The sequence below is a fragment of the Prionailurus viverrinus genome, chromosome E1, assembly GCF_022837055.1.
Source record: "Prionailurus viverrinus isolate Anna chromosome E1, UM_Priviv_1.0, whole genome shotgun sequence".
Taxonomy (NCBI): Eukaryota; Metazoa; Chordata; class Mammalia; order Carnivora; family Felidae; genus Prionailurus; species Prionailurus viverrinus.
Genome location: NC_062574.1, coordinates 4,851,557 through 5,428,272, shown reverse-complemented (window position 1 = coordinate 5,428,272; position 576,716 = coordinate 4,851,557). Strand labels below are relative to the sequence as shown.

Below are 576,716 nucleotides of genomic sequence, written 5' to 3'. Positions count from 1 at the left end.
TCGTGAGTTCAAGCCCCATGTAGGGCTCTGTGCTGATAGCAAGGATCTTTCTTGGGATTCTCTCTCTCTCTCTCTCTCTCTCTAAAGAAGTAAGTAAACAAGCTTGAAAAGAAATAGTAATAGAAGAGCTCAACAGCACAGTGGCTGAAACCCGCTTGTCTGGGAGCCCTCTCTCTACCAAGGACTGTGTCCGTGGCCTTAGGCAAGGTCTCCAGTCTCCCTGTCCTCAATGTTTCCACCTGTGAAATGGGGCAACTATGATACCACCTCACAGGGTCACGCTGAGTAAATGATATAAATGGCATTACGTGGTACCTGGTGCTTTGTATGAACTCCGTTCTAAGCACTAATGAATGCGACTCGTGTTATCAAGGATTAGTGATGTGCCTTTTCTCCACCGCCAGCCTCGACTCAGCAAACTCCGTGGGTCTCTCAGACCCTGCAAGGAGGGAACAGTGAGAGTGGCTGTGTCATGGGGCTGCTGTGGTCGGCCCATGGCCCAGCCTCCGTCAGTCATCCCCAGACACGGACCCACAGACAATGGCTGTAAGAGTGAGGGAGGGCAAGCTGTGGGGGGAAGGGAGGTAGCCCAACATCCGGACAAGGGCCATGAATCTCTGGTGGGGAAAGGCCATGCCAGTCTGCTAGGAGACTGTCAGAACCACAGGCGTGGGTTTGGAAAGAAATTACTGCCAAGAGAAAACTCAGGAGTGGCAGGGAACGGCCCAGAAGGTCCTCAAAACGAACAGGGCAGCTGAGAACCAGTCACCACTAAAGACCCAGTCGATACGATCAGGGAGACCGTGAAAAAGAGCGGAGGCAGAGGGATGCCTGGCAGTTGCCAGGAAGACAGAGAAGGAGAAAGGAAAAGGTAGAGGGGGGCGCCTGGGTGGCTCAGGCAGTTAAGCATCTGACTCCGGCTCAGGTCATGATCTCACAGTTCCTGAGTTTGAGCCCCGCATCGGGCTCTGCGCTGACAGTGTCGATCCCGCTTGGGATTCTCTCTCTCTCTCCCTCTCTGTGCTCCTCCCCCACCCGTGTGCCTCTTTCAAAAGAAAGAAAGAAAAGGTAGAGGAGAATGGCAGGTGTGGGTGACGATGACAGGACAGTCACAACAGTGAAGGTAGCCACTGAGACAAAGGTCAGTGCCCTTGAGATACACAGATTATTATTCCCTTCGGTCATCAATGGCTGTCGGAGGAGGGTGCCAGTTACCTCACTGCAGAGACGTGGGACGGAGGCAACACAGCCTGGGCCCTAGAGCCTGTGACCGGGCAGGGAGGAGTCACGCCCAGCTCTCTCTAGCTGCACACACCACACTTCCAGCTCCAGCGCTGAGGCCCCACCCTTCCACCTCTCCCCTAGGCAACCTCCGTGTGCCTCAGTTTCCCCACAGGCCAAGTCCAGGTTGGCTCAACTGATCTCCCCATCCCCTTAGCGTCCCAAAGTCTTACAAGGCTGTCCTCTCCATCCCCCATAGAACGAGACAGTCCTGTCACCTTGGGGTGGGGAGTAGAGGGGGGCGGGCGATCTGAGAAAAAAGAATCCCACTTCCCACCAGAGGCTGAGGTTGACCGGAACTTTCTCAGAGTTCAGGTACATGGCCCAGGTTGGCCGGCTTCGCCCGCAGCCCGAAACGGGCTCTGAGCTGCCTGAGCTCCCGAGACCTCTCTCCACACAAGAGTCTTTCTTGACAGAGTGGTCATAATGGAGGGGGCCCCTCTGTACCCAGCCGGGGAAGCGAACTCCCAGCCTCCGGCCACACTGAGCCTGGAGAGCTGGGTCGGCCCCAGACAGGAGGACAGAGCCAGACGGGTCTGGTGAAAACCCTGGGTGCTGGAACCACAGCCTTTGGTTCAGCTCGCCACCGGATGACCAGACTGCCAGGCTGAGTGACCGACTCCCTACTAATTTTATAGAGAAGCGCTTTATGGGGTCTCTGTGGCACGCAGCTCCGTGACGAGCCCCTGCGCGTTGGCTCCTACGTCCATCCGAGCAACCGCGTCTTCCTGGTCCGGGGACGCCACAGAGAAGAGAAAGACAGACCCCTTGCCTACGCGGAGCTTACGTCCTGACAGGGACAAAGACAGCGAACCATCGAAGCCACAAATACACGATGCTGGATGGCCTAAGTGCCTGGAAGAAAAGGCAGGGGATGGGCGCAGATGGGGAAGTCAGGGAGGGCCGTGCCGTCTGGGCCTCAGCCGTCACAGCCCAAAGATCTGGTGACGCAAAGCTTCCGGCCAGAGACACAAAACAGGGAAAGACCCCCAAGGCCAGCACCCACTCGACACGGGGAGGGACGGGGTCTGGGTTCCGGCGGGAGGCGCAGGGGGTCACAGGAGCAGCGAGGGGCCAGGCCGTGCAGGGCTGTGACAAAGCGCCCCTCGGCCAGCCGCCCAGGCTTCATTCCCGGTCTCCACGACGCTTACGCAGTCGCGTCCCCCGGCTCCCTTCGTCTGCCATCACAGCGCACGGCTTTGACAAGAGGCAGGATGACCGATTGCTCATTTCCCCCGGCTGATGCCACTCTTGGTCAGGGGAGGTGGGAAATCTAAACTTTGGAACCCCAACACGTGGTGTCACCGGCTACCGTGAGGGACAGGTTCCCCGCGCTCCCCCAGCTGCCCCCAGACGGGCTCAGGGGACCTTCAGCTACGGACGCAGTGCATTTCGCGAAGCCTGGCGCTCCCTGACCCCTCAATCAATTCTGGTACTTGTGCTCATCCCTGCCGCTGCCCAGGTGTCCCCGTCAGAGCTGCAGACCGGCCCCTCCCCCCTCAGTGCACCTGCTCCTCACTCCCTCCTGCCGTCGGGAGGACGTGTCCCTGCAGCCCGCTAACCTGGGCCAGCGGGGCTCGAACCTGTGGGTCTTGAGATGCACCCACGCTCCACAGCCCTCAAGACGTTCCCCTCGCCTGCCCATCTCCCCCCGCCCCACCCCCCAGACCAATTAATCCAGAATCTCTGCGGTGAGGGCCAAGCAGTGGTATTCTCAGAACGGTGCACGGGTTTCCACCGTGCGGCCAGGGCTGAGGCTCGCTGTTGCTGAAGGGATCTTCTTCAGCCTTAGTGTGCTTACACATCGTCTGAAGGGCTCAGTAAAGCACAGATTCTGCTTCAGTAGTTCTGGGAAAGGGCCCAAGCTTCTGCACTTCTAACATACTCCCATGGGAGGGGGGTGCGGCTGCTGCATGGACCACACAGTGCAGGGCAAAGGCCTGGGGGCACAGCCAGATCTGTGGGAGGAGGGTGGAAACGGGCTTCACCGATTTTCTACGTCCAGAGTCACCCTCCATTATGAATCTCCCTTTAAAGTCAGGGATGAATTCTTTTTTTTTTTTTTTAATGCTTCTTTATTTTTAAGAGAGAGACAGAACACAAGCTGGAGAGACGCAGAGAGAGGGGGGAGGCACAGAATCCGAAGCAGGTTCCAGGCTCCGAGACATCAGCACAGAGCCCGATGCGGGGCTCGAACCCACGAACCGTGAGATCGTGACCTGAGCCGAAGTCGGACGCTTCACCGACTGAGCCACCCAGGCGCCCCTCGTCGGGAAGAGACTTCTGAAAGACTTAGTTATTAAAAGGTTCTTACAGAAGGGAAGAGGAATTTTCTAGTGTGGGAATAGGGGTCCCTATACTTAAGAAACGTTACAGGCCCACTCTCTATTATCAAGTATCTACTGGAATTAAAAGAACTTAGAGGTGCCTGGCTGGCTTGTTCAGTAGGGCATGGGAGTCTTGATCTCGGAGTTTTGAGTTCGAGCCTCACGTTGGGTGCAGAGATCACTTAAAAATAAAATCTTTTAAAGAAAATAAATAAGGGTGGTTCAGTCGGTGAAGCGTCCGACTCTCTGTTTCAGCTCAGGTAATGATCTCACAGTTTCATGGGTTCGAGTCCCGCATCGGGCTCTGTGCTGGCAGTGTGGAGCCTGCTTGGGATTCTCTCTCTTCTTCCCTCCCTCGCTCATGCTGTTTCTGTCTCTCTCTCTCTCTCTCTCTCACAATAAATAAACTTTAAAAGATAAAAATAAGAACTTAAAAGTATCTAATAGAGGACCCAGCGCATAGTAGGTGCTCAGTAAATGGTACCTTGGCTACTCATGCTCTCATTGTATTATTATTAATGCAGGGCACTCCATTTCCTAACCCAACCAAGTACATTCTCTTGGCATCCGAAAACCTGACTGAGTCCTACAAAGCCCTACAAATCTCTTTTACCCTGAGAGGATGAGCCACAGGCAGGGGCCAAACACAGGAACCCTCATCTGGGTCCAGGGACCTTCATCTCAGACACAGTCCCATGGACCCCGCCTGGTCTAAGAACATCAATGTCTTTGTTACTCACATTTTGTTTTTCTAATTTGCCACGAGCTGTGGATATACTTTCGCAGCCCAGTCGCGGCTAATATGGAGTGCGTGCTACCCGTCGAGACCGGTTTAAAAAGTATTCTATTTGGTTGAACTCATTATATCCTTAAAACAACTCTGGGCAGCAGGGGCTGTTCACCTCAAGGGGCAGACAAGGAAACCTGGAAAGGCAAACAACCTGCCAAGGTCACGTACGTAGTAAGTCATAGGGCCAGACAGCAAACAGGGGGGTGTATTTCAGACCCCATGCCTTCCCAGGGCTTCTCAAACTTTACTTGCTAAGTGGTTTCATTAACATGCAGGCTCTCCTGGGGCACCTGGGTGGCTCAGTCGGTTGAGCATCCGACTTCGGCTCAGGTCATGATCTCACGGTTATGGGTTCAAGCCCTGCGTCGAGCTCTGTGTTGGCAGCTCGGAGCCTGGAGCCTGCTTCGGATTCTGTGTCTCCCTCTCTCTCTGCCCCTCCCCTGCTCGCGTGCACTCTCTCTCTCTCTCTCTCAAAAATAAATAAACAATAATAAAAAATGCAGGTTCTCCTTCAGCAGGCGATCGGGAGCCTGTGACACTGCATTTGCACCAAACCCCCTGGCCGTGCTGACACGGCTGGCCCACGGACCTCGCTCCGAGCAGCAAAACCGCTCACACGCTCTGATACGTCCACCACCGTTCTCTTCCGATTGGTGGTTTGTTGATTCGACAGTGGCAAAAATCACAGGAAATCTCCGCTTGGAACACTTCGGTAAAATTCTGTTTCAACTCCTACTCAAACTGCACTATTCTGCGGCAAAGGATATCATCAGGCATTTTGGAAAAGCAGTTGTGTCCATTATAAGCTACAGGCATTGAGGGTCATGAAATTGCTTTCGAATTTAAGTGTTACCGCTACCGAGAGCACTCTCCGGACCACGGAAACAATTCCCATCTCTCAAGGCCAAGTGAAGAGTTCCACTTTGAAAAATACAGGGTGGGATTTCTCCAAACACACAAGGGGATCCCCCAACTGTAAGCTTTCCTCCTGGGATTAGCGGGAGAGGATATACGCAGAAACCAGAAGAAAATGACAAATCTTCCCTGCCCGGCGAAACGCATTTAAGAGGAAAGCGGGACCGTCCACTGAATCAGTCTGGACTCAGTGGCTGGGAACAAGCAGGCTGCTGAATGAGACAGAGAAAATCAGAGTGGGGTGAGGTAAACTTCCAGGGGTGTTCTGGATACTGGCGTGACCCGAAGTTCCAGGATGGCGAACGAGGTCCTGGAGAAACCTGACCTCAAACCATGAGTCTTCGGGGAAACAAAAATACCCTCCTCAAAGCTAGACGTGATACCAAGGTTAGATTAAACAGCGATCAGTGAAGAGAAGGCTTGGTTAGAACTGTACCTTTAGGCAATTCCCACCACCCAGCGATTCTCGAACTTTGCTCCACGATCGAATCACCCGGCAAGACTTCAACACTCAGCGTCCGGCCTCTCACACTCAGGCCACACTCCCACGTCAATTAGATCACAATCTCCGGGGGGTGGGACCCAGGTATCCCTCCTCGTGAGAGCTCCCCAGGTAAAGCCAATGGGCAGCCAAGTTTGAGAACCAGTATCTTCACCTATAAAACAAGGAATCCATCCGGACCAATGGTCTCTTCACCCGATTTGCGTGTGAGAATCACCGCGGGAAGGATTTTGAAAGTAACGATGCCAGCAGCTTCCCTAAGGAATTCAGGTTAATTTGTGGGGCGTGGGCACTGGCATTTTTAAGAGCTTCTAGGTGATCCTAATATCCAGCTAGAACTACTGGTCCAGATGTTTTTGCCAAGATTCCTTCTACTGCCTATATTTTAAGCATCTACGATGGATATCAAGGCTAAAAATGCCATCTTAGACTTTTTGCAGAAGTAGAGTTCTCATCTTTACTTTTAAATCAGGGATTTCTAACTTTGCAAGGGTCCAAATCGTATTCAAAATGCTGGATGAATACATAGGTGTGTGTGCGTATATATATATATATATATATATATATATATATACACATAATGAATAGTTCTGAAGGAGAACGTCCTTAACTTTCATCAGATTCTCAAAAGACCGAACTCTCTTACCTTAAAGGCAAGGATGTGATTTCTGATTTAACAAACATAGCGAAGTTCAAGAATGAACGGAAAATAAACTGACTCTGGCAGCACATTTTGAATTTGCAACATACCTACTGCCCCCTAGCGCCTGTATATCTTTATTGCAGGTGAAGTTCAGACCAAACATCCCATCCTCTGGAAAGCCATAGGGGGAGAGACATCCAGATTTCTGATCCAAGTGTCAACGTGGAAGCTGTGTTGCAGACCGGGGTCAGCGCGAGGCTGTCCGGTCATGATCACGAAGAGAAATGACTTGCCCAGCTGCACTTGTAAAGAGACTATCCAACCAGATACTTCGGACTCATGAGCCCAGCTGGGTTCGTTAGGATTTCTGGGTTTTCTAGTCCTGACACTTCTAGCCTTGGTTTGGAGCCCGGCTTTCTTTCTCCCCATGTGTCCTTGGGAAAATTACTGAACCTTTCTGTTCTTCCCACAATAGAATGGGGACAATAGTGGGGACAATAGAAGTACTTTTCAGACTGCTGTGAAGAATAAGAAAATACACGTAAAATGCTCAGCCTATCAGTTGGCCCAGAACAAGGCCCTTGAATAAATGTGAGTTATAGGACTGTATCGGTGGTATTTTATTAGTAGTAACATCTTACTGACGCTGTGCACGTCACTAAATTTCATTGAGCTTCCTTCGTTGATCCATACGACAAGGAAAATACACCCCACTTAGTTTCCTTCATGGGGTTACAGCAATGACCGCCATGATACAGCAACTGTCACATATCCGGGGAATCTACCAGGCACAGGGAAAAGGTACCCCGTAATACAGACATAATCCCTACCGTCTGAGACTCCAGTAGTTGAAATCTCTACAAATGACCGTAGCAATTTCTCGTCACATACCTGGCATCCTGGACAAGGTAAACCTTCTTGCCACGTGGGCAAGTGGGTGACCACACTCTACCACGCCCACCACAAGCTGCCTTTCAGGCAAGAGAAGATGCCGGCCGCTCACGCAATCACGGATGCCCGGGATCGCTGCTCTCCTCCAGTCCTGACGCGTCAGTCCCTCCCCAGGAGACGGTCCCAGGACGCATCCGCAAGCCCGCCTGCCCAGTAGAATCTCCCACGGCACACGTACTGCCACCTGCCCCACCGGGACAACACATCACCGACACCTCTCACCAGCCCCCAGCAAAGACACAAGGCAATCAGCGCTCGCTTACCTGGAGTCTGCTTGGCCGTACGCACGGGGGTGTAGTGGTTTTTGGAGGACGATCTGACCGGTGTGTTCTCTTTGGGAGAGGTATTGATAGCTGAGATAGTTTCTCTTTCACAGTGTGCTATGGGGATTGGTCCCTGTTGTCTTAAGATGTCGGCCAGAGCCCTAAACAAAGAGGAGATCGCACAGTGAGATTCAAGAAGCAGGTATACACAACCACAGAGGGAACTGGCTTGCTTTCACGGGCCCTTTGATGCACGGAGTTATGGGAGGAGACAAAAACACAGTATCCGGTCCTCAGTAGTCCGAGCTGTGTCTGCTGCTGGTCCCGGGGGGACCCCTAACCCTAACCCTAACCGTAACCTTAACCCTAACCCAGGTAGAGGTCACCATGCCTGGGCGGTATCGGCACTAAAAGGCAGTGATTATGGTTTCTGTCTTTATTTCCCATGAGCCCTTTCAGACTACCAGCTCCTCAAACACCCCCTTATGCCAGGCAGATATCTGTACCCCCGGTCAGTACGATGCCACCGCAGGAAAGGGCTGGCATCAGTGGCCTCAACTGCAGGAGCAGGTTATGCATAACAGGGGTGCAATCGCCCCGCTGAAACAGACACACCGGCTAGCACGGACTTTATGCTGGTGACCCAGCACATAGGTCCCGCCATCTGAGAAAGGGGTGACTTAACTGTAAAGACGGGCCGTGTAGGTAACAGGGTAAGTATCAGACCACACGAGCCGTGCAGACCAGGATCACAACGGGGGCCCAGAGGAGGCAACGATTACACACACACACAGGAAAATACACAAACACAGAAGAGGAAGAAACGGGGATACACAACTCCCCTTCCGCAGGAGACCCCGCCACCCCGAGACAGCAGCTTTTATCCACTCAAAACATCCCTCGGGCGACCGAATGCACGTTCATGGAGGACCCAGCGTGCGTCAGTTGCTGCCGAGACACAGGTAAATAGGACACAGTCCCTGTCGCCTAACGGCTCACAATTTAGGGGAAATCGCTCCCCCACCTGGTTTCAAACAGGACTGGCTCTGTGGGTGTGCTGTGTGGCATGTGGCCGTGACCACTGCTGACGGAAAACAGAGACAGGCAGGGATGGATCGTCTGCGGACGCAAAGGTGAGTGTGGATACGTTTCAAGAGACCACCACGTAGAGAATGCCGTTTTAGGGCCACGTCCCCGGTTCTGAGTGCATCCCTGTTTCGTACAAGCCAGGCGAAGGCTTTTCCATCCACCCGGGGTGTCCCTGGGGCCTCCAGGCCTCCCCCCGGCCCACCCCAGTCCTCCCCAAGGCTTCATTCACGCTGGGCCTCCAGAGCCCGGCACTCCGATCCCTTGCAAAGTGACAACCACGTCAGTCTAAAACTGTGTCCCAGCGTGAACTGCTGTCTTCCATTATGCCGCCTCTGACATGCTGAACCTTCCGAGGAAAAGAGCATCAACCTGGCAATCTTATCATTTACTGGCGTTTATGTAGCAATTTCAGACGTTCCAAACGCTGGCCCCTGGCTGGCGTTCTCTTCTCTCAGGCTGTAAAGGGAGGAGCAGACCCGTGTCACTGCCCTCGTTCGCTCGGGGGGACCAAGCAGAGGGAGAACGCAGAGGCTCATTCGCCTGGTGAAGGAAGTTCAGGCCGACCCGGGGTCTGGGTCAGGGCCCTGAGATTCAGGGTGTGGGGAGAAGCAGCAAGCACCGCCCTAAAAGGTCAAGAGATTTGCGTTCTAATCCCAGATGAGCTCTTAAAACTTCCAGCAGATCTGCTGACCTCTAAAACCAACATTTAATCTTTTCTCCCCCATTTGCAAAACAAAAGGGTTTAAAGGAACATGGCCCTTCTAATTAGACCCCTTCTCATTCCAAAATGTTATATTTTCGATATGTTTATAACCGCACATCCACGCGGGTCCTCTCGATTCCTTCATTGCTCTGGTTATCAAAGACACTTTCCTACCACGTTTCCATGGTAAGGAAACCCTGGGCTAGGGGCGCTTGGGTGGCTCAGTCAGTTGAGCATCCAACTTCGGCTCAGGTCATGGTCTCAGGGTTCGTGGGTTCGAGCCCCGTGTCAGGCTCTGTGCTGACTGCTCGGAGCCTGGAGCCTGCTTTGGATTCTGTGTCTCCCTCTCTCTCTGCCCCTCCCCTGCTTGCACTCTCTCTCTAAAAATAAATAAATTAATTAATTAATTAATAAAACATTTGTTAAAAAATTTAAGGATGAATTTTAAGGTAGGTGAGTTACATTTCCATAAAGCTGCTATCCCTCCCTCCCCCCAACAGAAGTATGTTATTTTTCAGTCTCTTGCCTCTCGAGTGTTTACAAAGACTCCCAATTCTCTGGTGCCTGGGAAGGAGAATGGAGACTTGTGGTTAAGTCCACTGCTCTCGGGAGGCCAAAGACTGAGCCTACATCCGTGTTTCTCCGCGGTGATTTTGTCCCCTGGCAGGGGGTTGGAGGAGGGGGCATCTGGCAACGTCCCGAGATGTTTGTGGCAATCACGACTGGGGAGGCAAGTGTTACTGGCCTCTAGTGAGCAGAGGCCAAGGGCGCTGCTGAAATTCTGTGCTATACAGGACAGCCCCCCACGACAAAGGACTCTCTGGCCCAAGATGTCAACAGTGGTGAGACTGAGACATCCTGACCTACCTCTAGGCAACACTGGAAGGAAGGGAGTCTTGGATTAAGGGCCCAGTGCCATCCAGCTCCCCCGATGTCTACTGAACAGCCCGTACCAGGGGTCAGACACCGGGCTGGGCTCAGTGAAAGGAATGTCCCCGAGGAGTGGGCCCGTCCGTTGGGGTCATCGCTGTGCCCTTAGGCCTTGGCGCACTTCCCAGCCATGTGACATACACAGGGGAAGAACTAAAGCTCGGCCCGGTTTCTTTCTGCCTCTGCAGGGCATTCGGCTCCTATCACTCTGGTCCACACTGACAGCGTTAACGGCAGCTGATTCACTCTGGGGCTCGTCGGCAAAGAGACGAGAGCTGCAAACAGAGCACCCCTCTCGCAGGACGGGGAGTCTCTCGGTGCCCGTCTCCCGAGAAGCCCTTCGAGACGCAGCCTCCGAGGACGGAGCGGGGAGGCAAGACACCTTTGTGAAGACCACCGGGCTTGGTGGAGACCAGTGTGCTTGGGTCTGACTTGCGGCTGGAGAATGACTGTTAACTGGGGCACAGCCAGGCCGTCTCCTCCTGAGGGTGACGTCTTGTCCAGTATCCTTTCCAGATGCCCGGTGGGCTGGGCGGAGCTGGGCAGCACGGCCAAAGAGAGGGACGTGCCAGACGAGGTGTCCCTGAAGAGGCGGGCTCTCTGGGGGCAGGCTTCCGCCCTGCACGGTCCCAACAAAGGGCGTGGTGGCCAGGGCCACGCTCCTGGTCCCCCACTCTGTGGCTTCCCTGACCGCCGGACACCCTTCTCCAAGTCCCCATCCCTCCCCAGTGCCCTCTGGCAAGGGGAACAGGTGCCCTAATTCCCAGGAGGCGTCCTTAGGAGCAGTCCCCCTCTGGCAGCTCCCCTGCCCCCACTCACACCCCCCTCCCTCCGCCCCTCAGCTCCTGACCTCCCTCCTCGCTCCTGTTCTTCTGTTCCTCTCCCTCTTCCATCCCCTTCTCCCCAGGGTGCTTGATAAATATTATTCTAATTCTGAAATGTGCGATGCCAGGCTCACCTAATTAATCTGGATGCGCCCCAGGAAATGGGTTAGGGCCTGAGCTATTTTCCAACCGCGGGAAAGAAAATCGGTCACTGAGGAACAGGGAGGCGGGGTCTGTGAAAGAGTGGGCACCAGCTCCAGGCCTGAGAGAGGGGCGGAAGGGAGGAGAGGACAGAGCGGGACAGGCAGACGGTGAGTGGGCCCACAGAGAGGAGAGGCGGGGAGAGGCACAGGGGGAACGGGAGACAGGACGCAGGGACGGGACGGAACGGGCAGGGACAAAGGTCGAGGGACCAAAGGGGCAGTGAGGAACAAAGAGAAATTCAGAGAAAGCACAAGGCTCAGAAGGTGGTGAGGGAAGGGGGGTCAGAGGGCGCACTCAGAGTGGGGATGGGCAGTGAGAGCAGACAGCAGGACAGAGAGCCGGGCAAGCGAGGGCAGAGGGGGCTTTCCAGCCAACAGCCAACCCCACCGGCCCTCCCTGGTCCTCGGCTAGCATCTCATTTAAAGACCCGAAGAATCTTGGGGCGGCCGGCTGGCTCCATTCTTGGAACCTGCAATTCCTGATCTCAGAGTCGTGAGTTCAAGCCCCAGGTCGGGTGTAGAGTTTACTTCATTAAAATCATCATCACCAACATCATCATCATTTTCAAATAACTCGAAGAAGCTTGCTAACAGCCCTGTTCCTCTCAACCTCCCCTCCCCCACTTCTTCTGCCACACTATCAAAAGCACATTTTTTTGCCCCAGTTGCCTTGGTCCACCCCTCCCTTTGGCACATGGATTCCCTGGCTTTTGTGGATGCGTGTCGAGCAGGGGTGGGCAGGGGATTAATTGGGCAGCAAGTCTGAGCAGGAAGAGCAGTCATCCTGGGCATTCGACCCTTGTAGGTACCCTGCCGCCCAATTTCTAACAAGAAACCGAGGCTCCGAGTGATTCGAGGACTAGCACGTGACGGAGCAGAAATTTAAATCCAGGGCCCGTGACTCGTGTCTGGGTGTCCTTTCGCTCCCGGGACTGCTGCCCGCATACACCTCCCGTCCCTGTGCACGGGCACGGTCAACTTGCACGAGTCCTTCTGGTCTCCCCAGCCGGGTCCGCCAACTGAGCAAACGCCAGTGAACATTTGGGCTTGGAGAGATGAGGGATTCAGTCCGTCGATGAGGGATTCAGGTCAAGACCAATTACCTATGAAAACCTTGGTTCATGTTGTCAACGACCCCCAAGGAAGAGTGTCTGAACGTCCCTAAGTGCAGAGTGATCTGGACACAAGGGACCCAGCCCAACCAACACTTTTTGATATGCTGTCACCTGCTTTGAAGACATGAGATCCTTCTGAAATTGGCAAGTGACTCCTCTTAACCAGAGAAAGGTAGGGGCGCCTGGGGGGTGCTCAGTCGGTTGAGCGTCCGACTTCGGCTCAGGTCACGATCTCGCGGTCTGTGAGTTCGAGCCCCGCGTCGGGCTCCGTGCTGACGGCTCAGAGCCTGGAGCCTGCTCCGGATTCTGTGTCTGCCCCTCCCCCATTCTCTCTCTCTCCTTCAAAAATAAACATTTTTTTAAGATTTAAAAAGAGAGAGAGAAAGGTAAGACCTCCTTCATGACTTTCCTTCATCGTCTTGCCTGCTTAGGAAATTACACGGGAAATCGAAGACTTAGAAAACTGACCGCTCTCATTTACTGAACAATTACTACGTGCCACATATCAATGCTGAACTCTTCCATGCATTATATCCTATAATCCCCAAAATGACGTTATTTGGTAGATGCTCTCGGTAGCCACAGCCAGTATGATGAGAATACTAAGATTTTGCAAGGTCAGCTCTATTGCCCAAGGACACACAACCAATGAGGGGTAAATCCAGATTTCCAAGACAGGCAGGCAAAGCAACAGAGGTGTGCCACCACCAAATTATCCACTCGTCCATTCGTTCATCCGCCCGTCCAACCATCTGTCCCTCCATCCACTCAGTCACATTTATTTTTCTACCTACTATCTCTCTCCCACAGTCTCTGAACACAGGGTTTTAGACAGCTACCCAGTTCTTTCGACCTCTGTGGGTCCTCGACACCAGCAAGCTTCGAACGCTTTTTACACTGTTTTCAGCAGGCAACTGTTTTGGGCAACAAAATCTAAGCAGAACATCGACACAGACCCTTAGACCCTTAGACCCTTGCTCTGCATGAAGCCAGAGTCCTGCTCCATGAGACCCTTGGCTTCCGAAAGCAGGCAGTCCCTGGGCTTTGTGGAGTTTCTAAGTTTGAAAAGAAATGTAGGAAAAGAGTACTAAAAAAAAAAAAAGACAAAACTATGGAACTTCTTCTCACAATCTCCCCTCACTGAACAGGTAGTAAAACTGAGGGTTCCCCCCAAATTAAGTGGGAGGAACCTAGGGACCCTTAGTTCACCTGGGAAGTCTGTTTGATCTCCATTAATACTTTCCATACGAACCCCACGAACAGCACTGCTCACTGAGATAGAGCCGATGGAAACCAGCCTCTGTCCTCCGCCAGATCTCTGGATTTCTGAGCCACACAAAAGGGGAGAAGGTAAGTTCTCCTAGAGCCCAATAAGTTTTTCTGCGTCAAGGGCGAAGCAAGCTGGTTCGTTTAGACCCCTACACATGCCTTTCCTCTTGCTGGGAAGAACAGGGAGACATTTCTGCTGTTGGATAGGTATGATAAAAGGCCAAACACATCAACTGTTCCCTGAATAAGCCATTCTGGTTAATGTTATTCCTGAGGACTAATGAGAACACTCTTGATCTTGAAGGATTTTCGAAATCACTTACTTTAAGAATGCAAGTTTCGGGGCGCCTGGGTGGCGCAGTCGGTTAAGCGTCCGACTTTAGCCAGGTCACGATCTCGCGGTCCGTGAGTTCGAGCCCCGCGTCGGGCTCTGGGCTGATGGCTCAGAGCCTGGAGCCTGTTTCCGATTCTGTGTCTCCCTCTCTCTCTGCCCCTCCCCCATTCATGCTCTGTCTCTCTCTGTCCCAAAAATGAATAAACGTTGAAAAAAAAAATTTAAAAAAAAAAAAAGAATGCAAGTTTCTTCCTTGAGAGGGGCCACCAGTAATCTTTAGGTCTCTTCGGAGAAGAAACGAAGCAAAATAAAGACGATTCTGGGAAATGAAGCTATTCACGTCAAAACTACGGGGCAAACCAGGAAAGGTTGGGTTTGGGTTTTGTTTTGTTTTGTTTTTTCTCTTTAAGTAAATCACTGACAGTTACTTTCGTATTTCTCCTAGAAGTAGAATGCAGACATCCTACTCCAGTTAAAGTATTCTGGCTACTTGAGTCCCGGAGAAGGGAGGTTCATACTTGACCGTGACGGCCTGGGTACAGCCCGTGTCCTCTCTCACCTCATGCCCGAGCCTATTCACTGGGCAGACGGGGTGTCTCTATTCTCTGAAAATATGCACTCCGGACAATCGGAGTGACTATATTTTTTAATAAACACGGACCAAGGAGAACGGCTTAATTTAGTTCTTAGTCCTGGTTCTCTACAGTCCACTTGAAAAACACAGCTGCTGGCTTTGTGTGTGTACAAGACCGCTCTCCCCTCACAGAGAGGCTCCAAATGGGTGTGGAGATCTCCTTTGTTGTGGTAACAATGTTCGTGCACCTGCACTGAGCTGTTCGGCAGGTCTGAGCTGCCCGGGGCACAATCACAATCAGAATGCATCCTGGCCAATAAACAGTGCAGGACCTGGGCAGGGAAGGCTCAGCCTGCAGGCTCCGTGTTTTCCAGGCAAACGGGGTAAGGTCCTCTATCCAGATGGGCCTCTGTCCTGGGGCTGTGGCCTGGGGCCAGCCACGAGCTGGGCAGGGCCTAGAGGCGCATCCTATGGGGCCCCAGTTCACCCCTGAGAGCCTCACCTCCACACACTCCACAACTTGCCTCCTGAGTCCTGTGAAAATTCACCCAGGCCTGGGAAGACTGGGTAGCAGCAACCCCAAGCCTAGGCTCTTCAGAAATATCTGGATTGTCCCGGAATGATCCAAAGACCTAGATGTGGCCAGCACAGCCACCATTTCGGACGGGGAAGACAAAAATGCTACCGAGATTGGTTACCAGAGCCACACAGGCGGCCGGGGGTGGGGGGGAGAGGAGTGAATAAATATGCCCGCCACCTGCCTCTCTTTCTCTCTCTCAAATAAACATTAAAATGTTTTTGAAAAACAGGGGCACTGCGGCTCAGCTCACGATCTCGCGGTTCGTGGGTTCGGGCCCGGCGTCGGGCTCTGTGCTGACAGTTCAGAACCTGGAGCCTGTTTCGGATTCTGTCTCCCTCTCTCTCGGCCTCTCGGCCCCTCTGCCACTTGCGTTCTCTCTCTCTCTCTCTCTCTCTCTCTCTCTCTCTCTCTCTCTCTCAAATATAAACATTAAAAAAAATTTTTTTTAATAAAAATAAAAATAAATGTGGCCGCCACTGCTGTTCTCTTTTGTTATCTCGGTGTGGTTTGCTTGACTTGCTGTAGGCACAGATCTAAGTCCGGAGGGGGAAGCAAAACGCAGGTAGGATAGCCTAGTGGCTAAACGCGGGATTCTCGAGCCGGACTGTGGGGCTGCTGGCCACCGGGCGCACCAGTGATCTCCCGTAGCTACTTCATGGCCTGTGGTCCTGCCTCCTCGTTCAAAAGATAAGGCTACAATAATAAGGCCAAAAATAATGTCTACCCCTTAGAGTTATCATGGAGATTAAATGAGTTAATATTTGTAGAGCACTTAGAACGGAACCTGGCAACCAGTAAGCACTCTATAAATATTTGATTAATAAATAAATCCAAATACAACCTCCCAGTGTCTGCACAGGCTCGGCCTATAGGACCACGACAAAAAAGTGGTGGGAGAGGGGCGTCCCGGAGGACTGAATCCCTGATGCCAGATGGGCAAAACTCCTCCCGTGGAGAGTGAACCCCATGGCATGTGACAGCCACGGGTCATCCTGGAAGAGACCACCCACATCCCCTATTTTCCACTCGGGCCTGACCGAGGACAGGAATGCGTCTGGTCACACACAGCAGCTTTCACTGCACCCTGAACTTGGATTCTGAGAGCCAAGTGCAAAGAGAGTGTCCGTTTGCTCGTCTCTGCAAGGCCATCACAAACCGTGCTTCTGCTAGTGAGCCGGGAAGCTTCGAGATAAAGTACCGCCACCGAAAAGCCAAGAGACTCCCCTCACGAACAAAACAAATCAGGATTCCAGCGGGGCATGAAAGGGCAAACGTATCAAGCTCACCAGGGCAACATTTTCTGCAAAGTGATTCAGCTGGGTTTTTTCTTCATTCTTCCTACCTCCCTTTTTCTTCCTTTTCCTTCCTTCCTTTCTTCTTTAAAAAAAAAAAATTATAGGGGAGCACCCGGATGGCTCAGTCGGTTAAGCGTCTGAGTCTTGATTTCAGCTTAGGTCATAATCTCGCGGTTTGTGGGTTCAAGCCCCACGTCGGGCTCTGCGCTGACAGCATGAAGCCTGCTTGGGATTCTCTCTCTCTCCCTCTCTCTCTCTGCCCCCCTTCTGCTCACTCGCTCTCTCTCTCTCAATGTAAGTATGTGTATATATATATATATACACACACACACGCATATATATACATATACATACATACACGTATACGTATATACACACACACATATATATATATTACACACACACACACACACACACACACACACGTGTGTGTGTGTGTGTGTGTGTGTGTGTGTGTGTATAGGGTTAATGGGTGGCTTAGTTGGTTGAGCACCTGACTCCTGATTTCAGCTCAGGTCATGATCCCAAAGTGCTGAGATCGAGCCCCGTGTAGGTCTCCACACTAAGCATGGAGCCTTCTTGAGATTCATTTTCTCTCTCTCTCTCTCTCTCTCTCTCTCTCTCTCATTCAAAATAAATAAATTGTAAATCATAAACATCACTGTCATTTCCAAGCCCAAGTTTCTTCACATCAAGGCAAACATCAGAAGAGTGGGGCACACAGAAAGACCACCCACCATGCTCTCCATTTTAATTAATTAAGTCATTCAGTCTTTCAACCACATCAGCTGAGGGCCTACCTTGTGCCAGGCACTACTTGAGCCAAAAATACAGGTGGGAACAAAATAGGCAAACCCATGCGTCATCCTGACATCACGGCAGGGGAGTCCGGCCTAGCACTGGAGACCAACCAATTTCCCAAAAGGAATCTTCAGATTGAATGGGAGTTTGAACGACTTGTATGTTGCTGTTGGAAATGTCACATTCGGTTTGGTTATAGAATTACAACCCCATTTCTTTCGGGTTTTAAGTGTAATTATTTATTTTGAGAGAGACAGAGACAGTGCAAGTCAGGGAGGCAGAGAGAGAGAGAGAGAGAGAGAGAATCCCAAGCAGGTTCTGCACTGTCAGCTCAGAGCCCGACGCAGGGCTCGAACTGATGAAACTGTGAGATCATGACCTGAGCCAAAACCAAAAGTCGGAGGCTTAACTGACCGAGCCACCCAGGTGCCGCAAATTACAACCCCATTTCGATGTGAGCAACATTCGTACAGGCACAAAGACTCGAACCCGTGTCCTGTGAGGAACAGATTTGTAACTAGGGATGTTTATCCAAGAAGCAGGAAAACTGAAGCGGGCCTTGACCGCCATCTTCAAAGGGAAGTCTTGCCGTCTTACAGAAGGGGTACATTTCCAACGGCTTGTCCACTAGGTACGTCTCGTGCCAGAAAGCCACTGTTAGCTCCCCATCAGAATTACCAAGAATTGTGTCCTCTGAACCCATGGACTCCTCCAGGCACAGAGGGAGCCCAGCTCTCGATGCACTTGCAGAAGAGGAGGGGGACCTGGAGAGGCACTAAACACCTCTTAAGCCCCTCTCACCCAAGAGATTCTATGAGTTTAGGATGCTAAAACCAAGCAGTCACAGGAAGACATTTGCAGGTAGCATTCTCCTCTGAAGGGAGAGTACATTTTCCCCAGGGCTGTCTGCAACTCACAGGACAGATGTACTCTCTGCTTTCCGGAACTTTCGCAGGTATGCTGAGATCAGAATGAGCCAGGGAAGAACTCACCTGCACCACCTAACAGGTCCCATCCCACAGCCAGGCTAACAGACCGGAGTGGGGGCTGGCTGAGGGACTCATACCCAAGGTCATGGGCACGGAAAGCAACACTGGTTGGGATTAGCCTGCCTCTTAGCTCCCAGGAAATGCTTCAAGGCACAGAAAGATGGAAGATGGCCCCAAAAGTGAAAGAATGGGGGCTATGCAGGTGTCCGTGGAGCACCACACATGCAGAGAAAGGTCAAAGTCCTTTCCTTTCCTATAAGGGGCTGGGTACAGTCTAGGCGCATCCCATCACATCCTGCATTAGACTACAACGCTGTCTCCTCAATCCAAACTGTGGTGCTGGAGACAGTGATGTACGAGCAGGCTCCTTGGGCAGAAATGGGCAATTGAGAAAGCACAGAAGCAGCAGAGACAGAGCTCACGGTCTCTTGGAAGTGACAAAGCCACTTGTCCAAAGTCCACCTCCAGGTTCCTAATAAACCCCGGTGCCCAGCTGCTCACCCTGTGGGAAGAGGAAATGAGGTGAACCTTTTGGGTCGTGGCAGGACTCTCCACTCCCAAAGCTGAAAAAGAGAGAGTTTCCAGATGTTAAAAACTCCGGGAAAGACAGGGGAAAAGAAACAAGAAGGGGAAATCAGCAGGCATTCCCAGAGGGAATTAAGAAGGGACTTTGAAGCAGCCTGAGGTCAAGCATCACGGATTCCAGCAGGCTAATCCCAATCGAGGAAATAGACATGGAAATTACAAAAAAAAAAAAAAAAAAAAAAAAAAAACGCTCTAAAGGAAATGCATTTTTACTGCTTCCCGGGGCCATTGCAGGATTACAAACTAGGCTGGGAAACAGAAACCGATCTTCAGACAGCTACATCATTGACTAGGTGAGAAAGATTTGTAATTAGCATGCCAATGGTCTACGGAAGAGCCTGCTGGAAAAATCTGTCCTTCCGCGTGGTGTATGGGCCCTGCACAATCTTCACCATTAATCAGTCTGTCGCAGGTTTTTGTCAGACAGAGGAAAGAACAACTTCGCCCAGGTCCGATTTGGATAATTTCTGAATCAGCAGAGTCTGAATCGATGCAGTTTAATGAAGTTAGAGCGGGATAAATTCAAGGAGGACGAGAGGGAGAGAGCAAAGGAAGCAAAGGAACCTCTCCCCCCCCCCCACCATCTTAACAGAAGTGTAGAGAGATCAAAAGAAGGAAAGAAGGAAGAAACAAGCAAGAGTGGACAAAGACACCCGCGGGAAGGAGAAGACACATTTTAATGATCAGACTTGAAAGAGGGAGAGAGACAGAAGCGACAGACCCGACTCTCTTCATGAACGCTTGAGGCTGGGAGAGGAGGTAGGCAAGAAAAACTGGCTGCTGATGATCGCAGAACAGAAAGGCGCTGTGATTTCCCACAGCATCAAGAGCCCCACCCCCACCCCACCCCCCCTCCCCCAAGCCTCTGGGGGATCATCCCCTGGCAACGATGGGAGGGAGTGAACTCCTCGGGACACAGTAGAAAGTCACAGAGTGTCAGCTGCCAGTCCGACAGGGTGGCTGGAATCCTGATTCACCCACCTGCCTCCCAGCGCCCGAGAGGTGGGTTTACAGGAGGCCCAGACATCAGGGTGACTGAGGACTGAGTTCCTGCCTGATGGGATCCAAGGCTGGTCTAGGAAAGTTCTCCTGGATTCTGCGTCCATTCCTGCCCTACCGAGGGATGACAGCAAGGGTCTGCATTTCCGAGGCCTCCAAATGGGAGGAGCTGATGGGCTCTGAAACACGCTCTCAGATGCCACTCAGCATCAACAGCCGCCCCTCCTCCTCCGGGGGGGGGGGCCCTCTCGGGTTCAAATCCCTCCTCCCTGGGGCAGCCAGACCGAAGGAAGCTGGAAAAGGGGACAGAGTGGAAAGCATACTTCCCAGAAGAGGACATTTGGCTAAGGGGGCCGCGAATATGTCCAGAGGACAGATGTCCTAAGTAATGAGACTTTAATGCCGGAGCTAATGGGAACAGTACACGAGACCAAATGCCAAAAAAGCAAGGAATAATGAGTGTTTGGGAAGCCGGCAGAGAGCACACACTCCTCTCCCAAACGCCAGGGAGCAGGGCCAACCTTGTAGCCACCCAGAGCCTGGCTGGAACTCGGCCTCCACGGTCTCGAGGTGGGGACAGCGGCTCTGGGCCAGGGTGATCAAGGCGTCTCCTGTTCCTGTGACCAGAAGTGGGTGGGGGCTGGGGGGGGGGGGGGTTACTGGAAACAGGGCTCAGGAACCCCCCCTCCCTGGGAGGGGGGACCTCACGCGAATGCCAAACTGCACAGGTGGTGGCATCCATGTTCATTTTCTAGAGAAATGGTTCCCACACCCACCTCAAGCAGGTAAGTGCCCCGGTCAGAGACCCTGTTCCAGAGCTGCAGGCCAGCCCCACCACCATGGCCACGACCAGGTCAACAGAAGTTTGGGAGGAAAGCCCGGGGCGCTGAGGGTTCCCCAGGATGCCTTCCTCTGAGCGAGCCTTTCAGGACAGAGGACCTGAGGTCACAAGAAACAGAGAAACACCTGGAAAGAATGAGGAATTAGGAAGCACGGCTAGGAAAACAGAAACGGGGGAAGGACAGGACCGGAGCGGGAAGCAGCAGTGAGCTGGCTGAAACTCTGTCTTGTGTGCACGGTGCTCTGGTTATAAATGGGGCAGGGAGGTGGGGGTGGGGGGCGGTGATAAATGGAGCTGTTTCTGAGCCGTATGTCTCAGTAATTAAAACTGGGAATGGCCCGAGGTCCATCATCTTGCCCCCAAATCATTTCTTCTCCCTAGTGCCCCTATTATTCCAGAGCTGGGACTCGTGCAGCATTGCCCCGGGGTTCTGCCAATACTGGAAAGGTCTGTTGTTGTTTTTTTGTTTTGTTTTGTGTTTTGTGTTTTGCTGTTGGTTCTCCATTGGAATTGGGGTGTGTGGCTTTGGGTTTTTTGTTCTCTGATTTTTTACATTTTCTTTGCATCGCCTTCGCTATCCTCGACCAATATAACCCATTCTTGAAAACAAGCCTTTGCACCGCACCCTGGTGGCCTTGTGCCCTGCAGGCAATGCAAGCGAGGCCACCAGCCCGGGTCTGCAGTACCCTGATCTGGGTGACCCGTTTACATCTGGGAAGATGAGAGCCAGCTGGCCCCCAAAGGAGATGGAGACTGGCACAGCTCTAGCCGTGCGACCTTGGACAAGTTACTAAGCCTCTTTGAGTTGATTTCCTCGTCTGTTCAATGGGCACCTATCGCCGGAGGGTGAAGGAAAGACGCACGGAGGCAGCTTAGGTCCAGTGCACAACAGGGTTCCAGACACAGAGCAAGCCCTGGGGACTGAGCACTCTCCCAAGAGTCTCCCTACCACCCCCCCATCCCCCGCTTCATCCACGTGACCTTGAGCCCTCAGCTAACCGAGGCCTCTGGCCCTCCTCGACACCAGCTCTCTGCAGGTGCACAGGTGACGGGCTCGTGTAGGCTTCTGGGCAACAAACCTCCCCACCATCCTGACCTTTGAGCCGAGGAAGCTGGCTCCCCAGCCACAGAGCAGGGCTGGCTCCTCCCAGGGTCCAAGAGTGCCCAGAGGCTTTGCCTCAGCCCACACAGCAGGAGGGCCACCTCACCGTCCCGCTAACTCCTGATGGAAACATCAGCCCACCCGCCGTACCACCACCACGGCGCGCCCCCCCCCCCGCCACCAAAAAACGCAAGAATCAGCCACAAACTGCCCCTGTGGCCCCTTGTCACCTGCCCCACCCTCGCTCCGCTTCTGTGACCAATCTCGCACAGTGACTGTACTCTTGGGGGACCTGGGGGCCCAGTAAACGCATGTCAGGAACCTACAGGCAATTCTCACGGGAAGCCCCACGTTCCCGTGCTTGCAAACATTTCTACCTCCTCGACGGCGGTCCGGCCCGGCGGGGACCTCACGCGAATGCCAAACTGCACAGGTGGTGACATCCACGTGCAGGAAAGGGAGAGCACTGAGAAGCCCGGCTCTGACCCCAAGCCGGGCCGCATGCATTCCGAGGAAACTGGGTCCCTGTACCCTCAGAATCAAATGAGGAATCTAAATTGAGCTATCTGACTACTATCTCTTGAAGAAATGTGGGACATTCTTTTTTTCTCTTTTTCTTTTTTTCCCCTCCCTTTCTGGGCAGTCATTTGAACTATTTCCTGCATATTCAACTCCTTTCTTTTTCCAGCTCCCGCGAGGTCTGCCCCGACACACCGATAAAACGCAGAGCTGAATGTCCTACGGCCGGGGAGGTGCGGCCCCTGAGAAGTGGCCGCCACTGAGAGCCGGGCTCTGACCTGCGGGCCCCACCACTCATCACCCGAGCGCCTCTCCTGGGCTCGGCCTCTGGAGACAGCTGATGTGGATCCTAGGACAGCGGGCCTCATTACTGGAGGCACTCTTTACTTCCGTCAATAACCAGTCGATCGCCGATTCTGCTCGTCGGCCTCCGCCCCGTGACTTAGCGCCTCTTACAAGAATCAGATCTTAGCCCAAGAGGATAAAAATGTGCCCCGTTACAGAGAGTCAAGATGACGTGCCATGGGCTCTGAAAACACTATGACAACACTGTCCGGGGGAGAGTCAGCGTGTGGCCTCCCAAGGTGACTGCTTAGAAGGGGGACACGTTTAGGAGAGGTACACAGAATCAGGCAAAGGCTCCAAACTGCAGGCCGCGGAGGTGAATTGCATGTAATGGTCAGACCCAAATTTCCAGCCTCGTTAGCCACGTCCCTGAAGCCCCTTCAGCCCCCTCACCTTGTATCCACCTCGCCCCTGTGGGATGGTGGCCCAGAGCTGAGAAGGGGCAAGGCCCACACCAGTGAATGCGTTTCTGAGGCCCACAGAGCTGTCTTGTATGCAGGGGGCCATCCCGGGAGACAAACCTGAAATCACACGCACCTGGGCCCCAGGGGGGGTTGCCTGGAGGTCTCCCGGTCTCTGGCAAAACCAAAACTTGTTGACCTGGTTAGAAGGCCGCGTCCCCACCCATCTCTGGGAGAGAGAGAAAGCGTTCAGACCGCACCTTCTGAATCACAGACGTCGGCCTCCGGTTTTACCTGATGGTCCACTGCCCCGGCTCACAACCTTCTGGCCTGCGGGGCATCTTCCTTCTTCGATGGTCTGCATTCCTTAGATCTTATCCAAGGAGTGTGCTTAGGTCAGGTTATTGCCCTTTACAAAGGGACGTGGGGAAAACTACAAGGCGACCGTGGAAGTGCGACGGAAATCATTTTAGGGGACCGTAAAATTGAATGAGGAGGGACCAAAGAAAGTCAGGGAAGCAAGAGAAGGGAGAAGGCCGTCGCTCACATCCCTAAGTATCGGGAAGTTATCCGGTGTTGACTCAGAAACAGGTGCGAAGCGTAAGACCGTAACAGGGTTTCCGAAACAGGTGCATAGCGTTAAGACAATAATAGACGTTCACTGCGCAAGACAAGGCTGAGAGGCAACCAGGCAAGAGAGTGGGCCCGGGACGCAGAGTGGCCCTCGGCTTCCAGGTCAAGCTCACCACCCCCAGCTGTTCCCCCCACCCCGGGGCACTGTGATCTGACCTCCCTGCGTGTCAGCTGCCTCACTTATAAAATCAGGACGTTAGGCTGCTGACTTGGCCTGCAAAAAAATTCAACGGTTCTGTAACGGACGACAAAATAATGGAAAGAAGGTTGAGCCCTGAGCAAACCAGGCAGGGGTTAGGGGCAATGACTCGTGCAGCTGACAACCCAGGGACAGGGACACCTGGACGGCTCAGCCCGCTGAGCGTGCGACTCTTGATTTCGGCTCAGGTCATGATCCCAGGGTTGTGGGATCGAGCCCCGGGTCGGGCACCGCACTGAGCCTGGAGCCTGCTTGGGATTTTCTTTCTCTTTCTCTTCCTCTGTCCCTCTCCCCTACACTAGCCCTCTCTCTCTCTCTCTCTCTCTCAAAAATAAAATAAAAAAATAATAATTTGTTAAGAAAATCCAAGTATGCTTCGAAGGGACACATGCGCCCCAATGTGCAGCACTATCAACGATAGCCAAAGTATGGAAAGAGCCCAAATGTCCATCGTTGGATGAATGGATAAAGAAAATGTGGTATATGTATACAATGGAGTAGTACTCGGCAGTCAAAAAGAATGAAATCTTGCCATTTGCAACTACGTGGATGGAACTGGAGGGTATTATGCTAAGCAAAATTAGAGAAAAACAAGTATCACATGACTTCACTCATATGAGGACTTTAAGAGACAAAACAGATGAACATAAGGGAAACAAAAATAATATAAAAACAGGGAGGGGGACAAAGCATAAGAGACTCATAAATATGGAGAATAAACTGAGGGTTACTGGAGGGGCTGTGGGAGGGGGGATGGGCTAAATGGGTAAGGGGCACTAAGGAATCTACTCCTGAAATCATTGTTGAGCCACATGCTAACTAATTTGGATGTGAATTAAAAAAAATAATAAAATAGGGGTGCCTGGGTGGCTCCAGTTGGTTACACGTCTGACTTCGGCTCAGGTCATGATCTCACGGTTTGTGAGTTCGAGCCCTGCATCAGGCTCTGTGCTCAGAGCCTGGAGCCTGCTTCCGATTCTGTGTCTCCCTCTCTCTCTGCCCCTTCCCCATTCATGCTCTGTCTCTCTCTGTCTCAAAAATAAATAAACATTTAAAAAAAATTTTTTTTAAATAAAAACAAAACAAAAAAAGTGCAGAATAAAACTAAAAAATTAATTAATTAATTTTTAAAAATCCACGTATAAATGGACCTACACAGTTCAAACCAGAGTCATTCAAGGGTCAACTATATTACCAGGCCTTTTCAGAATGTTTTGGTTTCACTTCTTTCTTTTTTAAATTTCTTTACTGCTTATTTACATTTGAGGGAGAGAGAAACAAAGCGCCAGCCGGGGAGGGGTAGAGAGAGAGGGAGACAGAATCCGAAGCGGGCTCCAGGCTCTGAGGTGTCAGCACAGAGCCCGACGCGGGGCTCAAACTCACGAACCGCGAGATCATGACCTGAGTGGAAGTTGGACACTCAACCGACTGAGCCACCCAGGCGCCCATGGTTTTACTTGTAGAGATAAAAAAGAACAAGAATGGACAGGCGCAATCTATCCTGAACGTGTATGAAATAAGCCTGTTCAAGGCCAAGGGACCAAGACCCTCTGAGGGTCTGCAGATAAACCAATCCCTCCTCCCGGTCTGCAGTACCTACTAGAAACACGAGGTCAGAAATGTGACTCGGAAAAACAATGGGCTGGTGTTTCCCAACATAGAGAAAGGGGGTGGGGGGATCACCGCAGAAGAAGATACTTCAAAGAACGAACTTAGGGGCGCCTGGGTGGCTCAGTAGGTTGAGCATCCGACTTTGGCTCAGGTCATGATCTCACAGTTCATGAGTTCGAGCCCCACATCAGGCTCTGCACTGACATTGTGGTGCCTGCTTCGAATTCTGTCTCCCTCTCTCTGCCCCTCACCCGCTCGCACTGTTTGCCTCTCAAAAATAAAATAAACTTAAAAAAAAATTTTTTTTTAATGAATTCAACGTAGACCCTAATATAGTCCTCCAGAACCACCCCCCCACCCATCGCCACAGGATGGAACAAACCACACCTGAATTCACAATTTAAAAAGCAGATTATGCGGGGACTCAGTAGCCAGTGGCTGGCTGCTCTCTCAGCGTGTGGTGGGGATTCTAACTCACTAAGGAAGAGGAGCCAGAAAGTTAAGATCTAAAGGCAATCAATCCTGCCAGGCCCTGGAGACATCAGGCAGTGCAGGGGGAGGAAGGAGGAAGCTTCCTTTGGTGTGGTTCCCTTCTATTCCGTATCCTTCGTGGGCATGTCTGCCTGGGGCTGGTGAATTAACCTCTTTCCATCAGCACACTTTTTCAGCTGTCTGAACCACTGCTTCCTGCACAATGGATCTGAATCAACTGCACAGTCGATCTGATCTCTCATTAAAACAGGCTGAAAACAGTGAAACGGACTTTTTCCTCTACCTGTGTCTTGGCAGCCTAGCACTGTGGGTAGGCTCTTCCCAAGGAATGTGCTCAGAGCCTGGGGTGCGGCTGTGGGTGGGGAAGGGGGACCGATGTGCACGCCTCCTGGGCTGGGGCGGGGGGGCGGGGGGGGGTGGGCGCCGGAGAGGGCAAAAGACAGCCAGCAACATGCCAGGCGGAACCCTCAAAGTGCTGGGTTTTTGAAAAGTAGTTGCGTGGCAGACAGGTTAAAATCAAGAATGAACTGGGGCATCTGGGTGGCTCAGCCGGTTGAGCATCTGACTTCTGCTCGGGTCATGATCTCAAGAGTTCATGGGTTCGGGCCCCTCGACAGGCCCCGTGCTGACAGCTCGGAGCCTGGAGCCTGCTTCGGGTTCTGTGTCTGCCTCTCTCTCTGCCCCTCCCCTGCTCATGCTCTGTCTCTCTCTGTCTCTCAAAGGTAAATAAACATTGAAAGAAAAAAATTAAAATAAAGAAACATTAAAAAAAATTTTTTTTTAAGAATGAGTTCTGCTGGCCTCATGTGTCCAAGGTCACACACACCTTAGAGGCTTATACGTTCTGTGGTTATAAACAGAGCTGGCCCCCAGCAGGTGAGTGGGACTTGTCCGTGGAAGAAGGAATACACGTTGTGTCCACTTCTCACCCCATTACCTTCCCTAAACCCTCTTCCATGAGCCTTCCTGAACCCTTCCCCAATTTCACTGCTTTCCCCCCGCAGAAACAGAAAACATTAAAGGGGGGCCTTCCATCCAAGGCAAGATTTTCTTTCTCCTGTCCTTGCAACTGCTCTGTTTGAAGTAAAACATAATAAAATAAAAAAGTTGACTCTCTGTTTAGATCGACTCGTTAGAATGAGCTCACAGTGCTTCCAAAAATGGGGGTGTTTGGGGGGGTGCTCTGACAATTCATGGCCCGGGAACCTACGAAGAGAACCTCACGAAATCAGCCAGCAAAGGGGTCCTGCTATTACAGTTACCGGGTCTGTGCACACAGAACAGACCTCTTTGGGTTTGTAATTAATTTGTAATTAATTTCTAGAGAGAGAAAAGGGGGAACAAAGGGTTCCCTGGCTTCTTCTAGAAACAACCAGAGGAGTCCAAAGACACAGGACCCTCCCGACGGCTGTAGGGTCACCTCCTGTCGCTTTTCCTTTCTCCTGGTAACATCTGCTCAGGTTCTTTGGCCCGCAACCCTGAGCACAACCCCCCCCCCAACCCCAAACTCCTCCACCCCCGTACAGCGGGGGGACCCAGGGCAGGTCTGGGTCCACCACCTTGAACTAGGTCACCCAAATGGCTTCAGACCTCATCTGCTAAGTAGCCATTAAAGCTATGGTTCTTCCCTTGGAGATTCTCACGTCGAGGACGCTAATGAATCAACTCTGGGGGAGGAGGAAGAAACAGGTTTGCATGTGAGATGCTCAGACAGGGCCGGCTGCTGGGTCAAAGCCGTGCCTCGGGCGGGCAGCCCTCACTGAGCAAAGAGCCCCAGGAACCAGGAAGCGATGCAGAGACCGCTCAAGAAGCATTCAAATCGGTGCCTGAGGTTTTACCAGCTCGAGCCTCAGCCCGGGGAAGGTGAACAGGGGAAGGCGAGGTAGAGATCCGGGTGGGAAACAGGCTTCCGGCCGGGAAAGGTGGGCACCCGGCATCCGGTGGCTCCCCAGATCCAAAGCACAGCTCTGCCTTTGATCCCTCTGGCCGTCACTTTCTCCCTGGGGCCCAGCTGAGTGTGACTTTGCTCATCTATCAGAATCACCGGAGAGCTGAGAGTTTCCCCTACAGACGCTGACTTCCACAGAAACAGGATGGCCAGGTCTAATCACTTCTGGAAAAGACTAAATCTGCTTTTCCCCTTGGGGGCCGGAGCAGTGAAAGCAAGCCCTGTTCTGAGGAATGTGTACCCAGGGCAGGCGGAGGGCTGGCCAGCCCAGGGCCACCAGGAGGAGGCAGATGGCTGATCTCAGGGCTGCAGCCTCCCTTCTCTCCTCCCTCTCACCCCTTCCGACCCTGCCACCAACACCCCTTTCAAGGAGGCGGTTCTCCTCCTTGGGCCCCAGCCCCTGCCGGCCCAGCTAGCCATCTACCAGAGAGAGGATCAGGCCCTGGAATAAATTCTTTGCCTTTTTCAGAAACGGAAACGTCTCTGCTGAACTATTTCAAGGCACATGGAACCAGACACACGTCCCGCTTCCTCCGCTGACCTCTGAAGAGTGAGCCTCCTTCCTCCTCCCGGCTCTGCCCTGGGGGGAAAACTCACTATGGTGGGGATATTGGTCTCTTCCCTTTTCCCTACCCTGGTTCCCAACAAGACCAGCTGCGTGAAAAACTCCCCAGGATGGCAAGCGGTGACCTCTTAAAGTGTGAGCAAAGTGAAGCAACTCATGGGAACACACCCAGGAGTCGGGGAGGAGCAATCTTCAATGTGCACACTCACCCTGACACGCTTGGTGGGGGGGGGCGGGGGGAGGGGCAGGGGGCGGAGATGGGATGCTGTTGTGCCTGAGTCACCCAGGGCCAGACACGGAGTTTCCCCCCCGCTGCCCAAGGTCACTCATGGAATGTCCTCGATGAGTAGCTCATCCGTCCCCTTCCCCCAAACACAGAGACAGGCATCATCCCCTACTTAACAAGCATCAGTATGGTGGTTTCCAAAGCCTTGAGCAGGCAACATTGCAGCTGCTGGAAGAGGTGCTGTGAACTGAATAAAATCAGGAGGTGAATTTGAGGCAGAAACGTCCCCTATTTACATAATGGTCTGAGGCTGAATTCAGCTCCCTTACCCTGGTCACCTGCCTTCCCCGACCCCAGAGACAAACTGCTCTAATCGCATCACCAGTCACAGGGCCATCCACCCACACACAGACCAGCACCCTAGTTTGGGGTTGGGGAAGGGGGTCGGTGGGATGGGGAGGGGAAAAATCACCGAGAGGGACAGGGACATCTCCAGGGTCACAGGCCTGGAGAACACAGGCCAGCGCCAGCATCCAAAGGCCGTCAGCATCCTCCCAGGTCATGATGACTCAATTCAGGTCATCAAGGGCAGGGCAGGGGAAGGCTCCGTCTAAGAGAGCACAGAACAAAGGCTCAGAGAAGAAAGAAACCCAAAGAAAGGTCTGTGGGCACCAGCCAGCAGGAGGCCACAGCCATAGTGGGAAGGCAGCGTGAGAGGCCAGGAGCCCAGGAGAAAGGTGAAGAGGCCTGAAGGCACAGAGAGGGGGACGATTTGGACCAGGACCACCTGCTTCACAGGCAATTCCTTCTCTGCTTTCCAAGAGGAGCCAAGAGCGAGAATCCAAAGGGGACACCGGCTGACTACACATCATTGTCTCAATCCCTCCATCAGCCCCCAGGACCAGCCAGGCACAGACTCACTACCTGGAAGAGAAGATGGGGGGCAATGGGGGGGTCAGTGGCACCTTGGGGTGACGAGTGAAGATTACGAACGGTTTTGGAAGCACCCAGTCCTGACACCCAAGAATGTCACTGTGTAAGTACCCAAACTTCGTGCGTCTGACTCCATAAAACCTGCCAGGGAACATCATCTTTTCTCAACAGCTTTAAAGGAAGAAAAAAAAAAAAATCATGCCCAGAAATTTCTATCCTCCTTTCTTTCTCTTCATCAAGGTACCGATGATTTACGTCCACAGCAGCAAGGGAAGGAGGTTTCCAGGCCAGAAGGATAACCAGCAGAGCGTAGAGATGAGCTTCAGGTATATGGCTCAGGGTGGGGACCGGCTAGGCAAACTCACAAACAGGACGGGTCAGCGGGAGGGGGGTCCCAGTTACCAGCCGGTGCCCGCACCATGTGCCAAAACCAGAGGCAGGTCCTGGGGCACGGTTTGTTTCCCCGAAAGACTCTGCTGAACCAAGTCTGGTCATTCATTCATCACCACCACCAGGGGACTAGAAACAGAGCTAACTCTGCCTCCCCTGGGTGCATCGGTCCCCGAGCGGTGAAGACAGTCTGGTTTCCCCGTTCTTTGGGCTCCGACCTCCCTAAGGACTCACTGGGGGCTAGGGTGGTGGGGTGGGAGGCAGTCAGGGTAGGACCAGGCACTAGCATATTCTGTGCTCTTGGCGTAAGTTTTGGTAGGAGGCTTCCCCCACCGCCCCCCTAACGTAAGCTGGAAACGCTGCCCACCAGGTTTAGCACAGCAAGAATGTTCACTCGGAGAGTTCTGCCTACAGGGTTTGAAAGAACAAGTCCTCCAATCTCCGCAAGAAAACGAGCATCCCATTTGGGCAGGATGTAATGAAGAGAGACCATCTGCCCTTGGTCCACTCGGAACGGATAGATAGACCTTTACCCCTTCTCACCCGGGGGGGAAAACATCCTTTCCGGATCACCCCCAGCTCTCACACCCAGAGAACATGCGATTTATACTAAATCGCTTGGTACTCTCTCTCCTGTCAGCTGCCGGCATTGTTCAGAACCCTAGACTGAAAGACGCTGTGCTGGTTCCACTCAGAAAACCGAACGCAAGAGAAACCTATGCCAAAGTGCCCACTTGCCTGGAAAACTGAACCCTGGACCGCCACCGCCACCCCCTTCCCCCAGTCCCGCCCGGCCATCCAGAATTCTACAATTGGTAAAATTCTTATACTCCAACTCCACGAGTTCCACAGCTCCTTACTCTGCCCCTGCCACCAAAGCATGCGTTCTGGGATCTGCAGAAATGGTGAAAAAAGGAAAGAGGGCTGTGATTTATCGCATGTCAGGGGAGCAAGGGAGAAAGAAGCTGGGTTTCGGAGAGCCAGAGAGCTGTGGTGGTGACGACGCCGCCGCCGCCGCCGCCACCGCCGCGGCCGAGGGTGAATGAAGAAGGGCCGGGCCGGGCCGGGGGGGACGCGCGACAGGAGGGAGGGGCGAGGCGAGGCGGCGGGAGGCTCGGGGAGCGGGACCTCTCACCTGTGGATGTTCATCTCCCGCGGAGGGCGGTGGGCCTTGTCGTAGGACACCTTGGCGAAGACGCCGGCCACGATGACGAAGGCGATGACCCCGCAGGTGATGTACACGGTGAAGTTGGTCCTGTCCTTCTCCGGGTCGTACTTGTTCTCGGGCCCCGGCGACACCACCTTGGTGCTGGGCGTCTGCACCCACACCGGGCTCTGGTAGTTGGTGCACTGGCGCTGGTCCAGCTTCTCGTGGCGCTTCTTGCAGCAAAAGCGGTAGTAGCAGGTGCCGCAGCAGTACAGGTACCCGCTCTCGCTGTTGTTGCACTCGAACTCCTTGTCGTACTGGCCGCTCACGTCGTAGTAGCCCCAGCACGTCTCGTAGGTGACGGCCGCGCTGGCCGCCGCCACCGCCGCCGCGGGCTGCCCCCGCCGGCTCCCCGCCTCGGGGCCGCCGGGCGCCCGGGCGGTGCCGTTCAGCTCCCGGCCGCCCCGGGCCAGGGCGCCCCCGGGCCGCCGGCCCCCGACGGCAGCGGCGCCGGCGCTCAGGGTCCGGTTGGCGGCGCGGCCGCGGGCGGCGCGGGCGCCGGGCAGCAGGTGCAGGGACTCCAGCGAGAGCAGCAGCAGCAGCAGCAGCAGCAGCAGGAGGCGCCGCAGCGCCATGGCGGGTTCGGGCGGGAGGGCGCGCGGGCGGGCTTCCGCGGCAGGCCGCTCCCGGCCGCCGGGCTCCGAGGGCGGCGGCGCGGGCGTTCAGCGGCGCCGGGGCGATGGCGCCATCGGGGCGCGGGCGGCGGCGGCGGCGGCGGCGGCGGCGGCGCGCGGTGCGCACGGACCGGCCCGGCGCTGGCTGCTCGGGCGCTCACGCTGCGCGCCGGCTCCGCGCTCCCCCTGCGGGCTCGGCGCGCCTCCCGGGCAGCCCCATCCCCCGCCGGCGGCGGCGGCGGCGGCGGCGGCGCGGCTCAGGCGGGACCTGAAGCGCGGCTCCGGGCGGCGGCGGCGGCGGCGGCGGCGGCGGCGGCGGCGGCGGCGTGGTCCCGTCCGGGCGGGTCCTGCGGGACAAGACGGGGAGCCGGTCACGGGGCGGGGCGGGGGGCGGGGAGGGAGCGCGCCGCCCTCGACGAGCCGGGCTCGGGGCCGGAGGGGCGCGGAGCCCGCGCGGCGAGACGGGGGGCCCGGCGGCCCTGCGCGCCGGCCACCGAGGGCGCACGGGCCGCCGGCCCCGCAGCGCGCTCCCGCCGCGGGCTGGCTCCCCGGGACGGAGCGGGCTGCGGCGGGGGGCGCGCGGCGGCCGGCCCTCACTCACTCACCATGCCCGGCTGCGACTGCAGAGGCGGCGGCGGCGGCGGCGGCGGCGGGAGGGAGCGCAGCGGCCGGAGCGCGTGCGGGAGGGAGCGAGGGAGACACACGCACTCACACACCCGCACACGCGGGAGCGCCGCGAGGGGAGGGGAGGGGAGGGGAAGGGAAGGCGGCCGCTCACCGCCGCCCACGTTTACACGCCTGGGGGGGGGCGGCTCCTCTTCGCCGCTCCCCACTCTCGGCGGCACTTGAAGCTCCGCGTCACCGAAGCCCAGGACTCCCGTTATTGGAAACGGCGAGCCTGGAGGCGGAGAGGGGGCCGGGAGCGGGGCGGGAGCGTCCCTTCCGGAGCCGGCCCCGCGGCTGGGCCAGACCTCCGCCGCCTTTGCCCCGCGCCGCCCTGGGCGCGGGTCCCACCTTCCCCGAGTCCCGCTCGGGGACACGGGGATCTGCAAGCCTTTGCCTCTCCCTAGTGGCGACGCTCGCAGCGGCGGGAGGAGGCCAAACCCATTGCTACAGGTCCCTAAACTGAGGCCAGGGGTCAAGTGGCTTGTCTGAGGTGGTGGGGCTGCCTGTGAGCGGGGCCTGCGGTCTCTCGCCCTGAGTCACTCTCCTGCCCCCCCCCTCCTAGGACCCCAACCGCAACCCTAACACGGGCGCAAGCCGCCCCCCGGCGCTGGGTGGCACCTTTTATTGCCTCTTTCAAGGACTTTTTCCAGAGCGTTGAGGCGGAGTTGGAAGAAGCTGCCTGAGCCTCTTAAGACTCAGCTTTGAAATGCATCTGCTGTAGGTGAGGGGGGGGGGGGGCGGAGAGAGAAGTGTTCCTGTGTGATTGCCCATGGGATCTGTGGAGAGGAGTCCCGGGTCCAAGTCGAAGCCTTGAGGCCACCTCAAGAGGGAGTCATAATCATCATCTTTGGCGTGTGTCCATGGAGGAGATGGAGGAAATGAGAACAAAAAGCAGCGGCCACTGCCAGGATTCTGCCTGTGTGTCCCGACCTTTTGTGCAAGTGCCGGGGTGGCTTAGGTTGAAGGCAGGGGCCGTTGTCAAGAGCGTGGGCCGTAGAGATTGTGGGAAGGCTGTTAGGTCGGGCTCCTGCGTGATCCGAACTGAGGATCCCCCGTGCCAGAAAGGCAGAGAACCGCTCCTTGGAACTCCAGAATGGATGAATGGGAGAGCTGGAGCCCGGATTCCACGGCACCAGGGGCGGATTCTGGGATGCCCCTCCCTCCCTCTTTCTGTGCACTTGCCCCCACGCCGTTCCCTCCACCCCATTCCCTCCACTGCAGAACCCTCCAGAGCTATTGGTGGGTTCCGCTCCAGGGGAGGACACTGTCAGATTGACCCAATCGCTGGATGTCTTAAGTCGACCGGAGTAAGGACCAGGGCACAGAAGAGCAATCTGGAAGCTGTTCTCCTGATGCACGTAAAAGTTGACGAAGGGCTGAAGTCGATTATTGGTAGTCGATGCCCAGGGTGAAGACAAGGGCTTCAAGCTCCAGAGAGCAGACAAGAAAAGATATACATTTGGAAATCATAAGAACATATTCTTGACTTTTAGACTATGTGCAATTTTTTTTATTTTTTAAAAAAGATTTTTTTTTAATTTTTTTTTTCAACGTTTATTTATTTTTGGGACAGAGAAAGACAGAGCATGAACGGGGGAGGGGCAGAGAGAGAGGGAGACACAGAATCGGAAACAGGCTCCAGGCTCTGAGCCATCAGCCCAGAGCCTGACGTGGGGCTCGAACTCCCGGACCGCGAGATCGTGACCTGGCTGAAGTCGGACGCTTAACCGACTGCGCCACCCAGGCGCCCCAAAAAAGATTTTTTTTTAATGTTTGTTTATTTTTGAGACAGAGAAAGACAGAGCATGAACGGGGGAGGGGCAGACAGAGAGGGAGACACAGAATCGGAAGTGGGCTCCAGGCTCTGAGCCATCAGCCCAGAGCCTGACGCGGGGCTCGAACTCACCGCGAGATCGTGACCTGAGCCACCCAGGCGCCCCGACTATGTGCAATTTTTAAGTCACTTACTTCCTTTCCTCTCCCCTGAGCTTTCGCGGCCACCTCCCCGCCCCTTCTTTATTCCAGAATTGCCTACCCCACGTCTGGAAGCAACCTAGCAATGGGTTAGAAGTGTATCTTCCTCATGTAGAACTTTAATAAGATTTGATTGGTGGTGCTGAGTGAGGGAAATGGGTTTGGGTCCTCAGAGAGTCCCACCCGCAAATGTGATTTGAACCCCTGTGCTCCCAGATGGGAATGTCAACAGACTAACAGAAGATAATGGCATCTCAGGATTGGATAGGATCTTCAAGGTTATTCACTCCAACCCTCACTGCAGTGCATTATCTTTCTTTTCTTTTTTTTTTTTAAGCTTTACTTATTTTTTAGTAATCTCTACTCGCAGCGTGGGGCTCGAACTCATGACCACAGGATCAAGAGTCTCACAGTTTGCTGACTGAGCCAGCCAGGCACCCCTGCATTATATTTCTTATTGGCACTCCCAGCCCTCCTCTTCTGCCCTTTGTGGTAGATCAGGTTTGTTGCCTGCCAACATCCATTTGCCCACCAGCATCCATTTTTCTATTTTCTCCTGGTTGCAATACCTGAATTGTTGCCCATATGAAAGTATCCTTCCTTTGTGGGTTTAACTCATTAAAAAGTGCCAGAGAAGAGTTATCTTTTCAACACCTGCACCGACTTCAGCCAGCCAGCCCACAGGCTCAAGAGAAAGTGACCCAACCTCTGGCTCTAGAAGGTAAATCCCTATCGGATAGATCCCAATTATCATGGTTGGGCTAAACCAACCATGATAATTCCCCCTGGGCCAGTGGTTGGTTAAGAATGAACACGTGATCTATTTCTGGCCAATACAAACTGAGGGAAGCGTTGGGAGATGCTGGGGAAATGATCCTCGCTCTCAAAAATGGTGAGAATTCCTCTACTTTTTTGAGTGTTGTATCTGTGAATGTTCTGACCTTGCAGGGAGGCGGAGGGTGGGGGTGGGGGGCAACTAGTTCTTAGTCGAAGCTGATAACTTCCTTTGATAATCATCAGGGCCGCTGAGTATCTCTGCCTCCCGGGCATATATTAGAATTGTAATCTCTGGCCCATTTGTGAGTAGGAGGGTGGACAAAACGTGGGCAGAAATGATGTATGTTATTTCTGAACCAGAGCATTTAATCAGCACTTCCAGACCCTCCGTAGAATTCTCATTTTCTTCTGGCATGGTGATTGGCAATGTGTGGGCGTGGCTTTGTCAGCCTGTGACTGATGGCAGTAGGGACAGTCCCCCAGTTTACAGAAATGGTGGCCGGCCATGGACGTGAAGTAAAACTAGACGTCTGCTTCTTAAATTTAGCCACTGGAATTGGGTCTATTATCGCAGCATATCCTAGCCCATCCTGACTGATACACCGGGGACGACAGACGGAAAGACAGAAGGAGCGTTACTGAGCCACTCACGGAACTGCGCCCAGGGCTCCCACAACTCTGGTCTCCCAGTCATGCGAGATTATTAAATTCCCTTTTACGGAAGCCTCTTTGAATCCAGAGTTTCTCTAACATGCAGCCCAATGCATCCTAATGGACATATCCGGTATCTTGTCTCCACTCTGACTTTCTCTAGGATTTCTACCTATGCAGCTTGGTACTGATCCTACCCTTGCCATGGGATCTGGTTTTCTCCTCTATGAAGCGGGACGCTAAGCGGAGGCAGTGTGTCTAACAAACGACCACCGTTGTGTCTTCCCACCATGAGTCTTTACCATGGCCTCCGAGTGTAACCATGGCCTCATGGCCCTGCCCGATCTGGTCCCCTGCCCGATCTGGCCCCTGTCTTACTGCTTGTTCCTTACTCCCTCCCGCCACAGGGACGTCCTAACTCGTCCTCAAAGCCTTTGCACTCACTCAGTGCCTGGACCCCTTCAAGCCCTCGATGTCTACAGGGTTCTTTCTCCAACGTCCTGATGAATATAGCATAACTATCCCACCACTACCTGCTTTCTTCTTCCATCATGGCTACCTCCTCCTCACCATGATGCACCACGGCATTTATCACCAAGCGCTACACACCCATTTAAATATTTTCTAAAAGCTCTCAGGGGCGCCTGGCTGGCTCAGTCGGAAGAGCATGTGACTCTTGATACTGGGGTCGTGAGTTCAAGCCCCATGTTAGGTGTGGAGATCACTTAAATGAAACTTTAAAAAATTTTTTTAAAAAGTTCTCTTCTTACCTTCCACTGGAATGCTGGCTCTTGCTTGAGCTTTGCTACTGTTTTGTTGACTGCTGTATTTTCAATGTCAAAACACTGCTTGGCACACAGTAGACTGTGGTGGACACAGAAGGACACATCTCCAGCTGTCAGCTCCTCTAGGGACAGAGGCTTCTCCTCCAGGAACACAGGCTTCCTTCCCTGAGTGGCCCACATCCAATGACTAATCAAGTTGGAAAGTACAAAGGCCTAGCTATTTTAGCTCAACGCAGGAACTCTGATGGGCCACGTTTTCTCCAAAGATCCAGGCTCCCTGTGGCCAAGGTTTTATAGAGCCTCTGTTGTTGCACAGTCCTGCTTCCTCCCCTGAAAAGGAGCCTGTCGACATTTGTCTCAGCCTCTACTTCAAGAGATCCAAGCATACACCAGGGGCTTTCAGTAAATACGTGTTGAATGAATGAATGAATGAATGAATGAGTCTGTGCTTCCCCGCATTCCCTCAGTGACATCACTGTAGGTGACTATATAGCTTTTGCTTTAGGACATCTAGTGACAACTTAGAAACTATCTTCTCAGGCCGTTAATTTCAATGCTAGACAGTTCTAACGGCTGAAAATTCGAGTACATTGGATTTTTATTGTTGTTGAAGAGGCCAATCAACGTATTGGTTCAGACCAAGCATACAGTTGACTAGAGTCTTTTCCTGTACGAGTTAGGATGACTTTTGGCATCCACGTGAAATCCTTCATACGTAGGTTAGTTAATCTTATGGATTGGAGCCCATGATGCCAGCTCTTTGAGCATTTGGGGAACTTGTCATCTGATATGCTATTTCTCCCAACATTCTTTCCCCCTTTTTTTGAGCCAGAGTCTCAAATCTTTATTCAGAGGTTTAGCCTCCATCACTCTCATTTAATGGGATCTGCCCGGGGTTCCACAGGACCCAGGTTTAAGCCCCACAGCACATCTTAACTCTTTATTTGGGAGACTCCAGAGAAAGTAAGTCAGTGGCAGAAGCCCATAGAATAACCGGGAACTTATGTGGGCAGGACTGAGAAAGATGATCACTCCTTTCCCCTGAGAGGAAGCCAGCATGGCATCAGGACAGCTATCTTGCCCTGGGAAGGGAGAACCCAGAGCTGCTCCCGAGGAAGGAGCCAGCAGCATACTGGGCTGAGCCAAGAGATGGAAAGAAACACAGGCTCGTTGGCACCATTTGAACCTGGAATCTCACCCCTTGTGAAGTCTGCCTACCCCTGCACTTTTACATTACCTGAGCCAATGTATCCCCACTTTAATTAAGCTCTTTTCACTGGATTGTCTGTCTGCAATTAGAAGCATTTTAACTGATACAGCTGACCTCACAGTTGATCAACATGACTCTATGGAAGGGTAATGTGTTCTGTCCAAAATATCATGAAAACATGTATGCAGATGAGAAAGAAAGAAAAGGAAGGGAGGGAGGGAGGAAGGGAGGGAGGAAGGAAGGAAGGGAGGGAGGGAGGAAGGAAGGGAGGGAGGGAGGGAGGAAGGGAGGGAGGAAGGAAGGAAGGGAGGGAGGGAGGAAGGAAGGGAGGGAGGGAGGGAGGAAGGGAGGGAGGAAGGGAGGGAGGGAGGAAGGAAGGAAGGGAGGAAGGAAGGAAGGAAGGGAGGAAGGAAGGAAGGAAGGGAGGAAGGAAGGAAGGAAGGGAGGAAGGAAGGGAGGAAGGAAGGAAGTCATGTTTGCTACTATCTCTGATTAGAGAGATGTTAGAGAATGCCAATTTAGGTCATACTGGAAATGGAAAGGTCTTTTTCAGACCCTTTCCAAAACTCAAAGCAATTGCTGTAGTGAAATAAGAGAGACTCCAAACAGGAAGCAGAAGAAAGGGAATGCCTTGCTCCGGCATTCCCCACCTAGAGATGGAGTGAAGGAAGTTTGCATCCTGCATAATTAGAATTCTAGAACTATGGCTTTTTTTTTAATTGGGGGGTGGGGGCGGGCATGAGCGAGGAAGGGGCAGAGGAAGAGGGAGAGAGAGAATCCCAAGCAGGCTCCAAACTCAGCGTGGAGCCCACTGTGGGGGCTCGATCCCACGAACCATGAGATCATGACCTAAACAAAACTCAAGAGTCAGATGCTTAATTGACTAAGCCACCCAGGTGGCCCCAGAACTGCATCATTTTAGAACTGGATGGGTACCTAAGAATTGATATCCTCTGGACTCTTCGCAGCCTGTATCTGATCAGCCAGACATGTGAGGGCAAGAATGACCTCATGTTACCTCTACGGCTAGCCTGGCCTGGGATCACCTCTTCTCTGCATTCATTTATTCATTCCTTAGCATTTATTCTGTCTATCGGTCTTTCAATGAATATTTAATGGGCCCTGCTAGGTGCTAGTCAAAATACGAACAAATAAATTAGGCTTTCTGACCTGCTATCCAGAATCCTACTTGGGGCCTCATAGAACTGCCTTCTGTCTACCACATACCAAATGTTGTCTAATGACTGTTTGTGGCCCTCCAAAATGTGTACATTGACGTTCTATCCCCCAATATGATGGTATTTGGAAATGAGGTCTTTGGGAGGTAATGAGGTTTAGATAAAATTGGGAGGGTGACCACCCACCCCCAACTGAGTTAATATACGTATAAGAAGAGAATACATGGGGCACCTGGGTGGCTCAGTCAGTTAAGTGTCTGACTTCAGCTCAGGTGATGACCTCGCGGTTCGTGGGTTCGAGCCCCACATCAGGCTCTGTGCTGACAGCTCAGAGCCTGAAGCCTGCTTGGGATTCTGTGTCTCCCTGTCTCTCTCTACCCCTCCCCCGTTCATGCTCTCTGTCTCAAAAATAAATAAACATTTAAAAATTAAAAAAAAAAAAAAAAAAGAAGAGACCACAGTCCTCTGTCTTGTGAGCACATAACAAGAGGGGAGCCACCTGTAACCCAAGAGTGAGCTCTCACCAGACATCAATCTTGCTGACACCATCTTGTATTTTCAGTTTCTAGAACTAAGAGAAATAGACTGTTCTCCAAGGCATCCAGTTGTTGATATTTTGTCATGGCAGCTGGAGCTAATTAAGTCACCAGTGGTTGCAAGGAAAAAGTACTTCTCGGAGAGGACTTCAGAAATGTTTCCCCCACTAGCTGAATGTCCAGAAGCGCTCTAGGACACAGATTCTTACGGTTAGGTCACGAGCCACACCTCCAGGAGGAAGCCTTAGCAGATTCAAAGCACCTCAGGAGATATTCTGGAAACATAATTGAAGAGTCAAATGTGTGGGCCACATGTGCACTCAATGTCTTAATAGCTTCTTGAGAATTGTCGCCCCCTTAAGGGGCTGCTATCCTATTATGATCATCTAGACTATCAAATGTGGTTTTGTCCATGTTTGTTCCAAATTTGTCAGCAATGACAGGTTAAAGTGCATGCACATTTTATACTTTTAACTCCAAAAGGACACATTTAGCTACAAGGCACTGCATTCAGTCACTCCTTGCGGCTAGAACAGGCTACAGCAACATCCCGCGCTATAACGCTCTCCTCCCGCGCCCATGGCAGACATCACTAATCAATTATGGAACGCTTTCCCGCTGAGACTGGTCATAGCCTCAAAAATCTCTTCACCACACAAAGCTCCAAAGAGCCAGCAGGGATTAACTAGAGTTGGAACTAGTACAAGGAATAAATCCTATTTGTCTGACAGCTCAAGAAGTTTCAAATACAGGTTCTACCTCTTTATGTAGACATGGTTTTAGAATTCCATTCCAATTCCGCAGCTCCATTGGCCCAACCTGAAATATGTATAAAAGGAGGGACGCCAACGTCATTGGTTATTATGTGCTTTTTGCTGAAAGACGTCACTGATTTGCAGCTAGAGGAAATGCATGCTAGGGTTAGCTCTCCCCGAGAAAAGTGATAATGAAGACTATACCCAACGAATGCCAAGGATAATCACCACACGGCCAGTCCTAGATATTCATGTGCAAATTCCATGCATCACTATTACATTTTCTGTTGGGCTGGAATTTTTTGACATCTTATTCAAAACCCCATGAGTTAACCTGCAAAAATATGTTCCCCTGTAATGCTGAGCACATTAAACATAGATGTGATATTTTCTTGGCATAGGATTCATATCAACCAGCATTCCCTATCGGTCTCAACTCTTTTCACCCTTTGGTGTCCTACCTTTTAGATAGTGTCTACTGTGTCTATCGTCACTTGGGTCACCTTGAATTCTGTTTCTTGACTTTCATGACATTAAACATGCCATAGACAATGGTATCTTCAGAATAGATACACGTGATTTTAAAAATATATACTAAAAAACTGGTTGGCGTGGCTTGTCTTTTTCCTTTAAAGGAAAAAAAATTGAATAGACTAATTGGATCTAACTCACTGATCTAATCTAATTGACTGAGCACAAATTGGTCATTAATACAGCCAAATGAATAAACAGCAATTCTGGATTCTGCATCAGGATGTAGATACGATCTGAATGGACCATCTGTTGGCTGAGTGCCAAGCTAAGGGTGAATCACCATCATTAAAATAACTGAGGTAACTGGGCTGAAAAGGGCCAATTTTGTTATTGTTAACTCCCATTAATTTTCAAAATTACTAATTGGATCCTGGAATTACTTTTCGGTGGACAGACGTCCATTGTGACATCCTGAGCCTTGAACGAGACCCTGAATAACCCCCTCTGCAGACATAACCAGTGGTAAGGTAGGGCCTGCTGGAGCCAGGTACCAACGAAAGGAGGAAAGGCTGGCCCAAAGATGCTTGGCAAAGGAAGTTCTGGAGAGAGTCGGCTCGAGAGCCTGAGAACCATTTATTCAACCTTTGCTTGAGGGTCAGGTTTTCTCATTTCTTTTGCAAATCTGAGCTCAGCACTTGGTGTACCTGTTCATTGTATCTTCCTATTCATACCCCATCCCCCAAGCCCAACTCTATCTCCTAGAATCCCAAACCTGGAGGGAGGAGACCAACCGGCTGCAAATCCTTCTCCAGGAGGAGTCCCCAGAGGCTGAAGAACAATGTCATGGTGGTGTTGGTGTGGCGACTGGACAGTTGTGAATCAAACTGAGAAACTGAGACCAGGAAGATCCTGAGCCACACAACATTGGAGGTGTCTCCGGCCATTTGCAATGGGTACAAAGTCAACGAAGTCACATGTGGAGGATGAAGCAGAAAATCCACTTAGAACCAGGTAGGCAGCCCAGAGAGTTTGCAGTGGAGAAGGAAGTCAAGACAGGGTGGTAAATTAAACCCAGCAGACCTGGAAAACCTGCTCCAAGTAGGAAAGGAGGGAAAGATTCAGTGTCCATCCAGTGGTTGGGAATAAGGACATCCACAGGAACCCACAGGCAAGGAAAGACGTTGTCAGTGGGTCCAGTCACAGTGACAGGGAACCTGGCCACGAAGTGGCTTACAAGCTTCCAGCATGAGCAGGTATTTATTCTAAAGCATGGGCTCTCCAGAGATAGCTAGAGACACAACTGATGTGTGGGATAAGCCCCACTAGACCAAGTGTGACGCGAGTCAGTGCCCCCTTGGCTTCCGTTAGCCCATCTTGTTGGTGACACCCAATTCCCTCCACATCCCATACCCCTCAAGTTCCTCTTTCGGTCCCCACCACCCCCAACAGATTTCATAAATATGCACTCTATGCTGGTGGCACAATCATCATGATTGAAATGTCTAAATGTCTAATTGACCATTATTTTTATTCCCTTTCATCTTACACTTCCCCGTTCCTGCCGTTCTGTATCTTCTCAGGTTTTTATTTTCCATCCATCAACGTGTTCCCATTTTTGTGTATACATATCCCCCCAGGGTATCTTCTTAACACGTTTCATTTCAAGATCTGCCATTCCCTCTGTGAGATAATATATTCCAGGACAAGAGAGAAAATTTGGCCAAAGAACTTAGGAATTTGGTCTTAATTCTCATCCTCAAGTTGCTTATTGTCCTATTACAGAATTTCCTTATTTTTGCTCTACGACCTTTATAGAGATTACGTAGCAGAGGACAGTGGTTTGCACCCTGGGGTTGATGGGGAACCCCTTGAAATTATAGCAAAAGTGTGCATGTGTCTGCTTAGGAGACGTGTCATCAGACAATCAAATGAATTCGGACCCCCGAAGAAAAAATTAAACCATCGCGGTAGGATGCAAAGCCTAAACCTTGAATTCAGGAGACGTGAATTCCAGTCCTGAGGCTACTCTTTACTAGTTCAACAAGTAGTGGGTGACTTCCGGGGGCCACGGTTGCCTTTGCTGTAAAAAGAGAGAAGGTAATTCTGGCCTTTGAAACAACACAGGGTGTGGGGATCCCGTGAGATCATGAATGCTCAAATATTCTGGAAACTCAGAAGTTCAATAAAAATGTTCATTTCTCCTATCCTGCCAAATCTCTCCATTACACAAAACCATAAGGGCTGGATCAAAAGTCAGACCGAACCAGTCCTGGCAGCAAGGGATGTGATGTTTCCGAGACACACATGTCCTCCATGATATTTCCGAATTCCTTCCTGGCTTTGTACACAAGCGTCCATCCTGGCTGCCATCCAGTTTATTAAATCAGTTATCTGGATATTTGAGCAAACATGCATACAGATTCTGGCCTCACCGTTCCTGTCCGAACCTTATGCTCTCTACTGATATATAAACATTGCTGAGGGCACAGCCCTTGTATGGACAGCTGTCCTTGGAGATCACTTCGTCCAAGAGTTTTCTGACACAGCCCTATGTGGCGTTGACTCTGTTACCGGCTCCTGTGGGCGGTCAGCTCAGAGGGAAGGACAGAATGGTTCCGTGTGTTCCCTCCAGCGGAGAAGGGCTTTGACGTAGGTAGAGCCCTGGATGATTCCGGAATCTGAGACCAGAGTGAGGCCGGCTAGAAAATTAAATAAGGAGCCAGACCAAGAGGGACCAGAGTGAGGACCCGGAGGGACAAAGTTACACTTTATTACCAAGAGAGTAACACTTTTTAATTGGTTAACACAACAAATAAAGAGGTGGCAGTCTTAGCTCGCTTCTGATTCGCTCACACGCCAAATGGGTTGGAGAGAACAAAATGCTTTCCTCCCTTCATTTGGAAGTTGTGATTCTGATTAGCGAACAAAGGGCCACACACAGGAGACAAAATGTGAAACAGAAGGAGGCTTCTAACTGATAAGAACTGAGTTTATTAGAAAGTCTCTTTTAAAGGCATACATAATGAACCGAAAATAACTCAATTAATTCCACAGTAAGAGGAAAGTCTTATGAAAAAGAAAAATCACCCTTCGTTGCAGGCGGCCTGGGAGACACGGGTTTACGAGGACTGTTGGATTTCGAATAATTCACCTGTCAGCTTTGTGGATTCTTGCCCCAGATTTGCTCCTTTGCTTCTCTGGCTCAGTGGTTCCTACTCTGTCAACAAGGTGAGGACAAAAAAAAAAAAAAATTGGATGGCTGAAAATATTGCCTTCCCTTCCAAAGGAGTCCACCTGAAATTAGACGCAGTTAGAACAGCATTACATTTTAAAAACACAGCTTGCGACCACTGTAATTTTTTTTTTTCTTTTACAACGTAAGCAGGGCTGACAAGGTGTGAGTCTTCCGGTTCTGAATACAAATGTAAGGTTTTTTGGTTTTTTGTTTTCAGTCTTGACCCAGGTCCGTATTATAATTGACATTGATGGTTCCAAGCAAATGCTATTGATATGTCCCGGTTGACTAAAAGCCCATGCTTGATTCTGATGTGTTCAGTGTTTTCCCAGGGTCCTTTTTCTGTGCGAGGATCCCATCCAGGACCCCCATATTCCATTTGTTCGTTATGTCCCCTTAGGCTCCTTTGGACTGGGACACTTTCTTAGACTTCCCTTGTTTTTTGATGACCTTGACAGGCTTGAGGAGGACTGGTCAGGACCTTTGTAGCATGCCCTCCCACTTCAGTCTGTCTGATGACTCTTCTCATGGTTAGACTGGAGTTATGGGTTTGGGGGAAGAAAGGAACCACCGAGGTGAAGTGCCATTGTCGTCTTATCAAGGACACACGCTATTAATATGTTTTAACAGGAATGATGTTAACGTGGATCACCCCTGCTGGGGGCACGTTGTCAGATTCCTCCACTATAAAATGATTCGCTCCCCACCCCCACCCCCCCTTTCTCCATACTGTGTACTCTTTGGAAGGAAAGTCACTATGCACAGGTCACAGGTTGGGAGTGGGGAGTGACCCTCCACTTCCAAGAAGGGGTCACAGACACATAAATTCTATGGGATTCTTCTGTATAGGAGATTTGTCTCTTCTCCTCCACGTATTTATATATTCAGTCATTTCTTGACATCACTATGGACTTGTGGGTATTCCTACTTTAAGTTACAGCCCAGTATTACTGTACTGCAGTATTATTTTGGGGCTCAAATGGTCCCAGCGTTGCCCACTGGGAGCTCTTTCAGCTTGCTGAAAGCTTTTTGTTGTTGTTGTGTTCTCTCGTTTTCAAGCATGTCTTTATTTTCCAGCATGAGATCTTCTGGACTATCCTCACTTCCTGCCCCCACTCTCGACCCAAGTCATGTCTCCAAGGGGTCCAGGTTCCTTTTATGGAAGAATGGCATTATTTCTCTTTAGTTAAAAAAAAAATCCACTTATGCCATTTTCTTCCAGTCCCTCCATTATCATCATCACCTTCCCATCCAGTCCTTTCCCCTGATTCTTCACAACTTTTTTTTTTTTAGTGCCTTCAAAGATCTGCCTCCCAGATGCCTCTAAGATTGAAGATTTTCATCACATTTAGAGCCGCTTCTCTACTGTCTCTCACTTCTCATTCACATGCCTACCGAACCTACATCGTCCCCTCCCTCGAACCTGTGGACCGTCGACCGGAAGTCGGGGAAAATGGGTTAGCTTTCTCTTGGGTGGCAAATTATTTTTTAATTAATGCTGCTGCCGTTTTCCCCTCTGCCGGCCAAATTAATGCAACAAGAATTGTGTTGGCATCTGTGGCAGCAAATGGAGAGGAAGAGCAGTTTCAAAGGAGAGGGTGACAGCTCCCCACCCCCCAATCTGGGTAGGCTTTGGAGCAAGACACAATTCACATGCAGAGTGCCAGAACACGGCGAGTCTCCGCGTTGGAACTCGAGAGCTCCAGGAACACGTTTCCTCCACGACTGGTAGCAATTCCTACTCTCTGTCACGCTGAGAGACTTTGAAGAAGATTCTTTCTTGAGTTCCCTGCGGTCGGGCATAGGGCCAGCTTATGGGGAGCACAGGGTGGGGGAATAATTAAGCACCCTCAACACCTTGCTGTTCGTTTCCAGAAAGAAGAGAGATTGTCCACTCCTCACCTCAGTCCTTCCTTCCTTCCTTCCTTCCTTCCTTCCTTCCTTCCTTTCTCGGCCCAGCGCTTCAGATCACCATCCCCTAAGAAAGCCAGATGGTTTCCTTTAAGATTGGCTAAAAACCGTTTTTGGGGGACAAATGCACACCAGTGTCCACGGTCCATGCCAAGGGGAGCAAATGGGGGCATGATAAGGCTCATGGTCCAGTGTAAAGATAACACTAGACTACGAGCAGATCCTATCAGACTGTACATTATCTTTAGCATACAGACCGACATTTACATTTTATATACCTACGTGCTGGGGCTTTTACCGGTTTTGTATTTTTCAAAAAAAAAAAAACCCTACTTTTTGTTTTTAGACAGACTTATTATTTGTTATCTTTTGATTTTCTCAAACAACATAGGAATGCATTCTCCTTTTTAAAAATTAAAACATTACAGGGTGCCTGGGTGGCTCAGTTCGTTAAGCGTCTGACTCCTGATCTCAGCTCCGGTCATGATCTCGCGGTTCGTGGGATCGAACCCTGAGTAGGGCTCCGTGCTGGCTGCTTGGGATTCTCTCTCTTCTCAAAATAAATAAATAAACTTAAAAAAAAAAAAAAAGAAAAGAAAACATTACAGATGAAGTTAAAGCTCCGTTTAACACATTTAACACGCCTATCACCTCTACCCACGTATATACCTCCTCCTTCCCAAATCCCGAAGCGACTGCTATTTGGGGTTCACTGTCCATCTTCCCGCAGAAAAGGTCTGTGTTTAAAAAGAGGTTCTAATTCAAAACGGCACGGCTGGCAATCACTGCCTCATCTTCCCCTTCTGCTTTCGTTCTCTCCCACCTGTCACTTAGCCTGGGTTGGTGACAAAATTGCAGGCAATGCTTGGAATGTGGATTAGCCAAGATGGCTCCTGTCAAAATGGAAAAATCGGAATTGAAGACAGAGCCTGGAGCTGAGGAAAGCACACAGATGTCCTCATCGATTAATTCAGGCCGGACCAGGTCAAGGGGACCAGCCAGGGAAATGCGCGAGGAACAAATATGACCAAGAGAAGCAGTAGAGGAGCGAACGCAGCATTGGAGAAGGGATCCAAGTCGGGGTGGAGACTGGAGAGGGAGGCCCATGGTTCTCAGGCCCAGGTGGGACCGGAAAAAAAGCAGAGGCATGTTGGCAAAGCCATCGTCTTTTGAGCAGGTCATGGTCACGGGCATGAGACCGTATGTTCCCAAAGGAGAGGTTTGGTTTGACTGAAGATTTCCAGCCATGGATATCCCTTTATGCTTTTTATTAAACGATACCCAGATCGAGAAACACAGCATTGCCAGAAGCATAGAAGTGCCCCTCCCTGCCCCAAAGACTTGAGGTTTTCCTTTGTATGTCCTCTTCAAGAAGTTTTGCCCTGGTTTCACAGAGTTTCAGAGACTCCAGTAGGACAGAATAGGGAGAGGAGTGTGTGTGTGTGTGTGTGTGTGTGTGTGTGTGTGTGCGCGCGTGTGTGTTGGTGGAAAGGAGCTCTCCTTTTTCTGTGTGATAGGGACAAGATTTTTTTTTTAAGTTTATGTATTTATTTTGGGGAGAGATAGCATGAGCAGGGGAAGAGCAGAGAGAGGGAGAGAGAATTCTAAGCAGGCTCCACACTGTCACCACACAGCCCTACATGGGGGTTCAAACCCACGAAACTGTGAGATAAATGACCAGAGCCGAAATCAAGAGTCTGTCGCTTAACCGACTGAGCTGCCCAGGTGCCCCAGGGACAAGATTTTTTAAACGTTAATATGCTCATCTCTTTTGTAAACCTTCCATGCTTATGATCTGCTCCCCAATTGACTCAGGGCATTTATCCCTCCCGGGGAAGGGAGAGGACTGGCTCGCTGGGAAGGGACGCAAACAGGAAGCCTTGGACCCTCCACGGTCAAGAGAGAATGGAAAGTGCTGGTGTTGGGAGCCCCCGTGCCCCCTACTTAGCACATCCAGCAAGACCAGCCAACAAGCAACAAGCTCCTGGAGCTTTAGGTGCAGGAGGTCTGAGTCGCTCTGGGACAAGTTCAAGAAAACCTCACTCTTCACGACCTTAGAGACTGCGGAAGAGGGAGTGGAAGGCAGAGAGAAAGAGGAAACGGAGGGGGGCCGTCTGGTCGGCTCAGTCTGAAGAGCATGCGACTCTTGATCTCGTGGTTTGTGAGTTCGAGCCCCACTTTGGGAGTAGAGATTACTTAAATAAATTAATTAAATTAACTGTAGAAATAAAATAAAAAGGAAACAGAGTGGGGGGAAGAGTGGACTGTGAAACATGCCACGCTATTTCCTCATGTAGAATCTCTCTCTCTATCTATATAGTTACAACATCTAGAACCAAGGCACACGGGACAACCCCGCATGGCTAGGAAGGTGGGGGCACTGACTGGGCTGCAAGCGGGCTCCCTGGAACCACCCTCACTCCCCATGGTGCACGGACACTGAGTCAAGTGTGGGAGGAGGGCTGAGGTGCCTACACGGCAGAGCCTGAGAGGCGGATGTGCTCAGCCAGGGGCCAGGTGGAGGTTGTGGCAAAGACCAGGAAGCAACGCAGCAACCTCAGAAGCAGAGGGGAGGTCAGGGCGGCAGTGAAGGGCCCTGGACCCGGGTCCAGCCAAGAAATGAAAGACCCCAGTGTTTCAGCCACGGGCACTGGCAGCAACCACCTGTAAGACGTCTGGTGACAGACTCGCACCCGGGAACACGCGATGGGCTCCTTGGAGCACCTACGAGTGCCTCTGAGTGCTTGGGCCCTACGCTTCAGGGGGCAGGGGGTCATCACTGACCCCCGTGTTTTCAGGCCACACGTCACTGCAGTTTTGCAGCCGGACACATCTGCTGCTCCCCTCACCCGTGTCCTCTCCCAGGAACGAGAAGTACAGATCCTTCTGGCTCTTTCTCCAAGCATTCTCCTCGCGTCTTCCCTGGGACGGGCATCTTGAAGAGCTCACTCAGTCTTTTGGGGCCTCTTCCCCAGCGGTGGGGGGGAGAGGGTTGTTGTTCGGGGTGACCCAGCTCTGCCAGCAGCCAGGGCCCTCCAGCTCTCCCCTGGGCATTGTGGGACCGGGCAAGGCTCCTGATAGCGGAGTGCAAACAAGTAGGAGACAGCTCCCCGGGGAGAGCTACCGCCCTCCAAAGCAAGCCTTCCTCTGAGGATGTGCCAACTAGGCAGGACGCTTGGGCCTGAGCTAACTTGATAATCACAGGGCGCGATGGATGAGACACCTCCACTCAGAGAGGTGGGCCCCTCCAGAACCTCCCCAGACCACGAGGCGTAGCATGAACTAACACAGGCCAGTCTGGGAGCAGAGGGCACAACCGACCAAGGTCACAGGCTCCCACTTTTCCTGGAGAACCGTGGGTGGGCTCAGAGCCCAGGCCGAGGGGCGCTAGGCAGCTTGGATGACCCAAGACCATCCTGATGCCACATGGTATGATCCCTTTGGTGAAGGCCGTTCTCCCAGTATATGATGCCATTTCTTGTGAATATCTCAGTAAGGCTTTCATCTCAACTTTTAGAATTTCATGGGCTCAGTTCGTGCATCTCAGAACATGGTCCCTTCCTGTATCCATGGTTGCGGAAGCTGGGGTGGGTCAGGTGGGTCCCTTCAGAGTCCATACTTACCGCAACACATCATAAATAATTTTAATTTTTTAAGTTTATTTATTTATTTGACAGGGAGAGAGAGCATGAGGAGGGAAGGGGCAGAGGGAGAGGGAGAGAAAGGAAATCCCAAGCAGGCTCCACATTGTCAGCACAGAGCCTGATGCAGGGCTCCGAACCCATGAACTGTGAAATCATGACCCGAACTGAAATCAAGAGTCAGATGGTCAACCGACTGAGCCATCCAGGTGTCCCCGTAAACAATTTTAATGGAAAAGCATTGATATTACAAAGAAACGCAGGTTGAAAGTGATGTGTGAGCTCAAAGGAAGCTTGGAGAATGGGGAAGCTCTCAGTTTTGACTCCTACGAGTTAAACATGACCAAAAGACTTATATTGTTCCAGATTATATCATTCTGCCTAAATATACACAGAAATCCATTCATTGTGGGATACTGGGAAGGTTCTTGAGTAGGAAGTGAAGGCAAGGTACAGGACCCTTAATCTGTCAAGTGAGAAGAAAATTCTGGTCCTGGCCTCTGTAGCTCTCACTTCTACAGAATGCGTTAAGCACATTCATTTTTCAACCATCACACTTGGGGAGTACACATGTCACATTTCACTATCTTTTTTCTAACCTAAACAAAAAACCAACCTCATCCATTGGGTCTCATTAAAATTAACTTCTGTGAAAGTCACTGTCAATGAAATGATGAGCTATAGACTGGAAGAAAATATTTGCAAATCACACGTCTAACAAAGGAGTGGTTATCTAGAATATACAAAGAGACTCAAAAATCAAAAGTAAAAAGCAAAACAAAAACAGAAACAAAAACAAAACAAACACAAAACAAACAAAAAAAAACCCTCCAACTAGAAAATGGGCAAACCCCATAAACAGGCATGTCACCAAGGAGGATATACAGAAGGTGAATGAGCACATGAAAAGATGCTCAGCATCATTAGCCATTAGGGAGACAAATTAAAAGCACAATAAGGTACCGCTAAATTCACATCAGAATGGTTGAAATAAATAGCGACAACACCACGTGCTGAGGAGGGTGCAGGGAACCTTGATCCCTTGTGCGCTGCTGGTACTAATGGAACGTAACGTATTTTCAGTACATCCGGTCTGAAAAAGTTGAGCCCTTGCTTACAAAAGTAAACATGTGATTACAAATGACCCAGCAGATGCACTCCTTGGCACTTATCCCAGAGAAATGAGGACATATGTTCATGCAAACACCTGTCCATGAATGTCCATAGTGCCTTTACTTGTAATAGCCCCAAATTTGAAAACACCAAATGCCCTTGAATGAGAAATAGTTATGTGATGGTACATCCATATCACAAAATACTGGCAGCAATAAAAAGGATCCTGATTACCGATATGCAGGAAGTGGGGGGTGCATCTCAAGGGAATTACACTGGGGGGGGGAGGAGCCAGTCCCCAAAAGTTTACCACTGCATGATTCCACCGATAGAACATTCTTGAAATAACAAAATTATAGGGATGGAGACCGGATCAATGGTTGCCAGGGCTCTGTGGCAGGGTGAAGGTCAGTGAGAGGAGTGTGGTTATAAAAATAAGGGCAGCATGAGAGATCTTTGGGGCCAAGGGAAACGTCCTGTATCTGCTTTCGTGGTGGATATATAAACCCATGCATGTGATCAAAATGTGGAGAGCTAAAAACACACATGCGCACACGCATATACTCACACAACTGAGTACGTGTAAAATGGATAAGATCTGAATAAGATTGATAGATTACAGCAATGTCAATTTCCTGCTTGTCATACTGTCCCATAGTGTTGCAGCATGTTACCACTGGGAAGAACTGGATGAAGGGTAGATGGGATTATGCTGCCATAAAGTATAACTTTATGCCCAAATTTCATACAAAGAAATATTAATAAATTCAACTTAACAACACCAATAACAATAAAAGGTCTGCATGTGGGAAATACTCATTCAGCAAAATAGAAAGCAACCAGCAACTAGGAAGACATTTGTAATTCTATCACAGATGATTAGCTAATTTTCCCAATTCGTAAAACACTTCTCCAACTCAATAAGGAGAAGACCAATAACTCGATAGAAAAATAAGCAAAAAGATGTGAGCAGACTATCCATAGGAAAGGATACAGTGTCCCTCAAATACCTAGAAAGATAGGAACCTCAATTATAATAGAAATGAAAATTAAAGCCACAGTCATGCCTCTATTTTTTTTTTTTTTTTTAGAAATCTCTCACAATTACAGTTGTGCATTCCCTTTGACTCAGCGATTACACTTCTAGGAATTTATTACACTTGAATACTCGCCCACATGCAAAATGATACACAGACAAGGCTATTTATAGGAGCACTTGTTTGAACAGCAATATATTGGGAACAACCTACGTGCCCTACCCCTGGGGAATAGTTTAACAAACAAATAATGGTACGTTCATACAGTGGAATACCATTCAACCATAAAAAAGTATAAGGAAGTGAGTGGTTTGTATACTGAGAGAAAATTATCTCCATGATAATCTGGTGATAGTTGGGGACGGTGGCATGAGGACAAGCTGCACTTAGAAGAGCGGAAAGGGGGGCGCCTGGGTGGCGCAGTCGGTTAAGCGTCCGACTTCAGCCAGGTCACGATCTCGCGGTCCGTGAGTTCGAGCCCCGCGTCGGGCTCTGGGCTGATGGCTCGGAGCCTGGAGCCTGCTTCCGATTCTGTGTCTCCCTCTCTCTCTGCCCCTCCCCCGTTCATGCTCTGTCTCTCTCTGTCCCAAAAATAAATAAACGTTGAAAAAAAAAATTAAAAAAAAAAAAAAAAAAGAAGAGCGGAAAGGTCTTTTCACCTAAAGCAACACAATTAGGGCACCCAACGTCCAATGACGACAAGGGCTTCCCTTACCAGACCTCCCCAGAACCACGTTGGCAAGGAAACAAAAAAAGAGTTAGGCAGTGCCCTCCCTGCCTTGTTGTTATTTTTAATCTCCTGTTACAGCTTAATGCTGAAATTAATCCTACCTGGAATAATTTCAGTAAGTGCATTTGGTGGTTTCAGTAAGTGCATTTGGTTAAGTGCATTTGGTGGACTTTCCCCGAGTCCCCCCCCCCAGGTGAAATCTGAAACCCGCCCCAGCCCCAGAGGGCAAACAGAGACCAAAGAAAGAGACAGACCACTCCAGATTGCTAACTGGGCAGCTGCAGGATGAGTAGATTTCCTGCATTACCCCTGGATAGCCTGTGAGTTTCTGTAGAGGGTTTACCAAGCTTTGATCACTTACAGGGCCCAGATGGTCTCAACAGCCCGCTGCTCTCTCAAGGGCGTGCCCTTCAAGTGGCTCCTAGGGGGGTGGAATCTGCATTCCAAGGACGGAGGATGGGGTGAGGAGCCTCAGATCGCTTGTGTCCAGCTCTGGGGTTCACCAGCAGTCACGGCCTCTCGATGACCTTCTCCCACCAAGTTTAGGAGACATTTCCTGTTAATTTCTCCTTTCCCAGCCAGGGGCAGCCCGAAAGCAAAGCACTTTTAAACTTTCAGGGCTGCTTTGTCCTTCCTGCAAGACTAGCCCAACCCCGAGGCGGGGTGGGGGGCAGCTGGCTGTAACTCTCTCCGTGGCTGGATGCAAGATGCCTCAGGCCAAACCCGCACCCAGCGTGGAAGTCTGCCCCACAGCATGAAGACACCGCTAACCTCGGCAAGGGCCAACCCAAACCAACAGGTTACCGCTGCCCACGCCACCTGTTCCTCTCTTAACTGTCTCCTGTTTCTGCAAAGCTCTGAAGCTACTCGCCCAGGAGAAGCTTCTGTAGATTACGCCCTCCTGAATGGTCTTCAGAGAGCCTGTTATGTTTTCTGCTCTGATGGGCGAGAGAAATTCCCAAGGATGCATTAGATCGAAGGTCACCGCTCCCTCTGCCTGTGTTGCCAGGTAGAGACTCTCCTTTGCACACCCCTCACATGCGTAAATCCGCGCTTCTGTTTCACTACCTTCTTTTATTCTTTGAGCAGCTCAGCTGTAGTTAGTGGCAGAAACAAGAAGGTGCAGTCTTCACAGATGTATTCACGGGAGATGTAATAAAATCTGGCCCTGGAGGTGGGGGGTGTTCATATCCTAGGAAAGATAGTACGTGCATGGGCCTCGGGATTAAATGCATATATCACCCTAGCGGTGCAGCTCATCTGCCTAATATATTTGAAAATGACTCGATTTATGGCCAGCTAAGATTTAGGAAGCTCAGTTTACAGGTTGACAAATTAGCATTTGTCTGCGCACATTTTGCTATTTTGCATAATTAATTCCTCCCCGTAGTACACAGGCATTTTAATCTACAACAAAACCAGCCTAGTTCTCCTTCCCTTCCTGTTAGCATCATGTAAATGGTATTGATTCAGAAGATGCATATTCTTTTCCAAAGCATTCCCTGGAACATGACAAGAGATTTTCATCCCAATCATTATCAGCTGTTTATTATCCCGCTTCCCAAATCTCATTCATGAAAGAAAACGAGAAAGGGAAAAAGTTGAGTCATAGGAAACAAAGATAGCACTGATGAAATGGATTCTCCTGACTCAGATTAACTAGGTGTATCAGCTACCGTTACCAGGGACAGAGAAGCAAGGTAATTAAAAGTGGGTTTACAATACAGAAAACAGACTGATTCATTTGCCTGAAAAATCCACAAGAGAGCAGCTCAAGGGTTTTTTTTTTCACCCCTGTTTCAACAATGTTTTCTTCAAAGTTATTGTCTGCTAAGGCTGGCTGTCTTCTTTAATCTAAGACAGTTTGAGGAAGTTTTAAGATCTATGCAGCTCTAGCAAGAAACAGCCGCCATCTTTCTTCCCAGCCAGAGTCTTAAGTATCAATCCAATCGGATTGGTTGAGATCACATGGCCACACTGAGCCTGTCAATGTGGCCGGGCAGGACGAGTGCCCTGACTGGTCACTCGCTCTTATCTCTAGCACTGGGTTGAAATCAGTCTTATGTGATCTGGAAGTCAGCCTCCCTGGAACAATGGTTGTCCCCAGCCAAACTTTGGAGCCCTTAGGAAGAAAGTAGTAGCTCGGAGGGGTTGAGGACAGACACAACAACCAAAAGGTATTTACTATAGTCGAGGAAGGTGAATCTGAACGGGAGAAAACTCTGAATTCTAGAAGACCCGCCAATCTAAATTTCTTCTGAAGTATTTTACGCTGTGGTTTTCTCTCTTTCGTCTGCATGCACCGACTCAAATTAGTTAACCAAAGTGTTGACAGGCACTCACATAAGTGACTCTGATATGGTTGATTGGCAATTAGCTTCTCAGTTATATATAAGCACACCGACTTTTTGTTGTTGTTGTTAAATAGGTACATAAAACGAGTTTGCTCTTTGAAGGCAGCCATACCAGCCATTTTATGAAATACTGCTCATTTTCGTGTGTTTGAAATGTTGAGATCACTAGGGTGGGAGGGGAAGTGTTTGGCAATTAAGACCTCGAACGGAGCAGGAAAGAGCTACTTACTGGCTTCTCTTCTCTCTTGGAAAATTAGGCAAAGCAAGGAGCCTGGAAGACCTGGATCAGAGAGTCTGTGCTGGTGAACGGGCAAGCACAACAGGTCTGGACGTCTACCAGGTAAGTGTTTGATGGGCTAGTACAACACCCGTCTTTAGCAGGAGAAACATAATCACATAAGGTGTTTTTGTGTTTTTGTTGTTTTTGTTGCTCACATGGCAACCCTTTCCCCGACTGGAAAGAGCAGGGAAGAGACAGTACTTCTCAGGAATGACTGAGTCCCTCTACTAAGCACAGAGCTTGGATAAGCTTGCCAATCACTGCCTAAGCAGAAATTGCAAGGATGCCTCCGATTCTCCTTCTCCTTGCTGGTGGCAGACATCACTAATCAATCAATGCTCTTTTTTTTTTTTCCGCTGAGCCTAGAAATGACTTCACATTCTCTCTTGATGAAGTGCTCCAGGGAGCTATTACCCATTGATCAGACTTGGAAATAGAGATAAAACCTGCCTGACATAAATTTTAGCCTCTTTCGTTTGATCCGATGCTGTTCCTAAGGATGCAATCCATTTGGTGGCTCACTGGTTCTCTGGGCTGAACTGATGAATCTATGAATCTTCTTCCTGAAGTGTTCCTTCTCCGCTCATGGCTCTTGGGTGCCTCCTGTAGGAGCATTTTCTCTAAGGATTATTATTATTGTCTTTTTAATGTGTATTCATTTTTGAAAGACAGATAGAGACAGAGCACAAGCAGGGGAGGGTCGGGGGGGGGGGGCACAGAATCTGAAGCAGGCTCCAGGCTCTGAGTTGTCAGCACAGAGCCCGCCGACGTGGGGCTCGAACTCACAAACCGAGAGATCATAACCTGAGCCAAAGTCGGACGCTTAACCAACTGAGCCACCCAGGCACCCCTCTAAGGATTATTTTAAAGTATAATCAGCTGCCCCCAAATCACTCATCTGGTTATCTGTAACCACCAGTGATGGGTTAAGTTTCTCCTCATCTTTGGTAATACCATTCATCCCTACCTTTGGGGTTCTTGCCTCTGCACTCCATTTGGAAAAGGATGCAGGTACACCTATCTTTTTTTTTTTTTTTTTTTTTATCGCATCTCAAATAAATACCTCTAGCTTTCCAGGTCGCATAATGCTGATTTTGTATAATGTGTGCCTGTTATGTCTTGGTTTGAAATCAATACGATGCCTGCACCAAAATTTACCAGGCTGAGGTCCTTATTAGAACCGGTATTTCTCTAGACCTCATGCCAAAGCCAGCAAATCAGAATTTCTGGTGATGTGACTTGTCAGCTGATTCACAATGTGATTCTTAAACCCATTAAAATGTGAAGATAAATGCTCCAGGAAACAGAGGTGTTTTTTTTTGGTGGGAAAACATGGCGAGCCAGCCCGGACAGAAGGAATCTTAAAAGGTTTTAGCAATGCTATCTCCTGAGCTCGATTGGTTTTTAGATGGAGCTATGTCTGATCCTTCTTAAGCCTTCTCTGACTCATCTCTTATGATTTCTTCTCTTCTGAAAGTCAGACTAGAACAGAGCCAGAGTAAGAGGCAGGCCAAGGGCACATTTGTACGGGATGCCAGCCTAATAGGGCCATTAAAATGTTACTGAAAATAAATCAAAGTGGAGGATACTGTTTTTATCGGAATGCTCTTAGGAAGAGGCATGCATGTGACTTGGAGAAATACTCTGATGAGTCGCTAAAGGGGCAACCGTCCAAGAAGCTTGTCCAAATAATAATAATAATAATAATAACAACAACGACGGTGACGGTGCATGGATTTCTAAGGAGACTGGGTGTGGTGAATTGCAAGGTGTTGGGTTTGCTGCATGGAATGTTCAGGGTTTGGGCCACAGCTGGATGCTCTGGAGGAGAGAACAAGTTAGGGCCCAATGTCTGTGCCGTCCATCACTACTTTGCCGCCTCTGTGATCATTGGCGCTTAGAGATAAATGGACCCACAAGCGCTCAAATTCTATCAGCTCTAAGAGGCACCGAATTTGTAACCTCTCCAGAAAACCTGTATATTTCGGGGTGGCCTGTCGAAGTGTTCCAATTCTTTCATTTTTACTCTTGGGGATTTTTCTCCCAAGTCCCCATCCCCTTCCTGCAAAAAGTCAGCCCGTGGACTTAGAGACCGCAGGATTCATGGCTTCCAAATAAAAAAAGACGCCAAGTAAGCCCCTAAAATCTCAAATAAGAGTTTATTTGTGCAGGGAAGGGAAAATTCTCCCTCTACCCGTCAAGGTCTTCCAGCTGGACTAGGAATTAAATTTAGATGTGACAAGGGAAGGGGAGGAAGGTACCTGGCTGGCTCTATCAGTAGAGCATGGGACTCTTGTTTTTTTTTTAAGTTTACTTATTTATTTTGAGAGAGACAGGAAAAGCTCGGGGTGGGGAGGGACACAGAGAGAGGGACAGAGAGAGAACCCCAAGCAGGCTCTGTGCTGCAGTGCAGAGCCCAGTGTGGGGCTTGAACCCACAAAACTGTGAGATCATGACCTGAGCTAAAACCGCTTAACCAACTGAGCCACCCAGGGGCCCCATGTGACTCTTAATCTCGGGGTCATGAGTTCAAGCTCCACAACGGGTGTAGAGATTACTTAAAAAATATATTTTTTTAAATAAATTACATGAGATGGGTTAACAGGAGAAAAAAACAACAACAAAGTTTTATTATGAGCCCACGGATGCCCACTATTAACACTGAGACCCAGAGAAATGACCAAGGTGGCCCCTTTTTGTACTTTGTGGACAGAGACAAGAAATCAGTGAGGAGGGGCGCCTGGGTGGCTCAGTCGGTCAAGCAGCCGACTTCGGCTCAGGTCATGATCTCGCGGTCCGTGAGTTCGAGCCCCGCGTCGGGCTCTGTGCTGACAGCTCGGAGCCTGGAGCCTGTTTCGGATTCTGTGTCTCCCTCTCTCTGACCCTCCCCCGTTCATGCTCTGTCTCTCTCTGTCTCAAAAATAAATAAACGTTAAAAAAATTTTTTTTTTTTTTAAATAAAAAAAAAGAAATCAGTGAGGAATTGACAGGACAAAGGAAAGTTAACTTTGGCAGCCCCAGTTGGGGAGGAATTGTAAACAGAATGTGAGCCGGGGGAGTAAAGGAATAAAAAGACAGGAGGATTGTTTATATAGCATTTTTGGCTGTAAAGTTCCCACCTCTCGTGATAAGGATGTCTCTTACCTCCTGGTACAGGAAGGGTGTCTATAATACAGGTGCTTTCAGGGGACGGAGGAGTGTCCTTCCTGCACAAGCCGCCTGTTAAGTAACTTTGATTTAAAATAATCAATAGGCCAGGACGCCCCACTGGCTTAGGAGCATGTGACTCTTGATCTCAAGGTTGTGAGTCTGAGCCCCACATTGGGTGTCGAGATGACTTAAAAATAAAATCTTTAAAAATGAAAATAAAATAGCAACCCTTCAAATTCATAGAAATACCGAGGACTTGCCTCTAAAGCTTTCATGTTGGGGGTAAAATCCTGTGATTCCCACCCGCCCCCCTGCCTTTCCTTTCTGGTGTTGCTTCTTATGCTGTTCCGGTGTGTATGTGGAGGGTGGGGCCAGCCTTCCATCACATGGGCAAACGTACCACTGTCCCTGAGGAATATTCGTTTAACTGCATTTCTGCATGGGTTTCCCCCAGACCATTATTTTCATGGGACGTTAGCAAATGGCACATTCTTCACTTACCCAGTACTCCTAAAACGATATGAAATACAAGATGAGCATCCGACTCTTGATTTCGCCTCAGGACGTGATCCCAGGATTGTGGGATTGAGCCCCCAGTTGGGCTCTGCAATGATCGTGGGGTCTGCTTAAGATTCTCTCTCTCCCTCTATCTCTCTGCTCTTCCCCCAATCATGCCCTCTCTCTAAGAGAATAAATAAATTTCTATATATATGTATGAGTAATAAAATACAAAAAAATATATATTTTTTTAAATTTTTTTTTCAACATTTATTTTTTTGGGGGGACAGAGAGAGACAGAGCATGGACGGGGGAGGGGCAGAGAGAGAGGGAGACACAGAATTGGAAACAGGCTCCAGGCTCTGAGCCATCAGCCCAGAGCCCAACGCGGGGCTCGAACTCACAGGCCGCGAGATCGTGACCTGGCTGAAGTCGGACGCTTAACCGACTGCGCCACCCAGGCGCCCCCCAAAAAAATATATTTTATAAGTAAATATCATGAATAGGCAAGTCACGAAAGAAAGGAGAAAGGAAGGAAGAAGGAAGGAAGGAAGGAAGGAAGGAAGGAAACCAGATAAAGGGTGACTATTATGGATTGAATGTTTGTGTCCCCTCCCCTCAAATTCAGACACTGAAATCCTAACCCCTAACGTGATGGATTAGGAGATAGTGGCTTTGGGAGGTGATGAGGTCCTGAGGGTAGAGCCCCATGACGGGATTAGTGTCCTTATAAAAGAGACCCCAGAGAGCTGTCCCCTGATTTGCCACCACGGGAGGCATTGTGAGAAGACAGCTCTCTAAGAACCAGAAAGCAGGTTGTCTCCAGACACCAAATCTGCCAGCACCTTGATTTTGGACTTCCTAGCCTCCAGGACTGTGGGGCAAAGAAAAAGTTTGTTGTGTAAGTCTCTGGTACTTTTGTTACAGCAGCCCTGAACAGACTGAGACAGTGACCTTCTCCGCATTTCCCACAAGGCTGTTCCTGGAAATTCAGCCTGAGCTGAAGGGTTCTGCTTATTGTCTGGTGTGTGTGGGTCGGGAGGGTTGGGACATGTTAATGTTCCGGGGGGGGGGGGGGGCGGGGCTGCAGCAGGGAAGGGGCTGCGTGTAGAAAGCAGGGGACGTATTTTTGAAAAGCTGTCACATGTGTGAAACTGCAGGGAAAGAAAAGTCAGACAAAGTATAATTTTTAGGAAGTTTGATTTTGCTAAGCGTGCGTGTGTGTGTGTGTGTGTGTGTGTGTGTGTGTGGGCGTGCATGCGTGCCTTTAATAATGATCACATTTGGGGACGCCTGGGCAGCTCAGTCAGTTGAGCGTCGGCCTCTTGATTTCAGCTCAGGTCCTGATCCCAGGGTCATGAGATCGAGCCCTGAATCAGGCCCTGTGCTGACCATGGAACATGCTTGGGATTCTCTCTCTCTCTCTCTCTCTCTCTCTCTCTCTCTCTCAAATTAAAAATTAATCAAGTATCACATTTATTCCTCACTGTGACCTGAAGAACCCTGAAGAACGTCTTGCTTAGCAAGCAGACTGTGGTGAGCTCTGAACATCAGTCAGTTTTATTCTTTCCATTGGAGCTTCCAACCACATTCAGTTGACTCGGCCTCCCATCCCCAGGGCCAACTGTGTAACTGGTTGCTTTTGGTTACTGAAAGTCCAGCCTGGTTCAAGGCTTTAATCAAACACCCTATTATAACTTCTCTCCTCTCAATCAGCCTTGGGGCTTTGCAGAGGTGCGGTGGGAGGGGCACCTTAGTCCTTCGGTCCTCCCTGCTGTGCGGAGAGGGGCGGTGGGGAGGGCAGAGTCTCCATCTGGGTTCTTTTCTCCCCAGCACATTTCCACCTCGCATTCCCCCCAGGAGGGCACTGAGAAATGAGAGACACTGGAGACGACACTCCCTACCTGTCTGCTTGGTGGCACATATCCTGGCCTCGGGGTCCAGCCACCTCGTTGCGTCCCTGTCGGTCCCTGGAAATACAGAGCCGCCTGTGTAGATGGGTGCCTGGTGTTCCTAGGATAATGTGCAACATCCTGCTATCCTCTGTTGTCACTGACATCCTCCTGTCTCCCTTTGGACCTGCTGGGGGTCCACGCCCTCTGCCTTGCCCGTGCCCGATGTGGTCAGGCTTGGTCACCAAACATCCGCCTCCTCTCTTAACTTAGATGGTCCTCCAGTGATGCTCTGGGATGGCTAAGCGCCTCTTCTGGCTCTTAGAGGTGCAGGGGCAGCCCTTGGGTCCTCTGTGAGGCTCCTCACTGCCCACCTGCTGAGGACTTCTGCAAGTTTCCTGTCTTTAGAAACTTCCAGAATACGGGGGCTTTGGTCAACATGCCTGTATCACTCCGAAGGACTTGGTCAGATTCTCCCCCGCCGTGTCCCATCGCAGTGTGGTACCCTCCCGGGGATGCTCTTAGAGCCCTCTCCCCACCTCTCACTTGGCCTTTTGCTTTCTTTTTGGAGAGAGGTGGGATTGCGCCCCAGCCCCCATGAGAAGGAAGTGTAACCCTCCCCCCCCGCCCCACCCGCCACACGCACACACAGACACTGTGCTTTGAGCCTCTGACGATTTTCCTGCCGGTCCTTTCTTGCCACACTTCCAGCTCACCCAGTACAGCACAGCAGAGAGCCTCCCAGTTTGCCTGTGAGCCTTCAAACCAGGAGACCTCACCCGGCTCCCTGTCTACACCCCCTCCCTCTGGCGGGGGCCCACCTCCTCCTCCAGGCCAGGGCTGAGGCTTGTGCCGGAGGAAAACCACCCCGCCTCTGAAATGCAGAAGGCTTTCTTGACTGTGGCCATTCATGCACTGAAATGGTTTCATTCAGATTTTTTTTTCCGCCTCTCTTTACATTTGAAAGGAGGAGAGCGTTAATTAACATATGACTTGATGTAAAAACAGAAATAGGAATCGTAACAAAAGTCCAACCTTTAAAGGGTTCAAATTTAACATCTCTGAGAAAGCAAGCGATTCTTTTATGGATGTGGTTTTGCTACCAACTCTCAAAACTTGCAGGTGTTAAAAATTAGCTGCCCGAGAATTTCTCCCGGCTTCCGATAAACATGCTAATGAGAAAGAGGATTAATCGGGAGGGGGTCTGGGAGAAGTTCAGTACAGCCCCTTGTGTGGTCAATTTTCAGAAAAGCTGCCTTGGTTTAGCAGGGGCCCGGGAGCAGAGAAGTAAAAAAAGGAAAGAAAAAAAAAATTGTACAAACCCTTACCTAGAAAACCACACTCTTCTCCTAACACACAAGTCTTAAAGATGCAAAAGCGAATGTCAGTGTCAAAAGAGCCAAGCCATAAAACAAAACCACCACCAAAAACTAGAGCAACAGAGAAATATCCCCACACCCGCGTCCCCGAAACCAAGCGAAGAGCCAGACTGACGTTGATGCTGATGGCGATACGGTTATTATATGAACTCGGACTCTAATAGAGATGATACCAAGATAACTCCTAAGGTTTGTGAGGTTCATCAAGAAAAGAGCCGGAAAATTGGGGGAAGTATGAAACAACAGAGTCCTGAACGTGCACGGGGGGGTCCCGAGGCTGGGAGGTGAGTCCAGCTTACAGAAAAGGCTGGAAATGTCAGCTGGAGTGGAGCTCCATTTGGATCACCTTCGGAGCTGCCCTGGAGTTTTGTTCTTTCTCTTGCAAATCATGGAGAGGTGATGGAGGGAGCCTCTTTTTTGGCTGTTGTTTTTTGAAAGAATTAGTAAGATTGGATCAGATTTCTGTCTTAGAATAGGATTCTTTGGGTATTCTGAAGGATGGTGGGGATGGTGAGGACAGCCAGCTTGGGAGCCCTGTGTCTGAATTGGAATGGCCAGGGTGAAGCTAATACTTCGCTCCCCCTTCCTCTCTACACGCCAGCCGTGGATGGTTGCTAGCCCAGTTCTTGAACACCAAGCTTGTTTCTACTCTTGCTTTCCTCTCTGCCTGGGATGCCCAGCTCTGGATAGCAGAACCAGCAGGGTCCTCAGCCCGCAGGTCCTGCCTCAAGTTGGACCGTGTGCTCTCCCGCCTTTTATATGTTGAAGCCCCAACCCCCCAGGGGTTCAGAATGTGACCTTACTTGGAAATCGGGTCATGGCGCGTGTAGTTGAGTTCGGTTGTGGTCAGACTGGAGTGCTGTAGACCCCTAAATCCTGTAAGACTGGTGTGCTTATAAAAAGGCAGTCAAGTCAGGGACGGAAGCGATGCCTCTTCAAATGAGGAAGACCAGGGATTGGCAGAAAACCGCCAGAAGCCGCGAGAGAGGCGTAGATTCTCTCTAGAGGCCCTTTATGATCTTCACATTTGACCTCCGGAACTGTGAGACAGTAAATTTCTGCGCCTGTGGCACTTTATTTTGTCAGCCCCGGGAAACCAGTACCAGGTCTCAGCTCACTCCACTTCTGTCGGAGACTCTCAGGGACCACCAGGCAATCTGAATTCACGCCTGCCTGTCCCATCACCTTGCTTGACCGTCTTCACAACATTTAACACCGTCCCTAAGTTGTTAGTATATGTATGTCGTTGCCACCCTTAGAATGCGTGCTCCAGGACACTGGGGTGGGGGGGTCTTTCTTGGTCTTTGCTGTTTCTCTGGATTTTAGAACAATCTGGCAATGGCGGGCAATCTGTAACCGTTTTATTGAATGGCTGAGTAAATAAATAATGATCAGTCTTGACATTGAAACTAACTCTAATGTCAATTACAACCCCAGTATTAATCATCTGCCCTCTGGAAAGCGTTGGATTGGGGAGGTGTCTCTTCCCTGCAAGATCTGAGCTGGGACGACTTGGAGACTGGGTCCCTTCAGGCGGCGGGCTTCCAAAAAACATGGCAACCTCAGCATGGTTGGTCTTAAACAGTGGCTCAGTACTCCAAGCGTGAGTGCTCCAGAGAACAAGCTGGTAACGGCATCACTTTTTACCACCAAGCCTCAAAGTCACACAGTGTTATTTCCACGGTATTCCACTGGTCAAAGAAGCCATTAGCTCATCCAGACTGAAGGGGGGTGGGGGGGTGGGGGTGGGGAAGCGGTGGTAACACACCTCACCTCTCGACAGTCTGGAGGCAGGATTATATTGCAGAAAAGGATGTGGGATGGCAGAGATTTGGTTTCAGCTGCTTTGGAAAGTAGACTTTGGCACAGACCCTTACTCTAAACCTGATTCTTGGGTCTTTCTCCAAGTGATTCCGATTTCCAGGTCTCAGTCCAAGGTTTTTTGTTTTTGTTTTTTAATTTTTTTTTTTTTTTTTTTTTTTTTTAATTTTTGGGACAGAGAGAGACAGAGCATGAACGGGGGAGGGGCAGAGAGAGAGGAAGACACAGAATCAGAAACAGGCTCCAGGCTCTGAGCCATCAGCCCAGAGCCCGACGCGGGGCTCGAACTCACAGACCGCGAGATCCTGACCTGGCTGAAGTCGGGCACTTAACCGACTGCGCCACCCAGGCGCCCCTGTTTTTTAATTTTTTTAACGTTTATTTGTTTTTGAGACAGAGAGAGACAGAGCATGAACGGGGGAGGGGCAGAGAGAGAGGGAGACACAGAATCGGAAACAGGCTCCAGGCTCTGAGCCATCAGCACAGAGCCTGATGCAGGACTCGAACTCACGAACCGCGAGATCATGACCTGAGCCGAAGTCGGACGCTTAACCGACTGAGCCACCCAGGCGCCCCTCAGTCCAAGGTTTGAACTCCTTTATCGGGTCCCGGGAAAGCATATCTTTTAACAAGCGTTTCAGATGCTTCTGATGCTGAGCTCTGCAATCTCGCTGTCTTAAGAATCCTACTTAGGGCCTCCTTGGTCCATGTCCCTGGTGGCGACCACCGTGCGATTGAAGGTTCACTGTTGTGCTTCCCCCAAGTATGGAAAACGTAGAGATACTCTCAGCCAAAATACTGGGGCTCCCAAGTCTATAAAAACGAGCTATCAATGTAACAACATATAAAGATGAAAAAAATGACTGTATTCACATGTAAATGTTGAGGTAGAATTGGAGAAATGTTGCTATACGGAAACCAAGTATTAGGCTCTTAGGAACGCAACTGTCCTCGATTTCTGCCTAATGCAATTTCTCTTGTGCTCCTCGTCCACGATTATGGATTTACTGTAAATCCTTTTCCAATATCACAGATTTTCTTGGGGGTGTACTTGTGCTTCCTGTAATCGCTGGGGATGACTTAAAAATCCTTCCAGCCGGCATCTTCTTAGAGGTAGCCAACCCAGTCCTGACCATAGTTTTTGGGTTCACGTTGGTTTTTCTGGCTCATAAATGTTCTCTGATCATATCCACTCCCTCCTATCGTATGGTCCCTCAGATCATCCAGACAACACAAGCTAATATGACCCCATCTCTTTCGGCGTCTAGGATTCTCTTGTTTCAGATTTGGGTTTTTCTTGCAACAGGTTAAGACTCAATCCCGAATTACTTACAGGCCTTTCAATAGTTTGCAGCAAGTAAAAACAAAAAACTTAAGGGCGGTTAACTCTCCGAAAAGATTTGGACCTGATTTCTTTCCAGAAATTGTCTTTCTTCATCCAGATGGCCAACAGGCACATGAAAAGATGCTCAACGTCGCTCCTCATCAGGGAAATACAAATCAAAACCACACTCAGATATCACCTCACGCCAGTCAGAGTGGCTAAAATGAACAAATCGGGAGACTCTAGATGCTGGCGAGGATGTGGAGAAAGGGGAACCCTCTTGCACTGTTGGTGGGGATGCTAACTGGTGCAGCCGCTCTGGAAAACAGTGTGGAGGGTCCTCAAAAAATTAAAACTAGATCTACCCTATGACCCAGCAATAGCACTGCTAGGAATTTACCCTAGGGATACAGGAGTGCTGATGCATAGGGCCACTTGTACCCCAATGTGTATAGCAGCACTTTCAACAATAGCCAGATGATGGAAAGAGCCTAAATGTCCATCAACTGATGAATGGATAAAGAAATTGTGGTTTATATACACAATGGAATACTACGTGGCAATGAGAAAAAATGAAATATGGCCCTTTGTAGCAACGTAGATGGAACTGGAGAGTGTTATGCTAAGTGAAGTAAGTCAGGCAGAGAAAGACAGATGCCATATGTTTTCACTCTTATGTGGATTCTGAGAAACTCAACAGAAGACCAGGGGGGAGGGGAAGAGGGAGAAAAAAAAAAAGTTACAGAGAGGGAAGGAGGCAAACCATAAGAGACTCTTGAAAACTGAGAACAAACTTAGGGTTGATGGGAGGTGGGGAGGGGGGAAAGTGGGTGATGGGCATTGAGGAGGGCACCTGTCGGGATGAGCACTGGGTGTTGTATGGAAGGAAACCAATTTGACAATAGATTATATATAAATATATAAGAAAAGAAATTGTCTTTCTTTTTTTTAAGATTTTATTTTTAAATAATCTCTACACCAAACATGAAGTTGCAATTTACAACCCCGAGATCAAGAATCACACGCTTTACCGACTGAGCCAGCCAGGCACTGCTAGAAATTGTCTTTGAATTGATTAAAGGGAGCAGAATTGCCACCCTATAATATGTCTCTTTTTAAAAAATTTTTTTAATGTTTATTTATTTTTGACAGAGTGTGTATACACACACACACACACACACACACACACACACACACACACACACACGAGTGAGCAGGGGAGGGGCAGAGAGAGACAGGGAGGCACAGAATCTGAAGCAGGCTCCAGGCTCTGAGCTGTCAGCACAGAGACGGATGCGAGGCTCGAACCCACAAACTGAGATCATGACCTGAGCAGAAGGCAGGCACTTAACCGACTGAGCCACCCAGGGGCCCCAAAATATGTCTCTTTGGCATAAATATTATTTTAGATATAAAAGTATTATCGCCAGAGGGCCTGTCTGGCTCAGTTGGTGGCACATGGGACTCTTGATCTCAGAGTTGTAAGTTCGAACCCCACGCTGGATGTAGAGATGACTTGAAAACAATAAAATCTTAAAAAAGTATAAAAGCAAGTTTTGTCACTTTTACGAAACAGGAAACACAGGAAGAGCTCTTGAAAACCAAGTAGAAGTTGCCCTTGTAAGAGACTTCTACTTTTATAAGGGAAATTTCCATCTGTAATGGTGTCTCCCTTTCTGTTCCAGAAATAGAAGGATGACTAAGTCTCTAGAAACTCTTACCAATGCAGTAGGCAAAGACTTACATCTGCACAACAGCCTTTCCCTTGTTTATGGGGCTTTTCCTGATAGCTTCTCATAGTTGGCTCCCTACCATTGGATATTTTTTGTCTTTAGCTGGTATTTAAAGATTGGCTTGGGCCATTTCCAGGAGCTACTCGGTTTTTCCAGATCTTTCCCATGCATACAGGAGCTTTACATGTTATTAAACTTCTGTTTGTTTTTCTCCTGTTAATTTGTCTTTTATTAATGGGGGGGATCTCAGCCAAGAACTAGAAGAAATAGAGGGAGAATTATTTTTCCTCCCTCACAATTACCTCATCCCTCCTCTACCCCCACCATTCTCGATCTCGTAAACATAATGTGAATATAGCAGATAAGTCCTTAAGGGAAGACTGGAGTAGATTCCTCATCGTTTGCTACGGGTGGGGTGTCCCGTGCCGGGTACAAGGAAGTGATGAAGCTGGTGGTCCAAGTTAGACCCAAAGAGTTCTAACTTTTGGCAAAAAGGCGAGCCAGGTCCATTTTAAAGAAAAAAAGGACGTGGAGAGAGAGTCAGAAACCAGCACACATGCTAGGGGCCAGGAGAGGCAGGCACTGAGCTCATAACAGTAGCTGTGAGAAGAGCTTAAAACAAAGCCAGGTGAGAATAACAGAACAGGGTAGCCAGGAAAGTCACAAGTGGACAAGAAGGTGAAGGGGGAGAAAGCATGTCCTCTGCCCTTTAAGTCCTTCTCGCTGGAGTAAGAATCAAAGTCACCTGACACAGGGTGACAGGAGGAAATGAGACTTAATTCTGTACGTTTATGGGATCCAAACAGACGTGGAGATTCCAAAGAGAGTCGAGTCGGGCAGAATGAGGTATGTCCGTCATCCTGATCTAAGGAGAGCGAGGTGGGCGTCTGGGACTTCTAAGGGAAGGAGTGCAATTCACGGGAGATGAAAAGAGTTAAATGTTGGGGCGCCTGGGTGGCGCAGTCGGTTGAGCGTCCGACTTCAGCCAGGTCACGATCTCGCGGTCCGGGAGTTCGAGCCCCGCGTCGGGCTCCGGGCTGATGGCTCGGAGCCCGGAGCCTGTTTCCGATTCTGTGTCTCCCTCTCTCTCTGCCCCTCCCCCGTTCATGCTCTGTCTCTCTCTGTCCCCAAAATAAATAAACGTTGAAAAAAAAATTAAAAAAAAAAAGAGTTAAATGTTTGGTAAGTAAATGTTTGCTGAGCCACTGAGAAAAAATGGGGCATAGAAACCAACAGGCCAGACTCCTCCCTTCCTACCTTACCTCCTTCGTATCCTACACTACTAGCTCTCTATCGGGATAGCTCCCCTCCTGAAGCTGGTCTTCTATCTAAATTCTTTTAGGTAGTTATGGGGGAGGTAAAGAGGTTTTCCTGAATCTTCAGGGACTTGGTTGCTTTTTTTTTTTAATGTTTGTTTATTTTATTTTTGAGAGCAAGAGCGTGAGCAGGGGAGGAGCAGAGAGAGGGGGAGAGAGAATCCCAAGCAGGCTCCGCACTGTTGGCACAGAGCCCGATGTGGGTCTCGATCTCACGAACCATGAGATCATGATCTGAGCCCGAAGCGTCTAAGAGGTGGACGCTTAACTAACTGAGCCACCCAGGTGCCCCTGCTTTTTAACTCAAAATAATTTTCATGCCAAGGTGGTGCATCTTGGGGTGGCCTGCCCTTGGCCCCTATGGAGGCTTTAGCCCGTGGCCCTCCAGGCATACAGAAGTAGCTGGCAGTCAGTCCCTCGATGGTACAGAGTGACTAGGGGTGCCGGTGCTGGGGGGTGCATCCTCAGGGCCCATGGGGGTCAATGCTCAGGACCTACCTCTTCAGGACAACCTTGACGGGGTCCCTTGCACTGCCCTGGGCACCTCAATGCCAGATGGCCAGACTCACAGCCTGAGTGCCTCCCATCCTCCCCTTGGGTTCCCCAGAACTCGGAACTCACAGGGTGGGGGCTCTCCTGGGTCCTGGAGAGTGGGGCATTGAGTGGGAGCCATCCTGATCGATCTGCAGGGTGCCGCCCTTGAACCTCGGTCGCTCATGATCCTGATCGTCATCAGGATCGCTGCTGAGATCCCTTCAAGCTCTGGGAGGGATACTCTTCTGCCAGTCTGTGTCCTTTCTGTCTTTCCTGTGGCAGTCTGCGTCCGGTTTCCTCGCCCCCATCCCCCCCGTTTGCCACCTCCTCCTTTTCTCCACCCTTCCCGGTGGAGAATAACAGAACCAGAACGTTAGAGATGCAAGCTGGGTCAAGGCCACTCCGTCCGGCCTCGACCCTTGAACACTTGTGTATGCTGGATCCCCAGAGGGAGGAAGCGACTGCTAGGTCCACACCGCTGGCTCGCGACACCGGGACTCCTGGGACCACCTGATGTTCTGCGTGTTGCTCCAACAGCCGCATCTTCCTGTTTTTCCTTTTTTTTTTTTTTTTTTCCTCGCCTGCCTTCCTCTCTCCTCTTTCTGACTCTAGCAACGATGGGTGGGCTCCTGAGGGGCTTCCAGAAGGAGAAACGCTATGTGTTTGTGTTGTGAAGAGGTTGCAAGCAGCGGGAACTGCAGGCCAGCCACAGCCATCCGATGCCCCTGTGCGCTCTGTGCCCAAACTTGTCCCAGCAGACACCCACCCCTTCTCCCCTCCGGCACAGAGCACCCCGGAGGGGTCATTCTGACTTGCTAAGTGAAAATTGGTAGTTTGGTGATGGCTCACGCCACCGGGGAGCCACTGAATCCCAGCCGGCAGGTCCCGACGTTATTGCAAATAGCAACTTTTCTGCTGTAAATGAAGCTACTGATGAAATGCTGATTTCCGGGGGAGCGCCTCCAGCTGTGCGGGGATTGTTGGCAATTTCCTCCTCGTTTATTTTTCGTGCCTTTGCGGAGGTCGTGGTTGATGCCCGGGAGCCTCCTAGAACTCACCCCTAGGGGCCCAGGTGACAGAGATCCCAGCGTTTCCTGTTCCTTCTCCGCGCGGTGCACCTGTTACGATGATAGGATCCGAAACAGGTTGAATTACAAGGAACCCCCCCCCCCCCCCCCGGCCATCACTTCCTGCCCTCCTCTTTCATTTCACAGATGATGACACCAGAGACCCAGATAACTTAGGGCCTGGTGCTTAGTGACAAAGGTAGGAAGGAACCTAAGTTAGGAAGCAGAAAGCAGGTGGAAAGGAAGGATTCATATGTATTGAACTCCTACTATGAGCCAGGCTTAAAATTCACACTCTCCTTTAGTTTTCAAATGGGGACCTTTATTTTCTTATATTTATTTGTTTGTTTGTTTTTTTAGCTAGTTAGTGGATTTCACACCCAGCATAGAGCCCAACACGGAGCCCAACGCAGGGCTTGAACTCACAACCCTGAGATCAAGACCTGAGCTGAGATTAAGAGTCCGACGCTCAACCAACTGAGCCACCCAGGCGCCCCTTTCATGGGGACTTTTAAAAAAGAAAGCACTGTCCGTGGACTCTCCGTGGTCCAAGGGTTTGGCCAGTGTCACTCAGGGCAGAGTCGGGGAGCCCTTGGGGATAAGCTGCCTGGCCCCGTTGGTTGTGTATTTGGCAATGTGGTGAAATCCCGAGAGCGCCCTCCAGCAGCCCTGCCATCACTTTGACTTGGAAGAGAAAGACCTTCTCTTAGGTATGGCGTGAACTCCATTTCCCAGCCCTGCCGAGCAAGGGCTTCCGTTCTCTTGCCCTGAGTTCTCCTCCCCACACATGGCTCACTATGGTGTGTAATCTGTGGGCATGGTGTAGACCGTTGGGCAATACTTCTCGAGAGTGTTTGTAACCATGCCCACTGGCTCGGTGGTATGATCCAACTCAGGTTCACGATGATAAATGCTTTTTGTGGCTCCCCTACAAAGCTGTGTTGCTAAAGGAAGAGAGATCCCTCCTCCCGCCCCCAACGGCTAGTTTACCAAATAGGAGGTTAGTCTGGAGCCATAGCTGTGGGTTGGGTCTACCCCAGAGCTCTTTTCAAAGGAAGGAGGATGGCGATCGATGTCTGTGTTTGGATTTCTTCCTCTAGCTTTCCAACCAATGGGATTTGGGGGTCAAAAAAATATTTCCTGTTTTTAGACCGACCGCTTGATTCTTTGTATTTCTGGTTAGGTGTTAATTTTGCTTATCTTATTATTACTCTTCAGCTGTCTATGAGTCTTGTCAGAAACAACCTGATATTTGTTTCTTTAAAAAAATTTTTTTTTGATGTTTATGTATTTTTGATAGAAACAGAGTGAGCAGGGAAGGGGCAGAGAGAGGGGGAGACATGGAATCCGAGCAGGCTCCAGGCTCCGAGCTGTCAGCACAGAGCCCGACGCAGGGCTCGAACCCACAAACTATGCCATCGTGACCTGAGCTGGAGTCGGACTCTTAACTGACTGAACCACCCAGGCACCCCAACCCTGGTATTTGTTTCCATCATTATTTTCATAACGTCTGTCTCCTCCATCGAAACGCAAGCTTGGGATGGTTTCACATTGTTTCACCATTATACTCCAAGCCTCTAAATACAGTTCCTGGTAGGTTGTAGATGCCCAGTAGATGAATGAGTGAATGAATGAATGAATGAATGAATGAACGAACTAATAATTTATTTTTTTTCTGCCCAAATTGGAAGATGAAAAAAACTTAAATTTTGTGTTTAGAATGCTGAGTCACACACTTAGAATAAAGTACTCTTATTTAGCTATTTGGCCTTAAATTTCCACACTTTTTTTTTTTTTTAGTTAAATGCTAGGCATCATGGTTTCATGGAAAGGGCACTGGGCATGAGGGTCCTAGACTCAGCACTGCCCTTTTGGGATGACCTATAACAACCTGCTTTGCCCTTTAGGCTGTTTCCCCATTTGTAGGTCAAAGATATTTCAATTTTTTAAAGTTTTTATTTATTTTGAGAGAGAGAGAAAACAAGCCGGGGGGGGGGGGGGGGGGGCGGGGCGGGGAAGGGAGGGAGAGAGAGAGAATCCCAAGCAGGCTTTGTACCATTGGCACAGAGCCCGACTTGGGGCTAGAACTCACGAACCGTGAGATCATGACCTGAGCCAAAATCAAGCGCCGGCCGCTTAACCAACTGAGCCACACAGGCGCCCCGAGATCAAAGGTATTGGCGTCGGTCAATTCCTCATTCCTTTCAAGTCGAATACTCTGAATGTTGTGAGAAACTATGAGCCGTATCAGACCAAGAGAACATCGTTGTGCTGTGACTTCCTCAGACAGAACGGTAAATACACTTTGCTTCTTGGCCAGATTCGTGCTGGCAGATTGGTGTGGAAAGGAAGACAGACTTGGGGCCTTGCATCTGGGCGAGTTTCCCCGCTATTGAGTTTTGGCTTTGGATGCGTTCCTTCCCTTAATCCTTATCCACCGCCGTGGACGGCAGGGAACACTCCAGCCCCACATGGTGTTTGCCATGCACAGCTGGTCCTGGCTTAGCCACTCCTCAGACACTTCTAGGTTCTTCTAGGGCGGCTGCTGGTGTTGACACATTGTAACTCGCCTGTAACTGGCCTGAGAAACACTGTTTTTCAAAGTGTCTTCCAGGAGATGCTCGTCCAATAAGAGACTCCCTCAAAATGTTTACTGGTGTCCGTGAAGTCTGGGAAATGTTGCCTAATAACGTCCCAGTGCCCTCAGCGCATTGTTGTGTCTGAATACGGACACAATAAACAAACCTCTTAAACTTTGTTAAATAACAAAAATGCAACGGCGTACGTTTTATTTTTAATTTATCTTTTTAATGTTTACTTTTGAAAGAGGGAGAGGGACAGAGCACATGCGGAGGAGGGAGACGCAGAATCTGAAGCAGGCTCCGGGCTGTCAGCACAGAGCCTGACGCGGGGCTCGAACCCACGAACCGTGAGAACATGACCTGAACCGAAGTTGGATGCTCAACGGACTGAGCCACCCAGGGGTCCCATCCTGTCTCACGTTTATGGGAGATTCTGGGATCTCGAAGGAAGGGGGAACGGCTAATGCTAGCCCAGAGCTGAATTTGCAAAGATCACATCTGGATCAAATGCACTCCCGTTCCACTCTCTGGAAGCTTCTCATCACCCAGGGCTCAGGGCCCAGAGCCCTCCTCCATGTCCTTTGTCAGCTTCAAACAACCCACTCTGCTCCCCACTGGCTCATTGTATCCAAGTGAGGGTGGGATGGGGAACTGCACCTGTTCACTCATTCTGGAGCCACAGATCTGAGCAGGGATTGGGTCATCCTCCCAGTGGACAGAATGCAGCACCAAGGCACTGAGGGGTCTTCAAGTACGCATCTGTGAGAACGTGAACGTCAGGGAGGTAATATCAAGCCAAAGATGAGGAAGAACCTGTATCTGAAAAGTCTATGTTTGAGAAGAAAGCACAGAGTATTAGGAAGTGACCTGGCATTTTCGAGAGAGAACAAGGAGTAGTGTTTCTCTGACACATAATAAAAATATCTTTAAAGAGAGATTGAGCTGGGTGCTTGGGTGGCTCAGTCAGTTGAGGGTCCAGTTTGGCTCAGGTCACGATCTCACAGTCCGTGGGCTCGAGCCCCGGATCGGGCTCTGTGCTGACAGCTCGGAGCCCGGAGCCTGCTTCGGATTCTGTGTCTCCCTCTCTCTCTGCCCCTCCCCTGCTCGTGCTCTGTCTTTCTCTCAAAAATAAATGCGCATTGAAAAAAAATTTAAAGAGAGAATGAACTAAATAAAGAGACGGCAGGGTAAGATAAAAATGAGACGAAAGACTGTGGCAATAAAGCTAATATTTCCACAGCAGTTGGGGGGAAAAATAGCACTGATCCTGCAGGAAAAAAAAATCATATAAGTGACACAGAGAACACATTGGAAAAGTTCCCCAAAGATATAGAGGACAATGGGGAAACATTCCAATTAGCAAAAAAGAATAGATGAGAGCAGAGAATGTAAAATCAGCAGACAGCTATGGTTCTCGACGTGCAAAATGATACACTTTAATTAAAATGGATCATCGAGGATATAGTAGAAGAAAATGTTCCTGAGACGAGAGAATTGTACACACGTAGCAAAAGGCTCGCTGCACAGGAAAAATGTATATGCCCTGTTTTTAAAAACGTAGATAAAGGGTGCCTGGGTGGCTCAGTCAGTTAAGCCTCCAATTCTTGGTTTCGGCTCAGGTCATGATCTCATGGTTCGTGAGTTCGAGCCCCGAGTCTGGCTCTGCCCTGATGGTGTGGAGCCTGCTTGGGGTTCTCTCTCTCTCTCTCTCTCTCTCTCTCTCTCTCTCTCTCTTTCTCAAAATAGATAAATAGGGGTGCCTGGGTGGCTCATTCGGTTAAGCATCCGACTTTGGCTCAGGTCACGATCTCATGGTTTGTGAGTTCGAGCCCCATATCAGGCTCTGTGCTGTGTCTCCCTCTCTCTCTGCGCCCCGCCCCAGCTCACATGCTTGCACACGCTCTCTCTCTCAAAAATAAATAAACATTAAAAACTTAAAGAATAAATAAATGAAACCTTTAAGAAATTAAAAATAAATGAAAAATAAAAACCTGGAGAGAAAGTAATAGTCGATAATAACGTATAGTCCGACTTTGTGCCTGTAACCATGGTTAACATGTCAGTATATCCTTTTGATATACTGTGCTCTTATCTTTGGTTATACAGCTATATTCGTGTTTTGAAAAGTCTTCTGGAAAATTCTGTGCAAGGGACAAAAGCAAAGGCATCTATTTCTGCCTGGGCCGTTATAAAGGAACCCATGTGTTCTTAGGGAGCAGCATGGCAGGATTGGTGACACTGGGATAATTCTAATGAATTAGAATTCATTCATTAATATCTAATGAATCAGGGGTTCCTGGAAAGATGAGGGGCCTCAGCACTGGGGCCATTCACCAGCTGCACCCTCCCCCCCCCCCCCCAACATTTAGGTATTTCCTTCCAAAGGTAAACTCTGAAATTTTAGATTTTGTTCCGGAGAAAAACACTCACCCACGACCATTGGTCAGTTTTGTTTATGAAGGAGAAGAAAGCACCACGGGGTGGGTTGCTTGACCGGTTGGGTGGCGAGAGTGAATTATTGGCAGGCGGCTGTTGGAATGTCAGGGCACAAACTGGGCATTTCCGTGGGCATCTTTAGGAGCAGCACTGATCGCCTTATGTGCTGAACGGTCCAGAAGTCTGCTCGTCTTAAGCCGCGAGGCAGGACAGAATGAACTCCAAAGACCCCTTTTTATTCTGTTAGCATGCATCTCCATGATGCCTTTGGAATCCCTCCTAACCATTCATCTTAGTGTTATATCCCCGTAATTAATATCGCCGTGTGGAAATAACAAGCACATAGGAAGCCAGAGGAGGGAGAAGTCAGGTACTAATGAGCGCATCAATTACAATAATGATAAACTCACTGTCATTCCAACCAATGATCGACACATCACTCAGCTGTTGATTGCAAATGAGCAGAAGGGAGGAAAAACCTCTCATTCTGCCATCCATTTAAACGCCATTAACTTCGGGGTGTTTATCCTTTGAAGCTTTAAGCTGTCCATATTTTAGACATGATTTTTATCATATGCTGTAGTTTAAATTGTATATACTTATTCTTTTAAATTCTGCCTGTTTTTTTCTGATTTGAAAAGGGGTAGATATTCATTGCAGACAATTTTGGACAGTACACGATGAAGAAAAAATTTTTAAACTTCCAGATTCCCATCACTTAGACATAATGTTTTTAGCATTTGGTGTCTATTCCTGGAGTATTAGAAATTCTTCATTGCCTTTCCTGATTGTACCAGTTTATACACACTGTAAAAATCTAAAACCTATATCCAAAAACTATACATATATGTATACATAATAGCATATGGCATGTATATCTATTTATTTTGTGTGTGTGCTTATTTTTTACAAAACTGAATTATACTGTACATTCTTCCATATCCTTGTTGCATTTAGCAACATGATATGGCAACAGTGTTATTTATTTTTAAATGTTTCCAATTGCTTTGTGTTTATGTTTCTTTCCGTTTTTCTATTATATACAAACCTGTGTCTTTTCACACTTTGCTGAGTATTTTTATAGGAACTATAGGGTTAAAAGCTCATGTTTTTTAAAATTCTTCTTTAATCTTTATTTATTTTTGAGAGAGAGAGAGAGTGTGTGCAAGGGGAGAGGGAGGAACAGAGAGAGAAGGAGACACCGAATCTGAAGCAGGCTCCAGGCTCCGGGCTGTCAGCACAGAGCCCGACGCAGGGCTCGAACTCACAAACCGCGAGATCATGACCTGAGCCTAAGTTAGACGCTTAACTGACTGAGCCACCCAGGTGCCCCCTCATCTGTTTTAAATGTTGAAAAATGTATATTTTATTTTATTTTATTTTTAATTTTTTTTTCAACGTTTATTTATTTATTTGGGACAGAGAGAGACAGAGCATGAACGGGGGAGGGGCAGAGAGAGAGGGAGACACAGAATCGGAAACAGGCTCCAGGCTCTGAGCCATCAGCCCAGAGCCTGACGCGGGGCTCGAACTCCCGGACTGCGAGATCGTGACCTGAGCTGAAGTCAGACGCTTAGCCGACTGCGCCACCCAGGCACCCCGAAAAATGTATATTTTAAATCTTAACATCTGTTTTCTTCAAGAGGAATACCTCAGTCCCATTCTTACCAACAATGTACAAAATTGCCTGTTTGGACAATATTGGATAGTTTCTTTTCCTTTTTTTTTTTTTTTTTTTAAGCTTATTTATTTATTTTGAGAGAGGCGGGGAGGGGCAGAGAGAGGGAGAGAGAATCCCAAGCAGGCTCCACTCTGACTATGCAGAGCCAGAGGCGGGGCTTGAACCCACGACCCCTGAGGTCATGACCTGAGCAAAATCCAGAGTCGGATGCTTAAGTGACTGAGCCAGGTGCCCCAACATTGGATGTTTTCAATATCTTTAATATTTGAAAATCCAATAACCAAAGAATGTCAGTGTTTAGTTTGCATTTATTTCATGACTGGTGAGGCTGTGTATCCTTTCATGTTTATGGCCATTTCCACTTATTCTGTCAATTGTGAGTCTCTGTCCTCTGCTGCTGTCTCTCGGTCTGTTTTCTTGTTTTCTTACTTACAGCGCAGGAGCACTCTATCTATTAGAGATACCAGCCTCAAGAGAAGTTTTAAGTAAACAGAGATTTTCCACTCAGCACACTTCCGCCAGGCAATAAAAATACCAGCATATCAGGGCGCCTGGGTGGCCCAGTCGGTTGAGTGTCCGACTTCAGCTGAGGTCATGATCTCGTGGTTCATGAGTTCAAGCCCTGCATCGGGCTCTGTGCTGATGGCTCAGAGCCTGGAGCCTGCTTTGGAATCTGTGACTCCCCCCCACCACATCCCCTCCCCAGGTCATGCTCTGTCTCTGTCTCTCAAAAAATAAATAAACGTTAAAATTTTTAAAAAAGAAAACCCAGCATATTGCTTTGTGGAGAATTTGGGGGTTTTAGTTTAGTTTTGTTTTTTTTGGTTTTATTTTGTATTTTGTATTTTTTTATTTTTTTGGAGTCCTACCTTCAAGATGGTCCAGCTGGACGAAGAATTAAATTTACATGAAACGGGCTAACAGGAGGAAAGCCAAATCTTCATTATGTGCGTGCACACAGAGTCCCAGTCTTGAAAAGGAATGACCAAGGCTGGCAGCGTTTTATACGTTTTGGACAAAGAGACATCGCATTTGTGAGGAAGTTGACACGATAAAGAAAACAGGTGCTTTGGGACTTTATTTAGTAAGGAATTCTAAGCGGAATTGGGGCTGAGGCAGTAAAGGAGAAGGAAAGTAACAAGGTTTGTTTCTATAGCTTTCCAGGCTTTAAAGGTCCTACCACTTGGGGCGCCTGGGTGGCTCAGTTGTTCATCCGACTTTGGCTCAGGTCATGATCTCACGGTTCATGAGTTTGAGACCCACTTCGGGCTCTGTGTCTCGCTCTCTCTCTGCCCCTCCCCTGCTGGCACTCTGTCTGTCTCTCAAAAATAAATAAACATTAAAGTTCCCGCCTCTCTTTACCTCCTGTAGGGTGCTTTCCGCATGGGAGATTTATTGTCTGCTTTCAGAGGCCAGAGGAGGGTTCAAGTGTCCCAGCACTGGCTGTTTCTCAAGTAACATTTTAGGGACGCCTGGATGGCACAGTCGGTTAAGCATCCGACTTCGGCTCAGGGCATGATCACACGGTTTGTGAGTTCGAGCCCCACTTTGGGGCTCTCTGTTGTCAGCACAGAGCCTGCTTTGGACCCTGTGATACTCCACTGCTTACCCATTTCGTGGCTTCTGGGCATCTGGTGCATTTCCTGATACTGGCTCTTATGAATGGAGCTGCTCTGAACATTCTACTATGTGTCTTTTCATGAACGTGTGTATGCATTGTAGCAGGATTCTCGCCCAGAGAGTCGTGACACTGAAGCTTTTCTTCCCAAGAGGCAGCTTTATCCATGCCGGCACCGCTCAGTTGGGTTTCTACCCAAAGAACTGAGCCCCGAACACCACATGGTGTAGTTTTTTATCCATGTTCTACTTCTCTCTCTCCCATATGTGGTAACACACAAACATGCAGTCTGATTAAGTGGTCTCATGTTACAAGGTCGTGAAGGATGTTGTTAGTACGTGGATTGCCAGGTTGGCCTTGAGGGTATTTTTTTTTTTTATTCCTTAGGGAGGGGACCCTACCACATGCAAAGGAGTAGAATTACTCAGTCATAGGATATGCAGATGGAGATAATGCCAAAGAATTTCCAACGTGGTTGAACCGTTTCACATGCCTACTAACAGTGTGTAAAAATTCCATTATCTGCCCACCCTCACTGAGACTTGGTATTTTCTGTCTTTTTTTTTTTTTCACGTTAGCAATTCTGTAGGATGTGTGGTAGTGTCTCAGAGTGGCTTCAATTTGCATTTCCCTCACAATGAAATCAAGAAACCGAAAAAGATGTGGGGTTTTTTTGTTTGTTTTGAGGGGGTTTTGTTTTTGTTTTTGGATATTCTTTTACTGAACTGATAGCTTAAATCTTTTGCCCTAGACACTATATTTTAGGCAAAAGTGTCTGCCTAGTTCTTTGCCCTTCGGAAAGACTTTATTTGGTTCCCTAAACCACAAGCAAGTCAAGCGGGAGGAGGCGAACGTACCAGTGTTACAGATGAGGAAGGTGACATACAGCAAATGGGGATGACTTGTCCAGGGCTTTTGTTGTGGTTAAGAACCCATCTTCTAGTCTTGATTCGACTGATTCTTATATTCCACCATATTGCTTGTCATGGGCACCAACCAATCACGGTGCATCACCATGATTAGGGCACACCGACTACAGTTGCCAGGGTCTGGAGTAGATCTAGAAGATTGAATGATAGATAAGGCGTTAATCACGCCCCAAGGAAGGACTGGGCAACTACCACTTACTGGTAGTCAGTGTTGTCTAAATTTATGGCCTTACCACGTGATAAAATGGATACACACACTACCCCATGTGCTAAAAAATGGGGACTATTCAACTCCGGGCCTGCTGGTTGGGTTCAAATGCCAGCTACCCAGCGGAGCAGTGTATGATCGTGGGCTCGTCGCCTGAATTCTGTGCTTTAGTTTTCTGTTTCTAAAGCGGAGAGAATTCTCGTTCTTGATGTACAGGCATCCGCATGCTTCAATGGGCTAACACCTGAAGGTCCCCGGGGACTTGGTTTTGAGCGGCTTCTCCTCTTACTTACTATTTAACCTTGAAAAAAAAAAATCCTTAACCTCTTCAACTCCAGTCTTATCATTTGCCAATTGGGAATGATTCCTACTCTCTGATTAAATTAGATGATGCGTGGAAAGCAGGCCACACAGCGTCTGACTCGCAGGAGGTATTTAGTGGACACAGTGATTTTACTCTAACACCACACTGCACGGGTGGCTGTCTTTTCTGCTGACTGCTACATGTGCTTCCGACCCTGATCTCGCTTTCCAAAGACTCATCTCTGGATTCGCGCACAGCCGAGGGCACCTAAACACCACGCCCACCTGACAGATAGTAGGTGCTCTATTAAAGGCGTTCGGGTCGATCAGTTGATTAACTGATTAGGAGGCCTTTGAGTTGTGGCTGAACAATTCCCCCGTGGGCCCCATCAGCACGTGTGTTTCTTAGTCTACTCCAGAGAAATCTTGAACAGCACACAGCATGATAGTCTGTCTAGTTAAACTCCTGTTTTGGTTTGGGTTGGGTTGGTTTCCTTCCGTTTGGAACAAGGGGGGTTTGAGATGTTGGGGAACTTAGATCAATGGAATGAAAATAGGAGATCTGGTCTACTTTGGGTTGGTGCCCTTCTTGACCTCCCAGTAGACCCCATGGTACCTCTAGCATACCCACTGTCCTCCGTTGCCGAACATGAGGGATGGTACCCATGCCTCCTGTTCATGTGTCCATAGAGGAGCGAATTCCTACTCCATTGCACAGGGATGGAAAACATGGGAGGAACACAGAACAGCTCTCCATTCTTTAAGCTTACGAGGCTGTGCCCTGTGGGGGAGGCCCGCCGTTGACAAGCTGTGCCCGTAACTGGCAGTATTTGTACCTAATTAGGAGGGGAAATGTTAGGAAGACCATTATAGACACACACAGAAGCGTTTCCTTCCAGCCCAGATGACTGGAACGGAGGTACCCTGTACCTTACGGAAGGGTTGTCAAAGCAGAAACGGAACAACGGAACCAAATTTTTGACTTTTGGATTTCTTTCTTTTTTTTTAATCTTTATTTTTGATAGAGAGAGACAGAGAGAGAGAGAGAGCATGAGCAGGGGAGGAGCAGAGAGAGGGAGACAGAGAATCCCAAGCAGGCTCCACGCTCTCAGTGCACAGCCCGCCTTGGGGCTCGATCTCACGAACTGTGAGATCACGACTTGAGCCGAAACCCAGAGTTGGATGCTTAACCGACTGGACCACCCAGGCGCCCCTTGTCTTTTGGATTTCTAAAGCCAGGATTCAGGATATAAGACCAATAGATTTAGAAGAATATGCAGAGCTGAGTGGCCCAGTTGGTTAAGCGTCTGACTCTTGGTTTTAGCTCAGAGCATGATCTCACGGTTCGTGAGTTCAAGCCCCGTGTCAGGCTCCACGCTGACAGAGCGGAGCGTGCTCGGGATTCTCTTTCTCTCTCTCAAAATAAAGATAAACTTAAAAAAAAAAAAAAAGAGAAGGATGCACACAACAGTTTTCCCTACTTCCAGACCAGATAGAGATACCGGGATTGAGACCAAACAGATAGGAGCTGAGCCGCTAAGAAGGGGCTAGCCCTCCTGTGCCCAAGGGACTGCCATCTGTCCCGGTACCAGGGTGGCATGTGAGAGCTGATTCACCACCTAAAGTTCTTCCTTTCCCATTCAAGTGAGAACTGAACATGCCGTATGCCAAGAAGCTGTGAGAATTTCTATCTCTTTGCCATCCAGTGAGTAATTCTCACAGATAGCTGCCAGAACATTGCCTGTTGATTATGAGGGATGTCCAGCCGCATTTCGACACTCCAGGCAGCCCTCTTGCACCTTGCCATGTGGGCTTTCCTACTCGAATGTCCTGGGACTCTTGGACGCTCTTCGAGATGGAGATGATGGTGGTGTAGACAAATAAAGGAACGATGATGGTTTAGAAGCAAAGTCTTATGTTCTTAAAGTGGGGCTGAATTGGACCAATCTCAAGTTCACCCCCTACCCATCCCAGGAATACAATGCTCACCCCATCTTCTTTTCCTTCTTTGTAACCCCGCATCCCCTGATGCAGAGGAATTGTGTGTTTAGAAAACTCTGGATGGAATACATCTATGTTGAACTTCATAGAGTTTCTTTGAAACCTGATGATGCCCTACCTGGCCGAGAGACCACACCTCAGTACCGATCACGTTTCTGACACTTAGTTCCTAAATCAACTCTGCCCAAGGCTAGAAGCTACAGATGTCTTTGCATCTTTGGTTTTAAGCTCGGAGGCCTCCATGTTAGGAAACAGAACTACTTTCTTAAACGAAGAAACCAAATTTTAGAAATCCTTCCCCAAACACGTAGGGGTGTTGACAGGTCGTGATGATACGTGTGTTCGGTTCCCGGGTTAGCACGTATGCGGAGGGGTTGAAACTTGTGGATAGGCACTACAACTTTTTAAACCCCGGCCAGCCCAGTTGGAGCTGTGAGGGTCTACTTGCCAGAAAGCCAAGAGAACGGTCAACCTTCAGGTCTCGTGACTTCCTTTCCGAGGCCAGGAAAGGAGTGCTGTGAGCAGTTGGGAGACTCCCCTGGGACTCAGAATCTCAAAGTGCAAGTCTGGGCTCTTCCCTTTGGGAGAACAGCGAGTCTGGGCTGTGCCCACACAGCCCTGGTCCGAAGCAGCCCTCCCTGTGTTGGAACCATTGCCATCTTGGAAAGCCTACCAGGCGAGGTGACATAGTCCGGTTGAACACCACAGCCCTTCCGCTGGGGAGAGATCGGTGACCTGTGGCCAAGAGGGAGCTTCTGGCGACAGCAGACCACAGATATGGCTTGAGTCATTGCAGGCTCGTTAACACCATCTGCTGGGGCCATCTCGACTTGGTCAGCTGGAGAGGACTCCTGAGCTAGTGACAGCACGGAGGCCTCTTAGGGAGTTATTTTCTGCTGTTCAGTGATTACCGCTTCATGGGAAGGACCTCCACGAAGTGACACCCATTATCTTCCTCCTTGTTTTATATTTATTTATATTTGAGAGAGAGAGAACGGGCGCGGGGCAGAGAGAGAGAGAGACAGAGACAGAATCTGGAATCCGAAGCAGGCTCCAGGCTCCTGAGCTGTCAGCACAGAGCCCGACGCGGGGCCCGAACTCATGAACTGTGAGATCATGACCTGAGCCGAAGTCGGGCGCTTAACCGACTGAGCCACCCTGGTGCCCCAAGAGAGGCAATCATTTCTATGTCACAACTGGGGGTATATTGCAAGGATTCTCTGCCCCCCTCTGAAGCTTTCAATCCCCCCCACCCATTCCTTACCTTCCAGACACCATCCCTCCTCCTTCCTGTCCTTTGTTTCTAACGACTGTCACTATGTTGAGTAGGAGGCTAAAAATACTGACAGTGTTCCCAGGGATCACAGATAAATCTTACTTACTATTTCCTTACAATTTCCCCACATCTTCTTTCTTTATGCACACTTCCTCTCTCCCGGGGTTTTGCTCATTTCTTCATTCGGAAAATATTTTCTGAGCGGGTCCTCTCTGGTAGGTGCTGTGCGGGATGCTGGAGATGAGTCATGACCCGGGTGGATGGGGGGCCCCTGCTCCATTTATTCCAGAGCAAGGAGAAGGAGACGTTAGGGGTAGACATGCTTGTTTCCTGTGTTCGTGGCGAGTCCTGGAGGTCAGGGACTGAGTCCCATTCATTTTAGAGCTGCCTAGCCAAGCGTGTGGCACAAATAAATACTCTTTGGACGACTGAGTGCATGAACAAACGCATGAGCGTGGGAATGAGTGAATGAATGATACCGGCTTGGGTCTTTCGGTCTAATTCGCTCATGGACGATCTGGATCCAGAGGGGACAATCTGATACCCCGGGGAAGATCACCCTCGGGGGCCCGAAGAATCCCGGAAAGCAACAGGGAGGAGCGTTGACGTGGACCCCTGTGGACTGTGACGGTCACACTTCTGTGGTCCGGTTCTGACCCTAGTTCTCATTAGGCGAGAGCTCGGGGAACCCTCGACGAGAATGACGCCGTGACCATCAGCACACTCCACTCATCCAAAGCCGGAGCCCTGGCAACCCGAGTCTCTTAAACTTGGACAGAGCAAGACAGAACAAAAGCCCCAAATGAAAACAAAACCCAGTAAACTGAACCCCTCAACCCTCATAGAACACAGACGTGCAAGGAAAACAGCAGAAGCGTCAGGAAGTGATGGTAAAAACCCATGACCTCAGAGCAAGGTTGCCCTCACATCTCGTTTCTTGCCCTCCCTCCTTCCCTTCCTTCCTTCCTTCCTTCCCTCCCTCCCTCTGTCCTTCTGCCTTCCTCCTTCCCTCCCTCCCTTCCTTCCTTCCTTCCTTCCTTCCTTCCTTTCTTCCCTCCCTCCCTCCCTCTCTCCTCCTTCCTTCCTTCCTCCCTCCCTCCCTCCCTCCCTTCCTTCCTTCCCTCCCTCCCTCTGTCCTTCTGCCTTCCTCCTTCCCTCCCTCCCTCCCTTCCTTCCTTCCTTCTCTTCCTCCTCTCATCCTTCTTCCCCAAATGTTTACTGAGCATCTATTATACGTCAAACACAGAGCCACCACGAGGGGCTGAGGCAGTAAACAGGACAGATGAGTCCCGGTTCTCAGGGAACTTTCTCCTTGCTGCTGCTCACTGCCTTCCTGCCCTCACCTCTTGCAGTAAGAAAAGGCACCCGAGGCTGAACTCAAAGCTCAGGGTTCCCGGGCAGGTCTGGGGACCTCTCTGGCCCTCAGTCGCTCCATCTCTGAGGGGCAGCTATCGTGTAACGTTCTCTGGCTCTGGGCGGCACCGTTCAGAGTGGGAAGTCGGCTAAGCTCCCAGCCTCGAGGGCTGCGGTGCTGTCCTCAACCAGAGGAAGCCTCAGCCGCCAGCCTGGTGCAGCACCTCCGGGGAAAGAGCTTTAAAGATTTTGACGACAACAACAAAAACAGGTCTCTTTGATTTCTCTGATGAAGAGACTGCACAGCCAGGGAGAGAGAACTGTGTGCAGTTTGATGGGGTTCAGAACATCAAAGGCGCTCGAGTTGGTGTTTGGAACGATCTCCCAGGTCACATCTAATTTTATCGGCGCTAATGTTTCCCAGCTCTGGTCATTGCTCTCAGCATAACCACCAGTTCCTTGTTCCGGGGCTGTGAGCTCAGCAGCTCCTGCCGGGCCCCCGGCAGTGGGGCCAGCGGACGGCTGGGGCCCGGGGAACGGTGCTGGATTCAAACCTTGGAGGCTACGTGGCAGAATGGACAGCGGACCCGGAGTCAGGACCTCGGCCTTCAAACCTGGGCCCGGAGATTCTCCTTCCCCGGGGGCCTTCCCGGTCAGGCTGAGTAGCGTGTGTGCTTGTTTCCGGAAGGCTTCGCCATGGAAGGGAGATGGAGGGAAGCGTGGGCCTGAGGCGGATGGGCGGCTCTCTGGGCGCTAGGGAAGTTGGCGGAGAGAGGCACAGAATGACACCAGGCCTGCGCACACTCAGCCATTTCCCCGACTTGGAGACAAAGCGTCAGCCCGAAGGTTAGAGGTCGCGGGGAATCGCAGGGGTCTGCGGGTGATGGGCGGACAGCATTAGTGGGGAGAAAGGACCTGTGATGCTGCCCAGGTATTATTCTGGAAGTTTCTGGGAGGATGTTTTGGGATGAGAAGAACATTTAAATCAGTACGCTGAGTAAAGCAGATTGCTCTCCTTGGTGTGGGTGGGCCTCGTCCAATCAGTTGAAGGCCTGAATAGGACAAAATGTCCCACCTGCTTGCAAGTAAGGGAGAATTCTCTTCCCTGACACCTTTGAGCGGGGACCCCTGATCTTCCTGGCTCTGCAGGAGCTTGATAGCCTTCAGACTTGAACTGGCACACTGACTCAGCCGATTTTGGACTTGGCTTCCATAACTGCGTGAGTGATGATTATAATCGCTCATAAAATATCTTAATACATAATTTCTTATTTTATATAGAACAGAATCAAAATCAACAGGATGTATAGATATAATAAATCTTTAAAAAATTTTTTTAATGTTTATTTTTGAGAAAGAGAGAGAGAGAGCACTAGCCGGGGAGGGGCAGAGAGAGAGGGAGACACAGAATCCAAAGCAGGCTCCAGGCTCTGAGCTGTCAGCAAAGATCCCGACGTGGGGCTTGAACCCACAAACCACGAGATCATGACCTGAGCTGAAGTTGGATGCTTCACCAACTGAGCCGCCCAGGTGCCCCGATATAATAAATCTTTTTCTTTAATGTTTATTTTTGAGAGAGAGAGAGAGAAACAGAGCATGAGCAGGGAAGGCGCAGGGAGAGGGGGAGACACAGAATCCGAAGCAAGATCCAGGCTCTGACATGTCGGCACAGAGCCCGATGCGGGGCTTGAACTCATGAGCCATGAGATCATGGCCTGAGCCAAAGTCGGAAACTTAACCAACTGAGCGAGCCACCCAGGTGCCCCTGGATATAAAAAAAACTTCATAAATAATTCCTTATTTTATACAGACAAATCAGATACATATCTATCTACATATCTATAGATATATCCATATCTATCTATACCTATATCTATATAAAATAAAGAATTATTTATGAAGATTTGTTATATCTACATATCCTGCTGATTTCGATTCTGGTTCTCTGGGGAAGCCGGACTAACACAAAGCACTGTCTGCAGCAAACTCTCTTCCATTCAACAAGGGGAAGTTGGGCGGAGAAGTTCAAATAAAGAACACATCAGAGTCCCAAGAAAACCCCTCATCCGGTCTTCTGTCTTTGTTCCTGTCTTCTGATCCTACCTTGATAACGGGGACTTCTGTATTCCCCTCATCGGTATCCCTAGCCCATGCTCCCAGCTCAGAAAGGGACATGGCAGACTCCTCCCCGCCCCCTCCCCCACTCATGCACATTCCAGACTCCACCTGAGAAACTCTGACTCTCCTCTGGTCCCTGGCTCCTCGAGGTGGAGCACCCACAAAGTGTGTGGGGATGCCGGCGGCGGGGGTGGGCAGGCTCCGGGCCATGCCTCCGACCAGCTCTGGGCTATCGGCAGAAGGTGTGAGCAGAAGTAATCTGGTTTGCAGTTAAGTAATATTTTGATATATCTTTTGCAACTTTTTAAATGTTAATTCATTATTTAAAAAAAAAAAATTTAATGTTTAGCTATTTTTGAGAGAGACAGAGCATGAGCAGAGGAAGGGTAGGCAGAGAGGGAGACACAGAATCGGAAGCAGGCTCCAGGCTCCGGGCTGTCCGCGCAGAGCCCGACGCGGGGCTCGAACCCAGGAACCGCGAGATCGTGACCTGAGCCGAAGTCGGACGCTTCACCGACTGAGCCACCCAGGCGCCCTAGTAATATTTTGATACTAATGTGTGTGGTTTTGTTTGATTTCTTTTGCCTTCTACCTTTCCCTTCATCACTGAAGAAGAGGCTTTTCATATACACTTCCCATCGGGTCCCAGTGGTACAGAGTCAGTTTCAAGGCTTTTAAACTTTTAATTAATTGGTGGGGGGGGGGGGGTAAATCCATAGGAAGTATAAGAATTTGAATGTCATAGATCTTTATTCTGAGAACAAGCTACCTTAAAAAAAAAAAAAAAAAACAACACCCAAAAACAGATGTTTTGAGTTCTAGGAAGCTTGGTTCAAAGGTGAAGAGGTGAGGCCTAGAGAGAAGGCAAAGTTTATCCATAAACAATAGATTAAAAAGAGGCATTTGAAAAGGAGCTGAATCCTTCCCCGAAAAGAGCAGGGGCATTTAGGGGGTTGGGGGAGAAAGGCAGGAGGTCCAGTCATGCTTGATGTGGGAGGTCTGCCTGGTTGAAAGAGTCCTGGGATGGAGTGAGGGCCACACAGCAGCTCCAGCAGCGGGCCCTGGACGGTCAAGGGCAGATGCCCCAGGCTTGGAAACAGCAGATACGGCTGCAGCCGCCCCTCCGCGGCCGCTGCTTATGCAGGGGGGGTACGTCCCCCTATCTCCCCCGATTCCCAGGCCCTGAAGTCACTGTCTCAGGTCTGGAAAGACGAGGGAAAACGCTAAGAATAACAGAACATTTACCTAAATGAGATTAAATTTTAACAGCAGTGAGTGCATTACCTTGAATCAGTAAGATCACATGTTCTACCGTTAGTGGACATCAGCGTTTGAGACCTAAACTGAGTCGTTTCCTGGATAGTTTTGTCTTTTGGTCCAATCCCTGTTTTTTTTGTTTGTTTGGTTTTTTAACTACTGTATTTATTCCTGTCTTGATGCCATTGATGGGAGCAGCCAAATTCTGCCGGACTGTTTAGATTAGTAAATCACAATTCTCAGATGCCAGGACCAACCTCAACAGGGAAGCTGGTCGGAGATATTGACTCGTTTGAGGAGGTCCTTCGGAAGCCAGAGGCATATATTCACTATCTCCTATTTATTTTTTTATTAAAACATTTTTTAATGTTTATTATTTATGTTTGAGAGAGAGAGAGAGACAGAGTGCAAGCAGGGGAGGGGCAGAAAGAGAGAAAGGGGGAGACACAGAATCCGAAGCAGGTTCCAGGTTCTGAGCTGGCAGCACAGAGCCCGACTCAGGGCTCAAACCCACGAACGGTGAGATCATGACGTGAGTCGAAATCCAGAGTCGACGCTTAACCGACTGAGCCACCCAGGTGCCCCTGATCGTTAGAAATTTAACGAATGGCTGTCATTCACTTTGGTTACCCATTGTCTGGACCTCTTTCTGTGTTTGAGAGACTCCCCGATTTGGGGTCTTGGTGGGAGAACTATTTGCAGTGGGTTCGGGTGAACAGCAAATATCACTTGATACGTGCTGAGATTCAAGGGCAAAGTGTCAGCAGCTCCCACAGGTTGTGCATTCTCCTGTCGTCTTACGGAGCAGGACGGAGTCCTGTAGAGACCCGCCAGGTGTACCACAGGGTCAGGTATGAGGAAAGGGATCTCAGCTCATTTCTGCCCTTTCATTTTTCAGGGCAAGCTTGGGAGTGATTTTGCAGGCAGCAAATAAACATTACGGACTTGGGAACCGAATCTGGGCTTAGCTGGGCCAACCGTTGGCAGAGGAGCTGGGAAATGCCAGCTGGGTAGCACCTGGACCCTTGGGAGGAAGCTGGGATCGTGTGCAAATTCTCCCTGTGGACGGAGGGGAAGCCCTGGGCCTCGGCTCGCTCACTGCAAAGCAACTTGAATTTCAGACGTCCTTCTTTAGATAATCTTGCTTGTCTCTAAAACCCAGGGCTCATCAAACAGAATTCCGGGGTGCCTGGGTGGCTCAGTCCATTGAGCATCCGACTCTTGAGTTTGGCTCAGGTCACGATCCCAGGATCAAACGATCAAGCCCTGCACTGGGCTCCATTCTGGGCGTGAAGTCTGCTTAAGATTCTCTCTCTCTCTCTCTCTCTCTCTCTCTCTCTCTCTCTCTCTCTCTCCCCCTCTGCCCCTCTCCCTGGCTCTCTCTCTCTCTCTCAAATTAAAAAAACAAAAAACAGCAACAAAAGTGTTTCCATTAGGCAAAGCACGAAGGAAAAAAGTATTGTTCAGCCTCCTTGTCTGCCCGCTTCCCAGGACTGGAAAAGCTTACATCCAGCTCCAGGCAAAATCTCTAAACCAGCCCTTTTCATCCCGGTGGTCTCAATTCAGGCGATGGGACCTGCTCCTTCCCGACTGACGGACAGCCCACACTCCAGAAAAGGCTGCTGGGGATGGGTTCCCGGGTCCCAGGCTCGACCCCGGCAAGCAGACACCCTGGCCGAAGAAGGGCAGGACCAGGGTGGGGCATTAAGTCGGCCAAGAGGAGAGCCACACCCCCTTCTTCCCCTACCCTCAAAGCCCTGGGGTCCCCTGACGGGCATGTGGGCTCAGTGGCCCAGGCTCTGCCCTGTGCTGCGTGCGTGTGCCTCCCCCCGACACCTGCCACATCCCCACAGGGGAACAGAGGGGAGAATCCAGAAGCGACTTTCCATCTCAGGGTCTTTACGGTGCCTTTCGCTCCCCGCTCTAGCTGCCTGGGTGCCTAGGGCATCAGCGATACCTAGAGTCATGGTTGCTCTGTCAGTGAACTGTCGCTGGGATAGCTCCCTACATTTGATACGTTGGGACATTTCCCGAGGGTCCAAGGAAGAGGGTCCTAATCCAGTTAAAAGGGTCTGGATGGCAGCTGCTTGCACTCACGTGCTTGGCAAGCTCATGTTTGGGGTCCAGTGCTTGTCAGTGCGCGGAGTGGCAACATTTCTATCACCGTGGGTTAGGTTGGGCTGTTCCTGGGCTCACCCGTGTCCGTGTTCCTGCGCTCGGCGTGGTGTCCTCGAGATCCACCCGAGGTGTGCTGTGAACCCATAGGTCGCTCCTTTGTCCTGCTGAGTAGAATTCTATGAACTTCTAGAAATCGTTCAGCCATTCTCCTGTCAGTGGAAATATGTTTTGTCTTCCGGTTCGGGGGGTTTTCTGAATGAGGCTGATAGGAACATTCTTGTACAGGTGCTTTTTGTGAACATATGTTTTATTCCTCAAGGGTTCATCGTACCTAGGAGTGGGATTCCTGGATCCTAAGCTAGGTGTACCTTTAATTGTTTTTAGGCATATGTTTAATTTTAAATAAGCTTCAGGGGCGCCTGGGTGGCTCAGTCGGCTAAGCATCCCACTTCCTGTCAGGTCATGATCTCGCAGTTCGGGAGTTCGAGTCCCGCGTCGGGCTCTGTGCTGACACCTAGGAGCCTGGAGCCTGCTTTGGACTCTGTGTCTCCCTCTCTCTCTGCCCCTCCCCTGCTCGCACTCTCTTTCTCGCTCTCGAAAATAAATAAACATTAAAAAAAATTGTTTTTAGTTTAAATAGGCTTCTCTTTTTAATTTTTTAAAAATGTTAAATTTTGAGAGACAGAGATAGAGTGTGAGCGGGGAAGGGGCACAGAGGAGGGGGAGGTGTGGGGGATACGGAGGTGTAAATGACTTAGTTTGGTTTTCAAGGCCATCAGCATCCAGAGAGAGAGAGAGACAACATGTCTACACACAGAGATGTTAAAAAAAAAAAAATTAACACAAGGGGGCACATACCAGGAGGCTGAGAACCAGAGAAAACGCTCATGAGTTCCGAGGAGGGCACATTCTCTGAGTCTGGGCTGCCCCTGGAAGGCTTTGCAAAGATGTGGTTCTGGCGATGCACCTGGGAAGGATGACTCACTTTCATTAAGGAGTCGTCAGGTGGATTCTAGAACATCAGCTCCGTGGCATATGCTATGGCCATTAAGATTGTAATGAGAAAAAAAACTGCAATAACTTGGAAAACAATGATCAGCTATTAAGTGAAAGATGGCCGAATAAAAACTCTGCCTGCCATGATTATGACTGGGGACACTCCGTGCTTACGGATGAGGTCGGGGGGCGGGAGGGGAGAGAGATGGGGTGGGCAGGAAGCTAGAAAATGAAAACAAAGGATGTGCCATCCCGGGGTGAATTTTCTTTCCAGTTCTCCTTTGCCTTTTGGATCTTGTTGCGCTTGTAACGATAACATTTTTTAAAGCAGCCGGGGTTGGGAAAGGAGATGCACATCTCTGGCCAGAAAAACAATCTCTTGGTGGCAGGGCGTTTGGGAGGCTGGGAGGAATGTCACCAGAGCCCACCGTCTTTGCTCTGGTGAGTTTTGCACCTACAGTCCCGTCCTCTGCCCAACAACCCGTACCCAGCCTCCAGCTTTTCTGGAAACACTGAAGAGAGAGGAGTCCCATCCTTTTCCTTTGGTTGGCCCCAAACTGGTTGACACGGATGTGGAGGGGCTCCCTCACCCGGCATCCCATGCCACGGTCGATGGGAGCCTGCAAGAGCACCCCGCCTTTGAGCAGGTGCACACGGGGGCGCCCCACTGGAATCCAGATCACAGACATGAACAGCTCGTCTCCAAATGAATTATTGGCCGGGGCAGGCTGTGAGGCACTCACCCTCCTGTTTTCTTCCAGAAAACAGAGCAGCCTTGGCAAGGTCTCCCGAGGGGCGGAAGGAAATGGAAATTCTAAGAGATCTCAAGCACTGAGGTTGGGGTAGTTTTCCCCGGCTGGCGTTATCTGGTAGCAACTTGAAGGGAATCATCATCGGGGCTTCCTCAAATCCTTGCTTCGGTCCCCAGGCGTCCCAGGTTGCATCTGTGTGGACCGGTACCCCATGTTGCTGACTCCTGCTCTCTGCGTGTTCCCTAGGCCCTTCCCCAGAGCCCCGCTGTCGGTGCTCGGGGGACCCCGGTGTGATCACGGGTAGCCCTCTTAAGTTCTTCGGCCCTGAGCTTCTTGTTAAGGTCAGTGCCCACCTGGCAACTTGAACGAAGCCCAGGGATCCCCCAAAGCGTGCCTCCCCTCTGCCGTGCAGGCTGCCCACTGGCTGCCGGGGCTGTAGAGACCCCCTCCCCTGTTGGGTAACTTCTTAGGACTTCCTTCTCCTCCATAGCATTTTTCACCATCTGACATTCTCCTGTGTTTCCTTTCTAGAACGTAAGCCCACGAAAGCAGCTTCTAGTTGCTGGAGTGAGCTCGTGAATCCTGCCTCGACAGACCACTCCCCTGCGCCTTCCTTGGGGTGGGAGAGGGGGTGCTCAGCCTGAGAGTGCAGCCCACCCCTTGGGAAAGGGGGTTGAACTGTCCTGTGTGCAAAATTGCAAAGATCGAAGGCGAAAGTACCAGAGCTCAGGAGAGAACCTTGGGCTTGTGGACTGAGATGCAAACTCAGAGGGCTTTCCTACATCTGGTTCATTGTTATCCACAAATTTGTTCTTTTTAGTTTGCGATGAAAATAGATGCTTAACTGTGGAAGTACCTTTATTATCAAAACTGCTGTAAGTAAGACAACTTTTTACTTTTACTCTCCAGCCCCTAACAATTTTATTGTTTGTATTGAAACGATTGTGGTTTTTTGTTTTTAAAAAAAATTTTTTTGTATTTACATTTATTTATTTTTGAAAGACAGAATGAGCCAGAGCATGAGCGGGGGAGGGGCAGAGAGAGGGAGACACAGAATCCGAAACAGGCTCCAGGCTCTGAGCTGTCAGCACAGAGCCCGACGTGGGGCTCGAACTCACAGACTGTGAGATCATGACCTGAGCTGAAGTCGGACGCTTAACCAACTGTGCCACCCAGGCGCCCCAATTGTTTTTTTTTACGTTTATTTATTTATTTTAAGAGAGAGAGAGGGAGGGAGGGACAGAGAGAGAGAGAGAGAGAGAGAGAGAGAGAGAGAGAATCCCATCCTCACTCAGCATGGAGCCCAACCTAGGGCTTGATCTCATGATCTGAGCTGATACCAAGATCCGGGCACTTAACTGACTGAGCCACCCAGGTGCCTCTTTCCATTTACATTTTGTACAGTGAAGTCTTACACAACTTTTGTTAGATCGATTCCTTGGTATTTGATATCTGATGCTTTTGATGCTAATGTAAGATGCATAGATGCTAACATTTTTTCATTTTATACCAAGCCTTATTTCTAATCGCAAAGGGAAACTCTCACTAATTCATTAAGGATCAACTTTGCTATAGGTGTGTGTGTGTGTGTGTGTGTGTGTGTGTGTGTGCACTCTTTATCGGCTTAAGCAAGCCTTTTCCCATTCCTAGCTTGCTAAGCCTTTTTTTTAAATGAACAGATGTTTAAATTTGTCAACGACTTTCCTGCATCTGTTGTTTTTCTCCTTTCTTCTGTTGATGTGCTATATTACATTGACTTTCGAATATTTAATTAAACCATGCATTCCTGGAATAAACTCCACTTAATTATAATGAATAGATCATTCCTTCTCTGCATCGCTGGATTCAGCTTGCTGACTTTTTTTTTTTTTTTAGGGGTTTTGCTTCCCTGCACACAAACGAGCGTTTTCTCAGACTGACCTTGTCGGGTATTTGTGTTGAGGGATCTGACCCCATAAAACAAACTGGGGAGCAGGCTCTGTTTTAATCCCCGTGTAAAACTGTCCTTTGTCACCGAAGCTATTTGCTCCTGGAACTGGATTTGTGGGAATGGCTTACCTTGTGGTTTCCTTTTCCTGAAGAGTTGTCAGGCTATTTGGGTTTTCTGTTTCCTTTTATGTCACTTTTGACAGATGAAGTGATTCTGGACCCATTTCACCTAAACTTTCAAATGTGTTGGCATAAGGATGTTCAAACTTTTCTCTTACTTCCTTTCTAATGTCTGCATGATCTCTGGCGATGTGTCCTAGCTCATGCCTCACAGTACAGACGTGTGCCTTCATTCTTTCCCCTGATCGGTCTTACTAAGCGCGTATGAATTTTATTAGTCTTCCTCCTCTGCCTCAGATCTGTAGCTTTATTGATCCTCCTTTGTAGACTCTTTTCCATTTCACCGATGTCTGTTTTTACATTTATTTTTTTCTTTCTTCTACTTTGTTGAGATTACACTGGCTATGCTTTTAACCTACTTCATTTCAAGTTTCTTAAAATATGTACATCCCCAGGGGCACCTGGGAGGCTTAGTCAGTTAAGCATCCGACTTTGGCTCGGGTCACGATCTTGTGGTTCGTGAGTTCGAGCTCCACGTCGGGTTCTGGGCTGACATCATGGGGCCTGCCTGCTTGGGATTCTCTCTTTCTCTCTTTTTCTCTGTCTGCCTGTCTCTCTCTCTCTCTTTCTCTCTCTCTCTTTGAAAATAAATAAATAAAATTTTTAAAAAGCCAAAAAAATATGCATCTCCCACTAGTTTGTGTGGGGAGAGGGACCACATAGCGTAAAATTGATCAGTAGTGATACTCAGTGCGTTCACGATGTTGCGTGACTATCACTATGAGTTCCAGAATATTTTCATTACCTCTAAAGGAAACTCCGTCCCCATTAAGCAGTCACCATTCCCCCAACCTCTCAACCCCCTGGCAAACATTAACCTGCTTTTTGCTTGTGTGGATTTACTTTTTCTAGACATTTGATATAAATATTTTTAACATTTATTCATTTTTGAGAGACAGATAGAGAGAGAGTATAGTCCTCAGTTATTGAGAGGAATATTATCTATATCTCTATGAGGTCATGTTTTCTAATTGCATAATTGTAATCATCTATAACTTTATTGAGTTTTGACCTTTTATTTTTTTTTTTTAATGCTTATTTATTTTTGAGAGAGAGAGAGATAGAGTGTGAGCTGGGGAGGGGCAGAGAGAGAGGGAGACACAGAATACAAAGCAGGCTCCAGGCTCTGCGCTGTCAGCACAGAACCCGACACGGGGCTCAAACCCGCGAACCGTGGGATCATGACCAGAGCCAAAGCCAGATGCTCAACCAACTGAGCCACCCAGGTGCCTGTTGACCTGCTTTTCTAACACATATTGAGAGAGGTGTTACAATTTTCCACTCTGATCATGGATTTGTCTATTTACGTTTGGTTTTTATCAATGTATCAGTATGTATTTTGAGGCTATGTGATTAAGTGAATACAGATTTACAATTGTTATATCCACTTGGTGAATCGAACCTTTTCTGTATTCCCTTTTATCTTCATAATACATTTTGCCCTAAGTCTGTTTTGTCTGCTATTAAGTTACACCAGGCTTGTTAAAAATTTGGTTTTGCATAATATCTTAGTCCGTTCAGGTTATTATAATATCAAACTACCAGAGACTGGTGGCTTATAAACAACAGAAATGTATCTGTTGAGGAATTCATTTCTCACTCTCCTGAAAGCTGGGGAGTCCTAGAACAAAGGACTAGCAGATTCTGTGTGGTGTGCAGGGAAGGCCTGCTTCCTAGTTCACGGCCACCCTCCTGCTGTGTCCTCACCCTCCTGCTGTGTCCTCACCCTCCTGCTGTGTCCTCACGTAGCAGAAGGGGTAAAGGAGCTTTCTGGGATCTGTTATCAGAGCACAAATCCCATTCATGAAGTCCCCACCCTCATGACCTAAGCACCTCCCAAGGGCCCCACCTTCAAATACCATCACATTGGGGATTAGGTTTGCACAGATGAATTTGGTGGCGGCTGGGAGGGTGGGGGGACCCAAGCATTTAGTTTATAGCATATACTATCTCTTTTCCTCCTTTTTTAAAGTTTGTTAGAGAGAGAGAGAGAGGGCACATACCTATATGATGGGGAGAGGGGCAAAGAGAGAGAGAGAGAGTGAGAGAGAGAGAGGGAGAGAATCCCAAGCAGGCTCCCTGCTGTGAGTGCAGACCCCAATGAGGGGCTTGAACTCACAAACCATGAGTTCATGACCTGAGCTGCAGTCAAGAGTTGGACACTTGGGGCTCCGCAGTCAAGAGTTGGACACTTGGGGCCCCTGGGTGGCTCCATTGGTTAGGCGTCTGGCTCTTGACTTTGGCGCAGGTCATGATCTCGCAGTTAGTGAGTTTAGACCCCAAGTCAGGCTTTGAGCTGACAGTGTAGAGCCTGCATAGGACTGTCTCTCTCTCTCCCTCTTTCTCTTCCTCTCTACTGCTTGTACTCTTTCTCTCTCAAAATAATTACACTTAAAAAAAAAAAAAAAAGAGTTGGACACTTAACTGACCGAGCCATCCAAGTGCCCCTCACCTTTTTTATATTTAACTTTTCTATATCCTTACATTTAAAATACATCTTGGGGCGCCTGGGTGGCTTGGTCAGTTAAGCGTCTGATTCCTGATTTCAGCTCAGGTCATGATCTCATGGTTTGTGAGATCGAGCCCCACGTCAGGCTCCCCACTGACAGCACAGAGCCTGCTTGGGATTCTCTCTCTCTCCCTCCGCCCTTCCTCCCACTCTCAAAATACATAAATAAGTAAACATGAAAACAATTTTTTAAATAAAATAAAATACATCTCTTAAGGAGAATATCTTTTGAATCCTTTTAGCCCAGTCTGACAACTGTTATATTTTAACTGGAGTGTTTCATCTAGTGGCATTTATTGTGATCACTAATATATATTTGTTTCAATATTTAAACCATCTGTTTGGTTTTCTTTTCTTTTTTAAAAAAAAAAAAACATTTTATTTTTAAGTAATCTCTATACCCAGCATGAGGCTTGAACTTACAACCCTGAGGTCAAGAGTCATAGGCTCAACCAAGTGAGCCAGCCAGGTGCCCCTAAATCATCTATTTGTTTTTAATTTGTCCCACCTCTACTGTATTCCTTTTCTCTTCTTTCTTTGCTTTTTTTTAAAGATTTTTCCTTATCATTCTATTTTTCGATTATCAAGCTCGGATTATTATCAATCAAGCTTTGATTATTCATTCAGTGTCTATTCAACATTCAATATTTTGAATATTTAAAGTCTAATATTAGTTAGTACCTTTTATTTGTCCAAAGGAAATGTAAGCACCTTAGATTTAATTTATCCCCTTTTCATCTCATGAGCAATTTCTGTGTTTTAATTTCATATGTATTTTATACCTAATTTTGCATCTATCTTATGTTATATTGCGTTATGCAACTTATATTTACTTACCCATAGATGAATCAATCTACTGTTCATCTGTTCAATTCTTAATGTCACTTTTTATTCATTCTAGAGTTTTACCTTAGTTCCTTCACTTCGTAATTTTGAATTCTTTGTCAGAATTCTCAACTTGTGTCTTTTATTGTCATGGATGTAAGAAACATGTTTGTTATTTTTGTTTGGTTTCTATTTTATATTTGATGGAGAGAGAGAGAGAGAGAGAGAGAGAGAGAGAGAGAGAATGAGGATGAGCAGGGGAGGGGCAGAGAGAGAGGGAGACACAGAATCTGAAGTAGGCTCCGGGCTCTGAACTGTCAGCACAGTGGGGCTAGAACTCACGAGCAGTGAGATCATGACGTGAGCCAAAGTCAGATGCTCAACTGACTGAGCCACCCAGGCACCCCAAGAAACATGTTTAAAGTCTGTGTCTCATAACAAAAATATGTAACCACATAAGTCTATTTTAGTGTTTGTTGTTTTTGCTGAGTTTTACTCACTTCTTTTCTTGTGCTGGTTTTATTGGGTACTAGATGTCATACTGGAAAAATTCCTTGTGGGAGTAATTTACATTCGCATCTGATGGGTCCTTGGTGGCATTAATGATAGGGATCATTAATATACGCATGTTTTGAAGATGGACTTCATCCCCTGCAAGGACTCGTCTAATTCTGGGTCTCTCTGATTCCTGGGATTGTTGTATTAAAAAAAATTTTTTTAATGTTTATTTATTGTTGAGATAGAGCACAAGTGGGGGAGGGGCAGAGAGAGAAGGAGACACAGAATCCGAAGCAGGCTCCAGGCTCTGAGCTGTCCGCACAGAGCCTGACGCGGGGCTCGAACCCACCAACTGTGAGATCATGACCTGAGCTGAAGTCGGACGCCCAACCGACTGAGCCACCCAGGCACCCCTTGGGAGGTTGATTTTTGAGATGAAGCTTTTGTAATACACTTTTTGTTGTCCTCAGACTCAACTATACACATAGTGAATGTGTATATGTGTGTGTATATAACATATGTGTGTATGTATATGAATATACTGTGTGTGCACATCCCTAGCATAAAGCAGCCAGTGGTAACTAAAAACTCACTTGCATAAAATGGAGGTAAATAGAAATCAATATTTGTTTCAGTCACTCTGTATTGCCACAATACTGTATTGCCATATACTGCACAATACTGATTGTATTGAATACTGAAATGAGACTGTCCCAAATTATTTTAAGGCTTTCACCTCCTTCTGTATACATTCTGCAATAAAAGATAATAAAGTTAGCTATCGCTGTTTCCAAATGGGGGCTGGCTGGATTGGCCCAAATAACAAAATGTTTTTTTTCCAAATTCGTGTTCGTGTGGTGTGTGTTATTTCAGGAGACACACACACACGCACAAACAAACAGAACTTGAATTAAAATCCAAGGATTTCTGGGGCACCTGGGTGACTCAGTCGGTTGAGCGTTCGACTTTGGCTCAGGTCATGATCTCACGTTTGGTGAGTTCGAGCCCCATGTCAGGCTCTGTGCTGATGGCTCAGAGCCTGGAGCCTGCTTCCGATTCTGTGTCTCCCTCTCTCTCTCCCCCTCCTCCGCTCATGCTCTGTCTCTCTCTCAAAAATAAGTAAACATTAAAAAAAAAATCTAAGGATTTCTGTGTTAGTAGCTATAGACCATACTATCTTCTGTAGCTACTTTAAGCAGTAAGGAGTTTATTAAATTGTATTAATTCACTTTGGAAATATTTGGAAGGGCTGGTAGAACACATTTTAGGCTAAATTTCCAGAAACAACTATGGGTATGAAATAGGGAGCATACTTGCTTCTAGAACTTCCCTGGATTTATGAATTGTCTTAGGCTTCTTCTTATCGATTCCAGACCCTTCTTTCATTGGCTCCCATCATGGCTGACATCAACGGGGTTATATGTTGGCTCTTCCTTTATGCTCGGCTCTGTTTGAAGGGGGACCCCATTTTAAGCTGCTTATTTGAGTTTTAAGACAGAGTTTCCAGTGATTGTGCCTGAATTCCATGCACCAGAACCCTGGGAAAGTTTCCTCCATCCTTAGATGTTCGAGACCCATAATACACTTTCCTTGCAGGCAGGAAAATGAACGACCTCCTGATCTGTTTTTCTGCTTGCAGAACAGTGGTCATTTCAATGACTACCTGGGTGTGGAGGGCGGGGGATCATTAGACCCCTGCGTTCTCACCGTTGTAGCTGGAAACACCTTGTTGCCTTTGGTCATTTTCTATTCCATGTACGGTGTTTATCTCCTCCTGCGTTTATACGTACGCCTGTGATCTTTTGAAGATCTAAGTGCATGAATTTCTGCAAAGGTCAAATAAACCTCATTGAATGTTATCTCCAATTTGTGGCTGATTTTTTTTTTTCTCACTTGATAATAAAGACTTTGCTTTTTAAAAACCGGAAGAGATGTCTTTGGTTTCCTAGCTTGGGAAATTCCTTTCAAATGCATTTTTCACACGTGATTTATTTATGTCACGCTTTGCGACTCTGAGTAGTTCATGTTTATGGATCCCGATGTGTGCATTCGTGCGTGTGTGCGTGTGTATATACATACATGCGTATTATGAACCATTAATGTTTTTTGTAGCACGAATGCTGAAGTGATAAGAGGACCGAACATCTAGGGCAGCGGACCCCAACGGAGAGGTATTTTGCTCCCTGAAGACATCTGGAAATGGCTGCAGACACTTTTGGTTACCACAGCTAGAGCTGGGTGCTATCGGCAGCTAGGAATCAGAGGCCAGAAATGCTATCAAGCATGCTCCGTGAGCAGAACAGCCCCCACAATAGAGTTATCCATTCCAAAGTGTCAATAGTGCTGAGGTTGAGAGAGAGAGAGGTAGGCATATTGAACACATGTTTGTTGGGCGGGCGGGCACCTGTAATTCTCAAGACGCTGTTTTAGTCCTGGCTCGGATAGAAGCGTAATTCAAACATATTTTGGTATGTTCTTCGTTTATTTAGGAAGGGGGTGTGTCAGGCAGGGGGATGTGCAGCGGGCATGTAGGAGGTGAGGGCAGGCCAAAGGTGTCTGGGCAAAAAGTTACCTTACAAATGATTCTCACTTAAAGCAGAAATTGGTGGGGCGCCTGGGTGGCTCAGGAGGTTAAGCGTCTGAGTCTTGATTTCGGCTCAGGTCACGATGTCACGGTTCCTGGGATCGAGCCCCGCATCGGGCTCTGTGCTGACAGTACGGAGCCTGCTTGGGATTCTCTCTCTCTCTCTCTCTCTCTCTCTCTCTCTCTCCCTCTCCTTCTCTGCCCCTCCCCCACTCACGCTCTCTGTCCTTCTCCCCCCAAAATAAATAAACATTAAAAAAAATAAATAAAGCCGAAGTTGGTAAATGCCACAAGACGGGCCCACATCAAGGTCTCTCGGCATTTGGAGGCATGGGGGAATCTTGCCAGCTTGGATGAGCTCAGGGGAGGCTGGGTGAAGGATGTGGCATTTGAGAAGACGGCCCTGAAGAGTGAATAGAGGAGCTGACACGTCAGCCTCTTCCCACTTGGAAAGGTCGCTCGCCGCTCTTAGGCGCGAGAAGCGACGAGGGTTTCGGTGGCCGGCCTGCGCGGCTACACCGCCCTGCTCTCCTTCCCACGGCTCCCAGCCCCATCTGTTCCCTGAGCCCTCGGCCAGGAAGCAGTTCCTGCTGGGATGCTTCTTCTCCGGCCGCCGCAAGGCCACACGTGGAAGGCCACCGGCCCCTGGGACCAGCCCGCTTCCCTTCATGGGGCTGTTCCTCTGTCCTTCACGCCACAGCCGTGTCTAATGCACACCTCAGCTGTGTGCCGCATCAGTCACATATCAACCTTCGTGCAGGGTTGTAGCAACGGGAGGACAGTGACGGAGGGGCACAGATCTCTAAACCTCTAATAGGACTTTCGCCCCGGTATGGGGAAAGGCACTCATAGTGTTAAACCCACACAGGGGTGCCCCCAGGGGCTCCCCTAGCTGCTGGCTGTGCTCTCCCATTTGGGGGTCTTAGCTCCTATCTGTCTCCCTGCAGGGACTGACCACCTAGAAACCACCTCCCTCCCGGCCAACAGAAATACACGCTCCCAGCTCTGACTCTTCCCGTGTGGGATGATGCCTTTGGCATCCCAGGTCCAACGAAGCCATCCAAGGTCGATGTGGACCCTCCCGTTCCAGCCCCCAAGGGGGCTCCGTACCATGGCAAATGCAGACAATCCTTCTCGGTCTATTGATTGCCCGTTGGAGAGCTATGGGGTTTCTTTCCAATTCCTCCTTCAGCACTCACACATAACACACTTCCTGAAGACAAGTGTTAATTATCAGAGATATTACAGTCTAAACCCATAAGGTGGAAGAGAAATGCCTTTCTAACATCCCCACAGTTCTCAAAGCCTCCTCTGTATGCGTAATTAACACCGCATATAATTTACCTTTGAACAGTGAGGATGCCTCCGCCCTTTCAAACTGGGACCCCTAGGGCCTGTTGGAAATACGAAATGGGCCCATTTTCCAGTTTTATGCCTCTTAAGAACTGCTCTCCTGCTTACACAAAGACCTAACAGAGGCTCTGTAATTACTTCTTGAAAATGCTAGATTAAATCCTTAGCCGAGGGCCATTCTCTTCCCCAGACTCCGTGAAGACAGAAGAAAGGATGGTTGTGTTTTTCCTAGCATCAGTGAGATTTTAAATGGAAAGATAGGACTTGGAGCTTGAGGACAGATATCCAAGGTGGAGAGAACAATGTGAGCAAATCCCAGAAGGTCGAAATACGGCCATAACCTGTAGCTGAAATTAACATTGCCTAGTATGTGAAAGCCATAAATCGGGTGCACGGAGGGCGGGCATCCAATTGTAGGTAGTGTTTAATTATTTCCTTTAAAGATGTTGGTATTTTTAAAAATTATATGTAGCCGTGTTTAGAGAAGGATATCAAGTCACTGGAATAGAAACAGAGTCCTTTTCTTTTCTCTAGTTCCTGCTCTGACTCGGGTGATAACCGGCTTTCCCATCCCCGCTGGACAGAGGATCCCCTTGAGGACATCACAAGTAAATTCCAAAATTCTTTGGTCACTTTTGGTTATGAGATGGGTCTTGCTTCCTTTCTCTTCCATTCGGTGTTATTTTAAATTGCCAGTTCCTTGGGGCGCCTGACTTTGGCTCAGGTCTTGATCTCACAGCTCGTGAGTTCGAGCCTCGCGTCGGGCTCTGTGCTGACAGCTCGGAGCCTGGAGCCTGCTTCGGATTCTGTGTCTCCCTCTCTCTCTGCCCCTCCACCATGAGCTCTCTCTCTCTCTCTCTCTCTCTCTGTCTCTCAAAAAGTAAATAAACATTAAATTTTAAATCACCAGGTCCATAATCGTTTCAGTCCCCCCTCGCCCAACTGGCAGCTGGTGGCTTGGAACACAGAGGGCTGTTCACACCGCACCCCGATGATGGGGGCCAAGGGCGGGAGTGGGTGATGTCTGTCTCCTTATTGGCTGCCAGGTGCGAAAGTTCTTCTTTCTGTTGGCTGCTGTTTCTTCTCTAACACCTAGTGGCCATTGGTTCTCCGTGTGTGCCACGTTTCCCGAAGAATGCTGGTTATTTCTCAGAGGATATTTGTGGGTGTTCCAGAGAGCCCGCTACATACACACCACCCTGGATTTGTGTCTCGGTCTGCCGTGTCTTCCTCCTCTTCCGCCGCCCCCCGCGGTGTCTACTCCCGGCTGTCTACCCGGAACGTCTTGTTCACAGGTCTCCCCACCACACTAGCAGCCCTGTCGGCCGAAGTAGCATCCTGCCTACTCTCACGCCTCCTCAGGAAGCGTGTGCATCTTTGCCCAGGCGACATGGTGACAAGTACCACCTCCCCCAGCTCAGCCACACCCTCCTTCTCCTGTCACCTCTGACTTGCCCCAGCGGAAGGCGCTTGGCCGACCCATTAGCTCATACACGTTCAGACCAGGTGCCCAGGTTCCCGACCTCGTGGAGCAACAGGAGCTTCTGGCATTTTCCACTTGACGATGGATTCCCTGGAGGACTCTCAACTTTGGGGAGAAAAAGCAAGATCCACTTTTCAGGATCAAAATGCCACCTCCTCTGTCTCTGAAGAGACTTCCTTTCAGTCTGTGTGGTTGTGCGTAAGGAGTGGTGGATGGCGTTGACTTTGGGGACATCGCTGGACGTGCGCGGAAGGCGGGGGCTCGCCGTGCAGCAGGTGACCCTCTCAAGTCAGGACGTGGGGTGCTTAGCAACACTCGTTCTTTGCCAGGGACCTAGGTAGCCGATTCTAGTATTTGGCAACTGACAACACGTGGTTACGGTTGTGACCACCTTCAGAGACGGATGGGCCCCCTCTGCGTCCCCTTTGGTTCGATGTCAAAACCGATGATGCCTTATACTCACCAGGAAGGCATGATAGGCTTAGTACTTACATAGTTGAGGGCTCCAGGGAGAGCAGGACAAGCCTGTCAAGCAGGTCCAGAAGGACTTGGCAGATAGAGGGAGGGAGGCTGGCCTGGGTTTCCATGGCAGTTAGGTGATGAAGCCACGGTGACAGTTCCCACAAGGGTCAGGCCCCGGGGAGTCGGAGTCCCCTCCTGGCTCCAAAGAAGGAACACAAAGCCTTTCTCATCATTTTCCCCAGATGTGGGGTACAAGGGGTCGAGGGAAGGGGTGAAGCTTAAAAGCCGTCAGCCGTCAGAAGTCAAATGGGGCCGGAGACGTGATTGTTGTTATGTGGATGTTAGAGACAACGAGGACGATGCTGTGCTCCAGAGTGGTCACCGTGGAAGGCTGGGTCTGGTCCACCAAGAGGCAGAAACCAAGACGGGATTCACTGTGCAATTTCCGGGAAAAATGCCTATGGGGGGAAAAAATAAAGAGGAGCCCAGGGAAGCTGGAAGAACGCTCAGACTGTGGTGCAGGTTCGATCCTCCACAAAAGACCCAAGAAGAGAAGGTTTGGTGGAAATATCCCAGACCGCCACGTAGTCTAAAAAAGTGGCAGCAAAGCCTGCTTGTGCCCAGGTCGGCCATTCAGAGGAGTCCCTGCTAGGAAGGGGTCTTTCCGCCTGTCCCCGCTGTAGCCATGTCTGAGCTGGGAGCAGCTTGTGGGAGGCCTGGCCTGACAGAAGGGATCTGGGCCCCTGGTCAGTGGTCCTTCATGTACCCAGAGGGTGCGAGGCACCTTCTCCTGGCCACCACCTACACGCACCTCGTCTTATGGTTCTTCCCTTCACTTGGATGGTGGCCTTCTTTTCAGAGTAATTTCTTCACAGAATAGGGTTGAAGCAAGGAAAGGAAAAAGCCGTTTGATAAATGTTTAAGACTCTTTACTCTTTGTTTCATAATTCTTTTTATCTTTTTTAATGTTTAGTTTTGAGAGACAGAGAGACAGAGTGCAAGCGGGGGAGAGGCAGAGAGAGAGAGGGAGACCACAGAATCCGAAGCAGGCTCCCAGGCTCCGAGCTGTCAGCACAGAGCCCGACGCGGGGCTCGAACTCACGGACCGCGAGATCGTGACCTGAGCCGAAGTCGGACGCTTAACCGATTGAGCCACCCAGGCGCCCCAAATTTTTTTCATAATTTTTTTAATGTTTATTTATTTTTGAGAGATAGAGACACAGAGCGAAAAGATTCTTCACTCTTGACCAAAAACAGTGTGGGGACAGCTCGACTATGCATCTTAGTATTTATAGGGTTGTCTCCGTGTGGATTTGGCTATTGCCAAAAAAGAAAAAAAAATGCACGTCAATGATAACAGGTGTTATCCTTAAAGGTATTCCAAGGAATATGCCACCTAATCTGAAGGCAATCCCAAGGAACATTCCAGATACATTTTAAACAATGGTGACAGTCTAAGAAGAAATGCACAGCCTTCCAAGGTGCCTTGCTGAGACAGGCCATTCTCAGTATATATAGGATTTCAAGGGTAATAGCAAAACACAGAAATAGCTCTGCTTTATATCTTCATTTCCTCTGGGTGTGTGCACAACCAGATGGGTACATGCGAAGATTATTCACTATGAGGCTGATGAGCGGGACTGTTCCAAGGCTCTGTGCTTAATTTTGTATTTGTATTATAAATACAAAATATATATTGTAATATATATATACATATATTACATATGTAATATATGTATATATATTACAGTATACATTTATTTGTATACAATATATACAAAATATATATTGTAATATATATACACATATATTACATATGTAATATATGTATATATATTACAGTATACATTTTGTATTTATAATATTACAATATATACATATATTACATATATGTGTATATATATATATATTTTTTTTTTTTCCTTGAAGGGACATTGCACATTTCATAACTCTTAGGACCCACAAAGCCTTCACGCACCCGGGTGAGCATATTTGTGCATGCACACCCCGTGGGGTTTTGTGTGTTTCTAATGGCTTCCCTTCTTCCAGCCTCACACTTGGGTACATATGGTTCTCCATATGGGGGGCGGGGGGGGGATGCTCTCCTTCACTCATGTTTCTAAATGTCTTTGGATTGTCTAAGAAGAAGAAGTTAAAGAGTATATCTGGAGAAAAAAAAAAAAACCTGGTGAGACAAATCTCTGCACCCAAGAGACGGGTGGAGGAAGGATATTTTCTTTCCCTCCCAGGGGCTCAACCTTGTGAAGTTTCCCATTGCAGGTTTGGGGAAAGGATCTTTTCCTGTAAACCACTAGAGGGCATCAGCGTGCAGACAATGTCCGGATGTGGGCAGGGTGCTGAGCTCCAGGGAGTATGGAGTAAGGCGCCTGTCACATCGCTGTAGTCACCAAGTCCCTTTTACTTTTCAGCACCCATCTTCCTCCACTCAGGATGCTTCTTCCTGGCTCTGAATCATCCTGGTATCTCCTCCATACTCCCCCAGAGAGGCCACGCCATGCCCCTGCTCCAGGTTCTTTGCTGTCGGGGTTATCATCTCTGTGGAGGAGGGTTAACAGACGCCTGCTGTCTTCAGCAGCGTAGACCAGGGAGACATAAGGGGCCGTGGAGGGAACCGTGAACTGGACCCAAGTCCCATATCTGTCACTGGCTGTGTGATCCTGATAAAATTTCCATGGGCTCATCTGTACAAGGAGAGGGAGTGTTCTTTAAAGTTCTATAGGTCTAGCGACACCTGGGTGGCTCAGTCGGTTAACCGTCCCACTTCAGCTCAGGTCATGATCTCACGGTTCATGGGTTTGAGCCCCGTGTCGGGCTCTGTGCTGACAGCTCAGAGCCCGGAGCCTGCTTCGGATTCTGTGTCTCCCTCTCTCTCGGCCCCTCCCCCACTTGTGCTCCCTCTCTCCCTCCCTCTCTCTCTCTCTTTCTCTCTCTCAAAAATACATAAAATGTAAAAAAAAAAAATTTAAAGCTCTATAGGTCTGTAAGAACAGGACCGGGTGAAGGAACACATCCTTATTTGAAGACAAAAGCCTGGTTCTTTCCTGTCATTCACCAGGCAGGCAATCAGAGCGAGCGGTGAAGGAGTCTCATTCCAGAATTCTAAAACCAGCTTCCTTAATGTTGCTTGCAAACGCCTAATGAATAAAATCCAAAACTAGGGACGTCTTTGGGCTTCCTGACCAACACGTAAGGATCTTAGAAGTCATCTCTCCCGTCCACACAACAAGAGAAAAGATGGACAAGCCAAAAATCAACTGTCTTTCTTAGCTCCATCAGAATATTGATATCAAAGAGCAAACAGTTGCCCCCAGAATGGATGCCCCCAGGCATGCAGAGAATCACAACTCAGTGGGGTTGACTCAGGAGAAGAAAACTCTTCAGGAACCAGTACCAGGTCCCTTTCACCCATCGTCGTGTCTGATGTGCGGCAAAACACGACACTGAGAGAGACACCGAAAGACAGACAAAACAAAACAAGGGCAGCCCACAGGTCGGAGAGGAAGGAAGGCGGCCTTGGACGGACTCATCGAGGAACTGGACATAGACGAGGAAAGAATCCGTGAGCTTGAAGACGTCAATAGAAACTTCCAAAACTCAACTGCAGGATTCATGCTGTCACCTCGTGACTGTTCGACCACCATCCCCAAAGCCACCACTCTGCTCCTAAAACCCTGGGATGCACGAAGTCACAGTTCTGGCCCGTAATGTGTATAGCATGGCCAACCCTTGTTACGGTATCTCTGTGTAGAAGACAAAAGGCCTGTGAAAAGTACGGCGTGGGGAACTTCCGTCCATAATAGCGGAATAACCATTCTGTGGTGACACGTGGTGACTTCGCTCATCCTGGTGAGCCTTGTTTAATGCCCTGAGTTGCCGAAACTAACGTAGCACTGAGTGTCCATTATACTTTAGTGAGAGGCAGGGTATTAATTTATAACTCGGCAGTTTTAGCAATGGACTTTGGAGTTGAATTCATAATCCATACCTTGAACGGGCTCCTACATTCTCTCTGTTCTGGGGGTGGTGGTGTTGGGGGTGGGGGGCATGAAGGGTGGCACGAGTGAGAATTTCAGGGGAAAGAGGGCTGACCCAGCCTCTGGGTAACCTTACAGGTCTCATTAAATTGGGCTTGAAGCTGCTTCTACCTTCTTTCACCCTCTGCCTGGATTCTCTACTTTTCAAAAGATAGCTCGTCCAAAACCATGGCAGGGGGGCCAGCGAGGCCTCGGAGGCAATGTTTCTTCATGGAATAAACTGGGAAGTCTTTTATTCTGTTTCCAAGGGAGCGTTGTGTGAAGCTTGGAGAAAAGTGGGAGCCGAGAGTTTGGGAATGATGGCCTCCTTGCTTTCCCTCTGAGGACCTGGTTGTCTTGGGGTCTCCCAACCGTCTTTCTTTTCCCTGTTCCATTTCTTTCTCTGTGTGTTTGTTCATCACCTCTGTTGTGAACAACCTCCTAAAAGGGCCACCTTCCCTCCTCAATCCTACCCTCCCTCCCGAACTGTTTGCATCCTGCCTAAGATGCCTCAGTCGCACCCTTTTGAAAGTGACCTTCAAGGCTGTCTCTGACCTAGACATCTTGCGGCACCTCTCTGAACCTTTGCTTCCACACCAGCCACCATGTTCTGGCAACACTGAGCTGTTTGCAGTCACCCAAAACCCAAGGCATTGGGGCACCTGGGTGGCTCAGTCGGTTGAGTCTCTGACTCTTATTTCAGCTCCGATCATGATCTCGTGGTTCGTGAGATGGAATCCCAAGATGGGCTCTGTGCTCTGACAGTGCTGAAATTCTCTCTCTCTCTCTCTCTCTCTCTCTTTCTCTCTCTCTCTCTCTCTCAAAATAAATAAATAAACTTTAAGCAAAACCAAACCAAAGCATCTTCCTGCACAGGCTGTTCCTTCTGTCTGCCCTGGAAAGAACTCTCCCCACTCTTTGGGCTGAGTCCTCAACATCATGTTTTCAAATTTAACTCAAGCATCACCACCAGGAAGTCCTCCCGGAGAATCCAGTCCAGACCGCACGCCTCTCCTGGGTCCTCTGGTAACACAGGTGCACCTCTTACCACTTACTCTGGACTGTAACTGCCTCCCTAGTGCCTGGAGGTCAAAGACTGTGTTCCTCTCTCCAATCTATTGTCTCGGACAGTCTATGGAACACGGTTGGTTACGTGAGTACAAGTACAGCTGAGTTGAAAGAACGTAACATTTCAAAAATAAGTAAAAAGAAGGCAAATGTGGATCGTAAGGGGAAGAAAAGAAGAGGTAAAGAGAAAGGGAGTAGCAAAAAAAAAAAAAAATTGATGATCTGCCTTAAACATAAAAATTGGCTAAGTTAATGTTTCAGTCCTGATTCAGATGATTAAGGAAGAACCGCTTAAGAAACGCCTTTTGACAAGCAGGTTGGAAAAACCTTACAGATAACAATCAGGAGAGCTAAAATGGAATATGTCTCTCAAAAAGCTAAACCCATTCATTGAGCCTGAAGGCAAAGAAACCCAAAACGGTGGAACGCATAGGAAAAGATGGCAGAAGAAAGATCAACCATAGGGGTCTTTTCGATGAAAGCAAACGGAACAAGGTTCTTTACCAAGAGGCAGACAGATGGGGTCGGAACCTCAAACCTGAGTGTATACTGTTTACGTTTTACAAACCTGAAATAAGACAATCTGCGCAGGCTAAGATAAGAGCGTGGGCAAAAGATACGGCTGTCATATTTTATTCTTACTTTTTATTGTTTTTAATGTGTGTCAATTTATTTTGAGAGCGTGAGCAGGGGAGGGGCAGAGAGCGAGGGAGAGAGAATCCCAAGCAGGCTTCAGCACCATCAGCCCAGAGCCCGATGTGGGGTGCGATCTCATGACTAACCGTGAGATCATGACCTGAGCCGAAACCAGGAGTTGGACACTTAACCGACTGAGCCATCCAGGCGTCCCCATGACTGTACTATTTTATAAAAGGCAAAATGAGGAACATGGAGGTTATCGTATTAGCGGAATACAAAAATCCAAGGTCAAAGACATTATACGAGACAAAGATTTTTTGCCTTACTTTTAAATTAGCTTTAATTTTTTAATGAAAAAGGTTAGGGATGTGCATAGTCTAACTTTTTTTTTTTTAATTCTCAAAAGATAAAACAAATGTGTCAGTTCCTTACTCCTTCCCTCTTATCCAATATTCTAAAGGCAACGTTATTCAACTCTTCTAGCTGTTTCTTAGTTGTAGTTCAATGTTAAAATTCGTGGACACAAACTGACCTCATTTGATCAGTTTATTTATTTTTGATGGTTTAAAAAAATATGTATTTATTTTTATTTTATTTATTTTTAATTAAACTTTTCATTTATTTATTTAAATTTATTTTTTTCCCAACATTAATTTATTTTTGAGACCCAGAGCATGAGCAGGGGAGGGGCAGAGAGAAAGGGAGACACAGAATCCAAAGCCGGATACAAAGCCAGCTCCAGGCTCTGAGCTGTCAGCCCAGAGCCTAACATGGGGCTCGAACTTATGGACCATGAGGTCATGACCTGAGCCGAAGTTGGATGCTCAACCGACTGAGCCACCCAGGAATCCCAACATTTATTTATTTTTCAGAGACTAAGAGAGAGCGCAGCAGGGGAGGGTCAGAGAGAGAGAGGGAGACGCAGAATCCGAAGCAGGCTCCAGGCTCTGAGCTGTCAGCGCAGAGCCTGATGCGGGGCTCGAACCCACAGACCTTGAGATCATGACCTGAGCCCAAGTACGGAGTCCGACGCTCAACTGCCTCAGCCACCCAGGTGCCCCTGCAAGAATTTTTAGAACACAATCGAGATTTCGATATAAGAAAATCAAGAAGCTGTAGAAATAGGCGAAGAACCAACCACGTCTGTTACAGGGTTTGTTATTATTACCACTATGCGAATAGTGTTACCTTTCCAACCAGCGATAATGAGTATTTTCTTTCTGGTGCATCGTTTGTTTTTCCTGGAGTCACGCTCGCCTCGTTATTTTTCATTTGCTTAGTTGTTTGTTTGTTTTTCTTGAACTTGTGGCTTTTTCCATAATTACTAAGCTCCGCAAAAACATCTCTCAACATTATTTCCATGTTACATCTGTCGGATAACCTGTCATTGCAAACCTCTTTGAGGAGACATCCCCACTCGGGCTACCCATCCTGCCCCAGTAGCTCTAGGGCTTGAGTCATCTGACCACCTGGGACTTAACCTTTCTTGCCGTCCGGAACTCCCTTCATCCACTCTGCCCACTCTCCTGAATTCTCTTTCATTTTCTTGAATTACTAGATAATTGTGTTGGGACAGATCCTTTTTTTTTTTTTTTCCCAACGTTTATTTATTTTTTTTGGGACAGAGAGAGACAGAGCATGAACGGGGGAGGGGCAGAGAGAGAGGGAGACACAGAATCAGAAACAGGCTCCAGGCTCTGAGCCATCAGCCCAGAGCCTGACGCGGGGCTCGAACTCACGGACTGCGAGATCGTGACCTGGCTGAAGTCGGACGCTTAACCGACTGCGCCACCCAGGCGCCCCGGGACAGATCCTTAATTACCTTCCAGAAGGAAAAAAAAAGGGGGGGTGCGGATGAAAATGTATGATAGCCATTTTGTTTGTGTTTGTGTTTGTGTTTTTAGACTTTTGCATTTCCATCCCAACACTTGATTGAAAATCTTGCCAGTCTAGCGTTCTGGGTTGGAATAGATTTCTGTCGGATCTGGGGTCTTTGCCTCATTACCGTCTGGCTCCTGCTTTGGGAAAGTCCAACACCATTCTAATTACTCATCCTTTCCGGGCGACCAGTTTCCCATCCCACCTTGGGCGTTTTTAGGATCCTCTCTTTATCCCCGTGCTCTGAAATTTCACCACTGTGTGAATTGGCGAGCAGATTTTATCACCCGTTGTGCTGAACATCTGGCCAGAAGTAATCTGGAATCTCTAATCCCTCACTTCTGGGGAGGTTAATTTTATTGTTCGCTTGATAATATCTTCCCGTACGTTTTCTTGATTTTTGGTTTTGGGAACTGTAATATAATTAGGACTTGGAATCTTTCTCCTTGTCTACTTTTTTTTTTTTAATTGAAGTATAATTAACATAAAATGTTAAATTACTTTCAGGTGCACAGCATATTGACTCGGTGATTCTGTACTTCTGGCCTACCAAAGAGAAGTGTCATCATCATGCGACCCTATTACAAGATTATCGACTGTATTCCTCTCTGCTGTGCCTCTCATCCCCGTGACATATTGACTCTCTAACTGGAAGTTTGTACCTCTTAATCCCCCTCTATCTGTTTGTGGCCTCTTGTCTATTTATTTATCATTTTGTTGTTATTTCTTGAAGACTTTCCAACTTTGTTTTCCAGACTCTCTGCTGGACGTTTCATGATGGTTTTCACATTTTTACTTTTACTTATTTATTTTTTAATTTATGGTTAAGTTGTTAAACATTTTATTTGAGAGAGAGAGAGAGCATGCATGCTTGAGAAAGGAGGAGGGGCAGAGGGAGAGAGAGAGAGAGAATCCCAAGTAGGCTCCACACTCAGCCCAATGCGGGGCCAGATCCCACGAACCATGAGATCATGACCTGAGCCAAAAACCAAGAGTCGGATGCTTAACCAACTGAGCCGCCCAGGTGCTCCATTTTAGTGAGGAATTCTAAACAGAATTTGGACTGGGTGGAGTAAATGATTAAAAAGTAACAAGCATTGTTTATACAGTCTTTTCATCTCTGAATTTCCTCACCTCTGGTGATAAGGATGTCTCTTTACTTCCTGGTACAGTAAGGACACCTTTCACATGGGAGACTTATTTCCGGCTTTCACAGGGACAGAGGAGGGTCTGAGTGTCCTTCCTGCACGGGCTGCCTCGTAAGTAACTTTTATTTAGAATAATCAGCATGGCAAAGTGCCCTTGGCCCTTACCTTATTTGTGTAGGGTGGTGCTGGGTAGGGTGGGGGATGCTGGATGTAATTGCTTCTCCCAGAAACTTTGAAATAATCACCTGATTGTCAGCCTTACCTCACCTCTGGCTTCTTTGGTATTTGCTCTCTCCAGTTCCTGAGGTTTTCCGACACTCAGCCAGGCAATACTGACGTACTTCTCCTCAGTTTCCCCCGCAACCCCCTGCTATAGGGGGCATGGACCTTTCTCTCGTTGCTAAGTCAGTTGGCAGTCATTCATTCACAGTCCTGTTCCATAGAAGTGATATTGTTTGGGGCTGTAGAAATCTGGCTTCATCAAAGGTAGAACTTACCTTTCAGTTTCTCCTTGTTCTTTGCAATGGTTTTGAGAAGAAACAGAAAACAAACCACCTTTTTTCCCCTATGACTTGAAAACCAGACGCCTCAGTTTGTTTTGATAAACGTTACAGTTCACAGTAAATACGTAACTGACACAAACTTTTATCTGGGCAATGAGATGGCATGAAAACATACACAAGCGAAACATTGGACGTTCGCAGGGAAATTGACAGAATTAGAAAGGTAGCAAGGAAGTTGTGACACTTCTTTAAACCTTTGACAGATCAAAAGGCACAAGATAGGGAGGCTAGAGATCTGAATAATGTAATTGATTGGTTTGATTTTAAAGATAGGTTTCCAAGTCTGTGCTTCACAGAGAATAAAAAGAAACAAAACACAAACCTCCGTCACAGATCCAAGAACATGTGAGAATGTGTTTCGGGAGGGACTTGGCATTTCAGATCGGTAAGCCAGGGGTAGATTATTCAACAAATGTGTTGGGGAAACTGGCAACTGATAAAATAAAAATGCAATCTTTTTTTGAAAAGGAGGGGAAAGAAAAAAAATTTTAATGTAATGTGACTTGTTGACAGAGGGGAGAAATGGGTCTGGTGAGCGTCTCACCAGTTTTTTGCCTTATTTCGTTATCCCTGTCCTTCAGGGTATGGTGCATGGCCTACATCGGTGACGCATCTGTGATATTTCTAATTTCCTTTTTATGGAAGAGAGTCTTTTCGTTGAAGTAGGCAATGGTTTTCTTTCAAGGTAGATGTCCTTAAACCTTGGTATGCATTAGAGGTTCCTGGACGGGCTTGTTAAAATGCAGATTCCTGGCACCATTTCCGGGAATTCTAATGAACTTGGACCCCATGGCCACAGGGCATCTGTGTTTTTCACAAGCAACCCACCTGACTCAACCCCATCGTTTGAGAAGCACTCCTTTACAAGGTCAAAGTACTTGAAACCAACCAGATGACATTGAGTCCATCAAGGAAAAGATCCTTGAAGGATAGGAAACAGGGGACCAAGGGGCTGGATTTTCCTGGAAGAACTACAGGTCAGATGGGGAGATACCTCCTCTACATGGTTGGGGGAAATGCCATGGAAACATGTCTGGATGCAGCCTGACACAGGATCGCTGTATCCTAGTGTTCTAATGCTTATTCTTTAGTTTTAACTGTCCTCAGCTGGAAGGCACACATTTGTGTTTCACATTTTGACATTCCTGATACCAGGATGTATCTTACAGGCAACAGTGTCTTCAAGTTGTAACTGACTCCATTTTTCTTTTTGTAAGCGACGCATAAAATAATAGTGTGCCTTAAAACCTTTGGTGGCTTGGATTCATAAAATAGGGTTATGTGTGTGTTAGATTTTACCTAGTTGTACTTTTTTTTTAAGCTTATTTATTTATTTTGAGAGAGAGAGAGAGAGAGAGAGAGAGAGAGAGGGAAAACCCATGGGTCCACGTTGTCAGTGCAGAGCCTGACACGGGTTTCGATCTCGTGAATGGTGAGATCGTGACCTGAGCTGAAATCAAGAGGTGGACGCTCAACTCATTGAGCCACCCAGGCACCCCTCAATTTAACTTTTTAACAAACTGCCGAAATGTTTTCTAAGTGGTCATACCCTTACACAATCCCACTAGCAGTGCATTAGGGTTTCAACACTTAGTGTGGTCAGTCTTTGGGATTTTATTTTTTTATTTTATTTTTTAACATTTTATTTATTTTTGAGACAGGGAGAGACAGAGCATGAACAGGGGAGGGTCAGAGAGAGGGAGACACAGAATCTGAAACAGGCTCCAGGCTCTGAGCTGTCAGCACAGAGCCCGACGCGGGGCTCGAACCCACGGACCGTGAGATCATGACCTGAGCCAAAGTCGGCCGCTTAACCGACTGAGCCACCCAGGCACCCCCAGTCCTTGGGATTTTGACTATTCTTGTAGATGTTAATTGTATCTCATTTTAGTTTTAACTTGCATTTCCCCCAGTGATGAATTGTGTTGAGCATATTTTTATGAGTTTATGAACCATCCATGTATCTTCTTTGATGCATTATCTATTTAATTCTTTTGCCCATTTTTAATTGGGTTGTTTGATTATTGAATTATAGGCATTCTTTACGTTCTGGATAGAAATCCTTTTTCAGATATGTATTTTGCCAGTATTTTCTCTCATTCTGTGATTTTTTAAAACTTTGTAAGCAGTGTCATCTCAGAGACATTTTAATGTTTGATGAAGTCCAATTTATTAATTTTTTGATCTAATGGATTATGTGCCTTTGATGTCTTAACTTAAGAAATCTCACTAACCCAAAGTCATAAGATTTTCTGCTATGTTTTCTTCTTCTTCTTTTTTTTTTTTTTTTTTTTGCTATGTTTTCTTCTAAAGCTTTTACAGTTTCAGCTCTTAAATTTAGAATTATAATCCATTTTTAGTTGGGTGTTGTTTATTGTGTGAGATAAGAATTTAATTTTATCTTTAAAAAGTTTATATCCCGTTGTTCCAGCATATTTGTTGAAAAATGAATCATCCTTTAAAAAAAGAACAATTACTGGGGCACCTGGGTGTCCCAGTCAGTCGGTTAAGCATCCGACTTCAGCTCAGGTCATGATCTCGCAGTTCGTGGGTTCGAGCCCCGCTTTGGGCTCTGTGCTGACAGCTCAGAGCCTGGAGCCTGCTTTGGATTCTGTGTCTCCCTCTCTCTCTGCCCCTCCCTTACTTGCTCTCTCTCTCTCTCTCTCCTTCTCTCTCTCTCAAAAATAAATAATATTAAAAAATACATTTTTTTAAAAAAGATCAACTACTGTGCAAAAATATACATGGAAGAAAATTGATAATTTTGGCAAAATTTTTGAGTGTAAAGGTTTTTTAGCGCAGTTTTAGCATAGTTCATTTTTTTTAGTGCAGTTCAGCGGCATTAAGTGTGTTCACTTTGTGCAAACATCACCACCCTCCGTCCCCAGAATGATTTTCATCCTCCAAAAATGAAACTCTATACCTATTACAAAATAGCCCCCCATTTCTCCTTCCCTCCTTCTCCTAAAAACCACCCATCTGCTTTTCATGGATTTGACGACTCTAGGAACCTGATTTAAGTGGAGCCATACAGTATTTGCCCTTTTGTGACTGATTTATTTCCCTCAGCATAATGTCCTCAAGTTTCATCCATATTGTAGCCTGTGCCCGAGTTCTCTTCCTTTTTGTGGCTGAATACCAGCCACGCTTGGTTTATCCATTCATGTGAGGATGGACATTTGAGTGACTTCCACCTTTTGGCCGTTATGAGTAATGCAGACACGAGCCTAGGTCTATAAATATTTGCTGGAGTCTTTTGTACCCAAAAGTAGGATTGCTGGATCCTATGGTAGTTCCATTTTTAATTTTTTGAGGAACCATGATCCTCTTTTCCACAGTGGCTGTGCCATTTTATATTCCCAGCAGCGATGCACGAGGGTTCCAATTTCTCTGCATCCTCACCGACACTTCTTATGCTCTGTTTTTTAAAATAATAGCCATCTTGGTGGATGTGTTCTTTAAAAAACAACATTATTTTTGATTCCCTCCTTTTTTTAAAAAGTATTTATTTATCTTGAGAAAGAGAGAGAGAGAGAGAGAGAGAGAGAGAGAGAATGAGCAGGGGAGGGGCAGACAGAAAGGGAGAGAGAGAATCCCAAGCAGGCTCCCCACTGTCATCACAGAGCCCAACGGGGCTCGATTTCATGAACCGCGAGATCACTACCCCAGCGGAAATCAAGAATCAGATCCTTAACCGACTGAACCGCCCAGGCGTTCCTTCCTTCCTTTTTAAAATGTTTTCTTGTGTGGCTTTCGGAACCCCACGTGGCCACGTACTTCTTCCTAGAATGCTGGCCATTCATCCATAGTCCCATCTGCGGTATTCTCCCCTCCCTCCCACTCTAACACGTCAGCCCTCCTCTCCTCCCTAACCTCATACCCTAGACAGTTTTAAAAAATTACAACCCGTCTCGGGGCGCCTGGGTGGCGCAGTCGGTTAAGCGTCCGACTTCAGCCAGGTCACGATCTCGCGGTCCGGGAGTTCGAGCCCCGCGTCAGGCTCTGGGCTGATGGCTCAGAGCCTGGAGCCTGCTTCGGATTCTGTGTCTCCCTCTCTCTCTGCCCCTCCCCCGTTCATGCTCTGTCTCTCTCTGTCCCCAAAATAAATAAACGTTGAAAAAAAAAATTAAAAAAAAAATTACAACCCGTCTTATTAATTCTGATACACACCCTGAATTTACCTGCCTTAAAAAAATCTCCAGTCCTGACGCTGACCCCAAGTTCCAGATTTGAATATACAACTGCCCAGTCGATACTTCCACTTTCATACCTGCTAGGCTTCTGAGACGTAAAATATCCACAGCACAGGCCTTATTCTCACCCCACTTTTGCCGATCCTGCTGTGCCTTCCCCTCAATAAATGGGAACATCGTTCGCCCATTTGCTCAGGACACATACCCTGAATTCTCTTTTGCTCATTCCTTTCTCTCCTACTTTCCTCTCGTTCAACAGGAAGCCCTGACGATCTGCTTCCAAAATAGATTCTGAGCCCGGCCATCCCACACACCCCACGCCGCTGACGTCTTAGTCCCGGCCGTACGAGTGTCCCGCACAGACCTGTGGTCTGGTCTTCATCGGTGTCCCTACCGCTGTTCTCTCTTCTCCCCACGGTCAACACTTCACACACGGAAGCCAGAGCGGTCCTCTGAAGGCATTGGCCAACGATGCCGCCCTCGTCCCGTCCCCAGTCCCCCTGTGGCTTCCCTTAACCCAGAGTCCTGACTGTGGCCCCCAAGGCCCACTGGAGCTCAGCGTCGGCTACTTCTCTTATCTTGTGTCACTCCTGCTCTTGACATGTGGCCACACTGGCATCCTTGTCGCTCCTTGGCACTTGTCGGCTCCTTTCCCGGTGCGCTATCTCCCTAAACATCTGCGTGACCTCCCCCATCACTTTAGGTCTCTGAACAAACTCCATTTCCTTCAAGAGATTTTCTTCCTGACTCTCCCTCAAGAATAGGCACTGTGTCCCATCATACACGAGCGTCTTATTTTTGCTTTATTTGCCATCCCAGGTCTTATCACTTGCTGGCTGAACATCGTGTCATCATTTGGCTATTTATTTTCTCCCGGTCCTGCCTCTGGACAACGCAGACGCTGTCTTTGTGGTTTACTTCTCCATTCTCCAACATCCAGAACAGCACCTGGCCCCTGAGGATTTTATATCATCTTTTTAAAAATAATCTCTTCCGTGAAACAACAACTCTTGTGACATGTTAATAACAGATTTCCAGGGGCGCCCGGGTGGCTCAGTCTGTTGAGCGTCCGACTCTCGATCTCGGCTCAGGTCATGATCTCACGGCTCGTGGGTTCGAGCCCCGCATCAGGCTCCGTGCTGGCGGTGTGGAGCCTGCTTGGGATTCTTTCTCTCTCACCCTCTCTCTCTCTCTGCATCCCTCCCCACCGCCCCCCGCCCCACTCACGCACGCCCTCTCTCAAAACAAACGTTCAAAACATAATAAAAGACTTCCCTCTCTTTTTTTTAATGGAGAGCTTTGGCTTTCTGAGAACATATTCAGTAACAATCAAGTAAAATGTCAGTAGAAACCCAGTGTCCTGACGTTCTCTGTGAACACTTAGGAAATTTCCCCGAGCACATTACTGGGTCCGGCCTTCCCGCTGGAAGTCATCAACAGGGCAGCCCCTGGTATCCAAGCCTCCGCCTTGATCCGATCTAGGGCACAGCATCTGTGCCCTGCAGTAAGAGATGGGAGAAGTCCCAGGGGTGTTCCTAAATCGGGAGACTGCCTTCATTATCATGCATCCCCAGTAAATCCTAAGCATGACTTATGAGACTCCTTTTAGGATGATTAAAAGAAAGAAAGAAACTAATGAGAAGATCACACACTTCATTTGTAGCAAACATTTCAGGCAGTTTTCTTCCACGATGTTTAGAAAGGGAGCCCAGGGGAATGAAACGGGCCTCTGCATCTTGGTACCCCGAGTCAGAAAACGCAAGGGGCCGTATATCTTAAAGATGACTGCGGGGTGTCCAATCAAGCTGAAATAGAGAAATAAATGGTCTGTGCTGGTTGTCTGTGTGTGTGTGTGTGTGTGTGTGTGTGTGCGCGCGCAAGGTGGGTGGAGAGTGGATGTTACAGAATAGTGAGACTAAAGGTAGGCAGTGCCCAGGTAAGTAAAATCTATGAGAATGTTCCACTGGAAACCACCGAAGGGTTTTTAGCCAGGCTCTGATTTAATGAGACTTGCATTTGGGGAAGATGTCTCCAGGTGCAGCCTGGAGAACAGGGTAGAGGGCACACCACAGATGTCAAGGCCGGTGACGGGGCCACCGTAGTGATTCAGCGGAGAAAGAAGGGTGATGATATGGACAGAGAGGGGCCAAGGAACGTGGTAGAAACCACGTTGTGTCTTGAGATTCGAAGGTGCAAAATGACATCTTTAAAGGAGTCTAGTGTCCCTTGGGTAGCGCACCGATCTCCGTTGGACAGACGGACAGAGACGTGGAATTGCAGCCTAATTTACTTCTGCAAACTTGAGGTCTTTCCCAAAGGACTAAGGCCCCTTCTCTGCTTCTCTTTCCCTGTATTTCTGTTGATTTGGACAGGCCTGTATGGCTCCATGAGGGACGCGACCTATAAAGAAAGCTTTCAGTGTGGGATATTGAGTTATACAACCCTACTCAGCGTCCGTCAGCGGGGGTTGGATGCCTTCCAGGAGAATCCTGCATGACCCCTCCAAGCAGAGCAGTGGCCCATCCTGGAAATGACAAAAAAAAAAAAAAAGTTAGACACAGACGGGTCACATGCGATGGCAGAAGCCTGGCCACAAGCCTACCATAGCACTCCTCCTTCAGAAGCACCACCCAAGCCCGTTCTTCTGCAGGGTCAGAGCCTGGACCTTGCCTGGGCCTCCTTCTGGGCTGTGATTTCCTGCCCACTAGTCTTTCCCGGCATGTGCCCTGCTGGAATAAATTGTCCCAAACCCACACACCAGAGACTGCTGAGTTTTTTTTTTCTTTTCCAAAGCAGAACTTCTTACCAGATAGCAGCCCCCTCTGTGGTTATGTTCCGTCTGCCAACGCCTGTCCTTCAAAGTCTTTCTCCGCTAGGCTCTAGATCCTGTGTCACCCCCAGGCTCTCCTTCCAGATGGTTTCTGGTTGGGTTCAGCCAATGGGAAGTATCAGCAGGCGACTGAGTGGAGGACAGAGGTCAGGATAGGTGTCCCTCTCTTCCTCCAGGCTTGGATGCTTCCTCTTCGACTTCCCTCCTTGACCGGAGCCCCCCCACCAGGTGCCCCTCCTCCTCTCCATCAACATCTTTCCACTTCAAGTTGCTTCAGCCCCCAGGGGTGACCACAGCTTCCTTCCGGTGCTGGTCTCTAGGTAATCCCTCCTCCCTCGTCTGTGCCCTGCGCCCAGCCCGCCTCTCTGGTCAGCGGTCTGCTCACACACGTCTCTTCCTTCGAACCATCTACCATGGATCTGGTTTGCCGAGACTCTGACATTAGCACAGTTCTGGTAAATTGTGCCCTGTCATCTGCATTAGTTCATGGTGTCCCCCGCCATGGTGGACATCTGCAACTCCATGGTGGGCATCCACAACTCCATGGTGGACATCTGCAACTTGAACACGATGGGTTAGCCCTCTCGTTCATGTTCCGACCACGGGCACTCGCTTATAAGAGTTTTTCTTGGGGCGCCTGAGAAGCTCAGTCAGTTAAAGCTTCTGACTTCTGCTCAAGTCATGATCTCACGGTTCGTGGGTTCAAGCCCCAAGTCAGGCTCCGCATTGACAGCATGGAGTCTGCTTAGGATTTTCTCTCTCTCTGCCCTTGCGTGCGCTCTGTCTCTTTCTCTCAAAATAAGTAAACGTAAAAAAAGAGTGTGCTTGTCCCTTAAAACACACACACACACACACACACACACACACACACACAAGCACATTTTGGGATTCCACAGCACTTTTGCCGCTTTTCCGTGGCATAGAAGGGTTGGCGTTAAGGAAGTGTTCGTAACTCCCGTTTGGAATCTGAGTGGAATCATCAGTGACCTCTGAGGTCCTATCTTTATATTCCTCTACCACGTGTCCAAAGGTCTCACATCCACGGGGAGGATTTGGGTGTGTTGGAGGGTGGGGATTTAATTCAAGACCACGTGAGGTGGCACCTGATTCTGAACTATTCGGGACAGGATCACAGAATGGATTTTACAGAGCTGAAATCTCGAACAAGGATTTTAAGACAGTTTGCTGTGCGGTGAGTGATGTGAACCGCCCCACCCCCCACCCCCCATCTACATTATCCTCAGTAACATCATCCTGGCTCAGTAGGGCTCTTGAGAGAAGGAGTTACTTTAAAGCTATGGAAAGATGTGTGAAGATTCTTATCTCGTTCAACGTGGTGAGGACAGAGACAACATTCAAGGTCAAAAACAACTTGGAAACAGTGGAGGGGACGTCCCTGAGAATTAGCACAAATTGTGGGGCGCACTCCAGAGTTTCGTGGGCTGTGGAATCGATAGGGGTAGGAACAAATTATACAAGAGTATCCCATCCGACACCAGAGATCCTCCTGGCTCAGTGAGCAGCACTGTAGCATTGAGCAAGTTCTACAGACCAAACATCCAAATGCCACCTGCTCAGTGACATAACCCTACAGCTCCTGATACCTAGATGGGTGCATGCACGTGTGTTTAGATTCACCAACCATGTGAAATATCTACTGAATGAATGAGTCCCTGATTCATTCTCTCTCTGCCTGAACTTGTTCCTCCAAGCAATACTATGTTCCAACTTCACTGAGTCTCCCACACCTGTCTTCTTCTCCCCTCGGATAAATGAAGCGACCCCCTATCTTGTCTCCCTGATGGCAGGGATTTTCTCCTGCTCATCCGTCTTCCTGAAATGCAAATCTGATCAAGACTCCTTCTTGCTCGAAACTCGTCAGTGGCTCCAAGTTGTCCTCAGACTCCCTAAAACTGCGTACAAGAAGGTCATTCCTGAGTTGAAATTTCCTTAACTATTCAGACTGCTCTCTTGATACTCTTGACCCCTCACAGTGTGTTCTAGCAATGTAATAAACATTGTCAGTCACACCAGATGTTGTCTTACCTCTGGGTCTCAACAATTCTCTATTTCCCTTAGCCCAGGGGACACAGACATGCCATGTTCTCTCTTGGCTTGGGCCTTGAACAGTCTTTTTCCCCTCCGTCCATCCCTTAATTAACTCCTACCTACCTGCAGGTCTCAGCTAGATGCTACTTTATCTGTAAAATACTTCGTGGCTCCCCTGAGGTGCATGTTAGCATCTGTCTTTTGTGTCTCTTTTGCGCCCTATGTTTATTTTAGCAGAGCGTTTGATGCCTTGTATTTGTTCGGTTATTTGCATATTCCCTTAACTGGACGGATACAGACAAGCTCTGTGAAGGTTTGCTCTTTGCATCAGTCCTGGTCTAGTCCGAAAGACAGAATCAATCCCAGCAATCCTAAGAGAAGGGGCTTCATACGAGGAATTGGGGAAATAGGTACTGGAGAGCTGACAAGGCAGAGGAGGAATAGTGGGGTCGGACGGGAAGCAGCCACCACCCCTAGGGCTTGGGGATTGAAGGTAAGAGGCTGCGGGTCCTGGAGCCCCAAGGCTTTCAGGAGGGACCCTGCGGATTGGGGTACCCAGGTCTCGGAGGAGAGGCTGCTACCTGGCTGGCGGGTGCAGGTGTGTGGCTGCTCAGGGGAGGGACCCCAGAACTGGGCCCCACTGGCTGGCTGCAGCCCTTCTCTCTTGGTTGCAGGGACAGATGCGGCTGGTTTGGGGACTGTGGGGAGAAAACCAGAAACTGCAATTAGAGGCCACTGTCAGGGTAAAGAGCATCCTGTAGCAAGGCTGACCAGGACAGCCAAGAACAGGAAGAAGCTGGTTTCCTCTCCTCTGGCCAGCCTCCCTCCCTCTGGCACCTGCTGTTGGGCAGAGCCTCACGGGGCCCCCACTGGCCAAACAGGACCCTGGACCTAGAATCACAGAGGACGGGCTCGAAGCTGAGACACGACAGCTGGAGACAACAAAGAGTCTAGTTCACCGTGATTGGGGCGAATGAACGGCTGAGTTCTATTCCAGAAAGTGACCGAAACGAAGCCCCCATAAAGAGAAAACTCCACAACTTCTCTCAGGGCAGAAGCAGGGGAATTGGTACCAACCACACAGATTGTACAGTTTGCTACCGACCCACCATATTGTGGTTACCTGTGGAGGAAGAGCAGGTCCCGCCAAACCCAAGAAAGACACGAGGAATCCGCAGGAAACTTCCCCGCCGGAGAAGCCCGCACCGCCTTGTGAGCAGTAGGTAAGGGGATCCTGGCAAATCCGACTGAGAGCCCGGAACGTGTCACCTTGCACACGACCGGAGAGAAGCCCGTTACAGACCATGCATGCCATAACCAAGTGGTTTTCAAACCGTAGCGTGCGTGCAAATCACGTCAACATGCAGATTCTGATTCAGTAAGTTGCTGATGGGGCCCGAGACTCTGCATTTCCAGCTAACTCCACCCGGCCTGCAGACACACCTGTAGAAAGACATTGGTGACCCCGGCGGGGCCATGCGTCCCTATACTCTGCAACCCCCCAAGGCTCTGACCTCATCGGCATTCTCAAACACAGTCCGTAGCTTCCCACCCCGTCTCTCCCAGTAGGCGTGCCCTCTGGGCACTACCCCACGGTCAGATGTCTACCCAGTGACCCACGGCAAGTCCATTCACATCACACCGGCTCCAAAGGCCTCCCTGATTCCCTAGGCAAATTAATGACTCCTCTTATCTGATCCTTGTCTTCTGGAATGACCCACATTCTGCCTCTTAAGCTGTCAGTGTGCACACGTGTCCTAGTTTCCGGAGGAAGTAGGCTCTCAAAGTAGGGATCCTGTTTTCTTCCACCCGGTTTACTCATGATACCAGACGCAGAGCTTCATTAACGTTCGATGCTTGACAGCTTTCGTTGAATGAAGTGAGTTGAGAAACGCACAACGCATTGGCAAGAGAGCTGTGTGGGAGCAAGGGAAGAGTCTTCTCAGGTAATCCCTTTCTTTGTTCCTGCTTCATCTTGCGCGGTCTTTGGGGGTCTCTCAGGGAAGTTGGCTAATGGGGGTGATGAAATTAAAGCCGATGGAAAAAACCAGACAGTTTGCTCTGTTGTGCCAATATGCGGAAGACCGAGGGGCTAGGGACGGGGAACATTCTGTTGATTAACTGAATTCTTCATTAAATGAATTGGCTACTGGGGCGCCTGGGCGGCTCAGTCGGTCAAGCGGCCGACTTTGGCTCAGGTCATGATCTCACGGTCCGTGAGTTCCAGCCCCGTGTCGGGCTCTGTGCTGACAGCTCAGAGCCTGGAGCCTGTTTCGGATTCTGTGTCTCCCTCTCTCTGACCCTCCCCCATTCATGCTGTCTCTCTCTGTCTCAAAAATAAATAAACATTAAAAAAAAAAAACTAAAAAAAAAAGCTGCAGCCTTTGGATTAGGAAGGGCAGCCAAAAAAAAAAAAAAAAAAATGAATTGGCTACATCCATATCTATCTATCTATCTATCATCTATCTATCTATCATCTATCTATCATTGATCTATCTGTCTATCATCTATATCTCTATCTATCTAGATATAGCCAAAATAGGTATGTAAAATATAACCTATATAAAAAATAAATTATATGATAATAAACACCAACCCACAAAGAACTAACTTCCCGGAAATTTGAGTAATTTCTTCCATTCCCTTACTCATACATTTTTGTTCTTCTTTGTCCAATTTCTGGGGCAAATCTAAGCCTATATTTAAAAATAGCTGAAAGGGGCGCCTGGGTGGCGCAGTCGGTTAAGCGTCCGACTTCAGCCAGGTCACGATCTCGCGGTCCGGGAGTTCGAGCCCCGCGTCGGGCTCTGGGCTGATGGCTCGGAGCCTGGAGCCTGTTTCCGATTCTGTGTCTCCCTCTCTCTCTGCCTCTCACCCGTTCATGCTCTGTCTCTCTCTGTCCCAAAAATAAATAAATGTTGGAAAAAAAATTTAAAAAAAAAAATTAAAAAAAAAAATAAAATAAAAATAGCTGAAAAATAAAAACACGTAGCCCAAAATATAAAAGTCATTCAAATGAATTCAACCTTTTTGTTTTAATCACATTTAATCAGACTATTTGGGAGCCGATGCTGGCACATTAACCCAGCGCAGAGCCTGACCAGGGGCTCGAACACATGAACCTCGAGATCATGACCTGAGCCAAAATCAAGAGTCAGACGCTTAACCGATGGAACCACCCAGGCGCCCCAGTGACCGATTCTTTTATTTATTTATTTTTTTTAGTGTTTCTTATTTATTTTTGAAGGAAAGAGACAGAGCATGAGTGGGGGAGGAGCAGAGAGAGAGGGAGGCACAGAATTCAAAGCAGGCTCCGGGCTCCGAGACATCAGCACAGAGCCCGATGCGGGGCTTGAACTCACAAACCGTGAGATCATGACCTGAGCCGAAGCCGGACGCTCAACCAACAGCCACCCAGGCGCCCCGACGGATTCTTTTAAATGAGAGAAATTGGATTCTTCGAAATGGAGATTTGCTCCCAGAAAAAAATCCCATCATGAGTTATTTAAATATTACTCAATCATTACATTAAAATTATTTGTGAGCTTTTGTTAAAAAAAATATATTGAAGGGGCACCTGGGTGGCTCAGTTGGTTAAGTGTCCAACTCTTGATTTGGGCTCAGGTCATGATCTCACGGTTTGTGAGTTGGAGCCCCTGGTTGGGCTCCGTGCTGACACTGTGGAGCCTCCTTGGGATCCTCTGTCTCCTTCTCTCTCTGTCCCTCCCCTGCTTGCGTGCGTGCACGCACTTTCTCTCTCTCAAAAATAAGTAAACTTTAAAACAATTGAAGATTACTGAGAATCAGAATAGATCACCCTAGAGTTATGCACTGTTAAAGGAGCCACATCAAGAATAGAAGTCTCAGGATGCCTGGGTGGTTTAGTTGGTTAAGCATCTGACTTTGGCTCAGGTCTGATCTCACCGTTCTTGAGTTCAAGCCCTGCGTCGGGCTCTGTGCTGACATCCCAGAGCCTGGCGCCTACTTCAGATCCTGTGTCTCCCTCTCTCTGCCCCTCCGTCCTCCCTCTCTGTCTGTCTCTCTCTCTCTCAAAAATAAACTTCAAAAAAAATTTTTTTAATTAAAAAAATAGACATCTCTAGTAACATGTCACAGGGATCTGTTTTTCTATTCACTTCTGTTGAACACTCATCAAATGGCAAATATGGGGGGGATACTGTAAGGTCTCCTACTCCCCCCTTGGAGTCAACCCTTAGTTCTTGGATTAAACATAAGTTCTCTGTATGGGACAACCCTCACTCCTCCTGCACCCATGATCTTTTAGGTTCCCCTGGCCATATGCTTTCATTATATTCAACTATTTTTCATTGTATTCATGATATTTCATTATATTCAATGCCTGGAGACCCTGGGGTTTTGCAAAATCTTCCCAGTTTTTTAAACTCCCCTTTATCCATTTCACCCGTTCCCCACCCACCTCTCCTCTGGCATCCACCAGTTAGTTGTCGGTATTCAAGAGATTGTTTTTTGTTTGTTGGTCTCCTTCTTTCTTTGTTCATTTGTTTTGTTTCTTAAATTCCCCACATGAACACCATCACATGGTGTTTGTCTTTTTCCGACTGATTGATTTATTGCCCTTGGCATTATGTTCTCTAGCTCCATCCAAAACCTTCCCAAGTTTGAACACTCCTTTTCTCTGTCAAATACTTCCAATCGGATCTTAAGAATCTTTTTTACATGTAGGGCAGGGCGACCGACCTCTCTGGCTTGCTCAGGACTGGTGGGTTTACCAGGATGCGGGGCTGTCAGCACTGAAAACCGGGGAAGTCCTGGGTGAATTGGGAAAAATTCATCACCTGAGGGGTCCCTGCCTCCCGACACATTGTCCCCAGAACTTTGCTTCTCCAGTTCCTCTTAGTATTGATCAAGACTTAGCACCCAGAGAGCTGGATGATAGAAACACCACTTGCCATCAGGGACCACCTTTTGATACACCGTGGACTGGAAGGGATAAATTTGCCTCAAGTACAGGATGTCCTGAACCTAAACCTCCTTTCTTTTGTTAAGTATTGGCTTGAGTTAGACTCAAAGACACCTACAAATGCTACCCAGAGAAGGGAGGATGGGGGGAGAGACAAATAAACAAAACATGTAGCAAGTCAGGGTAGATTTTGCTTTTTTTTCAGGCTGATCTAAGAAAATGTCCAATTAATATGTGTGTGTGTGTGTGTGTGTGTGTGTAAATGTTAATTTATTTTTGAGAGACAGAGAGAGACAGAGCACGAGCAGGGAAGGGGCAGAGAGGGAGACACAGCATCTGAAGCAGGCTCCAGGTTCTGAGTTGTCAGCACAGAGCCCGACACGAGGCTTGAACCCATGAACTGTGAGATCGTGACCTGAGCTGAAGTTGGACGTTTAACCGACTGAGCCACCCAGGCACTCTTTTATTTTTTTAATTCTTTAAATGCTTATTTATTTTGAGACAGAGAAAGACAGAGGGTGAGTAGGGGAAGGACGGAGAGAGAGGGAGACACAGAATCTGAAGCAGGCTCCAGGCTCCAAGCCGTCAGCACAGAACCGATGTGGGGTTTGAACCTATGAACCTTGAGAAGAAAATGTCCAATTAAAGAAAACTAGTTGGATTAGTAGATTCAGAAAGTGGGAAGTATTTTTTCTTTAATTTGAGTATAGCTGATATACAGTGTTACATTAGTTTCAGTTGATTATTATTATTATAGTAATAATAGCATAATAGTAATAATAATGATTATAATAGTAATTATTAGATTATAATAGTAATTATTATAATTACTATTATAATTACTATTATAACTAATATAATTACTGTTAAAATTGTATAGAGTTTAATTATTATAATTACTATTATGTTATAATATACTATAGTAATATACTATTATTCACATTATATATAACTACTATTATAATATAATTATAATACTATGATTATTATAGGAGTAATAATAATAATTAGAATTAATAGTAATTTGACAAGTTTATACATTATGCTATGTTCACAAGTGTATCTATCAACCATTCCATTACATCGTTATTATAGTATCATTAACTGTATTCCTTATGCTGTGTCTTATATTCCTGTGATTTTATTCATTCCATAAAGAAAAGGGAAATTATGTATGTATGTATCTAGAAGATTTTATTTTTAAGTAATGTCTACACCCAGTGTGGGGCTGGAATGTACAGTCCCAAGGTCAAGAGTCACATGCTCTCCCAACTGCACTAGCCAGGCACCCAGAGAGAGGAAAGTATTGATTTCAGGTTTCTTAGAGGAAGTAAGTTGTCCCCAATCAGGACTCATTAGAATCGTTATCTCCTAGAGACAGTGGAAGAACACTCATTGGTTGTTTATATTAAGGAAAAGCTAAACTCTCTATCCCCTGGTAAGCTTGTGAAAGGTCAGATTCCCCTTGTAATAGAGTTTTCTATAGGACTGTGGCCAGGACAGGGCATTGGAGAGCTAGGATTGGGAGCGGAAGAGATTGTCAGGAAGGTCACACTCCAGCTGGGCCTGGCAGGGACAATGAGATGTGAGTCCCCAGCAGGCACAGCAGGAAAGAGGCAGGGGACAGCCCTGGAGATGCAGAGCAGAAGGTCTCAGGAAGGAGGCAGGATGTGGAGAGAGCCCCAGAGAGGGAGATGTGTGAGATGTGGATAGGCCTGCACCTTCTCACCTCCTCTCATCTCATCTCCCACCCAGGTCCCCTTTCTTTGGTGAAACAGGATGTGGGAGCTGGTTAGAAGGGTGACTCTGGGAAAGCCCCTGGGTGACCTAAATTTGGGGGCTGGTGGTGGGGTGGGGGGAACAACCCAGTGATTAGAGGTTGAAACTTTCAGTCCCACCCCCTGACCTCTGGGGATGGGAGAGGTGCTGAACCCAAAAGGCTAGGTTTGGAGAACTTACGCGTTGGTGCACCTGGGAAGCTTTAGGGAGAGTGGTGCATCCAGAGAGGGCTAGGAAGCTCCATACCCTTTCCCCACACCTGCCTCCATATCTTTCCCAGCTGGCTCTTCTGGAGCTGTATCCTGTTACTATAAACCAGTGATCCAGTGAGTAAAATGTTTCTCTGCATTCTGTAAGCTGCTCTAGCAATTAATTACACCAAAGGAAGGGGTTGTGGGAACTTCTGATCCGTGTGTAGCCAGTGGGTCAGAAGCCCAGGTGGTACCTGGATTGCTGTTAGTGTCTGATGTAGTGTGAGAAGTAAGGGAGGTGATTCATTTCCAGAAATACCAAATAAAAGCTGTACTAATTAATACGTTTACAACCTATTGGAAATATGTACCACCCACCACCGCCACCACAGTGGAGTCCCAAACCCTTAGACACTTCACTTCCTGGTTCTGCTTCCCCTCTCTGTTTCGCAGGCTTCTTTTCTGGGGCTTTGCAATGAGCACACGCCAAAGAACAAAGGGAGGAAGGACTGAAAGTCTGTGTCACTTCAGAGAATGTACCTTTGTTCCAATCAGACTATTTTTTGCTTTATATGGGCATAGGCAACCTCCAAGTAAGGCTGTACCCTCTGCAGCACTCAGCCAATGAAGAGCCAGGGGAGGGACTTACCTCTGCAGCACTCAGCCAATGAGGAGCCAAGGGAGGGACTTACCTCTGCAGCACTCAGCCAATGAAGAGCCAGGGGATGGACTTGCATGCTAGGAGATAAATTGTCTGCTGTGACTGCCCCCAGTGTGCCTGTCTGTCAGACACCCACTCTTGCAAGAACATAGATTAAAGCCTCCCTTCACTGTGCTGAGTCTCCGCATCCCTCCTTTGACTCAGTGGCCTTAGTTCTCACAGTGGGGGGAAAGGATGTCAGTCCTGTAGGACTGAACCCCTAACCTGAGGGATCTGACAATATCTCCAGGTAGACTGTGTTGGAATTGAGATGAATTGTAGGACATCCAGCAGGTGCCGGAGAATTGCTCGGCGGTGTGGGGATCCCCACCTCCACCACGTTGGCATTGCTGACCAGAACTTTCAGTAGCCTTGAGGGTCACCTGAGGCACGGCTTCCGGGAATCTGATGTGTTGTCTGAGACTAGCAAGGCCCACGGTGAGTTGGAAGGTTGCGGGGACAAAGGAAGAAAGGTGCGGTCTTGTTAGTATGGGCTCTCGTGCAAAATGTGGAATATCATCAAGGATTAGAAGGGAGTCATGGAGATGATATAGACCGAGTGGCATCACTCCCTAATTCTACTAACCAAAGTATGTATTGAAAACAGACTTGTTTTTTTTAATGTTTTATTTATTTTTGTGAGAGAGAGGGAGCAAGTGAGGGAGGAATAGAGAGAGAGAAGGGGACAGAGGATCCTAAGCAGGCTCTGCACTGACAGCGGTGAGCCTGATGTGGGGCTCGAACTCACAAACCGCAAGATCATGACCTGAGCCAAAGTCGGTCACCTAACCGACTGAGCCACCCAGGCGCCCCTGAAAACAGACTTCTATGTGACAGCTTCCTGAAGATGGTTCAAGTTTGAGATGCGCAAGTTAGATGTGTCTAACTCTGCAAAGACATGCACCATGAAATTCAAATTAGAACAATAAGGAGATGGGATTGAGTGGGATATTTACAGATACTCTAAAGTATCTGAAAAGTTTTATTTTTAAAACCTCCAAAGCAAATGGCAAATGTTAACATTTGTCAAATACCAGCAGTGAGTACACGGATGTATGTTATATTATTTTCTGCACCCTTCTCTGGATTTGAAATCTATAATAAACTGCGTGCCCCATGGAGTTAGTCCTGGCAATTGAAATCTGCAGGATCAGGTAATGACCACAGATGGAAACCACCTCCTCCCTCCTCTTCAGGGTTTTAAATCTTTCTTGTGCCAGCTGTCAGAAAATGAACCGGGGAACTTTCGCAAAGAATACAATTTGGCAAGTCTTATCCTTGTCAATCTCGGGGGCTGGCTTGGTTTGTAGGATACATTCCTTCTGGTTTGGTCTGTTTTCTTTTCTTTCTTTTTTTTAAGTTTATTTATTTATTTATTTTGAGAGAGAGAGAGAGAGAGAGAGAGAGAGAAGGGGAAGGATAGAGAGAGGGGGAGAGAGAGAATCCCAAGCAGGCTCTGAGCTGCCAGCTGTGGAGCACAATGTGGAGCTCGAACTCACGAACTGTGAGATCACGACCTGAGCTGAAATCAAGAGTCGGACACTTGGGGCGCCTGGGTGGCTCAGTCGGTTGAGCGTCGGACTTCAGCTCCAGTCATGAGCTCACGGTTGGTGGGTTCCAGCCCCGCGTCAGGCTCCGTGCTGACAGCTCAGAGCCTGGAGCCTGCTTCCGATTCTGTGTCTCCCTCTCTGTCTGCCCCTCCCCTGCTCATGCTCTGTCTCTCTCTGTCTCTCACAAATAAATAAAAGTTAAAAAAAGATTTGAAAAAAATTCTAGGGGTGCCTGGGAGTCTCAGTCGGTTGAGTGTCGGACTTCGGCTCAGGTCATGATCTCATGGTTCGTGAGTTCGAACCCGACATCAGGCTATGTGCTGACAGCTTGGATCCTGGAGCCTGTTTCCGACTCTGTGTCTCCCTCTCTCTCTGCCCCTCCCCAACTCACCCTCTGTCTGTCTGTCTCTCTCTCTTACAAATAAACATTAAAAAAAAAAAATTAAAAAGAGTCAGACACTTAACTAGCTGAGCCACCCAGGCGACTGGACACTTGGAGATTTCCACATAAATCAGAGATATATTTGGTTCTTTCTCTCTTTGATCTGCTGCTGTTGGTGAACCAAAGTGGGGTCAATTGAAGCACAACATATATACACACACATATATGCACCTATATACATATATATACATAAGTTCATAAACTAATTATATCACTATATAATGATATAACCCTATATATATGTAAACTCATAAACTATAACTGTATCACTATATAACTATATATACTAAGTTCATAAACTCTAACTATATAACTATATATGTGTAAATTCACAATCTGTAATTATATTACTATATAACTACATAACCCCATATATATGTAAATTTATAAACTGTAACTATATCACATATTCACTATACAACTCTAACCATACGACTCTAAGTTTCTTTTTTTTTTCAATATAAGAAATTTATTGTCAAATTGGTTTCCATACAACACCCAGTGCTCATCCCAAAAGGTGCCCTCCTCAATACCCATCACCCACCCTCCCCTCCCTCCCACCCCCCATCAACCCTCAGTTTGTTCTCTGTTTTTAACAGTCTCTTATGCTTTGGCTCTCTCCCACTCTAACCTCTTTTTTTTTTTTCCTTCCCCTCCCCCATGGGTTTCTGTTAAGTTTCTCAGGATCCACATAAGAGTGAAACCATATGGTATCTGTCCTTATGACTCTAAGTTTCTACCTCTTCTCTAAATATATATATATATATATATATATATGTATATATATATATAGTTGTATATGATATGAGTAATTATGAACATTATTCAATACGTGTACATGATCAGATGCGGGGATTTGACCTTATCCAATTGTGGAACCTGATCAAATGCTCTCTGCAAGCCTTCGCCTACACAGTGAATGTTGGAGCTTGGAGTCCAAAGTGCACGCAGGGCAGCCCCCGAGAAGGAAGGATGGGTGTAAAGTAGAGGAAGAACATTCCAGAAGCCACAATCGGAGCTGGGCCCATGAGGACGCACCGAAGCCCCTGGCGGTTGTTGCTGTGGCTGAGCCTGGCAGAGGTGGAGGTCTGTTCCTGGCGGAGTGGGAGTCACAGAAGGTGGAGGGGCCCCCCAGGGAGGTTGGGGCAACCCGCCCCCATGGATGAGCCACAGAGTGCCTGCCTCTAGCCTCACAACCTCCCACGGAGTTCTCTGTGACCCCCACACCCCCCTCCCTGGAAACGCCCAGGGAAAGAAGCTCTAGAAAAGGCCCCGGTCCCAAGCTTCCACACTGGATGAGCCAGGAGAAGTTATCTCTGCTACAGAGAACAGAAAGACCTGATTTTCTCAAATAGTGGATGTCTTTTTTTTTTTTAAATTTTTTTTTCAACGTTTATTTATTTTTTTGGGGGACAGAGAGAGACAGAGAATGAACGGGGGAGGGGCAGAGAGAGAGGGAGACACAGAATCGGAAACAGGCTCCAGGCTCTGAGCTGTCTGCACAGGGCCCGACGCGGGGCTTGAACTCACGGACCGCGAGATCGTGACCTGGCTGAAGTCGGACGCTTAACCGACTGCGCCACCCAGGCGCCCCTCAAATAGTGGATGTCTTAAGGAGATCACTGTCACTCCTCGCTAATGTCTTTCTCTTTCTTTTTAATTTTTTTTATCTTCACTAATATCTTTTTCTAAAAAGAAGGGCTACAGATCACCAATTCAAAATAACTGGAATTTAGTGAATGCTTTTTTTTTAATGCTTATTTATTTATTTATTTTGAGAGAGAGAGAGAGAGAGAGAGAGAGCTTGAGTGGGGATGGGCAGAGAGAGGGAGACACAGAATCAGAAGCAGGCTCCAGGCTCCGAGCTGTCAGCACAGAGCCCGACGCGGGGCTCGAACTTACAAGCCGTGAGATCATGACCCGAGCTGAAGTCGGATGCTCAACCGACTGAGCCACCCAGGCGATCCTGAGAGTGCTTTCTCTGTGCCAGGAACTGTACTGCACCCTTGAAATCTGACGGCCTCCAAGCTGGTCTCCCTGCCTCCACTCTTGCTACAACCCGTCCTCCATGCAGTGGCGTAAAAACGTGAATCCCATCAGGTAAGTCCACTGCTTAAATCCTGCACAGGCCTCTGTGTGCAGGGCACACGATGCAGGCCCTGAACCCTGGTGCCGTGAGCGCTGGGCCCCGTCCACTTCTCCAGCCTTGTCTCTTTCTGCTGTTAGCCTCTGCTCCAGCCACGCTGGCTTTCTTGCTGATCCTTAAAACACAAGCCTCCGCGTTATGTTCCCTTCATTTCGATGGCTCGTCCCTGACACCTTTCATCTTTCAGATCCCTTTCAAATAGGATCTTGGGGCAGCTGGGTGGCTCAGTCTAACTTCAGCTCAGGTTGCGATCTCACGGTTTGTGAGTTCGAGCCCCGCGTCGGGCTCTGTGCTGACAGCTCGGAGCCTGGAGCCGGCTTCGGATTCTGTCTCTCTCTCTCTCTCTCTCTCTCTCAAAAATAAATAAATATTAACAAAATAGGATCTTTGCAGAGAGGAATCCCCAAATCCACAGATCCTGCAAAGTGCACACACATATCCCTTTCCCTCTAGCCCCCTTTGGAGGGCCATTTTCTCGAATCAAAGTGTCACCATCTGAAACTACCTTCCTTCTTTGTTTCCTTCTCTGTATCTTCACCTCCACCAGAAGGTGAGCCTCGTAAAGGTGGAGCCTTACCCGCCAATCCCTTCCCGCGGGACCGGAATAGTGCCCACCCCCCAGCGTGTCCCCGTCAGCGCTCGTGGGATCTGTGAGAAACCCCTCAACCGTGCTAGGAGGTGCGTGGTTTACAAAGGAGGACACGAAGGATCAGAGAGAGGGAGTTATTTTCTCAAAATAACCAGCAGGGAAGCAGCAGGACTGGGATCTGGATCCTTCCTCTTGTGTCTCAGCCATTCTAAGATGAAAAGCTTTCCTAAGTTACACCTGAAGCTACTCAGCTATTTTTAGTTATCAGTTGCGCAGACATTCCCTAACTTTTTCGGGCTTCAACGATAACTACGTCTTGTAAGAGGCTTCGCTGGTTACCCTTCTGTACCCCAACCCCGACCCCGACCCCAACCAACACACACACTAAGCATCATTGCCCAAAATTTGGTGTTGTGGGAATGTTTTGTTGAAGACAAAAGAAGAGTGCCGAATTTGTCCTTCCTTAACTATCCTTGGTTCAGTTCCCTCTTTAGCCATGTGTCTCTTTCTTTTTGTGTTCTGTTTGATGTCTATCCTATCGTGTATCTTATGCGTCTTTTCAAGCTACCCTTAAATCCTCCTCAATACACCGTGAGCATAGAGAGCATAAGTAGTTAAATGCCTGGTCCTGAGGGGTACTCTCGCTCAAGCTGTATCATTCCCGGCAGCACTAACACTCGACGTAGGCAAGATAATGAGACAAAATCTGAGTTTCAGCATTAAGAGGCCAGAGGGGTCGCCATTACAAGCGGTGGCCACGAAGACTGGGTTTCTGTGCAGAGATGGCTACGGTGTAATGTGAGTAGGAAAGCCGGGTGCAAATGTGTGTATTGGGTACCGATGAGAACAATTTTACGGAATCAGACTGCAAGGAAATACCAGTACACCCCGTTTCGCGCAAACCTGAAGTCTGCCGACTTGACATGGCGTGACGGACGAACGGAATATCTCACGTTAGACGTCACACTACCATGGTTGTGACTGTTCCATTTTAAAACGCTTGGTTATGGGATGTAAAACACCCCCAACAGAAACAGAAGGTTAATAAACAGAAGGTTAATAATGGGGTTTGTCACTCATCAACTTTTACCACCAACTCTCGTCTCATGTCCTTCTCCAAACCTACCCTTCTTGGGTGGCTAGTCATTAAATTTACTGATGGTGAAATTCATGATATCTGATTTTGACGTCCATTTCACCTATCCCTCTTGTTCCAGAATGTTCCCTAGGATTCCCTTCCAGTTTATCTCTCATCCCAACAAAGGAAATCACTCTTTTTGAAGTTTTCCATGATAAATTAGTTGTATTGATTCTAGAACTTCATTTATGTATTTATTTTTAATTTTTTTTTAATGTTTATTTATTTTGGAGAGAGAGAGAGAGAGAGAGAGAGAACGTGAGCAGGAGAGAGGTAGAGGGAGGGAGACACAAAATCTGAAGCAGGCTCCAGGCTCTGAGCTGCCAGCACAGAGCCCGACGTGGGGCTCAAACTCTCGAACTGCGAAATCATGACCCAATCATGACCCAATCATGACCCGAGCTGAGCTGAAGTTGGACACTTAACCGACTAAGCCACCCAGGTGCCCCATTCCAGGTGCCCCATTCCAGAACTTCATTTAAATGGAATCATGAAGCCGTAACTTTTTGTGGCTGGCTCCCTTCACTCCTCTGCTATCTCCATCAGTAGCTCAACCTTCCTGTACTTTCTGGAATAGGTTGTGTAAATTCCATGTTATTTCTTTCTCGAACATTTAATGAGATTTCCCCTGTGAAATAATGCGGGCCCAATGTTTTCTTTGTGGTAAGGCTTTGGATCAACAGCTTAACGTTTCGGAAGGTATGAGGCTATTTTCGTGTCGGTTTTGATAATCTGAGTTTTTCAGGGGACAGCATTTCATCTGCATTGTCCATTTTGTTCACATAAGGTTATTCCTAGCGTTCTCTTTCAATTGTCTTGATAATCATGCAATCGGTAATGATAATCCCTCTTCCTGTTCTGATGTTGGTCATTTGTGATCTCTCCCCCCTGTTTATCTTAAGCAGTCTTGCTTGGCACTTGCTAGTTCTGCTAACCTTCTGATCAAAATAACTGACTTTTAGTTTTGTGGATGATTTTCAACTCCAGTGATGTCAGCTCTTATCTCAATGATTTCTCTCTCCCGCTTATTTTCAGTCAATTTTCCTGGCTTTTATCTCACCTCTGAAAGTGGAATTGTAGGTAATTGATTTTAGGCCTTTTTTTTTTTTCCATTTCTGATAGAAGCCTTTAAAGCTCTGGATGTCCCTCCAGAAAGATCTATGATGAGGGAAAGAGGAAGAAAAACCAAAACAGCGCGTTCTTTGGGTTGCCAAGCAGGGGGAGGATTTTGTTTGGGTTAGGAGCAAAGCGCTCTCTCTTGCTTATAGGAGGGGGAAGGCGAAGAAGGGTGGTGATGAATGAAGGCTTACGGATCTGCTGACGAGAACCTGAGAGCATCTCCGTGGGATGGCTTATATTTCCGCAGCATGCATGAGGGAGAACACCCACTAAGTGTGTGGGAGGGGAGAGTGGGGAAGATCTGAGCAAAAAGGAAACCATGGAATAGTCGTGGCAGGGTGGGGAGGAGGGGAGTTGGTAAGGAAGGACAACAGATGCATCAGGCAGAAGGAAGGGCTCGCGTGGGGATCACAGGCTGTGATTTTTAAAGCAAAGCCGTTAACCTGGATGTGTGATTTTCTACACAGAGCTCAGCTGCTCCTGTGGCAATATGGAGGACGCGGCTATGGGGGTCCAGCCAGGACTGCGGTTTACCAGGTGAGCCAGACAGTGTGACATCTGGGGCGGGTGGCGGAGAGGGACCGGGGGACTGAGAATATTTGCAAGGAGGGGATGAAACTCATGGGTCATGGGTTTGTAGCATCGGGGGAGACCAGAGTAAAAGACACCGGCTTGAGCTCTTAAAGTGAGTCCTGAGGGAGATGTGGTTGCTGGAGGTGACAAGGTCTAGGTGTGACCATGGAAGAGCATAGATGATGCACAGTTGGAAGGCACTGCCGGGGGTGCTGCTTGTGTCATTGGCATGGAGGTTCCAGTCCTCAAGAGTGTTGGCGGGGGTGTTGGTAGACAGGAAAAGTGAAAGACATACCATCTTCAGTGAGGGGTGGGGAGGGACTGGCAGGCTGATCGATGGCAGGAAGGAGGTGGGGGAGAGGGTGATTGAGCTAAGAGAAGCATGAGCCTTAAATAAGAAAGGGTTTTTGCAGGGTGGGCGTAGAAATGGGCTGGGGTTGGCAATAGTGGATTAGCACTGGTGGACATTGAAACCGCTTTCTGACCCTGAGGTCTCTAAGCTGTGAAAGAAAATCCAGGCTCTACTTGAGGGGCCTTCAGAGACACCAGGGCTTCCAGTCGGCCTCCAGCACCAGATAAGGAACGTCCCAGCTACAGAACGCTGTAGCTGGAGGGGAGACAACGAGAGCGGGAGTTCCAGAAGACGCAGAAACTATAGGGTTTAGACGAGGAGGAGGTGTGGAAAGCAGACTCCATTTGGAAGTCTAAAAAATGAAGCCAAGAGGCGCCTGGGTGGCTCAGTCGGTTAGGCGTCCGACTTCGGCTTAGGTCATGATCTTGTGGTTCATGAGTTTGAGCCCCGCGTCAGGCTCTGTGCTGACAGCTTGGGGCCTGGAGCCTGCTTCAGAATCTGTGACTCCCCTTCTCTCTCTGTGTCCTCCCCAGCTCATGCTCTGTCTCTGTCTCTCAAAAAATAAATAAACGTTAAACAAATTTTTTAAAAAAATGAAGCCAAGACGTGGAGGGGAAGAGGTGAGTTGAGAAGGGGGGTTAGGACTCTATAGCTGCTGGGGTCAAATATGCCCTGGGATGTTTGTTTGCAGTCTGTATTTGCTTCCAGTGGCTGCTGTAACAAGTAACCACCAACTTGCCAGCTGAAAACAACACCAATTTATTATCTTACAGTTCTTTTTTAAAAAAAGTTTATGTATTTATTTTGAGAGAGAGAGAGAGTGAATGGGAGAAGGGCAGAGAGAGACAGAGAGAGAGAGAATATCCTGAGCAGCCTCCACACTGCCAGCACAGAGCCTGACATGGGGCTTGAATTCATGAACCGCGAGATCGTGATCTGAGCTGAAACCAAGAGTTGGACGTTTAACCAACTGAGCCACCCAGGCGCCCCTATTATCTTATGGTTCTAGTGGTCAGAAATCCAAAACAGATTTCACTGGACCAAAACTAAGGCGTCAGCAGGGATGTGTTCTTTCTAGAGACTTGAAGGGAGAATGTGTTTCCTGGCCTTTTCAGCAGCTAGAGATTTTCCTTGGTTTGTCTCCCTTTCTTCCATGTTCAAAGCCACCTATCTATTCCTCTAGTTCTGCTTCATCAGCTTCCCTTTCTCCATTTGGGGAGAAGTGTTCCCTATTGGGGGACGAGTGTCCCCCATTGTCTCCCATTAGGGAGAAGTGTCCATTTAGGGACACTTATAATTATGGACCTACTGGAATAATCCAGGATAATCTTTTTATTTTAAAGTAACTGATTTGGCAACCTGAATTGCTCCTGGCCATGTAACTCGACCCCAAGAGGCAGGGACATGCAGAGCCCCTTAAAGGAGCCATGCTGTGTGGCAAATAAGCTTGGTTTTCAGGAAGTCGAGCACAGTGGCTGGAGAACCCTTCTAGGACCTCAACATCGAAGGATGGACCTGTGATCTAAAGCAGTGGTTCCCACACTTCACTAAGCATCTGAATCACCTGTTGGGGGGGGGGGGGGAGGTGTTAAAACAGAATGCTTCCCCTTCTCCCTCTCCCCATTTCTGATTTTGTAGGTCAGGGGTGAAGCCTTAAGATGTACATTTCTAGCAAGTTCTCAGATGATGCTAATGCTGTTGGTCCAGAGGCTTCAGTTTCAGAGCCATATCCCTCACGTGTTCATGACTTAACACTTCTATGAATCAAGGTATTTGATTTGCTGGTTTGCGCATGTGTGTGTATATTTCCTTGCTTGTGTTTTCAGTCTGGGTTCAGTCTTCGACCTCTGAATCCCAGCGCCATCGCTGATCTCCCGTGGGACCTCTCTACTGCTTGTTCTCCGCATCTGTGAAATGGGGATGATCATGGTACCCACTTCACGGGAAAGTCACGGGGATTAAATTAATTAACGATATAAAACGCTACCCATGCTATAAAAGTGTTCGCTAGTATTTAAGAACTTTATCAGCCGGTGAAGAGGCAGACCTAGAGGTCTTAGCACAGAGAGTTGATTCAGGGAATTCAGTGGCACAGGTGGTGGACGGGGGATGGGAAGATGAGATGAGCCACCGTGGGAGTCATTGCTACCCACAGGGGCAGGGACCGCTGCATGAAAAGCTTCCAGAACTCAGAAACTGGGGCCTTAGAAGGGGCGTCCAGTAGGAGCAGAGTCGGGGGAAGGCTGGGAAAGGTACTGCCAGCAAATAGGAGTTGCCGGGCCCATGAGTTTGCCCACGGATCGTAGGGGCCAAAAGAGCAAAAGGAAAATTCTGCCCTGCGGAGCCCCGTGAGCTCGGTTAGCTGTTTTGTTTCAGCTCCAGCGTGGTTCAGGCAATCCCCATTCATTTCCCTGTCTTGGAACAATGAGCATTTAGAGCAGACACCGAAAGAACATCTACTCCCACACACAGTCTGTGCTCCTGCTCACTTCTGCTCAAGGAGACTTCACCCGCTGAACACACGAAATCCTCACGCGGCTCTGAGACCGTATGATGAGCCTTCCTGGGGAGAGGCCCTTTTAGCACGTGGAAGAGGCCAGAAGGTACCCAGCGGGATGGAGCCCATGGAACAAGCCAGAGAAAATGGAAAGGGCGGATCCTGGATGTGTCTGGGGCTCGGAGGATTGCAATGTCCATCCAGCTGGTTTTCTGGCATAAGCATCAGGAAGATCATCTCACCCCAAATGGCTTTGCTGTATTTCAGGAGAAAAGTTCCTCCTTTTGTGATGTCATTTTGATGAGTAACAACTCTGGGCTGTGTGGTGTCTTTTACGCAGAGCACATATTCCCCGAAACTAGAGGCTTGGGTTAGAACACAGAGCCGTGGGAATGGTGCTTAGAGACCTACAGACACAGGTGTTTAGACTGCTGTCCTCCACTGGCACCAGCTCACGGGCAACTGTCAAACGGACCTGAGTGAGTGGGACCCGGATCTGGAGTCAAGGTAGACCTACGTGCCCACAGGCTGGGAACACCCTTCCCGCAAGTGACCTCCTATGATATTGCGATTTATAATAAGAAATCGAGATTTGTCATCATCCAGGTCTCCTGGCATACAGCTCCTAAAACCCGTGGAATTTTCTAAGCGATAAGAGCCATAAAGTTGTCTTTTGTCATTCATCACAACCCTTCCTGGGTTTACATTAACGGGGTGACTTCCGGGAAGCCCCCTAAAGATGGGAACCAACCGTATAATTAGAGAGTTGGAACTTTCCGCTCTCAGCTCTTCCTCAACCCACCTCTGACCTCCAGGGAGAGGAGAGGGGCTGAACATTAAGATCAGTCACCAAAAACCAATGATTTAATTAGCTGTGCCTCATGTAATGAAGCTTCCACAAAAAGTCTTAAATGAGGGTGCTTGGAGAGTTTCAAGGTCGGTAAATACACGGAGGTGCTGGGCAGGTGGGGGCCCAGAGAGGATGTGAAAACTCCATGCCCGTCCCCCATATCTTGTTCTTGTCTGCTTGCTCCGGAGTCATATCCTTTGTAATCAACCAGCAATCTACTGGTGAATGCTTTTCCCGAGTTCTGTGAGCCATTCTAGCAAACGATCAAACCCAAAGAGGGTTACAAAGACGTCTGATGCAGAGCCTTGGTGGCAACCTTGACTTGCCACGGGTGCGCGAAGCAGGGGGCAGCCTTGTGGGACTGAGCCACTCACCTGAGGGGTGGACACTAACTCCAGGTAAATCGCATCAGACTTGAGCTACTGTGGGACACCTAGCTGGTGTGGGAGAATTGGAGATCCGCTTGGTGTGGGGAGAACGCGCACACATTTGGTGACCAGGAGTATGGAGAGTATTCTGTGAACAGACAGAACACAGAGGAGTCTTTTGGGTGCACCTCCCAAGGTCAGACCAGGAGGAAGGATCAGCGAGGAGCCTTTGCCGGGAGGCCCGGGGACCAGCATCTTGAGATTAATAGGCAGATAATGGAAGTTCTTTTTGGCCTGCTTTTGGGGGGATCTCCGAGCTTCCAGATGGAATGTCCTCTATCCGGTGAGCTGTTGTGAAAGTACTTTCTTCCACTCCAAAGATTCTGGGATCAATCTGGTCCTTAAATAGAGGGATGGGAGGAATTCTTTGGTCAGCATTTCACTTCTCCATGTTCCGTTCACTTCTCCACTGCTTCATCCCCGCCCAGCCCTGCCCCTTTCCGCACGATGCCATTGCTGATTGCAATCCACTCTGAGGGTCCAAGCGTGCTGAACCCCAGCCCTTGCCTTTCATCCCTGGCTCTTTGCTTCCTGCAGCTGGATGGCCCCAAGGGCCCTGGACCTCCAGGGACCACATGCTTTGTCTCCCTGCACATATGGACTCCGACTCTGAGGCTGAGCTCACTCAAGTTCATGGTGGCTGCAGTCTGTCTATTTTCCCTTCCTCCCATTTGGACATTGATCCCGCAGCTTGAGACCTGCGTTTCTCTTCTGTTGCTGTAGTTTGCTTTATGCCAGGCCTCTGGACTCACTCGCTTCCAAGTCCTTTCACTAGGTGGTCACCTGCGTTTCCAGGAAGGGGACACTTTTGATGTGGACTCAGCATGTGTCTGGTTATTGATGCAAGGAATAGAGGCAGCCGTCTTATGCCTTAGAGTACAGGTTCCTCTTGCAGGGGGTCAGGAAAAGTGTGGAAGGCATGTGCTGAGAACAGGCCAACCACCCAGAGGATAACCATGGGTTGACATGGCGAGATCAAACCCATCATCAACCCTAGTTGGTCACTGTTATCACCCAAGAGTTTAAACGTTCTCAGGGAGCCTGGGTGGCTCAGTCGATTGAGCGTCCAACTCTTGATTTCGGCTCAGGTCATGATCTTATGGTTTGTGGGTTAGGATCCTCTCTCTCCCTCTCTCTCTGCCTCTCCCCTGCTTGTGCCCTCTCTATCTCTCTCAAGCAAATAAATACAATAAATAAAAAATAAATACATTTTCTTGCTTCAAGTCTCATGCCAGGATAATTGAATAAGAATCTCACAGCACTGCTATGGCCAAGGACCACGGACTTAGGCTTTTCCTTTCTTTATCAAGTACTCCTAGAGTGAGGCCTGAAATCCATATTTTTAATTAACATCTCAAATAATTTTTACTAGCCAGACAAGGTGAGTTCAGCAAGCACTAGCTGCAAGACGTGATCCCAAAGCTTCAAGCAATTTGTGAAATGCCTCAGCCAAACGAGACAGTTCCAAATGTCCCAAAGCATCCTGTCTTCCAGATAGGGTCCAAACCAGTTAGCTACAGAACCATGGTAAGAAAACCCTAGACTATAGGGGGAAAAAAATTAAGGAAAGTCTTATATCTTACCTATATATATTTTTTTGTATTTAAATCTTTTATTGGGTTTTATTTTTCCTAATATGTTTACAATTTTTTAATGTTTATTTTTTATTTTATTTATTTTTTAATATTTCTAAACATTTATTTACTTTTGAGAGCCAGAGAGAGGCAGAGTATGAGCAGGGGAGCGGAAGAGAGAGAGGGAGACACAGAATCCAAAGCAGGCTCCAGGCTCTGAGCCATCAGCACAGAGCCTGACGCGCGGCTTGAACTCACGAACCACGAGATCATGACCTGAGCCGAAGTTGGCTGGTTAACCGACTGAGCCACCCAGGCACCCCTTTCCTAATACGTTTTAAGAAAAGTTATGGTTGGTTACTACTTTGGATTTTTTTTTTTCATTTACTTCTAAGATTTTTCTCTCTTGAGAAACTAGAAGATGGATCAGGTCACATCCTACATATTCTCTACTTTCATTCGTTGTCCCTGTTTCCGAAAGGCCAGAGTAGTATCTCGTGCGGTCATGACTCAAGGTTGTGCAAGAAACAGAGTGTGAGCCAAAGGCCTGGTTTCCCTTCATCCATCTCAGGACCCAGGAGCAGATGGCATGATCTCTGGGCCTCAATTTCCTTACACCTAAAATGTAAAACAGGGATAATATTAAGCCATACTTCTTAGGGTAGTTGTGAGGATTAAAAAGGGCTAAAACACATGTAAGGCATTTAGCAAGCGTCTATGATTGTTGTCATTTTCACTGTTCATCTTTTGCAGGTACTATACTCACGGTGTGTTGGCAGATGTCAAAGACCCAACTCTGAAGGGCTTGTCTGAAGGGTCATATTTGGCAAGCCATTGATGGACCGAATTATCATCATAGGACTCCATTCATTTCTCTAGAAATTTGATGCGAGACATAATCACTAAGCTTCATCCGTTTCTAATTTCTTGGGCAGCATCATGGAGATTAAGGGAAGGAAGAAACCAGATGGGGACTCACAGATACCTCCCTTCTATCGACCCACAGGCTCACCCTAGACCGCAGGCCCTCCTCAGCCCCAGAACCACCTTCCCAGCCCTGCCTATAATTGGCCTCTAGAGGATGTTTCCTCCATTGCAAAAGGGATGCATTTCAGTAGAGTTTCCTTCTGACCAGCACTGCCTGGGGAGGCAAGTTCTGCCGTTGACATGTGACAAGACCACCCCCAAGGGTCATGGCCCTCAGTGGCCCACGAGGCCTGCAGTGTTCATCACCCCTGCTTTTTGTGCTGAGCTTCCTGTTAGGAAGACATAACAGATAATGTTCAAGCTGAAATCTGGGAAATGACAGCTTTCCTCAGGGTACCCAGTAACTTCAGGATCCACAGGGGTTTTTGTGCGTGCGCTCCTGCCCTGCTAAAAGGCATGGTTTCTTTTCTTTCTGGGGACTCCTTTCAGCCTGGAAGGTTGGTCCAGGGTTGGCCCCAGACAGGGCAGACATAGTCAGTGGCCAGGAAGCTAGTGAACCAGGACAGAAACCCAAGTCAGGAGGCACATACATGCTTCTTGGGGGGGCGTGTCCTGTGTTACATTTCTCAGGAACCAAAGGTGATACTTTGATGAGATGCGTGCAGAAACTGGGGGTGAAGGAGAGGGTATCCCTGCTTGTAACATGAATAACACCCTGGCCTGAGACCCAGAGAGGTGCTCCTCAATCTGCTTCTGCAGATCGTGGCTACTTTGGGTAACCTCCGAGGGCTATAGGGAGATCGCGTAGTACGTGCCTGACCCAACCTACATACACGCTTGCCAAACATAAGTTATTCATAATGGTGCTGATTATTATAAAGGGCCCAGAATTTGTTACCCCACAATACGCCATAATTTCCTGGTCCTTTACTTTGCAAGATTTCCATAATGTCTTCGAGATATGGCTTCTCCATCCATTAACTGATAGTAACTACCTCAAATAATGGTTGACAGGTAAAATCAAGAATCCAGGGGCACCTGGGTGGCTCAGTCCATGTAGCATATGACTCTTAATCTCAGGGTTGTGAGTTCAAGCCTGACATTAGGCATGGAGCCTAATCAATCAATCACTCAATCGATCAAAAATTCAAACCCAAGAATTTCAAGCAATTTTATGGCAGCTCACTTCTCTTCTGGACATCTTCCTCTCACTAGAGAAAATGAAGAGCAGTTCTTTGCTAGAAAGTCTTTAAATGGAAGGAATGGGACCCTGAGATTAGACCTGTTCCCCAACTCTCACCTCTTTGACTCTGACTTTGAACACATCATGCTTATGCATCTGCTGTCTGAACTTTGGGAGAACAGAGGATGGGAAGAGGTATCCCAAGAATGGAAGGGGAGGGGGGCAGGAAAGGGGTAAACTCAGGGAGGATCCCGGGGATGCTTGACACATAATCATAGTCAAGGAAGCAAAATTTAGCCCTACTAAAAGTACAACTGGGTGTGACTTCTTTGCAGCTCCTCACCTCAGCCTGAAATGCTCAGACTCCTCGGTCAGCCTCATGGATCACACACCTTGAACCCAGAGGGTCGGTCCTCTCACCGGACATGGCCCGGACCGTGCAGCATCTGTCCTGCTGGGGCAGGGACTTAACTTCAAAATCTGCTCAGCTGTCTCCTTATCTCTGAAGGCATCAGTTAATAGCATATTTTCCCTTATACAGGGCCCCCCAAACTCATCACTATTGACATGTGGGACCAGACAATTCTTTGTGATGGGGGATTGTTTCATGCATTATGGGATATAGAGCAGCATAACTGGCCTCTACTCTCTGGATGTCAGGAGCCCCTGCCTGAGTTGAGATGACCAAAAGTGTCTCCAGACATTGTCAAATGTCCTTCGGGTGGAGGGGAGAAAGGGCAAACGTTGTCTCCAGTTGAGCACCATTGCCTTGTTATACACTCCTTTCTCATTTTTTTTCTATTTTCTACTCAGATGAAGTTAAATTAAAATTCAAGAGGGGGCACCCGGGTGGCTCAGTTGGTTGAGCATCCAACTCTTGATTTCGGCTCAGGTCATGATCCCCAGGGTCCTGGGATCGAGCCCTGCATTGGGCTCTGCACTGAGCATGGAGCCTGCTTGAGATTCTCTCTCTCTCTCTCTCTCTCTCTCTCTCTCTCTCTCCCTCTCTCTCTCTGCCCCTCCTCCCTGAAAATAAATAAACTTTAAAAACCGTCAACAGAATGATGCCTCCTTCCAGCTAAAAGTGCTTTGCAGGACCCCTGCCATAAATAAACGTTGTCTGAAGGCAACACCTCTTCGATACCTTCTTGAAAGCCCTTGCTAGTAAGCACTCCTCCCTAAAAATTTTGGCCACCCTTTGTCCTTAGTGTCACATTACCTCTCACAGTGTAGTGGTTCCCACATCACCCCCATTAGCATGATAGCTCTTCTAGCATAAGCATCAACGTGATTGATCTTAAATCCCCAAAGAACCCTGGAGCACAGAGCTTGAAATAGCCACACAGCGGTTTACCAGTTGGCCGGCACAGATTCCTCCCAAGTCCCCATTCTTGTTGATTTTTATTGCTAGCAAGGACACACGATCCAGGTGAGTCTCTCATCTAGATTCTGTGCGTCTTGCACTCGGGTGCTCTGACTCGTTCCTTTCTGTGTCCCCAGATCTCAGACAGGCCTGGCCCCAACGCGGGGCTCTGGAACTAGTTCTGGCATCAACGTGTCCCTCATTCATGTCTCCTTTCTCCTCTGTGACTTACTCCTCTCTACTGCCATGGTCTCCACCCACCAAAGGAAAGCAGCTGTGTGGCCGTGGAGCCAGAATCCAACCGTCTCTCAAAAGTTTGCTTTGCTGCGTGAGCCAGCCAGCACCAATTATTAAAAAACATTTTTCAGCAAAATCTAGAGCTATGGTGTTCTCAGCCTACTGGCAGGGTTCCCTCACCACAGAGCTTTCTTCCTACTGGCAGGGGAGAGACAATGAGAAACATGGAAATTTAATACCTTCGCGTTATGCAGATCTGATTTAATCAGAGATGAGGGTGAAGTGCAATAAAAACTACACTTTCATTAAGTTTATGACTTACAGACTGTATGTCAATTACTCGGTTACCATGGCCACCGTGGTACCAGCCTCCGCGGGGTCGTTTCCCTACAGAGATGGGGACGGGAGGAAATGCATTAAGAGACGGGACAGAATTTCCCATTTTACAGCCTTTTCCTTGTGTTGGAGGTGTCTGGAAAGGAGAAGCTCAAGATGCAAGAGTCTTGATGATTCCTTCTTGGAAGAAAACCAGCAGAGAATGAGAAGGAAGGGGGAGAGGCCATGTCTACCTTTTGGTCTCCACCTGCTGCCAAGAGTCTAACAGACCCTTCCCTCCCCTGGGGGCAACCCATGCCAGGAACATGGCACCATGTACGGACCACCCCGTTGAAACTGCTTGCTCTCCACATCCCCTTCCACTCAGGGGTGGCCATCTGATGCATTTCTGGCTGATGACAAGTTGGGGACAGGGGGAGGTGGTTTTTACTTTCTTGGTCGTAGCAGGTGATTTTTGTGCCTCCTACCACATCTCTTCCAACCACCTCTGATTTGAGCCACAGCTGTGCCCGGCAAGTCCTTTGTTTTCCTGGCTTTGGGTTTTCTTTGAAGCCACAGAAGTCCACTCACCTCACATCCTGGCACAGTCAGGAAGAGCAGGGAGGTGAACGTCTCTGTGGTTAAGCCTCAAACAATGGGGGATGGCAGCCCCTGGATTAATACCCGAGCCTCCTGTCCTTCAGATAGAACATTCTATGAGGCGCTCCACATGTTTCTCTATGATCTCCGAGGAGCCAAGGTCCCCTACAGGGAGGGTACATCCTTCATTGGCTCCTGCTTCCCTATCTCAGTCTCGCTGTGTTCTACCTTACTCTTGTTTCCTGGGGTTATCTTCCAAATTATATGTGCCAAGCCTTTGTCTCAGGCTTTGCTTTTGCAGAAACCCAAGCCAATGCATGGAGAGACCAATCCAAACCTGACCATCCCCAAGCAGGACTCAAATCTCTTCTCCACCCATTCTTCCCCTACTAGCTTTGCCTTCACGCATCCCCTGTCCTTCTTCTCAGCTTACCGTCCATGAACAAAATTGAACCCACAGATAATCACTGTGTAGAGTTGTGTGCAGAGGGCTCCCCACATACACCTTGCCAAATAAATCCAAGATGCTCTAGGCCATGGATAATACCTTATACTTCTAAATATTTCATACCAGTTCGTACAGTTCTATGACTAGTGCATGGGTTGGATTTGTATAGTTGTGTATTAGTTAAACCATTGATAATAGCAAAAGAAGAAAAGGAATCTCATTTAAGGTGAAAATGACATTTGGCTTTTAAAATTTTCCTCCTTACCCAAACGGATATATCTGGTCTACAGACATGTTCAGAAGCCAAGTTACCTTGGGGCACTGAGTGGCTCAGTTAGTTGAGCACTGACTTCAGCTCGGGTCATGATCTCATGGTTCATGAGTTCAAGCCCCAAGTTGGGTTCTGTGCTGACAGCTTGGAACCTGGAGCCTGCTTCGAATTCTGTATCTCCCTCCCTCTTTGTTCCTCCCCTGCTTGTGCTTTCTCTCTCTCTCTCAAAAATAAATAAATATTTATAAATTTTTTTTTTTAAAAAAGAAAGGGGCACCTGGGTGGCTCAGTCAGTTGAGCATCCAACTTTGGCTCAAGTCATGATCTTGTGTTCATGGGTTCAAGCCCCCCATTGGGCTCTGTGCTGACAGCTCAGAGCCTGGAGCCTGCTTCTGGTTCGGTGTCTCCCTCTCTTTCTGCCCCATCCCCACTCACGCTCTGTCTCTCTCAACACTAAAATAAACATTAAAAAAAAAGAAACAAAGCTACCTTCATCTCTTTCTATTTTATCTCCTCGTCTTTAAAAACATAAAATGTATCTCTGAAAAGACAAGTGCACTCAGCTCAACAGAACTAGATTGCAATGTCAATGTGATACTTTGACTAACTGCAGTGTATAATTGGTGCCCTGAGAATTCTTTCTTCTTATCTGTTTCTTAGATTTTACCCTTCAAGTTTAGCTCAATGGCATTCCAATTGAGTGATGATGTTCTTTTGTCTGTATTGGCTTAATTTTCGACTCCAACTCTGCCTTCTGCTGCCGGTCTGCTCTCAATCACAGATTCACACTACTTTGGCTTCTTTCCCCCTCTTCATATAAGTGGCCTGCATTCATACTTGCTCATTTGTCTTCTATAGGCTTTTGCATGCATAAAGACAATTTTGATTTCACTTCTGAAATGCTGGGCAAATCATTGAACTTCTCTGAGCCTTATCATTAGGTCTGATGCAGATAACTCAGTATAATGCTTAGGACATAGTAGGCACTCAATGTGTTGTCATTTTAATTTTGCCGTCGTTGACTCGTCCATGACTCTCCAGGTATCTCACACACTTCAGAGTTCAGCGTTCAAGAGTACAGCTTTGCAGAGAGTAGACCCAGGCTCACATCCAAGTTCTGCCAGTCTCCAAGGCATCCCCAGTGATTCTCTCTGTAGTCATGCCCTTGTGTTAGGGGGCTTCCTCCGCTGGATCATGGCAAGCTTGTGGGTCCAACAGAGCACCGTGGAAGTACCAATGTGTGGCTTCTGGGGCTAGATTATAAGGACATTGAATTTCCCACCTTGCTGTCTCTTGGATGACCCACTCTGAAGAGAGTCAGCTGCGATGTTGCCAGAACATTGCAGCATCTCCCGGAGAGGCCCACAGGGTGAAAACCAGATTTTCTTCCAAAAGCCGGCACAAGCTCGCCAGCTGTGTGGTGCACCATCTTGGAAGCAGTTCTTCCAGCCCCAGTCAAGCCTTCAGATGATGCCGCCCCAACTGGCGTCTTGCCCATAACGTCACGAGAAGTCCTGCCTCAGAAGTGCCTATGGAGGCACTCGTGAGTTCTTGACCTAGAAATTGTGTGAGGGTGGTAAATGTTTATCGTCTTATGTAAGCCCCGAGGCTCTGGGGGTCATTTGCTATGCAACAATAGAGAGCTAATATACTACTTATGTTGGTAGTATGGGGGAGTTGCTTATAAGCCTTAATTTCCTTATTTGCAGAATGAGAGTAATAACAGTACTTATTGCAAAGTGTTAAGATGATGCAGTGAGCTAATACATGCATAGCAACTATAAAAGTGCCCTGCACATAGGAGTGTTCAGTAAGTAGTAGCACTGTTATTGATGATATATATTTCCTGATTGTATTGCGCATATGGCCCTGGTCTCTTGGGGTACTTTAAGAAGCTGACCTATTTACAGCAAATCCTGTCCACAACAGAATAAACATCATCACAAAAGGCATGCCACTAGCTGATTGAGGAATCATCTGGGCTCCGAGGATCAGAGATCTCCTGGGCCAAGGAACTCAAGAAAGACATCATTTAAGAGGCAAAATATTCATCTGTCCTTTGACATGTTAATGTACCTGTAGAGTTGGTATCTGGTTAGATCGCTGGGTGTCATTGGGGCCCCCTAGTGGTGGATTAATCCCATGCATTCTACCACATAAAGGTCTGTGTCAGCCCAGCCCGGGAGTTAAATTTTCTTGAGGCTTAAAGGACGGCAGGGAGCAGAACTACCCCTACCTTCTTCACTCACTTTTTAATATAAAGGACAGTCTCTTGGTTTAAAAATGGGCACAGCTGAAATATAACCTTTGCCTTTTGTACAGAGCAATTGTGAAGCACATTTCGCTGGCAATTTGGAACTTCTCTACAGGGTAATCTGTAATTAGCTGATTAGCAAGAAGTGTTTGAAGAGCCCCCTTTGTCAACTTAGCTCGTGCAGACACCCAGCTGGCTCCTCGGTGCAGTTTTGCGTGTGGCTTGCCCTTCAGGAGCGCGGGGGTGATTATTTCATTAGCTCCGACCCTCAGATTCCTTCCGAATTTAAGAGCTCTTGAGATGCCTTTGGCTGCTGATGCTCCCACTGCCCCTCCTCTGTGTAGAAGCACTATAAAATGGAGCCATGGACTCTTCATCTCCATCTGTGTTACAAACCGAGCACCGCCTTATTGTTCAAATGCCCCCCATCAAATTTAACTCCGGGGCTGGGCTGACATAGAGCTTTATCTGGTAGAATGCAGGGGATTAACCCACCAGCACACACACACACACACACACACACACACACACACACACATTTGAACATGATAATACGCCTTCATGGGTAGCTTCCCAGACCTGGGAGCCTCCACCTGCGGTTGACTGGTGGGTGCTGGGAAGGGAGGGAGGAGGAACAGATCAACAGAGCCTGCAGGCTCTAGGGTCACAGGTGGCCACTCGTTGCAGACCTGGAGCCTGGCCTTCCATCAAGAAGTGTAACGACCTGTGCTTTGGGGCTCTGTGACTCCCTTGGTCCCCATGCCACTTATCCAGACCCCATCACAACACACGAACAACTGGAGACAATGGGGTGTCACTGCTTGTGGGCACCATGCAAGGAGTGCCAACCACAGTGTCAGGAGATCTGTGCTCTGGTCTTACCTCTGCCTCCCGCCAGCCAGTCATGTTGGGTAAGTCGTTTCCCTCTGGATTGTTGTTGGTGTCTGACTTAGAAAGAACAGAAACCTCTAGCTGGTGCAATCTTCCAGCTTCCGGTATGAGTCAGAGAAAGGAGAAAAGCACTTGGACTTGAATGCTGCCACAAGCTTTTTATAGATACGATTTCATTTCGTCTGTTCGCAACCCTGAGATAAGTGTTTAGTCACTCTTACAGATGGGAAAGCCAAGTTCAGGGTCCAGTCACCTGGTTCGTCCCTCCCTCTCCAGACGGCACACTTGCAGCCTCTCCTGTGACCACCCGCGACAGGAATGCTCGTCATGATCCAGGGGGCGTGACTGGTGCCTCTATCACACCCTGTTCTTATTTCTATCATTACACCATGATATTTTATAATATTCTGGTTGAATACACATATTTCCCAACTGAGCTGAAACTCCCTCCAGGCAGTAGCTCTTTTTTTTTTTTTTAAGTTTACTTATTTATTTTTTAAATCTCTATACCCAAGGTGGGGCCCGAACCCACAATCTCATGCTCTTCTGGCTGAGCCAACCAGGCGCCCTGCAGAAGCTCTTATCTGCCTTTGTATAACCAGGTTTTGCATACTGCCTAGCATATAGTAAGTACTCAGTAAACATTTCTTAAAGTAAGTTTTTGAGTTACTTTTTTTTTAAGTTTATTTACTTATTTTGAAAGAGAGAGACAGTACGAGTGGGGGAAGGACAGAGAGAGAGGGAGAGTGAGAGAATCCCAAGCAGACTCCACACTGTCAGCACAGAGCTGGATGTGGGGCTCGAACCCATGAATCCATGAGGTGATGACCTGGGCCGAAACCAAGAGTTGTGACACTTAACCCACCGAACCACCCAGGCGCCCTTGTAAACATTTTTAAGTAACATTTGTTAGGTGGTGTGTGTGTGTGTGTTTTGACCTGGAAAATATGAAGAGAATTTAAATGGCTTTTAATCCCACCATCCAAATAACATTGGTAACCTTAAAATAATAATAAATATGTTACATGTACATTATAAAACAATATTCAACTAGCACCAAAAGTGAAAAATAAAAGTTTCTCTTTCTCCATTAACATCTCAGTACCTTTCTATAAACATGTCAAGCTAGGGGGGCCTGGGTGGCTCAGTCGGTTAGGAGTCTGACTTCGGCTCAGATCATGATCTCACGGGTCATGGGATTGAGCTCCGTGTCGGGCTCTGTGCTGACAGCTCGGAGCCTGGGGCCTGCTTCGGATTCTGGGTCTCCCTCTCTCTCTCTGCCTTTCCCGTGCTCATGCTCTGTCTTTCTCTCTGTCTCAAAAATAAATAAAAACATTCAAAAAATTTAAAAAACAAACTACAGATTTGAGAAGCTATGTGAACCCTAAACAGGATAAGGCCAAGAAATACGCACCAAAACACATCGTAGTCAAGCTTCTGGAAACTAGAGAGAAGGAAAAAAGTCTTGAAAGCAGCAAGAGAGGAATAGCACCTTCCCTGAGAGGGAAAACATTCAAATCACAGTAGATTTCTCATCAGAAGTCATGAGAGCCAAAAGGAACGAAACATTTTTTAAGTGTGCAACGAATGGCCAATCCGGAATCCCACATCCGGAGAAAATATGTTTCAGGAATGAAAAAGAAATGAAGACAACCGGCATATTTATACTAAAAGAATGGCTGATGGAAATTCTCTAAACAGAAATAATATGATTTAAAAGAAAAAAGAGGGGGCTTCTGGGTGGCTCAGTCACTTAAGCGTCTGACTTTGGCTCAGGGCATGATCTCGCGGTTCGTGGGTTCAAGCCCCATGTCGGGCTCTGTGCTGACAGCTCGGAGCCTGGAGCCTGCTTCAGATTCTGGCTCTCCCTGTCTCTCTGCCCCTCCCCCACTCACGCTCTGTCTCCCTCTTTCTCTCAAAAATAAAGAAACATTAAAAAAAAAAAAACCCATGTCAGGCTAAAAATGTTTTCTTTCCCAGATATCTTTCTAAAAAATTTACAAGTATACATATATGTCTAAACATACATAAATACATGTGTATTTATATGTGTGTCTGTGTGTATATCCTTAGTATATGTATGGTCTAGAAAAAATTATGTGTATACATATATATCTTGTGTATAAATATATTGATCTGTCCTTTGCTTTTTCACTTAATAGCACAATTTGGAATTCTCGTATCAGAAGAGGGAGAGCTACATCCTCCTTTTAACCCACGCATCGCCTTTGAACTACGTGCAGCATCGTGCTTGGTGATAATGGACATTCCATAATTTATTAATGAGGCTTTGGGTTGTTTACAGCTCCACGTCAAGATTTATCCATATCTTGACATTGACAATGTTGATGATGTTTTTCTCGTGCCCCACAAACATATTGGCAATCATTTGTCCTAAAGCTTATCCTGGAAGCTGAAGAACAACCAAATGCATTTACAGTATCATATGCAAGCCCCATTTATTGCACGAGCCACAGGGTGGCCTAGGATTATAATGTCTTATTTTTCTCTAATGTTTATTTATTTTTGAGAGAGGGAGAGAGAGAGAGAGAGAGAGAGAGCAAGCTGGGGAGGAGCAGAGGGAGAGGGAGGCACAGAATCCGAAGCAGGCTCCAGGCTCCGAGCTGTCAGCACAGAGCCCGATGCAGGGCTTGAACTCATGCACCATGAGATCATGACCTGAGCCAAAGTCAGATGCTTAACCGACTGAGCCACCCAGGTGTCCCTATAATGCTTTCTTTGCACACTGTGATAGGCAGTGGCATGTCAACCTGGTTAGGCTACAGTCCTCAGTTATCCAATGAAACACAAATCTAGGTGTATCTGTGAAGGCATTTCGTGGATGCAACTGAAGTCCTTCATCAGTTGACTTTAAGTAGAGGTTGTGCTAGATAATCTGCGTGAGCCTCAATCAATTCATGCAAAGGCCTTAAGAGCAGAGCTGGGGCTTCCCGGGAAGAAGGGACATTTCACCCGCGGACAGAAGCTTCGGTTTGCAGACAAGAGTTCCAACTGCCCTTCTCAATGGCCTGCTCTTTGGATTTTGGATTTGCCCAGCCAAGCTGCACGTTTGCAACATCCAATCCCTTGCAGCAAATCTCTTAATATTTTTACCTCTTTTTTTAAGTTTTTTTTTTTCAACGTTTATTTATTTTTGGGACAGAGAGAGACAGAGCATGAAAGGGGGAAGGGCAGAGAGAGAGGGAGACACAGAATCAGAAACAGGCTCCAGGCTCTGAGCCATCAGCCCAGAGCCCGACGCGGGGCTCGAACTCACAGACCGCAAGATCGTGACCTGGCTGAAGTCGGACGCTTAACCGACTGCGCCACCCAGGCGCCCCTTAATATTTTTACCTCTTACTGGTTTTGTTTCTCTGGTTGAACCCTGACACAAATCCCGTAGCACTTGATGTAGAATTATTTCAAGCACCCAGGTCAAGTGAATTATCTTTTTCCCTATACTTGATCAATAGCTTACAACTTGCTTCGTTTTATTTTGCTTCGTATCTGGATAAAGGGTTGTTGGGCTTTTTTTTTATGTTTGCTTTTCCTTCTTACTAAATCTCAGTTTCTCTTCCTGAGAAAAGAAATACATGCTCCCTTTACCATGTTTTTATAATCATCCAGCCACTCCATCATTCTATTGCTGGATTCATTTCCAGTTTCTTTCACGAAGACATTCTTCTAGGACTTTGTTGTAGATTTTCCGATTAATCTCAACCTACTGCACAGCTGCAATTTCTTTTCTTTAACTTTCTCTGTTTCTTGTGACTTACATCTTCTCTCCTGCTTCTCTACTCATGTTTCTTTCTGGACTAGTCTGTCTCCTCAGAAAGGGATCATAGGGGGGTACATTTTATGTTTTTGCAAGTCAGGAAGTCTTTCCCTCTTCAACTCCTCTTGACTGATAGTATAATTGATCATAATTTAGGTTCAAAATAATTTTCTCCTAAAACTTTGTCTTCTAACATTGAGTGTCGCTAATACGAAGTCTGTTGATGGGCTAGTTTGGTTCTCTTTTTCTATGACTCTTTTTTCTTTTCTTTGAAGTCTCTAAGGATTATCTCTTTATCCGTAGTGTTTAGGAATTTCATACGATGTGTGGATCTTTCTGGAATGTCCCATGATGCATGTCAGTGTAGATCTTTCTTCACCTATGGTAGTTTGCACTAGGAAGCCCCTGGAAATCCCCAAACACATCTCTTTATAGCCTTGGAAATAAATACAAATTTCTATTTATATTGTCTTAGGGCTCCCTTCCATTTTCCCTATACCTTATTTCTGGGATTCTACTTAGAAGGTGTGCCTCTTGAATTCTCTTTATTTTCCATGTTCCTTGTCCCCTCACTCAGAGACTTTCCACCTCTGATCTCTTGCTCTGCGTTCTGCGAGGTAGCCTTAATGGTTTCTTCCAGCCCTTTATTAAATGTTTAGTTTGAGCCATTATAGGCTTACTTTTCAAGCCCTTTCATATATTTAAAATTGCTATTTTGGGGGGACGCCTGGGTGGCTCAGTCGGGTAAGCATCAGACTCTTGATTTCAGCTCAGCTCATGATCTGATGGTTGTAGGATGGAGCCTCACATCCAGCTCCCCACTAAGCATGCAGCCTGCTTGGGATTCTCTCTCCTCTCTGCCCCTCCCCTGCTTACACATGCTCTCTTTTGCAAAATAAATAACTACACATTTAAAAATAAATAAATAAAATTGCTACTGTTTGTAACACGTTTTTGTTATTTTATTTTATTTTATTTTATTTTATTTTATTTTTCTAATGCTTATTTATTTTCGAGAGAGAGAAAGACAGAGCGTGAGCAGGGGAGGGACAGAGAGAGGGACAGAATCGGAAGCAGGCTCCAGACTCTGAGCTGTCAGCACAGAGCCTGATGTGGGGCTCGAACCCATGAACCGTGAGATCATGACCTGAGTCGAGGTTGGACGCTTCACCCACTGAGCCACCCAGGTGCCCCACGTTTTTGTTCTTTTATGATTACAGTATCTTCCCCAAACTCTCTGAGGTTACTAAGTAGAACTTCTTTATTATTATTATTATTTTTTTAAATGACTTTGTGTCTGGCAGATTTTTCTATCTGTTCACCTTGGTCTTTCTCTCTAGTGTCTCTGTGTAATCCCATGGTTAGTAAATGAGGGACTGGGCTGATTTTTCTCAAGAGTTCCAAGAGCTCTCTACTGCTATTTATATCAGTCGATTTTGCACTGGGTCTGAGCCATTAATGGTAAGGCCGACTGGGAATATGTAGTGGGAGAGGCTTGCAGGTAAGCAGGTTGCCGTAGTGCAGGCAGATGGGACGAAGCCTGGTGGGGGCCCAACTGCCAACATTGGGATGATTCACCTCTGGTGTACTGTCAACCTCTTTCCCCTCTCTCGTTATTCCGAGGCAGTTCATTTGATTTCTTTAGAGAAGAGTGCTCTCCTCCTTGTCAGTTAACCAGATAGCACATCGAAATTTCCTACGTTGATTTGTTGGTTGACGCTTAGGCTCTCACAAGACCTACAATCGTATCTCTGCACACACTGATAATTGTGCCTCCTCTGATTTTATTCCCTGTCTAATCGCTTTGGTAGAACTTCCAGAAGAGTGTTTTAAAACCATATGGACCCTGAGAGTATGTATCTTCTTCTGTTCCTGACTGTAAGGAGCATTATTCTAGCGTTTCCCCAGCTAGCAAGGTGCTGGCTTTTGATTCTAGCATTTTCATAAGGCTTCGTTTTTACTGTTTTGCCAAGAATCCCTGTTGAATTTTTTTCACGTGACTTTGGGCATCCACTGGGATTATCATATAGTTTTTCTCTTTGAATCGTCTGTATTAATTTCGCAAGGCTGCCGTAGCAAAATGTCACCGACTGAGAGGCCTAAATAATAGAATTTTATTGTCTCACGGTTCTGGAGGCTAGAAATCCGAGATCAAGGTGTCTGTCCACAGGGCTGGTCCTTCCAAGGGCTGTGAGGAAGAATCTGTTCCACACCTCTCCTCTTACTTCTGTGGTTTGCTAGAAATTTCTGGCATTTCTTGGCTGGTACATGCATCTCTCCAATCTTGGTCTCATCCTCACATGGTGTTTTCCTTCTGTGTATATCTTTCTGTGCCCAGGTTTTCTCTTGTTACATGGATACGAGCCCTATTGGATCAGAACCTACCCTAATGACCTCATTTTTACTTGACCAAGGACACCATTTCCAAATGAGGTCACATTCATGGATGTTGGGGTTAGGATTTGAACATCTATTGTGAGGACGCAGTTCAACCCATAGAACCATCCTTACACTCACAGGGGAAAAATAACCCCACGCAACAGTATACCATTCGTTCAACATTTGCTAATTGATTTAGATAAAATTTTCTTGAAGGTTTTCTCTATTGATAATCATAAGTAAAGTTGTTGTTTTTCTTTGTGCTGTTTGTATCAGATCTTGGAATAAAATTGTATATGCTTTTAGCATTGGAGTTACTGTGATTCTGGACAAAATTAAAAAAAAAATTCTCTTTAAGTCCTACTAACTAGATAAGAATAAATAGTACTGGAATTATACGTTCCTTCAGGGTTAGAATGATGTCTGTGGAAACGGGCAACCCTTTAGAATGTTTGTGATTTCTTCTTGCTGTTGTGCTCAGCTCTTCCAATATTACCGGTGCATTTAGAATTTCTGTCTCTTCCAGAATCATTTTCAGCTATTTATGTTTTTCTAGAGAGCTATCCATTTCCTCCACTACTTTCCGACTTACGTGCATCAAAGTAAATCACTTTGCAGTGTTTTTACCTACAATATTCTTTCTGATGTTGTTTTACCGAACCCATTGCTAATTATGTACTTTTTTCTTGATCCGGCTAATCAGTGATATATGGGTTTTTCCAATGATTACTTAAAAAAGCCCTCAACGTTCTTAATTTTTTTAAACCAAGTCTACTGTCTCTCTAGTTTTAAAATTTGTGGGGTTTTGTTTTTTTTTTTTGCTTTTTATCTTTACTAGTCCCTTCCTTCTGTAGATTTATTCCTTTTTTAAACTTCTTGAGTTGAGCCTTTAAGTTACTTATTTTCATTTGTTTTTATTTAGTAAGGGAAGAATTTGCATCTTTAGGTATTCCTCAGAGTGAAGTTTGTCTTTTTTTTTTTTTAATGTTTCTGCCCCATTTAAAGCTTCATGCAGTTGAAATCAATCTCTTCCGTAACAAAACTCATTATTCTTATCAATCTGGACATGACTTCTCTCCTGTGTTATTTCTCTTCTTCTTCCCCCCAAACTCATCATTCCCTCTTAGACACCCACTCCAGTGTATTAAATTTTACATCTTTACTTAACTATGTAGCTCTAAAAACATTGCTTTCTTCTTTCCCTTCTTTTTTTTTCCCCCATTAAGCCCCATCTTTTAAAGAACTTTCTATATTGCTGTTTGTAAATATTGTTTTTTTATAGATGCAGTATATTACATTTTATACATATTCTACATTGTATTTTGTTCCCCAGTGGTTGGTGCCCAGACTCCCTCCAACCTTGTGCTCCTGCGAACAGTCTTACAATGAACGCTGCCGTAGGAGTCTCTCTACACACTTGTGGGAAGCTTCTCGTGGGTATTGGCAGGGTGCTGGATCTTGGGATAGAAGCTTACTTAAGTTCACTAAGTGTGACCACTCCGCTTGAAGAGTCGCAGAACTTCCAAAGCAGGGCATGAAGATTCCTATTGAAAATTTTTTAAAAAAATATTTATTTATTTTTGAGAGAGAGAGAGAGAGAGAGAGAGAGAGAGAGAGAATGAACAGGGGAGAGGCAGAGAGAGAGGGAGACAGAAAATCTGAAGCAGACCCCAGGCTCAGAGCTGTCAGCACAGAGCCCAATGCGGGGCTCAAACCCAAGAACCACGAGATCATGACCTGAGCCAAAGTTGGCCGCTTAACCGACTGAGCCACCCAGATGCCCTGAAGATTCCTATTAATTCATACCCTCACTAACATGTAGCATTATCTGAGAGTCTAGATTTTTCATCAATCCAATGGGTGTGAAGGAGGATATCCATAAACTAAGTTTCTACCTCAATAACCACTACCGCTATCTTTCCAGATCCTTCTCTTTAGTAAAGTTTGAAAACCTCTTCTCCATGGAGACCGTCAATCAGTCTATCCAGCCTGTTTTTGTTTGTTTCTTTTTAATATGAAATTTATTGTCACATTGGTTTCCTTACAACACCCAGTGCTCATCCCAACAGGTGCCCTCCTCAGTGGGCACCCACCCTCCCCTCCCTCCCACCCCCATCAACCCTCAGTTTATTCTCAGTTTTTAAGAGTCTCTTATGGTTTGGCTCTCTCCCTCCCTAACTTTTTTTTCCCCTTCCCCCTCCCCCATGGTCTTCTGTTAAGTTTCTCAGGATCCACATAAGAGTGAAAACATATGGTATCTGTCTTTCTCTGTATGACTTATTTCACTTAGCATCACACTCTCCAGTTCCATCCACGTTGCTACAAAAGGCCATATTTCATTCTTTCTCATTGCCACGTAGTACTCCATTGTGTATATAAATCGCAATTTCTTTATCCAGCCTGTTAATCTTCACCAGCCCTTACCCTCTTGGTTCCTCCTGTCATCCTTACCCAGTTTCAGCTCATGGCTTATCATTACAGTACAGTCACCCCACCTCCTCTGTTGCCTTCTACCTCATCATACTGTCTTGGCTAGTCTTCAGCCCTAATGAAATGCAGCTTTCCAAGCACTTCATGTCTGCATCTGTTGAGCTGAATGTGGTTGGAAGAAGCGTGTTGATTAGTCTCATTTTAAATTAATGATCATTAGCCCTTCAGTGGACCCTTCTTGTTGACCAGCCACTCTACCATATTTTTCTAGGACGTCCACTGTCTCCATTCTCTTTAGATGGCTGTTCCAAGCATCTTCCTCTCTTCTCAAACCTCTGCCGCCCCCGTCCTCAGCCTGGTGTGGGCTGGTGACCTTGTTTCCTGCTTCACTGAGAAAAAAAAGGTCACACTCAGTAGCTTCCATATGCTTCTGTCATTACTTCTACACACCTATGGGCTCCCATGCCCAAAACTTACTTCTTTTCTCCAGCTATTATGGATGAGCTGTCTATTCATCAGCGAAGGCCAACTCTTCCACTTGTGAAAATCCTGTTGGCGCTAATGTCACTATATATTTAGAATCTCACTACTTCTCACCACCCCCAACCGCCACCATCCTGGTCCAAACCACCATAATGGTTTATTTCAAGAGCCTCCTTATTAGTCCATAGCTTCCTCCTTATTGCTCAGAGCATATTCTCAATGCAGCGGAAGACATGGTGTTGTTAATATTGGATTACAACGTGGCGTATTTCCATCACAAAGCCTGCGGGGGCTTTGCTGCGTCACCGTGAAAGCCAAGTTCTTCACCAGGATGGGGGACGATTTAACTTTCCATCTCCTCTCCGAGCTCACCTCCCGCCATTTTCCCCCTCATTTACTCCACGCTGGCAACACCGGCCTCAGACTATTTCTGAAACATGTCTGGTAACCTCCTGCCTCAGAGTCTGGGCACCTGCTCTTTCGCGACATGCACAAATGGCTTACTCTTTCACTTCTCTTAGGTCTTCACAGAAAAGTCCTCTTTCTTTAGATGAATTTCTCACATAGTGTTGGGGGCTTGGATCCCCACAGTCTAATGTTTTGCTTTTCATGGATAAATTGACAGCATTAGCTTTTACATATGTAAAAGATTTACAGGACCTTGATTCTATCTTGTTACGTTTTCTTTTTTAGAAACTCTTTCCTTTTTTTTTTTTTTTTTTTGTTTTCCTATGGGAGCTCTGTTTTCTCTGTTTTGGAGGGGGGCTCTGTCCATCTGTTTCGGAAGCTCTGTGGTCTGTTAGTCTTTCTATGATCTCTGCCTGAGTTTTTCTTTCTTCTCCCTTCCAGTTTTCATGGAGGATCTTAGCTTACGTATTTTCTCTTATGTATTTGTCTTCTGTTTTTCTAAGTCCTTGCTTGTTCCTAGAGATAATTAGCCCCCAGTGACTGTAATCATTCTGTTGTTCCTGTCTGTTCTGGTCTCTGGTGGGATGGTTGCGGCGGGGAGCGGGGGGCGGTGAGTGGTGGAATCTCTTCCCTTCCAGCCTTATGCATCCACACCCTGGGTTGACTGGGTGGCTCTCTACCTACCTCTCCCCAAGTTGGGGACAATGAATTGATTTTGTAGAATGGTTTCACGTATCCTTTCTTTCGCCCCCTCTCAACGCCAAGTAGTATTTCTGCGGGAAGGGATATGAGTGGAGGGGGTTCTAATACCATCCCAATGCACCGATCTGTGAAGATTCTTGGGGTCCTCTTTCTCTCTCTCTCTGTCTCTCTTTTTCAAATATCGTGGCTTGAAGTTCCTTTTTGTTGATGAGAAGATTTGGGGGTTTTAAATTTATTTTATTTCTATTTAAATTCTAGTTAGTTAACACACCGCATAACATTGGTTTCAGGAGTAGAATTTAGTGATACGTCACTTACATACAACATTCAGTGGTCATCACAAGCGCCCTCCTTAATACCCATCACCCATTTCGCCCATCCCCCACCCACCTTCTTCGATCAACCCTCCGTATGTTCTCTATCATTAAGAGTCTCTTATGGTTTTTTTCCCCTCCCTTTTTTTTCCATTCCCATATGTTCATCTGTTATGATATGAACATATCATATTTGTCTTTCTCTGACTTATTTTACTTAGCATAATATACTCTAGTTCCATCCATATGCAAATGGCAATATTTCATTCTTTTTGATGGCTGAGTAATGTCCCAGCCACCAATATATATGTGTGTGTATATATATATATATATATATATTTTTTTTTTTTTTTTTTCTTTATCCATTCATCAGTTGATGGACATTTGGGCTGTTTCCATAGGTTGGCTATTGTTAATGTTGCTATATGCATCAGGGTGCATGTACCCTTCTGAGTATGTATTTTTGTATCCTTTGGGTCAGTTCCTAGTAGTGCAATTGCTGGACCCTAGGGTAGCTCTATTCTTAACTTTCCGAGGAAACGCCATACTGTTTTCCAGAGTGACCGTACCAGTTTGTATTCCCACCAACGGCACAAGAGGGTTCTCCTTTCTCCGAATCCTCGCCAACACCTGTTGTTTCCTGTGTGGTTAATGTTAGCCATTCTGACAGGGGTGAGGTGGGATTTGGGTTTTTAAAAGTTTTAACTGTTCATCTGTTGTATTAAATTTGGTGGAGGTAGAATTTATGATTTCCCCCTAATTTTGCTCTTGTGCCCTGGAAGAAAATGAACATCCTTTGGAGGTAATAGTGGGGTGAGTTTGAAGGGTGTGTCCTCTGTCTCCCTCCCTATGTGCAGGCCCCCAGAAGTCATGTGAGCACACTGGGAAAGAAATCAGGCAGCTCTCTGCAAGCCAAGAAGAGCACTCCCGCCAGAATCCATCCATTCCGGTGCCTTGACCTTGGCACTCACAACTGGGAGAAGAACATACATGTGTGTGGCTTTAACTACCTAGCCTCTAGGATTCTTTTACAGCAGCCCAAGCCAACTAAGACACTGACTCACATAAGACACCTCAACAGAACTCCCAAATCTGCAGTCACATGGCTCCCCTTCCTTGTTGCACTGATTTTCTTAGAACCAAAATGTGAAGATTTACATTTAACACTATTTACCTGTTGCATTCTTTTTTTTTAAGTTTATTTATTTGAGAGAGAGAGAGAGAGAGAGAGATAGTGTGTGTGTATGTGTGTGTGTAAGTGAGCAGGGCAGAGACAGAGAGAGGGAGAGAGAGAATCCCAAGCAGACTCCACGCTCAGTGAGGAGCCTAACTCAGGGCTCGATCCCAAAAGCTGTGAGATCATGACCTGAGCCAAAACCGAGTCAGACGCTCAGCCGACTGAGCCACCCAGGCGCCCCTCCATTTTGTATTCTCATTCAATCTTATTTCTATAAATCTTAAATCTTTTTGTTATAACACTTTTTCCACTGTCCCCAAGAGTAAATCTTGTAAGTTGGAGAGCTGAGGCAGGGGGCTCGTTCCTGAGTACTCTCCATAGCCTGTAAGAAGTGCAATTTTGGATTGACCTTGAAAATGAAAATTTCCTGGGGTACCTGGGTGGCTCAGTTGGTTGGGCGTCCAACTTCAGCTCAAGTCATAACCTCGTGGTTTGTGAGTTCAAGTCCCATGTCAGGCTCTGTGCTGAGAGCTCGGAGCCTGGAGCCTGCTTTGGATTCTGTGTCTCCCTCTCTCTGCCCCTCCCCCACTGGTGCTCTTTCTCTCTCTAAAAAAATAGATAAACAGTAAAAAAAAAAAAGAGAGAGAGAGAGAGAGAGAGAAGAGAAGAAAAGAAAAGAAACAAAATGAAAAGGTTCCTAAGAGCCTAACTGTGGGGAGATGAAATGGAGATGAAAGAAAATAAACAGTTGAAGCTAAGCCAAGTTCATTGAGTACTGGGTGTACCTCTAAATTCCTACGTGTGCACATACTTCACACATTAAAACTCCACTCCAAACTATTCGAGTCATTTGCAGCCCAAAGAATTGACTGGTGCCCCTGACGATATGTTCTCTATTGTAGTAAAGCACTTAAGGGTGATTCAGGCTGCTTAAAGCGTGTCGAGAAAGGACATATCAAGTCTACGCAGATTCTCATTTCAGTCCTGCTGTGTGACCTTATATCAAGTAAACATCTTTAAACATGGGTTAGTTTGCTCTGTAAAATGCAGGTCTTTGCCCTGAAGTCCCTTCCAGCCTAGAATCAGGCTGGAAATCTGACCCTAGATTTCTGGTGGATAAATGTAAAGAGAGACGGGGGGAGGGGATGGCAGCGTGTCCCCTGTTTTCTGACACTTGGACCCGAAGGGGAGCTGGGCACAGGTGTACAGGGGGGCTGGTCCCCACACCTCTCCTCCGCGCAGGGATAAGAACTAAGAGGAAGGACAGAGTGACTGCAGTGAACAGCCCCACCTGCTCTCTATCCGGAGCCACCCGAGTCCCTTCCTGTCCCTGCCAACACATCTCAGTGGGTCCCCTGATTTTCTGGGGGGGGGGGGCGGAGAGAGTAAAAGAGATGTGCACGCATTTCAGTCCCTTTCTGCTGACTCGGATTGCACAGCAAGCTGCAGCCATTATTTTTTATTGCTGATGCCACTTCCTATCAAAACAATTTGGTGCTAATAAGCCCCTATAATAGTAAGCAATGGTTTGGCTGAATAATTGTCACTAAATACCATTCAAGGCTTTGTTGCTTCTTGGGCATATTGCTAATTATTCCGCATCTGAAATAACACCCAGAGGCCCATGGAGTGCTAGTAAATAGGGTTTCTTCATGCTCCTGAAGCCGGAGGCTGGGTGTGATTAGGAATGCCAAGGCTTTGAGCCAGTCAACAATGGCTACCTCGCAGTCTCGACTCCTACAAAATCACAGCCTTTTGCAAATTGTACCAGAGCTCAGACAAATCAAGGCGTCCGTCTCGTGCCAGGATCGGTGGAGGAGAGTGGCGGAGGTGAGGGTCTCCGTGGGGCTGCCCAGGAGGGTTCCTGAGGTGAACAGAGGACTGGTGTTGGTGGAGGGCAGGGCCAGCAGAGTGGAATCACAAGGTGTGGCTGGTCTACCTAAACTGGATGGGGGCTATCATCCCAGCTAGGGAAAGCAGAGGTTGGTAATATAAGGGGAGTACATATTAGGGGCAGGGTGGAGTGGGGAGCTGAGAATATCCATATCAAGGTTCATCTCACAGAGCAAACTCTATAGACTTTGTTTTCACCCGATCAAGGCAGCAGGTGGTTTTGACTTCCATCTCCCAACTCAGTGCCAGGCCAGACCCTTAGTTTCCTGTGTGTACAGGGAGTATGGTACTCTTTCTCACTCTCAGGATGCTTCAGTTGGCCACAGGCCATGCTGGGGGCGGGGGCGGTGTCACAGGAATCCGAGGCAGGAGGAACACAGGGTTATCGAGTTACATGTGGCTGCATGCACAGAGCAGCTCGGAAAAGACAGTGGTAGGAGGGAAGCTAGGGGCTCGGAGACAGGGATGGAAGGCAGGCATATGATTCTGTTACATCTTTTCTTACAGTTGAAAACGATAGCCAATATATGCATGGTAAAAAAAAAAAAAGTGGTATTTAGAAATATAGCATGTGCATGACCCCAACCTAGATCCATGACTGAGACGGGCAGGCACAGGTGAGAGCACCCATAGGGAACAGGGACTTTTCATATTTCTGCAGAATTTCTATTCCATCCATCCATCCACTCATCTAGCCATCCATCTATCCATCCATCTATCCCTCCACCTACCCATCCATCCATCCATCCACCCATCCACCCACTCATCCATCCATCCATCCACCCATCTACCCATCCACCCACTCATCCATCCATTCATCCATCCATTCATCCATCCATCAATCCATCCATCCATCCATCCATCCATCTACTCATCCATCCACTCATCCATTCATCCATCCACCCATCTACCCATCCACCCACTCATCCATCCATCCATCCAATACTCTTCCACCAAGTTTTGTTAAGTACCTTCTTTTTGCAGGCCACCCAGGTGCCCCAGATAAGTGTATTCTTAATCCCCATCACCTGTTTCACCTATCGCCCACCTACCTCCCATCTGGTAACCATCTGCTTGTTCTCTATAAGAGTCTGTTTCTCAGTTTCTCTTTTCCCTTTGCTCATTCATTTTGTTTCTTAAATTCCACATATGAGTGCAATCATATGGTATCTGTCTTTCTCTGGCTTATTTCACTTAGCATAATACCCTTTAGCTCCATCCATGCTGTTGCAAATAGCAAGATCTCATTTTTTTTTATTGCTTTTTAAATTACCGGAATATTATATATATATATATATAGTCAGGTATATAATATATATGTAAGATATGTATATCTCACATCTTCTTTTTTTTTAATTTTTTAAATTTATTTTTATTTTTAATTTATTTTATTTTTTATTTATATTTATTTTTATTTAATTTAATTTTATTTTTGAGACAGAGAGAGAGCATGAACAGGGGAGGGGCAGAGAGAGAGGGAGACACAGAATCTGAAACAGGCTCCAGGCTCTGAGCTGTCAGCACAGAGCCCGACGCGGGGCTCGAACTCACGGACCGTGAGATCATGACCTGAGCCGAAGTCGGACGCTTAACCGACTGAGCCACCCGGGCGCCCCTATAACTCACATCTTCTTAATCCACTCAGCTATCCATGGACACGTGGGCTGCTTCCCTACCTTGGGTTGTAAATAATGTTGCAATAAACATAAGGGTGCATGTATCTTTTCAAATTAGTGCTTTTGTTTTCTTTGGGGCAAATACCTAGGGGTGTGATTACTGGATCATATGGTAGTTCTAGTTTTAATTTTTTGAGAAGCCTCCATACTGTTTTCCACAGTGGCTGCACCAGTTTGCATTCCCACCAATGGTGCATGAAGATTCCTTTTTCTCCACATCACCAACACGTTGTTTCTTGTGGTTTTAATTTTAGCCATGTGAGGTGATACCTCATTGTCATTTTGATTTGCATTTTCCCGATGATGAGTGATGTTGACCATCTTTTTCATGCATCTGTTGGCTGTCTGTATGTCTTCTTGGGAAAAAAAAATGGGCCCGCTGCCCATTTTTAATCAGATTGTGGGGGTTTTTTGGTGTTTAGTTGCATAAATTCTTTACATATTTTTATTATCAACCCCTCATTGGATATATCACTTTCAAATGTCTTCTCTCATTCAGTAGATTGCCTTTTTATTTTGTTGATGGTTTCTTTTGCTGTGCAGAAGCTTTTTATTTTTATTTGGTCCCAATAGTTTAATTTTGCTCTTGGTTTCCTTGCAGAAGAGATGTTTCTAGAAAAATGTTTCTGCAGCTGATGTTAAAGAAATCATTGCCTATGTTTTCTTCCAGGAGTTTTACTTTCTAGGAGTTTTTTCTTCTAGGAGTTTATTTATTGAACTACCCTTGCATCCATGGAATAAATCCCACTTGATAGTGGAGAGTGATATTTAAAAAAATTTTTTTTAACATTTATTTATTTTTGAGGGAGACAGAGACAGAGTGTGAGCTGGGGAAGGGCAGAGAGAGGAGACACAGAATCTGAAGCAGGCTCCAGGCTCTGAGCTGTCAGCACAGGGCCCAATGCGGGACTCACTCATGAGCCGTGAGATCATGACCTGAGCCGAAGTTGGCCGCTTAACCAACTGAGCCACGCAGGTGCCCCGGAGAATGATATCTTTAAATGTATTGTTGGATTTGGTTTTCTAATATTTTGTCAAGGATTTTTGCATCTATGTTCATCAGAGATATTGGCCAGGGGGTGGAGGCAGGGGGGAATGGGGAGCTGTTGTTCAATGGGTATAAAATTACAGTTACACAAGATGAATGAATTCTAGAGATCTGCTGTACGACATAGTCCCTATAGTTAACAATACAGCATTGTACACTTAAAAGTTCATTAAGGAGGTAACTGTCAAGTGTTCTTAATACACACACACACGCACGCACGCACGCACACACACACAAAACAAAAGGACACAAGAAAACTTTTGGAGATGATATGTTTATTACCATGATCGTGGGGATGTATTGCGGGTATATGAATATATCTCAATCAAATTGTATACATTTCATACATGCAATTCTTTGTATCTCAATTATATCCTAATAAAGCTATAAAAAAGACAGAAGATATACACAAAAGTATAAAAAGATATACATAATGTGGTAGGATTTTCTACAAAAGTGCAAAGTGGGGAATAATCCAAGTAACTACCAAAAATGGGTAAATTTTAGTGCATGCTCACTGTTGCCCATTCCTTCCACCTCAGCACTCACTGTTTAGGTATATGCCAGTGCCATCCTATATGCAAGCACTGCGACCCTCTCAAGGAGCAGGCAGCAAAAATTTTTCTGCAAAGGACCAGGTAGGAGCCATTGTAGGCTTTGTGGGACAATCTCTACTCTGTCCTTATAGTATGAAAACAACTGTAGGCAAAACGTAAGTGAATGGGCAAGACCATGTTCCAATAAAGCTTTATTGACAAAAACAGGAAGTGGACTGGAATTAACCTATAGGCTGAAGTTTGGGGACCCCCTGATCTAAGGGCTTTCTTTCAGCTCCTGTATAGGTAGGGCAGGACAAAAGTGCCAGGCAGCTAATGCTACCAAGAATAGCCATCACCTAATGACAGAGAGGATTTGGAAGACAAGTCCTACAGGGTCCTTGACCTTTGGAGGGTAAACGACTTTCAGATTCCTACCAGGATCAAGTCTGAGTTGTCCACAGCAGCAACCTGCTCATTGACCTACCTCTGTTGGCTTCTTCTCCTTCCCTTTCTCTTTCTGCACTCCCCTACCAGATTTTCTGGGGATCATCTCCCTGACAAACCGTTTCAACTAAAATTTCTGTCTCAAGATCTGTTTCTGGGGGCAACACGGCCCAAGACGGTTGGTAAAAGGAGTGATCCTGAGAAGCAGACCCTCAGGGTGGGTTTCTGAAATTGGATCCTTCTCCACCCATAGGACTCCCGACATTAAGGGGATATCGTCAAAATCGTTACCATGCTGTAGACTCACATGTGCTAAGATCTTCACGTATGGTTTATTTGGATAGAGAGGTGGAAAGACAGGTGCATGATTATGCTGTGGTGCGTGAAAGATATGAGCATGGCAGTAATTGTAAGGATTATGGAGCCGGGCGTCATTGACTGCCATGGAGTCTCTACAGGAAGAACATAACAGACTCAGATCAACCGCCTATCAGCTTAGGGCATGGTGAGAACGCCAGAAAGTACCCATGGTCGCCTGCAAAGAGATTCTCATCTCCTGCAGTCAGAGGGAAGACTGGGCTGAAAATCAGACCCCAGACTTCATTGGGAGAGCGGCAGACTTCTAAAGGAGGCTGAATGCACAGCCCCGTATGTCTTCTACGCTGATTATTGAGAACCTGGAAGCCCTTCTTCCCTCTGAACGCTATGAGTCAACACAGGTGGCCTTCTCTCTCTTGCTGGAGGACATCAACCTTATTGCCTGGAGATCAGCAAAAGGAGCATGCCTTAAAGAAAGAAAGCTCATCCTCCTCAAAGTTGGCCTTTGCTTTCTCTCATTGTCTCAAGAGCGATAATGAGCGTCAAGACGCAGCATGACTCAAGCAGGGAAGTGCCATTTCTGCTACAGGAAGAGAGTGGCTGTTTTCCAGAAGAGCTGCAGGGCACAGCTGGTGTGTACTGGAATAAGAGCATATATCTGGGCTCTGGAGGGTGGGAGGCTAAAGAAGAAATATGAGAAGCTGAGTCGTGGAAAGTTTATGGCAAGGGCATAGTCTCCAATGACAACAGACTTAATATAGTGAGGATAGAAGGAGCAGGACAGACTAGATTATTGGAAGGGCTTCTTTTTGAAGCTTGGACACAATGATGGGTTGCAGAAAATCAAGCAGAGATTCTGGAATGGCCTTGGTAGAATTTTGAGGAAGATGTCAAGAGGCTCAGAGGCGTGCTGAATGGACATTAGAATGGACATTTAATAGAGACCAGCCAGCCCACCAGCTGACCGTGTTCCCTGGGAGGGCCCAAAGGAGAGCCCCTTTACTAAAGGAATAGAGAATGTGCCAGTGAAGGGGCCTCCAGCCTCATTGAGAAGCTCAGTGGTAGCTTCCTCTTATAGCCCGGGGTTGATAGTGGGAGGTTGAAGCTAGACTCCCTTGTATCAAATGGGAATGATACAATTCCAGAATAGCAGAGGCAAGGTGGATTTAATGATCGTAATGGACAGCAATGCTGGAATAGTAACTAGGAGGCCTAGAGGTGCAGGGCTCTCTGGCAAAGAATAACAAACCGTGGCATTGCTAGGGGCAGCTAGCTGGGGAGCAAATAGGATGCTGCTTGGCTTGTCCAACCAAAATAGACCCCAAGAACAGAGGATCAGAGTGTTGAAGTTGGTGGCCCAATGCAAGATCATAATCCCTCATCTGGTTTCCAGGTTTGAGCCAGTTCTCGGATCCAGAACCCTGTGATTAAGGGAGATCCTCTCATAGGAACTCCTGGAAAACCTCAGAATACATGGTACGAATTCCCCCGACCCTCCTCCAGGGGGACCTGGACTACAGGGAAGGAAATCACCCAGGGTTCACTGCACCGTGCCCTGCGGAAAGGGGACCACCTACATATTTCAAGGGCAATTGGATCCGGAGCTTGAGCTGACACCCAAGGCCAGAGAAACCAAAGCACCATCACGATGGCATAGAGTGGGTTTGTGAAAAACAGGTGATAAATGGAGTCTTGGCTTCTTTCCATTTCATAAATGACCACCGAGTCTGCCAGCCCACACTGTGATAATGTTCGTGGTTTCTGCGTGCTTAATTGGGTTGGGTATGCTTGGCAGCTGGAGGAACCCTCTCATTGGTTCCTGCCCCAAAGTGGGGAAGCTATCATGGTAGGAAGGGCCAAGTGGAAGCCCCCGGAGCTGCTCAGCATTCCAGCCAAGACGGCAAATTAGAAGCAGTAACTCATCCCAGCTGAAATGGCAGAAAATCGTGCCCCACTGAAAGGTCGCAGAGGCGGTGGTTCCCGTATCTCTGTTTAATGCACTGAGTCGGCCCTTGCAAAAACCAGACGGGTCATCGAGCGTGGTGTTAAACCCCCTGCAAATGTAACCAAACAGCAGAGCCAACGGCTGCTGCTCTGTTAGGTGTTACTGGAGCAGAGCCACACAAGGGTAGGCTCTTGGTGTTCTGCTGTTGTATTGTATTTTATCAAGGGTTTGGCTCAGCCTACAGGTGTGGACAGAAATTAGAAAATTCGCGCGTTGCCGGGGCGCCTGAGTGGCTCAGTGGGTTAACCCTCCGACTTCGGCTCAGGTCATGAGCTCACGGTTGGTGAGTTCGAGTCCTGCATCGGGTTCTATGCTGACAGCTCAGAGCATGGAGCCTGCTTCGGATTCTGTGTCTCCCTTCCTGCCCCTCCCCTGCATGTGCTCTCTCTCTCAAAAATAAATCAATATAAAAAATTAAAAAAAAAAAGAAATTAGAGTGTTGCCACACCATAACTCCATATAGGGTGGGCCCTAAAATAGTGGTAGGGGATGTCCTCACAGGGGCCAGAGTTCAGAGCAGTACACCAAGCCATCAACTTGGCATGGAAAGAGAAGTGGTCTCTGATAAGGACCCTGGGTGCTGGCAAATGGCTTGGCTGACTGTCAGGTGCCTGGGTAGCAGGGGAAGGGACCTAGAAGAACACGAAGAAGCAATCGGGAGAAGGGAAGGGGCATCCGGTAGACATATGGGGTATATGGTGTGGGCACCAAGTGCATGGGTCCTTGTGTCTCATGTCAGTCAACGACGACGAGAAAACATCTACTGATAAGTCACCGAAGAACCAGGGGAATGGAATGACGTAGATTTCAGCCAACCTCTGTCCTCGACCACCCAGTGCCTTCATCCATTACTCTTCATCCAAAGAGTATTTGTGGACCCAACAGCATGAGCTCCCGATAGCCACAGCTGGCCTTGTGACTGCTGTGGCTGGTTGTCCTGGCCTAAAAAGCCACACAGCCCAGCACTGAGCCTGGGGTTTTCAGGAGACCAACTACCACTAGATGTCAAGTTGATCCCAATGGAATCCTTCTTCTCTGGAAAGAACCGTGATGAATCCTCATTAGGATTGGTACATGTTCTGGGTATAGGTTTGCTTTCCCGACCACCGTGTGTCAATCAGCACCACTTTCCAAAGGTCCATGGAGCCTAAATGTGGGATCCTGAATAACATCCCCTAAGAACAAGGGACCTATCTTAAAGCAAAGGAGTTGTGACAAATGGGTGCATGATCGTGGTATCCAGTGGCCTTTTCATGTACTATTTCATCCAGAAGTGGCTTATTGAATAAAATTGGAATGACCTCTTAACATTTAGCTAATGCACCAGCCTAGGGATGATACTCTCAAAAGGGTATGGTGCTGTCCTTCAAGAGATCATAGGCTTAGATCCAAAAGCCAAGGTCCAAAGTAAGAATGGCTTTTCTCCACACCACTTCCAGGGACTCAGGTGGGGAAGTTGTGCTTTCTGCCCCATAACATTTGGCTTTTCTGGGTTGGAAATACTGGTTACTTGTATGGAGGGGATAGGTGTACCGGGGGCATAATAATAGTTCCACTGAGCCCAAAGCTGTGGCCGGTAGCTTCTGGGGCTTCTCAGTTCAGTGGGTCGTCAGACAGACAGGATTTACTACACTGGCAGGGGTAACTGATCATGACTGTCATGAGCAAACGGAGGGAAGGAAGAACTGGTTGGGACCGTGTGGATTCACTGGGCCACCTCTTGGTGCCCTTATGCCTGGCGGCAGTCATGATCGGGCAAATGCAGCAACCGAGGCTTTACGAGGATCCTGGAAGCCGGGGGCTGAAGGGCTGGCTGAGGAGCTTCCTTCCGTCTGCAATAAAAGCCACCGGAAGGAGATGCTGAATCGGGACCAAGCACAGCAGAGGTGATCGGAGTCTCTCTAGCCAATCCTCTTGTCAGTCCTTTTTTTTTTTTTTTTAAATCGTGATCACGACTTCCTAGAGAGGGGAGGGCTGGGATGGCATGAACAGCGGGATGTGAGCAACTCTAGCAGACAGCCTGGGCTCCCCGCTCATAACTTCTTGGCCTACACACGTCAACAGTGTCCGACAGTGAGCACCGGTGATTCTCCACCTACGAGCTCTCTCTTGACCTACTCAGGATGCGCCAGAGTGTGGGGGCTTTCCGCCTTCAGGAGCAGCCCTCAGCAATGACAGACGGGAGTTGGACGGCTAGGACCCTTACTTCTCTGCTCCTGGGTGGGATATCCTGGTGCATACTGTTTCCCAGATGCCCCCAGTAGGACTGGGTTCCAGCTGCCCACAGTGGTCACCTGATCATTTAGCGCTCCTTGGACCACCACCCCTTCCTCCCATCTCCATCTTCCCTTGTGCTTCCGGGGACACCCAACTGCCACATAAGCCATTTGTACTCAAGCCCTTGTCTCAGGATCTGATTCCGCACGAACCTATATAAATCCTACCTTGGGGATCACTGATTCACGAAAACAACATCAGCATTATTTAATATCAAAACATAGATACGTGTCCATTAAAATTCCGAGTAATACAGAATTACTTTCTCATAGCGTATCAACCACTAGAGCCAACAACTCTCATCACGTGTTTTAGCCAAGATGCGCTAAAGGAAGATACGGAATTCCCCGGGTGGAAGGCTGGCTGCCAGTCTGTCTGCTCCGCTCAACCTCTTTCGCGGCTGCTATCATGTGACAGAAAGTAGTGTTGACCACAGTGGCCCGCAGAAGACACGCAGGTTGGAATGTCGGGAGTTTTGCCGTAGAGCCAGGCAGAGCACCGCAGCCTAGGTTCATGCAAACATCCAGGGGTCTCCAGGTGCCCTGAAGGAAATCGAGAGGGAACAGAGGGGTATAAAATTCAGCAGGCATTCAGAGGCCAGTGGGCGTGTTTTCACTTTAGGAAAGTGTGATAACCATCACTCTGTGCTCCAGGAATCTGTCACCAAACCCCTGTCCTGACTTCAGGGAAATGGAACGGAAAGGAAAGCCTTTGCTAATGGGTTCGATATTCGGAACACAGTTCTTACGGGTCTGTACTGTAGCGATCCCAAGTGCTGACAACTCATCAGAGCCTGAATTTCCAGAAAAATGGAAAATGTGTATGTGTGTGTGTGTGTGTGAGTGCACACGCGTGCACGCATGGGTGTGCATGCACATGTGTGTCCATCACACAGAGAGTGTCCTGCGTCTAAATGGACTGACACGGAAGGAGGTACAAGATAAGTGTCAATATGTGAGTGTTTATAAAAAGTGAGTTTTGTTAAAAAATAATTATTATTTCTATACACAAGGAAAGAGTGTGATATTGGCATAAGTGTTTTAGTTTTACTCTCTATATTTCAGAATGGTTTGAAAATGTTTTCATTTTTTTTAATGTTTGTTTTATTTTTGAGAGAGAGAGAGTGGGAGGGGGGAGGGCAGAGAGAGAGAAAGACAGGGGCTCCGAAGCCGGCTCTGTGCTGACAGCAGAGAGCCTCACACGGGGCTCGAACTCCCGAACCGCGAGATCATGACCTGAGCCGAAGTCAGACGCTTAACCGACTGAGCCACCCAGGCGCTCCTGAACTTTTTATACTAGGCTTGTACCAGAATCTCTGCTCCTTTTTTCTCCTGGAAGCTCCCTGAGAACAACAAAGACATCAAGGAACGGGAACATTTCGTAGTTGACGAAACGGACACATGTTCATTACTTCAAACTACAACTAGTGAGTGGTAGGGAGAACACACACAGTTAAAATGCTCCTAAGGGAAGATGCTGTGAGATGGCTCTTGTCTCTGAGGTTCCCGGGTGGGGTGGGCAAAACACAGAATTCTCAAGAATTTTCATGGGGTGCCTGGGGGGGCTCAGTCGGTTGAGCGTCGACTTCGGTTCAGGTCACGATCTCATGGCTTGCGGGGTTCAAGCCCCACGTTGGGCTCTGTGCTGACAGCTCAGAGCCTGGAGCCTGTTTAGGATTCTCTCTCTCCCTCGTTCTCTGCCCCTCTCCCACCTCAAGAAATGAACGTTAAAAATTAAAAAAAAAAAAAAGACAACTGCCAAACAACTAGCCAAACTAGCCAAACAACTGCGACACTCAGAGATTCCCTGTGACCAGAGAGACTTTCTGCCGGCTTGTGGCAGAAGCAAACGCAGGTGGAGGAGGGAAGTGTTTGGAGGCAGCAGACCCCAGGCTACTGGCTCCCCCCAGCTCAGCCCCGCAACCCTTCCATGAACTCCATCCTAGGGAGAGCAATGGTCACAAAGAAAACAAGCGAGCACATCTGGGTGGGGATCCTAGGAAAGGACACATCTCGGAAATACTCTAGAACAAAGTCGGTAAACATTGCTAGTGGAGCTCTACGTGAAAGAAAAGGTAGCATGTGCTATTTGAAGCGAGAGCTCTGACGAGAGATAACAGGGTTTGAGGAAGAAACGGCAGAACAATAGAAGGGGATGAGAAGTGGGTTGGCTAGGCTCAAGGGATACGTGGAAATGCAAAAGGAAAACATCTGGGAAATGATGGTAACACTGGAAGCAGTTAAAAAAAAAGAGAGAAAGAAAAAGAAGAAGAAAATGAAATTCAGAAACACCATCAGGAATATGCGAGACGGGATTGAGAAAATGGGGCAAACAAAAAAAGAATTTGGAAAGAATAAAATGTTTCAAAGAAATAGAAAACGATAAAATAGATCAGGAAAGCTATTCAAAAAGAAGATGGGAAAACTTGGATGCGTCTGGAGATTTCTCCCATGGATGCGAAGAGGGATTGATTAATGCCAGCTGCAAAGTTACCCCTCATGAAGTTAGGGGAGTTCAGTGAAACATTCTAGTTAAGAAAGGATTCCATCCAGACACCCCGTGTTAGTTATCTATTGATACATGACACAATGCTCCAAAACTCAATGGCTTAGAAAACCGAACATCTATTATCCCATGGTTTCTGTAGGACAGAGATCTAAGTGTGGCCTCAGTGGGGTCTCTGGCTCGGGATCACCCGCAAGGCAGCAACCGTGGGGTTGGTCTGAGCTGTGGTCATCTCAAGGGTGGGCTGGGGAGGACCCATTTCCAAGTTCACTCATGCAGCTGTTCACAGGATTCTGTTCCTTGAGGGCTGTTGGACTGAGCACCTTGGTTTTTCTCTGGCTATTGGCTGGAGGCTGTCCTCAGATCCTTGCCATGAGGCATTTCCATAAAGTTCCTCACAATAGGATAGCTGGCTTCCCTCTGAGTTAGAGGTCCAGATAAAACACAGGAGAGCCAACTGTTTGAATCTCAGGTAACAATGAATAATTTTCGGTGTATGTCTCAAATGTTGCATGAGACATACTTACACTAAATGATTATCCGTTGCTTGTCTGAAATTTAAATTTACCTGGGCATCTGCATTTTGACTTGCCAAATCTGGCAACCTTGCCCAGATGAGCCAGCAAGGGAGCTGGAGAGGACAAGAAAGGCGGAAAGCACGGTCTTTTTGTAACTTAACAGTGGAAGTGCTATCCCATCACTTTTATGATATCCTACCTGTTAGGAGCAAATCACCCAGTACAGCCCACTCCCAAGGGGAGAGGATTTCGCAAGGGCATGAACACCAGGGGAAAGGGATTGTTGTCAGGATCTTAGGGAGTCCCCAGTATATACCCTACACACACACGTAAACACACGAAAAGCAAATCATATACGTATACAGGTGTTGGTAAGACTTATCTATAGGAACACTCAAAGTTACAAAACAGTGTCTAGAAAATTCTCAGGGTAGTACGGGGCGGGGGCGGGTGGGTGGGAGGTGAGTTTGGGGAGTAACTGAAATTCAGATATAATGTTCCCAAAGGAAATACTGGCAAAATCTTCAAGAACTCAGGGTGTAAAAGTCCTAGAACATTTCCCAAAACAAACAACACCACCAGAAACAAAAGCTACATGTCTGTGAAAACCACAGCGTGTGCTTAGCCTTGAACATGTATAATAATGTAAGTCACCAAAGACTCGGGAGTTGGGATATAGGAAGAAAGTAGGGGAGGGGATCACATATGCGGGCTGACTTCCTGGTCTTTCGAGGCAGGCTAGAGAAGGATGTTGAAAGATAGAATAGAGGTGATACATCAAGTAACAGAACTACATGAACGTCATCTCATTCATAGGCTTAATCACATGGGAACCGTAGAAAATGATAGAACCAAGTCAAGTCAGGTGATGGAAGATTCGGGGTGAAGAGAGAGGAGGAAGGGGAGTGCACCAGGGTCTTTATCTTAAGCAGTGGGGGCCATTAGGTACCATTTACAGGTGGAAATTCAAGAAAATATAACAGACAGCTGCTACGAGAACAAAAACAAAGTGTTTAACTTTCCAATTACCAGAAGGGAAGGACAGTCAAAAATGGAAAACAGATACTACAGATGGAAAAGTTTTGTTTTCGTTTTGAAAGTATTGAGAATAGAAAGAATTTAAACAGAACAAAACAAAACAAAACAAGAGGGGCGCCTCGGTGGTTCAGTCGGTTAAGCTTGTGACTCTTGACTTCAACTCGAGTCATGATCTCGCGATTCATGGCGTTGAGCCCTGCATTGGGCTTGGTGCTGACAGCATAGCGCCTGCTTGGGATTCTCTCTCTCTCCCTCTCTCTCTGCCCCTCCCCTCTAATAAATACCGTGGACCAAAAAGTGTCTCCGGAGACTGTCTGATTAGAGTAGGGACTCCTTCCCCATTCTGTGCGTGGGGATGGAGGGAGGAACAGAAAAGGGGATCGTCAGAAGGGAGCACGGAGGAAGTGCTCAAGTCTCGCTTTCTCCGTGAGAAAAGGAAGAAGGCTAGGCAGACTGGCGGAATCATCCCCTTACCTTCAATGTGCATCGTTTTTCTTCTCTAGCCAAGCGGCTCAGCAGACAAGCCCGGGGTCCACGGGGATATTTCTGTTCCCACCTCCTGAGCCCAGCCCCGTGGAGCCACGCTGCCCCTTTGTGTTGTTTGGGACCATGATAGGGGCAGCATATTTATGATTCATGACGGCATCTAACGTAGGTCCGTGTATACTTGAACCCTATGTATGCCGAATCCGTGGAGTATACAATGCCAGATAGTCATAGTGCGGTCTACTTTCTCTCTCAGAGTATGTAAAAGTCCTTCCATCCATGCAGTCGACCAGACACTGTACAATGAACCCATGTGACAAAATAAGAATGCCTCCTTTTTTTTTTAATGTTTATTTATTTTTGAGAGAGAGAGAGAGAGAGAGACAGAACCTGAGCAGGGGAGGGGCAGAGAGAGAGGGAGACACAGAGTCCGAATCAGGCTCCAGGCTCCGAGCTGTCAGCACAGAGCCCGACGCGGGGCTCGCACCCACCAACCGTGAGATCGTGACCTGAGCCGAAGTCGGACGCTCAACCGACTGAGCCACCCAGGCGCCCCGGGAATGTCTAAGTTTTAACAGACAACAGGAAGAAATCAAGACCTAAACTTGAAAATGGCTCTCTCTCTTCTCGAAAGAAAATCTTCTCGAAAGAAAAGAAAATTACAATACCAAACTCCCCCCTCCCTAATTTCGCATGGATGCTTTAGCCAGGCCAAAGGGGCGCGCTTTGATTTCTTTTTGGCCACACGCTGAGTTTCCTCGGTCTTTGGCATTTCTAAACTTGCATTAACCCGATTCTGGGCTCTGACATGTCCTACTTTCCAAATGCACGAAAGGTCGGCATTCCTTCCTATGGGCTCCGTATCCCTTCCTTGTGGTAGCCGACTCCCCTGCTCACGGTGAGTCTGGTGGGGATGTCTTTCGAGTATCTTCACCCCTTCTACCGGAGGACTGAGCATGCCACCAAGACAGGCGATCAGTGACCACATTCCCACAACCCCCCCGGGTTGGTTTTGATCTGGACACAGGACCCGAGCAAGACCAATCAGAGCCCTTTGGGGTGGGTGGGGGGATTTACATGAACATCAGGATAAAAAACATGGCTTCTCTTCCAAGAGCGAGAGCTCTCCAGACAACGTAAGCTTGAGGCTTTAGCCATGGGAATTGCTGACCTGAGATGTCACGATGCCGCTGTCCCGTGAACAAAGCCTAACTGAAAATAAAAACAAGCAGAGACAAACAGCTGAGTGATGGTGAGTTTCCTTGCACTGCTTAGACCGGTTGAGCGGGTTTCTGACTCTTTTAATTCAAAAAGTTTTGAGTAGCCCAGGCAATGAGACTCCCGTTTTTTCTGTGGTGTAGGACATCTCCTCCCCCAACACACAGACGAGGTCTGACGGCTGCAGAAACAGCAGATCCACAACAGGGTGAGCCTGGATCCACAGCAGGGACTGTGTCGGACTGTGTCAACCCCAGGAGAGACCTGCCTTCCCCACACACACAACACCTCAGTGGAGCAGGACAGAAACCACCTCCCTAAATTCCACGAAAAAAATCTCTCCGTTTTGGGCCCAAACGAGGAGCCTGCGATTTCAGTGAGAGGTCTGGGACACTCCTCACCTGACTCCAGGCTTCTGCTTTCTTGATAAATCCAGTTACTGGGGACAGCTGCCACCAGCCCGAGCCTGGCCAGAGCTGTCTCCTAGAACTGGGACCTGAGTTTGCATCTCCCCGAGTAGCGCTTTGACCCCAAAGACTCCCCTTTGTGCATTTACCAACTTGGCTCCAGATCAGGCACGAAAACATTATTGATTCAGTGTCGGGTTTTGCTAATAATGGTGTTATTACGTCCAAGGCCCATCAATGCCTGGATATGCCTGCGATACCTGTATGTTAGGAACAACAGAAGAGTTACAATTAAAGTCGTCCTTACTTGATAGATGGCGAGCACTGGGTATGCCACGGAGGGGCTTGGTGGCAAAATTGATTAGGAAGTGCAGCATAAGGCCTCTTGCAAAGACTTCCTCACTCTCAGAATTTAACAGGATCAAGTCTCCAAAGCAGGCTCCAAACCACTCACCCAACTGTACGTACAGAGGAAGTAGGTAAGAAAGAGAAATTGTATCAGTCTGCCCTGCCCTGCTTGCTCTCCATGTAAATACCAGAAGAGATGGCTCATGAATGCTCAGCTTTTTAACTCATAGGGATTCTTCCTGGTAGCAACATTGGCCCTAATATTTCGCATTCATTTATCGATTCTTTACTAAGCACTTAATATGTATCAGGTGCTGTTCTGATAGGCATCGGGGATACAACAAGATGGGAAAAGTGATACCTGCTCACTGGGCTTACATAATTATGGGAGAAACAGGCTACAATCAAGTAGGCTAATAAAAAGATCATTAAAATGTGGAACGTGATTTAAAAGAAATTTACATGCACTGTGCTGGGGAGTAACCTGGGTTGTGGCTTGGGTGGTTCGTGAAGGCCTTCCAAAAGTGAGATTTGAGCTGGATCTGATGAATGAGAAGCCATCTGCTTGTGCAAGGAGCCAGGAGAGGCACATTAGAGCTGAAATATCATGTGCAAAGGCCCTGAGGAGGGGCGCCCGGGGGGCTCAGTCGGTTGAGCATCCGACTTCGGCTCAGGTCATGATCTCACGGTTTGTGGGTTCGAGCCCCGCGTCGGGCTCTGTGCTGACAGCTCAGAGCCTGGAGCCTGCTTTGGATTCTGTCTCTCTCTGTCCCTCCCCCGCTAGTGCTCTGTCTCTCAAAAGTAAATAAATGTTAAAAAAATTTTTTAAAGGTCCTGAGGTGACGAAGACCTCAGGACATTCTCAGAATAGCCAGTGGGAGTGTAGCATGGATGGTAAGAAGAAAGGGACTGTGAGTGAATTTGGAGGAAGAGTTAAAGCCAGAGCAGATGAGGCCATGAGGAATATGGTGAGGACTTCAGAGTTCATTCCAAGGCCGCTGGGAAGTCACTGGAAGGTATTAAGCAAGCAAGAGAGAGAGACAGATAATTTGATTTACCAAAGTTGAAGACAGTAACTATCCCGGACCCGGGCCCACTGGGAACTCTCTCTACCTGGTGTCTGGGATGTTCAGTCCTTTGCACGGGGCAGAAGCCTGGCTTCTGATTAAGAGTCCCTCAGGAGGAAAGCAGGTAACAGTGGCTCCAGCAGGCGATCTGCAGAAGCTTCGGTGAGTACAACCCGTCATCATGCATGAGGGGAGAAGAGGGTGTGCAAACCAAGCCAGGCTGGGGAGACCTCCAAAGGCTGGGTTGCTGGGGTCTTCCCCTTCTTTGATGTTCTGACACTAATGAGGAGTCACAGGTGAGAGGCAGAAGCAGACCCCGCTGCCATCCCTCTTATGGTTAAAGAGGACCAGAGACTGGCCCCAGTTAGGGAAAGACCGAACCGAGTTTCAAGGGGGCAATTGGCAGATTCCATCTGGGATGGGTGACAGATAACCAAGGACCTTCAACGTTGATTTTTGTGATTTGGGACTCAAGAAGAAGAGGTCCAGACAGCCAGGCTACATTAATTTAATGGCACGTACGTTCACGCTCACACACACATATGCACGTACACACGCGTCAATCACAGTCACGCCGCTGTTCCCACAACACCCCAGATCTTAAGGTTGCCGTGGAGGGCCCATCAACACGAGACCCACAGTGCTGGACCAGCTCACACGAGCAGCTTTAGAAAAATACGGATTTCCACCCATCTCCTCTCTTTTGGCCGTCTTCTCTTGTGTACTCTTTTTTTTTTAAATTTTTTTTTAACGTTTATTTATTTTTGAGAAGAGAGAGATCATGAGCGGGGGATGAGAGAGAAAGAGGGAGACACAATGTAAAACAGGCTCCAGTCTCCGAGCTGTCAGCACAGAGCCCGACGCGGGGCTCCAACTCACGAACTGTGAGATCACGACCTCACATGATAAGCCGAAGTCGGATGCTTAACCGACTGAGCCACCCAGGCGCCCCTAGATATCATTCAATTCTTATAGACACCGAATGGGTTTCTCTTGAGGTTCCAGGATGGAAGTTGGAACCGAAAAGACAAGATGCCGTACTTCTCCGTGTTTGGCTTCAGGAATGCTCTATTTTCTACCAGGCAAACATGACTCTAATTGATAGACATTATGTTGTTTGTCATGCAAATGTGATTTCACTTCGAAAGGGATTTTAAATTGATGACTGAATTCATTATTTTTTTTTAATCCTAAAAGCCTTACACTTACACACACACACACACACACGCACACACGCACGCACACAAATTTTCTTCATCCTCAAATACAGGCATTCTGCCAAACACTGATGGGCATGGCTGTTCTCCTTCGAAATTAATTAAAAACACTTATAATTACATAAATTTGATTTGCAGCAATACTTGCTCTAATGCCAGTATTAACTTTCATGGTCTGGCTCTTCCTTTTCCTTTCCTTTCCTTTCCTTTCCTTTCCTTTGGGCCTCGTTTTATGCTTTGAGGTTCTGGAGTGGCAGAAAAGCCAGGGTATCGATAGCCGACATTTGAGAAGCACCCGTTCTCTGTCAGGCACTGTTCTCAACACTTTGGATACATTGCTCAAACTAATCCTTACCGCTGTGTACCTAGCGGGCGTATACTGTATTATCTCTGTTTATGGATGAGGAAACTGAGGCACAGAGATGTTAACTCTCTTGAGGTCATGCAACCATCACTGGGCAGAGCTGAGATTCATACCCACCCCGCCTGGCCCCAGAGCCCATTTCTTGGCTAGTATTCAACACTGTGTCACAAAGCAGAAGTAAACACCTCCCCCCACCCCGTCCCCCTCGTCCCCCCGCAAGGAAGGCTGGAAAAGTAAGCAGAACTGAAAGATTTCTCTTTAACGTAAGCAGAAAACTGAAATTAGGATAACACGACGGGCTGCAGGGTAGAGGGAAGTTATTCTTGCTTATTGAAGGAAAATGCTTCCCCGGGCACGCGCATCCTCACCACAATGGCACACACCTCCTGAACTTTCCGTGTTCGGAGGTGTTTTAAAATCACAAGACTTGGAAACCAAGTAAGAACCAAATATATAATTAACCTCAAATTGGAAACGTAAGTGTCGTGGGCCAGGTGACGCCGTGCTGAGATGAAACCCGGAAGCCCAGTGTGACAACGGTCCCAACGGCCACAGGAAGGTCGTCTGGGGCACGCACATCTAGACCGCCGTGTGATCCCTGTGTCCTACGGGGTCCTCCGCGCTAGGGCTTCGGCGAGACCTTTGTTCACGCAGGGACCCAGGCAGCACACGGCCTCACTCGCTGGGAATGCCTCTGAGTTGTACAGGAGCACATTCAGTAGGCCACACAATAAAAGAAACTGCTTACGCGGGGCACTGAAATTGCGTTGTTCCTAAAAACAGGGAAACAAATGCAACAAAATGCGTTTTTCTCGGGGTCTCATCAGGGCTCATTTCACTGCGCTTGGCATACAGTTTTAACAAGCTTAGTTGTCAGGTTTCTCGAGCTATAGCAGATTGGAAGCCGCACGTTAAAAGACGGGAGAGATACGGCCGTAGGCGGGAAGAATAAAGCGATTGAGAAATGCCGGCTGAGGGCTGAGAGCGAGAGAGAGCAGGATCAATCACGGGGCTGTTTAGCATCAACCCAAACTGCCCCCAATACCACGGGTCCCAGTATAGAACAATACCATAGCTGACGCGCCCAGCAATGACTCAGACCCGCAAAGGAAAGCTTCAATGGTTTCCTTCACGCTCTGTAGGATGTCAGGAAATGTAAAATGCACTTGTCAAAGTTGTGCGTTGAAACCAATTCACGCTAAGAAGGGGTTCCGGTGCTTCAAGGGCAAGCCCCCTCAACTGGCCCATTTGGAACTGGGCAGTTCCTGAGACGTTGTGATTGGGATTTGTTACAATGATAACGTCTCGTCTGCGTGTGTTCTTTCTTCGATTGGAATGTACGGGCATTGAGAACAGGGACTGGGGACACATTTCTGGTCTTTGTGGTGCCCAAGATAGACGGCTCTTCGTGCCATCATCGTCGCCATAGTCACCGTGCGTTGTCCCAGGCTTCATGCTTAATGAGTCCTCGTGACATGTCTACGTGTGGTCCTGCCATTAGCCTTACCTTGTGGCTTTGTGATGTGCTCACTACGTTTCCCAGAATCCCCTTTGCAGGGTGCTTCTGGTTAGGGCGGGCCCTACGAGATATTTCTGGTACCAGATTCTGAGGGTGGCTGTGACACGGCTGCCATTTTGTTTTTGTACTCCCCCCACCTTGTTGGCCTGGGGCCGCAGCAATGAACTGGCTCCACCTTCCCCTGGACCCTCCTTCTTCTTCACCATCCCCTGGGCCAGGGGTGCGTTTGGCTGTGCGACGAAGGATGCCAGCCTCTCTCGTAGGACACCCACCTCTTTGAAGTGGGAGGCGGTGAGGACTGACACCAGTTTGGGTTGGCCCTGGCCTGCTCCTACTCGTGTCCATGGATTCCACGTTGTGCTTCTTCACCGCCTTGCAACCATCTGCCTGCCCCACAGATTTCAAGTACCAGCATCAGGCAGGGACATAAGAGCCTCCCCAGGGACTGTTGGACGGACACGGTCGACCAAGGCCGAATCCTTGACATACATATTCCAGCGTGGCCCTGCTTCTGGGATTGAATTCTAACTGACCTTTTACAGAAGAGGAGAGTGACTTCCAGAAAGGGTAAATAATTCGTCTGAGTCCTCAAGGCAAGCAAAGAGGTAGAACCAGGCTTAGAACTTAATCTGACTCTGGCACTCGCGTTCTTATTTGTTAGGTCATGTGGCCTCTTGAATACAAATTCACCAAGTGAATGAGTTCATATAAATATAATATCCGAAATGGTAAGAGCTGCCGAGTCAGGAAGTTGTTATTTTCCTGAGTACCTACTTGGTGCCCAGAGAGCCTGGACCTGGCGTGGGGCAAACCACTTGCTCCAGAACCTTCTTTGTGATCTATGACAATGGGTCCTTTTCATCCCACCCATGACCAAACAATCACCAAATCTGTAGATTTGGTAGATGTGTACCAAACAATCACCAAATCCAGGTAGAGCTGTAAGCATAGCTCTCTCCTCCTTTGAAAACACGTTTTAGAAGCATCTTTGCAGACATGACTGTTGGTAGGATATGTGAAGATCAAAGATAAACAGGCATAAATTAGCGTCAGAAAGGGCTGCGGGACAATGATTTTATTTTCCATTCAATGTGCTTCGGTTAGGGAAATACATGACTAGTCACTGCTACTTAAAGTAACAACAGAGAAGATTAATCCAGACACGCCCGTATCTTCTGAAGAGAGGCAGGCAATTTGCAGACACCAGTGTTGCTTAACTCTAAAAAAACAACCTGACATTTACTTCTTTTTAGGAGTTTTTTTTTTTTCCTTGCGTGACAAAGTCTTTACCTTTAAACGATTATCTGCACGCTGAGTAATAACATGTAACATGTTCTTGGATACTGTCCTCTAGTAATTTTGATTAAGAGAGATGAAAAGCAGCCCAAACGTTTAGAGTAGTATTCATTGTTTTAAAACGATGAAATTGGCCAGAAAGGGCTCTTTGAAGGCTGGCTGGCTGCTGGAAGCCGAGCTGTCCCAGCCTGAGTGGCAGGGCCCGGGCTGTGGACGGATTGGTGACTGCAGGGCGGCCCGCCGACAGGGAAGCTTCTCGTCCTCCCGCTTTTAGGTAATTTGGCCTTAAAACTACCGGGGGTATTGTCTGTTGGGGAATGGCCCTCAGCAGGCCCACCCAGAAAAGAACCATTAGGGAAGAAAATAAGGTTCCGCAAGAAATTGTGCGGCCTTACGTTTCGCCCTTGCCATCCTCTATGGAGACTCCTCTACTTACAGGAAGGATAGCCTCATGCCTTTGCCAGCAAGAGGGCCTGTAAAGGAGAGACATATGGATTTGAAAGCCCCACTCCAGCAACTAAGGAGTGTACCTCTGGGCACAGGTGACTTCAACCCCTAGGCCCACCTGGCCCCCTGGAGGCATTCCAGATGATGACCGAACCTAGTCCGTTAAGCTACAGAATGGTTCATTGGTTCCTAGGTGCGTTGTCTCTCTCAGGATGTATGAGGCACGGGTTTCTAAGGCCTTTTCAGCCCCTTTCTGGCACCTCGGACCGAGGCAAACACATTGTTCTTCTGGCCTCATGTGGTTAGGAGGTCATGTCCCTGTCACTGTTCCACTTGAGGTGTTGAGAAATGGAGGGCCTCTCACGAGAACAGCAAAGCAAATGCTTTGTAGATTATAGATAAACGCAGATGCGTAATGGAATAATGTAAGAAATTAATCTATAATCAAAGGGTAGGCGGGCAAGTTAGGGGAAAATCGCCATGTTACTTCTTAAAGGTCGTTTATACATAGGAACATTTTCAAAATCAGGTAATGTTAGAAAAACATCGTTGACGTATGCTGCAAGGAAATCACTAGCATATGTAATGCCACATTTACTGTAATAAATCGGCCAGTTCAACCCACTGCCGTTGTCTGTGTCCATTTTTATGTTAGTTTTAGTTTTTTAGTTTTTACAGTTTTACAGTTTTTTACAGTTTACAGTTTTTATGATTTTAGTTTTTATTTTATTTTCACCGATGTTTTTTTTTAATACATCGAAGAAAGAAAACATGTGGATATGTATGTTGCCTGAGCTAGAAGGCAGAGGAAAATGGACAACGTCTACACTATTGTTTCTAAGAAACACGAGGTACAAGGGGAATATCGTTGCGTAAGCTCTAAGTTCACACAAAGAAGCTAGGTTTGCTATTCTCCAAAAAGTGAAGGGCCCCGTGACGCAATATACAGAAATAATTTAACGCCTTTTCACAAGAATGTGAGTCAAGCTTTGCTGAAGTTTCTGGTTCGACGAAGGCATTTAAAATATTATTTATTTATTTATTTATTTATTTTTAGTGTTAATTTGTTTTTGAGAGAGAGTGACAGTGGAGGAGAGGCAGAGAGAGAGAGAATCTGAAGCAGACTTCAGGCTCTGAGCTGTCAGCACAGAGCCCAACGTGGGGCTCGAACCCACGAACTGTGAGATCATGACCTGAGCTGTAGTCGAGAGAGAAAGAGAGAGAGAGAGAGAATCTGAAGCGGGCTTCAGGCTCTGAGCTGTCAGCACAGAGCCCACCGTGGGGCTCCAACCCACGAACTGTGAGATCATGACCTGAGCTGTAGTCGGATGCTTAACCGACTGAGCCACCCAGGCGACCCTCCACCTTTTTTTCATAATTTTTTAAATGTGTAGTTACTTTTGAGAGAGTGAGAGAGAGCGAATAGATTCTTCACTCTTGACCAAAAACAGCGAGGGGGCACCTCTACCATCCATCACAGTATTTATAGGGTTGGCTCCGTGTGGATTTGGCTATTGCAAAAACAGAACAAAACAAATCTGCACGTAAATGATAACAGGTGTTATCCTTAATGATATTCCAAGGAATATGCCACAGAATCTGAAGGCAATCCCAAAGAACATTCCAGATGCATTTTAAACAATGGTGACATTATAAGAATAAATGCACAGCCTTATGCATGAGCCGAAGTTGGATGCTTAACCAACTGAGCCACCCAGGCACCCCTGTTTTTTATTTATTTTTGAGAGAGAGAGAGAGAGAGAGAGCGCATGAGCGGGGAAGGGGCAGAGAGAAAGCAAGATGGAAGACCCCAAGCAGTCTGTGCAGTGACAACAGAGAGCTCAATGCAGGGGACATGGGGCTCAAACTCACGAACCGTGAGATTATGACCTGAACTGAAGTCGGAGGCTCAACCGACTGAGCCACCCGGGCGCCCTTCTATGAAGGCGTTTTAAATGCCCATCCACGCTCAGAACTGGTCCTTCCGTGCCTACCGGTGTGGTAGTTTTTGTGCATTTGTGGCTGGATGTCAGAGACAAAGGCCAAGAGGTTATCCAGAATTTCATCCCTGTTCTGCTGGAAGTAGCTTTGCAGGATGGCCATCTTCTCCTGGGTCTTGTCCACCAGTGCCACAGCTGCCCTGGAATCCCTGAGCTGCTGCTTCCTTGGCCTTGAACTACTCTCTTTGCAGAGGGTTTTTTTCAATTTCATCCTGAGCTTCTTCTTGGGTCTGTTTCGGCTTCTGGGGCCTCGGAAACCTTCTCAGAGGCCCGCTTTCTGGCCCAGATGCCCTGCAACTAACTGGCTGGCCACGGTGGTGGCGACTCTGAGGCCGAGGGGAGTCTAGGATTTTTCCAGATGGAGAGGAATCTCCCTCATCCTGCTATGCAGATTCCGAATGTGAGGGCAAATGCTCTCATCTGAAAGTCAGAAGATCTGGGGTCTGATCTCGGATGTATTGCTAACAGCTGTGCAACCTTAGCAAACCTTGTGCAACCTTGGGCCTCGGTTGGCACATCTGTGAAGGGAAGTGTCTCTAAATGACTTCCACAGGTTATTAGCATCCGCCACCCAGGTATAGGACAATCAAACGAGAAGTTACAGTTTCATAACATATATGTTCCTCGCAGGATGTACGTAAAAATCTGAAACAATGTGATCACGTGTAAATCCAATCCCAAGGTGCTCCTCCACCAGCTTTGCAAGACTCCCTTCTGGAAAACCAAATGAGATCCTATCTGATTAGTTCTCAAAGCTCAAGGAAGGCTCAGGAAACAGGAGGGACATCTACGACCGCAACAGGAAGGTAAGATGTCAGTCCTTTTGAGACGGTCCCTGGAATCACACTAGTGGTTTCTTCTTGTTGAGCTAATATGTGTCGGGACCATGGCTCCTGGGAAGTTACCAGAAAAGAATTATGAGGCATCATAGCTATCTTTGAGGAGCTTATGATCATGTGGAACGTGGACTGATGAAACAGGATGCCAGAGTTAGGAGAGCCTCAGACATTGTCCAAATCGGTGGCTCTCAGATTTGGCCTCTATCAGAATCGCCCAGATGGGGGCGCCTGGGCGGCGCAGTCGGTTAAGTGTCCGACTTCAGCTCAGGTCACGATCTCGCGGTCCGTGAGTTAGAGCCCCGCGTCGGGCTCTGGGCTGATGGCTCGGAGCCTGGAGCCTGCTTCCGATTCTGTGTCTCCCTCTCTCTCTGCCCCTCCCCCGTTCATGCTCTGTTTCTCTCTGTCCCAAAAATAAATAAACGTTGAAAAAAAAAAAAAAAAAAAAAAAAAAAAAGAATCGCCCAGATGTTCTGCTAAAAACACAGCTTTCTAGGGCGCTTTTAAGAGCTTGGGGATAGTCTCAAACTACGGCGAAGTTTTTCATCAATCCAGAAACATTCACAGAGTACTTCCTCCACGCGAAGCCCTAGGGAAGGATTAGATGAGGTTGGGAAAAAGACGGACTCTGCCTCTATCTTTACGGGGTTCACATTCTCACGGGGAGAAAAATGAATATGTTTTACACTGTCCTTGACCTTTTATTTCTCTCTCGCTGAACATACTGCATTTTTTTTTTTTTTTTTTTTTTTTGTCTGTATGCTTTACCATCTTAACATTCAATTCCTCTCAACATTTTGGCCTTATCTTCCCTGGAAGATTCAGGCTGTGTAACGTGAGGGCCCTCCTTTACTGATTCAGCAACTACGTATTAAAATATATTGAGATTCACTCAGGAGTGAGGCAGGAGTATAAGGTAAGAGCTCTGGAGGAATCCTTCAAGGTGGCAGGTGAGGTGAATGACCAAATTGTGATGTCTTAAATAAGCATGCCCCGAATTCTCTGACATGTCCCACAGCAAGAGGTGGGGTTCTGCATCCTCTCCCCCTTGAATTTTGACATGCGTGTGACAGCTTTGGCCAAAAGTGTATACGTAGCAGGAGAGTTGTTCACGGTCATCCAAAGTTGGGTTCTCAAAATCAACACAACCACCTTGTTGACTGGAACATTCGTGCTGGAAACCACGAGTCCCACGTAAGAAGTCTGACTGCCCTGAGGTTGCCATATTGGGGGGAGGTCCAGGCTATGTGTGAAACACGTGGGCACAGGGGTCTCCCAGCGGAGATCCTGGTTCGTAGGCAACATCCACCGCGGGACATGTAAGTGAAGACAGTTCCAGATGGTTCCAGCCCTCAGCCGTTATGTCTTCCCAGCCAAGTTTCCAGACATCTCAGAATGAAGACAAGCCATTCCGCTAGGGGACTAGACCCACTGACTCTGTGAGTATAACATGTCTTAGGCCACTACATTCTGGATAGTTTATCATGCGGTAATTGAAACGAAAACACACAACCATGCCTGTTTTCGTTGATCTTCATCCTTGTAAACTACAATCAGTGCTTTTCCCATGTCTTTTCCAAATCTCTATCCCAATCCTTTTCAACGTCCTATAACCTGCTATCCTATCTCTTCTCTTCTCTCTTCCCCCTCTTGCTCTCTCTTTTTTTTTTTTTTCCTCTCTCTCTCTTTCTCCAACCAGCCTCATCTTCAAATATACCTAGTTCTCCATCAACTTTGTTAGACACCCTGTCACCTCTTTCAGCCTTTGCCAGACCTGGCAGTGACCATGCCACGGAAACAAAAACACAGTAAATGACGTTACAATTTTCACACTTATAAGGGTCTACCCATGGGGAAAAGATTTCCAAGCCCCAGTGTGTGACTCGCTTGTTTCCAAATTATTTGTAAAACCACTTTTATAGTCCCAGGGAGAAATGATCCTGCGCTGTTCATCAAACAAATGATCACAAGGTAATTTAGAGGCCCTATGATTCTTACTTAACTTTCAATATTCTGTATGGGAAAATTAAAATGAATGCTCCCTCATGAGGCGGGGAATGTGAATGATAACTCTTATTCTTAGTTAACATGCTTTCAATTCTGCACTCAGATTAAACCTATATAATGATCTAATATCATTCAGACGCCCGTATTTTTCCCTTTGCTTTCTAAGCATACAATGCTTGCTACCTTAGCACTCATCAGAAGAGGAGAAAACTTACATTAAAACAAGACCACCTTGGGGTGTCTGGGTGGGTCAGTTAAATGACCCAACTTCAGCTCGGGTCATGACCTCACAGTTAGTGAGTTTGGCCCCGCGTTAGGCTCTGCACTGACAGCTCGGAGCCCAGAGCCTGCTTCGGATTCTGTGTCTCCCTCTCTCTCTGCCCCTCCCCCTGCTCACACTCTGTCTTTATCTCAAAAATGAATAAACATTAAAAAAAAAAAAAAAAGACCACTTCTAGAAGCTTGCTAGCATGCTAGCTGGGACCTGACACCCTACAGCTACCGCCGGCCAGTCAGTAAAGGAACCCACGATTAAGAGGAAGGTAGAATTCAGCATCAGCACATGTCAAGGTCATGATGCAGTGAGAGAGACGAGGTGGGAGAAATACTGACTTGCATTCACTTCGTTGGAGTCGGGGTAGAATAGAGAGAGGGGACCCCAAGAGTTCTGGAAGAAGACGGCTACCCAAGAACCATAATCCCATGAGAAGATGTGCATGGCCACAATGGCTGAGATCCCTCTCCTCCCCAGATACACAATGCTAGTGGCCACAGACTGACCAGGATCGATTTCAAGAGGCAACAGAAATCACTCCAACACTCCAACATTGGCAGTTGGGTAACAGGAGAAAATAAAACCCCAGAAGAGCTGAAAAGGTCAAATGACTAAAAAAAAAAAAAAAAAAAAAAAGCAATGTCTGCAACAGGTAAAAGTTGAAAAAAATTCATTAGCTCCTAGGGATGTAGAATCCTTGGTCTTGCTGGCCTATAAACCCACGAGGGTGTAAATATGTCCATTATTTGGGCCATGGTATGGGTTTCACGGGTGTATATTGGCCAAAGTTGTCAAACTATACACTTTAAGGAAGTGCAGTTTGTCATATAACAACTGTACCTCGGTAAAGCTGTGAAAAAAAGAAAGAAAAAGGCCACAGGTTCAAACTAACAAAAAAAAAAGTAACTTCTTTTGCTTACTGGAGGCATTTTCTGCATCTAAGGGTATAAATGCACATTCGAGATAGCTCCTGAGTGTACCACTCAGCTCTAGGGAAAGCTAGAGTATAACTTATTTTATTTACTTACTATTATTATTATTTTTTTGAGAGACAGAGCCGCAGGCCACGGAGGGGCAGAGAGAGAGAGGGGGAGACACAGAATGGGAAGCAGGCTCCAGGCTCCGAGCTGTCTGCACAGAGCCCGACGCGGGCCTCAAACCCACAAACGCTGAGATCATGACCTGAGCTGAAGTCAGATGCTCAAACAACTGAGCCACCCCAGGCGCCCCTAAAACCAGAATATAATTAGCACCCAGGCGCATCTCAATCTTTCTTCCAAAACCATTAGATAGGATTTTCTTAGAGGAAAGAAATTTTCCCGGCTCTTGACATCTGGTTGAAATATCGAAAATAAGGTACGCCTAACACAGAGGGCTTGGCATATTCAATTCTCCATGTCTGTCAGGAGAGAAAGACAGGCACCTCACTGCACAGTGTGATTTATAGCAATGAGAACATGAGAAAGCGTGTTTTCTTCTTTTGCAAGCTGAAGGACTCTTCTAATTAACAGAGAACGGGTCTTGTTTTTGCTGCGTTGGGGACGGGAGGGGGATGTTTGCAAACACCCGTGTACCCGTGAGGAATGGAAGACAGTGGAGTTGTAGCTCGAACGTGTGGTTTCACAAGCCAGAAGGACCGTCACAGACAAGGACGTCACATGGCGTCGAAAAGCGTGCGGACGAGAACTGCAGTTCCCACATTCTGTCAAAATGGAGCATCCAAGCAGACCACCGTGCTCTTTATCAAACTAAAGATGAAGAAAGTACCTGAAGCTTGAAAATGCTGTTTTGTTTGTTGTTGTTGTTCTTGCTTTCTGTTTTTGTTTTTGTTTTGGTGTGTATGCCTCCTGACTCGATGGGTTCATTTACAAGCACTTACTGAACTGTCTGTCAGATGTCAAGGACGCAGACAGGATAATAGGGGTATATTGAACACTTCCTTGACAACTTGGAACTCATAACCTACCTGGGGGAAACGAAAGAATAAGCAATTTAAACACAACTTACCAATGGCGGGAATAGAGATGCTTCTAAGGCATCATGGGAGACGAAACTCTAGCTGGAGAAATCTAAAAGTGCTTGGCGCGGAAGACGACCAGTGACTTAGGTATTCAAGGAGGAGTTGGAAGTGGAAGCATAAGTAAGATATGCTGATATGTTCCAGGCACCGGAAAGAGTGAACACATGAAGGGTTGTGTGTGGGTCCTGTGTACGTGTGGATGAACTCTTGGCAAATGAGAATCTGATCAATGCTAGGGAATTATGGGTGTCAGGTATGAGACTACTGGTGGCAGCTATGGAAGGTGGGAAGTCTCCTGTTGACGTGGAGGGTAACAGCGCAGAAAGAACAAATGGGGAGTTTTAAGGACATCCACGTGGTACACCAGGGCATGGGCAGCTAAACCAAACAGTGGGCTGGAGACTGTGGCAAATGCCCCAATATCCCACAGAACAGAATGCCTCATCCAGGTGTGACGGACTGGGGATGGGACCATTTGCCAGCCAGGGGCCCAAGCCAGTGGCTTTACCTAGAAAAGACACTGTCCCGTCATGAAGTTAACCTTCTGATATTGTCCATAGCTCTAGGTCCCTCTCAAGTCCTCAGGCTACCCTTAAGCTTAAGACCTCGATGAGATGATTCCAGAAGGATCTACTCAATCCAGTTTGGTGAACAAATTCCAGACACAGATAGAAGCTTTATTGTTCAAAGATGAAAAGGGGTGCCTGGGTGGCTCAGTCGGTTGAGCGTCCGACTTCAGCTCAGGTCATGATCTCGCAGTTTGTGAGTTCGAGCCCCGCCTCGGGCTCTGTGTTGACAGCTCAGAGCCTGGAGCCTGGAGCCTGCTTCGGATTCTGTGTCTCCTTCTCTCTCTGCCCCTCCCCCACTTGTGCTCTGTATCTCAAAAGTACATAAATGTAAAAAAAAAAAAAAAAAAAAGATGAAAAAGTAGAAACGAGATAATAAGGGACCTCTGAAAAGATCCTAAACACAGATGGATGGTATAATACTTATGAAGCAAGAGGGGAACATTTAAAAAAAAAAAAGATTTACTGCATACATTTTAGACATTGTCTTGTATCATCAACAATATGAAAACAAAAGACAACACAGTGAGATCAAAAGGCAGCTGCTAAGGAGTTATAAAAAGGGAACTAGATGAGATAAGCAGAGAATGTTAGTATTAAATGTGTGAAAAGAGATTTTTTTAAATGCATAAAAAAGTAAAAGAATCAACAGAACAAAAAAAAAATCCCATCAGCAATGTGGAAGACAATTTTGAGGAATTCACCCAAAATCAGGAAGGAAAAATAAAATAAAATCAAGAAAGGGGCAATGCTAAAAATAGAAAATAGAAAGGAGAGATCCAAAGTACAGATAAAGCGTGTGTTTGATGGTGGGGCGGGGGGGAGAATGAGGCAAATTTGAGCAGAAGCAAACACCAATGATTTAACAAAAGAAAAATCTCCTTAAACTGATGCATCTGAGCCACAGATGCAAAGGCTTCAATGACCAGTAGAGTCCCTTCTAGATACAGATGCATCTTGAACTTGAGTGGGTGATATCCCAGAAAAGACTACGAACTAGCTCTTGGATCGTTTTTATTAAAGCACTGTAAGTGCTCTCTCGTTCCTAGGGTGTTGTTGGTTCTTATACTTGAGTGAAGGCTTGGGATCTTTTCCTCTTATAATCCTTAATGTTCTTCAAGGAGTTCCTATCATGCGAAGGGTAAGAGCTATTTCCTCAGGCCCTCCAAGGGTTTCTGCACACAAGTGTGGGGATAGAAGCGGAGACCTTCATCCAGTGTGACAGTTTGTTGAAATACACAACATGGCTGGCATGAGTGGGTTTTTCGTGGAGACCTGAAAAGAGCTGAAGGGTATGATTACGGGGATGGGGATGAAGTCACTGAACTCAGAGCCCAGCCAGGACCTGCAGAAGCCACTTCGGGAGGAGAGTAAAATTAACTGGTGTCCAAGGCAATGGCATTTGCGCTTCCAATGGCAGTGGGTCCCCAAGTGACAGCTGCTTGTACCTTGTTTCCTCGCTGAGTAGGCTCACCTGGGTTCTCTACAGCTCTCTTCACATGGTCTTTCATTCTTGAGGGTGACAGCCACTGAGATGGGGCCGGGGACAGAACAGACATGTAATGGGGCTTAACGTCTGGTGTTGAAGATAGATATTAATCGAATCATCACGGTGTAAAGTTTATAATTACAAATTGACGTGAGTAGACAGCAAAGGAATCCATGAGGGACAAGGGGGTCAGAGAAGGTCTTCATGAAAGAATGATACTAGAGTTGAGACCAGAGTGGGGCAGCATGCTGGGAAGTTTGGGCGTTTGGGGTTCATCACAAGATCAGTGGGAAGCCACTGGACATTTCTAAGCGGAGACTGGAAAGAATGACTCTGCACTGTGGAGAAAAGGTTGGAGGGCTCTGAGTAGATGTGGCGAGACTAATTAGGAGTCCAGCCAAGAGTGATGATGGCTCGCATCCCGGTAATGGCAGTGGAGATGGGAAGACGTGATCAGGGTACTTAGGAGCTAAAACTGGCGAGGTGTGGGACTAGATCCGGCGTGAGGCATGAGGGAGGAAGAGGTTTCCTGAGTTTCTGGCCAGCTCCATGAGTCTCATTTCCATTTAGAGGGTCAAAGTAAGCAAGTCAGCAAGTCAGATGGAGAAAGGGAACCCTTACGAGCTGCAGTTTTGCTCTTTCTCTGAATAGCCTACTTCCCAGCCCCTGAACGACATCCCCCAACTCCTGTCATTCATTAAAGATAAGAGGACAGAATCTCCTTCCTGGAAATTCCTCAGAAGTCTGGCTAACTAGAGAGCGACCCTCGTTCTGTGCAGGCGAAGCTCAGATTGTGGTGGTTTGAAGGCCAGCCCACACCCTCTGGGAGGCTACAGATGTTTGCTTATAAGTACCTTCCTTTAGCCTGTTAACTGCGTAATTGCCCTCTGGAAGATGGTCCAGCAGGGAAACGGAAGCCAGTATGCAAGTCTCTTTGTCTCCTTTCTAAGGCCATTAAAGCCCCCACTCTGGCCACTGGAGGAAAGCAGAACTGTGCTAGCTCTGTTCCCTAAAGTTTCTACCATGGACCCTCACAGGACATTCTGCAACTTGGTGATGCAGATGAGAAGACATCAGGTGCCGAGAGTTGACCCCATTAATCATGCCCTCCTTCCTGAAACATCTCCTTTCCTTGGCTTCTGGGAGCCATTTCTCCGCTGCTTCTCCTCCTATATCATCGGCTGCTCTTTCTAAATCTCTGCTGATTCCCATGCTTCTTCTTAACCTTTAGAATTTGAAGTTTCCTAAGGCTAAGTCGTTGGACTGCTTTTATGCTCCCTTCACCCTCACTCATTCCCTGGTGATTCCAGCCAGTCCTATGGCTTTACACAGTACTTATACCCTGACGGGTTCCTGGTCCGCATCTCAAGCCTCAGTATCTCCCTTAGCTGTCCAGATGCTTCCTTCCCACATCTCTATTTTTTATATGAAGCCTAATGTTTAAATCTGAATGCTTGATGGGGTGCCTGAGTGGCTCAGTCGGTTGGGCATCCAACTTTGGCTCAGGTCATGATCTCACGGTCCGTGGGTTCGAGCCCTGCCTCGGGCTCTGTGCTGATGGCTCAGAGACTGGAGCCTGCTTCAGATTCTGTGTTTCCCTCTCTCTGCTCCTCCCCCACTTGTGCCCTGTCTCTCAAAAATGAATAAATGTTAAAAAAATTAAAAAAAACATATGAACACTTGAGGTCCTGCCCTCCCTCATTCATTGTTCCTCCATAGACTCCCCACCTCAGTTCATAACACCGCTCATCCACTTTTACTGACACCAAAAGCATCCTCACCCTCTAAGTATACAAGCAATGACTATCAGCCCTACCTTCGAGGTATATCTTGAATCCAGTCACTTGTCTCCGGATATCCACCAGCACCATTCTGTCCACACTACCATTATCTTTCTTGGACGTCTGCCTTGGCTTCCTAAGTAGACTCTCTGTTTCTGTATGTTCTCCGTTCGTCACCCAGAAGTCAGAGTGATCCAAGTAAAACATGAACCAGAGTATGCCACCCCTTGTTCTTCCCTCTCCAGGGGGTCTCATCCTACTTAGATCAATTGCAAAGTCTGACTGTGACCTAGGACGCCCTTGGCCCACCTCTCCAGCCTTACCTCCAGCCCGTCTCCCATCACTCACCAGGCTCAGCCACCCTGGCCTCCTCGATATTCCATGTACACATCAAACACCTTCCAGCCATGTGGTGCTTCTTCGTCCCGTAGGGCATGGCTGCCTTATTGCTTCATTCAGGTGTCTGCTTCAACCTCACTTCTTCAAAGAGACCTCCTTGGTAATTTTTTTAAAAATACCCAGCCCCTACCACTCTTTATGACCTCACTCTGCTGTATATTTCTCTAGAGCATGTATCGCTATCTGACGTAAGGACTCTACATCTTTGTTAGTTTCTTCTATAAAACTATAAGATCAGGCAGTCAGGGACTATGCCCACCTATTTGCTGCAGTATCTCCAGTGCCTGGTAGGGTGTCCACTCGTGGTAGGTGCTCAATAAACATGTGCTGAATAGTTGAATGAATGGACGGATGAATGCCTACCTCTATTTTCAGAAGGTTAAGGAGAAAACACCCATGGGATCCAAAGAGCATACACAGGAAAACAGTGGCCGTCTGAGGGTGTTACATGAGTTTTGGAACAAGTTGAGGAATATTAGGGGGAGGTAGACTGGAGATGGGGGAAAACAAGCTGCAATTAAAAAAAAAAAGACTTACGGTGCTTTGTTGAAAGGAAGGAGGACAAAACAAAATCAATGTGTAAGGGTAGTAAGCTTAAATATTTCCTGAGACTGTAGAAACCCTGGAGTGGGAATATATATAATATATTATATACACATAATATAAACAGGAGAAGGACATTCTAAAAGGGTCAAATGCATTATGGAAAAGCAGAGGGAGAGCAAAGAGGCGGAAAAGAATAAAAATATGACTCTGATGTGTTTACAAAAAGCCATGATGTCCTTAACTGAATGTTTGTGTAAATGGTTTTGTTTTTCCTGGCGGTGGGAAAGGAAGTGCAAATACTGTATAGACACTATGGAAATTCATTTTACAGTTTTTGAAAGATATCGTCATGACGAGAATACAAAGCTACACTGCTGGGACGTGAGAGTTAACTTCAAAGAGCCCGCTCAGAATGCCAAGTGGCCCCGAATCCAGAGCAGCGAGAAGACCCGGGACGCCGGTTGCTGGATAGGTGAGGTAGCTCGAGAGCGCTCAGAGCAGGTCTATCTTCCAACAGAAATATATTTCCCATGCCAGCTCGCCTCTCCAGAAGCCATCCCTTTGGCAATAGTGATTGTGAGCCACGCAGGTGAGCAGGTGTAGACAGGTAGAGGTGGAGATGTGACTCAGAGAGTGTCTAAACAAAGACAGGCTTCCCGAACAACCAGCAGATGACAGCAATGACAACTTCTGCCAGAAGGATGGCTTCTGCCATCTTTAACTTACCCCCCGCCCCCCCGGATAATAGGAGAACCCATCTTTCCTGACTTCTCCCTCAAGTTTTGGCCCTGAACTCTGGAAGGCCTGCTGGAAAGGTGTCTCGAGAGCTCCACGGCAGTGGTGAGCACACTTTGCAGAGCTTCTTGGAGGCCAGCTCTGAAATCCTGCAATGCCAAAGTCAGTGGTCCATCTATGTATCTTTAAACTGATCTGGAGACAGAGTCGAGCCAGAAGCACCAGTCCTGATGCTTTTCCATGCTGGAGGGAAAGAACCACCTTTTCACCCAACGAAGGACACTGCCTACCAGGTTGGGACAACCAGAGAAGGCCCAGCCTCAGTCACCTGTTGGCACTTTCCTCCTCCTGGTGCCACAGAAGGAGTGTCCTGAGCAGACATGGGGTGAAGAAATCTCTCCAGTGCTACAAAAACAGCCACTCTTAGACTAAAAGGACAGCTTATATTCCAGTTGCAAAGTTTGGATGGTTCTTTTAGATGCCTGGGGCAGGTGAGAGGAAGGATCAGGTTGATATCTGCTCCTTTCTCTCAAATATCTCAGCAATTTCGAACCTGTATCAGTCAGAAGAGGTTACATCATGCTGCAGTAACAAAAGACTCTCCAAATCTCACGAGGTTCAAACGATAAAAGTATATTTCTTGCTCATGCTGTGTGCCCACAATGACGGAAGGGGCTCAACTCCTTGGAGCCATACAGAAACTCAGATTTATGGAGGAGCCACTATATCCAATGTTCTGAGTGGCCGTGTCAGAAAGAAAGGCGATCTGGAGACAACCTCGTATCAGCAACTAAACATTCCAGTCTCAAAGTGACACTTGTCACATCTGGTCACACTGCATTGGTCAGAACTAGTGATTTAGACACATCCAATCACAGAGGAGCCAGGAAGTGCGAACTTACCCTGCTCCAGAAACAAGGAGAACAAGAAATGCCCGGCAAACTGCACTAATGGTGACCACAGAGTATATGTGGTAAGGAAGCCAGTTCCAGGAAAAAAGACCACCCCTAGCTTCAAGCTCAGAAACAGCCCCTTACCCTTTGCTACTTCAAACCAGGAGCAGGGCACAGTGATGATCCCAGCGGGAGGGTCAAGAGAGGAAGTGGTGGCCAGAGGGTGTTCTGCAAGAGAGACTTTGTGACCCTCTAGCGACATTTATTGAACAGCAACATTTACTATGACGGATGGCTGCTGGAAGCATGACATTTAAATGTTTATTGATCCCCTCGTAAGCTGGACAGGCCCCAGGAGATGCTCATAACTGGGCACAGAGCCAGGCTGCCCAGCTGCACCGTACAAAGCGGGGCTGACAGATGCCCCGGAATCCAGCTCACTCAGGGCACATCTGCCTCACCCATGGGGGACACATATGAAGCCTTAAAGTTCAATTCTCCCTTCATAAAGGCCAGGCTGCATCTGCCCGCAAGGGTGAGCCCTGCAACTAGCTTGCTCTTCTCTTGTTTTTTCTTCCAGTTCACACTGAGGACTTCTTGTCTCGCTCACTCTTCAGACGTGTGATGACTGTCAGTGGTTAACAGGTACGGAGCCTTCTATCCAGTCTCTCCCGGGCACGTTTGTACGTGCCAGCTGCAGGGCCCCTCCTCACTCCCATCTCCCCTTGGGGCCTCCAGGGAACCAGAATCTCAATCCCAGCAGATGCTGCGTATGGAATTCTCCTTTCTTTCTAAGTGCTGCCAAACACAGAGGGGAGCTGAAGAGTGAGGCCACGGCTAAGCAGGCACAGGGGAGGATGGGGTTCTGAGGCTGTGCTGGCTTTGGGTTGGGGGGCACCAGGAGCTCTGCAGAACATGGGCTGCGGTGAGAAGGGCCGTTTGAGATCTGGTCTGAGTCAGGAGCATGAGATCCCTGGGAGGAGAGGCTGTGACAGGGCTAGGGCAGCACAAGGACTCAGAAGAGGCTTTGAAAGGCACTCCAACAGGTTAGACCCCTGGGCACCATGACTGGCCATACCTAACTGCCTTGCACGAGGGAAATGGATAGAGGGTAGCTGTGTGCCTTGCCCAAGCTAATGTACACAGTCATAGACAGACTAGGGGCAAGATCTGGGGATCCTGGCCCTGCGCCCTTTGCAGTGGGAGGGGACTATGGACTCCAGGCAGCCAAGGTATGGCCAAGTCGTCCCTGGACGTGTCAGCAGAGAAACACCAAGAGGCACCCAGGTCATCGCTCAAATCCTTGGGGATTCTGGAGAAGAAGCGTCCCAGTGCCTCAGAGGGCCAGGAGTGAACAGAGGTAGAACGCAAGTTATTCTTTCCAGATGAGTAATCCTACCTTGGTTTATCATTCAGGCTCTTGAGTGGGCTTCGGCTGAAATGGGGCTTTAACTGGTGGTGTTAAGATTGACGATACATAGTTCAGTCCTCATTTCTCGCCTTGAAAAGATTTCCTTTCAATACTGTATGTGAAAGGGTTCTTTGAGTTGTAAGTGACACACACAAGTTCAATTGGATTAGGGAGGAAGCAAAGTGGATTACTGGCCAAATAACTGAGAAATCCAGGATGTAGTTTGATTGGGGTATGAACTCAACCACTGGCATCAGGAGTCTCTCTCTCTCTCTCCCCTCTGCTTTCCTCCATTTTCCCTTCATTCTCATGAAGATCACTCTTCTCACAAAGTGACAGCATAGCCACTGACAGGACCAGACACTCTTTCTTACAGCCTACCGCCACCAGCAGAAAGAGAGCTGCTCTTGCCCCAGCATTCCAGAAAACGTCCCATAATTGCCTCTCCTTCGCCTTTGTCCCTCGCAAGCCAATGGCCGTGACCAGGCAATACGGGACGGTTGACCAGCCACCCCCACGAAGAGCTGGGCGTTGAGGACTCATATGGCAAGGATGCCTGATCCTGGAGGGACAACGGATGGCTGGGTAAGCAGGTGGAAACACTAGCCTGTGCAGGGCTGTGATTGTGTTTTTCTTTCTCCCTGAGCAGCCACTGCTGCTATTAAACAGCTGCTCAGCCTAATTCCATGAGTTTATTGTTGGGTCCAAAGAGGTGGAGCCCAAACAAAATAGGGACCGTCCCCTCCTCAGCTCCTCTTTTGGGCTCTGTGGTGGTCAACAAACAAACCAAAAAAAGTGAATGTTCTTCCACGGCTCGTCCAAGGGTCTGCTCCCAGGGAGCATGGTTCTAGCGAATTTTTAGAAGGAGATAATGCAGGCTCTGATACTAACACGGGACTCAGCTGAGATTTTTAAAGCCTTGGAGGGAGTTCTTGGTAAAATACAGTGCTTCATCCGATTTGCTTCATTCAAATTAAAAGTCTCTGCTTACCTAATTGTTTACAGAAACCCTCACAAATGAGATTAACATTAAAAAAAAAAAAAGAAAAAGAAAGAAAAGACAACAAGATAATTAAGTCTGATTGCTCAAGAGCAGGTTGTCACGGCCCTGGAAACGTGCCAACACTAATTGACTGGAGATATTTCCCGTACAGTTCATTGCAGATGGTCATTGAAAGCCCTTGAAATTATCTCGGGTCCCCTCAGCTTGAAGTGTGGAGAAGGGATTTAGAAGTGTGAAGGAGACAGGGCTTGGAAAGGGGACCTACCAGGGACGTCCGGTCCTTCCTGTCCCAGAACATCGTTCAACCAAGGCTGTCAAATCTTGTCACCTCTCTGGACTTTGTTCTTCTTGTCTGTGCAGTGGCTGTGGGTGGCGAGGGTGGAGAGGTCACCCAGAATGGGATGACTGGACCTTCTCTGACCTCCCCCCAACTTTGATTAAACTTCGACCATGGACTGGGGATGGCAAGGACACAAAGGTTCCTGAGTCCTCAAGTCACCTGAACGGCCCTGCAATGGCTAACTTAAAATATGGCAGAATGCAATGCACAGGGCTTCCGGCAACAGGGTGCTGGCTCTGGGGGGAAGGTGAAATCATCAGGCAGGAAGAGCAGAGGAACCAAGGGGGACTTTTTTGGGGGGAGGACTGCTTCTAAGTGAGGTCCTGGAGAGTAAGATTTAGGTCCATGAAGGAGGCGATGTCGGAGAGGAAAACACATACGTGTATAACGCGTTAAGGGAAGCCTCAATAAGGTAGTGGAGCCTGAGTTCTGTCCATTGAGAGAATGTTCTATTCTTCTGGTGCCAAGGAACAGACACTCCAATGCTGTGTGTTGGCAGGACTCACATGGGACCAGAAATCTGACAGGGACCTGGGATCCCCCAGGCGTGGGAGGCAGCCTCATGTTTCAGGGTGCAAAGCAGTTCAGTGACCAGGTCTCCCTGCTGCCCCTTTAGTGGAGATGTCGTCTGATGTCCTCCCTAGTGCTTGGCTGCTAAGGGAGCTCAGTTACCCGCTTTCCTGGAGACCTTTGTCTGTAACGATGAGCTTCAGCTGGCTGCCTCCCCTAACACTTCTGTCCCCTCACTGTGTCCTGCCCCATGAAAGCTGTGTGCTGCCTTCCATCTCTGCAGTTTTGGGTCTTTACTTTGGCCCCCACAGCAGTGAATGATTTCCTACCGCCCTAGCCAGTTACAATGCTCACAAAGGTGAATCGCATTCGCTTTGGTGACAGATACCAGATTTTGATCGTGCATCCGGTACTAGGCAAATCGGCCCAGGTGGCCCAGGACGTGGACACCTGCCAGTAATTTTCTGGAGCCATTTGTCTCAACCAGCAGCTATGGGGCAGGACTTCTCAGAAGGGGTTCCAGATTTCAGGTTAATTGGCTTGTCTAATGCAAAAAAAAAAATATATATATAGAGACAGAAGGTGGGAACATTGGCTTGGAACGAGTGCCCAGCGATTCTCAAACTGGACCATGTATACGAATCACCGAGAGGGCCCCTCCCCCACTTTCTGACGCAGTAAATGTGGGTTGGGCCTGAGAGGTCCCATTTCTGGCAGGGTGCCAGGTGTTGCTGATGCTGTCCGGGGACCACACTTGGGAAACCACTGATTAGGATTGATTTAGACCACCTCCCACGGGTCAATCTGGCCAAGTGCCCATTTGGGCAAGGCCTACACACTCAGCATGGTTTCGCATTTTTAAGTGGTTGGAAAAAACCAAATATATATATCATATTCTGATATGAATATTATATGAAATGCAAATGTTAGCATCCATAAATATAAAGCACTGCCACGCCCACTTGTTTACGTGTTGTCTACGTGGCTGCTTTCACAAGACAACGGCAGAGTTGAGAAGTTGCGACAGAAACCAAGGAGCCCAGAATATATTTGGCGGCTGGATTTTTACACGTGAAGTTTGTGGACCCCTGTTCTGAGCAAAGGGGTATGATGTTATTTTATATAATTCTGGAGATTTATCTGAAGAGAAGAAATATACACAATTCTAGAAATCCTCTTGAGGAATTTCTTGATCCCCTAAGTGATCCGGTCCTCGGGTCTCTGCCTGGTGGGCTTAGGGTCAAGTGCTCATTCTCCCATGGGACCCACTCTGGGAAAACCGTCTAAACCCCCAGATGAGGATCTACCTCTCGGAAGCTGAGACTGTCAACATATCTGATTCCTCCCCCAAATTCACTGTTTATTTTCTGCTTAAAGTAAGTTGTACAGTCATGGCCCGTCATTCCTAGCCTCCGGGGAGGGGCTAAATGTGACCAAGGGGCTTCCTGGCTATTTGGGCTTTGTGGCCCTGAATTCCCAGAGTGAACTTCTTGGAACCTTCCGACTTTTACACTCTGACGGTCTGTGACCTATGAGCCTACTTAAGCGATGGATAGAGATGAGTGGTCCTCAGTCTCTTCCCCTCTACCCTCTCCAGGATTTGGGACCCACTGATGGCCCATTCTATCCCTCCTTGTCACTCTTTCTGCCTTAGCTCATCAAATCGAGACTGGTAAAGATCACCAACCCTCAGTGAGTGTTTATTTTGTGTCAGATACTGTTCTCAGTCTTGGGTGTGGATTCACATAATCAGTCCTCACCAGAAAACCACGAGGAAGCCAGGGTTATTATCCCTGGAGAACTGAGACACAGAGAGGTGAAGCAGCTGGTGATTGGAAGGTCTGGTGGTCCAAGCTCAGATCCCTGCTCCTGCCCGCGTGGAGTACGGCCGCTCAGCCATGCCATGGGCCTGCTGGGCCTGGGAGAAATTATCTCGAGAAGACAGAAAGAAGCTCACTCCAATCACTGTTTAGAATGTGAAAGGTAAAACGTAATAAAGCTTTGCAAGGAAATATGTTTGTGACCTTGAGTAGACAAAGACTTCTTAAACAGGACGTGAGAGGGCTAACCATAAAGACGAAGAAAAGATAAATGGGTGAACATAAACGTTAGAATGTCTATTTATCAAAAGACACCATTAATGGAGCGAAAAGATAACCTTTCTTTTTAAATGGGCAAAAGATTTGGACAGACTTTTCATAGAAAAGGATACCCAAATGGCCCTTAAGTATACCAACAAAAGTGCCCAGCTTTCTTAGTTATCAAGAAAATGCAAATTAAAATATAGTGATGTGATACAGTACCCTGTCACCGAATGAAAAACAAAACTGAGCTTTTCTCTTTCAACAACCAAGTGTCGGCACGGATATGGAGCAGTCGGAACACTCATTCACTGCTGGCAGGAATGCACACTGATACAATCATTTTGGATAACGGACAGCATCTATCAGAGCTTAACATATGCATAACCTACGGTCCAGCAATCCCAGTCCTAGGTATATATTCCAAAGAAATATGGGGGCGCCTGGGTGGCGCAGTCGGTTAAGCGTCCGACTTCAGCCAGGTCACGATCTCGCGGTCCCGGAGTTCGAGCCCCGCATCGGGCTCTGGGCTGATGGCTCAGAGCCTGGAGCCTGTTTCCGATTCTGTGTCTCCCTCTCTCTCTGCCCCTCCCCCGTTCATGCTCTGTCTCTCTCTGTCCCAAAAATAAATAAACGTTGAAAAAAAAATTAAAAAAAAAAAAAGAAATATGTACATATGTTCATCCAAAGAAATGTCTTGGATGGGACATCTGGGTGGCTCAGTTGATTGAACATCCAACTCTTGATTTCAGCTCAGGTCATGATCTCACGGTTTGTGAGATTGAGCCCTGTGTCGGACTCTGAACTGAAAGTACGGAGCCTGCTTGGCATTCTCTCTCTCTCTCTGTCCCTCCTCCTCCTCTCTCTCTCTCTTTTGCACACACTCTCTCTCTCAAACTAAATAGATAGACTCAAAGAGAAAAACAAAACAAAACAAAAAAATGTACCAGAAATCTCATAGCAGTGCCATTTGTAATAACCCCCCAAATGGAAACCATTCAAATGTGCATCAATAGTAGAATGGACAAATAGTGTCACATACACACAATGGAAGACTAGCAATGATACACCATGGCCACACAGCGACACATGATATGGATGGATTAATCTTACAATGTTCAGCAAAAGAAGCCAGACACAATATGTATACAAAGAAAGAAACTCTATGCTGTTAGAAGACGTGAGAGTGTTCACGCTGGTGGGATTGGGGGTGAGTAACTGGAAAAGGGGACTCAGGGGTTTCTGGGGTGCTGGTCATATTCTTTCTTGATTTGGGTACTGGTTATACAGGTATGTTCAGTTTATAAAAATGCATTGGATGGTATTTTTTAAAAATCGAAGCATAGTTGACACACGGGGTTACATTAGTGACTCAACAAGTGTATACATTGTGCTATGCTCACCACAACAGTAGCTACCACATTCAATGGTATTCTTCTGCGCACTTTCCTGTTTTTAGATTATGTGCACATTTCCTGCATGTACGTTGATTAAACATTTACAAAATATGCCTATTGGACAGACAGTCACACTACAGTTTGTACCTCATCCAACATCCCTGCACACAATCTACTGAGTGTGTAGGTCGATACGGGGACCCATTTATGGCTCACTCGTTAAGTGAGCAGTTCAGCTCAGAAAAATCCCCAGTCACTTGCCTTAGAGTACCGGACACCCATCCTTAAGGTGATTTCCAAGCATGTTCCAAGCTGAGTTAAATCTGCTAAACGACTTATTCTGGTTACATGGAGAAAGACTTCTACAGTCTGACCTATCGCCTACATCCTGTCAGAAAACTTCCCTTCGTATTTAGGAAAGAAGCTCTCTTTCTGACTAAGCTAGCAGGGAAAGTATTTCCTGAGCCTTGGCTCTGTGTTGTGGCATCCAGACAGACATGTGAACAAAAATCACTTTTCAACCCCTGACATCCACGAAGATCGGAGGCTGATAGCAAGCAGATGTATCTGCTTTGGCAACTTGTCTTGTTTTGGCCCCGTAGTATTCTACTTTAAATTTGAATTAGCTGCCCATATTTCAACATCAGACGTTCGCCCCAAACTTCTCTGGAAAAAAAAGCATCAGCCATCTTCCTGGGTCCCACACCAGCTCTCTCCTCTCGGCCACCTCCGTCCTTGGCCCCTGCAGACGTGCGGTTGCAACTCCTAATGTAGAAAGTTGGAAAACAACAGCAAAGGGCCCTTGTGCTGATGGATTTTATAGGGCAGGATGCTGGGTATTTTATCAATTGGATGAACCCATATTGATGGCCCAGACCCTGTGTTGGGGGCTAAGCCACTAATGTAAGCATTTGGGCTTTAGTTTCATCCTCTGGAAAATAAGAGAATTGGGGGAGCCTGGGGGGCTCCGTCAGTTAAGCCTCTGACTCTTGACTTCAGCTCAGGTCACGATCTCACAGTTCGTGGGATCAAGCCCTGCGTCGGGCTCTGCACTGATGGTGAGGGGCCTGCTTGGGATTCTTTCTCTCTCCCCCTCCCCCCCCAATAAATAAATAAAAAACATTTAAAAATATTTAAAATAAGAGAATTGAACTGCGTATTTTCTACAGTCCCCTCCAGTTTGAAATTTTGGTCCATCTGTGATTTCAATTAAATCTGGAGAAGCGGGATGTAATTACATTTCGTGAATAAGTCAGCCATTCCAAACTAGCGTGCACGAGTTCAGGCACGCATAACCAGCCCCCGTCATGGTCACTGGGGTCCAGCGTGGCCTTTGTCCTTGAAGACTTGGGCTTAGGGGACTCTGAGGAGCCCTAGGAAAAGGGACCCTGTAAGAAAACACCCCACCTCCAGACTCTACTTCACAGAAGGCGTTGGATGGTTTGGGCCTAGAAGCCTTGGCACATTTCTCCCATTTTTCACACCAGTGAAAATGGAAATCCCCAGCTGCCCCCGCGCCAGACCCGCTGAGTCAAAGTCTGCATTTTAACAAGATCCTTTGGAGATTTTTGTGGCACTCACGTTGGAGACGTGCTGGGTCAGGATCCCCTTGGACGGATGCTCTAATCGTGGGCCACTTAAGAAGATGCATGGCCCTTTTACCTTCATCTCTGCCTGTCCCAGCCAACAGTCAGGACGCAGGGGGACAGTCAGCGGGCAGTCCTGGTCTCACTCTTTCTTCACCGGCAACACTGGGGGGATATTCACAGTCGCCTCCGCGGGACAAGCTCCCGGCACGTTAGCCCCAGCTCTCGCTGACCCTACCTCTTCCTCTCTTACTCAAGAAAGCATCTTGGAATTCCAGGGAGCGGGAAATGACTGCTTCAACCCACTGTAAGTTTTCAAAAGCAAAGCGTGTGTGTGCCTTCCTCCCTTTGCTACCGTCAAACAACAGATTACTCTGACCCCCTTCACAACGGCTCGCGACACGCCCCAACTGCTCGCGACACACAGCCCAGAGCCTGCTAGAACGGGGCCTGGGAAGGAGGGGGCGGCTCTGAGAGGAGGAAGAGCCTGCAGGGCCCGGTCCCCTTCCAGGCAGATGCTAATGAGCCTCACCAGCCCTTAACCTTCCTGCCAGAGGGGCAGGCCGGTAATGTGATGAGCTGTCATTGTTCGTTATGGGGACAGCTGATGGGCCCAGAGGTGTCCATGGGCACAGACCAGCCTGTAGGGGCAGCCTAAGAGGGGGGCTGTGCTAGGGGCAGAGGGCCTGGGGGGGGACAGGGGACAAAGAAACGCCCCCCTCCAGATCAGCTTGTTTTGCATGAACGCTGGGCAGTCTTTCCCCACTCAGGCTATAAGGAGAGGCTGCTCAGTAGAGAGCTTGCTTCCCCCACACTGCTGGCTGTCGTAACAGGGTCCGGTGCACTGGCCAACCAGAAAAATGAATCTGGGGGTCTCTCAGCCTTACACGCTCCAGGACAGGGGCTGGTGGAGAGAAGAGAAAATAAAAGGAGAATGTGGACCCGGAGGAAGGAGGGGTGCAGGGAAGGACGAAGCTTTTCTGCTGGTCCTGAAGAGAATTCCACTTTCCCCCAGGTAAATCAGCCCCCACCCATGCACCCCATCCCAGGTGGTTCATTGGGTCCTGGGTCTTAAGAGCGGCCAGCACCCTGCAGGTGTCGGGGGGGGGGGGGGGTACTTCTAATTCCAGCAGTGGCAGGCAGCTGTTGGGTCCAGTGGCCTTTTGTTGCTTCCCATAGTACACCAGTGATCGCTCTGAATTGCCTCCCGTGATCCAAGCCGCCGTTGTGCGCCTGGGCTCCGGGACCTCCCCACTTTGTTTCCTCCAATCCCAGGAGGCAATGGTGGCTTCCTGCCATTTTGAATCTCTGGGATAGTTCATCTTCCTCTCTGTGGCTCTTTCAGCCCTTCCAATGCTTTGGTAACGTGTTCCATCCAGCGCGTTTCTGACGTTTGAAGTATTTCGCATGGTTTCTGATTTTCTGGATGGATTTTGTCCAATAAAACCAGGAGAGAGAGTGAAAAGGAGGTGGCAGGGGGGGGGGGGGGACATTGAAGCAAAGAAGAAATATGTGATGTGGCCAGAAGGTCAGTTCTGATGGAAAATGGGAATGAATTCAGAAGGCATTTGTACACCTGGGTAGCTCAGTCGGTTGAACGTCCAGCTCTTGATTTCATTTCAGGTCACGATCCCCCGGTTCGTGGATTCGAGCCCCACATCGGGCTCCACACTGAGAGTGTGGAATCTGCTTGGGATTCTCTCTCTCTCTGCCCCTTCCCCTCTGGCGCGTGCGTGCTCTCTCTCTCTCTCTCAGAATAAATAAACTTTAAAAGAAGAGAAAAATGAGAAGGCATTTGTATTCCATCAGAGGACATACCTAGAGCACAGAGTGATGCCAACAATACCATGCTTCCTTGAATGGTGCCTTGGGGTTTGGATCTTCTCTTCCCCTCCCCGTCCTTCCCCGAGGAGCCTACAGTCTCAGGCACAGTCCAGCTAACAGTTTCCTGGGGCTCCACCTCAAGCCCTTGCATCTGTCCTTCCCCCTGGAAGGGAGTGCTTGGCGATTGCCTTGAGCTTATTGGAAGCCAGAACTTTAAGGCTTGACTTTGTGTCCCGTGAGATGCCAGGAACTTCCAGAGACTTCCTCAGCCCTGTTATTTGTGGTCAACATCATCTCCTCCTCTAAATGAAAGCTAACAAAGAAACAGTGGGTGTTTTGTGTGCGAATTCCAGCCTCTGCAGGTGGAGTCTTCTCCATTTCCAGCCAAAACCTTGGGTCAAGGATGGCAGGAAGGCAGCGGGAGGAGGGAGCTAGTGAGGGGCTGGGTCAAGTAGCTGCTGGGCCTGGAGGAGCACTTTGTAAAGGGGCGGGGTGGAGGGGGGAGGTCATCAGCTTAGAATGCGCATGTGGGAATAAAGTCAGGGGCTGGAGGGGCATGAGGAACGAGACCCTGCTACATGGTGGAGGGAAGGCTTGATGAGCGTTAGAGAAGCCCCTGTTGAGATCCAATAGCAGAGATCTGTGATCTACAGGGACTGTTTCATAACTCTCTCTAGAAAGACCCCGTAGCCAAGGAGTGGAGATAAAAAACAGTGCAATTTACTCAGAGCAGGGGCGTGGGCAGAACAAATGGTCAAGAACTCTGTTCTATGGGAGTTCCGTGATCACTGTCAAATGGCTGACCATGCAAGTCAGGCTCTGTAAGGGAACAAAACTGACCACAGCTCATAACTTCTGGAAACTCCCTCTTCCGGCCCCCCACCCCAGTGCCTCCCCTGATGGGGTCGTAAAATAATTTCTCCTGTGATTCGCCACAGGTTGGGACCTTACGATGCTCGGTTGAATCCAATAGCAAAGAACAAAGACTAATATCTAAAATTGTGCCTCTTTTGGTCCTACATTTGGGCCAGTTCCTTTGTTGTTTTACTGTGGAGCATTGTGCTGACTTCCAGAATCTTCAATGGAGCTGTCTATGGAAGAGAGTTGGGTCCACGCTCTTTCCCCCACACCCAGCCCCCAATCCCAAACTAAGACTTTGCTGGCTCACCATAATAGGTCTCATGGGCCTGCTGGCTGGGTTGTCACTAACAGGACTCCTTGCGTCCCCCGGGCCCCTTGGCTTCATCTGGCTCCATCTGGGGAGGTAATAGGGTTGAGGACCAAGTGCCCAGGAGGGTCTTAGCTGGAGAAAGAAGCCCACGTTCTGGATTTGGATGGAGATTTGGATCCTTCCAGGGCCCTGGACCACAGCAGGACGGGACTTGCAGGGAGGCTGCAGCACAAAGACTGGACGGCCAGCCGGATAGGAGAATGCCGACAAACATTGAGGTGGTTATCTAAATACAAGAAGGTGACTTTCAGGAGGACCCGAGGGGTCTGGGAGACTCTAGGAGCACCGTAGGTCCAGGATTAAAGGCAGACACAACCCCAGAGATTAGCTGGGACAAGACGTGTCACACAGGGCACCATGTGCCCGGGCCAGCAAGATGCCAAGGAGCAACAATGGGTGGGACCACTGAGTCAGAAGCAAGTCTGTGGCTCTTTTCCCCATGAGCTCAAGGAAGGCTGGGGAGGAGACAGCAGTATCTGCTAAGGTGACACAGCCGAGCACTCTTGGCATCTGTGACCCAACAGTCAGGGCAGGTGCCCGAGAAAGTAAGACTAGAAAGGGAAGGAAGCCAGCTACGGGTGCTGACTGGAGAAAGCAGCATTTCCGGCTCCGAGGTCAGGACACAGAGTTGAGGCTGGGGGCAAGGGCGTGGTGAGCCGTGGGGTCCAGGGCGGCTGGAGAAGGACAGTCTCCTGGTCAGTGATGGAACAGCACACAACTTTCAGTATGTAAAGTGCTGATGGCTAGATAACGTGCCCGATCAGAATGAAGTCAGAGATAAAAGTCAGGAAAGAGCCTAGACCTTTCTCGCCCCCGGTTTCCTTGCGTAGCTTTCTGAATGGACTTACATGGAAGGCGCGTCAGGACAGGGACACGTTCCAAAGACTAATTTTCTCAAAAGCACGCCGGTTGACAGAGTAGAAGAAGGAAGGGGGTTTGGCTAGATTAAGGCAAAGACAGATGAGTATAAATTATGTGGTGGGTAGTTGATCAGTCGGAGTGGGAGAATTAATCTATGGCATGCGTGTCTCTGGATGCGTGTGGTGATATAATTCAGAAATGGCAGTGAGGCAGCATTAAGGTTGAGAAATGGTACAATTAGAAGAGCCAAGAATCACCTCTGTGAAGGCTCCTGCGTCGTCATTAATTCAGCCACATTACCTTCCGCAAACACTGCACAAGGTCCTGTTTGCAAGCCTTCCAATGACTCACAGAGGAAGGCCGGCTGCCAGTGGCATTTCTGGGGCTCCTTGGGGGAAATTCGCGATTTTCCTACTTGACCAGCCTCTAGAGTTAACCAAGTCCTGCCCGGAACAGATGCAGACGGCATGTGTTTAAGCACTGCCACCCTGGATGAGCTGGCAGGGTGGGGTGGGAGAGGTGGGGGCGGTAAGAAAACTGAGAAGGTGATTAGCTGCCTAGTGGTAGCCGGCGTTTCTGTTTCTGTAGATCTGGGCTGGGGCCCGAGATTCTGCATCTTTCACAAGCTCCCCGGGGTGCTGACGCTGCTGGTCCCAGGACCGCCTTTGAGTAGTGAGGGTCTAGACGCTCTGGACGAGAGGCACGGGCGTCACCTGGGAGCCTGTTAAAAATGCAGACCGCAAGTCCCACCCCCCAGCCCCCTGAATCAGGGTCTGCGTCCAGAACAGATTCTCTGGATGATTTCCTTGCTTATTTATGTTTGAGGAGTGCTGCTTTAGAGACCTCCTTGGTTTCCTTAGAAAGATCTGGGACACCCCTAAAATGGGATGCAAAATTGCCCCGACACGCTTGTGCGTGTTTAGGCCACAGGTGGCGCTGCAGTCCTTGAACCCTGCAGTATATTTCTCCTCCCTCCTGGGTTCTCAACTGAAGGGGAGGTAGTGACAGAAAAATAGCCAAATAGAGAACTCAATGCAGAAAAAAAAAAAGACAAGAAAAAAGGCTGTAAACCAGAGCCTCTGAGCCAGTGTTCGATGTGTCCCAATGTGCCAGTTCTCTACCAGCACAGGCAGGCGTATACGCCCAAAGAGACCAGCAGGATTTCCTTGTCTTGTAGAAATGCTCTCCTGTCCCCTCCACCGCAAGAACAAAGGTGGCCAGTCTGCTTCCCCCTCCCAGGTGCAGGCGGAGACACGCAGGTTCTGGCCAGTCAGCCCAGAAAGGCAGATGGGACCTTATGCATGCTTGACCTCACGGGGAGAGGGCTTGTGTGTGTGTGTGTGTGTGTGTGTGTGTGTGTGTGTGTGTCTGGGGCAGGGAGGTGGGACTCCAAAAGTAAAAGAAGAAAATGATCTTGGTTGCTGTCATTATAGTCATTAAACACATCCAGATGTGGGACAGAGTAGTAATTGCTCTTGTGACAAGTCCCTAAGTGGGTTTGGCAGAGAGATGAAGTTCCTCTACCCAGCCCTACCCATCATGGGTAGAGGGAATAGAAGTTTCCATTCCCTGTGGGGTGAAGAAGAGATACTGGGAGGGAAGCTACCACTGTAAAAATGGGGAAAGAGTCTATATGCCCAAAGAGACCCATGCTGGACAAAAGCTTCAGATGCCCCCATCCAGAGCCTGCCTTGGCTACCAATTGAAGCCTGGAATAAAGAGGTACCAGGGTCTTGAGAGATGCCCTCAGCCAGCTCAGGCTGCCGGTGGGGGGGCGGGGGGGGCCGGGGGGGCCAGACTCTTGAGCAAAGATGTCCAACCAGTTCAATATGTGACCAGCTGGGGTGGGGACAGCTCACCACAGCCTCCTCCCCACGGCCCAGGGATGTTCCAGAGGTAAGAGGAAGGGTAATTAACCCCTCTGACACGCCCTCTTCCCTACAATCCACCGGCAACCAACCTCTCAATGTCTGTACGTCTCCTGAGAAGCCAATGGGTGCTTAGCCCCCAGGGCCCCCTCCCCTTCAGAGACCTCAAATGCTGGGAGCCATTGAGGGTTGTGGAGTATTCCAGGAGGAGTGGGGACACCAGCTTTGTCATCAGAAATGGTTTCTATTCAATTCAAACTGTAGGATTTGGGGTTTCGAGCAGTTTGGGGGGGGGGGGTTGTTTGTTTGTTTTGTTTTGTAAATTGAAGAGAGATTTCAAAAGAAAAGTAGTTGAGTTCCCACGGCTCCGGAAATTCATTTTGGCTATTTTCTCGTTCTAATATTTGTTCTTCTATCATTTTTTTTTCTTTTTCTTAAAGTGGCCTTCCACCCAGCACTGATACTCTAACGTTGCTGCAATCATGAATAATATGAAGTGGTCTCTCACCACAAAAAGCTGAGAAGGTCGACTCCAGATTCCTCTCCCCCCATTCTTGTTTAAACCAGAATGAGTTTTTTTTTTTTTCAGTGCACCTTCACTTCTCGGCCATGATAAGAAGGATAGAAGCCAACAGTGTCCTTAAAGGGCTTTTGACAGATGCATTGAAACTCAAGTTCTCCTAGAAGCAATGCAGGTCTGCTCCACCCCCCTGGAACATGTCTAGTTAAAAACAAATCAAAAAGAAAAAATTCAGCACATTCCTCTTTATGTTGCTCATGGTTAGAAGACCTAAAGTTTGTTCCACGCTCTTTAAAGCTCAAGCATGCAGCTCCCTCCCACCCCTGTCACAGTCACCTGTAAGTCTGCTCCCTTTTACCCATCTCTTTTAAAGCCCCATCTTCCTGCCTTGGTTCCAGATCACATTATCTCCAGGAAGTGGGGGACAGCAACAGTATAGGACTCACTCAGGGCAGTGGGGAAGGACGGTAAGCCTATGACCCCATGATGGGCTGCCCAGATCTGAGAGGGGAAGAGAAATTGCCTTAAGTTTGTTGTTTGAGTGAATCTCAGATGGATAAACGTTGGGTATTTGGGTCAAAGGTCCAGGGTAGAGGTCTACCAGTAGAATCGGTAGTCATTAAGGCCAGGGTTTTCACCTGGGGATAAGGTCTGGGCAGCTTCTCTCTCTCCCCTACCCTTCTCTCTCTCTCTCTCTCTCTCTCTCTCTCTCTCTCTCTCTCTCCCTCTCTCCATCCATCCATCCATCCATCCATCCATCTACCCATCCATCATATCTACCTACTTACCTACTTACCTACCTACCTACCTACTCTATCTATCATCTATCCTTTGTATATCTTAACTGTAACTAATTCACAGCATTGATGTTAAGATTAAGTGAGATTTTGTACATAGAGACTCTTTATAAATCCCAACGGTCTTATATTTACAGGTGTAGCCTACCCCACAATTTGGGGACTTTCTCAATGACAACACGACCTTGGTAGAGAGATTCTGTTATTTTCGGTGTGTTTTCTTCACCATCAACTTCACCATTCTGTCCACTAGACATTCTACATATTTGTCTCAGAAGAAGGTTGACAAAATGGTTAAGCCTTGCTTTTGAGATTTGAAACGCGAGGTCTCAGGAGGAAGGGGGGCAATGCAGGATTTTGGCAATAGATTTTGTACAGGCTGCGTAAAAGCAAGGCTTCTCTCTACCTCACCACCACCACCAAAGAAAGGAAAGAGAGGTGACAGAGTACGGATGACACCCAGAGGGACCAGGCAGAAAGATATAGAATCAACACAAAGAGCTTCCCAAACTTCACCCTGTGTCAGAAAGAAAGCTTTCAATATTTCCAGGACTCAGGAAAAACGTGGGAGCCAAGTGAGTCCTTGCAGGGGGCATGAGCCCTGTAGAGAAACTCTGTGGCTGTCCCCCATTTTGATGTCAGCCGTGACCAACAGATCATTTGATGATCATCCTACAGAAGTGACACCTATGATGCACACACTTATTTTTGGTTGCCTTCTAACTTACTCCATTTGTAAGCCCTCCTTTAAACACTGCAAGACACTTCTAAGACCCATACTCAGAGGATGGGATGAGGACATACCAATGAGGTGGGAAGAGGCATGGAAAGGCATGCCCCTGCACCTGTGCCTCAGTCAGACTTCGTAAAAACAATTGGGGATCTTCCTTGGATTGAATACAATGGCAAGAGAGGTACCACCACCCGCACCTCAGTGAAAAGAGGAATTAGAGAGTCCCCTCCCCAAAAAACAAGTCCTGGAGAAATCCAAAACCCAGGAAAGCAGCAATAGCATGAATTGTCCCGGTAACCAACGTGAGTGTGCTTGGTGATTGATCCCCATTCCCTGTATTTCTCTGAAGAATGAAGAAAAAATTTTTTTTCATCTAACATATTCCTTTTTTTTTTTCAGATACAGCATACATCATATACTTCAGTCATCCCTGATCCCATCCATTCTTTTTTTTTTTTTTTAACCTTTATTTATTTTTGAGACAGAGAGAGACAGAGCATGAACGGGGGAGGGGCAGAGAGAGAGGGAGACACAGAATCGGAAGCAGGCTCCAGGCTCTGAGCCATCAGCCCAGAGCCCGACACGGGGCTTGAACTCACGGACCGCGAGATCATGACCTGAGCTGAAGTCAGACACTTAACCAACTGAGCCACCCAGGCGCCCCAATCCCATCCATTCTTAACACCTCCACCACTTAACAACTCTTCAAAACAAATATATTTTGGAGGTAGAGCTGGTAGAACTTGCTGATAGATCACATAGAGATATTGAGGGAAAGGCAGGAGTCAAGAGTGACTTCAAGCATGTGGGCCTCAGCAAGTAGCCATGGTGATGTCATCTACTGAGATGCAGAGGGAGGAATAAGTATTGATGCCTGAATTATGTGATTTATCGAGCTTATTACTGCTTTATTTTCTGGCTTTGCTACTAGAGTATAAGCTTCATGAAAACAGGGACTTCGTCTTTTTTTCTTTTTGCCCCATGGACTAGAATAATGCTTGTAATAATGATGACACTCAGTAAACATATGTTGAATGAATACACCATGGGAATGAAAGGTAAGTCCAATAGCAGTGAGGGAGAGAGATGGGCTTGGGATGGGGGAATATGGTTCAGTTTGGGAAATGTTAAGTTCAAGGATCCCTGGAACCGTTGGACTGAAAACATCATATAGGTTGTTGGATGTTGGAGCTTGGCGCTTAGGAAGGGGGTCAAGGATGAAGAGGAAAATGTCAGGGTCGTCAGCATCCTGTTGGCACTCAACACCGTGCAACTGATGAGGTCACCTAGGATGAGGTCTCTTTGGAGATGAGAGGGAAGATCCCTAAGGGCCACCAACACTTAGAGATCTAGGAGAGCATGAGGAGTCAGCAAAGGAGTTCATGATTATGTAGGAGGTCATAGATCCTGGTCTCCAAAACCAGGAGAGGGAAGGGTTTTAAGAAGGAAGAATCACACAGCTGTGTCACATTCTGCTGAGAAGATGCATGAGGTGGGGTTGTTTCTGCATCTACCATGGAATCACAAGCTCACCGAGAGCCATGATTCTGTTGTTGGGTCACTCTATGCCCCAGATCATGCCATCCCTGCCTATGTTGTGATAAGGTGCACTAGGGAGGCTGATGTACAGAGTACAAAGGGCTGCCTCAGGGAAACACGAGAGAAGTGTGGGTCTTGGTCCCAGCTGGCGACACTGGCTACCTTTGATGGGGAGGGCTGGGCAGATGGCAGATCATCTTCCAGTTAGTATTCATAGTTCTATATTGCACTTATACTATGTCCATTTCGCACGCTTCCCAAAGCCAGGGTGTTGGTCAATACTAGAGAAAAATACACCTTACAGTGTGGGGGTTAAGAGGATGGACTTTGGATTCGGACAGACCTGAATTTGATTCCTGATGCTGCTAACTGACAATGAAGTCTCATCTTTCTGGGTCTCAGTTACTATCAGATTGGATTAGAAAAAAATCACCTTTGTCCCTTTAAATACCACATCCTATGATCATGGGGTTCTCTGAGGGCACAATGCAAAAGGGGTGAGTTTCTGAGGACTTCAACCCATGCTTGACAATTAGTCAATACCCAAAGGTGTATCCTGTCTGTCACCAAACTGTCTGTCACCCAGTTGCCTTCCCAAAGTCTGTGCCAAGACAGACGAACTTTTGTTCCTGTCGCTGGCATGACTACTGGGACCAGGGGACCAAGTATGGCCTCATAGTTGTTGCTTGCTTGACGGGTGTTGGGCAGCGCATAAGCTGATGGTGTAGAGGCCAGGCATTTCATTCCTGGTGGCCCAATGCTGAGTCACTGGAGGGGGTGGCTGGGGGAGCAGCATTCCAGAGTCGTCTGCCCTTTTCTGGAAAGACTCTGATATAAACGCATCTGTTTGATAGGAATGATGACCAGATCGTCTTGTCATACATTTTAAGGGAGGACAGACAAGTTTGGTTCTGGAGTGGAAGGGGCCCGAGGGAGCATCACAACTGCCTGTGGTGTTCCCAATCCACTGAAGGACGTCACGTATGTTCTCTCCAAGGTACGGGGCTGTGAAATGGAAGGGGAGTTGTGCCCCTACTGCTCCAGAGAATGAATGAGGATAGAAGTCACCAGGGAGGTTAGTTTTAGCTTCGCATGAGAGACAAGACAGCAGAGTAGCTGAGAGCCTGAACTTTGGAGTCGACAGGTTATACGATCTTAGGCATGCAATTTGACTTTCCTCACATCGATTTTATCGTATATAAAATACGGAACAAGTATTTAAGGTGTTGAGCATTGTGTCCAGGCCATATTCTCTTTGGTTTCACTAGGATTAGAAAAAGAATTTCAACAGAGTGCTCCAATAGTGGGCAAGGACCGCTGTTCAGGGAGCCAGCCTCTGAGACTGGAAGGAATGGGTGAAGGACCGTCTGATGAAGAAGAGAGATCTCAGCATAGAGGCAGGCTCTGTCTCAGTTTGGGACCCAAAGTCTAAGCAATGATTCTATACGTTGCTCATCAGGTCCCCTCTGATTCTGACTTCCAAAATGGAAGGCCAGCTTTGCTTTGCTTTCCTGAAAAGGGCAAGTGAGCTGAAAAATACACCAGAAGTACGAGACGTTCTTTTACATGGATTCTCGGGGCAGCAGTTTCCAAGGAATCTGAATGGGAAAAGACAAGAGCAGAATGCACTGTCTGTAGGAACATACCTGCCTTAGGCTGAGCGAGGGGGAGCCTCCTGATGCAGTTGTCTGTACTACTGAGTGTCTTGTGACTGTCACTATGGCAACCCATGGCTGAGAGGCCCTGGCTGCCAGATCACAGATGGGCACAGTTAACCTCTCCCTCACCAGTGGCAGAAGACCCAGTCACACCGATAGATGCAAAACCTTGGTCTCCACGCCTTCTGAAATAAAGTATCTGAGGAGATACCACAGCCTGTTTAACACACACACACACACACACACACCCTCTTTTGTTATAGCAGCAGAACCTGTTCTTTGTATATGGAAGCACGTGAAATAGGACAGTTGTCTTAGCTGTTCTGGTCAAGGACAGGATGGAGAGATTGCACATCTTCCCTCTTCTGAGATAGTTCACAAGGTATTTCTTAAAATTTTTTTTACATGTTTATTCACTTTTGAGAGAGAGAAAGAGACAGAGCGTGAGGGGGAGAGGAGCAGAGAGAAAGGGAGACACAGAGTCCAAGGCAGGGTCCAGGCTCTGAGCCATCAGCACAGAGCCTGACGTAAGGCTCGAACTCACAGACCATGAGATCGTGACCTGAGCTGAAGTTGGACGCTTAACCAACTGAGCCACCAAGTCGCCCCATTCACAAGGGATTTCTGGAGGACAGGAGGGCTCCAAGACCCCATAAGGAATTATGTTTGAAATCCCATTGGTCTATAGTCTAAGTGTTGTAGGACTTGGAAGAAGAAGACTCCTGAAGACTGGAGAAGTCAAGGAAGGCTTCATGGAAGAGGTAGGATCTGAATTGGTCCTCGAAGGATGAATAGGAGGTGGTAGACAAGATTTCCAAGGCACTGTGTCTGATGGGTCTTCAGAAAGTTCTTTACCCTGGACTTCCCCATCGACTTCCTGTGTCCAGATCATTCTTATTTTCTCCTTGACCCCTCACTCTGTCTCCACTCCTGCTTTAAGGTGATGCTCTTCTGAGCTTCTCTGACAGCTAAGGAGGAGAGAGCCTCCATCTAAATCATTCATTCATTTAACACATATTCTTTGAGCACCATCTGTGTGTGACAAATCTGTGTGAGAGAAGCAGAAAGCAAAACTCGGCCTTCAAGGACTGTCAGCCTATCAGACGACCCACTCAGGGAAGCACCAGGGTGAGAAAGAGCACATACACATATTTATTAAAAATCGCACTTTTGTGTCTATAAGAATAACATACATTCATGGTGAAAAAGAGTTAAATGATGAAAGAACTAATATTATCATTCAAAAAATTGTATGTATTATTCATATATAAATATTATAGATTTACTTTCAAAAGGATATCGTACTTTTTAAATGTTTATTTGTTTTGAGAGAGAGAGAAAGAGCATGTACATGTGGGGGAGGGGCAGAGAGAGAGAGAGAGAGAGAGAATCCCAAGCAGGCTCCCCACTGCGAGTGCAGAGCCTGATGTGGGGCTTTATCCCACAAACCGTGAAATCATGACCTGAGCCGAAACTAAGAGTCGGATGCTTAACCAACTGAGCCCCCAGTGCTCCTATCTAGATTTATAATTTACATCTAATGCATATTGTAGAAAACAGCAAAAACTCTGTGGCTTAACTCAACAAAAATCTGTTGTCTGTGCCGCAAGCCCCACTGTTTCGGGAGGTGGTTTGTTCCACATAACCACTCCACACTATTTATTATGCCTCTGTCTGAACATAATGCTTTAGGTTTTTTGAGAGGAGGAGAAAGCAATGGAAAGTTGGCCACTGGCAGTTAAATGCTCCGCACCTTTATGGAAGTTACACTGGCTCACATTTCCTAGGCCAAAGGTAGTCTTGTATCTGATTTAACATCAAAGTTGGCAGGGAAATACAATCCTTCCTTGTGTCTTAAAGGGGAGGGGGCCCCATACTGGTAAGCAGACTGCCAGGCAGAGTGTTCCAACACGTACATGTGCCATATTTGTCCTACCGATTCCCCTGCCCTTGAAAGAGCTGATGATATAGTTCACAATCTGTGCCAAACCTTAGGGCAGACGTAACACTAGAGGCTACTTGGGTCTGAAATGCCAGAATTGAAACCAGGATCCATAACCCAGGATGGGAAAGCTGGAGTGTTCCCAGAAGTAACAGAGTTCTCGGCTATATCCACACATTCAGGAAGCTATGCAGGTACAGTGTATTACCAAGAGGTAATTTCACCATCAGGTGACCATGAACTCAACCAGAGTAGAGGTGGTCCCAAACAGACTTGTCTGTTGAGTCTCATTTCAGTCCCTAGGGTCTTCACAGAAGGATGTCAGGGGTCCCTTCCTTCCCTGATCTCTCCCAGCTTCTTTTTCTTTCCTCCCTAAATGATCTCCTTACTTTTTGTACACATCTACTTCTCCTTCCCTAACAGTGTCCCACTCCATCCTGGAGACAAGTCCTGAACATTTCCCCCAAGACAGTCTTGAAGTGTCATGAGCTGTTCTTACGACACATAAGCCCATTGTAGAAGGACTTAGATATTTTTGATTCTTTATAAAATGGAGCACCTTCACCCTTCCTCTTGCTGCATTTCCCCACTCATGAGAAGGCACAGAGGGCATTGTTAAGCGGCACCTGAAAACGGAACTTTCCAGGCTCTTGGATCCAAATCAGAACACAGGTGTTGAGTATGGAAGAGTCACTTCAAAAATCGGATTCCATGGATATGTGATCAGTAGTTAAAGGGTTAAAGTCACATTCGAAAGAAAGGTGACCCTCCTTCTCCTTGCTAATGTAATTGGCCAGAGTCCAAGCCATTGGCCAAGCCATACATGAGTGGGGCCACCTGATTTGAAAAAGGTAAGTAATAATCTCTCTCCTCTCCCGCCTACCCCTCCCATGGGGTAGGATTGATGCGTGAACTCAGAGCCTGCCCATCAGGCCAGGACTGCCAAGTCTCTCCTTCATCCTACACAAGTGAATGCATTCATCATTGCCATGTTTAAGGGGGCTAAGACCCCAGGACTTGGATTCTGGCTTCAGGAGGAGATAGAAACCCAATTTGGGCTTCAAGTTAAATTTTGTAATCTAGTTCTGCTCTTTCTGAGAGCTATACATTGAGGCGTTGAATACAAATGGGATTTTTGTGCCCCATATCACTTCTCTTTGTGTGTACCTCTTTTGGGGAAAAGGTGATGGGTCAGAAGATGGGAATTTGGGCAGGGCACAGACCCTTAGCCAGAACAACATTAAAATCTACTCTTGACCTAACAACGTGCTGTTTGGAGATGGGTGAAGGCATCACAGAAGAGGGCATTGGAGCTGAGTCTTGAAGGATGAATGGAAATCTGACAGGCAGATAAGGGTACTTATGCCTTAGGTTACCTGAAAGGTGCGGAGGAGGGGAGTACCTGGAGCAAAGTTGCCCAGGATCTTTCCTACAGCCACAAAGGCAGACTCTGCTTCTTTGATGTTCTCACCATCTAATTCGAGTTGTCTAAGTGATGGATGGGCTGGAAGGGTTGTTTCTCGGCGGGTAAAGGATTCTGCGTCTGCTGGATCGGCATGTTTTTGGCAGGCTGTCTATCTTGATTTGTTGCTTTGAAGGGCCATTGCTCAGAAAGCCTTTGTTATCAGCAGAGCCTGGGGCTGCTGGGTCATGTCTGTTTCTGTGCTCTAGCTGGCATGCCATGCTTTGTTATCTTTATTATCCAGCCTTTAGTAACTCCAAGCCTGGAGGAAGGACGGATCCAGCTTTCTGCTGGGCAACTCTGTGCATTTGGTGTTTGGTGAGCTGGAGATGCTGAGATGGGTTGGGAATCTTTGTGTTCGCTGCCAGGGACTTGGTGAGTAACCTGTGAACTCAGGGGGAGAATGAGGCACTTTATGGAGACAATAGTGATGGTAAGTAGGGTCGCCATGGATTGTACTCCACTTATGCATTCAATCACTCATGCAGCAAACATTTACCAAGCTCCTATTTTACTCCAGGTGCTGGACACAGGTAAGATATGGCACCTACTCTCCCCAGGAATAAACCCATGAACACAGCATGTGAATGTGCTGTGCCACAGGGAAGCTCGGAGGCCCCTTGGAGCATGGAGAAGGGTTTCTGCCTTAGCCTATGGTATGACAGGGTCAAGGAAGACTCAACCTCTAAGCACTTAACACGCCAGATATGATCGTCATGAGGATCACCCAATGACTATTTCAAGGATGCATCAACACTGTGTAGATGGTAAAGAAAAAAAGATGAACAGAGTTATCTTTATTGTTGCTCTCTATGTCCACAGAACAACAGAATCCTTCAAACAACTGTGGTACCTAAGATTTGACTCAGGTTGCCTGTGATGTGGGTTCACAGCATTGCTTCCCCTTTCTAGACGCTTTCCTCCCAATCTTCTTCTTTACTCCTCCCCAAACCATATTTTTGTCAACAGCAACCTTGACCTAGCTTCATCTAGAAACCTCTTCTGAGCCTGATGCGTTCAAGGTCCCCTGCCCCCCCCTCCCCCCACACTGGGGATCCAAACGACTACACCTTCCAACCGCGCTTTAGGAAGAGATGGCGGGCCAGGAGGAAGGGGATCTTCCCAGGCAGTTCAGAGGCCCGCTACAACTAACATGGCTTTCAAACATTCCTGATGTCGTCCTCAATTTGTTTTGTAAACGGGAATCGTATCTTTCCCACTCTATCACAATCTACTCGAGGGCAAGGCCAATGCCCTTGGATGCTTTTCCTTGCTCTACGTTGGCTGGTATGGTGAGAAGCACTCAGTGTTTGTCATCACTTTATCAGCGAGGCTGATAGAAATGAGGCTGTTAATTTCATCTTTGGGACTTCATTTGCAATTAAATGGATGGTGATGCCTTGGTTACGGCTTAATTAATAAATTCAATAAACATGAATTAAGGATCTATGATGAGTCAGACACTCTGCTAAGCACTGGCTCCACAGAGATGAATGGCAGGTCTCCGCTCTCAAGGATTTCATAGTTTAGTAAGAGACGAACATACATCAACAGATATTTATAACGCCGGGGGGAATTGCTAGAGAATGGGTTTGCCTAAGGGACTGTGAAAACCCAAAGGAGAGAGCAAGAATCCATGCTTGCTGATTTTAAGGCTGCAAACAAAATTTCCAAAGAGGCAGAGGAAAGCTCTCCAGGCAGAAGTATTACGGGCGCAAAGACACAGGAGCGTGATGAGTCGGGAAGCCATCCCAGAGCAACGTGTACATCTCAGTGTGTCTGCGATCTGGGCTCTGTGGTGGGGAGTTGGGTCAGACTGTGAAAGCCCTTTTATACCAGCTCAGGAATTTGGGCTTTATGGGGTACCCACAAGAGCTGGAGGAGAGGGTTTGTTTGTTTGTTTGTTTCTTATGTTTCATTTATTTTTGAGAGAGACAGAGAGCAAGCAGGGGAGGGTCAGAGAGAGAGGGAGACACAGAATCTGAAGCAGGGTCCAGGCTCCGAGCTGTCAGCACAGAGCCCGACGTGGGGCTCGAACTCACGGACCGCGAGATCGTGACCTGAGCTGAAGCCGGATGCTTAATGGGCTGAGTCACCCAGGTGCTCCGACCGAAGGAGACTTTTAACACACGGAGCACCATCGTCCTGCTTTTGCCCTTTCAAGAACGTAGCCTTTGGTCTGGGTCTTGGGGAATCAAACGGATGGAAAAGAGAAGCTGGGATGCTTTTACTTTTTAAAAGACCTTTTCTATAAAGACAAAAAATACAGATTTTAAATAGCTACACATAAATATCAATTGCACTGGCTGCATATATGAGCAGGAAACCATTTAGAGAGTAAATGGCTTAAGGGCCACTTCTACGTGCTCCATTAATGTTTAACCACACCCTTGCATATTTAACCTGATCCTCTCCTGGGCAAGGGTAGAATTACTCCATGTTAAAACTTTCTTGCACCAAAACCTGGAGGTTTGTCCACAGCCCATAGTCCACGGTTAACCAACTTCCTTCCTGTCTTGAACGTATTTTCTATGGCATTCGTGACAGTGACCATCGGTGGAGGTGAGGAGGGTGGCATCCCAAGCGTAAAGCATCCCAGGAGGCTTTCCAGGGCGCGCCAATACCCCATTTGGGTCCCCAGAGTCCGAAATCCCATCCCCAGCTTTGCAGATCCCCAAAACTAATTTCCTCGGTGTTCCAGAGTTAATGGAGTTCAGAAAGGCTGAGCTAACAAAATTTTGCCCAGTCTTTAATTTGCCCTGAGAAACGTAACTGCCGGGGGGAACACTTACTCATGTCCTCTAGCCCAGCTGGCACATTTACTCCGTTTTGACATTTGCGCAAGAAGCAAAATCACAGCTTGAAGGCTGCGTGGGGAGATAGATGTATGCGCACATAATTGATGCACCAGGTATGGCTGCCTGATGCCCCCTTGTCCCTCGAAGGAATTTTCCTACCCATATGCCTGGGCAGCCCCCATCTCCCGGTTGCAGTTCAGCCCAGTTGTAGACAAAGCCTTAAGGAGAAACTATGATCTGAGGGGCTCACAGTATTTACCGTAGAAACTGAGAGGCAGTGGGCAATATCAAGCCTCCCAAGTAAATCCGATTGAATCGGTCCGGAGTTCCGACAGGAATTGTTTCACTCTTCAACACGTGTCTGGCGTGTTCGAAGTGCCAGGCATCACATGCTACGTCAATAAACGAGACAAAGACTCTGTCAGGAGACTCAGAATTCGGTAGGAAGCCGACCCATTGGCTTGTGATGACCATGCAGGGTAATGTCTGCTGTGATGGAGGCTTGTTCTAGATACGGTGGGAGCCGGGACCAAGTGCCCTAGTCCTGCCTGGGGGTCCAGAAAAGCTGCACAGAGGCCAAAAAGCTTAAGCTCATTCTACTTCAGTATCTGGTTTTCACAGTGAAAGAAGATGCCATTTTTATGACGACGGTATTACCGAGAATATAATTATTATATAGAAAATTGCTATTAGCGTTGCGGTGTGTTTCTTTTTATGTTTAGGCATCAAGATTTGTGAGATTAAGTGTGGAATCCTACAGGGTCGTGCAGATTTCATTTAGCATGGTAACATGAGACAGGTCCATCTTCAAAAAAAAAATGACTGCTTGGTATCCTATCCTCTGGATATACCATTGTTTATTTAACTAAACCCTGTTGTCAAACATTTTGGTTATTTTCTCTTTTCTTTCTCTTTTTCATTAAAAAAAATTTTAATGTTTATTTATTTTTGAGAGAGAGAGAGACAGAGACAGAGAGGGAGCAGAGGAGAGGCAGAGAGAGAGGGAGACACAGAATCCGAAGCAGGCTCCAGGCTCCGAGCTGTCAGCACAGAGCCTGATGAGGGGCTTGAACTCACAAACTGTGAGATCATGACCTGGGCCGAAGTCAGATGCTTAACTAACTGAGCCACACAGGCGCCCCTCTTTTTAAAAAAAATTTAAATCATGTTTTTATTTGTTTTGAGAAGAGAGAGAGAGGGGGGGAGAGAGAGATAGCAAGCAGGGGAGGGGCAGAGAGAGAGAAAGAGAGAGGGAGAAACCCAAGCAGGCTCCATGCATCAGGGCAGAGCCTGACGTGGGGCTTGAACTCATGAACTGAGAGATCATGACCTGAACCAAAATCAAGAGTTGGACGCTTAATGCATTGAGCCACCCAAGCACCCCAAACATTTTGGTTATTTTCAATCATTCTCTATTATCAATAAAACCTTAAAATGAGAGGACCTAAGAGATTATGTGATAAGATCCTCTCACTTTGCCACTGAGGGAACTGGTTTCCAGTGGATCTAAATGATTTTTCCCCAAGTCCTATAACAGCTGGGTCTGGACTTCTGATGAAATTCATTCTGGGCTGGAAGGGGGAAGCGGGGTGGGCTACCTGAGAGTCAATAAAGAGGAGAGGCTCTGGGAAAACACCAGGGGCAGGCAGCATGGGGGACTCCAAAGGAGAGAGGAAGGTGAATTTCAAGGTTCTGAGGACACCGGTGCACTGGGGTGAAACCGCGCACGCGCAGAAACGGACACGAGCCTCTCGGCATGCAAAGTGGGGGCGGGGTGGCCCTTTCCAAGGCAACTTGACAGTGCATGACAAGAACCTGGAGAAGACCCTCCAATGGCGTGACCTGGCGAGTTCACTCCCAGGAGCCTGCCGTCCTAGGGAGCTGGGATGTGCATGGGCAGTCAATGAAACGTGGTTCACAGTGCAAACCAATATCCTACGATAGGCGCCAAACGACACTAGAGGTAACCTATCGTGTTAGACAATGCCATAGGACAATCAATCGATAGGACAGGCGGGTAGGTGATAGATACTAGAGATATAATATATATTTTTCTTCGGCATATGTAAAATCTCTTTGTATATTAGGCACACTCTTTTGATTATATTACATACACTTTTAATATATAAAGGAGTTCTTTACAAGGGACTGTCTCATACCGTTATGGAGGCTAAGTCCCACACCAGCCATCTGTAAGCCAGAGACCCAGGGAGGCCAGCGGTATAGATGTGGGAACCACAGGCAAAAGACCTAAAGGTCAACACCAGCTGTCAGGCAGTGACGGTAGATGCTTCCTTTCTCTGCGTTTTTGTTCCATTCGGGCCCTGAACACATTGCATGATCCCCACCCACTTTGGGAAGGGCAATCTGCTTTACTCAGCGAGGTAGAAAAGCTACCCAGTCCTCCTCCTGAATATGTCTCCTCTGCTCATACAGAACGCTCATGGGGTCACCTGGGTAGCTCAGTCCATGAAGCATCCGACTCTTGGTTTCGGCTCAGGTCGTGATCTCATGGCTGGTGAGTTCTAGCCCTGCGTCGGGCTCTGCGCCCACAGTGTGGAGCCTGCTTGGGATTCTCTCCTTCCGTCTCTCTCTGCCCCTCCCCCACTGGCTCCCTATCTCTCTCTCAAAGTAAATAAAAATAAACTAAAAAAAGAAGAGAAAAAAAAGAACGCTCATAACACTTGTGGTCACAAAACGGGTGTGGGATTTACCCCACACCCAGCAATTCTCCCCCACACCAGCTGAGCATCCTACAGTTTAGCTGCGCTCTGACATTGGGTAACGTAGCATCAGGTCCCACAGGTGAAGGGCTCAGTCGGACAAGACTGCACATCACCCCCTTCAGATGCCAACCACGAGTCGGGGCTGTCACCCGGGCTTCTGGCCAATCGGCTGCCAATCGGAGCTTCCCACAGTCCTCCCCTTGGGTTGGATTAATCTGTTGGTGACACTCACAGAACTCAGGGAAACGCTTATGTTCACCAGTTTGTCCAACGACACAGAGGAAGAGCTAGATGAAGAGATACATAGGGAGAGGTTCTGGGAGGGTCCCGAGCACAAGGGTTTCTGTCTCCCATGGAGTTAGAGTATCACCCTCCCAGTGTGGAGGTGTTTACCAGTCTGGAAGCTCCATGAACCCCCCCAGATCCTCTCCCTTCTCTGGAGGATGGGGGTTGGACAGGAAAATTCCAAGCTTCTAATCATGGTTTGGTACTTCTGGTGACCAGCCCCCACCCAGCAGCCACCCAAGAGCCCACGAGAGTCGCCACATTAGAACAAGGTGAAGGTTCTAGGAGCTTTGTGCCCGGGGTCGGGGGCAGAGACCAATTAAATATATTCTATTGTTTTCTATTAGTTTACAGTTGGTCTACTGACTCAAACGTAATCTCTTCCAGAAACACCCTCACAGACACACCCAGAAGTAATGTTTGGCCAAATATCTGGGTACCCCAGGATCCAGTCAAGGTGACACATAAAATGAGCCATTACGACATTCAATGCTGGGGAAAGGTTAAGTCGATTCTGGTCCATTCACAAGAGGCTGAGGTGTGTTCTATGATTTCCTCTTTTTTCTTTTCATTGTTCTAGCTTTTCCGGTTCAGCCGGCCCCTCCTCTCTGCATCCACAGAGCCTCACCACACGGTCTCTCCAGCAGGCTACAGCCTACCCCTGTGTTCAGTCCCTATCTCGAGCCCTCCAAACACGTATCGTGCTCTCCGCCCTCTGTCAGTTCAGTGGGATCTCGGGAGAACAAAGATACAAGCACACAAACACATGTGATCAGTCTGCATTATTTTATCTGAAGACCATTGCTTATTATTTAAGTAAAAAAAATATATATGTAAGAGTAATAAAAATATCTATACTCTTTCATCCAGGAATCCTGCTTAATGCAAGTGAGTAAAAGGAATAAAAAAGAAGCCAAAATGATCAATATTACCATAGTACAAAATTGGTAGCAGTTTAAAGTCTAGGAGTCTGTGATTAGTGTTTTTCTTGTTTTTTTTTTTTTTTTTTTTTTTTTTTTTTTTTGAGAGAGAGAGAGTGAAAGCAGGGGAGGGGGCAGAGGGAGGGGAGAGAATCTTTTTTTTTTTTAATATGAAATTTATTGTCAAATCGGTTTCCATATAACACCCAGTGCTCATCCCAACAGGTGCCCTCCTCAATGCCCATCACCCACCCCGCAGAATCTTTTTTTTTAATTTTTAAAAATGTTTATTTACTTTTGAGAGAGAGACAGAGCATGAGCAAGGGAGGGGCAGAGAGAGAGGGAGACACAGAATCCGAAGCAGGCTCCAGGCTCTGAGCTGTCAGCACAGGGCCCGACGCGGGGCTTGAACCCACGAACCGTGAGATCGTGACCTGAAGCTTAACCAACTAAGCCACCCAGGTGTCCCTCTGAGAGGGAGAGAATTTTAAGGAGGCTCCAAGCCCAGTGTGGAGTCTGACACAGGGCTGGATCTCGCGACCGTGAGATCATGACCTGAGCTGAAATCAAGAGTCAGACGCTTCACCGACTGAGCCCCCCAGATGCCCCCGTGATTAGTAATTTAAAGTACAGTGAATGCATATAAGATAGCATTGGGTAACTTAAAAAAAAATTAGGTCACAAATCAGACCAAGACAAAACTCAAGAAAATTCTTATGTTATAATATTAAGTCCAAAGACCAGTTACAACTGTGTGAAAAGGTAAGAAGCACAGGGAAAAAAGATCGGGAGTAAAGACAAATTATAGAAATCATATTGGGGCAGTGACATTTCATGTGATGTGTTTTCTCTAATGTTGTCATTTTGCTTTTGCAATTAAAAAGAAAAAAGTATTCGGGCGCTGGGGTGGCTCAGTCGGTTGGGCGTCCGACTTCAGCTCGGGTCACGATCTCACAGTTCGTGGGTTCGAGCCCCACGTCGGACTCTGTGCTGACAGGTCGGAGCCTGGAGCCTGCTTCCGATTCTGCGTCTCCCTCTCTCTCTGCCCCTCCCCTGCTCACACTCCATCTCAAAAATAAACATTAAACATTTTAAATAAAAAATAAACTTAGAAAAAAGTCTACTTGTCATTTCCCTGCTTAAAACCTTCCAGTGATTTCTACTGTCCTCAGGTCTCTTTTTCAATGGCCTATGAGGTCCTATATGAGCTGGCCTCTGCCTGACCGTCTGACTTGCTGTCTACTCTTCCCTTGATCACGAAGTTTCCGTGACACTGGCCTGCTTCCTGGTTGCAGATGATTCCAAACTTCTTTCTTTCTTGCAGCTTCCCCCCCAACCCCTCACCCCTACTATTCCTTCTTCTCCCCCCACCCCCAACCCCGGGGCTATTATCAGACTGGTTGCTTCTCATTTTTCAGATTTCGATTCAAACTCACCTTCCCACAATCACCCTATCTAAACTCATGCCTCCAAGACACTCTGTTTCCTGTTATGTCCTCTTCCTATTTTATTTTTTTATGATACTTATCGCTAATTGAAATTACGTTCGTATTCAGACGTTCCGTCTCCTTGCTCGGGAACCTCAGATCAAACCCCCTGATCTTTCTAGCTGCTGAATCCCTGGAGCTTAACATAGTGCCGAGTTAAAAAAGAAAAAAAAAAAAACCTTAAAAATTTTTAAAAAAAAAAGAAAAAAGGGTGCACCTGGGTGGCTCAGTCGGTTCAGCATCCGACTTCAGCTCAGGTCATGATCTCACGGTTCATGGGTTCGAGCCCCACATCGGGCTCTGTGCTGACAGCTCGGAGCCTGGAGCCTGCTTCGGATTCTGTGTCTCCCTCTCTCTCTGCCCCTCCCCTGCTCATAGACTGTCTCTGCCTCAAAAATAAATAAATAAACATTAAAAAAGAAAAAGTATGGGGGCGCCTCCCCCACTCACTCTCTGTCTCTCATGCTGCTCTGCCTTGACAGCACCTTCCCGTCTGCAGGCGGCTGGTGCGCGTGAGAGACGCAGCCCGGCAGACAGAGTGGGTTTGTGCCTGTGAGTTCGTTGTGTCAAAACACATCGTACTTGGCGCGTTTATGCCTCCTCGCACCGAGAGACACGCAGCTCCTTCCTGCGCGGCTTGCTCCAAGCCTTTGCTGTGGTTGTTTTCTGTATGTGGAGTTTCGCAGACCCGGAGGGCACCAAAGCGCTGCTCTGAGCGCGCGCTGAAGGGAAGACTGTTCTCGTGCCCAGTCCAGAGTCTGCCGTCCATCACACCGACGAAGTTCCCAGGGATCGGATCCCACCGTGGCCAGGCACGTGAGACGCAGCGACAGACTGCAGGCCAGCACGCCAGGCCTGTCTACCCCGCTCAGGAACCACGTGGCTCAGACCTGAGCCCCTTAAGTAGAAGCGAAAGGGGGTGCAACATTTTCTAATCCCGCCTCCTGCATTTTGCACGCACCTGCCCGTCCCCAGGAAGCTGTCAGCCAGCTTCTGCTTGACCCCTGCAATCAGGAATCCAGGTGGGTTAAGTGACTTGCCCAAGGTCAACGTCACGCAGCTGGAAAGCCGGAATGAGGGGACTCAGTTCCAGGCTGTTGGACTCCGGAGACCATGATTGCACTTGCTCTGTTCTGCCCATAGAGTAAAGGTCCACCCGTAACACCTGCGTCTGGCTTCTGGAGCCAGAACGAACATGAGGGCTTGCGCTCCCCCCACCCACCCGCCCCGCCCTTACCTTCCATTGGGTAAGCTTGGTCAACCTTTGGACGTCTAGTAATAATTTTAAATGTACCACCATTTTTTTTCCATGCAATTACAAAGGGAAGTATTTTACATCAACAATATTGTTTCGTATCACAATGTGAGATACTGATGACAACCTTGCATTTAGCCAGCAGTGCCCGGTTCACTGATGGCTCAGTCCAGTTCTTCCTTCTATCTCTCTCTCTTTTTATTTTATTTTTTCCTGTGCACCTGATTTCTCCCAAATTGGAAAGCTCTAAATCTCAGTGGTGGGTCATCATGAGTGGCAGTGGCAAGCACTTGCTTGTTTTTAAGAGGATTGGGTGGACCCAAAAGATTTCTCACTGAAACCTATTCCCACATCGTGCCATGAAGACAACAAAGTTCAAACTAGAAGGTTGGGTGTCTCAACTCCGGAGATGATGGTCAAGAGCTCCCAATCTATGCTTTGACTGGACCCAGTGATCCATATTGGTTTACATTTGTGGCAGCCTTTGTACATGATTTTATTTAAAAAAATTTTTTTTAATGTTTTTATTTATTTTTGAGACAGAGAGAGACAGAGCATGAGCAGGGGAGGGGCAGAGAGAGAGAGACAGACAGACAGAATCCCAAGCAGGTCCCAGGCTCTGAGCTGTCAGCACAGAGCCCGACGCGGGGCTCAAACTCATGGACCGTGAGATCGTGACCCGAGCTGAAGTCGAACGCCTAACCGACTGAGCCACCCAGGCACCCCTGTGATTTTAAATAATATGCCCCCAAGTCACTTCTTGACAAGTGAAAAGAAAAATCAGCAAGTTATGGAAAAGAAAGCTTTCAACAGTGGAGCTGTTTGTCCCAAGTTAGGTCTCCCTGGAAAATCCCGATGTTTGATTTTTCATCCTTAAAATTAGGATATTTTATCCCTAAGGTGATAGATATTTCAAGCTATACCCAAGACACTTCATAAATCATCGAGAAACACCACCGGAGGCAAACCTCTTGAAGTTTCCAAAGTATACCAACTTTCCATTAGTCAATTTCTCTTGGTGTATTTATTTGTTTATTGAATAATTGTTGAAAAAGTCCAATGGTTCTACATGACTTAAAGCAAAACAAAACAAAACGAAACAAAACGAAAAAAAGAACTATGTTTTACCTACCCCTCAACATCTCTAATCCCCATTTTCTAGAGACATCTTTCAGTTCCTTTTATTCTCCTTCTCCTCCCTCCCGCCCCCGTCCACACCCGCTGTATTTACCTCTACCTTTCTAAGTAACACGCTTTCGGTCTTTGATTTTTTTTCTTTTCAGTTTTTAAATATTGTCTCTTGAACTACCACTGCAGATGATGAGAATTTAGCTCTCCGATGCCAGGCTCCCTGTCTCTATAGACGTAGAGATTACCTCTCCTTCCAAATGTAGATTTATCTTGCTTTGGTTAGACACATTTATTACCTACCATACTTTTACTATATGACTGTTGTTCACAGTTGAGCAAGATGGTCCTTTCTTGGTATCGCGTTACTTTTTTTTTCGGAGCCCCGTTTGCTTCATTTTGCAAGTCTCCACAGCTAGTTCATTCCCGAGTTCTCTACCAATTGTGCGCATCCTCTCGTGGTACATTTCAACACGTTAGTAACTGGCATGCTTGATCCCAGCCTCCTCCAGAGCCTTCCCCCGCTCTCCTGCTGCAACCTGAACTGGTCGTTCTCTGTCCCAAAAGCCCCTGGGAACTCTATTTACCATCATCCAAAGGGCTGCCTTTATCTTTCACCTGTATCGGAATCCCTGCTTTCCAGGATCATGTTTTTTGTTTCTCTCCCTCTTCATCTGCTTCTTTGTTTCTACAGGATTCGGCTTCTAGTAACTCCCTGAGAAAGTGGGCCAGTGGGCACAGGAGATAGAACGTGTCAGACATTTCACATCTAAGATGCGCGCATTCTACACTAACACCTCATCAATAATCTGGCTAGCTACAGAAACTAAGCGGCAATTTTCTCTCAGAATTTTGAAGGCACTGATGGGGTTGCCATCCAGCCTCCAGGTTAGTTGAACAGTTACAGTGTTAGTCTGATTCCTGATACTTTGTATATGATTTCTCACTCCCCTCCTCCTCCCCCTCCTCCCTGTCCTCCCCCTCCTCTGTCCCTCCCTCCCATCCTCCCTCCTTCTCTCTCTCTCTCTCTCCCTCTCCCTCTCTTTCTCCTTCTCTCTTTGTAAAGATACAAGACAGATAACCTGGTTTGCCTTTTCAGTCTGGAAAGTCATACACCTCCGATATGTGGAATTCCATTGATATATTTCTTCAAAAACATTTTCCACCCATTTTCTCAGTCCTCTCCTATTCTCGGCTGTCAAACCCCACCAAACTGGTCCCCTATGTATTTTGTTTCTTTTAGCTTTCTCCTCTATTCGTGAGGGAGTCTTTCAACATCATCTTCCAAATTTTATATTGAATTTTTCATCTTCTATCATATTTTTAACTCCCCAAAGCTTTTCGTTTCTCGTAAGATATTCCTTTTTTATAGCAGCCTGTTTCTGTTTCACAGTACAATATTTTCTCTTATGTCTCTGTGGAGATACATAAAAGGATTTTTTAGGCTTTTCTTCACCTGCCGGTGTTGCTGCTGTCCCTCCTCTGAGATTTTTCTTTTCTGCTCTGTCATGTCTCTCATGATACAGGTTTTCCTCGGGGCTTGGTGATCTCCGTAGCGAGGCACCTGCTAGAGTTAATAGGAACCCGTGTGTGCCTGAGCAGAGCTTTTGACTAAGGCATTCTGGTTAAGGTTGTTTTGATGAGAGATTCCCTTTACCATCAGTTTCGGTATATCCTTTCTCCCGGTTATTTCATGTTCCTGAGGAATGATCTTGCTATCTCCTCCCTGCAGGTGTAGCCTGTGGGACGGCCTTCCACAAGCCCAAGAGAAGACGGAAGCTGAGTGGTCTCATCATTCAATACACAGGGGACCTTCTCCCCTCCAATTTTTCAGTCTCCATCATTATAATATACAGAATAGTTTCACCACTCTAAAAATATCACCTATCCAACACTGTACCCCCTAATCCCTCACAAACATGATCTGTTTACTCTCTCATAGTTATGCCCCTTTCAGAATGGCATCTTTCACTTAACAATATGCATTTAGAGGGGCACCTGGGTGGCTCAGTCGGTTAAGCGTCCGACTTCGGCTCAGGTCATGATCTCACGGTCCGTGAGTTCGAGCCCCGCGTCGGGCTCAGTGCTGACAGCTCAGAGCCTGGAGCCTGCTTCGGATTCTGTGTCTCCCTCTCTCTCTGACCTTCCCCCATTCATGCTGTCTCTCTGTCTCAAAAATAAATAAACGTTAAAAAAATAAAAATTAAAAAAATTAAAAAACAAACAAAAAAACCCCCCAAAACAATATGCATTTAGATTCATCTTTGTTTTTGCGAATCTTGATAGCTCATTTCTTTTTCCCCCCAGGCTTATTGAGGTATAATTGACAAATAAAAATTGTATATATTTAAGATAGGCAACCTGATGGTTTGATACATGTATACATTGTGAAATAATTGCAACAATCAAGCTAATTAACATACCCATCACCTACATGGTTAACATTTTTTTCTTTCTTTCCTTTTTTTTTCCTTTGCTGTAAAAACACTTAAGATCTATCCTCTTAGGGGCACCTGGGTGGCTCAGTCAGTTGAGCCTCCGACTTCAGCTCAGGTCATGATCTCACCGTTGGTGAGTTCCAGCCCCGCGTCGGGCTCTGTGCGACAGCTCGGAGCCTGGAGCCTGCTTCGGATTCTGTGTCTCCCTGTCTCTCTCTGTCCCTCCCCTGCTGGCATGCTCTCTCTCTCTCTCTCTGTCTCTCACTCTCTGTCTCTCAAAAATAAATAAACATTAAAAACAAAATTAAAAAAAAGATCTATCCTCTTAGCAAGTTTTAAGTATACAGCACAGTATCGTTAGCTACACTCCTATTGTTGTACGTTAGATCTCCGAAATTAGTTCATCTTGTGTAGCTGAAACTTTGTGCCCTGGACCCATTTCCCCCTCCCCCTGGCCCCTGGCAACCACCATTCTCTTCTCTGCTTCTATGAATTCGATTATTTTAGATTACACATGTAAATGAGAACATTTCAACACTGTTGTCTTTCTGTGTCTGGCTTATTTCACAGAGCATAATGCCCGTGTTACTACAAATGGCAAGATTTCCTTCTGCGTTAAGGATGAATAATATTCCACTGTATGTGTGTACATTTTCCTTATCCATTCATTCATCAATGGACATTTAAGTGGTTTGCATATCTTGGCTATGATGAATAATACTGCAATAAAGATGGGAGTGTAGACATCTGTTTGAGATCATGGTTTTGTTTCCTTTGGATACACACCTAGACGGATCATAAGGCAGTTTATTTTTTAATTTTTTTGAGGGACCTTATACACGAACAAATTGGATGACCTAGAAGAAATGTACAAAGACCTAAAAACACACAACCTATCCAAACGGAATCAAGAAGAAATAGAAAGCCGGAACAAACCAGTAACGAATAAGGTGATTGAATCAGTAATCAGAAACTTCTCGACAAAGAAAAGCCCGGTGCTATATGGATTCACAGGGAAGTTCTATCAGACATTCAGTGAATAATCAATACCAATCCTTCCTAAACTCTTCAAGAAGTAGAAGAGGGACCACTTTCAAATCATTTCATGAGACCATCATCACCCTGATAATAAGGTCAGACGAAGAAACCAGCAGAAAATAAAACGGTAGGCAATTTCCTCCATGAAAAATTTCAAATCAGTTGGATACATACTCACAATAGAATGGCTAGATCATATGGTAAGATTATGTTTTAATTCTTCTAAAGTGACTGTATCATTTTTCATTTCCACCAGCATTGAATGAGAATTCCTACTGCCCCATAGCCTCCCCAGTTAATTAATATGGTCAGTTTCCTGGATTTTAGTCAGGAATCCCGGATTGCACAGATCTTCCCGGATTTACAACGGGATAACACCCTGACAAATCCATCACGTGTTGAAAATATCAATCATTAAGTAGAAAATGCATTTACTACACCTAACGTATCAAACACCATAGCTTACGTTAGTCTACCTTAAACATGCTTAGAATACCTAGGGCTGGGCAAAATCATCTAACACAAAGCCTATTTTATAATATAATGTTGAGGGGAGCCAGGGTGGCTCAGTCAGTTAAGCGTCTGACTCCTAATTTAGGCTCAGGTCATGATCTCATGGTTCGTGAGTTTGAGCCCCACGTTGGGCTCTGTGCTGACAGTGTGGACCTTGCTTGGAGTTCTCTTTCCTTCTCTGTCCGCCCCCCTCCACCTCTCTCTCTCTCTCTCTAAATAAATAAACATTTAAAAAGTTTTACAATACAATGTGGAATATCTGATGTAATCTATGGAATACTGTGCTGACAGTGAGATACAGAATGGTCGTGTGGGTACAGAATGGTTTTAAGTATATCGAGTGTTAGCCCTTTATGATTGCAGGGTTGATGGGGGGTCGGCTGCTCACTGTTGCTACCCAGGATCATGAGCGGGTCCCCTACAGCATGTTGCTAACCTAAGAAAAAAAATCAAAATTCAAAATTCAAAGTACAATTTCCACTGAATGTGTATCACTTCCACACTATGGTAGAGTTAAAGCAAAAAAGTAAGTCAAACTATAGTAAGTTGGGGACCTTCTGTATGGTTGGTATCTTATTATTGATTAAATTTGCAAATCCCAGGGCACCTGGGTGGCTCAGTTGGTTGAGTGGTCCAGCTCTTGATGTCTTCTCAGGTCATGGTCCCAGGGTCGTGGGATCGACCCCCACGTTGAGCCTGTTTGAGATTCTCTCTCTCACCCTCTGCCCCTCCCCCCTACTTGCATGCTCTCTCTCTAAAATAAAAAACAAAACAAAATTTATTTTTTTATTTTTAAATATTTATTTATAATTGCGAGAGGAGAGAGAGAGAGAGAGAGAGAGAGAGAGAGCAGGGGAGGGACCAAGAGATAGAGAGACACAGAATCTGAAGCAGGCTCCAGGCTCCGGGCTGTCAGCACAGAGCCCGACGCGGGGCTCGAACCCACGAACCGCGAGATCGTGACCTGAGCCGAAGTCGGACGCTCAACCGACTGAGCCCCCCAGGCGCCCCAAGAAAACAAAACTTAAAAAAAAAATTGCCATTCCCTAGTGACTAATGATGTTGAGTATCTTTTCATTTGTTTATTTGCTATTTACGTATCTTTTTTTGGGTGAAATGTTCAGATGTTTTTTTTCCATTTTTTAAATTGGGTTGCTGGTTTTCTTATTGTTGAATTTTAAGGGTTCTTTTTATATTGTGGATATAAGTCCTTTATCAGACACGTGCTTCGAGAACGTTTCATTATGTGGCTAGCCTTTTCATTTCTATTGCCAATGTCTTTCCCGGAGTAACAGTTTCCACTGTAATAAAGTCTAACTTAATCGTCTCTTTCTTGGATTGTGCTTTTGGTGTTGTATCTAAAAACTCATCGCCAGCCAAAGGTCATCTAGACTTTCTCATAGTTTTTCTTCTAGATGTTTTACACTTTTCCATTTTGTATTTAGGTCTATGATACATTTTGAGTTAATTTTACTAAAAGGTGTGAGATCTATGTCTAGGTCTCCCCCCACCCCGCTTTTTTTTTTTTAACATATGAACATTCAATTGTGCCAGCCAGCATCATTTGTTGAAAAAAACTATCCTTGGGGCGCCTGGGTGGCTCAGTCCGTTAGGAGTCTGACTTCGGCTCTGGTCATGATCCCATGGTTCGCGGGTCTGAGCCCCGCCTCGGGCTCTGTGCTGATGGCTCGGAGCCTGGAGCCTGCTTCGGATTCCGTGTCTCCCTCTCACTCTGCCCCTCCCCCACTCACACTCTGTCTCTCTCTCTCTCTCTCTCTCTCTCTCTCTCTCTCTCTCAAAAATAAATAAATATTAAAAAAAATTTTTTTAAAAGAAAAACTATCCTTTCTCCGTTGAATTGGCTTTGCACCTTTGTTAAAATCTAGTTGACTATGTGGATCTATTTCCGGCTTCTCTCTTCTCTTTTGCTGATTGATGTGCCCATACTTTGCCAATACCACACTGTCCTGAATACAGTAAGTTTATATTGAGTCTTGGAACCAGTTAGTGTGAATCTTCCAACTCTGTTGTTCTTCGATAGTGTGTCCATTTTTCTAGATCCTTTGCTTTCCCATATAAATTTTATTGTATTTTAAAACATGTTTTACTTATTGAGAGAGAGAGAGAGGAAGGATGAGAGGGAGAGGGGCAGAAAGAGAGGGGGGACAGAAGATCTGCAGCGGGATCCGTGATGACGGCAGCGAGCCTGACGCAGGGCTTGAACTCACGAACCACAAGATCATGACCTGAGCCAAAGTCGGTCACTCAACCGGCTGAGCCACCCAGGCACCCCTGCCATATACATTTTGCATTAAGTTTGTCCATATCTATAAATAGTTGACTGGGATTCTGGTTGCCTTTAACTTATTGCCTTTAATCCGCAGATTAAGTTGGTTTGGAAAACTGACATCTTTATAATATTGACTCTTCTGATCCATGAACATGAAATATCTTTCCATTTATTGAGTTTTTTAAAAATTTCTTTCACCAGTGTTTTATACAGCATACACAGCCCATACATACTTCCTTAGAAATATGCCCAAATACTTAATTTTTTGGTGTGCTTACAGACAGTATTGATTCTAAATTTTAATTTCTGATTGTCCATTGCTGGTATATAGGAAAGTAATCAACTTTTATACATTGACCATGTATCCTGTGACCTTGCTATACATGCTTAGAAGTTCTATCAGTGTTTTGGTACATTAAGTTGTTCTACACAGATAATAATGTCATCTGCAAATACAGACAATTTTATTTCTTTCTAACCCACAAACTTTCAATCTCTTCTTCTTAACTTATTGTACTAGGTAGAATTTCCAAGACAACACCGAACAGGAGTTGAAAGAGGACATTTTTTCCTTAGTCCCTATTTCAGAGAAAAGCATTCAGTTTTTCACCATTAATTATTACGTTAGCTATTGTTAGGTTAAGGAAATTTCCCTCTGTTCCTTGTTTTTTTTTTTTTTTTGAGAGTTTTTGTCACAAATAGGTGTTGAATTTTGTCAAAAGTTTTTTCTGCATTAATTCATATGATCACAGTTTTGATTTTCCCGTCTATTAATAGGATAAATTACATTAATTTCTTTACAAATGTTAAACTGGCTTTGCATGCTTGGACGAGCCCTACTTGGTCACCATCAAGTATCCTTTTTTTTATATGCTGCTGGATTTGATTTGCTATTAAAAAAAATTTTTTTTTTAATGCTTATTTCGTTTTGAGAGACAGAGACAGAGTGCAAGTGGGGGAGGAGCAGGGAAAGAGGGAGACCCAGAATCCGAAGCAGGCTCCAGGCTCCGAGCTGTCAGCACAGAGCCCGACACGGGGCTTGAACCTGTGAACCGTGAGGTCATGATCTGAGCTGAAGTCGGACGCCCAACCGGCTGAGCCACCCAGGTGCCTCATTGATTTGCTAAATTTTTAATGGATTTTGCATCTATGTTTATGAGAGTTTCTTGTAATGTCTTTATCTGGTTTGGGTATTAGCCTAATACTGCTCTCATAGAATGAGTTGAGAAGCGTTCCTCCCTCTACTTGTATTTTCTGGAAGAGATTGTGGGAAATTGGTGCTACCTCTTCTTTAAATATTTTATAGAATTCTCCAACAAAACCATCTGGTCCTGGTGTTTTCTTTTTGTGGAAGCTTTTTAAGGATTGGTTCTATTTCTTTAACAGATACAGGAATGTTCCTATTGTCTATTGCTTCTTGAATGAGCTTTTGTAGCTTGTATCCTTCAAGGAACTGATCAGTTTCATTTAAGTATCAAATGCCTGGTCCTGTACATGCTCTTCCTGTTCTGTTACTAACTTTCTTAATGTCCATGTGATCAGTCACGTTGATTCCTCTTTCATTTCTGGTATAGTTAACGTGGGTCTCCTCACTATGTATCTTTTTTAGGTTAGCCTGCTGGAGATTTATCTGTTTATTTGTCTTCTCAAAACAAAAACACTTTTGGTTTTACTGATTTTCTCTATTGTTCTTCTGTTTTCAACAAGTCAACACAAAACAGATATTCTAGGATCTCTTATGAAGCAAACTAAATTGTTGGTGTGGTTTTGAGCATTTGGTGGAGAGTAGGAAGGCAACTTTACTTTATCTTGAAGATAGGAACAGTCTCCTTTGAGGAGCATTAAACCCTTGAAGAAATTAACATAATTTTAAAATGCTACTTAATGGGGCGCCTGGGTGGCTTAGTTGGTTAAGCATCTGACTTCGGCTCAGGTCATGATCGCGCGGTTTGTGAGTTTGAGCCCTGCGTTGGGCTCTGTGCTGACAGCTCAGAGCCTGGAGCCTGCTTCGGATTCTGTCTGTCTCTCTCTGACCCTCCTCTGCTCATGCTCCGTCTCTCTCTGTCTCTCAATGATAAATAAACATTAAAAAAATTTTAATGCTATTTGATTCTTCAAAGATATTATATTTATAAAGTCATAAAAGTATAACTGTAATTTCAAAAGGAAATAAATTATAATAAAATTATATTATTTTGATACATAAGTATTTGGTGGTTTTTTTTAAAGAAAATGTATTTTTGATGTGGCGAAATATACGTAATGTAAAATGCATCATTTTAACCATTTGCAGTGGCACTGAGTACATCCACACTGTTAGAAAACTCCATACCCATTAAATAATAACTATTCTATTCTTTCTTCTCCCCAGTCCCTGGAAACCACCATTCAACTTTCTTGTCTCCATGAATTTGCTACTCTAGATACCTCATGTAAGTGGAATCATACATTATTTATCCTTTTGAGATGGGGTTATTTCATCTAACATAATTTCTTCAAACGGAAGGGTATTACACTAAGTGAAATAAGTCAGTCAGAGAAAGATAGATATCATACGTTTTCACTCATATGTGGAACTTGAGAAACTTAACAGCAGTCCATGGGGGAAGGGAGGGGGAAAATAGTTACAGACAGAGAGGGAGGGAGGCAAACCCTAAGGGACTCTTAAATACAGAGAACAAACTGAGGGTTGATGGGGCGGGCGGGGGAGAGGGGAGAATGGGTGATGGGCACTGAGGAGGGCACTTGTTGGGATGAGCACTGGGTGTTGTATGTAAGCGATGAATCACGGGAATCTACCCCCAAAACCAAGAGCACGCTGTATATACTGTATGTTAGCCAACTTGATAATAAATTATATTAAAGACAAACAAACAGGCAAATAAATAAATAAAACCATTCTAAGAAAAACAACAAAAACCATAATGTCTTCAAGGTTCACCCATATTGTAGCATATGTTAGAGTTTCCTTCCTTTTTAAGGCTGAATAATATTCCTTTGCATGCCTATCCATCTATTGATAGACACTGGAGTTGGCTATTGTGAATAACACTTCCATGAATATGGTTTACAAACATCTTTTCAAGCATGCTTTCAGTCCTTTGGAGTATACATCCAGAAGGAGAACCGCTAGACCATTTTTGCAATCCTATGTTAAGCTTTCTGAAGAACCACTATACCCTTTTCCACAGTGGCTATACCACTCTACATTCCCACTAGCAATAAACAAGAGTCCCAGTTTCTCCACATCCTACCAATCCTTCTTTCCTACTTTGTTGATAATAGCCACCCTAATGGGTGGAGTGTGGGGTCTTGTGGCTTTGACTTGAATTTCCCTAATGATTCGTGAGGTTGAACAGCTGTTTCTATGCTTCTTGGTCACTGGTTTATCTTCTTTGGAGAAATGTCTATGCAAATGTCTTTTGCCATTATTTAAAAAAAAATTTTTTTTTTCATTTTTTTTTTCAACGTTTATTTATTTTTGGGACAGAGACAGAGCATGAACGGGGGAGGGGCAGAGAGAGAGGGAGACACAGAATCGGAAACAGGCTCCAGGCTCTGAGCCATCAGCCCAGAGCCCGACGCGGGGCTCGAACTCACGGACCGCGAGATCGTGACCTGGCTGAAGTCGGACACTTAACCGACTGCGCCACCCAGGCACCCCTAAAAAAAATTTTTTTTAATGTTAATTTATATTTGAGAGAGAGAGACTGCAAACAGGGGAGGGGAAGAGAGAGAGAAAGAGAGAGAGAGAGAGAGGCAGAATCCAAAGCAGGCTCCAGGCTCTGAGCTGTCAGCACAGAGCCCGACACGGGGCTCGAACGCATGAATTGTGAGATCATGACCTGAGCTGAAGTTGGCCCCCAGGTGCCCCTATGTCTAAAATGTTTTTAAACAAACAAAAGACAAAAACAAAGGCTCACGCTGTTTCTGATTCCAGAGAGAACTGGCTTGAATCCTGGCTCTTTTTACGAGCTGTGTAATGCTTAACAAATTACTGACCTCCTCCTAATATTGGTTTTCTCTTCTGTAAAATGGGGTGACAAACAGAAGGTACTACATAGGAATGTTATAAGATATTGAAACGACAGGATACACTTAAAGCTCTCAGCTTATTGCCTTGTTCTGGAATAAGTGCACCCTGGTGCCATTATAAAGAGGAGTAACCTGCTTAAATATGCTTTATACAGTCTCCATGATTTTTAATAAACAATTTTATCCTACCTTGGGTCTGACTGGTGTCAGCCCTTAATGGAAACCCCACACAGATGCACCCTAGCTGCTTGTCAGATAACTCTGTTGTCCAAATCCCATCAGAATCCTGTTTAGGAGAACAGATATTTATGGAGGATTTGCCTGAAGGACATGTTATTCATCTATTCTCTGGAAATGATAAATTTTACCCTTGGATCAAATAACACCATCTGAGAGCTGCATATCGGAATGGCATCATTCTGACTCTTGTCAAATTTACTTGACAGGATTGAACGTCACTGTTGTGAGCCTGGCTTGCGTTGAGGGATGCTGTAAGAAGCAGCCGGGCAAACTTTGCTCTTGTATTTATTGCTGGGCTGGAGTCCAGGATGTTCTTGTCTGAATCAAAAAGTGTTTTCTTTATGAAGACCCGAGGGAAGAATTTTTCTTAGGTCAGCAAGATGAGAAAACTTTAAACAACGGGTCTGTCTCTATCTTGCGGACGATCTGGATCTTTTAACAGTGCGTATTTCCCTGCTTACTTTAGCTTCCAGGAAACCTACAACCCCATCAGTGGCCCATCTTGGGTGCCTCTATAAAACAATGTGGCAGAGGCGCCTGGGTGGCGCAGTCGGTTAAGCGTCCGACTTCAGCCAGGTCACGATCTCGCGGTCCGGGAGTTCGAGCCCCGCGTCAGGCTCTGGGCTGATGGCTCAGAGCCTGGAGCCTGTTTCCGATTCTGCGTCTCCCTCTCTCTCTCTGCCCCTCCCCCGTTCATGCTCTGTCTCTCTCTGTCCCAAAAATAAATAAAAACGTTGGAAAAAAATAAAAATAAAAAAAAACAAACAATGTGGCAGTGAGAGGTAGGTAAATTTGCCCTTGGATTGTTTTTTCACCCACATTATTTCTTTGTCCCAACACTTTCCATGATTTATTTTCCATATATTTTTGGAAGCTGCCTCTTATTTATGACACAAGATAAGAAGAGAGAAAATGGAAAAATGAGGCTAGTATAAAGGAAAGTGGAGTATCGATAGGGGATAAATCAAGTAGGCAAAACTCTTATTACTTTCACATTTCCCTGGGCACCTTGCATTGAACTTCACAGCTAGTACATGGTTAGTGAATGTTTGTTAAGGAAAGAAAAAGAAAGAGAAGATCTATCAGGCCATTCCTTGTCCTGCTTGTGCCCAGACGTAAGGTTGGGTTAGACGTAGGGGAGGCTTGATGAGTCCCTAAGAGGCCAAAGAGAATACTTTGATGCCTTCTGAGTGATTATCTGACATTTCCTGAAGCAATGCCCTAGCCGCTTTTCAAGGCTCACTCCAATGCGTCCACCTTACGAACACATCCCCTGTTGTAAGCGAATACCTCTCTCTCCTGGGAACGCTCTCAGAAACTACTGTCTCTGAGTACCCATTTCAAATGTGCTTAAAATAAAAATAAAAATAAAAATTTTTATGATAACTTATGAGATACAGATATAAAGATGATACATAAGGAAGGAGGGAAAGAAAGAAAGAAAGAAAGAAAGAAAGAAAGAAAGAAAGAAGAAAGAAAGAAAAAAGAAAGAAAGAAAGAAAGAAAGAAGAAAAGAAAGATTAGTTCAATAAATATTTTTAAACAGGTAAATGAAAATCCATTGTATTGATTTTTTTTTTTACAAACTTGCATTAAAACTCTGTTCCCATGAGTAGTATGGATGACTTCTCAAATGGGTTATAAGTAAGTAAAAGAAGCCAGACTGAAAAACCTAAACTTTTGACTCCATTTACATAACTCTCCAGCAAAAGCCAAATTACACAGGGAGAAGAAGGGCTGGGAGACAGGAACGGGCACAGTGGAACGTGGGGGTAATGGAACTCTTGTGTCTCAGGATTGTGTGGTGTTGGTCACATGACTCTATAGCTTTGTCAAAACACTCGGAATTCTGCCCTCAAAAGTGTGGATCCCAGGGGCACCTGGGTGGCTCAGTCAGTTAAGCCTCCAACTTGGGCTCAGGTCATGATCTCACGGTTCATGGGTTCGAGCCCCGCGTCATGTTCTGTGTTGACAGCTCAGAGCCTGGAGCCTGCTTCCGATTCCGGGTCTCCCTCTCTCTCTGCCCCTCCCTCCCTCGTGGTCTGTCTCTCTCAAAAACAAATAAACATAAAAAAAAAAAAAGAATTATTAAAGGCACACATGACAACTGACACTGTGTGTGCTATTCAGAGTGACAAGGGGGGCCATACCATGGAATTGGATGAGATGGGTAGAGGGAAGCCCAGCAGAGTTCTTTTGAACAAGAGGTTAATCACCTGAAGGCCGCAGGAAACAGAGGTATTGACTAAGTGGGGCGGATGAGGACATCCCGGGCAGAGGCCTGTGCTCAAACATTGGAGCGGGAAAAACAGTACAGAGCTCTGGCCGAAAGGAAGACCACCAGTGTTTTAGGGAATAGGGTGACTCAAGTGCAGGCAGGGGAGTGGGGCAGGGGCCAGATCACACAGAGCCCCATAGGACACTCAGAGGATTAAAAAAAATTTTTTTTAATGTTTATTTATTTTTGAGAGAGAGAGAGAGACAGAGACAGAGACAGAGAGAGACAGGGGAAGGGCCAGAGACAGAGGGAGACACAGAATGCGAAGCAGCCACCAGGCTCCGAGCTGTCAGCACAGAGCCGGATGTGGGGCTCGAACCCACGGACCGTGAGATCATGACCCGAGCCGAAGTCGGACGCTTAACTGACTGAGCCACTCAGGCGCCCCCAGAGGCTTTTAAGTATATCCTGAGAACTCTGGAAAGCCATGAAATCAAGGTAAAATCATCACGAATACTCCAGGCTAACCTCCATGACAAAACTTCAAGGGAGGGGGGAGAAGAAAAGCTCCAGAATACTCTCTAAAATGAAATAAAATGAAAAAACTGAAGCAACATGAGTTTCGACGGCATTTTATGGCTACCATATGGGTCTCTCATTTGTCACCCTGGGTCAATATGGTATTTACCTGTGTCCTTTCTGCTGGACCAAGTGCTTCCGGCAATTAGCAACATCTTATAAATTATTATGCCTTCAGGATCTGAAGCTTAGTTAAGTGTTCAATAAATATCTGTTGAGTTGAAATAAATTAAACAAAATCTCTAGGTATGCAAATACATAGCATTCCAAAGCCAAGTCCAGATACTAATTCCCCGGTACGTCCAAAAGTACTAAGAGATGCAAAGTTACAGGTGCATCTGCCGAAGCATAAAGTAACTTTTTTTTTTTTTTGGAGCTGTCATGAATATATGCTGATCAGAATTACTCAGAATCTTCTGTCATGGTTCCAGAAACGTGGGGAAAAACAAAAGACAACACAGAGATAAAATTACAGGTTACCAAGAATTATTTTTGGAATTTTTTCAAAGCCAAGACAGACAACGCAGCCAGAAGATGAGAACAGCCAACTCGTGATAACATTTCTCTTCAGTGGATCAGGAAAGAGTCACAGAAGGTAATGACAGCCCAAGAGCAGAGAATGAATGAAGCCAAAAACTTCTGAAATAGGGAAAGGTGTGCAAAGCAATGACTAACTTTTTTTTTTTTAATTTTTTTTTTCAACGTTTATTTATTTTTGGGACAGAGAGAGACAGAGCATGAACGGGGGAGGGGCAGAGAGAGAGGGAGACACAGAATCGGAAACAGGCTCCAGGCTCTGAGGCATCAGCCCAGAGCCTGACGTGGGGCTCGAACTCCCGGACCGCAAGATCGTGACCTGGCTGAAGTCGGACGCTTAACCGACTGCACCACCCAGGTGCCCCCCAAATTCGCATTTTGAATCCCGATGCTTAGTACCTTCAGATGTAACCTTATATGGAGATACGGTCTTAACAGAGGTAGTCAAGTTAGAGTGAGTTCATCAGAGTGGTCCCTAATCCACTTTGATTGGGGTCCCTTAAAAGGGGGAAATTTAGGCGCAGGGGCACCCATAGAAGGAAAATGCCATGTGAAGAGACAGAGAGAAGATGGCCATCTTCATGACAAGGAGAGAGGTGTGGAGCAGATCTTCCCCTGGACCCCTCGGAAGGAACCAACCCTACCAACACCTTGATCCTGAACTTCCAACCTCCAAAACTGTGAGAAGATGCATTTCTGTTGTTCCTGCCCCTCGTCGGCAGTCCTAGGTTGCGGCAGCCCTAGCAAAGTAATACAGTAATTAACCTGAAAAATCCTCATTTACTGGAGGATTCTAACATTAAAGGGCGAAAAAGTAGTTGAATGAGTAGACCAAGGAGATAAAAGAGGTCTCCTCGGGCTCATATGTACACGAAGCAGGCTTTTCTATTATATTTAGCAGAAACGACACGAGGTTGGAGCCTGGAATGGGAACATATAGAGTAGTGGCAATGAATGACCAAAATAGGTCTTAACACGTGCCAGGCACAGCATCATGTGTTTTACAGGAGTCATTTGACTTGATCCTTACAAGGTTGAATTATTTTAGAGATGAAAATACTGAGTCTCAGGGAAGTTTGGTTTCCTCACCCAAGGTCAGACAGCAGTAAGAGATGGGAAAGAGCTCCTCCTGGCTCTGGCAGGGTAAGGAGGAGAGTGATCGCTGTGAATGCACCGAGACCCTTCTCCATCACAGGGACTATTCTCCAGAGGGAAAGACACATCCCACTCAGGGGAAGGGCATATCTCTAACTTCAGACCCTGTAGTTTTCTTCTGTCACCTAAGAAGTAAAAATAAAAGCTATGAAAAACTTGTAAAGGTCACAACCCAGGACACAGACCCACTGAACACTGAGATTGAATCCTAAGATTATAGAATGCTTCCCTCTCTGATTTTTTATCACCACATCAATAGGCCTCCAATATAATAACATTTGACAGCTAAAAGGGCTGCAAGGTACAGACTCTATTTAAGGAGGAGTTCTTAGTGGGGGCGCCTGGGTGGCTCAGTTGGTGAAGCATCTGACTCTTGATTTCGGCTCAGGTCATGATCTCATGGTTCGTGGGTTCGAGCCCTGTGTCAAGCTCTGTACTAAGAGCATGGAGCCTGCTTGGAATTCTCTCTCTCCCTCTCTCTCTCTCTCTGCCCCTCCCCTGCCCACACACACTCTCTCTCTCTCAAAAATAAATAAATAAACTTTTTTTTTTTTTTTAAAAGAGGAATTCTTAGGGAAGCACAAAGATAAAGGAGGTGACAAAAACAAGGGCACGAGAGGAATGGAAAGCTTCTGGTACTTGTAACCACAAGCCAACTCCTAGCCAGGTTAACATAAAACCTCACTCCAAAGCCTTATTTACTCAGGCCCTCTTGCCAGATTTATCGTCTCTGCTTCACAACTAAAGAGGATAACGAAAGCTACAAGACGTCTACACGGTCCGACAATATGAGACAAGCATGAGAACCAGACACAGGCATGACACAGATTGTGGACTTATCACCTAGGGAATTTAAAAATACCTGTGATTCATATGGTAAAGGATTTCATGGAAAAAATTAACAACACGCGAGAGCAGATGTAATGTAATCAAGAGAGCTGCAATGTTAAGAAAGAATAAAAAAGCAAATGCTAGAACTCGAAAAACTTTGTAGCAGAAACGTAAAACGTCTTTGATAGGCTCGTCAGTAAAATTCTTTCCTCTGATATCACCGAGGAAAGAATCACCAACCTGAAGAGAGGTCAAGAGAAACTTCCCAAACTAAAATGCAAAGGGAAGAAAGGATGAAAACAACAACAACAACAACAACAACAACACAGCATGTTCAAGAACAGTGGGACAATTTTAAAGGTGTAACATGCATGCAATTGGAATTCTAGAAGGCAAAGAAAGGACAAAGCAGAAGACATATTTGAAATAATAATAACTGAGAGCTTGTCAAAATTAATGGCAGACACCAACCCACACATCCAAGAAGCTCTGAGAACACAGCAAAAAGAATACCAAGAAATCTACACCTAGGCATATTGTGTTCAAACTTCAGAAAATCAAAAGCAAAGAGAAAAATTTTGAAGCATCCGTATCTACGTGAAAAAAGGAAGAGCTTTGGTGAAGGAGTAATTGAAGGTGAAATAAAGTGTTATGTTTTTTCTGATGCTTAATGTATCAACAAGATAACTGTTTAAAGTAACAACAGTATATATACTGGGTATTTAGGACATATGGATATGTGGATTGAATGACAGTAATACCACAAGGGATAGGAAGGAGGAATTGGGATTATTCTGTTATAAGGTGGTTGTACTAAATGCCAAATTGTATAATTTTATTTGAAGGTGGACTTAGGTTTCTTAAATATATATATTGCAAACTCTAGGGCAACCACTATTTTTTTTTTAGTAAGTATAATTGGTATTCCATGAGACAAAATGGAATCATACAAAATGCTCTATTATAATCAGAGAAGGCAAACAAAGAAAATTTCTTAAGAGGGGAAAAAGTGTAAAAATAATTATGTACCACAATCTCGTGGGATTTATTGCAGGTATGAATGCTCGTGTAACATTTGAAAATCAATCAGTATAATGCAGCACATCAACAAAGGAAGAAAAAAAATCACAAAATATCAACTCGTTCAGAAAATATTCTGACGAGGGGCGCCTGGGTGGCGCAGTCGGTTAAGCGTCCGACTTCAGCCAGGTCACGATCTCGCGGTCCGTGAGTTCGAGCCCCGCGTCAGGCTCTGGGCTGATGGCTCAGAGCCTGGAGCCTGTTTCTGATTCTTTGTCTCCCTCTCTCTCTGCCCCTCCCCCGTTCATGCTCTGTCTCTCTCTGTCCCAAAAAGAAATAAACGTTGAGAAAATATTCTGACGAAATCCAACACCTATTTATGATAAAAACTCCCAAAAAACTAAGAATATAGAGAAACTAACTTGACCAAAATAATCTATTAAAAGTGCACAGCAAACACCATAATGGTGAGAAACTACCCAGATACTTCTCTTTTAAGATAAATACAAAGTAAGGATGTCCCTTCTCACCATTCCTATTCAACATCATACTGAAAGTGCTAGCCAGTGTGTGGGGTGAGGGGAAAGATAAGGAAAGGAAACAAATGGGGTGTCTGGGTCGTTCAGTTGGTTAAGTGTCCAACTTCAGCTCAGGTCATGATCTCAGGGTTCGTGGGTTCAGGCCCCGTGTCGGGCTCTGTGCTGACAGCTTGGAGCCTGGAACCTGCTTCCGATTCTGTGCCTCCCTCTCTCTCTGCCCCTCCCCTGCTGGTGCTCTGAGTCTCTCTCTTTCTCAAAAATAAATAAACGTTAAAAAATTTTAAAGAAAAGGAAATAAAGAGTGTACAAAATGGGAACGAAGAACTGAAACTGCCTTTGTTCAGAGGCGATCTGATTGTCTACGTGAAAAATCCCAAAGAATCAGCATATATTCTGGAACTAATAAGCAACTACAGCAAGGTCACAGGATAAAATGCTAACGCACAAAAGTCAATTGCTTTCCTATATAACAGCAATGAACAACTGGAGTTTGAAACTAGAATTATAATACTATTTACAATAGCACTGCAAAAAAACAAGGAAAATATTAGGTATGAGTCTAAGAAAATGTACAAGAAGTACATGTGGAAACAACAAAACTGATGAAAGAAGTCAAAGATCTAAATAAATGAAGAGGTGTTCCATGTTCATGGATTGAAGACTCAATTTTATCAAGATGTCAAATTCTTCCCCACTTGATTTATGGATTCAGTGCAATCCCAATCCAACTCCCTGAGTTTATGTCCACCGTTGTAGTATTGGGCTATGCTCTCATTTGGAAAGGAAGACACATTCAGGTGTTTCAAGATCAAAAAGGAGGATTAAGACTTATTGCTAAATACCACCCACGATAGTAATTAATTTACACATTAGAGCTATCATATAATCCTCATACATAACAATCATGTGATGGAAACTCACACCAATCATTCAGAGCTTCTTTGGTCATGGCTAACAATTTTCTCCACGCCAATGGTCAATTCTTCGCATTCCTCTTACTTATATGGCACCAGTGGCAATAGTTAACATATTTTATCATTCCCTCGTCCTTCAAGCCCTCCTTTTCTTGGCTTCCAGAACACCTCACTGGTTAGTCTTAGTCTCCTTTGCTGCTTCCTCCTCTCCTCTCTGACATTTCCACATTGGAGAGTTCCAGGGCTCAATTCTTCATCCTCCTCTCTTCTGCAGGGTTACCCTCTCCCTCCTTGGACTCCAAGGTTTTCAAAGCTCATCTGTGCTGGATTCCAAATTTGCATTTCCAGCTAAGAAACCTCTTCTAAACTCCAAACCTGAAACCATATAAGCAACACGTGCTCAACATCTCCACTTGGAGATCTAATAGCTATCTCCAATTTAACATGTCCTATAAACTGGGTTGCTGATCTTCCCTCCAAAACCTGCTTTGTCCACAAGCTGATTACCTGTCTCTATGTATGGTGGCTACATCCTTCCAATTTCTCAGACCTAGAATTTGGAGTCATCCCTGGGGTGACTCTCTGAATCTCAGTATCCCAACCCTCTGCCTGTGAGATTCTAACCCATGAGCACTAAGTCCTGTTCTTCCTTCAGTACTTGCTCAAGTCACCTTCTCAATGAGCCCACCCTGACCAGCCTCACGTACCCTGACCACCCCCATCACTCTCAATCCCTTTCCTTTCGTTCTCTTTTTCTCCCGGAACCTATTAATTTCCATCACATGTAACTTACCCATTGAACTATTTTCACAATCTGTCTCTGCTGGGCAGAGATCTTCATCTGTTTTATTCACTAATATATCCCAGGCATATAATATAGCACCCGGTACCTGGGGAACATCCCACAAATAATTATAAATACTCTATGAATATGATTGTTTCTGTTTCACAAATGAGGTCAACTTTAGTCTTGCGGATAAAATGATGAATTGGGGTCCCAGAGAGGCTTGATTTCCAAATCTTGGTGCTTTCTATCATTGGGTTTGTTTGTTTTTTTTTTTTTTTCTCCTCTCTTTAGATTAAGTACACCAGAACTGGCTACACAGCCAAATCACCGGAGGAACTTTCATATAACACTAGATGCCACTCTGAGTTTCATTCAGTCAGAGGTGGGGTGTACGTGCCTGGGTTTTCACTTTCCCATCCGATTCTCATGAGCGTCCAGGTTTGTGGACCACTGCCACAGATCCCATTCTCCGATGTGGGCATGTTTTGCTTCCAGAATTCTTAAAGAACTTGAAGGGGATGTCCAGGAATAGTTAGCTCATCAATACAGCAGTAGTTAACTATATGGCATCAGAAGCCATAACTATACGGCATCATTACCCCACATTCTTCAATTAATAAAATGGAAGTTCCTCCTTTTGGACATCAATGCCACTTAAAAAAAAAAAAAAGAAATGTGAGCTTGTTTTTAATGTGTGTTCTTCCATGGCCTGGAATGCCCCCCATGTATCCAGTCAATTCCCACTCATCCGTCATGATTAAATCCGAGTGGTCCCTTTTCTTGGGATCTTTTTCCAAATCCCTCCCCGATTTTCTTTTTGGAGTGAGGCTCTCCCCTCGCTCTACTCCTATGGCATTTCTGTGCCTTTCGATTGAGACAGTGTGTTGTGGTAAGTCATCAACTCTTCTCGTAGTAGTAGTAACAGCACTACTTTTATTTCAAAGGGAGAAACCCACCTCTACTTGGCTTAAGAAGAAAAGAGAATTGATTAGCTTGTGGAATTGCAAACTTCGTGGGTGGCTCTGTCACCATGGGATACAGGGGCTCCAATGACGAGTTCAGGAGTGTGACTTCCTTCTCAAAGCAGAAGGCTGCCAGGACGGCTGTGAGAATCTCCAGGCTTCCGTTCTGCCTTTTCGCAGAAGAAGAACACCTGAGTCCCCAGAGCCTTGATAAGAGTTCCTGGAAGGACGCTCCCTGGGACCGCCCTGGGTCATGTTCCCTCCAGGAACCAATCACTGCAGCTTGGAAGAAGCGCAAATGTACTCGGACGGGCCAGGTCCAAAGTGAGTCACACACGGCAGAGGCCCGGTACACCTAGACGCCTTGAGAGCAGGGGCCTTGTCTTTTTGTTCTCTCATGTATCTTCATTTTCCTCGCGTAGCGCTGAGCACATACAAGGCAGCTCATGCTCGGTAAACGCATCAGCGTAACAAATGAACATAGTCTGGGTTGTCGTGAAAACCATCCATTATTACCCTGTGCCATGATACACGGTGTTCCCGGGGGCTGCAGATGCGGTCTAACACCGGCTGCCTGCCGTGTGCAGGGTGTGGGTTACGTTACTGTATGGAAAGTAAGCCTCTGCAATAGATGCTTTTGTTGTTGTTGTTGTCGGGGTTTTTTGTTTTTTTGGTTTGTTTTTGTTTTTTTTGTTTTTTGTTTTTGCTCACCTCCGAACATGACTATTGGTAAAAACACTGTCAATTCTTTAATTAGGTATCCCAGGAGACCAGGCCGGGGATGTTGTAGGATGACAAAGCCAACAGGAGGGGAAGTGGAAATGTCACCCTCGTTAGTGCGGTTATTCACAGGAGGAAGGGCCCACCCAGGGTCCTGGGGAGTGTCAGAGGGCAGCTTCCTGCTAAGACACTGAAGTGAGTGGAAGAGACGGCAGCTGGCAGGGCCTTGGCGGGGGGGGGGGGGGGGGGGGTCACACTGAGAAATAAGGCAGAGGGAGGAAGAACCTGTCCCCTGGGGGATCTGTAGGACTTTTTTCCAAGGTGATCTTGAGATGTGCGTGTTGTGGTTATTGCTTATTTATTTCCTATTTATATTAATGTCCTCTTATTATGTGCCACTTCGAACCACCATGGGCTCGAGCTCTCTGACCCAGCAGAGGGCAGATGAAGGTACTTTCTGAAACGCAGCTCCCTTCTCTCCCCGAAGCCCTGCCACACGCCCCGGCCAGCCCCCCCGCTGCAGAGGGTGAGACTGCTGGCCGTGTGCCTCTCCTCCATGCTGCTCGCAAGCCAAAGGGCAGACCGGCCACAAAGCTGCCAGAACGTTCAGCTGAGGAAGATGTGGGCTGCCGCAGGAAGAACTGAGACTCAACCCAAGTCCTGACTTGGCGTCTCTGCTCTGTCACTAACCAGCCACGGGACGCCAGGCGAGTCAACCCATCTCATTTCTTAGCTTCCCCACATCTTAAAAACTAAAAGGCAAAACAAAACACGAAGGATTCTGGAGTTCTCTAAAGTCCCTGCCCTGGAATGAATAAAAACTGCAATAAACGAATCATTATGCCTTTGCTGCCAGGACCAGATCTGGATCTTTGCGGTGACAGAGTCTGCTACTTGTAGGGAAGACCATCCAATTCTGGCTAAGTTAAGCTCAAGGGATAATGGGTCATAAAGGACTCAGGGCTGTTGGGAGAGTCGGGCTTGGGAATGGCAGAATTCCAGAGGCAAGAGGCCGGGCCACACCTGTCCCATAACGAGAGTGACTGGCTGGCACCCTGTCCCTGGATGCAATGGAATGCCAGCCATTTTCAGGCGTCCTGTCTCTTTGCAAGGGGGAATTCACCTCCTTGGCTTAGACCGGGTCATGAGACGATGAACCTCCAATGACTTCTCCATCAGACCGTATTTAACAAGGAAGAAACTTTGCCTCAGAGGAAATCAGAAGGCGCTGGAGAATGAAAACAGATGCCAAGCATCCAGGAAACACGAAAGAGGAGAGACAAATGCTGTTGTTCTTTGAGGAATGCTTTTTCCCTGCAGTCTAGAATCCCAACGGCCCTGGACCACAGGTGCAACCAGAGAGAGCCTCCAAGTTCACAGCACGGCTACCCAGCCCCCAAACGACAGCGCTGGCTCCCCACTGTCCTCCGCAGCTTTCCATGAAGACCGAGAAAAGAGTCCCTTGATCATTGACCCCCCCTAACAAGTAACTTAGGGAGAAATCTTCCATACAATTAGTGGTTTAGCTAAACAGACATCGCAGGGAACACTGTGTTGGCAAGGAGTCTACCAAATTGCATTTACAAGTAATACATTAAAGTGGTGATCTCTGTTGACCATGGATGGCCCCTCTGGAACTTGCAGAAGGGGTGCTGGGTGCAAGATCGGGGACTCAAATCTGAGTCCTCGCTCAGAGGGGGAGCCTCTGGGGGGTGGCGGGGGGAGGTCTTTTGCTTCTTAGCACCCAAGCTGCTTAGCAGCTCTATTCTGTCATCCCATGGCTCCTCTACCTTCTCCACGCAACCCCCCCAAACCTTCTCACTCCCAAACCACGCCCGAACACACCTTCACCCCCCACTCTGTTCTTCAGCCTCTCTGTCTGAATACAGCATCAGTCCATCAGGCTGAGCCAAGGAACTGCCTCTCTGGGTTGATGAGAACAGGCTCTCTCCACCCCCTGGTCTCTGAGGCTGCCCATAGCCCCTGCAGGTTAAGCAGAGAGGAGATTAGAAATTATCTAAATCACAACAATTCCCTGGCAGCTTTTGTATGATTACAGGCTCTGGTGAACTAAACTGTCCAGCTGGGTAATTGAAGGAAACATATTTATTGAAATTCACATGCTTACAGTTATACTTAGCCCCTGGATATCAGCAAAGCTAACCTGAAGAGAATAAAAAGCCCCTTGCAGCTTTCCAAGTAAGCATTCTGTACAGGCCCTTTGGGGTTTAACTCTCCGGTGGCGAGAGAGAGCTTTGATTTTCTCCGCTCTCGGTGCCTCTCAGCTGCTGCCAGCTGTCAGCTGGGTTGCCGGGGCTCAGGCAGGATATGGAAATGGGACCCACGAAAGCTAACATTCCCCCTTCATAAAAGGCTTTGCCCAAAAGGTGTCAGCAACATGGCCTTACTTTTCAGATTTCATTTTCTGCTCCGAAAGACGAGGCTTTCATCAGCTGGTGAGTTCGCTGGGAGTGACAGCTGCAGTTTGGAAGCAGATGAAGCACCTAGTGCAGAAAAGCCGGCCTGTGCGAGGTCACCCTGGGATCCACACAGCTTCACGGGGACCAGCTGGAAAAACAGGAAGCCCAGGCAAAGCACAGGGTGCATTATACGCAAACAGATACACTTTCTTTTCACGCAAAGCAGGGCTCGCGGCGAGGGCGCCCCGCACCAAGTTACAGAATCGCAAAGAGACATCCAAGCTCGTCAGAACCCATCCGCTGCCAGGTGTTGGAATCCTTTTCCTAACCACCCCCACATGATCTAATTAATCTAGGGTTTCAATTCCGTTTCAATTAAATGTGATCGGTGAGTGCCTCTCTTAGCTGAGGTCAGGAAGGCCACATTTGAGTTCATCAGGAAGAAGTATCGTGCGACATCTGACGAAGGCCCGGGTGGGAGCAAGTCGCGGCAATTGTGCGAGGCTTTGCGCTCTCTGACTGCAGCTGTGAGCAGTGTCGCTGGTGAGACGATCCATTCTCAAAAAATAGGCCTGGCCCCCGTAGCCCTGGGATGACACGCGAAGGCAGAAACCAGCCTGTATGGAGAACTGTTAAGACCGTTGGCCCCCTGGGCCAGCAGCTTGGGAGCAAGGAATATGACAAGTCCGGCTACCAGAAGTGCATCTTGGCAAAGGTTTATGTAGGTCCTATCACCCAGGTTTGGAGCTGTTTCTCCTTGGAGATCTCATCCGATACTCTCAGCTTCTCGTTGTATGCTTGCAAAGCACCTCAAAGCATAAGACAGCACCTCATTGTAAGTCCTGGCAAAACCTGGATGCATCCGGGATCCTGGATCCACGCATCATCGCCAATAGCAAGCAAAAAAAGACAAGTCAAATGCAAAGGACACAAATCCTACGGATTGGGGGAACAGCGAAAGCAAATCCCGGGACATCAGAAGAAATGCAAGCTAGAATCTCCAGACAGCCCGTCTGTACATATGGAAATGCAGAATTTTCTTGAGCAACAACAGGATTTAACCGAAAGATCAAAGAGAAGCGAGGGGGACCTGGGGGGCTCAGTGGGTTAAGCGTCTGACTTCCACTCAGGTCATGATCTCGCAGTTTGTGAGTTCGAGCCCTGCGTCGGGCTCTGTGCTGACGGCTCGGAGCCTGGAGCCTGCTTCCGATTCTGGGTCTCCCTCTCCCTCTGCCCCTCCTTTGCTTGCACTCTCCCTCCCTCTCTCTCTCTCTCTTTAAAAAAAGAGACGTAAAGTACTAGCCAAGGGAGACTTGGTTTCAGACCCCTGCCCCTTAATGAAAGCCCAGCGTGGCTTACCCCAACTCAGGCTGAAGAGTCCCCAAAAGGAAGCACAGGCCCTATGATGGGAGAGTTAAGAGCATTCATGGATTGCTATTTGAAATTATACCTAAATCTTGTTAATCGGGCTTCTGAATTGGGAGTAAAGCTCACACTTGCATTCCCTGCAACAAAAGAAGGTTTGCAAACTAAAATAGATTGCATAAATCCCATTTAAGGGAATTACTAGGACAAACTGATTTTAAGGACGTCGGCACATTAATCGTTCGAATAAAGATGGATAGAACCAATTACCAATGGGTTTCAGAGAGTTTCCAAAGTGGTCCTCCAGGGTCTCCACTCAGAAACACTTTGTCACCAATTCATGTTGTGCGTCTACAATCTGGGATAAGAAGCTGAGGGTTGTCTTTTTTTTTTTTTTTTTTTTTTTTTTCTTAAGTAACTCAGATAGCCGATCCCCTAACGGGGAGTTTATTCCGCTTTAAAGAAATCCAATCTATGAAGAAAATCTAGAATTATAGAACAAATAATATGCTATTAAAAACTGCTGTAATATTCCTCTAAACAGAAAGTTTCCCTACCGAATCTAACATTTGACTCTTTCCAGAGAGGGAGAGAGGCAAACCATAAGAGATTCTTAAATACAGAGAACAAACTCAGGGTTGATGGGGAAGGCGGGGAGGGGAGAGGGGAAAATGGGTGATGGGCACTGAGGAAGGCACTTGTTGGGATGAGCACCGGGTGTTGTAAGTAAGTGATGAATCATGGGAATCTACTCCCAAAACCAAGAGCACACCGTATACACCATTATGTTAGCTAACTTGACAATAAATTATATTAAAAATAAATAAATAAATAAATACATACATACATACATACAAACGTTTAACTCTTTCCATAAAATAAACTTAAGGACGACTTTTTAGGAAGATGTCAGTGATACAAAGGGACCCATATCTTTGGAGCAGGTTTATGTCAGCAAGTCTGGGACATTTTATATGATCTCTTGTGGGAGCCACTTGGTGCAAACAAGAGTCTGTGGCTTAGTATGGGTGGGGGTTGCCCTTGGTATAAACCAAGGGTATTGTATGGGAAAAATAGCCCATCCTGCTCACTGCTAATGGAGTATATGAGCCTCTGTAGGAATGTTCACCCATTTCTATACCCAACAAAACTGTACTGAGCACCTGTGTTGCACATAATACATTCATTTACATTTATATGAATATATACACGCAGCACATGCAATGTCCAGGAAATGAGTTCTATCTCTAGGGACTGATAGTGCAGCTCGATTAATGTTTTTGGTGGACTGGTATCCATTTCTACCTTCTGACAATCTCCTAATTTCCTTTTGAGGAGTCACCTCTGTCTTCTTGGATTCATCATGGAAGGATATGATCAGAGTATCTTCTGATATTCTGATATCTACCTTCTCCTGGTCAGGTGTTGAGCTGGGCCAGTAGGTCTCTCTCTATTGACAGTGTGGCTCTTCTGTGCTATCTGGTACCAATTTTTTTTTTTAGGTTTCTGTATTTATTTTGAAAGAGACAGAGCGTGTGTGTGCATGTGTGCGAGTGGGGGAGGGGCAGAGAGAGAGGGAGAGAGAGAATCCCAAGCTGTCAGTGCAGAGCCCAGTGCAGGGCTTGATCCCATGAACCATGAGATCATGATCAAGCGTCAGGCACCCAACCCACTGAGCCACCCAGGTGCCCCCGGGGTGCCACTGTTTTGACCAAGCTCTCTTTGACACGAAATCATAGCCACGTTTCTGCTCCTATCTGCCAGTGTTGATGGGGCCAGCGCCCAACCTTTCCTCCTCCTGTGAATCTCTAACAGTCTTTTGGTACTTTCCCTCTTGCTGAAGTTAGCTCTCTGTTGCTTGCAACCAAATCATCCTGTGATGCTAGATCCTGAACCATCATGCTGTGCTTCAAAACTTCCTCCAGGAAAGAAGCTAAGCCTCCCCCTCCAAAATCTGTGTGTTTTCTAGCTGCCTTAAGCCACCTGATTTGAGCCTCCTTCCTGACACTGTTTTAGGGAAAACAGTGTCCTTCCTCCTTCAAATTGATCCCTCCTCTCAGTAGGGTGACCAGTTCATCCAGGTCTGCCTGAGACTTACCCAGTTTTACCAGTGAAAGTCCAACATTCTGGAAACTCCTCCCATCTTGGCTAAGTGGACAGACAGTTACCCTAACCTACAGCTTTCCTCTCCTCTCTTTCTGCACAATGGTGCAAATTTTTCCCTTCACCACTAAATCAGTCTTTGGCTCTGATTACCTCTCGCTCTTCCCACGCTCTTGGAGATCTTACAGAATCACTCTAAAACTCCACATATCTAACCTTAAACCTTCACCCCATCATCTTCCCCAAACATCCCGAGGTACTCAAGTAGAGATGCTCTGGGCTGACTCTTCAGACTCAACATACTCTAAACTAGATCGCAAACACTGCCTCCGTGTGTAGGGGGGCACCGCCACTTTCGAGGCAACACGTCCAGATGGCAGTGTGATGGTAAATACTGACATTTAAAAGATGAGTGCCTCACTGATGTAGAGAAACACATGCACGTGTGTACAGGAAGCAGGTACAATCATTTCATCATCATTCATAATGGCAAAATGGCAAGCGCCCAATAATGTATCAGTAGAGAGTAATGTGCACATAAACTATGGCGGATTCCAACTGTGAAATCGCACGCTGTCAGAAAGAACAATAATTGTTATCTTGTATAGAGCTTACAATGTTGGGGCGCTGTCCTTCACTCATTAAGTGTAAAAAGAAACGTTTAGAAAAACACATATGAAAATAATAAAAGTGTTTGTATCTAAGCACGGTATTGGGTTTGTTGGGAAGTCATTGATAACGACTGTAATGTTTTCATGTTTTAGTGAGGATAATGTTTGCATAAATTATTTGAGTAATAATAATTCGTTACCAAAAAAACAAAACAAAACAAAACAAAACCCTGATTATCCCACTCAATTTCCCATATCGGCTAATACTGCCATTCTTCTTTAATCACCCAGACTCAGATCCACAATACTAGTTTCGGACACCTCCCTTCCCTTTATTTCTTCTGTGTAATCAATGAGTTTTCAAGAACCATCAAACCCTTCTTGAGATCGATGTTGGGATCGATGTGTTGGAAATTGCCGTTAATAGGTAAATGTTACGTGAAAGGAGTAACAGATTAAATGTGTAAACATGCAAATCAATAACAGATACCCTGGCTGGAATTAGGTAGTTCCATCAGAGTCCCCAGCTTCAGCAATGGCACGGAGGGAAGGAAGCAGGTGGGAGATGGGGAGAGCAGCTGCCCCTGGAGCCCTGGGAACCTGATGGGGGTGGAGGTGGGGCTCCAGAAGGACAAAGAATGAGGGATGGGGGCTAAGGACAACTTTTGCGAAGCACCTGGAAAGAGAGGAGACTGAAGTAGAAGAGATCCTCTAGGAATTTCTCAGGAGGGTTTTCAAATCTCAGAATAGAACACATAGTATGGGACTAGAGAGGTCCAAAGGCTGTCTCATCTGACCCACCATGGGGCACACACCTTGAAGCCAAGATTTAGTGCCTTTTACTCTTGGTATCCTTAACACCCGGCAGGGTCTGGCACAGAGAAGGGGCTCAATAAATACTGTTCAAATGGATGACATATATAGATAAGAAAACTTAGGCACAAGAGGCATAGACATTGGTTTCAGCCCACAGAGCGGGAGAGGGCAGAGCTGGGAGTCAACCCTAAGTCTCCCCATTCCCTGATCTGAGCCCCCACGTGATACGGATCCACTTCCCCAGTTGCTGCTTGCCGTCTTCTGCATACAAGCCCTTGGCAGGCACAAGGCACACCCACGCAATTCTCTTCCACTCCACACCGTCTTAAGACTCATTTGTGAAGCATGAGTGTTCACCCCTTTCAGTAGCCAAACCCCAGGGCATCCTCTACTCCACCCTGCAGAGGGAGCACGCAGCCTGCCTTGGTTATGCTTATCAGTATAGAAGGCAATGCTTCCAGACTCCACAGGACTCACTCGGACTGCTTGCAAGGCTCCCCAGAGGCCCCAGGGTGACGGGAAATGAGAAAGCATATTCATTCAGTGAAATAAAATCTTCCCTCCCACCTTCTCCTGGGCTGTGATTTTCAGGCAGTGAGTAGAATCGAGGCTCTGTTTCTGGACCAGAGGCTCTGGCTGTGAGGCAGGAGTTACAGAGTTTCCCAAACAGAACATAATATGTTCAGATTGTTCTCCCTGTTTCCTAACCTCACAAAGTCTTTCCTGTCTGGGCCCAAGGAGAGATCTCCATTCAGCCTTCAGGACTCCTCCCCTCCTAAGAAGCCCTCCCTGCTTCGCCTGAAAGCCAAATGCACCTGTCCTCTCTGGGCACTGCCAAAGAAAACTGGCTTTCCTGGAGGTAGGACCTATGTCCCTTGGCATTTAGGGTTCATTGTGCAACCCACCTGCATTTTTCATGAGGTGCAAGTGGACACAATGTTTTAGCAACATTCCCATGAGAGCTGAGCAGAAAATGTTATAGTCTATTGAATGGTGAGCAACATAAATCATTGTGCAAAAGGCTCATTTCCTGCTTAAAAGTGGTGGCTTTGACCCAAATAGTCTACTCTAGTCCCACAAAGGACAGCTCCCTATCCCAGAGGTCGAGCAAGAGACTCCAGGCCCCTCTCCATAGATGAGAGGCTTCAAATCCTGCTCACCTTCACCTTTGCTTCAAGACAAGTCTTGGTGGTGATGGGGAGAAGGGTACAGGTAGAACTTAGCATCTGGTGAGGCTGTCACACCAATGCGTGCACTCCATTCCTGGTCCCAGGTCACAGAATTCAGTTCTCTGGTGCCGCCCACCCTCATTGCACTCCTCTGGTTGGTTCTCCTGGAACTCCAGGAGCACCCCTCAATCTCCAGGAAGAAACTCAGCTAAGGGCCAGGGAGAGAGCAGTCTGCAGGAGTAAGACATATCCGTGGTGCAATGGCAGCCTGGATGCTGATCTAACAGGCGTAATCAGTACTTCAAGAATCCCAGGCTGCCGGATGAAGAAAGAATGAAAGAAAGAAAGAAAGAAAGAAAGAAAGAAAGAAAGAAGAAAGAAAGGAAGGAAGAAAGAGAGAGATGGAAGGATGGATGAAGGAAGGAAGGAAAGAAGGAAGGAAGGAAGGAAGGAAGGAAGGAAGGAAGGAAGGATGGGTGGATGGATGAATGGATGGAATGATGAAGGAAGGAAGGAAGGAAGGAAGGAAGGAAGGAAGGATGGGTGGATGGATGAATGGATGGAATGATGAAGGAAGGAAGGAAGGAAGGAAGGAAGGAAGGAAGGAAGGACAGATGGATGGATAGATGGACGGACAGATGGGTGGATGGATGGATGGAAGGATGGGTGAAGGAAGGAAGGAAGGAGAAAGAGAAAGAAAAAGAAAAGAAAAAAAGAAGCATTCTTAATTCCTAGGGCTGACTTTAATTTCTGGCTCTGAAACCTAACCTGTCCTGGAGCAGATAAAAATAACACAGTCCAATCAGAGTTTTCATATTCCAATGTGATATTTTAAAAATGAAATCTAGGGTCATTAACTCTTTCCCAGTCTGAGTTAGAAATTACAGCAAAGCCATTCCTTTCTGTAATTGCCTTGCATTTTTCGCAACCAACTCTCAACTCCCTGGGGCTCGCATGGCCCTTCCGGCCTCACCTGAGGCATCAGCGGGTGGATCTTTCCATTAGCCCAGCACTGGTGGGGATGACGAGGGGCCCGGCTTGGGCTCTTCCAAGCTGGCTCCTGCTAGTACCTGCCTGCGTATTCTTGTCCGTACTCTCAACACTGGCCAGGGAGCTGGGCTCTGGCCAGTGAAAGTCAGCCATGTCTCCTGGGGCAGACTGGTTTCCGCACGCCTCACCGGGCAAGACCCCTATCCACTCCTAAATGGAAAAAATTGTTTGCTTTGTCGATTCACAACACTCCTGGCACTAACCCCCCAGAGTCAGCACAGACCCCACCGGTTAAGGGCTTAGTTCCGCCGGACTGTCCCCACCTCAGATGCCAATGGCAAGTCTGGGCCTTTCATACTTTGGAGAGACTGCCTGCAAATCAGGAGTTCCCATGAGCCCCTCACAGAACTCAGGAAAGTGTTTCATTTCCCAGTATCAGCTTACCATAAAGGGTACAACTCAGGAAGAGCCAACTGGAAGAGACGGACAGGCGAAGGCATGAAGGTGGTCTCCATTCCCTCTCCACGCAGGATGCACCGCCATGTCACCAGCAACCCAGAAGCTCACTGTTGATGGCAGCTCCATTATGTAGGCATGACTGATTGGATCCTTGGCCCGTGGTGATTAGCTCAATCCCAGCCCCTCCACCTTCCCTGGAGCTGAGAGTTCCCACCCACTCTCTAATCACATGGTTGGTTCCTCTGGCAACCAGCCTCGTCCTCCAAGAGCCACTTCATTAGCAATAAACTCAGGTGTGGTTGAAAGGGGCTTATTATGAAGAGCAAAAGATACTCCCGGCCTCCCATCACTCAGGAAATCCCAAGGATTCTAGGAGGTCTGTGCCAGGAAACTGGGGCAAAGCCCAAATCTCTTATTATATCACAACACCCACTCCAACTCCAAGAGATTTGGGGGTACCTTCCGTCCTTTCTGTGTGATTCTGGCTGCATCCATCTTGAACACCCATGTTGTGTGGCTCTGGGACCCCCCCTTCTCCTCCCCGCTTGGCATTCTTTTTTTTTTTTTTTTTAATTTTTTTTTCAATGTTTATTTATTTTTGGGACAGAGAGAGACAGAGCATGAACGGGGGAGGGGCAGAGAGATAGGGAGACACAGAATCGGAAGCAGGCTCCAGGCTCTGAGCCATCAGCCCAGAGCCTGACGCGGGGCTCGAACTCACGGACCGCGAGATCGTGACCTGGCTGAAGTCGGACACTTAACCGACTGCGCCACCCAGGCGCCCTCCCCGCTTGGCATTCTTAACAGACTCTCTATTACCCTTCAGATCACTACAACCAAGAGAAATGTGCAAACCGAAGAAGGGGTCTGGGCCCCAGAGTGCCTACACGCTCCACGCCACCGGAACTTTAGTTGCCAAGTCAAGAAATAACCTGTGCAATCTGTACAACTTCTGTTGTTCACGAACGTGCTCTCTTGTTCTCTTATATCACACAGGACCAGAGCGGCAGGGAGCAGGGTAGGCGAAGACTACCCACCAAGGTGTATTTGTGGTGATGGGAGCAAAGAGTAAGTAAGCTTCGATGCCTCTCACCTGCACGGACCCTCTCTGAGTTCCTGGGAGGTACCTAGCAACACGCGCACACAGCGGTCACTTGCTATTGTCAAATTTGCGGAAGTCAAATATTTTCATCTCAACTGGTTATAAGGTCACTGTTTCTTTCTACCTTAACTTCCCCTCTACCACACCTCCTCTCAGACCGGATGGCGTTGGGATGACCATGAATGTGTGCATAGCTTGGGAGAAGTTGAGTTGGGAATACAATTTGGGATATACAAAGTGGGAATACAAAGTGGGATATAATTATGAGGTTCACAGTCACTTCCGAATATAGCAAAGTCTTTGCCAACCATCCTGGTCCAGGAATGGCGTCCAGGAAGACCCTCTCTGGTCCACTGTGCCAATCACCCAGATCTTGACTTTGTACAAGGTAGGTTCAGGGCCAGAGTTGTACCACTATATGAACATGCCCTGCCTCTCACAGCAGACGGAATGTAGGCACGATGCGGGAAAGTAACACCTGGGAATGTTAGGAGCCAGAATCCCATCTGTGGAACGTTCTCCCCATCCCATCAGGCAAATAACTTTGTAAGTGAAGATTTGTTTTCCATCAGTGCTTGGTCAAGACAGAAGCCCTCTGCTATCAGAAATATGTGAATAAAGGAAAGCACATTTCCTTGTAGGAGAATACATTCTTTCTCTTAAAGTGGTCCCTGTTTCAGGTCCCTCGGGTGCCCCTGCTCTGGGTGTGTCTTTTTCTCTTCCGCTTTCCTCCATCTATCTCTTCGATCCTAAATTCTCCTTCTTTCCGTCCTTCAGCTCTCTTTATAGAACAGGGTGTCTCGGCCTTGCTGCTACTGACATCTTGGGCCAGATAATTCTTTGTCGTGAGGCTGTGCTGTGCACTGTGGGACGAGTGGCATCACTGGACTCTAGCCGCTAGACGCCAGATGCACAAAGTTGGCACAATGCCCACTTCCTATTGTCACAACCAAAAATGTCATCTGACATTGCCCAATGTAAAACTTTCCCTCATTGAGAACCGTTGACCTAGACCGTAGAAGTAGTTCTATCTGAACGTGCTTGGGCGAATCTTGGGATCTTCTCTGAGCTGATGACAGGGTCTGGTGCCTTCACTGCTGGTGGTGGGCTGGCCCTGGGGTGGTGAAAGCCTCGACTCTCTTTCTGGGGGTGGGAGGGGGTCGCCAGCTGTACCACATCAGGTGGGAAGGGGGATATTTACTAACACTTGGAAATGTCATCCTACCACATCGCCAATGATAAATGAGCAAGTCCCTTCCCATGTCCGGATCTCTGTTTCCTTGTCTCTAAAAGAGGGTTGGAATAACTCAAGTCCAAGTTGCCTGGCAATATTCCTCAGTCCTCACTGTGAGCCCTGCTGCAGGAAGGCAGAACCCCAGCTCTGGGGAGGGGTGGGAGGAAGGGGAAGAATTCTCCAAGATATCCATTGGGTCTAACCAGGTGGTAACATTCCTGCCACAACACGCTTACTCCCGTGCCTGGATTTCTGCTTCCATGGTTTGGTCTTCCTGTCTATTCAAGGACCATAACATACTGCTTTAACCATTGAGGTTTTCAAATATATTTCAAAGCCTGATCGTGCTTTTCCTTTTCAGAGCTGTCCTGGCTATTCTTGTTTATTTTTCTATATGGACTTTTCTATCCAATAAGCTAATAAATGGATAAATTCATTAGATTATAATTCTAATCTTGAGCATGAAACTTAACTTCTCTCTTTAAAAAAAATGTTTATTTATTTACTTTTGAGAGAGAGAGAGAGACAACAGGAGACGGGCAGACAAAGAGGGAGACAGAGAGAATCCCAAGCCGGCTCCACACTCTCAGCACAGAGCCCAACACGGGACTTGAACTCACAAACCATGAGATCATGACCTGAGCCGAAATCAAGAGTCAGATGTTTAACCGACCGAGCCACCCAGGTGCCCTGAAACTTAACCTCTCTTAACACTGACTTATCATCTGTCAACCGAGATCATAGTGTTTATCTTGCAAGGTTACCATGAGAATCCCATGAACTGACGTAGCGAAGCATCCGTGTAAAGCGTGGCACATATCTCGTGCTCAATCAACAAAAGTTCGCGTGATCATTTCCTAGATGTCCAAATAGAGCAAAATTATCAAACATGCAGTTAATTTCACCTAAAAGCAAGTCACTTCCAAGACATAGTTTCCACATCTGCACTGTATCTAAAAGTGGACTTTCCTGTACCACGAAATGGGGATAAATGATGGCCCAGTAGAAACACTGAACCATGGGGAAGAAACACCGAAAAACCTTCTGGGGATGTGGTTGAAATTCCAGGCACAGGAGGAAGGGACAGAAAATTGTCCTTACATTTCCTCTTATTCAGAAAAAATGAGCTAAAGCAGGAAGCTTAGCTCTCATTGTTGAGAACAGCGGGGAATATTAGGAGCTGTGTGTGCTGAATATATTTTTTACGTATTATCTTGTAAAGAGCAGCAAATTTGGCTTCATAACAGTGAGATCAAGCATAGCAAATTTACTTAAATTCTTGGAGTGCATTGCTGAATCGCATAGCCTTTCTACATATTTCACCCCTAGAAAAGGATTTAATAACTTCTCTGCTGCGTTCTTTGTCTGGGTAAAAAGCAAGGGAAAAGAGTGTAAGTGGATTTGATGAATTACAAGTTGTCTTGGGCATAGGACAAAGCTCATTTGGTTGTTGCAAAAGTAGAAAATTGGCAACTCCTGTGAGTGAAAAAGCTAGTGTAGCTTAGGGAAAAACGTGAGCGCGCCCTCTTGTCCTCTGAAGGCTTGCAAACCCTGTCTGTGGGCTCCCGTGCTTACCGGGACAGGTGCCCACGGGACAAGAAAGTGGGCAATGCCCTGTTTGAGCAGAAAGAAGAAAGACAAATGTCTGGTCCTTGACTTTGAGTGACTTGTGGGGCACAGGTGGGAGCCCAGCCCATGGGCAGAGGTCAACAATTCTTTGATTCACTGGGGCTTAGGATTCGGTTGGTTTGTAACCCGCCAGGGTTGAAGCAGATTCCCAATGGCCAGCACATCACCTTCAGTCTCTTCTCCTGATGATGTCTAAGTAAAGTGCCCAAATGCAGGCAGACGTTGGGAATACCGGCCCAGAGCAATCTTCACAGAGGCTGGCACATGGCAGAACCGAATTCTCTGGAAACTCAGCTGAACATTTACTGCGATCTCCACCCTAACTCTACAGATAGGAATACTGCCCTCTTTAGGGGAGATGTGCTCCCAACCGGCCAAAGGCTTAGGGAGGCCCCAGCAGACAAGCCCAGACACCACTGCCCCCAGTCCTCCCTGGCTCATTCTGGCAAAGGATACATCAACTTATCCTATAGCTGGAAGATTCTGGAATTTTTTTTTTTTAATCACTTTCTATAACACTATTGACAAAATCTCTGGATCTGCAGGTATTTCCTATTTCTGGAGGACTGGTTATTTAACTTGGTGAAGGTTAATGGCTCAGAGGGCTAGAGTGTACCTAGATCAGTAGTTCATAGTCCTGACCGTCCATTAGAAACTCCTAGGGAGCTTTTTAAAAAATGTCAGTGCCTGTGGAGCTCCACCACTGGAGGTTCTAATTCAGATGGACCGGGGCAGGGTCCGGGGCATCCGTTACTCTGGAAAGCTCTGCAGGTATCTCCAGTGTGCACTGCGTTTGCTAGAGTGCCTTTAGACAGACAGGGAGGGTGTAAACACAGGTGTAGACACCAGCCCAGCAGCCCCTGAACGGCAGGGTCACGGAGATCAGTTTCTTTTGAGGGTAATGAAGGCAAAGACATTCCCTGACATTTTCACTTGGAAGCCCTGCGTGTCCCCATCTGCTCAGAACCAACCTCCTCTACTTAAGGGTGTGGCCTAAGGTGAAGACTGACCATGGAAGAAGGGACGCCATAGATTCGTGGGTTGGAGACATTCAGTAATAAGCCCACGCCCAGCCAGTTGCATTAACTGAACTCGAAATACGGATGATGCCTCCACAGTTGCCAAGAACGCTTCCGAGCTCCCTTAGGCTGCAGGCTCTCCTATTGTCCACAGAGACGAGTTCAAACAGCTGCTCCTGAGCCTCCTTCTTTCAAAGCTTGTTTCCTTCCTGTTTCTTATTTCAGTGAAAGGTGCACCATCCACCCAAGACCCAAGCTAGAAGCCTGGGGGTCATCAAAGATTCCTTTATCAGGCTTTCTCTGCCTAGTTAATCACTCACCAAGCCCTCTGGATTTTACCAGCGGAAAGTCTCTTACATGCAACTGCTTTCGTCTATGCCGATACCGCACTTCAGGCCACCACTGGCACATCCAGAATAATCTCAATGGTCTCCTAAAACATTCTCACTTTCCAAACCTGCCTCCCTCCAACCTCTTCAACATTATAGGTCAGAGCGATCTTTCTAAGTCTCATCAATTCACTCTTTCACCCCCTTCCTCAAAACCCTGGCTTGGCCCCCATTGTTCTCAAGATAAAATCCAAACTCCTCCACAGAGTCATACGGTTCTTTGTTCCCTGGTCTCTGCTTATCTGCTCCTGCTCCCCACCTCCCACCATGTTGAAGGTTCGTGCTGGACTTCATCTGGCCAATTCTATTCATTCCCCAAGCCTTCCGTGGCTCGATGTGGCTCACTTGGGCTGTCACAGTCCTTTATACTTATCACTCTTATCACTGTATCACTGGGTTACTCCTCTGCTTCCCAAGTTGACCGTGGGCTCCTTAAAGACAGATGATGGAGCATATGGGGGCCATTGATCATGCCCTTCTCTCCTTCACAGTCTGAACCAACTGAGACAAAAATTAGATGAGAACCACGACATTAACTCTATTATTAGCAAGTTGCCCTGGGGAACTAAATTTAGTCCTCACTCCATAACAATTATCCTTCACCCATGGAAATTACCTTGTGGTTTAACTTCAGATTTCCCTCTTCCCCACTCACCCCACCCCAACACCCCCCCCCCAACACACACACCAGAGAGGGAGGCAGAGCAAGGCATTTACCACGCAAAGCAGAATCCAAGCGAGAAGCAAAAAAGGGAAGTGTGCTGAGCTACACAGGCAAGATTCCGTTCTCCAGTTTTGGCATTTGGATAAGTCACTCCTCCTCTCTGAAGAAGAAACAGCAATAGAGCAGCGAAGGAAGATGGAAGTTCTCCTCCTAAGAGAAGAGGGAGTAATGGCTCCCATCGACAGCAGGTGTTGTGTTCATTGGGGTTTGCCCAGAGAACTGCGTTGGGGGCCTGTGGAAGATACCCCCGGAAGGCTCACTGGATCAACAGAGGGAGCAAGTCACTGAGGGATTTGCATGAGAAGAAAAGAACTTGGCATTCTCCTTCCCAGGACAAAATGGTGGCCCCTTTTCCAGACGCAGAGGACGCATCAGAGTTGTTAATAGGTCATGCAGTCAGTGCTTTTGGAGATGTTGTACCCATTAGTGAGATGCACTGGATGGAACCTGGTCTTCGCTGGGCTTTGAGTTCAGTAGCCAGGGAAATGCGTGCCTTCTGGTCATTCAGCTCCAGAAACGGCGCCTTTGGGAAGCCACGGCCACCCTAGGGAACCAAGGTTCACCGCAACCCCGAGAAAGTAACTTCACAGCACCCACTGGTTGGTGGTTCAGGGAGACTGCACGCCGGTGGGCCGGCCTCCTTCTCCCTGTTTCAAAGCTGGCACAATATTAACTACACCCCTAATGTGATCATTCTGGGCCTTAAATTATGTGGTCATTCTTCCAGAACTGTTTCATGTTTCTGTTCCTAAATTACTTCTCCAGCTGCGAATTGAAGCTGCCACATTACTAAAACGATTTCTCTCCAGATGGGAGGGAAAGTTTTATATTTTAACAGAAGGATAAGATAAGATAGACAAGATAAGATCGAAAATCTGTGCCTGCAAGTCTTCTTCCTCCTTCCTCCTTCCTCTGTGTGGTGTGTTTAAGAGAAAGGCCTGACCGGTATTCGGCCCACGCTTTCCCTGAAAATGAAATAGTCTTTATCAGACATTCCGCAAGGCTTCACCGACAGGGTCGACTCTCAGAGTCACCTCTCTTTCCCCTCCCCTCCTTCTCTCCCCCCTTCTCTTCTTTCCTTCTTCCTTTTTGTCTTCTGTCTGTCTATTCCACAAGAGTTTTGAGCCCCTACTATGTGCCAGCCACTGTGTTGAACCTAGTGATTTCACAGAGACTGTTCCCTGACCTCACGGGGACTCAGTGTAGGGACCAGAGATTCAGGTTCTCCACAAACTCATCAACGCCTTACTGTTCTCTTTCCTTAAAAAAGAAGAGCCCTTTGGAGATTGGGTGCACCCCTGCCCCCTAACCAAATACAAGCCTTCAGAGTCTCCTCCCACAAGTTAAAGCCAACTCTCAAATGCATGTGGAGTCTTTTATTTTAATGTTTATTTATTTATTTATTTTGGAGAAAGGGGGAGATAGAGAGTGAGCAGGAGAGGGGAAGAGAGAGAGAGACAGAATCCTAAGCAGGGTCCATGCTGTCAGCATAGAGCCCGACGCGGGGCTTGAACTCATGAACCTCCAGATCACGATCTGAGCCGAAACCAAAAGTCAGGCATTTAACCACTGAGCCACCCAGGCACCCCTCAGGTGCACACGGAATCTGGAGTCCCAGCTGATGTGATGGTGACAGAAAGTGCCAGAGGTGACCCCATTTTCTGTCCCTGTGATTCCAGTTGAAGTGGGTTGGCCTTGTGGCCCGAGTCTTCAGACCCTGCCTCTCTTGGCATTTACCCCAGCACTTTTGCTCTCTTTCCTGTCTGGCCACCTCTTGGCAATGCAGGTGCACCCCCCCCAACCCCCCCCACCCCCGCCGCCAGGCCCCTCTGCCAGTGAGGCTGAACACCACGCTTTTCAGGGCACGGTGCTGAAACACCATCTGGAAGAGAAGCACAGTGGGGTCAGACAGACACACAGAGCTGGAGAGACAGGGAGGGAGCCATCTGGGGAACACAGACCCAGAGGTGGAGAACCAGTTGGCAGGAATGTCTGCCCAGGGACCAGACTCGGCCTGCAGTCGGACTTTGTCACGCAAAGCGTTTTTGAAGGTTTTGCACTATCATTCAGTATTTAAAAATCAAGAAGTTTAGGGGCACCCAGGTGGCTCAGTCGGTTGAGTGCCCGACTTCGGCTCAGGTCATGATCTCGCGGTCTGTGAGTTCCAGCCCCCGTGTCAGGCTCTGTGCTGATGGCCTGGAGCCCGGAGCCTGCTTCCCATTCTGTGTCTCACTCTCTTTCTGCCCCTCCCCTGCTCACGCTCTGTCTCTATCTCTAAAGAATAAATAAACATCAAAAAAAAAATTTTAAAGAAGTTTCCCCTGAAATTTGAATTTCTACCTTCTTTGGAAAACTCAGAAAATAGGTTGTGTCTGGCGGGCGACAATAGCAACGGATTGGAGGGGACTGGTTTTCTACCCCTTGCGGATAGACACCCGTTTTAGTCCCCACCCAGCCCTCTCCCCCTCCCGTGATCTGTCTGGCCCCTGCCTGCACTTAGCTTGAATATGTTAATTACGGTTTTCAATTGCAGGGAGTGTCCTGACCCCTTGTGAGGTAGGATGCTAGTTATAAGTTGCTAATGACAGGTTTGAGCATCAATGTTTGCAAGTGATTTACTTTCAAAACTAATCAGAGTAGCACCAAAGTTACCCCTGGAATAACTTTGTATTCTTGTTTACTTGTGTTCTGACATGCTTTCTGGAGAGTGAAAGCCAAGGTGTAGGCTAGGCATGGGTGTGTGAGCATTATCTGCGTCGCAGCAGGAGCAGGGTGGAGACCTGCGGACAGAGACAGCCGGTCCCATTCCTTGGATGAAAATGCGGCAAGAAGCCAAGAGACAGCCTTGGAGGGCAGGCTGAGCTGGTTGGCTGTCTCCCATGGGATGGCACCCGGAGGCAAGGACAACCGATCCCACCATAGGGATGCAAGATTGGAGCCCTGAGGGCTGGACGAAGGAGGCGCTCTACCTCACGCGGGCTCAGGTCTGCCCCTAGGTGAGTCCTACAAAGAGTTGGCCTGAGATATTGCGCGGCTCAGGTAAGGCTATAAAAAGACCCAGAGTGGGGGCTCGAGAAGGCCAAGTTGAGAGAGTGTGCCAGTTGAGGTCCTAGGGCAGAGACAGAGCAAAGACCCCTGTCTGGTTGGTCGCATGCAATCCAGTCGCCTTCCTGCCAACCCGTCCCGTTCACGTGTTCCCTCAACCCAGCCAGAGTTCTTTGGCAGAATTCCGTATCGCTCTACGATTGTAGAGACATGCCTGGCTTCTTGGGAGCGTCACACCGACGTAAACCTACTTTCTCAGGCTCCCTTCCTTCACCTTTAACTCTCAAAGTTTAAGACCATACTGCTGGTGTGAGAGAGGTCTCTGCTCCTCTTTGCAGCCAACTCCTTGAAGTAACAGTCCAGACTCACCGTCTCCGCGCCTCAACCCATTCTGATTAGGCTTTTGCCCCAATCCCCATCAAAAATGCTTTGGTCAAGGTTATTGCTAAATCCAAAAAGGAGCAGAGAAAGTAGGTGACAGCTGGTGGGGGGTGGGGGGTGAGAATGGGGTCAAGAGAAGGTTTTCTCTTTCAGATGGACAGTCTCTTATTTATTTATCTATTTATTTATTTTTAAATTCTTTTTATGTATTTTTGAAGGAGAGAGAGACAGAGCATGAGTGGAGAGGAGCAGAGAGAGAGGGAGACATAGAATTTGAAGCAGGCTCCAGGCTCGGAGCTGTCAGCACAGAGCCCGACTCGGGGCTCGAACTCACAAACCGTGAGATCATGACCTGAGCCGAAGTCAGAGGCTTAACCGACTGAGCCACCCAGGCGCTCCAAGATGGAACAGCCTCTTTCAGTAGGTGTCCTTATGCTATGAATGGAACCGATCCAGTAGAAGGGGAACTAGACGTTAAAGAAGGCATGTGGCAGAACCACTAATGTGATGTCACGGGGTAGAGGGAGGAAGGGACCGAATTAATGGTTCGTGGATAAGAACAGACGAGAAGGCGGAGTGCACGGAGAAGGTGGATTTGGTGGCGGGAGCCCAGGGAGGCCCTCTTCAAAGTGTTTCCCTTTCCCAGCGAGACAGGAGGCAAGGTCGTATCTGAGAGTGTGGGTGAGTGAGGAAGTTCCGGGGATTTCAAGGCAAGAGAGGAAGACGTAAAGTAGAAATCTGGGGGCGGAGGAGAGTGAGTGAACTGAGAAAATTAGGCATGGCTGCTGGCCACACTAAGTCTATAGCTATGAATAAGAAGAAAAGATTCCACGGGGCGCCTGGGTGGCTCAGTCGGTTAAGCGTCCGACTTCGGCTCAGGTCATGATCTCGCGGTCCGTGAGTTCGAGCCCCGTGTCGGGCTATGTGCTGATAGCATGGAGCCTGTTTGGGATTCTCTCTCTCAATCTCTCTCTCTCTCCCTCTCTGCCCCTCCCCTGCTCACATGCTCAAAATAAACAGGTAAACGTTAAATTTGTAAAAAAAAAAAAAAAAAAATTAATGGTAATAAAAAATAAAAGATCCTGTTTAGTTGTGATTTGGGGCTGCTCTCACGATGTGGCCGTGGGCATGGAGCAGGGGGAGTAAAACCAAGTGACATGATGAGGGGGTTGGGGCACATGCTGCGTTTCCTGGCAAGGTGAATACACGTGATGGCCGGGGTTCACTCTTGACTCCTGCGGAGGGAGAGGGAGGCCTTGCCTCAGTTTCCTTGAGTGCAAAATGAGACCTAATTATAACTACCACCTGAGGCTGTTGTCAGACTAAGTGCAAAAGAACGAATATAAAAAGCTTGGCGCCTGTCAGAGATTCCGAGTGGTTCTCTTTCTTCTCGACCCCAGCACCGCCACAAAAGGGTGCTATTAATTGATGGCAGAGTTATGCTCAGTGGGGAACACGTACAGCTGAGTGGACACTGTGCTAAATGCCTCTGCTTCCTAGGTATGCATTTGGAAGGCCTAACAGCTGGGCCTCTATCAACAGGCTGCTGTTCTCCAAATGGAAGCTTATCAAAGAGCCCGGGAGGAATTAATCAGTCTCTGTTGGACGGGTCTAGGAACCCACACTTTTTAAGTGACATAAATTCCAACTGGTAGCTTACTAAATCTTGTTGATTGATTGGGAAGGCAGTGAGGGGCCGGAGCCCGGCTGATGGCTCTGTATTGATTGCAGCTTTTAGCCAAGTTATTAAGTGGTTGGAGATAGGGGGTTACGTGGCAGAGTCCCACATTCCCTCTCCACCCTCCCCCTTCGACATTTCAGCTGAAATCACATTTCCCAAAAGGGTATTAGCTCTTGTGGGCAAAACGGCCGCCTGCATTGAGCAAGGCAGGCTTTGTAAAGCACACATCAAATTTTCATGTGCTGCGTGGGGCACTGGCTCATCCTCAGAGCAGCTCGCCCCTCGCTTAGAAACCTCAGAGGAGTCCAGGAGCCCGTGCGGCTTGAACATTTTGAGAAAGAGCAAAGAAGTCACCTTCTTTGGTGGATTTTTGGCCTCTTGGATCCGGGAAATTACAGGGTGCGAAATACTGCATGTTGTTTCAGAGATTCCTTCTTTCTGGGTCAGGAGGAAATAAATTAACCCGTGGGATTTTCCCCTGAGCAGAACCAGCTTCTATCTGCTTAGCGTTGATAAAATCAATAAGTCTATTGAGAAATAAACAGATGAAGGCACCAGGGTCATTGAGCGTGATGGCTGGGACTGGCCTGGACGCTTCTCACATACAGTCTGTCGGCTTGGGTCTCTGCATGAGTCTATAAAAAAACTAGTCAACCTCACGCTTCTCCTTCTGTTAAAGCTCTGTAAGGCTGTTATCTTGCCCCATCGGGTCATTCCGGTTTCTCTGGACAGAGGAGGACATATGCAGAATCTCTCCCAGAATTACAGTGGGTCCAATATCTAGAGCAGACTTCTAAATGCACCCTGCCCAGTAAGTCTCCTCTTGGAGATTGATTGAGGACTGTGCTGTAGGAAGATTCTTCTTTTACTGAGGGTAAACATGTTGGGGAAATGTGAACACGGCTCACACACACAAGACTATCCGTGGCACCCTGCCTCTTTGTCCCGGCTGAAAGACTCCTTGACCTTCAAATGTAAAATGGCCACTTGTAGGTAAATCCCAGCTCCCCCCCTTCTTATAAGGGGTAAAGCTCCTGGGGGTGATTTTGCAGACCAAGAGGGCAGCATGGGCAAGTAGAGATGGGAGGAAACTCCAGACTCTATAATAGGGAAATAGGCTGAAACGGAACGGAGGTGGGATTTGGTGATATACAGCCTTAACTATTCCAACTGTGCCCTTTTGCTTCCTTTCTGCAGGATTTCCCACTTATTCCCATTATCTTGAGAGCCTCTCAAGGCTCTAGGAGTTCAGGATGTTGGGGGCGAAACTCCAGAAGGATGAAGCAACTGGGTCCAAAAGATTCGAGGACTGGAGAGTGGGCAACAAAGCGTTTAGGACAGACATCATTGAGCAGTGAAAGCCCACTGTTGACCAAATGCCCACCCAAGGTCCTTTCACATCAGGTGGTCTAATGTCAGAGGCAACTCTTCAATTCTTTCAAGAGAGTAAGAACTAGAAGAACAAAGATCTCCAGGAAATCTACCAAAAGATGTGGGTCATCCAAATGGTAAGAATGGGCATTTTTCCATGGGTCCATCAATAGAAGTTTTCATTTTTCATTGCTGTATTTAAAAGGTGGCCCCTGAGTTGGGCCTGTGCAAACAAGTTGCTCATCAGCATAGGAACTCACGAAGACTCACATCTACCTGGACCCAAACTGCACACATTTTCTTGTCAGCAATTCCTGAAGGAGCTGCTTCTATGCTGAACTCAGGCGCACAAGTAGAAAGAGTTTTGGAGGAAGAAAAGCATTTTTCCGTTTGTGTAATTCTTTTCAGATTACAAAGCACTTCCACGTAATTCTCAGGAACACAAGCGTCTCTTCGAATCAGCATTATTTCCGGGTTTCTGGGTTCTTTCAAAATAGCATTTGATAAATGAATGTTTGATTCATTCAAAAAGTATTTATCAAGGGATCCCGATGTTCCAGGCATTATGCCATGCTTTGTGGAGACAAAGGCAAAGGAAATCCTCTCTACCTTCAAGTAGATCATCGTCTAATGGAAAAAACCAGTGAGCAAGTAGGAAAACAGCGAGATGCAAGTTTCATCCAGTTTGCTATGGAAACACACTATAGAGAGGCCATTCAAGTTTGAGTCTAGTCTCAAATGAATGAATATACGAATGAATGAATGGATCAAACATGTTTTGCCTTTAAGGTAATGCCCCACCTCCTTAACAAGAAGGAACAAAGACAGGTCCCTTCCTTACCCGAATTCCAGTAACGGCTTCAATTCAGTGTAAATCTCTGTATACTGAGCACACATTATGTGCCAGACATTACGCTAGAGTCTGTATGTCTGGGGACGTGCTAATGAATTAGATCAGGAATCCGCGAACTTTTCCGGGAAGGTTGGATGGTAACCATTTTTGGTCTTGCTTGCCGTAATATCAACTCTGCCATCATAGTGCAAACAGCAGCCGTAGACAATGGATAATCAAATGGGTGTGTCTGTGTTCCAATAAAACTTTATTTACAAAAAGAGTTTGGTCCTGGGCTATATTTTGCAGGCTCCCTGAGTCAGATGAACCAAGCTCCCAATCTAATGGAGTTTACAACCTCACCTCATCTGACTTCCAATTGACTTGGGCGCCATTTTCTCCCATCTCTACACTTGTGCCCTTGCTGTCTTATTTGCTTCCAATGATGTCTCCACTATCTATTTCTTTGCTATCCCCCAGAACATCCCCCCAACCTCAAGCGCTACACACAACACACTGACAACTTTGAATTCAGAAAGACTTTCTTGAGCAAGATGAAAAAAAAAAAAATCTTGAGCATTACAAGAAAATGTAACTGATTTCACTATAAAAATATAGATTTTTTTTCAAAATTCTCCACATAGTAAAATACCCACTGACAGACTGGGGAAAATATTTGCAAGAATAGACTCAAGATTACAATCCGGAATATATAAAAAGTTCCCCTAAATCAATAAGAAAAAGGCCAAAAAAAACCACAAACCAACAGAATAAAAAGAAGCAGAAAATATGAAAGGGACATTCACGAAGATAAATGTAAATGGAAGTCAACATATATATGAAATGTTGCTCATTCGTTAATGAGAATGTGTGAAATGAAAATTAAAACAATAATGCAGGGGCGTCTGGGCGGCTCAGTCGGTTAAGTGTCTGACGTCTGCTCAGGTCACGATCTCACAGTCTGTGAGTTCGAGCCCCGCGTCGGGCTCTGTGCGGACAGCTCGGAGCCCGGAACCTGCTTCGGATTCTGTGTCTCCCTCTCTCTCTGCCCCTCCCCTGCTCACACTCTGTCTCTCTCTCTCTCTTTCTCTCTCTCTCTCTCAAAAATGAATAAATGTTGAAAAAAAAACAATAAAAAATAAAATAAATAAAACAATAATGCAGTCTCATTGTTTGACCAAAAGTTAAAGAGATAAACAATGTCCTAGAAAAATGAAAGGTGATAAGTAATGTCCTACATTATACAAAATGGATGGAAACAGGTACTTCCATACATCAGTGATGGAAGTGTACTTTCATAAAGCTTACTGGAGACATAAACAGTGGTACCTGAACAATTGTAATTGTGTGTACCTTTAAACCCAGGAATTCTTTGCTTAAGAATCCTCTCTAATATATACATGTGTATACAAACATACGTGTTTAAGAGTCTTTGAAATAATGAAAATCTGAAACCAATCTGGATGTCCAAGTTAAATTTTAAAGCACAGAGTATACGAAAATATGTAGCAATGAAGAAAAGTGAGCTAAGTCTATGTTAAATGGTGAAATGCAAAGATACTTAACGTATATTGGTAACTGAAAAAAAAATCATAGGGCAATAAATATTGTACGATTCCACTTTTTTTGTTTGCGTATTTATTTATTTAGGAAGAGAAAGAGAGTGAGTGCGTGGGGGAGGGGTAGAGACCGAGAGGGAGAGAGAGAGACACCCAAGCAGGCTCCGTGGAGCCCAACGTGAGACTCAGACTCATGAACCGTGAGATCACGACCTGAGCTGAAATCAAGAGTTGGATGCTCAACCGACTGAGCCATCTAGGGGCCCCGAGTCCACTTAAAAAAAAAAAAGAAAGAAAAAAAGAAAGACCTATGTGTATGTTTTTTGTAAAAAATAAAGATATTACCTGTATATGTGTAGCATATATAATCAATGTAAGGTCCACAAGACTTTTGTGCAAATTACAAAAGGTGCCTTCTCTTGAAGATAGTTTACTTCCAGCTGTCAGAAAATTATAATAATATTCTGATTTTGTTAGCACAAGACATTTTAATAAATGTCTGTTTAATGGATGTCCTGCTCACAAACCGGCATGGTAACTACACAAATCTATGATATCTACGTGAGCAGTTTATTACCTGCAAACTCACATATTTCAATGCTTAGGAGAAAGTCCGAAGGGAAGAACTAGCATGAAGGTAAGGGGTACCATTCATGTTTACTTTCCCTCTATATTTTTAATGGTTGAATCTTTTGTGATGAGGCTGTTCGTGTATTGCTTGGGTAAAATAAAAGACAGTTGAAAAGAATCAGTGAAAAAAAAAAAAAAGATCCACAAAGACTCTAATTACCCAAACGAATATTTAAAAAAATTGTTCTCTTTCTTATAAATCAGAACTAAATATTTGGAAAATGGAATGGGGAAAAAAAAAATCCGATTTACATCGGTAACAACAATGATGCAATTGGAAATAAATGTAATAGGAAGTTTGATCATATGCCTACCCTATGACTCAGCTACTTAGTTGGTAGGTGTTTACCCAAGAAAAGTAAAAACGTGTCTGCAAAAAAAAAACAACTTGTATCAGTCTGTTTATAACAGCCTCATTCATAAAATGAAACAACCCAAATATCTATCCATAGAAGAATCTATAAAAAGTTTCATGGAAAGTCATAATATGACACCATGAGAAATCTCTACTTGGTCTCTGTCCCAGGTTCCTGAAACAGAACCCCTACAACCCTTGTGATTTCCTTACAGGGACGCTAGGAGCCTCTTTTGCTCTGATAGTTGAGCTATGACCCTGGTTCCCTACACAGAGCTCCCAAATCCCTTGGGATTCTCTGGGTGATAGGCTCACCAGGAAATGAGGTGACTCTTGACCAGCTCCTAAATAGCATCAGGATGGGAGCTGGTCATCAGAAAGACCGAGCCATGATTAAAGCTTTTAGCCCACTGCTGTTCCCCATCCTCTGGGGGAGAGAAGAGGGGCTGGAGATTGAGTTAATGATATATTGTGCCTTGGGGCTCCTGGGTGGCTCCTTCGGGACTTTGGCTCAGGTCATGATCTCACGGTTTGTGGGTTCGAGTCCCGAATCGGGCTCTGTGCTGACAGCTCAGAGCCTGAAGCCTGCTTTGGATTCTGAGTCTCTCTCTCTCTGCCTCTCTCTCTCTCTGTCTCTCAAAAATAAATAAACAATAATAATAATAATAATAATAATAATATATTGTGCCTACCTGATGAAGCCCTCACAAAAATCTCTGAACTAGTGTTCGGAGAGCTTCTGAGTTTGTGAACATGTACATGTGCCAAGGGGAGGTGCACTCCAACTCCAGGGGGACAGATGCTCAAGACTTCCAGAACTTTCCCTATGTTAGACTTCTTCATCTCCCTGTTCATCTGCATCCTTTACAACATTTTAAAATAATAAACCAGGAAACATAAGCAAGCATTTCCCTGACTTCTATGAGCCACTCTAGCAATTTCCTGGACCCTGGCAGGGGGTTGTGGGCAACCCTGATTCTGTAACTGGCTGGTCTGTGTGACAAGCAGAACTTATGATTGGTATCTGAATGGGGCGGAGGGGTGGGTCTTGTGGGACGGAGCCCTGTAGGGCTTGCACCAACTCTGGGTGCTTAGTGTCAGAATTGCTTAATGTGGGGTGGGGGAGAGAAAGTCCACGCATTTGGTGAAAGAAGCACTTTGTGGGTAGAGAAAGAGTTCTCCCTTGAAGTAGCATTCCAGGATTTAAAAATGTTGCGGACTAACACTTAGCAGTAGAGAGAACAAACCACTCACATACACAATTACGTGGACGAGCAAAAGAAGCCAGACACAAAGGAACATTCACGGTGCACGGTTCGATTACAAAGGATGGTTGCATTTACTCGGAGCTCTCGAACCAGCAACACGAACCTCCGCTGATAAGAAATCGGAGCAGTGATTCCTTGTGAGGCAGGGAGGCTGAAGGGAATGAGACACACAGAACTGACTGCCCGCGTGAAGGAAATGTTCTGTCTTGCTGGGGTGTTAGTTCCATGAGTAGATACACTTGTTACGATGCATCCAAGTGTCAGGTTAAGATCTGTGCATTCATTGTGCCTTGTATCTCCGACAAACATCGAACAGAAAAGAGAGAATTGTGAAGAAGTACGTAATGGGGGGAGTATTCGACATTTCCTTGAAGGCATGTCAGATTTCTAGTTAGTTACAGTAGATGGAGGGAGGGACGCTGGGAAGTTTTCCTGCCTGTCTGCACAGTTTGTTGCAATTCTGTGTACGGGGAAGGCTGTTGGATCTCTGTCAGTTTAATCATCGCTTTCCAGCGTGGCAGGCCCTGGTCGACATCCTACACTGATTAGCAGGGACTGTTAGAGGCTTATGCAAATCCGGTTCACGGGGCATCAGCGAATTCCTGAGACACAGCCACAGCCACTACTGTCTAATGATCGCAGATGGTGTTCAGCTGATCAAAGTGTGAGACTTCAAGAAAGAAACTGCCACATCGTATACAATCCATCCAGGAGTTTGTAAAGTAAATAAATGAATAACAATGAGTACCATAGGAGCAAAATTTAAGTAGACGTGTCTTGTTTTTACAGAAATTCCCCAGCAGCAGAAAAGTGAGAGGAGAAAGATTATTTAAAAGCCGGTGCAGGGGCACCTGGGGGCTTAGTCGGCTGAGCATCCAGCTCTTGATTTCAGCTCAGGTCATGATCTCACGGTTCATGAGATCGAGCCCCGTGTTGGGTTCTGTGCTGACAGCTTGATTCTCTCTTTCCCTCTCTGTCTGCCCCTCCCCTGCTCTCTCTCTTCCTCAAACTAAAGGAATAAACTTAAAAAAAGAAATAAAATAAAAGCCAGAGCAAATGCACCTCTAAATCTGCACAGCACAACCCTAGCCTCCCACCGAGGTCGTTCCTCTTCTCTGATGGCTCCGGAGAGACTCAGGAAGAGACTGAACCAAACACCAGCTGCTCAGACTCGCTCACCATCCTGTCCCCATCGAGATAATGAGAACATGACCCTGTCTGTGAGCAGAGCTCAAACGGAAGTTAATCTCGCTTAAAAAATAAAAAATAAAAACACAAAAGTGCACTTTGTCTCATGAAGCCCACTGACCTGGTGAGCTCACTCCCTGAACGGGCCGGAGCGGAGCATCTGAAAATGGAAGACAGCAGGGGTGGACGCCAGCCCTGAGCAAGACCTCCTCCCTCTGAGTCCCCTGTCTCCTGTGACACCTTCATGTCCTACAGGCGTCTGCGTGGCATTCCAAGATGAAGCCGTCATTCCTTATTCCTGAACTACCTTTTAATTTTTTTTTAAAGGTTTATTTACTTTTGAGAGACAGAGAGAGACAGAGCACGAGCAGGGAAGGGGCAGAGAGAGAGGGAGACACGGAATCCGAAATGGGCTCCAGGCTCGGAGCTGTCCGCACAGAGCCCGGTGCGGGGCCCGAACCCACGAACTGTGAGGTCGTGACCTGAGCCGAAGACGGATGCTCAACCGACTGAACCACCCAGGGGCCCCTTATTCCTGAACTATCTTACACAGTAAGATATATGTAGCTGGTGCTCATAAAATATGGAGTCTGCTCTGAAGGCTGACTAAAATATATATACATTCAAGGAATTTCCAAGAATCAAGGCAGCTTGGGCACAAATGCTTAACTGTACAGCTCCCCTCCTCTGCACTCCATTTATTTGTTTTAATGTTTATTTATTTTTGAGAGAGAGAGAGAGAGAGAGAGCGCGCATGGGGGGGTGGGGGCAGAGTCGGAAGCAGGCTCCAGGCTCTGAGCTGTCAGCACAGAGCCTGATGAGGGGCTCGAGCTCGTGACCTGTGAGATCATGATCTGAGCCGAGGTCAGACTCAACCAACTGAGCCACCCAGGTGCCCCTCCACACCCCATTTCCGACCTCCCAAATCACAACTGTAATTATCAAGGAAATACCAAAGTACAAGGAAATCACACGTGGAAGGCTGAGAAAGAATGTCACCCATGTGCCATTCACTTGGTAAGTTCCAGGCACGGTGCTAGGTCTGGGCTGTGTGCTGTGAAGGATACTTCTGCTGGATACGCGGGAGAAAGCACGACGCATACGACTTTGAAACGAATATGCTGTTCCTGGGATCCTGTAATGAACAATGAGTCCGACACCCTTTCAGAGTAAGGGTGTCCCATACCTACCCGGAGTAATAATCGTTTACTGTCTCACCTTAAAAAATTGGCAGAAGTAATTGAGGGCAGGGACTCAGTCAGGTATTTCCACGCCCACGTTCACAGCAGCATTACTGACAGTTGTACAAACCCAGGTGCCCATCAATGGAGGGATGAACAAAATGTGGGGGAGACACACAACGGACTATTTGTCAGCCTTTGCAAGGTACGAAATTCTGACACCTGCTGTAACACGGATCGACCGTGCAGACACTGTGCTTAAATGAAAGAAGCCGGTCACAAAGGGCGGACATTGTATGGTTCTGCTTATAGGAAGCACTTAGGAGGGTCAGAGTCATAGAGAAAGAAAACAGAACAAGGGTCACCATGGTCTGGGTGAAGAGGGAAATGGGGAGTTATGGCTTAATAGGCACCGAATTTTCGTCTGGGATGCTGGAACAGTTCTGGAGATGGATGGTGGTGATGTTTGCACGACACTGTGAATGTGTTCAGTACTACTGAATTTTATGCCGAAAAAAATAGTTAAAAGGGTGTGTTTTATATTATGCATATAGCCCACAATAAAAAATGCCCAGCAAATGATAACCAGACACTTGAGAAAGGCCTCTGATGGAAAGAGAGCAAAACGATTACATATAAATAAGGGACCTAGATTATACAGAGACAAGTCAAGAAGCAGAGGAAAAATGTATAAAATAGCACCTTATTTAGAAGATACTGCCCCTACAAACCACATATTACAAAAAGGACAGCATACTACACAAATTATCATTTCTTTTTTTTAAATTTTTTAAATGTTTTTATTTATTTTCGAGACAGAGAGAGACAGAGCACGAGCAGGGGAGGGGCAGAGAGAGAGGGAGACACAGCATCTGAAGCAGGCTCTGGGCTCTGAGCCCAACAGAGCTCTGTCAGCACAGAGCCCAACACGGGGCTTGAACTCATGGACTGTGAGATCATGACCTGAGCTGAAGTCGGACGCTTAACTGACTGAGCCACCCAGGTGCCCCTCATTTCTTTTTTTAAAAATGTTTGTTTATTTTTGAGAGAGAGAAACAGGGCATTGGGAGGGGCAGAGAGACAAGGGGACCGAGGATCAATCTGAAGCTGTCAGCGCAGAGCCCAGTGTGGGGCTCGAACACACGAATCTTGAGATCATGACCTGAGCCAAAGTCAGATGTTTAACACACTGAGCCACCCAGGTGCCCCACAAATGATCATTTCTAAAAGAAAGAGCGTTTGGAAATTAAAGCATTTGAGGACAGAAATCCAGTAATAGAATCTAAAGTTGAGGAAATACTCCAGAAATGGACCAAAAGATCAAGAGGTAGAAAATAGCAAAGGAACAAAAGAGTATTTTTTCAGAAATTACAGTATGTGAATAATTGGACTTCCAAACAACAGAGAAAATAAAGGAAAGGAAATCATGAAAGGAAATAATAGGAAAACATTTTTTCAGAACTGAAAGACATAAGTGTCCAGATTGAAGGGGCCCATGAAACACTCTGCAAGATGAATAGTAAAAAGCCAGATAAGGCACATCGTCTTGAGTTTTCAGAACCCTGAGGATAAAGGAAGGGTTCCAAAAATATGCAGAGAGGAAAAAATAATAGGTCCCGTGCTAAGGATAAGAAATCAGAAACACAAGGGGGCATCTGGGTGGCTCAGTCAGCTAAGGAACTGACTTCGGCTCAGGTCATGATCTCACAGTTCGTGGGCTCAAACCCCGCGTCGGGCTCTGTGCTGATGGCTCAGAGCCTGGAGCCTGCTTGATTCTGTGTCTCCCTTGCCTCAAAACTTTTTCTTGCTGTTCAGTCTCTCTTAGGAACCTACCAAGAATTAAAGATAAACAGTAAATGTGAAGACTTTCCAAGATAGCTGTGCTCTACAGTCTAGGGCAGGCTTAACTTCTGCAATTAGACTTCAATGTTCTTAATTTCTCTTGACATGTAAGCTGCAAACACTTTGCATGGTCTCATGTCGTCTGCCCAGCGAACCCAACAAAGCAGACATGATTTTTACTTCCCATGGTTAAAGGTTAAATGGGCTGTATGTCAGGGGAAGGACCAAGTTCTGGGAAGAGATGAACTTACTTTTGATACATCGAACTGGACGACAGTTGGAAAAATGGATCTGAAGCTTAGGACACAAAGTCTGGGCTGCAGATGCAGATTTTAAGAGGAAAATGAAATTATGGGAAAGGATGAAATCACCTATGGAATCCTATTTAAAAATTTTTAAAGTTCATTTATTTATTTTTGAGACAGAGAGAGAGAGAGACAGAGAGAGAGAGAGAGAGAGAGAGAGAGAGAGAGAGAGAGAGAGAATCTGAAGCAGGATCCAGGCTACAAGCACCAGAGCCTGACACGAGGCTTGAATTCACAAACCACGAGATCATGACTTGAGCAGAAACCAAGAGTCAGACACTTAACCGACTGAGCCACTCAGGTGCCCCTGGGGGTCAACATATTTTAAAGACAAAGGGAAATGATAATGAATAAGAGAACAGATCAAGACGAATAGAATAGAAATAGCAAAGTGGCATCAGTAGAAAGAATCAATGCCTTGTAGATATACCAAAAACTACCAGTGAAAAGGTTTTGCCTGTGTAGCTGGGAAAAAAAATAATGAAAAGAGGCCGAGATCAAGATCTGTCTTAGTTAAGTTTGTGATGTTACGGAAGAGGGGGAGGGAGAGGGAGAAATAAGTTAGAAATGGTAGAAATAGAAAACCCAGGAGAAAATGTGAGTTTCCCACTAAGGGAATCAACCCCCCTGCGAATCTCATGCTTCCCTGAAGAAGAACTTGTATGAGAACAACACTCCTACCTTTTCTCTCCACCTCTACTAATTTCTCTGCCTAAAAGGAGCGGTGGTTTAGCAGGTATTTGCATTGGAGAAAAGGAAGAGACCGTGTGAGGCCCAGCCCCTACTCTTGTCCCTCTTTGGTCAAATCCATCAGCCTTAAAAGCATACACCCTGTGTCCTTACCTGCTAGGTGTTGGGGGTCCAGCCCTCAGGGTGGAGACACGCACTTGTAACCTGACTCAGTCAAAACTGGAAGGTAGAAACTAACACGCCCCTTTGGCCGCAGATCTAAAATCACCTTCTCGGATAAGCCTTAGGACGATGCAACTGACATTTTGATCTTCCTTCTCCTATCTTCTGGCTCTCAAGTTAATCCCAAAGCTTGTTACCCACGTGAGTCATATACAGTGCTTTATATGGCCGTGTAATTGGACAGGCATAATATCTGCTAATAACATGTCCTCCTCAGGGGCTGCCTCATGCTCTGCATAACTTCTATAGAGTTCGAGTTTGCTATGCCTGCAAGAAAGCAATGATTACAGAATCTGAATTTAAATAGAATGCTGTAGCTCTGTGAGTACCAACATGGCTCACTGTGGACTGAACAAGCAAGGTGCAGAATAATACATACCTAGGATATTAGCTATGTATATATTTTTTAAAAATTTAGTTTATTTATTTCTTTCGAGAGAAAGAGAGGGAGCATGAGTCGGGGAGGGGCAGAGAGAAAGAAGGAGGCACAGAATCCGAAGCAGCCTCCAGGCTCTGAGCTGTCAGCACAGAGCCCGACATGGGACCCGAACTCACGAACTGCGAGATCATGACCCAAGCCGAAGTCAGTCGCTTAACTGACTGAGCCACCCAGCACCCTAGTTATGTGTATTTAAATGCAACCTATTTTCTGATTCTCTGTTCCTCAGATGAAAGGTTTTTTGGGTTTTTTTTTCTCTCCTTAGAACCTCGTAGGACCTTTTCTATATACTCATGTTCTGAATTTCCTGATGACACTTGTCGGTGAACCTGAGAAACAAAGATCCTGACCTCACTGAGCTTACATTCCAATGGGCAGAAAAGGACAAATAAATGAATAGATATGTAACATGACAGGAGTTTATGACTTAGAAAGAATAAACAAATCATAGCAAGGGAGGACACCCCCCCCCTTCCCTGGGTTATGGCTAAGCTTTTGGTGGTTTGCACAAGACGGAACCACCATATATGGGGGGAGAGGTACGCTTCTGAGTGGGATTCCAAACGGCCTTTCCAGGTGGCCATACCGATTCATAATCCCACCAACAGTAAGATTGTCTCCCCCCTGCCCGCGGTGGATGGGTATGAAAAATATTATATCGATTCTCATTTCCTTAATTTGCGATTTGCCTCTTGGTGTCGGTCTTCTATTGAGTTGTCCAACTGATTCATAGTTCTCCGTGACAGGCCTGGTTTCTGGCTCCAGGATTGTCAGCGTCCCCCTGGTGTTCTTCCCACAGAGTCCTTCCTGGAAAGAGGACGTGATTCACTCCTCGAGTTTGATTCAATTGCCTGGTTTGTATTTAATTCCTGCTCTGGGCTCAATTGGGTGGTTTCGCCACCAGCATCTTATTCAAGCTCACCACACGCTGAAAGGTAAGCGGTAAGTAGCCTTGCTGCACAGATAAGCAAACAGACTCAAAGATGATAAATTACTTACTTCAAGTTCCCACAGCACATAATCGCGGGAGCCAGGATTCAAAGCCATGCCTGTTGATTTCTTTTTTTAATTATTATTAGTTTTCTTTATTTTTGAGAGGCAGAGAGAGACAGAGCGCATGTTGGGGAGGGGCGGAGAGAGAGGGAGACACAGAATCGGAAGCATGCTCCAGGCTCTGAGCCATCAGCACAGAGCCCGACGCGGGGCTCGAACTCAAAAGACCATGAGATCATGACCTGAGCCAAAGTCGGATGCTCAACCTACTGAGCCACCCAGGCTCCCCAGTGCCTGTTGATTTCTAAAGCCTATGCTCATCCCCCTTAAATATTTCCTTGTCAGATTTTAGAAGCAGAATACAGTCTCGTACAACGTTGCCTATGTCAAGGTTCAACCAAATCCAGATGGGTTCTTGCCACGGTTTACATAAATAAAGCCTCTGCAGCCGTCTGCAGACCTTCTTGGCTTATCCTTCACCTGAATCCAGCCCTAAAAACCTGGTTTCGTCTCTAAAACGCGAGATCTCTCTTTCCACTCAGGTCGTAGGGGTTTCCCTCTCAATTCTGGGTCTTGGATTGCTCTCCATACTGCTTGACAGTGGCCCAGAATGTTCTCCTAAGATGTTCTTCAATTGTTTCTCCTTTGAAATGCCATAAAACCAGGGAGAATGTCTAGGAGGAATTTTTCTGGCTTCCAACATCAAGGATGACAGTAGCATCCATAACTGGAAGTGGCTGCCTCGTGCAAGGTGACAGGGATGCTGGGGTCCCATCTGGACCCTGCAGGAAGGAGTGCTGTGATCCATTAGCAATGTCTGCCCTGGGCTCCTGGGGGAACCCCAGGCCTTTGGGGCGGTTGCTGGGAGACGCTGACCCAACAGGAACACGAAAACATCACTGGGATGAGCCAATTAAAGGTCATTTGTCCTACTCCGACCCAAAGTGGGCATCACCCTGAAATGAAAGATTTTAAAGCCCATCCATCTCTGCTGAGGCTTTTTACAACTTTCTCAGGGGGTCCCAGGGAGCAAGGTTTCTCCATCTAAATATCCTAAGATGCAGTGCTGTTTTCTCAGAAGGGGAAATTTAGTTTATTACACACCTTGGTAAATGGGCTAAAGAAACCTAAAGAGAACCAAAGAGAAGACAAGAACACACGCAAAAATAAGGGTGTATTTTAGGGAAGTTTCCAGTGATTCCGCGTTGCCTTGTTGAAGTAAATTAGCAAACACAACTTTCATTAATAAAAAGAGAAATCATTTGCTTTTGACTTCTCCCTCCTCCCCAGACAAACACATACTGAAAAAAAAAAAAAAGTGTAAAGAATATTGGTTCAGATGAGAGCCAATTAGGCCTGGGTTGCCCACCCGTGACCATCTGGCTCAGCTGCCAGCCGTGCAAAAGGAAATATGCATATCATACTTGTCCAAAGCGTACATTTTATGGAGGAGGAAACTGAAGCCCAGTGAGGTGGAGCCATTTCTCTGTTACAACTAGTTCCTGTGGAAGGAGAAGTACCATCCATCCCTCCTGCTTTATTGGCTTGGCATTACTAACCCAATAGCCCCTTGTCACATGAGGATGCAACCATGGCCATCCACTCCGTCACTGCGTCTCTCATCAAATCTAGGTGCGGGAGGCGCAGAATTAAAACAGCACAGTCTTGGGGCGCCCTGGTGGCTCAGTCGGTTAGTCGTCTGCCTCTTGATGTCAGCTCAGGTCACGATCTCACAGTTTGTGAGTTCGAGCCCCGCATCGGGCTCTGTGCTGATGGCTCGGAGCCTGGAGCCTGCTTTGGATTCTGTGTCTCCTTCTCTCTCTGTCTGACCTTCCCCCAATCACACTCTGTCTCTCTCTCTCAAAAATATTAAACATATTAAAAAATTAGGAGAAAAACAAAAACGGTACAGTCTCAGGAAGCATCGAGACGCCCACAGCCTGGCGGGAAGTGGGCCAGGCAAACCAACAATGGCAGAGGACTCTTGGCTCTCCTGAGGAGGGCATGGGCAGATTTTTAGACCTTAGACCTTTCCACTACTCCACCAGCACTGAAGCCTTTTTTTTTTTTTGAACAAAGAAACATATCTTTAACACTTCATGGTAGTTCACGCGGTTCAGTGGCATTAACTGCTTTCACAGTATCGTGCAATTCTCACCACGCTCTCTTTCCAAAACGTTCTCGTCACCCCAAAGGGAAACTCTGTCCCCACTAACAGCAATGGCTCCCCGTGTCCCCCTCCTCCAGCCCCTGGTAACCTCTAATCCTTTCTGTCTCCACGGATTTGCCCGTTCTAGATGTTTCATGTCAGTGGCATCATATGGTGTTTACCCTCTTGTGTTGGCTTATTCCATTTGGCGTAACGTGTTCAAGATTCACTCACGTTCTAACAGGTACCAGAATTTCGTTCCTTTTTAAAAAAAATTTTTATTAATGTTTATTTATTTTTGAGAGGGAGAGAGGCAGAGGGAGAGTGCGGGGGGGGGGGGGGAGTGCAGAGAGAGAGGGAGACACAGAAGTAGGGCTCCAGGCTCCGAGCTGTCATGGGGCTTGAACTCACAAACCTCAACCTCAAGATCACAACCTGAGACGAAGTCTGATGCTCAACCGACAGAGCCACCCAGGTGCCCCTAAATTTTGTTCTTTTTTATGGCAGAGTAATATTCTACTTTATGAACGCACTACATTTTGTTTAGCCGTCTGTTGATGGACACTTGGGTTGCCTTCACCTTTTGGCTACCTTGAGCCACGCTGCGGTGACACAGGGCCCCTTTCTAACGCCGACCTCCCTCTCCCTTTCCTTCACCTCACCCTGTTTTATTGTTTTCATAAAACACATCGGCACATACAATTAATTTTTTCACTTACTTATATTCCAGCCCCCCCCATCTTCCTCCCAAATCACGGTCCACAGGAACAGAGAACCTTTTCCTTCACCACGTTTTCACCAACCTGACATCCTTGCATAGAGCCTAACATGCAGTAGATACTCAAAATATGTTTGTAGAAGGAATGAACAGAGAAAGCAACGGTGAAAGACGGAGGCCGGGCTGGGGACCACACTGGTTGACTTGTTAACTGAGCCCTGTTCCATCAGAGAACAAGTCAGGCGCATTCGTACCTTAGTAAGATGACACATTCCCTGCCTGCTACGGGTCTTTGGGATACGACACACAGAGTCGAAAGCATTAATGTTAAACCCTCAGCGCCAGAAATCGGCAACATCATATGGTTGAAACTTGCTATAATGGTGATGTGGGGAAAAAAAAAATTCAGGACACAGAAATGTCAGTGAGTACAAAGAAGGGGGAAGAAGGGAAAAGGAAAGAAGCTTCCGGTAGCTTTGTGCCTTGAAGAAAGGGCTACAAATGCCCTTCTTACCCAAGGCGGAAACTTAATTAGCATAATTGGCTAGGGAGGCACGTGGAAAAGGCATCTAACCTGGGGACTCTGGCTTTACCTGCTGCCCAGCACTTCCAAAACTGTCACCTGATTTGACAGGTCTCTGCTTATCCTCGAGGTGGAAGCCCACACACCCTCCCCCTGAGAGACTCTCATCGATCTCCTCCCGGGAGGTTGTGGAGAATTTTAGTCACTGTACGTTGATCCCATTACGCTCGCTACATGGCTATTTCCTGGGGCAGGGAGATAATCCAATTCAGCTCCTTCCCAGCACACAGGCATAAAAACATAATATATAACATATTATGTCCGACGCAGGCTCTAGCCGGCTCAGCCTTCTGTCCCCGACACCGAGAGCAAGGAATATTCTAGTGCTTGTTCCATGTGACACGATGCAATGCCAAGTCCTGAGCTCCCTCCCTCACTCTCTCTCCAAAATCTCATTGCGGTCCAGCTTCCTGCTCTCCTGGTCTCTCTGGGCCACACGCACACCATCCTTACTGCTTCTACTCAGCAGATGCCCACTGGCCTCCTACAGTGTTCCCTATGTCGGGTGCTAGAGAAGCAGAAGATATATGAGCCGTGGCCCCCTGGCCTCAAGTAGTTTACCATCATGGAGGGGAGGCAGAAAATAAATCAGCAACCACAAAACACATTGGTGAGCGCTTCATCAGAGTTTATTATAAAGTTCTGTGAGAATACAAATGAGTTCAGAGCGCCAGGGAGACGTGATGTTTTATATGGGCCATGAAGGTGAGTTAGAAGGTCACGGGATAGATAGATGGGAGTCCAGGAAAGGGCAAGTATAGAGGCACAGAGGGATAAAAATACGTTCAGGGAACAGTGAGCATCTCTGCGGTGAAACTGGAGTGCAAGATGTGGCTGGAAAGGAGGCTGAAAAGCAACTAGAACCAAATTGAAATGGGGCTTCAAATGCAGGCTAAGGTACTGAGACTTTATTTTGTTGCCAACCGAGACCCAGCAGTTAGATGAAGGTATGACAGGCAGTATGTCAATGACACCTCTGAGTTTTAGTAGCTTGGCTGATTTAGTGGGGACAGGAGAGATGCTGGCCACGTTGGTGGAGAAGAAACAGAGAGGACAAAAAATACAGAGAGAGAGAGAGAGAAAGAGAGAGAGAGAGAGATGGAAGTGAATGATATTACCGCTAAATAATGTAGACAGTGGAATCAGATGGGTAAGGGCAGAGGTAGGGGTACACCAGCAGAGCTAGGAGAAAACCATGTCATGGAAGTCCAGATGGGAAAGCGTGTATTAAGAGTCGCATGCTCCATAGATGTTGTACAGCCTGAGGTCTGAGAGGTGGAGACAGAACTGGGGAATGAGGGAGTCTTTGGTGACTTTGGTTCAGTTTCAGTACAGACACTTGACCGTCATGCACACGGACTTGAATTGGATGTGAGGGAACAGAGTAGTCGTCAGCCATGGTCTGGGATGGGTAACGAGTGTGGGGAGTTTGCAAAGCTCCCCCTGACATGATGTCACTGGGCAGCGAAGGGAAGGGCAACTTGATGAGAGCAATCAGGTACTCCTTAGGCAGTGAAGAAGCTGGGGACCCGGTGGGCAGGTCTTGAAAGGGAAGCAAAGTAGAAAGAAGAGGGAAAAGAATGGAGGAGAGGGAGTAAAGATTTACTTGTATATAGGGAAGAAAAGCCTGGAGGGTGGAGGGAGGAAGAGAGAGAAAGAGAGAGAAATGAGGGAAGGAGTTAAATTTTTCCTGGAGAAGAAAACAGGAAACAAAAGGGCCAGCAGTTACTGGTGGGAAGGTTGACTCTGGCAACGAGTAACAACTTCTTCAGGCAGAATCAGGGAGGAAGTAACTATAGGTAAACACATAGCTAGCTTTAGGAGGACAGGGAGTGTACGTGAGGTAGGTCACCTCTGATGGTCTCTGTTTTCTCTGTGGAGCCTCAGCTGGCCATAGGCTGTGGGTTAGGGGAGGGTGATGGTGGGTTGGATGGGGTGAGTGGAGGTCGGGGCAGCTACTGAAGGATAAGTAAGAGAAGGTCAACCAGAGATAATTAGTTGGCTTATTATCCCCAGCAGAGGCTGGGAAGCTCATAAATGTGTAATGGAACCAATTCGGCATGGTTCTATGGTTTTTCTCTAATGCTGTCCAGCAGACTCAGAGTAGGGAGAGAGGAGGCAAGCAGGTGGGCCGACACAGCACTGGGGATGGAAGAGAGGCACAGCCTTGGAAGGACAACAAGAAGATGATGGAGATAAGGGCTTGGATGTGTATTCCCTTGCAGGGCTGAGTGATTAAACCTAGCCTGGAAGGGAGATGGGCAAGACCAAGAGACGTCTGACAGTCTGCAAAATCAGGCACCAAGTTTAGAGAGTGCACATTTGAGCAATAAGGCTTTGTCGTTGTCAAGGTGCTCCAGAGAAACAGAACCAAACCTTTGTAAATCTCACTTTAAGGAATTGACTCGTGATTGCAACTGTGGACAGCGAGAGGAGTCCCATGATCTGCTGTCTTCAAACTGGAGAGCTAAGAAAGCTAGTGGTGCTGGTCCAAGTCTGAAAGCCCGAGAACCAGGAGAGCCAATGTGGTAAGCCCCAGTCCAAGGGCAAGAGAAGACCAATGTCTCAGCTTAAGCAGTCAGGCAGAGAAAGATACTGGAGCATTCTGTTGCCTTTTGCATTCTGTCCAGGTCCTCAGTGGGTTGGATGATGCCCACCCACACTGGGACGGCCATCTGCCTTACCCAGGCCACCAATTCAAATGCTAATCTCTTCTGGAAACACCCTCACAGACAGAGATGATGTTTAACCAGATTCTGGGCATCCCATGGCCCAGTCAAGTTGGCACATAAAATTAACCATTACAAGCTTGATAATGGTAGCTGTTACTGCCCTGGCCATTATGCTGAGAGCTTCACACACAGGATTTCCTTCAGTCCTCCCTCCCTCACTTTACTGAGAAGTAACTGCACTTTGGACCTTCTCTGACTCCAAGACTCATGCTCCTAAAATCTGGCCCAATGGGGTTGTAGGGCTCGATTTCCGAGCAGATGGTTTTGTATGTTGAGCTCTCCCAAGTGAGGGGCAAGGTACAGGAGGCAGCAGTGGGTGCAGACTGCTGAAGTCAACAGAAGTAGAGTCATTGGCACTGAGGAGGTCAGAGCAATCTGTGACTGGAGCATTGGATAGTCCCACAACAAGGGTGTTGATGTTGTGCCAGGGGGCCAGGACTCAGAGACCTCAGAGATCACAAGGAAGCCTTAACTTTCCAGGAGAGCTTATGTGAAGAAGAACCAGCCCTAAGCCAATTGGAGGCAGGGGGTGGGTGGGGATTGTAAGGGCCGTAAGAACTCCAAAACATGGCAAGAGGCGGCACTTTGTACTATTTCCAGTTGGGTCAGGGGCCCCCAAGACCCAGTGATTCGGCAGAAGGACTCGTAAAACTCAAGAGAAGCCTTCATGCGCATGGTTATGGTTTATAGCAGTGAAAGGATACAGATTCAAGTTGGCAAAGGAAAATGGCACATAGGGCAGAGTCAAGGGGAGACCAGGTGTGGGTTTCCAGCTGCCCTCTCTCCATAGAGTAGCACAGACAAGACAAAATTCTCCCAGCAATGATGCTTAATAATGCATAGGAAGTGTGGTTTGCCAGGAAGCTTACCTGAGCCTTCGTGTCCAGGGTTTTTATCGGAGGTCAGTCACGTGGGCACAGAGCCTCCACAAGACTAACCTTAGCTGCTCATTCTCGGGACCCTCTAGAGGTGCAATGGATACAGCATGGCCCAGGGCTCCAGGTGAGCAAAAGCAGGCATTCACCATAAATTACATTATAGCCATAAACTATTTGGGGTGACCCAAGGCCCCAAATACACAAAGATGCTCTTATCAGGCAGAAGTCTCTGAGGGATTAGAAGGTTCCCATGATCAGAGGGCCAGTCCTTTCTTTCTAATGTGCAGGGTTTGAGTGTCCCAAGACCTCTGAGCTAACCCTTTATAGAACCCCATGCCAGAGACCTGAATTAAACAGACTTGTGGGGTGGCTGGGTGGCTCAGCTCAGTTAAACATCCAGGTCTTGGTTTCAGCTCAGGTCACGATCTCACGGTTCATGAGTTTGAGCCCCACATCGGGCTCTGCACTGACAGTGTGGAGCCTGCTTAAGGTTCTCTCTCTCTCTCTCTCTCTCTCTCTCTCTCTCTCTCTCTGCCCTTCCCCTGCTCTCTCTGTCTCTGACTCTCTCTCAAAACACACACACACACACACACACACACACACACACACACACACCAACGACAACAAAAAAACCAGACTTGTAATGCCTGAGACCCATTCTGGCCCTGAATACCACAGAGACCTCCAAGGACCAAAGATGTCCTAGTCACTTGAAGGTAAACTTTTCATTCAAAACTAGGATGTCATTCTTTGAGTTTGGGCCTTATAATGAGTCTCTGAGGCTAATCCAAGGATTTACACACTGTGGAGAGTCTATGCTGTCTCTGCTCAAGGCAGTTCAACTCTCCCAGGTCACATTACAAGAAGGAAAGCAAACGAATAAACAGACAACTCTAATGCCCAACTTTGGAAAGAGAGTTTGGAAGACGTCCCTGATACCCATTCGGCCACAGCACAGTAAGGACCGGAAGACTTCCTCTCTACACCACGCGTTGGAATCATGTTCCTGGGAGTTCCATGGCTTGAACCCTCCCACATCCAAACAACCAGGAAGCTGCTGGTGTGCTTTGGTCTAACTCTGCAGTGAGTTCACTGGACAGAACTGAGATTACCACCACCCTTTTGCACTTGGAGGGCACAATAAGCAACAGCCATTGCTTTCTCCTGGGTGCACAGGCTTGTAAAGAGTTGAAACACACACACACACACACACACACACACACACACACACACAGAGGGGAGGGAAGAGGCAGAGGGAGATTAGAGCAGATGGTTTTGTTAGCATAGCATTTCTATCACTCGCTTGCCTTCTGATATACCTTCTGAGTGGGGAAGAAAGTGAATGGGCCCTTTATACTCAGTCCTCTAGACCCTGGACAGCATGGGCTGTATCTATGGACATATGTCATGGTCACATGACTTTATGGATTCTACTTCTCTTCCTTCTACAGCCCACTCTAAGACCCACCAGTGCTTCCTATTTATTAATTGCAATGAGTAATTTTGGGGGTAAGAATAGTCTATTACGGAGGTAATCCATGAGAGTTTTTGCCTGGTTACTCCTTCATTCCCACCTCCCGTCAACCAACAGTGAGACTGTTCTGTTCCAACTGCTCCTGGGGAAGGTTGTTTACTGCTGCAGCAATCAAAAAGGAAAAGATAAATAAATATAGTCGTGCTCAGCTTTCACATTTCAAAATGAATGTTTGAACCCGTGGCTGAGGCAAAGTTTGAGAGAAAGGGACACTGGAGTGTTCCAAAGCAGAGCCCATAAAGACCCCGAGCATAAAGTTTACCTCCCAGAGAAGAATCCATGATCAATTAGAGCCAGTTTTTATGGCCACTCCAATTAGATTAAAGTCTCCTAAAGTGGAAAAAGGGCAGAAATAATGAGTGGTCCTGTGAGACATCTCCGTGTCCTATCCCTTTGGGGTCAAGTCGGTAGGGCTAGGGGAAAATCCCAAGGCCAAGAGGAGAAGGAATCATAGCTCACCTGCTGAGCGGAGCCTAGGAAAGTGAACAAGGCCTTAGGGTTCTCCACTTCCACGCCAACATGGAGCCATAGTGATCGAGACATTGACTCAGGGATCTTACCACATGGTGAGGTAAGAGGGTAAATGCTCTCCACTCAGTCTTTAACGCTGGTGGGCCCCAGTGTTTCCAGGTAAGCTTGTGGAGATAAGAGTGTCCTCTATGAACCAACCACCCGGGAGAAGATGAGGGCTCAGACATCCCAAAGGAGGCCAGCAAGTGCAAGCAGTGACAAACAGGCAGTCGTGATAGAGGCAAAGAGCATATGTGATGACCAAGAACCAGATGCAACTCTCAGAGCCTTGACAGACGGCGCTTGAGCATCTGAAAGCTAGACGCCATTGTGGAGAAGAGAGGAGGGGGGAACCGACTGAGAAACCCTTGAGTTGGTCGAGCTTTTCCTGACTTGGCTAAGATTAAGCTTCCCCTGCCAGGGGCATGGAGCTGGAGATAGAGATCAAAGCCAGTTTTGGCGAAGCAGAGAGCCTTCCCCGTGATTTTGCAAACCTGAGTTGGAAGTCTTTGAAACGGGCGCTCGCCGCATTTGAAGTTCCTGAAAGCTCAGAGATGGGAGGACGGGTACGTCAGTGGCGAAGCACTAGGAGCAGAAGCGGTGGACCATTTTTATGCTGGGTACAGGAATTCTAGGCTGTCAAAACTCAGGGCTGGGGCTGCCTGGTTCTGACCAGGGGACACGTGTAGAAGGCACTTGCCCCTGAAAACGTGAAGGGTGTGTGCTCAGGCCATTTTCTTTCTCCATCAGAAACGTGGACTATGCCATCCTGACCAGGTAACAGCTCTGGTGACCGTGCGTTTCAAAAGGGGGGGGGGGGCTATGTGGGCCACTTCCAGGTATGCAAAGTTGTCTCAGAGATGCAGACTGGGCCCCAAAATGGTGGGGTGTCTGGAACAATTCAAGGATCAAGTTCAGACTCCTTCGTACGGCAAACAAAGCCCTGAGAGGGACTCTGCTTCTGTGACCAGTCCCACTGGGACTTCCCAGCAGCAGTCTGGTCTCGATGAACACCGGCAGACTTCTAAACATGCTATATTGTCTTGCCTCTGGGCCTTTGCACAAGCTGCTCCCTCTGCCTGAATTGTCCTCCCCCTCCTTATTGGCCTGAGAACCCCTATTTGTTCTTCATGTCTCAATTTGAACTTGCTTCTTCCAGAAAGACTTCCTGCATCTCCCTAAAGTGGTTCTGTTGCCCTTTCCACGAACTCCCACGGCATCCTGAGTACACCCCGGTTGTAGTGCTTATCAAACTATATTTAATGTCTGTTTACTTATCTATGCCCTCCCCTAGACTGTCAGCTACTGGAGGGCAGAGGCTTTTCTTTGATCATTGTATCTCCAGAACGCAATGCAATGCCTTGCAGTTAAAAGGTGCTCAGTAAATACTTGTTACCTCAACACGGTTAATGACGAATGAGGAAGGAATAGCTTAGCTTTGGACTACTTTAGAAAACCCAGGCTGACTGGCCTGCCTCCCCTGGGGAAATGGCTTTAAAGAAATAGACATCAGAGTCAGAGAGTTGTGGCCAAAGAATTTTTCCTTGCATGTTCCCTGGGGGAAATCATTGTTTTGAGCAGTAATGGTGTAAACCTGGTTCTTGAAGGAAGAGAAATCTCCCGGGGCCGGTAGCTCAGCTAAGCCGATGAACGGCCACCCTCTCTCAAGACTGTCTGCACGCTGGTTCCATGAGGCAGAACGTCGGCCTCCCCCTCCCCACGACCACTGTTCTGAGTCTGGGCTTTTGGAGACTGCCAGACGTCCCCAGGGATTCCCATTCTGCTCAGGGCATCCCCAGGGTCTTTCCTTATGAATGCCCCGAACAGAAAGGCTCAGTGCAAACCCCTCAGTGAGAAGCTCTGTGCCAAGCACCTCTACATAGAGCATCGATTTCATCCTCGCAAAAACACTGTAAGAGAAAACTGTTACCTTCAGATTTATGGAGGTGAAAACTGAGGTTTGGGGAGGTTAAATAACTCACCCAAGATCCCAGCTAGTCAGGGCCTGAGTTGTTCTTGGAGGGGAAAAAAAAAATAACCTCTGTCATGAGACTGTTCAGTCTTTTTTTGCCCGGCTGTCGCAAAAAAAAAAAAAAAAAAAAAAAAGCAATATTCCACTACCTGTTTCCGAAGTGACAAAACACACACACACACACACACACACACACACCATGAACAGTCCAGTAGGTGATAATTGGTGTTGCTACAACATGAAAGAGTAAAGGGAACTGTGAAATTCTCCACTATCCTGGGAAGGAATAGGGCATTCTTCGACTTTGATAACCACCGTCTTCTCAAACGTATTAAGCAATAGTTTCCCATGCTTCTCATTTAAGTTTAAAATTTCCAGGAAGAGCAGAAATGTGTCAATTAGTTAGGACTTTGCTCTTTCTTTCTTTCTTTCTTTCTTTCTTTCTTCTTCTTTTTTTTTTTTAGAGATTATGTAAGTTGTTTACTCTCACAAACAGCCAGAAGGAGTCCAAGAGCTGTTTGGTGGCCGGAACATCAATATTCCGTGTAGTCATTGATCGTTCACAAATTACTTTACACTCTGCGCATGCCCTCAGATGCCCCTCTACTTAGGTTGGGTGGCTTAAGTTTTAAATGCCAATGCCCATAAAAAAAAGCACAGACCCATAATACAAATGTTAGAGTCACAAGAGGCATACAAGGAGGGGTCTCTGGTGACTCAGAGAGCTTGTGTTCTGTCTGCAGGGGGTGTCATAACTCACCTCCCCACTAACAGTTGCCATGTAGGATCCCGGAGTCAGTGTGGCTGAGCCTTCTGATCTCCCCCCAAAAGCCGTAAGTCTGGGATTTTACATAAAATGTCCTGACTTACTAAGACAGTACGGGAGCCAAACAGCATATGCCTGTGGGTAACTTTCCATCCAGTCCACGACCCCTGGATTACTGTCTGCAACAGCGTTGTCTCCCAGGACCCAGGTCCTCCTCGATGAGCTCATCGGAGCTCATCAGCATAGCCCATAACCCAAGAGCAGACGGCCACAGCGGGTAAGGATGGGCAGCCACGGGGGAACGGCAGCAGACGGCTTCGTGTCTCACAAAATCTTGAGCACTGAGCCAAAGAGAAAAGACACTGTCTGTCCCATCAGAAAACTACAGGGCTCAACAAGTCCTTCTGGTTTCGATTTTAACACTGTTGGTGTTTCTGCAGCAGTAGCTCCCGTCTGCCCAGGCAACGTGAGACCCAGCTTTGGGAACATCGCATGACACCTTTCATCTCGGCTCTGGGTGAGGTGAGCGACAAGGACAACTATTTACGAGCACGACCATCACAGGTACAGAGGGGTACCGGGATGTGCCTGGTACAATTCACAAGGAATCTGACCAAGGGATTAGACAGATTTCCGAAAGGGCGGCGTGAGGTGTCAGAAGAGGCCCGGCTGATGGGAAAGCTCATGACAGTGTGTTCATCTCCAGAAGCTTCTTTCAGGGGCCCCCGGGGGGCTTGGGTCATGATCTCGCGGTTCGTGAGTTCAAGCCCTCCGTCGGGCTCTGTGCTGACAGCTCGGAGCCTGGAGCCTGCTTCCCATTCTGTGTCTCCCTCTCTCTGCCCCTCCTCTGCTCGTGCACTCTCTCTCTCTCTCTCTCTCTCTCTCTCTCTCTCTCTCAAAAATAAATAAACATTAAAAAAAAAAAGAAGTGTCTCTCATTTCTTTAGCAAGGATGGAGGGGAGGCTCTCCTGGTCCCAGGCACCATGCTAGACAGTAGGCATATAGCTGCGAATCACACCCACCACGTCCATTGGCAGAAGCGACGAGGAAGCAAGATGGCCCTTCGCCCAGCCTTGCCCACCCAGCCGCAGACCTGAAGGAAATCACAGGGCTCCCTGCCCCCTAGCCAACACTGCCCCTCCTTCCCTCCAGCCTGAGACTCAACAGGACTGATTCCATGTGGCTCTTCACCTCTGCTCACGGCTGCGTAAGAAGCCTTAAGACCCCCTCAACTCGTCTCTCATCGCCCCTCAGGCTCTGTCCACCATCTAACCTGGTTACCCCTAACTATCCAAATCCTCCCGTTGGGCCCTCTGGAACCCATGGCCCGTCATCGGCAAAATCCCTATATCTTCGGTCGCATCTCCCTTCGCCTTTCGGTCCTCGCAGAACGAGGAACCCAGCAGGAGTAGAATATTAATTTCAAAAATAATATTATTAGCAGAAACCAATATGCACACTTGCCATGTTCTAGGCACGGCTCCAAGGACTGTGCCTATATTGATTCCATTAATCTTCACAAGAACCCCATAATTAAGCCCATTATTACCCCCGTTTTCTGATGACGAAACTGAAGCCCGGAAAGTTTCGTCAATTAGCCTAAGTTCACGGAGTTAATGAGCAGTGGCACAGGAATGCCAGATTGGAATCGAGGCAGTCGGACTTCAAAGGTTGTGTGTGTCACCACTGTAATAAATTGCATCACAGAAGGTTCTCTGGCCAAAGAGAAGACAACTCCAGGAAGGGGCAACATGGACCACATCAGGGAGGAGGCCAGATCTGTATGGGTCTAGAACCTGCCCTTAAAAAAGAAAAAATCTCAAAGCTCTACCTATGGACATAGCTTCCTCCGCTGTCCTCTGAAGAAGTAGCTTTTTTTTTTTTCATTCCCATACCCCTGGTTCCACTGGGTCTGGTGGTAGGGTAGGGATCCTCCTGGCTCTTTATTAATCTCCCACACCTCTGCCCCTGATGCTGTAACACTCCTGGTTCGGAAGGTCATGCTGCCGACTGAACCCCCTGGTTAGGGAACGATCTCTAGAGCCCTGAGTCATTCCCTCACTCCTACAAGAGCTGAGCACCTGACTTGTCTCCTTCTCCAATGCTATTTTAGTTCGGGTTCTCAGTGATTTCACTTTTCATAGAGAAAACCCCGCAGTGCTGTGCACTCACAGGTCCAGGACCACCTCTAACTCATCCTAACTCATCCTAACTCAGCCCAGTCCCTCCCGCGGCCATGCCCTAGACCTCTTCCTACAGGTAACTTACTCTGCCATTACCTTACCTCTGAGGATCCTACGTTCTAATCACTACCGTTCATCTTTAGTTTGCCAGTTCCAAAAGTTATGGACCCCTCCATAACCTAAATACAGCGATGGTTACCACCTTTTTACTGTCCCTCAATTCCTTTATAGCCTTGCTTTTCTTTTGACCATGCTTATATGCGATATGTATTATTATCACTACTACTCCCCAGCATAGGCTCCGAATATTTCTTCCTCTATCCCTAACGCACACCCGGGAAAAACACAACCCCCATTAAATCTCACTTCCTTGACCATTCTGAGCCTTCATCCAAGCAATTCAACTTGGGGGGAGAAAAATACACAAGCGTTCTGACTGGCTTTCTTCAAATGCATGACGACCAACCTCAACAGTCCCAAATGTTATCTACGATCCTACCACATGTCCTGACTCATTCAATTCATCGACTCTCCTGCCCGGTGTAATTCTGAGGAAATCTGATCAGAGAACTAAACAATTGTTTTATAAGTTCTCTTTCCTGTTCCTCACTCTCAGCTGAGAAGATGGAAGCAATCAGAAGAGAATTCCACAGGCTCCCACCAACACATCTTCCAGCCTCGGAACATCTGGCCCATATACTCTGCCTTTCCACCCACTACCATAGAATAACCAAAATAACCTGTCTACACCCAATGCCTCTGCTTGAACCTGTATCTTCATTCTCTTTTTCAACACCAAAGTCATTGGCCAATCACTCTCTTCCACACATCATCACATTTTCTCTCTCTCCTTGATCATTCCCATCAGATAAGGGGAAAAAAGAGCCTTCCTGACCCTTCATTCCCCTCCTGCTCCAACCCTGTTTCTCTGCTCCTTTTCTTTGGAACCAAATCTTCCCAGAGTGATTTCCCCATCGCTCCACCAAAACAGTTCTTATCCAGATCATCAGTACCTTCTGGGCTGCCGAATCCCATGGTCAATTCTCAGTCCACATCTTACTTAATCCCAGAAACATTTAACAAACTTTGCCCCTCCTTTCTTTCTGAAACTCTCCCCTGATTTGCATCCAGAACGCTTTCTTTATTCTCTAGATTCCCTTTTACATGACTGACGACTGCTTCTTGGTCTTCTTTCCTGGTCCCAACTCATATCCTAGACTTCTAAACTTTGGAGGGACCCAGACTCAGGACCCAGACTCAGCTCTCAGCTTTCTTCTATCTATCTGTCATCCTATTTAGAGACCTCATCCAGTCTCCTGGGACTAAAACTCATTTACAGTGATGGCTTCCAATTTTCTATTTCCAGCTAGACCTCTCCCCGAACTTCCAGAAAACTCAACTTTGCAGAACTCCACTTTGCATCTCAGTGAGGTTTCTAATAGACATTTCAAAATCTATTACGTGAACAAAATCCAATTCCTGATTCACCGTCCAGCACACATGCATGCATGCCCATGAGTGCATGCCCCCCCCCACACACACACGCACATGCACACATCTCTCCACAACCTTCAGTAACTGGTACCTCAAATCTCCCACCTAAAAGCCTTGGAGTCATTCTTGCCTCCTCCCCCTCATTCCCAACACTCAAACAACAAACCCTGTAGACTCTTGGGAAAGGCAGTTTCATGCACACCATCTTTCCACCCCCACTTGGCTGCATAAGAATGGGTTTGGGGCCAGGAACGCTTCCTTACCAAGACATTAAAGAGTCCACACAGCTTATCATCTCATGTGGGAAGATCTTTCCCTGTTTCAGGCACAATGAGTGTTCCATTTTCTGCCTAAGCAGGGGTGTCAATGACCCTCACACATGCCCCCAGCTGGTAGTATTTCAGACTCCACAGGGGAAGGGTTGAGGTCCTTCCACTGCAGCAGTAGAGGGGTGTGTGGGGGCCAGTCGCCCTGTGACGGCCGTCGGGGGGAACCTGCTTGCCATGAGAGACTGATCCACACTATTGGAGCTGATCTTGCTCTGTCTCTTCTCTACATAAGTAAAGCATCATCCTACCCCAGCACCAGACTGTGCTGTAGCTTCTCAACTCACTCAGAGTAACGGCCAGGGCCACCTGCTACTTTTATGATTTCGTCTTCCACCACTCCAGAACTGGACCATTCTGCATCAGCCACATCGGTCCCCCTGCTATTTCTTGAACAACCCAAGCACTCTCCAGCCTCAAGGCCTTTGTGGTTGCCATTCTCTCTCCCCCAAACCCCATTCCTCCAGCTATCCTGATGACACGGTCCCTCACTTCCTTCAGATACCTTCTTGAATGACACCCAACCACCATATTAAGCAGTAGTAATACCATTTATTCCCTCCCCTGGAATGACAATGGAAGTTCTATGAGGCAGAATGCATCTACAGAGCTAAGAACAGTGCCTGGAACATGTGTAGGTGTGCTGTAGTTATTTGTGGTATGAATGATCCCTGCCCTCCAGGAGCTTACACTCCACTGGGGAGACAAACATTGAGCAACTGATGATATATAATCCATTACCTTGTCGATACGTGCTGTGAAGGGTAAGGACAGAATGAATTAATGTTGTACAACTAGTGTGTTTAAGGTTCTGAGGTAAGAAGGAACATGGCTACTAGACCCTAAGTTATGTGAACTGCTTAAGGGTCAGATTTACGCTCTACGTAGCTCGGGGTGGGGGTGGGCATATGATGTAGTCATGCCCAAATTAATTTGTCCTAGGAATTTTCATATTCTCAAGTATTCACTTTCTCAAATAGCTTTGCCTCTGCTTTTATCTACATGTGAGGCAACCTCGGGGTAGATGGTGAAGGGCAGGGGAGATCTTGTGTGTCCAACCCGTTAGTGGAACAGCACTTTTCATTTGCCCCAGTACAACCATGTCTCCCCCAGACTGAGGAAGGATTAGACAGGAAAGTTTCCAGCATCCTGTCTAATCTTCCCTGTCGGCTTGAAGTTGCAAGGAGACGCATGGGAAAGGAGAAATGGTCCCATGCCATTTGATACTATCAAATTTCAAGAGTAGAAAGTATGTACCTTGTGCAGTACAGCACATAGTGAGAGCTTGATCAAGGATGAATGGATGGATGGATGGGATGGATAAATAGATCAATGAGTAGATGGATAGCAAATTGGGAAAATGTCAGATGGTCTGCCTCTTTCTTTCTCTACTTCCTGAAGTTCCTTGCCTTGCCCTATGGAACCAGAAGGAAAATTCAGGAAGGACCCGTGTTAGCCTGGGGATTAGGCTATTCCTATTCCCATACCTTGGAGTTAGAACACGAGGGAAAAGAATTTTCCACAAACACCCTCATGAACAAGTTTCATTCAGCTTCTTAGACCACAGTGGTTGGGACATCATCTTGGATAGACTTCCCTTGGAAGTCTGAGCTCGGAACTGGCTCATTATGCCACTGGTCATCACCACCACCTTGATGACATAGTGCTTATGATGCATTTACTCTACGCAGACAGGTGGATGTGTATGTAATACAGATCATCTCATTTAGTTCAGTGTCACCTTCCTCCTGCCTTATAAGTATTTGTTACCTCTGTTTACAGACTGGGAAACAGAGACCCACAGAAAAAAGCAACGTGCCCAAGGTCACAGCTAAAAATTGACAGAACCAAGATTCAACCCCAAATCTGACCTTTATTCACTCCAAACCACCATATTATCGTCCCAACAAGCACCACCTCTGTGCCTGATAACGTGTGCCATGCATTAAACACATTATCTCAAGTGATTTCGTTCTCTTGTCAACTCTCAGCCACTTTTTCCAGATGAAAAAACTGAGTCTTGGGGAGGTATTTATAAATCACCTGCTCAAGGTCATTGTACAAGCGAATAGCACAGGTGGACCTCACCCAGGGCTATCTGCAATGTCAAAGTTCCTCATTTTATGAAAGAAAAAGAAGAAAAAAAAACCCCACAAAGTGAAATGGCGAAGGTCAGTATAACTAATTACTGAGATAGGCGGGGCTTGACTCAAAGTTGGCAACTTCTCAAGGGCGCCATATGCCCTCTAAGCAGTGTGTTCTGTGTCCAGTCCCCTCACCCCTGCACCTTGAGTGCGTAGCAGGTACAGAACAGCTGGGGCTGAGCCAGCTTCCCAGTGTGCAACCAACCCTTTGATCATTCTCTCCCCAAGACTGGGTGCAAGCCACGCAGACATGGAGGCAGAAAAGGGCAGGCAGAGGGGATTCTGTTCTGCTTCTGGATCATGCCTCCCCCCCAACAAGGTTGCAAGACGGAAGCAACGGAAAGGCAGCATCCATCCGCACAGCACTTGACCCAGCTGTCATCTGTTGGCCTGGGGGATGGAGTGTAAAATATCTGCTGGGCGTGCACCTCATTTATCTTGTTCTCTGTGCCCCAGAGTGTGCTGTTTACTTTCTCACTGGAGGTGCAATTATTTAACGAGGTGCAGAAGCCTGGGGAAGATTGCACATTTTAATCAAAGCACCAAATGAGCGCGTCTCGATGACTTTACAAAATGTATCTGAGGCGAATTTTGCACAGCAATGTCTGAGTCTCAGGTAATTAAGTGAACGGGAAATAAGTTCCCAAGGGGTGTAAACAAACACACCAAGTCAGTCTCATTTCGCTGTTGTGCTGAGTGGGGAAAATGGATTTCTGAGTGGACTGCAACCCAGGGTTCCTTCCTCCAATGTCAAGTTGGGCTTTGTGGGGTGGGGAGGCCAGGGGCTGAGCTGTGGGGCCATGGCGCCTCCTGCAGGTTGGAAGGAAGAATCAACCCTTGGAGAGCGCCTTGTCAAATGCCCAGAGGGCTAAATAACAAAACCACTAATATAACCGCTAAATAACAAAACCAATAATAATAATAACAATAATAATAATAATGGTGATAGCTGACATGCATGAGTGTACGTGCTGGGCACTATGCTTCATTCTCTTACTAAACTCTCCCAAGGACCTCAGGGAGACACTACTCTTATCCCCAGCTTAGAGGAGAGAAAACAGAGGCGGAGAGAATTGTAGAAGCCGGCCCCAAGTTACACAGACAGAGAGTGTCGTAGAGTGGCTCTCGGACACAAAACGCCCACACGCGCCATCCAGCTGAGGGTGGTGGGCCAGTCCGGGGCTCCACAGTCTCTGGGTGGCCGAAGCCCTCCCTGGGTCCCTGCTTCCAAACCTGCTGTATCTGGGACCACACCGCTCCCAACGACGAACCCAATCTTTTTTCTCAGTTCCTACAAAAGCACTGACAAAGCCAACCAACAAGGCCAGACCACACCAAATGCAGGATGCATTTGTCACCCCGTCGTAAACGCTGGGTTCACAAAACAGAGAGCACGTCCCAGCAATATCCCGACAAACACTTATTTGACATTTTCTGCAACGGCCCGGAGACTTTTTTTTAAATGGCTTTCTTACTCTTTTCTCCTATGTGGGTCTCAGCTGTGATTTACCGCCCGAGATTTTATCTCCTCCCTTATCCCATGCTCTTCTACTCTTTTTCTCTCTCCTTCCATGTGAGGAGAAAACAAACAATTCATTGCATTGGACAGCCATGCCTTTGGGGTCTCACCTCCTGCCCTGAGCAGCATATCAAGATATTTTCCTGGACACAGGCAATTTCCTCCTCTGAGAGGGATTCTAGAGCTAGCTGCGAAGAAAATTCATTAGTCACTTGGTGACACCAATAAAGATGAGGTCTCTGCTTGCATTTTTTTAAGCCCACATATATGTTTATTCGTGTAGCGTATGGCTTCTATATGATGATCCACACTGGGACCCAGGGGGGTCAAGTGTATTCATGTATTCTGTGTCTTCCCAAGCGTATCCTTCCTTGGCCTCCACCCCTAAGGTCTCGTAATGACGCACACCTTACTCTGGCTGAGGCTGAGGGCTGTCCGTCCACCTGACTTCAAGCCCTGTGCCAAGACTCCCTCAGACGGTGCACACAGTAAAATCTCCTTGTGGGTAGGAGCCTTGTTTGGTTCAATTCCGTATCCCCCGAATCTAGCATAGGGTCAGCATACAGAAGGCACTTATTCATTCATGCACTCACTCACGCATTCCTTCAACAGACATTTGTTCAGTACCTACTATGCTCCAGATTTCCTCCGTGGCTTTAAAGACGTAAGACTTAGGGGCTCCTGGGTGGCTCATTCAGTTGAGCGTGCGACTCTTGATTTCAGCTCAGGTCATGATCCCAGGGTCGTTGGGATTGAGCCCTGTGTCAGGCTCCACACTCAGCGCGGAACCTACTTAGAATTCTCTCTCTGTCTCTCTCTCTCTGTCTCACTATGCCTCTCTCCCCCACTCACACACACTCTCTCTCTTTCTAAAATTTTTTTAAAAAAAGTTTTTTTTTTCAAGATGTAAGAATTTAGCAGATGTAGACCCTGCATTCAAGAATGAATGGGTATTGGAGGTTCTTGAAATCTGGGGGATATGGGTCACACTGAAAAATACGGTGAGAGCCTTAGAGCATCTTTCCAGAAACTACACACAACTCTAGCATACAGTCCTCGGGAGACCGCAGCAATGGCCCCAGTTTTTGACTTGTTTCTGCATCATGCCCTTGGCCGTGCGGCCTGCCAAGACCTGCCCGCGCCATCTCGCTCTGAGCTAACTAGTGTGCGGACCTTGCTTTGTCAGTGGGACATTAGTGGGAGTGGCGCAGGCTGACGCTTGAAATGGGCTTGCACTTGGGGGCTTCAGATCTGGTGTTTCCACTGCTTCCGTGAGGAAGACAGACCCGGGCTGGCTGTCTGGTCCAGAAGGGAAACAAGAAACGTGGGCCACAGAGCCCAGCTGCCCCAGGAAAAAGGCCAACCTAGATCAGCCAACAGCCAGGTATTCGGAGATTTAAACAAGCCTGATAAGATAAGCAGAACCCTTGGAAGAAACCCACCTGAGTCCAGACGCACAAGTAATAGTCACTTACGGTGGGACGCCACGGAGGTGTCGTGGACGTGTGGATCTACTATTGTTTTGTGGCAGTTGGTAAATAACTGCAAATGTGAGGGGCTCTGTGGATGGCCCAAGCGTCTGTAGATCCCAGATGGAGGACCCTTAGTCTCCTAGGGGACACAGTGTAGGACGCAGGAATAACAGCCTGGAGTCTTAAGCACTACGGCGAGGTGAATCTGGCTGTTTCAGGACCACCCAAGGGTTCCAGGAAAGGGAATAAGGACAAAAAGCCGTGGGAGCAGAGAACACACGACCAGTCAGTCGTTTGGGTGGGACTACGAACAGGTCAGCTAAAGCTCTTCAAATACCGAGAGAGGAGTTCGGGGCACTTGGCAATTTTTGAAGATGCTGAGAGAATAAAAGATGAAGGCGTGCTAAAAAAAAAAGGGGTACAAAATAGTGGTAGAATTGAAGTATTGCTCATGGAACAAAAAAGCACAGCTCTGACACCAGGAGAAACGTAACGACCCTACATACAGCCTGATTTGGAGGTAACATCAAATGCCTGAACGAGTGTGGGGCCCAATGGCCCTCCTGTCCTCCCGCCCAACTTCACCTGAAATACAGGGAGGAAGGCAGAGGGGGTGTTGGCAAGAGTTGAGGCTCCACGGTTCCCTGTTCAACGGAAAGAAAATGAAGCCACTGCCTTTCAGATGTCACCAAGAAGATGCTCTCCAGCTCCGCGAGGGTCTTTTCAAAAGGCCCCCTCGTGGGCATAAACTGGAACCCCCAACTGCAGGGCTCAGCGCCTGGGCCCCCAGCTGGGCCATCTCGGTCACCAAGAGACTCCCAGCCATCTGGCCAGCCCCTCAGAGTTGGCCCACCTGGCTCACTCTCGCACCGCGAGGTATGGAGGTATGATGATGGGGTCGCAGCGCCACCTTGTGGCCACTCCTGAGAAGCCATATTCTTCACCTCTGGGATTTGCGAGCCCTCGGTGGGAATGGGGGTGTGCGTGGGGGGGGGGGGGGGTCTTCGCTTGTGGAAGCAAATGCTAGGGACAGACAGGATTTACAGTTGCTATATGATAGATCTATTAGAGTCAACTTAAAGCACCTGGCCCAGAGCCTGGCGCATGAAATGCTCGGCGCGTAGGAACTGCCATTAATAATATCATTATCATCGCCATGAATACCGTAGAAATAGTTGCGTCTCTTTAAAATTAATTGGGCCGTGGGAAAATGAAATTTTTGAAGGTAATTAAGAATCCATTCCCCCTTTAATTTCATTCAATAAACACGCACTAAATGTTTAATATATGCCCGCGCTGTGCCGCGTAACTGGGACAGCGTGAAGAAGGCATAAAAATGGCTGAGAGGTGGTCCCGGCTGTAACGCATTCCCAGTCTGCAGGAGAGACGGGCGTGCAAACAGGCAGCTCTCGCGTGCTAAACGCAGGCACAGCCAGGGTGCTGGCTACGGAAGCGTGCAAGTAGCAATGATTCATTTAGACACCGGTGGCTTGCCTTAACTCGGAATAGAATCGCGGTCCACAGCGTGATCCTGCACGGTCTGGCCCCGGCTGCCTCTGTCCAGGGCTCCCGGGATTCTCTCCAGAACCTGGGAGAGCCTCTGACCTTGAATGGGTGACGGGTCACTCCGTGGAGTTGCAGAATAGACAGGTCGGCGAGGGACGGGAGCACTTTTTCTGGAGTCAAGGTTCAAGCTGCGTGGCGCTGGGCAAGTTACTCAACCTCTCTGTGTCTTACTGCCCTCGTGGGAGCAAAGGAGGCTGTTAAACAACACCTGCCTGGCGGGGCTGTTGTGACGATTGAATGAGTTTATACAGGGCACTTAAAACTCTCCGTGGTTTTCCTCTTTTACTCCTCACGAGATCTGGGTCCAATTCTGTGGGCTTTGGGGCACTTTTCATTGTTAACGTTTGGCCCAACCCCATTTAAAGCTTTACTCATGAGGCGCTTGGGTGGCTCAGGTGGTTAAGCATCTGACTGTTGATTTCAGCGCAGGTCATGATCTCATGGTTCTTGAGATCGAGCCCTGTGTTGGGCTCTGTGCTGATAGTGTGGAGCCTATTGGGATTCTCTCTCTCTCCCTCTCTCTCTCTTTCAAAATAAATAACTAAATAACTAGGAACTGGGCGGGGGAAAGAGGAGTATCTGGTCAACTCCTTCTTTCTTCCCTCCTTGAATTTTCTCCTCCATCATCCTGTGTAACTCTAAATCCTAAAGAGGGCTCTCACTGGCCAGCGGCCTGGCCGCAAGAACAGAAGGAAAGAAGATTCCGCTCGTGTCACTGACTTTTAACCCTGGATGTGGTGTGGCGGAAGGAAAGGGAATGTGCCGGAATCTTCCTCATGCTGTGGCCTCTGTGACGGGAGGATCTTGGCACAGGAGCGTTCCCAGCTACCCCGGAAAGGCTCACCCCGTCCCCTCCCGACGCCTTCCCATGGAATGTCTCTGAAAGCGAGCTGTGCGGTCCTTTAGCCTTGGTTCACATCCCACCTCCTTCTCCAGGTTACTTCCTGCCCCGCGGCCTGAGACCATGGGATCCGCTCTGGCAGAGGTCACTCATCTATCACCCCTGCGGTATCGGTCCTAGATACAGTGCCTGGCACGTGTGGGTCTTCGTGGTATTTGTCGTATTTTTCCCTTCTCCAGAACAGGAAACAGATGGCATTCATATCTGTGACCACTGTCAGAGGTCCTTAAACAGAGCAATGAAGGGGACGCATGCGTCTTCCAAAAGGCACGTCAAGCGTCTTCCGGGGGGAGGAGGGACACGTCCCTGCTTAGGGCCTTGGTGCTCAGAGAGGCTCCTTGCCGGCTCTCTTGATAAACAGGCCTCGAAAAGTATGTTGGGGGGAAAATTCATCTCTTTGTGCCTTAATGAAGCAAAGCAAACTATGGGGGGTTATTAACACGAGACTTTTCCTGTCTCAGAGTTCCAGCTGAGGCCCCAAAGACGCAAATAGTGGGTGCCAAGTAGACCCACGCTGAGGTGCTGGGCCACACGTGCGGCCCCAGCAAAGGCACTGCTCAGATCTACTTGTGCTTCCGTCAGCCCATCAGTCTTCTCCAGGCTCTGCAGGACGAAGTCAAGGTTCACTTGTCGGGGGTGAGGGGATGAGAAGTGATGGGGTCTCTGAAGAGAGGCGTTGATATTCTGGGTGCGCTGCTCTCCACACATGGGCCAGACCAAGGAGGAAGAGCCTTCACAGCAGCCACCACCTTAAGACAGACAAAGGGCACAGGCTCTGGAAGAACTACTCAGGACACCAGATACAAGCTGGTCCTGAAGGCTGGCCAAGAGCGGGCCTCTTGGCTGAAAGAGTCTACAGTCAAGAGGCTAGTGGGGCACCCTGGGTGGCTCAGTGGGTTGAGCATCTGATTCTTGACTTCTGCTCAGGTCACGATCTTGAGGTTCATGAGATCGGACCCCATATCGGGGATGCCTGGGATTCTCTCTCTCCCTCTTGCATGTGCTTCTCCCTCCAAAAAATGAAAAATACGTACAAAATTTTAAAAAATTAAAAAAAAAAAAGAGGCTATGACCCAATAAAGAGGGCCCATCCATTGAGGGTGAGATAGAGAGCCTGTGACCAGTGAGTGGTCCAAATGGAAGCCTGGAGGAGGGAGATAGCCATGAACCTTCTCTTAAAAAAAAAAATTTAAGGGGCGCCTGGGTGGCGCAGTTGGTTAAGCGTCCGACTTCAGCCAGGTCACGATCTCGCGGTCTGTGAGTTCGAGCCCCGCGTCGGGCTCTGGGCTGATGGCTCAGAGCCTGGAGCCTGTTTCCGATTCTGTGTCTCCCTCTCTCTCTGCCCCTCCCCCGTTCATGTTCTGCCTCTCTCTCTGGTCCCAAAAATGAATAAACTTTGAAAAAAAAAATTAAAAAAAAAATTTTAATGTTTATTTCTGAGAGAGAGAGAGAGAGAAAGAGAGAAAGAGAGAGACAGAGAGACAGAGAGACAGAGCATGTGCAGGGGAGGGGCAGAGAAAGAAGGAGACACAGAATCCGAAGCAGGCTCCAGGCTCCGAGCTGTCAGCCCAGAGCCCCACTCAGGGCCAGAACCCACAAACCGCAAGATCGTGACCTGAGCTGAAGTCGGACGCCCAACCGACTGAGCCACCCAGGCACCCCATCGCCTCCACACTCAAGATAATGAACGTATCCATCACCCCCTTCTGCTCCTTTGGAAGCCATCCCTCCCATCCTCCCGACTTCCCTACAGAAGGAAAGGCAATCACTGATCTGCTTTCTGTCACTATGAATTGGTTTGTCTTTTCAAGTATTTTATAGAAACGGAATCATACAGTATGCACTCTCTTTATTTTGTCTGCCTTCTTTCCCTCAGCATAATTATTTTTAGATTCATCCGTGTGGCTTGTTGCTTGTGTATATCAATTGCTCACTCCTTTTTACGGTGGAGTGTCCTCCGGCGTATGAATGGCCCACAATCTGTGTCTTCGTTCATCTATTTAGGTTGTAGGTTGCAGAAATCTAACTATCTTCTGCTCCATTATTTTTAGAAATATCCTGTTGTCAGGTGTATGGCTTTTATAATCAGGGTATAAGCAAATTTTTGTTTTTAAATGAAAAGAAAGAAAAGAAGCTCAGCCATGAGGGCTTTCTGGCTGGGGTGGTGATCTCAGCAGATGGGTTGGGTTAGGGAGAGTGCCATCAGGCACAGAAACGTGTAGACAGAAGTGATTCATAAGCATCCGGCTGTGGTGGCTTCACCAGCTTTAGGGGGCTGCAGTGAGGGGGGGGATTGCTGAGGAACTCTACAAAGTGCCACGGGGAGAACACCATCTGTGCACACTTAAAACATCCTGTTGCAACAGTCCTGAGAGACCTATTCTGTTCTTCCTCTCCTCCCCGCCTCTGGCTCCCATACTGGAAGCTCCTACATTGCCTGCTTGGGGGTCGGTGGAGGTGAGGCGGGAATGAGAGATGGAGCGATCACAAGGCTTTCCCCCAGTGCTGATTTCTGGACCCGAAATAGGTCAAAGTGATGGAAGGAAAGTCTGGTGTTTATGTATTAGCCTAGACTGGGTTTTCTATGACCTGAAACTAACCAAATAACTTTTTTTTGTCCTTACTGCTGTCTAAGAGTGACCAGAAAGCTATGGCACTGACCCGAAGTGTTATCCAGGGGCAGAGAGCAGGTAAAAATGGAAAGACGTGAGAAAGAGGGAAGCTGTTTTCTGCTTGAGTCTAGCTCATTCAATAAACCGGTCACCAAATTCTGATTGAACGGCACCAGGAAGCCACAATTTCTTCCAGGAAGATCAACACGTGGGCATACACACACATGCTCAGACCCTTAAAGGGAAACTCGCTTTGCTGGAAGCCATCTCTTGAGACCCTCAAGGACTCAACAAAAGGCCATGGGCAAAGCTTCTTTGAATCTACTCTTATGACTGCGCATTCTGTGGAAGTTCAAGACTGTGCAGAACGTGGGAAAGGGTTCAGGTCATCCCCCACTGCTCACTTCCAAAGCTGGAATGGGCAAAGGGGATGCAAGGAACAGTCTTAGACTGGACTCGATTATGCACAAAATAGACCCTTGGTCTATGGTAGAATGGAAGATCCATACTCGGTCATCATCCCCATCTGGTGAGTCCCTGTTGATGCACATGACAATCAGAACTACATTTATGGAGCTTTTTAAAAAATTTTTTTTAATGTTTATTTTTGAGACAGAGAGAGACAGAGTATGAGCAGGGGAGGGGCAGAGAGAGAGGGAGACACAGAATCCGAAGCAGGCTCCAGGTTCTGAGCTGTCGGCACAGAGCCCAACATGGGGCTTGAACCCACGAACTGTGAGATCGTGACCTGAGCTGAAGTCGGACGCTCAGCCGACTGAGCCACCCAGGCGCCCCTACATTTGTTGAGTCTTGTCAACAATCTTTGCAACAGCCCTGTGAGAGGGCCCATTTTACAGATGGGGAAGCTGGTGCTCAGAAATGTTAAATTACGTGCCCGAGGTCCCACAGACAGAAACCAACAGGGATGGAATCAAACCCAGGAGTGTCTGACTCCAAATCCCAGAATCTTTCCACCATATAACACTTGCCACCGCGAGCTGTCATGGAGTGAGATGGGGAGTGTGGTTAGTGTCAAATTTTGAAATGCTGTCTCTTCTGAAATGCCAGATGGTCGTCACCAAGAGGAAAGGCCAGCAGCCTGTCTTCCACAATGTCTCATAAACAGGTGTTACTTACCTTGGGGAATTTACCACCAACCTGAGTCTGATCTCTGATCCTGGGATACAACAATCTGAAGAGGGATTCACCGCTCAGCAGAGACACTCAAACCTAGCACAGAACACGGATGTATAAAACCCAAATGCCAATTCCTTCATTCCTGGTAAGAAATTATTGACATTGAAGACCTAAAAACTTCAATTCCGTGGACTTAGTTCATCCTCACCTCACAGGTAAACTCCCAAAGCAGCCAAATCACAACCTGAAAGTTTCTGGAGAGCCTGGAATCAGAACAAGGGGAATTTAATAATCTGCTGCTTAAGGCATCCAGCTGAGATTGCCGGATGTTTCCATTTCACAAGATGCCTGGCCCTGCCAATGGGACCAGGGATATTTAAAGTGTGTGGGCTCCACTGTCGGCCCGCATGGAACCAGCACTCTTCCAGACTCCCTCTTCGTAGGCTGGACCCTGCCATCATCTGGTGCTTTCATTTCTTTTCACTTTCAGTGAGAACCAGTCCTTCCGTCGATGGATACATCCTTTCTTTATGGTAATGCATTCGTCTGGCGACCATGGAGGCTTGTCCACCTGGGAACTGTGCCTCTCCTTCAGCTGACTTTGCATATCTTTTCTGGGATCCACTGTGTTAGCCCACAGCTTCGCTCCCAAAGGGCAGTCTTACTTCCTTCATTTGCAAATCTGGAAAGGCAGGTGTCTGCTCTACTCGAGGAAGGATCACGGAGGGACAGGTGGGGACTGTCTCTGTCCATGAAGGATTTTCCATTCTGGAATGTTAGGCTCTTAAGACACAGAGCTCGTTTGAATTAAAGCACATATAACCATTGGGTGCAAAGGACCCACAAAGGAAGGATGAGTCTGAACTCCCAAATGCTTCATAAGGGTTTGGGTCTATGCGAGGGGCTTCCAATTGGCATGGCAATCCCATGAAGTAGCATTTAGTGCTCCCGTGTTACAGATGAGAGAATGGAAACTGACACAACTTTTCCTAGTTTCAGGAAAGCTGGGATTTCCACACCGGCCTGTCTGAATCTGAGATTCCACCCAGAACTCAAGAGTCCAAAAAAAAAAAGTAAAAATGTGTGTGGTGATGTTTTGTGAGCTGCCATTGAGGCTACATGGGTAACTGTGTCTAAAACTGGAAAAGGAAAGGAAGGCTTGAAAGGGACCAAACTTCCCAATTAGCAGACTGCTTTTTCAGCTAAAACAAGAGTAACTTTCTAGAATGTTTTTGTCCAGAGTCTCTGATATCTGAACTGGTGGCATTTCCATAAGGGCATCCTTTAAATTCAGCCAGGTTGAGTCTTCCTACTATAAACCGGCATAGCACCTCCTTCGCTTAACTCCATCCTGAATGACTAGGGTGATGAGGTCAAAAGCTTCCAAGTTCCTCCAAACGTGAAAGAAAAAAACTGTCCCCATGAGAAGCCCATGACTATAGTTATAGCCAGGCACAGAGGTTACCCACGCTTGTAGACAGCAAATCCTTCAAAGAAATAATAAGCTGCTCAAAGGGACAGGGACAAAGCTTGTTCTAGGTCAGGGCCAGGAAGCAGTCCATTGGGAATTCTCCAATACCCCCCACCCCTCAGTCCCTGAAGATGTGTCCTGACAGCTCTGGCGTGGTGGCCCCAAACATATCCCATACTTGGCTCTCTGACCCTTGTCGTTTTAGGTTGCAAGAAAAGAAAGACGGAAAGGAACGCTGGGGGAGTTGACACTCCCAGAGATAAAAAGACCCAATAAATGGTGGTGAGAGGGGCAGGGGGGAGAAGCAAGAGAAGCTTATGGGTTGCCATCACGGCACAATGCTTCATTCAGATGCCTGGCACCAGGTCACTTCTGCAGCCAAGACTCACTGAGAGCTCCCTCTCTTAGAAGAATTCCTAGGATATTCAGTTTGTGTTTCCGGGCCATGATAGGGAAGGAAAGAGGAAGGGGAAGAGAAGAAAACAGGTGTGGATCAAGTTTTTGAAAAAAACATTTGATTTCATTTAATCCCCCAAACAATACTATTATCATCTGCATTCTCTGGAGGAGGAGACTGCGGGGAACAGGAGTGAAATATATACCCAAGTCCTAGACGTCGAAAGATGGAGCTCGGCCCCGGATGACTGGAAAGTCCATTTCCTTCCACTGAGATATGCATTTAGGTCTTAAGGTACCAAACAGAGAAGGGAAACTTCCAAGTTTACTGATTTAACCCTGAATTTTCCTAAGCCACGTGAATGTTTAAAGAATGCTGTACGTCGATATTTCGTCCACTCTCCCACTCTTCGGTCAAGCTACATGAGGTGGGCAGAATGATGGGCCCCCCAGTGATGCCCGTGCCCTAATCCCTAGAACCTGTGAATTGTTAGGGTTACATGGAAAAGGGGAGTTAAGGTGACAGATGGAATTGAGGTTGCTAGCCAGCCGGCCTTAAGATGAGGACAGTAGCCCGAATTATCCAGGTGGCCCAATGTAATCAGCAGAGGACTAAGAGTGACAGCTGGACAGAGTCAGAAAAAGAGGTGTGAGAGCAGACCGGGAGCAGAAAGCAACTGTGCTGCTGGTCTGAAGATGGAGGAGGGGGCCATGTGACAGAGAATGTGGACAGGGAGAGATAATGGAAAAGGGCAAGGAAGTGGATTTCCCTCTGGAACCACCAGAAGGAATGCAATCCAGCTGACCTCTTGATTTCACGGCAGTGAGACCAAGGTCGGACTTCCCACCTACAGAACTGCAAGGAAAAAAATGTATACTGTTTTAGGCCACTAAGTCTGTGTTAATTTTTTTCCCAGCAGCAACAGAAAATCAATATGGCGCATGAAAACCAATATGGCGCATTATGCAACGAGGTGCTAGCTTTCGTGGTGCAGGAGAGCAGTGGAAGGCCATGAATCTTACAAGCAGAAAGAGGCTCAAATCCCTGCCTGACCATGTCCACCTGAGATAGCCTGATTCGTTCATCTCACCCACAGCAGGATGACCTTGCCAAAGCAAATGAAAATGGCCAAGTCTTCTGGCTAAAATTCCACCTCAGTTAGGATGGTTTAGTTGCATGGACCTATCCCTGCCCACTGAGGCTAGGTTAAAAAGGAAGGCTATTTAGAAGCAGAGGTAGGCTCGCAGAACCAGAAAAATCAGTAGATCTCTCTCTGTCTCTGTCTCTGTCTCTGTCTCTGTCTCTCTCTCTGCCCCAGCCCTCTCCACTTTTCCATGCATCATATTTATTCTCTTTTGGCAGGCATATCTTTGCTTCATCCTCTGTTTGCGGGAGGCTTCAGCACGGCCATCCCAAGAGTGTGGCCTCTGTCCCAGTGACCTTCCAAACTTCCAGCTTGGTGCTCCCCACAGCCAAGTGATTCAGTCTCCCCATCCCTGCTCCATATGGTCAGGGCAGCAGGGAAAATGATAAGCTCAGCTCTAATCTGGTGTTTACTCCTGACTCTATCAGTCATGGTCGGCGTGGAGGGGGCTGGGAGTAAGTGCATTCACTACAAAGGCCTGCCACATCTGGGGCTGCGGGTTGGGCAGCATCTTTAAGAAGGCATCGGGGATCGGGGAGGAGATGATTGGCATCTTCAGGACATTTACGCACTCTAGGGATGGCCTTATCTTTAGAAGCAGAAATGTGGCACTTCTGCTGGCTGAACCCCCATTTGCCTGTGTGACAACATTTTCCGTTCCTCCATTCGGTGATTGACGTTCTCTCTTTAAACATGTTAATGTATTCAGCCAAGTTACATTCAGATGTTGCGGTCTGGGAACCGTTCTGTATATTTCTGGTGACTTTGCATCCAGCATAGTTTAACTCTCAAAGGCAAACAATGGCTGCCCTGATTCTTGACGGAAGGGGCCACCTCACTGTGGCCCCCAAGTTCTGATGATTACAATAATCAATCATTAAGTATGAATCACTTGCAGATCAGGAAAATGAGGTTTAGAGAGTTAAGATGATTTATGCAAGACCCCCCTAGCGTTGCAGAATGCTTTGATCTAAAAAGAAGAAAATAAACCCAACAGTTATTTTCACTTATTGCAAAGTAATGCCAGTCACTCTATATTTGCTATTTCAAATCTTCGTGCTAGCCCTTCTAGGGAAAGTCCCTCAGTTTTAGGAGCATGTGACTTGAAAGTCCAGGCCTGTCCCCAAGAGTCTCACCCATACCCTTAAATCCTTTTTTTAATGTTTATTTATTTATTTTGAGAGAGAAGAGAGACAGAGAGAGTGCTCTGTCAGCACAGAGCCCAACACGGGGCTTGATTCCATGAACCATGAGATCATGACCTGAGCTGAAACCGAGTTAGATGCTTAACATACTGAGCTATGCAGGTGCCCCTTTGTCCCTAAATTCTTTTTTTAAAATGTTTATTTATTTTTGAGAGAGAGAGAGAGAGAGAGAGAGAGAGACAGAGCCCGAGTGGGGGAGGGACAGAGAGAGAGGGAGACAGAATTGGAAGCAGGCTCCAGGCTCTGAGCTGTCAGCACAGAGCCAGATGCGGGGCTTGAACTCACAGCCTAAGAGATCATGACCTGAGCCAAAGTCAGAAGCTCAACCAACTAAGCCAGCCAGGCGTCTGGTCTGTTCCTAAATTCTTAAGGAGTGAGTGCATTAGATGAGATCCTCCCGGGGGCATCGTTCCAAGCTCACCTGAGACACCAGCTCCTGTGCAAAACCTTTCCTGGCTATCCCTGCAGACTTAGCTCTTCCTTCTCCAGAGTCCCACCAGCCACCAGTTCATTCACAGACATTTACTGGTCCCGTCCACGTGCCGGACCTCGCACTGGTGATGGAAAGTACAGCTGGATGACTGACTGGATGCAATGGATGTGGCCCCTGCCTCAGAGCTGACGTGCGGTAGGGGAGGGAGGCTGTAGGAAGTGGTTCATGCACCTGCAGGGGGGCAGAGGCTGAGCCCAGAAGGTCAGACAGCTGGCTTCCTGAGAAGCCAGCAGTCGCCGCCGTGAGGCCTGAAGCAAGGACACAGCACTAGCAGGTGGGGAGGCCACCGGGGGGCATTCCAGGAAGGAGCGTGGCGGGGTGGGGACACAAGAGAGGAAGGCACACACCCAAGAACTGGAGGTTTTCTGGAGTGACTGGAGCAGGGGGAGCAAAGGGGAATGAGGCCAGAAGAAGGCTGCGAGCCTTTGGGCTGGCCCAGGAGTTGGGGTGTGTCCTAAAGTCAAGGGGAGTTTGGGGGTGGGGAGCATTAACATGACAATGTCACGGTGTGACCTAAAACCATTTGGCTGGAGGAACAGAAATGGGTTCAAGGCAGCTTGAGAGGGTGATGCACTTTCCAGACAACAGGCCCAAAATGGCATCGCTTAGGCTAAGGCCACGTCGCCAAACCGAGACTTGACTTAATTACAATCTCAGCTCTCCCAGAAATGGAACCTCAAAGCAGTCAATCAGCTGTCACCAGGTCCGCACGACTGCGGTGATGTGCCCGGTAGGCCCCGACTGTCCCCTAAAAGGAGTGACCCTGCAGTTAACAGCCCATGGTTTGCTTTCTCTGTTTCTCCAAAATCAGGCCAGACGACAACCACCTTACAGCCCTCAGGTTATAGATTAGAGTCCTAGCCCTACAGAGAGTCACCAAGGGCTCCTGGTTAGTTCCCATCCCTGGAGAAAGAATTCAACAGAGCCAGCTAGGGTCAGAGCGTTCACCCCTAACCCCGGCTGGGGGCCAGGTACGCAAAGTGCAGGATCTCATGATACAAGTGAGGGTTCCAGGAGATGGGGCGGGTGACTCCTGGGCTCAGCAGACCTCGAATGGCAGCTATTATAGACCTAATTGGATCCCAAACTTTTATCATCACAGATCGCCACGTCTGCCCTGCAGAGGTGTGACCGTGATGCTGGAGACACCAAAAAGTTACCCCATCCACGTAAGAGAAGGTGAGGACTGATTGAGGCTGGTGACTGTGGGACTGGGGAAATGCTGGGAAGGTAACGAAAGAATAGGAGTAACAAAACTTGACTTACAGGACATGAGGTACAAGGGAGAGGCATGCCAGGTGATTGTCAGGTTCACGGTGGACAGTAATGCCATTTATAAAACACGGCGGACATCGGGACAGACGCAGGTTGCGGTGGGCACAGCTCAGAGAACGCTGAATTCTCTTTGGGACATGTTGAGTTTGAGATACCCAACTGGGGATGGCCACTAGCTGTTGGATGAATGGGTTCAGAAGAGACGGCTGTCCTTAAGCAACTGGCAGAGAGGCGGTAATTAGAACAACAGAAGCAAAAGCGATGGTCTGGGGAGAGCGCGGAGCATGAGGAGGGAAAGGCGCTTAGAGCAGGTGCCGGGGTCTCCAGCTTCTAATTGTCTGGGGGGGAGGAAAAGAAACGCACAGAGCAGACTGAGAAGGAGCAGCCAAGAGACACGAGGGGAACCAGTGAGATCATGCTAAGTGGGTGTTTCCAGAAGAATGGAAATGTAAGAGACCAGGAGAAATGACCCAAAAGTGTCCATTAAAACAGCTTGCTTTGTGCATCGTATTTCTCGTTAGTGTGTCTGTTTCCCTGCTAGATGGAAGCTCCCTTAGTAAAGAGGGTTTAAAAATTTTTTAAGTTTTTTATTTTTGACAGAAAGAGAGAGAGCAAGTGCAAGTTGGGGAGAGGCAGAGAGAGAGGGAGATACAGAATCCGAAGCAGGCTCCAGGCTCCGAGCTGTCAGCACAGAGCCCGACGTGGGGCTCGAACCCACGGACCACGAGACCATGACCTGAGCCGAAGTCGGCTGCTTAACCGACTGAGCCACCCAGGCGCCCCAAGAGGGTTTTATGCCTTTAGTCCAGCAGTTAAGCCAGATGCGTGGCACAAGAGTAAAGCCTTAGTAACTATTTTTTGAATAAATGAATGAATGAATGAATGAATGAATGAAAGAAAATATGTCTTAGGCATTCAAAGATATTTAAAATCGCTTCTGGATTAGAGGGAAAACATATCGTGAGTCTTCAGTAATTTGCAATTAACAGACAGGGTTGCCAACAGGATCTTTGAAAAGAAATGCAGTGTTATTGCCGCCCTTTCCATGGATGAAGGATGGCCTGAAGGGACCGTCCAGCTATAAAAATAATCACTTCGATGGCCACTGTCTCAAGAGCAGCTTGGATGCTTGAAAACAATTTAATCTATCTGCTTTTAGCATTCAAATTGTATTTGCATAATTAAACCTAATTATCTCCAAAGCCAAGGTCATCTCCAGTGTAATCCTTGCTTGAATCATCCACACTCTGCCATTAATGGGATGTTCTTCTATTTACGAAGTTCAAGTACAGCCACATATATCAATAGACACAGCCGGAAATCGATGCTCAACCCAAGCTGGCTCAAACCAAGGAGACAGATGGGAAACTCTGAATATCACTTTTCTTTTTGTTCGTTGGAAATGCAAACAGCCACTAATGCATAACATGGGTAATGCCCTTCCCCGAGTAGATGGCTATCGTCAGAAAGAATACCTGAGTTATTTAGCCACGGGCACATCAGAGGTACAGAGGACTCAAAAGAAAAAAGAAAAGAGGAAAGGAAAGGAAAGGAAAGGAAAGGAAAGGAAAGGAAAGGAAAGGAAAGGAGAGGGAAGGAGAGGGAAGGTAAAAGAAGAAAAGAAAAGAAAAGAAAAGAAAAGAAAAGAAAAGAAAAGAAAAGAAAAAAGAAAAGACAAGACCCTGACAATGATGTGCCATGTCAGGAGGCCCCACTGGACCAGATATTAAACCTTACTGGACGCATGATGGGGAGATCCGGGTGAGGGAACCCACAGCAGAGCAATGGACAGGCCGTGGGCTTTGGGCTTTGGGTGGTAGATAACCCCCAGTCTTACAGAAGCGTTTCTGTGTTTTACTAACGGCGATGTCTACACCACCAGCTCTGGGCAGGAGCTCAGCCTTTCGGAATCCCACCTACTTCACAGATGGAGAAACTGAGGCTTAATGAGGGAAAGCGTGGACAAAGGCTCGTAAGCCAGTGGCAAGAGAACTGGCATTAGAACTCTAGTCCCTTTATTCTCAGACCCAACATGGATACTCTGTCACCACGCCCAAATTTCCCCCACAACTGTCATGAGACCCCAAATACTTGTCACTGGTGGGTATACCGGACCGGAACCTGTTCAGCGACTGTACCATTATAACAACGTCCATATGGCTAGAAAGAGGTGTTTTCCATCATGGAAAACGCAACTGGAATCTTTTTGTTATAGAATTATGCATCCTCACGAAGACCATTTTAAGGATCTCCCAACAGAGACCCTTGGGATCCTTGGGATATTCTGAAATGTCCTCCCAGGGTGAACCCCACCGCGTGTGATCTGTTTCATGAAAAGGAGGACCCACCTCAGTGACTCCTCCACGCGCCTAATATTCTAGCTATGAGACGCGATCATTACCTGAGTGTCCATACAGCCCGGGCAACAATTCAAGCTGACGTCACCAAGCAGTTCTGAGAACGCTCACCTTGTAAGATGTAGTTTTCATATTTGGTGACAATGGCCTGAAAAAGAAGCACATAATGATTCCCTGTGCGGAGGAGGCCCCTGCCAGTTATGTTTTAATTAGTAACCCAACTATAATAGTGAAGCCGTGGGTGGCCATTCAGCTTCCACACTGCCATTTAATTATTGCTCCCTCAGCCACCAGGCTTGGGGAACACTTGAGGAGCAATTTAAGGAATTTGTTCTAGACTATACCCAGCTACAACATGATCCCAATTCCCTGTGTTTCTGACCTCGTGTCCCTGAAATGTTGAGGCAGGAATGGGTTGGTGGGGGGGGGGGGGGTGGTCAGGAATGAAGCAGTGAGTCCTGGGAAGCCATCATGATTTGGGTATAGTAGGATGACACAGAATTGGTCCAGGCAGGGACGGGCTACGGCGGTAAGGCCGGTGTGCCAAGCACAGTGTTCACCCGATGGATGGTTAACTGATCCTCAGCTCCAGAAATTTTGGGAGCGAGGATGGAAAGGGTGAATAATCTGCATGGATCATGGGGGGCTTCGGCTCAGGTCGTGATCTCCCGGTTTGTGAGTTGACATCGGGCTCTGAGTTGACAGTATGGAGCCTGCTTGGGACTCTCTGTCTCTCCCTCTCTCTCCCCCTCCCCTGCTTGCACGTGCACTCTCTCACTCAAAATAAATAAATAAACTTAAAAAATAATAATAATAAAGATAAGAAATGGGATGGGATGAGACCCTTGCGTTTGTGACCTTGTAAATATAAATATACGCACAGGTGACGAACGCGTGTTTAGAAAATGCTAATCGTTCCGTACTTTTTTTTTTTTTTTTACCGTTTTGTAGCCGTGTTTTCTTTCATTTAACAGTAATATCGTGAACCTCTCTGTACCAGTGTTTGTTTGGTGTTTTGTCACTCTGTGATGCATGGTCTCGAAACGCATTTCATTAATTTTCTATCGTGGGACATTTGTTCCAAATTGTCGCTATGGGCTGAACATCTGTCTTCTGCCACTGACCTGCTACGCAGTTGCGACCACATACTAACATTCCCCTAGATACAAGGGTTTATTGTACGTTCTGTTCTGTTCTCTCCATCTCTCAAGCTATTTGTACATCAATCCCGTATTGTTTTACTTATTATAACTTTGTTATCCGTCTCTACCCCTTCAAACCCCTGATTCTTATTTTATTTTTTTAAGCTTATTTATTTATTTTGAGAGTGAGAGAGAGAGAATGAGCAGGGGAGGGGCAGAGAGAGAGAGAGAGAGAGAGAGAGAGAGAGAGAGAGAAGCCCAAGCAGGCTCCACGCTGTCAGCTCAGAGCCCGATGTGGGGCTCAGACTCACGAACGGGGAGATCGTGACCTGAGCCCATTATCAAGAGGTGGATGCTTAACTGACTGAGCCGCCTGGGTGCCACCCCTTGATTGTTATTGTAAAATTTCTGGGCTGATCTTGTGCAATTTCTATTCCAGATGCATTTTTCCCCCTCAGTTTCAAAGATCCTGTGAGTTCATATTGAAATCACTCTGTATTTATAGATTAATTTGTGTCGAATCAACCTATTAACGGTATGAGATTTCCCACCAGGAACACAATGAGCCTTTACAATATGCCTCTGTTTATACACGTCTTCCTTTTTGTCCTTCTAGACAACTATAGAACTTTTCTTCATATCGAAAGTCTGACATTTTCTAATCAGCCACTCCTAGTATATAACAGCACTTTTGAATTTTTGAATGCTGCTCTTTGGTCCTGTTTTTGTTTGTTTGTTTGTTTTTTGTTTTTTGTTTTTTTTTACTGGAGTGTTTGTCCTTTTTTTATTGGTTCAATTATTAATTAAGCTTTCTCAGGTTTCAAAGAGATAGTCACCGTTGGCGATGAGGTAAGTAGGTTGGAAACACAGGAACAGCCAAAGAGTTAGATCTTAGGGGACGGAAAGAAATTGACCCAGAATTCTAACTTCAAGGTCACTCAAATGACTTTGCGTCATTTCAACCCTCCAAGTGTCCCTCCCCCAGCCGTAGGTTCTGATCATTGCAGTCCCACACACCGCTATTGTGATCCAGTCTCTCTCTGATGTGACCAGCTTTTCTCTGCCTCGGGCATTTGCTAACGCAGAGCCAGCTCTTCCCTGTGTTTTTTTCTTCTGCCCTCACTATCAACCACTAAGTTTTTCTATGTGTTTTGGATCCATACTCTCAGAGAGAGAGAGAGAGAGAGAGAGAGAGAGAGAGAGAGAGCTAAGTGCTTTTGTTTAATCAGAAGTGTCCCTGTCGATGGGGCGCTTGGGTGGCTCAGTCAGTTAAGCATCTGACCCTTGATTTTGGCTCAGGTCATGATGTCACAGTTCGTTGGATGGAGCCTGGCTTCGGGCACTGCACTGACAGAGAGGAACCTGCTTTGGATTTTCTCTCTCTCCCTCTCTCTCTCTGCCTCTCTCTCTCTCTCTCTCTCTCTCTCTCTGTCTCACACACACATACACACACACACACACACACACACACACACATGCACAATAAGTAAATAAACAGCAACAAAAAAGGGTATTTCCTTCCAAAGGCAAGAATAAAACCTTTATTTAATAAGGTTACTTTCTACCTACGGAACGATCAGCTATTTGGGAACGAGAAGTAGACCAGTGACCTCTAACAGGAAGAGACAAATTCTTGCTATTGTCTTTATTCAAATTCCTGAGAACTACATCCCCTGCGGTAGCCCGATTACACAACTATTTCAAGAAAATGTGACACATACTTTAAATCACACGATGTGATGGCCACCTGCTTCCCCGACACATGTGAACACCTGGCCTGCTGTTTCATTGTCCACAAAATGGTATATTTCTCTATTCCTCTCTCAGAGGGGTTTCGAAGATCAAACAAGCAAATACTGCCTTAACCTGCATTTGCCAGTGAGGTAGCCACGTGTGTCCAGTGGCTCTTTAAATCCAAATTAATTAAAATTAAACAAAATCGAAAGACTTCGTTCTTTGGTCCCGTTAGTCAAACGACCCATGACCACACGCTGCCGGTGGCCGTTGCACTGGCCAGCACATACAGAGGACATCTCGTCCTCACTGTCGCAAGTTTTACGACAGCCCCGTTCTCAGTGATAAAGCCTGGTGCGAATAATAAGTTATATCAAGACCACCATTACTGGATGGTGGAACTTTCACACACACGAGGGAGGCACTCATCCCCCCCAGCCACACGCCGCCAAGCATCTGGGGTATGGGACCGCCTCGGCGCTCACATTCCGCCACCGCATCGAAGGCGGTCACGAGAGCGACGAACACAGAATTTGCAAAAATAGGACCAAGGGTCAAATAATCATAGGTGCCCTGCCTTCAGCAAACGTCACTGTCTGGACCACAGATAGGTAGCTTCCTGAACCTTCTAATTACAGTGGCCAAAAGGAAAACAAAAAAGGGGAGAGAGAGTATTGTTTTCCCATAGAATTATGAGTCGAGATCAGCCATTTTATAAAAAAAAAGGCGTGTTATCTTCTGGATTCTAATATCCTTTGCTCGTGTTCTGCGAGACTAGGACTCAAAAGTGTGAGCAGCGGAGAGTGGGGATCTCCACAGGACATCTGCTGCGGCTGGAACCCCGCTCGGGGGTGCCTGGCAGACTCTGGTGTAATACAAGGCAAGGTCGGTCATGAATGACACTCAGCCCCCAAGGACTTCAAGCAGCAGCTGAAAATAACAACACCAAGGCTCATACTAAATGCTTTACATACCTTCCTCTTGCCCAAAATACCAACGCAATGCATATTCGGCTCATTCCGATTTTACAGAGGTGAGACTAGGCTCAGAGAGGTTAAATCATTTGCCTGAGGTCACTTAATAAACAAGTATCAGAGTCAAAGGTAGAACTTAAGTATGCCTGACCCCAGAGCCCATGCTCCTAAGTGCCCGTGTCCCCTGTCCCCGATCAGGATGGCCCCAGACGGAGGGAGGCATTTCTTTTGTTCCTTTGTGGAGAGAATGTTTGGGCTCTGGTCCGACCCCCCACCCCCATGCTTCCCACACTTGGCCCCGTCCTAAACTGCAAGGGGCTCATCCACTGGGTGGATACCCCCACCTCCAACTGCCTCTCCTATTCCCTATAAAAGACTCCACAGAAGCTCTGGAAGTCAGCTCAAGGCTGCTTGGATAGGGAATTGGGATGCCAAGTACCGAGAGTATGATCTAGGAGCAGGGGGCATGGACCCTTGACCCCACAGATGTCTTCCTCTTTGGGGAGGGGCACGACTGGAAGAGTCAGAGGAGGGTCCTCCAAAGAATCATTACTCAAAGTGGGGTCTCAGGACCAACATCACCAACGTCCCTGGGAAGCTGTTAGAAATGCAAATTCTGGGCCCCGCTACAGACCCGCATCAGAATCGACGAGGACAGGACCCAGCAATATAGCTTGACATCTTCTCGAGCTCTGTGCATTTCACAGATGCACACACATGCACATGTATGCGCATGCAGATGTGTGCATGTATAAATACAAACATTATATGTGTGTGTATATATATCTGTGCATCTAAATATACATATAAAATGCCGTGCAGATTTATACAGCACTATATGAAGCATGTGTGGTAAGAGTGACTTTTGTTTGCCAGTGGGACGGACGATGCTTAAGATCCCCCAGGAAGCTTCAGGATGGAAGAGGGCCTGGCGGGTGAGTTCAATCACTGATGCCTGATGATTTTACCAATCATACCCACGTAATGGAACCTCCTAGAATCCCTGAAACAAAAAGGTTCAAAGAGCTTCTGGGCTGGTGAACACACTGAGATTTGGGGAGAGGAGTGCACCCGGAGAGGGCGTCGAAGTTCTGTGCGCCCCGACCCACATGCCCACATCTCGTCCTGTGTATCTCTTCCATCCAGCTCTCCCTAAATTGCATCCTTTTTAATTTTTTTAGTGTTTATTTATTTTTGAGAGAGAGAGAGACAGACAGAGTGTGAGTAGGGGAGAGGCGGAGAGAGAGGGTGACACAGAAGCCGAAGCAGGCTCCAGGCTCTGAGCTGTCAGCACAGAGGCTGACGCGGGGCTCGAACCCATGAACTGCGAGATCATGACTTGAGCTGAGGTCAGACGCTTAACCGACTGAGCTACCCAGGCACCCCAACTGCATCCTTTATAATAAACTGGTAAATGAAAGTAAAGTGTTTCTGTGAGCTCTGTGACCTGTTCTAACAAATTTTGAACCCAAGGAGGGTGCCATGAGAACCCACCATTTATAACTGGTCGGGCAGAGGTATGAGAGGCCTACGACTGCCATCTAAAGTGGGGACCGTCTAGTGGGACCCAACTCTTAAATCTATGGAATCTGACACTAACTTCGGGTTAGTCCTCAGGGTCAGGATTGAATTGAATTGCTAGACACCCAGTTGGGTAGATTGGTTATTGGTGTTGGAAATCAGCTCAGGGGGTAGCTCAAAAGTTAAGTTTAATCTGCACGATCCCAGGGGTAATTTATACACTTGCCCTGAATCCCACGGTTGATTCAGAAGTATTTTGAGCTAAGTTACCAGGCGCTATAGTGATAGCTAAGGAACTTGCAAGCATGGGCTGAAGTTGTCGGCAGTGTTGTTATGTAATATCTTTCCTCTGCTTCTCTAAGGTTATTCTTTAGGTGGGGGAATTTGTGGAAACTGACGGGTGAGCTGAATTTCACAGCCGAGTTGGTACAGGGAGGATAAGACAAAGCACCTACAAGCCAATCACTAAGCTGCATTAATTCTGCTGAAGCATCTCCTGGAGCCTGGGGCAGGTGGGGCGGGGGAGGGGCGGGGAGGGGGGGAGCGTTGAGAGTTTGGACCACGAGATTATAAACCACACCTACAGCAGAAACACAGCTAATAGCAGAAATCGTAAGGAGGGCTTTGAATTTCCACAGCATTCTAGAATAAGCTTACCTGGATCTCAAGAAGCAAGGAGACCCAAGGACATGTTAGGACTTTGAAAGGCACTAGCCATTTTCATGTTTGGACACTTCTGATCTTACATCGTATTAAACTATGCCCACATGGAACATAATTCATACATAATGATGTGCGTGTCGAGTTGTGTTTTAGTAGACTCAATGATTTAATGCTACCTTGGCAAAGACTTAATTAATCTTTTCTTTCTATGTTTGGGAGACGCTGTTTTAAACCCCAACAATTTCTGTGAACCTCGCGGGGTCCTGACACGGGGTGGGGCGGGAGGGGAGGAGGCCCTGGACATGCATCTAAAATGCTGAATCCACCCGTCCACCTGGATGGGAAGAGACAGTGTGCAAAAGGTGACAGCTTGGTAAATGCAGGGGTCAGACGCCAAGGTTGCATCCTCTGTAACGTTAGGGTCGGGGAAAACAGCACATCATAGCTGTGTGATTTTTATCCTTATTCTTAGGACAGGGGTCCAGGATGCTACAAACACTGGCTGAAACTGTGTCATCCGTTTTGAGAATCTCACCAGGGAGGACAGCTTGAGTCCAACAGGCCCACCGAGAAATTAGTGCAAAAGGACACCTGAATGTCAATGAAAACCAGCAACTGGCTTTTGCAGGACAGGATGGGGACTTTATGGACTAAACAGGAAACGTCCATCCTTTGGGGGCGTAATCCATTGCACCAGTCCCCTCAAAGACCTTGGTGAGAGGATTCTCAGCAAAACAAATGACCTCATTAATTAAATGGGTTAATACTCTCCCCATGCTTTCCTTAATTGCTATTCTGACTTTCAGGAGAAGCATTTTCAAGGCAAATTGAGCACCCACAGTCCCCTGGAGCCAATGTCATCACGATAAGCCCTGTATGCTTTGCAAGCCATTACCAAGGTAACTGTAGGATGCGCGTGCCCCCACCTCCTAAGGGTCCGTGTGGGAAGCCAATTAATAAGGGCCCCACCCAACTGGCTTTGTCTTCCAGCCCAGCCAGAAAGCCAAGAAATCCCTTCATCATCATCTTCTCCCTACAGAAGACATTTTCTTCTAACTTGAAGACATGCTCTGTTTCCATTTTATTCATGGAGCACATAGCATTTCAATACCTTTGATTCTCTTGAAAGCACAAGAGAGGAAGCAGTAAACAGAACAGTCCAAGATCATGCCCCCCGCAGGGCTTATATTGCCTTTGGTGAGTTTCTTCTACCATCTCGATTGAGTGTTGTTTGTTTGTATGAGAAAGGGGTCCCTTTTCTGTCATATGCTGCCCAGTGAGCCTGAGGACAGGGACCTTTTTCTCATTCAAATTTATTTTTCTGATGCCCAGGACAATAACCGGTGCATAGAAGTTGCATCAGTTAGGAAGTGAAGCGGAGTATAAGTAACGGGGACCTCTCCCCTCCACTCCCCAACACCCTGGTTTACATCAGATGATGATTCCTTTTTTTTCCCCATGATTTAGTCCACAAGTAGGAAGTGCCAGGTTGTCGTAGAGATTCCACAATGTCATCAATGTCTAAGCTCCTTTTGTACCTGTTCCAATCCCTTCGCTGCTCCAAGAGCTCTTTCTTGCCATCCTCAAGACTTCCTTGCTGCCCCCAGATGGCCACTGCAGCAATGACAGTCTCGCTCATGGTCCAGACAGTCGGAAAGAGGAAGGTGAAGGGCAGAGGAACCAAGCGTGCCCATCCTTGAAGAAGATCTCCTGGAAGGCCTGTGCTGTGTCTTTACCACATCTCATTACCCCGAACTATGTCTCAGGGAGACCCCTTGCTTTAAGCGTGTGGTAATTTTAAAATATGTCCATGACTTCTTGAATAAACCACCTTTTGAGAAGCGAAGCCTAGTTTCTCTCTCTTTGCACGTGTGCTATACTTAAGGACTTGTTTATAATAAATAGAAAGTGGCAGAAATGATGGTGTGCGATTTGTGAGAGTAGGTCATAAGTGGTATCATGGCTTCTCTCTGGGATCACCCATTCTTGGGTGTTGTGTTGGGTCTTACCATGTTGTGGGGACAGGCAGGGGGCCCTAAGGAGAGGCTCACGTGGAGAGGAACTGAGGCTCCCTGCCAACGACCAGCATTCACCCCCACTGGTCCTTCGGAACTAGGAGTGGAGCCACTTTGGAAGCATACCTTCTAGCCTCAGGCAAGCCTGCACATGACTTGTGGACACCTTGCCACAACTTAACTTTGCCCTGGCCAGCCTGTTGACCACAACTTCAGGAGTAGCCCTGAGCCAGAAATGCCCAGCGAAGCTATTCCCAAATTCTCGACTCACAGAAACCTTGGGTGATAATAACTTTTTATTGTGCTACTCTGCTAAGTTTGGGGATGCTTTGTTACATAGCAATAGATACCTAATACAGAGGGATCCTATGAAACATAGACTTTGGTCAGCCCTGGCAGAGGCTGCTATTTTTCCACCAAAGTCTACTTACCACCTCTTTGAACACATGGCTAGACTACGTGTCTCATTCTTTCTTGCACTTAAATGTGGCCACGTGATAAGTGCCATCCAATGGAATATAAAAGGAGGTGATATATACCACTTCTTGGGTTGGCCAACAAACTTACATTTGCTCTTCCTACATTTTCTTCTTCCAAACGATTTTCCTTCTAATGGCTCATTGCAGACAATAATGACACAGCCCTGAGAGACAGCACAGCCACGAGACGGGAGGAGCCTGGGGCCCCGAGGACCCATGTAGAAAAAAATTGCCACGACAAGCTAAGTACCTGTCAATTATTCTTTTCAGAGCATGAAAAAAACTTCTATTATGCTTAGCCACTGAAATTTTAAAATCTTGTTTTTTTTCCCAGTCGAGACTGTATTCTACCAAATACAGAAATATTTCTGCCCAAACGCAACTGCAATTGTTACAAAAGAAGAGGGGCTAGTGGGTAGACCCTAGAAGTCTTTGGCACAGGAATAGTCTATAAACAACTCCCCTAATGGATGAATATATGCAATGTCCACTGGCCTGTGTACCGAAGGAGGTCTGTCTCTGAGGCCGTTTAAGCTACACAGAGGTGGGGGAGGGGGGCGGCATGATTGCCTGATCCCAGAGTCCCTACACCCTCGCCCCCACTATTAGGAACTCCTTGATGGAAACAGGGCATCCTGTGTCCTTCAACAAGCCATCTGGAACCAGACATGTCAAAAATATTGTGGGGCAACTCTTGACCTCACTGGACTTGGAGTCCCCTCTCACCAGTTTGAGAGTTTCCATCGGGTTGGAACCCTGGCTTTGAGGTCAATGTCCCAGAAAGGGAAAGAGGGGGGACTGGAGCTTTAGAGGACCACACTTACCTCATTACCACTCCCAGAGGCACCAAACACTGTAGTTAACTCAGCCTATCTCTACCCCGGCGTGTCCCCGGCCTTCCAAGAATCCTACGATCTGCCTTTGCCTGAACTTACCTCTTCCCCAAGCGTACCTGGGAATATATCCTACCTTTCCCTCACTAGAACATTGCCACCACTGTATTGTTATCCTGAAACGCACACAGGGCTGCCTAAGGAAGGCCATCTTTCTGATAGTTCTTTCATTCATACATGGAAGCTAGCATTTGTTAAGACTCTGTTATGGCTTTATCCCAGCTTACAAGGTCCAGCCAGGTCTGACCCTGCTTGCAATTGCAGTCTCATCATGAGTCACTCTTGAGTCAGCCCCGCCCCCCACCCTCTGCTCTCCTACTACCTACCCCTCAAAGGAGTCAGGCTCCTCCAGGCTCTGGATTTTGGCATATGGTGTCCTCTCAGCCTGCAGGTCTGTACTGAAATGTTTCATTGTTAGGAGAGCTTCTTTGATCCCCCATAATAGGTCAGGCTCCTCCATGGCATAGCCTCATGGCTCTTGTACTTCTCCTTTCTAGTCTTTATTACAATGAAGTAACCCATTCAATGCCTACCATTCTTCTAAATGTTTGCAGGGAGCAGGGGCTACACATGTTTCTGGTCTACCATGGAACAGAAGCATCTTGGAGCCTGGAGAAGAGCAGGTAGTGAGGAAGCACTCTTTGAATGAATTCATGTGCTACAGGTAGGGGAAGTGGGGGTGGAATCTTTTACCACCCATGCCCTTGAGGAGTTAAACCGACTAGGGGAAAAAGAACACTTGTGGACAAATTAGTGCAATAAAGTGTGACATTGGATGAACTTCATCCCTAGACTGGGCTTAAAAAGAAAACTGTATTATAACTAAAGTAATGCAACAATGCCGTCTTCAGCAAGCCTTTCTCATATGCCACTAAAAGGGAAGAGAAATGCCCTTGTTCATTATAATTATACACTTCCCCCTTCCCCATCCCAAAATATACTTAGAGATAATCGCAGGGGTCTAATGAAGGTGCTTTATTAATTTTTAGTGATAGAACCTGCTTGTACAATTTACCAGCCCCGTTTGTTCCTGGTGGTGGAATCCGTAAGAAATCATGGTGCAGATCCTTATTTGGGGAAAGAATCAGCAAAGAGAGACCTCTACACGGTATTTAGAAAGAACATCATTTTCCTGAGGGAATGAGTTAATAGAATGTTTTGGTTGTGTCATCTGGTGGCTTGGTGAAGCCTGTCCCTGCCACTGCACTGCAGGACTCCGGAACTCATTTCTTTCCACTGCAAATTACAGAAATGCGAAATTACAGAATGTGAAAAGACATTCAACATCGTGAGGCAGGAGGGGGTGCGAAACAGGGAAGAGGTAAGATTACACCCCTGTTTGGCCAAAATAAAAGAAAAAAAAAACCCTGCTAATACCAAGGCCAACGAGCACACAATGGAGCTCTCATACACTGGGAATCCAAATGGCATAACTACCCTGGAAAACAGCTTAACATTCATAATGTTAATTTTACATGTACCGTATGACCCAGAAGGCTGGCCCCTGGAGAAAGGAAAACGTATGTTAACCCCCAAATCCTAGAAGCTAACGTTTCTAGAAGCTCTACCAGAAACTGTCACACACTGGACACAACTCAAATTCAACTTCAACAGGTGAATGGGTGACACTGTTGAAATGACACAACTTCAACAGGTGAATGGGTGAAGAAACTGATGTCTCTATCAAAAGTGACACTACTCAGCACTAAAAGGGACATAGTACTGGTACCTACAACAACTCAGATGAATCCTGAGGTCATCGTGCTGGGTGAAAGACGTCGGTCTCAGAAGTTTCCCTACCGTGCGGTGCCACTTACATGACACTCTTGAAAAGACAGAACTACAGAGACGAGAAACATTTCAGGGATGGCCAGAGGAAAGAGAGGTGCTATGAAGGGATGGCTTGAGGGAACACCGTGGGGTGAAGGGATCGTTCTTTATCCTGATTACGTAGTGGTTACACAAATCTATACGTCCGTTAAAAGTCATAAAACTACATCAGAAGGGAAAAAAGTCAATTTCATCGTATAATCCGTCTTTAATGCAGGTATCCTGGGAAGGGTTTCACCTTCTACGTCAGCCCAGCTGTGTTCAGTAAAAGCGTTTGAAATCAGAAAAAAAAAAAAAAAAAAACAATTAAGTGGTTCCTGCCTAGAAATCCTGTGCTCTCTCTCGAATGTGGGGCAGGTATCAGTAACACGCATGTGCCCTGTCGGGGTGGAGCTTTGGGGGCGGCTGGCAGCACCCGGAGGCCTGAGATGGACGGGGACAAAGGCAGGTGGAGCCAGACAGCGGCCAAGGGGGAAGGGACACAGAGGACTGTCCAGCTCAGGAGACCCTCTCTCCAAATATCCTAGAGCGGGGTGACTCCCAAAAGAGGAGGGCACGGAACAGATCCTTCTGTAGCCTCGGTAGGGTGACCTGTTGACGGTTGTTGGCACCTATTTACCTGTGTGTCTCCTCCCCTGAGGGCAGGGCTGGAATGTTATGTATCTTTGAATCACCAAAATGTCCAGCGTGAGGAAGGAAGGAAGGAAGGAAGGAGAGGAGAAGAAAAGAAGGAAGGAAGGGAGGGGAGGCAGGGAGGGGAGGGAGGAAGGGAGAAAGGAAGGAGGAAAGAGTGGGAGGAGGGAAGGAGGGAGGGAGGGAGGAAGGAAGGAGGAAAGAGTGGGAGGAGGGAAGGAGGGAGGGAGAGACAAAAGGGAGGAAGGAAGAAAGGAAAAGAACAAACACATCCGATTCTTCCTGTGAGGAGGTCAGAAGAGGGTCCAGCTAAGGCAGGGAGAGCCTTGAGCAGCATTTACACGCACCCCTCACGGACTTGATCGCGGCCCCATCCCCATCACCCAAGGCACAGGAAGGTGCTGCTATTTTAGCAAGAGACACTGGGACGCGGTATAAATATTAACGGAAGAATTGCTTAAACATATTAAATAGAATTTCTTTGGGATCACTGCTAGTTCCCAAATTCCATAATGCTAGTATTATTAATAGAAGACTTGGTTAAATAACATACTACAATATTTCTGTCGGATTCCTTATATTCACAACTGAGTGCTTGGGGATTCATAAAGGAGGAAGGGAAGGGTGTATGCTTTCCTACGGTCTTTTCCTTCCGTCTCCTGATCAAGGCCACCATCGCAGACTTTGCCTCTTGAACCAGGATCCCCTCCAGCCTCCCCCACTGCCCCACTCCCACCCCACCTCCCCCTCCAGCCCCTCCACCCCTTTGCCAAAACCTACCACCCCTCCATCATTCTTTTTCCTGATTCCTACGTGTCCTTCAAGACTCATCCTGGCCGTCGCCTCCTTCGAGAAGCCTCTCCCTCCCATCTCAGTTGCCACTCTAGGCCAATCTGTGTTTAAGACGATTGTCCTTTGAATTCTCGAAGAGTTTTTCCTTCTGGATTGCGGGTGTTAGTTTCCTTGTCTTTCTTTTGCCACAAAAATTGTACAGTTCGTTGAGGTCATCTCTTTGTTTACAGTGCCTCGCCTGAAATATGCCCGGCGTGTAACAGGCACACAATAAATATCTGATGAAGCCATGAATGCATGAATCTTTTTAATCATTCAAAATCTAACAAGTCTTAATCCTTTGACATTCTGCAATTGTGGTGACTATTTTTTGTGAGATTGCATTTATCAGCAAACCTCGTGAAGTCGACTTCTCCACCTGCAGATCCAGTGTAATTTACACACCACCCGAAGATCGCTGCCGGCCAAGGAGGGCCACGGAACAATGGAAGTGAACTTCAAATGGTAACACTACCTCACAGGCGCCACGAGATGGCAGCCGCAGCCCAGGAGCAGGCGGCTTCTGGCCTCTGACCGTGCCCTCACCCAGGAGGTCGGGTCTTTGGCCGGCGGCGGCCGTGGTCCCCCTCCCAGCACCTGCACAGCTCCTCCCCAGGGACTCAGGCTTCCTGGAGGGTCCGATGTCCCTGAGTCACCCCCCAGAAGATGTCCCTTCCTCCTGGCTCCACTCTCACTGGCTCCTATAAACTCTACAAGCCCCTTCAGGGGCTCTTCAGGCCCCCACCCCTCCAGCCCCCACCCCACATTATAAAATTCCCTTTGCAGTGGGTGCTCCTGAATCCCCCCTCACAGGACCTGGCCTGGCTGCTCCATTAATTTGTAAGGGACCAAGAAAGGGGGTGTAATAGCTCCTTGGGTGTCCCCCCTCTGCCGCCACCCAAGGAAAGGAGGACATCTTGAGAACTGTCACGGACAAGAAGAAAGACGGATAGGTATAGACAAGGAAAAAGAGGGCCAGAAGAGACAAGAAGAAAGAGGAGCTGAGATGACGGTGGCTGGAGGAGAAGTCACAGCCCTAGGCTCTGTGCAGATGCCTGAGCCAGCAGGAGGGACCAGGAGGGAGACACCTTCAAGAGGACCAAGGCGCCGGACCGGGAGAGATGTAGGGCCACGGAACCCCATCTCGTTGGCTGTGGTGCCCCCATGGAGCACAGGGGGTTCCTCTCTCCCACACCCACAGAACTGCCTTCCCTTTTATGTCCTCTATGTCCGTATCTGTCTTCTTTGCTCTTCCCTAGGGTACAGTCTGGGTCAGAAGCATCACTGGGGTGCTAATATCCTATTAGCATGTTCTCCAAAAGCGATGGTGTTTGGGTTTTTTTCTTTCTTTCTTTTTTTTTTTTTAAGATAGCGAGCTGCCATGATGGTTATGAAATCATAACAAAAAGGCATGGAAGCGGGGCGCCTGGGTGGCTTAGTCGGTTAAGCATCCGACTTCGCTCGGGTCATGATCTCACAGTTCATGGGTTCGAGCCCCGCGTCGGGCTCTGTGTTGACCGCTCAGAGCCTGGAGCCTGCTTCGGATTCTGTGTCTCCCTCTCTCCCTGCCCTTCCCCTGCTCACGCTCTGTCTCTCTCTCTCTCAAAAAATAAATAAACATTAAAAAAATTTTTTTAAAAAGACATGGAAGCAAATAGTGTAAAAGACAGGGTGTCAACGCAGACACCCCCTCATTCGACTTGCAGCCCCGCAGCCAATGATACGCCCCTCCCTGCTTCCCTCCCCACATGAGGATCCAGCTCCCCATCTGGAGGGGCCCTGGCAGGAGCCACTCAGGGCCCCACGGCAGCTCCTAAGGGCTCAGAGACCTGCGGCCCGCCTGGGAGTCCCTATTAGGGAATCCCCATGACACAATGGGGGACGCAGGGAGCGGAGGATGGAAATGATCGCCGCACCCGGGGTCGCCAGTCGCAGTGACCCATCCTACCGGCACGACGGAGAACAGAGAAGCACATACCCAACGCGGACCTGCCTGTGTCACGGGGCTGCCATGAAGACCCCGCGGCACGTAGGCAAAAGGCCTCCATACGTTGTCAGTGTTCCCTCGGCCATTTGTCCCACACTGACCGGGTGCCTCTTCCAGGCCAAGGCACCGTCCTGGGACCCCAGGCTACAGTGAACTGGAGATAAAGCCCTTGCAGAATGGAGGGAAATGCGTCACGGCATCACGGAGGAGGCAGCCAGCCGAATCCAGAAGGCGGGGAGTTGGCTAAGTCAGACAGCCTGGCATCTTCGGGAACCGAACGGCGTGGGCAAGAACAGGGAGTGGCTGCCACAGAGGAAACGAAACTCGGGAGGCATCGCCAGAAGGGCTGGCGCTGGCCAGGATCCCGCTTTCTGGGCACCTGACCATCAAAAGGTGGTTTGGAGACAACCAGGGGCGTGTGAATGTGGACTGAGTGTTACCATTCAGTAGAGTGCTTGCGTTTCACACGTGATTATGATGGCAGCTGTCAGCTGTAAAAAGAGCAAGGAAGGGAGGAAGGAAGTCCTCATCTGTTAAGAGATACAATCTCGACTTGCAGGGATTAACTACAGGACAAAGGTCTGGATTTGCTTATAACACTAAACAAAAATGTAGGAGGGAGTTAAGCGGAACAGAAAAAACGTTGATAATTGAGGCTGGACAGCGGGTATATGAGGGTTCGTTAGAGAACTGTTTTCTCCATTTTGGGGTATGCTAAACTTTCCTTATTTTTAAAATCTTTATTTATTTATTTTGAGAGAGAGAGAGAGAGAGCAGAAAAGGGACAGAGAGACAGGGAGACAGAGAATCTCAAGCAGGCTCCACACCATCTGCCCAGAGCCCGACACAGGGCTTGAATGTACGAACCACGAGATCATGACCTGAGCTGAAGCCAAGAGTCAGACACTCAACCGACTGAGCCACCCGGGCGCCCCTCCACAGTTTTTTTTATTTAAAAACGTGCGCCAACAAGTTTTGGAGGACTGGGGCAGGACAGATGATCATCAAGAACAGAAGAAAGGCTGTGGATGCCCAGAGGAGGAGATGTGGACCCAAGGAGGGGGGCTTGGGGAAGTTAGAGAAGAGGTGAGACCAGATCGGGTCCAAGTGGGCAGAAGGGACATTCTAGGCAAGGAGAGCCCATGTGTATGGGCACAGAGGCTCCGGATGCTCCTATTAAGGTGACTGGATGATCCTGCTTTGCTTGGAACTGGCCTGGTTTAGCACTGGAAGTCCCCGTGCTGTGTCCCAGAGACCTGGGTGGCTGGTCGCCCCACCAATCCCACCCTGGAGCATCGGGCTAGCCGGGCAAGAGGGAGCAGAGCTGAGCCGGAGCGGCTGGGAGCTTCGAGATGCAGGATAAGAGGGCTGAGGGCCATCACCCAGGCAACGCCAGGCCAGCTTCCTGCCCCTTGCGTAGCACAAAGTTACAGCATCCCTTTCTGCGGGGATGGCTGGAGTCCACTGCCCGGGGACCAAGCCGGCTTCTCACGCCTCTTCATCCGTCTCTCCGGCGATGAGGCTGCAGACAGCACGACTTCAACCCTGGACACTGTCTCCTGGACCCCAATCCCCCTTAATCTGCATACGTGCTTATATGTGCACATACATACACACAAGTGCACAGACCTACATGTATGTCGTATACGTGCACAGACGACATTACATAGCTTTGTTCATTAAGCACTTGCTATGTGCATTTGCTTATTCAATCCTCACATAAACCCCCTGGGGTAGTCATGAGCACATCTACTTAATGAGTGAAGGAATCAAGGCTCAGAGAAGTTGAGTGACTTGTTCAAGGTCAAATATAAGGACAGCAACATACCTCACATGCCTACGTCAGAGGGCTCTGTGGGGCAAGCAGTGAATTATTACACATACGAAGCATGTACCCTGGCGTCTGACGTAGACAAAAGTGCTCAGTAAGGGCCGATCTCGCCCACGACCATGTGACGCCACCTTCCCACACCCTGTGGACAGTGGAGAAAGCATAGGCGTCTGGACTCGGGGGAAGAAAATGAATGATTATTTGCGTTGCGGAATAATTCACCCCCGTGTGTCTTCACAAGAGAAACGGATCTTACACAGATTTGAGCGTAGAGGCGAGAGGCAGCGACAGAAGGGCATCCCCCAAAGCCTTCCGGTCAAGTTCCCAGGGACACTCACCCCCTGAGAAGACACCATGCGGCTCTCACGGTCTCTTGTCATGTATTACACGGCCCGCCCGGCCATCTGTCTGGGGTCTTTCCAGTCTGGAAACTTCCTGTTCATGTCAGGGGTACAGAAATCAAGACGGCAGACATGGAATATTCCCACGCCTGCCTCGGTCTTGCGTTTGCCAGCTCACTCCTGGGGGAGCCTCTACGGGGGAGCATGGGGGAAGCCCCCCAGTGTACTGGGGCCAGTGGCAAGGACCCTCCCCTACCCTGAGCCGCACAGCCAGTTAGTGGAGAAGGGCAGGGCCAGTCTGGCGCTCAGGGTCTCGGGCAATTTTGTCGGCTTCTGGGTGCCCCTCAGCACCTTGAGGGTGGCCAAGCCAACCCTTCGTAAGCAGCTTCTATAAGCCCAACTGCAGAGGTAGGAACACCGCCCCACCATTGCAAAGGCTGCCACCGTCTTCTTTCCATCACTAACACGAAAAGCCACAGGGGCATAACCGGTTCAGAGATGCCTGGGCCTGGGGTGGGTCCCATATGTCGTCAACATATGGCACCCACCCACAGGCACTGGGCAGGGGGGGGTGGGTTGGTTCCCAGAGGCGTCCCTGCCACCTTGGAACCGAGGACGTTAAATAAGCATACACCTGCCCTCTCTGACTTCCAGAACAAACAGAGCTCCCAGATCTCATTGTCACGGCCTGCCCCGTAGAGCGCGTGCAGAGCCTCTGAGCCCACCCTCTGGTAGCCCCATTGCCATCTCCTCCACCACCATCACGCAGTCCACCGACCCGGAAACTCCAGCTCTCCCGATTCCCGAGAAGCGGCCCTGCCCCGAGACCAACCGAAGGCACATCTCCTCCAAAACTTGAAGACAGACCGCACAGAAGCTTCATTAATTTTGCACAAGATTCGTCTAATAGTGGCTGAAAAGAGAGGAGACAAAGCCACCGGACGTTGCCTGTGCCAGCAGCCCGCCAAGGGTTAACCCATTAGCCCATATCCTGGTGAGCTCATCCCCACTGGAGCCTGCTCAGTGGCTGGGATTCACTGCTCACCAGCTCCTGGAGGGGGCCGGGGAGGCTTTCTCCAGGGCTGGGATGAACAACTTGAACAGAAACTCATTGCCGGGTGCCTCCCCCACCGTGCAAGCTGCCTCTGATTCCCAGGTTCACCGTCCTCTCCTGGGACCCCGAGGACAGTAAGTAAGGAGGGGACTGGTCCCCTCTGCCCTTCCGTTTCCCCGGAGAAACGAGATGATTTTTCACTGTGCTTTAGAGCGTGTTCAGTCTTGGAACTGGAATTGGGAAGGCCGATATGAATGAGGGGTAAAGGAGACGGGGGCTGTGCCTGGGGACGGGGGTGGGGGGGAAGCGGCCACCGGCAGGCTGGGGGGACCGCCCAGGGCGAGTGGTGGCAGGAGAGGAGGGGGCGCCCTGCTATGCACCTGGGAGAGCAGAAGCTGTTGTGCAGACAGCTAGATGTACAGCATCCAGCCTTTACCCCTGGCAGCTGGGAGGGGCAGGGAGGGCCGGGCAGGGACCTCAGTCTCAAACCTGGGCAGAGGCGGGAACAAAATCGCCAGACGGCCAAGCGCCAGGCTGCCCTCAGCTCCCAGAGTGCACGGGCGGGACCTCACGCCCAGAATGTCCTCCCGTGCATCCCAGATATCAGACCTCGGCGTCTGCCTGTCCCTCCCTGCCGCAGGTGCGGCAGGCGCCGAGGGCGGGTGCCAGGGAGACAAGGTGCAGCAAGCTGGCCGGGGCGGGCTTCGTCTCAAAAGGCGAAACCCGGACAGGAACGTGCAGGGTGAACGTGTGCCACGGGGACCAATCCTCCCCGTGAAAGCAGACGTTACCACCTGAGCTATTTTTTTCCACCTCGTTACTGGGCAGGGTCTGGATGCTGGCCCGGTGACACGAAGGGGGAGGTGAATGGCACTGTCTGGGTGGAGTATGGCCTTTGGGGAACTTCCCTTCCCAGAAGTGCTGTGAGCAGGTGACAGATGGGTGGCCGAGCTGTGGGGACAGCGGCAGCGCGTTCAGAAACGTTTGCTGTAGCCTCTACGTTATCAGCCCAGGAGCCGGGCCCCGCTCACCTCATCAGAAGGGGGTCACTGGTGGGGACTCCGGCGGAGAGAGACAGCACGACCCTCCGTGTCTCAGGAATGTCACAGACAGACCCACGCATGGGTCTTTCTCAGGAATAACCAATCGTGTTATTTCCGCCACTTGTATTTTGTGGCCTGCCCTCCCCCTCTTCTCCCACCGGGTGACCCTGCTCTCTGGCCCCAGCGTCCATCAAGGGGGGGGGGGCCTCTCTCCGAGCTCTGCTTTCCGTCCTTACGCTTCCCAGAATAGCCCCAGCTCCTGCCAGGGGAGGGACAGACAACTCCAGGCCCAAGCACAGCGGGGTCCCTTAGGAGGGTTCCGAGACCGCTTAGCGGGATGCCCAGCCCAGATCCAATTTCTCATAAACAACAAAAGAAACTTTTGGTGTCTGTCTCACGTGGGATAACGCACATTCTTATACCCCCCCCAAAAAAAGCACTTGTTTTTTTTTTTATCTGAAATTCAGATTTACTGGCACCCTGTCATTTTATTGGCGAAATCTAGCAATGTGACACTATGGACCGAGTACTGGCGCATTCAGAGAAGGGCGTGGCCAGCGAAGGGCCGAGGCGAGGATGTGCGGGAAGGCACTGGTGGGAAGCCAGGAATGGGGGCAGCGAAGACGGGACACGGGGAAAGACAGGGCTCCCATCTCTGAGAAAGCATGGTCAAGGGTGTGGGGCCAGGCGGTTCTGGACCTTAGTGTCCCTATCTGTAAAACAGGAGGGATTAGGACAGTGCTGCCCCCCGAGAGCCAGGAGGCAAAGGGACCAGGCGTTTTAGCTCCATCTGAGTGACAGTGGTGGGGACTCTGTGTCCTCTCCGGCCGCTCCGGCCCCTGCTCAGGGGCCCCGGCTCCAGCCCCTGGCCTCCTCGATGGCTCTACCCAGCACCGCCAGGCCTTACCCGGCACCCAGTGCAGCCACCACTGGACTTCAGTGTGCTGCCTGGGCCCCATTCCCAGTGTCCTCCCCACTCATCGTTCCCTCGGTTTGGAAAGAACATTGAAACTGTCCCCAGGCGGAGCAGGATAGGCTCGAACTCAGGCTCCGGAGCCACCCAGACTCCCAAACTCCCCTTCTGACCCTGGCTCGCTACTCACCACTGAGTAACTTTGGGCAAGCCACTTAACCTCTCTGATGCTTAGCTTCCTCACCATTGACAGATGCCAGTCCATTAGAGGCCGGGGGTGGGGGCGTGGGCAGCATGCCCGCCTGGCCCCTCACAGCCGCCTCAGCGCCCCCCCGCTTTGCCAATCCCACCCTACCAGCCCCGCTCAGGTCAGGGGGTGTCGTTGACAACAATCGGGTGGAAGAAACAGGACTGGGCACTTGATGCTGGCCAGTTCTCACCTTCCCCGCCCCCACGGTCCCAACCAGAGACGGGAAAGCAAGCAAATTCGCAGGGTGAGCTCCACTTGCCGGCAAAACCCTCTCCTCCTGCTCCTGCCAAAGCTCCCCTGCTTTTTGAATCATTTAACTTAACAAGCGTCTGCTGTGTCCCCAGACTCAGCAAAGCACCGAGCACTGAGCGAACCTGCTGGAGAGCGTAGGGAGTTGAGAAAGCCCCAGCCCCAGCCCCTCAAGGGATCTGGGAGGGGACGGAACGCTCTCAGTCCCAAAGAAGGTACAGACACTGTCTGCTCACCTCCAGGGCACTAATTCACTCACTTCGCTTCCAACCTCCATTCCCTACGTTTCAGACGCTCAGGGAATCTGCTGGATGACAAGTATTTGGTCCTTATTATCCGGGACACTCGCTGCCGCTCACCAGCTCGCATAATCCACACACACACACACACACACACACACACACACACACACACACACAGCACCAGACCATTTGCATGTTGGCAGATGAATAGGTGACCTCGTGAGAAAAAGCCCAAATCTTCCAGCCAGTTCTCTCCCCTCTCGCTGGAGACATCTCTTCACCTCATTTGTCAGAGACACCACTGAGCAAGCAACTATGCGCAGAAGAGTGAAGGAACGCGCACGCCCTGAGCTCCTCTGCATGGAGGGAGACTGGCTTCCTAGTATCTAGCAGAGGATAGCACATGGGAGTTGTCGCAAAGCATTGTGGTGTTGGTGAGCACTGTTTGCAGAACACTGCATAGCAACCTGGGGGATACGAGGTCAACAGCCCCACACAGAAATGACACATGTAGACGGGGTCTCCGAATAAGTGCACCATCACGAGCACGTGGTAGATGAGTAGACCAGCTCTAACAAGATTAAGGGATGGTCCTGTGGGTCCCTCCCTCCTGGAGAAGATCATTGAGGCCACCGGACCCAGTCTTTGCTCCATCCAAGGCCCCCTGGCTCACTGCAAGTCTGTGTTTCCCCTCAAGGGATGGTGTCTTTCCAGAAACAAGGTGGACAAACTCTTAGCTCTCTCTCTCTCTCTCTCATCTGCATTTTCTGTCCCAGTTCCTAATTTCTCCAAGAAGCACCTTCTCTACCTTTCTGGATTTCCTCTTCATCAGTATCAGTTATACAGTCTTTCCTGTAAGAGCCAAGTGACTCCCTCACCTTCCAGATCTCCCTATAACATCTCCACCCTATTCTGGGGTCATTTTGCCTCTGCCCACACCTCTCATTTTCCTGGGTAACATGTTTCACCCTATCTCTCTATCTCTCTATCTACCCATTCATCCATCCATCCATCCATCCACCTTATCTATCTATCTATCTATCTATCTATCTATCTATCTACCTACCTATCTATCTATCATCCATCCACTCTATCTATCTACCTATCTATCCATCCATCCATCCATCTTATCTATCTATCCATCCATCCATCCACCTTATCTATCCATCCATCCATCCATTCATTTTTTCTATCTATCTATCTATCTATCTATCTATCTATCTATCCATCCATCCATCTATCTTTCTATTTAGAGAGCACACGAGTGGGGTGGGGTAGAGAGACAGAGAAAGAGAGACAGAGAGAGCATCCCAAGTAGGCTCTACATCCAGCCCAGCACAGAGCCAGACATGGGGCTCCAAGTCACAACTCTGAGAACATGACCTGAGCCGAAATCAAGAGTCGGACGCTCAACCAACAGAGCCAACCAGGCACCCACTTCTTTCTTGCTCACGCCCATTTGCTGGATCCCCACATTCCATCATTCGGCCTCAACCCTTATCGACATTCTGCCATTCTCGGTTCAGCTGTATTTCCACCTACTCCCTACCATGACCCATCAATTATTTTTAGGGTTTTAATGGTCCTTTTATCTGTGGGGTGCAATTTACACACATGGAAACGCACAGGTCTTAGTGTGCCACATGGGCAAATGGGCTCCCCCCGCCACGAAACTCACACCAACACCACGCACAGAACATTTCCGTTTGCTCCAGGGAAATCCATTAGTTCCTTCCTGCAATTCCCTTCCCTACAATGACTGTTTTGAGTTTGTCGCCTTCAATTCGTTCTTAGAAGCTTCCAGAATGTCCTATAAATGGAAATATACAACATATGTCCTCTTTCATAAATCTGATTTCTTTCACCCGGCATGTCTATGAGACTCATCCATGCCGCATGTGTCTCAAAAGTTTTGTTCCTTTTCCTTGTTCATTCATTTTTATTGCCTGGCATTCCGCTGTATGGATCCACACTTTGCTGTTGGGTTGTTTCTGGTTGGGGTGCTGTGGGTGAAGGTCCTGTATGAATATTCTTACACAAGTCATTAGTAGGCATAGGCTTTCATGTCTCTTGGACAAATAATTAGCTGGGGGTGGAACTTCTAGGAGGAATAAGGTAGGTGTGTGTTTAACTTCATAAGAAACTCCCAAGCTTGTTTTCCAAAGTGCACCTGCCATGTTATGTCCCCACCATCAGCATACGAGAGAGTTCTGATTGCTCCCCGGTTCACCGTTTTAAATACTAACCATTCTAGTGAGCGTGTGGCTGTATCTCCTGGTGGTTTTAATTTGCATGTCCCTGTTGAGTATCAGCATCGAGCACTTTTTCATGGGGTTCTTGTCCATCTGTTTACCTCCCTTTGTAATGGTATGTCTAAATATTTTGCCCATTTTATTTACTTTTTAAAAATATTTTTTAATGTTTATTCATTTTTGAGAGAGAGACAGAGCTTGAGCGGGGGAGGGGCAGAGTGAGAGGGAGACACAGAATCGGAAGCAGGCTCCAGGCTCTGAGCTGTCAGCACAGAGCTGGACACGGGGATCGAACTCGAACCATGAGGTCAAGACCAGAGCTGAACTCGGATGCTTAACTGACTGAGCCACCCAGGGGCCCCTCTTCTCAGTGGCTTTTAATGAACAGGAGTTTTCAGTCACGATGAGGTCTTACTTGGTTAAGATTTCGTTCTTGGTTATTGCCTACTCTACCCTGAGGACGCTCGCCTGCCTCCAGATCACAACGGTGTTCTCCTCTGTTTCCTCCTAGAATCTTTACAGTTTTAGCTTTTATGTTCAGGTTGTGCCCGTGATCTGTCTCAGATTAATTTTTTTGTTGATGCGGTGGGGTGGGGTCGAGTTTCATTTTTTTCCCTTTGGAACATCAGTTGGTCCACACTGCTTGTCCAAAGGACTTTCTTTTCCCAGTCGAATTGCTCCTGTTGTCAAAAGGCATTTGTCCTTGGTTATCGTCTTGCTTGCTGGGTCAGTTGCTAGAGACCATGGCCTGACTTCCTAAAAGTCAGACTTACAGATACCAGGTTGGCTTCCTGGGCTGATTCCTGCAGACTGTGGGTCAGAGTTCTGACTTTATATGTGGTCTGGTCATTGTCTATATGTATATTCAGACTCCCATCATCATAAGCTTTTGCAAACATTCACAAAAGTAGAGAGGTAGTATAATAATGAACTTCTAGATAGCCACCACCCAGATTTAATAACATTAAGCATTTTGTCATATTGCATCCAGAGTTTAATGTTTTTGTGTGAATCACAGCATCATAGCATTTCTCCCCTGTATGATGTTTCAAGACGCATCTCCGTATCTTTAAGACATTTGCTTTTGGGGGCGCCCTGGGTGGCTCAGTGGGTTGAGTGTCCAACTTTGGTTCAGGTCATGTTCTCGCAGTTCACAAGTTCGAGCCCCGTGTCAGGGTCTGTGAGGACAACTCGGAGCCTAGATACTGCTTTGGATTCTGTCTCTCTCTCTTTCTCTGCCCCTCACCCACTCACGCTGTCTCTCTCTCAGAAATAAACATTAAAAAAAATTTAAGACATTTGCTTTTGTGTCCACAATAGCGTTACCAAATACAAATTTTTATTTTTTAATTGTTTTAATTTTTATGTTTATTATTTTTGCGACAGAGAGAGTGCAAGTGGGGGAGGGGCAGAGAGAGGGGGACCGAGGATCCGAAGCGGGTTCTGTGCTGACAGCAGCAAGCCCGATGCGGGGCTCGAACTCACGAACTGCAAGATCATGACCTGAACAGAAGTCAGATACTCAAGCAACTGAGCCACCCAGGCGCCCTGCAAATACAAATTTTTAATTCTTAGTGTCATCTAACCCAATCCAAATTCAAACTTCCTTAAAATTATCCCCAAATGTCTTTATATAATGGGTCTGTTCTAGTCAGAATCCAAAAAGGGGAACATGTTGCCCTTAGTTACGCCTTTTAACTATCTCTGTTTAAACATTTTATTGCTATTTAATGTGCACACAGAAAACTAGTCATATCATGAATATACAGCACAGACACACCCATGTAACCCGCGGTAGCCAGACCAAGAATCAGAACATTACAGCACCCCAGAAGTTTCCATTGTGTCCCCCACCCGCTACCCCCACCAAAGGGAACCACTATCCCTAATTGCAAATAGCACAGATTTTGAATTTTATGTAAATGAAATCTCATGTTATGTAAATGGGGTTTTATGTAAACGGAGGTGTGTCTGGCTTCTCTCGGTCAGTGTTGTGTTTGGACATAAGTGCATGTTCCTTCGTGCTTGGGCTTGTCAGCTCGTGATTCTTTCCTTCTCGCGGCTGTGTGGTCCCAATCCAGGGAGCCATCTTGGCGCCAGCCTGCAGCCTGCCCAACCCCAATCGTGTGGCTAAGTCTGCCTCCTGATGCTCCAAACATGGTCTCCAGGTTAGAGGGACCCATCCTCCCTTCTCAGATGGCTGCTCTGAGGGCTGAGCCCCACATTCAAATCTCTGGTGAGTCCAGAAGCCCCGGCATCTCCGGCCTTCCTTCCACTGTCTCCTCTGCCAGCCCAACTTTGGGGCCTCAGTCCTTGTCCACCTCTGAGATGTCAAGGACATTAAAGGTGGGTGTGTTCGTTTTGGGTGGGGGGTTGCTGTACTAAATTACCACAGACTCAGTCACTGAAAACAACGAAAGTTTATTCTCTCATGGTTCGGGAGGTCAGAGTACAAAATCAAGGTGACGTCGCAGCTGGTTCCTTCCGGAGGTTCTGAGGGAGAAGCCATGCCATGCCTCTCTCCTCGCTTCTGGCCACTGCTGCAATCCTCGGCTGTCCTTGACCTGTGGAAGCATCACTTCGACCTCTGCCTCCGTCTTCAGGAAGGCTTCCCTCTGTATGTCAAATTTTCCTCTCCTTCCTCTTAGAAGGACGTGGTCATTGGACTGGTCTCTTTGAGAATGATCTCCTCTGCAGACCCTTGCCTTAATTACACCTGCAAAGACCTTGTATCCAAATAAGGTCACATTCTGAGGTTCTGGGTGGACAATTCAACCCACTGCAGGGAGGGAGGGACCCCCAGCATCCACAGGCAGCACCCTTTGGGCTGGATCTTCACCGCCAAGCGGTGGAAATGACTACCCAGAGAGAAAATCCTACTGGGGACGTCAATACATCCACATAAGAAACCAGGCTGCACTAACCGGCACAAAGTCCCCTCGCTAGGACCTCATAACACGCTCTGTGATGCCCCTCCTTACCCCCAGCCCGTAGGGGAAAAGATCACTTTACAAACAGCTGCGTGGCTTATGCAAAGAGACCACAGGACCCAAGGGGAAGGGAACACCTGGGCGCCTTTACTTACAAAAGCACATCCGCCATATTCTTCAAAGTCATTGGACACAGAGATCCAAATAGCCTCTCTCTAGATGAGCGTACATGAACGTGAATATCTATATTCTGAAGGCAAGGCAATTTTACAGCTCTTATTTCCTCCGTGGCAAAGGGGAGGGGTCTATGACCGCTTGTGGTAGGAAGGGGGAGCATTATGGTTCGGGGACGGGGACGTGGGGGACAACACCAGGTCCAGTGGTTCAGGCCTGAGCTGCTGCAGGGGTGAAGGAGGATGGGAGGTGAGGGATTAAGTTTGAGATGAGCACTGGGAGGGAAGCGTTGGAGGAGAAACCATTCGCTCAGTGATGCTGCTGTTCGTGGAAGAGCCTTGATAAAGAGGAAGCAGCAGTTCCAGAGTGTTCCAAGCTCTGGACACCATCTCCTTTATCCCAAGTTGCCTTTCCTTTCTCTCTCTTTTTTTTAAAGTTTATATTTATTTATTTTGAGAGAGAGATGGAGAGCAATCGGGGGGAAGGACAGAGAGACAGAGAGAGAGAGAGAGGGAGGGAGAATCCCAAGCAGGCTCTGCACTGCCAGCACAGAGTCCGATGCGGGACTTGAACCCACAAACTGTGAGATCATGACCCGAACCAAAATCAAGAGTCGGATGCTTAGCCAACTGACTGAGCCACCCAGGGGCCCCTATCCCAAGCTACCTTTCACCCAGGAGCCAATACCATGACTTCCAGACATGCACCCCTCTCCGTATTTGGGTCTGACTCACCCTATTTGGTGGGGGGAGCCCACTGTGACTGGGATGAACTGCCCACCTTCCCCAACACACCTTTTGCTGTTGGAAATTGCTCTCTGGTGCCCCACTCACACAGAGTAAACCCCATCCTGGGGCCTGATCCAACAGGACACAGAAGAAGAGGTTGGAGGAAGAGTCTCAGGCCACCTGGAGGAGGGAAAGGGCGGGAGCTGAGGACCAAAGACAGTGGATCCAAGGAGGGAGGAGAGCAGGGGCTGGAGAGAGCGCTGCTTGCAGAAAGTCACCCCAGGCAGGCAGGGGCCCTGCAGAGAACAGACGGAGAGTCTGTGGCTCTGGGGACCTGAGAGGACAGAGTGGCCAGCATGGTCCCAGAGCTCAGCTCTGCCTGGACTTCATGTGGGGAGGCTCCGGGCTCTGCCAGGAAGAACGGAGACAAGCAGTGTCGTAAAGAAACGCGGATTTAGGGGCGCCTGGGTGGCTCAGTCGGTTAAGCATCCGACTCTTGGTTTTGGCTCAGGTCATGATCTCACGGGTCATGAGGTCCAGCCCCACCCCTGCACTGACAGGGCAGAGCCTGCTTGGGATTCTCTCTCTCTCTCCCTCTCTCTCTCTCAAAATAAATAAACATTACAAAAAAGTGGTGGATTTATGCTCAGGATCATCGAGAGGGAGGGAGGAAGGAAGCAGAAAGGAAGTTGTCTTCTGACTTGCTCACTACCCGATGGGGATGTCGCATCTCTAGGGCACGAACCCTGCACCAGACCATCTGGAGGCAAGTCAAGGACAGGAATCCGGGCGGTGACGGTGACTCGGTGAAGACCTCCCCTCCCCACCCCCCGGGTTCTCCCAGCCTCCCCTTCCTCCCACACACAAAAAGTACCTAAAATACCAGGAAAAGTGTCTAAATCCAGCCATTCATCTTAGTGCCTTATTGCAAATACATAGGCATTGGCACTCGAACTTGATAAAGTTTTTTTTTTTTTTTTTTTTTTTTTTTTTGAACGAAAGTTCAAAAATGCTGCGTTCAAGGCCCCTGAGCTAGCACAGCTCTGGTGGAAAGCTTTGGCTTTCCAGGTAAGTGGTGCCTCTCGGAAGCTCCAGAACTGCTCTGCACAGGTGACCAGCCAGGGGAGGAGAGGGCTCTGGTGACCGAGAGGTACACACACGGGTTCTGGATGCGAAATCCAAACAGGTGGTGGGATCGACTCCACTCCTTTACCCGCTAAAGAATGGGAAGGTAGGAATCTGATTTGATGTAACTCATGAGGAGGGTGGGGAAAGGGGGCATTTAGATATCAAAAAGGTCACACTCTGAGCCCGGGGCATGACTGTCCAGTGCTGAAAAAGCACATAAAATCCTGGGCCGTGCTGTTCTCCAGTCCATACACAGTCTGGTGTTTTAAGAGCAAGAGAGGGGTGCCTGCGAGGCTCAGTCGGTTAAGCGTCCAACTTCGGCTCAGGTCACGATCTCGCAGTTCGTGGGTTCGAGCCCTGCGTCAGGCTCTGTGCTGACAGCTCAGAGCCTGGAGCCTGTTTCGGATTCTGTGTCTCCCTCTCTCTGCCCCACCCACCATTTGTGCTTTGTCTCTCTCTCTCTCAAAAACAGATAAACATTAAAAAATTCTTTAAAAAAAAAAGGAAAAAAAAGAGTAAGACAAAAAGCATGCCAGGGAGTGGTTTCTTATTTATGTGGATCTCGTCTGACTTTCTTTTTGGCTTTAGCACAAAGCCAGGCATCGCCCTCCGCTGAGAGCCAGGCTGCAGACGGATGCTGAGAACAGGAAGGGCGTGTGAGGACCGCTTTGGCTTCACCCCTGCTTCTAACTGTTGCGGGTACCGGGTGCCCAGTCCCGAGGAGCCGTGACAATGGAGGCTCTCCCCAGGGCCCTGGAGGTCGAGGAGAAGTCTCCGGAATCCAAGGACCTGCTGCCCAGCCAGACCGCCAGCTCCCTGTGCATCAGCTCCAGAAGTGAGTCTGTCTGGACCGCCACCCCCAGGAGTAACTGGGAAATCTACCGTAAACCCATCGTCATCATGTCGGTGGGGGGCGCCATCCTGCTCTTCGGCGTGGTCATCACCTGCCTGGCCTACACCCTGCACCTGGGCAACAACAGCCTTAAGGTCCTTAAGATGATAGGGCCCGCCTTCCTGTCGCTGGGACTCATGATGCTGGTGTGCGGGCTGGTGTGGGTGCCCATCATCAAAAAGAAACAGAAGCAGAGACAGAAGTCCGTTTTCTTCCAGAGCCTCAAGTCCTTCTTCCTGAATCGCTGATGGCGGCCAACAGCTCTGTTCTCCCTGCCGCCCCGCCCCCTCCACCGGGAGGAGATCTGACAAGGACATCAACATCCCCATCTTCTTGGGGGTGGGGCTAGCCATAAAGCAGACCAGCGAAGCCTCTTCCTGGCCCTGCGGGGAAGAGCTCAGGGCTCCGAGTGCAGCTGGAGGGGGCTGCTGGCTGTGTCTCATTTAGGCTCTCTGTAACTGCCCTGCCTCCCCTTAGACGCTGGCCGCAGGCATCCCCTTTCAAGGCTCACTCCCTGCTCCTGCATCCAGGTACCAGCCATCTAACTCTCTCCGCAGAGCGCTATGCATGTTGGGAAATTCCTCCGGCCAGGCCGTGCCCCAAGGAGAGCCTCCTGTTTCTGCATCTGAGTGCCTGAGCTGGATTCGCCCATTTGCACCCGAACTGACTGGTAGAGGTCCCTCACAGAAGAGCCAGAAGACTGGTCTGGCTCCCTGTGTTCACCAGCCCCAGCTCTCTCTGTGGGCAAGATACTGATTGGCATTTCAAGAGACGAGACGAGTCACATGTATAAAACACGGCGAAGAGTGAACAGTAAGGGTGGCCAGGGAGAAACGCTTTGGAAGAAGGCGCGTCCCCCCTCCCCCGACCCCAGAAAAGGCGCTGGGAGTCAGCCAGCTGAGGAAATTTAACTCCGGGTTATAGAGTTTTTACATCAGAGGTCGTGTGGGCTGGACTGGGGGTGTCACAGTTTGACCTTCTAGCTCCCCTGTGAACTTGACAATTAGCCAAGCAAAAGTGCATGTTGCCCTGACTCCCCCTTTCCCCCTGTCTACCCGGCCCCACCCCCAATTCTAGAACAGCAAGACAGAGACCGCAGAGGGATTCTGTAAGATTGTTCTGTCCTTCACCTCCATCGAGGACCAGAGACCACGCGCCGCACCTGAACAGTCTGTGGGTTTCCAGAGAGAGAGGATTTGCTTTAGAAAAATCCCAATGTCTGGTCTCCCTGCCTATAGCCACCGAAGGAGCGAACATTTACTGGGCGCCCTTCTCCAGGGCCAGGCCCTGGGATGGGAACCGGCCAGACAGCTTCATTCCAAAGCGAGACATATGGCCAGGCCGAGGTGCGGCTGCAACACCCGTGCTGGGCGCCCTATGGGGGAAACGTGGCAGGTGCAGGAACACAGAGGGGGCATCTCGCCCAGACAGGGGAGAGGACGGAGGGATTGGGGACTGTGCCATTGGAATGGAGGACAACAGGAAAGATAAGAGCTAGCAAAGGGGGCGGGGGGCGGGGGGCGGAAATTTGGGGGGCAAAAGTCCAGGTGGGGGACGGGGGAGGGGAGGGAGCTTAACGAAATTAGGCAACTGCACGGCAACTTCCTGCCTCTTGGCCTGCTTCCCACCTGCCTTAGTGCAGCCTCTCCAGGGGCCACGATGAGGCCACAGACCGGAAGGGGGTTTCCAGGGGGTCCACCAAGCAGAGAGCACCCGTGAGGTAAGCGCTCCCCAAATCTGGGGCTTAGGGTGAGCAGAGGCTCTGAGGTGACAGACCAGGAGGCTGCCCTGGGCCGGGCCAGAGGTCCAGTGGAGAGCACGGATAACGAGGTGTGAAGGGAGGGCAGCCTCTCTAGGGTTTCTGGGCCCTGCTCCCCTGTCACCGTGGCAACCCCCCCCCCCCAACAAGCCTCCAGTATTTCCATCCTCTGTGGTAGTTCCAGATGCAGAGTCAGAACCTCACCTAGGTCCTTCTGCATCATGGGAAACTCCATGGAGGCAGGTACCTGTCCCAGGGGGCCACCCCTGCCCCACCCACCTGAGAAGCTGAGAAGCCAGAACTTGGGGGGCCCGTGGCCTTTGGGGCTTCACCCAAAACGACCATGTGTCTCATTCGGACAGCGTAGCCAGGTCCTCTAGCTGAACTGTCCCCTGCATAAGGCGGTCAAGTCCCGTCTGGGGTGCACTGCAAGTGCTTTGTCCTTAACTGTCGTTCTAGTGCCTCGAGTGACAGGGCTTACAGACCATCTACCCGCCTTTCTCTGGCCTGAATGCAGATTCCGCAGCGGCCCTATACTATCACTCTCGCCTCCCCTGATGCTTTCTTACGTGAGAGTAAACAGGACGGGCTCTCAGCTCGCTCACTGGGAATCCACATTCCCTGTGTCTCCCTACGTCCGCCCCAAAGCTCGTGGTCTGGGCGCAGCCGTGGTAGAAAGGCCCATGTGGAGGCTACTGTTATGTACGTCTTGCTGGGAGTCTGGGGGCAGCCATGACTCTAGGAAGTATCCAAGGTCTGGACTCACCTGGAAGTTTCCAGCAATGCTTGCCCACGCGCCCTGCCCCTTAAGCTAGCATCTCAGCAAGAATAATGAGGAAACATCCCCCGAGAATCACTCATCACCATTGGGATCTCCGCACATGGGCGTGGACCAGGGAACATGCCAGCATCACGCTGAGGGGCTTTTGCCAAAGGCCATCGCCGCATGGGACGCTGCGGCGTCTGCGCAGCTGGTCTGGAATGTGGCCCAGGCCAGGCGCCGCATTTCTGGGGGAAAGCATCTCCACCGAGACTCTTCCGGTGCCCGTGGATCGGAGGACGGGACCGGCATCCACGTGTCTCTGCTCCGCGGACTGTACCCTTCCACCCACAGCTGTTCTGTTCGGGAGATTTTGTCTTAATCTGAGTCCTTAAAGGAACTGACGTAATGTTGAATCGTGCGCTCTTTCTCGGTGTCCCCTGCGTTTTCATTCTCTCCCACCCGGAGTCCCAAGACTGTCCCCACGGGTCCTCGCCGCCCCCCCCCCCCCCGCCCCCCGCCAGGAGCTGATAGCCCCTCTCTGAGACGCTGAGGTCGCAGACAGAGCGAACGCCCCTGACTCTTTCTTTCCCCACAAGCCCAGCACTGAGACCAAAAAGAGATATGGGAAAAGAACCTTCCGGGATGAATCAGCGGGGCCAGGGTGAGGCAGGCGGCGACCTGGGGGTCAGCCTGTCGACGTCGCCGTGAACTCAGGACAGCGAGCACAGGAAGGGGGCACGTGGCCTCCCTCTGCCTCCCAAGTCCTTCTTCCTCCCTCCTGGCCCAGTCTCTTCTGCTTCTCTGGGTCTTACAACCTGGCCCTCTGCTACTTGGCCCCCGCACCAGATTCACCGTGTCCTCGATGTCCTGCCCGCCTTGTCCTTAACGGGAGAAGAAAGGCCGGCTCTGGGTCTGGATGAACACGCAGTGATGGATTCCTCTCTCGGTTCCTGCAGCATTGCCAGACTCACAACACCTCGTCCCCGCCTGTCCCTGCTCCCCGCCCCCCCTGCGCCCATCACTTTGTCACTATCTCCAGAGGTGACTGGAAAACTACACCCCACAACCCCTGAATGTGTCTGATAGGAGGTGTGCATGACGGGACTGCCCGAGCACGTGCCTGGTGAAGTTTCCGGGCTGTGGGGTGCGTCAGCGGCGGGCTCTGAGAAGGGGCAGGGGGAGGGGGTAAGTGCAGTTGGCAAGGACACTCTGGAGCGGGCTCTCTGAAGAGCAGAGGAAGGACCCAGGCGGAAAATAGAGGACATTTCTTGGGTGCTAACTGCATGCCGGAAACTGACCCAATCCTTCCCAAGACCCCGTTCTCAGGTGCTACTCTTATCATCAACCCCATCTCACAGATGAGATAAGTGAGGCACGGGGACACCAAGCTAGGAGCAGCAAGCCAGGATTAAAATCCAGAAGGCCTGGTTCCTGAGGCCACACCCATTACACCCCTTGCCCCCCATTCAGCTCTCCAGAGACCCCCAGGGTCGCTGTGGTGGGCTCTGGGCTGCGAGGCAGGGAAAGCAGGAGTGCAGCTGAGGTTGGGAGACAGGAGGGGAGGACACACCCAGCAGGGGCCCAGAACGCCAAGCAGGGAAGTGGCCAGGCACCAGGAGGACAGACAGACGGAGCCACCAGCCAGGAAAGAAGCCAGCGTTCTGAGCATCTCCTACGAGCCACGCACAAATGCAGGGGGTGGGGATGGGGGTCTCCGGCTGCTGGCACGAGGTGATGCTGTCACAACAGGGTGGCCTTGGTACCTCCCAGGCCAGGCTCTTCTGCTGAGTGCTGAGAAGGATGTAACAAGGATCTAAGTCAACAGCCAGTATCACTTTTCCAGGAAGCACAGTGGCTGAGCTCCGCGGCTTTCTGCAGGGAGAGAAGCTGGGGGCTTGCCCGCCCTTTCTCCAAAGAAAGACCCTCCTTGCTTCCTTTAAGACTAGAGTGGACTCCATGGGGCCCCTGAGTGGCTCAGCCGGTTGAGCGTCCGACTTCGGCTCAGGTCATGATCTCGCAGTTTGTGAGTTTGAGCCACAGAGCTCGCATCGGGCTCTGTGCTGATGGCTCAGAGCCTGGAGCCTGCTTTGGATTCTGTGTCTCCCTCTCTCTGCTCCTCCCCTGCTCACGCTCTGTCTCTCTCTCTCTCAAAAGAAAATAAAGACATAAAAAAAAAAAAAAAAGACTAGAGAGGACTCCCTGGTGAGCCTTGGGACTGGTCCCTCCTTGTCCCTGCTAAACCGGTGGCTACCCATCCAGGTCCTGCTTCCTGCTCCACCCCGGATCCCTGAGCCCGTGCCCTTAGCACCCACAGGATATGGCCGGTTCTTTCCCATCCCATCGGAGGCTTCTGTCTATGCAGACTGCTGTGCATGGCTCTGGGGGCTATGGGAGCTGAGCCAGGCCCTGGCCCTGTGCTGTCTGCTCCCTCAGATCGCCAGTGGGGGGGGTTGCTGTACCCGAGGGACTGTGCTGTAGGTGCGGGAAGGAGGGGCACTCCCAATCAGGTCTCCTACCAAGGAGAAAGCTGAGCAAGGGCCACCCCCCACTGCCCAGCAGGGCTCTCCAGCATGAGCGTCAAAAGTGACAGCCAACAGTCTCTCTGGTAATCATGTTGGTCTCACCTTCCATCCATAAAGAAGCGTGGGTGCAAATAATGGCCATTTTCCTGCAGGGCTGCATGGGAAGGAGGCCTGGAAGGGGAGGGACACAGGATTCTAACTATGGTGACCGTCATCTGACTCGCCGCCTGGCCCTTAGTCCCTCGCTTTCTCCGACCCCCTTCTCAGACACAACCTCTGGACCTGTGCCTCGGGAGTGGCCATTAGCCCAGCATTTCAATCCCCAGAGCATGGACCACGTGCCCCCGTCAGAGACACGGCCGTGTGAGCTGTCCTGTCCTGAAATGCTGGTCTCTGTAGGTTCTTGCCTAGACCTCAACTGTCCTCACTCACACGCTTCTCCAAACGGGTTCTTTGTTCACAATGGCTTCAATTACTCTGTGTGCTGTGACTCCCCACACCTATGCCCATATGTCTAAGTGCCTATTGGACAATGTGTTAGCTCCCTGTTGCTGCTGTGAAAACAAACAAACAAAAAACCCAAATCCAAACTTATTATGTTACTATTCTGGAAGTCCCAAGTCCAAAATGGATCTCATAGGGCTAAAATCAAGGTGGTAGGTAGGGCTGCATCCCCTCTGAAGGGCTCTAGGGGAAGATTTTGCTCCTTGCTGTAGCCAGCTTCTGGAGGCCCCCACGTCCCTTGGCTTCTGGCCCCTTCCTCTATCTTCAGACCCCCCCACCCCCCTCAGTCTGACCTGTACTTCTGACACCATTCTCCTTCTTAGACCCTCTGGTTCCCCTCCTTCACTTGTAAGGACCCTTGTGATTACATTGGGCCCACTCGGAAAATCCAAGCTAGTCTCCCCACAGGGGGGGATCCTTGTGTTAGGTTGCTAGAGCGGCCATAACAAAGTATCACAGGCTAGGGGGCCGAGACCTCCCGACTTGGCTTGTAGATGGCTCTCTTCTCCCTGTGTCTTCCCTCTGTGTGTGTCTGTGTCCTAATTTCTTTTTTTTTTTTAATTTTTTAATGTTTAATTATTTTCAAGGCACAGAGGGAGACAGAGCATGAGTGGGGGAGGGGCAGAGAGAGAGGGAGACACAGAATCCGAAACAGGCTCCAGGCTCCGAGCTGTCAGCACAGAGCTCGACGCGGCGCTTGAACCCATGAACCGTGAGATCCTGAGCCCAGGTTCTCCCCCAATTTCTTCTTCTTATAAAGATACCAGTCAGATGCCTGGGTGGCTCAGTTGGTTAAGCATCTTACTCTTGATTTCGGCTCAGTTTGTGAGTTCAAGTCCCACGTGGGGCTCTGTGCTAAGTGTGGAGCCTGCTTGGGATTCTCTCTCTCTCCTTCTTCCTCTGCCCCTCTCCCACTAGTGCTCTCTCATGGTTCATGGGTTCAAGCACGGTTTCAGGCTCTGTGCGGACAGCTCGGAGCCTGGAGCCTGCTTCGGATTCTGTCCTCCCTCTCTCTCTGCCCCTCCCCTGCTCACGCTCTGTCCCTCTCTGTTTCAAAAGTAAACATGAAAAAAAAATTAAAAAAAAAAAAAAAGACTCCAGGGCAGAGCCTCATAAAACTCAGGGAAGGAACCCCAAGTGAATAATTCTGAGCACGTCGGCCGAACACTCCGCTGATGCCCATTCACTGGGAGAGGGAAGAAAGGCTCCGTGAAAGGAGCCGGCAGTGATGGATGGGCCTGGGGACAGGGTGTGTTCACTTTCGGGGCTGGCGTAGGGCAACCCGACTAATGAGCGGCGCCCAGCTGGGTGTGAGAGAGCCCCAGTCAAGGCCGGGACAGCCCTGTTCAGGTTCATCCCAACAACAGGATGGGGGAGGGAGGCGGGAAGGCTGGGGGTGGGGGGGAGGGAGGCGGGAAGGCTGGGGGTGGGGGGGAGGGAGGCGGGAAGGCTGGGGGTGGGGGGGAGGGAGGCGGGAAGGCTGGGGGTGGGGGGGAGGGAGGCGGGAAGGCTGGGGGTGGGGGGGAGGGAGGCGGGAAGGCTGGGGGTGGGGGGGAGGGAGGCGGGAAGGCTGGGGGTGGGGGGCAGGGGCGTGGCCGCCGCAGAAGGAGCCTGCCGGATGGCGTGGACGCGGGCCTGGGAAGGGCCTGGGGATGGCTCACCAGGCCCTTTCACACGTGGTCCCTGAAAGACGCCATTGTTCCCTTCATCCTTTCGACACGACACTATTGAGCACCTTGGGAACGCTGCACTGGGAGTCGAGGGTGGGGGGTGGACCAAACAGAGCTTCCCCCTCACCCCCACTCCCTCCCAGAGGCACACAGGCCGTGAACAAGGCCATCGTCAAACGGACAAGCCGGTGTCAGAGAGTGATGCGGGCCACGGAGGGAGGGAGGGGAGCTTTGTGTTGAGGCCTGACGAGAAGGAGGCCACCGAGGCAAGGTTGGGGGCAGAACATTCCAGAAGAGGACGTGGGAAAGGGGGGCCGAGGAAGGAAGCCGTGTGGGTGTTGGAGAAACCATCTCTCCTCCTCCTCCCCTCCCGGCTCTCCTCCCCACCCCCACCCGGGTGTGAGTCCCACACCAACCCCCTCCGGAAGGGGACCTTGTGGGGAAGGGGCGCCATGCTGTCGGCCTGCAGCCTTGTTGGGCGGTGCCTGTCCTGCTGGTCCTTCTGCTGCTCTGGCCGCTCCCTGGCCACACACGCCCGTCCGGGACCCTCCTCCTCCTCCTGGTACCCACTCAGCCCTCCATCCCTCTGTGCTGGTCTCCCTCCCTCTGCCGTCACCCCCAGCCTCCCTGCTGCCTGCACCGCACCCCCCCCCCACCTCCAGCTTCAGTCAATGTCACCCGAGTCGGCCACTGCTGTGGACACCTGTGCTGAGCTCCAGACAGCACGTCCCAACCCGGACAGCCCTCAACGCACACTGACCGGTGTTGGAAGAAGCCACTGTGTGTCCCCACACCGCTTCGTCCAGATCCACTTGTGTGTCAGCGGAGGGCAACCTCACCCACCAATCCCGAACCTGGGCTGGCCTCCCTCTCCCACACGCCCCACACGCAGTCTGTCTCCCAAGTACCTAGAGGCCCTTCCCTTCCCCTTCTCCCAAGTCCCAGTGCCCCTGGGTTAAGTCACCGGTGCCCCCATCAGCCTCCCTGCCTTCAGGCTCGTCCCGCTCCAATCCACTCCCCACATTCCAACCAGCTGTCTTTCTAGAAGGTGCTTCTGATCACGTCACCACTCCTGCTCCTGAACCTGCTCTCACCCTATAACAAGATGGGACTCACACTCCCTCACTTAGCTGAGTCCTTCCTGCGGAGTCACGCTCCTCCCCCAGCCTACCTACTTCCCGGCCACTCACCCCGTACCCCAGACCCACGGCTTAGTATCTCCCACGACGTCACGCCGCTGCATCTTTCCATGTGCTCCTTCCTGGGCCTACACCATTCTGATCCCCTCTTCCATCTAGCTGACTCCTACCTCAAACGCTGCCTCTTCCAGGAAGCCCTCCTTAAAGTATCCTGGGGTCACAGGCCTTGCCGATTCTCTGTGCTTTATGTGTAAGTGAGTCCTCTCTGTAGTGAGAACTCTGTGCTTGTTAAGTGTAAGGGTAGTGACAGTCCTTACAAGGGCTCTGCGTAGGAGTAATGCAGGTAAGTATTACTACTCCCATTTTAGAGGTGAAGGAGCTGAAATTCAGACGTGCCCCAGGTTACAAGACGTCACGCACAGAGGGACAAGGGACCCACGGAGAAGTGTGTTTCGGCCCCCACTCCCATCCTATCCCCGTTCCGTCTCCAGCAAGCAAAAGCAGCCATTGGCTTGGTGAGGACAGTGCTCTTAGGGCCTGGGAAGAGATATTCCACAATTCTTCGTGGGTTCAAGAGAGCAGGTCCCAAAGAACCCAGTGCAAGGCCACGGAGGCCAAGTGTCCTGAGCCCTGGGCCTCGTGCCCAGGACCTGGCATGGATGCCCAGGGAAGCTGAGGACCAACCCCTGGCTGTGTGGGGAGCAGCCTGCTCTGTAGACACAACCACAGATGGGTCTGAGCAGAGACGCTGGTCTCCTTCTGTTCCCCGCCCTTCCCTCCTTCTGTGTTGTGCGTGTGAACATTTGTTCAGAGGACGGGCCTCGTGTTAAGCGTTCTTATCACTCACTCGTTAATTTTTATTAATTAACCCAACTCACTCATTAATTTTTATTAATTACTTAATAATTTATTGTTTTTACTAATTAATATACTACTGAGCTCTTCTAAATCCTTAAGGAAACATTCTTTGGCCACTATAACTGAAATTCTGAAATCTCAGTGGGATTTTCCATATCCCCACTGTAGAGGAATGCTCTGTTTTGTTTTCAAATCGTCCGAGTTAGCGCATTAGCCCGCCTGCTGGATTTCCCCCAGCTCTCCAGAGACCCTCCCCTCCAGGCTGGCACCTCAGATCCCTGAAAGCTAGGCTCTTCAGGGTCCTGGGCATTTTGCTTCTTCCCGTAGACTCTCCATTACCTGTCTCCCAGTTCGCATTCATCCTACAGGTAAAAAAAAAAAAAAAAAAAAATTCGCGTGCCGATTTCCTCTGCCTGGGCTCAGAAGGGTCAAAGCACTTGCTCAACACCACCCCCCCCCCCCCCAGCCCACCTGCCTGCAGCCCCAGCTGCCGAGTGCTCAGGAGGACAACAAGCAGGTGTGTGGCACAAGGGAGGGGAAGATGAGGCCATTTGGAGGGGGAGGATGGGGAGAGGGAGGGATGAGGATCCCCTCCTGCTGATTGAACCCTGGGAAGGTATGTGAGCCGACTTGATCTTTCAAAGGCATTCAACACAACTGGCCACTCTGTTCTCTTTGAAACGTCTTCTTCCTTTGGATTCAAGTTAGAACCAGCCCGTGGTTTCTTCCCACCTCTCTAGGCATTCTTTTCCTGTCTCCTTAGCTGGCTAGTTCTACTCCACCCAGCCGTGAAATGGGAGAGATCGTCGAGACCCGGCCCGCGTCTTCTCGAACTGTGCGAGATCTCAAGGAGACGAGCAATCTCCTCCCCACCACCAGTTTGCCGCGGACCCACAAGCCCATGTGCGTAGCCCAGAGCTCCAGCCCCCAGCCGGCGTATCATGGCTTCTCAGCCACCCCAGCCCCTCTTCCGGTGTAGCTCATCACCGGAGGCACCTCGGGCATCCAGCTGTACAACACAGAAACCTGGTTGGTATTCAGCAGTGGCCCCCTCGCTTTCCCGCATCCATCCCCACATTGAATGTGTCGTCACGTCCTGTTGATTTCACCTCCCGGTTATCTCTCATATCCACTTCTTCTCATTCCTACTGTCACCAACCCCACCTCTTCCCTGCTCGCTGCTTGCCAGGTGCCCATTCTTGGCCCCCTCCGTACTGCTCTCCCCACGGTAGCGGGAACCCTCTTTTAAAAATATGGATCCCTTCACCTTCTCCTCAGGACGCTCCAACGGGTCCCCGATGCTCTTGGGAGGAAGACGTTAACATGGCCCTTTATTTCCTCTTGCTCACTTAGCACTGATTTTGCAACTAAAGATGCATCGGCAGCTCAAGAGAGCTGAGCCCGATTCCCAGCAGAGCGCAGAAGTGGATGGGCAGGCCCGAGGCTCTGGCCCTGGGGCTCACCCAAGCAGAGTCCCTGGAGCTTGGTTCGGGACCTGGCTGGGAGAGCAAGGGGGTCACAGACAACCGAGCCCCGTACGGCTTAACCCTGGAGCCCTGCAAACAGGCTTTGCAGCTCATTGTTCCCAGGGCAGACAAGTCACGGCAAGAAAAATGCTAAACAGAAAAATGGATTCTGGCACCAAACCCAGCAGATACCCTGGTGGTGATGTCTGAGGATCCACAGCTCTGACATCTCTGACTACGTGCCCAGCAGTTAACTCAGAGCTGAGTGCCGGCAGAAATAGACAACAAAACTAAACGGGTGTGGGCAGCAACCAAGTAGGAGTGCAGTACACCATTTTCCCTGCCTGATAAGGCTTCAAGGTATTCCCGTGGAGACGCTTTACTCTGGGAGGGGGGCTGCAGGAGCACTGCCTGCTTAGAAATGGGGAGGTGGGGGACGAAAGATAGGATCCAGGAGGAGCTGTAGCAACTCTGGTGAGACACTCAGCTTTCCCAAGAGCAGAGAGTCCTGGGAGTTATGAAAGGGACCATTCAATAAACACTGGGTGTTAGTTACAAGGAGGCGAGCTGCTCCCTGGCCAGGAAAGGTGTCCAGCCTATGAATGAGGACCATGGAGAACTAGACAAACGACCTCCACAAGTGTACCAGGTACTATTATAAAAGCAACTATCAAGTCAAATAGGAACCTACTTCTCACCCATGAGGATGGCTATTATCAAAACAACAATGACAAAAATAAGCAAAACGGAAGACAACAAGTGTTGGAGAGAATGTGGAGACCGGAGCCCTTCCGCACCGCTCGCGAGAATGGAAAATGGTGCAGCCATGGCCGAGAACGGTATGCTGGGTCCTTAAAAAAACTCAACATAGAGCCATCGAATTAACCCAGCAATTTCACTTTTAGGTAGGCACGCACCCCAAAGAACTGAAATCAGGGATTCATCGTACGGGTATCTGTGCACTCATGTTCACGGCAGGATTATTCACGATAGGCACAAAGTGGAAGCATCTCAGGCATCCAGTGACAGGTGGATGGATCCACAAAATGACCTATTACTCAGTCTTTAAAAGGAAGGAAGTTCTGACGCATGCTCTGATGGAGATGAAACCTGAGGACCTCATGCTGAGCCAAATAAGCCAGTTACAAGCGGACAAATACTGCTGATTCCACTCCTAACAGAGGAATCAAATTTTTAGAGTCAGAAAGTAGAAGGGTGGGGGCCGGGGTGGGGTGGGGGGGCTGGTGGAAAAGAGGGATGGGAAGTCCGTGTTCCCTGGGGACACAGTTTCATTTGGAGAGATGAAAACGTTCTGGAGACGCACAGCAGCACGAATGTACCTAAAGCCGCTGAGCCACACAGTTAAAAAACAGTTGAAATGCTAAATTGGGGTTGTGCATATTTTGCTATAATTAAACGTTTGAGAATAAACTTTAAAGATTAAATGGGAATGAGAAAGAAACAAACTTGATTCTCCAGGATGTTGGGGAGAGAGCCGGCCTGGGGACTGGGGGCAGAAAGAGAGGGAGGGGGGGTATTTGCATTTAGAGGTCTGGATGGGAATGATGAGGGCTTAGATCAGGCCGGTGGGGAAGAAGACAGGAAGACCAGGGCAGAGAGCTGGAATGTTTGCTGAGCCTGTGGGTAGCAGCTAGATGGATTCTGGAAGGCCAGGATGTTCACTCCGGGGAAGTCTCTCAAGCCTCCTTAACAGAGGAAGAATGAAGAGCTGTGAAAATTGTCAGACACTCCTCAGGTAAGCACCAACGTATTTCTGAAAATGCCGACCCTGAGAAAAAGCGAGAGCCTGTAAAGACTGATTGGAGACCGATTGATCAGTGTCAATGCTTTTCCAAATTCTAGCCCCGTACCCCCAGGGGCACATGAAACACATTTAGCTGGCACACAGGTTCACTTCAAAAGGCATAGCCATTTTAATTCTCATCCGGTCCTTTATAGGATTTCCAAGGACAAAACCTCTCCGCGACACGGTGCAAATATCGCCTCTGAAATATGTGAACTTCAGGCCTTTATTTGACAAAGAAAGTATAGGCCTTGGGTTCAGCACCTTCAACTTGCAACAGCGGCTAGTTCAGGAGTTGATGAGTCTGGCCCACCACCTGGTTTTATAAATAAAGTTTTATCGGAACACAGCCACACCATTCATTCTGCTACTATGGCAGAACTGAGTGGCTCTAACAGAGACCTTACGGCCCGCAAAGTCTAAAATGTTTAATAATCTGGCCCATTACAGAAAAAGTTTGAGGACCTCTGGTCTAGTTTAATTACAGTGTTTTGTTTTCAGAGTGTATATTCTAAAATACTTGCTGTCTATTCCAAGTAAGTTTTCCACTGATGGTGACAATAATTCATTGAAGTTAAAAAAATCATTAACAAGATTTTAAGAAAATCATTAACAAGATACAGTAAAATGAACAAATCCATGTAGTGACACATTAACACATTAATATGATTTTCTATAACAAATGACAGAAGCAGACCGCAGCTGTGGCCAAATCCTGGGCGTAGCACGTGGATGCCAAGGGCTTGAGAAATGCCGGATTAGGCCAGTGGGCAATGTGGACAGATGTGAGAATGGGGCAGATAAAGAGACTGGGGACCAGAAGAGCATTTCATGAGAATAAGGGGTCCCCATCAAGGTCGCATCTGTAGCTGTAAGGATGGAGAGAGGGCTCAGGGTGTCCTAACTGGACCCACTGGGTATCAGGAGAGTCAGGAGAACAGGGGAAGCCAAGCTCGATCAAGGGGAGAAATGCTAGAGCAGGACAGTCAGTGTGGGTCCCTTCCAACCTGGGGTTTTCCCTACAGAAGCATCATCGTGGCGGAAGGAAGGCAAAGATGTCCTGACAACCACAATGGTAACACTTGTCAATGTCACCGTGTGCAGGTACTAAGCACACTTTACAACTGTGAACTCATGTAATCTCTCCAGTAACCCTGTGGGACAAGGGATCATTTTACAATGAGGAGATTGAGGCACAGAGAGGGCACGTGACTTGCCCGAGGTCACACAGCTCGTGAGTGGCACAGGCTGGCGTGGCTATGCCCGCCCAACATCTGAGCCCTGACACTCGGGTGGTGACTGCGCCTCGGTCATTCAGATTGTCATGCCCCGGCAACTGACTCTGTGTCAGCTGAGCCTGCCAGGCTGGCCTGTCCCTGGTCCCTCGGTTCTCAGCCTGCCCTTGAGCATCCAGGTCATGTGAGCACTGTCATCCTGGTGACATCACAGGGAGAGGACAGATCGTGATGACTTTCCACGGGAGCAACAAGGTGTCAGTTGCCAAGAGGAGGCATATCTGTCCTCGGAGAGGACAAACCTCTCTGAGCCACAGAGGCAGCGACAGACCCCGCAGCCCGAGAAGTCTCAGAAGAGAGGGGGCCGAGGGGGCATCAGGGACCAAATCTGGAAGCCACAGGCCAGGAGCGGGGCCCGTGGACGTGCCCCACACACTGTGTTTGTGCTTCGGAAGGCACACAGATGTCCGTTTGTCTCCTTGCGTTGTCTCCTAACTCTTCACACTGTGTGTATCAGTCTCAGAGGTGCCTGGGGGGCTCCGTCGGTTAAGCGTCCGACTTTGGCTCCGGTCATGATCTCACGGCTCGCGGGATCGAGCCCCATGTCAGACTTCACACTGACAGTGTGGAGCCTGCTGGGGATTCTCTCTCCATGTCTCTCTGCCTCTCTCTCAAAATAAACTTAAAAAGAAAAAAAGGATGGGGTCAAATGACAGTAGAGTAGACCCCTCATCCAACATAACTGGTATCCTTATAAAAAGGGGAAATTTGGACACAGAGAGAATGACGCTCGCATAGGACGGTGATGCACCTGTAAGCCAAGGAAAGCCCAACGCTGCCAGGAAACCCCCAGAAGCAAGGAGAGGGGCAGGGAACAGATTCTCCCTCACAGCCCTTAGAGGGAGCCCACCCTGATGACGCCCAGAGCTCAGACTTCCCTCCTCTAGAAGTTTCTGTGGTTGAAGCCCCACGTTGGCGTTCTGGGCCACCCAGGGACCTCACACAGCTATTTCCTACAGTGGCCACTACACCTGATGAGGGAACAGGGCCGGGAAGCTCTGTTAAAAGCGAGCACCGCAGACAGGGCTATGTCAATCAAGTCAAGTGAACGTTCCTGCTGGTGACCCGCCCCTGCTCTGGGCTGTGCCTGGCACTCTCAGTGTCCCCAGGGCCAGCCACGCCCTCCTTCCCCCTCCTATTCCCACCTCCTCTTTGAGCGGCCCCACTCAGAGGGCTCCCTTGTCACCTGGCTTTCCACCAGCCATCCCAGTCTGTCCCAGCTGTGTAAACATCTCGAGGGCCTGGCACATGGGCCGAGCAGAGACGCGGAGGTGGGCGGTGCCCAGGGCTCTCGCGACCTGGGTGGTCCCCCGGCCCCCCACCCCCCGCCGCCCCGACCCGCCCCGTTTAGCCCCGCGGAAGAACGGCCACGTGTTGGCCGCAGGACAGGGTGCGCAACGCGGCCCCTTTCCCTAAGACGGAAGAGGGGTGTTTACGGTTCTGGAGGATAAATGCTAAGTGACGTGTGCTGGTTAGCTCTGGACACGAAATTGCGAGTGGTTTTGATTCGATTTTGTTCCTTTTGCTGGGGAATGTGTCAGAGTCTGTTCAGCTGGATGTGTGTGTGTGTGTGTGTGTGTGTGTGTGTGTGCGCGCGAAAACAGTAGAAATAAACATGGTGAGAAGACCTGGGGTGCCGAGCTGGGGCTGAGTGGCAAAGTGGTCACCAGCTTCTCTCTGACCTGTCACCCGAAGTCAGACAGGATTACGGTGACCAACCACCTGAGGGCCCGGGACTCAAGAGACTCTCGGGCACATAAAAGTCTTCATGGTAAAATCGTTCGCAGGCTCACGGGACTCCTCTGCAAAGGCACCCGGGAGCCTGCGGACAGCCAGACCTGCACACATGCACCCGGGGTTCCACGGCACAGACTCTTGGCCTGCCCCCCACAGGGCATTGCCGTCCGCCCACCGTTCTTCCCGAGACACTCTCCCGGTCGGGGCTGGAGGCAGCAGATGGGAGGGCTGTCAGCCTCTCCAGCACTGGAGGTGCTCCTGTGTGGATACCTAACTGCCTCTGAGCATATATCCAGAAAAGGAGGGTCACCTGGGTGGCTCAGTCGGTTGAGCGGCCGGCTTCGGCTCAGGTCATGATCTCACGGTCCGTGAGTTCGAGCCCCACGTCGGGCTCTGTGCTGACAGCTCAGAGCCTGGAGCCTGTTTCAGATTCTGTGTCTCCCTCTCTCTGACCCTCCCCCATTCATGCTCTGTCTCTCTCTGTCTCAAAAATAAACGTTAAAAAAAAATTAAAAAAAAAAAAAAGAAAAGGAGACAGACACCGGGGGGGGGGGGGGGGGGGAGTAGCCTCAGCTACTTCTCACTTGGAGATGCTCCAGATCAGCTACTTGGCCTGAGTCAAGTCTCCTGGAGCTTTGGATCCTAAAATCTGTAACACATTAATTCTCCTCCCCCCGCCCAGGACCTTTTTTCTGGAAGTTTCTCACTCCTCCTGGCCTATTTCACACTAGGGAACAAAGTCAGAGCTGTCTATTCATTCTCATCGACCAGAGAAGGCAGGAGAAAGAGTGGAAATTATTTCTTCCACTATGCCTGGGGGAAACCGAGTCCCAGAGACGTCTGGTGTGTAGGCCAAGGTCCCGCAGTGAACCAGGGACAGAGGGGAGGCCGCACACCCTGTGAGCGGCCACAGTGACACGGCTACATCACCCCTCGGGGATGTGAGTGAGCAGTGTCCGCGGGACATAAGGCAAACCTCGAGTCAGTCTGGAAAAGATGCAGAGAACCAGACAGATATTTCTCGACTTCTGTCGCCTTTTGGCTCACGCCCGATGCACCACAGCCAGAGGCCAGAGGTCCCCCTGCCCCGCCCACTCTGCCCCATCCGTCTGTCCCCCCAGGTCCCCAGGTCTTCAGAATGGAGACATCCACGAGGCACATCCACCTTCTCTGGGTCCCTATTTGGTCCCTAGAACTGACAGATTCTTACCGCACCATTTCAAACTCTATGTATGTCAACAGAGTCTCTTCTGCATCTTTTACTTAAAACCTCCCTCTGCACCAGGAAAAGGAGGGCGGACGGGTGAGGGGAACGAAACCCCACCACCAGCACAGGGCTCAGAAACCTGCCAGGACTTGCCAGGAACTCGAGAGGCACGGGACGAGGCACGGGACAGCCCCCTCTCGGACACCGAAAATCCCTCCCGGGGCACCTGACCCCTCCCCGGCCACGTAACCCAGCGCTGACCAGTCCCATTAGCACTGATGTCAGTGTGTTTTGGCCCGGACCACTCCTGAGTCACGAAGCAGTTAAGGAATAGCCTGCCCCACTGGCTGCCGTGCTCATAAAGCTGGATCCGCGTGTACTTCCTTGTGGCTCCAGACAGCCTGACGTCTCCCTCGTTCGCTCACACCCAGCGGCCAGCCGGTGCGGGCGGCAGGAGGCAGAACCGCCACCCTCCCATGCAAATCAGCCCCAGGGGTGCAGCCGGGTTTCTCCCGCTGCTGCAGGGCAATGCTCCTGGGGAGGCGCTGGGGAAGATGCAACCTGGGGCGCTGTGTACTCTTCCTTGTGCTGGCCCTGCTGCTCGACGCCGTGGGCCTGGTCCTTCTGCTGCTGGGCGTCTTCGCCTCCCTCGATTACTGGGACTTCTTGGTCTACACGGGGGCCCTGACCCTGGTGTTCAGCCTGCTCTTCTGGATCACCTGGTATTCCCTCAACATCGAGGTACCTCTTGAGAAGCTGGACTTGTAGTTTGGCCGTGGGCACAGGAGGAGGGACGCAGGCTCCACAGGCAGCTGGCCGTGAACCTGGGGCTGCTGCGCGGCCGGAGGGGTAGGGGCGTGTTTCCACTCCCACCCAGAACGCCCCACGGGGGAGCAGGTGAGTGCACATGAGGCCCGCCTGGCGGGGTGGCTGGAGAGGCTGAGAAGGAACTGGAAGTCTGCACCCCGGCTGGGGGCTCTGCCCACCTGGGTGGGCACCTGTGGTGGCCATAGGCTGTCCTCTCCCCCTCCGGGGCCCGTCGTCCTTATGGAGACTACAAAGAGGGTCTCCACGGCCCCCTCCATTTCTGAGATGCCAAGAGTGGTCCCGCCATGCAGAACAGGAAGTTATTCCGTCAGCTCAGAACTTTGGAGAGGAGAGCCCATCTTGATTGTCTGTTGGAAGACCAGCCGGCTGCAGGGGGGGAGGGGGTCTAGCACTGGGAGAGAATGGAAAGCTCTCCAGTGGCCGTGTGTGTCCTAGCACTGATGGAGTGGTGGCGGGGAACCACCCAGAATGGCCCTTCTCCCTCCCTTCCTGCCTGTACCTGCAGGTGGGACACACACCACAGTGGGGAGGACCTGCCTCCACATCCTCCCTCGGGGCACCTGCCTCCTCTTTCAGCAGCGCCCCCCCCCTCCCTCCTCACACACACTCCCATGCGGCCACCCCCATCCTTCACTCCCACCCCCACCCGGCCACGGCTGGCCTGGGAGCCTCAGTGGTCAGGAGACCATGGCGGACCATTTCGTCCACCGAGCTGCACTTTCCAGCTGGGCCAGCTGCTTGGTTGACCGCATGTGACCAAGGAGGCAGATCATCGTTAAAGATGTTTCACAGGGACGTGAAGCACCAAGGATAGAGCCGGTCTGGCCCCCGTGACCCTGAATTATGGGCAGCTCTCCCCCAGGGGACTGGAAGGGGAGCCCTGGTTGGGATAACAATCATCAACCCCCTGCCCCCGGTGGCCGGGAAACTGGCACAGCCGGGCACTCCCTTCCAGCGCTGGGTGTAAGGATAAAGGTCATTGCTGGGTTGGAAGGAGGAAATGATAATCCTGCCTCTTCTGGGGGATTCCATCTGACCTTTGGAACCAAGAGACCAGAGCAGCCGTTTGAAGAGGTTTCGGGGAGGGTAGCCTAAACCTGGTCCTGGCAGATGAAAGGAAGGAAAAGAGATGGGAAGTCCGAGTGCCTGGGTCCTGCTCTGAGTGCCACCGCTCAATCACTGGGTGACAGTGGACAGGCTGCATTGGGTAGTAGCCTCATCTATAAAATGAGGACAACATGACCTGCCCTTGTGGTTGCAATGGCCAAAAAAAGAGGTAAGGCAGAAGAAGGCTTTTTGCACGCAATGTGGTTTTTACAAATGTCCTATGCCCTTACTAAACGCATAGGAGAGGGTAAGCAAACTGATCCAGGCTCCCAACTGAGAGTTGGGGGTACTGAGAGGACTTGGGGTACCTCAAACTGGCAGTGAAGGGGGTAGTTTACACATTGCATCATGGAACTTCGAAGCAAGAAGGAACCCCTAATGTGTTTGCTCATTCCCGAAGACACGCCGGGCCCCGTGCGAGGCACTGGGGATGGCCTGAAGGATAAGATACACAAGGTCTCGACCCTCGAGGAGTTTCCCATCAAGGGAGACGTAGAGAGTAACCAAATAGTCCCACTAATGGAGGTATGATAACAGAGTCAGGTGAAGACTGGGAAGAGAAGGAATATCACTTCATGGGAGTGGTCAACAGAGACGCTGACCCAGAAAGTGGAGTCTCTCAGGAAGAAGTAATGGCTTGAGCAAAGGTCCTGGGATACCAGGAAATAAAAAGACGGCAGGGAGACTGAAGGGCAGAGGGGGCAGGTGCAGGAGGAGGTTAGGGTCCTGCCTGCAGTAGCAGAGGCCGGGCCAGGCAAAGCCTTGAAGGCCATCCTAAGGACTTGGATCATTATCTTAAGAAGAATAAGAAGTTATTAAGGAGATGTGAGCAGGGCTGGGAGCTTGACATAATTGGATCTATGTTTCCAAAAGACTACCCTGGCCATGGCGTGGATGATGATGTTGGTGATGGTGACGGTGAGGATGATGGTCACCAGTTCAAGCTCATCTGGGGAGCGAAATCACTTACCCAAACCACAAGGGGTCCCCAGTGTGAGGCTCCTTGCCCTTTACATCCTCTCCGCATTGAATAGAAAGAAGTCCAGCAGACCAATGATGAAGAGCATGGGCCAAGACCCAGGCCGTGTGGTTTGAATCCAGTTTCATTCCTTACCTGCTCTGTTTGTGACCCGGCGCGAGCCACATCACACCCCCATGCCCTACTTTCCAAATCTGTAAAATGTAGATGATGTCAAGGACAGCAGCCCCAGCTTCAGAGAGGATGGTAAGATTAGCCCTGCCTCATGACGATGTCGCATAGGTTAAGTGGGCTAATGTGTGGACGGCGCTCCAGGAGTGACGATTAAAGCCAGCAACGGACATTCCGTCACGACACTGGTGGCCGGTGCATGGCAGAGGGGTAAGACCTTCCTCCGAGATAGACATACTTGAGGTGTTACGATCAATTCTTTTTTTTTTTTTAATTCTTTTAGTGTTTATTTTTGAGAGAGAGAAAGAGAGCATAAGCAGGGGAAGGGCAGAGAGAGAGGGAAACAGAGAATCTGAAGCAGGCTCCAGGTTCTGAGCTGTCAGCACAGAGCCCTACGTGGGGCTCGAACTCATGAACTGTGAGCTCATGACCTGAGCCAAAGTCGGACACTTACCCAACTGAGCCACCCAAGCACCCGTGTTATGATCAATTCTTAAGACGGTGTATGTCATTAAAGTTTTTTCAGTAGTTACGTGAGAAAGCCGTCCCAGAACACGAGACTTTCGTCCAGGCTCAAAGGGACTTAAATGCTTGAGATCCGCTGTACTTTCCACTAAACAGTCATGCAAATGTCTTCTTTTCAGTTCCCAAACTGCCATGTTCTGTGGGACCCTCAAAGCCAGTGTCCCTTGGTCCCTCCATCCCCTGCAATGCCTAGGGCTGGCCCAGAGTGACCAACCAGTGTGGGCTAGGGCTGCTCAGGGAGGCTGCTCACTTATGGAGCTGCCCCCCACCCCATGACCTTGGGCACATCCCATTACTTCCCTTTAGAGTAGGAGATTTGGGACCCATGGCAGGTTTGAACGGGGGTCCGAGTAGGCCCCTCAGGGGCTGGAGTGGGTGGACAGCAAGCAGGCAGGACTCGTGCAGCCCTACCTGCCACACACATACCTCTAGAATAGTGGGGTTTCCACAGTTTTGTCTGCTGAACTTTCACGGAAGGCTTCCTGTGAACACGGGTTCTGATGCTAAAACGTACTTCTTCTTTTTAAAAATTTTTTTAATGTATATTTACTTTTGAGAGAGAGAGAGAGAGAGAGAGAGAGAGAGAGAGAGAGAGAGCATGAGTAGGAGAGGGACAGAGAGAGAGGGAGACAGAGAATCCAGGCAGGCTCCAGGCTCTGAGCTGTCAGCACAAAGCCCAATGTGGAGCTCAAACCCAAGAACCATGAGATCATGACCTGAGCTGAAGCAGGACGCCCAATCAAGGGAGCCACCCGGATGCCCCAACTAAAACATTATTTCAGAAAATGACTCATCCCAATCCCCTTACATTCTATGATCTTTGGCCCGGGCACAATCTCCAACCATATTCATGATTGATGGGCAGTTCTCCAATTCTCAGAATGGAGTAAAAGAGCACGGACCCCTTTAATTCAGAACCCGAATGTGCCATTCCAAGCTTGTCCTTGGACACTCCCCCCACCCGCCGCCTCCCGAGATAAGCGGGTCCCACCCCTGGCGTGAGGTCTGGTATGGAACTCAGGGCAGGACAGGACAGGCTTGGCTGTCCCTCAAGCCCTGAGCCTGTGGCTTCCGTGGTTCTCCAGAGACCAGAGGGCAACCTGGGCCACTAAACCTCAAAGGTCAACCCTCCCCTCCACCCCCACAGGAGTTTCAGAACGAGTGTCTTGTTTTTATAGCCCAACTGCGTGTCAAGGGAGACAACCCGCCATTTGATTTTATCACTCAGTCGCCATATTCTCCTGAGATATGCCTACTCTGCATTTCACTTGCTGGGCATTTCTTGTAGAAAGAGATAAGCCCCCAGGCAAAGTCAGGTGAGGATTCTTGTCCTTTTCCAGGAGGGTGCATGACTACACCACCCCCAAACACACACACACACACGCACACACACCCTCACACCTGCTACACACACCCCAGAAACACACACTGGCAACAATCAAAGCCCAAGAGCATGCAAGGCTCACAGCTCTGAGCCCAGGAAAGTGAAACCTGTCCTTCACCATCAACTTTTTCTAACTTTCCACCCACAGAGAGGCGGGTGGACTGGCCAAGTCAGCTGGGAGTACAGCCAGGTGGAAGGTGGGCAAGCCGGCCCGGCACACCGGTGCCATTTGCACACACAGGGCTGGGGCTGCGTGGAGGGCCAAACATCTCTCTGATCCCTGGAGGAATGTTTAATCTAGAGGGAGAGATAAAGTAAGTACACAGGGCGTCACAAAAGCACACGGAAAATGCACGCCGCGAGATAAGCTCGGTCGGGTGCGTGGGCCCTGTGCGCCCAGGTGAGGAGATCCTTTGGTTGTGGTGGGGCAGGGGTTTGTGTGTGACTTTGGACATCTGGCCTGGGTCCCGAGGAGCAGGAGAGAATGTGACAGGCAGAGAAGGCTCTTGGGGAGAGCCACAGGGAAGGACTGCAGAAAGGAAAAAAGAAAATGAAAGAATATTCCGGAAAGAGCGAGCAAGCACATGTGAGTGGGTCAGGGGTGTTCGTTGGAGGACGTCAGGGGCAAGATGAGGACTCCAACACCTGGAAAGCAAGGAGGAGGCTTTGCTGACTTCAGGGACTGGAGAGGGACGTGGCCGGGCTCTGTTCAGTGATAGCAGGTGCAGGCAGGTGGGAGAGAGGCGCGGGGGCAGGGAGACCGCTCAGGAAGCTCGGCGGGCAGGTAGTAAGACGCGGGCAGGAGGTTAAGGCCATGGAAAGCAAAGGAGACACAGACAGCATGAGTGGGACGAGACAGACCCAGCGGACGGCCTGTCCAAGTGTCCTGCAGCCCGATGGCGACATCAAAGCTTTCGGAGAGCCCTGCCATGCCTGTGAGGACGGAGGTCAGGGGAGGGCACAGGTTTGCTTCCGAGGATGCGTTTTCCTTCGCACGGGCGGAGTCTGAGATGCAAATGGTACACGGGATGTTCCACGGCCCAGCTGGCGTGGAACGTGCAGATTTTAGAGTCAGAAGGAAGATCGGGGCAGGAGGACGGAGTGAGGGGTTGGAGACCCGAGTGTGGATGAGATTGTACAGGGTGAGGAGGTAGACAGAGAGGGGAAGAAAACGGTGTGGGGGAGCAGGGAATAGAAGGAAGGGAGGAGGAGGGGGAACCCTAAGTTTCTCCGCACGAGATCCCATTCATAAGTTACCGTGTCTGACATAATGGAACTCACGAGGGGTGGTGCCAGGCTGTGAAACCAAGCGTACCCGCCCATAAGGTCCACAACCTCTGCACCAGGCCCGGGATGGCCACATCCGGCCCGGGGGGCCAAATGTGGCCCTTCTCCCGTTTTGTACGTCGCGTTTCACTGCGACGCAGCCACTCACTCACACGTGCGCTGTCTAAGGTGCTTTATGTGGTAACACCAGAGCTCCGTGATGGCAGCAAAGGCTGTATGGCCCCGTGATGCCTCCGATATCTTCTATCTGGCCTCTTACTGCGTAGTCCGCTGGCCTCTGGCCTGGCCGTCATTACTTCCCACGGGAGCCAAAGCCAGAACCTTGAGCCGGGCTTGCTTTTGGGGAGTGGGGGGAGGGCAGGCAGGTTGGGAAGCCCACGGAGAGGTCCCCGGCGGTAATAAGGGAGCGACACCCTGCAGGTGACAAAGAGGATGAAGGAGGGCATGGTGTCAAGATGGGGGACTGACCGTCGAAGGCCTCAGAGCCGTCAACAAGGCTGTAGTGGCCTGAGGAAAGTTGACTGCACTGGGCCGTGAGCCTTTGTCCTTAGGTGGTGGGGACAAAATGGGACCAGCGCTGTGCACAGAGTGGCCACTGGGATGCACAAAGGGACCAGCACAGATCCATCCCAATCCTCAGTCGTATCTGGAGATGATGAAATGACAGGAATCAGGCTCTGCTGGCCACGCTGATCTTGCAGGATTTTTTTTTTTTTTCAGAGGAGGGGGTTGAGAACATTGAACAGGAGGGTCAGGAGAGAGGAGGAGCCAGGAGAGAGGGGGAGAGGACACTGGAGTCACAGCCGAAGATAGACAGATGTCTGGCCACGTCCAAGGTGGGCGTGGGGTGGAATCCAGAGCCCGGGGAACGACTCCGTTAGCTTTGGGTGCAGGGAAGGGGGTGAGGAGAGGGAGCTCAGACTCGATGAGTGCCTCGGTGTTTACTGACCGATTTCTTATTTCCAGGACCTCAGCCGATGCTCACAGCTCAGTTAGGGGCTCAAACACCCATTTTACGGGCTGGGGAGACGGAGCCCCACAGTGGTTCACAACTAGCCTGCGGAAGGGGCGCTATGGCAGGGCAGCCCTAGAATCCAAATCTGAGTCCTGCTGACTCTCAGAACCACACACAGGTTTGAAATGACATAGTCAAGTCTCTGGCTGACAGCTTCCTTCATTTATTCAACACAGGTGCTGTCTGACAGAGCAGCGTCAGAGCCCCGGGAAGATGTCTTCTCTTGGCCGCATGCCCTCTACTAAGTATCTGGGAGGAACCAGAGGCTTGCAAAGCACCCACCAGGACGCCCGCGAGTGGCACGGATGCCAGGCTTCCGGAAGGTTCCAGTCTCCGCCAAGAGTCCGGCACCCCTGCGCCACGGCTGGCCCCCCAGCCATTCGGGGATGGCCCCAGAAGCCTTCAAGTTCTCAAACTGGGGCTCTGATGGGAGCGATCTTGCTGTGGGTTTCAGAGGCCAACTCTCGTCAAGGTCCCGTTAAAGACTAACAGCCAGAAGTGAGCACAGGAGTCCAAACGGGGCCTCCCCCAAGCACACATCAGGCCGTGTGGCTGCTGCTTCCCCTCCCCGGCTGTCTGGACGGGCCGTGTGAGCCCCTGAAGGGCTCCGCCTCACCCATCTCGGGACGGTGCAGGGTGGCCCAAGGGGCATATTCTAACACTCTGGCTGCAAAAGCAAAGCGTAGCTGATGCTGTGCGATGTGTGAGGGACGCCGCCCTCCTCCGTGCCTCACACGGTTTGCTATGAAGGCAGCCCCGTCCATTTGCACAGCCAGGCTGCCCGGGGGGCTCACATTGAGCTTTCAGTCAGCGGAAGGCCTCCTCCAGGCGATACCCTGACAAAGCTAGCGAGGCCTGTGCTGTCCTCGTGTTCTCCGTTTCTCGATCCTACCTAAGAGCAGGACTCTGTTTTTATCTTAACTCAGTTGCGTCCAGTCAAACGCAGCCCAGCTCGGAGGCTCATCCGATGTGCGCTTGTCCCCAGGGCTCGACCTGCCTATGTAATTTATGTTTCTCCTGGTCTAATTTTGTACTTTTTATTTATATTTCACCCCTCAAAGTGTAAGTGTTCCCTAGAAGCTGCCTCAGATGTTCTGTGCTATGAGGCAGGAACCTAGCTATAGAAGTAGGTTTGACCTTTGACTTTCTGCTTTAACAGGATGCGCCGTATTTCGGGGCGTGCGTGCTCCCGCAAGAATCCTCCTCAACCGCCACAGCTTTACAGCATCCTCTGCTCAGAAGTTTAACCTGCTTCTGTGCAAGTCCTGGAATTCGACGTTGGGCACAGCACTGTGGATGGAGACAGTGCCTGGGTTGTCCTGACACCATGGAATCTTCTGGAAGTTCTGTGCTTGAACACCAACCCAGCCTCTCAGAACGCGGCTGGGCTCGGAAGCCATCATGAAAGGAACATTCCAGATAAGCCATTAAGGAAAAAGATTCCCCTCCTCTCCAGAAGATTCCTTGACCATCCGCACATGTAATCCTACCGATTCTCCCGAGTGGACATTTCTTTGTGTTTCCAACCTGACTCCCCACGAGCGAGGAAGCACGTCCTCTTACCGGAGGTTCTAACGTCAGCACGGAAAGAAAAGTCACCCGTGATCCACATCACCTTAGGAAGCTCCTTAGGAAGACGCTGTGTTGGAGGCCCCGTTCACTTCCTTTCCTTGGTTTTTTATCCTAGAAACGGAACGGGTTTCCCTTCCTTCCCTTGGAGCCAAATGCAACAGCTGACTTTCATCTGTGTTGTTCGGGACAGGCAAATCTTGAAAGAGGGGGAGCACACGTTCTCAGAATCTGAGGGGCCGAAGGAACTGAGATGGGCAGAACAGCGGCGGGTTCCCGCCTCCCACAGCACGCCCACTCCAGGGACCGGTACGCCGTACTGGGACCTTCCCCCACCACCCTTGTTTTTGTGCACCTGCTACTGGGCAATTTAAATGCGTGCATGACGGTTCTCCATTTAAGTGCGCCTGTTGGTTCAACTCCCGGACCGTCTCCCAAATTAGAGGGCGTGTTTCTGTGGGACGGGAGGTGTCTGACCACCGCTTTTCGAGTAAATCTGTTGATGATAGCTGTCGTGGGTGCAGCTGGCTACTTGCTGGCCCTGGAATTAGCCCCCCGGAAGAAAAGGGAGGTCCACGCGGGAGGGCGTCAACCGTCCGGGATCCCTAACGAAGAGCCAGAATGGAGAGGGGCACGGTTAGACAACGCACGTGGAAACTGGGGGCAATCCCTCTGGGGCAAGTCTTGGTCCGCCACTGATGGTGTGCCAGGATGATACTCGGGGACCCATTAGGGTGCAGAATGAGAGAACACGAGAACAGAGCCCAATCTCAGAGAGCACGAGACCGGCACTTAAAATGTTGGCGGATCTCCGGGGGCTCTTGGGAAATGCAAATTCTGATTCAGGAGGTCTGGGGAGAGGTCAAAGGTTCTGCATTTCTAACAAGCTCCCGGGTGACGCCATGGCTGCTGGTCCATGTGACACACAGAAGCACAAAGATCGGGGCGCCTGGCGGGGGGGGGGGGCCTAGTCGGTTAAGCGTCTGACTTTTGGTTTCGGCTCAGGTCATGATCCCACGGTTTGTGAGTTCAAGCCCCGCATCAGGCTCTGTGCCGACCTCACGGAGTCTGCTTGGGATCCTCTCTCTCGCCTCTCTCTGCCCCTCCCCCGCTCGTGCACGCGCGTGCTCTCTCTCTCTCTCTCTCTCTCGCTCTCACCCAAAATAAATAAATAAATAAACTTTAAAAAGAGAAAAAGAAGAGCAAAGATCTTGAGCAGCCCCGTTATTTTGGAGATGGGCAGAGACTGAAGCCGGCGGGTGAAATGACTTTCCCAAGTTCAGGCAGCTGCAAAGCAGCAGATGCAGAACCGAAGCCCAGAGCCCAGGAGCCCAGGTGCCCAGGTACCCAGGCTGTCCCTTTCCCCTCCGTAAACTGCTGACTGGCTTCTTCAGGGCCCTGCCGAGCCTTGGGCACAACAAGCAATCAGGGCCGCCCCAGAGGAGGTAAGGCACCCTCGTGCTCAGGAGCCACTGTGCCTCAGGCCTAGACGTGGCTGTGCTGCGTGCCCAAGAACACTCTCGACCGACCAGGTGACCGACCAGGCGTCCACACTGCTCCGTGTCACTGCACATGCCAGAGCCGTGAGCGCATGAGTGCCTGTCACGCGAGGCGAGGCAAGGTGGGCCAGAGAGGGAGGAGGGAAACAGGAGGGGCCGAGTTTCTACGGGCAGGAACGCATGGAGCTGGGTTCATCCTCCCAGAAAGTTCTCCCAAAGGGCTCTCCAGAACCATCCCTGCAGTCCCTCCTCCTTGGATGGCGACTGGGCTTTTCCAGTGACCCAGACTCTCAGTGGAGTCTGCCACTGACAGGCTGAGTGACCTTCTAGGTGATCCTTGCCAATTAGAGGCTAATAATAATGGCATCACACGCTCAAGGATCAAAGGTCACTGGGCAGCATTCTTGGCCTTCTGGGAATCCCACAACCTCTTGAAGGGTCAAACACCACGGAGAGCATCTCTGCTCCTTGGTAGGAATCAACTGTAGAGCTGGAAATTTCAGACCCCTGATGATTCCAGGAACTTCGTGCCTGTCATTTATAAAGCTATTTGAAGTCAAGTCTGGGGCCCCTGCGTGGCTCTGTTGGTTGAGCGTCCGACTCTTGATTCCAGCTCAGGTCATGATCCCAGGGTCGGGGGATCGAGCCTCACGTTGGGGTTGGGCTCCGCACTGAGCGTGGAGCCTGTTTAAGATTCTCTCCCTCTGCCCCTCTCTCCCCGCTCATTCTCTCTCTCTCTAAATAAAACAATAAAAAATAAAGTCAAATCTGCCACTAATAGGCAAGTCAGCAGTTCACACAACCTTGGTGCTACAGTTTACTGTAGGGACCCGCAAACTCAGGGGAGCACGAGCATCCTTGGGGAAGGGTGGCTCCAGCCAGGCTCTGCGGCCCACCCACGGTCAGTAGCCTTGAGGCTCCTGGGAGTCAGCTCATTTCTCGGTGACGTTACGGTGCGGTGGCGAAAGGGGGAAAGTGATCCTGAGTCGGCCGCTGCCGAGGCCAGCCTGGAAAAACCTTTGCATGAGGGACCAAAGAGCCTTCTAGGTAAAAACCAACCCTCAGGGAAAAGAGAGGCTGACAGACAAGCTCAGGGTGGTAACAGAGACTGAATGTAGGTGTCCTCACCTTTGTTCATCCTTCAACAATCTCTCCTTGTTTGCGACAGAAGGATTGTGAAACAGATTAGGCACTTTGGGGGCGGGTGGTAGGGGGAGGGCTGTGTGTGATACGGGGATTCACATCACAGCACCGAGAAGCATGTGGCATAGACTTGGGCTGTGTTAGTTCCCAGTAGACACGTGCTAGCGAGACAGTAGGTGCTAACAGCCGTTTGCACTCATTTATGCTGGAAACCGAACGGTGCCGGGAATGCCAAGGTTTCACCGTATGACCAAGTGCTCTGTCTGTGTGTAAGGACCGGGCACCCAAGGCCCTCTGGCATCCCGCAGATGGCTCCTACTGGGAGATCCTTTAGCACCTGAAGTTGCTGACTTGCCGGGAAGGGAGGGGGAGATGAGGGACAGAGTCCCACGGCCTCCCCCCACTTCTCTGCAATGCCCCCACACTGCCGGGCTTGGCGCCCCCAAACTCCCCAAGTCGGCCTGTGAAGAAAGAACGTGCATACAGATGATACTTCACAGGCTGACCGCTTGGATATGCATTTGGCCCACCTCTGCTTCCGAAATACAAGCACCCAGTTGACAAGCGTCTTCCGGCCTTTGCTTCTTTGCTTCTCCTCCTTCTCCAAGCTGACTGCTCCCGTGTCAGCCCCCGCCACCAAACAGCCATTTTTCACCAGCTTCCCTTCCATACCAGCTCATCCGGGTTCACCTGCCCCCATCCAGGGGGTTCCTGCTCCAGACCTACAAAGTGAGAGGCTGTGGGGTGGGCCCAGCAACCACGTTGACCAAGCTCTCTGGTGGATTCTGACGCACGCGTGCTCCAGCCTGAGATCTTCTGGGGACAGATCTTTGAAGCTGAACTGGGAGCCTGGAGGCTGTCCTCCAGGTGACCCCGTCTCCTACATCTCCCCAGGCACCAGAGAGCAAACCTTACCCACCATCACATGGCGTCCTGCCGGGCTGCACCAGCCCTAGGCGGCTCTATCAATCAGCTGTGGGGAACTCTGCGTGCTGGCCAGCCCATACTGTCCCCAATGGCCTGTGACTAGTGTCCTTTGCTGGCCAGGGAGTTGGACTGGTTTTTCTTCCAGTCTTGTCTGCATTTCAGTCCTCAAGAAACTCAGGTTTCCCATTGCTTAGGAAGAGAGGCGGGGGTCGGGGTTGGGGGGGGGGCGCCTGGGTGGCTCGGTCGGGTTGAGCATCTGACTCTGGGTTTCGGCTCAGGTCATGATCTCATGGTTCAGGAGTTTGAGCCCCGCGTTGGGCTCTGTGCTGACAGTGTAGAGCCTGCTTGGGATTCTCTCTCTCCCTCTTTCTCTTTCCCTCCCCCACCTGGACTCTCTCTCTCTCTCTCTCAGATAAATAAATAAACTTTAAAAAAAAAAAAAAAAAAAAAGGAAGAGAGTTGGGTGTGGGAGGCTGTGGGGGTGGGGAGGCTGGTGCAGGAAAAAGGAGGGAGGAGAGAGGAGAAGAGTCCGGGGAGCAAAAGGGCGAGAGAGGCCCTGAGGGAGGGAGATGATGGGGGAAAGGACGGGGTGGGGAAGGGTGACCGAAGAGCCACAAAGAGAGAGATCGAGTTGGAAGCAATTGGGGAAGAGAGCATCTCTCAAAGTGTGGTCCTGGGACCCTGTTTGACAGGTAGGTTCTCAGTCTCACCCTAGACCCTCTGAACCAGGGACTCTGGGAACTGGGCCCATTTGTCTGCACTGTAAAAAACAAACAAAAAAAAAAAGAAGTCCCCCTGGGGATTCTGACACAAACCTGAGTTTGAGAACCGCTGGGCTGAACGGCTGGCTGTATTATTTGAAGCAGCCGTGCTTCCCCTCGATCCTGGGTCTTTCCAGTGTTTTCGAATGTCTGCCTTGGGCACAGCGACTTGGAAGAGAGGCCAGGATGGCCCTGATGTGACTCTCACACATACCGACCGCCTCGTGCTCTTGACCTAACGACTCCCTGCACCTGCAGAGACTGTGCCCCCCCTTGTCCTCTGTCACCCCCAATGCCCCACCATTGGTGCCACCAGCCTCCCGCAGCTCTAACACTGAGCAGCCTTTCCCCGGAAGGTCCGTGGGCCTGGAAAGAACCCTCGGGAGCCTCTGATCCTGCGTTCCTCCTCAACTGATTCAACATCAAGGCCCTCCCTCCTTTATTATTTCTTCCCTGCATCTCCCTCGCCTTGAAATATGTTGTCTGCCGAGGAGACTAATCATTAAGGAATAATTAATTCATTTCCCCATGATTTATTAATCAAACAGCCATAGATGGGTATGCAAAGAGCAGAAAACAGGTGTATTAGGATTTCCATTAGAGTTCTGAAACCTTCAAAACAATCCATTCCAACTGCCCCGAGCCCCGAGGGATCCGGGGAGGAACAAATGAAACCATAGACTGCAGATCTCAACCGCCTGCAAAGAGCAACCAGGAGAACGGACTCACAGGCTGTTGGGCGGCTGCTGTTCTGCCCCTTCCTGCCCCCCGCTTTCCCAGCAGGAGCCCCCTCGCTTTGCTAGCATCCCTCCCTCGTTGCCTGGGAGACTTGTCAACCAAGGTATCAGGACGCAGAGGCGACAAGGGGCAAGACCGGGGTGGAGCTGGGAGAGGCCTGCCTCCAACAAGGAATTTCTCGAAAAACTTCTTCTGCTCTTGAAAAGTCACACAAATGCTGCCTTTTGCTCCATGACACATTTGTCTTGCTCGCTACTTTTTTTTTTTTAATTAATGTTTATTCATTTTTGAAAGAGAGAGAGCGCAGGCAGGGGTGGAGCGAAGAGGGGGGCGGGACACAGAATCCGAAGCAGGATCCAGGCTCTGGGCTGTCAGTGCAGAGCCTGACGTGGGGCTCGAACTCACGAACCATGAGATCGCGACCTGAAGTCAGATGCTTAACCGACTGAGCCACCCAGGCGTCCCACTACCTTTATTTTTTTTAATGTTTATTTATTTATTTTGGGAGAGAGACAGAGAGAGGGTGAGCGGGGAAGGGGCAGAGAGAGGGGTGGGGGGGAAGAGAGAGAGAATCTCAAGCAGGCTCCATGCCGTCAGCGCAGAGCCTGATGCGGGGGTTTGATCCCACGAACCGTGAGCGGAAATCAAGAGTCGGACGCTCAACCCACTGAGCCACCCAGGCGCCCCTCGTTCACCACCTTTAAAATATCCCCAAGTCTTCAACTGGTTTCATTTCACCTGTGGGTTTACCTTCCCCACACTCATGACACAGACCCCAAGGGGGTCACGCAGCACAGGTGAGAAGTGGTCCTCATGGTAGGTAGCGATCCGCCCCCACCCCCCGGAGGCTCAAGCCCACGGCGAGCAAATGCGCCCCAGGCCCACCAGGCAGGAGGCCGGGCGGGTCCAGCCGCACCTAGAACCCCCACTCGCGATCAGGGAACACCTCTCTTGCCCGAGCCCCTATGTTTCCACGTGAGAAGGCTGAGGCCCCAGCACGTGAAACAACTCACCCAAGGCCACACAGCCTGCTACTCACAGGGCCTGGATGGGAACTTAGGTTTTCCCTCCTAGTCTGCTGCCCCATTTCTCCTCTCTGGGTGGACACACGGGGCTGCCGGTGACACAGGACTCTCTCAAGGCCCGAGAGGGCTGCTTGATGGGTCAGGCTGTGCTCAGCGGAACTTCTGGAGCCCCTTCTATAGGATGGGAGGATCAAGGCCAGCACGACATACTTCAGACGGCTGTTTGAGAAGAATGCTGGGCGACACACGTCAGGGGCTTTGGAAAGGTACAAACAAGCCAGCGAAGGCCTGCGTGTAGCTTCGCTCATTCAGTCCCGTCCTTTCTCTCCCCCCCGTGTGCGACTCTGGGAGGCTGACTCTGACAGTGACGGCCAAGGCAGCCCACGAACCACGTGCCCCGACACGTGGTCTCCAAAGCCAACGGAAGGCATCGATCAAGGGTCGCGTCACAGTGCTGTGGGTACGTCATGGCCTTCACCCAGGACTTCAGGGGCCTGACTGCCTCCGGTAGAGAAACCCACTTATCGCCCTCGTCATTTAGTTGATAGAAGCTGACTGTAGGGGTCAATTACCCAGCCACCGCAATGGGCGGACGCCTATAAATCACCCCGCCCTCCCCCCAGCCATGCCCCATGCCACCAGTGGTTCAAACCGGAAAGAATCCTGGTTAATTACAAACGTAGCAATCAATATAGTTCTACTTAAGTTCTACGACATTTGTACTTCCATTATCCTTCATGCCCAAACCCTGCTTGGTCTGCTTGACTTCGAGAAAGAAAGTCTTCATGCTTTTCATGTACCAACTTTTCAAACGGGTTTGATAGGCGTGGTGCACGGAACAGAAAACAAAAAACAAAACAAAACAAAAAACAAAACACCCTGCTTCCCCATAAACCAAGGAGGCTTACAAAGAGAGCTCAGAGAAGGTCTGGGATGGAATCAGAGTATAAAAGCAAGAAAGGGAAATCGAAAAGGAGGATGGCTTGGAACAGGCAGTTAAGTGCTTCGAACCCAAACCCGACAAGCTGGCGAGTGGCCTGAGCTTGTGGCCTCATTACTTACCTTGTCCATAAATAGACCCTATTCTGTATTATAAATAGCTTTGCACTTGAAGAGTTTCTGAATGTGCTAGAGCCGCCGGGAGGGGGCGGGACGGAGGGAGGGGGCAAAGCTCCTAAATCCAGAGCCTGCCCTTCCCCCAGCACACACATGCTTCCAACTCCCTGAATCCTGGAGGCCGAGTAAGAGCCACACAAGAGACATCCACACACATCACTTCCAGCAGCGGGGGCTTTAGTCTGGGGTGCAGTCTAGGACTTAGCATAACATAAAGCACCACCATTTGGTGGTAACCCCCACGAAGTAGAAAGCGGATAGGTGATTTGGCTGTCTTGCAAAGTGTAATGGGGAGTTTCCCCTCATTATTGCAAACACACACACACACACACACACACACACACACACACACACCCTGTGGTCCCTCTCCCCCTGCTGGTGGCCCTCCACCTGTCTTTCAGACTCAACGGAGGTAGAAAGAGCCTTGGACTGGCTGTGAGACCTGGGTTCTAGTTTTTTGTTTTTTAAGTTTATTCATTTTGAGAGAGAGAGAGAGAGAGAGAGAGAGAGAGAGAGAGAACAAGCAGGTGAGGGACAGAGAGAAGGAGAGAAAGAATCCCAAGCAGGCTCTGCACCATCAGCACAGAGCCCGATGTGGGGCTTGAACTCACAAACTGCAAGATCATGACCCGAACCGAAGTCAGATGCTTAACCAACTGAGCCACCCAGGTGCCCCCTGGGTTTTAGTTTTAACCGTGCGTCTCCCTGGCCAAATAACGGTTTCGCTAAACTCCCTGGGAGGCTCCCATGTCACCTGCAAAGTGGGATCTTATACCCATCGAGTGAGATAATGCATACGACAATAACTAGCTTTCGTTGTTTACCACGTGCTAGCACTTTGCATGGCTTATCCTCTTTAATAGTTATTATAACCCTGCAAGGGTGTTATAATAGATGATCCAGAGGTTCAGCTAGTGACAGGCAGGTGTGGGATCGGAACCACGCAGGCTGACTCCCCAGCACTGTGAGATCTCTAGAGCCCACTCAGCCTGCAGGTCGAAGGTGGACATAGGTCTACATTCAGTGCGTCGGGGTTCCGCACTATGACGCAGATTCTTTGTTCCCTCCCCAGGCCCCAGCATTACTGGTAGGAGCATCTGCATTTTCATAAGCCCCACCAAGTGATTCTTATATATGCCAAAGTTTGAGACCCTCTGGATTAGGAGCAAATCATGAAGTTTCACTTCTGGCCAACATGGAGGGACAGAGATGGGATTTACCCTCCTGTCTGGAAAGACCAAAAACAAACAAACAAAGCATGTGAAATGACAACTTACTGATAAGACATTGGGCCTCAGGTAATGAAAGGTGGAGATACACGAGAGACGGGGAACGAATAGGGTTATCCCAACAACTGCCCTGTCTTGATGCCCGGAGGGAGTTCCCAGGCCACGGTGCAGGCGGCGGAATCCAAGTGAAGGCCGGCAAGTGCCCGAGCTGACAAGGAAGGGAGGGTTCAAAGGTAACAAGGTGGCAGAGTTCAAGAACGAAGTACCACAGAGGAGAGCTGTACAGAAAGAGATCCGCAGAGGCTCCCAACTGACTTCCCGGCAGGCACGGATTGGCAAGGGTGGGTGGGAGGAAATTACCTAAGGCTGCGGACAGAATCATCTGAGAAGATTTTTTTTTTTTAAGTTTATTTATTTATTTTTGAGAGAGACAGAGACAACGGGAGTGGGGGGAGGGGCAAAGAGAGGAGGAGAGAGGGAATCCCAGCCAGGTTCCGTGCCGTCAGCACAGCGCCCAACACAGGGCTTGAACCCACGAAACCATTTAGATCGTGATCTGAGCCGAAACCAAGGGTTGGATGCTTAAACGACTGAGCCACCCAGGCGCCCCCCATCGGAGAAGGCTGTAGATGGCACGATAAAAGGTGTTCGATGGGGCCAGGAAGAGTATCTGTTCCAACAAACCGCTCTGAAAACTCACACATTAAGGGGAATACTCGGAAGGGTCTTGCTTCCCTAGTGGCCAGCACTGGTTCTAGGCTGAATGCTACTGACAAATTTAAAGGCAAACCCCCAAAGGATCAAATAGTTTCCAAGCAATTTAACTGTGTCACAGAACAAAGTGTTCTAGTTTTTAACTGTGCAACTCGCTGGCCAAACGACATCGTCACTAAACTACCCTTGGAGGCTCCAATGTCATCTGCAGAGTGATTTAACCATGTTACCGAACGAAGCTCAAAAATATTTAGAGGAGTACAGGAACACCCAGCACCAAACAAGGTAAAGTTCACAATGCCTGGCACCCAATAAAAGATTACGGGGCATGCAAAGAAGCAGGATAATATGACCCAGAATTCGGAGAAAATGCAACCGTAAGAAAGTAGAAGAAAACTGTACTAAGGCACGTCATACAGAAATTGCTCAAAACCCAGTGAGAAACTGAAAAGCTTAAAAGTACCAGAGAAAAGACAAGTTACCTACAGACAAACAAACATAACAACGACAACAGATTTCTCGTCAGCAACAATGAAAGTGTGAAGACTTTAAATTTATTTTTTAGTGTTTATTTTTTAGAGAGACAGAGCACGAGCAGGGCAGGGGCAGAGAGAGAGAGGGAGACACAGAATCCGAAGCGGGCTCCAGGCTCCGAGCTGTCAGCACAGAGCCCAATGCGGGGATTGAACCCATGAACTGTGAGATCATGACCTGAGCCAAAGTCAGAGCCCAACACGGGGATCGAACCCACGAACTGCGAGATCATGACCTGAGCCAAAGTCGGACGCTTAACCAACTGAGCCACCCAGGCGCCCCGGAAGTGTTAAGACTTTAAAGTGTAGCAACGTCTTTAAAGTACTAAAGAAAAAAAACCTGACAGCTAAGATTTCTATATCCAGCAAAAATATCTTTTAAAAACCAAAGGCAAAATAGAGATGTTTTCAGAAATTCAAAACCTGAAACAATTCATCGCTAGCAACACTACAGGAAATTATAAAAGAAGTCCCTCAGGCAAAGGAAAATTACATGAGATGGAAATACGGATCTACTCAAGGAATAAACATAAAAAGAGTAATAACTATATGGGTAAATATATAAGATTTTTAACGTATTACTTAAATCTCTTTAAAATATAATTAACTGAGCCTGGGTGGCTCAGTGGGTTAAGTGTCTGACTTCGGCTCAGTCATGATCTCACGGTTCATGGGTTCGAGCCCCGCATCAGGCTCTGTGCTGTCAGCTCAGAGCCTGGAGCCTACTTCGGGTTCTGTGTCTCCCTCTCTCTCTGCCCCTCCACACTCACGCTCTGGCTGGCTCTCTCTCAAAAATAAATAAACATTAAAAAAAATTATTTTAGAGAGAGAGCAAGAGTCAGTGAGAGGGACAGAAGGAGAGAGAGACAGAGGGGATCTTAAGTTGAGGGACTGAAGGACTGACTGACAAGCCCCCAACATGAGGCTTGATCCCATGACCCTGGGATCATGACCGAGCCAAAATCAGGAGTCGGACACTCAACCGACTGAGCCACCCTGACAGACACCTCTGACAAAGTAGATTTTAAAGCACAGAAAATGGCCAGAGATAAAGAAGTTCATTTCATAGTGATCAAGGGGAATAATGCATTAAGAAGACGTAAAAATGCACCTGATTAACAAAGCTTCAACATACATTAGCCAAAAACTAATGGTACAGCAATGAGAAATAGACGAATCCACAATAATAGTCCTAGATCTCAACATCCTGTCATAATAATTGATAAAACAAGTAGATAGAAGAACCAGCAAGGAGATTCGGCACGTGAACAATATCAACAAACTTGACCTCATTGGCATTTATAGAACATTCCACCCAACAGCAACAGAATATATTCATTCTTCTAAAGTGAACATAGCACATTTACCAAGACAAACCATATTCTGGGCCATAAAACAAGTGTCGATAAACTTTAAATCATTCAAATCCTACCAAGCACATTCTCTCACCACAATAGAATTCGGTTAGAAACTAATTACAGAAAGATATCTAGAAAATCTCCCAAATATTTGGAAAGTAATTATTACATGTTTAGATGGTTCATGATTCAAAGGAGAAATTAGAAATTAGAAAGTATTTTGAGTTGAATAAAAATGATATACCACAGGGCGCCTGGGTGGCTCAGTCAGTTGGGCGTCCGACTTCAGCTCAGGTCATGATCTCACAGTTTGTGGGTTCGAGCCCCATGTTGGGCTCTGTGCTGACAGCTCAGAGCCTGGAGTCTGCTTTGGACTCTGTGTCTCCCTCTCTCTCTCTCTCTCTCTCTGTCTCTCTCTGTCTCTCAAAAATAAATAAACATTTAAAAAAATGATATACAACATATCCAAATGTGTGAGATTCAGCTAAAGAAGTGCTTAGGAGGAATGTACAGTTTTGAATTCTTATATTAGGAGTTAAATAAACAACCAAAACTTCCATCTTTAAAAAAAAAAAAAAAAAAACCAACAGCAAAATAAACCCAAATGAAGCAGAAGGGCAGAAAAAAAGAAAGATCAGACTAGAAATCAATGGAATAGTAAATTAAAAAAAAAAAAAAAGAAGAAATCAATGAAACCAAAAGCTGGTTCTTTAATAAATAAAATTCATCAACCTCTAGCCGGATGGATTAGGCAAAACAGAGACACAATTTATCAACATCATAAGTGAGAAGAGTGATATGCATAGATTTTATAGAGATTTTAAAAATATTAAAGGACTAACACAAACAACTTTATGCCAGTAAGTTGGACAAGTTAGGTGAAATGGACAAATTCCCTGAAAGACACAAACTATGAATGCTTACTCAGGAAAAAAACAAAATCGATAGCCTGTATCTATTAAAGAAATTGAATATTTAATTTAAAAAAACCATCAGAGAAAGGACATTTCTTTACACTGAAAAGTATAAAATACTGCTGAGAGAAATGAGAAAGCTCAAATAAATGGAAAGATACACCTTATCCATGGGTCAAAGGATTTAACATTCTTAAGATGTCAGTTTTCTCCAAATTGATCTACAGAGTTAAATGACCCTAATAAAAATCCCAAAAGACTATTGTTTTAATTCACAAATTCATTCCAGTATTCATATGGAAATGGAAAAGACTTAGCATCACCTGATTTCATGACTTGTTATAAAGCTGGAATAATCAATATCATGTGGTGAAGGCACCAAGAAGAAAATTCAATCAACATAACAGAATAGAGTCCAAAAATAGATCCAGAGATACATGAAGGACTTTTTTTTTTTTTTTTTTTTTTTACAAAGGTGTAAAGGCAATGTACTCAAGAAAGGGTTAGGGGCACCTGGGTGGCTCAGTCAGTTGAGCGTCCAACTCTTAATTTCGTCTCAGGTCTTGATCCCAGGATCATGGGATCGAGCCCTGTGTTGGACTCTGCACTAAGCACCAAGCCTGCTTAAGATTCTCATTCTCTCTCTCTCTCTCTCTCTCTCTCTCTCTCTTTCTCTCTCCCCCACACCCTGGCCTTCTGCCCCACTTATAAGTTCTCTCTCTCTCTCTCTCCAAAATAAAAAAATAAAAGGGTAGTCATTTCAATAAATAGTATTGGAATAACCAGATATCCACATTCAAAAAATGATCCACGTCTAACACCTTGTACAAAAATAACTCAAAATGGATCATAGATCTAAACAGGATACTAAAAACTAGAAAATTTCTAAAAAACAAAGCAAAACAAAACAAAAATATTTGTGAACTTGGGGTAGGCAAAAGTTGTTGGCCATATCAAAAGTACAATCCAAAAAGAAAAAATTAATGTATTAGACTTCTTAAAAATTAAAACCATTTGTTCTGGTGCACCTGGGTGGCTCAGTTGGTTAAGCGTCTGATTTCGGCTCAGGTCATGATCTTGAAGTTTGTAAGTTTGAGCCCCACATCGGGGTCTGCAATGACAGCACGCAGCCTTCTTGGGATTCTCTCTCTGTCCCTCTCTCTCTCTGCCCCTTCTCCACTTGGGCGCACGCTCTCTCTCTCAAAAGAAATAAATAAACTTAAAAAGAAAAAGTTTGTTCTGCAAAAGACACTGGCAAGGGAATTGGGAAACTTTGCGAATCACGTTATCACATAAAGGACTTGTATCTAAAACATATAAAATACTCGCAAATGTTAACAAGGAGCAAGCAAACAAAGCAAAATGGGCAAAAGACACTTCACCAGACAGGAAGGCAAGTAAGAACATGAAAAGATGTCCAACGTCATTATCCATTAATAGGCACATTAAACCCACAGTGAAGTAGACTTACATACGTCTTAGGATAATGAAAATGCGAGAGACTGACGTCCCCAAGAGTTGGCAAGGATGTGGACTAGCTGTGATTCTCACGCATTGCTGATGGGAATGTAAAACGGTACAGCCCCGTAGGACAAGTGTTGGACAGTTTCGCACCTTAAACAAACACCTACCAGATGACCAAGCCACTCCAGTCCCAGCGATTTACCCAAGAAAACCAAATACACATCCGTACAAAGACTTGGAGGCAGATGTTTGTAGCAGGTTTAGTTGGAATGGCCAAAACTTGGAAACAACTCAAATATCCACCAACACTTCAACAAGTGAGTACATACACAATCTGCTGTGTGATCCATACAGTGGAATACTCCTCAGAAATAACAGAATGAATTACCGATGAAGGCAATGATGGGGATTCATCTCCAAATGCTAACGCTAGGTGAAAGAAGGCAGGTGTAAAAGAGTACGTATTGTGTCATCCCCTCTACATAAAACCCGAGAAAGTGGAGACTAAGCTATAGTAACGGAAAACAGATCCCCGGGAAGGGGGGCAGGTGGGAGGGAGGGAGTTGGACAGGGAGAGAGGGATTTCAAAATTTAGTGTAGGGATTAAGGGGACAAAGTGCCTACTTTACCTCATTCCAGACTCCATAGCAGATATTGCCAATGTTTGGGCATCGCGATGTTTTCCTATGTACCTGGGCACGTAGGATACCCATTTATGTTTGTCCCAAGCCCTTCTCCTTGGGTCTTCCATCATGCAACTGAGAACCTGGCACTCACTTCCTCATCTTCTCTGCAGAAAGGTCACATTTATCCACCACAAAGGCTCAGACCCCCGCCCAAGGCCAGCTTGGGTGGTTTGAGAGGTGTCTGGGAAATTCACCACTTTCCCCCTCTTGCCCACCTCCCTTTGCTGTCGTCCCTTTCTGTAGTCCTGGTCTCCCAAAACAAAGGGCTGGCAGAGAGAGCATGAGGGCAACAATTGACCACAGGGATGACAAAATTGACTTGTGGGCAAACAGATTGGTGGTGGGGGGGGCGGGGTGTGCGGTTCATTGGGGGAGGTAAGCATGATGGCGGAGATCTCTGTCCATTTGGTTCTTTGAAATGTTCCAAATATCTAGAACACTATTTGGCATACAACAGGTGTTCAATAAATACCCATGGAAGGAATGAACAATAAACATCTTAAGTTATTCTTCTTTCTCTTTTTCCCATCAAAGGACCGTTTGTTTTTTTCATTGTTTTGTAGCTCTGCTTCTCCACTGAGAGCAAAGACCAACCTAAGATCATCTGTTCACAGCCTATCATTGCACTGCAAATTATTTCAAATCAGGGCCTGGCAGATTGGGGGCCATCGGAGGCATCTTACCTGAGACATTCGGTACTGGCAGTATGGAGCCTAGGATGGGGACGGGAGGGGGCCTGACAGAAAGTGCCAGACTTCTGAGTCCTGGGAATGCTGAATGCTGGCTTTTGGGGAGTTAGACCCATAGGTCTCTGGATTTTGTTGAAGAGTACTAGCGGTGTCTTTCTGTGATTGTGGATTATGTCATGAAAATTAAACTACTTCAGCATTGTTTATCAGCTGCATGATGCTAACTACCTATTTACATGAGCTACTTACCATTAATGCTGGATTAGCATACACACAATGAAATTGCACGTACATCAATCGCATCTACGTCAGATGGATTCCAAGGCTTTCTTCGATTAGGAAACACTATGAAGGATTTGGTCTCCTAAATGGCTCAAGCATTTGCCCACAACTTTAAGAGGCTTCGTTTAGTGAATTTCAAATCCCAGCCAACGTTAGCCACTGTGAAATAACATGATATCTGGGATTTGCTTAAAAAATGATCTGGGACAAAAAAGGGGCTGGAGGGGGAAGGGTACGCGAAACAAGATCGATGAAATCAATCTGGTAACTGTTGGGAGCTGAGTGATGGATGTTCATTAAATAATTACCTCTATTTCATGTATGTTTGAAAATTAGCTCAATAAAAAGATGTGCGGGGAAGGCTACTTTGGCATAGCTTAGGAGACTGTAGACCACACTTGAGGAGACCTGGAGATAGAGATGTCTCAGTTACTAGACATCTGCATTTGCACATTTGCACCTCCCATAACCAAAAAGTTCTCATTTGAACAATGAATTCTCAGTGATCCATTCTATCTATCTATCTATCCTATCTATCTATCTACCTACCTACCTACCTACCTACCTACCTATCCATCCATCCACCCACCTATCTACCTAGCTTATCTATCAATCTATCTACCCACCTACCTATCCATTCATCCATCCATCCATCTATCCACCCACCTACCCACCTATCTACCTATCTTATCTATCTATCCATCTATCAATCATCTATCTATCCATTCATCCATCCATCTATCTATCTAATCTCTATCTATCTACCTATCTATCATTTATCTGTCACTCTTGGATCAACTTAATCAGAACATCTGAAGGAGGGGCCAAACATATTTTAAGGAATCCAGGTGACTCTAATGTGCAGCCAGAGCTGAGAAACACCAGTAAGGGAAAGTTTCTGAGGGTGAACCTCAGGTCAATATTTTTAGAATAAAACAAGCTGCTTTTACATGTCTGTGAGGGCACAGACTACACATAGGGAGGCCTGGGTGGCAGTAATAATCACCACCATTTATGAAGTGCCTCATTCCTTTATGCACATAAACTCTTGTCACCTCACAGCTTTCGTATGGGGAAAAGTATGGCTGGAAGAGGGGAGGTAAATCTCACAGAATCAAATGGCTTCCAAGTGGCTGGGCTGGGATTCAAACTCAACCATCCAAGTCTTTCTGCTCCAACAGAAAAATCAAGAGGTCCATGGCTCTTGAACACTCTCTCCTCCTCAGCCCACCAGGTTTCTTCATCTCCCCAGTCTCACCCAGATAGCCTATTTCCTCACTCTTGTGACATTTCAGCCAAAGCAACATCTTCTTCCCCGTTTCTCCAAGTTTCTCCCATTTCTGCTTATGAATGTTCAAAATCAGCTACAAAATGGCAGCCTACTGTTGCCAATGCCCACTTTCGGTATATCTATAAAAATCTGTCCTTTTTTCCTTTATTAAAAAACATGTTCACCACATTCCATACATCATGTTTCTAGCCTTGGATTTCTAGCCAGGTATCAGAGTGGTGGGACATCAAACGGACAGAGCTGAGTAACCAAAATTAATTCCAAAAATAACTCAAGTTCTTGACCACAAGTTTAACGTATAAGATGTATGATAACTGTAACATAAGGGGAAGGGCCAAGGCACCTACATTATGAGAAGGTCTCCACGTTCTGTGAGAAGCGGTACAATATTGATTCTAAGTAAACTGAGAGCAGGTACGTGTAGTATGTATACTGAAATCTCTAGAGACATTAAAAAAACCCTATTTTTAAAAAATTTTTTAACGTTTACTTATTTTTGACAGAGACAGAGCGTGAGCAGGAGACGGGCAGAGACAGAGGGAGACACAGAATCGGAAGCAGGCTCCAGGCTCTGAGCTGTCAGACCGATGTGGGGCTCAAACTCACGAGCGGTAAGATCATGACCTGAGCTGAAGTCACACACTTAACTGACTGAGCCACCCAGGTGCCCCTAAAAAAACCCATTTCTGAAAAAAAAGGTAGAGTCAAAAACACAAAAGTAAAATTGAAGTGGAATTTTAAAAAGGCAGGAAAGTGGAAACCAGGGAACCAATTTTAAAAAGAGAGATTCAACAAAGAGAAAGCAAATAGTAAAATGGTAGACCTAAATCCAATACATAAACAAAAAGATACTGATTATACCAATGGATTTTTTAAAATTATCCAATTATATGTTGTTTACAAAAAACTCACTTCAAATATGATATTAGTATGTTAAAAATAAATGGATGGGAAAAGATACAGCGTGCAAACATGGCCACCAAAAAGTTGGAGTGGCTATATACATTATAAAATTATAGTAAAGTAGAACGAGCAGATTTCAGAGCAAAGAAAATTACCAGGGATGAAGAGGAACATTACATAATTATAAAAGGGTCGATTCACCAGAAGACAGAACAATCATAAATGTATATGTACCTAATAACAGAGCTTCAAAAAACATAAAGCAAAAACCTACAGAATGGAAACAAGAAAGAGAAAGGGACACATTCAGAGTCTGTGAGGAGACTTTGCCTCCTCTCTGAGTAACTGAAAGAACTAGTAGAGAGAAAATCAGCCAAGTGTCAACCATAAAGTTGGAATTTTCCATCAGCTCAGATCTGATAGAACAGAACAACCATAAACCAACTGAATCTAATTAACATTTATAGAACACTCCACCATTCTTCTCAAGTACACGTGGAACATTCAAAAGACAGACCATATGCCGGGTCATAAAACAAATCTTAACAAATTCAAGTGAATTGAAATCATACGATGTATGTTCTCTGATCACAACAGAATTAAACTTAAAATCAGTAATAGGAAGCGACCAGTGTCTTTAGTCCTTCCATGCTTTGGGCGTGGGGCTGAGGGCTCAGCTCAGCTATCAGACCTCCAGTCTCTAGTTTGCTCCGCCTTGAGGCCCCGCCCACCCTCTCACTTATTTCCAGGTGAAACACGCCTTTCAGACCCAAGGCAACCCTAAGGAGACCCTCACTCCAGGACAGGGAACACTCAGGGTGGCTGGGACCAGGTGGGAACATGGGAACAGAGGCAAATTAGGGAAACAGTGAGGGAGGTGGGAGCCAGGATACCTGGGAGTATGAGTCCCCCAGGGAGCTGTTAAAATATACAGATGCCCCAGACCCCAACTCGGGCTTTACGAGGTCCAAGCACTAGAATGTATTAGAAGCCCAAGGCAATTAAAAAAAATTTTTTTTAATATTTATTCATTTTTTATTAAATTTTTTTTTTAACATTTATTTATTTTTGAGACAGAGAGAGACAGAGCATGAACGGGGGAGGGTCAGAGAGAGAGGGAGACACAGAATCGGAAACAGGCTCCAGGCTCTGAGCTGTCAGCACAGAGCCCGACGCGGGGCTCGAACTCACATACCGCGAGATCGTGACCTGAGCCGAAGTCGGACGCCCAACCAACTGAGCCACCCAGGCGCCCCTATTTATTCATTTTTTGAGAGAAAGAGAGACAGAGTGTGAGTGGGGGAGGGGCAGAGAGAGAGAGAGAGAGAGAGAAAGAAGGAGACACAGAATCCAAAGCAGGCTCCAGGCTCTGAGCTGTCAGCACAGAGCCCGACGTGGGGCTTGTACCCACGAACTGTGAGATCATGACCTGAGCCGAAGTCAGGCGCTTTACCGACTGAGCCCCCCAGGTGCCCCTCTCCAAGGCAATTTTAATGTGCAATCTGGGTTAAGAAGCTTCCTTAGGTCAGGGGTCATCAAACTTTTTCCATAGAAGGCCAGATATTAAACATTTTAGGCTTTGCAGGCCACATGTGACCACTGTCACGTCTCCCATTCTTCTTTACCCCCCTCCTTCTTCTCCTCCTTCTTCTATAATCCTTTAAAAACGTGCAAACCATGCCTAGCCCATGGGCAATACAAAGACAGGCAGCAGGCTGGACTTTGCTGATCTCACTCCTAGGTCAACGACCTTGAAACATTAACCCTTGGACTAGAAATGAGCAGACTCTGTGGCGTATGGGCAAACACTGTGCTCCACGTGAGGGACCCAAAGGGGAATGGCACACGTCCCCACCTCCAGGGAACGGGGGAAAGGAAGGGTTTCCGGGTGGTTTAAAAGGAAGTTCTAGAAAGAAGGGAAGAGAGGAAGGTGTTGTGAGAGGGGATTGGCAGGGAGCTGGGTGATGATCCTGAGGAACTTGCCCACCAAAGGGGAGGGCATGAGTTGAAAGAGGGAGACTGACAAGAGACCACAGTGAACCGCCTTGTTCTAGAGACCAGAAGACACACAGACTCCCAGCCTCCACTCAGGCCAGGCGCTCTCCCTGCCCACACTCAGTCACCACTCAAGCTAACCTTCCCGTTGGGGCCAGTGAAGACATCACTTTGACAGCATCTGGCAGTTTTCCCAGGAACCTCTTTCCTTGGTCCCTAACTGAGCACCTCATCTGTGCCTGCGAGCTCCCATAAGCCTAGGAAAAGGACCGTTGGGGATTCGGACTCCTAGTCAAGATGGTGGGGTGGGGGCGTCCCCTCCCACTCTGTATCTATTCTTTGGGATCTGACAGAGTGAATTAAGGCTGCACTGGATCACTAAAGAATCCCCCAGCCTCCCCTGCCACAGAAGATTTTATGGAACAACATGGACCAGCCCAAACTGTTAGTCCCCTCCGCAGAAGCAATTATTAATCTTTGTCATGTGAGTTGTTCCAAATATTTGGTGTATTTATACCAACTGGGCCATAACATCCACCACTGTGTATTTCAGATGTCTGTTCAAACAGTTAGGGGTGGAGAAAAAAAAAAAAAAAAAATCAAACAAACAGCCCAGTTAGGTTCTCGTAAGAAAACCTGATGAACGCTGCTGGGTCAGCTGCATGAAAGTATTGGGTGATTTCATGCAAAGAAATTCTGTCCACGGGGCTCAGTTTCAAAGACAGCGGGAATGACGGGTTGAGTTTCCTTGCCAAAGTCTCTCTTCCTTAATTGCAGGAAGAGAAAACTGTCAGTCAGCTTTTACAATTACCCGTCCCCGGGACATCTCCTGATCACTGATCACGGAAAGGCAAGAAAGCTAACGTGACTTGCAAAGAATGAGCTCCTGGGGGAAGAAAATCAGATTCTCCCCCTTTAATGCAAGGGGGCGGGGGCGGGGGGCAGGGGGAGGAGCAGAGAAGGCTAGATTGATGGAAGAGCAGCTCCAGGACTGATCAAGTCTGCACAGGAGCCAAGCAGGCCTCTCCCTGGTTCACTGCCAGCAGCAAAGCTCCCTGTGTTGCCATGAGATGTGAGTGGGCAAAGCAGACTTCAGGCCCCAGAAGGAGGGTCTAGGCTACTATTGCTGGACGTTATCAGGAGAGGAGGAACCGGAAACCCAGTCTCTGGCCAGAATGAAAGCCACCACCTGATCGGGCAAAGACCCCATGAGAAGGGTATCTAAGGGCTTGTCTTGATATATAAATGCTTATGTCTGTAAATAATCTTATTTTCATCGAAGAGGGCAAAACACGTCCTCAAATACAGATCAGGCACCACCCAGTGGCAGCTCCTGGAATTACAAGCACAGGTGTTCCTGGATTTGGCTACTTTCTTGCAAAGCTAACTCCCAGAAGTGAACAAAAGTACAGAACCCTGCGGACCCCAGCTTGTGTTTCACTACAACCTCGCTGTAATTATGCACCCACCTCTGGCCTCGTGTTTTGGTCTCTACAAAGGGCTGACACAAATAATGCTAATAATATTCCCTTGCATCCGCGTGGCCTTCCTTTCAGAATGTACAAAATTCTTTCATGTAAATGACCTCAAACCATGGGCAGCAGGTGGGCAGGAAGGCGTAGTGACCAGGGAAGTACCCAGGGAAGGGGCAGGAAGGCGTAGTGACTCCCATCGTATTAAGAAAGGAAATGGGGGGGGGGCGCCTGGGGGGCGCAGTCGGTTAAGCGTCTGACTTCAGCCAGGTCACGATCTTGCGGTCCGTGAGTTCGAGCCCCGCATCAGGCTCTGGGCTGATGGCTCAGAGCCTGGAGCCTGTTTCCGATTCTGTGTCTCCCTCTCTCTCTGCCCCTCCCCCGTTCATGCTCTGTCTCCCTCTGTCCCAAGAATAAATAAACGTTGAAAAAAAAAATTTAAAAAAAGAAAGGAAATAGGGGCGCCTGGGTGGCTCAGTCGGTTGGGCGTCCGACTTCAGCTCAGGTCACGATCTCACGGTCCGTGAGTTCGAGCCCCGTGTCGGGCTCTGGGCTGATGGCCCAGAGCCTGGAGCCTGCTTCCGATTCTGTGTCTCCCTCTCTCTCTGCCCCTCCCCCATTCATGCTCTGTCTCTCTCTGTCTCAAAAATAAATAAATGTTAAAAAAAATAAAAAAAAAAAAAGAAAGGAAATAGAGGGGCACCTGGGTAGTTCAGTAGGTTAAGCATCCGACTCTTGATCTTGGTTCGGGTCATAATCTCATAGTTTGTGAGTTCAACCCCACATTAGGGTCTGCTTGGAGCCTGCTTGGGATTCTGTCTCTCCTTCTCTCTTGCCCCCTCCCCTGCTTGTGCTCTCTCTCTCTCAAAAAATAAAAATAAATAAAAACTTGCAAAGAAAGAAAGAAAGAAGGAAAGAAAGAAAGAAAAGAAAGAAAGAAAGAAAGAAAGAAAGAAAGAAAGAAAGAAAGAAAGAAAGGAAACTAAGAACCAGAAAGACAAAGTAACCTGCTCAAGGTCAAAGATGAGTTAACGGCGAAGCCAGCACCAAAACCTCCCCGGTTCAAGTTCAGTGAGGCCCCCTCATGATGTGCACCTCATAGGTGTGGCTGACCCACACACCTGGCTGTAGCTCGAGCCACCTGAGGAGCTCCAAAAACGTCCCAGTGCCCAGCTCCCACGTCCAAGAACCGACTTAACCAGCATGGGGGTAACATGAGGGCATTTGTACTTCATAAAACTCTGCAGACGAGGCTCGGGTGCAGCCAGGGTTGAAAACCATGGTGCTGGAGAAATCGAACAGAAGGAGATAAAGGAATGACACTCAGTCTCAGAAAGCTTTATCGCCACTAAAACACCACATACACCAGGGACTGTCTTAAGCATCACGGAGGCGGAATCCAGAACCGCCCTCCTGAGACCCATCCCTCGGTACACATGGACACATCCAGACGCACACGGACCTCTGCCTAAGACACACATGCAAAGTCACACCCAGACACACACACACGTATGACACCTCGATGATAACATAAAGGGTACATTGTGCTTTTCTGTATTAGGACTGGCCCTCTTTTGTAAATAATTCATACCCACACCTCAACGGGGGACTACTGGGTTCCTACCACTCCAGGATTATAGGACCCGCCTCCCCTCCCCCCCCCCCCCCCCCCCCCACCGCCTGCTGCATCTACTGGATGCTCTTCGTCACTCGTGTCAGAGAGCAGAAGTCGGGAAAGTCTCCCAAGCCCTGGCCCATTCCCCGCTTTCTCCCATCTGAGGACTACAGCACCAAGAGAGGTCTCGGGTCAGCCCGTGCACACCACCCAGGAACAGGTTGCTGAGTCAGCAGGGTTAGCTGTGGGTTTGAGGTCAGTCTCGTCTCTACACCCAGGGCCGGGAGACAGCACCCCCAACCCGGCTTCAGATCCTCTGGGCACCAGGGCAGAGCGGTCGTTCATTCATCCAGCTAATATTTATTAAGCACTTGCTATGTGCCAGGCTCTGGACAGTGAACCAAACACACAAAATCCCTGGCCTCGGGAAGGTTCCATTCTAGTTGGATGGGCAGACGGGGGCGGGGGGAGGGGAAGATAAAAAACAATACATGTGCACATTAGCAAGGAATTGAGGCTAAGAACTAAAGTAAGAAAAGGACAGGTTGGGGGCGCCTGGGTGGCTCAGTCGGTGAAGCGTCCAACTCTTGATTTCGGCTCAGGTCATGATCTCACAGTACGTGAGAAAGAGCCCCATGTCGGGCTCTGTGCTGATGGTGTGGAACCTGCTTGGGATTCTCTGTCTCTCCCTCTCTCTCTGCCCCTCCCCTGCTCATGCTCACTCACTCTCTCTCTCTCTCTCTCCCCATCTCTTTCTCTAAAAATAAACAAATAAACATTTAAGAAACAAAAAGAAAAGGCAAATCCACAGAGACAGAAAGTGGACTGTCGGCTGCCAGGGGAGGGGGGAACGGAGAGTAAACTCTTCGTGGGTACAGGGCCTCTGGGCAGTGAAGACAATGTTTTGAACGGACGCAGTGTTACGGCCTTATAGGCAAATGCAGGCCTGGCCTTCTGGGCCCAACAGTGAGTGCCTGACTCCTGGGCGGTGAGGAGATCCCGCCCATGGGCCTGGAGCTGATGGTCAACACCCGGTTCAACTGACCTTTCAAGAAAGCTGGGAAAACAACACAACACAGCCCATCAAGCGCAAAGACGGAAGGGTAAAGATGGCCAGGACACTGAAGAATCCAAGAACTTTTCTAAGAGGAAAGGCTGTAAGAACTATGAAGTGTAGGGGTGCCTACGTGGCTCAGTCATTTGAGCTTTCCACTTCGGCTCAAGTCATGATCTCGCGGTTTGTGGCTTTGAGCCCCACGTCGGGCTCTGTGCTGCCAGCTTGGAGCCTGGAGCCTGCTTCGGATTCTGCGTCTCCCTCTCTCTCTGCCCCTCCCCACCCACATTCTTTTTCTCTCAAAAATAAATAAACATTAAAAAAAAAAAAAAAAAAAGAAATATGAGGTTTAGCCGGACAAGTAGAAGACAGAGGGATGTCTTCTATCATCCAAACACTGGAATAAAACCAGATTAGCTCTGTGTGGACCTAGATAACAGAATTAGGACAAATGGACGGAAATGTAAAAGTGGAGGTTTTATTAGATATGAAGAAAAACGTTCTCAGAACTTACGATGTGGGGGCGGGGAGGCAGCTAGCCCCTACGAGTGGCTTTGTCAGGAGAAAACATAAGGGGGTCCCCTTGGGACGAGACCCTTCACACAAGCCCACTCTGAGGCTGGCACAGCCTGGAACTGGGGCCCAGGCCCAGGGAGCTGTGCCCTCGCCTGTGAGTCGGCCACAATATGCATGACCCGGCTGGGCAGCCCTGTGTGTTAGCATGACGGGCTGCTCCTGGACAAGCAGTGGGTCCAGAATGTTCCAGTCGCTATGGCTGTGTAACAAGCCACTCCAAAGCTTAGTGGCTTAAAAACCATAACGTCGGGTGCCTGGGTGGCTCAGTCTGTTAAGCATCACACTTCGGCTCAGGTCATGATCTCACGGTTTGTGGGTTCGAGCCCCGCGTCGGGCCCTGTGCTGACAGCTCAGAGCCTGCTTGGGATTCTGTGTCTCCCTCTCTCTCTGCCCCTCCCCCGCTCATGCTCTGTCTCTCTCTCTCGAATTAATAAACATTAAAAAAAATTTTTTTAAAAACCCATAACATCATTTATTTTGCTCACAGACGTGCAAAACGGGGCAGGGCTTGGCAGAGATAACCTGTGTGTGCCCCACTCTGTGTCGGATGGGGCGGCCTGGAGACTGAGGGCTGGGACCCAAGCTGGGGCCACCCCAACACGTGGCCTGTTCACGTGGCCCGGCCTTCCTCACAGCGTGGTCGCTGCGTTCCAAAGCCACGCGGCCCAAGACAGAAAGCAGCAGGTGTCTCGCCGTTGAGGACCGGTGTCCGAGGTGACTTTGTGCCGCTCCCCCCTCGACCTAGTCCTCGATGCAGTTCCCCCTTGAAGGAGGGAGAATGGACCCCGCCTCCTCACTGGGGGCCTGGCAAGGTTTTAGAAGCACATGCGGAACTCTGACGAGTGTCGTGGCCTTTTTGGGGGGGGAAATACAATCTGACACGTGGGAAGAGGCGACGTGAGTGTCTGTCTGGCAGGAGCCCAAGGACACACACAAAGAGGCAGATATGCTCACACTGTCCCACAAAGCCAGGTGCCCGGGAGACCCACAGGCCGACACTCCATCTTTCTGCAGGCCAGCCCCGCAGGAGGCCAGAGCCCCAGTGAGCCCTCAGTGACGAGAGGCCTCTTCTGTCCTATGCAGACGCGGGCTTCGAGTCTCTAGCGATCCCCTGACACACACCGCAAGTTCGAACCCCCAAGCCGAGACGCTTTGCAGGAACACATGACAGATGCGCCCTGACATCTCTGTAACTCTCCCAGAAGGGTGGACTTTCGGGGTGAGCCCGCGCTGGACCAAAGCCAGTTCCACTGCTGTGTGTCTTTGGGAAAACTCCCGGACGGCACTGAGCCTCAGGTTCCCTAGCCTGGGAAAGGTGGAAGGTATGGAGCTGCCGTGGGGAGTATGTGACACCCGGAGCCCAGCTTCAGGGCCCAGCCCCGCGTGCTGCTGAGGACGGTGCTGGCAGAGGGCCTCCCACGGAGAGGGAGGCTGCACCACGTGTCTGGCACGCGGCCGTCTCGCTGGCCCTCTCCGGGTACAGCCATGGGGACGCCTTGCTACCCCCACGATGGCCAGGCCACGCGTGTACCACACCCACAGCGCAGCTTGCCCAGATGCGGCATCCCTGGATGCAGAGCCCTCCTTTCCAGAAGGTCACCTTCACCGCAGCTGAGCTAAGGGGAGCGGCTGAGTCTAACGGGATTAGGTTAATGAGGTCGTGGCCGGGTGGCCTGCCCATGTCTTAGATGGTTGCATTTTCCAGCTGGTGATTAAGAGGCAGGCCCTGCAGGACTCGGGCTCATTACCGTGTAACTAAATCTCCTCCCAGATGCCAGCCGAGGCACGGAAAGGTTAAGTACATCTCCCAAGGCCACAAAGGCCGGCAGGGCTCCTCGGGGACAGTTCCGGGATGCCGGAAAGTGGCAGGCACCCTGGGGACAGCACCTGAGCCCAGAGCTCTTTCCGTCCACGGATGGCGGCCCGAGGACTGCGGGGGGGGGGGGGGGGGGGGGGGGGCGCTGTCCCCTTGTCCTCAGCATCTGCCCAGCGCTGCCCGCGGGCCTCGAGCCCAAAACACGGGCTTGGGGGCCTCGCTGAGAGGAGTGACAGCAGCAAGAACCTTGGAGGTGGGGTGGCCGGGCCAGGGTCCTTCAGCTGAGCTGCTTGGGAGGCTGGAAGGGATCAGGAGGCAGTGCAATGAAGCGGCCAAGTGCACGGCTCTATACCCAGCCTCTACCATTTACTGGCTCGGCGCCCATGGGCAACGTTCTACCCTCTCTGGGCATCAGCTTTCTCGTCTGTACAGCAGCGATAATGACATCAGCTATCTCATAGGTTTACAGGAAACATTTAAATGTTTAAATGTTTATTTATTTTTGAGCGAGAGAGAAAAAGTGAGAGAGAGAGAGAGAGAGAGACAGCATGCACGCATGACTGGGGGAGGAGCAGAGACAGGACAGAGGATCCCAAGTGGGCTCTCCACTGCCAGCACAGAGCCTGACGCGGGGCTCGAACTCACTAACCCTGAGATCATGACCTGAGCCGACGTCGGACGCTCAACCGACTGAGCCACCCAGGCGCCCCTGTAGTTATTATCTTTTTGAAGGAGAATTTGGTGTTCAAACCTGGCACATTTTTAGCCCAAACATTCCACTTCCAGAAATTTTAACCAGGAAAAAAACCATAAATGTGTACAAAATGTATCATCAAGATGACTTACAGAGCAGGACGCTGTTGGTTTCGTTAATGATGCCATACGCATTAAGGTAAACGCGGGGGAGTCTGTTAGAGGGACACATAGAATTTTCTTTTTCTTTCTTTTAAATTTATTTTTGAGAGAGAGAGAGAGACAGAGAGCACGCGTGAGGGTGGGAGGGGAAAGGGGGCAGAGACAGAGGGAATCCCAAGCAGGCTCCAGGCTGTCAGCACAGAGCCTGACGTGGGGCTCGAACTCAGAAACCACAAGATCATGACCTGAGCCAAAGTTGGACGCTTAACCGACTGAGCCACCCAGGCGCCCTGACAGTATTTTCCAAACTGGCCACCTTTCCCAAGTCCAAGGGGTTCCCTGAGCAGATTCAGCAGCTGCCCGTGGCGGGGGTGTGGGGGACCAGTAGCATGGGAGAAAACCAGGGGCCAGGATCAGGAAAGACTGGAAGCTTCCAGTCCTGTTTCAACGAGTCCTGTTCCACCATTAGGATGGTGGGGGCCCCTGACGGAGCACATGTGCGAGGATGTTCATGAAAATGCTAGCTCTCGTGTGTGCGGGCATCTCGAGTTACAGGTTTGGAGTTCTAGCTTTTTTGCTTCTTCTCCCAGAAAGTGCTTTGATAGATTACTGAGACCCCCCGCATCTCTTTCGGAGGAGGGAGGGTCATCTGACACTGACCCACATTCCCTTTTAAGACGTCCCGGCAGTCTAGACGGAGCCAGGCTTCACCTTTGGCCTACTTGGCAGGTCGGATTTATCTCATCTACAAATGCGAGACATTTAGGAGATAACGTATCGATGTCAAGATTTGGGGATCGTTAAATCCAGCGAACGGTCTCCCGGGAGCTGATGGGAAGATGCTGTATTATCTATCGCTGGGAAACCAGCATCTCACAAGCCCCGAGGACAAGTATCTCGGAAATGGGGTGGAGAGCAGATTGCCTGATACGCCAGCCATTCCTCCTGTCTCTTTTGATAGAAGGGCTGCTGTTTACTATGGGGTGTCCTTGCTCTTTCGACGGGAGAGGGCAGGACAGCAGAGGGAGCTTGGAATGCGAAAAAGGGCTCGGCCTTTATAAAACGACCTCAGATTTATCTCTTTTGAGCTGTGCTTGAGGCTACATTATCCATTGGGCAGCCATCAAAGGTCCATGAAATCTCCAGCGTCCTTTTCAGCCCGGGGACACCAGAGCTACCGACGGAGTGTGTTTTGCGAGGGACTAGGGGGCTGAAACGGTGCAGATCAACATGTCCAGGTCGACTGGGGGGCTCTCCCACAGAATGTAGAGGCTGGACGTGTTCTCTATCTCTGCTGTCCTCTACAGCAGCCACCAGCCGCACGTAGGGAGTGAGCCGTTTGAAATGCGGCTCAAGGGGAAATCCGTGGGTCTGGATGTTGTTTAATATCAACCAATCTATATTTATTTTTTTTAATTTATTATTATTTTTTTAACGTTTATTTATTTTTGAGACAGAGCATGAACAGGGGAGGGTCAGAGAGAGGGAGACACAGAATCCGAAACAGGCTCCAGGCTCCGAGCTGTCAGCACAGAGCCCGACGCGGGGCTCGAACTCACGGACCGCGAGATCGTGACCTGAGCCGAAGTCGGCCGCTCAACTGACTGAGCCACCCAGGCGCCCCTCAACCAATCTATATTTAAATAGCCAGGTGTAGCTAGTGGCTCCCTTATTGGGTGGCTCGGCCTGGCGGTTCAGAGCACACAGTCTGGCTTCGTACGGCCTGGGTCTGAACTGCAGCTACCCTCACGCCGATACTGGACGAGTTGCTGAACGTCACGGTTACCTCTCTGGACAGTGGGGTGATGCCAGGACCCAAGCCTCTCCCGAGAATTACCTGAGCTGCTCTGTCTGTTATTTATGTGCGTGACATCCACTGTCCTCTCTCTTCCACCCCACTCTGTCCTCCAGAAGCAAGATCCCCACGGACACATCAAGGACCCCCTTGTCTTTCCCCCTGGCTTCCAGTTGGGTTCAGGCACCGAGAAGGGCCGACAGGAAGCTGGAGGGCAGGGGAAGAGAGAGGTAGCTTCCTCCCTGCCTGGTCGCCATGCCGAGTCCCTCTGCTGGAGGCCGGGGCCCAGCCCTCCGGGCGGCTCTCCCAGCACCACCCTCTCCGGCTTCTAGTTGCAGGGCCCTCTCCTTGCCCTTCCTTGTCCTGTTGCTTCCCCAACGACGTCGCCTCTCGCTGGCTTCTCTTGCTGTGGCCCACATCTTGGTGAAGGTCTTTACAATGTTTACTAAGGTCTCTTTGGTAGCTCCACTTGAGGGTGTTTTCCATTTCCTGCCAGAGCCTGACAGGCAGGGTTAATGCTATTCCCGTCCTCATCACCCCACCACCCTCCATTATGACCACAGGACATTGTGCAGCTGTGTCCTAGGCTCGTCAGCCCCACTGGCTTCGTCTTTCTGACCAACCCCTAAGTCTTTTTTTTTTTTTTTTAATTTTTCAACGTTTATTTATTATTGAGAGACAGAGAGAGACAGAGCATGAGCAGGGGCAGAGCAGAGAGAGAGGGAGGCACAGAATCTGAAGGAGGCTCCAGGCGCTGAGCTGTCAGCACAGAGCCCGACGCGGGGCTCGAACTCACAAACCGAGCGAGATTGTGACCTGAGCCGAAGCCGGATGCTCAACCGACAGAGCCCCCCGGGGCGCCCCTGACCAACCCCTAAGCCTTATTCACTGACCTCAGCTGGCTGGTTGGGGTCTTTAGAAGTGGGAAGATGATCATCAGAAAACAGGTGTTTTCCCCACCAGAATCCCTACCCCCAGGGGACTGTCGGATACACTTTGTTAGCAAGCCCATGCCAGAGAACGTTCTAGTTGCTGCTTTTCTGTGCTTCGCGCGAGAACAGTGAAAGCTTGAATCCGTTACCCGTGGCCCAGTGAGACCAGCACTCCCCCCGCCCCCCCACACCAGCCTGCGCCCTGGTCACGCCCCTAATCACAGGCCATCGCCGAGGACTACTGGCATTCACTCTGTGTCCCTAAGGAAGAAACACAGCCGTGTCTCTGCCCCCGTCAGGCCTCACTGGCTAGAGAGCTGGCCAAGGTCGGGAGCTGGCTGCTAGGTGCTCAGGGTGAGGACCAGGCGTGGGCATGACGGAGAAGAGGGGACAACAGCTTCGAGCCCAGAGGGGTGGGTCCATTGTGCCAGTGAGCACTTCCTGCTTGCGAGGGGCCCGGAGCGTCTGGGAGGGTTCGTGCGTGCAAGTGGGAGAAGTCAACCCAGGTCGACATAAGGAGAAAAAAGTAATTAATTGGGAGGCTATCGCGTGGGGGCCACAACGGCCACAAACACTCGAGAGTCAGGTTCTGGGAAACGGGCGGCTAAAAGGCAGGCCCGACCAAAATCATGCCAAAGAGCCGGTCGTGTGGCTGCTGTCCCCCACATACTGGGCTCCCAGCGGGCCTCCTGCAGGTGCCATCGCCTAAATGCATTCTGCCCCCTCCCTGCTTCTCTGGGTCACCAGCTCCTGATTCAGAGTCCCAGGTGGGTGGGGCTGGTTGGTTGAATCAAAGCCACTTGCCACGTCCCTGCGGCCAGGGGGCTGGGAGGACAGTTGAGACCTTGCAGCTTCTGTGGGCTTTGTCTCCCACCAGGACACTATGGCAGGGAGCCCCCCAAACATAGGGGTGAGATCCTGGACAGCCATTACCACAGGGTGAGACTTCCTGTAGCCTGGAGGAACCGCGAGCCTGCAGACCGGCCAATGTCAAATACTGACTTTATCGTGCGTAAGAACCAACCGGGGCAGGTAAGCAAACTTGCACATTCGCCGCTCTTTAAAGACCTGGACCCCATCCGCCGATGATGGGGTCTGGAAATACACATGACACTGAGGCAGGTGGTCCGCAGACTCGCATAGACACCCAAGCAGATGCCAGTACCTTGCCCAAGTTGCTCTGAGGGCACAGAGGAGGCTTGGATCTAACCCACAGGGAAAAACGGAGTCTTGAAGAATGAGGTGGGGTGGGGGAGGTGAGGAGGAGGAGGAGGAGGAGGACAATTCGGGCAGAGGGTATGGGATGAGCCCAAAGCACCGCAGTGAGGCCCAGCATGGAGGCGTAAAGGAACTCAAAGAAACCGAGACTGACAGGAAGCCAGAACAGGGTGAGGCCTGGGGGGTGGGCAGGGTCTGGGTTAGCCAGCAGCCGTCCAAGCCAATCCAAGGGGGTGCTGCTTTCTCTTTCAGCCAGTGTTTTCAAACAGATCACGGCTCACTCCTGGGTCATGCAATCAGTTTAGCGGGTCGTGGCCAGAAGTTTTAAAACGTGACGTAGAAGAGAAACTCAGGTTAAGTATCAATTCTTGGAAACTCTGCTTCACTTGCAGAAATAAGTGTGTTCTAAAATCAACTGCAATGTAAAATAAAACTTTTTTTTTAAAGTTCATTTATTTTGAGAGACAGAGAGAGAAAGCGTGAGGAGGGGAGGGGCGGGGGGGGGGGGAGGGTAGTGGTGTGGAGAGAGAATCCCAAGCAGGCTCCGAGCTGTCAGCACAGAGCCTGACGTGGAGCTCAAACCCACGAACCATGAGATCATGACCTGAGCTGAAATCAAGAGTCAGATGCTTAAGCGACTGAGCCACCCAGGCGTCCCAGTTAAATAAATGTCTTACTGTAGGTCAAGGTACAGAAGTTTATTTATTTTTATTTTTTTTATTTATTTTTTTTTTTTTAAATTTTTTTCAACGTTTATTTATTTTTGGGACAGAGAGAGACAGAGCATGAACCGGGGAGGGTCAGAGAGAGAGGGAGACACAGAATCGGAAACAGGCTCCAGGCTCCGAGCCATCAGCCCAGAGCCCGACGCGGGGCTCGAACTCACAGACCGCGAGATCGTGACCTGGCTGAAGTCAGACGCTTAACCGACTGCGCCACCCAGGTGCCCCCAAGGTACAGAAGTTTAAAACCCACGGTCGTGGGTAGAAACGTGGTTTGAAGCTTTTTAAAAAGAATGGTATGATCGGGACACCCGGGAGGCTCAGCTGGCTGAACATTCGACCCTTGATTCTGGCTCAGGTCATGATCCCAGGGTCGCGGGATCGAGCCCCAGGTCAGGTTCCACACTGAGTGCGGAGCCTGCTTGGGATTCTCCGTCTTGCCCACTTGCCCTTTCTCTCTCTCTCTCTCTCTCTCTCACTCTAAAATAAAAAATAAAAAGAATGCTATATGATTAGATATGCAGTATCGTCAAAGACCCCTCTGCTGCTGGTTGCATATGGACAAGAGCAGAGGAGAGACCCTTCGGGACAAGCCTGAGGCCCATCTACAGGAAAAATGCTAAGGGCCCAAACCTCAGCGGTGCTCACCAGAACAGAGAGAAGTTCCAGGCAAGATCAGGAAAGCCAGCGCCAGCTGGAGGCCTGACCAAGAAGAGGACAGGCTCCCCGTTGCCGGGTGGGTGAGTAGGAGGACGATGGTGCCATTACCCGAGCTGGGGGACAGCGGGGAGACGCCGATTTGGCTCCCAGCGGAAGCAGACCAGGTGCAGGAAATGAGCTAAGGGCCGGACACTCTGATCAGGGAGGCCTGTGGAACCTGACGGGGGTTGGCCTGAGACGTGAGCCACCTGCCCTAAGCTAAGCCATCGGATACTGTCCCCGGGATCGGAGCTGCGGGCAGAGGCACGCAGGACCGTTCACTCTGCAGGGCCGCCCCGGACAGAGTCGTGTTCCTGCTCTGGAGGGCCCTTTCCGAGGGCCGGTCCTGCGGTTTCTGGCTAAATCAGTGATCTCCCTGTCCCTGTCCTTTTTGGTTAGGCTAGCCAAAGCCGTTTTCGGTCGCTTACCACCAAAGAGCTCTGACTGCTAAATGGCACCCACTCTGCGGGTCTCCCAATGTCCGCGGCATTCAGGCGCCACCGTCTCAAAGGCGTTGCAAACTGCGAAGTCCTGATCAGATGTAAAGAACATCTCCCTGAGCCCTTCGTCTCCACTGGTGTCAGGCTGCCACCCATCCCTCCACCTGCTGGGAACCTGGGGCTCAGCTTGGCGCTAGGGCAGGCAGGAAAGGCTGGAGATGAGATTCGGAATGGTCCCGAACCGCCCCCACACAGAGCGATCCACCGGAACCGTCTGCATTCCGAGCTACCACCGCCCTTTACAGACGGGACAGAGAGGCTGTGACGGTCAGGAGAAAGGGGGAGGAGGGGGACCAGGCACAGGGACGGAAGCTGCCACCTCGGCCGAGTAGAGGCAGGGCTCATAAACAGGTACCGGGGGTCTTTTCCCAGAGCCCTCTCTGGCCCCGCCGGGGACTATGTTAATTGGCTCCTCTGTGCTCCCACCGCCCCTGGGCTTCCTGAGGGTCCTGGCTTTACTGTCTCCTCCAGGCAAGCACAGTGTATTCACCGTGTCCTCCATAGGGTGCCTCGCACTCCACGGGCCCTGCAGGAACCAAGTGAACAGCGAATGAGGGATCCAGGGATCCTTCCTCCTGCCCAGCGGTGACTCCAATGTCCCTCTCCCACCGAAGCACCAGACCCAAATGCTGAGTACGCACAGCACTGCGTGGCCTGGTGACCCCAGAATCTGCCTTCCTGGTCCCTTTCCCTCGGGGCTGTGGGCAGGGCTCCTGTTTACTTGGTGGATAAGCAGAAGCCAGGTCTGGTCCGGGTGAGGCGAGCACAGTTTGGTCACGAATCACACAGCAGTGGAAAATCCCCAGCCCGGCCCCCAGCTTGCCCGGGGCCTCAGTGCCTGGCTGGCAGGTGCAGGAAAGCCTGAGACCAGGAGCTCTGAGCAGAAACCCCCTTATCCAGCTGCAGCCTGGAGGCCCCGTGTGCCAGGCGGTCTGTGCCCAGAAGCCCCCTTCGCCTCTGGCCCTGCCTCTTTAACATCCGGCAGGGCAGGGCAGGGGGCGGGGTGGGGGGGGGAAGGCACAGGCCTGGGGTATCCCACCCCCACGCAGTCCACCGGGCCCCTTCAAGGGTCTGGACAGAGGTCAGCAAACGTTTCCTGTCGAAGGCCACATAGCAAATGTTTCAGATTTCGAGAACCAGAACTCAACTTTGCTATTCTAGCAAGAAAGCAGCTTACACAGCAAGCCGAAGAATGGGCTGGGCCATGTCCCAACAGGTCTTTAGGTATAAAAACAGTTGGTGAGGGGGCGCCTGGGTGGCTCAGTCGGTTAAGCATCTGACTTTGGCTCAGGTCACGACCTGGAGGTTTGTGAGTTTGAGCCCCGCGTCGGGGTCCGAACTCTCTCTCCCTCCCTCTCTCTGCCCCTCTCTCACTTGAGCTCTCGATTTCTCTCAAAAATCAAAATCAAAATAGTTAGTGGGCTGCAAAGTAGGGTTAGTGGACCTGCCAAGTCTCCCACAGAGTCCCCCCCTAACCACCCCCCCCAGGGCAGCGTCTAGAGCAGTGGTTCCCAACCCAGGTGATGGTGTCCCCCATGGGACACGTGGCAATGTCTGGAGACAGTGCATGTGAGAGCCCCCTCTCCCCCGCAACAACAAAGAATCATCCAGCCTAAAATATCAACAGTGCCCAGGTTGAGAAGTTCTGCTTTATTGCAGTAGGTTTCAGAGTGTGGCCGTTATCACCTGGGAAGCCATTAGACTCCAACTTTTTCAGCCCCTCCCCTGTCCCTACTGGATCAGCACCTGGGATGGGGCTTAGCATCTGTATTTTAAGTCTTTTTTTAACGTCTATTAATTTTTGAGAGACAGAATAGAGACAGAGCACGAGCAGGGGAGGGGCAGAGAGAGAGGGAGACACAGAGTCCGAAGCAGGCTCCAGGCTCTGAGCTGTCAGCACAGCTCCCTTCAGTGGTTTCTCCACCCCTTCCCCACCTTAACTCCCGTAATTCCTCCTTTTAGAGGAAGATCAGCCCAACTGAGACCAACAATTATACCAAGTTGCAAATAAACACAACCCAGGGAGGTGAGAATTCCTGAGTCTTTCCTCTGCAAGACACCTGGCTGGGGAATGGGGGGTGGGGAGGTAGCTGGAGGCAAAGACAACGCTCCTTGCCTTGTCTCCCACCCCCTCCACTCATACTCTAAACTACACCATATGTATTACTTGGATATTCCCCAGGGTAAATTTTCCTCCCGGCCATACTTTCTGCTGGATTCCAAAAGTGAGCCAGAGATTTTGCTCTTTGCGATTTAACTACAACGTGTTTGCTCCATGGTTAAGAAAGTGGCTTCACCGGGGTGTTTGTGTGGCTCAGATGGTTGAACGTCTGACTTCAGCTCAGGTCATGATCTCGTGGTTCCTGAGTTCGACCCCCGCGTCGGGCTCTGTGCTGACAGCTCAGAGCCTGGAGCCTGCTTTGGATTCTGTGCCTCCCTCCCTCCCTTCTGCCCCTCCCCTGCTTATGCTGTCTCTCTCTCAAAAATAAATAAACATTAAAAAAATTGGAAAAGAAAAAACCAAAACGGTTTCACCACTGTTCACACCTCTTAAAAGGCCCTTTGCTGGACTTTTGAAGGATCCCCTGGTGGGGCTGCCCAGCCCAGGGCGGGGGTGGGGGGAGGTGAGGAGGCCCCCACTGCTTGGACAAGGTCCATTCGACCTTCCCCTCTCACTGGGGCCCAAATGGGGCCAAAAGGGAGGACACACCAGGTGCATCAGAAGAGCCGGCAGCGCAAATGCCATTTGCATTCTGGGTGGAAGGAAACTGCCTGAGCCTGAGCCGTGCATGGTCTGTTAGCTCTGAGGTGGTGGGAGAAACACATAGCTGGCCTCGCTGGCCAGCCCCTCGGGAAGAGACGCGTAATGTCCTCGGTGCAGCTGACGTATAGGGACGGACAGAGTCAGAAAGGAAGCTACCGGTCCGTGTCCCCAAACAGATCATTCTGGGATGAGTTTCTTTGCCCAAGGTGACTCACCTGCCCTCACCCAGCCGCGCCCAGCCGTGCCCAGCCACAAACTTGCCAGTCCCTTAGGTGGGTCCCGGAGTGCCACTCTCGGGAAACACAACACATCAGGTCAGGTCAGTCCCAAGTTCCAAGTCCCAGCTTCAGCCCTGGTGCCCGGGGCTGGGGGGGGGGGGGGGGGGGGGCACATTCTCTGGCTGGGGTCTGGGAGTAATCTGGAGGCAGCCAGTGGGGCTGATAGAAGAGACGGACAAACCCTTGACTTGTCAAAGCCCTCAATGCCGTTCACAGCAGACATGTGCTTGGGGACGTCGGTCACTTCCCTGACCGCCACTCTCCTCATCTGTAAAATGGGACGTTGCTCTGGACTGGACCGCAAGGCTGCCAAATGTCTCCCACGTGTGACGACACCCTACGGGCCACCCCCCCGCGCTCCACCTGCCTGCACCACAGACTGCCTGGCGACTCCTCCCGTGTGCTCGTATTTTATGGGATATTCACAACGCCCTTTAGCTTTCCCGTGAGTGTTTTATTTTTTTAAATTTTTTCTTTAAAGTTTATTTATTTATTTTGAGAGAGAGAGAGAGAGAGAGAGCACACAAGCAGAGGAGGGACAGAATCCCAGGCAGACTCTGCCCCGTCAATGCAGAGCCCGATGCACGGTTCAGTCTCACTGACCATGAGATCATGACCTGAGCCGAGATCAAGAGTCAGACGCTTAACTGACTGAGCCCCCGAGGTGCCCCCAAGATCCGTGTTTTATTTATTTATTTTTTTAAATTTTCTAATGCTTATTTATATTTGAGAGAGGGAGACAGAGTATGAGCAGGGGAGGGGCAGAGAGAGAGGGAGACACAGAATCTGAAGCAGGCGCCAGGCTCCGAGGCATCAGCACAGAGCCCGATGTGGGGCTCGAACTCACAGACTGCGAGATCATGACCCGAGCCGAAGTCGGACGCTCAACCGACTGAGCCCCCCAGGTGCCCCCAAGATCCGTGCTTTATTTATTTTTTAATTTTCTAATGTTTATTTATATTTGAGAGAGGGAGACAGAGTGTGAGCAGGGGAGGGGCAGAGAGAGAGGGAGACACAGAATCCGAAGCAGGCTCCAGGCTCTGAGGCATCAGCACAGAGCCCGATGCGGGGCTCGAACCCACGAACCCTGAGATCATGACCCGAGCCAAAGTTGGACGCTTAACCGACTGAGCCCCCCAGGTGCCCCAAGATCTGTGTGTTAAGCTCCACACTGCTGCAGGGCATGTTGGATTCCTGTGTCAACCACCTTGATATTTCCAGAGACATATACATATTAGTTGCGTGATAAACATACACGGTAGATAGAGGCACAAAATATACCCACTGAGTGAGCGAGTGGGTGGATTTAAATCTTGTAGCTCTTTCTGAGATGGACCCAGGACAGCTCCCCAGGCTCCTGTCTCAGGGCCTCTGCAGGGAACAGCCCCAGTGGGAAGGGCAGAAGCAGATGGCTGTCTCCCAGCGAGGAGGGCCAGCAGGGGGGCCCGCAGCTCCCTGGAGCAAACACGCACAGTGCCCCACAGTGAGCGTGGAAAGACCCTTTGTTTCCTCTGCCCTTTGTGTGTCACCCCCCCCCCCCCGTACCCACCCCCTCCCAGGGACGCAGGTACCTGTGCAGTTGCTAGGGAACCATCTCTCTGAGCACCTAGGGGAAGGGGCTGTGCTCACCAGGGCTCAGGAGCCTGTGCCTGCTCTCCGCTCCAGGAGTTTGTGGTGGGACCAGATTAGGCCTCCCCTGGACCATCACCTGCACTGAGGGCTTTCTCCCCGCGCCCCCCCCCCCCACACAGTCAGGCTGTCGATCTGGGAAAGTGGGGAAAGTGAGATGCCCGGGATGCCCTGGAAAGAAACGATGGCCGCCGGTCCCTCCCTCGAGGGGAGAGAGAGGGATGGGCACTCACTCCATCCTGTCCGGTGAGGCAAGATGATGATGGCAAGGCCACCAGCTCAGAGACACTGGGAGACGTTTGGTGGCATTTGTTCTTTGGTGTGAAGTCCCCAAGGGAAGCAGAGAAATGCTCTGCTTTTTAGAACCACTGAAATCAGGGGTTCTCAGCCAGGAATATTTGCCTCTCTGCCCTCCCTCGGCGGGGGGGGGGCATTTAGCCACCTCTGGGGACATTTTTGATTGTCATGACTAGGAGGTGCTACTAGCATCTAGTGGGTAAAGGCCCAGGACACTACTTAACCATCCTACATCACACAGGAGAGCCCCCACCCCAAAGGAAGAACCAATCCAACAACTTCTGCCTACTAGGCTCCTCCTTCTCTTTGTTAATCCCTGCTCATTGTTCGGATCTCCTCTTGTCCAGTAAGCCTTTCCAGGAACCCCAGGCTGGGTCAGTGCCCACCCCACTCCCCTTTTGTTCTCTCACCGGCACCCTGCACTCAGCAGGTGTCTTATTCACAGTTCATCCCCAACACCCAGAATGGATAGCCTGATGAGCGCATATGTTCGGTCTCATTCGGTTCTTCAAATCTTTCGTTCCTTAGCACAGTTGTCCCAGCATTTTTAAATTTTTTTTTAATGTTTACTTAATTTTGAGAGAGAGAGAGAGAGAGAGAGAGAATGAGCAGAGGAGGGGCAGAGAGAGAGGGAGACATAGAATCTGAAGCAGTCTCCAGGTTATGAGCTGAAAGCACAGAGCCGGATGAGGGGGCTCAAATGCATGAACGGTGAGATTATGACCTGAGACAAAGTCAGACGCTTAACTGACTGAGCCACCCAGGCGCCCCTGTCCCAACTCTTTAGACACATGTCAAATGCCTCAAAGGCGCTTACTGAGACTTAATAAGCATAGGTCCCCTCCCCGCCAGCCCCACCCCTCAGCCCCTAGCCCAATATCAAGCATAGGAGTGGACAATCAACAGCAGTTTGCTGCCTGCTTCCTGCCTGGCCTGGGCCTCCAGGCCTCTCCCGCCAGGAAAAGGAGTGAAGGATTCCTGTGCATCTGCAGAGACTGAGAGCCAGGAGCCTGGACAGGACTCCCAGGGCAGCGAGGAAGGAATTAGCTCCAATCGCATTAACGTGGTTCTCAGGAAATGCTGTTGAATTAGAGGTTACAGCCATGCCAGCTGCCTCTTTTTAATAGGACACTAATGCTCATTCTGAGTAATTGCTCTATTTGCAATGGTTTCTTAATGTTCAGCTCTGGAGACCTGAGAGGAAAGCATCTTGTGTTTCCAGTAATCAGCTCTCGGCTGGGCAAGGCAGGAACCCGAGCTGGGGAAAGGCCCTTCCTGGCCAGACCAGGGGACCCACAATGCAGACAGCCTGAGGAGGGGGCGGGGGCTGGGTTCCCTGGCCAGCTCGCGCTCCCAGGACTTTGCAGAGGGTCAGCTCGTATAGGCAGAGGCAGACAGGTCTCTGTGCACAAAAGAGCCTCACTGAGCCTTCTTTCTCTAGGGCTCCCTGCATAGTTATGCTGCTTGCTGCCTAAGGCAAGTCCCTGCTAAGTGTTCTAAGGGCGTCCAGCACCTCTCCCAGCATAACATTTATTATGCTTACCATCTTGATTCTAATAGCACTTCCCATCTTGGTTATTAGAGTAATTAAGGTTCATTGGCGGGGAGAAAAAGCAAAGTGTACAGAAGGAAACAGATTGTATTGCCACAGCACTCGATGATCATACCTCTCTAACATATTTTCTATGCAGACGCACACATAAAGATCTGAAAATACCATTTTTTTTTTTTTTAAATAGGGCTGATCACACCATCCACCCTGGTTTTTTGTTTGTTTGGTTTTTTAACAACAGGATGGCCATGCTTCATTATAATTGCTTATACAATTGTCTGCCTTTCCAATGAGTGTCTGCTCCCTGTGGACAGCATCCATCAGGGAGGAAAAATTTTCCTCTACCCCTCAAGATTCTTCTGGCTGGTCTAAGAACTGACGTGAGAACAGATTAACCGAAGAAAATAAAAACGTATTGATGTGCATACAGGGAATCCACATAAACATTAGAGATTCCAAAGACACTCAAAATGAGGTGTATATGTCATTCTGGACTAAGGAGAAGGGGGCAGGGGTCTGGCACTACAAAGGCAAGAAAGGCTATTCACAGAAAGAATGGAAAAAAATGAATGTTTGGTAAACAAATGTCTGCTGGGCCATCCAGAAACACTGGGACATGGGATTTTGATCAAACCAGCCTTGCTAGGCTCCTCCCTGCAATACCTATTCATATTCTACTCTAGTATATTCTATAGTGATAGCACCCTTCCGGGAGCATGTCTTCTATCCAAATTCTTTTAGGCAATTAGGGGGAGGGAGAAAGAAACGCCTATCGAGTTTTCTGTTTCTTCAAAATAGCCTTAAAAAATCCACCTGCCAAAAAGATACATTCTGGGAGGGGCAAATTTTGTTCTCCGGCACACCAGACTCCACCAGGCTCACTGGTACTCACTGAGCAGAGAGCTAGCACATGGCAATCACTCCATAAATGTTAGCTGGTGAAACGGTGTGCCAGTCAGGATTCCCTGGGTTGCAAGCAACATAATTAAAGTACCCAATTAAGCACCCAATTACAACCAGCTAAAGCAAAAAAAAAAAAAAAAGAATGATTTAGCTAAAAAATCTTGGATATTCAAAAATAATTCTAACTTCAAATGAGACTTGATCCAGTAACTCATCCAGGACCTAATCAACCTTGGTCTTTATGTCTCTTTCTCCTGTCTTGTGTGGTGCTAGTGTCATCTTTAGGCTCCTCGTGGTGGCCCAGAAACTCTGGGGACAACACGTCATGGCCTCACACCATCGCCATACAGTCCAGGAGAACAAAGCAAGTCACTTCCAATAACGGTAGCATATGTTTTGGAGGGAGGGGACATTCCTTTCTCTGAACCCATCCCTGTGGTCAAGGGCATGGGTGGAGCTGGGGGTGGGGTCAATCCTACCCAAGCCCCATGGGGAGACTGGAGAATAAATGAAATACAGGAAGATCCCAGTGTTGAAAGGGAAGGGAAAGGAAGACATGAAGACCCACTAGAAATGAATGATGGATGGATGGACACATGGGTAGGGGGAAGAATGAATCCGCTCTTGAGGAGAGCATTATGGTTCTCACTCAGAGAAGGGAGTTTGTGAGACAGATGGGATTGATTCATGGGGAAGACAGGTGCCTGTCCTATCTCGAGAAGTTTTTGGCACGGAGCTGGGCCATCGTGTCCAGAGGAGGTGCAGCGGCCACCCCGTCACTGAATGAAGTCATTCAGGGCACAGGGCACTTCCTCCTTTCAGGTCTTGGTTTCTCCATTTGTAGAATGAGTTGGGGGCTGGGGATGGGCTAGGTTACGTCTCTTTCAGTTTTCAAATCCTATAGTTGAGTCATTTCAGACATTCTCCTCAAAAGTTAGCTGGCCTCAGCACCCCACTCTGAGGTCAGCCAGCCACCGGGAAAGAGTGGGGGTTAGCTGTGTGGACGGACACTGACCATTACTCGATCACCATGAGCCCCAACTAGTGAAAAGGGAACTTGTAGATGCAGGAAGAGTATTCTCCTCCAGAATTCTCTGGAACTTCGGTGATTTGTGTCTGAAATGAAGGACGTTGGCTTGACTCTGAGTCAATAGGAAGCCTCGGAAGGTTTCAGGCAAAGGACTGCCATGACCTGACTCCCATTTTAAGAGTCTCCCCACCAGCTATGTTGAGACTAGAGGAGGTAAGTACCTTCCTACTCCACTGCTCTCGTCCCCTTCCTGCTTACTTCCACCTCTCCCCAGGGCAGCTGAGGGGCCAAGAGTTCTGAGCTTATACCAGTGAATCTAATCGTGAGGATATGAGAGGGGAGACGGTTCCTCTTCTGGCTTGACAGCTTGGGAAATAAGGGACTTTTGTTCGTGAACACCTCATGTCCAGGCGATGATGTAACAGCATACCTAAAGATAGACCTCTGCCTGGATTATTGGCATAGGCTCTCGGCGGTCACTGCCGCCAGCAGGATGGGACAGTCTATTCTCAACACAGCAGCCTGAGTAACTCTTTTTTTTTTTTTAATGTTTTATTTATTCTTAAGAGAGAGAGAGAGAGAGAGACAGAGCATGAGCAGGTAAGGGGCTGAGCGAGAGAGGGACACAGAATCCAAAGAGGCTCCAGGCTCCGAGCTATCAGCACAGAGCCTGACGCGGGGCTCAAACTCACAAGCCGTGAGATCATGACCTGAGCTGAAGTGGACGCTTAACCAACTGAGCCACCCAGGCGCCCCCTGAGTGACTCTTAAAATGGAAGCCCAACCACATCGGTCCTTTGCCCCAAACCCTCCTGTGACTTCCGGTCTCATTCAGAGTCAAGCCAAAGTCCTTGCAGTGACGTACAGAAGCCATCTGTTTCTCTTACTCATCATGTTGTCTGTTTTCCCCTCTAGAACGGGGTCTTTTCTCTGTCTTGTTCGCTACACCAGTCTACCTCCAGTGCCCGATACCCAGGAGATAGATGCTCGAAAACTATCTGTTGCCTTCTGCTGAACGCACCCTCTTCTTCTACCCTTCTTTTGGGGTGAGAGGCAGATGACAGTGCCTCTGAGCGTTTGCTGCAGTCCCAGGCTGGTATTTCCAAGCAGGGAGCAAGAAGATGCAAAGCGGAAATGAGGAGTTGCCCATCAGATCAACTTTGGGCCATCTCGTTATTTATGGAATCCACTGATGCAATTTTGGGTACTCTGAGGTCAAATAAACCTTTTGGTTTATTTCATTCTTGTACCACACTACCTAAATTGAGGCAGTCAAGAGTAAACAGAAACAAAACGCAGCTGCTGCAAAGACTTGGGAATTCTGCTTCCTCAGAGATTTGTCTTGGATAAGTTGGTTTCCTTCCACATCAGGGAAGAAACTGGAGCTCTGCCTCCCTGAGCCATCGGGTGTCTGGGTGTGCAAACCCCACACTCGGGGCTGTTTATTTCCTCCAGAGCACTTGGCTTGAAATGAAGTAATGAGGTTGCCCATTGAGTGGAGGTGCCTTGGTTGCAGAAGAAATTCAAACAGGGATCCCTCCCTAGAGGGAGACCGGCAGACCTTCCCGCTTCATTGTTCTTAATAATGAAGGCAATTCGGCAGTAGGGAAGTCAGTCTCGGGGGCCTGCCCTGCGGACGGTCTTGGGACAAGTGCCCTCCCCCCGCCCCCCCCAACAGCCCTCCCGATTGCCCCCCCCCCCCCTGCAGGTTTGGTTCTGGGTGACCTTTCCATCCTCCGTTCCTCCACACCCCCCCCCCCCACCAACATCCCAGCTCCGCCAAAGCTGATTGGACAGTGGTGATCAGGTGACCCACGAAGAGCCAATCCTGGGCTGGCAAGCTCCATAGACCAGAGTCTAGGCCAGTAGAGGGAGCTGGACCAGTCAGTTGTGCTCTCTCCGGAATCCACCAGGGTTCTGGAGGCTCCTCCCGTAGCTGAAGCAGAGCAAAACAAGGAGAGGGAGGTAGGGGTCGGGAGATCGGCAGGGTGATACAGAGAGGAAACAGAGCAGCTGAGTAAGCCAGCGAGGGGCGTGAGAATGAATGGACACTGAAGTAGCTGAACCCACATTAACGATGGGCCGTTACTGCCAAACCCAGCCCCGAAGCTGATGTGGATCCCAGACTCATTTCCATCTCCGGGCTCTGGGAATCCTACCATCCTGGGTCCCGGGTTCAGGAGCCCACCCTGGTCCCGTTCTGGGATTTCTGTCTTCTCTTGGTGCCTGTGCCATTCTCACGATAACCACCCCACCCCCGGTTTACTTACTTCTTGAGCCTACACAGTGTTTTGTCTCTCCTCCAACCACAAGGGCTAACTCGGTACAATGCCTTCATTAACTTGGCCAGGCATCAATACTAAAGAGTGAAGTGTTTGGGTAGGGAGAACTCGTCATCAAAGGGCTTTCTGATTTCCCAAATGATAAGCAAAGCAACAGCTGCTTAATCGAACGTGGGTTCCCCACCTAGACTTAAAAGCAGCTCCCGTTTATTGAGTGCCATGGAATGTGCCTTTTCTAAATGCTTTCCATATTCCCACTCATTTAATACTCCCAGCGCCATGGGGTCCTTCTGTTTTCCTATAGCCGCTTTACAGACCAGGAACTAAAACTAGTATAGGGCTTAGCTGGGATTTGAACCCACGGAGCGCTGTTCCAGAATCTGTGTTCTGAGGCACTTCTGTACCAACTGCCCTTTCTAACGTACCCTAAATCTGCATTTGCTGCACACCTCTTTTTTCAGTTAACATATTCTACAGATCCACGGTATGGAAAACAAAGCCAAACGGAGCTTCTCTGATTGGAGATGGGGTGTGGGGTGATGCACCTGGAGTCCCAGCCACCTGATCCCCTTCCGTGCCCCCCACCCCGGACAGTGGTCCCTGGAGAATCGCCCCTCCTCTCCTTCCCCACAGGGAGTGTGGTTTGAAAAATCTCAAGTGTGTCTGTTTGTGGGCAGGGGGAGGGAAGCTAGGGCATGTGGGAGATAGGCTTCCAGAGGGACTCTGCCCTCCACGCACTCTGTAGACAAGTCATGTCGCCTCTGAGATTTCAGGGGAAACACCGGTCACTCGCGAGGGGACCCAACTTTCTGTCCATCCCAGGCTGCTGCTTGGTAGCTGGGTCGGGCTGCTGCCAAAGCCTCTCTAGCCGATTATGTTCTTCCCAGATGGGCTGGACGCAAAGGACGAAAAATCAAGGAAGGAGGGAGCAAGATTCACTCTGCCCCTAGCTGCCAGCTCACCAACTAGGCACAGAAGCTACAGTACCTCCCATGCCAGTCATCAGCTTGAACTCTTGGGATTACTCTTCCCCAAATGTGAAGGGTTAACTCTCTCCCTCACTCCCTCCCCTCCCTCTCCCACTCTCCCTCCCCACCCCCCTCCATCTCCCCACCCAGCCCCCCTGTATGCCTGTGTTTCTCAACCTCCCCTCTTGGTCTGGCTGCTTTCTATCAGGTATTTGGACTTTATCTAACACACGAGTACTGCGTCATCAACCAAGAGATCACTCAATAATTGTTTGATTGTAGTACCTTCAAATCTCCTTTCTGAGAAGTGAATCCTGCTTCTTTCCGTAGACTATGAGGTCTTAAAAACACGCTTACACAGAACACAATTCAATTTTTAAGAGCTATAAGGCAGGTTTCCCCACAGAGATCAAAAGCACCACTTCCCGCAGGTGGCAGGCAGGGCCGTCTCTATTTGTCTGCAGAGATAAGAACGGCCGGCCGCCATCCAAGCTGAGCTAATTCCAGGGCACGCCCAGCAGACTTGTGCTGGATGCCTTTTAACAGACTCTGCTGAAATGCATAGTGGCGCTCTCTTGCAGCCTGTGGAAAGCCCTGTGCCCTGGGGCATAGGCACTGAGTGATGGCGTGTCAGGGTCATTTCAAAAAAATGCTCCCCAGGCGGAAACCGGGAGCCAAGTGAGGAAGGGGCGTGGGCAGGAGGACAAAACTATTCAGCAGGAAGGGGCAGTAATGTCTGGGGGCATGTGACACTCCAGCCTCCAGCTCTGCAAAACAACTTCTGACTCGCACCCACGATGAAACCGCTCAAGGGATAAAGGGGTTTTTTTCCACTCAGGTCTCAACTTTGGGACCAGAAGCAGGTCTTCGCCCCTTAATTCTGTCCTATTTGTCCATAAAGGCCCATAATTACGGCAACGGAAGTCAGGTTGTGGGAGCATTTTCTAGGCCAGCACTGAGCCATGTGTTTGCTCACTGGTTCATCCAACCTATGAACCTTTCACTGCCAAGCCTGCTGTGTGCCAGGCTCTGTTTGGGGGTCCTGGGGATACAATGGTGGGTAAAATATAGAAAGTCTATCCTCTCAAAGGGCTCACGTTCAAGTGGGAAGAGAATTAAAAAATGCACAACTAAATACACAATATTAAGCAATGAGAAGCGCTTAGGAGAAAAGTAAAGCAGGCTAAATGGGTAGAAAGTGAAGAAGGGTACTATTTCAGACAGAGGAGTACAGTCTTTAGGATAGGGTGTCCCCTGATGGTAACCTAAAGGAAGGGAGGGATCAAGCCACAGAGAGAGAACAACCCGTGTGGAAGAAATGCCATCGGGAAAGGGGACGGTGTGCGTGGTATGTGGGAGGGAAGCGGGGAACCCAGTAGGTATGGTGTGGAATAAGCAAAGGGGAGAGAGGCGGGACATGAGCTCAGAGAGGTCATAGGCCTGGTAGGAAGGACACAGACATAGAACTTTCTTCCGGTACCACTAGAGAGTGTCGAGCTGAGGAGGGTCTTGATTTTTTTTTTTTTTTCCCTTTAGAACAGTTCTGGCTACTGTGGAGAAAATAGAATTGAGGAGGAAAGATGGGGGAAGCCCAGATGCCACCGAGGCAGCAAAGGCAACAGTCCAGGTGACGGCTTTAGCGCTAACCCTCAGGGTGGACAGGAGTGGCCCCGCTGTGAATAGATGTCCAAAGTGGAAGCGACAGGTTTGTTGCTGGATTAGCTATGGAAGAGGAAAAGAAGTCAAAGATGATTCCAAGGGTTTTGGCTTGAGCACCTGGGAGAGGAAGACTTGAAGGCGGAGCTGGTGGGGAGGAATCAAGAATTTGGCTTGACCATGGGTGTGCCCTGCCCCCGGGGCTCTTTCCCAAGCCACCGAAGCCAAGAGCGGGCACTGTCCCAGCACCACGGGTTGCATCAAATAAAGCTGTGGACACACGCCCCGCCCTCGACACTCTCCAGCAGCCTTGCTAAAGCTGGTGGGAAAGCGTGCGCTCAGGAAACACCTCCTGATCGCCTGTCTCTGGTGGCCAGAGGCGCCTGTGTTCCTGGGCCCCATGGGACTGCAACAATCAGAAGGACGGTTCAGAGCATACCCGGGCACTCAGCGCACAGACAGAGCCTGAAACACACACCCATTCTGCCTGTGAAAAAGACCCATTTACGTGTCCTGGAACTTGAGGCTAAGGGATAGGCTTTAGGTGTGCCACACCTTTAGCGGCTACAAAGATACTCTCAGGGAATGCAGGCGGAAAGACATCATCTTCACAATCTCTCTTGGCGTGGCCACAGCTTGAAGGTACCTCCCAGAAGCGAGCTTATATACTTGTCCGAAGCCCTGATTCTTTCACCTGTCATCCAGGGAACACCTCCAGACCTCCTGGTCCAGAGGTCAACAGGGTCTACAACTGCAGTTCCATAGGACTGTACGTATGTACGTATGTTAAAAGCTGCTGCCTGAGAACCTGGCTTCCAATCAGCCTGGAACTAGATGCCGAGATCACTCCATCTGGAACACACTTGGCACATGCTCAATAACTGGAACCTGTCAAGGGTAAGTCAGGCTACTTTGACCTTAACGAGCACGAGGGACAACCAAGAGCTAGGGCAAGTTTGAAAGATAAGTGTCCTCTTCTACACAGGGCCACTCCTTCAAGATTGGGAGGGGAAGCTGTGTGTGCGCCAATTCACAGAAAGAGAGGGAGCCGAGCAAAATGAGAAAACAAAGGAATATGTTCCAAGCAAAAGAAAAAGACAAAATCTCAGGGGAAAAAAAAATCTTAATAAAACAGAGGTAAGTAAAATGTATGATAAAGAGTTCAAAATAACTGGGGTGCCTAGGTGGCTCAGTCAGTTAAGCGTCCGACTTCGGCTCAGGTCATGATCTCGCGGTCCGTGAGTTTGAGCCCCGTGTCGGGCTCTGTGCTGACAGCTCAGAGCCTGGAGCCTGCTTTGGATTCTGTGTCTCCCTCTCTCTCTGTCCTTACCCCTTCACACTCTGTCTCTCTCTCTCTCTCTCTCAAAAATAATAAAACATTAAAAAAAAATTTTTTTTAACAGTTCAAAATAACAGTCATAAATATGCTCACTGCACTCAGCAAGACAGATGAACACAGTGAGAGCACAACAAAGAGGCAGGGAATACAAGAAAGTACCAAAGAGAAGTCACAAAGCTAAGAAATACAATAACTGAAATGAAAAATACACTAGAGGGGTTCAAAAGCAGACTAGATGAAGCAGAAGAACAGATCAGCAACCTGGAAGACAGGGCAGTGGAACTCACCCAAACAGAGCAGCAAAAAGAAAAAGCATTTTTAAAAGTAAAGAGAGCTGGAGAGAGCGATGGGACACCATCAAGCAGAATAACATTTATGTCATAGGGGTCCCAGGAGGAGAAGAGAGAGAAAGGGGCAGAAAAGTTACTTTAAGAAATAATGGCTGAAAACTTCCCTAACCTGGGGGAGGAAACAGACATCCAGGTCCAGGAAGCAAAGAGAGTTACAAATAAGATGAATTCAAAGAGGTCCACACCAAAACACATTATAATTAAAATGTCAAAAATGAAAGATAGAGAACTTTGAAAGCAGCAAGAGTAAAACAACTTGTTACATACAAAGGGATCACCATAAAACTCGTAATAGCTGACTTTACAGTAGAAACTTTGCAGGTCAGAAGGGAGTGGCATGATATATTCAAAATTCTGAAAGGGAAGAAAACAAAACTTCTAACCAAGAATATTCTAACCAGCAAGGCTATCATTCAGAATTGAAGGAGAGATAAAGAGTTTTTCAGACAAGCAAAAGCTAAAGGAGTTCATCACCACCACACCGGCCTTATAAGAAATGTTAAAGAGACTTTTTTCGAGCAGAAAAGAAAACACGTAACTAATAACAAGAAAACATGAAAGTAAAAAATCTCACTGGTAAAGGTGAATATACATTAAAGGTATAAGCCACTTATAAAGACAGAATGAAGGTTTAAAAAGTAGTGGGGTGTCTGGGTGGCTCAGTTGGTTAGGTGTCCAACCTTGGCTCAGGTCATGATCTCACAATTCATGGGTTTGAGCCCCGCGTTGGGCTCTGTGCTGACAGCTCAGAGCCTGGAGCCTGCTTTGGATTCTGTGTCTCCCTCTCTCTGCCCCTCCCCCATTCACACTCTGTCTCTCTCTGTCTCTCAAAAATGAAGAAACGTTAAAAAAATTTTTTTTAAGTAGTAAAACTTAACTATAACTATAATAATTAGTTAAGGGATACACAAAATGAAAAGATGTAAAATGTGACATCAAAAACATACAACATTTGTAGGAGGGGCAAAAAAATGTAGAGGTTTTTAAATGCATGCAAATGTAAGCTGCAATCAACTCAAAACAAGCTAATATGCACATAGGCTGCTCTATGTGACCCTCATGATAATCACAAAGCAAAAGCCTATAGTAGCCCCACATTGGGCTCCGTGCTGGCAGTGTGGGGCCTGGTTGGGATTCTCTCTCTCCCTCTCTCTGCCCCTCCCAGCTCGCTCGCTCTCTCTCTCTCTCTCTCTCTCTCTCAGTAAATCAATAAACTTAAAAAAAATTAACTCAAAATGGATTAAAGACTTCAACGTAAGATCCGACACCATAAAACTCCTAGAAGAAAACATAGGCAGTAAGCCCCTTGACATCAGCCTTGGCATTGAATTTTTAGGTTTGACTCCAAAAGCAGAGGTAACAAAAGCAGAAATTAGCAAGTGGGATCATATCAAACTCAAAAGCTTCTGCACAGCAAGAGGAACCCTCAACAAGATGAAAACACGACCTCCCGGATGGGAGAAACTATTTGCAAATCATACATCCAATAAGAGGCGAAGAAGCTAAAACAGAGAAGGAAGTCAAACAGCTCAACAGCACAAAACCCTACAAACAATCTGACTGAAAACGGGCAGAGGATCTATACGGACATTTTTCCAAAGAAGACACGGACAGCCCTGAGGCACATGAAAAAATGTTCAACATCACTCGTCAACAGGGAAACGCAAGTGAAAACGTCCAGGAGGTTTCATCTTGCACCTGGCAGAATGGCTAGTCTCGAAAAGACAAGAAAGAACAGTGCTGGCAAGGATGTGGAGAAAAGGGAGCTCTCGTGCCCTGTTGGCGGGGACGGAAGTTGGTGCAGCCACGGCAGAAAACAGAATGGAGGCTCCCAAAAGATCGAAGAATACACCTACCACATGATCCAGCTGTTCCGCTTCTGGGTATTTATCCCAAGAAAACAAAAACACGAGTTCAAAAAGATGTCTGCTCAGGGCGCCTGGGTGGCTCAGTCAGTTAAGCATCCAGCTTCGGCTCAGCTCACGATCTCGCATTTCACGAGTTTGAGCCCCACGTCGGGCTCTGTGCTGACAGCTGAGTCTGGAGCCTGCTTTGGATTCTACATCTCCCTCTCTCTGCCCCTCCCCTGCTCACCCTCTGTCTCTCTCTCTCTCTGTCTCATAAATAAATATTAAAAAATTAAAAATAAAATAAAATAAAAAACAAAAAGATGTCTGCTCCCCCCCCCCACGTTCGCTGCAGCATTACCCATAAGAACTGAGATGTGGAAACATCCGAAGTGTCCACTGATGGATGGTTGCAAAAGAAGATGTGTACCTATGTACAATGGAATACTACTCAGCCACGAACAAGGAGAAAATCTTGCCACTTAGAACAACATGGGTGGACAGGTTTTGAAGGGGCTCCGTGTAGCGCCTGTCTGGGACACAGGTGTGGTCAGGCTAGAGAAGAATACATTTTGCAGTCGGGGTCCACTTTCTGAGAATGTGACGCACCGTGACCTTGGAAAAACAGAGTTAGGGCCAAGCGCAGACACATGTGAGTTTTGCCTGCGAACATGGCGGAGGGGAGGGTGTTGAGTAGAGTCCTTTCAAGGGTCTTACGCTAAGTGAAATACGTCAGACAGAGAAGGACAGATACTGTATGATTTCACTTACATGTAGAATCTGAAAAACAAAAAGGAACAGACAAAACAAGACTCATAGATACAGAGAACAGACTGGTGGGTATCAGTAGGGTAGGGGGGCACGAGGTGGACAGAAAGGGCAAAGGGGGTCAGTTGTAAGGTGACAGTTGGGTTACTAGATTTAGCGTGATCACTTAGTAGTGTATACAAATATTGAATTATTATGGCATACACACAGAACTAACATAATGCTATATATCAAGTTTACCTCAATTAAAAAAAAAAAAAAAAAGACCTGAACAGATTAAAATGAAATCACACGTAGGGCTGGGTGTAGGGCCAGGGGCGAAGAAGGCTAAAGACTGAGCCCTGGACCACGTGTTGGAAAGATGACAGGGATCCAGCAAAGGAGGCTGCGAGAAGCCAGGGAGGCTGGGCTGTGTGGCTGAGGGAAGAGAGTATTTCAAGGAGGAGGCCTGATCAGCAAGGTCAAAAGCTGCTAGTGAACGGGGCAACAGGACAAGGAGACCCCACCTTGGAACCGACAGGAGGGACGGATATGCATGGAGGTGGTAGCTGACCTTGATAAGGTCATAATCGGTAATCCCAGTATGCACGCAGTCAGCTAGACCTTACCTGCTCCATTTTACAGATAAGGAAGCTGAGGCCGGGACGGGTCTGGTGATGCACCCAGGGCCACGTAACCGGTCAGTGGTGGGGACAGGATGGGGAGGCGGATGCATCTGGCATCAGAGCTGCCTCGTCGGGGCCATCCAGGCTCCTCACCCCCTGCAGCCCCTGAGAGGGTGGTCTTGAATTTACCGCCAAGAGGACAGTGTCAGCATGAGGTGCTCCTAGAAAGTAGCTTGATCCAGTTTGAAACAGAAGCCTGGGGTTTCGTTTTCATTGCTTTTATTCCTTTTTTTAAAAACAGGAATCCATTTCTTTTTATTATTTTTAGAAAGAGAGAGAGCAAAAGTGGGGAAGAGGGGCAGAAGGAGAGAGAGAGAGAGAGAGAGAGAGAGAGAGAGAGAGAGAGAGAGAATCCCAAGCAGGCTCCACACTCAGCACAGAGCCCAACACAGGACAGGGCTCGATCCACAACCGAGAGATCATGACCTGAGCCAAAATCAAGAATCGGAGGTTTTTTAAATTTTTTTTAATGTTTATTTATTTTTGACAGAGAGAGAGAGAGAGAGAGAAAGAGAGCACGAGTAGGGGAGGGGCAGAGAGAGAGGGAGACACAGAATCCGAAGCAGGCTCCAGGCTCTGAGCTGTCAGCACAGAGCCCGACACGGGGCTCGAACTCAGGGACAGCGAGATCATGACCTGAGCCGAAGTCGCACACTCAACTGACTGAGCCACCCAGATGCCCCAACCCATCTTATTTTTGATGAGTTTTCAAGATGCAGACGTTAGTACCCTCCACCCTTTGGCGTGTATATCATTAACTAGAATTTAACATTTGCTTAAGGGTTTCCTTTTTTGAGATAAAGTTTGCAAACAGAGGAATTAACAAATCCCAAGCTTGGTATGCAGTTTGAACAAATACATACACGCCCGGGTAACTGAAACTTCTACTGAGATACAGAAAATTGTCACCACCCCAGAAAGTTCCCTCCTGCCCTCTCCCACTCTCACCCCACAGGCAACCGCTGACCTGGTGTTTTTCACCATAGACGATTTTGCCTATTCTAGAATTTCACTTAAATGGAATTCTCCAAGCGTGTGCTCTTGTCCGCCTGGCTTCTTTGGCTCAGTACAATGTTTTTGCAATTCACTAATGCAATAGCATTTTTTAGTTCATTTCTTGTTTGTGCTAGTGGCATTCCATCATATGAATATATCACAGACTGTTTATCCATTCTCCTGTTCCCTGCAACAATTATTTTCATAAAAGAAATTATTCCCTAATGCATTTCTATTTGGGACGCTTCCGCTTTTCTGTTAAGAATTCTCTCATCATTTAAGTTAGCAAACTGGGTCTGAGTCACGGCTCTGAGGAGCCCTGTCTTTGCATTCGGAGAAGCTGTGGGTTCCTATTTCAGGTCCAACTGTTACTAACTGGGCTGTTACTAACCCGTGCCAGTCACCTGGCCTTACCGCCCCTTCCTTTTCCCAGCTGAACACTGGGAGCAAAAATATCTCAAGCATGTGAGATGCTTCTCAGGATTAGTGTTGCGACTTCATTCCTTTGCTGGTTCGTGTAACAATAAGTAACAAGTGCCTGCCAGGTTGTGACTTTGCTAAGCACTGGGAAAGCATCAGGAGACAACAGCAGGCACCGCCTTTATGGGGCTTTCAGACTGGTGGTGTAGACCGACACCACACTGCACCGTTAATTATTTAATTGCCATTGTGATCAGTGCTGCGAGGGGAGACGGGCAGCTGCTGAGAGCCTGTAACAGAGCTGCCGAGAGCAGACAGAGGAGCCAGAGTTAAGTAAGCAAACGGGAAGCCTTCCGGGCAGAAGGAGCCACAGAGCTCCACAGCTCCCCGGAGGGGTGGAGAGGCCGTGCCGGAAGAACAGGAGAAGGCCGTGCAAGAGAGGGGCGCAGGTGTCTATGAGAAGTGGAGGGGAGGGCAGAGGAGCAGAGAACAAGGGGAGAGGCTGGCCAGACTGGGTTTCTCAAACTGTGTTCAAGCCTCAGAGCCACAGGCCGCTAGGGCGGGCGTATGCCTCACACAGGACCATCAGGCGGCCTTGGCTGCTTTGCTCAGCGCCAGCTCCCTAGTGCTCAGCACAGTGCCTGCACCAATTTGTGCAAGGAAGGGAGGGAGGGAAGGAGGCCTGACTTTAAGCAGCGGTTTGAGACTTGCGTCTCGCTCGGGTCGCCGCCGGCTGCAATGGAGAGACTGGGTGGGAGGGACCGTATACGAGGTGCATGAGTTTGCTTGGGCCCCTGGAACAAAACAGCACAGGCCGGGTGGCTGTGTCCACGGACATTTATTTTCTCCTAGTTCTGTAGATGGGAAGTCTGAGGCCAAGGTGCCATCAGGGGGACATTCTGGAGCGGTCTCTCTTCCCGGCTTGCGCACGGCCAGCTTTTCACTGGGTCCTCACGTGGCTTTCCACCGTCCCTGCGTGGAGAGAGATCTCTCTGGTATCTCTTCCTGTAAGGGCGGCAGTCCTATCATATTAGGGCCCCACCGTTGGGACCTCATCTAACTTTATCTCGTGAAAGTCTCCATCTCCCAAAGCCACCAACACTGGGGGATAGAGCTTGAATATACGAATTGGGGAGCGGGACCACGGTTCAGTCCACAACATGGTGGGCGCAGGGAAACCAGTGAGGAGGTTAGGGAAGAAACGCCGATGGCTTGGACTGGGTGTTGGCAACGAAGACAAAGGGTCATGGAGCAGAAAAGTCCTCTGGAATTGGTGGCGGACTTCAGAGGGAGGGAGGAGGAAGAGGTGTCCAGGGTAACACCTAGGTTTCCACAGTGGCATTCGTGCACTGAATGGTGGCCCCTGAAAATGTCTATCTGCGTCCTAACCTATTGGGAATTGGTGAATGGGACCTGTTTTAGAGAAAGGGGTCTTTGCAGATATAACTGAGTTGAGGATCTGCGGGTGAGATCAACCTGGATTACCCAGGGGGGCCCTAAGTGCCAACGATCCTGCCCATCCATCTCCTTATAAGGGACAAAAGAATGAAGACAAGGACCAGAGAAGGCGTTGTGAAGGGACAGAGGGAGACTGGAGTCACGTGACCACAAGGAGCCACCAAAAGCTGAAAGAGGCCAGAAAGGAGTCTCCCCAGAGCCTTCGGTGGGGAGCCTGTTTCCTGCTGACCCCTGGCTGGACTTCAGGTCTCCAGAGCGGTGGAAGAATGAATTTCTGTTGTTTTAAGTCCCCAGCTTTGTGGTAACCAGCCAAGTCACTCCTAGGCAACTAATCCAAAGAGTAATAGGGTGATGGTGCCATCTGGGACGGAGGGAGAGCTGGGAGGGCCAGGTCTTGTAGGATGGGAGCAAGAGTGTGAGTTTAGATCTAGAAATCCAGACTTCGCGGTCACTTTAGGGTGTCAAGGACATCAAAAGGCAGCAGCCCGGTTCACAGTAAATACTCAACAGCTGATTGCTATTATCATTATTATTTACTTTTGGAGTGCTCTAACATTAGAAGCGATTGTTCCTCTTAAACATATCTATCTTACTTTCCCTGGAATCTCGGCGGGGCGGGGCGGGGCGGGGGCGGGGCCGGCGGTAAGCAGTTTGCACCAGGACACAGGCAAAGCTCAGCTCTTCCCTTGCAATGCTCCCATTTGGACACCAGTATTTCCTGGTACAAAGTTCTGTCTGTACCTCTTCCCCCGATCCCGACTCCGCAACCACCCAGAGAGTCTACACTGCAAGCAGGCAGGGGGAGCCAACAGAAACAGCCAGCCCCGCCTTGTCCTCCCTCCCTCGCCGCCCCCCCCCCCCCCAACCACTACAGAGCCGCTGAGCCTCTTGGACTCCACTGGTAGCAGGAGTCCGCCACCTTGTGGACACCCACCGTCCTAACAGCCTGGTCCTGACTCAGGTGGGGATCAGAGAGAAGAGGGTTCCAAAGTCACTTCACCTTTCCCACCTCCAAGTACTATTCCCACCTTCACGGAATGAGGCTCCAAAAGTCAAGGGTAGGGGTAGTAACTCTTTCTGGTATTGAGAACGGCTGAGAGGCAAGCAAGCAGGCCCTGTATCCAAGTATGCCAGGTACCCCCACGAGAGAAATGGAAATAAGTGACCGTTCGTGGGATAGTCCAGGAACAGGAACAGCACACTCACACACAGATCAACGAGCACAAGGGAAAAACCAAGATGCGCTAGGAAAGCAATAAAAGCCGAGCGTAAGGAGAAGCAGGAGAAAGGACCCCTGGTTCCCACCAGAGGACGAGGGAAGTCCAACTGAGGCCAGGTGAGCTACTCCCAGGCAACGAACGGCCCACCAGGGAATCTGAACAGAGCCAAAGCCATGTAGGGGAGGGATCCCATCGTGGGCAGGTGTCAAGAGGTCTCACGGAGTCCTCCCGGGGCTCACCGGCCTGCCATAGCCAGGCCTCAAGCACGCAGACCCAAACACTTAATGGGCCGTCACGCGGAGACTGGACTCTCGTGTGCTATTCCCCATTGGCTTTCTGTCCTCAGTGTTGCTCGAGCGGGCTTTTCTCCCCGCGGCCACTGCCCCCCACTCCCAGTCCCGGCCAGCATCACGTGTGGGCTGGTCTGCTGCAAGCACCTGCTGGCCAGTCCCTGCGCCTCCTCTGGGCTCTCTCAGCCTTGGCCCGCCCACGCCTCCCTCCTCACCACCCCCAGCTCAGCTCTCCACTGTACTCGGGATAAAACCAAGCTCCTCGACCTGCACCTTTCTCCACTCACACCGGGGCCCCGGCCTTCGCTTCCCGATTCGGGGCCTTCTGGCCTGCCCCGTGGTCTGCATGAAGCCCTGCCCCATACCTCCCTCATCTGCACTCACCCTTCATCTCTCAGTGCCCTCTCCAGGAAGTTTCTAGAAGCCTTTGGGAAAAGTCCGATTCCCCTGTTTCACACATCCCTACTGCAGTCCTACTTGCCCGCCCCTCCCTGCTGTGATCACCGGCCTGTTGCCCTGATTATCGCTCAGTCTGCAAACGCCAAGGGGCAAGGACCCGGCGCTCCTGTTCACAGTCACGTCCTCGGTTGCCAGCATGGCGCCTGATGCAGAGGAGGGCCTGAATAAATATTTAGTGAATGTGTGAAATCAGCACGCTGCTAGGGAGCCGAGCGATGGATAGAAATATACGCCGACGCTACGTCGAACTGTCCACATTCTCCCTCCGTGGGTATAAGGGGAACATCCGGAATTTTGAGGAACATTATTCGAGGCAGGTGACTTTCACTGTCAATCAGTATGGGTGGGCTTTAAGGCTTTCATAACGTGGTCTGAGTCTTGCCGGTAGTAGAAATAACGAAGTTTTGGGGTGATGGTGGGGTGGTCCAGAGCCGATGGCCAAGAAAAAAAACTCTTGAAAAAGATGTGTTTGGTGCAAAATGGTGATTTTATTAAAGCCCAGGGACAGGACCCGTGGGCAGGAAGAGCTGCCCTGGGGTTGTGAGGAGAGACTGGTTACATACCCTCAGGTTGGGAGGGAAAGCATAAGTCTCTAAGGAATTTTGGAAGCAAGGTTTCCAGGACCTTGAGGGGCTAGCTGTTGCTAAGGAAACACCATTTATTACCATCTAATAAAACCCCAGTCATGAGACCCTTCAGATGCATATCGGGGCCATAAGCTTAGAGTACGATTGCCAGCATATATCTTGGGGCAGCTGAGATAAAGGAAATTGACTTGCAGAATCCTCGAGGTTGGGATAATATTAAGCTAAGGTTCTCTCTTTGCCCCCAGCAAAGTGTCGTCATCCGGGCAGCTGAGCTCCTGGAGGACGGTCACTCTGCCCGTTTCAAGGACTTGTCAGTGGGCGGTAGGCAATAAGGGAATTGAATTTTTCATTTGCCTTAGTTTCCCACGTCGCCACGGCCAGCACTTAAACCCTGTTCCTTTGTTCTCGGGTAGGCAGGCGTGTCCCAGGAATATCACACAGATCCCGCCTGGAGGGAGGGGGTGCTGTTAGCCTGTCCTCTGCCCTCCGCTTGCCCCACGCTCCCTCATCAGAAACCCAGTCCCTTATGGAGACCAGGTGGGTTTTGCAAAAGCAAATCAATGCTTGCCACGGTGAGGTACACGTCTGATTTCAGAGACCTTAGGTGCAGTCTTGAGAGCTGGGGGAGGAATCCCTCCATTGTCCTTTCCCGACCCCACCTCCCCGCCCCAACCCCTGCCAACAGCAACACTTTCCTCACACAGACAGAATCAGCAGACTGGACAGAAGGGTGGAGATCCAGTGCGGTGGACGGAGAAAGGTGGACGGGACAGGATGTGGCACAGGCAGGATTCTTAGCCCCTGTCATCTCTGTCCCCAAACACAGCATCCAGCAGGCATCACCAACACCCGCGTTCAGGACACTCACCGACGATGACCCTGCCGCGGACCCTGTCTCTCCTGCTCCACCCCACCCCTGAGTGGCTGATGACAGGACAGGTAATGGGGATGGGTACAAGGTAAGTGAGTCTGTAAGAGAGAACGGTGCCCCCTCAGCTGCACTCAGAAGCGGGCGAGATGGCTGGGGCCAGCAGGTCAGCTCGGTTTCCGCTCTGCAGGCGAGGTGGGTGTGAGGCCACACTCTCCAGAACTCTAGAATCACAGCACAGAGAGGAGGAACGGAGCTTGTGAGGTGCCTCTCGGTCCACATCAGCCTGCGCGAGGACGTTTGACGGGGAACCTTGAGTGTCCCCGGCCGGCGGAGGAAAGCCCCTCTCCGGCCTGAGCTGGTGTGAGCTGGGCCTACCCTGGCCCACTGGATGGACATGACTCTGGGTTTTCACGGCCACCAAGCCCCCTCTGCTGACACTCTTTTTTAGACACGCTCAAGGCCTCATCAGCTGCCCGTCAATCCCGTGGCCCCGGGAGGCCGGCTACGTCTGTCCGTGTTGAGTCTGCCGGTCTCTGCTCCGTCAAAAAATTCAAGTTACTGAATTTATAATCCCACTTGCAGAGCACAAGCGAGCACCTCTGTTTCCAAGTCTTCCGGGGACAGGTATCCACGTGCTGCCCAGGCACCGGTGGGTGGCTCCCGCTGCTTTCCTGATGCTGTCACGGGTCTGGCAGCTGGGGGACAGCCTGGCAGAATGGAGGCCTGTCGAGCCGCCCCTTCTGCAGAAGCCACCCTGACAGACCCTTGCCCCCACCCACGTGGCATCATCTCGACCCTACTGTAACGCTGCAGTTAGAAAGGAAGACGAAGTGACTCCTCAGGCAGACCTCTCTGGGATACTGGATTCTTTCAAACTTATTTCTCGGGGTGCCTGGGTGGCTCGGCCAGTTGAGCGTCCAGCTTTTGATTCTGGCTCAGGTCGTGACCTCGTGGTTCACGAGACTGAGCCCCGAGCTGGGCTCTGCGCTGACAGCACGGAACTTGCTTGGGATTCTCTCTCTCTCTCTCTCTCCATTGCTCTCTGGCCCTCCCCCACTCATGCTGTCTTTCTCTCTCAAAATAAATAAATATACTTTGAGAAAAAAACTTATTTCTCATGACTTTTCAGGCTAAGCCTCCTCTTCCCTGTCTTTGCAAAACACAGGATTTCAAGCATAGGTCTAAGTACTGATTCATGGTTTTACAAGCCATCATTCTGCGGTCATGGGTGACGAAAGCCCAACTCGCACAGGCGTACATAGAAAGAGGACTCTGTTGGCTCACAAAACTGAAGGGGGGGGGCGCGCGGCAGCCCCCAGCGTTTAACGTGGCTGGTTCTAGAGCCTTCTTTATCTCTGACCTCGGATTCCTCTACATGATTTCACCCTCAGGAAGGCTTTCTGCTGGAAGCTTTGGCATACATGTGGTCAGCTCAACACAGTCAGCAAAAAAAAAAAAAAAAAAAAAAAAAAAAAGGAAGCAAAGCAGTCTGGGTTACCAGACTTTGCAAAGATTTGGGACATACTCATATTGAAAGAATGATTCCTTGTCGATGTGAAAGTCAAATGTCACTAAGCACCCCGTATTTTATCTGGCGACCCCAGTCCAGTACAGCTCCCGGGACCGAACCTGGCCAACTGGGATCACGTACCATCCCGGACCCAGTCGGTACGGTCAGGAGGATGGGTTACGCCGAGTGGGAGGCTGGGGTCACCTCCCTTTTTCTGGAAAGGGGGCAGCATGGTCAGCCCTCTGAGTATAATACATGGCCCAGGGGAGGGAGGTGGGTCCCTCCCCAAATAACTGGGGTGCTGACCCTAGAAGGTGGGGGATGAGCCCTGCACAGGTGAAAACAACAGATGTCTACACAGTGACCTTGAAGGCCCCAGACAATAGCGAAAGTTATAAAACTCCACGGTGGCTTTACGGCACCCCACAGTTTACAAGGCACTTTCCACACTAGTCTCTCCTTTGCCATATACTCCTCTTTGGTCGGCAGGTAGTATAATCACTCCCTGTATGAGTTTGCCGGGGCTTCCGTAACAACGTAGCCCAGAATTGTGGGGCTTCAACAACAGACATCCGTTTTCTAGGATTCTGGAGGCCGGAAGTCCAAGGTGAAGGTGCAGACAGGGCTGGTTTCCTCCAAGGCCTCCCTCTTTGGCTCCTAGATGGCTGTCGTCTTTCTTCGCTGTGTCTTCACGTGATCTTCCCTCTGTGTGTGTTGTGTTTGTGTGTCCCCATCTCCTCTTCTTAGAAGGACACCAGTCATGGGGACGCCTGGGTGGCTCAGTCGGTTGAGCATCCGTCTCGATTTTGGCTCAGGTCACGATCTTGTGGTTGGCGAGATGCAGCCCCGTGTGGGGCTCTGTGCTGGCAGCATGGAGCCTGCTTGGGATTCTCTCTTTCCCTCTCTCTCTGCCCCTCCCCTGCTCTCTCTAAATAAATACGTAAACATTAAAAAAGAAAAGGACACCAGTCCTATTGGATCAGGGCCCACCCTAGTGATCTCATTTTAACTTAATTACCTCTTTTCAGATCCTATCTCCTGTGAAAGGTGAAATAAAATGGAGTCGCTCACGTCAAGCAGTTTTACAAGGGAGCCAGGGGACTATTAGGGAGGTGGTCCTCGAGTACATCCTCATTGGGTAGAACTTCTGAACTGGGCCAAACCACAAATGTTCCAGGGACTCTACACGAACACCTGTAGTTGCCACAGGAATGGACTTCTGCTTGGTGGCATCCTTGGTGACCAACGACATCCAGCCACCACTGGCTTTCTGCCACTAACACCAATCAAAATTATTTGTGAACAACATACACAAACATTCCCTTGTGTCTTCAGAAACCTGACTTGTGTTCCTCATGGGACACAATTTGGGCTGCTACCCGAATCTGTGCCCCCCCCCAAAATGCAATTCTGGGACCCCCAAATAAATGCTTTCGTTTTATTTCAGTTCTGCCTCTTTTCTCGGTCAACTAACTCTTCAAACACGGCCACATTCTGAAGTACTGGGTGTTAGGACTTTGATATATGAACTTGGCCGGGGGTGCAATTCAGCCTAAAACACTATCCTCTCCTTTATTAGTTTTTTTTAGAAAAATTAAAAAATAATTAATGTTTATTTATTTTTGACAGAGGGAGAGAGAGAGAGAGGGCATGAGCTGGGGAGAGGCAGACACAGAATCCGAAGCAGGCTCCAGGCTCCGTGCTGACAGCAGAGAGCCCAATGTAGGGCTTGAACTCACAATCTGTGAGATCATGACCTGAGCCGAAGTCAGACGCTCAACCAGCTGAACCACTCAGGGGCCCCTTTTTGTCAGATAAGGAATAGAACAGTGAGGGTGGTCAGGACTTGCTCTCGAGTTCCAGGGCTGATTAGGCAGTGGAACTCACTAAGAAGCCACATTCTCTGACTGGCCTTTATCCCCAACATGCAGCCATTGTTTCTATGTGTGCCTGTCTGTCCCCCCACCCCACCCCGTCCCAGCCCACAGACTCCCTACTCCAAGAACACACTGCAAATCCACCCGCAGGGTCCAGGCCCTAAGCACGGGGCCGGGCACCCAGCAGGAATGACACTGAGTTAAAGAAACTCCTACAGCATTTCAGGAGATTGAGCTAAAAGAAGGCCAGGAGCACGTGCTCCTGATTTGAAGTGATAAAGATGCCTTAGAACAGCAAAAATGATGAGGCCTATGGATGTGTAAATGAGCCTGGGGAAGACTAATCAGAGGGTAAATTACACAACAACAACAACAACAAAAAAAAAAGGACTGTAAAACAAGCAAGGGGTTCATAAGAAATTCATGAGCAATGCGCAGGGAAATTTTGTTGGTTTTGGGGGTGGGAAAGAATTGCAAATATGTATAATATGTAAATACCTTTTATAATAAAAGCCCATGAAGATAAACGAGGCTGTCTGCAGAAAAGCTGTGAGCTGTGTAAGATGCTAATAGAACTGTCGTCACTAAGAAATTACCATAATGCTTACAGGGCACTCAAAGTTCCTAGAGCTTTGGAAAGAAATGCATAAATGCTAATCAGAAAATGCACACAGACACAGGCCTCTTTCTCTCTCCGCCTCTCACTCTGCGTTCTCTTTTTTCCTCTAATGTGAGGAAGGTAGCTTTGGGGAACAGGCAGGGTGGTTGGACCTACAGGGTTCAAACATGACCTTCCACCACCCAGGAGCAGCACTGACTCCAGCTACCTCCGTTTTGACCTCAAACGTTCTAACTGATGAAGTTCTGCTTTCCAGCTCATCCCTTAACTCGGGCAACAGACCCTGCGGGCAAAGAGTCCCCAGATGGGGATCGAACCACCCCCTCAAACCATAAGGACCTTCCTGAGCCAGCAAGACCCTGCATGAGACCCCAACACAGGGTTCCACCCGACCTGCACTGCCACCTGCTGGCACACACCGACCCTCGCCCTACATTTTCCTTCCGTAAGCCTAGAAGTTTTTCTGGCACTCCGGAGACAGCGTTTGAGACGCTGGTCCGCTGTCTTGCCGGTGTTGGCCTCACTGAAACAAATTCCTTTCTTGTTTCACCACCAGTGGTCGCCCTGCCTTTGGATTTTGTCAGCGGCGAGTGACCGAATCTGGTCTGTGTGGGGGCCCCGGAGCCGGGTGCCATCTTGGGCAAGTCATCCAGTGGTTCTGAGACTCGCTTTCCCCATCTGTGAAATGGGGACACAGCACCTTCCCTGGCCACGTCTTCGGGAGAATCTAAAGGGCGGAGTAGTAAGGCTAAAGTAGTGCCACGTCCTTACCCAGCGAGCGGCCGCCATTGGCCACTCGACACCTGGGGGGGTGTTTGGGGAAAGAAACCCGCGCAGGACAAAGTGGGTTTCAGGGGAAGCCGACCCACCGCTGCCCTGTTGCAAGCCCCGCCCCCGCCCTGCTGCCCCGCCCTGCTGCCCCGCCCCGCTGCCCCGCCCCGCTGCCCCGCCCCCAGCCTCTGTCCGGGACGCCCCACCTCTAGGCCCCGACACCACACCCTCACCACGCCCCGACGCCCCGCCCCCGGCCTGCCCCGCACCGCCCCTAAGCCTTCACGCCTGGCTTCGTCCCCGACGCCCCGCCCCCACCTCCGCACCACGCCCCGCCCCTAAAGCCCGACGCCCCGCCCCCGGCCCGCCCAGACCCTTGGCCCCGAGCGGATGGCGCCTGCAGCGGGACGCTGGGCCCCCGGCCTGTGGCGGACCTGCAACGGGCTCATGGCCGCCTTCTTCGCGCTGGCGGCCTTGGTGCAGGTCAGCGCCCCGGCTCCCGGCGGCGGGCGGGTTCCCGGCACGCGGTGTGGACTGACCGGGCCGCAGGGTCGGGGGTCACGCCCCGGAGCCCCCGCCCCTGTCCCAGCGGAAAGCCAGGCGCGTTCCCGTGATCGCCCGCCCGCGTCCCGGAGCGGGGACCCAGCGCGGTTGAGGGCCCGGGAGAACCGTCTGGGGCGCGGGTACCCCTCAGGTCTGCCTTGGGACCCCCGATAAGGGCTTCCCTTATTCCTCAGACGGGGGCGCCCACAACACCGGTACTGTGTGCGCAGTGTGTGCGGCCCCCTTGCGGCGCTCAGCCAGAAGCCCCTGCGACCCCGCCCTCCGCTAGACTCTGTCCCCGCCGCCTGGCGCCGCGCCTGGCACCTAACAGGACTGGGACGCATCGAGGAGCAGACCAGATACGGGAGTGGGGCACGGGCCGCGCCTGCTAATGCCAGACGTCCTGTCTTTCCAGGTGAACGATCCAGATGCAGAACTGTGGATGGTGAGTAAAAGCTGCTTCCTGCGCCCCAAAGAACCGTGGAGCCGTGCACGAAACACACAGGCTTGTTACCCATTTGGTCGCCCCTCCCGGCTCCATGTGCGGAAAACCCCAGAAATAAATTCTTTGTAAGCTCTTTTTCCTAAAGTGTCAGGGGGGAAGGGATCAGGGTAGTAACGTGTATGGGGGAGAGAACACAGAATTTTCCAGACACAGGGGTCCTTAGGGCAGTATTCCCTTTGCATAAAAATGGGCCAACTGAGGACACTTTTCTGAAGACACAGAGTAGACCTCCCAAGGTCAACTGAACCATTCCCCGGGAGTTTCTACCCAGACACTCCAACACACATTTGACCAGAAAATGGCGGGCTTAAGGTCTGTGGTTCCTCTAATTCAGTGAGTTATATTTATAAAGAGTAATTCGAGCCCATAAAATCTACAGGATACATCTAACCAATGCTCTGGCTGAACTGTTCGGAGGAGGGAGAGATCGTCCACACGTTTCCTGAAATATCTGGATTTTGCCCAGTTTCTTTCAAAACGGATACGCAAGACTGCAGTATCGCCAGCCAAGATGACTTTTGGCTTTGGAAGAATATTAGCAACAAATGAAAGTGTTTGGATTTGTAATGTGAAATCCCAGCCAGTCTTTTTAGTGCAGTGGAACTCCTTCTGATAGTGCTTATTGTCCAGATTCACATGCTCTCGCATCAAATCAAACTGCCTCTTCCTCAGCACGCGGGGCCATGTCCTGAGTTCCAAATATTATTTCCCTGCAGGCAACTCTCCAACACCCAGCTTAATGGTGAATTTCCAAAAGACTGCTAGATCTTTCCACCTGTATATCACACTAGCTCCTCAAACACCCCAAGGTCCTGCCCAGCATCTTTCCCTACAAAGCCCCCTCCTCCTCCTGACTCACCCATTTCTATCAACAGCTGAATCATCCTCCGGGTCATCCTTGCTCCAAACCACATCTCAGTGCCTTACTACCACCTTTGAGAGCCTTTCAGAAAACAAAACGAAGAACAAAGCAATCCAACAGTGCCCCGTGTAGGTCTGACCGCTTATCTGTACAGTCTGTATGTCACCTCTCACTTCACGCTTAGACGACATAACACCAACAGACAGCATGTCCCCGCAGACAGCCCTCCTTGCCAGGTTAGCCCTCCATCACCCCACGTGGACTCCTGTAATAGCTTCCCAATTCTTGGAGCTGCCTCTGATCTCTTCCGCTTCCCACGTACCGTTTCCTGCTTCAGAAACTTCCCTCGTTCCCCAAGATCCCTGAGTTACAACTCCCCAGGTTGGCACTCAGCGCCCACCGCAGGATGGCTCCAACCCACCTTCCCAGCCTGGTCTTGGAAGCCCGATCCCCCTGTAATACTTACTGTGCCTCGCCCCTGGGATTTCTGTGTGTTGTGCTCAAGCTTCAAAGTCTATCTCAAATGCTACGTCACTCAAATCTCTCTCCCTCTTTCCCATAGGTTCTAACCGTCCTTCCTTCAAACCTTTAACACTAACACATTCTGCTTTACATTTGAGTTGGTTCAGTACATGCCAGCTCCTGGGAGAACAGGGACCACTTACTCCTTCTTCTTGGTATTCCTCAGGCAACCTAACAGAGCCTTCCTATGGCAGTCCTTCTGTATTGACTGTTGAGTGAAAGAAAGAATGAGTGGATGCAAACAGGAACCAGTACTACGTCACTGGGCCTTGGGGGCTTGTACCTCACACCTGACTCACTTCCACGTCCCCTACTTCATCTTGTTCACGGAGGACTCCTGTATCAGGATGCATATAGGAGCAGATAACAGAACATCTGCCTAGCATCAGGTTATAAGAGTATCTCACTTAACAAGAAGTCCGGAGGGAGCTGCTTAGCGGCCAACAACGTGATCAAAGACCCGAGCTTCCTTTCTTCTCTGCCATCTCCAATGTGTGGGTGATATATTCTCTCATGTTCACAGAATGGCTGCTGCCGCTCCAGACATCATCCCCAGACAAGGGCATCCCCAGTCGGAAGAAGTAAGGCAGGAGCAAAATGATTTTTCCTCCTGTGCTTTCTTCCCTTTTATTGGGGAGGAAATGTTTCCCAGGAAGCCCTTCAGACAGGCTGCTAGTCACTGTGTGCATACCAACTTGGTTTATGGTCTGGGATCCATCCTGCTCGGTCAGCATCCGGGCATTATTGGTTGTTAAACGCTCTGGGTATCAGCCTTGCCCCTACAAGACTTCTTACTACATTTCATGGCGGGAGCATGATCACCCTAGCTGAAGAGGTTGGGAATATAAATTGGCTTTTTTGGCTTTTTTGGCTTTCATAATGGCAGGTGGGCAAGGGAGAGAGACACTAAGAACGAATGCCATGGGGCGGAAATTACCCACGTAATTTTCTCTCTCTTTGCTAACAGGTGGTGTACATGATCCCTGCTGTGCTGACCTTGCTTGTTGGACTTAACCCCCTTGTCACGGGTACGAACCCTGGATTCTGCAGGGAGATACAGCAGATCAGACTTCTTATAATAATGACAGACTCCCAGGAGAAACACGGGGCTGTCCAGGTCTTCTCGTTTCTGATGATGAGAGGGGCTAATTCTAATCTAGGTCACCCAGACCATCTCCAGGCAAGTGTCACAAGGACCGGCCATACCAAGACCGTCTTTTACCAACTCGGAACCCAAGAGCGTTTATGCTCGTGGGCAACAGTGGTTCTGCGGGTTAGCCCGTGAGAGAGAAGGGCGTCAGTCACCGCGCTGATTTCTAAAGCCACCAAGCTGATAGAAAATCAGCAACAAAGTGCTAACCTGGTATCTCCAGAGTCAGTGGCAACCAGTGTCTATTATATGTTTACTCTTCATCAATATATGGCCGGCTACTCTATGTAGAGAAACGGTTTATGACATCCATACAAATGTCTAGGTTTTGCATTAATACGTATCACCCCCGCCCCCAGCCTCCCTCTGTCCTGTCGTGGTACCTACTACAATTTATTTCATGCTTTTTTATGTTTTCCCCCCACTAGGCTGTACGCCCCTTAAAAGTCGGACCATGTCTAGCCCATCTTTGCCCAAGCCCCGCTGAAATAAGGCTACGAATACGGTTTGGTACCAATGCTTGTTGAGTGAATGGATGGCTGTAACCCAGAGGCTTTATCATACATTTTATAAACTGCTCCTTGGAATGAAAAAAAATACATATGTATACACACACACGTATATACATATATTTTTTTTTCATTTCACATACATATATAAAATCTGCCAGGTGGGTATACATATAAAGAAATTCCCTTAAAATATCAGGTCTATGTTGCCCACAAGCTACCTACTTCGATGCGGGCAAAACATAGTCGCTTTGCCTTTTACAGCCCCAAAAACTCAACGAACCTTGAGGTGGACAGTTTTATACCTTAAAACCGTGTCTCATAACAAAAAAGAAATTACATTTTACTGTGTTTACTAACATTTTCTTATTAACAGGACTGTTGGTCCTGATGGGTTATTCTTCACTGTCGTGAAAACAGCTCCTTTGCCAGTGAGTCCTCAGAGTTCTCAGGGCCTTAGAATAAAGACCAGTGGCTCCCAGCTGGATGGGGAAAACTCGTGTCCCCTAGATGCACGCGCTCCTCGTACAGGTGCCGGGAACTCTTGTCCGCATCTTTAAGGTGCAGTGGTTTGGGCTCCATTAGTTGCCGGCAAGGAAAACACTGAACTCAAACGGGCTGTGAGCTCGAATGGAGACGTACTGGGGTACGTGACTGAAAGAAACGCAGGGGTGGTGCTCGCTTCAGGCACTGGCTCAGAACTCTCGGCACCTCTCTGTTCCACCGTGTGCCAATGGACTTCCGTCCAGGGCCCCTCGTGGTAGCCCGGCAGGTCAAAGTTCACTTCTTCCTGCCCGCTCAGTCCAACAGAAGATAGGATCTGCTTCCCGATATCTCCACCGACGTCTCAGAATTGAGTTGTCGGCCCTGATTTGTCAGCTGTTCTTCTGGAGCCAAATCACCACCGCTAAAGGGATGAAATGCACTGAATAATCAAGCTAAGGTCCAGTTGTCTGGGACACATGGCCGGGGGGGTGGGAAGGGCAGACCCCCAAAGAAAATGAGGGTAGTCATCATAGAAAGGGCACATGTCCACTTAAGCTTATTATTACTGCTTTAACCTCTATGACATTCCTCAAAAGAAAACTTAAAGAAACCCCAGCTTTTTTTTTTTTTAAGTAAGCCCCACTCCCAACGTGGGGCTCGAACTGAGGACCCTGAGATCAAGAGTCACATGCTCCACCCACTGAGCCAGGCAGGCACCACCCCAGCCTTTTCTGAACGCTTTACCTGAAAGACTATGGCAGAGCAGATACAGAGAGGTCATGTTTCTCTGGGATGTGATTCCATGACTGACCGTGTCAGAATATCTATTTTCAGGCAACATCATTTGGAAGAGTATCTCTGCTATACACACATTCCTGTGTATCGTGTGGGCTGTCGGCTTGGCGGGCCACCTCTGGCTTCATTCACAACAGAACGTCTTACATGAGGAAGAAGGCAGGTGAGCAGTGACTTTTGCTCTTTGGAAGGGGTGGGGTAGAACTGAGAAAGCTCCTGGTCCTCCGCAACCCCTGATCTGCACCACGATGACTCAGCTCCCTCAGCCACACCATCAGGAGCAGGGAAGGTATCACCTCCTTGAGAGGAGCCTGGAGAAGCTGAAGGAATGATGGAGCCAGGATTCACACCCAGCATTGCGCACCACATCCCTCAATCACTGCTGGAGGTGGTCAGCACATAGGTTAGGCAGTTGACCTCGGCTCCCTTATAACGAACGAGCCAAGGAAGCCGTACAGTTAAGAGTCTGGTCGAACAAGGCGAAAACTCCATCAGCATTCTGATTTAGTTGTGGTTCTGGCCAAAATCTTACCTACAAGCGTGAGCAGCCACCTCAGAGGTCGGTATTTTAAGTCAACGTCTGTCAGCCTTGCCCTGCGAAGTCTCCTGTCATCTCCCTTTGTCAAGGCCATCTGATCCAAACTTATCACCTCTTCTTTTGCTTCCTCCCACCCTTGACTCCTTGGCCTGTTGCATAGCCCCCTTCCCTTCCTGTCCATCCTACTGCTAACACCAAGAGTTAGAGACCTAGAAGTTACTCGTCCCTGGCAGGGTGCTTCTTTGCCATAGGCCTTAATCCCTGGAAAACCAGAGAGCAAATCAGGTTGGGCTGAATCACCTCCACCAACTTCAGGCCCATGAGTTACTTCCGGTAACTTCCGGAGTTACTTCTGGCTTCCGGTGGTACCATGGCCAGCTATGACTGTCTTCTACTCTATGTAAAAGATGCTTTTAAGGCATATTTCTAGAAGCATCTACCCACCCCAAAATCATTAGTTGCCTCATTCCTCTCCACTGAGACGTGACCCATGCTCCTGCTGCACGTGCTTAATTATTTATTGATTTGAGTTCATCTTACCTAACATTGATCCCTCTAACACAGTGGTAAAGTGGTGCCTGTATGATCGATCTAGGATCGTTTCCCTGCTTGTACTCTAATCCTCCCCGTGACCTGAAGTGATGTCTGTGTTGTGCTGTTGTTCACTTAGAAGCTGAGGAGCAGTGATGGAGCTCACACCTGCCTCATAAGACGAAACCTGTGTTCATATAAGGCTTTAAATTGTCTGAAAGAAGTAACTTATGACTCATGGCCAGACTTGAAAATATTCTGTAGATGCCACGTATCTTGGGGGAAGGTCATCTAATAGCAGCAGCTGGTGGTCACGGAGAGAAAGGGACGATTCACAGGTCATTTGCAGATACTTCAAATATCTGAAATGTATGCTGTTTTATAGGGAACTGTTTGGTCTGGTGATTATCACAGCATGGATGAGCCTATGTCACAGTTCATCAAAGTAAGTTTTCAACTCGTTAGCTAAAATCAGATGTCTTGAGGACGCCCAGGTGTCTCAGTCGGTGGAGGGTCTGACTCTCGATTTCGGCTCAGGTCATGATTTCATGGTTCGTGGGATCAAGCCCCGCATCAGGCTCTGTGCTGACAGTGTGAAGCCTGCTTAGGATTCTCTCTCTCCCTCTTTTCCCCTCCCCCACCCGTGCACCCTCTCTCTCTCTCAAAATAGATTAACTTTAAAAAAATGAACAAATCGCTTCAAAAATATAAACTAGCAAAACTGACACGAGAAGAAATACTCCAGGACAATTCCATAACTATTAAAGAAACTCTAGACCACATGCCCTAACTGGAGAATTCTACCTAATATTTAAGGAAAAAATAATGTCAGCCTTTAACAAACTCCCAGAGAAGAGAAAAAGATGAAACACTTTACAATTCATGTTATGAGGACAGAATAACCTTGATACCAAAACTTAGCAAGAACATTAAAAAAAAAGAGAGAGAGAAGAAAAGAAATTACCCAGCAGCCTCACTCACAACCACAGATTAGAAAATCCTAAATAAAGCACCAGTAAATAAAATCCTGCAATATGTCACCCAACCACCGTCTTGGGTCCATTCTATGAACACGGTTTAACATTCAAAAACCAACCGGTGTTCTCTATCATGTTAACAGAATAAAAGAATAAATAAGCTCTCTTCTCAATCTATACAGAAAGGATACCTGGTAAAATTCACCATCTGTCCACAAGAGGTCTTAGGAAACAGGTGTAGAAAGGAACTAAAGCTGACCAATGGGATCTACACCAAAGCCTGATACTCAGTGGCCAGCAGTTGCAAACTTGCCTTCTGAGATCAGGAAAAGGTGAGGTTAGCCACCGTTACCACTTCCGCTCAACACTGTTCAAGCTAGTATCGTAGCCAGTCCGATAAGGCAAGAAAAAAATTAGAGGCACAACGACTAGAAAAGAAAAACGTTCGCTATCCGTGGGTAACGTGATTGTGTACACAAAAAATCAAAAAGAATCTGAAAAGTTATTAGAGTGAGTTTATTAGCATGATTACTGCCCACTAGGTGAATGTACTCAAATCAACAAGTTGCGGAAAATGGTGAAAACAAAGTTAACCATAAATAAGAACAGCGAGAAATCAACTCCCTAGGAATAAATCTAGAAAGAGATAGGCAAAAGCTCCACAAATAAATCGACAAAACACTGTGGGAGAGATTAAAGAAGACCTAAACAAGTGGAGGGATAAACCTGTACTGGGAAAAGGGTAAGACTAATGAAAGAGTAAATCTAGAAACAGGTCCATCCGCGTACAGGTAGACCCTTGACTCCTGACCGCGTGGCAGTACAGGTGCAGCAAAGAAAGGCAGACTTCTCAGCAAGTCCTCCTGGATCAACGGAATACCCATGTGGCCAAACTTTCCCCACCTGACTTTCATAAACAGCCGTTCCAGGTGGATTACAGATCTAATGTGAGAAACAAAACAGTGAGCCTTTTAGAGAAGACAACCCCAAATCCTCCCCAAGACTTTGGGGACGAAAAGTTTTCTTAAACAGGATACAGAAATCATTAGGAAAAGATCAATTGTCACACTGCCTAATTAATCAGTGACTTCAGTTCCTCAAAAGACATCATTATAGGAGTGGGAAAAGCTATTTGCAACATATATAAACACCAAAGATGTGCACTAAGAATAAAGAACTCCTGGGGCGCCTGGGTGGCTCAGTTGGTTAAGCGTCCAACTTCGGCTCAGGTCATGACCTCACGGTTGGTGGGTTTGAGCCCAACCTGGGGCTCTGTGGTGACAGCTCAGCCTGGAGCCTGCTATGTCTCTCTCTCTGTCCCTCCACACCTCATGCTCTCTCTCTCAAAAATAAATAGACATTTTATAAAAGGTAAAAAATTAAAAAAAGAACTCCCACAAATCAATAAGCTATATTCCAATAAAAATTAAGAAAAAGTCCTATAAAAATGTGTTCACCAAATTCAACCTTTATATTTGTTTCCAAAGCAATCCATAAATGTTATTGGATTTTTACTGATAATCATTCCTGTGTGTCTTTATAGGAATCCAGTTGGTGGAAGAATTCAGTTGGCTACTGCCATTGTAATCGCTCTCTTCCCATTTCTCTCTTGGGTCTACATATACATAAACAAGGAGATGCGGTCCTCCTGGCCAACTCACTGCAAGACAGTACTTTAACTGAAGCCAAGAATCCCATTATTAAAATGAGTATTGTCAATCAATTTTTTATAAACATGGTTGTAACAAGCCAATTTCCTAGGAACTTCAGGTAATCTCAGCTAATATTAGAGGTAATTAAAAAAAAAATGCCAAGAACTTTCTGAGGATGTCTACGGTACAGCATAGAGTTGCATGGAACTGGTAAGAGAGGGGTCTGACATTCGACTGGGTCCCCGTAGAGTAGAAAAGGCCACAGAACAAAAGTGAAGAAATACAAATTCTGACTCAGCTTACCCCTGTCTATATGACTTGGGCAAATATATACACCTCCTGGCGGATATGTCTTCATCTGTAAAACAGGATTAAAACCAGATCTCCTACTTACTTAATACAGTTGCAGGGGATTAACGTGGATAATATGAGAGCCTCCAAAATTACCAAGTGCTTATAAGGGGCTTACAGGGGATTAAAACAGAAGAAAACAGGGTTTCGGTGGAATGATAGAAACAGAGATTCAAGAGAGGGCCGTGCCCCCGAAATGAACTCATTATACTGGACCCGTGCAGTGCAGTGAGCTCAATGATGTCCAAGGAACGAGCACATCTTGGAAAGAAAGGATAATTAGGTAGAATAAAGGAATTTGGGACCAGAAGGAAATGGAATATTCACTACATGGTAAATGAGAAGTATGACCAAAATCGATATTTTTTTAAATGAATGTCAAAGGTAACCCTGGGGAGAAGACCATCTGGGAGCTGTACTCTCCAACGTGGCGACTTATGTTACCATAACCGTGGTGCGCACACACACACGCGTGACACGGCGACATCACCGCGGTGCATACAGACGTCACGTAACATGCTAACATAACCGTAAGATGTAGCACTGAGCACTTGGAATGTGGCTACACTGAGGAAGTAAAATTCTACGTTTTTCACTTGAATTTTATAACATGTTGATTCAGTTATTAGAAAAGTTAGAAATGTGTCTGGAACGCTTGTTTTGAGTGTGTTTGGAACAACATGGTTATGTGAATCTGCTTAATTCCAGTTTTTATATCTAAATATAGATGAAGTATTAACAGTGAAAATGTGGCGTCCCAATGGAGGGGTGCTAGTATAAAACACACGCGGGATTTTAAAGACATAGTACAAAAAGTATAAAATATTCTCATGTCGATTACATGTTGAAATATTTTAGCCATATTTGCATTAATATAAAATATATCACTAAAATATGTCATCTGTTTCTATTTACTTTTTGAAGCGTGAATGCTTTTAAATTACTTAAATGGCTCCCATTGTATTTCTGTTGGATGGCAATTTTGGGGGGTCAGCATCAAACTCTGGGGTCAAAATACTGTTTCACGACATTTAGGAAGTATTTCACTCAAAAGAATATTAGTACCAATCATGTATCAGGAGAGTGGAAATAAGTCTGTCCATTTGTCTACTTTTAGCCTTTAACACAATATTAAGGATTCTATAAATACTTGTTAAAGGAGGCACGTATGTTTTGTGTTTGGTTTACACGGTGGTCACTGGACAAGCGAAATTCTCTTTTCAAGGTTTAGATGAGGGAAAAGGGAAAAAGAAAATCTTGTCAATTGTAAGCAACTGACGTGAAATTTATTTCAAGGTCAATAAAATACACATAAAGGATTTCAGTGCTCCAGTGCACACTTAGTTAGCATGAGATTGATGGTTTTTACACCTTTTGATGTCACTACCAAAGTTACACAGGAAGAAATGGATTTGTTTGCAAATCCTGTATAGGATCTATCTATCATCCAAGGAATGCCTGCTTCTGTGCTTAAAAGACAGTAATGTTCCAGTGTTTTAAAAAAGAAGTGACGTTCAAAATACACTTTCATCGTATCTGCGGCCCCCATATCACTGTGAATTCTGTGAATACACGCAGCTCCTTTTAGGTCTCTGAGCACAGAAAACTTCTGGTAGGAGTGCTGCCTTCGGAAAGGCACTGAGATTGTTGTGAACTCTGTTTCTCCGCTGAATTTAAGCAACCTTAACGTTTCTATTATCAGAGCCCCTGCCTTCCCGCCCATCGTTTCTCTTCCCCATCAGCCTCTCCTCCTGCGAGGACTGAGAGGCACCTGTAACCACACTTCCCCAGCTCAGAAACCTGACAAGCTCACTTCTAACTCTGGGCTCATCATTCAAGACTTCACAACACGGCCCTCGCCGGTCCTCTGCCTTCGCTATTTCTTGCCATAACCCCAGGCACCTTTCGGGGAGTCTACACAGCATTACTTGCCACTCAACTCAGCGTGCCCTTTAACCTCTGCTGATGCTCTTCTGCCTAACATCCCATCAAGACCCTTTTCCTCCTTCTTCAAGTCCTCCCTAATCCCGTGAAACAAAAGCGAACCACCCCCCGCTCCGCATTCCCAGGCCTCTCTTCACACATTTGTATCTACGGATGGTAAAGTCGGTGAATGCAGGGAGCGCATTACAGTCACCCCTCTGGTGGGCCGAATAACGGCCCCCAAAGATCGCCCGGTCCGACCCCCAGAGCCTGGGACTGTTACCTTGCATCACAAAGTAGACTGTGCACACACGATTAAGTTAAGGGTCTTGAGGTGGGGAGACGATCCTGGATCGGCCAGGGGGTGCCTCCCCGTAATCCCAGCCGTCCCGATGAGAGAGAGCGAGGCAGAGGGAGGCTTGAAGAGGCTGCACTGGTGGCTCTGAGAATGGAGGCTCTAGAAGCTGGGATACAGACTCTGCCACAGAGACCTCCGAGAGGGCGCGGCCCTGACAACAACTTGAGCTTGGCCCAGGGAATGTGGTTTCAGACTTCCGACCTCCAGAAACATCAGATACGCGCAATCTAAGCCAGCAACGTGGGGGTAATTTGCCACAGCAGCCACAGAACACGAACACACCCCTCGTCCCCAGAGCCCAGGCGCTTGGCAGGTGCACTCAGGCTGACTAGTATCGGTGTCTTCTCGCTTGATGTTTCTTTAGGCCCTGACTCAAACTTGCTCCAAGCTTCAACGGTCCCGTTCGCCATCTAGTAAATGTTTCCGCAAAGAAACCTTAGCGCATGGGACAGCCGAGTCAACGTGCCCCATTCGTCTACACGGGGAGCGGAGAGTAAACTCATTCCCCCTGCAGTCTCACACAGCACTAGCTGCTGCCCAGAGGGGCCACACCAGCAGGTGCACGGCTGTGCCGGCCCTTGCTCCCGCTTTACTCAGAATCACGAGGGGATCGCGTGACTTCTCCGGAGGCCTTTCTCACGGCCTCGCGTGGAAGGGACCACACATTCACCCGTGAGACAACTTACTTTGTTTACAGGACAGGTATACAAGCCGATAAATGTACACATATGTTGGGTATTCTGAGAAAAAAAAGTCCAAAGCTCATTCACACAGCAGGATACACAGAGTTTACCTGAGCTTATTTTATTATTACGAACGTTAAGTTACATGGTTAATACACGAATATATCCTCCTTGGTAAAAAAAAAAAAAAAAAAAAAATTCCAGATCGGGCTAAATGAAGTCTGTCTTGAGGACTCGACCACCCCCCTCAGTCTCTGCCCTGGCTTATTCACGCCGCCTGCATTCATTCTGTGTCCAGTTCTCAGCACCGGATCTGTTATCCAAAAACGACACGTCAGAATATCTCGTGAGCTGACGCGCACCGAGGCCACAGATCCGTTTTGTCGTGCAAAGAGAATACTAAGCAAGGAGCCTGAGGGTTCGGGGCGGGGGGTGGGGGGTGGGGTGGGGGGGGAGATGAACAAAAACCCAAAGCTCAGCCGTGCTCTCTCTCCCCAAAGGCAAGCGAGATGAAACGCGGTGAGCCAGACTAACACCCGAAGGCGTTCTCCCTCTTATAATTCATGATCCTGTCCGGGACCCTGCCCCTCCCTTTCAGCATCATCTTGTCAGGGTAGACATAAACGGTGCCAAAAGCCTGGCTGTCCGGCGCCGTCTCTATAACCCCTTCTAGGTTGACGTGGTGCACACCGAAAGGATCCTCGGAGTAGCCACCGTCGTGAGTGTGACCGGCGAAGAAACACACGACACACCTGTGGGACCAAATGACGGCCAGCGCGTCTCTGTAATTCCAGGCCAGGCACACACTGTCAGAGGCCTCTGGGTAAATGGGAAGATGGCCTGTTAGTTAAAGAGAAGAAGAGTTATGAGCCGATTAGGAAATGTCTCTTTCATCAAAAGAAATGGCTAAAAGCTAGTTCTCACGGGGAAGGAAAAAAAACAAAAAAAACAAAAGCACGTTGCTACTTCTTCCAGATGGACTAAGACCAGAGAAAATCCACATACACGAAGAGCTGGCTAATCTACAGCCACTTCTGTGCAGCGTAGACACAGGGAGACAGTCCGCACCCCTGAGCTCCCTACGCCCAGAGCGTCTGAAGACGCACAGACATGGAGAAACCCTGAGGGCGTCCACAGAAGTCAGGCGGATGCTGTGCTGGGATCCGTCTCGCCAATTTCCTTAGACACGAGCAGCAGAGACGCAGAAAGAGGTACTCCTAAATGTAACAACAGTTCAAGGATGGGTCAACGGGTCATATGTCACTTACATAGACAGACACTCAGTGCGTTAAAATGGATGCACGCCACTGTAAACACCTCCACGAGATCAAGGCAGTCGGAGCCATTTAACGGATGCGAAAAGTGAGGTAAAGCAGGGACTATTTATCCTAGGTCCCACAGGAGGTGCATGGAGGGAGAGCCAGGAGAGTCTCGAATTCCTGAACACACGTGAGGCCACCCCGTCTGTCAGTCTGCAGCGTGGGCACAACAGCTCACTTGGCTTTGCTTCTTCCCCTTACGTCACTTTCCTTTTCTGTTCCTGTAAACTGTTATTTTTATTCTGACATTTATTCTGAAATTTTGTTCTGTTTTGTTTCTATTTAGTTTGTACTATGGAGGATTCATAGCTCCCTAAAGACAGAGCCAAAGGCGTCCAAAGAATTTACGAGTGTGCCCACGCACGACACATGCCCACTCCTGGGGCCGTGCTAGGGGCTCAGGGTCCAGAGAGGCCGGGTGACTTTCCAGATCGAGAGACCTGGAAACACGTGACCCAGGGACCGTCTCCCCATCCCTGAGGCCCCAGGCTGCCAGAACCTCACCAGTCCCTCCTCTTCTTCCTCCCTGCTCCACGGACGTTTCCACGAATTCTCACTCCCCGCTTCTTCCTGGGAGCACCTGAACACTCGGTCCCTGGGTCCCTTCTCCACTCGCGCCTGACGCCTTGGCGATCCAGGAATCCACAGTTCCGACCGTCACGGGCACCTTCCAAGTCCCTCGTGCTTACATCCCACCCGGACTCCCCACCGCGAATTTCAGACTCAAACACCCAAACTGCTTCCTCAGCATCTCCAGTGAGTCTAGCGGCCTCTGAAACTTCACATTTCCAACCCCCAACTGCTGCATCCTCCGCCCAGAACCCCGTCCTGCTGCGGTGTCCCCACCAGATCTCGGCCACCAGCCGTGCCAGCCTTCCAAGACGCAGGCCAAATGGCCTGTGGGTACCCAAAATCAAAGCGAAGGAGCACAGAAAAACGAAAGCCAAGGGCTACCAGCCATTTTAAACTTTGCCATAGAGAACCTGACGCACTCAGTTGTTAAAGGTTCGTTCATCCGGTTTCTCAGCTTACAGCAACAGGCAGAAACCTAAGAGACGCTAACGCAGACAGGTGCCCTGAAGTAAAAAGACAAGGGGGAACAGAGGCTGGGGTGGGCTCTAGTCCCTGCCGAAACCACACGCTACCGAAAGAACCACGTTGCTTCATTTCTCTGTTTCCTGATCTTTGACACTGGCAGGTTTGCCGGCACGACCCGTAGGTCCCTTTCCGCGCCAGTGTCCTCGGAAGTGACAGGGCCGGCCTGGCAGCGGGAAGCTGAACAGAGACAAGTCAACAATGAGACCAGCTACGGAGGAGTCAGGGAGTGTCGCGTCGCCCCAATGACCCCGGGGCACCTTGTGTCCTCCCAGCCTGGAAGGACACTTGATCTAACGGTAGCCCCAACAGCCCTGCTCCGTCTACGTGTTTTCCCACGGTGCAGGATCACCAAGTGAAAACCACACTTAGAGACACACGCGTTTCTATCGCCAGCTGTCAGAATAGCCCGTCGTTTCCGAGGGGTTTTCGTGTCCATGACTCCATGTGATACGACACCCAGAGAATCGGTCTGAAGGTTCCACGTTTACCCAGTCGAACAGCTCACGCAAACACCCGTGCACGAAACGGCGCCCCGTCCCTGGGACCCCGAGCACGGTCTTCTCAGCCAGTGCGCCGCATCAGTTCTACAGCAAGGATCGAAACTCAGACCCCAGACCAAGGACACCAGCCATGCGCCAAGTCCAAATTCAGCTCTGTGTGTGCGCGCACACCTGCACCTCAGGTTCCTACAACCTACGACGACAGCAGTTCTGTAGAAGATGACTCTAAGCAGAAGCCCCGTGAATCTTATCTCCTTGCAATGACACGGCAGACGCAGCTCCAGATGTGAAGTACTCACCGCCAGGTCTGTCTGTCACACCTGACACCCCAACACTCGACAGCCGATGCCTCTATCCAGCAGCCACAGTGCCTGGCCGGCTGAGGTCTGGGGGGAAGGGGGGGGGGGGGTCCTGGACCGAATTTCGCACTCAGATGTTACAGTTGACCGTCAACAAAGGTTTGAACTGTGCGGGTCCACTTATACACAGATTTTTACAGGACTGTGAACGTACCTTCTCTTCCTTATGACTCCCTTAATGACATTTTCTTTCCGCTAGCTCACTTATTGTAAGAATACAGTGCAGAATGCACGTAACAGACAAAATATGTGTCAACCAACAGTTTACGTTACCCGTGAGGCTCCCAGCCAACAGGAGGCCACGTGTAGTTTAAGCTTCTAGGGAGTCACAAGTTACACGTGGATTTTCGACTGTGCAGGGGGCGGCACCCCATCCCCTGCGTCGTTCAAGAGTCAACTGTGCTATGTAAACTGATCCCCTGTGCTGAAATTCTACTTTAAAACCTAAAAGGCCGACTCCCAGGCACTAACATGTGGCAACACGTTTTTGTTATTTTACAGTTCTTTCCTGGCTCGGCTGTAAACGTCAATCTTATACTCAGGTTCTCGGGGGGGGGGGGGGGGAATGGAAGCATTCATTTCACAGCAAGAGGACATCACAACCGAAATACTACCAGTGCACTTTCGACCTAACTCTCCCATCCTCCACGACGCTGGTGAAATCGAGCAACTGAAATACTTACTCACAATCACCACCTTTTCCTGGTTTGTGTCCGAGAAGGTGAGGACTTCGTTCAACCAGTTCAGCTGCTCTTGGCTGAATCCTCCATTGAACTGGACAAACTGGGGCTCAGACAGTCCTGAAATGAATGAGGTACGTTAGACCCATCGACGGCCAGTTTTCCCCTCATTTGGGCACTCGAACTCGGCTAACGTGGGGACACTTGCACCTTTCCTGAGGAATGTTGGGCAGCGGCTGACTTAAAACGGGGAGCCACGAGGCACAGGGCAAAGTACGGATGAGGCGCACTGCACATGCTCCTCTGCTTCCCTCACTGGCCTCTTCCTGTGTCCTGATGCCCAAGGCTCCCTCTGCCGGGCACCTTCCCATCCGTCCCCCACTCCGTCCCCAACACTCTGCCCACCCCGTGCTTCCCAAGGACGACTCCTTCCAACCGTCCAGGTTTCCGCTTCCATGTTTTTCTCTCTGGAGAGGCCATCTCCTCTGACCACTGAAGCTAAAACAGTACGCGATCCTTTTCTTTAACACCCTACGTGATTTTCTCGGTAGGATTTATCACCGTGGAAGTAATTTCATTTGTTTCATTTATTCCCGGTCCCGCCCACCATGTCTCTCGTTTCCTCCACTCAATCCACTAAAAAGAAAGGGGATGCTGTCAGCATGGCTTATGGCTCTGACTAGCTAGCCCTAGAAAAAGGGCCTGGCCCAGAAGAGACATTCAGACATCCGTGAAACGCATCTTCAACCAACTGCAACCAATGCACGTGCCATGGGGCTTGTGAGAAATCCTGACCCTGAACGACGGCGACGATATACTTTTACCTTAACCATCCATCTTCCTGCTGAATAAAAGGTGGCTGAAGAATTTAAAGACAATGTATTAGATTCTCAGCTCAAAGGAATAATTCACCTTGAGGACTATTCAATTCCGAGTTTGGATTGTGACCCTTCAGTATCTTCAGACACTGCTGGTATTTTGCAGAGGACTGATCCACGCCCAAGACGCTCAAGTCGTAAGCATCCAGTAAAATGAACCGGAATTGAGGGAACGGTACAAAATGATAAGCATAGTAGTTCTCTGAAGGCACGGTCTCGGGATGGTGCACAATCTGGTCTTCCAGAAACTTTGTGTTAAGTTTAGAATTTGTTAAGTAGTTTCTGCTGAAGTTATAGAACTCATGGTTCCCCCATGTATGATGAACGGGAACTTTAAGCATCTGGAATGTGTTCATAACAAGTTCCAGCGACTTTTCAGAGGCTTTATACTGTGCGTTATATCCATCAATGATGTCTCCAAGCTGAAGTACACAGCGGGGCGGGCTGCCTTCTGTATTCCAGTGCTCGATAGCACCTTGTAAGTGGAGCAGACTGTGTCTGTAGTATCGCCGTCTGTTTCCTTGGAAATTATAGCCATCTTCTAAGTCAGCATACTGAATATCTGCTATAACTCCAAAGGAGAAGAGAAATTCTGAAGTCTCACTCAGTGGTCCAGGACCGGGCTTATCATCCATAACCTCCACACGGCTTTCTAAAACAAACAAATAAAACAAAATAAAGTAAAAAAGATATCCACGTTATAAACATCTTAGTCTTCTGAATGGGCTGAAGAGAATGGTGAAGTGAATGTTAAGAGTTAACCTGCCGGGCCATGGTAGAGAGAAAAGTACAGGGGTCTTAAAGTCAAACGGTCTTGGGTCCAAACTAACCGTCTTTGACACGGTTCCTCTCCCTCATCGTAAAATACATGATCATCTCTATTCTTCACAAGAGTAACAATTAACAAAAGGGTATTATCCTATCATGAACAGGCATTCTAATTCCAGGAAAGTCAGATTCACATCCGACAGAATTTGTCATTTTACACACAGACACACGCACAGTACTTTCTTCCACAAAAACCAAAATAATTCTATCAAAATGCCAGAACTCTTTTTTTCAGAAAGTTGTATATTACACTCATTCATTGCACTCGATATGTTAGACTCCCCCTCTAGGTTATTTTTGTGTCAGGCTGAATCTTTTCTTTGGTGGCCACACCACTTGAAATAACTTTCTCGTATTTTACACCTGGAATAACAGGGAGAGGAAATAAAGGGACGAGAGGAATCATTTTAAACAAACAAAATCCAGCACAAAAACTGTAATATTCATGTGACTATCTCCATTTCTGAGAAAAAGCTCCTGGTTCTTCAATAGTTGGATTCTAATCTGAACCAGTTTTCAACCTGAGGATTAAGTAGCCTGGCCCCACAACCAAAATGGGAACTACATCATCTTTTCTTCTCACATGTGATCTGTGCCCTCCCTCACTAGCCAAGAACAAGGGATTTAGACCCGAAAACCTATGATTTTATTAGATTGTTTATAACCTAAATTTAGAATCATTTGTAACACCTTAAAAGAGCCAAGAACACTAAAACTTAAAATAAAAATCAGGGGCGTCTGGGGGACTCAGTCAGTTAAGCATCCGAATTCAGCTCAGGTCATGTTTTCACAGTCCGTGAGCTCAAGCCCCAGTCTGTGCTCTGGAGCCTGGCGCCTGCCTGCTTTGGATTCTGTGTCTCCTCTCTCTCTGCCCCTCCCCCACTCACACTCTGTGTGTGTGTGTGTGTGTGTGTGTGTGTGTGTGTGTGTGTGTCTCAAAAGTAAACATTAATTTTTTTTTTTTTTGGTAAATCAAAGGCTATGGTCCTAAGTCTATTCTTATTCTTACTGACTATTCGTATTCTAAGTCTACAGTAATAAACTGCGCTGTGATATCTAAGTTTATTAAGGCCTAGTTGTTTCTAAAACAACAAATCCATTTGGAATTTCTAAAATTACTTTCAGACTCCTGGTCCCCCTATGGCTACTGGGTCCTTTGAACCATGTACAATAGGTGAAGTCTTAGTCGACAGATCGCTGCTGTCAGATGTGAAGGGGACCCTCCTCCGCAGTCAGCAAAAGGGCAGGACTTCAGTGTGGCTTGAGGAGGACGGGCCTTTATTCCGAAACTGTCGTTCACGAAGGACATGATTCTACCTGACCCACCCAATGGGAGCTTCCGCTTTCTTCCTTATTCTGGTTGGTGGAACTATAGCCCTAACACAGGCAGAGCAGCACTAGAAAGATGGCCATCCTGAAAACTGGCTTGGTGTCCTTACACTTTTTTCTTCTTCTCACATGCTCATTGCTTCCTGCAGTCCTCATCTGAAAATCCCAGTAGATAGCAAGGCAGTCAATATGTGTGGGGGGTGGGTCAGATCATCTCATTTGAAAGGTGAAGAACTCAGATACAATAAATCTACAACTCCTCCAAATTTGATGACAATCTGTAGTCATACTAGGTTTCAAATATTTGTGACTCCAAGTACGGATTAATGGAAGAATCCAACCAGAAGGTAAGTGAGTAAATGTATCCCTGGAGCGTTATTACCAAAGCTTCAGAGAAAACGATTTCTGGGAATGCTGTTCTCCCTTGCCAGAAAAGCCTCTTTGTTTTTGTGTTTATGCTCAGAAGTTTTAAGGTGATAATTGGTATGGTGGATCTCCTAGAGGGAGCTTTTAGTCCCAATTAATTTGATCTTCTCCAGAGACAGCTATCATTTTTGCCTGCCTACCCAGTATTCATTTCCTGTTCTTGTGGTTAACAGCACCCCCGTCTCTTTAGACATCTACACAAATCCTCACTCTCAGCGCACGTGGTGTGGCCTTCCCTTGCTGGCTGTGGAAGCGTCCCTCTGGTCGGTCAGGGGCAAGCACGTGACCCAGGCCGAGTTAGCCAGCACCAGCTGCGTGCGGGACTGTTGCTGGAGTTACCAGCCCAACTACCAGAACTATGGTGCGAAGCTGACGGCGAAGACTGGAGCTGCTGGGGAAGGCGACCTGAGAAGAAACCTGACCCAGATGGGAGCAGACCGGAATGATGGAAAGAAGTCAAGTTCCTGGAAACGTTAGTTGAATGCCTGGACCCACCTGTCCCTGCTTGATCGTTTCGTTCTATCAGCCATTAAATTCTCCTCTCAGTAAAGCCAAACGGAACTGGCTCTAAGGTCCCATCAGATACACCTTCCACTGGAATACAGTTTAGAGAAACTCAAGGGCAGACTAAGATTTGCCAACCTCTTAATGAAAATTAAGCAGTGTACAGAGAAGCAGCAGGGGCCACACACTTGCAAACAGTAGCGTGTTCTGCGGTAGAAAGGAGACGTGTAATGTCAAAGACATAGAGCTTTTAAAAACAAGGCTGGGGCGCCTGGGTGGCTCAGTCGGCTAAGCATCTGACTCTTGATCCCAGCTCAGGTCTTGATCTCAGGGCCATGAGTTTGAGCCCCGCACTGGGCTCTGCGCTGGGCGTGAAGTCTGCTTAAAAAAAAAGAAAAGAAAAGAAAAGAAAACAAGGCTAAAGACAGGGGAATACCATTTTATGAAATAAAGAAATTATTTTGAAAAACAGAAATGAAAATTGCTACTGCAATCTGTTAGGAGAAAGGCGTGAAGCAGGGGGTAGGGGCCAGGCCACATGCAGGGAAGGACTGTTAGGGTCAGAGGTGAGTAAGGCGGGTCAAAAAGAAAAACCCCGAGTGGGCAGGGACTGACCCAAGAAACTAATTCAACGTCTTTTACAGTCTGGCCCTACAAGATGCCTGGAGCTCAAAAAAAGACTGCCCCTGGTGGACAGAGAGATAAAAAGCTCACACGCCTCCAGTGGGGAAACTAGGAATTACTAAACACGCCAAGGGCATGAAAGTGTTTCAGAGTGGGCTCCGTGGCCTCTGTCCTCCGCCAGATACACACAGAAGTGGGTGAGTAAAGGGTAACTGCTAAAGTGAGTAATGGGCACGGGAGGTTTACTCTCTCTACTTTTCTGCGTGTTTCTAAATGTCTGTAAGGTTTTTTAAGAGTATTTGTAGAGAAGATCAAGTCTAGACGGATTAGAAGACCTAAGGAAATAATGTGCTCTTGAAAAGAAAGGAAAATCCCAAGTTTCAAGTGGGACTTTGTTCTGAAAGTTTGGACCGCACACCACTATATGTGACATTACCGACGTTTTAGTTACCGGGCAGCAGGATGGCTCCTGAAGGCTCTGGAACTGAAGACCTGGAAGTGAACTGTAGGCCCAGTTTTTCCCGGAGCGAGATAACCCTCATCAGCACTTGTGAGATTCAACTCACTTATAATGCACGGCAATCCACCTTGTAAATCACAAAGTACTGCACGCTATTTTTTAATTATCTATCAGAAAATATATCTGCCTAGTGAACCTCAAAATAACCAAACTACTGCAGCTTTTTATAGATCAGAATACAGTAGAAAACTCTACCAGGTTTTCAAAAACTTTATTAGTAAATTCCTACAAAAACTCCTTCAAATAGTCATGGTGCATGATACACAGGCAGCATTTTGTGAAAACCTCCTTAGGCATGAAAGATTTTTAAGAACAGGAAGAAACGGGCACCTGGTGGCTCAGTCAGTTAAGCATCTGACTTTGGCTCAGGTCATGATCTCACAGTCCATGGGTTCAAGCCCCGTGCCAGGCCCTGTGCCGACAGCTCGGAGCCTGGAGCCTGTGCAGATTCTGTGTCTCCCTCTCTCTCTGCCCCTTCCCCACTCGTGCTCTGTCTCTCAAAACTGAATAAACGTTAAAAATTTAAAAAAAAAAAAAGAAAAGAAAGAAAAAGAGAGAGGAAGACGCCAATGTGAAAGGGCTACATACCATAGGACTCCAAAGATATGACATTCTGGGAAAGCAGGACCATGGAGACAGTAATGAGATCGGTGGTTGCCAGGGGTCAAAGGGGAAAGAGGGATGAACAGGTGGAGCACAGAAGATTTTAGGGCAGTGAAGCTATTCTGTATGCTACCATATCAGAGAATACCTGTCATTATTTATTTGTCAAAATCCAGGGAATATACAACACCAAGACTGAACCCTAATGCAAACTATAAACACTAATTATGATGTGTCAAGGTAGGCTCATCATTTGTAGCACTCTAGGGACACCTGGGTGGCTCAGTTCGTTAAGCATCTGACTTGGGCTCAGGTTATGATCTCACGGTTCGTGAGTTCAAGCCCTGCGTCCGGCTGTGTGCTGACAGCTCAGAGCCTAGAGCCTGCTTTGGATTCTGTGTCTCTCTCTCTCTCTCTGCCCCTCCCCCGCTTGTGCATGCACACGCTCTCTCTCTCTCTCAAAAATAAATAAGCATTAAAATATTTTAAAAAATCAGGAAGAAATATCTCAGAGATGCTTATTTTTTGGAAACTTGCTACAAGATGATACGAATAAAACTTCAGTAATAAGACCGGCAGAAGGGTGAAGCTCCATGTCGAAGTCCCTCAAGCATCTATGATGAACTTGCGCATGAAGACGGCCCTACGCTATTGTCAAAGGAAACCAAAGCAGTGGGCAAAGAAGTCCAGATATTAATAAGGAGAGACGGGCAAGGGGAACCACTGTGATAGAGACACTAGGAGGCTAAGCCAGAAGCATCTTAGGGAAGAAGGCAGGTGGAGTCAGCAAAGTTTTTATATGCAGAGCCCATGGGATGGGTGGCTGTGGAAGGAAAAGGCGGGGGGGAGGGGGGGGTGAGCAGTCTGAGCATTTAATTGTGCTAAATATTACAGTAACAGAAAAGCTGAGGCTGGAAAGGTTTGTGGCTAGGCACATGGGGCGGGAATCTGGACCTGAGATGAAGTGAACAAGTTACAGTGCTGGGAGCTATGGGGGATGAGCTTAGGAACCACCCCCCCCCACCACCACCCCCACCCTGGGCTTATGCCAATGGGTTAACAATACTTAAAGAAATACAGAGCCATTAAAACGCTCAAACCTGAGTTTGGGTAAACCAGATTGGCACCCTGAGGATAAGGAGGCACAAAGGTGCCAGGACTAGGGAGGTGCAAAGGCACCCCAAAATAGAGAGGGGGTGCAGAGCCCCCAGAATAGAGAGGGAAGGGCAAAGTCCTGAAATAGAAACGATGCAAAGGTGCCCAGTACACAGGTATATGAAATAAACAAGATTAGATATTCAAGGTGGAAGCACCCCAGTTTAGTCCTATGGCAGAAGCTGCTTTCACAGGGGGATAGGGCCAGGTTAGGTAAATTGGACAATGGACCCCACGCTGCAGGCAAAGCAGCCTGGAGCATAGATGGTTAACAAAAGAAAAGGTGCCTTGTCAACCCTGAGGTTATTCCTTCTACCTGTCTCATCCCCTAGGCTAGCTAAGATAAACAGAGGTCCTGCCTCCGGTCTGCTGTAAACAACCTTCCTCCCGACTTCCCAGCTCCTGGATTTTGTTTTGTATTAACCCAAACCCCCAACCCCGAATATCCTTAAGACCCCCTTTCCCTCACATCCACAAGTTAACATTCACAGATTCATTGTCCCTTTGTGCACGTCCATCACCACATTTATAAGCCTTCCGATCCTAATAAAAACGGGGAAGACCCTTGTTCGGGGCTCTTGTCTTTTCCCAGATATTAGCCATCTCTCACTTTAATCCTGTGTCCGCTCTTTTGCTGGCCAAAAGAGAACTTTAGACTTAGAGTCAATGACAGGGAGCCACACAAAGTCAGGCTAGTCCTGTCCTAGTCAAGACAGCCTAACGTTAGGTCAAGCACAAAATCTGATCAGCCCGGTCGCTACTGATAGAACAAACGTCAGATGATATTACCTAGGTCCCGTCTCCTTCAAAAACAGTACCTAAATTGAAAGGGGAAAACTCATTTGCTGATCTCCATGGTTTAAAAGTCGTAATAAAAGCGACAGGTTTACACCAGAAAACTTCTTAGGGATCTTTTAACACTAGAGTTTCACGGGTCCATAAAATCAGGTTTAGAAGTGTGATGAGCAATTCATCCCACATATACTTTTAAAACACCTACTTTGAGTCAAGAATGGTTTTAGAAATGAGTATTTTATTTAATATTATAAATGTAATAAGAAATAGTTGTAGGGGCACCTGGGTGGCTCAGTCGGTTGAGTGTCGACTTTGGCTCAGGTCATGATCTCACAGCTCGTGAGTTTGAGCCCCCGCCAAACCGCTACAGTCAGCACAGAGCCTGCTTCGGAGTCTCTGGCTCCCTCTCTCTCTCTGCCCCTCCCCTGCTCATGCTGTCTCTCTCAAAAATAAATAATAAAAATAAATAAGTAATTTTTTTTTTACTTAAAAAAAAACAGTTGTAAAAAATGCTTTGATAAACAAATTAAGAATAAAGCTATTGAAGGAATCACTTTGGCAAACACAATTTAACAGACCAGCTAAAAATAACACTGAATTTTAAGCTATATGATCGACATACTTAACATACAAAGGAGCAATTAAAAAAGATAAACAATAATTTTGTGTGCTCCTTGCCTGAGTTAGCAAGCTGTTACTGAATCTTTTTGGCAATTTGTGGGAAAAACTCCTTGGGAAAACAAATACACAGAAATAAGACGATTAAAAAAAAAAGTTACCCAAGGGCAATCTCAGAACAGAAAATTTTACTTTGAAAATGATCTGACGTGCACCGTGTACTTGGAGCGGAACTTCCAGAAAATCCCAGTTCGATTCCAGAAGCAAGAAACTCAGGCATCACCGGGCTCCAACTTGACCGTCCTGGGCCAGTGGTGCAGGCTCAAGGACACAGCCTGCCCCAGTCCCCCAATCACTGGGACACGAGCTGCTTCTGCTCACTGGAAGCTCGCTGACAAAGGCCACGCGGGAGTGTGACCTGAAGTTAAGGAAGAGAATTGGGCATTTTCCAGTGTTTTGCCAATCCAGTGGGGTGGGGAGGCGTCAAGAGTGCAGACGCGAAGAGATTAAGAAGGCAAAGAGGGTGTGAGGGTGTGTGTGTGTGCGCGCGCAAGCTGTACCTCCGCGAGCACGGGAGGCGCAGGGATGCTCCGTGCAGTGAACGCGGGCTGCCCCCCAAGGCAGGGGGTCCCAGGTGAGGGCCTCACCCGCCAGGCTGAACCCGGGAACCGAGGCGGGGAGGGGCGTCGGCGAGAGCACCCTGGGACGCGGGGGCCCAGCGGGCTGAGCCAGAGCCGTGGCTCCCAGAGAGGTGACATCGCGGCGAGGGGACGACTGCGGGCGCCCCAATTACCCCGACAGGTCCGCCTCCACACTGGGGGCGCAGCGCAGTCAGAGCCCAGCGGCTCCCCGCCGGCGTCCAGGAGGACCGGGGCTCTGCGGGCGGTGACTGCCGCCACGCCCCCGCCGCGCGGCCCGGACGCCGCCGCAGCCTCCCGCCCCCGGTCGGTCGGCCGCCCGCCCGCCCGCGCCGCGAAGCCCCCGCCCAGCCCCAGCCAGACCCGCCTCCAGCCGCAAGGAACCACCTACCGCGCGGCGGGTCCGCGGCCAAGTCCTCCCGGGCTACCGGCTCGGCGACCTCGCCACCAACGAGCGGAGCGGAAAGAGCGGCCCCCTGCGACTTCCGGAGGAAGTGGAGCCGGCGCCGGAAGTTGGGGGGCGGGCTAGAGGAGGCGCGGTCTCCTAGGTCCATGGCAGGCTTCTTACGGATACCCGGGTCCGCTATGCGGCTTCCGGGGAGCCGACTTTGGCGTCTCCTGCCCCACGGACTCGGGGTCTGGGCCCCGGCGGACGGGACCGCCGGAGCCTGGATGAGGCAGCTCTGCGCGCTGCGAGAGGAGGCGCGACGGACCTCGGAGCTCGCTCGCAGCTGCCGGGGAGACCGGCCCCTCTGCACGGCGACGCCACCTCCACCGGGGTCGTCGGGTCCCGAGCCGAAGGGCCGCAGAGACCCCACGCGGCCCTCCAAGCCCGGGGTGAGTGCACAGCCGGAGCCCTCCCTCTGTCCGTCGCGTCTCCACGCCGGCCCGCGACCTCCCCATCCCGCTTGGTCGCAATCTCGGAAGCCACTCGGCCGGGCCTGGTCCTCGGCTCAGCCTTACGCGGTCACAGACTCTCATCCCGCGACCCCCTCGGTTTGCGGGAGGTCCCAGCGCGGACGAGAGAACCGACGCCTCTCCGCGGTTGGATTCTCGGGTTTGGATCGTAGCGCGCTTTTGTGCCCCCTGCCCCCAAAATGAGTTCGGGTGTTCTTGAAGGTCTCAACCTTGAACTGACCAGGAGTGAGGAATCCAAGCATATTAATTACTGTCACTTGAACGCCCTTTAGATGTTCGATGTGTAAGTTGAAATTGAGCAAAATGTGGGTCGTAGTTGCGTGCTGGGTATGCCCTCTTTGATTTCGCTCAGGTTCTAGTTCTGATCTGGAAAAACCTGAGAGCCTCTCCCCACTAGTGATGGTTAAGAGAAGTGGGTTTTAGAAGCTGGGGGAAGAAGGGTGATGAATTAGACCAAGGTAGTGGACATCTTACTTACCTTGGGACCTGAAAAAGAGTACAAAGAATTAACTTGATGCAATTTGCAAGAAGCTCCATTTTTTAGATCTCTTCTACTTTGACTTTGTTACTTCTGGAAGCCAGAGTTAGAGTGACCTCCCAAATTGTTATTTGGTTTATTTATATTTTCCATATCAGCACAAACACATAATTAACTGGATTTGAAATCAGCCACTATGGTCAAGGTCACACGTGTTAACAGTCCTGGTACTTGAGCTTCAGGTCCTCTTTCACATGAAAGGAAATGGACTTAGGGAATTTCTTCTTGAAAAGGAATGCCTCTGTAATTGTGTTGGGAGCCCAGATGGAATTGCATCCACAGACACTGTCAAGTATTTTTTTTGTCAGTTTATTTTTTTTAACATTTATTCATTTTTGAGAGACAGAGCTTGCGTGGGGGAGGAGCAGAGAGAGAGAGAGAGAGGGAGACAGATTCCGAAGCAGACTCCAGGCCCCGAGCTGTCAGCACAGAGCCCGATGCGGGGCTGGCTCGAACTCATAAACGGTGAGATCATGACCTGAGCCAAAGTCAGACACTTAACTGACTGAGCCACCCAGGCGCCCCAGTATTTTCTCATCCTAGAGCAACATGAAACATTCTACATGTTGAAGAAGATCAAGATGTGTGTTTATGTATGTTAAAAACTACCATAGTAATAAATGTAGGACGATTGCATGTTTGCATCTGACTAGTATTTTTGTTTGTAAAATCTCTGCCCCAGTAGCCTGTTTCCTGGAAGTCTTTAGCATTCACATTTGCTATTGGTGGAGCCTTATTGGCTGGAATGAAGTACTTCAAGAAAGAAAAGACAGAGAGTAAGTAGATATCCTCTGCTCAGCTCTGAATAAAACCTTTCTTTTTTCTTTTTTTAGCATCTTTTATTTTGTTCTTAAACTTTTTATCTTGCAGTAAAAGTTTTTAGTGTTTTTTTATTTTTGAGAGAGAGAGTGTGTGATCAGGGGAGGGGCAGAGAGAGAGGGAGATGCAGAATCCGAAGCAGGCTCCAGGCTCCGAGCTGTCAGCACAGAGCCCGACGCGGAGCTCGAACTCACAGACTTCAAGATCATGACCTGGGCTGAAGTCGGATGCTTAACCAACTGAGCCACCCAGGCACTCCTATCTTGAAATAATCTTAGATGAACAGGATGGTTATAAAGATGACCCAAGAGAGTTACTATGTACCTTTCACCTAGCTTTCCCTATTGTTAACAAATTATATAACCATGGGTCATTTATCAAAACTAAGAAATTAAGATTGGTTCAGTACTGTTCACTGAATTCCAAACTGGATTTGGAATTCACCTGGTTTCTCATTGTGTCTTTATCTGTATTCAGATGCCACTGTGTAACAATATGAAGACTTAATTGTGAACAGATGGGAGCGTGGGTGGTATGACGCCCAGAGGGTTCCCAAGGATGACTTAGATGCATTCCAGCCATCGAGGTGCTCGTGACAGGGAAGCAGACACAGAAGTGAAGCATTTCACTAGAAGAGGTTCTCCCCAGCCTCTGAAGGGCCAGCCCCTCCTACAGACCACCAAGTATCAGCAGAGGGAAGGGCCACAGGCTGACCTTGGATGATGGAGAGAAATAGGGAGAATCTGGTCAGGGAGTGCCAGGAACTGCTCTGGCTTAGCACTTGAAATGTCCAGAAATTGGCTACGAGAACTTTATATTTTAGTCACTACTCCAGGCTTTTAAGATTTGGTTTAAAAGTTTCTAGTCAAACTTTAAAATGTCACATGGGGCGCCTGGGTGGCTCAGTCAGTTAAGCGGCCGACTCGGCTCGGGTCATGATCTCGCGGTCCGTGAGTTTGAGCCCCGCGTCGGGCTCTGTGCTGACAGCTCGGAGCCTGGAGCCTGTTTCAGATTCTGTGTCTCCCTCTCTCTCTCTCTGACCCTCCCCCGTTCATGCTCTGTCTCTCTCTGTCTCAAAAATAAATAAACGTTAAATAATAATAAAAAAAATAAAATATTACTTAAATCTGTTCTGGTTCTTCAGAGTCTGTTTTGAAGCCGTGATACAAAGGATATGTTTAGATCTGGGAGAATTCATAGGCTTCTAGAATCTTAGCAGTAGAAGGCCCATATTGATATACAGACCTGTTTGTTTTGTGTAACAACCAGTATTTTATTGATGGGATTTTCATATTCTAGTGAGAAATTAAGCTCCTTTAGTTTCACAAAGAAACAAAACAAGCCAGGAAAAGTAGTGGCAGAGACCATTCTAGAATAAGCAAGCTTTTTACTTTAGTTTGGAATTTCACCTGCGATAATATTTGTTTTATTAAAAACCCTATTATGAAACGATATTTAAAGTATCTGCAGAGGCACATGAGTGGCTCAGTCGGTTAAGTGTCTGGGTTTCGGCTCAGGTCGTGATCTCACAGTTTGTGAGTTCGAGCCCCATGTTGGGCTGTGCGCTGACAGTGTGGAGCCTGCTTGGATTTCTGTCTCTCTCTGTCTCTCTCTCTCTCTCTCTGTCTCTCTCTCTCTCTCCCTTTCTCTCTCTGTGCCTCTCCCCTGCTCTCTCTTTCTCTCAGAATAAATAAACTTTAAAAAATTCAAGTATTTCTAAATCATTTGAGAGTGTTTGCGGACATGCGTCATCATCTCTACTCCATTGTGTACTTTTTACAGACAGGTACGTTCTCCAATTTAATCATGATACAGCCACCAAAATCGGAAAATGAACATTGACTTGTTAACTACCATTCAGTCTTCAGGCCTCATTCAAGTTTTGCAACTTGGCCTTCTTGATAGCAGGAGTTCAGTTCAGAACCAGACCTTGTACCTACTTGTCTCTTTAGGCTCCTTCAGTCTGTAGCAGTTTCTCCATCTTTATGAGACTTTGATGACCTTGAAAACATTACAGGGCAGTAGTGTCCCTTAGTTTGGGTTTGTCTGGTTTCCTCGTGATCAGATTCGGGTCACGTTCCTCCAGCAGGAATGTCACAGAACTCGTGCTCTGTTCTCGTTGCGTCTCGCCCTGGTGGAACAGGGCCGCCTTTGGTCCCGTTACTGATAGTGCTCAGGTTGAGGGTGTGTCTGTCAGGCTTCTGTCCCGAAAATGTAATTAATATATATTTCGTGGTGTGCATTTACACACTTAAATGTTCATCCCAATCCGCATCAAACTCTCCATTTATTTATATCCGTGTGGACTTGTGCTCTCCTGCGTATTTAATGAACCGTAATCCATATTCTCTTTATTTTGATGCTCCACTGTCCCCTGTTGGTCCCTGGCAGTCTGAGCAGCTCTTGTTCCTTGGGACACGTCTCCAGTGTTCTTGGAGTTCTTCCTTCAGTCTGACGTGACAGGATGTTCCAGGCTCGTCTTGTACTTCTCTGCCATGGCCCTGACACCCGCCATGTCTCCAAAAGCCCTGTTCGCTTTTAGTGGAGGGTGATACTTAGAACCCAGGGCTCGTTGCTGCTGGGTTGTGTCCACTGCAGGGTCCTCTCGGTGGACAGATGTGGTTACATCTGCGTTTGCTTCTGTGTGAACGCATCTTGCAGCCACAAATTGACCCTGGCACCTCCAGTTTCTGCACAGTACTACAGACTGCATTTGGGTTTTTTCTCCCCATCTTTCTACCTCTTGCCATGTGTAACGCTTATCTTTAATTTACCTACTTGTTACTAATCCCCTGTATAGAACTGAGGTCCCATCACTGCTGTCCCCAGCGCATTCAGATGCCCTTGGGACACTCAGGTTAAGACTCCTGGTGCCAGGCCACCCACCCTGCCCCACTTGGGCTCAGACAATCCGCTCTGGGCCCCTGCGGCCCCTCCCCCACCGGCACCACGGCCACACCTGATGACAGGACTGAACTATTCCAAAAGAGGAAGAAATACCGTTACCACTTCCTTAGAGTCCCCTCTACATACCATTCCATTCAATTTGGTTTTGTTGCATTGTCATAGGATTGTTTTTCTTAAAATATTTTTTAAGTTTCTAGAAAACAGACTGTTTAGCACATTTTGTGCCCCCACAGTCATTAGTACAGTACTGACCGTACATCAGGCATTTCGGTGCCTGTGGTTAGACTGACTTGTTTAACGTGAGTGTTTGTGTCTCTTTAAGAGCTAGAGAAGGAGCGGCAGCGGAGCTTGGGAAAGCCTCTCCTCGGGGGCCCGTTTTCCCTCACGACTCATACTGGAGAGCCCGTCACTGACCAAGACTACCTGGGTCAGTGGGTCCTGATTTATTTTGGTTTCACTCATTGCCCTGATATCTGTCCAGAAGAACTAGAAAAAATGATTCAAGTCGTGGATGAGATAGGTAAGCCACTGCTAACTGTAAAAACTACTTTTCCGTAGTTTCACGTCCTCGGATTTCCGTTGGGCAAGGTGTTGTAATTACTTGCTTTCTGAGAATATAAAATTTCAGCATCCGGCTCATTTGCTGCTTTGATTCCCACGACCATATTCTCTACCAGAGGGAGCTTGTTCTGATGCCAAATGTTAAATTGCTTAAAAATGTGAGTGAGGTCTGGTCTCCTGTAGCGCTGCTTTATGTCCCTTGATTGTAGACATCCGTCACTGACACTGTCGTTGTCCCCGTGACGGACTAGCAAGACGGCGGTGTGGTCTGTGATGTGCCGTCAGCCGCACTGGTTAGTCCCAGACAGGAGGCAGGCCTCCATCCTTAAGCTGGATTGTTTCCGGGACTCAGTCCTCACTAATAGTTCACCTTGCCCTTGAGGTGTGGTGGGGCGAAAACCGCAAACATCACGTTGGATCAGAACACGAGATGCCCACGTGACGGGACCCCCGTAACGCATGTGCACCGGTGAAGGTGTTCAGTAGGATTCTTATCTGATCCCACCGCAGATACTCTGGGGACCTGCTCGCAGGCCGTCCCATCCCTTCCCCGTCCTCTCCTCCACGCTTAGGTGTCCCTGTGTTTCCCTAACCCTCGCTGTAGCACTTCCGGCTCTCTCTGCTGTAACTGCCAGCGTTCATCTTTTCCCCCAGAGCGTGAGTACTGACCAGTGGGAATATTCTTTCAGATGGAATTCCAACTCTGCCAAATTTAACTCCGCTTTTCATCACTATCGACCCAGAGAGGGACACCAAAGAAGCCATCGCCAAGTATGTGAAAGGTAGGTCCTATTAATAATGCTTTACATTTGTGTAGCTATTACAGTTCTTGAAAGATGGATTCATTCGACCTTACGTGCCTCGTGGACACGGGAGGACAAATGGTGTCGTCGTCAGGTTTACAGGTGAATAAAAAGTGAGGCTCAGTTGTGACCGTGAATAAGCAAATAAGAAACAAGTTTCTCAATTCCTGATGCACAGCTCTCTGTATTTTGTCACGGGAAGGACCGGACTTGGCCTCAGATATCAACTAAGTTAACAGAATCTTGAGTTGAGAGGCAGAACACATTGCTTCTCCTTCCGCCTCTGTACCTCATTCTCTCTGTAATAGGACAGATGTACATCCTGGGAGTATGGACGTTGGGAGATTAACGACATTATTTTTTTTTTTTTTAAGTTTGTTTATTTTTAGAGAGGGAGCGAGCAGGGGAGAGGCAGAGAGAGGGAGACAGAGAATCCGAAGCAGGCTCCAAGCTGTCAGCACAGGGCCCGACACGGGGCTCAAACTCACGAACTGTGAGATCATGACCTGAGCCAAAATTGGACGTTTAACTGACTTAGCCACCAGGCGCCCCAAGATTAGCGACATTATGAGATGTGAGCACAGTGTGAACTCCTACCGTATACTTTATAAATCCAGAACATTTATTATGAGAAGCACATTTATAACTTTTCATAGAAGACTCTCAGTTGAAACATCACATGCAGGTTAAAACCCATGAGAAAGCAATTCGAAAGACCGAGTGCCGGTAGAATTAAGGATGAATGCTTACGTTCTTAGGAGCTTGGGCAAGTTGCATAATTTCTTAGGATCCAAGTTTCTTCAGCTGAAAAAATGATGGGAATAAGAATCTGTTTTGTTGTTCTAGGAGTGACAGGAACATGGGCACTCAAAAGTCAGGAATTGGAATTTTAAGTCTCATTACGGTGAAATTGATTTAGGCCAAAGGAGCTAATAAGTACTTCTACATTTAATTTTGTTATATGACACATTGCAATGTGTATCGTCTAAAGCTTTGAGGTTTTTTTAAAAGTGTGTTTTGTGAAGGACCTGCTGTATCTTGTCGTTTAACATATTTATTGAGATATAATTGACATATAACATGTACATATTCAAAGTGCACAGTTATCTTTTGTCATGTCTGCACGTGTGACACCATCAAAAAATGAATATACCGGTCACCCTCTTGTGCCCTTGCCCCCGTCCCATCCCCAGATCTGCTGTCTATCAACATAGATTAGTTTCCATTTCCTAGAAGTCTGTGTCCACAGAATTATTTAGTGTACTCTCTTGTTTTTAGTGGCTTCTTTCCGCATAATTATTTTGAGACCCGTCCATGATTTAGCATATTATCAGTTGACTCTTTTTTATCTTCTGAGTAATATTCCAATGATGGACGCTGGAGTCGCTTTTAGTTTGGAGCTATATACGGAGAGAGACAGCTGCCAAGACCATTCATGTACAAGCCTCTGTACAGACACATACTTTTCATTTCCCTGGTAAACGCCTCATTGCTGGATCGTGTGGTGGGTGTGTGTTCATCTTTTTAAGAAACTGATAGTATTCCAAAGTGGTTGTACGTTTCACATTCCCAGCAGCCGTGCATGAGAGCTCTGGCTCCTGCCCGTGCTCCCCACACTTGGTGTGGTTTGAAGAGCACTTTATTGGTTTAGAGACAATTAGAGACCCTTCTTTTAGTGTCATGTGTAAGAAATCTTTGTCCAGCCCAAGGTTACAAAGGCTTGTGTTTTCTTAGAGTTTTAGAGCTTTTATTAGATATTCAAGGTGAACTTGTGTTCACTGTTTGCAGGTTAGGCAGAAATTTGAACAATGGCATAGTTTATTCCAAAAGCAGTAAAAAGCAGGTATAACTCATGGGGTGATAAACGGTCTCTGATGGAAGTGTGTGTTACGTTGGCAGTTATTTTCTTTTTAACCATAAATTAACCAAATCCTAAATATCTCCCGACAAGTAGGCATCTGAGTTCCTGTAACTGAAATGCAAAACCCTTACGGTAATATTCTCCACCAGCACATACATACAGAGATGGTGTCATCTTGACCAGTTGTACCGGATGGGGTGGGGGGATTTGAAAATATTTAAGTTTGGGGCACTTGGGTGGTGCAGTGGGTTAAGCGTCCGACTCTTAATCTCGGCTCAGGTCACGATCCCACAGTGCATGAGTTTGGGCCCCGCATCCGGCTCTGCACTGATGGTGCGGAGCCTGCTTGGGATTCTGTCTCTCCTTCTCTCTGCCCCTCCCCCGCTTGTGTGCTCAGCCACTTGCTCTCAAAATTAATAAAGAAACTTAATAAAATCTTTTTACATATTTAAGTTCATATTTAGAAAATTATTGCAATTTCAGCAATATTTTTTAAAAGTTTTGGATATACAACTAATTCAGACTTCATTTACCTTTCTGTTTACTCAGAGTGGAAAAGAAAAACAAGCCATTGTGCTTTTTCAGTAGCTGAACAGATTTTCAATTTAGGTTGGATTAGTCCGAAAAATGAAAACAGGCTTTTTTCCTCTCTGCCTTTGGAAGAAGGCACTGCTGCTCAGTGTTGTACTTCCATCCCCGTGGTGGTTTGGTGACTTCACCAGCTCACTTCCATAAATCCCAAAAACCAAACAGTAAATACATGCCGGGAGGTTATTTGCTGGAAGATGAGACACAGCCCTGGACCAGAGTCGACTGAATTGTGAAGCAAAAAGCAAACCTCTTTTTCAGGATACAACAAAACACTGTAATGCTTAATTCGTGGTAGTACCTTTAAGCTTGAGCGTGTCTCAGAACCGTATCTGAGTATTTAAAAACAACCAAATTAATAAGAAATGTGATTTAAATGATTAGAACATATTCCCTCCAGATCATTACAAGAGGACTTTGAAAGGATTTCACTTCCATATGATAAGGAACCAGCTTTGGGTTTCAGTGATTTTTTTCCTCTTTTCAGTTTCATTGATTTCTGCTCCAGTTCTTTTCTTCTCATTTGGATTTAATTTGCTCTTCTTTTCCTAGCTTCCTAGGGGGATATTTAGATTCCTGATTTTAGGTCCTCTCCACTGTATAAATTCAGGGCCACGAATATCCCTCGAAGGACTGCATTGGCTGCATCCCACAAATTTCAATAAGTTGTGTCTTCATTTTCACTTAGTTCAAAATACTTTTAAATATCTCTTGAGATTTCTTCTTTGACCCGTGTGTTATTCAGAAGTATGTTTCGTCCCTGTGTGTCCTGGGATTTTCCAGCGATCTTTCTGTTACAGACTTTGAGTACAACTCCACTGTGATCTGAGACCGCACGTATGGTTTCTGTCCTTCTAAATGTGTTAGGGTGTGTTTGATGGCTCAGAATGTGGCCTGTCTTGGTGAACATGACTTCTTCATTACAAGGGAGAGTTTGCGTTTGTTCTGTGTGCGTGTCTGTTCCTGTGAGTCACGAGGGGGGGACCAGGACACACGGGGAGAAAACAGCAGCAGAGACTCTGAAGGCAGGGGATGGGGGGTGCTTTCACTCGCTTCTTATTTTTCACTGTGTTTCTCTCTTTTTTTTTTTTTTAATTTAGAATTTTCTCCCAAACTGGTTGGCTTGACTGGCACCAAAGAAGAGATCGACCGAGTGGCCAGAGCGTACAGGGTGTATTACAGTCCTGGCCCCAGGGACGAGGACGAGGACTACATCGTAAGTAGACACTCGAGTGTCGCCCACAGGCCGGTGCTCAGACCGCACACTTGTGCCGGTCTGACAGTGGGCTGCAGAAATGAGAGAAAAGCTGAGATCATCACAAATTCCTCAGGAATTAGGGATATTTGAAAGGATAATAGAAGTATAATTTTTTTAAGGATACTGATTTAATATATATTCAGTGTCCTTATAATTGAATTGCCCATTCTCCTTTTTAGTGGCCCAGAAAATTATGGGAAAATATATGATGAGTAGTATTTTAGATTCAGTAGAACATGGTACTTGGATACCATGTTGGAAATAAAGAGAACCGATCGTTTGGGGACAAAGCTTTATTTAAATTTAAAAATATAGGAGCCCTGGGGCACCTGGGTGTCTCAGTCGGTTAAGCATCCGACTTCGGCTCAGGTCACGATCTCACAGTTCGTGGGTTCGAGCCCCGTGTCGGGCTCTGCGCTGACAGCTCGGAGCCTGGAGCCTGCTTCAGATTCTGTGTCTCCCTCTCTCTCTGACCCTCCCCCATTCATGCTCTGTCTCTCTCTCTCAAAAATAAACATTAAAAATATATATATATAGGAGCCCTGGGTGGCTCATTTGGTTGAGCGTCTGACTCTTGATTTCAGCTCAGGTCATGATCCCGGGGTTGTGGGATCGAGCCCAGCGTCAGGCTCCATGCTGAGCGTGGAGCCTGCTTAAGATTCTCTCTGCCCCTGTCTCCAACTCGTACTCTGTCCCTCTCCAAAAAAATAATAATAATAAAATAATAATAACCCATCGTCTAGGTTCTCTATGTCACCAGAGAAAAGGTGTAAGGAGCAGTGTTAGGCCATGGAGAACTGCGTTTTTGGAATGAGCCAGAGTTCTGAAAATCAAGAGAAAAGACTGAAAGCTATAAGAAGGTAGACTTTCCATCAGGTTTATTTTTATATGAATTATATACTTCAATTATATTCAATTCAAATATGAATTATGTGCACAATTACGTGTTTACTATTTGCTTTGTTATGATGGCGACCAGAAATGCGGTCATTCCTGCACAGCTCGTACATTCTCCAGCACTGCCCCCGGAGCCCTAGTGTCCACGTCACCCGGTCCCTCTTCTTACCTGGGCTTTCACAGCGAAGCACCAACAAAGGGCATCAGCACCACCCCACCCACCCGGTTTTCTTCTCAAACGGGACACTTTTTCCTGTCCATTAATAGTTGGTCTTGCTGTTTAGTATTAGTTCAGTTCTTCCCCCTCAGCTGTCGTGCTCTGGTTTCTCTGTAACATTGGTCGGGCGGAGTGATTAAGAATAGGAGCCTGTCTCCAAAACGTGGTTTGGGTCGGATGCCCAACTATACGATCAACTGCCCTTCGTGTGTTCTTTAAAATACTTTGAAATGTTGGTGTCGTCTACCTTGACTATTTGGTCTGGGACCCAGCAAGAACACATCATTTTCGTGCTGTCTGCCCTGTAACCAGCAGTGACAGCAGGTGTGTGCGAGATCATAGACATAGACACGTATTTGGCCACGGAGATTTGTATTCAGTCATAAGATAGTCACGCAGATAATCCAGAATATGAGTATTAACTTTTTTTTTTTCAACGTTTATTTATTTATTTGGGACAGAGAGAGACAGAGCATGAACGGGGGAGGGGCAGAGACAGAGGAAGACACAGAATCGGAAACAGGCTCCAGGCTCTGAGCCATCAGCCCAGAGCCTGACGCGGGGCTCGAACTCACGGACCGCGAGATCGTGACCTGGCTGAAGTCAGACGCTTAACCGACTGCACCACCCAGGCGCCCCGAGTATTAACTTTTTTAAGTTTAAAAATTAAAATGCAGATATCTAAGTCTTATGGAGACTTCTTGGACCTTCTGGAATACATCCTAGACCCGATTTTGAGAAATACTGGTCTACTGCCATAAGAATTTGACCTTTTGATCAGAACCAGTGAATTGTGCCTTTGAAGCTAATGGAACTGTATGTTAGCTCCGCTGGAGTTAATAATAATGAAAAAGAACCAATGAGTTCTTTGCTAAATCAACCAGTAGGGGGAGGCACTCTCCAGCTTGTTAGGTTTTTCATTGGTATGACTTCTGTCCTTTGAGGTCACAGATTTTCGTCCGCAAAATGGTGTGGGAAACTTCAGTCAAGATTTAAGGACCTGCAGGGAGTGAGGGAATCAGGTTTTCTTAATCTCAAGCAGCAGTAGCAAAGGGGAAGCTTCTGGCTTTTGAGTGCCCGTGGAATCTTCAGACTGATAGTACATGTGAACTGGATGTGCCGGGGACGCCTGGGGGGGGGGGGGTTCAGTCAGTTAATCAGCCGACTTCGGCTCAGGTCATGATCTCACAGTTCATGAGTTCGAGCCCTGCATCAGGCTGTGTGCTCGGAGCCTGCTTCGGATTCTGTGTCTACTTCTCTCTCTCTGCCCCTCCCCTGCCCATGCCCTGTCTCTCAAAAATAAATAAATGTTAAAAAAAAAAAAAAATTAAAGAAATGGGTGTGCCAAACATTTAGGGTCCACTCGAAGCTGTATATATATATTATTGATATATATATATATACATACATTATATATATATATATATATAATATTACATTCGTATGTAAGTATTAAGTAGGAAGTATTTTTGAAAAACAACATAACTGGCTTTCAAACCCAAGAAAAGATGTGCAGTTCCACTCCTAATGAAAGAATGTGAATTGTATAATGCAATGCTATTTTGTACCTGTTAGATCAGCAAAGGTCAAAAGTTGGAAATGTATTATCGAAATCTAATTTGGGGAAAAAGGGAATACGCTATTGGGAGGAAATTTGGAACCGTGGGCATTTCTGTGCATAGATGATAGGAATTTAACTGAGAGACCCTCTTTGGAAGCCAAAAGTGTCAGTATCTGTCAGCGTTTAAAGTGGAATACTTTAAAGAGATTCTACTTTGAGGGATTTTTCTATACCTGTACCCTACAGTATTGTTCGTAGGGAAGAACCAGGCAACCATGTTTTAAAAGCTACCCTGTACTTACTGGCGGAGAACGGTGTCCAATACCTTGTTAAATGAGAAAGCGCCTACAGGACGTTGTTGCTTCTGTATAGAAAGAAGTAGGCAGGTATGTACACTCGCTAACAGATGTGGACAGTTTTCTCTGGAAGAATCCAGAAGGATCTGGTGGCAGTGGTTCCCTTGGAGGAGAACGGAGGGACTCCTGGAAGTCTGGAAGGAGTGACAGGCTTCCCCTGTAGAAGTTTACCGTATATTCTTTTCGCATTTTTATGCACATATATTTACTTTGCAAAACATAAAAAATGCACGTGTCTGTGAAGCATACAGACTGCCCCACAGAACGCTGGCAGAGATCGTGCAGCAAGGTGGCAGCAGAAGCGGACTGTGAAATCGGGCAGGCCTGGGTTCTCAGCTTCGGTCTGGCTCTTACTGTTCTATAACTTCCTCTCCAGCCCGTTGGATTATTTCTAGAGGAGTGGGATGCCTGGCTCGGGACGAAGGTGGCATGTGACAGAGCTTGTCGGTGAACGTTGGCTTCCTGTATCTGTCCTGGGACCTACTAGAACTCTAAACTTGTGGGTGAGATACATACGACAGCTCTCGCTCTGCCCACAAGGCAGCTGGACGTTGAGACACGGCCACTGACAAGTTTGACAGATACGGGTAGAACAGTATTTTCGTTCTGTACTAGAAAGTCATTTCTAGTAAGAACACTCATAACATAAGTCCCCTGGAATTTTAGTTTTTTAAGGGAGTGAGAGAATCGAGTACCAAAAGAAACAGAAAAACGGAAGCTATAGATACAGAGGAAGGTGTAAAGCGTGAGCTGGAGACCCAGTTCTGACTCGGTATCAGATACGCGGAGAAACGCTGATCCCCCGTCCTGCTCCTTCAGCGAATTATTCCAGGACATGTGAAATCACCAGCTGTTTGAGCTCTTGGGGCACATTCTTTCCTTCTGTGCGCAGGCAAGTGGCTCTTTCCATTTGCTCTGTGTTTACAAATGTGTGTATATAAAAAAGCAATAACCTCACAGACCTATAATGTGTGGCGGGTGTATTTGGGGGTGTCTCCGGTTCGGTATGTGTGATCACATTTCGGTCTTTCTTTTTGTCTTGCCAAATAGCAATCAAGCCTGCAATAAATTCCAAGGACTCCTTAAGCGCCAAGCCTTCTGCTCATTTAAAGTTGGATTAAGTGGAGGCACATAAATAAAAACTGTATGACCAATCCAAGCTTAGGTTAGAGGTAGGAATGTTTTCAGAACTTTGCTTGGAAAATAGATAACTGTAAGGTGACTCCTCGGAGGGGTAGCATTTACGTCTCCTGAGGACGGCCCAGGTGATCTGCCTCAGATAGGATCATTCGGCAGAGTATATGCCAGCTTCCTGGGGGAGAAAAACCCTTATTTCCACGTTTCCATGTGAGTCACTAATATCAGGACTACATAGCATGCCAGAATGTATAAATCATACACTTACAGTAGTGGTGACTTTTCTGGGTTCTTCTGATAACAGTGTGGTAGGCAGCATATGGGAGCAATGAGGTACCCGTTTCTTCCGAAAGCAGCAGCCATTTCTTGGAAGTCGATTCTCCGAGATCGAGTGCATGCGTGTGTTATGGACAGAACCAGAAGAATCCCAAATTCTAGCTGATGTCTAAGGCAGTAGTCAGTGCAGAGTGCTGGAATGCAAACGATTTTAGATATTTGTCACCGTGAATTTATGAAAATAGGCTTAGATGCATTCTGTAAACGATACATTGTTACAGAGGTTATTTAATCATTAATGTGAAGTTCTCATCTGCAGCATTTAATCAGAAAAATAAGCGACTTATTTTGGTAATCTTTTTGTCCTTTCCCTCCCCCACCTTTTTCTCTGCAGGTGGATCATACAATAATAATGTACTTGATTGGACCAGATGGCCAGTTTCTAGATTATTTTGGCCAGAACAAGAAGAATGCAGAAATAGCTGGTTCCATTGCTGCGCACATGAGGGAACATAGGAAAAAGAGCTAGCCAGAGCGGTGGCGCCGGGTGGATGTTCTCTTGCCAAAGAGGAGAAAAGCTTTGTCTCCCACAGGAGCCAACATCTATCTGTGTATATACATATGCAACCGACAGAATGGCCTTCGTACCGCAAGAACATCTGTATTGTGGACATTATGGGTGCAGTACAAATAGGTATTATGTTACCCTTGGGTTCAGCCAAAATCGATTCTTGGAACTGTAAAGATTACAACCGAATAGTCGCTTGAGACCGGAGGACCAAGTTACCGTGAAGCCGTGGGATGGACTCAGGAGAGACTCAGCAGGTGCATTTCTCCACGTCAGAGGGGCCCTCGGATCAGCACTGCTGGTCACCAGGGTTGTGGGGCTGAATTTCCAGGAAGAGTAATTTCCACAGTGCCCTTGCTTTCCTCTTCGAGTTCTTGGTGGCTGATAACAGTCAAATTAAAATCAGGCTCTTGGACATCCACAGTTGGGTTTTTAGACCTGAAAGCATTTAAGTATAGTCTTCCGTGCGAACAGACACCATGGTCAAGTTTGTATTGTGCTTCCATCGGCACCTGCTGATTTTACTAACGAGGAAGTCTGTTGTTTGGGGAAGATGGGTCAGTTTCTCTAGGGGTCTTTTATGTGATTTTCATTTAAATGTGCCAGGTTTTCAGGCAGCTACCAAATGGACAAAAGAGGATCTTGAATCGGGACTGTGACACAGGGTTCTCCTCTGCCTTGGCTGGGTTGCAGTGGGTGTGAAATAAAGGTGTGCTCGGTTTTGCAGCTTGGACAGTGTGACCTTTCTTTTTTTTTTTTTTTTAATTTTTTTTTTTCAACGTTTATTTATTTTTGGGACAGAGATAGAGCATGAACGGGGGAGGGGCAGAGAGAGAGGGAGACACAGAATCGGAAACAGGCTCCAGGCTCTGAGCCATCAGCCCAGAGCCTGACGCGGGGCTCGAACTCACGGACCGCGAGATCCTGACCTGGCTGAAGTCGGACGCTTAACCGACTGCACCACCCAGGCGCCCCTAGTGTGACCTTTCTTGTGCTGAAGGGTGGGTGCGTCCACGGCAGCACAGAGACCCGCAGACTCGGGTGGGCCCCTTGAGTGCTTGTTAGAGCTCAGGTTCCGGCCAGGGCTAGATTCGCAGGTTCCGGGTGGGACGCAGACCTGTACGCTCATTTTTTTTTTTTTAATGTTTATTTTATTTTAGAGCATAAGTGGGGAAGTATAGAGAGAGACAGACACAGAATCCAAAACAGGCTCCGCACTGTCAGCACACAGCCTGATGCGGGACTCGAGCCCACGAACCATGAGATCATGACCTGAGCCTAAGTCAGACTGAGGGAGCCACCCAGGCACCCTGGACCCCTGTGTTCACAAACAACACGTAGGTGCCTCAGATGCTGGTGGCCTGGGGATCAGGCTGGAGAAACCGTTTTGTGGGGAAGCAGCGTTTTGATCTGCACAAGTGACAAGCTGACCCATCCTTCGGTGTGTCTGTTAACAGCATGCTGTGCACACAGCCGTTGAGGAGAACGAGTGGTGGTGTGAATCCTTTGTGAATTCAGCTTCCCTGGGCGTCTGGGCTCGAGTGTCCCTTTTTCCTACCAGAAGCGGCCACCCAGGGCCAAGTACTCCCAAAGTTTTTCAGTAAATCCTAATGCAACGGATACAGTTTATACTCAGACACACTCTTGCACATCACTTAGGTTCCACGTGCACATGATACAGGCCTGTCGTGGTTTTTAAATTCACAATACTTCCGTTAAACCTACAAGAAATACGTCAAAGTACATGAAAAAGGAAAACCTTACACTCCAAAGCGGCCATGGGCTGCATGGTCACCGCCCCCAGGATTCGGATGGTGAAGTGCTGATCCCCAGTACCTCAGAATGGGACTGTATTGGCAGAGGGCGTCTTTGCAGAGGTGACTCAGATAAAATGAGGCCGTTAGGGTGGGCCCTCGCCCAGTGTGACTGGTGTCCTTAAAGAAGAGGGCAGGGGCACAGAAGACCAGCTCCATGAGAAACTTAACCCCGCTGACACCTTGATCTCGGGCTCGGGGGCTCCAGCCTGGTGAGAAAATGAGCCATGCTGAAGCCCCCCACCCCGCACCCCCCCCACCCCCCGCCCCCAGTCTGTGTGGCTTTGTGCCAGCAGCCTGACCAGCTGGCACCTGGCCGTTCTCCAGTATCCGGTAGAGAAGAAATAGCCACAGGACTGAGTTTCTGTAAACGCCATGGTGGAATGACTTTCCTAGGAACCTTGTGAAGAAGGTGAGGGGCTTCGCTGAAGGACTGGTCTCATGTGACAAAGAAAATACCAAATGTCTAACATGCCAGACATGAGAGAAGCTGGTCTGCTTTAGGCCACAGGACATTTGTGTGGGTCACTTTGCAGCAGGCTGGCCTCAGATAAAATGGAGTCTTCGTTCTCTGATGTCACAGGTTAGAGCTGCACGAGGATCCAGAGAGCGAACGGCAGCTTTTGAAGAACCGCATTTGCTGTTCGTTCCAGTGTCAAGTTTAAAGGCTTAGAATCAGGATGTTAGAAGCAGGGATGACGTCAAATCTTGTTTTAAGCGCGAGGGGACAGTCCCAGAGATGCGGCTACTGCCCTTCCTCGTGAACCTAGGTTAGAACGTGGGTCTCCGTGTCCGGTCAAGCCCCTGCGTGACCCACTGCCATGGGGTGCTGACTGTGACCGTGTGAATCTAACCAAGCCTGGGGGTGCACTGTGGCGGGCGGGCAACCTTTCCAGTTGTGAGTTCGGGGAAATCAGAACGAAGGCTGCCTTTCAACAAAGTATCCCTTGCAGACCTTCAAGTGCTCGTGCTGGGCTCTCCAAGGGAATTCGTATTTTTAGAAACGATGTTGTTTATTTGAAAAGTAGAAGAATCCTGCCTGTGCAGCATGCACGGAAGTACTTCGTGCACCCGGCTATCCGCGAGGCCGCTGGTAACCTGAGGTCCAGGGGGCGAGATTCACTGAACACACACCCATTTGGTCAGTCCACAGTAAAACACCCGTGGGCTGGAGACTAATGGGAACCCAGTAGAGCGATTTGATGTTGTTGTTTATATAAGCTCTGTGTCCAACGTGGGGCTTGAACCCATGACCCTGAGATCAAGAGTCGTATGCTCTACCCACTGAGCCAGCCAGGTACCCCCTGCAGTAGAGTGATTTGGAATTGCAGGTGAGTTATTTTAAAGTATCTTTTGGGGAGCCCGGGTGCCTCAGTCAGTTAAGCATCCAACTCTTGATTTCACCTCCCCCACTTGCTGTCTATCTGTCACAAAATAAAGTATAAAAAAGTTAAAATATCTTTTATTGCTTTAAGTCCATAAAAAGACTAAATTTTTGAAGTCATCCACAATCCCTCAACATCTTTTTTTCATATAGTACAATTTAAATCTGCGTGAGCTACTTTTAAAAGAGCAGCCACCCATGCAGAGCATTTTTCATCCACTGAGTTTATACTTTCTACTCATAGTCATGAGTCCCATTACTCTTTAAAAAAAATTTTTTTTTATTAACATTTATTTATTTCTTGAGAGTCAGAGACAGAGCACGAGCAGGGGAGATGCAGAGAGAGGGAGACACAGAATCAGAAGCAGGCTCCAGGTTCTGAGCTGTCAGCACAGAGCCCAACATGGGGCTTGAACTCATCAACTGTGAGATCATGACCCGAGCCGAAGTCAGTCGCCTGACCGACTGAGCCACCCAGGTGCCCCAAGAGTCCCATTATTCTTAATGATATGGGTGGCTCCTCCTGTTTGCTAACGGGATGCAGTTACCCCTTTAGCCAAGCGTTCCTTAACACCTCCAGAACTCAGGCGGTCATCATTCGTTATTCGTTGCTAAGATGTATTTTAAAGTCTATTGGCTCTTCTTCCACAATTTTACTATATTCTCAGTAAAGGAAATTTGGAATATACACAAAAACTGGAGGGAGTAACTTAAAAATCACCATTATTCCCAAACCAAGAAACAGCATTGGGATGTATTTACCTTGAATCATCAATATTTAAAATCTCTTAGGGGCACCTGGGTGGCTCAGTCAGGCTGAGCATCTGACTTCAGCAGAGGTCATGATCTCACGGTTCGTGGGTTCGAGCCCCGCGTGTTGCTACGGTGACTAGCAAGATGATGCCTGGCTGTCATGTGACTCTTAATTGTTATAGTTTTTTATATTATTGTATATATATTTTGGTGGTTTTTTTTAAAGTTTATTTTTATTTATTTTGAGAGAAAGATAGCAAGTGGGGGAGGGGCGGAGAAAGAGGGAGAGAGAATCCCAAGCAGGCTCCACGCTGTCAGCACAGAGCCTGATGTGGGGCTTGAACCCACGAACTGTGGGATCATGACCTGAGTGGAAATCAAGAGCTGGACACTTAACTGACTGAGCCACCCAGGCACCCCTATTATTGTACATTTGTTGATTGCTGACTTTGGTCAATAATGAAATTAGCCCAGTGTTCTCGCCAAGGTTAGGTGGTGGATTAGCCAGAGACAAAATACTTTTCAGGGCAAACTTGAGCTGTCCTGTCCGTGCTCCCCCGACCCTGTCACGCACACGTGCACACGTGAACACACGTAGTCCAGAGTCCTCTCCTGTAGGCGCTGGAAGGCGTGCGCTGAGCACACAGCCTGCGAGCTCACCCGGAACCATCACAGTCTTGCTCCTCAGGAACGTGTGGCACCGAAACCAGATCTGGTTTCAACACGGACCGTGTGCGCCGAGCTAACCCTTCGGAGACCTCTTTTCCTGCCCGTGACCTGGGAGTGCTCACAGCACCGCTGGCCCTGGGTCAACATCACAGTCACGAGAAGCCGAGGAGAACAGCACGTGCCTAACATGCCTCTAGGTGGGGGCTGCCGTTCCTTCTGGCCCTGGTGAGCGTGGGGGTCTGGGCCTCGCTTGACAGACGGTGTCCACAAGTGGGTTAGTTAGAAGCGTGTCCTGCCTTCCCTCCGTCACGGGTCCACTTGAGCCTGCCTTGAAGTGTGTGGTCTCGTGACAGGCCCCTGCCTGTTCTGACCCCCTCCCCGTACTGGCACGCACGTACCTCCTGGACCTCTTTGGTCGTCCTGCCTTAACGAACTGCTCACACCTCCTTGCTTAAATGGCATTCAGATTTAGAGACAAGTTTCTTGGAAAAAAAACCATAAGGCTCGAACCAGAAACTTGAGGCATTTGGTGAACACAAGAACACCAGGACACGATTATATGGTAAGAGCAGGCGGTGTGACGGGGTCCTTTCTCAAGGAGCTGGTGGGCACGGAGGCCTCATGAAGTCCCCTTATCTGTAGTGAAGTAGACGGAGTATGAGCAGATGTATTAAATGGTGTCAGTGAGTGATGTGAAGAAAAGAAGTAACAGTTTGAAGAGTGATGGGGAGGACCGGCATTAACTGGTCATGGACGGTCCTTTGGGGGGTGACCATCTGAAACTTGAGAGCGAGCTGTGTGAGTACCTGGGGGGAACCTCCCAGGAAAAGGGCCCTGACCCCTGAGTGTGCTTGGGAAGCAAGAATAGCAAGGGGCCTGGCGTCACAGTAGCTCGGGGAGTCAGGGAGGACGGCAGGTAGAGGCTGGAGAAGAGGCCTGGCGTCACATTCTGTGCATGGCAGGGACTCTGGCTCTACGGTCTACAGAAGGGCTGAGAGCAAGAGCCTGGCCCGACCCATCTGCACAGAGCCCCCGCTGTAATTGTTGCTTTGGTTCACGTAGGAGTCCGGGTTCTAATGTACCCCCTCATTGCGGAGGGGGGGCGGTCTTAAAAGTCACGCACCCTGTGTACTAATTCAGGAGAACATATCTGGCTGTCTAATCGAAAGAAAACGAATTTTCTTTTTTCCTTTTATGGTGGGAGTTTTAAAAGCCAATCCAAGCGTGGAATAGTTCAGTGGACTTGGTAACGCCCATCACCAAGCTGCTTTCATTATCGCCGCAGGGCTGATCTGGTTTCAGCGACATGCACCCACCCCCACCCACCCAGTGCCCCATGGGTGCGACTCTCTGGAAGATGCCAACTCTGTCTTTGCAGAACATAGCCACAGTGCCATCATCACATCCAAAGAAGTTTGGGGCAGGGGCGGGGGGTGGGGGGGCTGCGTGGCTCAATCAGTTAAGCATCTGACTTCGGCTCAGGTCATGATCTCACGGTCTGTGAGTTCGAGCCCCTCATCGGGCTATGTGCTGACAGCTCGGAGCCTGGAGCCCGCTTTGAATTCTGTGTCTCCCTCTCTGTCTGCCCCTCCCCCGCTCGTGCTCTGTCTTTCTCTCTTAAAAATAAACATTAAAAAATTAATTAAAAAACAAACCAAAACAGGGGCGCCTGGGTGGCGCAGTCGGTTAAGCGTCCGACTTCAACCAGGTCACGATCTCACGGTCCGTGAGTTCGAGCCCCGCGTCAGGCTCTGGGCTGATGGCTCAGAGCCTGGAGCCTGTTTCCGATTCTGTGTCTCCCTCTCTCTCTGCCCCTCCCCCGTTCATGCTCTGTCTCTCTCTGTCCCAAAAATAAATAAACGTTGAAAAAAAAAAAATTTAAAAAACAAACCAAAACAAAGAAGCTTGGGTGTTTTGTTTAATATCAGCATATAGGCAGTCAGTGAAAAGTCAAGTTTACAATTGGGTGCTTTCCTTGCAAGGGGGGGGGGTCTCGACACCGTTGGTCACAGAGGTGCGCTGTGTCCAGGTTGCACGTGGACTGCGTCCGTGTCTGCACTCAGCCCAGGACACGCGGGGTTTCGAGTGGCACGGCCCCCACAAGCCTCCCTGCATTCCCCCTCGGGAGTGGCGGTGTTTGGGCTGGACCACATGGGAAAGACTGCCCCCCCACCCTGCTCTTAGTTGTTTTCTTTGCGCAGCAGGAATAACTGAGCACAAAGCCAAGCGCCGCGAGGACAGGGAAGACAGGCACAGTCCGTCTGGCGCTCCCATCCCGGCAGGAGCTGGGTGCTTACTGATGGCAAAGCTCAAAGGGACAGTGTGAGCCTGGCAATGACACGCACATCTGAAACGTATTCAGCTCTATGGGGCGCCTGGGTGGCTCAGCTGGTTAAGCGGTGGGGGGAGTGGACTGCACAGAGACGGCCCGGCTGCATGAGGCACAGAAGCTTGCTCAGAGGCTCCTGGAGGCTTCCTGGGCCCGGGACACCGAGGGCCGCCAGCGGAAGGAGGGAGCAGGCATGTTCCTCGCTGGCCGCCGCCATGAGCAGCAGCTGGCCGTTGTCAGTCAAGCTGGGGGCCGCTCTGATGATTCCCGTGCCGGTCAAGGCCCTTTTTAGGGGACACACCCAGGGACACGGCCATGTAGTCGAGCCATCTGAAGTATTCCTGGGTGGGTCTGCAGTTGGCAGAAGGGCCAACGGCTGAAGGGCCGTTTTCCATGAAGATGATGCCAAAGCTGAACCTTGTGGATGTGTGCGGGCCTTCCGGTCTCAAGCAGTCCTATCAAGAGCCCTGGGCTGTGTCCTCTGGGCCGCAAGGTCTCCACGATGGCCTTGAGGCCTTTATGCCAACTGGCTATGGGACGTGTCGCAGACCTTCCAGCAGGTCCTCGTCGTGTGGGGGAGGAAAGGCCCGAGTGGGGACTCCTCTGCAGGTTTGTGGTAAAACCAATACAAGAACCACCTCCCAGCCCTTTCACCCAAGCGTGGCCCTGGGCCAGCACTGTCGTGGCACCCCGGGGCTTAACTAGAAAACACAGGGTCTCAGCCTGCCCTCCAGAGCTCCTGAATCAAAAGCCTGCATTTAACGAGACCTCCAGGTGATTCGTAACTCACATGAAGGTTTGAGAACCACGGCTCCACGACGCGTTGACCTCCGCCCCCTCTAGGCCGCAGAGCCCCCTCGTTTCTCCCCAGGAGGAAGAGGGAAAGTAAAAACTAACAAAGTAATTCATCTTCCCACAACCAGGAAGCCCTCTCTGTAATTAATTTTCCTTCCATCAAACACATAATTTGAAAGAGTCTCTCAAGTAAACAAATTCCATTTTCTGATAATGGTTGGATCGCTCCATTTTTCAAATTTTAATCAAACACATAGATCACTCCCTGTCAGAACTTCTCTGCAACAGAGGATGCCAAGGGTTTCTCTGTTGATGTAATTACAGCAAAAAGCAAAAAGATACGCTGTTTGGTTAGCCTGTGAAGCCTTATCAGGGCTAAATGCAGTATTTCCCCTTGGGCATTTTAGAGAATTGAATTGAAACAAGATTGAGGAACGTTGCCCTCCAGTCGTCCGGGGCTGATGAGAATAGCTGAAGTAATGAAGTAGGTCTGGGAGAGGCTGAACTTGCCTGTCCCCCCCCCCCCCCCCCCCCCCCCCCCGGGCATCTCGGGCTCTGGTAAGACTGAGAGTGGGGCCACGGAGCCCCGCAGAGGATCACCTTCCTTCCTCAAAAGGGCCTGGCAGTTAGCGTATAATTTAGGCATATCCACAACATAGATCTCACGCATACGCCTCGATAAACCTTACTTTAAAAAGTTCCAATGGCATTTTTGGGAAGCTCAACAAGAAAGATTCTGAAATTAATCTGGAAAAATAAATATGGAAAATAGCTATGGAAAAGCTATACAGGAAAGTACAAGAAGGTGGTCAAAATAATGGCAAAGAGAAGAAAAAGACTTGCCTTCCCAATATTATGACCTATTACCAAGCCATCAAATTTTAAAAGTGCAGGATGTAAACGGCATTCACCAGATAGATCAAATCACAAGTAGAAATATGGAAACAGAGGGGCACCTGGGTGGCGCAGTCGGTTAAGCGGCCGACTTCAGCTCAGGTCACGATCTCGCGGTCTGTGAGTTCGAGCCCCGCGTCGGGCTCTGGGCTGATGGCTCGGAGCCTGGAGCCTGTTTCCGATTCTGTGTCTCCCTCTCTCTCTGCCCCTCCCCCGTTCATGCTCTGTCTCTCTCTGTCCCCAAAATAAATAAACGTTGAAAAAAAAAAAAAATTAAAAAAAAAAAAAAAAAAAGAAATATGGAAACAGATACATGCTTTTATAAAACTTTGTAACAAACGTGGAAATGGGTGACGATTCCTAACAATTAGTATCAGAACTCAATGAACTTAGTGAAATGAAAAATGTTAGATTCTTACATGGAATCGATTAAAATGGGCGTGGGTAGATTAAGAATTCAGGAATAAAGACTAATAATAAAGGCTCTCGGAGGCAATACCTGTGAGTAGTTAGCTATCCCACTGGAGGTAAGTTTACCCCAGGTGACAAGGTGCACGTCCTGCCCACACGCCTAAGGGTGGCAGTGGATGGTCTGCGGTACCACACGGTCACACGCGCTACAGCCCGGGAGCGGCCAGTTCACAGGCTGGACCGCTCAGCTCGTCCCTTGGGTACTCCAACAGAGGAAGGTGACTAAGCCGGTCAGCTTCGTGCACGCAAGGCAGTGAGCAAAGGGGCCCTGTGGGCAGAGTAGGGGGCAGGCAGACAGAGACAAGCAGGAACCCCAAAAGAGAGACCGTTCCTTGAGCAGCCATCTCAAAGCTCTTGGAGTAACAGTTTTTTAAATAAAAAATGCATCCTCCAACATATGACCCTTACCTGTTTATAAATTATATGCACATACTACTCCATGAATACACCTGTCAATGGTTGCCAGAGCTAACACGTGGGGGAAAAAAAGACAAAAACGGGAAATTTGAAAGGCTGAGGTAGCAAATAAATGATATTTTTGGCCTGGGTGATGTGTACGTGGGAATTCGTGTTATTGTTCTACAAACTGAATGTGTATAGTTGTGTGTATCTTACGTATGTTTGCTCTATTTCCCTATGCAAATTTGAAACATATATGCAGCTAAGCAGAGGGGCCGACATTTTCTTCCCCCGTTCAAACTGACCCTGGAGACTTCCAGAGTGCTTCAGCGTGCCTGGGGATTCCTGGTTTAGATCTCACCTCCACCCGCTCTTACAGTGCCCACCCTCCCCATCCCATCTTCTTTTTCTGGAGCTTCTGAATGAGCCCCTGTTACTTGCCGGCATAAAAGGCTACCTAAAATGGTAGAGGAAGACTTTGTAAAACGTGGCTCTGAAGGCAGAAAGCATAGAGTAAGTCACTGCTAGGCTTGATCAAAAAACGTAAGTAACAAAGAGTTACCGACACTAGTACATAAGACATGTTTACAAACCCGTTAGGCAATAGAAGATAAACACCCACCGAAAAGCTGAGCGAAGGATATAAAGAGGCAGCTCAGAAAAGGAGAATATCAAATAGTTAACAGCCATTTAAAAAAAGAAAAGCATCACTAGTGATCAAACAATGAAAATTTAACAAGAAGAATTTTTGACAGATTTGACAATTTCGACAAAAATGCTAAAAAGAACGTTACTCACTGAGCGTGAGGGAGAAGTGGACTGTCTCATGGAACTGGTGGGTTATAAAAGTGTGGCAGTCTCTCCGGATGGCAATTTGTCATTCTGATAATATTTTTTAATGTTTATTTATTTTTGAGAGAGGAAACAGAGTGCAAGCGGGGAAGGGGCAGAGAGAGAGAGAGAGAGAGGGAGACACAGAATCCCAAGCAGGCTCCAGGCTCCGAGCTGTCAGCACAGAGCCAGAGGCGGGGCTCGAACTCACAAACCACAAGATCATGACCTGAGCCGAAGTAGGATGCTTAACGGACTGAGCCACCCAGACACCCCCAGCAATTTGTCATTCTAAAGCAAGCCTGCAATTTCATCTTTATGCATTTACCCACGAAAAGAACCATAGATATGCACAAAGATCTGTTCATTGCAACATTTTTGTAACAGCAGATAATAGAAATTGTAAACCACAAAAAGCAACCTAGGTGACCCAGCCTAGGGGGAATCTGTAGGGTACCCAGCTACAGGGGATAAACCATCGTACATTCTTAAGGGGAGCACCACGGACCCTTGAAAGGGAATGGTTGACTAATGTTTAATGATATGAAAGATATCCCATATATACTTCAGGCGGGTAAGTAAGGGGCAAAAGTTTGATCTCATTTTTTGTATAAACCCCCCAAATACATACCAAAGTGATATTAACAATGATGATATGTCTATGGATTTTTTTTTTATTTTCTTACTTTTGAGGATGTATTTTCTAAACCCACCTAAACGAACATGTTTTAATTTTGTGATGCCTAGGTGGCTCAGTTGGTTGAGTGACTTCAGCTCAAGTCATGATCTCACGTCCATCGGTTTGAGCCCTGTGTCGGGCTCTGGCCTAACAGCCCAGAGCCTGGAGCCTGCTTTGGATTCTGTGTCTCCCTCTCTCTCTGCGCCCCCCCACCCCCCACACTCTGTCTCTCTCTCAAAAATAAATAAACAAAAAAAAATTACAAAAAAAGAGAAAGAGATCTTTAGGAAAAACACCCTAGTATCAGGAAGACAACTAGTTTATCCCTGTGTCAATTTTAAGCAAATAGTTGCTGCTTCCTGTAAGACAATTCTAAGGGTTACGAAGCTGTGACCTGGCCCAGATGGTGTGTGGTGATCCACTGATGATGTCTGCTGGGATCATGAGAAGAGGAAGTAGCTACCTTGACCTAGTACCCTCCCGCCATGACACAGAAATGCGGGAGTTTATCGATGTTGCCGTCTGTTTTTGAATTGCTTTTGACTGGGGAGAGACAGGGCCAGAGTCACATTCTCACTTCCAGCCCCGGGAAAGGTCCAGGAAGGAAACGCTCTTGGTAACACACCGTTACGAACACTCACCCTGCACTTCGTACGTGGAGAAAGACAACCCAGCTGCCTCCCACATGCCACACACGATTTGAGGATGCAGACAACGCCTTTCGTCCCAGTGGATCTCTCCTGTCTCTGAATCACAGAACCGAAAGAGAACAGAGCTAAAGGGAATGTAAGGGATCATTTGATCCAACTCCATGTTTTTCTTTTTACAGAAGAGGAAACTGAGGACCATATGTTTAAGACATTTTGACATGTCGAGGATAAACGTCACTTGCCATCAGGACCCTGTTGGAGCAGTAGGACAGCTGGGTGCACCACGTTCCGAGCAAGGAAACCCAAACATGGCCACCGACTCATAGTTTCCACAACAATTAAGTGGGGATAATTCCACCTGCTCTGGGATTGCTGGGAGGCTCAGATGAGATTAGGAGCAAATGAGGAAGTTATTGGTAATATACACAAGAGATTACCAAAATCCTTGACATATGAAAGTTCTTAAAATAAAAGAATATTAGCATCTACAGAGAAAAAAGACACAGGGCATGAAAACTATTTATAGTAGAATTACAAATGACCAGAAGTAGAGGAGGTTCAGCCTCACTCATAACAGAGGAAAAGCAAGGGAAAACCTCAGGAAGTTACATTTTTCACCTGTAAACCTGGCACAAATTGGGGGCACTTGGGAGGCTCAGTCAGTTGAAAGTCCGACTCTTGATTTCGGCTCAGGTCATGATCCCGGGGTCGTGGGATCGAGCCCCAAGTCTGGCTCTGAGCTGAACGTGGAGCTTGCTTAGGACTCTCCCTCCCCCCACCCCCACCACCCACTCTCTCTCTCCCTCTCTCTCCCTCTCTCTTTTTCTCTTTCTCTCTGTCTGCCCCTCTGCCACTCATTCTCTCTCTTAAAAAAATATTTTATATATATATAAACTGGCACAAATTAGAGTGATGATACCCAGAGTTGGCAGTGTGGGGAAATAACCCTTACACAGGGAGGAAGGCAGGGGTGCATGTGGGGGCGGGGGTTGTGAATGGATGTGATCCTGTGGGAGACTTGTATAGTGGCATGGTTATATGAAGCAAAAGCAATGCATTTCAGTAATCCTACTTCTAGAAATGTATCCTACAGCAATAGATAAATGCTCAAAGATAAAGGATATTTGTCACTATATTTGTTAAAACGGGATTTACTACATTAACTATGGTACATCTACATAGTGGAATTGCATGGCACAATTAAAAATGATGATGCAAAGTTTCTGACATCGTGGGGTGCCTGGGTGGCTCAGCTGGTTAAGCATCCAACTTGCAATTTCGGCTCAGGTCATGATCTCATGGTTCATGGGTTTGAGTCCTGCGTTGGGTTTTGTGCTGACAGTGCAGAGCCTGCTTGGGATTCTTTCTCTCCCTCTCTCTCTGCCCCTCCCCTACTCACTCTCTCTCTCAAAATAAATAAACTAAAAATATATATATTATTATATATAATATTATATATGTATATATATAATACTTAATGTATACATTAAAGTTTCTGACATTAGGGTGCCTGGGTGGCTCAGTTGGTTGAACATTGGACTCTTGATTTCGGCTCAGGTCATGATCTCACGGTTTGTGAGATTGAGCTCTGTGGTGGGCTCCGTACTGAGGGTGCAGCCTGCATGGGATTCTGTCCCTCCCTCTCCCTCTGCCCCTCCCTCACGTCCGTGTGCTCTCTCTCAAAAAATAGAAATAAATTTAAAAAAATTAAACTTCCTGACCTGGAAGGATGTCCACAATAACATGATGTAAATGCAAAGTTGATTACAAATACATTTTTGCACAGTATCATTTGATTTTTATAGTAAGTATGTGCTGCTTTAGTAGAAAATATGTACCATCTCCCCTTTTTATTTTGAAAAGACAAATATGGATAGGCATATAAAAATACTTGGAAGTAATATATAATACTAGCAGATATTATTCTCAGTGGGGGAAATTATAATTTATCTTCATCATCTTATATTTTCTTATAAAATAAAGATTTTTATATGAATGTTAATTTTATTATCAGAAAAAAAATATGGACGAAAGGAACATTTTCCCACAAGGTCTGGTTGCTACATCATTTCTAAATGTACTCTCCACTTATTATAACTCTGTTTCCTGAGAACCCCGGAATCTGCTTTTCTAGAATGAATTATTCCACTAGAGAGATGGTCTGTATCCTGGAGGACTCATGTTTCTGGCTGGAGCCCCTTATAGAAGGACAATCCCATTTTTACACCTAAGAAAATTCACAATAATTCCTATCTAATAGCCAGTTGAGCTCAGATTTCCTCAGCTTGTCCCCAAATGCCATTTCAAATTGTTCCAGACTGTTCTTTCTTCCCTCTCTCCCCACCTTCATTTCTTTTTTTCAGTCTAGGATCCCACCAAGGTTCATGTATTGGATCTGGTTCTATTTCTGTGGTCTCTTTTAACCTCAAGCAGATTTTTTTTAAATAACAACGTTGACCTGGGACGTGCCTGGGTGGCTCAGTTGGTTGAGTGACAGACTCTTGATTTCAGCTCAGGTCATGATCCCAGGGTGGTGGGATTGAGGCCCATGTCAGGCTCTGAGCTGATTGTGCAGACCCTGCTGGGGATTCTCTCTCTCTGCCCCTCCCATGTTGGCTCTCTCTCTCTCTCTCTCTCTCAAAATGAATAAATAAACTTTTAAAAAAGTAATGACACATTTTGAACTCTTGGCCAGTTTTTTTCTTGTGGAATGTCACATTCTGGATTTGACTGGTGATTTCTTCTTCACGGGGTCACTCCTCTGTTCCTCGCTCTACTTTCTGAAGGCATGACGCTGTGTCCAGAGGCCCGGTCAGGTTCAGGTTAGACATCCCGGCAGGGCTGTCTCAAGGAGGATATCCTGCACCACCCGTGGGAGGATGTCAGGTTGTGGTGCCCCATTTCATCACCCAGTTAGGGTGGTAAATATCCTTCTCCCTAACGCTTTGACCCAGTGGTTTTAGTGTCATTGATGACCCCCGCTCTGACCACTTACGACGGAGGTAGCAAAATGATACGGCTCATTTTCTCATTCTGTCTGGTCTGCTAGTGGCATTCTTCTGGGAAGAGGAATCCCTTCACTCCTCAACCTGGTCTTCTCTTACTTCAGCACTCACTGACTATCTCCTATACAATCTGTTGATATTCAAACGCAGTCAGTATTCTTCCAGACACTCCGACTGATTCACACTAACAGGACCAATTCAAATGAACATTCCTGGGTTCTTCTCGCCTTCTTTTAATTTTACACTTGTGCCGTTTTTCTCATAGAGAGTGAAATCTTGGTTCCCCATGCAATGCTTGTTTTTTATGAAAATCTTGTTATTTGCATTATCCAAAAACATCTAAACTGTTCCATATTCTAACCCGGTGTTACAACTTGCCATAAACCTATGGAGAAGCCTATTGATTGTTTTTATGCTTTGAACACATCTCCCTAAGAATATCCAGAGTATTTTTCAGAATTGACAGGAATGAAGTCTTTTCTGTGTGTGGGTATGTTACGAATTTGATACACTTTAGGTTTATTCGTTTTGTTCGTGTTCAATTTTGGGAATGGTTTTTTTTTTCCTTCCTTTTTAAAAAAAATATTGTTTTTGAATACATGAGCCACTGACAGGGTTCAAGAGTCAAAAACCACATTAGAAGGCAAAGTTCTCATGACCCTATTCCCCCTCAAAAGTAGCCATTTTTATTGGTTCCTGGTGGATCCTCTTTTTTTGTGTGTGTGTGTAATCAGCATCTTTGTGATGCTAAATCATCCTCCTCGATAAGCATCCCATAGATAAATCCTTGGTCTACTTTCAATCTTTTACTGTTATCAACAGTTCACAATAAATAATCTGGTGCTTACGATGGTTTGCTATTTGTGGACTCCTATCTTCGGGGTGGATTCTTAGCTGTGGTTCTGCTGGGCCAAAGAGAAACTGCATATTCAATGCAGTGAATGTGTAAAAATTCTCCTCCATAGCAAGTGCATGCTTTTTCACCCTCCAGAAAAGCATGAGAGTGCGTGTTTTATCACAGCTCCTCAAGAGACGCTGTTGTCCAGCATTTGGATTTTCTCCACTCCCACTGACGAGAAAGTGAAATTTCAATATAGGCTTCTCTTAAAATAAGGACGGGTGTTTTTTTCCTATCTTTAAATGCCACCTGTGTATCTTTCTCTGTGCATTGTCTCCTTGTTTGTTTGTTATTTGTTTCTGAGGGTTTTTTTTTTCTTCTCAACTTGAAGAAATTTTTGATATATTAAGGAGGTTATAGCCCTTTGCCATTTAAATTGCAAATATTTTCTTACAGTTTGTCACTTTCTCCTTTTTTAAAAAAAATGTTCATTATTGAGAGAGAGAGAGAGAGAGAGAGACAGAGCATGAGCTGTCAGCACAGAGCCCAACATGGGGCTTGAACCCATGAACTGTGAGGTCAAAACCTAAGCCAAAGTCGGATGCTGAACCGACTGAGCCACCCAGGTGCCCCTATTTTTCCTTTTTTTTTTTTTATTGTTTATTTGTCATTTGTCTTTTGACTCTGCTAACTTTTTTATTTTGACTTGTGAGGTGTTTTGTTTTTTTGGTTTTTTTCAAGAAGGTCCCATGCCCAGCATGGAGCCCAATGTGGGGCTTAAACTTACGACCATAAGATCAAGACCTAAGCTTAGATCAAGAGTTAGACACTCAACTGACTGAGCCACCCAGATGCTCTTTGACTTGTGAAGTTTTAATTATTATGATGCTGAATTTCTGGTTGTTGTTGTTGTTGTTGTTGTTTTTCTATTTTACCGCTCTGAATTTTAAGGCGTGGTAGGCCTTCCCCATTCCCAGAGTATAAAGGATTCCACTCATGTTTTCTTAGTGCTTGCTTCATTTCTTTACATGTGGATCTGATACATTTGTTATTTTATCTGGTGTGTGCTATGGGGTATGGATCCAAATTTATCTTTTCCCAAATGGCCATCCAGTTGTCCCTCCAACACTCATTAGAGAGACTCTATCTTTGCTCCACTGACTTGAAATGTCACCTTCATCCTAAATCATATTTTCATATATATGTGGGCCTTTCTCTGGCCTTTCTACTATGTTTCTGTGGTCTGTCTGCCTCTTCAGGCACCAGGAAACAGCTTTCTATTTTTTTAAAGTTTATTTTTATTTATTTTGAAAGAGAGAGAGCATGAGCAGGGGAGGGGCAGAAAGAGAGGGAGACAGAATCCCAAGCAGGCTCCACAATGTCGGTACAGACAGAGCCTGCTGTGGGGCTCAAACCCACGAACCACACCATCATGACCTGAGCCGAAATCAAGAGTCAGATGCTTAACCAGCTGAGCCACCCAGACACCACAGGAAGACACTTTTCTTTTTCTTTCTTTCTTTTTTTTTAAGTTTATTTACTTTCAGAGAGACAGAGACAGTGTGAGTGGGAGAGGGGCAGAGAGAGAGAGAGAGAGAGAATCCCAAGAGGTTCCCCACTGCCAACACAGAGCCTGATGTGGGGCTTGAACTCACGAACTGTTAGATTATGACCTGAGCCCAAATCAAGAGTCAGACGTTTAACCGGCTGAGCCACCCAGGCACCCCAGAATGACACTTTTCAATATGTAGACTTGATGGTGTATGTTTTGGTTTCTGGGGGAATGTCCTGCCTGTGGCTTCTTTTCTCAGGTTTTTCTCTACTGTGCATGTAAGGAATCTAGAATTAACTATCCTGCTCCAGAAAAGAAAAAAATGTTGCTATTTTTATTGGGATGGCAATGAACTTCTATAATAACTTGGGCATAATCGGCATCTTTGTGATGTTGCATCATCCTACCCGGTAGCAAGGAAAATCCATTTGTGTGTCTTTCACTACTATGGTGAGGCTTTGGCGCATATCGCATTAAGTTTACGTGTTAGCATTTTCTTTTCTCTTTTGCCACGGAGCCTTTTCTGCAATATGAGGTCAGGTCTTCCAATTGCTTATGGCAAGGTTTTGTTTTTCTTTTTTTTTTTCTTTTTAACAGCTCCCCAGGTGACTCTAAGGTACGGCTAAACTTGAAAACCACAATTTAAAGTGAAAAAAATTCAGTGTTATCCTTCGATTTAAAGGCTATGCCTTAAGTCTTCACCAACTGCCACGGCCCAAACCAGCCACCTTTCTTCCAGATTCTCTGTTCCCACCGCGCCACTTTTTCTCCCTGGCATCCCATCGGTAAGCTCTGGGTGGTCTTTGAATTTTGCCTTCCACGCCTGACAGGCAGCCCATGGCCGAGTTGACTTGCTTCCCTCTCTACGGCATTGTTCTGACCCCTGCATTACTCTCTATTCCTATCCCCAAATCCCTTGGCAAGGCCCTGGGCCATGCCTGTGCCTTCCGCTGGAATGCCCATCTTCTCCCCATCAGCTCAAGACATTCTTCCCGGCTTCAGTCATGCTCCGTGCTCCCAACCACAAGGGCCCATCAATCACCTGAATCTAGAGCACGCTTGTGACAGCAGCACAGCAGGTATGGGGCTCATCATCCCCTCTTGGCCGGCCGGGCCACTTCCAATCCTGCCCTGGCTGGCTTGCTTGCTCATCTCTGTGCTCTGTGGGTTCTTTCCTTATGCTTTCCGGGGTGGGAGTTATCTCCTGATCTGCTCAGATTTTAACACCTCCCCCCCTTCACTTATAGATTCAGGTTTGACCTTTTCAAGCAGTTTGCTCGGGTTCACTTCACAACCTCCTTCTGGCTCAGGTCCTAACTCCCCAACCATCCATGTCCCTGAACTCCTCCCACGTGCACAGTGAGGCAGTTCGGAGCGTGGATTTGGCTTCAAACCCAGCAGCATTATAGTCCCGGGTGTTCATTTATGAGGCTTTGAACTTAGCTGTACATTCGGAGATTTTCCTACCAGAAAGCTAGGAAGAGTGGGTGTTGGCTGAATTAGATTTAAGAACAGTTATGGGCCCCCCGCTCCCCCACTTGAATTTCAACCTGGGGCTCTGGGCATGGGCTCAGGACCCCCATTCTTCCCTCCAAGTGCCAGGACCGGCCTTGGCTCAGCATGACCGAGTGCCTTGCTTGAAGTGACACCTAATCCCCACCACAGCGGGACACGGAGAAAGCACTTGATCTAGGAGGCATCTGCTCTAAACGCTGACTTCATGCTCTGGCAGAGAGTGGCCTCGACGGCACTGCACCGTGAAGCTAGAGCCCCGGGTCCCCTTGCACGGCGGGCATCAAACAGCAGCAGAGGACAAGGGTTCAGGAGGAGACGGCCAGGCTCGGGGAAGGGGAGTCCAGCCGCCCTCATTACTGCCTCCCAAGCATTCTTGAGACACAATGCACTTGGTTTCTAACTCATCCAGGAATAAATGTGGCTCTCTGCCCTGGCTGAGGGGATTAGCTCTAGCTGAGTGAGTGCTGAAGAAACAAGGGTTCCTCCTGTTCCCAAAAAGCCGGCTAATAATATACTAATGAGCCATCTGATTCCCCCCTTCCCCGGTCAGAGGAGAGACTCCACGCCTGCAGACCATTAGCTTAGCCCCTGAAAGCCGTTCCCTTCATGCGGGGAGAGGTTCTCCCCTTTAAGATTTTGCTCTCTTTGGATGGACATCTTTCAAGAGGATATTCATACTATATATGTCCTTTTCCCCCTCATCTCAATAAACAAATGTTCAATATGGTCTACTCAGGGTCATCAAGAAAACCAGTCTTGCTGTACTAACTACTTGGAAGCCTTCAGATACAGGGGAGAGTGTAAACGTCTACCATGTGCCCAATACATGGCACGGCCTGTCTGATAGTTCGAGATCCTACTGAATGGACACACGTAGTCTGTGGGGCAGCGGCCTCACCCCCGTTTTACAGAGGAGGACACAGAGGCTCAGAGAAGTGAGGCCCAAGGCCTGCACTTTACAAGGTGGCCTGTTACCACCGTAGCCTGCCGACGTCACATACGCACACACGTGGCTCTTCCCTCTCCTAAAGACGCTTTTCCAGAGTACCAGATCTTTTAATTCTTAATGTCTAGAGTTTTTCATAATTTTTTTTTTATTTAAACAGATTTTATTTTCATTTTATTTATTTTTAGAGAAAGAGCACAAGTGGGAGAGAGGGGCAGAGGGAGAGAGAGAGAATCCCAAGCAGGCTCCATGCCTAGCACAGGCTGGGACCACGACCTGAGCCGAAATCAAGTCAGACGCTCCACCGACTGAGCCACCCGGGTGCCTCTCTAATGTCTAATTTTTAACCTGTTTTCTGCACTGGCACTGTTTTCTGTGCTGTCACTTCTGCCTTCCTGGGAGCTCCTCCTGGAGAGCTGAGTCCATCCTGGACTCGAGTCCTCTTCCTCATGGCCTCGGGCAAGCCCCCCGCCCCCTCATTCCATGTCCTCACATGCAGAGGGGCTTGTTTAGCAAATGGCCTGTCCGCAGTCTTTCAGCTGACGCTTCAGATCCTATGACCACAAACGTGATGGGGAGAAGGGAGAAAGGCTGGGTGATTCCGGAAAAGCTGGGGTTGGAGGCCACTGACATTTCAGAGCGGGTGCTGAGCTTGGCCACGTGACGGGTGCTCGTTTACAGGGCACTCGAAGGAATCCTGCACAGAACACAGCCCCTCGGTTTCCAGAGGTGGGTACGGACATGGTCGGACAGAGAGATGAGTACATGGGTGGCTACAAAAAGGAAACCCTCAAGTCCCATGAAGTCCCTCCCAGGCACCGTGGGTGCTTGAGAAGGAATAGCATGGCCCACCCTGCCCGCCCACCACCCAGAGGCGCCAGGCCCCTGTCACAGGTGCTCAGCACCCCCAAGCTTCCTAACATCCCTGGTCTCACAGGGGATGGTCCTAATCCTAATCCGGCCTCCCGAGATGCCCAGCAGATATCAAAGGGTGTCACCGAATAGGCAGGACGAGCCCCAAGGAGACCACAGACCTTCGGGGCACGCCCAGAGACTGGGAGGCCAGTGTTCTCTCCCCGGAGGAAGTGGGGCTCTAGGGACGGGGGTCCCAGTCCAAACTGGAGGAGAAGGGGCAGTGAAACCCAGCCGTCCCAGCTGGCTGGTGCAGCAGGCAGGGGGGTTAGCAGCTCTCTGGCGTAGCAGCCATTTTCAAATGTATTGCTATGATCTGAAATTGCCCAAATCTTGAAAACAACGACTCATCACGTAGAATAGAAACCACTCAGCGTAAGCCTCCATTTGCCATTTCCTCTGAATCTTCCTGATGTGACCCATACAGGGACCAGCATACAGGGGGTGTTTAATTATTGTCCCTTCATCACGGGGACCGTGGCCCAGCTCCCCCTTCCCTACTGCATGCCTCTCTGCGCAGCCTCTTGTCTGGGCTCAGGATGGGAGGGTCGTTAGGTGGCAGTTCCTGTTCTCAAGTGGGAACACCCAGTTCTGGCTACAATTAACCACAGGATGCCCACCTGGCCACCCTCCCAAGGGTTTGGCCGGGGGGGGGGGGGGGGGAAGTGGGTGGGGTGAAGGAACAAACAAACAAAAATAGAAGGAGAATGGGTGAAAGTTTCAAATATACCCTTACTCTTTTTTTCTTTTCAAGTTTATTTATTTTGAGGGGGGGGGGGTACGGTCAGAGAGAGAATCCCAAGAAGGTTCCTCACTGTCAGCACAGAGCCCGACGTGGGGCTCAAACTCACAAACCATGAGATCAGGACCTGAGCCGAAGTCAAGAGTCGGACGCTCAACCAACTGAGCCGTCCAGGTGCCCCAAATACACCCTTACTCTTGTCCCGAGGTTTTATTTTTCCAATCTCAATTTGGAAACACCAGCATGTGTCAGACAGCCCCCTGCGCCCCCCCTCTCTGCAGGCCCCACTGCTCCCCCATGCCCCCCACCCAGGCCAGCAGCTGGTCCTCCCTGATTAGTAATATATCTTAATAACAGCGGGTCCTTAAGCAGCTGTTGCTGAGAATACTGGGGCCAGAATAGCTCCCTGGAATTCATGTACTTGGTGGTCCTACTGGGGTTTCAAAAAGGATTAAGTTAAAAATGATCCTAATAAGGCAGAAAGTTACACGGTGAAAGCAGCAGGGGGGAGGTGACGGAGGAGTTACTATTATGGGTGTTGTTGTTGGTATTGTTCCCGGCACAAACTCTACCATCGCACAGCCTTGTCCCAGCCCTGTGTTGTGACAAAAGTCTTGCTCACAATTCCCAGAGGATTTAAGTTTTCGTCCCCTTTGCCACGCGGTGGGATGGGCTGCACTCTGGCCTCAGGGTCCGGCTCGCCCTGACCGCCAAGCACCAGCCGCCTGTGGACCGGGCCCTCTGCAGCCAGACGGCCACTTACATCCCCGCGGGTGAGGCCGTGCCAGCCCCAAGCTCAGAGAAAGGCATCTCAAACTTCCAACCTCCACAGCTGGAAAATGGTGACGGATCCCGCTCATTTCTATATATACCTGTCCCTTGGCAACGACCAAAAAAAACGTGAGGAAGGAGCTGGTTCTCGGCCTGTGGTGTCGGTCACTCTCTTTCCAAATATAGAGAAGGGCTGAGCCGTGGGCTTGGCGGGGGGGCCTATAAAAGCCCAGGAGACAGCAGCCCCTCTGTAGCTCCCTCTCTCCCGGGCGGAGGTAAGTCACAGCGCCCCTCTTGGGGGCCCTTTTCATCTCTGCGTCCCCGGGGACACCGACTCCGAGTGGCTGGGCGCTGGTGCGGGCCCTGCCTGGCTTTGGTAAGAAATCAGTTAGATGTGGAGCTGGATCTCTCTGGGCCAAGTGGTCATCCGCCTCTGCCTCCAACAAGCCACCGAAGCAGGGGGCCTTCAGGCCCTCCTTCCACCTCCGCACTCTCCCCTTGACCTCGTCGTCGAGCGCCCTCTTGGGCAGGAACCCGCTGCACACGCCGTGGACCGTGGCCTGTCCGTCATGGCTCACTGTACTCCCCTGGCGTCTCTGATCCGTGCAGACGGCCGGCGGGACGCAGCGCCTTCCCTGCCCTCACCTTGCCCACCTGGGCTGTGTGTCTGTCCCGTGCCCTGTCCCCTCAAGCCCCCGCTGGCTGTGCGGCCGGGAGCCAATGTCAGGGAATCTTCTCTGCTCATCAAAATCTAGGAGACCTGCCCCTGCGGGAACCACAAGCTTCCTAACAGGGATTACGACCTTCCTGCCCAGTTAAAGGGCAGGCCCTGCTGATAGCAGCCAGATTCGGGGGCAGCCTGGGTTTTTACTGCCTTAATGGATTACTTGTGGGTCACGTCCCACCTGCTCCTCCAGCTGCCTCTGGGCCAAGGCCCTTCCTAAGTCATTTGTCTGGTAGTCTTACTTGGTTATCCCACAGAGAGCCGTTTCAAAGCTGAACCGGATGCTCCCACGTGCCCTGACTTTGCCTTTTGCATATTTATTGCAGGTCAGGTTTTCCACGGCTGCTGCTTCCTGCTGCCTTCCTGTGGGTGTGACTCTCCAGGTAAGAAAGGTCCAGTCCCTCTGCGGTTGGAAGTCTCCAGGTAATTCAAGGTTACCAGTTTCTCCTGACTCCCAGTGGCCTTGAGGGCTCAGAGCGAAGAGGGCTCAGACAAGCACAACTTAGGCTGGAGAGGAAACTTCCAGACGGATGCTGGCATCTGACGCCACTTGTAGTCTTAGCAACCGAAGGAAGCAGAGGCTTCCTTGTGTGAGGAGAGAGCACCTTGAATCCAAACGGCCCCCAAATTCCTTAGCGATCTGCCACTTAGCACCCTGCCTTTGAAAAATGGCGTTTATTTGTCAAGTTTCCCTCGGCACCACCTGGGCTTCGCAGAAGAGGAAAGTGAGGTGCAGAGAGCTGCACTCGGCCCTGGGGCCCCTTCCCATCCAAGCCTAAACTAGTCAGGAGCCTGGATTTCCTGTGCTCTGTGCATTTTGTGCAGAGAACCCACCGGGCAAATATGTGCACATTTGATTTTCGCAGCCCTGGGGTCCCGTGGGTGGAGCCCCGGGGAGTGAAGGGCGGCTCAGGTAGAGCCGCAGGGACTCGGGCCTGGAACGGGGTGGGGTCCCCTCCAGGGCTCACCTGCTGGTCCGCCTTCCAGTGACACCATGAGCAGTGACACTGAGATGGAAGTGTTCGGCATCGCCGCTCCTTTCCTCCGGAAGTCGGAAAAGGAGAGGATCGAGGCTCAGAACCAGCCCTTTGATGCCAAAACCTACTGCTTTGTGGTCGACTCAAAGGAGGAATACGCCAAGGGGAGAATTAAGAGTACGCAGGATGGGAAGGTCACGGTGGAAACCGAAGACAACCGGGTAAGCCTTGCGCACGCCCCCTGCAGGCCGCTGGGCCTTCTGTCCGTCCCTGGGGTCCCAGCGTCTGTGCGCCTGCCCGCGCCCACACGGCTTCCCTGGTGTCCTCGGAGAAAGCCTAGTAACGCTGGCCTCAGGCTGCAGGATGGGCGAAGATCCCGGTTGTGGCTGGTTAAAGCGATTCGCGTTCAGGAGCTTTGCTGACCTTCACAGCACTCTAGGGGCGGCGCAGGGGTGTGGGGTTGGGAATCCAACTGCGAGAAGATCTCCTTTAGTAAAACACTCTCGCTTGGTAGCCTGGGCTTCCCTATTTCCTTCTAGTGGTAGCCACCTGAGGAAGCATGGAAAGTATGAAGTATGGGAAACGGGTAGGGGGTCCTAGTGGACCACACAGGCGCCATGTGAAAAGGCAGCCTCCCTCCATGTGGCCTATTACATTCCGGCCCGGAACATTGTTGGGGGTGCTTGGAGAAATTCTGGACTTCACTACTTTCTGGAATCGAGACCAGAAGAATCTGGAAATGTTCCGAGAAAAGTTTCAAAGAAAATTAAAAGAAGAACAAGAAAATCTGAAAGAGAAGAGGAAATAGTGTCAGTGGGTCGGGGTGAAGAAAACAGGCAGTGAGAATTGTCCTTCGATGCCACCATGCACCGGGGCTCCGGGAGGGTGGCTCTTGGGATGTGGCAGGTGGCGAAGCTGAGAGTGGGTCTGCGAGGCAGCAGGGAAGGTGAAAGCCAGACATAAGCAAGATGGTCTGGACCCGTCCCAAGGAGGGCTAGTTGCATGGGGTGGTTTAAGTAGATCCCTGCTTGAGGCCAGGAGAAGGCAGGTTGCCCGCCCGCCAGCCTTGCCCAGAGATGGGACCATTGCAGAGAGCAAAAGGCACAATCCCCGAGTGACAGAAACAATCACGTGCTGTCACTGCCCCAACTTCTCCCGCTGTCAGAGGGGCCTTTTCCCCAGGGCTTGCCCCTTGGGATCCAGGCTCTTTGTGGGATCCAGACAGATACCTGCAGGGGGGAAAACACACAGCGGACCCCAGGTAGTCCTTGTACCTCTTCCCACGCAGACCCTGGTGGTCAAACCCGAGGACGTGTATGCAATGAACCCCCCCAAGTTCGACCGGATCGAGGACATGGCCATGCTGACGCACCTGAACGAGCCAGCCGTGCTGTACAACCTCAAGGACCGGTACACCTCCTGGATGATCTATGTGAGTGCCCACACTTCCTGGGGCATCTGATGGTGCTGGGGGGTGGGGGCAGGTGTGTGGGTACATTTGTGTGGGTAACAGCATCAGAAAGCCTAGTGTTTGACTCAGCTGTCCAACAAAAGAGGGGAAATGGGAGGAGAGGATGAGGGAAGGGGTTAGAGACAGCAGGTGACAGAGGAAGAGGGGACTGGGAAGACAGGCTGGAAGCAGGGAGGGAAGGCAGGGGCAGGAAAGCCAGGCTGAGCTCCGGGTCTGGGCAGGGTCACTTGCCAGAGGGCCAGCGGCTCCCCTCTCTCAGTCATCTGTCCCATCGCTGAAGAGAAATCAATCTCTCCTTTACAAGTTTAGCATAAGGAAAGTGAGATAATAATAAAAGCAAAGGCTTTCACACACACACACACACACACACACACCCCGTTTTTACACTCCCACAGACCTACTCGGGCCTCTTCTGCGTCACCGTCAACCCCTACAAGTGGCTGCCGGTGTATAACCCCGAGGTGGTGGAGGGCTACCGAGGCAAGAAGCGCCAGGAGGCCCCGCCCCACATCTTCTCCATCTCTGACAACGCCTATCAGTTCATGTTGACAGGTGCGTCTCTGGAGGGGGGGATGGGGGGAGCGCTGGAATGGAGGGCCAGCCTGTAGCCTCCAGCACGAAGAGAGGAGGGTAGAGGGACTTAGGCTGAAAGGGTCCAGATCTTTTAGGGCCTTGCAGGGGCCCTGCTAGAGAGTTTGGGTTGAATGCAAGCGTTGCGTAAAGCCTATGAAACTGACAGGTTTACGGGGTGAAAATAAAGATTGCCAATGTCATGTGGTCCAGCCTGGTTAGATGAGAAGCCACTGGTTGGTTTGAAGCAGAGCCTTACCCTCTGAGTCTTACTGTCAAAGAGGAGGCTCTTGGAGCCACCCCTGGGACCACACAGAATGCTACAGGCAAGAGGACCGGCATAGTGAACCTGGACTGCCTGACAAAATGGGGAAGTTCTTTCTGCCGCCATCAACTCTATTTTATTTTCTCCTCCTGCAGACCGTGAAAACCAGTCCATTCTGATCACGTAAGTGTCATAGCTGTGGCTCTTTGTCTCCAATGCAGGAGGCAAAGGTGCTGTTTACTCTGTGGATTAGAAAGGGGGCTCCTGGATGGCTCAGTCGGTTAAGTGTCTGACTCTTGATTTCAGCTCAGGTCATGATCTCACGGTTCAAGGGTTCGAGCCCTGCATCGGGCTCTGCACTGACAGTGCGGAGCCTGCTTGGGATTCTCTCTCTCCCTCTCCCTATGTCCCTTCCCTGCACATTCTGTCTCTCTCAAAATAAGTAAAGAAGCCTAAACAAATTTTTTTTAAATAGAAAGTACCTAGAGCAGAGTCTGTGATAAAAAGATGGAGATGGTGATGGGCAAGAGGGTATGTGCAAGGTCTCAGGAAACTGGGATCGCCCGCCGCTGGGGCAGCTCAGAAGTGATGAGGCTTCCCTGGGGCCTCTGCCTCTCTGAGTAGTTTCTCACATTGGTCTAGTAGGTGTGTGTCCGCTGTGGCTCAGGGGTATGTCCAGGCCTCTGTGTGACATCTTGGGGAGGCAGTTGATACCTACAGGACGTGTTTCTTTCTCTCTCTCTTTGGGTCACAACAAATAGCGGAGAATCCGGGGCAGGGAAGACTGTGAACACCAAGAGGGTCATCCAGTACTTTGCAACAATTGCGGCTACTGGAGACCTGGCCAAGAAGAAGGACTCCAAGATGAAGGTATAGGGAAGGGAGGGGTTTGCCATGCTTCTGCTTGTGACCGTGGTCTCAGCCTCACAGTGAGGGGTGTGAGGAGGCCACATTCCCCTCTCTTCAAGGCAAGGAGGGCAGGCTCAGACTTGAAGTCCTCAGAGAGCCCATGACTGCAGACAACCCAGTGTGGGGTCGAGCTTACACGACCAGATCCTGTGATTTCCTACGAAACAGGGATGTAAGGCTTAACTAAGGAAGATCATTTGGGGAGCAGCTCAGAGAGCTTTTTCTTTTTTTCTTTTTTGATCTTTTAAATGTTTATTTCTTTTTGAGAGAGAGAGAAAACAAGCGGGGGAGGACAGAGAGAGAGGGAGACACAGAATCCAAAGCAGCCTCCAGGCTCTGAGCTGTCAGCACAGAGCCCGACACGGGGCTCGAACTCACAGACCGTGAACTCACAGACCGCAAGATCATGACCTGAGCCAAAGTAGGTTTAACTGACCGAGCCACCCAGGTGCCCGGAGAGCTTTTTCTTTTTATGGCAGAATCACATGCACCAGTTTAGGAAAACTGTAGCCACACGTGCTTTTCCAAACAAACAGATGACAACAGTACAAAATGAATGCAGATGACCCAACTAACTGAAGAACCGAGGGACTGAATGAAGCATTATGGGAATTTTACATCAAGACACCCAAGTGTACCCAAGGACGGTAAAACCTTGGTTTGCGAGCAGAGTTCGTTGGAGAAACAGGCTTGTAATCCAAAGCACTCATGTTATCAAAGTGAGTTTCGAGAACCATTGGCTCAGTTGGGATCATGTGACATTGGGCATCATGTACTACTCGTATTGCAAGACACTGCTCATTTATCAAGTTAAAATTTATTAGAAGTGTTTGCTTGTCTTTCGGAACACTCACAAAACAAGTTACTCGCAATCCAAGGTTTCACTGTATTACAAAACAGCAAGAGGGTGTGAAGTGGGCCATGTTGAGGATTTGTCGGTACTTGAACTGGAAAAGTCAAGGAGGAAGGGATGGGCTCTGCCCTGGACAGGAAGAGTGGGTGGGAGTGACAGGGCCAGGGAGTGGTTCCCCCTGTCCCTTGCGGCTTCTTCCTCCCCACGATTCCTTGCATTAGGGGACACTGGAAGACCAAATCATCAGCGCCAACCCGTTGCTGGAGGCTTTTGGGAATGCCAAAACCGTGAGGAACGACAACTCATCTCGCTTTGTGAGTCTGAGTTCAGTTCAGCTGGGGTTTTCTCTGGGGCCCTCAGGACAGGCAATCTTCCTGTCCTCTCGGAGGCAACAGGCTGTGTGTGTTGGGGGGGAGGGGGGAGACAGGCAATGATGGAATGGAACACAGCAACCAGACCATTTCAGATAATGATGCCTTCATGAAAAGCTCCACAAATGGGGCATGTGATGGAGTGACTGGGGGCAGGATCTCCTTAAGACAGGAATGGTAGAAAAGGGATCTGGGGGGGGGGGTACTGGCCCATGAACCCCAAGATCTGCAGGATGAGGAAGGACAAAGGGAAAAGCAAGCACACTCTGGGGCGGGGGGAGACCTTATGTAGTCAAGGGACCCGAGAGAGTTCTCATGGTGGCAGCAAGGTGGGCAGGAGGTAGGTCCCAAGAGGTGGGTGAAGAGGAAGACAGAGGTCTGGTCACGTGGAGGCCACAAGAAGGGGGTTGGATTTTATTCAGGAAGCTACTGAGGGATTCTGTAAGCAGGGAAGTGATATGGTTTGATTTGCATCTTGAAAAAAAATCACTCTGTTACCTTATGACTGGATGGGGTGGGGGCCGTTTGGAGGAAATGTGGAGCAAAGGGCATGGAAGAAAGGGGGGCCCTCAAAATGGACAGAGAAGGGAGAAGGAGACATACTCAATTTTAGGTAGGGAAATAAAGCTCCTGTTCACACTGCCCAAGAGACTAGCGGGAACATTTGGAACCGCTTAGACATTGGTGTCTCTTCCTCGCCCCACCTCCCATAGGGCAAGTTCATCCGAATCCATTTTGGAACCACCGGGAAGCTGGCCTCTGCAGATATTGAAACTTGTAAGTAGATAACGGACAGGATGGCGGCTTGGGGTGGTGGGGCCAGTTTGGAAAACAGTGCCATGTTTGTGTTCATAGATCTGCTGGAAAAATCAAGAGTGACCTTCCAGCTGAAGGCTGAGAGAAGCTACCACATCTTCTACCAGATTCTTTCAAACAAGAAGCCTGAGCTCATAGGTGAGGTGTCCGGGCTCTGGCGTCACCGGACCAAGGAAAGTTGCACCTGTATATAGGGGACTAGGTAGCCAACGGAAGAAGTCTGTTTTAGGAATAGATGTGGCTATTTTGACAGTGATGGGTCAATTTGGAAAAAACAGAAAACAAAAAACCAGAATCCAGTGGACAGGAACAAGATGAAACCATGACTGGATTTAGCGCTGGTTCCAAAATCACCTTCTCAACAACTAGGCATTTAATTGTCCTTCTGCGCCCCCTAGTGTTCTGACGTAGGACCCAACCTCTCCCCAAATACCTCGAGGCACCAGGACAGGATATTCACCTGGCCCCTTGTTCCACACCCAACAGAGGCTTAGGTGAGCAGGCTCTTTGCTCATTGGCTGTACTTGGCCCACCTTCCGGTCCCAAGCCTGGAAACACGCTGCAGCCTTTCAAGGGGTTTGGAAAACCACCTATGCTTCCCCTCCATGGGGGCTCCTCTCCTGACCCCCACTAAGCCAGTTTTCTGTATTAAATTTTCCCAACCTACACTGATATGCACCATTCATGTGCAAGGCAAGAGAACTCTAATGCTCTCTCGGGCTCCTAATCTACGTTGCCTGGGCAGGCTGCAAAGTCTTCCCTGGACTTTAAATGGTCAGCCACAGCCTGAGTGGTGGGAAGCTGTTGAAGAGATTTCTAACTCTAAGCTCAATTTGGGCTCCAGCAGTGAGAACCTCAGCCCAGAATCCAGGAGCTCAAATCCACTGGGTGGATGTTTTCTTTGCACCTGGGGGACCTCTTGATTTTGAATCTGTCATTTCAGAGCTGCTCCTTATTACAACCAACCCTTACGACTACCCGTTCATCAGCCAGGGTGAAATCCTGGTGGCCAGCATTGATGACGCGGAGGAGCTGTTGGCTACCGACGTAAGTAGAACAGAGGCAATACGTGTGGGGTGCCCCTCCTCCATCACGGGGGTCCGCGGACTAACATGCTGTTCTTTGAATGCCAGAGCGCCATCGACATCCTGGGCTTCACCCCAGAAGAGAAGTCTGGACTCTACAAGCTGACGGGTGCCGTGATGCACTATGGGAACATGAAGTTCAAGCAGAAGCAGCGGGAAGAGCAGGCAGAGCCTGACGGCACCGAAGGTACAAAATCACCACAACAGGACATAAGCCCGAGCTGGGGGGAGGGGGGGGGGAGTCCGTGGAGATCATTTGGTGCCTCGTTTGAAAGCAATTAATCCTTCTTCCACCTGGAGAGGTGGACCTCTCTGGGGCTCTGATGCCTAGTGTTACCATCCCCATTTGCTGAATCACTGGAATGGGCTTGTTTCCGAGGCAATGAGACATGACCAGGGCTTTCTGGAACCCAGTCCTACCTTTTCATAAAAGCTATCATATCCTCTGAGTGACTTGGCTTCCGTTGGCCACATACCAGCAGTTTAAAGATATGGAACATGGGTGCCTGGGTGACTCAGTTGTTTGAGCATCCGACTTTGGCTCAGGTCATGATCTCATAGTATGTGGGTTCGAGCCCCATATCGGGCTCTGTGCTGACAGCTCAGAGCCTGGAGTCTGCTCGGATTCTGTGTGTGTGTCTTTCTCTCTCTGCCCCTCCCCCACTCATGCTCTGTCTCTCAAAAATAAACGTTTTTTTAAAAATATAAAGATATGGAACGTAAAACAAGACAACCTTCACCAAGCTTTGAAACATCTGGATGATTTTCAGAGTGGTTCCTCTACTTTGCCAAGCTTGACGGGTGTCCCTCTGTCTTTCTTTTCCTGGCAGTGGCCGACAAAACAGCCTATCTGATGGGCCTGAACTCTTCCGACCTCCTGAAGGCTTTGTGCTTCCCCAGAGTGAAAGTTGGGAATGAGTATGTTACCAAAGGTCAAACCGTGGATCAGGTAAGTGGCTGCTTAGAGGCTGGGAGAGACACAGGCACCCGACGGCCATCACCTTCCAACCCCAGTGACCTTTCCTCTAACAGGTCCACCATGCTGTGAATGCCCTTTCCAAATCAGTTTATGAAAAGCTGTTCTTGTGGATGGTCACTCGCATCAACCAACAACTGGACACAAAGCTGCCAAGACAACACTTCATTGGTGTTTTGGACATTGCGGGCTTTGAGATCTTTGAGGTCTGTGTTCCCAGTGCTCATGTCTTCACATGGCTGTGTGTGGAGGGACTGGTCATGATGATCCTAGAGGGAACAGGTTGAGGTGAGCAACCTGTCAGAGCAGCACACCCTGTAGGGCACCGTAGGGTGGATCAGGTAGAAGAGAAGTACTTTGTGGGGTGGAGGGGGCTGTATAATTTCAAGAGAGGAGGAGATGCGTGGTAAGTGGAATTTTATAAAAGACATTGTGAAGTGGATAAAAGAAAGAACTCAAATGCAATTATTGGCATAGGAAGAGCCAGCCACATAGAGAAGTTGATAAGCCAGTCACGGGATTTTCACATAAATACCCTGCTGTTCTAGGTTCTCATATAGCCATCCATGAGAGCATATATTTTGTGTCTACAAGAGACACAAGACATGCTGGCAAATGAAAGATGAGCTTGTAGTTTGTAGAGGAAAACAGAAGGTATGTACTGTGCACCTAAGAGTAACTACAAAATAAGCAGACCGTGCTTGGTGCACAGGAGAGATCCCGACCATGGGGACTCGGGGGACTGAGAAACACCTTCTAGCTAGAAGTTAAGAGAAGTCTCCAAGGAGGAGATGAGATCTGGGCTAGACCCTGAAGAACATGCCTGTGTCGGGGGTGGGGGGCGGGGGATGAATGAGTTGGCAGAGCCTGAGGCAGTGAAGAGGGAGGCTGATGGGTCTTTGGTTTTCGAAGTCTAACTTTGCATGTAAACTCTGTATTTTGGCATCAGTACAACAGCCTGGAGCAGCTGTGCATCAACTTCACCAACGAGAAGCTGCAACAGTTCTTCAACCACCACATGTTCGTGCTGGAGCAGGAGGAGTACAAGAAGGAGGGCATCGAGTGGACGTTCATTGACTTCGGGATGGACCTGGCTGCCTGCATCGAGCTCATCGAGAAGGTGTCCTGATCTGTCCACTCAGTAACCTCGTCTTGTCTACTCTGTGGCTCACTGCTGCAGCTCACGTGTACCTTACACGCATTTTGCTTTGCTTTAATCCAGCCTATGGGCATCTTCTCCATCCTGGAGGAGGAGTGCATGTTCCCCAAGGCCACAGACACCTCTTTCAAGAACAAGCTGTACGACCAGCACCTGGGCAAGTCCAGCAACTTCCAGAAGCCCAAGGTGGTCAAGGGCAGGGCTGAGGCCCACTTCTCGCTGATCCACTATGCGGGCACTGTGGACTACAGTGTCTCGGGCTGGCTGGAGAAGAACAAGGACCCGCTGAACGAGACCGTGGTCGGCTTATACCAGAAGTCCTCCAACAGGCTCCTGGCACACCTCTACGCCACCTTTGCTACGGCAGATGGTAACAGACTCCACAGAGTGCCTTGTGTCCGTGCTATCTCCTGTGCCTCAGTTCACAGGCCCAAAAGATCCCTGTAGATCTGATAAGAGTGTGCGCCATCTTTTATGTCTTTCAGCTGACAGCGGAAAGAAGAAAGTTGCCAAAAAGAAGGGTTCTTCTTTCCAAACTGTGTCTGCCCTCTTCAGGGTAAGAAAAATACAAGTTTATTTGCTTGCAGTTGGTTTAAGCGATTGCAAAATGAGCAATGGAGACAACCTTGGTTTATTCAAGAATAGTAATGTGGTCTCAATCTGATTGCTGTTACTCGGGGAGCTGAGTGGCAGTTTGACAAAATATGAACCTATAATAATATAATAATTATATAAATGTACAAATATGTAAATGAGGTGTAACAAATGTGGGTCCAGAATTTCATTATCACTCTGTACAGCAAGGAGTTGGGCTAGATGGCCTAGGGGGTGAGTCCTCAGCACAAACCTTCCAAGTTGCCAAAAGGACACAGGCAATAGCATCCCAAGCTCCCTGTGGAGCCAGATGCATTTCTGGAATTGATTTCAGAGAGCATTTTGTAAATGGTTAGTCTCCAGCTCACTGTGAAGCAAAAGGCTATTGTTATCGGTTACTTGCCTGCACCTCTAGCCATTGGGGTATTCAAAGAAAGAGTTAAAAGATTTCGTCCTTTACAATTCATGGTAAGTTCAAAATAGATGCCTCATTTTTCATTACGATATATCTCTGTCTCTGTAAAAGCCTACAGCAGCCTGTCAAATGTAGTCTTTTTCTTTTAGGAAAACCTCAACAAGTTGATGTCAAATTTAAGAACGACTCATCCTCACTTTGTGCGCTGTATAATCCCCAATGAAACCAAAACTCCAGGTAAGACACCCGCTGGCGCTGTACATGGTGCCCAGTTTCCAGGAGATCCTGCATGAAGCTGATGTTTCTCACCTCTCTTCTCAGGGGCCATGGAACACAGCCTTGTCCTGCACCAGCTGCGGTGTAATGGTGTCCTGGAGGGCATCCGCATTTGCAGGAAGGGATTCCCAAATAGGATTCTGTATGGAGATTTTAAGCAAAGGTGTGTGATAAAATGTCATATACGCTTCTTGCTGAGGTGTGTAGATGCTGGGATTTGAGAGGGAAAATACTGGTATGAAAAGGCCCGTTTCAACGGAGCAGGTACAGAGTTTCAGGTAAAATGATTGACGTACCTCCTGGCCAAGTATGTATGCACTTCTTTCTTCCATGTTTTCTCAAGAGCTTGTCTGATATCCAATATGGCAGAAAAAGACCTTCCCTGAGAATCAGGAGGCTTGGATTAAAGGCCATCACCCAGCAGTGTGACTGTGTGCGAGTTTCTTTCCCTCTCTGGACCTTGGCCTTCTTGCCTATTAGGAGAGAGGCCCAAACTAGTTGGTCTCCAAGGTTTACGTCTTTGCTGATGGTCTATGATTGTCCCTGTATCTACAATGGCAGATACCGAGTGCTGAATGCCAGCGCAATCCCTGAGGGACAATTCATCGACAGCAAGAAGGCTTGTGAGAAGCTGCTGGCATCCATCGATATTGACCACACTCAGTACAAATTTGGGCATACCAAGGTAATGCCTTGGTTCTGACAGATGCTGGCCCATAGTCCCTTTTAGACTTCTCCAGCACACAGACTCATATCATCCTTCTCCCCCGGAAGGTGTTCTTCAAGGCTGGCTTACTGGGAACGCTGGAAGAAATGCGGGATGACCGCCTGGCCAAACTGATCACCCGGACACAAGCGGTGTGCAGGGGGTTTCTCATGCGTGTGGAATTCCAGAAGATGGTGCAGAGAAGGTCGAGGAGGGTCTCTGTTCAAGCATGAGCCCTTTGGGGAAGGCGGCGGTGGGGGGGGGGGTCTCTCCTGAAAATAATCAATGTTTTCTTTTCAGGGAGTCCATCTTCTGTATCCAGTACAACGTCCGCGCCTTCATGAACGTCAAGCACTGGCCCTGGATGAAACTCTTCTTCAAGATCAAGCCCCTCCTCAAGAGTGCAGAGACCGAGAAGGAGATGGCCACCATGAAGGAGGAGTTTCAGAAAACCAAAGACGAACTTGCCAAGTCAGAGGCGAAGAGGAAGGAACTGGAGGAAAAATTGGTGACTCTAGTACAAGAGAAGAATGACCTACAGCTCCAAGTGCAAGCTGTGAGTGTCTAGAATTTTTAACTTTTCTTGTAGATTTGATTATTTAGAAAAACTGGACTTGGGGTGGGATTTTTGATTTTTAGTTGGGGTGCTTCATAAAGGACTTCATGTATACCAAGGTGCTGGAAATGTCACAAACCTCATCTCATCAAAGGAAGTCATGATTCTTTTTTTTTTTTTTTTTAAGGAAAGTGAAAACTTGTTGGATGCAGAGGAAAGGTGTGACCAGCTGATCAAAGCCAAATTCCAGCTGGAGGCCAAGATCAAGGAGGTGACTGAGAGAGCTGAGGATGAGGAGGAGATCAACGCCGAGCTGACGGCCAAGAAGAGGAAACTGGAGGACGAGTGTTCAGAGCTCAAGAAAGACATCGATGACCTTGAGCTGACCCTGGCCAAGGTTGAAAAGGAGAAGCATGCCACAGAGAACAAGGTACTCTCTCTCCGTGGGTCTTTCCAGCTTCGTGTAGTCCTTGCGAACCAGACTTTATTTCTTCTTCTAATTGCTTGTGGCCTCTTCTTAGGTTAAAAACCTTACTGAAGAACTTTCTGGGTTGGATGAAACCATTGCAAAGCTGACCAGGGAGAAGAAGGCCCTCCAAGAGGCCCACCAGCAGACCCTGGATGACCTCCAAGCCGAAGAGGACAAAGTCAACTCTCTGAGCAAAATCAAGAGCAAATTGGAGCAGCAAGTCGATGATGTAAGGAAATAGTACTAATTGGGAGTCCCAGAACTTCAGGGTTGGAAGAACCCCCCAAATCCTCTGGTGCAGAGCATTTGTTCTCAAAAGGATATGGTGTCCTTTTCAGCTGGAAAGCTCCCTAGAACAAGAAAAGAAGCTCCGTGTAGATCTGGAAAGGAACAAAAGGAAGCTGGAGGGAGACTTGAAGCTTGCCCAAGAGTCCATATTAGATCTGGAGAGCGATAAGCAGCAGCTGGATGAAAGGCTCAAGAAGTAGGTCCTAAAACCACTGCTTTCAGTCTTCCAAGTCTCTGGCTGTTCTGTCTTCACGCATTCTACATTTCCCTCCACAGGAAGGATTTCGAATACAGTCAGCTGCAGAGCAAAATGGAAGATGAGCAGACTCTGGGCCTCCAGTTTCAGAAGAAGATCAAAGAGCTACAGGTAGGAGGAATCCTGGACTTTTCTTTCACATGAAGGTCGCCCACCGTAGGCTGGGTGCCGCCTGCTGTAAGCCATTGCGAGCAGGTGGGCAGGACCATGGGAATGCCCGCCTCATCGGTTGCCTTTCTGCTAGGCTGACCCAGCAGCGATGAGCAATTTTTCCATAGTTTAAAATAAAATACATAACAAAGGTGTTTGGGGTCAACATGTAGTTGAAGGGAGAATATCCTGGGTTGGTCACTGCAGAGGTAATGACCACGCTGGGGCAGGAAAAACTTGTATTACAGGAAATGAGCACCATTTCCTCCTATAGGAGAAGCTTAAACTTTGGTTTATCTAATGAGAATGGAAACTAGCCCATGCTTGACATTCAGGGTGAGTCACTCTAGGGACCGACTGCCCATGGGCGAATGGCTGCCCTCCACAGGCTCGGATTGAGGAACTGGAAGAAGAGATTGAGGCAGAGCGGGCAACCCGTGCAAAGACAGAGAAGCAGCGCAGCGACTACGCCCGGGAACTGGAGGAGCTGAGCGAGAGGCTGGAGGAGGCGGGAGGCGTCACCTCTACCCAGATCGAGCTGAACAAGAAGCGGGAGGCCGAGTTCCAGAAGATGCGCAGGGACCTGGAGGAGGCCACCCTGCAGCACGAAGCCACGGCGGCCACCCTGAGGAAGAAGCACGCGGACAGCATGGCCGAGCTGGGGGAGCAGATAGACAACCTACAGAGGGTCAAGCAGAAGCTGGAGAAGGAGAAGAGCGAGTTGAAGATGGAGATCGACGACCTGGCCAGCAATGTGGAGAGCGTGTCTAAATCGAAGGTGCTCTGGCAGGACGGGGCCCAGTGCTTTTGCGGAGAGCCACCTCTGGGTCTTTGTGGTCTGAATACGGACTTGGTTCTCTCCCCCTTCTCAATCCTTTAGGCCAATCTAGATAAAATATGCCGAACTCTGGAGGATCAGTTAAGCGAGGCCAGGGGCAAGAACGAGGAAATTCAAAGGAGCATGAGCGAGCTGGCCACACAGAAGTCCCGTCTGCAGACGGAGGCTGGTGAGCAATGGGATGGGAGGGGCCACGCCTTCTGGTCGCCTATGGTGGGGGGCGACTGGTCGACAGGAAAGGGCAGCACTGTGTGGGGAGAACCTCTAGGAAAGCATATTTTCAGAGAAAAGCCATTAGAATAACAAAAAAGGGATCATTCAAAATATCATGAAGGGGGGGCACCATTGAGAGTTCAGTAAAAACAGGGGTGAAGAGAAGCAGACCAGAATGAGAAGGGATCCAGAACATCATCTGGTTCAAGCTCTTTCAACACCAATAATACCTTGCATCGAGAAGGATCTAAATGTCAGAAACAGGACTAGAAATAAGGCTCTTGGCTCTTCCATATCTTGCCACGCACGAATTCAGATATGTGGTATGCAGTCAAGTGTTCCAGACAATAGATCAAGAAACACGGCCGGTTTGGATAGGCTCCTGCTGTGTAGTAGTGGAAATACAGGGAAACATTATCTGGGGCTTTCACCTAGGAAATGTGCCCTGCCCCCAGCCCTGCTCCTCCAGCCCATCATCCCAGTGAATCAGTCAATCCTTTGCTAGCAGCCACGACCAACACAGGGAAGAAGAGAGGCTTAGTTGCCACTTTCTATAATAACCTTGGGAATTTCTGGGAATTCACCTCTGGAGTCATAAGGCCTCTCCCCCCACCTCTCCCCTCTTCCCTCCGCAGAAGCATATAAACCTCAACCTACCACCTTTACCCAAGAGTCTAACCTCAAATTACTAGCTGTAAAGTACTAAGAAAGCATTAGTTCTCTTTCATGGCAAACCAACAAACAGCTGGAAACACCAGCCACTGGAAGATCTGATGGGTGTTTTTAGGTGGTAATGGTTGTTTTTTTTTTTTTTAATGTTTTATTTATCTTTGAGAGAGAGAGAGGGAGAGAGTGCAAGTTGGGGGGGTGGCGGGCAGAGAGAGAGGGAGACACAGAATTCTAAGCAGGCTCCAGACTCTGAGCTGTCAGCACAGAGCCTGATGTGGGGCTTGAACCCACGAACTGTGAGATCATGACCAGAGCCGAAGTTGGATGCTTAACCGACTGAGCCACACAGGTGCCCCTAGGTGGTAATGTTTAAATTTACAATCATTCTCAATGGGTTTTATTGGCAAAAGTCACCCCAAGCTTCTAGGAGTTTATGACAATATCTTATCAGTTGTGTCTTTGGTTTCCTTTTCATGGACACCTCTCTTCTCCCCCAAGAAAGGACCACACCTGCTCATTTAGTCTCTCCCCAGATCTTAGCACAGTGCCTTACACATAGCAGGAACTTGACGAATGAATGAATGAATGAATGAATGAATGAATGAAAAAGTGAATAAAATGAAAATATCTCCTTCTGGACACAGGTGAGCTGAGTCGTCAACTGGAAGAAAAGGAAAGCATAGTGTCCCAACTTTCCAGGAGCAAGCAAGCATTTACCCAGCAAATAGAGGAGCTCAAGAGGCAGTTAGAGGAAGAAAGTAAGGTAGGAAATCCAAGGGAGTGCTTCCTTGATCTCCTCTTCCATTACCACCTGTGGGAAAACACAGCAACTTGACTCAGGAGGCGATGGTAGCAGGGTCACGGTGCAAGACACCAAAATGCTAATCCACTGGGGGCCCTCCTCTTCCTTGACTCTTGCAGGCCAAGAACGCGCTGGCCCACGCCCTGCAGTCCTCCCGCCACGACTGTGACCTGCTGCGGGAACAGTACGAGGAGGAGCAGGAGGGCAAGGCCGAGCTGCAGAGGGCGCTGTCCAAGGCCAACAGCGAGGTGGCCCAGTGGAGGACCAAATATGAGACGGACGCCATCCAGCGCACAGAGGAGCTGGAGGAGGCCAAGTACGCAACTCCATTTGCCTTTAGAGGAATGAGAACTCTCAAATGATACTGACAGAGGGCACTGACTTTAGAACTATGTACTTGGGAATGGTTTTGTTACATTACCAGGTGTTCCCTCACCTCTTTTTTCTTTTGTATGTTTATTTTTGAGAGAGAGAGAAACAGAATGCAAGCAGGGGAGGGGCAGAGAGAGAGAGAGAGAGAGAGGGAGACACAGAATCCGAAGCAGGCTCCAGGCTCTGAGCTGTCAGCACGGAGCCCGTCGCGGGGCTCGAACTCCCAGAGCCCGAGATCATGAGCTGAGCCGAAGTCAGACACTCAACCGACTGAGCTACCCAGGCGCCCCTTCCCTCACCTCTCTTAATATCTTTTAATGTGGCACTGCGTGTGCCATTGGAGGGACCTGGCAGCAGCACATTTCCTGAAGACAAACAACCTTGATCTTGGTTAGAGACAAAGCAGGTTACTGATCACTGTGCTTTAGCAGACAGGAAATTCTCCTGGGCTTATGAAAACAGGCGGCTGTTTGAGTCACACAGATGAGTGCTTCCAACTTGATGAATAGTGCTGTTCAGGAGGATTGAGATTTAAATAGCATCTGCTTCTCTTTCATATTCTTTAAGGAAAAAACTTGCTCAGCGCCTTCAAGACTCTGAGGAACAGGTTGAGGCAGTGAATGCTAAGTGCGCCTCCTTGGAGAAGACCAAGCAGAGGCTGCAGGGAGAAGTCGAGGACCTGATGGTCGACGTTGAAAGGGCCAACTCCATGGCCGCCGCTCTGGACAAGAAGCAGAGGAACTTTGACAAGGTGTGGGGTCAGCGCCATGCAAGCTGCACGCTTGGTGTTGGGATCTCCCTTGTAGTCCTGGGAGGAGGAGGCTGGGTCCCAGTCCTGATCGGCCCGACCGGCAGCGTGACCTTGGGCAAGTCCTGAACTTCACCAGGCTGGCTTTTCCTCCTGTGTAAAATGAAACGGGCATGGGTTGGGGGTGGAGGCCCCTCTCAAGCATTGTCGGGGGAGACAAACCAGTTGCTACAGTGTTGTTCTGTTCCATACGTTTCCGTTCCCCACACTGCTGGTGTGTCTGGGGGGGGCTGACACGAAGGACTCTAACTCGGGTCCCTTCAGGAGGCTCTCTGGAAGCCTCTCTTTTAGTAGGACACGAAGGTTGACTTGAGCCGAAGTTTTAAGGAAATCTTTAGAAGTTCAGGGCCATTCTCATATTAAGAAAAGGGCAGAGAATTCCTTCTCGAAGGATCCATGGGCTTTTTAGAGATGGCAACCGTTGCTGATATGTTACTGATCTCGGGTATATTTGTGGGAGGAAATCTCCATCAGTCAGATAATCAGGAACAAGGATCTAAGGCAACAGATGCTATCGAGTGAAGCCGCACTTCTAGGCTTAGCTACCTGCACGCTTCTGTTTGGTTCGGGGCTTGGAGAAGAGCTGAGGAAGGGGACCCCTTCCATGCCTGTGTTCCAGGTGCTAGCCGAATGGAAAACCAAGTGCGAGGAGAGCCAGACAGAGCTGGAGGCATCTCTGAAGGAGTCCCGGTCCTTGAGCACCGAGCTCTTCAAACTGAAAAATGCCTACGAGGAAGCCTTGGATCAACTGGAAACCGTGAGACGAGAGAACAAGAATTTGGAGCGTAAGCAGCTCTAGACAGCCTGCCGTCTGCCTTGGTGCTGTCACCGGGGCGGGCATGGCTTCGGGACGCAAATCCCTGCTCGCACGTCCTTCTGAGCATGTCCAGAAAGCGCTCGTCACCCGCTGGGGTGACTGGGGAGCTCTTGTCTGTCTGTCCGGTGTCTTGTCTCTGGGAAACAGCCACCTTAGAACCAGGACGGGCTGGTTACAGGGCCTCCCGCAGGTTCTTGTGGGGAGGCGCTCACGTGCAAACCCAAACTGATTTCTTTGCAGAGGAGATAGCAGATCTCACGGAGCAAATTGCTGAAAATGGGAAGACCATCCACGAACTGGAGAAATCAAGGAAGCAGATCGAACTGGAAAAGGCAGACATCCAGCTGGCTCTTGAGGAAGCGGAGGTGAGCAGACACCGGGCAGGCAGCCGTGGGGACAGCTCCCACCAGGGATGCCCGCTGGCCTCGCCCCGTGTCACCCTTCCCATCTCTGCCAAGCCACCGTCCTGATGCCGGCTCCTTTCCTATCTGCCGGCATGAAACAACCCCTGTGGACTATCTTGGATTCATTGGGGAAAAATCATTACATTAAGATAGGTCTAAAACTCAGATCTTGCAGAATCTTAGATGAATTTAAAGCATCCATAAGGCGCTTTATGCTCCTAAGGGATAGGATGATTTAAATGCTATTACTGTTTGATCAGATAATAAAAAACAAACAGCAGTGAAACAGACATGATTTCTGCACTGAAGTTAAAAAGGAAATTTTTAATTTATTTTTAAATTTATTTTTAATATAGTTTGTGGTCAAATTGGCTAACATACCATGTGTAAAGTGTGCTTTTGGTTTTGAGGGTAGATTCCTGTGGTTCATCACTTACATGCAACACCCAGTGTTCATCCCAATGAGTGCCCTCCTCAATGCCCATCACCCACTTTCCCCTCTCCCCCACCCTCCCATCAACACCCAGTTTGTTCTCTGTATTTAAGAGTCTCTTAGGGTTTGCCTCCCTCCCTCTCTGTCTGTAACTATTTTCCCCCTCCCTTCCCCCATGGACTTCTGTTAAGTTTCTCAAGATCCACATATGCATGAAAACATTTGATATCTGTCCTTGTCTGACTGACTTATTTCACTCAGCATAATACCCTCCAGTTCCATCCACGTTGTTGCAAACGGCAAGGTTTCATTCTTTCTCATTGCCAAGTAGTATTCCATTGTATATAGAAACCACATCTTTTTGGGGCACCTGGGTGGCGCAGTCGGTTAAGCGTCCGACTTCAGCCAGGTCACGATCTCGCGGTCCGTGAGTTCGAGCCCCGCGTCGGGCTCTGGGCTGATGGCTCAGAGCCTGGAGCCTGTTTCCGATTCTGTGTCTCCCTCTCTCTCTGCCCCTCGCCCGTTCATGCTCTGTCTCTCTCTGTCCCAAAAATAAATAAACGTTGAAAAAAAATTAAAAAAAAAAAAAAAAAAAAAAAAAAAAAAAGAAACCACATCTTTTTCATCCATTCACCAGCTCTTTAAAAAGGGAATTTTTTAAAAGATAGTTTTGAATGCTGTTGAGTTACGGTTATGAAATGCCCCCACAAAGGGTGATGTAGCAGGCTCTGTTCCTTCACGGGCACTGTTCCTGTGTTTTTCTTCTCCCAAGGCCGCCCTTGAGCATGAAGAGGCCAAAATCCTCCGAATCCAGCTTGAACTGACACAGGTGAAATCAGAAATCGACAGAAAGATCGCCGAGAAAGACGAAGAGATTGAGCAGCTGAAGAGAAACTACCAGAGGACAGTGGAGACCATGCAGAGCGCCCTGGATGCCGAAGTGCGCAGCAGGAACGAGGCCATCAGGATCAAGAAGAAGATGGAGGGGGACCTGAATGAAATCGAGGTCCAGCTGAGCCACGCCAACCGCCAGGCTGCGGAGACCCTCAAGCACCTCCGGAGCGTCCAGGGGCAGCTGAAGGTTTGGGACGGCTCGTTGGCGGGAAAGCCTCTCCCGTCCGCAAGCGCTCAAAGACGTCGACTAGACTCATGGCCCTCATGCCTCGACGCCAACTAGACCTTTCCTTTACTCTCCGCCTAGGACACCCAGCTGCACCTGGACGACGCGCTCCGGGGCCAGGAGGACCTGAAGGAGCAGCTGGCCATGGTGGAGCGCAGGGCCAACCTGCTGCAGGCTGAGGTCGAGGAGCTGCGGGCGACCCTGGAGCAGACGGAGAGGGCTCGGAAGCTGGCTGAGCAGGAGCTCCTGGACGCCAACGAGAGGGTGCAGCTGCTTCACACCCAGGTGAGGGGCGGGCGGGCCGGCGGAGGGGGAGAGACCCGGGTCTGACCCGCGCCGGGTGACACGGCCCTCCTCCCCGCCCTAGAACACCAGCCTCATCCACACCAAGAAGAAGCTGGAGACGGACCTCACGCAGCTCCAGAGCGAGGTTGAAGATGCCAGCAGGGACGCCAGGAATGCGGAAGAGAAGGCCAAGAAGGCCATCACAGACGTAAGGCTCTCCCGTGCTGTCCCTGTGTGGCGGCCAAATCTGCGTTTCATTAAAGCCCCTCCTTCTCCCAAGCCTGAGATAGTTCCCACCGGACAGCTGGGGGCCTCCCCGGGGGGAACACGTGGGGTGCATTCTGCTCCCAAATTGCAATCTGCCTCCCCTCCATCCGACTCAGCACATCCCCTCCGCACATTTAAAAGGCCAATGTGATAAATAATGGGGCAGAGGAAAAAAAAAAAAAAGAACGGAAAGGATTACAGTCTATTTCTAAGCCCCACAGACAGGTATGCTGTTCTCTCCTTCAACATCTCACTTGTTGCAGACATGAAAATGAAAATGAAACTCTGAGATGTCACTATCTCACCAAATGTCACCTGGCCTGGCCTGAAGCCGCCTGGGCCTGAGCGGGCTTGTCCCCACCAGACACAGCTCCCATAGTGCCACCTAATGCTTGTGGGGACCACCGCAGCCCTTCTGCTCGCCCACGCCTCCATTCCCTACCCACCTTCCCTTCGGCTCACTATCCCCAAACCTGCACTGCGGGTACCGACTCGGTCTTCTGCAGGTCTCAGATTCCTTTGAAGACACACGCTGGTGATAATGAAGCAAAGAATTTCCTGGGGCGGTGAGGAAGGTCCCAGGGAGGCCAGTGTCAGAAAGGGAAGAGCCCATTTTCCATCCAGTCCCCGGAGGTTGTGTTAGTCGGGTTACTTTCTGTACTTGGCGTAGCTCTTCTCATGCTCCATTGTGGAAGAGTGGACTCAGGGACCGCCTTGTCCCTCGCCCTTTTTCTCTGGCATGACTCTGGTCCTTGGGTACCCAGGTTCCGGTAGCTCCAGGGCACCTGACCTTTGTATGCATCTTGGTGGGTCTGTGGTGTGATGCAATTGCAGGCGGCCATGATGGCCGAGGAGCTGAAGAAGGAGCAGGACACCAGCGCCCACCTGGAGCGGATGAAGAAGAACCTGGAGCAGACGGTGAAGGACCTTCAGCACCGGCTGGACGAGGCTGAGCAGCTGGCCCTGAAGGGCGGGAAGAAGCAGATCCAGAAACTGGAGACGCGGGTACCTGTGGGAGGAAGCCCTGGTTGAGCCTCTGGCCTCAACCGCTCGTTCTCCAGCCCCAGACTAACTTCCCACCCGTTTCTGCAGATCCGGGAGCTGGAGTTTGAGCTCGAAGGGGAGCAGAAGAAGAACACAGAGTCCGTCAAGGGCCTGAGGAAATATGAGCGGCGGGTCAAAGAGTTAACCTACCAGGTAAGTGAAAGAAAGCATTTCTGCAAAGCGTTTTCTCTGCAAAGCGCAAACACCGCCCTGGGTTCCCGCTCCAGAATACAGGAAGCAACCCAGTGCCCCAGAGAAAGTGGCCAGACCTGGTGCAACTCTGCCCCCTCCTCTAGCCGCACGCTGTGTCCTTGCTTTTAGAGTGAAGAGGACAGGAAGAACGTGCTGAGGTTGCAGGATCTGGTGGATAAACTTCAAGTGAAAGTCAAATCCTACAAGAGGCAGGCCGAGGAGGCTGTAAGTCAGACACACGCTGTGATTTTCCAACAGCAGCCTGGCCTGTCCCTCACAGGGAGCTCTGAGACAGGCGCGCGCTCACCTTCCTTGCCTGGGCTCTTTGGTTTTAGGATGAACAAGCCAATGCGCATCTCACCAAATTCCGCAAAGCTCAGCACGAGCTCGAGGAGGCGGAGGAACGTGCTGATATTGCAGAATCTCAAGTCAACAAGCTTCGCGCCAAGACCCGCGACTTCACCTCCAGCAGGGTGAGTGGTCCCCATGGACACTAGACGGAGAGCGGCAGGTGTAGGCGAGGGTTGTGGCTCTGGGGCACCTGGGAAGAACCCCCAGTGATGCAGACACTTTGGAGCAGGAAGGAACCTTGGAGGAGCCTTTACTTTAGAACTGGTCAGTCTCAGGCACAGGAAAGCAAGGGGTCTGCTTGAAGTCATTTAGCTAAGATGAGTCTCACTGGGACACAAGTTTGCACTAAAACACCATCCTGAAAAGGAAGGAGCGTTTTCCTGCTGAGATCTTTCAGACGCCCTCTGCTGGCGCTGGTCTTCATTCACTGCACCTGTAGGCAAATAACCACGGGTACCAGGTCCCTGAGGATGGGGCTTGTTCCCTGGGGGCCAGTTTCTCAGGCTATGGGGTGACTGCCTCCATGGATGCAGTCGTGTATTCTCCTGAGGTCCAAAAAATATCCTGTGTCCTCCTGAAAAACCCAAGCAAGCAACTCCCTGACGCTTGTGGGGAGAGGGGTCAGGAGGAAATGTGTCTCTGCTGTCTGACGCAACTCAAAATGCCCACTCTCTTTCCAGATGGTGGTCCATGAGAGTGAAGAGTGAGCAGCTCTCTTCTGGAACAGGGCAGAAAATATGCAAAATGTGTATTTTCATGGTTCCTGGCCATTACAGTTAATTCCCATGTGGCTGCTTCTTCTCATGCATTAAACTTTGCTTCCTTTTCAACTTAAGGCTGTAGCATTGTGTTTGTTTTCTCTTCCCTGTGTGGAAATAGTTCATTGCTTGGGGATTTCTATGCCTAATGTTGAAATCTCCATAGGCAGATGGCTTGACAAACTCCTCTGGTCTGTGTATTTGGGAACATAGGAAGATTGCTTTTTTAAAAAAATTAATTAATTTACCTATCTATTTTAAAAAAATTTTTTAGTGTTTATTTTTGAGGGAGAGAGAGAAAGAGAGAGAGAGCACAAGCAGGGGAGGGGCAGAGGGAGAGGGAGACACAGAATCTGAAGCAGGCTCCAGGCTCCGAGCTGTCAGCACAGAGCCCCATGTGGGGCTCGAACCCACAAATCACGACATCGTGACCTGAGCAGAAGCCGGCCGCTTAACCAACTGAGCCACCCAGGTGCCCCAAGACTGCTTTTAAATATGAGATTGGATCATAAGGAAAAGATACTCCTAGATTAACCACTGCTTTGGCAGGGGGAGCAAAATGGGGGAGTTTGTTAAAAGAGTTGCCCCTCAATATGACATGAGGGAAACACAAAGGTTCGGGTCAGGGAAAATCCTGTCTCCTGTTGAATAGGGTTACAGGGCAAGGGGCAGAGTCCCCTGTCTACAGCCTACCAGGAAGGCCCCCTGGAGTCTAGCAAAGCACTGTGCAAACTATCAGGGACACACAAATGAAGGAGCTGGTGTTGGGCCTGTCCAAGAGCTCAGTCTGAATCTACCACTGAGTCCCTGGCTCCGTCTGCACTATTTCAAAGCCTCACAACGGAAAATCTTACCCTTTACCCAGGGTGAACCTGCCTTTGCCTTAAGAGAGAGGAAAATGGCAGGAAGTCACTATAACTCTCTGGCTGAGCTGCTGCTGCAATAGCTCCTTCCAACCCGGAGTCATCTGTTTCTTGTCATAATAAAACTTATCAAAAAGAGTTGCCAAGTTCCCTTCTCTGTCCAATTCTAGAAGAGGAGAGACTCCGTGGGCATCAAAGGCCCAGCGGGGAGTTCCCTTCAGCACCCAGCATGGAGTTTAGCACCTCCTCGATCTGTCACTAGAAAGAAGGCCAATATCAATGTCAGACTTCACGTGTCAGTGGTTTCAGAGGATTTTGTCTCAAAGACCGTGTCTCTTTGACTTGCTTTCAATACTTTCTGGGAACACTGAGACTACAAAGTGACATGGCTCTCTGGGGTGGCGGCTGCTGGGAGGAAGTCACAGTGGGAACAAGTCCCATGGGGACCCAGGCCCGAGGCTGGGCCAAAAGGCTGGCGGTAGCTCAGAGCCGCTCAGAAGTGATAAGGACTGCTTACGGGTGGCCTTCCATGGGAGGTGGGTGCCCCGGGAAGCGGACAGTCTCTCCTTGTCAAACGGGTAAATACAGAAGTCGCAAAAACTGGAACGTCACAATTGTGATATGGATCATGAGCCCCTGATGGACTGTGGCTACCGGTGTCGCAAAAACACAGACAACCGGACATTACATTATGCACCTCCTGATGGAAGCACACAGTAGGCGACAGGGACCCGAGATCCAATAAACTCCGGGATGTGGGGAACTCAACTGAAAAAAAAATCCAGTTTTCTCAATCAATAAATTACAAGGAAAAATACATAAAAGAAACGGAGGGAGAACTATAGATTAGAAGATATTTAACAGACCTGTCCACCAAGTGCTCAGCACGGCCTTGTGAGGGACATACACACACACACACACACACACACACACACACACACACGCCTCCCCGTTGGTGAAATTTGAATATTGACTGGATATTTGATAGTGCCACGGGGTTCTTGTTCATTTTCAAGGTATAATGTGATGTTATGATTATGTTTTCTGAAATAGTCTTTGAAAAAATACATACTAAAATACAAGAAAGGAAGAGAGAAGGAAGGAATGAAGGAAGGGAGGAAGGAGGGAAGGAAAAGAGGGAGGGAGGAAGGGAAGGAATGAATGAAGGAAGGGCCATCTTTGAAGTAAACTCATTCTGTAGAACTTCAGACTTCACAAATTGATAGACAAGGCCCCGATGCATTCTACACAGAACTGGGGCCACAAATTTCAAAACCTCTGGGGCTGTAGGACCCGATATGTCCTCTTATCAGCAAAGCACCGTATTTCCCACAAAGGAGAAGGTGATGAACAGTTGGTTCTGGAAGCGATCCATGACCATCTCTAGTAGGCTTTAATTCTGTGAAGGGTAAAACAGAAAAGCAAATTTCCTAAGAGCTCCTGTTACGAACAACTTTGCCAGTGCATGTGCTCCGTAAAACAAGGGAACGTAAGTCATAATGTCATGATTGCAGAAAACACAGGCCTTGTTATTGCAGAGGGGAAATGCAAGCAGAGCTCCTTCCGAATAAGGACTCAGCAGGCCACACAGCGGGAGAGAGGAAGACTTGCCTGGGAGCCGAGGGGAGGATGATGATCTCAGGCACTATTTATTGAACCCTTACTGTGGGCTCCCAGCACACACTGCCTCACGTCTTCCGTGGAACACTGAAATAGAATAACTTGCTCAAGGTCAAAATGGCAGAGCTGGGAATCTCTCTAGACCCCAAAACTCAAAGAGCAGCAGGCAAAACCGACCTGAGAAACACTGGGGAGATGGGGGCATGGGCACAGGTGTGTTAGGACGGGGCTGACAAAACCCAGAGTGTGAATTTTTTTTCTAACTACTGACTATCTGTGTTAATTTCCTCCAGGGATTCCACCTCAACCCTCTCTTGCCCACCCACTCAGCCCACCCCTTCTTCAGACAGTCTTCCCTCCTTTGGGCCATATGACCGTTCGGTAGGAACGTGGGTGATCTTTCGCCCATTTGCAGTACCCACTGGTTCTGCTGCACGTGAGCCCCAGAACAGGATGACAGAAGAGGGTGCAGGGTCCCTCTGCTTCTGGCTAACTTCTTTAGGTAGAACCCCACTACCTCCAAATTAAGGGCCACTTCAAATTACTTTTCCTTTTTCTAAACAGCCTCCCTTTTCTCTTTTATTTTTTTTCCCCTGAGGTTTGAGCATGGAAGTTATTTATTTCCTCCCCCTGTGATTCTTATACTGTCCAGAAACCTCTGACTTTCTGGATTCTTTATGGAGCCTCAAGTCTCTTAGCAGATTTCTATTTTTTATTACCTTTTATGATTTTTAATTACACAAGAAATACATGCTGGAGCACACGATTAAAAAAAAAATTCGTCAGCTATAAAGGGATTGCCGACTAAGATGGTCGACTTCTTCTGTATTTGGAACAGACGAGACCTTGATTTATGATTGGCAGATGGCCCCCTTCTTAAGGACATAAGAGGGACACAGCTTCTAATAAGAGTAACATGTCCTTATGGGGGCAACCTGGCTGGTCTGCAGCCCGCCAACAGCTGTTGAGGGCTGTCTCTCCTTTCTCCACGCTTGGATCACGGTGACAGCTGAGAGCTTTAATAAAGCAAAGTGTGCCTAGGAATGTGGGGTGAGGAAGCCACCAGGACACGGAGCTCTATTTCTGCCCCTACCAATAATCCCACTGTGAAAAACAGCTGAGGTTCAGAGGTTCTGAGGCCGCCTGCTGGAGCTGAGCAGTGATCTGGTTTACCCTGAGCAATGCCGAGACATTCCCGAGGCTCTCATGTGTCCGGAGGCAGGCCATTAAGGCACTGCTTATTTTTAGCTAAGATGTTTCAGGCTTTCCTTGGCAGTGAGGAGCTGGGAGCCCCCACCACCCGGGCATTTGTGGGCCTTCTCAGCATTTTATCAAAGTAGACATGACCCTCGCTCAGGAGCCCTGAGGAGATTTAGGGGAGCAGGTGATAACACACTCTTAGACCACCTTCATCAAGAAACCTGACACTAGCTTGCTGAGAGAAAGGGCAGCTTAGATTGGAAGGAAAAAAAAAAAAGGGACAGTTATCATCAACACAGGGGTACCCAGTGACTCAAGCATAAAAAATCAAAGTAAGCCAGAACCTCGGACCTCCAGGACAGTAAGGGAAACACAAGCACTCAAGTAATAATGATGAAAAACAAAACACAGAGGTAATAGGAAACGGAGGAAGGTGACAGGGTGACACGCTTTTTTAAGAGCATAAGAAAGTCAATCCCTTTAGCAGTGATCGAGGTGCTCTGTGAACAGCAGGGGCTCAGTGCTTTAGGCCAAACGGAATTCCTGGCAAGAAAAGTACAGTGGTGGAGATTGTGTGCCCTTGGGGAAAACCCTGTGGTCTTCTTTGTTCTTTCTGTACTGACTGCCTCCTAGGATCGGGAGCAAAAACACAATAATACCCCAGCAGGGGCCTCTACAAATCTGTGAGCCATCCTAACCCCCAACTTGATTTTCTTAGCTTTCTGAAACAATGGGTGTTTGCAATTCACACCAGCTCAGGAGCCTGAAGGGAGAATCAAGTGTTGGAGAGGGGGTGAGGTGTCAAGGCTGGAGGCTGGCAGCTCCTGAGCCCCAGGGCCAGAGCCTCCCCCAAGCTTGGCTGCTAGAAGATTCAGGCCTGTGTTTCTTTCGATGCTCCTTCATTCATCTGTCATTTACCCGCTGCTTACTAGGGGCCCAGGCACAGGGAATGGGAGAAGAGGTCCCCAAGAAAGCTAGAGCAGGACAGGGAGGGAGAACCCAGGTCTTGAGGCCTCAAAGCTCAGAGTGGGGAGGGCGGGGAAGGACGGGGGTGGGGGGACATACGTTTCCAAATACGGCTCAGCCTCAGCTCTGGGTGAGATGAGCCTCCGTAGCAGCTGCACCTATTTTGGGCCTGGGGTCTGTCCCATGGGCAACGGGTGTGAAGGCCTGAAGAACAAGGCATACCCCGTGAGCGCCCGTTTTGAGGGCATCTCGGTACCACTGCAGGGGCAAACGCCAGCTTTTCTGAGAAGTCTCCTCAAGCTAGACTTAAGATCTCCTCCTGTTTTGTGTCCCCGGTTGCGCCCACCAGCTTATGGCCATCTGAGCCGGTCACATCTCCACCTGCACCAGGGAAAGACCTGCAGGTCTCTGGGAGGAGGGCGGGTTTGGGATGTGTGCCCCTCCCTGGGCTGCAGAGGGTGGAGTACATGCTCTCCTCACACGCACAGCCCGACCAGTCAGGAGGCAGAGAGAAGTCAGCGCCCCTCTGCCTACCAGCAATGCCCAACTCCCCCGCCCCCGCCAGGCCAAGGCCTGGCCGTGCTGATGAAGGAATGACAAGGGCAGCCTTGCAGGAGACCCTGACCTCGGCTGCCAGATGCAGCGTTAGGCACTCTCCCAACGTCCTCTACCAGGCTCATTCCTGCCACCGCCTGGGGACGCGTCACAGACAGTGACCCTTCAGACACGGTGACCACTTGTCCGAAAGTTAAAAGGACACGACTTTTTACCTTGCAAGTGACTTGCTTTCAGTCCTTACAGTAAATCCAGACCCTCACAGGGTCTTTAGTGTCAGGAGTGATCAATAAGTAAAGGTATCTGATAAAATCTGCAGCCAAAAATAATCTCCCCGCGGCCAAAAGGGCGTAGCCCCGTGGGTCACGTTGTCACCTTCTGAGAGGCTCCGTGGGACAGGGCACAAGAAGGCCATTTCCCGTGGGAAGTGCAGCTCAGCTGTGACCTTAACAGGTTGTTAGCGCTCAGAGGGAGCCTTAAATAGAGAGTCTCCTGCCGCCTGTCTCTTCCCCCTTCGTCTGAGCCTCCTTGGGGAGAGCTCAGAGTGGTGACACCAGCTGGGTTGCCCTCAAGCGGGAGTCAGTCCTGTCAGCCATGAGGGACCCCAGACTGCCCCCCAGGTGGGGATTCAAATTCCGTGCTGTGATCTCTGGGCCGCTTCTGAGGCCTGAGGGGCCTGTTGCTGGGCACACGGTTCAGCGCCCACCGGGTCCGGGTCGCGCCCACCTTTCTCCCTCGAAGCTCTGAGCAATCCACTGCCTCTGATCCACTGCTTGAAATTCGGGGCTGAAGACACACACACACAGGCTTTTGTGTGTGTGTGTGTGTGTGTGTGTGTGTGTGTGTGTGTGGCTCTAGCCATTTCTGTAAGGAACTACTAATCGTTCTGTGTTTTAAATCACTCTGAGCTCCGGAGATAAAGACGGTTTGACTATCAATCATTGCTCCATAGCAAAAGGAAAAAGCAAATTTGACAGTCTCCTCCTGCCTTCCACGGGTTGACTGAAACCACTTTTTGGACTTCAGCAGTTAGTGATTTGAAGACGTGGGGATCTGAGCTACACGTGGGTCACAAGCCATTTGGCCAAAAAGTGATTAGGGTTCGAGGCGACCAATGTCACAGCCCGGTCCATTCACACTGGCTCAGACGGCATGGTCCTCCTTAGTCAAGCCTGTTGGAAACAGAGCTCTGAGCTGTCACTGCTCTGCCCAGACATCATCAAGGGCCCCCTCTGCCTACGAGCTGAGCACACAGGTCCCAGACTGACACCCACCCAACATTCCGCACGCCTGCGGGTACGGCCGCCCTTCCTCCTCCCGCCCGGTCACCTCCATCTGTTGAAATCCTAACACATCTGGAGTTCTCTCCGTCCCCCACATCCACCGATGGTCACCCCCTGATCCTTCGTACACATTTCTGGGGACATGTTTTTATTCCCTGGATCCTAAGTGGGATCTGTGACTTACTGCTTCACTTACCTTTGTACTACAGTTCCTACCCAACACCCTGCGTTTTCAAATTTACACACACACACGTATGCACACACGCACATGTATGCACACGCATGTACACACACGCATGTGTGCACACGTGCACGCACACAGGTATGCACGTGTGCTCGCATGCGCACACATACAATGCACACACATGTATGTGCATATGCAAATGCACACACATGCACATATGCACGTACACATACTCATGCATGCATGCATGCATGCACATACACACATGCAGAGTTTAGTCACTCCAGACACCGACCCAGCAGTGAGCAAATCTGAGTTCTGGTCTGAACTTTGCTTCCAGTTCCTTCATGGTCATGTTCCATGTCCTTAGCTAAACAGTGAGGGTAAGTGACTGCTTCGAGGTTACCCCACTGGTTCTGGCCCTGCTGACTGTGTCACGGGAACTTTCTGCCCTGGCGGGCGTACCCAGCCTGCAGGAACTACTGGAGTCCCAGCGACACTACCCCATGCTTCCCTATCTCCTGGCCCACCTGTGCACACAGGCCCTGCTGCCCTGCCTCAGCCCCCCCTCCCCCCCAACAAGGCCCCAGGTAGTGTCTACCAGGTGAGGTGCGGGACAAGCTGCCCCTGGATGGCTGCCGGGCATCTCCTTTCACACCTAGAGGCTCCACTAGGTGGCAGCACTGCTCTGCCAGCCGCCCCTGTCCCCACGTTCTGTGGATGCCACTCAGCAGAGGGGTGGCTCTGGCGAAGTGCGGGCAACAGAGGGGAGAAGACGCCCCTCTGTCCTTTGCCTGGATTTTTCTGGAGACGTCCAGAGCAGCGCTGTGCTGCATATCAAAGCCGAGGCAAAAGGAGGACACACAAATACCTGTCCAGCCTTAATTTAAACTGTCCATATTTTGGGCGCGCCTCAGTGGCGCAGTCGGTTGAGCGTCAGACTTGGCTCAGGTCATGATTTCACAGCTCCTGAGTTCAAGCCTGACGTCGGGCTCTGTGCCGACAGCTCAGAGCCTGGAGCCTGCTTCAGATTCTGTGTCTCCCTCTCTCTCTGCCCCTCCCCTGCTCCTGCTGTGTCTCCCTCTGTATCAAAAATAAACAAACATTGAAAAAAATTTTTAATAAAAAATAAAATGTTCATCATGGGTTCTTTTGCATTGATTTTGATTGAAAAAAAAAAATCACATTGAATGAAACATCATTAGTTCTCATAATTACCAAGTGCTTCACTTGGCCTCACCCGGGTCCCAGCCCGCCACAGCAACGTGGTTTGTGCCCCAGCGTCATAGGCCTGTGGAAACAGCTGTTTCTGCTGTTATGAACAGCATCCCAGTGTATCACCCTGCCTTCTAGAATATTCCTCTGCCGCCCTGCATGGCTTCGTTTAATTTGTTTCCCGAGGGAATCGACTGCCTACCACTGCTTCAAGTGCCCCGGTTGGGCTCTTGTTTCTTCTTTCCCTCTTGTTTTGGGAGGGCCCTTTTTCTTTCCTCTCCCCAAGTGAGCCGGTGATCTTTACAGCGCTGGGGGTGGGGGTGGGGGACGGAGGTGGGGAGGGGCATCCCCGGGTTCCCCCTGCAGGGTTCCGTGAAAGAAAAGAAAGCGAAACAGGCTGTCCACTAAGCCAACAGAAATGCCAGCATCAGCCACTCCCTCTACAAGCACTTGGGAGCTCTAAAAATCCCAAGGCCCGGGCCACACCCAAGACCAGAGAAGTCAGGATCTCTGGGGGTGCACCCCTTCCCCCTCCCCTCGGCCATCGGCAGTCTGTTAAGTCCCCTCAGGTGAATAGAGAACTGAGACCCCAGGTCATCCGGGGGATCCCAGGCACGAAACTGAGCCGTGTCTGCCACCTGCAGGCGAGAGCGGGCACTGCCGTCCGCTGGTAGCGTCACAGACTGGGGAACAGAGGACTTAGAACACATCTTCCACCCAGCAATGGTTCTCCTGTACAGACTTCCCAGCGACCTCCAGTCTAAGCTCTTCCAAAGATGCCGCACGTCCACGTGCCACTATTTTCCATTTTCCCCGGTGGGGCAGCCCCTAGTGGCCAGCAAAAAGCTTCGACCTGGGGCGGAAATCGGCCTTGAGAAATCCGCTCTGCTGGCCCTGGGTCTGCGCGCGCAGAGGAACAGACAGAATAAAGCTGCTCTCCTGACTCTTCAGGGGGTCAAAAAAAGAGCGACCCTATTCCTATAAAACCACGTCTACCAATCCGCATCATTAAAATATATTTGTAAAACAGAAGATAAAATACAAGCGCCCCTGCCCCCTCCATTCCCGTCATTCCCACTGTCGGGGTGGTGGCGGGGGCAGGATACCGCGGTTAAAAGGTAGAGTGCAGCGGCGGCAAACGTCCCAGTCTTGCAGCAGGAGTGAAACTTGCTCTCTGAGCCTGATGTTTCCTCTGTAACGTGAGTAATCACAGCACCTCTCCTGGAGATTAGTTCTAGGACGCGAGTGAAGGGCCGAGCACAATGCCGGTCCCATGCGGTGTTACTAATGGTAGTTTTTAAAGGCTAACTGAATTGTCTGGAACCAGAGGCGCGGAGTACATTTCTTCTCCCTGCTTATTGTACTCATATCACAGCTGGAGTGGGTTCATGTAGATTAGTTAAATTAGTCCCAAAGCCCAAATGCTGAGGGCATCTGCTAGGAAGCTGTAAACAAACGAGGCGCCCCCGGGAGTCCTTCTAAGCCAGGGAGCAGCTCATGGGCTTGGCCACCAGAGGGCAGTGCTGGGCCACGTATGGAGAGTTGCTTCCTGGTGGGGCCAATGCGGGCCCAGGGCACAGCCGCTGTGCAGGCCGCCTGGATTCTGGCTACCTCCCCTGGGGCGAGCGTATCCTGTCTGCTAGTCTGCCAGGATCTGAGCTCAGCGAGCCTCCTGGTACCAGGTCACCCAGAGCTGGATGTACACAACTCTTCCCTGGTGCCCAACTCCAAGTTAGGGCCACCTCCACGTCTTCAAGCTCAGACTCTGTTCTCACCTCCCACGGTGAGTCGCGGTACATTCTGCTTCTCTCCAGTCACTCCCCTGCACCTGCGGCAGATCGAGCCTAAGTCTCGGCATCTCCCGCCAAGCCTACAGTGTGAAGATCTTCCTCAGCATCTGGTGTCAGTTCCTACCAACTGCTCAGACTCAACACGTGAGATCTGGTCACTTGGTAGGGAGTTACTAGAGTCCGCTGTGCGCCAGGCACTTTGCTACTCACCACCCTTCTCTGCCCAAGGCAGGCCAACAAGGGGTGGTTTCCCCGACACAGACTGAACTTTCTCGGGTCTCCAGATTCACGTCTCAGAGCCGCTCTCGGCAATGGGTGCCCCAAACTTCTGGGCTTATCCTGATACTGAGCATGAGAGAAGCCCTGAAATCTCAAATTCCCATGACACACTCCCGGTTAGACCCTGCCATGCTCCTCCAGCTAAATTCAGAATGGCGACAATCCCCTCCCTGCCAGATGGACTCAAACCGCAAACAGCCCCTGTGAGAGTCGGACCCAGACCCGCGGCTCTTGCCCACTTTGCTCCATTCCTACCAAAAGGTAAAGGGAGTACTTGCAGAGACTCTTGCTTTTTAGGATAGTTCAGATGTCAAATAGCCTCTCTCTGAGCCAAACATTCAAATGCGCTTAGACTTGGCAAACACTTGCCCTGCCGATTTAGGGGCTGCCCAGCCCCACCCTGCCTGGAGGTTTGCATTCGAGAATGTTTTGATTATGCATGCTCTTCGAGGGAAATAAAGGGAACCTGTTCTTTCACAATTATACAATTTTAGAGAAAGGGAAGTCAATGAAATCCTTGACACAAACTACAGACTATTTTAAGAAAGGGGAGAGGAAGGATATAAGGAATCAAAGGGTTTAGCGCTGCTTAAACCAGAGAGATCATAAAATACTTGTGCGGGATTTATCTCCAAGATGGAATTTAGCTGACTGAATGATACGAGATGCTCAAGATAGCAACAAGAGAAGGGAAGGTTTCAGCTTTTTTAATCACTCCAGGAGGAGAAATGCATCAAAGAGGTTTACAGTTGAGTTACATTATGAGCCTAGGTCAAGACAAGACATGTGGACCTCCGGTCGGATCCAGTTTATGCACTAATGGAGAACTAATTTGCAAAAGTGGGACAATCAGAAAGGAAATGATTGTTAAAATGAGAGTCCAGGGGCGCCTGGGTGGCGCAGTCGGTTAAGCGTCCGACTTCAGCCAGGTCACGATCTCGCGGTCCGTGAGTTCGAGCCCCGCGTCGGGCTCTGGGCTGATGGCTCAGAGCCTGGAGCCTGGTTCAGATTCTGTGTCTCCCTCTCTCTCTGCCCCTCCCCCGTTCATGCTCTGCCTCTCTCTGTCCCAAAAATAAATAAACGTTGAAAAAAAGATTTAAAAAAAAAAAAATAAAATAAAAAAAAAAAAATAAAATGAGAGTCCAAGGTCATAAGACAAGGTATTCCAGAGGTCGCCTGATGGCCTGGGCAGCAGAGAGCTGACCGAGTGCCCCGCATGGTGATGGGCCATGGAATCAAGAGGCCAAGAGCCTCCCTGCCTCCGTAGTCTTGAGGTTCTCGTGAGCACCGTGTCAATGATAAGAAGCTTATACTATCAAGAAATGGTAAAATACTATTTACTCTGTTTAAGAGGATAGAAACCAAAGACCACATGTGAGATGATTCCATCTGTGTGAAATATCCAGAATAGGCAAATCCATAAGGACATAAATAGTTTAGTGGGAGTGACAGATTAATGGGATGGAGTTTCTTTTGGGGGTGTTGAAATGTTCTAATATTAGAGCATGGTGATGTTTGTACATCCCTGTGGATATACTAAATGCCTCTGAACTTTGGATAGGTGAATGTTGTGATATGTGAACTATATGTACCTCAGTATAGCTGCAGAGAAACAGGGAAGATGGGAAGGTATGTCATACGATTTATAGATATTCCATCAGAAGTTATTCCAAAGTTCAGCAGTGTAAAGGGATTAGACTCATTTACCTAGAGAATTCACAGCATGGAAAATTTCATTCTCCAGCAATGGTGGGAAAAGGAGGTGTTTCTAAAATAATCAGCAGAGTTGAATTCCATTAAAAAGGTTAGAGAAAGAAATACAAAATGAACCCCTCCATTCAAGAGAATTATAGACTCTCAGAAAAGGGTCTCAGAAGACCATCTGATCCTTCAGATATAATCTCTTATTTAATGGACGAGGAAGTGGTCTAAAACAGCACAGAAGGTTCTTAAATTAAAAAAATGAAGGCCTCTTTCCTACCCCAGTTCATCAAGTCACGTTCCCTAAAATAATCACTGCTTCCAGTTTCTTGTATGTCCTTCCATCAATGTTGTATCGATGTGCAAGGACATACATATACCTCCCCTGGTGCAATTAGGCGAAATGGAGGGAAAATGTACATTAACTTTAAGGAAGAGTTTCCTTATATAAGAGCAAGTCCTCAGCGTTCCTCTAACGTTTCTATACGGAAGAAGGACCTCCCTTGATTCGAGCACACTGGAAAGCAGGGCGGCAAGTGCTGGAGCCTAGCAGATGTACGCGTGGATTCGGACTGTTGGCAGCTGAGTGACGCTGGGTGGCACTCACACAGCTCACTGGCATTGAAGGCGGGCAGAGGTGGAACCACAGCGGCACACTCCATGCTTTTCCTTAGACAAACACCAGCACACACACGACACCAGCACGCCTCTGTTCCTCTGGTCTTAGGTCTCCGTGGGAGCGCTCCGATTGGACCACCGGACCCGGAGATGGTGGTGGCACGTAGGGGATTATGGCTGCCACAGAAGGATGGAAGTTCACACGGGCCGGAGAAAAGTGAAGCGTTGGCATGATGCACGGGGAAGGTGGCTAATTCTGTATGCTGAGGCTAAGTGGTCATAGTGCCATCAGGAAAATCACAGGCAACGTGGCTGTTGGGTGCGTTCGCAGGGAAAAGGCAACATAATCACAAGGCTCAGCATAAAGATCTGCTTCTAATCAACCATGACACAAAACACTTGTCTAGCAGGTAACGTGCAGCTCAGTACAATAAAAAGGCTACCGCCTTGAAATATGGTAGCTAAACACAAGGAATACAGTCCTGGCTGCAAAGTCCCCTTGAAGTTTCTTCACCCTCCCAAGTATTTTTAGTTGTGGTAACTGTAGACGGTGGACAAAGCGTTACTGCCCTCAAAATAAGGTGGCTCCCAAAAAGAAAGGTCAGCAGATGCCGTCTCTGTAAGTCAAGCCCGCAAGAAGGATGGGATTAGCTGTCTACAGGACAGCTTTCCAGAAGTAACCCATCTTGCAGAGTGCTTTGGAGTGACCTTACCGAGATTAAAGTGCCTGCCTTGAGTATGTCATTAACAAGCAGCCAAACTCCACGTGAACCTGTCCAGCACTTAAGAAACTGTTGTGGTAACGAGTGTGCACGGCAGGGTGGTGGTCTGCATGAATATTTGAAAAGGGAAAGTGGGACGATGAGCATCTGTCATTCATCATCTGGCTCTGCATGATTGATCCTGACCCTGTACGTTGAAATAGCCTTGAAGAAACGGAGACCGGGCCGTCCGATCACCAGAACTTGATAACAATAGCACATAAGAAGATCCAACTTCTGCTCTGTGCTCTCCAAGTAACCTTTGGATCCCCTTCGCCAGGAAGAGACTGCATTGGGACAAAGACTGGTTCCACTTCTTGAACCCTGAGAGCTCCTTTTAGGAACAAATAAGCTGGAAATTAGGCATAAAAACCAGTCTCTTGTGAGTTTGGTTACAAATTTCTGATGATTAATCCTACATATCCTAATAAAACATGTTCATCCCACATCTATTAAGCACCTACTCTATACCATGCACCATGGTACCAACAGGTAAGATCCACATAAAGGACATAGTCCCTGCCCTCAGGGGGATTATAGACCTGTGGTGACCAGGCTTGCCCAGTGGTTAAATATCACACTGGTTATGGCCGAGCCTGAAGAGGGTGATGACCCTCCCCCACTGTTACTGAAACAGTATTTTATAGTCTACCCAAGGGACCAGAAAATTAGTTTATCCTAGGAAGTTCAGATATCATTATATCCACTGGTTCTTAATCCTGCCTGTATGTAATCACCTGAAGAAGCTTTTAAAAACTACTGATGTCTGGGGGAGTCTGGGTGGCTCAGTCGACTGGGTGTCTGACTCTTGATTTCGGCTCAGGTTGTGATCTCATGGTTCGTGAGATTAAGGCCCATATTGGGCTCTGCACTGGCAGCGTAAAGACTGCTTGGAATTCTCTCTCCCTCTCTCTCTGCCCCTCCCCTGCTCACATGTGCACATGTTCTCTCTCTCTCTCAAAAAAATAAATAAACAAACAAACAAACAAACATTTAAAAAAATACTGATGTTTGGCCGAACCCCAGAGATGATCATGTAGTTGGTCTGCAGAGAATGACAGGCATCAGTATTTTAAAATTTTTCCCAGGTGATTCAAAGGTGAGGGCAGGGCCGAGAACCAGTGACCTACACCAACCCTTGTATTTTCCAGGTGGGTAAGCTCAGACTCAACTGAACTGAAGAGATGTACCCAAAGCAACACTCACTAGGTGTAATGCTCAGATGAGCTGTGACTTCTCGCACACTGAGCCAGACTACGTTTTGGCTGAGGCGATGTCTCCTCAATGTAGTCATTTGCACAATACCTTCATAATGTTTGCCATAGACACATGCATCTTCATGTTTTTAATATTTTTCTTTAAAACCAATGACTTAATGATTGAACTTCAATGCAATAAAGTTTGTGAAATATGCCTAAAAATTAACAACCGTTAAAATGCAACAGATTTAGTGGCAGGCCACCTTAGTTCACAATGCGTATCGTGCCTGGTGCATGTGGCACACTTTGGAACCCAAAGGGCTGGGGGTCCTCCTGACGGCAGCGGGAAGCTTGGGAAGGTCTGGGGCACGTGTTGCACACCTTTGGAGCAGGTGCTCACGTGTGGGGCTGAGGAAGCTTCAGGTGACCACAGGTACCAGGCAGCACAGGCATCATCTGATCCTCACAGGGTCTGTCAGTCCTGAGAAGCACTCAGATTGGGAGGACTGATTTATGACAAGGCTGGCATGAGGCAGGAGGGGGCAACATCAGGAGGATTTATTTTACCTCTCCTGGAAAGGCCACAGGTCACCACTGTGACCAACAGACTCTTAAAATGAAGCTGCCTATCCATCACCTGGGAATTTGCTGATGGGAACATGCTGAAATTGATCTAGAAGGAGGGGAAAAATACCATTCCAGCATTCTGTCAAGTAACAGCCCAGGTACATCCTTCAGTCCAGCTCATAGCCATTCAGGGTCTTGAATTTACCATCCCAGTTAGCAAGACATTTTCTTTCTTGAATAAGCTCATTGGCTTTGATATTTTATTTAACATGTTCTGAATCACCATACAATAGAAACAGAAAAGAAAGGAAAAATTAACACTTTCATGAGTTCTGCTTCAGAATGAGTTAGTTCTTTGAGTTCAGACCAACAAATTCTCTGCAACCTGGATTCTAAGGAGGAAGGCTCCCAGGTTTCCAATTTGAGAGAAAAGTAATGAAAAGAAGTGGGGAATTCACCCTTGGGGGCAATGAAATGACCCAGAGTCCTTACTAAACCTGCTTCCTGAAGAAGACCGAGACTTTGGGTGTGTGTCTCCCTCTCTCTTAAATGTTAGAAGATGTTTCAGTGACCCAGTGGTTTCCCTGCGAGGACCATCCCTAGGATGGGCTCCGGTTCAAGTGCACAAGACCACAGAGACAAAGATGTTCAATGCAGCCGTTATTATAATGGGGAAAACCCAGAAATGTCTTGCGTGTCTATGAGTAAGAGAATGGATAAAAAAAATTGCAGATGAGCTATACAACGAGATGTATACAGACGAACTGGGGCTACGTGTATCAATCTGGATAAACCTCAAGAAAAAAAGTTGATGAAAATAGCAAAAATTAATTACATAGACAGCACCATACTACTTTGGTTTAGTATGGTAAAATATAAAATAATGGTGCATATCGTTTATGGATGCACACATAAAATGAAAGCATAAAACACTGGACAGTAAGATGCATACCAGCTTCAGGGACACATTTACTACTGGAATAAAGGCAGGAGATAAACAACTAGTATGTTGTTTATTATTATTATTATTATTATTATTATTATTATTATTAAATTGCAATGGTTTTTAAAGATCTAAAGCAAGTATGGGAAAATGACATTCGTTAAACCAAGACGGTGAGTCATGGATATTTGTTAAATGATTTCCCAGACTTTTTTTGTCAGCTCAAACAAAACTTCATAGTTGAAAAAATGTCATTTGAGCTATCGAAGCTCTGAATTAAAGGCGCATGTTGAATCCATTTGGTGGAAACAGTTGCTTGTGACAGAAAGGCCCGTGTGGTCCATATTGAGGGACAAATGCAAAACTTTTGCCAGGTGGGCTGAAACATGTAAAGTTGGCAGAAAAGATCTGCTAAAGAGTGAAGAAAATAACATTCAATTCACAACATCTTGTACAATTTCAAAAAGTGAATTAAAAGTTTCACTTAATGAAACAGATTTGCTTTTGAAAAACACATGGCAAAAAAAAATTTTTTTAATTTTCCTTTCTTTCCTGAATTTCCTTAAAAAATGGCAAAAGGAACATACACTCATTTGAATGATGTAAGCAATACAGAGTTTAAGGCTGACAAGCCCCTACCCCCACCTCTTGTTCCAGTTCCACCTCCATCCCACAAGTTAAACAAGGCCAACAATATGTATCCCTTTATCCTATCCTCTGTAAAACTAAAAAAAAAAAAAAAAAAAAAAAAAAATTGTTTTGTAATTTTTTTTCAAACTGATTCAATTTTTACAGCTGGAAATAATTTATCTTTATCATCGCCAGCACAACTCATCCGTATTTTAGAAAAATACAGGACATGCAAATGAACAAAAACAAGGTAAAATGAAAACATTTAAATGGGTGTGCATTTTAATTTTCTGTTTGAAAAAAAACTTAACACACATGCAAACCCTGAATCGAAGGTTTAGGACAGACTCCATTTGCCAGCTTGCAGGCAGCTAACTTTGTTTGCCACAGTTATTCGCCACGAGAGGACATTCACGACCCCGGGAGTCACCCAGAATGGTTTCCACCTCAGGCAGGGTGTATTCGGGGTTGGTAAATCACTGATCACACCCTGAGGTTCAAGGTGGGAGGCATCCCTGTCCCCCAAAGTATGGCAAGGGGTATGGTCAGCGACAGGACTCTGCTCCCTCCCCCAGGCTGCTTGACTGTGGCCCACTGCGTCCTGCTTCACTCCCCCCACAACCTTGTCCTTCCTTTCTCCTCTGTCCTTCCCTCCAGCACCTCCCTCGCCCCACTCCTTTCCTGTCTGCAACTGACAAAGTGTCCACGTCACTCACCTCTTGGGTAACTGGAGCCCTTCAGCTGTTTGGGTCCCTGTTTGGAAGGACGTCTCAGCACTGCCCAGGGCTCCCGGAGCAGCCAACTTCACACAAGCATATTCACCTGTCAGAGCAAGATGCTGACTTAGATTTCCTTACAAGAACTTTGCCAGAGCAGTTAAAATAAGTTGTCTTAGGGGCTGAAAGAAATCTCTCCAGAATTGCCCCCATCCCTTTCTGAGACATCTAGTTCAAAACACTTTCCCCTATCACAGTTTGGGGGGGCCCATCATGTAGCCCTGGAAAATATGTGTGTGGGGGGGAAAGGCTGCAAGAAAAGCCTCAAAGGCAGGAGTTATCTCCCCAGGAAGAGGAAGGCCCAGAGACAGGTGCAGGACAGTAGAAGCAGAGTCCAGAAACAGGAGAATATGGACATTTTAGGCAAGAACTATCACTAACCTTTACTAAGAGCTTCAGAGATTGGGGATGAGACTTGTCTGGGTGAGCAGATGGCCCTTTGTCTCCTCTCCTTCCTTTCTTCATGCCTTTCTTACTTTTTTGTTTGTTTGTTTGTTTGTTTGTTTTTGTAGTTCAACACAATCTTAAACGTTGCTGGCATAAAAAGTTAACAACTCCCACAGAAGGTACACCACCAAGACTGAACACTCATGTAAATCATGGAATTGGGGTTAAGATGACGTGTCCACATAGGTTTATTGAATGTAATAGATGTGCCATTTCTCTGGGGGTGCTGATGTTTGGGGAGGGTGTGCGTGGCTGGGCAGGGAGGCAGGGAATGTGGAAGCTCTATTACTTTCTGTTCAGTGTTGCTGTGAACCTAATACTGCTCTTAAAAAATCAAGTCTAGGGGGCGCCTGGGTGGCTCAGTCGGTTAAGCGGCCGACTTCGGCTCAGGTCATGATATCACGGTCCGTGAGTTCGAGCCCCGCGTCGGGCTCTGTGCTGACAGCTCAGAGCCTGGAGCCTGTTTCAGATTCTGTGTCTCCCTCTCTCTCTGACCCTACCCCGTTCATGCTCTGTCTCTCTCTGTCTCAAAAATAAATAAACGTTAAAAAAAAAAAAATCAAGTCTAGTAAAAAAAAAAATCTCTTTTCAAGGCAACAACCACTCCCAGGAAGTAGAAACACACCCTGTATCCACCTGTACAAGGCGGCTGTTAAACACACAAAAGACAAAAGGGGAAAGAAACAAGGACTTTACAGATAGTCCCTAGGGTCTAATATCAGCAGGCACCTAGTAATCATGTGGGGACAAGGAGCCTTGGATGGGGGACATATTCCCGTGCTTGGGGCCAGGAACCTTTGGCATTATCATTTTACACAGGGAGCTGCAAGAATGTCTTCATAATCCAAGGCTTGGGCTCCCTCTCCTTGATCCCTGGCAGGGGGGATGGGGGTAAGAAATCTGAGGACAGATGAGCCTGCTGGGCATGTCCTCCCCACACTATAAATCTGGCTGAGACATGGGGCCCAAGCTGTAAATCCCACCAGGGCTGTTCTCAGAAACCGAGTGATGGGGTTATCTGACCTCAGTTGATCTACCTGACCCTGGGCTTCTCTACTGACCCTGACCAAGGAAACATTATTATCAATCATATGTTATTCGCCGGATATTATGAATCGTGTTATTATGAACTCAAAATTTGTTGAGCACCTCCTGGATATGAGCCAACATTTGTTGAGCACCTCCTGTGTACCGGCCAACATTTGTTGAGCACCTCCTGTGTACCGGCCAGTCATATACATTCTCTCACTTGTTCCTCATGTTCATAGTTAAGAAGGATGCACTACTCCTAGCCCTATTTTACTGGTAATACGGCTGAGGTTTAGGAGGAGCTAATAATTTTCCAAACCCACAATTACAGCAAGATCTGTGGCCAAGAAACATACTCAAGTCTGTTGCAAAACAGAGCACACGCTCTTGCCTCCTAAGTCCTGCTCCCTGGGCCTCAGTAATATCACAGCATGAACAAAGGAACCCTTTGGGTTTTGTTAGTGGTTGCAGCTGATTCATGGTGCCCGGACCTGAACTGACTGAAGCCCCGTTGTGTTTCACCACTACAGGGCTCTCCGGGTTCTTCTGTGTTCGTGTGTGCCCTGCCACACCTCGGACAGTAGCTGCCTGGACAGTTACTTTTCTCAGGTGTATCAGACTCCCCTACGTCTCCATGTGGGGTGTGCTGCTAACGTGGTTCCACCCGCTGGGAATGCACTTCCTCTATTCTCTGTCTGGAAAAGCCTCCTTTCAACGCGAATGCCAGTGTTGTCCCCTCCTCAGCGAAAACAAATTCCTGGTCTTGCAAGAATTCCTTGTCCTCTCCCCAGTGTGCTCTCCAGGTTCACCCTCAAATCCAGCTTGTTCTCCATGTGTCACCCTCAAATCCAGCTTCCCACAGATGGCTCTTCACCATCGGTGTGCGTCACTGTCTTTTCCACTAGACTCTGTGCAAAAGGCAAAAGCTGTTCATCTCCTGCCTTGTCTTCCTCATCTTTATAGTGACTTAGTACTAGTAATGGGCCAAAGGCATGCTGGGTGCCTCTTAGAGTGAGTCAGCTGGGTGCCTGAAATACCTGTAGTGTAAGTGAATGCATCAAGTGAGTTAAACTGGGTGGAGAAAGCTAGTTTAGTTGGAAAGCACAATTAGGACTTTGGAAACCGCTGTTTTGCATTTGCATGCCGAGGCTCACAGTTATTGAGTTGAAGTCATATTACCCAGATCACCAAAGAATTGAAGGCAGAAGCTAAATCAGACTGACCCGTGTCAGTCCACTGAACAGACCCTCAGTCTTGGCTGATAGCCTCCTAGTTGTAAATTTGGGGTTTTGGTTTTTTTCTTTTGTAAATTTTCTTTTTATGAAAAGTGGTCCAAGATGGAAAGTATGTTCTGAAAACTGGGCTTATTTGATGACACATGAGGATCTAATGGGAAGATTTTTCCTAAGAACGATTCAAGATTTTCCTCATCTATTGAGTTCTAAGAGTCAAGCATCCTTCTTGAGAACTCCCCAGAAAGAAGGGAAATTGCTTCTTCTGGAAATAAGTAGACACCAGTTAGAAAACAAGTTTTATTGTAACCGTGTGGCAAATAATAATCCTTCATGATGTGCCCCCATGCTGTTCAGAAGGACTTTCCAGTTCATTCCAACCTGGGTTCAACATCAGTCAGGGAGACCACGGAGTGTGCTTACACCAGGCCATATTGGTTGCCTTCTAGTGAGGCCCTCTAACGTTGCATGCTGGACAATGCTTTGGAGATATAACGGTGCAGCAGGAAATACTTAGGGAGTACAGCTGCCGAACTGGTCCCCAACTTAATTAATTCAATCAATCAATTAATCAGCCAAATGATTAGCACCAGCACTAACATTTGTCGGTGTCTAAGCTCAAACTACATCACAGGCAGTGCTCTTTCAGAGAGTAACTGTGAAGTGGCCAAAAGGGGGCTAAACCAGGAGTATGGACACTACCATTTCATCCTCTGTCTCTTCTTCCCACCCTCATCAGCTACACGTTATTATTACATACACGATAGTAAACTCGGGCCACTACACCAGGTCACTGTTGAACTTGACATTTTAAGTTGAGTGGTGAAAACAACTAGGTAGTGTGCTAAGAAATACTCAGCCCATTATCAAACTCAACACCCAAAATACAAATACTCCAGTGAAGAAATGGGCAAAAGACACGAATAGACGCCTCTTCAAAGAAGACATCCAGATGGCCAACTGACACATGAAAAAATGCTCAACTTCACTCATAATCAGGGAAATACGAATCAAAACCACAATGAGATACCACCTCACACCTGTCAGAATGGCTAGCATTAACAACTCAGGCAACAACAGATGTTGGCAAGGATGCGGAGAAAGAGACTCTCTTTTGCACTGCTGGTGGGAATGCAAACTGGTGTGGCCACTCTGGAAAACAGTATGGAGTTTCCTCAAAAAATTAAAAATAGAAATACCCTACGACCCAGCAATTGCACTACTAGGTATTTATCCAAGGGATACAGGTGTGCTCTTTCAAAGGGGCACATTCACCCCAATGTTTATAGCAGCACTGTCAACAATAGCCAAAGTATGGAAAGAGTCCAAATATCCATTGATGGATGAGTGGATAAAGAAGATGTGGTCTATATATACAATGGAGTATTACTTGTCAATCTAAAAGAAGCAAATCTTGCCATTTGCAACTACGTGGATGGAACCGGAGGGTATTATGCTAAGTGATATTAGTCAGAAAAAGACAAATATCATATGACTTCACTCATATGAGGACTTTAAGACACAGAAAAGATGAACACAAGGGAAGGGAAGCAAAAATAATATAAAAACAGGGAGAGGGGCAAAAATAAGAGACTCTTAAATGTGGAGAAAAGCAGAGGGTTCCTGGAGGGGTTGTGGGAGGGGGGAGGGGCTAAATGGGGAAGGGGCATTAAGGAATCTACTCCTGAAATCATTGTTGCACTAACTTGGATGTCAATTACAAAAAAAAAAATAAAATTTTTAAAAAAGAAGAAAAAAAAAGAAATACTCAGCCCAGGTTCTCTGTTGCTATGCAACACTAAAGCTTAGCTATGAGGTCAGCTTGGCTCATGAGTCACACGAGAGATTGTTAGCATATGGGTGTTCCCTGCACCTGTGCTCAGGTCCGGACTGCCGTCAGCAGTGGTAATAGCAGCAGAGTGGGTTTGGAAATAGGTGTGGGCTGAGAATTCTTTCTAGGAAATATCACTGCGAAAGCACTTGCTTTTTGTTGTTGAGGGAAAAAATGGACCCCTTGATGGAGTGAACTGGGGTGTCTCTTAGCTTCACGGGAGGAAGGGCATCAAAGTGTTTCATCCACTTCCCCGTCCGAGCCAATAGCCACTGTCTCTACCATTTTGTAATCCTAAATAGGAATACTGGACAGAGGTAGAACACTGAAAGAGTAAATTATTCTTAGCCATTTCAAAGATGTTCACAGTCATTTATGCCTCTTCTACTTCCACCGAAAGCCATAGTAAGTCTGGTTTCAACCACTGCTGTGTGAAGGTTCATTATTGAATGCAAGTTCATTATTTTAACAGAGCTCTTGATTACATTCTTTACTGGACTTGATGCTCCTGAAAACTGATCTTACTACATTAATGCTTCTACTGTGAATGGACGGGCTCCTCGATTCGCTAAAGACACCACTCCACTAGGGATCACTTTTGAATGACTGTAGCACAGCCTTCTCCATGAGAGAATGCAAGAGAAGGGCCAGACGGGTGCCCTGGGATTACTACAACAATCAGCTCAGCAGCGGGGAAGGTAAAATAGTGTCCTGCTAACATGATGGAATGCTTTATCCACATTCCGAAAGCTTAAAAGCGGTGCCAGCTTTGGAATCCTATAGCAGTAAGGGCAGGGACTGGTCACACTGCACTCCTACTGCTGCTTGAGTAAAATTTAATATACAGTGACTTCCGGCTTCCCACCTGCTGAGCCATGCTGTAGGAATTGCCTGAATTCATTGAGCAGCTTCCAAAAGTTCCAAACATTTCATATATGAGATCTCTCATGAGTACAGTGTTCCTCCGAAAAGGGAGTTCAGTGCCTTGTCTGACTTCATTGAGTGAATAGTAAGGGAGATTCGAAGAGAGCTGGCTAAGCAAGGACGAACATTTAGGAAAAGAAGGAGTTCTTTTGTCCATTCTGGCTCTGCTGCAAAGTTTCTATCAGACCAGACGGAAGGCATTCAGTTACTCAATGAGCATTCATCCTTCATTCATTCATCAATTTGAATGTCTAGTATGTGACAATCACTGTGCTACTAGTCATGGGAAGTGGGATAGACATGGAATCTACCTTCATGGAGAGAACAGTCTAGGAGCTGATTGCCTTATTATGGGCTAGATGCTGCAAAGGAAATACAGTCATCTTATAAAATCTCTTTATTTCAAGGAAACCCATGGCCACCCACATGCCAAGCTCCTTCCTGCCTCAGGGCCTTTGCATGTGCCCTTTCCGTCTGCCTAATGCTCTTTTTCTGACCGTAGAGATTTCAACTCAAATGCTTTCTCCTCACAGAAACCTTCCCTGAGCATCTTATCTAATGTTATGTTTCTTGTTCACTTTATTATATCATTGCTTTCTTTTCTTCACTCTGAAATTAGTGCATTTATCTGTGTGCCTATTCATTCTATTTCACACACTTGAGCATAGCTCCATGGGAACAGAATCTCATTTGTATCCCCAGAACCCGAAGAGCACCGAGTGTTCAACCACATTTGTTGAGGTAATGGTGAGGAGTACCTTATGAGTAGAAGAGATAAAGTTTTGTAAACACTCAAAGCAAAATGAGTATGGTCAACTGCGTTGATCAGCAAATGCTATCTGAAAATTTTACCCTGGAATCTAGATCATGATGAACAAAGAAAATATGAATGTGGCTGGGGCCATGGCAGGGTGGGCCGGAAGGGCATGGGCAAAGGACTTGGAAGCAGGAAGGGGTCTTTAGAGTGGCTGAAACCAAGAGTTCACGGAAGCAAGCAGCGAGCCTGAAAAAGCAGGCTGGACCAGCCCACAGACAGGCTGCAATGCCCAGGGCAGAAAATATTCTCCAAGAGGGGAAAGGACTCAGGAATACTCATTTTCATCCTTACTGAATAAAGCCAGAGTTTGTTGTTGTTTTGAAGGTATGACCATCCACATTTCTTAGAAAATGCCATACGGTGTTTCTTTCAAGTTTTTATTTTAATTCCTGTTAGTCAACAGACAGTGTTACAGGAGTTTCAGGTGTACAACCTAGTGATTCAACACTTCCATACATCATCCTATTCTCAAATCCACAAGTTCACCCCTTCATCCCCATCCCTCCACCCCCTCCCCTCTGGTAACCATCAGTTTTGTCTTATAATTAAGAGTCTGTGTCTTGCGTTGTCTATTTTTTTTCCCCTTTACTTCTTTATTTCTTAAATTCCACAAGAGTGAAATCATATGGTATTTGTCTTTCTCTGACTTATCTCAGCATAATACCCCCTAGCTCCATCCATCCTGTTGCAAATGATAAGATTTTCTTCTTTTTTTGTGGCTGAATAATATTCCATTATATTTGCGACTTCATCATCCATTCATCAGCTGATGTACACTTGGGCTGCTTCATATCTCGGCTCTTGTAGATAAAGCTGCGATAAACATTGGGGTGCATGTATCCCTTTAGAATTAGTATTCTTGTATCCTTTGGGTAAACACCCAGCAGTGCGATTGCTGGGTCTTAAGGTAGTTCTATTTTTAACCTCTTTGAGGAGCCTCCATACTGTTTTCCACAGTGGCTGCACCAGTTTGATCCCATCCTGTACTCTGACCTCTCGTCTCCTACTCAGAATGTAACCAAGTCAAGGAGAAGCCAGAGGAAGGATAAATAGATCCATTCATAACCAACCTCTCCAGGGCTCTCCCAAACCTGCCATGGTGTGAAAAGCAACGAGGAACTGAGGTGGGCACAGTAAGAGGATTAAAAGTGCTTCCCCGGGAGGCTGGATGGAAGGCACTCGAGCACACTGAAGATGAGACTCAGTGCTCGAGGGCCATAAATCCACCGGCAGCTCAGGAACTTAGTAAGAAGTAGGTTACGAAGGAGCTTCACTTTTATGAGGACCAACTTTGCCCTTCAAGACAGTTTAAAGTAGACTCAAAGAGGACACATAAAAGCCTTCATTTCATAAGACCATTTGGGGATAGCAAAAGGGAAATTGATTAAAATTTTTACAAGTGAAAAGATACTGGTTTCTTGCCCCCTTTCTTCCTTGAAAACATAAAAGAAAAAAAAAAAATCTCTTCTTACAGCCAAAGGGTCCGGAAAGGGGTCCGTGCGCATGTGAAGGCACAATGACACTGCAAAACTTAAAAAAAGAACCTGATGATGTCTCAAAGCAAATGCATAACACTTGGAGCTTCCTTGACACAGATCAGCTTCTGTTTGCGGCTCGGCAAACCATATGCTATATTCACTCACTCCTCAAGGATCATCCGCTCCTTTCCAAGTATTAAGATGTCAGCGAAAATCTACCTTCTGGGGAAATTTAATCTGCTGGAGAAGAGCTGCTGACGCTCATAAAAATAGCTGTCAGACATTATGACTCCTCCGGGACACATACGGTGAAGACGGGGTCATAGAACCCAAGGTGGAAAAGCAAAGCTGTTCAGGATCCTCAAAGATCAGGCAGGCCAGCAACTCTCGACCCAGGACCCAGAAGCCCTAAGAGGCATCAGGGTATCTAGAAACTCCCTGAAATTAAACAAAAAGTTTCATGCCTTTGTGGAATTTGGGGCTGAGGGAGGGTGTGTATGTGTGTGTGTGTGTGTGTGTGTGTGTGTGTGTGTGTGTAGTTTTCATCAAATTCCCAGAAGTCATGACCAAAAAATGATTAAGAATCATCAAGTTAGTAGAACATTTCCATGGGTGTTTTTTGTGTTCTCAAAAATTGTTTTTCATTGCTCAAGAAATACTTCATTACATAAATCTTACAAGAAACTTAAAAATTATAGGTAAGTCTGAAGTCTCTTTCACACCTGCATTCTATCTGTTCCCCTTACTGTTGTCCCCTACAGAGGTGAGAGCTGGTCTATGCATTTTCATAAGTTTGCACTCACAGAGAACATTTAGAGCACTTGGGTGTGATTTTCCTAGCTTAAATGGTGCCATATTTTATATCTATTTCTGCAACCTGCCTCTGCATGCCACATTGTCTCGGGGAGAGTTCCACACTTAGAGCCACATCTTCCTTTTTCCCCTGCTGCCTAGTATCCCATAGGAAGGCTGTGCTCTCAGGCTATCTAGCCGTCTGTCTATCCATGAGTATTTAGGTTGTTTCCAGTTTCCCCTCATCGCCAATGACAGCACGATGAATATCTTCGTATGCGTGTGTTTATGCGCTGGGGCAAGGGTTTCTGTAGCAGAGAGGCTAAGAAAGGAAACGGCCTGGTCGTGAGATAAGCTTATTTAAAATTTTAAATTAATCTGCCAAACTCTGCTCTAGAGATGTTGCATTGGTTTCCCTGCCACTAGTCCTATCTGAGAGTATGTGTTTCCTGTATCCGACTGCCACACTAGATACCATCAATCCTTTACATTTTTACCAATCTGAAAGACTAAAAGTGTACTTCCTTGTTATTGTCATTTGTATTTTCCTGGACATTTTTCCACATGTTTACTGACTATCTGTATTCCCTTTTCAGTGAATTGCCTGCTTGAAGAGCTGGGCTTCTTACACGTTACCACACATCAGAATCATCCTAAAATGATTCTAAAACCTAAAATACGATTGCAGCCCCCCCCCCAACCCCCCACCCCAGAGTTTCTGATTCAGTGATTGAATGTGAAAGTACATTTCTGACATGGTCCCAGGTGATGCAAATGCTGCTGGTCTGGGGACCAGATTTTAAAGCCGCTACACTAGAGAAATGCCTTGGTCCTTGCACCTCTCTATTGTTCCATCCCGGTGGTTCTCAATCCTGGCTGCACAGTGGAATCCTCTGGAGAGAGCTTTATGAAATAACTGGGGCCTGAGTCCCTCCCAAAATAATTAGGTCAGAATGCCTTCCCTATCTGTACTTCATATTTTTATTTTTTTTCTTACTTGTATTTTTTAAAGTCCCCAGGTGTGTCTAATGTAGTTCATCCAGGATCGAGAACTTTTGCCGGCTGATACCAGCACTTTGAAGGAGGGCAAAGTCCCTCATTCTATTTCCTCGCTTAGAGCACATATCATAGTTATCCAGTGCCTTGCCTGGGACCATCTCAAATGTTCTTGCCCTGTGTTTTACCCAAAGGCACAAGACTGTGAATTTACAGCCAAAATGATACTTTCACTCCTATTTGTTCAAAATGCTTATTGTTTGTTCTGTACGGGGGCAAGCCAGTGTGGTAGACTTTCAGACCTGAGTTCTTAGCTCAGTTCTGGTTTCTCAGCTACATTATGCTTAGATTACTAGCGAAGCTTCCGTTTGTTCATCGATGAAACAGGCTTCATTATAGCTACCTGACAGGCTTTCGTAGATCAGTGAGTTACGTTAGGTGCCAGAGACACTGGTCAGCACTACAACAACTCAGCAAAACTAAGCTCAGATCCCTTCCCACTTTGTGACTTATTTGAGATAAAAATCTGGTTTCTAGATTCTCTGCTCACAGATGGAATAACCTACTTCCATCTCGTAGAATAGTTACAAGTCATTCCCAGAGCTCCAAACAAAATCCTCATGCTACTCTTAAAGCATAATTACCTAGGCTTCGGTTTTACACAACTGGATAGGAATTTACTTAGAAATAAAGGCTTCAATAAAAATGCTTTTGGTACTGAATGATAAAGGACAATCAATCAATCAATCAATCAATATTACTGTCTGTTACATGCCAGGCACTGAAGGAGTTCAAAGGGGAGTAAGACCCCCATCTCATCCTCAAGAACTGGTAACGCGTTTGGAGGGACTTGAAACTTAAAGCCAACCGACAACATCAGGAGGGGATGTTGAGTGACAGTGAACTGTAAGTAGTTCCAACAGAGAAAGGAAAAAGTGGTCAGGAAACTCTTCCAGGACTTTGATGGAAAAGTAGACTGTAGGGATAGAGGACAGCAGTGTTTCTCATGAGGAAGGGATACCCGAATCATTCACGAAGGGGTGGGGAGAAGCAGGGCTGAGAAGGCAGAGAGAGCATGGGGGAGCTGGTGTAGGACATTAAAGATCAGGGAGCAAGTCAAGTGTCACCTGATAGACCAGATGTTTAGCAGTAGTTGCTTTGTTTCCCTGACACTGAAGAGAAATAACACTAAATGGTGTTTTTTCACTTTATGATTTGCTTTTAAATGACTACATTTAATTTTTTGATGGGTATGTTTGCATGGCACAAAATACAAAAGGCAGTATCACAAAAAGTCTCCTCCCACCCTGTCGTTCAGCCACCTAGTTTTGCTCTCTGGAGCAATCAGTGTCATCAGCTTTTTGTAGACCCTTCAAGGGAGCACCTGCATATGTAAACATATATAATTAATTATAAATTAGTGCATATTGAGTGATTGCTACTAGGGGAGACACAGGGTTCAGTTCCTGTGAGCCTCTGGTCACAACAATCGCACCAGGGGATCAACACATAGTCTTGTGTTATGTGTCATCCCGTTTAAAAGCACCTTATTTAATATATATTGTTGGTCCATTAGCGTTGAATGTCCCACCAACAGCACACCTCCTGCCTGAACGAAACTTACGGAACACGAGTGTCTTGTCCGTAAGGCACACCATTGGCCTTCTTGCACTTTGGAACACTGAACAATGGCTAGCACCACACTTGGGTTTGGAACAATGAAATCACCAACGAAAGGCACAAAAATGCAAAAAAAAAAAAAAAAAAAGTGGCAGCTAATGGGAGGAAAAGGGCGTTGTTGACAGTACGAGAGCTGAAACAAAGGGCAGTTGTGTCACCTTCTTGTCCCTCAGCCAGGAACACAAGTGTTTCATCATATGCTGAGCATGTCCATGATGACCACCCAAGTTCATGAGGACTGATTTGGGGGTTACAAGTCAATTTTAGCAACTAGGCAAGTTAGCAAATACAGAACCTCTAAATAATGAGGATCAACTGTACACCCCAGATATTGGAAGACACAGTGTCCCCCTATTTCCACACAAATGATGAAAGCCATGATGGGTAAGATGGGTAAGTGCTGTGGGGGTGCAGAGATTCAGTGAGGAGCAGGCCCCACCCCCACCCTTGAGGCACAGAGCTCCGGAAAGGGGGTCAACGACATCAGTGTCCATAGCTGCACCATCAGGATGGGAGGACAGGGCAGTGGCGGTCATAGTGTCTCCTTCCACCCAGGGAGCTTGGGAAGGAGTAGGACTGAGATGGAAACAGGTGAGCAGTCTGGCAAATGAAGACCAGGACTGGCCTTGGGCAGATGGTGGGCCAGGAGCAGAAGCAGCAGCCAGGAAGTACAGTGGGGGGAGCTGTGAACTCGGAAGGACTGGAAGGGTCTATGGTGCAGCAAAGGGATTAGAGGGATGATCTTAGTGATCCAACTAGTGTCTTTAAAGAAACTTGAAGCTTAGACATTATCTCTCATGCAAAATCCGGGCGGGTGAGAGGACAACGGGAGAAACTGTCTCTGAGCTGATGCCCCTGAGTTCCGAGGGCCACAGGAGCCATGTTTTAAGAAGGGCAAACTTCCTAGAGGCCACTTTAGGGGCTGTTGCTATTTTCAGTCATCCCTAGCTCTGTAGAGGAGAGGACATTTGGATTGGAAGTAAACTCTTAGAGCCGGGAGCATTATAGAATAATGCCTGGATCTAATCGAACACAATCCTCTTCCTGGAGCCCGTGATAGGAAGGCTTTGCTTAGACACAGCTGGAAGGAGTTAGCTCTCTGACTCTCTCCCCCTGCTACACACAAAATGTGTATGTCTCCCGAGATTCTCATGTTGAAACCCACCCACAACATGATGGTATTTGGAGAAGGAGCCTTTGAATAGTGAGTAGGTCATGAGGGTGGAGTCCTCGCAAATGAGATCAGTGTCCTTACAGAAGAACTCCCACAGAGGTTCCTTGCCTCTTCCACCGTGAGGGCACAGCGAAAAGATGGCTGTCTATGACACAGGAGGCAGGCTCTCCCCAGACACTGAACCTGCCAATGCCTTAATCTTGGACTTCCCAGCTGCCAGAACTGTGAGAAATTTCTGTTTTCTGCCTGTCTACGGTATTTTGTTATGGCAGCCTGAACTGACGATCCTTTAAGGGTCCCCGGGAGTCCAGGGCTATGGTCAAGGAGAGTAAGGAGTCACCAGGAGTGTAAAACTCTGAAAAAGTCATCTTCTTGTTCTCAAGAACTGGTTGCTCTGTGTATCCAAACAGTGCTCTGTCCTGGTTCATGACTGCATTTCACAGGATTTCCTAATTCCAAAGGCAGGAGAAGCTACCACAGGCCTTCTGCAAGAAACTGCTATATCAGCCATAACTGAATGTCAGTGGTAGAATAGAACACCCATGACTGCTGACATTAGAAGACACCAAGCTTATTAACTAAGTGACCTCATCCTCAAAATTCAACCTTCTAGATATTTCCAGCCACTGTGCAGAAGCTTCATTGTCTGATACACTGTGGCTATGATCTCAGCACATTGCCAAGGAACACAGATTTTTCTGGGTGCGAATGTTGGCATAGGACAGTGGTTCTCAAGCGGGGGCTATTTTGCCCCTCAGGGCAACATTTGGCAATGTCTAAGGATACTTTTTTAAAAGTTTATTTACTTATTTTGAGAGAGAGAGAAAGAGACAGAGCACGGGGAGCGGGGGTGGACAGAGAAAGGGAGAGAGAGAATCCCAAGCAGGCTCCGCACAGGCAGCAGGGAGCCCCATTTGGGGCTCGAACCCCCAAACCAGGAGATCATGACCTGAGTGGAAACCAAGAGTTGGACGCTTAACCGACTCAGCCCCAGGCACCCCAGGACATTTTTGATTATCACATCTCAGGGGAGGGAACATGCTACTGGCCTCTACTGGGAAAAGGCCAAGGATGCTGCTAAACACCACACAATGGAGATTCTTACTTCCACCACAAGGAATTACCCTGTCAGTGCGGGACACAGAGATCAAAGCTGTTTGTTTATCCTGCTGTGGCATCTTGTTCAAAATATATTTAAAATATATTGAAATGTATTTCAATTGTTACTTCAAGTCAATCTGCTGACAGGCCATTATCCATCAAATTAGCAATTTACAGCTCAGGGTTTGACATATAACTGGCAATCAAAAACCCAGACATAGGGATTAATTTGAGACCCATACTTTGTTACACTACAGCATTTCATTTTTGAGACTTGCATTGCTGACTCAATAGATTTCCATATGTTATCACTGCGTCTCAAAACTGTCATTTAACAATGACACCGAATGAAGTTGACTTGAGCTCATTTGGGGTATCTGCAATTTCATAGGCTACTGATCCCTCCTGATCCTACAGAGGTGAGAGACAGGACCGGATCCTGTTCTTAGGCATTTAGCTTAGGACAGCTCCCTGTGGTAAATAAAAGGGTGTTAAGGGTATACAGACAGATATCTTGACTGTTTGCTTTCAGGGATACGTTAATTGTGTGTATATGAGAAATAGTATGTTAGGAGATAAAGACAGTCTAGAAAACTCTATTTTTCCTTCCTTATGGGACTCTAGAATTTGGAAAATGATTTTCTGTGTTCTAAATGTGAGCTGTGTGAACATTTAACTGTGTATGCATCCTGGAGCCCGGACTAGGAAGTACACATAAGAATGACCTGGGAATCTCAGTAAATGCAGATTCTGATTCAGCATCTTGTGGCAGAACCAGTGATTCTGGATTTCTAACAAGCTCCTAGGTAATGTGGATGCTGCTGGCCTGTGGACCACTTTGAGTAGCACCAGGATGTAAGGGATACTAAGTATCCCTTTGTTAGAATCTGTCCCTATTTTAAACGCCACAGGGTCATAATATCTAGTATTTAGAAATCACTGCTATTCCCTCATTTCCTTCATTATATAATGAGATAGAAATCTTTGGGCCTTTCCTCCACTGAAGGTCTAGAGAAAAATAACGTTTGTATCAATCAAAAAGTAATAGAGAATGGAGGTAACAATCATTAGGCATCTAGTTTGACTTAAAAGATGATCCTTGTTCAAAATGAATATCAAGTATTTGATTTTAAAGATATGGTAGCATTTTATAACTGAACAATGAAAAGTCCACTAGATCAAGGATCAGTAGAACCAGTTACCAGAACCAGTGACCCTGCTACTGCGTCACCTGGGACAGCCAGGAAGCCTCTGTAGCCCCAGTGTGAACTGTATGAGGTCCCTTTACATTCTGAAAGATCATGACTGTAGGATAGGAAAATTTTTACTATTTTTTTAAAACCATACATACATCTTGGATATGCCCTTTTGTAGGTATATTTCACAATACTAACATTTATTTATTTATTTATTTATTTATTTATTCATTCATTCACTCATTCATTTATTGCAAGCAGGGGAGGGGCAGAGGGAGAGGGAGAGAGACAGAATCTTAAGCAGGCTCCGTGCCCGGCACCGAGCCCCACACAGGGCTGCATCTCACAACTGTGAGATCATGACCTGAGCCAAAAATCAAGAGTCAGACCCTTAACCGACTGAGGTGCCCCATTAATTATTATTTAAAAAGTTAAATGGTGTCATTGTCAGGAAGTTAGAGACTGATGTTCTGTTTTTAGGCTAATTTATTTGTAGAGAAGGGGTAGCATGAATGGGTAACGCACAGGAGATTTTGAGGCCAGTAAAACCATTCTGTATGATATTCCAATGGTTAGATAAATGGCATTATGCCTTTGTAAAAATCCATAGAGCAAAGGGTGAACTTTAATGTATGAAAATTTTAAAAAACTAAATGATTAATTTAATCCAATGATTAGATTTAAAAAATCTAAATGGAGGCCAGGGGATCCCAGTAAGGAATGCAGACCATGAGAAGGGACTATAACTATATTACAAAGGTATGAAACAGTAATGATGAAGGGGGAGGGGAGGGAGAAAAGGTGGTGACCTAATAACTTTAGGGGTGAATAGAATCTGTAACATTAAAAACAAAAGGACCTAGCATATGCTCTGTACTCTAGTTGATGAAGTTGTTTCCCATGGGGGTATAGGGTAGTAAGTCTGATGCTGCTATACATATGCACTGATATTGAACAAATAAGGGCATGGCCAATGTTGGGATCCAGGTTCCTCACTCTTGGGAGTGGGAGTTTACAGATAAGCAAAGGAAGGAGGCTAGAATGATCCATGTGGAACAGACCAAGGTTCACCAGGATTAAGTCCTGTTTAGCTTAATAGACAGATGGTTATATGTTGTTATGTACACATACACAGGTTAGGATTCACACCTATGTTTCTTTGCTCTGTCAGCTGGAAAGGCCTAAAAGTAATGACCCCATTAGCAGCAAGCACACTTCAAGCCTAGATATTGGTTTCTAATACCATTCCCCAGTAAAAGGAAGCAGAGTTCCTTGAAGAAATAGCTGAAGGAAGGATTAGAGAGGGAAGTATAGAAGATGAGCCCAGAGCATCTTATAGTGCGCCAGGCAGTGCTGACCCAAAACAAACAAAATCCTACCTCCCCCCACACCCTCCCCCCCAAGAAACACACATGGGAGTAGGTCAAAGGGACACAGGAGCCAATCGAAACAGCTCCCAATGGCCAAAACTGGAACAATTTGAGACACAAAGTAAATAAAGCAGTATTGGATTATAACTCAAAGTATAAAATAAATATCCATACTGACACCAATAGTTGGTTAAATGAATAAATGGGGGAGAAGAGGTGGATTACTCATGCAGAATTCCAAGTAATTGATGTAGACGCTCTGCTCTCGAGGAGGGAGGACATAACTCCCCACTCCTTGTGTGTAATACCATGATCCTGAAAGCCATATAGCTGTCCATCAGAAGCTATACTAAGTTTCTGCCGATCCGAGAGTCATACAAGTTTCAGTGGCTACAAATAGGCTGCCAAGACCGGGCTTATCTACCACAAACGCGGGTGCCGAGAGAGTGGACTTGTAAATCCAGCACCCAGCATCTCAGCAACTTTTACGATGATGTCGCGTTTCCATATTTTCAGCAGAGTTCTTTTGAAACAAATCTTTAAATAATCTTGTAAACACGAAAAGGAAAACGGGCAGCAGTTTTATTTTCTGTAACGTGTATCACTAACCAACAGGTGTGGTTATATTTACTAGGCTTTATGATCTCTTCTATAAAAGACTGGGGATGCGAAGACTAGGACGTGTTCCTTTAAGAGCACATCCCCAAGTGTTTTACTGAAATGGACAGAACAGAAAACAAACAAACAAACAAACAAACATGAGGTAAAGAAATAAAATAGCTAAGGGGAACTGAAATCCCAGCCTATCAAAACGGCGGTAACCATTAGGTTAACGTTAAGATTTTTGTCTCTTACATTATCATTTCAGGAAAAGAACATTTTAAAAATTACTCTCATCTCACTAAGTATATATCTTCAAACTCCTTCATATGAAAAAGTCTAACTCCATCACACTCATTGCAAACATACATTCTTTTGAAATATTTCGTCTCATTTAAGGAGTAAACTTTGCTGAGCTAAAGAGTTTGTGGTAAAAACTAACAAGGAATCACGGAAAATGTTTTCCGATGGAGCAGCTGGCAATTTCTTTCCTATTCAGGTTTCAAACACAGTTGGAGCTGCCTGCAGCCATGAGCTTGGTTTGTGCAGTGCTCTGACTGGGGGACAGTGCTTGTGGCGTTTTCCCCACCTCCACCCCTATAACCCAGGAATGTCACCTGGATTTGAGATAAAGCCTTATCACTTCTAAACAAACTATCTACCCTTTAAGGTCAGAGTGGTACAAAATATTCATATCTCCTGAAAATGCAACTGGGAATGGCCAAGGATCCAATTATGAAATGCCCTGGGTAATACACAGTGCTTTGGGGGCATTTATAATAGGCATCTTTAAACTCACTTTTAAGACTCATTCATCATGAATCTTTTCTCACTTAAAAGATTTATTCGCACCTATTATGTTCCAGGTACTGTTTTAAGTGCTGGAGGAAAAAAAAAAAAAAGACAAATATATATGTCCTCAGGGAGATAAGAATACACATGTATGAGCACATACAGCTTTATCTCATATTTTTAGATGTTGACTAGTATTTCATTGAATGAGTAATCATAATGTATTCATTTGTCTCCCACTGATGGGTATGTAGGGGTTTTTTTCCTACTTTTTTTCCTTACAAACATTGCTGTGATGAATTTTGTGTGTATATACATTGGTGCACCTGTGGAACTTAGCATACAAGTTAAATTTCTAGAAGTAGAACTGTTTGGCCAACAGATTTGTGACTTTTAGTTATTGATATATAATTCCCTGACTGCCCTCTGAAAGATAACTCTTCGGGTTATACTACCACTGAGATGAATTGAAAATCCCTCACCACAGGTGTATTGAAAAGGCAGCGAACAGGCCACAGAGGACTACAGCTGTACCAGACCAGAAAGATTATCTGATCCAACCCCCTCAGCAAATAAAACTCCTATTTCTGGGGGAGCAGCCACCTTGTTTATTTCAAGGTTGCTATGTGACAAATGTGTCCCCAGCTCAAATTTACAAGCTCCAGATGAAGGTGGTTTGTCTTTCAACACAAGCCATCTTTCACCAGGTTGATTGTGAGACTTCCAAGGGCAACACTGTGCTTAACACTTCTGTGCTCAAGACGTTCCTGGGCACTGGGGAGCCCCAGAAGAAATAAACACATTTTCCTTTCATTATTAACAGATATACTTCATTTCTTAAACCAAGGTATTTCTCCTTCATATCAATCTATTTCATTCTTTCAGGAAGGTTAACAGTGAGGACATTTCAGCTAGGATGTATGAAGTCTTTGGCTAAGACCCTTGTATTCTGGTGAATTGATTAATAGAAAAAAAATCTCTGTACAAGACATATTATTCTATTAAGGCAACTGTCTAATATAATTATTACTAATAGTTGGCAAAATACACAATACCAATATCCTTATGTACTACTTCTGGAACACTTGACAAGTAAAAATATTCCCTTAAGCTGATCAAAAAAATGGACTCACTTTGCTTTGGAGCAGGACCATGCCTTCAGTTCTCTGACTTAGACTTAAGTGGAGGAGATGGAATCCCTTAATTTTTCTTAGTAGAGTAAATGTTTATTCACAAGTCAGGAAATCAAGCTCTTGTCTTTCGGAGGCTCAGTAAACTGACAGATGCTCTGTATCCAATTACTTTTCTAGACGTGCTAGCTTTCCATGGGAGCTATTTCAAGGCCAGAATTCTACAGGCAGGTAGAACGCTGGTGGGTTTGCTGGGAACAGATGTCACTGCCCCCCCCCCCACCCTCCCATCTTGGCCTCAGCCCCCCTTCAGTCCCTGCATGCTACAGGATCATGAGTTCCTCTCTCTCATATTCCAGGGGCCACCTCTCAACCTATTTCACTCTGTTTTCTTCCTGCCTCCTCTTCCCCCCTTGCACTCTCCAAGCCCTGTGCTCCCACCACCGGTATCCTCGCTCCTCAAATCCACTCTGGCCCCCTCCCTCTACCTTCTGGGTCTGCTGCCTTAGACTCCTCCCTCCATGTGTGACTTGCTCTCCAATCACCAGTCACCTTCACACTTTTCCATCGATGGAAACACATATGCAACTTTCTTGATGTCTACATGTCAGTAACCTACAATTCTGAGTTTCCAAACCACTGTTTCCACTTCACAGAGTGCTGACACAAGCCTGCCCTTACGGTGGGCATGAACTTTCCCCCCTGAAAGGGTGTATTTGCAACTGTTCATTTTGATAGAGAGTGATAGGGTGTTAAAGACCATCCATCACATTTCAATTACCTTGAATGAAAATTTAAATGAAGGCACAACATAATGAATCTAAAGTCTTAAACTGAAAACCCACTGGGAAGAAAGGAAAAAGCAAAAGGCAGATTTAAACTATCTTTGACAGATAAAAGTCACTATTTTTAAAAAATATTCATTTAGAGAGAGAAAGAGAGAGAGCATGCACACATGTGTGTGCATGAGTGGGGTTGGGGCAGAGAGAGAGGGAGACAGGATCCTAAGCAGGCTGCAGGCTGTCAGTGCAGAGCCCAATGTGGGGCTCAAACTCACGAACTGTGAGATTATGACCTGAGCCGAAGTCAGAGGCTCAATTGGCTGAGCCAGCCAGGCACACCGCCACCCCCCCACAAAAGTCACTTTTTGAGAATCAAAGAGTAAGATCTTCCCAATATTCAAGTTCCTTTCTTATCAAAAGCTAAAAGCTTAAAATGGCACAACTACTGGTGTGGGCATTTCTCAAGAAGTAGAAATTGTACCCACGACCATATTGCAATGAGAGTATTACCTAAAAAACTTATGTAAACATATCACATACTCACAAATGGTGCAGCCACTGTGGAAAACAGTCTGGTGGTTCCTCAAAAAAATTAAAAATAGAACTACCATATGATCCAGCAATCCCACTTCTGGTGTCCAACCAAAAGAATCAAAATACCTCTTCCAAGAGGTATCTGCACTTCTACGTTCATTACACCCTTATTCACAATAGCCAAGATGTGGAAACAACCTGAATGTCCACTGATGGATAAATGGATAAAGAAAACATGGTCTACGTAAAATGGAATATTATCCAGCTGTTAAAATGAAGGCAATCCTGCCATATGTGACCTGGATGAGCCTCGAAGACATCATGCTAAGTGAAATAAGCCAGTCACACAAGGACAAATAAGGCATGATTGCACTTACACAAAAAAATCTAAAATGCAGAAGCAGAGAGGAAAAGGGTGGTTGCCAGGGGCTGGGGAGAGGGGGAAACTGAGAGTTGCTATTCAATAGGTATAAAGTTTCAGTTTCGAAAATGCATAAGTTCTAGAGATCTGCTGTACGACACCATGCCTCGAAGTTGAGAGAACTGACATTCGCCAGACTTCTTTGGCTACTGTTGATATTCAGCCTAACAAATGTCAATGTTTGCTATTTTCGCAATAAACAGTGTGTGATAGGACAAGGGTGTGCACATACAAACAGGCGCACGTATGTAAACACATGGCCTGGCCCAGGAGCTGCTGCATGGAAGGAGGCAAGGAAACAGGGAAATGCTGAATCACCTGGGAGGAGGTGAGCCAACGGCAACCCCTCTCCCAGGACTCAGTGCCAACAGCACCCCGAGGTTAAGGGAGCCAGGGACACTGCAGGCATGTCCCCTCCACTGCCACTTGGCCATCTGGGCCCCTCGTTTGACAATCAACTTCAGCAGAGTAACCCCCATGACCTCTAGGCCTCTTATCTTTCCCATTCCCATCCTCAACTGCTTCCTCTACCCTACCCCAGTAGGGGGAAGAAATTACTATAAACCTGTAGCTAACCACTGATATTTTAAAACACAGGTACGGGGTGCCTGGGTGGCTCAGTAGGTTAAGCATCTGACTTTGATCTCAAGGTCTGTGAGTTTGAGCCCCATGTTGGGCTCTGTGCTGACAGCTCAGAGCCTGGAGCCTGCTTTGGATTCTGTATCTTTCTCTCTGTCTGCCCTTCCCCCACTCATGCTCTGTCTCTCTCCCTCTCTCAAAAAGAAAAAAGAAAACATTAAGAAAAAAAATTTTAAATAAAAATAAAACACAGGTACAATGTCCAACACTCCATTTACATAAACACGCCTCTGTGGATTGAATGTAGATAGAGAGACAGATACCAGATCTGCATCGATATACAAATAAGAAAAGAAGAAATATGAATAATTAAAATGATTATGTTAATGCTCTATAAAAATATAAAGCAGGATACTAATTGATATTATTACTGGTATAAAATGAAGTAAAAGCACAACAAGTTTTTTTCTCTAACAATAACCACCTTTACAAAGCAAAACACCTTTAACGAGCCATTAACATATTCATGACACTCATAAAGCGTGTTTATAAAGCAGTATCCTGAGTCCAATTAATAAGAGACAGTTACCACTGTTTTGCAACCTAGTATTTTGCTTCTTGGCTCATTCATCACTGCTTCATAAAGACCCCTATCTTCTCACCAATTTACCATTTCATTTGACAGATTCTGCTGATGCACCAAAAGAGAACAATTATCGCTGTGAGCACTTCAGATTTTTGCTTGAAGATGTGGTTTTTAAGAGCAAAATATTCCTGAAACCATTTTCCAGTAGTGAAATACTCATATAACCAAGTTAACAGTTTACTCTAAAACTGCGATCATAGTATTTCAAAGGAAGACTACATTTTTTCTTTTTCTTTCTTTCTTTTTTTTTGTAGCCTCAGGCCTAAAGCGGACTAAATTTAAACGTTAGCAGATTATCCCATAGAAGGTGGTTGCTGCTTTTGACCTGGAACCTGAAGACCTGGTGTGTTCAGTTTGTAAAAATTCATCAAGCTGTAATCTCATGATATGTTTACTTTGTGAAAAAAAAGAAATAACAGGCCCCAAATGGAGTCACTTGTGCTCAGCCCTATGTCAGCAAATTGGGACTTAACACCTTAACCTAACCGCAGTTTCAGCCTCTCCCCAAAGTGGAAAATTAAACCAATCCGTCTGGAATTTCCTGGTCAACACTAGAGAGGATAGAGCCCTGCCCCCCTCCCCCACAGTAAGGTAACCCTGCCTGAAATAATGCTTTCTTTTGTTTATGATGTCCTGTCCCTGTCCCTTTCTATGAAAGCCTTCTATTTTGTACAGCTCCTCAGAGCTCCTTCCTATTTGTTCAATGGGATGCTGTCCTATTCATGATCCCAGCACGGCCCCCCCTCCCCCCGCCCCTGGCCCCCTTTTTTTTTTCTTTTGAGAGAGAGAGAGAAAATGTGAGTGCAAGTGGTGGAGAGGGGCAAAGGGAGAGAAATAATCTGAAGCAGACTCCATGCTCAGCATGGACCCTGACACAGAGCTCAATCCCATGAACCATGAGATCATGACCTGAGCCAAAATCAAGAGTTGGGCATTCAACTGACTGAACCACCTGGGCGCCCCTATTAATGAGTCTTTGAATAAACCAATTAAATCCTCAGATTTACTTCAAATGTATGTGTTCATACAAGGTAAATTGTTTTTTTAACAGATTTGGTGGCAGAGGTGGGATCCAAAGCAAAATGCTAACGGTATCTGGGAACAATGAGAAACACAGGCAGGGAAGCTATGAACTCCTCTTGAGTTCTTCTCCTCACTTTCTGTGGACTGTGGACAAATTCCTCTCTGCTGTGAACTCTGATCTCTGCGTTGAGCTCCTGATCTAATCGGCTTTCCAACACAGGGCAGGTCAGCTGGAGACGGTAGAAGGTTCTCTTCAGAGCCCAACCTGAGCTTGCAGACAGTTTTGCCTGGACCCACATGTCTTTCAGACCGCAGTTCCCAGGTTTCTGAGTGGAAAACCCCCAGCCCATAATTGTGTCCCAAGACGCATGTGGGATCTGTCGGTGGCAGTGTGCAGTTCCCCATCTGTGTGGAGCCTCCAGTTGTCACCTGCCGGTTCAGTCCTCTCCCCCGTCCAAGGCTCCCGGGGAATTTGTGGTGGTGCACAGCCCACTCTCTTGGCCAGGACGCGGTGATATCTCTTGATGACTGCTGGTATATTACACTGCATATGTTTATCCTTGGTGTAGCTAAAGGCCCATTGCTTGTGGGAATCTCAGAAATAAGAAAAGCCACAGAAATTTGTGGGCATGGATCAAGCATTTAAAAGCTATGTTAGGGTGCTCCCTGCCTGACCCAAAGACTCCCAAGTTCCGGGTAAATTGGTCCCAGAACAGGTTAGATTGACACTAGGTCATGTAGAGGCCGCTTATAGACAACAGGCCTAAGCAATGGAAACCTGAGTAAGCTAAAAGGGCCCACAGTGACCACTGTGCTGAGTGCAAACAGGCTCATTAAGTGACCCAGCTCAAAGTAACCATAGGCTAGAACTGACCAGTTGTAGCCAGGCACAGTTCCTACGATTTCCAGAAAAGGCAAAATTCCACCTGTTCCCATACTCCCTCACTTTGCCCTGTAACTGTGACCTCTCACCACTGCCTCATGACAGACATTCTCTCCTCTGCTATCTTACCCATCACTCCCTTACAGTGTATTCAGTAAATTTCTATCTCTTCTGTTCTGCCTCCAGTGAATCCTTCCACTGCCTGGGCCACTGGCTCCTATCTGATCAGGTCACCCACATTTTGGAGCTCCCATCCAACAGGGAGAGACTACATTTGGTGGCCCTATATGTGGAGACTTTGTGTCTAATGTAGTGTCTCTCCCAATCAGATGGGGGCGCCCAAATGTGGAGACCTGACTGGGTGGAAGCTGGTGGTGTGGGCTGTGAAAGAATTTACCCAAGGCAGAACAGAGGAGCTAGAAGTTTACGGACTACACCACAAGGGAGTGGCAGGCAGGACCGCCAAGGAGAGACTGCAAGGAGGCAGTGGGTGGGGGTTGTATTTAAAGGGGGTGGGGATGTATGGAATTTAACTGGGCCTGGTTGTAAGTAGCCCATTGGTTAGTTAGGGCCTAAGGATATTCTGAGGTGGGTCACCTGATGGGCCTGTCTGTATTCAGCCAGGTGGCCGCTGTGGGCCCTTTCTACCTTTCGTTGCTCAAGCCTGTTGCCTGACAGCAGCCTTTACACTTACTTTCCAAATCCAGGCCATGGGTCAGGATACTTGGGAGTGAACCTAGATCTTGTGAAGATAATGCCTTCTGCACCCTCCTGCGGACACCTCTTGGATCCATGGGGGTGGTTTAAGATGTTAGAAGTATTTGCTATTTGTTCCATCTGAAAACTGACATGATATTTATAAGAATTTTTTAAGTAGCTCTATGGTGGAGGTGGCCAGGATGGAGGCCAATATTCAGAGCCTGGTAAGAACTTTGTTTTCGGCCTTCTCCCCTGAGTTAAATGCACCCGGGGAGAAAGAAAAGCATTCCAACATTGGTGAATGGATGTATCAGTCCTCTGATATCTTTTAGCAACAACCCAGTTCTTTGACGAATTAAAAACAACTATTTCTGTTGTACAAATTTAGTCTTCACAGGACCCAAGGTATGGGCTCCAGAGAGAATTCAAAGCCCACCAATCCTTTTTACCAATCCTAAAACCTCCCCAGGTGCCCCTAGGTCATCTCTTTAAAATATCAACTTAAGGGAGGTAATTCTTATCAGGAGAAAAACAAAAGAGGGAAAGGTCATTTGAAACTTAAGTGGGAAAAAACCCTTGAGTGCCTTCTCCACCAAAACCCATGTCATGACTAAAATTTTATTTATTTATTTTTTAAGTTTATTTTGAGAGAGACAGAGACAGTGCCAGTGGGTGAGGGGCAGAGAAAGAGAGAGAGAGAGAGAGAGAGAGAGAGAGAGAGAGAGAGAATATCCCAAGCAGGCTCTGCTTTGTCAGCACAGAGCCTGATGCAGGGCTCAAACCCACAAACCGTGAGATCATGACTTGAGCTGAAACCAAGAGTCAAGGGCTTAACCACCCGGGCACCCCTCATGGCTAAAATTTTAGAATGGAACCCAGGAAGCCCGTGTGTATGTTCAAATGTGTCTATATACAGGGGTCATAAATGTGTGATATTTGCCACCTGGGATGATATTGCAAAAATTAATTTGTAAAACAGCTCTATCTAATTGGTAAAAGAAAATTGCATGCTTATATAAATTCAATTCTCAGAAATAAAACAGATATTTAATCCAAAGAAATTACAGGTTCATGTGATCTGGAAAAATATTTGGTATTAAAGCTAGTTTATCAGTTTAATTAAAAAACAGGCATGACTTTAGAGTTATAAGCATAAAATGTAATGTCTTCATTCTACCTGGATTTCCTAAAGGTCAAATAAGTTCATTTTTCCTCTTACAAAATCTGTCAGCAACAAAACAGCTGAAACAGTGGCCCACTGTGTCTAATGTCTAAATGTATTCATAAATTTGCTAGAATAGCAGTTCACAAAGGTTTGCTTCTTTATTTTCCCTAGAATTAAGATTGTTAAGGTCCAAAACTTCAATCTACACGTAAGCTACTAGAAACAATAAGGGAAATACCTCTGCGTGCAAAGAAAGTAAGATGCTCGTTTTCAGCAAGAGAAGGGATGAGGAGGAATGGAGATGTGTTTTTGATTGAGAAAAAAAAAAGAAGACAACTTTGTCCTAAAGTGAGGCTGGTTGCTTCAAAAGGAAAAACATAAGACAAAACCTAAAAAAAAAAAAAAAAACCCAAAAAACCAAAAAAACCCCACTAAATATAAAAGAGAAGGCTGTAGAAGTTTCATGGGAAGGTATCTTGGGAAAGGAATTTTACATATGGTCAAGCTATATGAATTAAAAAATTTTTTAATAAGCTTTAATATCTATTAAATATATGTAACTAAACATTCACTGTCTTTCATCTACTGAAAGAACAAGTTTCCTTGAGTTGATTGGTCCACTCCTCAGAAGAAATTAGGTTTTCTCTACCTTTTTCTTTTTTTTAATATGAAATTTATTGTCAAATTGGTTTCCATACAACACCCAGTGCTCATCCCAAAAGGTGCCCTCCTCAATACCCATCACCCACCCTCCTCTCCCTCCCACCTCCCCATCAACCCTCAGTTTGTTCTCAGTTTTTAAGAGTCTCTTATGTTTTGGCTCCCTCCCTCTCTAATGTTTTTTTATTTTCTTCCCCTCCCCCACGGACTTCTGTTAAGTTTCTCAGGATCCACATAAGAGTGAAAACATATGGTATCTGTCTTTCTCTGTATGACTTATTTCACTTAGCATAACACTCTCCAGTTCTATCCACGTTGCTACAAAAGGCCATATTTCATTCTTTCTCATTGCCAAGTAGTATACCATTGTGTATATAAGCCACAATTTCTTTATCCATTCGTCAGTTGATGGACATTTAGGCTCTTTCCATAATTTGGCTATTGTTGAGAGTGCTGCTATAAACATTGGGGTACAAGTGCCCCTATGCATCAGTACTCCTGTATCCCTTGGGTAAATTACTAGCAGTGCTATTGCTGGGTCATAGGATAGATTTAGTTTTAATTTTTTGAGGAACCTCCACACTGTTTTCCAGAATGGCTACACCAGTTTGCATTCCCACCAACAGTGCAAGAGGGTTCCCCTTTCTCCACCTCCTCTCCAGCATCTATAGTCTCTTGCCTGATTTGTTCATTTTAGCCACTCTGACTGGCATGAGGTGATATCTGAGTGTGGTTTTGATTTGTATTACCCTGATGAGGAGCAACGTTGAACATCTTTTCATGTGCCTGTTGGCCATCTGGATGTCTTCTTTAGAGAAGTGTCTATTCATGTCTTCTGCCCATTTCTTCACTGGATTGTTTTTTGGTGTGGAGTTTGGTGAGCTCTTTATAGATTTTGGATACTAGCCCTTTGACCGATATGTCATTTGCAAATACCTTTTCCCATTCCATTGATTGCCTTATAGTTTTGTTGATTGTTTCCTTTGCAGTGCAGAAGTTTTTATCTTCATGAGGTCCCAATAGTTCATTTTTGCTTTTAATTCCCTTGCCTTTGGGGATGTGTCAAGTAAGAAATTGCTGCGACTGAGGTCAGAGGGTTTTTTTCCTGCTTTCTCCTCTAGGGTTTTGATGGTTTCCTGTCTCACATTCAGGTCCTTTACCCATTTTGAGTTTATTTCTGTGAATGGTGAAGAAAGTGGTGTCGTTTCATTCTTCTGCATGTTGCTGTCCAGTTCTCGCAGCACCATTTGTTAAAGAGACCGTCTTTTTTCCATTGGATATTCTTTCCTGCTTTGTCAAAGATTAGTTGGCCATACTTTTGTGGGTCTAATTCTGGGGTTTCTATTCTATTCCATTGGTCTATGTGTCTGTTTTTGTGCCAATACCATGCTGTCTTGATGATAACAGCTTTGTAGTAGAGGCTAAAGTCTGAGATTGTGATGCCTCCTGCTTTGGTCTTCTTCTTCAAAACTACTTCAGCTATTTGGGACCTTTTGTGGTTCCATACAAATTTTAGGATTACTTGTCCTAGCTTCGAGTAGAATGCTGGATGTCCACTCTCACCGCTGTTGTTTAACATAGTGTTGGAAGTTCCAGCATCAGCAATCAGACAACAAAAGGAAATCAAAGGCATCAAAATTTGCAAAGATGAAGTTAAGCTCTCAATTTCTGCAGATGACATGACATTATACATGGAAAACCCGATAGACTCCACCAAAAGAATGCTAGCTAGAACGGATACGTGAATTCAGCAAAGTCGCAGGACACAAAATCAATGTACAGAAATCAGTTGCATTCTTATACACTAATAATGAAGCAACAGAAAGACAAATAAAGAAACTGATCCCATTTACAGTTGCACCAAGAAGCATAAAATACCTAGGAATTAACCTAACCAGAGATGTAAAAGATCTGTATGCTGAAAACTATAGAAAGCTTATGAAGGAAACTGAAGAAGATATAAAGAAATGGAAAAACATTCCATGCTCGTGGATTCTCTACCTTTTAAATGATCTTTTTATCAATCACTTTCTGTGTTTACTATCTTCAGAGGGTCTTTGATTACTTAAATCTAGTATTCTGAGTGTTAAAAGAGTTAAGCTTTTCTCAGAACTATGTAACCTTCTGTAATTGCCTGTGGTCTTTGTCACTTTGGTTAAACAGAGAACTAACTACTGTGTCACAGTGACCTGTGATCCTAGCTGACCAAGTGCTTTAAAACCTTTTGATACTTTTTTTTACAGACTTCCCCCCAAATCAAATTCTAAATGAATTCTTGTTGACAACAAATATATGTGAGATTTTTCATAGGGTCCGTGGAACATCTCTCCTTATTTGTTCTCTCTCCTTATAAAAAGAAAGATGTTTTACTATTATGTTAATTGGATATGTTAAAGCACACTGGAAGCATTATCAAATAAGAAGTAATACTAAGCCTTTTTTATGTTGTGTTTGTATAGGTATATTTCCTGGTATAATGTTATTACCATAATTCCAGTTATCATTTTAAAATATTGTATTTCACAGAAATAACCAAATTTCCTTGTCCATTTTATTATAATTATAATAAACTCTCAACGGATCTTTAATGATGGACATTTTTAAGTCTGTCATTTACAGAGTTATTATTTTACTTCGATGCTTTACAGAAGTGCTTTAGCAAAAGTGTTCTGTCTTCAAGAAGACCCATGACAAGTACTCTAGAATACAGGTTTCTGACAACTTTAAGATCATTAAACTGAACTGGGTAAGACATCCCAAAACTAATGGGAAAACTGGATTCAAGCAGAACAAGGATTCGTAACATGGGAGCTGTTGGGATGGAGCTGATGGGATGGCTGTCATCTTTATGACATACCTCTGTGTTGGACTGGATCCTGAGTTCTGGTTTCTGCAAATACCCGACTAGGACTTGCTAATGTTTCTAATCGTCCCTCCCCTTCTGGTTTGGAATCACCAAGAACAAAGACTGACCTTAAATCCCTTCAGAAGGGACTATACCAGCTCCTCCTCACTACCCACATGACAGCCAAACCTCAGAAGCCTGGACCTTGGACACACATCTCACAGCTGAAAAAGTGTCCACCTGGCTTCCAGTTCTCTACAATGCTGGAGACCTCCAAACCCAACTGACTAGGAGGAGAAGTAGCAGACATTGATGTAGACTGTTTCCACCCAAGATGCCAGATCAAGGCTTCACACTTTAACTAAATATGAAACCCTGTCTTCTTTTCTTTCTCTCCTTCACACTGGCGTTGGCCTGGAAGGATAACACCATCATTCGTAACTCCCAGGCTATTGCGAGGTAACTGATGGATTTGTCATCAAAACTCTCATCTGCCCATGATGCTAGAGAAATGCTAGTCCATTTACCTGTCTCCAGCCAACACCCCCAAATTTGGGGAATTCTCCGTCCAGGCTGTATGCAAAGAAAGGGGCACAAGGCAAGAGTTAAAAATAAAACTGCATGTTTGCTTTACAGACCTTTAAATTTTTACTGGCCTCCATGGCTGTCACTTTTCAAGTCCTGAGCCACAGATTCAAATGTGAATTACCGGGAAGCATTCATGATTCAGGCTATGCTCCCTTGGGCGGGGCCCAGCTTCCCTGGTTTGGAATAAATGTACATTAGATTACAATCAGGAGCCTCTCCTCAACTCTTGAAAGTATTGCAGAATCTGTGGCTAAAGCAATACTGCCCCCCAAAATCCTTAGACTCTCTGGCCAAAGTCGTTCTGAACAAGAGGATAGCCCTTGATGATCTTTTAGCTGAGCAGGGAGGCTCTGTGGCCTATATCACATACTGCACAAGCAACACTTCTGGGGAAGTTGAAACTCAGTTACGTAAGATCACCAAGCAAGTCACTTGGCTTAAAAAGGTGACTCCTTTAGTGGCATCTCTTACTTATTTGATTTTGATTGGTTTGGGTCTTGGGAACTATGGCTCCGGAGTATAACTACAGACGTTGGGCATTATCCTGTTTATAATCGTCATAGTAATATTCCTGGTGCACTGTACTCTCTCAAAGGCTTTACATGCATTTTGCAATTTCTAACCACCAAGCAAATGATCTCCCTAAGACTGGAACATTAGAAAGAAAAAAAAAAAAATGAAGAAAATGACCAGCCAAAAAGTTCTGAGTCTGAAGTCATGACCTGTGACTACCACAGAGATTCAGCAAAAGCAAAACAAAATAGAAACACAAAAAGAAAACATCATGACCCATGAATGTCACCCAGAGTATCAGTAAAAGCTGTAAGAACTATAGAAGAGTAGCTGAGAACAGTGCTAATGCCTTAAATTTTGATCACATTTTTTGGTTAGGCTGAGAGTCTGGTCAAAAAGGGGGGAATTGTTGGAAGGAAGGAAGGAAGGAAGGAAGGAAGGAAGGAAGGAAGGAAAGGAAGGGAGGGAGGAAGGAAGGAGGGAGGAAGGAGGAGGGAGGGAGGGAGGAAAGGAAGGAGGGAGAGAGGAAGGAAGGAAGGGGGGAGGAAAGGAGGGAAAGAAGGAAGAAAGGAAAGAAAGGGGGAAGGGAGGAAGGAAGGAAGGGAGGGAGGAGGAAAGGAAGGAGGGAGGGAGGAAGGAAGGGGGGAGGAGAGGGGAAGAAGGAAGGAAGGAAAGAAAGGGGGAAGGGAGGAAGGAAGGAAGGAAGGAAGGAAGGAAGGCAGGAAGGAAGGAAGGGAGGAGGAAAGGAAGGAGGGAGGGAGGGAGGAAAGAAGGAAGGAAGGAAGGGGGGGAAGAAAGGAGAGAAGGAAGGAAGGAAGGAAGGAAGGAAGGAAGGAAGGAAGGAAGGGGGAGGGAGGAAGGAAGGAAAGAAAGAAAAGAGGGTGGGAGGGAGGGAGGGAGGGAAGAAGGGAGGAAGGAAGGAAGGAAGGAAGGAAGGAACAACAGGCCCAGAATGGAGTCATTTGTGCTAAGTTGTAGGTTAGCAAACCAGGACTTAATACCTAAATTGCAGTTTCAGCCTCTCCCCAAAGTGGAATTTTAAACAAATCGGCAGAACACTAGGGAGGTGATCTGTAGGATAGAGCCCTGCCCCTCCCCCACAGTAAGGCAACCCTGCCTGAAGTAATGCTTTCTTTGGTTTGTGACACCCCTGTCCCAGCTCCCTTCTGTCCAAGAAAGCCTTCCACTTTGGAAAGCCTTCCACTTGGAGCTCCTTTCTACTTGCTTAATCGGATGCATCCCCATTGATGATTTCTTGATAAAGCCAATTAGATCTTCAAATTTACTCAGTTGAATTTTGTTTTTTGGTAACTTATTTTGTATTTATATTGTGAATTAATAAATAGTTAAAACAAAAAACATGCTATGTTCATGGCTACCTCCAGGGACTTACCAATAGTCTGTTATAACGGTTACAACTGTTACAATGGTTGCTGCTTGGAACCAACGTGGGTAAGTTCCGGGACCCAATCTTTATGTCCTGGAAGCATGTTTTTTAATTGTAGGGGCATGTCCAACAGCAATTCCCTTTTTTCACCTCCAGCTTTATTGAGATACAATTAGTATATAACACTGTGTAAGTTCAAAGCATACAATGTGTTGACTTGATACACCATGTGTCTCAATATGATTACCCACTACAGCATTAGCCAATACCTCCATCTTGTCACATAATTACCATTTCTTCTTTGTGGTGGGCACATATAAGATTTATTCTCTTAGCAACTTCCAAATACGTAATTCAGTATTAACTATAATCACCATGCTGTACACTCGATCTCCAGAATTCATTCCTCTTAAAACTGGAAGTTGCACACTCTGACCAATAATAATTATTTCAATAACTATTAAACAGATGGGTTTTGCTCTCAGGTAGCTTGGGGTTAAGGTTGTGGCTGCAGAAAAACACTGCTCTGTGACCTCAACAATCCCCACGAGACTGCTCTCAGCAGTAACCAGCTGTGCCTGTCCATCTCTCAGGCCATTCAAGTTCAGGGATGTCAGAGCCAGCTGCCACAACCTATTTACAAAGCCACACTCCCACTGTCTCTCTAAATCCTCTTTCTTCCCTTCCTCCCCCAGGACCTCTTCACTGGACGACGTCTAGACCCCATTTCACCACTGGATCCTCCTTTCTGCCTTCAAACAAGCACATACACACCATATTGACAAAGAAAAAAACTTATCTTGACTTTATTGACCTTTGAATGGTTTCTCCCCTTTTATTTGGCTTCTGCATCAGCCAGTCTCCTTTGCCCCTTCTTAATATTCTCCAGTTTGGGTTTGGGTATCTAGAAAGTTCTAGGGAAGGGGATCTCCAGGGATGGATGGAGCACATGGCCTAAGCCACCTTGATCAATGTTTTTTTGTTTTTTTGTTTTTTTTTTTACTGTTGATGTACAGCTAAAAGATTTTTGAAAAACTATGTGACCCTTACACATTTTTCTGTTGACATCCAAAATCTTTCATTATCAGTTTTAGATGCAAAAGAAGTAATCCTGTGTATGTAACTCCTGACATTTTAAAATAAAACTGTCAATTCATTTTTTTATAGGTATACAACAAACTCCAAATACTGTGGCAATTGGTTCCCAACATCTAAAATACACCTGAATGAGCTCTTCTATAACAGACCGAATTTCCAACTGCTCTTTTTTTTTTATTACTTAAAAATTGGGTTTCTATTCTATTTCTTCCTCAGAGTCTGACCATAATGTAACATTCCTTTTGCAAGCTATTATTTCTCTGGGCAATAAAAAATGTCCATTATTTGGGATTAACTTATTTATTGTGACCATAAGGTTCTACAAGTTAGCTTTTTCCTCATGATGTTATTGTTACAATTATTGCTAGTAAACATTTGATAAAAATCTAAATATAGGACAGACTTTGATTAAATAATGCCCAAACACTAATAGTAAAATTGTATCAGAAAGGCATTTTTTAATGAGATAAATTGGGCCACTTTTATATTTTAGTTATTAGTTCATAAATCCATGAATAAATATTACTCATTTTGAGAAATTTTCAGAAATAGGATTAATTCTATTGTTATATTTTCTTTCTATAATGTAAGTGCAGAGACCTCATTCATATAAATAAATAGAAGCAAGAGAAGGAATTTTATCCCAGAAATTAATGTTTTATTATTATGCACACAAGTTATATGCCAGAACCACACAGTGGCTTATGAAAAAACTCTTCTTAATAATCAGCTGGTAAGTCAGTTAGGGTTGGTCTTTAATTGTGTTGGTAACAAAGATTTGGAAGTCACATGTCTTGCTAATGGACTTGTTTCCCTGTTAGAGTCATTCATTCTTTCAATTTGGGAGAATTATATGAAAGGGTTTACCTATCTAGCAAATGACCATTAACTATACTTGTCATTCTCTTACTAAGAGACACTTTATTTCACCCAATATACCCAGAAAGGGTGTGGAAAATAAAAGTATTGCCAACGTCAATAAAGCATTCCCGATACATTTTTATAAAATAAGTGCACTGCATGCTTTAAATGTATTTCACAGAAACCGTGCCACAGCAGATTTCACTCACTGTGTTTACACAGAAAATGTCCGTCACATATTCATGTTGGCAAATGCAGCCCTCACTGCCAAACCTGCAGCCAAACAGACTTACTTTCTGTCAGGTGAAGCTTCTCTTCACTTTTCAATCCAAATGCAAATGTTATGATGGCAATCATGTCACCTCTGATGCCCGGGCCTCTGGCTGAGGGGACACCAGGAGATCAGCCAGCAGCACTTTTCCTCTCACCTAGTCCCCTTTGCTGTGTTCTCATGAATTTCTTAGAATGTGTTCTAAGCACAGCTGGGGCTTCCAATGGAAACTGTCCTACCACTCCATCTATTAAATCCGGGTTCAGAATGCACCAGGGTGGTCTAATACTGGCTTTCTAAGTCATGCTTCACCCCAAACAAATCCATGGGTAAGACAGGGAATGTCATAAAGCCTTGATTAAAGGAGCTTGTTCAACAGCAACATTGCAAAACTGTCCTTTTGGAGTGTACCCCAGAGACTTTTATGGCCTGGGTCAACACACCATGGTAATGGCTGGGATGGCTGAGACATGCCCCCTGTTCTGGGGGAGCAAGAGAAGGGTGATTATGAAAAAGGGAATGAAAAGAACCAACTGAGGCCTTGCCTGCAGACAGGTTCTCAGGTAGATCAATTTTAGGCAAGAGTGAGTATGAAAAATGAATATATAGAAATTGATTGCCTTAAAACTATCTAAGCCTATGGACCATTTTTAAAAAGTCTTCATTTACCCTTAAGGATATGCATAGCCAGTTTGAGGCTGATAACCTAGGCTAAATCAATCGTGGTATTTCCCGACTCCTGGCAACAGACATGGGTATGTGACTTCAGCTTGTCCAAGAGAGAGACGCTTTCTCTTTCCTCTGAACCTGAGTGGGGAAGCGTGGAGATCTGCAAGTTGCTGGCAGCCATCTTGGAACCATGAGGAGAGCCAACCTGAGAGCAAACAACTCTCAGGGGAAAGCAGAAAGACCAGTCTGAGTCCTTGATAATATCACTTGTTTCAGGTTCCTTGAATTGGAATTTACTTTTAATAAAAACTTTGATATACCTTAAGAAACTTCTTATACAAATAGTCAATACCCACCCATTCCATTCCTGTATCACTTTTCTGAAATCAGCTTCAGCTAAGGGCTACAGACATAAGACAACTGTGTGTCCACACTCCCTTCTATATTGTCATTTGTTCCACTTTGCCATGCATTGTCTAGGTCAACCATCCCTCATCTGAAATTGTGAAATCCACATGCTTTGAAAAGACAGAAACTTTGAGATAGATAGAGTTAAAAAGAAAATCATAGGCCCAAGATGGA

General features: G+C 48.2%; 7 protein-coding genes across 23 annotated transcripts in view; 5 read left to right on the top strand and 2 right to left on the bottom strand.

The window, feature by feature from the left end:
- The window catches only part of SHISA6 (shisa family member 6), a 275,499-nt gene extending 243,550 nt beyond the window's left edge, over nt 1-31,949 (bottom strand). For all 3 annotated transcript variants that reach the window (XM_047834052.1, XM_047834054.1, XM_047834055.1), the window contains exons 1-2: nt 31,303-31,949; nt 7,673-7,833 (exon numbers count right to left, since the gene is read on the bottom strand). In XM_047834052.1, the coding sequence (XP_047690008.1) occupies nt 7,673-7,833; nt 31,303-31,949 (808 nt within the window). The remainder of the gene's footprint in view (nt 1-7,672; nt 7,834-31,302) is intronic.
- Nucleotides 31,950-173,154: 141,205 nt separating this feature from the next.
- ADPRM (ADP-ribose/CDP-alcohol diphosphatase, manganese dependent) lies at nt 173,155-464,764 on the bottom strand. 12 transcript variants are annotated; one of them, XR_007146840.1, is made up of 6 exons: nt 464,221-464,529; nt 463,853-464,078; nt 456,293-456,910; nt 455,384-455,500; nt 322,839-322,942; nt 173,155-173,631 (listed from the first exon to the last, which is right to left on the bottom strand). XR_007146840.1 is itself a non-coding variant. In XM_047832679.1 (6 exons), exons 2-5 carry the CDS (start codon nt 463,938-463,940, stop codon nt 322,868-322,870), a joined length of 894 nt encoding a protein of 297 aa, XP_047688635.1. In that variant the 5' UTR covers nt 463,941-464,078; nt 464,221-464,529; the 3' UTR covers nt 173,155-173,631; nt 322,839-322,867. The 12 variants fall into 12 exon arrangements, 10 of the variants coding, with proteins under 10 accessions (XP_047688635.1, XP_047688636.1, XP_047688639.1 ...); XM_047832679.1 differs by having other exon boundaries at nt 455,388-455,500; XR_007146841.1 differs by lacking the exon at nt 173,155-173,631 and adding an exon at nt 317,918-318,434.
- PIRT (phosphoinositide interacting regulator of transient receptor potential channels) lies at nt 351,364-351,843 on the top strand. The gene has a single exon (XM_047832686.1). It carries the CDS (start codon nt 351,364-351,366, stop codon nt 351,769-351,771), a length of 408 nt encoding a protein of 135 aa, XP_047688642.1. The 3' UTR covers nt 351,772-351,843.
- Nucleotides 368,648-378,113, top strand: TMEM238L (transmembrane protein 238 like). Of its 2 annotated transcripts, none has more exons than XM_047832687.1 (2): nt 368,648-369,144; nt 375,720-378,113. In XM_047832687.1, exon 1 carries the CDS (start codon nt 368,776-368,778, stop codon nt 369,013-369,015), a length of 240 nt encoding a protein of 79 aa, XP_047688643.1. In that variant the 5' UTR covers nt 368,648-368,775; the 3' UTR covers nt 369,016-369,144; nt 375,720-378,113. The 2 variants fall into 2 exon arrangements, with proteins under 2 accessions (XP_047688643.1, XP_047688644.1); XM_047832688.1 differs by having other exon boundaries at nt 368,648-370,351.
- On the top strand, nt 439,398-449,061 carry TMEM220 (transmembrane protein 220). Of its 2 annotated transcripts, XM_047832685.1 has the most exons (6): nt 439,398-439,522; nt 439,998-440,027; nt 442,439-442,499; nt 444,451-444,574; nt 445,866-445,925; nt 448,001-449,061. In XM_047832685.1, the coding sequence occupies exons 1-6, from the start codon at nt 439,430-439,432 to the stop codon at nt 448,134-448,136; spliced, it is 504 nt and encodes a 167-aa protein (XP_047688641.1). In that variant the 5' UTR covers nt 439,398-439,429; the 3' UTR covers nt 448,137-449,061. The 2 variants fall into 2 exon arrangements, 1 of the variants encoding a protein (XP_047688641.1); XR_007146842.1 differs by lacking the exons at nt 445,866-445,925; nt 448,001-449,061 and having other exon boundaries at nt 442,439-444,073.
- A 63-nt stretch (nt 464,765-464,827) lies between the features above and the next one.
- LOC125151297 (protein SCO1 homolog, mitochondrial) lies at nt 464,828-480,294 on the top strand. 2 transcript variants are annotated; one of them, XM_047832032.1, is made up of 6 exons: nt 464,828-465,135; nt 466,440-466,530; nt 469,803-469,907; nt 470,731-470,823; nt 474,394-474,509; nt 479,390-480,294. In XM_047832032.1, the coding sequence occupies exons 1-6, from the start codon at nt 464,851-464,853 to the stop codon at nt 479,522-479,524; spliced, it is 825 nt and encodes a 274-aa protein (XP_047687988.1). In that variant the 5' UTR covers nt 464,828-464,850; the 3' UTR covers nt 479,525-480,294. The 2 variants fall into 2 exon arrangements, with proteins under 2 accessions (XP_047687988.1, XP_047687987.1); XM_047832031.1 differs by having other exon boundaries at nt 469,803-470,000.
- A 22,936-nt stretch (nt 480,295-503,230) lies between these two features.
- Nucleotides 503,231-524,817, top strand: LOC125151295 (myosin-3). The gene is made up of 39 exons (XM_047832026.1): nt 503,231-503,434; nt 504,502-504,645; nt 505,080-505,236; nt 505,675-505,702; nt 506,281-506,389; nt 507,503-507,595; nt 508,366-508,429; nt 508,508-508,606; nt 509,412-509,515; nt 509,602-509,740; nt 510,384-510,502; nt 510,586-510,735; nt 511,479-511,649; nt 511,752-512,058; nt 512,174-512,244; nt 512,847-512,934; nt 513,019-513,136; nt 513,535-513,658; nt 513,748-513,884; nt 513,980-514,235; nt 514,423-514,665; nt 514,757-514,933; nt 515,043-515,188; nt 515,269-515,359; nt 515,787-516,176; nt 516,279-516,405; nt 517,763-517,881; nt 518,040-518,236; nt 518,860-519,043; nt 519,720-519,885; nt 520,158-520,282; nt 521,527-521,835; nt 521,956-522,159; nt 522,242-522,367; nt 523,261-523,431; nt 523,519-523,623; nt 523,792-523,887; nt 523,998-524,135; nt 524,694-524,817. The coding sequence occupies exons 1-39, from the start codon at nt 503,231-503,233 to the stop codon at nt 524,718-524,720; spliced, it is 5,823 nt and encodes a 1,940-aa protein (XP_047687982.1). The 3' UTR covers nt 524,721-524,817.
- The last annotated feature ends 51,899 nt before the right edge of the window (nt 524,818-576,716 follow it).

Coding starts and splice junctions, on each gene's coding strand:
- TMEM238L (XM_047832687.1), top strand. CDS start 368,776: ATGCTCCTGGGGAGGCGCTGGGGAAGATGCAACCTGGGGCGCTGTGTA.
- PIRT (XM_047832686.1), top strand. CDS start 351,364: ATGGAGGCTCTCCCCAGGGCCCTGGAGGTCGAGGAGAAGTCTCCGGAA.
- LOC125151297 (XM_047832031.1), top strand. CDS start 464,851: ATGGCAGGCTTCTTACGGATACCCGGGTCCGCTATGCGGCTTCCGGGG. Junction 466,531..469,802: donor CAAGAAAGAAAAGACAGAGA/GTAAGTAGATAT, acceptor TGTCTCTTTAAG/AGCTAGAGAAGGAGCGGCAG. Junction 470,001..470,730: donor TCAAGTCGTGGATGAGATAG/GTAAGCCACTGC, acceptor ATATTCTTTCAG/ATGGAATTCCAACTCTGCCA.
- TMEM220 (XM_047832685.1), top strand. CDS start 439,430: ATGGCGCCTGCAGCGGGACGCTGGGCCCCCGGCCTGTGGCGGACCTGC. Junction 440,028..442,438: donor CAGATGCAGAACTGTGGATG/GTGAGTAAAAGC, acceptor CTTTGCTAACAG/GTGGTGTACATGATCCCTGC. Junction 444,575..445,865: donor TTACATGAGGAAGAAGGCAG/GTGAGCAGTGAC, acceptor GCTGTTTTATAG/GGAACTGTTTGGTCTGGTGA.
- ADPRM (XM_047832675.1), bottom strand. CDS start 463,940: ATGCCTGAGTTTCTTGCTTCTGGAATCGAACTGGGATTTTCTGGAAGT. Junction 456,911..463,852: donor CACGTCAGATCATTTTCAAA/GTAAAATTTTCT, acceptor TGTTTGTTTTAG/AAAGCCGTGTGGAGGTTATG. Junction 452,265..455,383: donor GGAAAAGGTGGTGATTGTGA/GTAAGTATTTCA, acceptor TTTAACTAACAG/GCCATCTTCCCATTTACCCA.
- LOC125151295 (XM_047832026.1), top strand. CDS start 503,231: ATGAGCAGTGACACTGAGATGGAAGTGTTCGGCATCGCCGCTCCTTTC. Junction 507,596..508,365: donor ACGACAACTCATCTCGCTTT/GTGAGTCTGAGT, acceptor CACCTCCCATAG/GGCAAGTTCATCCGAATCCA. Junction 515,360..515,786: donor AGAAGATCAAAGAGCTACAG/GTAGGAGGAATC, acceptor TGCCCTCCACAG/GCTCGGATTGAGGAACTGGA.